We start from the raw sequence: 576716 nt of genomic DNA, 5'->3' as shown, positions 1-576716 counted from the left end.
ATCTGTCAGAAAATATCTCATGTATGTTCCCACCTTCACCTATGCCTTATTATATTGTAGTTAAACTTTAGATGTAAAGATTTTTCACTTAATAGCTAAAGTTTGTTTTACAGTCAGAACTTTTAAAGGGGCATGAACCTATTCATTTCCATAATAAAGGCAATCAGGAGAATTTTGTGCATTTGCATTGACCCATAAACATTTCACTAATAGTAAAGTAAATCCTATGCTCATAGTTTACCACGTATAACCAAGAATAGTAAAGCATTAATAAGTTCTGACAGCTGTGCATTTTTCTCTAATTTTCACATCTAGAAAGAACTTTTACAATCCATCAAATTGTAACCACTTTACCAAAGGGTTTACCCTCATTCATTACTATTGCCACCCAGTGAACACGTTTCCAGCTCTTGGATTTTTTTTTTTAGATTTTGCATCACTGACATAGCTGAGCTACGGCTTTTTTTTTTTTTTTTTTTTTGCAGGACCAGTTGTATTTTTTAATGCCACCATTTTATTTTAGGGTATCTATATTGTACTGACTCTTTTACCTTGGGGATGAAAAAATAGCAATTCTGCAAAGCTTTTGGTGTTTTGTGTGTATTTGTGTGTTTTGTGTAGTTTAAAATGTACATTGTTCATTGTGGGGCATAAATAACATGCTACCTTTAGCCTCTGGATCAGTGCAATTGAGTCAATACCAAATTGTATTGTTTTTTATGCTTATTACTTTTGCACAATAAACATACTTAAAAAAAATTATTTTTGTGTCGTCATATTCTGAGAGGCATAACTTTAGTATTTTCTAGTCAGCGGAGCTGAGTTAGGGCTTGATTTTTGGCAGAAGTTTTAGTTTTTATTTGTATCAATTGTGGGTGAATACTATTTTTGATCACTTTTTATTCCATTTTTGGGAGGTGGTATGAACAAAAAACAGCTATTTTGGCATTACTTTAATTTTTTTTATCTATGCAATTGTTTGATTTAAATAATGTGATAATTGTATAGTTTGAGTTGTTACAGATGCAGTGATACTATTTATACAGTAGAATGAAACCTTTTTTTATTTTATTTTTTTATTTTTGACTTTTTCAATTTAAAATATATATTTTTAAATATATTTATTAGTCCTACTAGGGGATATATACCAATCATTTGATCGCTTACCTAGTAGACTGCATTACTTAGTGCAGTCTGCTCTGCCTTCTTCATTAAGCCCTTTAGACCCTGTCTTTGGCAGGGCCTAATAGGCTTCCACAGTAGGCAGAAGCAATTACAAGACCTTTATGTGCCATAGCAACCATCAGTAACCAATAAACACATTGCGGGGGAGCTGATGCGTGACAGAGGGAGCACCCTCATTTTGTCTTTTCATCTAGATGCCATGTTCCAAACTGACCACAGCATCTAGAGATTTAATGAAGAACAAGTCACTCAGCACAACTCTATAAGGCTTTATGCACAGTAGATCTGAGTAGATCTCCCACTTATGACTGTCTAGAAAATTAATATGCTGCTTTATCATATCACAATTCCATACCAAACAGCTTTGGAAAAGACTAAGGAAATACAAGGTCAGCGTTGTGAATATTGGGCCATGGACATTTTTTGCACACTAAGCTGCACCTCTAATACCACCCAATTCCTGTCTACACTCTCCCAATCCGATCCAATTTCCTTTGTGCCCCATCACAGTATAATTCCCCTAGTACCCCCACACAGTAGTAATGCTCCCTTAGTACCCACACACACAGTAGTTATGCTCCCTTAGTGCCTCCACACAGTATGAATGCCCAGTAAGTTCCCCCACACAGTAGTTATGCCCCCTTAGTACACACACAGGAGTTATGTCCTTTAAGTGCCTTCATTACAATAGAATGCCCCCACACAGGAGTTTTGCTCTCTTAGTGTCCTTTTACGGTAAGACATGTATTAAACTGGCAGATGAGCCTTAAGATTGTTGGGAAGGAAGTTTTCCTTCCAGACATTTGCCTGCTCGTCAGTGAAGGAGACTGCTGCAATTGCATGCAGCGATCTAGTCCACAGTATGGAGATGAGCAATTGCTAATGGCTCTCATCCCCATACAGAATGATTGTTCGCCGGTACCAGAGCGTAATTAGACAGCACAATCTGATGCCGGCAAATTATAATTTTGGTGTCTGCGTAAAATATGTGATTGCCTGATGAATGAGCGTTTGCTCGTTCATTGGGTAATCAGCGTCACTTTTACACAATCAGATCATCACTAATAAGCATTCCTATGATCTCTTGCTAGCCATGATCTAGCCGCCCCCACACAGTAGTTATGCCTGCTTAGTGCCCCATTACAATACTGTTTCTCCCTTAGTGCTCCCCTCATAACTGTGATGCCCCCTTAGTGCCCCCTTACAATAGTGATGCCCCCTTAGTGCTCTCCCACAATAGTGAATCCCCTGTAGTTTTAATAAAATATTATAATAATATAAGTATATATATATAGATATATATATATATATATATATATGTTATAAATAATAAAATATAATAAAAAATGTATAAAATAAAAAAGTACTCACCTGGCCTCTTCCCCTAGCTTGTGCGCTCTCCTGCTCAGCAGACATGCTGAGATTACTGCATCGCACCTGCGTGCTGTGGAAAGCACAGGCCAGTAAATGGTGTAGCAGGATACTGACAGCTCCCTGCTTCACCATTGCATTCATCGGTTGAAATAAGGACATACCGCAGCCCTTCCAAGACGATGTGACAGACGCCAAAATCCTGGACTATCTTGCCGGATCCAGGATGATTGGGAGGTATGAAATTCAAACTAAATGCGCTCTTTTTAGACAGGATTGGAATATGACTGAAGTCGTACATTGGGTTTCATCAGAACAAAGTAGGGAAACTTTTATTAAACTAAATCTTGGAGAAAGGTTTCTCTGCCCAGTCCTGATTGGTATCCAATCCTGTACTGGGAACAAAAGGTATGTTGCACCATCAGTAGAGTTGAGCAGACACCTGGATGTTCGGGTTCGACGGGTTCAGCCGAACTTCACAAAAAAGTTTGAGTTCGGGACCCGAACTTGACCTTGAACCCGAACCCTATTGAAGTCAATGGGGACCTGAACTTTTGAGCACTAAAATGGCTCTAAAAATGTAATGGAAAGGGCTAGAGGGCTGCATGTGGTTAAGAGCATGGCAAGTGCTCTGCAAACAAATGGGGATAGGGAAATGACTTTAAATAACATAAAATATGTAAAAATAATAATCTTGATCTAGGAGGACGATGTCCATGTAGAGTAGAAGGTTGAGGAGGCAGTGGATGTGGCGGTGTAGGTGGAAGCCGCGGTGGAGGAGAAGGTCGTGCTAAACAAACGTTCAGTCAATACACTGGCTGCAGGGCAGGCCAGCACCTCCAAGGCGAAAAGGGCAAGCTCAGGCCATGTGCCCAATTTAGAGACCCAGAAGTTGAAGGGGGCAGACCCATCAGTCAGTACGTGTATGCATGTTCACACATACTGCCCCACCATGTTGCACGTCCCCGTGATGTTCACAATCCAATTGGATATCCTCTCTATTAACTTTCGATGTTCTTTTCTGCGCCTACCATGTTGATCACAGTTAGCGGTGAATCAGGGTTCCAGGCCGGAGAGGGAGCATGAGAAAGGGATACCACATCCAAGGGAGGTCAATGGATGAAATTAAATGTGATCAAGCAGAAATGTGGGAGAAGTTATTAAAACGGAAGAATCGATGGAAAGGACGGGGCGCACGGCAATTACCCACTCCCAACTCGGGAGGTAGTGACGATAAATAACAAACCAGGACTCTTAAGATGCCCTGTTATTGGAATTATTAATAAAAAACTATAGGGAATGTCACTGGGGTATTTTGGATTTGGAAACGTTAGACAGGAGAGGCCCTGCTGCCTCTTTGTTGAATCTAGATAAGTTCTGCCTGATCGCACATCCACGATCGATTTGGATATCTTCTCTATCAACTTTCAATGTTCTTTTCTGAGACTACCATGTTGATCACGGTTATCGGCGAATCAGGGTTCCACACCAGAGAGGAAGCGTGAGAAAGAGATACCACATCCAAGGGAGGTCAATGGATGAAATTAATATTGATCGAGCTGAAAAGTACGACAAATTATTGAAGCTGAAGCTTACAAGTAAAGGAGGTTGCGCGCGTCAATTAAAGAAGAATTTTTTTAAATTGAATTCCCTATCACCTATGCAGAGCAGGGGTTTATATACGGCAAAATTGGTAAAATGTCACCTGACAATGTAACAGACAATTTTTTAAAATTTATGTCCCTGTCCCCTATGCAGAGCAGGGGTTTAATCACAGCAAAAATGCTCAATGTAGCAGACAAATTTGTGAAATGTTTTTACCTGTCTACTAGGTATAGCAGGGGTATATCACAGCCAAAAATTTGTGACTTTTACCTGAGAATGTAACAGACAAATTAGTGAAATGTTTTTACCTGTCTACTAGGTATAGCAGGGGTATATCACAGCCAAAATTTGGTGAATTTCACCCGAGAATGTAACAGACAAATGAATAAAATGTTTTTACCTGTCTATTAGGTATAGCAGTGGTATATCACAGCCCAAAATTTGTGAATTTCACCCGAGAATGTAACAGACAAATTAGTGAAATGTTTTTACCTGTCTATTAGGTATAGCAGGAGCATATCACAGCCAAAAATTGGTGAATTTCACCCGAGAATGTAATAGACAAATTAGTAAAATGTTTTTACCTGTCTACTAGGTATAGCAGGGGAATATCACAGCCAAAAATTGTTGACTTTCACCCGAGAATGTAACAGACAAATTAGTGAAATTTGTTTACCTGTCTAACAGGTATAGCAGGGGTATATCACAGCCAAAATTTGGTGAATTTCACCCGAGAATGTAACAGACAAATTAATAAAATGTTTTTACCTGTCTATTAGGTAGAGCACAAGTATAACACAGCAAAAAATTGGTGAATTTCACCCGAGAATGTAATAGACAAATTAGTAAAATGTTTTTACCTGTCTACTAGGTATAGCAGGGGAATATCACAGCCAAAAATCGTTGAATTTCACCCGAGAATATAACAGACAAATTAGTGAAATTTGTTTACCTGTCTACTAGGTATAGCAGGGGTATATCACAGCCAAAAATTGGTGAATTTCACCTGAAAATGTAACAGACACATTAGTGCCATTTTTTTACCTGTCTACTAGGTATAGCAGTGGTATATTACAGCCAAAAATTGCTGAATTTCACCCAAGACGCACAACAGACTAATTTGTGAAATGTTTTTATTTGTCTACTACGTAGAGCAGGGGTATATCACACCCAAAAATTGGTGCATTTCACCCGAATATGTACTAGACAAATTAGTTTTTTTTTTACCTGTCTACTAGGTAGAGCAGGGGTATATCACACCAAAAAGTTGGTTAATTTCACTTGAATATGTAACAAACAAATTAGTGAAATTACATAAAATAAAATACATACAAATTAAAAAAAATAATCTTGATTTATGAGGTGGAGGTCCATATGGAGTAGGAGTTTGAGGAGATGGTGGTAGAAGCGGCGGTGGAGGAGGACGAGGTAGCCAACACAGTTTTTTTGTTTTAATTTTAATTTTTTTAATTTAATTAGGGTACTCTCCAAAAGAGTGGGAAATATCCAAAATACAACAATGAGCAATGGCGAAGTAGTATAATAATGGCTGGGTAAGGCCGGTATATATGTCTATTCTGCACAAGGTATGGACAAGTCCTGTGGGATCCATGACTAGTTAATTTTAATGAACGTGAGCTTGTCCACATTGGCTGTGGACAGGCGGCTGCACTTGTCTGTGATAACGCCCTTTGCCGTGCTAAACACACGTTCAGACAATACACTGGCTGCAGGGCAGGCCAGCACCTCCAAGGCGTAAAGGGCAAGCTCAGGCCATGTGCCCAATTTGGAGATCCAGAAGTTGAAGGGGGCAGACCCGTCATTCAGTATGTGTCAGAAGTTGAAGGGGGCAGACCCGTCATTCAGTATGTGTAGGCATGTGCACACATACTGCTCCACCATTTGCTGAAATGCTGCCTCCTGCTAAGACGTTCCATATCAGCTGGTGGTGCTGGTTGTTGTGGCGTGCTGACAAAGCTTTTCCACATTTCGGCCATGTTTACACTGCCTTCTGAGGTGCTGGTGGTGCCCTAGCTGCGTTGGCGACCTCTTCCTCCACCTCTGCCTTCTTATTGTGCTTCCACTGTGCCCCCGCTGTCAGGTGGGAATGCAACCAGCAGCACATCTACCAGCGTACGCTTGTACTCGCGCATCTTACGATCACGCTCCAGTGAGGGAATTAAGGACGGTACGTTGTCCTTGTAACAGGGATCCAGCACTGTGGCCACCCAGTAATCAGCACAAGTTAGAATGTGGGCAACTCGGCGGTCGCTGCAAAGACACTGCAGCATGGAATCGCTCATGTGTGCCAGCTGCCCAGAGGCAGCGACAAGCTGTCCTTTGTGGGAGGAGTAACGTCTGTGTCCTCTGTATCCCCCCAGCCATGCACCAGTGATGACCATGAGCTGGTTTGGGTGCCACCCTGCTGTGAACACGGTTCCTCCTCCTCCATCCACTCCTCCTCATCCTCCACCTCGTCATCCTCCAGAACTGTGCCCTGGCTGGACAATTGTGTACCTGGCATTTGTGGGTGCAGGAGCCCACCCTCGGAGCCACTTGTGAATGACTGGCTGGAAACCCTACTAAATGATCCCTCTTCATCCTCCTCCTCCTGTGCCACATCCTCTTCCATCATCGCCAGCAGCGTTTTTTCAAGGAGGCATAAAAGTGGGATAGTAACGCTGAGAATGGCGTTATCGGCACTGGCCATGTTGGTGGAGTACTCGAAACAGCGCAACAAGGAACACAGGTCTTGCATGGAGGCCCATTCATTGGTGGTGAAGTGGTGCTGTTCCGCAGAGCGACTCACCCGTGCATGCTGCACCTGAAACTCCACTATCGCATGCTGCTGCTCACACAATCTGGCCAGGATGTGCGAGTTGGAGTTCCACCTTGTGGGTATGTCGCATATGAAGCGGTGAGCGGGAAAGCCAAAGTTACGATGCAGTGCTGACAGGCGAGCAGCAGCAGGGTGAGAATGCTGAAAGTGCACACAGACAGCCTGCACTTTATGCAGCAGCTCTTACATATCGGGGCAATTTTTAAGGAACCTCTTCACCACCAAATTCAGCACATGCGCCAGGCAAGGGATGTGCGTCAAACTGGCTAGTCCAGAGGTGGATGAAGAGGCCGAGACTACAGCACAAAAGGAAGCAGGAGGAACCAGAGACCTTTCTTGGTTTTTGAGGTGTCTACTCCACTGCAGCTCATGATTTGCACTTAAGATGCCTGGTCATGCAGGTTGTGCTCAGGTTGAGAACGTTTATGCCTCGCTTCAGGCTCTGATTGCACAGCGTGCAAACCACTCGTCAGCACATTGAAGAACTGCCACGCCAGGGATCTCCTTGGAGCTGACTTTGGTATGCTCGGTCCCTTGCTGTGGTGGGCAGTAGCAGGCATACTTTCTAGGGGACGGCCGCTCCGCTTTTGCACCCTGCTCCCTCTTCTGCTGTGCAGGTGGCTCTGTGCGACCACTGCCTCTTCCTCCGAACTACACAGGTCACTCGCATGACCTTGATTCCAAGTGGGGTCGAGGACCTCATCCTCCTCCACATCATCCTCCACCCAGTCTTCACCCCTGCCCTCTTTGTCGGTATGCACACTTTCAAAAGCCACAGCAGTTGGCACCTGTGTTTCGTCATCATCTGAGACGTTCTGCGGTGGTCCTCCTATATACTCATCTTGAAACATAAGTGGTTGGGCATCAGTGAACTCAATCTCTTCCACTTCTGGGGCAGGACTAGGTGTATGGCCCTGGGAAACCCTGCTAGCAGAGTCATCAATAAGCAGAAGAGACTGCTGCATGACTTGGAGCTCAGACTGCTTGCCTGATTTGCAAGGGGGGGAGGTGAAAGACTGATGGACATCGGCTGCAGGTGCCAACTCTGATCTTTCAGCAGGAGACTGGGTAGGAGGCAATGTAAAGGAACTGGAGGCACTGTCAGCAACCCAATCTACTATCGCCAGTACTTGTTCTGGCCTCCCCATTCATAGAGCCGCATTAAGCCCGACCAAATAACACTGAAGGTTCTGTCGCCTACTCGCACCTGAGGAAGGTGTTTCACTTGTGCGTGTAGCTGGCACAAATCGACCACGTCCTCTCCCTGCAACAGGAGCTCCACCAGCAGCACCACGACTGGGGCCACGTCCCTTATATGATGCTCTCCTCATATTTCTCAAATTTAGGATCTTTCCCAAAATGGGTGTTTTTTTATAACAGAATATAACAGCAGTATCTACTGCGTGTATCTCACACTGACAGATGCAGCAAAGGCTGCAAAATTAATTTTTTTGCCCAAAATGTGTTTTTTTTTAAATAACAAAATAGAACAGCAGTATCTAATGCGTGTATCTCACACTGACTGATGCAGCAAAGGCTGCAAATATAATTTTTTGCCCAAAATGGGTGTTTTTTAAATAACAGAATAGAACACCAGTATCTAAAGCCTGCATCTCACACTGACAGATGCAGCAAAGGCTGCAAATTTTGTTTTTTGCCCAAAATGGGTGGTTTTTTTTTTATAACAGAACACTAGTTCAGTGCTCTCATTAAAAGAAACAAAATAAAAAAAGTCTTAATAACAGAATATAACACCAGTATCTAACGCGTGTCTCTCCCACTGACAGATGCTGCAAAGGCACCAGATGTAGGATATTGCCAAAAATTTGTGTTTTTTTAAAACCCAGAATATTATTGCAGTATTTCAAGCTTGTATCTCACATTGACAGATGCAGCAAATGCTGCAAATTAAGTATTTTGTCCAAAATGGGTGTTTTTTTATAACAGAATATAACACTAGTTTCTAATGCGTGTATCTCATACTGACAGATGCAGCAAAGGATGCAAATTATTATTTTTTGCCCAAAATGGGTGTTTTTGTAAACCCAGAATAATATTGCAGTATTTCTAGCTTGTATGTCCCACTAACAAATGCAGCAGAGGCCCCAGATGCAGGGTATTGCCAAAAATATGTGTTTTTTTAAACTCTGAATAATATTGCAATATTTCAAGCTTGTATCTCACACTGTCAGATGCAGCAAAGGCTGCAAAATTAGGTATTTTGCCCAAAATGGGTGTTTTTCTAATAACAGAATAGAACAGCAGTATCTAATGCGTGTATCTTACACTGACAGATGCAGCAAAGGCTGCAAAATTAAGTATTTTGCCCAAAATTTGTGTTTTTCTAATAACAGAATAGAACAGCAGTATCTAACGCGTGTATCTCACAATGCTAGATGCAGCAAAGGCTGCAAATTTATTTTTTTGCCCAAAATGGGTGTTTTTTTAAACCTAGAATATTATTGCAGTATTTCTAGCTTGTATGTCACACTAACAAATGCAGCATAGGCATGTAGGGTATTGCCAAAAATGTGTGTTTTTTTAAATCCAGAAAATTATTGAAGTATTGCAAGCTTGTATTTCACACTGACAAATGCTGCAAAGGCACCAGATGTAGGATATTGCAAAAAATTTGTGTTTTTTTAAACCAGATTATTATTGCAGTATTTCAAGCTTGGATTTGAATGTCACAAATGCACATATGCTGTGCTGGTGCACTGAGCTTGCATAAAATGGCCGCCGCCGCCCACCTAACTAACATACGGATAAAAGTTATTTTTCAGTGTCACTGGGCTCAGGGCAGGGTAAAAAGATTGTGCACTGCACCCACAAAACTAAATCTATGTAGATCGCTGAGTTAACAAGCAATTCAGATTAAAGATTCTTTCCTATTCTCTCCTTCACAGCAGCAGCATCTTATCCCTACACTAATCAGAGCAGAGTGACATGCAGCGCTACGTGACTCCAGCTTATATAGAGGCTGGGTCACATGCTGCACTGGCCAATCACAGCCATGCCTTTAGTAGGCATGGCTGTGATGACTTCTAAGGGCACAAGAGTAAAACACTTTTTGATTGGCTGCTCTGCAGCCTTTCAAAAAGCTCCAATAAATCACCGAACACCGAACTCGAACCCAAACTTTTACTAAAAAGTTTGGGTTCGGGTCCGGGGTCCAAAAATCCTAAAGTTCGGTACGAACCAAACTTTACAGTTCAGGTTTGCTCAACCCTAACCATCAGTTTAGATAATTTCCACAGGAATGCAAAAAATGTACCATCCCTAAAATGGTTCACTAATTTTGCCAAGCATGAGCTATGTTTAACTTGATCTCTCGATGTGAGTCAAATTACATTTTAGGAAATATTTTGTTGCCCAAATTGTTTTTGCATCTACTATTCCAATGTAATGCTTGGAGAGACATGAGAATTTGTGTTCAGTTTCTTCGTAGCCCTAAACTGGAAATAGTAATCCAGCACACAAAGGGTAAGAAATGTGCTTTGTAATTGGAGATCTTGCTCAATTTGTATTTCCTACTGAGTAACAAAGATGAAACCTGATAACACATAAAATAAGCTATTGCCAGAATATAATTGACAGTTTTATGCTCTTTAAGAGGGCTGTTTCTTCTATCCGAAGGAATATGACAAGTACCTGTCTGTATGTCTTGTGAAAGCAATGTAACAAGCTCGTTTTGTGTTATTCACACAAGTACTTGGATAGTGAATGGTGCTCTTTTGAATGCACAAGGAACACATTAATCATTTTTCTATGTTTCCTATTGCCTGAGCTCCCTATTATACACGATATAGAATGGCATTTTCTGTGGTTTGAAACGCTATGTTATTAAAGTCTTTTAATAACACAGACACTGTATATAGCTAGCATTGCAATGTAAGATAAAAATAAAAAAAAATATATAATGTTCAATGTACCATGTAGTTCTGCAATTTTTAGAGTGGAAAAGGTGAGAAAATGTCACCCATAAAAGCCAAGGGCCAAGTGTGAAATTAAATCCCAGTATGAACTCTCCCCCCCCCCCCCCCCCCCCCCCAGCCAGCGGGACCTGTGAAGAGAAAAATACTTACCTGCTCCCCTGCTACCCATTTGCTTTTAGGCTCCCTTGCTGCCAGTCCATCTACACTGCCCTTCTGATCCCCATCAGTCAACCTGTGCATCAACAGGGTCATATACACCTCTGCAGCTAATAACTTGCCTCAGCAGTGATGTGTCCTCAAGTAGAATGTGACACAATACTAATGTAATGCTTGAGGACATGTCACCACTGAGGCCAGTAATTGGCTGCAGCAGTGCATGTGACCCTGTGAGCCCAGGAGCTATGGAGCCAGAACAGAGTGGTGGAGAGCAGGTATCTTTCTCTTCACAGGTCTTTCTGGCTAAGGGGATTTTTTTTTTAATCCTAGACAATCCCTTTTAATATTCACTATTCTAGCACAATTAAAAATTGAAAAATATATCATAATAATATTAGGGGAGAATTATAATTTATATAAATACTCTCATTCATCATTTGCATAACCTTGATCTCTGTCCCTCTTTCTTGGTTGTCATTGGTTCACCTTCACCCTCCAGTAAAGTGTAATTTAAAGAGAAGAACATGATTAAAGAAAACTTCTGAATAGCAACTTCTACAGTAATAATCTACACATTTGTATTGAGTAACCTTGTCAATACCTTGGTTTATTAATTTTGTATTGATTATTCTTAAAGGGGTTGTCCGAGCTACAGATATTGTTGACCAATCCTCAGCATAGATCATCAATATCAAAGAAGCATTGGTCCAACTCCTGACACCCCGGCCAATCAGGCACCTGTCCGAGCACTGTATCTTCTTGAGTTTTTACTTGAGCACTAACAACTTTGTAGTGACCGTGCTGTGTAATTACAGTTTCCTCTCCCATTCACTTGAATTGGACAAACATCTGTAATTAAACTGCACCATGACTACAAAGTGCAGCGTGCAAGTAAACACTGAAGAGAATGCAACAGTGGTCTGACTATAGGGTAGCCAAGAAAAACACCTCTTACAGATCAATAATCCATTTAATTTCATACTCTTGATACACAATTGCTGACAAAATGATTACCATATTATGTATTATAACATAGCACAAAACTAATTACAGTACAGATTACTGTTCAGGGAGCTCGCTGTGCCAATTCTGAACTGATAAGTGGGATCAAGAATCTGTGGTTTTGTAAAAACTCTTGTTTAATGATGTCAAATGTTGATGACATAATTGCAGGAACCTCACGTGCCTATAACTACATAACTTGATTTCCCACTCTGGACTCTGTAAAAATTCAGGGTCAGGCCCTGTGGTATTTATACTTATGGGCTGACTGGTGTCACCTACTTTGACCATTATATACGCAACTTAAAGGAGAGTTCCATATATACACCTACTTGGTCAATTTTAGGTGCATGCTGCGTGCAACCACTACTAGTAGCCAAAACAGGTTGGAGCCCTAAGGCAGTGATGGCTAACCTCTGGAACTCCAGCTGTGGTGAAACTACTAATCCCGGCATGCTCCTTTCATTTCTATGGAGTTCTGAGAAAAGCCAAGCAAGTGTGCATCTTGGGAGCTGTAGTTTTACCACAGCTGGAGTGCCGGAGGTTAGCCATCACAGCCTTAACCTCTTAAGGACATAGGGCGTACAGGTACGCCCTTGTGCCCTGGTACTTAAGGACACAGGGCGTACATGTACGCCCTGTGTATTTCTGATCACTGCAGTGCGGCTGGCAGTGATCGGAACCCGGTGCCTGCTCAAATCATTGAGCAGGCACCTAGGCTAAATGCGCCGGGGGGTCCCGTGACCCCCCCATGTCGGCGATCGCGGCAAACCGCAGGTCAATTCAGACCTGCGGTTTGCTGCGATTTCTGCAGTTTCTGATCCCCGCGGTCCCTGACCGCGGGGATCAGAAACTTTAGCATTCCTAAAATGCATCTGTATCCCCCCCTCCTGCACCCCTTAGTGATTTTTGCCGGGTGGGAGGTGCAGGGGGAGGGTTGCGGGCGGTGCGGGCGGTGCGGGAGGCGGGCGGTGCGGTAGGCGGGATCGCGATCCCCCGCCCGCCTCCCATTGCGTAATTGTTGGTGTCTAGTGGGTATACCAGGGTGCCAGCACATTGCTGGCACCCTGGTATAAACGGCTGACATCGGTGATGCGATGTCAGCCGTTTAACCCTTTCCATACAGCGGTCCGTACGGACCGCTGTATGGAAAAGGTTAACAGCGCAGGGAGCTCCCTCCCTCTCCCATCGGGGGGCTGCTGTGCCTTTGCAGCCCCTCCGAATGGAGAGGGAGAGAGCTCCCAGGCAGCCCCCCAAGCCCCGTCCTTACCCTTCCCCGTCTGCGCAGTTCTGACCATAACTGAGCAGACGGGGAAGGTTCCCATGGCAACAGGACGCCTTCTCAGGCGTCCTGCTGTCCATGGTGCTGAACAGATCTGTGCTGAAAGGCATAGATCTGTTCAGACAAAGTGTAAAATACAGTACAGTACTATATATTGTACTGTACTGTATTATACAGACATCAGACCCACTGGATCTTCAAGAACCAAGTGGGTCTGGGTCAAAAAGAAAGTGAAAAAAAGTGAAAATAAAGTAAAAATCAAAAAACACATTTATCACTGATTAAAAAAAAAAAAAAAAAATTCCCTACACATGTTTGGTATCGCCGCGTCCGTAACGACCTGATCTATAAAACGGTCATGTTACTTTACCCAAACGGTGAACGCCATAAAAATTAAAAATTAAAAACTATGATGAAATTGAAATTTTGCCCACCTTACTTCCCCAAAAAGTTAATAAAAGTGATCAAAAAAGTTGTATGTACTCCAAAATTGTAACAATCAAACCGTCATCTCATCCCGCAAAAATCATACCCTACCCAAGATAATCGCCCCAAAACTGAAAAAACTATGGCTCTTAGACTATGGAAACACTAAAACATGATTTTTTTTGTTTCAAAAATGAAATCATTGTGTAAAACTTACATAAATAAAAAAAAGTATACATATTGGGTATCGCCGCGTCCGTATCGACCGGCTCTATAAAAATATCACATGACCTAACCCCTCAGGTGACCACCGTAAAAAAAAAAAAAAAAGAAACGGTGTAAAAAAATCAATTTTTTGTCATCTTACTTCACAAAAAGTGTAACAGCAAGCGATCAAAAAGTCATATGCACCCCAAAATAGTGCCAATAAAACCGTAATCTCATCCCGCAAAAAATGAGACCCTACTTGAGATAATCGCCCAAAAACTAAAAAAAACTATGGCTCTTAGACTATGGAGACACTAAAACTTTTTTTGTTTTAAAAATTAATTCATTGTGTAAAACTTACATAAATAAAAAAAATTGTATACATATTAGGTATCGCCGCGTCCGTGACAACCTGCTCTATAAAATTACCACATGATCTAACCTGTCAGATGAATGTTGTAAATAACAAAAAAAAAATGGTGCCAAAAAAACTATGTCTTGTTACCTTGCCGCACAAAAAGTGTAATATAGAGCAACCAAAAATCATATGTACCCTAAACTAGTACCAACAAAACTGCCACCTTATCCCGTAGTTTCTAAAATGGGGTCACTTTTTTGGAGTTTCTACTCTAGGGGTGCATCAGGGGGGCTTCAAATGGGACATGGTGTCAATAAAACCAGTCCAGCAAAATCTGCCTTCCAAAAACCGTATGGCATTCCTTTCCTTCTGCGCCCTGTCGTGTGCCCGTACAGCAGTTTACGACCACATATGGGGTGTTTCTGTAAACTACAGAATCAGGGCCATAAATAATGAGTTTTGTTTGGCTGTTAACCCTTGCTTTGTAACTGGAAAAAAAATATTAAAATGGAAAATCTGCCAAAAAAGTGAAATTTTGAAATTGTATCTGTATTTTCCATTAAATCTTGTGCAACACCTAAAGGGTTAACAAACTTTGTAAAATCAGTTTTGAATACCTTGAGGGGTGTAGTTTCTTAGATGGGGTCACTTTTATGGAGTTTCTACTCTAGGGGTGCATCAGGGGGGCTTCAAATGGGACATGGTGTCAATAAAACCAGTCCAGCAAAATCTGCCTTCCAAAAACCGTATGGCATTCCTTTCCTTCTGCGCCCTGTCGTGTGCCCGTACAGCAGTTTACGACCACATATGGGGTGTTTCTGTAAACTACAGAATCAGGGCCATAAATAATGAGTTTTGTTTGGCTGTTAACCCTTGCTTTGTAACTGGAAAAAAAATATTAAAATGGAAAATCTGCCAAAAAAGTGAAATTTTGAAATTGTATCTCTATTTTCCATTAAATCTTGTGCAACACCTAAAGGGTTAACAAACTTTGTAAAATCAGTTTTGAATACCTTGAGGGGTGTAGTTTCTTAGATGGGGTCACTTTTATGGAGTTTCTACTCTAGGGGTGCATCAGGGGGGCTTCAAATGGGACATGGTGTCAATAAAACCAGTCCAGCAAAATCTGCCTTCCAAAAACCGTATGGCATTCCTTTCCTTCTGCGCCCTGTCGTGTGCCCGTACAGCAGTTTACGACCACATATGGGGTGTTTCTGTAAACTACAGAATCAGGGCCATAAATAATGAGTTTTGTTTGGCTGTTAACCCTTGCTTTGTAACTGGAAAAAAAATATTAAAATGGAAAATCTGCCAAAAAAGTGAAATTTTGAAATTGTATCTGTATTTTCCATTAAATCTTGTGCAACACCTAAAGGGTTAACAAACTTTGTAAAATCAGTTTTGAATACCTTGAGGGGTGTAGTTTCTTAGATGGGGTCACTTTTATGGAGTTTCTACTCTAGGGGTGCATCAGGGGGGCTTCAAATGGGACATGGTGTCAAAAAAACTGTCCAGCAAAACCTGCCTTCCAAAAACCATACGGCGCACCTTTCACTCTACGCCCCGCTGTGTGGCCGTACAGTAGTTTACGGCCACATATGGGGTGTTTCTGTAAACGGCAGAGTCAGGGCAATAAAGATACAGTCTTGTTTGGCTGTTAACCCTTGCTTTGTTAGTGGAAAAAATGGGTTAAAATGGAAAATTAGGCAAAAAAATGAAATTCTCAAATTTCATCCCCATTTGCCAATAACTCTTGTGCAACACCTAAAGGGTTAATGAAGTTAGTAAAATCAGTTTTGAATACCTTGAGGGGTGTAGTTTCTTAGATGGGGTCACTTTTATGGAGTTTCTACTCTAGGGGTGCATCAGGGGGCTTCAAATGGGACATGGAGTCAAAAAAACAGTCCAGCAAAACCTGCCTTCCAAAAACCATATGGCGCACCTTTCACTCTACGCCCCGCTGTGTGGCCGTACAGTAGTTTACGGCCACATATGGGGTGTTTCTGTAAACGGCAGAGTCAGGGCAATAAAGATACAGTCTTGTTTGGCTGTTAACCCTTGCTTTGTTAGTGGAAAAAATGGGTTAAAATGGAAAATTAGCCAAAAAAATGAAATTCTCAAATTTCATCCCCATTTGCCAATAACTCTTGTGCAACACCTAAAGGGTTAACTAAGTTTGTAAAATCAGTTTTGAATACCTTGAGGGGTGTAGTTTATAGAATGGGGTCATTTTTGGGTGGTTTCTATTATGTAAGCCTCGCAAAGTGACTTCAGAGCTGTAGTGGTCCCTAAAAATTGGGTTTTTGTAAATTTCTGAAAAATTTCAAGATTTGCTTCTAAACTTCTAAGCCTTGTAACATCCCCAAAAAATAAAATATCATTCCCAAAATAATTCAAACATGAAGTAGACATATGGGGAATGTAAAGGCATCACAATTTTTAGGGGTATTACTATGTATTACAGAAGTAGAGAAACTGAAACTTTGAAATTTGCAAATTTTTCCAAATTTTTGTTAATAGGTATTTTTTGGTGCAAAAAAAAAAATTTTTTTAACTTCATTTTACCAGTGTCATGAAGTACAATATGTGACGAAAAAACAATCTCAGAACGGCCTGGATAAGTCAAAGCGTTTTAAAGTTATCAGCACTTATAGTGACACTGGTCAGATTTGCAAAAAATGGCCTGGTCCTAAGGTGTAAAAAGGCTGTGTCCTTAAGGGGTTAAGGTCTATTGCAGGCACATTTTCACTTTGACTCTGCTCCAAAAAAGCTGTCTTGTGGCCACATGGAATCAGCCTCTCATCACTTTCAGTGGGAGGCAACACTGCCATTCATGCAGCCAAAGTTTATTGCTATGGCCATGGCAACAATGGACATGCCTGTTCTTGGCACGATGTCCACAGAGACGTCAATGGAAACCGCTGCTGGTGTTGAATACAAAATATGTTCATTTTTTAAAGAATATTATCCTACAGAATTTTAAATGTATTTTATTGAGATTTTATATGATATAGACAAACACAAAGTAGCAAGTCTGTGTGAGGAGAAAAGAAAATTATACATGGTTTTCAAACATTTTTATAAATACAAATCAAAACAAAGTGTGCATTTGTATTCAGAACCTGTACTCTGATACCCCTAAATAAAATTCAGTGTTACCATTAGCCTTCAGAAGTCACACAGTTACTAAATAGAGTCCACCTGTATGTAATTTATTCTCAGTATAACTAAAGTTGTTCTATGAAGGCAGCATCATGAAAACTAAGGAAGACACCAGGCAGGTCAAGGATAAAGTTATGGTGAAATGTAAAGCAGGGTTAGGTTATAAAAAATATCCCAAGCTATGAACATCTCAAGGACCACTGTTCAATCCATCATCTGAAAATGGAAGTAGTATGGCACAACTGCAAACATCCCAAGACATGGCCACCCGCCTAAACTGACAGCCCAGGCAAGAAGATCACTAATGAGAGAAGCAGCCAAGAGATCCATGTTCATTCTGGAGGAGCTGCAAAGATCCACAGCTCCGGTGGGAGAATCTGTCCACAGAACAACTGTTAGTTGTGTACTCCACGAATCTGGTCTTTATGGAGAAGTGGCAAGAAGAAAGCCATTTTTGAAAGCAAGCCATAAGTCCCATTTGCAGTTTGCCTCAAACCATGTAGGGGACACAGCAAACATGGAAGAAGGTGATCTGGTCAGAAGAGACCAAAGTTTAACTTTTTGTCCTAAATGCAAAACACTATCACCAAGATTTATCATTATCTCAAGTCAGAATAATGGAGTGAAAAAGTCGCAAAAAAATGCTCAAACGCTAAAACTGCGCACAAATTTGCAACTTTTTTCTGCTCTGCACTATGCTCGCCAGTTTACTGAAAGTGGGCGTGTTTTCTTATGCAAATTAATCTCTAGATAGATTTACTATTGGGACTATTTAAAAAGTCGCAAAAAAATGCACAATTTCACTCCAGTGAGGACCATGCTTATCTTATGAGACTTTTTAATAGAACATGCGACTTTTTCGTAAAAACGTGCAACTTTTTCGTAAAGATGTGCGACTTTTGTAAAGCTGCTTACTGACGGATAAACTGCTACCGTCAAACCACATTTATTACAGTCTTAAAGGGCCGATCATAAATCTGACTTGGCTAAAACTGACTTTAGCCATATGTGAAAGTGGAGTGAGTAATGATAAATCTGTCTACCTAATACAAATGTACCCACACTTTCCAGATTTATATTTATAAAAAAAATGTGAAAACCTTGTATAATTTTCTTTTCACTTCACACATACTTTCTATTTTGTGTTGGTCTATCAAATGCAATTCCAATAAAATACATTTAAATTTGTCCGTGTAACGTGAAAAAATGCTTTTTTAAGGCAATATATACACTCACCTAAAGAATTATTAGGAACACTTGTTCTATTTCTCATTAATGCGATTATCTAGTCAACCAATCACATGGCAGTTGCTTCAATGCATGTAGGGTTGTGGTCCTGGTCAAGACAATCTCCTGAACTCCAAACTGAATGTCAGAATGGGAAAGAAAGGTGATTTAAGCAATTTTGAGCGTGGCATGGTTGTTGATGCCAGACGGGCCGGTCTGAGTATTTCACAATCTGCTCAGTTACTGGGATTTTCACGCACAACCATTTCTAGGGTTTACAAAGAATGGTGTGAAAAGGGAAAAACATCCAGTATGCGGCAGTCCTGTGGGCAAAATGCCTTGTTGATGCTAGAGGTCAGAGGAGAATGGGCCGACTGATTCGAGCTGATAGAAGAGCAACGTTGACTGAAATAACCACTCGTTACAACCGAGGTATGCAGCAAAGCATTTGTGAAGCCACAACACGCACAACCTTGAGGTATATGGGCTACAACAGCAGAAGACCCCACCGGGTACCACTCATCTCCACTACAAATAGGAAAAAGAGGCTACAATTTGCACGAGCTCACCAAAATTGGACAGTTGAAGACTGGAAAAATGTTGCCTGGTCTGATAAGTCTCGATTTCTGTTGAGACATTCAAATGGTAGAGTCCGAATTTGGCGTAAACAGAATAAGAACATGTATCCATCATGCCTTGTTACCACTGTGCAGGCTGGTGGTGGTGTAATGGTGTGGGGGATGTTTTCTGGGCACACTTTAGGCCCCTTAGTGCCAATTGGCCATCGTTTAAATGCCACGGGTTACCTGATCATTGTTTCTGACCATGTCCATCCCTTCATGACCACCATGTACCCATCCTCTGATGGCTACTTCCAGCAGGATAATGCACCATGTCACAAAGCTTGAATCATTTCAAATTGGTTTCTTGAACATGACAATGAGTTCACTGTACTAAAATGGCCCCCACAGTCACCAGATCTCAACCCAATAGAGCATTTTTGGGATGTGGTGGAACGGGAGCTTCGTGCCCTGGATGTGCATCCCTCAAATCGCCATCAACTGCAAGATGCTATCCTATCAATATGGGCCAACAATTCTAAAGAATGCTATCAGCACCTTGTTGAATCAATGCCACGTAGAATTAAGGCTGTTCTGAAGGCAAAAGGGGGTCCAACACCGTATTAGTATGGTGTTCCTAATAATTCGTTAGGTGAGTGTATATACTAGCAGAAGGACCCGGCTTCACTCGGGTATATTTAATCTATTTAATTTAATGTCTGTGTGTGTCGGTAAAAGATATCGACAGTATCCACTATAACAGTGACATCTACAGCACCCCCAAAACAGCGACCTCCACAGCCCCCACCCCTTAACACTGAAACCCGTCACAGTGCCCCGTCACTTAAATTGGACCTCCACAGCAGCCCACCCCCTTAACTTTGACCTTTACAGCAGCCTTCCCCTTTAACAGTGACTTTCACAGCATACCACCCCCTCGATAGTGACCTCCACAGGGGCCCGGGATTGTCCGGGATCAAACTTTTTTTTTTTTTCTTAAACTTCTCTTTATTGAAAAGTACAAGTAAATACAGTATTCGAGTAGACTAGACATACCTCTCGATGTACATTATGATAACAGGTATAGTTTTTGCATTACAGAGTTCCTTCTTCTGGTGGTACAATTTATACATGATAAAGACACCTCTTTTTCACCGAACCCTCCTCTTACATGTCACTTTCTTTATTTCATATTTTGTTTTTATTTTTATTATTTTTATTTCAAAACATCCATAACAAAACAAAATCCCCCCTCCCCCCTCCCGTCCACCCCTCCACCCCTCATCTCAGATACTCACTTATTGCCAAGGTTCCCTTAGTCGCGTACTCGTTATCATGCACATGACGGATTACATTACAAATGACTCAGTTAAATCTAACTTCCTACACTTGGCAGTAGCGAGAAATGCTTCGTATGTATTTGGCACCACTTATCTGATGTTCCTAACTTCAAGTACCACTCTGTATATATGAACGGAACAATATGAGTGACTATGTCCTGTTCTGGTAGTAATGCTTCCATATATTGTCTCCATTTTTTGAAAAAGGGTTCTGTGAGCTTCGTTTTTGTTTGTTCCGCCTCTATCCTTTCAAGTGTCAGACAATTGTTAGTCTGCTGTATCACCTCTCCTATACTCGGCACTTTTGGAACCAGCCAGTGGTTTAACAGACACCTCTTAGCGGCCAAAAGTAGAACATGAAAAGCTGGTGGGATCTTTGGAAGCAGCTCATCCCTCCCCACATGGAACAGTAAGATTTCTGGATCCATAGTAATTTTCAGGTCACATTTTGAGCTCAACACATCTAAGAGAGCCTTCCAGAAAATTTGCACCATAGGGCACTCCCACAGCCCATGCGTGACATCGGTGTTTGATGTGTTACATTTTGAACAGTGCGTCAATTTTCCTGTCGACATTTGAGTGATTGATTTCGGTAAATGAAAGCCATATATTGCCCTGTGTATAAGTTTGAAATATGTTTCCCTCCATATCTCACTACCTATCACCTTTCTAATAAGATTCCAGCCTTCTAGGAGCTGGTCTGGTAGTATCAAATTAGGGAAGAATTTGAGCCAGGATTTAAAAAGTGAGTCATCTCCCAACTTAGAGTCAAAATCTCTCAGAAGACCATAGATGGTTGATAGATCTTTTTTTGGCACTGCAGAAAGCAAGAGTGAATCAAACGCATTGGCTGAAAACTCACTGGACAAATCTCTGGCTCTGGATGACAAAAATGATATTAATTGTCGATATGCCAAGAATTGAGATGCCTCCAACTGGAATTTCAGCCTCAGGTCCTGAAAAGTATAATATGTACCACTTTCTCAATTCCAAACATGATCCACAATGGATATCCCCTTATCTTTCCATTTAGCAAATTGAGCATTAATGCTGAGAGCTTTAAATTCCGGATGATCCCAGAGGGGCATAAGCTTAGATATTTGAAAAGGGAGATTGAACATCTTTCTTACCGCTTTCCACGCTGCTATTGTGTCCCTAAATAAGACGTTTAATGCTGGAAGGCAATTGCACATATTTGGTATGCAGGAGAGCAGTTAGACTCCAGGGGCGCGCCATTTCCTTTTCAACCCATATAACCGAGTAGTGCGATGTATTATGTATCCAATCTAATCCATGTCTCAGTAGGCTAGCCATATTGTACTTCCGAATATCCGGAAATCCTAACCCACCTCTATCTTTTTTTTTAAATAGAGGGGATAGTTAAGCGAATATAGAGTGTCAGGTGTCTTACCAATCTTTATACCCAGATATCTAATACACAAATTTGTTACCATAACTGGTACATCTTTCAACATTGCAGATGTTATGCCATGAGAGGGGGATAAATTCAGCAATTCACTCTTGGATTTATTGACTTTAAACCCCGACAGTTGGCCGAAGTCATCAAGCAGTTTAAATAAAATAGGAAGTTCGGACTGCGGTTGCGATAAAAATACTAAGATAAGATAAGAGATCATCAAACTTATTTTTTTTAAAACATCTTACTCACCTTTAGTAGCCGAGTCTATGTTCCCAAGGTGGTTTTAGGTAGCTTTTACAGATTGTTTACATTTATGTTTATCTGTTCGTTCACTTCCTGCAGCACTGCACTGTGGTTTTCAGTGCAGAGCGGCATCTCCGGGTTTCTCCCCTGTAAAATTGCGTCCTTGCACCAGCCCCCCTCATACATATTAATGCATTCTGTGGCTTGGAGTAATCTGCCTCCATTCATTATAATGCTCAATGCCCGGTAACGTCACCTGACTGAAGGGGAGGGGCTTAGCGCAATGTCGGCCAGCCAAGTTACAGACCCTCCATCCTCTCTGCATAATTACCTAGGCTGCCAGTGATGTTACCGGGCTCCCTGAGCAGCCGAAGAGGAGGCTTTGCTCACCTGCCAGGGACCCGATATGTCACTGAAGACAAGAAAATATTCACTTCAGGCCAAGAATTGACAGGAGGAAAACGGGGCTTGAGAAATATGTTCTAAATGTATGAAGTTTGTATGTTCACCCTGTGTTTGCGTGGGTTTCCTCCGGATACACCGGTTTCCTCCCACACTCCAAAGACATACTGATAGCGACCTAAGATTGTGAGCCCCATTGGGGACAGTTGGATGCTAATGTCTGTAAAGCGTTGCGGAATATAGTAGTGCTATATAAGTGCATAAACTAAACTAATAAAAATAATAATAAAGGTACTACATGCATGCTTGTAATGTGTATGTTAGTAGATTACTATTAGACAAATGTCACCAATCCCAGACAACCCCTTTAACAGTGGCCTTTATTGGATCGGGGGCATGTCCTTTTGAACAGCTCACTCTAAGACAGCAGCACTATGCTGTCTGAGTGTGAGCTGCAGGGAGAAAGTCACCCTCCCTCCAACCCCTGCAGCTGACAGAAGTTGATTTTTACCTTCATTTTTACAATCCCTATCGGCTCAGGAGTGGAGGGGGCGTGGGTTAACCAGATCTGGGCGTGGCTTAGCGTGACCTAGAAGTGGATTTTTAACTTAATTTTTTTAAATCTCTGTTGGCTGAGGAGTGGGAGGGGGCATGGCCTAACCGGATCGTGGGCATGTACTTTTGAACAGCTCACTCTAAGACAGCAACAATGTGCTGTCTGAGTGTAAGCTGCAGGGAGAAAGTCACCCTCCCTCCCACTTCTGCAGCTGACAAAAGTTGATTTTTACCTTCATTTTTTCAATCCCCGTCAGCTCAGGAGTGGGAGGGGGCATGGCCTCACCAGATCAGGGGCATGGCTTAGTGGGACCTGGGGGCGGGGTTTTAAGTCTTTTGAGGGTGGACACATTGTGGCAGGGGGCGTGTCTGGGCTCTTTCCTGCAAGAGTGACGCCCCTCTGGGCACCTTACTGGCTCATTTGCATACCAAATAAACTGGATTTTCAGAGGATAAAAACATCTATTGCTGGAACAAAGGCACATCTTAAAATAAGGTACTAAGTGCTATTAGGCCATGACTTTACTTCAATAGCATTTATCCTAGTGACAGATTTTCTTTAAAGCTGACCTACAGCAGTGAAAATAAATGGCTCGGTTGTTATGGAAACCTGGAATAAAACTGAGTATGAGGAGGCTAACGGCCTGCAAGCTTCTATTGGCTGATAAGGGTCATGTGACCAAGCTTCTATTGGCTAATGCATTTTGGGGGAATATCTCAGGAATGGTATGTCCTAGAGAGCTGAGGCCTGGTCTAAAACCTTCCCGGACACCTAATGTACCGTGTGTCAAATTTCGTTATTGTAAATGCAACGGTGTAGATTCCTATAGTGGACATACACATACACTCAGCTTTATATATTATATATATATATATATAAAGAGAAATAAGCACACCGCAGCACATCCGATAGTGAACAATTGGTGGGATCCTTTATTCACCCAAGCAGCGACGTTTCGGTCCGCTTGCTGGGACCATTTTCAAGCAATGCATCAAATACAACTGTGGGTATTTATATGGTCGTGTCAATTAACATACATAAGTGATACTTAATAAAAATAGTGAAAAATAAGATACAGAACATTTCATGTGAATATATCCGGACATCATATCGGAGGGAAAATGCAATCAAATACATAGATACATATGACTCAAACATACGAGGCCATCGGTACATAATATATATGCTTATTACAGACAAGTGATAACTAACAGTGAATAATTGTCACCTGTGTATGTGACATTGTAGGAGGGCCAAGCGTGGAATCAGGCAAGCTCAAGTTGCAGGTGGATGCAGGATTTCGTGCTGTGTCTCGTGGATACGGCGTCCTGGAACTGGAATTGCGCATGTCCGTGACGTCACTGAAGGAGCGGTCACGTGTTGATACATCACATGACCCTCACCTCATAGACAACTTGAAGATTATATTGCATTTACTTTTGTATTCACATTGATGCGCTTCTGTATGCGTTTTATTCATTTAACATGGCTAACTTTGGTTCTCTGCCCGGTAAGGGTTAATGTCGGGAGTGTTAGGGCAACAGCTACTGCTGGTCCCCTCCTCCCCCACTTGCACACTTCGGATGATAGTGCATCGTATGATAGCACATCACCCGACAGTGGACCCTGGGTAGACCATCCTGAATTATGTTTGGCCTTACACATTATTCTGTACTCGTATTCAAACGCTTTCTTCAAGTTGTCTATGACGTGAGGGTCATGTGATGTATCAACACGTGACCGCTCCTTCAGTGACGTCACAGACATGCGCAATTCCAGTTCCGGGACGCCATATCCACGAGACACAGCACGAAATCCTGCATCCACCTGCAACTTGAGCTTGCCTGATTCCACGCTTGGCCCTCCTACAATGTTACATACACAGGTGACAATTATTCACTGTTAGTTATCAATTGTCTGTAATAAGCATATATTTTATGTACCGATGGCCTCGTATGTTTGAGTCATATGTATCTATGTATTCTCCGATATGATGTCCGGATATATTCACATGAAATGTTCTGTATCTTATTTTTCACTATTTTTATTAAGTATCACTTATGTATGTTAATTGACACGACCATATAAAAACCCACAGTTGTATTTGATGCATTGCTTGAAAATGGTCCCAGCAAGCGGACCGAAACGTCGCTGCTTGGGTGAATAAAGGATCCCACCAATTGTTCACTATCGGATGTGCTGCGGTGTGCTTATTTCTCTTGTTATTTGACACTTTGGTCGAGTGTCGACATCGCTGGCACCCACCACTTGCTACAAGGTGTGCTGCCCTGAACTCCTGTCATATCAGTCGACCACAGGAGCTGGCACCCATTGACTACTACAGTGTTTCTTTTTTTTCCACGCTATCAAGCAAGATGGATCCGCTGTTAAACCAGTCTTCACCCTCCACCTTTTTGTATACTGAGGCTGACAAGGACAGGATTGTGGAATCATGTGGGGGCAATGTGGACTTTCTCTCGGTTCCCTCAATATTGGACATAAAAAAGAGGTATGAACGAGATGCAAAAAAATGCTTAACTTTAGAATCACATTCCACAACTCTGGTAGAATACGTCAAAACCAATCGCATACCCAGAGGGATGCGTACACAGCCAAGGTCATCCATGCATTCACATGACTTGGAGTTTCGCTATAAATATGAGCAAATATTCGTTGGATCTAATGTTACTTAACATAGAATTTATGCGCAAAGACTTGCTGTCCACAATAATTAACAAGACGGAGGAGGAGGCCACATTGAAAGCCATTTTGTCCACACAGGATTTCGATGAATACATCAAAAATTTCCAACCTCACCTGAATAAATTAAAAAATGAGATCCAGGATACTAAAAGAGCAAAATGGCAACGCGATGCAATGGACTATTCCACGGGACATGTATATAACTGGACTGACGGCAATCGATTTAATCAGAACCAAGGTTCCAAAAGACCAAAGAAAAAGGACGATTCTAACATTAGTACTGCTGCCACTTTTTTAGGACCCCCAACGACTACTGCAAAAAAGCCACAAGAAGGGGCGGTCGGAACAGACACCGTAAAAACAAGGAGTCAGAAATCTCTGCGAAAGATCAATGCCTGACCGAACAGACTGTGGTAAATATATCTTCACACATTTTGACACCTGTACAATTACAACTGTTGGAGAAGGGCTTAAGTTTTTGTCCTGCTAGTGCCATCAACTGGTTCGAGTTGGAGGCGGACTTATTATACTTTTTAGGTTGATAAAACTTAAAATTCATTTTCAGGATGCACATAGCTCTGTTGTTACACCTATGCATGAGTTACGTTTATCCGATTGGGGGCTAAGACTAAAAAAGGATTTTTCCCCCCAAATATCTTCTAAAGCTTTTGATGTATTTTCGGATGCAGTATTGCGGGACATACAGGAGCTTAAACAATCTGGGCTCTGTGACCGCATCCAGCATCCGAATATGACTAGACAAGAAATGCAGGCACTAAATCAGTTGATCCATGACCACTCCCTCACCATCAAATCAGCTGATAAGGGTGGTGCGGTAGTGGTCATGGATACTTCTATGTACATGGCTGAAGCAGCTCGTCAGTTGTCCGATTCTGCAGTATGTGTCAAACTCCAAAGGGACCCCAAATTTGACATTCAACGGGAATTAAAGTTACTGATAAACACATATACACAAATGGGCCTGATAGATGAACAACTGAGTGAGTTCTTGTTGATAGATTTTCCAGTTACCCCTTTATTTTATTTGCTACCAAAGATTCATAAAAATTTACAGTGTCCACCCGGCAGACCTATCGTTTCTGGCCGTGGTTCTCTTTTAAGTAACGCATCCATCTTTTTGGATAAAATTCTTCAAGAATACGTAGTCAAATCTAAATCGTACATAAAGGATACTACTGATTTTCTGGGAAGGTTAGCAGACGTGACGATGCCGGAGGACGCCATTTTGGCCTCCTTCGACATCGTCAGTCTGTATACCTCAATACAGCACAACATTGGCTTAACAGTTGTAGAATCGGCTTTGGCGAATTCAAATTATTCTATGGAGGCCCAAACCTTTTTTCTAGCATTACTACGATTAATTTTGTATAATAATTATTTCCTTTTTGGTGATGACTATTATATGCAAATTAGGGGGACGGCCATGGGGACGAATGTGGCCCCCACGTACGCCAACATGGTCGTCTCTCATTTGGAGGAACAACATGTCTATGTATCCCACCACTTCAGCCATGTGCTGAGGTGGTGGAGATACATAGACGATATCTTTGTGATCTGGACAGGTACAATTGCCGAGCTGCGTATGTTTCATATATTCTTAAATGGCTTAATTCCAGATATACAATTCACCTTGGAATTTTCCACTAGTGAGTTGCATTTTCTGGATGTCAGCGTCCAACGTATCGGTACATTGTTAAAAACTGAGGTGTATACGAAGCCCACTGACCGCAACACCGTCCTGAGGTATGACAGTGCTCATCCCCGGACGATGGTGCGGTCTCTGCCGTATAGCCAATTTACTCGAGCAAAGAGGATAGTGAGTGATACATCCACACTTGATATTACTTTGGAAAGAATGATACAATCCTTTAAACGGAGACGTTACCCAGCATCCATCTTACAATAACAATTGAGCCGTATCAACCAGAGAGAGAGAAGGGATTTATTCCATGGCACCAAGAGGAATCAATCTAAAAAAATACCCTTCGTATCCACCTTTTGTGAAGCCAGTGCTCAAGTAGGTAGAATTATCAATAAACATTGGCCAATTTTAGGCCCAGAACACAAGAATATTCCTGAACTTTGTAGTAGACCTATAATGTCATACAAGAGAGCTAATAATCTTAAGGATAAACTAGTCAAAAATGACATTGGCTCACAAAAGGGTGCACATCAGTCGTTTCTGGCCCCTAAGAAGTGTGGCAGCTATCCGTGCCTTCACTGTGTGAATTGTAAACACATGGTGAAGGGATGTGATTTTACTCATCCAAAAACTGGGGTCGTATACCCTCTCAAATTTTATTTAACTTGCGATTCCTGCTATGTTATATATGTTTTATGGTGTCCTTGCAAGCTCTTGTATGTGGGTGAAACTACATGTGATTTCAAATCCCGTTTTAATCAACACCGTTTTTCAATACGGAAAAAATGTAAGGATTTGCCGGTTTCACACCACTTTGCGAACATGGGCCATGGGGAAGGTGATCTTAAGTTTATGAACATAGACCATGTCCCATTGACGCGCACAGGAGGCAATCGCATAAAAATGCTCAAAAAACGCGAATCCGAGTGGATCTTTAAATTACAAACCATCAAACCAAGTGGTTTAAATGTGGAGTACAAACCATGGCTATTCATATGATTTCGTATATTTTGTGTCGGCTGTGACGAAAAATTTGATATGTTTTTATCCTAAATATATTTGGATAATATATTTTTTTAATTCACAATTTTATTTCACATATAGGACCTGCGGATGGAAAGGCTTAGCTCAGCAGGAGGTTAGATGCTTTGGACACGTGCGGCCTATCCCTGATTATATTGCATTTACTTTTGTATTCACATTGATGCGCTTCTGTATGCGTTTTTTTCATTTAACATGGCTAACTTTGGTTCTCTGCCCGGTAAGGGTTAATGTCGGGAGTGTTAGGGCAACAGCTACTGCTGGTCCCCTCCGCCCCCATTTGCACACTTCGGATGATAGTGCATCGTATGATAGCACATCACCCGACAGTGGACCCTGGGTAGACCATCCTGAATTATGTTTGGCCTTACACATTATTCTGTACTCGTATTCAAACGCTTTCTTCAAGTTGTCTATGATGTGAGGGTCATGTGATGTATCAACACGTGACCGCTCCTTCAGTGACGTCACAGACATGCGCAATTCCAGTTCCGGGACGCCGTATCCACGAGACACAGCACGAAATCCTGCATCCACCTGCAACTTGAGCTTGCCTGATTCCACGCTTGGCCCTCCTACAATGTCACATACACAGGTGACAATTATTCACTGTTAGTTATCACTTGTCTGTAATAAGCATATATTTTATGTACCGATGGCCTCGTATGTTTGAGTCATATGTATCTATGTATTTGATTGCATTTTCTCTCCGATATGATGTCCGGATATATTCACATGAAATGTTCTGTATCTTATTTTTCACTATTTTTATTAAGTATCACTTATGTATGTTAATTGACACGACCATATAAAAACCCACAGTTGTATTTGATGCATTGCTTGAAAATGGTCCCAGCAAGCGGACCGAAACGTCGCTGCTTGGGTGAATAAAGGATCCCACCAATTGTTCACTATCGGATGTGCTGCGGTGTGCTTATATCTCTTGTTAATTGACACTTTGGTCGAGTGTCGACATCGCTGGCACCCACCACTTGCTACAAGGTGTGCTGCCCTGAACTCCCGTCATATATATATATATATATATATATATATATACACAGACCATATTTTTCGCCCTATAAGACGCACTGGCCCATAAGACGCACCTAGGTTTTAGAGGACAATTATAAAAAAAATATTTTTCATTAGACCTTAGGTCAGACCAGCAATCAGATCCCTAATGTTAATCAGACCTCAGATCACAGCTCCAATCAGATCCCCAATGTTAATAAGACCCCAATAAGACCTCAGTTCAGACCCCCAATCAGACCTCAGCTCACACCCAAAAGTGAATGACCCCCAATCAGACCTCAGATATGAGCCCCAATATAAATAAGACCCCATTCAAACCTCATATCAGACCCCCAGTCTCAAATCAGCCCACTGCCTTATTCAAATCAGTCCCCAGCCTCATATCAGCCCCCATACCTCTTTTGATCAGCCCCCAGTCTCATATTAGCCCATATGCCTCATTTGATCAGTCCCCAGCCTCATATCAGCCCCATGCCTCTTTTGACTAGCCCCAGTCTCATATTAGCCCCCTTGCCTCTATTTATCAGACCCTTGCCTCTTTTGATCAGCCCCTATTGCCTTAGATGCCCAATGCTTCAGATGACATAATATAAAAAATCACTTAAAGGGTTTCTACCACTTGAATATCACATATTTGGTGTTCAGACACTAGCGATTCGCTAGTGTCTGTTCTTGCCTACAAGCTAATTATCACATTAATCCGGGCTGCCGATACCTCAAAAAAAGCACTTATATCTTTATGCAAATGAGCCTCTAGGTGCTATGCAGGCGTTTTTCTAAGCACCTAGAGGCTCCGTCTACCTTGCATTTTGCCGCCCTGCGCCTCGCTCCAGCACGCCCATCTCTCACTGTAATCGATCCTCCCCCTGCTTCAGCCTTCCGAAATCCCGCGCCTGCGCCGTCCGTCGCGGCATTCGGAGGCATTCGGCGCAGGCGCAGTCAATGTCTGACCGCTCCCTGCTCAGACATTTCAACTGCGCCTGCGCCGATGACGTCACAGAGCTCCGTGGGACAGACGAAGCCCAGCAGCAAGCGGTCAGACATTGACTGCGCCTGCTCCGAATGCCGCGACGGACGGCGCAGGCGCGGGATTTCGGAAGGCTGAAGCAGGGGGAGGATCGATTACAGTGAGAGATGGGCGTGCTGGAGCGAGGCGCAGGGCGGCAAAATGCAAGGTAGACGGAGCCTCTAGGTGCTTAGAAAAACGCCTGCATAGCACCTAGAGGCTCATTTGCATAAAGATATAAGTGCTTTTTTTGAGGTATCGGCAGCCCGGATTAATGTGATAATTAGCTTGTAGGCAAGAACAGACACTAGCGAATCGCTAGTGTCTGAACACCAAATATGTGATATTCAAGTGGTAGAAACCCTTTAACTCACCTGCTCCGGGCGCCTGCACTCCACACCGCCAGCGCTCTTCTTCCTTCTCCTCCGTCGGCTGTGCTGTGAACCGGCGCGCACAGGGTGAGGTCCCTCACGCTGTGTGCAGCCACAGCACAGCTGACAGTGGAAGACCCAGAAGCGGTCCTTAGTATTCAACCCATAAGACGCAGGGACATTTTTTCCCCACTTTGGGGGAAAAGTGACGTCTTATGGGAGGAAAAATATGGTATATATATAACAGTATATATATATATATATATATATATATCATCTTTTTTGCAAAGTCATATTAGCAAAATTACTAGTCAGATCTTTCCTACATAGGGTTATTGCCCTTTGAAAGTGACTATATTTGATAATGTTAAACGGTTTGTTTCAGCTCTGAACCCGGACATATCCCCATTTTTACCCAGGCAGCCCCCCCTGACTTGAGCATCAGAGCAGTTCATGCTCCGATGCTCTCCATTGCTCCGCGCTAAATTGTGCAGGGCAAAGGCATTGTCTGGAGTTCCTGTGACGAAAGGGGCTCTCCATAGGGCTGCCAGGCGGAGGCTTCTGCTCAGCAGTGAGCCCGGTGACATCACCGGCACTGATGGGCGGGCTTTAGCGCTGCCCTTGCCTGTAAAATGGCTAGGGCAGTGCTAAAGCCCGCCCATCAAAGCTGGTGACGTCACCGAACACACTGCTGGGCGGAAGCCTCCGCCCGGCATGGTGTTATTGTAAATAGAAGATCACTTGCCCTAAGCCATCCAGCGCAGGGCAAAGTAGAGCATCGGAGCATGAAATGCTCAAATGCTAGCATCAGGGGGGCTGCCTGGGTGAAATTATGGGTATGAAACCTGGACAACCTCTTTAATGCATGTCTGGTTTTGTATATAATACAAATTGTGATCCAAGCACTGTCAAATTTTTAATTGCTTTCTTTATCTTATTCATATTAATGAACAGCTCCATTGTTCTATAATACATTTGCTATTTTGGAGTTTTATTTTTAAACCCTGCTCCATAAAATATTTCAGAACTTTTTAGAGCAGGACTGGAGTTTCTCCAGCACAGTTTCCATATATAAATATGAGATGTTTGCCAGGCCTAATGAAGAACTGAGTATTTTCAGCATTATGCTTTTTTTGGTCTAAAAATAAGTTTTATTATAATTAAAGGATTGGAAATGAACCATAAATTCCATTCCTGAGATTCGGAAACAGCATAGCTCGCTGTGCTACACTGTTTCTGTAGCTTCCCTGAATTTCTATGGGGGTTACAGTGTAGCTCAGGCCACTCAGCTCTTCATAACATTCCCAGCCACCCTGGTCACCAAAGAAGTTGTGCAGCTTTATTGCACTTTTACATTTTGAATCCCAGCCTGTTGTACCTGTTAAAAAAAAACATACTGACCTGCAGGGACGGCTGGTGACTTAAATTGTCCCAGGAAAAAAATAAAATAAAATTGGCCCCATGTTGTAGGGGTGTCCAAATTGACAGACGGCGTGGTAACACAAATGGCAGGGCCAGCAATACTATAGTGCAAAATACTGTCCCAGCAGAAACATATACCACAGAGCAGCACAATATACTGCCCTAAACGCTGTCCTTCTGTTGTGGCCATCATTAGATGCCATTTTCTGTCCTCCTCCAGTTTTCTCTGATTAAGATATGGAGTAGGGGGCTTAAGAGGTGAGATATGGTTGAATTCAGAATGCATGTGTGGTTGCTGGTGGGGTACATGTGTTTCTGATTCTCACAGGGTTAATGACCGCTGAGAGCTCATTATGTACCTGACCAGCGGCAGAGAGGAGTGCTTGGGTGGCCCCATGGGCATCAGCCCACCGGGAAATTGCCCTGTAACGTCTATGGCCAATTCGCCCCTGGTCTGAATACTTATGTTACTGCAAGATTTTAGTTTTTCCTTTTCAATAAAGTAATGAAGATTTGAAACATTCTGCTTTCACGTTCTCATTATTGGGTACTGAGTGCCGAACGATGGGGAAAAACCTAATTTTTTATATTCTTATTTTAACACAAGGCCGCAGCATAACAAAATGTGAAAAAAGTGAAAGGGTCTGGAGACTTTCCAAATGCATTGTATATCGCACCAAACACACTAAAAACATATAAACCAGAATAAGGTTTACAGTTTGTTCTCCTGTCCATACCCGATCTTCAGTCTAGACATGGGTGGTATGTATGTACGAACTCCTCAGATTTTACATTTTTCTGCAGAGTATATTTTATTTGCAAATTTTTCATGTAACCACTGTTTGCTGCAAAGTTGCATGAAAGTGGTTTTGTGTATTAATTTTTAGGTTCTAATTAGAGATGAGCAAATTGATAGGTTCATCAGCAGAGTTCTTGAGCGGGATGGGCCTGTCCCTGCTGCTCAAGAGGTTCCCCTTGCCGCTTGATTGACAGGGTTGGGTGTTCGCCCTCCGCTATTTTCATAAGCCCCATATCAGAGAACAGAGAGGATGATGCAATGCCAATGCATGGTCTTCATTCATGTTGGGGCCCTGTTCTTCAGATTGGACTGGGTCCCAGAGGTAAGATCTATAGGTCTTGGCCATTGCAGCGGGAGCCTAGCGCTATGTTAAAGCTGGCTCCCACAGCTGATGGCATGGCCACAACTGCCTGCTGAGCAAATGCTACTTCAACAGGAGATGCCATCTTTTATGCAGCACATAAAATCATTGTTGGCAGGCAGCACATCACTCTGTGCGGCCAGCATACAGGGTATCCTTATGGCAATGACTGGCATCTATCACCTCCACCCATTATCAGACAATTATTGGAATTGGTTGGTTTGTTCCTGATAATTGCCTAGACATTGGTCCATGTAAAAGGGCTTTTATAGTATTAAACACTGTAAAAGAGGCAATCACAATGCGAACAGTCAATACTGGAGATGGGTCTGTGGATATAATATGTGCTTCCTTATCTTCTGCCTTCTTAAGGCTACTTTCACACTTGCGCTTGATCGGATCCGTTCTGAACGGATCCGATCATATTAATGCAGACGGAGGCTCCGTTCAGTACGGATCCGTCTGCATTAATAACTTAGAAAAATTTCTAAGTTCGCAAGTAGCCTGAGCGGATCCGTTCAGACTTTCAATGTAAAGTCAATGGGGGACGGATCCGCTTGAAGATTGAGCCATATGGGCTCATCTTCAAGCGGATCAGTTCCCATTGACTTACATTGTAAGTCTGAATGGATCCGCTCGCCTCCGCACGGCCAGGCGGACAGCTGAACGCTGCAAGCAGCGTTCAGCTGTCCGCCTGTCCGTGCGGAGGCGAGCGGAGCGGAGGCTGAACGCCGCCAGACTGATGCAGTCTGAGCGGATCCGCTCCATTCAGACTGCATCAGGGCTGGACGGAGGCGTTCGGGTCCGCTCGTGAGCTCCTTCAAACGGAGCTCACGAGCGGACCGATGAGCGCAAGTGTGAAAGGAGCCTAAAGTATCCTGGCATTGATGGTTGGCTGGATCACAGTTCTTTCTTCTTGCAAACCACCTTATGAGCATAAGCATAATGTTTTCTTAAAGGGGTTGTATAATTTCATATATTGGGGTATATCACTAAGACATGCCTTAAATGTCTAAAAGGTGCATGTCCCACCTCTGGGACCCGCACCTATCTTTAGAACTGAGCCTGCAAAGTGAAGGAGGCAGCACCAAGGATGTGTGGTCGCTCTCGTATTCATTTCTATGGGACTGACGAAAATAGCCGAGTGCTAGCGATATGCCCCCAATGTATGAGATGCCACAACCCATTTAAGTACAGTAGAAACTATTTTATAACATATGTCTAAAAATAAATCAAAAGGATATTAAGGATAAACAAGGTGGTGGAATTAATGTATTTATTTTCTTTTTCATTTGATTTTCAGACATATGTCTATTTCCCATTTATTTGCTAATTAACTATCTCGCCTACCTAACCAGAAATGGCCCCTCAGACAGCCCCTAATTAATGAAGTGTACAGATAAGCTGCAGAGATCATGGGATGTTAGACATTCGTTCATGGCTGCCTCCTAGTAGCCATTTAATCTAAACGGTCATGAATTATTATTTGCTTATTCACCAATACATACACAAATGTACACATGCATACACATACATGCACACACATACACGCATACACACAACACAAACACACACACACAAACAAACACACACATGAGCGCACAGACAAATACACACACAAGCAAACATGCAAACACACGGACACAAAAACAAACACACACACTTACAGAGACAGAAGCACATGCACACACACAAACACACACTATCTAACTAATAGGATGATGACAGCTGTCCAGAGGTGCATCCGAACACAAGGACCTCCCCGCTGAAACCACGCCATGAGCAATGGTTGTTATAGGAGTGACGCTCAAACTGCTGGGGTGCATCTATGGGACCCTATTTCCAGAGACGATGTCCTCCACCCAACTCTCAAAAAGCTGAAGGGTCTTCAGGAGAGGCGGGCAGTCGAGCTGGGCTATCAGACGGTCAATCTCTGTAGCTGCCATGTCATCCTTCCTACGACCTATCCGCGGCTTTACTGCAACGAGACATAACATATTAGTAATTTACAAGTAATAAGAGCATTAAAATCAGTCCACTCACAACCACCAGGTTTTAGGAAGCTGGAAAGCATATTGTTAAACCAAACACCAATAATCCCCATCCAGGAAAAGGGGTTCAATAATAATCTTCAATCTAGGTGCGAAATTGCTCATCAATAACAGCACAAGCTTCACCGTCTATGGCCAGCAAATAACCAAAAGCTAGTTACAAAGGCTTTACAAAGGTTTTTTTGGTGTAAAAAGTTAAAAAATTTGAGCAAGTGGTATTTTGCAACTTTTAACGTTTTACCCCGCTCTTGCCAATTAAAAAAAAGTGGGCGAAACTTAGAGGAATAGGATGGGGCCACAACTACATTTAATGGAATTTATGCAAAAAAATGTGACATAAATTACAGCTGAAACCTATGCCAGTTAGTAGGTAGATTAGTTCCAGGTTATAGTGCACAGGCCTCACAGATGGGAGAAATTTATTATGAACCCTTCCCCTCTTAATACAGTAAGGAACAGAAGTATTTGAACACCCTGCGATTTTACAAGTTCTCCCACTTAGAAATCATGGAGGGGTCTGAAATTCACATTGTAGGTGCATTCCCACTCTGAGAGAGAGAATAAAAAAAAAATCTGGAAATTACATTGTATGGTTTTTTAAAGAATTTGTTTGTCTTGCACTGCTGAACATAAGTATTTGAACACCTGAGAAACAGCAAGAATTCTGGCTCTCAAAGACCTGTTACTGTGCCTTTAAAAAGTCCACCTCTACTCCACTCATTAATCTAACTTAGTAGCACCTGTCTGGGCTCTTTAAAGACACCTGTCCACCTCACAGTCAATCAGATGCCAACTACTACCATGGGCAAGACCAAAGAGCTGTCAAAAGACACCAGAGACGAAATTGTGGACCTCCACAAGGCTGGAAAGGGCTACAGGGCAATTGCCAAGCAGCTTGGTGAAAATAGATCAACTGTTGGAGCAATTGCTAGAAAATGGAAGAGGTTAAAGACGATTGTTAGTCTCCCTCGGACTGGGGCTCCATGCAAGATCTCACCTCGTGGGGTAATCACTGATGATAAGAAAGGTAGAAAGGTGAGGAATCAGCCCAGAACTACAGGGGAGGAGTTGGTTTAATGACATGAAGAGAGCTGGAACCACAGTTTCAAAGGTCACTGTCGGTAGAACACTACGCCATCTTGGTTTTGAATCATGGATTGCATGGAAGGTTCCCCTGCTCAAGTCATCATATGTCCAGGCCCGTCTGAAGTTTGCCAATGACCATCTGGATGATCCAGAGGAGGCATAGGAGATAGTCATGTGGTCACATGAGACCAAAGTAGAACTTTTTGGTCTAAACTTCACTGTTTGGAGGAAAAGGAAGGATGAGTTGCATCCCAAGAACACCATCCCTACTGTGAAGCATGGGGCTGGTAACATCATGCTTTGGGGGTTATTTTGTGCGAAGGGGACAGGACGACTGCACTGTATTAAGGAGAGGATGAATGGGGCCATTTATTGTGAGATTTTGAGCAACAACCTCCTTCCCTCGGTCAGAGCATTGATGATGGGTCGTGGCTGGGTCTTCCAACAGGACAACAACCCGAAGCACACAGCCAGGATAACCAAGGAGTGGCTCCGTAAGAAGCATATCAAGGTTCTGGAATGGCCAGACCTAAATCCAGTAGAACGTCTTTGGAGGGAGCTGAAACTCCGTGTTGCTTAGCGACAGCCCCGAAACCTAACAGATCTAGAGGAGATCTGTGTGGAGGAGTGGGCCAAAGTCCATGTTGCAGTGTGTGTGCAAACCTGGTCAAGAATTATAGGAAACGTTTGACCTCTGTAATTGCAAACAAAGGCTTCTGTACCAAATATTAATAATGAATTTTCACAAGTGTTCAAATACTTATGTTCAGCAGTGCAAAACCTATTTGTTAATTCAGTTCCACAACCTGTCCAGGAGAAGGACCCCATCCAGGCTTTATCCGTCTTTCGGAATAACTTTGATTTATATCTAGTCTCCCCAGGGTGCCTCTCAGAAACATCAACACCTGAGATGTTTAAGCACTGTCTGACATCTGGCACAACTCTTCCTATGGTACAGTCACCCCATGCCCCCATAAGTGACCAGGAATAGGTCCTATTTTCACAAATGTAATGCAGCCTTTGTTTTAGGAGCCTAGCAATTAACTTACCGCCTGCTGTGTTGTGAATATGAAGCGATGTGGTAGTGGGTTGTCACTAGTCACTGGTTACTGGCCGAAGGTTCCGTTCCTTTCAAGATAGAACGTTTGGAATGTTACATCATAGAGAAAGTTTGTGATGTCATTGCTCACTAGACATAACTACTGTAATTGCTGAGGAGTGTGTTCTCATCTTATTGACCTACAAAAGTAGAAATGTAGTTTTTGGATGTATTTGCTGCCAATCCTGATAATTATATATTGTACATCACTGAAGAGAACTGCCTTGAATTTCACCAGTATTTCTTAACCCCTTAAGGACCGAGGACGTACCGGTACGCCCTATTTCCCGAGTCCTTAAGGACCGAGGACGTACCGGTACGTCCTGACTTAAAATCTGAATTCCGGCGCCGCGGGGGTTAATCGAAACGGGATTTCGGCTGAAATCATTCAGCCGGCATCCCGTAACAACGCAGGGGGGGGTCATTGGACCCCCCCGTATCGGCGATCGCAGAAAACCGCAGGTCAATTCAGACCTGCGGTTTTCTGCGTTTCCGGTCCATTCGGGTGTCCTGTGACCCGATGAACCGGAAAAAGACTGCGATCGGTGGCGTAATTTTACACCACCAATCGCAGTCCGAGGATTTGCAGAGGCGGAGCTGGCCCTGGTGCTGAACGCCGCTGTCCAGGGTGCTGATTGGTGCAGGGGAGAGAGGCGCGAGATTCAAACTTCCTGCGCTCCTCTCTCCCCTCCTCTTCCTGTCCAGCACCCTGACCGTGCAGCATCGTCCAGCACCAGCTCCTGTGTCCCCCTAAATCGGCATCCATCACCCTCCTGCACCCATCGCCACCCAGGTAGGTTAGGGTCAGTGAGGGAGAGGCACCTTTAGGCAGGGATAGAAGGGAAAAGTTAGAAAAAAAAAAAAAAAAAAAAAAAAAAAAAAAGCACATTTATTCCAAACTTTTTTTTTTCAACTTTCAGACCCCAGACCCCCCCTGCCACTTGCCCCCCCCGCATCCCCCCCACCACCAGCCCCCCCCCCCCACCAACCCCCTCCCCCCACCACCAGACCCTTCCCCCACCACCACTTTTTTTTTTTTTCTGCGTGCGCTGACTGGCCGGCACTTTTTAGCGTCCGTCCACTGTTAGCGCATCGCCCGCCCCACCACCCCACCGACCGCTGATCAGCGTTGAACCGCAGATCAGCAAGTTTGAACTTTTTTTTTTTTTTTTTTTCCTAACACTTTTTTTTGCCTGGACTTTTTAGTACGTGAACACCCGTGCCCCCACACACACGCACATAGAATAAAGGTTTACACGCACGCACATACACACGCACACACACACACCCATGGCCCGCCGGGTGTTCTCGGCCGAGGAGGCATATGCCCAGATTGCCTCCGACTCTGAGAGCCCCAGTGAGGATGAGGATGACCCCACGTTCCTTTTGTCATCCGCATCCTCCTCATCATCATCGGATGACGATGAGCCACCAAGGCAGCGGAGACGCCGCCAGGCGGAGCCAGGGGCCACACATGCTAGGGATCCTGTGGCCCACCCTAGTACGAGCCGCCCTGGGGTTCGTACTGGTTTCCCGGCCCACCAAATAAGTTCACCGGAGCCCCCTGCCGATGAACTTAGCTGGTGTCCCCCAGTGGACTTTGAGCCTGAGATTCCGGATTTCGCTGGCAATCCTGGAATCCAGATTCCCACAGTGGGGTTTACTGAAATAGACTTTTTTAGTTTTTTTTTCAGTAACCCACTGGTGAATTTGATGGTGGAGCAGACGAATCTGTACGCCCAACAGTTCGTCGCTCAAAACCCAGGCTCAGTTTTGGCTAGACCCGGTGGCTGGACGCCGGTCAGTGCAGCCGAAATGAGGACATTTTGGGGCCTCGTGCTGCATATGGGTCTAGTCCAAAAACCCAGTGTCAGGCAATACTGGAGTGGGGACGTCCTGTACCAGACCCCACTGTACAGTATGGTCATGATACGTCACCGGTTTGAGGCCATCCGGAAATGTCTGCATTATTCCGATAATGCAGCATGTCCACCCCGAGGTGATCCTGCCTATGACCGGCTGTACAAGATACGGCCGGTCATCGATCACTTTGGGGCCACATTTCAGCAGGCCTACGTACCTGGAAGGGAGGTCGCGGTTGATGAGTCTCTCGTTGCGTTCAAGGGGAGACTCAGTTTCCGCCAATACATTCCCACAAAGCGGGCGAGGTATGGCGTGAAGCTATACAAAATTTGTGAGAGTACCTCAGGGTACACTTACAAATTTCGTGTGTACGAGGGGCGAGATTCCCGGATTCAACCACCAGAATGTCCCCCCACTCTGGGTGTTACCGGGAAACTCGTGTGGGACCTTATGTACCCACTGCTGGATAAGGGTTACCACTTGTACGTGGACAACTTTTATACCAGCATTCCCTTGTTCAGGTCCCTTGCCGCCAGATCCACGTTCGCTTGTGGGACCGTGCGGAAAAATCAACGCGGCCTCCCTGCCTACCCCCTCCAGGTACCTATCCCCAGGGGTGAGACCCGTGCACTTACCAGTGGAAACCTGTTGCTGGTCAGGTATAAGGACAAGAGGGATGTCCTTATGCTGTCCACAATCCACGGTAACAGCACCACCCCAGTCCCTGTGCGAGGTACCGCGGCAACGGTCCTCAAGCCCGATTGTATCGTCGACTACAATCGGTATATGGGAGGAGTTGATCTCTCTGATCAAGTCCTCACGCCATATAACGCCATGCGCAAAACCCGGGCATGGTACAAAAAAGTTGCGGTCTACATGGTGCAGGTTGCCATGTACAACTCTTTTGTACTATCCCGAAGCGCTGGCAGCACAGGGACATTCCTCCAATTCTATGAGGCAGTCCTCAAAGACCTGATCTTTTCGGACCGGGAAAGAGCAGGCCGGAGTACCTCGGGAACTGGAGGCGCCCGGATCGTCCCTGGCCAACACTTTCCAGGTGTGGTCCCCCATACTGGAAAGAAGGGACGAACCCAAAAAAAGTGCAGAGTGTGTCACAAGAGGGGGATACGGAAGGACACCACAACTCAATGTGACACGTGCCCCGATCATCCGGGCCTCTGCATTATCGATTGCTTCAGGGAGTATCACACTTCCATGGAGTACTAAATTTTTATAATCCCCAACAGTTCACTAGAGAACATAAAACACTATGGCTCTCAGACTTTGGAGACACGAAAACAATTTTTCTTTCCCCAAAAAATATTAGTTTTAGTGCAGGCATCCTCAAACTGCGGCCCTCCAGATGTTGTAAAACTATAACTCCCAGCATGCCCAGACAACCTACAGCCATCATCAGGGCATGGTGGGAATTGTAGTTTTACAACATCTGGAGGGCCGCAGTTTTAGGATGCCTGCTTAGTGTCTCCAAAGTCTGAGAGCCATACATATTGGGCATCGTCGCGTGCGTAAAAGTCGTCGCTATAAAAATAACTTTTTACCAAACGCCTCGGATGAACGGTGTTAAAAATATAAAATAAAAACGGTGCCAAAACACCTATTTTTGGGCAAAATTTAAATTTAAATCCATTTTGCCGGTAATAAAGCAAGGGTTAACAGCCAAACAAAACTAAACATTTATTGCCCCAATTATGTAGTTAGCAGAAACACCCCATATGTGGTCGTAAATGGCTATATAGCCGCACGGCAGGGCATAGAACGAAGGGAACTCCATACGGTTTCTGGAAGGCAGATTTTGATGGACAGTTTTTTTTTTTACACCATGTCCCATTAGAAGCCCCCCCTGATGTAGCCTAGACTAGAAACTCCAAAAAAGTGACCCCATCTAAGAAACTACACCCCTCAAGGTATTCAAAAATTACTTTACAAACTATGTTAACCCTTTAGGTGTTCCACAAAACTAAATAGCGAATGTAGAAACAATTTTAGAATTACATTTTTTTGTTACATTGCCTCAAAAAAGAGTAATATAGAGCAACCAAAAATCTAATTTACCCCAAAAATTGTCCCAAAACAACAACCACCTTATCCCGTAGTTTCCTAGATGGGGTCACTTTTATGGAGTTTCTACTCTAGGGGTGCATCAGGGGGCTTGAAAGGGTACATGGTGTAAATAAACCAGTCCAGCAAAATCTGCCTTCCAAAAACCGTATGGCGTTCCCCTTCTTCTATGTCCTGCCGTTTAGCCAAACAGTAGTTTACGACCACATTTGGGGTGTTTTTGCAAACTACAGAATCAGGGAAACCCATTTTGAGTTTTGTTTGGCAGTTAACCCTTGTTTTACTCCTGGAAAAAACTGATTATATTGGAAAATTTTCCAAAAAATAGAAATTTCTAAATTGTTTCTCCATCTGCCATTAACTCTTGTGGAACACCTAAAGGGTTAACAAAGTTTGTAAACCCAGTTTTGAATACCTTGAGGGGTGTACTTTCTTAGATGGAGTCACTTTTTTGAAATTTCTATTCTAGGGGTGCAACAGGGGGCTTCAAATGGGACATGGTATAAACAAAACCAGTCCTGCAAAATCTGCCTTCCAAAACCCATATGGTGTTCCCCTCCTTCTATGTGCTACCGTTCGGCCAAACAGTAGTTTACGACCACATATGGGGTGTTTTTGCAAACTACAGAATCAGGGCAACCCATTTTGAGTGTTGTTTGGCAGTTAACCCTTGTTTTACTCCTGGAAAAAATTGATTATATTGGAAAATTTTCCAAAAAATAGAAATTTCAAAATTGTTTCTCCATCTGCCATTAACTCTTGTGGAACACCTAAAGGGTTAACAAAGTTTGTAAACCCAGTTTTGAATACCTTGAGGGGTGTACTTTCTTAGATGGAGTCACTTTTTTGAAATTTCTATTCTAGGGGTGCAACAGGGGGCTTCAAATGGGACATGGTATAAACAAAACCAGTCCTGCAAAATCTGCCTTCCAAAACCCATATGGTGTTCCCCTCCTTCTATGTGCTACCGTTCGGCCAAACAGTAGTTTACGACCACATATGGGGTGTTTTTGCAAACTACAGAATCAGGGCAACCCATTTTGAGTGTTGTTTGGCAGTTAACCCTTGTTTTACTCCTGGAAAAAATTGATTATATTGGAAAATTTTCCAAAAAATAGAAATTTCAAAATTGTTTCTCCATCTGCCATTAACTCTTGTGGAACACCTAAAGGGTTAACAAAGTTTGTAAACCCAGTTTTGAATACCTTGAGGGGTGTACTTTCTTAGATGGAGTCACTTTTTTGAAATTTCTATTCTAGGGGTGCAACAGGGGGCTTCAAATGGGACATGGTATAAACAAAACCAGTCCTGCAAAATCTGCCTTCCAAAACCCATATGGTGTTCCCCTCCTTCTATGTGCTACCGTTCGGCCAAACAGTAGTTTACGACCACATATGGGGTGTTTTTGCAAACTACAGAATCAGGGCAACCCATTTTGAGTGTTGTTTGGCAGTTAACCCTTGTTTTACTCCTGGAAAAAATTGATTATATTGGAAAATTTTCCAAAAAATAGAAATTTCAAAATTGTTTCTCCATCTGCCATTAACTCTTGTGGAACACCTAAAGGGTTAACAAAGTTTGTAAACCCAGTTTTGAATACCTTGAGGGGTGTACTTTCTTAGATGGAGTCACTTTTTTGAAATTTCTATTCTAGGGGTGCAACAGGGGGCTTCAAATGGGACATGGTATAAACAAAACCAGTCCTGCAAAATCTGCCTTCCAAAACCCATATGGTGTTCCCCTCCTTCTATGTGCTACCGTTCGGCCAAACAGTAGTTTACGACCACATATGGGGTGTTTTTGCAAACTACAGAATCAGGGCAACCCATTTTGAGTGTTGTTTGGCAGTTAACCCTTGTTTTACTCCTGGAAAAAATTGATTATATTGGAAAATTTTCCAAAAAATAGAAATTTCAAAATTGTTTCTCCATCTGCCATTAACTCTTGTGGAACACCTAAAGGGTTAACAAAGTTTGTAAACCCAGTTTTGAATACCTTGAGGGGTGTACTTTCTTAGATGGAGTCACTTTTTTGAAATTTCTATTCTAGGGGTGCAACAGGGGGCTTCAAATGGGACATGGTATAAACAAAACCAGTCCAGCAAAATCTGCCTTCCAAAACCCATATGGTGTTCCCCTCCTTCTATGTGCTCCCGTTCGGCCAAATAGTAGTTTACGACCACATATGGGGTGTTTCTGTAAACTACAGAATCAGGGCAACCCATTTTGAGTGTTGTTTGGCAGTTAACCCTTGTTTTACTCCTGGAAAAAATTGATTATATTGGAAAATTTTCCAAAAAATAGAAATTTCAAAATTGTTTCTCCATCTGCCATTAACTCTTGTGGAACACCTAAAGGGTTAACAAAGTTTGTAAACCCAGTTTTGAATACCTTGAGGGGTGTACTTTCTTAGATGGAGTCACTTTTTTGAAATTTCTATTCTAGGGGTGCAACAGGGGGCTTCAAATGGGACATGGTATAAACAAAACCAGTCCTGCAAAATCTGCCTTCCAAAACCCATATGGTGTTCCCCTCCTTCTATGTGCTACCGTTCGGCCAAACAGTAGTTTACAACCACATATGGGGTGTTTCTGCAAACTACAGAATCAGGGCAACCCATTTTGAGTGTTGTTTGGCAGTTAACCCTTGTTTTACTCCTGGAAAAAATTGATTATATTGGAAAATTTTCCAAAAAATAGAAATTTCAAAATTGTTTCTCCATCTGCCATCAACTCTTGTGGAAGACCTAAAGGGTTAATGAAGTTTGAAAAAACAGTTTTGAATACCTTGAGGGGTGTAGTTTCTAGAATGGGGTCATTTTTGGGAGGTTTCTATTATCTAAGCCTCACAATATGACTGCAAACCTGAACTGGTCCATAAAAAGTGGGATTTTGAAGATTTCTCAAAAATTTCAAAATTTGCTTCTAAACTTCTAAGCCTTGTAACATCCCCAAAAAATAAAATATCATTCCCAAAATGCTACAAACATGAAGTAGACATATGGGGAATGTAAAGTCATCACAATTTTTGGGGGTATTACTATGTATTACAGAAGTAGAGAAACTGAAACTTTGAAATTTGCTAATTTTTCAAAATTTTTGGTAAAAAATGTATTTTTTTATGCAAAAAAATTAACTTTTTTGACCCAATTTTAGCAGTGTCATGAAGTACAATATGTGACGAAAAAACAATCTCAGAACGGCCTGGGTAAGTCGAAGCGTTTTAAAGTTATGAGCACTTAAAGTGACACTGGTCAGATTTGCAAAAAATGGCCTGGTCCTTAAGGTGAAAATGAGCCTGGTCCTTAAGGGGTTAATGAAAATTATTTCCTATAAATATTAATACCCCCTAGAACAGGGGTCTGCAACCTTTAAGACATAAAGAGCCACTTGGACCCGTTTCCGAAGGAAAAAAAAACTGGGAGCCGCAAAACCATTGTGACATTTAAAACAAATATAACACTGCATATATTGTTTCTTACCTTAATGCTATATACAGGATCGTGCAGTCAGCTGTCAATCTGAAGAAAAAAAGGACTTTTTCACTTAACAATGTAAAATATATTTTTGCTAATTAATAGCTAATTAAAATATTTAATTTACCTGGTTAATGGGATTCTTGCTCCTGAACCTCCTCATCAGCCAGTAATACCAGACCCCCCCCCAATCATGTGCCAGTAATACCAGACCCACCTCCAATCATGTGCCAGTAATACCAGACCCCCCTCCAATCATGTGCCAGTAATACCAGACCCCCCTCCAATCATGTGCCAGTAATACCAGACCCCCCTCCAATCATGTGCCAGTAATACCAGACCCCCCTCCAATCATGTGCCAGTAATACCAGACCCCCCTCCAATCATGTGCCAGTAATACCAGACCCCCCCTCCAATAATGTGCCAGTAATACCAGACCCCCCTCCAATCATGTGCCAGTAATACCAGAACCCCCTCCAATCATGTGCCAGTAATTCCAGGGCCCCCCCAAATTCCCCAATCATGTGCCAGTATAATACCAGGGCCCCCCCATTATGTGCCAGACTGCCAGTTAAAAAATAATAATAATTAACACTTATACTTACCTCTTTGGAGCGATGCGATGCAGGCCTCTTCCGGCCTGTGTCCCGACTCCAGCGCTGTACGGCTCAGGCGGCGCGATTACGTCATTGCGCCGCCTACGCCGGCCTCTGAACAGGAAAGGGACACACCTCCCTGCCCTGCTCCTCCGCACAGCCTTCTGTTTGTATCGCTGTCCTGAGAAAGGCTATTGCAAACAAATTTTTAAATACATGTATATTAGAAAATCGTATAACTGCCTATTTTCTAAACAAATAAATGTAACCATTAAAACCTGAACATCTCTTTAAAAGATATAGTTAAAGGCGTTGTGCAGGATTTTTTTATTGATTGCCTGTCCACAAGATGGATTATCAATATCTGATCATTGAGGGTCTTCTGTTAGAAGAGACCACGGTACTCACAGAGCATGACAGCCTTTCTTAGGCCAGTGACATCACCATGCATCATTCAAATCGCCAATGTGCAATTCAAGTGAATGGGCTTGAGCCATAATACCAAGCACAGCTGCTATACAATGTACAGTACTGTGCTTTGTAAGCTGGGAGGAGGCCAAAGCTCTCACTGGAGCCCTGCAGTCTCTTTAAACAGCTGATTGGCAGGGATGCCGGGTGTAGGGCCCCCACCCAGCAGATAATAATGAACTATCTTGAGAATAGGCCATCAATAGAGAAATCTCGGACAACCCCTTTAACCTCTTAAGGACACAGGGCGTACAGCTACGCCCTGATGTCCTGGTACTTAAGGACACAGGACGTAGCTGTACGCCCTGTGTATTTCCGATCACCGCCACGCGGTGGGCGGTGATCAGAACAAGGTGCCTGCTCAAATCATTTAGCAGGCACCCTGGGACAATGCACGGGTGGGTCCCTGATCGGTGGGTTGGCGGTTTGCGGCGTTTATGGGTCGTTGCGTCGGGCGGTCGGCGGTGCTATCAGATCACCATGCTGCTGCAATGGAGACCCAATGGCATGGATAGCAGCGAGATGCCTTCCTTAGGCATCGACACTGCCTTCCTGTGAAGAGCCTGTGAGATCCAGCTTTTTTAAAGACCATTTCAGTTATGAAGTCATTTTGTTGGGCTTACACAGTAAAAACCACCCATAAATGAACACATTTTAGAAATTACACCCGTCAAGTTATCCAAAACTGATTTAACAAACTTTATTAACCCTTTAGGTGTTCCACAAGAATTGAAGCAAGGAAGGGGAAATTTTTGGGGGCAGATTATCCATTTAAATCCAATTTTCCTGTATAACAGCAAGGGTTAACAGCAAAAGAAACCTCAATATTTATTACCCTGATTCTGCAATTTACAGTAACCCCCCATATATGGTCATAAACTGCTTTATGGGCACACGGCAGGGTGCAGAGGGAAAGGAGCGCTATATTGTTAACGCAGGGCAGATTTTGCTGGAATGGTTTTCAGGTGTCAGGTCACATTTGAAGAGCCCCTGAGGTACCCCTAGAAAAAACCCTCCAAAAAGTGACCCCATTTTGGAAACTACCCTCTCAAAGAATAAATCTAGTGATGACGTGATTGCTTTGACCCAACAAGCGTTTCCTAGAATTCAGAAACACATGCCTGTGTAAATGAGAAAATTAACTTTTATTTCCAAAATAAAGTTGTTTTAGCCCCAAATTCTTCATTTTCACAATGGGTAACAGGAGAAAATGCACCCCAAAATGTGTTATGCATTTTTCCCTGAATACAGCAACATCTCATACATGGTCATAAACTACTGTTTGGGGGTACGGCAACATTCAGAAGGGTAAAAGCGGCATTGGGATTTTCTAACATGAAATTTGCCGAAAATTAGTTTAGGGCCCATAACATTTGTATTTTTTCACCAATGTTGCTGTGTGGAGACTTGTTTTTTTGCAGGAAAGGTTGTAGTTTTATTGGTATCATTTTGGGATACATATGTCTTTTTGATCACTTTTTAAACCATTTTGTGAAGGTGAAGTGAGCAAAAATGGCAATTCTGTCAGTGTTTTTTATTTACATTTTTTATGGGGTTCCTCTTGTGGTAAATGTTATATGATTATTTTATTCTATGTGTTGATATGGTTACGGCGATACCAAATGTATGTCTTTTTTTAAGTTTTACTACTTTTTCAGCATAAAATCACTTTTGTGCTAAAAATAAACTATAATTTGCATCGCCATATACTAAATTCCATAACATTTATATTTTTGCACTAATGTAGCTGTATGAGAGCTTGTTTTTTGCGTGATGGGTTGTAGTTTTTATTGGTATACTTTTGGGGCACATATGTCTTTTTGATCACTTTTTATATCATTTTTTTGTGAAGGTGAAGTGGCCAAAAATTGCAATTCTGTCAAAGCTTTTTATTTTTTCTGGGATTCCTCTAGTAGTAAATATTATATGTTTATTTTATTAAGTGGGTGGATACGGTTATGGTGATACCAAATTTATGTAGTTTTTTATGTTGTACTACTTGTAACGGACCGTTTCAGCAGACAAGGGGTTAAAATCCGTTTAGGCGATATGCCCCTTTCCGAGAGACAGGCACAGCTACTGCAGAACACCAACCTCCCGAACTGGATACAAAATAGCACTCCAAACTGGAACCTCGCAAATAGCTGTCAGTCAGACGAACAGGAAAAGTGTACAGTCAGCTTACACTCCTGGCAATCAGTCTCCAACAGCATACAGGGAATCCCCCCAATAACGAGACAAGGCTCCGTCTTGAGGGTCAAGCAGTGCTCTGAAGTGCTGGCACACCCAGCCTGGTTTTTATTACAGTTTGTTGCAGATACAACACATCCCCACAATGCATCATGGTTTCCTCCCCTCTGTCCCGGAGACTAACCGAAGACAATCCAATTATCTCTCAGGACAAAAGGGAGATCGCCAATACACATGTGGAGACAACAAGACAGACATCCCCATTTAAACACACAATGGGACAATAGAAACACACCCACACAAAATCCTCCCCTCTGCCGATGATGACCATTGAACACAAGGGCGAATATAATTATCAAAGGCAGAGAAATACCGTTTTATAAAACATATCACAGGAACCCCAAAACATGCAATAACCCCATAACCAATATATCCTCGGAACCGGGGGATCTGGGTGAACCACATGTCCAAAATTCACCCACATCCGTTCAGTAGTTTGGAAGATACAGTTACACTGAAAATACACAAGTTATACCGAAAATAGTCACTAATAAATGTGTCCCCTGTTTGGTAGTTTCAAACTACTGAATGATGTCTCTGTGCACCAAATACAGGCAAGATAGCACCGTGCTGAAAAGTCAGAACAGTGTCTGTGAGTTAAAATGGCCGCTATCTATTGTTCTCACCATGTGCTTCATCCAAGCAAGTAAGGCAAATGATGCAATCCAGGGACAGAGGGCTCCGTCCCAAGTGCCTTAAGACCCAATAACTTAAGGGACCATAATCCCAGGGCAGGAGGCTGGTAAACAGCCCCCTCCAAAACACCGTGGCGAGGTTGGTTTCACCACACATCTCCCCCCAGGGAAGACTAACCAGATACCTGACCTCACGCCGGTCGGTACCTGAGTTAGTCTGGCAGGCCACCCACAACAAAATACTGGACCTGCTGAATTTCGTAGCCTGTCTCTGTCCAGTGAATCCACCAAGATTATATTTGTAGCTGGTACTCCCGGTCTCTGAGTTGCTCCCTGGCTTGGAGTGGAGGTTGCTTTGTGGGCAGGGATCAGCGGTACTCTGCCCTGGTGCCAGCGCTTACCACGGAAGAAGCCTGGTTGGAGTCTGGTTGTTGGAGGGGGAAACTGACTGTCTCCCCTTTGGCTAAACAGCCCTGTTGCTGGGGGACAGGACCGACTGTCTCTACCCCCTGTGCTGTAAGTGCAGAGACCACGGTCCCATCTGCAGAGTTGTGGGGCTTACTGTCTCCCCCTGGTGCGTTAAGCTGCCGCTGGGGAGAGGGGGTAACAAGCTCCTCTCCCATACATACTTCCAGCCGCTGGGGAGGGTGACCGACCGCCTCCGCTCCCAATACAGTGTCCTGCTGCTGGGGAAAGGAGACTGGGCTCTCTATTCCCTGTAGGACACTCTGCCGCTGGGGGACAGGACCGACTGTCTCTGCCCCCTGTAACTCCGTCTGCCTCTGGGGAATGGAGACTCGGCTCCCAGTTCCCAAAAAATCATGCTGCTGCTGGGGGGCAGGAACAACTACCTCTGCCCCCTGTAACTCAGCCTGCCGCTGGGGAGGGAGGCCGCTGCTCTCCCCTCCCTGCACTTCACACTGCCGCTGGGGAATGGAGACTAGGCTCCCAATTCCCAAAAAATCATGCTGCTGCTGGGGGGCAGGAACAACTACCTCTGCCCCCTGTAACTCAGCCTGCCGCTGGGGAATGGAGACTAGGGACTAGAGGGCTCCGTCCCAAGTGCCTTAAGACCCAATAACTTAAGGGACCATAATCCCAGGGCAGGAGGCTGGTAAACAGCCCCCTCCAAAACACTGTGGCGAGGTTGGTTTCGCCACACTACTTTTCCAGCAATGAAATCACTTTTGTGTTAAAAATAAATGAAATTTTATTATTGGTATCATTTTGGGGTACATATGTCTTTTGATCACTTGTGGTGACAAAAACAGCAATTCCGTCATTTTTTTCTACATTATTTTTTACGGCGTTCACCACGCAGGATTAGTAATATGATATTTTCATTGATCAGGTCGTTACAGACGCGGAGATACCAATTATGAGTGGGTTTTTTTATTTTCGTTTTTTTAATGACACAAATATGACACAAATGAATGGATATGAGAAGATGGAGTGTCAGCTGTAAGTTACAGCAGACACTCTCTGCTGATGGCAGACGGAAGAGAGAACATGGCAGCAGGGGGCATCTGGGGGGCAATTGCCGCATGTGGGCGGCACTTACATTTATCAGGGGCACTGGGGCACAGTGGCAGTCATGCCTGATTTCAGGCTGTGATCTTGAGCGTTGAGATCACAGCCTGAAACCTGCGTTTTTCTCAATGAAGCGCTCCAATTGGGTACCAATCGGAACGCTTTCTGGCAAGGGACCACTCTGATTTGTCCCTTGCCGGTTTCACTGTTTCTGCGGAGACTCCAGGGCTGTGACACTTTATAGTGTCGCAGCCCCGGTGAGAAAATTGGACGTGACTGTACATCCAAATGCAGAAAGTCCCTTTCAATTTGAACATACAGTTACGTCCAAATGTGCTAAAGGGTTAAACATTCGGAGATGTGGTTATACCAATAGTGTTAATTTTTTGCTAAAATAAAAATGAATTGTTTTGACTCCATTTTACTAGTGTCATGAAGTACAATATGTGACAAAAAACAATCTCAGAATGGCCTGGATAAGTAAAAGCGTTTTAAAGTTATTCACACATAAAGTGACACTGGTCAGATTTGATAAAAAATGGCCTGGTCCTTAAGGTGAAATATGGCCGTGTCCTTAAGGGGTTAAGAAATTGGGAAATAGGTCTAAGAGCTGCTATAAGGGATTTGATAGATGCTGATGTTGTCACGTGCCGGGTATCCCGCAAAGGACCTCCGAGACGTCAGGCAAGCAGGAAGACCGGAACAGAAAATGGAAACAACTGAACTGTATTAAAGGATAACTGTCACACTTAGACCCTAATTTGAATTTTCCTATATGTAGTTACTAATAACATGATATTCCAGAATCAGTTACTATTAGACTGACTTACCCCATATTTAATAAGATTTAGCCCTTAGCAACCAGTCTGCATAAAACTGCAATCTCACTATTCAGTTAAGATGGCCGCCACTGCCCTCACCCTGAGGCTAATCCCTCCTGCCCTCACTAGCCAGTAACAATAGCCCCCCAAAAGTGTCAGTAACCAGAGCCCTCCCCCCTAAAGGGTTGATCTCCTGCAGCACAAAGGAGTCCTCTGACCACATGTTGCTTTCATTTATACACTGAGCAGACGACAGATCTCCCTTCCCTGCTCTGCGCTGCTTCAACTCTACTTCTCCAGCTCTGCTGAGTGAGGGAGCGTCTGCCAAGTGCAAGGGACAGGGAGAAGTGTACACAGCCCAGGCACTGTTATCAGATGCTGGGGAGGACCTGGCTTTAATCATTTACTTACAGTCCCTGGCTGTTAGTAATGTGACCTTGCACGCAGCCTGCTTCTGCGTCCTCCGTCCTTCAACAGAGAGACGGACCATGCCTATCAACCCTATTTTAAGCACAGGTAAAAGTAGGCAGTACAGGGAACAAAACTGTGGAATTAAGGGGTAATTGAATACACAGTAAAAAGTTAAAATAGGGCCACCAAGGAGATATTAATCACCACAATCCAATACTCCCCCCCAAAAAAAATACGACAGTTATACTTTAAAGAGAACAAGCGTACACAAAACAAGAGTACACACAAGGAACAATGGGTGAGAACCCACTGCGCCACTGCGCCACTGACTGGCAATACTCTGACTAAGCAACACCTGGTATTCACTAGAGCCTCAGATGGTGAGGATAGGCTTGGGCCAAGGTTGTTGCCAGGGGCTACTCTGAAGCGTAAACCGAGTCAGTGGCAGCTGGTCCAGACAGACCAGGAGATATCTACGAAGGTACCAATAGTACTAGAGTCCACAGACAGACAGGCAGAGACATACCAGCAACAGGTAGAGCAGAGACGGAAGCAGTTACCTGCGCCACAAGCAAAGGGAGCAAGTGGCTCCAGGCAGAGTTGTACACGGAAGACGAAAGGGCATCCACAAACATGGAAATTCACCCTTCGGGGAAACAAGAAACCCTCTTCCGGAGGAACTGCCAGACTGACATAGACATAACATCAGAAGCAGAAACAACTGCCAGACAGGACACGGAATTGAACAGAATCAGATGCAGTTAAAGGGAACCTGTCACCAGTTTTATGGTGTCCTAACTAAATAAGTGACTGATTCTCTTACAAAATGCTGGGTCACTTTCTTTAATTGGCCCAGTCAATCTGCCAACATCTTGTATTAAAAAGCTCCAGCTGATAATGATGAGTCATGAATATTTATGAGTACATTAGTTTCTGATTCTCACAAGGATATTTACCACTGAGAGCTCATTATGTATCTGGCCAGCGGCAGAGAGGAGGGCTTGGCTGGTCGGATGGGAAATTTTCCTGTGTAGTCTATGGCCAATCCTGCTTACCTGCCTGGATCTTCTCAGCAGTCTTCCAGTCCCTGTTCTGTAAACTTTAGGACAGACAAGGTTATACATGTCACTACAACTAAAGACTAGCCTCTGCAGTGATGTGTCCCCAAGTGTCCCAGCAGTCAAGTGGCACGTGAAAAAAATAGATGTGCCAGTGATTTTTTTTCAGGCTGGTGGTATTTGACTAGATTATTTTGTTGGTAATTATCATCATTTTACAGCTCACAGTAAATGCTGGTAATGCATTCTCATCAGTATATTGAGCTATAGACAAGCATTACATATAATCTTTATCATTCATTATGTTTTTCCAATTTTGGCTGTCTGTGATTTTGGGATAACTTGTCCAGAAAAAAGAAAATTCTGGTTGGCAACTGTGCTTGGGAACACCACTGAGACCAGTTATAAGTTGCAGCAGCGCATGTGACTCCATTTGTCCAAAAGTTTACAAGTTAAAGGACCACAGAAGAGAGACAGAACCTAGGGAGCTAGAGCAAAGGGGCAGGGAGCAGGTAATTATGTTTTTTTCAACAGGTATTGAAGATAAAAGAAATGTAATTACACAAAAACTAACAAATTGAATGTGCAATAATAAAAGTAATGGCCTTTAAGATTGGTTGATTATTGTAGAAAAATTATGTTGAGTAAACTTTCCCAATCATTCTTCAGTGTGAATATGTTCAGGGATTGCATGATTAGCATTAATTCACTCGTTTGTCAGAGTTATATTCCCTTGTTTAAAGGGACACTACTATCAGAAGGGGTATTTTTTAATGCAATATTCATAGAAAATGCATTTTATTAGAATTATTGGTAGCTCTCTTTGCCATTTTGCAGTATTATGCCATTGAATATGAAATACAAAATGCTTTCCTTTTGTAGCAGTCAACAAAAATTATAAGACTTCCTACATAGATAAGGACCCTACTAAAAGTTTACTGCTGCTGTTAATGGGGATATGTTATCAGAAGGGTAATCATGAGAATAATAGTAGGTGCAGAATTGCTCTATTATCTTAATAGGACAAAGCGAAGCTCTAATTGGGTGACTACAGGGGTCTCTCTCTGGTCAAAGTGAATCGTCTGGCTAGAAAAGTTAAGCGATACAAGGGACAAACAAAGGAGGAAGTTAAATATAGAAGACAGGAGTGACATCAAAAAATGTATCTAGAAAACCATCCACCCATTTTTATCTAAAAAAATTACACAGAACATTCATATATAGGCTGTTAATATGCTGTAAAGGATCTCCTAGCACCCCGACCGGGTACCACCGTCGATGTATGCTCCTAGCGCTTCCCGAGGACTCCAAGCACTTCACTTGACACCGATACCAACCAGAAACAGGAACAGCTCTTACAAGAGCTAGAAGTAATAGCCAGGGGAGTATACAGCGTATAGCAATCCCCACACACGAGACAAGGCTCTATGTTGAATGTTAAAAAGGAACTCTTTATTGAACACACAGCATTGACTTATATACACATGACATATTGAGGACATGACATAGCAGCCAATCCTGTACAGTTTAAACACAAAACAAACCCTATTCAACAAACACAATGGCATTGTCTGTGACGCAATTAACAAACACACTGGCATTGCCTTTGACGCAATCAACAAAATACAATTACCAAAACACATTGGACTCTGCCTGTGATACAATTACCAAACACAATGGGCTAACTTAATTACTCACAGACAGAAACCACACATTTTTCCCAAAACACAGAAAACACCTCAAAACCCCACATATCCCCATAATGTATACATCCATGGATAGCTCTGATCTGGGTGAACAACATATCCAAAAATCACCCAGATCCGAGCAGGAGTTCCCGAATTCCATGGAAGTCACATTTGGCCGGCCGCAAGCATGGCTTTCCTGCCCAAAACAGTTCCACAGATTTAAGCTGTGCGGCCGGTCTGTCTTCTCCTTCAAAGTAAGTATGGGCTATAATCCTGAGATAAGAGGCTGGCAAACAGACCCCTCCAAAACCCAGTGGCGAGGTTGGTTTCGCCACACATCTCCCCCTCCCAGGGAAGACTAACCAGATACCTGACCTCATGCCGGTTGGTACCTGAGTTAGTCTGGCAGTCCACCCACAACCAAATACTGGACCTGTTGAATTTGGTATCCTGTCTCTGTCCAGTGAGTCCATCAAGGTTATGTTGGTAATTGGTACTCCCGGTCTCTGTGTTGCTCCCTAGCTTGGAGTGGAGGTTGCTTTTTTGTGGGCAGGGATCAGCGGTACTCTGCCCTGGTGCCAGCGCTACCACAGAAGAAGCCTGGTTGGAGCCTGGTTGTTGGAGGGGGAGACCGACTGTCTCCCCTTTGGCTAAACAACCCTGTTGCTGGGGGACAGGACCGACTGTCCCTACCCCCTGTGCTGTAAGTGCAGAGACCACGGTCCCATCTGCAGAGTTGTGGGGCTTACTGTCTCCCCCTGGTGCGTTAAGCTGCCGCTGGGGAGAGGGGGTAACGAGCTCCTCTCCCATGCATACTTCTAGCCGCTGGGGAGGGCGACCGACCGTCTCTGCTCCCAATACAGTGTCCTGCTGCTGGGTAAAGGAGACTGGGCTCTCTATTCCCTGCTGGACACTCTGCCGCTGGGGGACAGGACCAACTGTCTCTGCCCCCTGTAACTCAGCCTGCCGCTGAGGAATGGAGACTGGGCTCCCAATTCCCAATAAATCACATTGCCGCTGGGGAGGGCGATCGACCGTCTCCGTTCCCAATACAGTGTCCTGCTGCTGGGGAAAGGAGACTGGGCTCTCTATTCCTGCTGGACACTCTGCCGCTGGGGGACAGGACCAACTGTCTCTACCCCCTGTAACTTAGCCTGCCGCTGGGGAATGGAGATTGGGCTCCCAATTCCCAATAAATCACATTGCCGCTGGGGAGGGCGATCGACCGTCTCCACTCCCAATACAGTGTCCTGCTGCTGGGGAAAGGAGACTGAGCTCTCTATTCCCTGCTGTACACTCTGCCGCTGGGGGACAGGACCGACTGTCTCTGCCCCCTGTAATTCAGCCTGCCGCTGGGGAATGGAGACTGGGCTCCCAATTCCCAATAACTCCCATTGCCTCTGGGGGACAGGACCGACTGTCGCTGCCCCATGTAACTCAGCTTGCCGCTGGGGAATGGAGACTGGGCTCCCAATTCCCTGCAGGTCCCATCTCCACCTACCTCGGTGCCATCTCCACCAGCCACCTGGGGTTCTTCCCAGTAAACATCCATATGCGATAAAGGTTTGATGGAAGAGCTCCTTTAAACAGACATATGCTAGTCATTAGACAGGAGGACTAACCTCAAAAGAGATTAAAAAAAATGCATACCTTCAGACCATTAACAGCTTCCAATCTGTGCTAATTTTTACAAATTTTATATAGCAGCCGGACCTCGAAGTCCTATCCCAGAGTGGCACCCACCCCATATCACAAGAATCCAAAAAGTTCCAACTCAGCGTTAAGACCAGCGGGGATCATAGTGTCAAATTCTAAAGTCCTTCTTGGCTCTGCTCTAGACATATTCGCTATGTGATTACCACCTCTCCATTGTCTTGTCTTTTAATCTTTTCAAAATCTATAAAGGTAAGCTGTGAGGGATTTTTATTATGAAACAGAATGTTGTTCATATCCTTTTTTAATATTAGTGATGTGTTCCGCTATCCTTTTTTTAAATAATCGTTTAGTTCTACCTATTTATTGTTTGCGGCATGGACATTGTAACATATATATATATTACGTCTGTAGAATCACATGTAAGATGGTCTTTAACCACTTCACATCCGGGCCATTTGCCCCTTCCTGACCAGGCCTAATTTTGTAAATCTAACATACAGGGAATATAAAAAAAAACTCTAAGCACCCCTGTTAAAATGTCAGGTTTCTGTGCTGTAAAAAAATGAGACAAAGATAAATCATTGCAGAACTTTTTCCACCTTTAATGTGACCTATAAACTGTACCACTGAATTGAAAAACAAACTGAAATCCTTTAGGTGGAGGGAAGAAAACAAAAAAAAACTTAAATAATGTGGTTATAACTGGGGATGTAGCTGTGTTCAAAATTAGGAAATCACATTCAAAATCATGTTAAATAGGAGTCAGCATACACCTGTCATCATTTAAATTGCCTCTGAATAACCCCAAATAAAGTTCAGCTGCTCTAGTTGGTCTTTCCTGAAATTTTCTTAGTCGCATCCCACAGCAAAAGCCATGGTCCACAGAGAGCTTCCAAAGAATCAGAGAGATCTCATTGTTAAAAGGTATTAGTCAGGAGAAGGGTACAAAAAAACTTCCAAGGCATTAGATATACCATGGAACACATTGAAGACAGTCATCATCAAGTGGAGAAAATATGGCACAACAGTGACATTACCAAGAACTGGACGTCCCTCAAAAATTGATAAAAAGACGAGAAGAAAACTGGTCTGGGAGGCTACCAAGAGGCCTACAGCAACATTAAAGGAGCTGCAGGAATATCTGGCAAGTACTGTCTGTTATTATGATTTGGAAGGGAGACCAAAAAAGTCTAAATATGTTCATAGCCGAATTAAATAAGAATAACCTAAATTTGGTTTTCATTCAAAGTACCAATAGTGTAGAGATTGAATTTCTGGATTTGTCAATTACAAAAAATGGGTGAAAAATATATATGTAAGACTTACCAGAAACCCTCTGCGAGGAATGCGTTTATTTTACATTCAAGCTGCCACTTGCCAAATTGGTTATTGAATGTACCCTTCGGACAATTCCGTAGGCTAAAACGGAATTGCACCGAGGAGACGCAATTCGAAGTGGAAGCTATGCGCCTGAGAGATAAATTCCTGGCAAAACATACCCTAGTAATATACTAGAGGGATCATTAGAAAGGGTAATGAGGTTACCGAGGAATTCACTCTTGGCAGTAAAAACAGGACAGAAGAATGAAATAGACTCCCAATTTAGGATAATTCTTCCCTATACAACACAAAGGAGGAAAGTAGAAGAAATAGTCAAGCGCCATTGGCATCATCTATTGCAGGACAAAGTCATAGGTAGATTAATGCCAAAACCACAAATAATATATACGAAGGCACCCAATTTGGGTATTAAAGTGGCCCCTTCTATTAAGATTAATCAAACGCAAGCATCAGGCCTTGGTGGATGGATGAACCTAAAGGGTTTTTTCAAATGTGGACAGTGCACTTGCTGTAAAATAACGAAAACTCCAAAAAACACAAGGAAGGTTCACTCTACCCAAAATTCTTTTACATGGGAGATAGAACACTTCCTTACGTGTAACTTAGTCAGTGTGATCTATCTCATCCAGTGTCCATGTTCAAGACAATACATTGGACGAACAAAGAGAGCTTTAAGAGTGAGAATATCCGAACATATTTCCAACATCAAAAAAGGATATTTGAAACACTCACTCTCAAAGCACTTTAAAGAGGCCCGCGGTCAAGATCCCACGGGGCTGACCTTTGTGGCCCTTGAGAAGATTGACAGACACTGGAGAGGGGGAAATCACATTGAGCGGATGTCAAGAGCAGAATGCAAACAAATTTATGATTTTGGAAGCATGATGCCAGCTGGCCTAAATGCAGAACTAGAGATATTTGGTTTTCTATGAGTTTGGGCGGTGTGCCTTTCATCCTATGGGGGATCACATGTCTGGCCGTTTATCGGCGCTGTGACCCCCCCTTGGTGATGGGCCCACTTCCCCATTTCTACCCCCATATCTACTTTCATAATATTGAAGTAACTTGAAAAGATAAAGCTTTAAAGGGAGATCGTGTGACCATAATGATGATTATGTTACTTTTTTATTCTATGAATCAGCCATTTGTATAGTTAGAAATATCAGAAATGAAGATTACTTCCCCCTTATAGAGTATTTGGTGATTTTACATAATTTTCATACAATTTTTATATATTTTTTAGATATTTTATATTTTCTATATTTATCTATGAAAAGCAGTCCGGTAGTAACTTTTCCTTCATTGTCTGTATTCATCACAATATTATGATGAAAATATAGAAAAAACGCATATGTTGCGTAAAAAACGCATTAAAAACGCAACAATATCGCAATGTGTATAATACATACTCCAGTCCGGTATTTATAGGGGATCTGTGGGGATATAAAAGGATGTGATGTCACAACAGGGATTCAGCCACTGAGGAAGGGGAGTGAAGTCCCTGAAACGCGTCTGGCGTTGGATCCCTGTTCCGATTTTTAATCCGGATATGATCGAGATTATTTAAATCACTTGGAGCGCTCCATTCTTTCTTTTCTTGTTGCGAGTACAATCGCATTCGAATACCGGAAAAGAGCCAGCAAGTCCCGCGATATCTCTGGGAGAACGCGTGACACATACCAGAGAGCGGAGACGCCGGTAGCGACTACAGCAGCGTGGTGTGGGAAGCTGGTGAACGAGAGTGACAGACACTTGGATATACCGGTATGCGACATCTCTCTACAGCATTGGCCACCAGATATAATTGAGCTACTGTGGGAGAGGTATTTGAAGCCCCACATTGTGTGGACATTGGGATTCGAATTTATATACACCACTACCCGGATGCACACCACCTCGATTTAAAGGGACACTGCTATAAGACTATCCAAGCGGAACATTGGGACTTTATTCAGCATCAAAGGACAGTCCTCATTATATGCAGCAGATCCCTTTATCCATAGGGCTTATACACCAGTGGATGGTTTATTTGAATTGCAGGCGCAGTGGAGATGTCTGAGCAGGGAAGCGGTTGAACATTCACTGCGCATGCGCCGAATACAGACGCGCACGGCGCATGCGTGAGAAGTCGTCCGCTTGATCGCATTCCGGAGGAGATGGGCGGGCTGGAGGGACGCGCTGGGCGGCGGCATTTTGTGAAGGTAGACCGATCCTCTAGGTGCTAATGACGCCCCCATAGCACCTAGAGGGTCATTAGCATATCAATATAAGTTCTTTTTTTAGCGAAACGGCTGCCCCAAAAGCTATTATATTAGGATTGTTTAGCAGAGCAGACACTAGCGGATCGCTAGTGTCTGAAAGCTAATTATGTGAAAACAAAGTGGTAGAAACCCTTTAAGGGGATATTTTATGCATCATTTTTGCACAAATTGCGATGTTTTAACTTGATGTGATTATTTTTGTGATTTTCATGTTAATAAATGCTGTCGTTGTGACCCATATAGTGAGTGCCAGTCGCCTACTTACAATCTTTTACTGTCTGTGTAGTACATGTGACAACAATCTCCCGTATTCTTCACATGTCTGGGCTATGGGGTAGAGTGGCAAGACGAAAGCCTTTTCTTACGAAGAAAAACATCCAAGCCAGGCTATATTTTGCAAAAACACATCTGAAGTCTCCCAAAAGCATGTGGGAAAAGGTGTTATGGTCTGATGAAACTTGAACTTTTTAACCATAATTCCAAAAGATATGTTTGACGGAAAAACAACACTTCACATCACCAAAAGAACACCATACCCACAGTGAAGCATGGTGGTGGCAGCATCATGCTTTGGGGCTGTTTTTCTTCAGCTGGAACTGGGGCCTTAGTTAATCTAGAGGGAATTATGTACAGTTCCAAATACCAGTCAATATAGGCACAAAACATTCAGGCTTCTGCTAGAAAGCTAAACATGAAGAGGAACTTGATCTTTCAGCATGACAACGACCCAAAGCATATATCCAAATCAACAAAGGAATGGCTTTACCAGAAGATGATTAAAGTTTTGGAATGGCCCAGCCAGAGCCCAGACCTAAATCCGACTGTGGCGTGATCTGAAAAGGGCTGTGCACAGGAGATGCCCTCGCAATCTGACAGATTTGGAGTGTTTTTACAAAGAAGAGTGGGCAAATCTTGCCAAGTCAAAAATGTGCCATGCTGATAGACTCATACCCAAAAAGACTGAGTGCTGTAATAAAATCAAAAGGTGCTTCAACAAAGTATTAGTTTAAGGGTGTGCACACTTATGCAACCATATTATTTTTATATTTTTTTCTTCCCTCTACCTAAAAGATTTCAGTTTGTTTTTCAATTGAGTTGTACAGTTTATAGGTCACATAAAAGGTGGAAAAAGTTCTGAAATGATTTATCTTTGTCAAATTTTTTTACATCACAGAAACCTGACATTTTAACAGGGGTGTGTAGACTTTTTATATCCACTACATGTCACTTTATGTGGTAATAGCTTTGGAATGCTTTTACTTATCCAAACCATTTTGAGATTGTTTTCTCGAGACACATTGTACTTTATGATAATCATAAATTTAAGTCAATATACTTCACCTTTATTTATGAAAAAATCCCAAATTTACCCAAAATTTTGAAAAATTTGCAATTTTAAAAATTTTAATTCCTCTGCTTTTAAAACATAAAGTGATACCTCATAAAAATATTTATTACTTAACATTACCCATATGCCTACTTTGCATTGGCAAATTTTGTAAATGTCATTTTTTTTTTTAGGACATTAGAAGGCTTACAATTTTTAAAGCAATTCTTAACATTTTTAAGAAAATTGCCAAAACCCATTTTTTAAAGGACCAGTTCAGGTCCGAAGTCACTTTGTGGGGCTTAAAAAGTTGATACCTCCATAAATGACCCCTCAAGTTACTTAAAACTTTTTTAACCCTTTAGGTGTTCCACAAGAATTAAAGAAAAATGGAGATCAAATTTTTAAATTTGACTTTTTGGGCAGATTTTCCATTTTAATCCATTATTTTCTTTAACACATCGAGGGTTAACAGCCAAACAAAACTTAATATTTATTACCCATGTGGTCGTAAACTGATGTAAGGACACACGGTAGGGCGCAAAAGAAAAGGAGCGCCATATGGTTTTTGGAAGGCAGATTTTGCTTAACTGGTTTTTAGATGCCATGTCCCATTTGAAGCCCCCCTGATGCACCCTTACAGTAGAAACTCCCAAAAAGTTACCCCATTTTGGAAACTAAGGGATAAGGTGCCAGTTTTATTGGTACTATTTTGGGGTACATATGGTTTTTAAAGTTTTTTGTGAGGCAAGGTAACCAAAAATTGGCACTGTTTTTATTTTATTTATTTTATTTATTTATTTATTATGGTGTTTATCGGACTGGGTGGATCATATGATATATTTATAGCAATAGCAAATATGTCTATTTTATTTTAAAAATTCTATTTTTAACAATTTTTTAATTTTTTTTGGAATTTTTTTTACAAGTGAAACCTTTTTTTTTTTTTTTTTTTTTTTTTTTTTTACACTTTGCGTCCCCCATAAGGTCATACAAGACCTCTGGGGGACATTTAACTTAACTTTTTTTTTTTTCCACTATTGATTTCTCCTGTAACTGGGGCTGACATAGTAGCCTCAGTTACAGGAGAAATACACCCCCCAGAGAGGCTGTACAGCAGCATACAGTGCTGTACAGCCTCAGTGCAGGGCTGATCGAGGTCTGTGGAAGACCCGACAGCTCCTGCACTCTCCCGACCCCAGCGATCACATGACCGCTGGGCCGGAACAGGAAGCGCATAGCGCGTCCTGATCTGTAAACACAGCACTCAGTGAGCGCTGTGTATACAGCGATCTAGAAGGCAGGGACACCTAGAAGGCAGGGACACTACTTTTTTGCGTTGCAGAGGCACAGCCAGAAGCACCACGGAAGCACTCTGTAGCATTCATATCCCGGATCCTGTACCCATTGAAGTGAATTGGTCCATGATGCGGGCTGCACACGGCCGTGTGCAGCCCACATCATAGACCCATTCACTTCAGCATGCGCTTCCTTCTTATATATTTTAGGTTTGGCTCTCAAAAGAAATTGAAATTGTGGTTTTGGTGATATTTGGCTCAGTTCACAAAAAAGTTTGCCCACCACTGGTATAGGGGGTACACTATGAATATATATATATAAAAAAACATGCTTTTTTCTTTTTTTTTAATGGACTTATATGAGGCTTATATGTATTGAACCCTCTCAAAAGAGTTATCCAGTCATTGTTTTTTTGGGGCCAAATTTCAAATGTGAATATCACCGCCCTCTTATTAGGAGATTACCCTTTAAAGGACCCAAGCAATATCTATAATCCACCACTGAAGAAGGAGCTTGATGCTCCGAAACGCATTTGGTGAAATCGCTATATACAATGTGCAAAGGAGCAACTAGAGATTGACTGCAGTCATTTAATTTGGAGATTGGACGTACACTTCTACAGAATATAACAATCCAGTGAACAGGAATCCATCTATACTAATCAGATATTTGCCAGTTTCCTACGGGAAGGTGATCTGTTATAACAGATACGCACAGGCTTCTCTGCGGTAGATTAAAGTAAAGGTTCCCGAACACGTGGGACACCACGTGGGACACTGCTATTGCAAGCCGATAATGCCGGGCGGCCATTTAAACTTTGTTTCATTTGCATATAGAGCTGATTCGCTCCAACAAGGATTGTTAATGTAACTGTGAACTTGTTACAAATACTTTGTGAATAGCTGTGAATAATATACGACGAATAGCGAGCTGCTTAAAGGGCTTCTGTCTCTTCGCCGATGACATCACCGAAAGAGAAGACGTCATCGGCGCAGGCACACTGAGGGAGTGCTGAGGAGGCGAGCCTCCTTCTCTCAGAGTGCCTGCGCCAAATCAACACAGGCGCGCGATTTTTGAAATGCAGACAGGGCCAGCCGGGAGGAGGAGATCGCTGCTGGCCCTGTCAATCAACAGGAGGAGGGGGCGGTTTTTTGCAGCTACTACCAGCAAGTAGACGCCCTACTTGCTGGTAGACAGATAATTAGCATATTATAAAAGTACGTTTTTTTGACATATCTACAGAACTAAAATGATTAATAACATAATGTATAGCTATATCGCAGGGTAGGGATTATAAGTACCTAAAAAAAAAAAATTATGCGTTTAGTGGGGTGACAGAAGTCCTTTAAGAAGAAACTTTTGTTTCACCTATTTGCTTCACATTATTTGCTTCAGCATTTCCAGTGTTTCTATACAAGGAGATATACATCTACATAATGGACATTAAGTTACATGTGCATTACAAAATCTATTAACATATGCAACAAGGGAGCCTCTTATATAAGGAAATATTAGAACTATATTTGATACCAAGTTGCAAGTTTGTTACTGCTATATGAGTGACGTATGCTCCTTGATGAATAGCTAATATGGATATATGACAAATAATATAGAGATCCACCTCCCGGAAGTTTATAGTCAACGGGCGGACTGGTTAGTCCGAAGCGATTCAAGCTCCATCCCTCTCCAATATACTAGTATAAGGAGGACAGTCCGAATCGAACCTACTCAACCAGGCACAGCTTTAGATCTAGCTCCATATTCAGACCCTGCAGTTGTATAGTATCCATTTCATATATCCATTTGACCTCACACCAATCTATTTTTGCAACCTTATCACCTCCTCAACAATTTTCCTTCACTAGTTCCATTCCAGCAAATATTAATCCCTTCGGATTTTTCTGATGGACATTTTGGAAGTGCATGGAGATACCATGTGTTTTCAGGCCTTTTTTAATATTTCTTATGTGTTCTTGTATGCAAATTTTTAACTTTCTCGTTGTACGACCTACACATTAGAGGCCACATGGGCACTCCAGCATGTAGAAAACCCCTGAGCTTTCGCACGTAATTTGTCCCTTAACGTTTAAATCTTTGTTTCTTTTATTTGAATGTATCATAGAGGTTCTTTGTTTTTTATTCTCCTTACTTGTATTCCTACAGGATGGACAAAATCCACACCATGTGAATCGATCCTGTCCTTTTTCACTCTTATCTGATGGAATTGCTCTATGTACTAAATAATTCCGAAGGTTAGGGGCTCTTTTAAAAATAATGTTAGGACAATCTTTCCCTAGCAGGGGATTCTTTTTTTAAAACTGCCCAGTTCTTCTTGACAGCATTCTTTATGAGGTCAGCATGCATTGTATATTGTGTAAGAAAGGCGAAACGGAAATCTATATTCTTTTTGGCTCTTACCCTATCCACTATTTTCTCAGTATCCTCCACACCTTGACTACATGCAGATAATTCTTCCTCTGAGTATCCTTGTATTGTTTTACTTTGTTCTTCAAATACTGCAACATCAGAGCAGTTGCAGTGAATTCTCCTGATCTTCCCCTTAGGGATATTTTTATCAACGGGCCCTAATGGCAGCTGCTTACATCAATAAATCCATTGACATCTATTGTTTTAAAGAATGTTTTGGTTTTAAAGCTGCCCTCAAGATATATAGTTAGAAGAAAATTCACTGCACTATCACTGACATCGCTAGTAAATTTCAGGTTCCAATAGTTTTTATTAAGCCCCTCAATAAATTCCTCTAGACCCTGTTTTTCTCCTTCCTACAACAAGAGGCAGTCATCGATATACCTCCGCCATATATTAAACTTACCAGCTGTGTTTCTTTACCCAGCATGGGATTAATATTTTCGTACTCCCAGGATGACATAAAAATATTCTCAAAGCTGGGGGCGAATTTTGCCCCCATCGCTGTCCCGACCCTCTGCAGGTAGAATTTATAATCGAACCAAAAATAATTATGCTCCAAGCAAATTCAACACAATCAATAAAAAAAAACAACTTGTTTTTGAGACATTGAAATGTCGCTATTTAATTCCTCCCTAATTGCTTTCAAACCCAAATCCTTCGGAATTACTGTATATAAAGAGTTACGTCAACATTCGCCAGCCACATATTTTTTCCAGAAGGACCTAGGTTTTTAATTAGTTCAATAACACTTCCAGTATCTTTTAAATATGATGGTGCTTTTATCACATATCTCTGTAAAAAAAAATCAATATACTCGGTTGTTCTGCTTGTAAGGGAATTAGTTCCGGAGACAATGGGTCTCCCCAGAGGGTCTGTTAAACTTTTATGGATTTTTGGCAATTGGTAAGGTGTCACTGGAGCTTTAATTGTTAGATATTCATATTCTTTTTTATTGATAATCTCTTCTTTATATCCTCTTAACAACAGTCTATCTAATTATTGCTTAAACTCTATTTGTGTTTGTTTGTTTTTCAGGACAAGGTACGTATCTCTATTTGCCAGTTGTCTATGTAGTTCCGCCTCATTTTTTTGAGTGTCCATTATCCCCAGCCCCCCTCCTTTATCGGCTGGTTTTATTACAATATTCTTATTATTTTTCAAATCCATTAATGCTGTCTTTTCTTCTCTTGTCATGTTGTGTACCCTTGGTTTTGTATTCATTCTTTCTATCTCTCTCAATATTCCTCTTTTAAATGCTTCTATACAATCATTATTTTTATTTTTGGGATAACATTTTGACTTTTCCCGTAGTTGTGTATGAATTATATTGTTTTCCTGTCGAGCATTTTTTATTGGGGGGGCCTGGTTATTTATGAGATACTTGGCTACATTTAGTTTTCTTACATATCTATGTACGTCCAGGAACGTTTCAAATTTATTTAATCCGTTAGTAGGTGCAAATTTCAGTTCCTTCTCCAATACCCTAACTTCTTGGTTTGACAGAACATGACTACTCAGGTTCAAGATCCCTGTTCCTCCCCCTTGCTTTTTTGGGGGTTTGGGCCTGTGCTTCGTTCCTTCTCTCTTCCCTCTATCAAGCTTCTTTTTTGGGGGTCATCCTCTGTTTTTGTACTATACTCCCTTCCCCCATATTCTCTCTCTGTATCCCTTTTATAGCTTGATGGGAAAAATTTTGTTTATTCACAATTGTGTCCTTCTGAATACACGTCCCCGTATTGTCTTCCCTTTTATTATGATCTTCTCTCTGGTGTCTTTGTTGGTAATTTGTTGAAAATCTATGTTGATAATTATTTATACCTCTATATTGTTCCTCATGATAGTGGCCTATTTTTCTCATAATCCTCACATATCTTCACAGATTTAAATACCAAATTTCAAACCAATTTGTTGAAAATAGAGAGAGAGATAAAAACCAAAAAACAGAAGAAATATGTGAAGATACTGTATGTGAGTATTATGAGAAAAATAGGAGTTATAAGTGGAAAAGAAAAAATGAAGACAAACAGACCTATATTAAGGGAGAATTAAACAATGAAAACATAGGTTTACCAGACCAAGGAGAGTACATCAGGAATCACTGAGTGAAAAATCGGATACAACACAACATTATGAAGTAGAGGGTTATAGACCACGTCGAAACTACGAATGGTCGGATCCCAGACAGAACAATAATTTTAGAGAAGACGGCTATAATCGACAGAATAGAAACTACCATCCACAAAATATAATAAGGCAACCATTTCAGCAGTATAGTTACCAGCATAGAAATGGGAACAATTACCAGCAGGGCCACTATCATGAGGAACAATACAGGGAGTGCAGAATTATTAGGCAAGTTGTATTTTTGAGGATTAATTTTATTATTGAACAACAACCATGTTCTCAATGAGCCCAAAAAACTCATTAATATCAAAGCTGAATATTTTTGGAAGTAGTTTTTAGTTTGTTTTTAGTTTTAGCTATTTTAGGGGGATATCTGTGTGTGCAGGTGACTATTACTGTGCATAATTATTAGGCAACTTAACAAAAAACAAATATATACCCATTTCAATTATTTATTTTTACCAGTGAAACCAATATAACATCTCAACATTCACAAATATACATTTCTGACATTCAAAAAGAAAACAAAAACAAATCAGTGACCAATATAGCCACCTTTCTTTGCAAGGACACTCAAAAGCCTGCCATCCATGGATTCTGTCAGTGTTTTGATCTGTTCACCATCAACATTGCGTGCAGCAGCAACCACAGCCTCCCAGACACTGTTCAGAGAGGTGTACTGTTTTCCCTCCTTGTAAATCTCACATTTGATGATGGACCACAGGTTCTCAATGGGGTTCAGATCAGGTGAACAAGGAGGCCATGTCATTAGATTTTCTTCTTTTATACCCTTTCTTGCCAGCCACGCTGTGGAGTACTTGGATGCGTGTGATGGAGCATTGTCCTGCATGAAAATCATGTTTTTCTTGAAGGATGCAGACTTCTTCCTGTACCACTGCTTGAAGAAGGTGTCTTCCAGAAACTGGCAGTAGGACTGGGAGTTGAGCTTGACTCCATCCTCAACCCGAAAAGGCCCCACAAGCTCATCTTTGATGATACCAGCCCAAACCAGTACTCCACCTCCACCTTGCTGGCGTCTGAGTCGGACTAGAGCTCTCTGCCCTTTACCAATCCAGCCACGGGCCCATCCATCTGGCCCATCAAGACTCACTCTCATTTCATCAGTCCATAAAACCTTAGAAAAATCAGTCTTGAGATATTTCTTGGCCCAGTCTTGACGTTTCAGCTTGTGTGTCTTGTTCAGTGGTGGTCGTCTTTCAGCCTTTCTTACCTTGGCCATGTCTCTAAGTATTGCACACCTTGTGCTTTTGGGCACTCCAGTGATGTTGCAGCTCTGAAATATGGCCAAACTGGTGGCAAGTGGCATCTTGGCAGCTGCACGCTTGACTTTTCTCAGTTCATGGGCAGTTATTTTGCGCCTTGGTTTTTCCACACGCTTCTTGCGACCCTGTTGACTATTTTGAATGAAACGCTTGATTGTTCGATGATCACGCTTCAGAAGCTTTGCAATTTTAAGAGTGCTGCATCCCTCTGCAAGATATCTCACTATTTTTGACTTTTCTGAGCCTGTCAAGTCCTTCTTTTGACCCATTTTGCCAAAGGAAAGGAAGTTGCCTAATAATTATGCACACCTGATATAGGGTGTTGATGTCATTAGACCACACCCCTTCTCATTACAGAGATGCACATCACCTAATATGCTTAATTGGTAGTAGGCTTTCAAGCCTATACAGCTTGGAGTAAGACAACATGCATAAAGAGGATGATGTGGTCAAAATACTCATTTGCCTAATAATTCTGCACTCCCTGTATAGAGGTATAAATAATTATCAACAAAGATTTTCAACAAATTATCAACAAAGATACCAGAGAGAAGATCATAATAAAAGGGAAGACAATATGGGGACGTGTATTCAGAAGGACGCAACTGTGAATAAACAAAAAGGGATACAGAGAGAGAATATGGGGGAAGGGAGTATGGTACAAAAACAGAGGATGACCCCCAAAAAAGAAGCTTGATAGAGGGAAGAGAGAAGGAACGAAGCACAGGCCCAAACCCCCGAAAAAGCAAGCGGGAGGAACAGGGATCTTCAGTCTGAGTAGTCATGTTCTGTCTAACCAAGAAGTTAGGGTATTGGAGAAGGAACTGAAATTTGTACCTACTAAAGGATTAAATAAATATGAAACGTTCCTGGACGTACATAGATATGTAAGGAAACTAAATGTAGCCAAGTATCTCATAAATAACCCACCCCCCCCCCCCCCCCCCCTCCAATAAAAAATGCTGGACAGGAAAACGAAATAATTCATACACAACTACGGGAAAAATCCAAATTTTATCCCAAAAATAAAAAATAATGAATGTATAGAAGCATTTAAAAGAGGAATATTGAGAGAGATAGAAAGGATGAATACAAAACCAAGGGTACACAACATGACAAGAGAAGAAAAGACAGCATTGAGGGATTTGGAAAATAATCAGAATATCGTAAAAAAAAATAGCTGATAAAGGAGGGGAGCTGGTGATAATGGACACTCAAAAATATGTGGCGGAACTACATAGACAACTGGCAGATAGAGATACGTTCATTGTCCTGAAAAAAAAAAACACAAATAGAGTTTAAGCAATAATTAGATAGACTGTTGTTAAGAGGATATAAAGATGAGATTATCAATAAAAAAGAATATGAATATCTAACAATTAAAGCTCCAGTGACACCTTACCAATTCACCTTGCCAAAAATCCATAAAAGTTTAACAGACCCTCCGGGGAGACCCATTGTCTCCGGAATTAATTCCCTTACAAGCAGAACAACCGAGTATATTGATTATTTTTTACAGAGATATGTGATAAAAGCACCATCATATTTAAAAGATACAGAAAGTGTTATCGAACTAATTAAAAACCTAGGTCCTTGTGGAAAAAATATGTGGCTGGCGACTGTTGACGTGACTCTTTATATACAGTAATTCCAAAGGATTTGGGTTTGAAAGCAATTTGGGAGGAATTGAATAGCGACATTTCAATGTCTCGAAAACAAGGTGATTTTATTATTGATTGTGTTGAATTTGCTTGGAGCATAATTATTTTTGGTTCGATAATAAATTCTACCTGCAGAGGGTCGGGACGGCGATGGGGGCGAAATTCGCCCCCAGCTTTGCGAATATTTTTATGTCGCCCTGGGAGAATGAAAATATTTATCCCATGCTGGGTAAAGAAACACAGTTGTTAAGTTGAATATATGGCGGAGGTATATCGATGACTGCCTCTTGGTGTGGGAAGGAGAAAAACAGGGTCTAGAGGAATTTATTAAGGAGCTTAATAAAAACAATTGGAACCTGAAGTTTACTAGCAGCATCATTGATAGTGCAGTGAATTTTCTTGATCTAACTATATATCTTGAGGGCAGCTTTAAAACCAAAACATTATTTAAAACAATAGATGTCAATGGATTTATTGATGTAAGCAGCTGCCATTAGGGCCCGTTGATAAAAATATCCCTAAGGGGAAGATCAGGAGAATTCACCACAACTGCTCTGATGTTGCAATATTTGAAGAGCAAAGTAAAACAATACAAGGATACTCAGAGGAAGAATTATCTGCATGTAGTCAAGGTGTGGAGGATACTGAGAAAATAGTGGATAGGGTAAGAGCCAAAAAGAATATAGATTTCTGTTTCGCCTTTCTTACACAATATACAATGCATGCTGACCTCATAAAGAATGCTGTCAAGAAGAACTGGGCAGTTTTAAAAAATTATCCCGTGCTAGGGAAAGAGATCCCTGATTGTCCTAACATTATTTTTAAAAGAGCCCCTAACCTTCGGAATTATTTAGTACATAGAGCAATTCCATCAGATTAGAGTGAAAAAGGACAGGATCGATTCACATGGTGCGGATTTTGTCCCCCCTGTAGGAATACAAGTAAGGAGAATAAAAAACTAAGAACCTATGAAATTGATACTATACGACCGCAGCGTCTGAATGTGGAGCTAGATCTAAAGCCGTGCCTGGTTGAGTAGGTACGATTCGGACCGTCCCCCTTACACTAGTATATTGGAGAGGGATAGGGCTTGAATCGCTTCGGACTAACCAGGCAGGCGGCTTTGACACCATGCGTTAATTTTGAGCATTTATGAATGAAAACCTGCATGTATGAATGGAGAAGAATATAAAGGTCGGTTGAAAGAACTGAAGAAATGAAAATTAATATTGGATGAAAAGAGTATATATTTTTGTTGATTCTCTGTGGGCTAGGTAGTGGGTATTCTGTGAAGGTTTTAAAGTATTCGTTGTGTGGGATATGAAGGGTTAACAGGCTAGATGGGGGAGGGTGGTGTAAGGGTATTTAAAGATTGAGGATAGGAGTTCAGGTGTACGCCCCTGACGAAGCTTGGAGGAGAAACTCGGGTTGGACAGTATTGTGGGACAGTTGTTGTAATCTATATGCCATTTTTTACGGACGTTTGTGAGTATAATAAAATTAATTTTATGTTAACCTTGTAAATTGTACTTCACTATGGGAGTGGATTGCATTATTCCATAAGTAGTCCATAGAAGAGAGAGAAAGAAAAAGAAAATAGAAAGAGTACAAGGAGTTTGTACCTATCTGATGTGCCTGCATGTTCATCTGTGGCTGTGAGTATATTCACATGAGCGCATAGGAACAGCAAATATAATACTTCACTATCAGTCCAATTTCTGATATTTCACAGGGTGTCTGGAGGAAGAGGACACTTGTGAACCTGATGCCTCACCTATATATCGTAGTAGATGGTTTAAACTTAAAGAGTTCTTCTCCCAATCAACGCGCGGTCTTGTAATACATATCCAGGACACATCAGCAGAACTGTCCTTTTGCATATCTTCCTAAATTTTTACCATCCTTCTAAAAGCGCATCTGGTGAGAGATCTACCTTTGTTTAAGGGATATTGTGTTATGCAGAGCTGTTCAACTAGTTGTAATTGTTACTCAGGGAGTTGTTACTACTGGTAGCTAGACATGTTATCTTATGTACAGGCAGCCAGTTTACCATAGGCTTCAGAGTTAATGCAAATATTATAGTACATGCTATCCATACTTTATACTTATACTTGCTATTTGTATTTTTGTAGTTTTACCAACAATCCGGTTTTACCAATAAACAAGTTAGACTACAAAGAACAGTCCTCTTATTTAGAAGACAGGAATGGTTTATGCTGAATGTCAGAATGCACACTGCACACTGCGTGAACATACTGAAACACTCGTAGTGACACTGATTGTAATGTACTGATACACTCATAGTGACACTTATTGTAATGTAATGATACACTTGGAGTGACACTAATGGTAATGTACTGATACCCTCATAGTGACACTGATTATAATGTACTGATACACTCCTAGTGACACTGATTGTAATGTACTAATACACTCCTAGTGACACGAATTGTAATGTAACATAGTAACATAGTAACATAGTACATAAGGCCAAAAAAAGACATTTGTCCATCCAGTTTGACCTGTTATCCTGCAAGTTGATCCAGAGGCAAAAAAAAACTGTGAGGTAGAAGCCAATTTTCCCCACTTTAGGGGAATAAAAAATTCCTTCCCGGCTCCAACAGGCAATCAGACTAACTCCCTGGATCAACGACCCCTCTCTAGTAGCTATATCCTGTAATATTATTACACTCCAGAAATACATCCAGGCCCCTCTTGAATTCCTTTATTGTACTCACCATCACCACCTCCTCAGGCAGAGAGTTCCATAGTCTCACTGCTCTTACTGTAAAGAATCCTTTTCTATGTAATGTACTGATACACTTGCAGTGACACTGATTGTAATGTACTGATACACTCATAGTGACACTGATTGTAATGTACTGATACACGGAGTGACACTGATTGTAATGTACTGCTACACTCATAGTGACACTGATTGTAATGTACTGATACACGGAGTGACACTGATTGTAATGTACTGATACACGGAGTGACACTGATTGTAATGTACTGATACACGGAGTGACACTGATTGTAATGTACTGATACACGCAGTGACACTGATTGTAATGTACTGATACACTCATAGTGTCACTGATTGTAATGTACTGATACACTCATAGTGTCACTGATTGTAATGTACTGATGCACTCATAGTGACACTGATTGTAATGTACTGTGTAAGGGGTAGCTATCTTGCACTGGGGTCGCAACCACACACTTCACGGACACCAGGATTTAAGGGCCAAACTGTGCTTTATTGTGGCACACGGCATAACGAAAAACATACAAAGCCAAAATAAAACACCTTGCCCGTCTGGGCTCTACCTAAACACATAGGTTTCTCTGACTCACCTCTAAGTACTGCTTAGGGTCAGGGTCTCATGCTCCAAGCCTTAGCAGATTCCGCTCATCAAGCTCCAGTACACACAGGGGCGAGATCAGGCTTTGCATAGCCTTGTGGCCCCTCAGCCCTCCTGACTGAGACCACATACAGATCCTCTGCTCCAGGTTCACAGACACTCCCCCTTCTCAGACTGACACACTGGGAGGCGCTTTATGCTGGCCTGATTACAGCAGGCCTTACCTGCGATCACCTTCCTGCTAGGGAAAAACCTGCCACCGACTGGGGGGTGGATTGGGAGGTGCCACTGTCAAAACCTACCATCCCAAACCAAGTAAAATCCAGCCCTGAATAAAAAAAGAAAATAGCTCCACCAACCATATTTAGTGAAGCCAGCGTCATTCATGGATTTTACCCACCTCAGCCAGTTGAGTAACCTGGGAGAGATATACCCCCTTCCGGGACTTTCCCATGCATTTTACAGTTCACATTGCCACAACTGATACACTCATAGTGACACTGATCGTAATGTACTGATACACTCGTAGTGACACTGATTGTAATGTACTGATACAGTGCCTTGCAAAACTATTCACCCCCCTTGACTTTTTTCGTATTTTGGTGCCTCACAACCTGGAATTAACATGGATTATTTGAGGATTTGCATAATTTAATTTACAGAACATGCACACAGCTTTGAAGATGTTTTTTTTATTGTGAAGCAAACAGCAAATAGGACAAAATAACAGAAAAGGTCAATGTGCATAACTATTCACCCCCCTAAAGTCAATAAAGTCAGTAGAGCCACCTTTTGCAACAATCACAGTTCCAAGTCGCTTTGGATAAGTCTCTATGATCTTGCCACATCTTACCACTGGGATTTTTTCCCATTCATCCTTGCAAAACTGCTCCATCTCCTTCAAGTTGCATGGTTTGCGCTTGTGAACAGCAATCTTTAAGTCTGACCACAGATTTTCTATTGGATTGAGATCTCGGCTTTGACTAGGCCATTCCAACACATTTACATGTTTCCTCTTAAACCACTCAAGTGTTGCTTTAGCAGTGTGTTTGGGGTAATTGTCCTGCTGGAAGGTGAACCTCCGCCCTAGCCTCAAATCACACACAGAGTGGTACAGGTTTTGCTCAAGAATATCCCTGTATTTAGCACCATCCTTCTTTCCCTCAACTCTGACCAGTTTCCCAGTCCTGGCTGCTGAAAAACATTCCCACAGTATGATGCTGCCACCACCATGTTTCACTGTGGGGGTGGTGTTCTTTGGGTGATGTGATGTGTTGGGTTTGCGCCAGACATTGCGTTTTCTTTGATAGGCGAAAAGTAAAATTTTAGTCTCATCAGAACAGAGCACCTTAATCCATACATTTTGGGATTCTCCCACATGCCTTTTTGCAAACTCACAACCTGCCTTTTTGTTTTTAGCTGAAAGTAATGGCTTTCTTCTGGCCACTCTGCCATAAAGCTCAACTCTATGGAGCTTACGGCTTATTGTCTGTCGTCGTTTCTACAGATACTCCAGTCTCTGCTGTGGAACTCTGCAGCTCCTCCAGGGTTACCTTAGGTCTCTGTGCAGTGTCCCAGGGGGTCAGTAGTGTAGCTTTAGGTATGCTGGGCTTTGTAGTGCAGGGTAACCCACTAACCTGGGACTCACTGTCGTCTTCAATCTGGGCAGCGACTGGAACAGGCAGTTCATAAATGTTCGTGACGCCAGTGTCAATTGAACGGTGACACGCCGTGTAATGTTATGTGGAATAATGGAGTAACCACGTGATAGCCAACCAAAACTGGAACTTTACTGGTTTTCAGTAGTAATCATGCATGGACATAGGTGGAAACGCAGTTCCATTGAAGACAGTTGATTTGCATATGAAGACAGTGGGTTTGCATAAGTTACAGACAGGCTGGAAATAGCAAGGTGATTTTCAGAGGGTTAAACACAGGACTTGTAGTACAGGAGGCTTGCACTCTATTCCTGACTGATCCTGAAACATGTGACTTATTCTCCAAGGTCTGATGCCCTAGCTCTGGCGTATCCTTGAATCTGTCTTTATCAAGTACCTCCTCTGTTACCTTGAGTACCTCTTGCTGATTAGACTCGCCTTCTGTTTTATTCTGGGTCTTCAGGCTGTTTAACTATGCCCTTCTTGCTTCTACGAATACGGACTCAGGAGGGGAACCTTCTCCTCGGATCTGGAATCCGGTTACAGGGCTTACTCTACCCTCTCAGCACTGAGTCTAGAAACTTCTGCCTTCCTGAGCTAGGCCCTAGCCTATTTATACTGAACTGGGGGCTCCCTCTGCTGGCTGAGACAAGGATTGCCGGTAACCGGCCTGACTGGCTTAAAGGGAAATACACATTCCAATCTAGCAGTGTCGGGTAGCCTACCCGTATGCTGCACACCCCCAGACTTTAACGTGAGTAAGGCCTCGTACTCACACACATGCCTGAACCAACATAAGCTGATGCATAATTTAAACATTACATTATAAATATGATAAACAACTATTTCACACAAAAATATAACATTTGCGACTTGATGAACAAATGACGCAAGAAAAAGGGCGTCTTCTTTCTTCTTAGGCACGGCCGCTGACCTGGCACAGCGGACTTAAGGTGAACCAGGTTAGTCTATTTTTCTTGACTGAAGTATAATAAGGAACTACACAGGGTTTCCCCGTGGGTGTAGAACAGGCAAGGGCTCACGTGGAGGAGTCCATTCTTGCGCACAAACGTCAAGCAGGCTATTTCTAGTAACAACTGTTCGGGAGGAGACACCACCAGCATAGTCAAAGTCTCCTAAATGGACTGGCGGACGTCCCCTGGTCATCCGGGTGGACCTTCTCAACACAGGGGTTTCCTCTTCCCTTAGCACCGAGGTAGAAGAGAGAGGAGCAACAGGAGGATCTCCATCCGTGAGACCTTGGTCAGGAACAACAGGAACAACAGGAACAACAGGATCCACTAGAGGGGAAACTGGATCCGGGGCATCTTGAACCGGCTCTTCTGGAAGTAAAGGTACTGTAGGTACCGGAGCGGGCACCAACAAGTTCAACCATGGTGTCAGAAGCCAATGCATGGGATCAGCGTCATACCTTAGATTACGGACAGCCTGCATAGGATCCTCGGGCTGTATTGATGACTCTGACACAGGGGGTTCAGATATAGAACTCTCGGCACTGGGTTCTGGTGTCAGGCAGAGCTTTAACCGGTTTCGGTGTACAATTTGGGATCCCCTGCCTTCCCGGGTGATCTCATAAGTGTGAGTTCCCACATTTGGGATTGCAGTGACAACATAGGGACTTTGCTCCCATCTACTGTCCAGTTTACTGGTACGGCGGTTATTTTTTAACCATACCACAGCCCCTATTGTCAAGGGTTCTGCATGGGCTGCTTGGTCATAGTCTCTCTGCTGCCGGTCTCTAGCATAGTCCATACGTTCCTGAACAATAGCTTGGGCCGTATTCAATCGCCTTTGGTGTTCAGCAACCCAGTCGGTATTAGGTAATGGGTTGATGCAATCAGGTACGAGTACGTCCAAGGAGTGATCAGCAGGCAATAACCCTTGGCGCCCAAACATCAAATAAAAGGGGGTATACCCGGTGGAACAGTGTATGGTATGATTGTACGTGAACATGAGCTGTGGCAACAGATTAGGCCAATCTCCCCTGGTTTCAGGAGGCACGGTCCTCAGCATCTCTATCAAGGTCTGATTCATTTTTTCACATAATCCATTACCTTGCGGATGGTAGGCCGTCGTCCGGATCTTCTTACAGTTGTGCAGGCGGCACAGTTCATGGAACAGATGGGACTCAAAAGCAGGACCTTGATCGGTGAGGATCTTTTCTGGACAACCGTAGGGCAGGAGGAAGTGTTTCCAGAACAGTTCGGCTGTAGTCTTGGCCGTCTGGTCTCTCACAGGCACCGCTACAACAAACTTAGTGAAATGGTCAATAATAGTCATAGCGTACACATACCCTGAGCGACTAGGCTCCAGTTTCACATGGTCGATGGCGACAAGTTCAAGAGGACGAGTACTTACAATGGGTCTCAGTGGTGCCCTCTGATCATGGTGTTCACCTCGTTTCAAGGCACAGGCTACACACTCCCGACACCACTTCTCCATGTCTTCTCTCATGCCCACCCAGTAAAACCGCTGGCGGATATTTGCCTCAGTCTTTTGGATCCCAAAGTGACCGGATTGATTGTGGTACATCTCCAACACCATACCTGCATCTCGTCGGGGTATGAGAATCTGATGCACTCTTTCGTTGGACACTGGGTCTAGGCTTCTCCGTAGCAACAGGCCCTTTTGTATGAAGAGCTGATGACGCTGTCTCCACAGTTTGATGAGCTCAGGATCTGTACTCTTACGCCGAATCCTCTCAGGGGCTCTGCCACTGGTAATGAAGTCTAACAATTCACCCAGCACTCTACTTTCAGACTGTAGTTTCACCCACCTTTCTTCTTTGAGTTCAGGCCTACTGGAGGGTGAAGGAACTGCAGCTCTGTCACTGGTAGCCCGAGCCTGATCCTGTTGAGCAAATTTATGGTAGAAGGCCGGCATTTCTACATCTTCCCAAGCATCTCGCACATCATCAGGAGCTGTCTCTGTGGGAAGCCTGGATAAAGCATCAGCATTGTCATTAGTACGTCCAGCACGATATTTTACAGAGAAATCATAGTTGGCGAGGCGAGAGGCCCATCTTTGCTCCAAAGCCCCCAATTTAGCTGTATTTAGATGTGCCAGAGGGTTATTATCAGTGAATGCAATGAATGGGGTAGCGGCTAGATAATCTTTGAATTTCTCCGTCACTGCCCACACTAATGCCAGGAACTCTAGTTTGAAGGAACTATAATTCTGGTCATTTTTCTCAGCTCCTTTCAGGGAGCGGCTTGCATAAGCTATCACTCTTTCTTTTCCCTCTTGAATCTGGGCTAACACAGCCCCCAGGCCTCGCTTGCTAGCATCAGTATACAGATGGAAGGGCTTGCTGTAGTCTGGATAACCTAACACGGGAGGCTCGGTCAGTTTCTTTTTTAACAACTGGAACGCTATCTCTCTTTCTTCATTCCACTCAATGGGCACTGGAGTTCTAGGACTTTTCTTGGGCTGCCCCCTCAAGAGTTCCTGGATAGGATCGGCTATTTGAGCAAAATGGGGGATAAAACGTCTATAGTAGCCGGCAAAACCAAGGAAACCCCTCACCTCTTTGACGGTAGTGGGGACCGGCCAGTTACGGACAGCCGCTAACTTATCAGGGTCAGGTTGTACGCCCTCTCCGCTTACCACATGCCCCAGGTATTTTACCGCAGGTTTGAGCAAGTGGCACTTGGATGGCTTTACCTTCAGGCCATATTTGATAAGGATTTCAAAGACCTCTGCTAAGTGTTTCAGATGGTCTTCATATGTTTTTGAGTATACAATGACGTCATCTAGATACAGCAGCACTGTTTCGAAGTTTTTGTGACCCAAACACCGCTCCATTAGTCTCTGGAAAGTTCCTGGGGCATTACATAACCCGAACGGCATACAATTGAATTCGAACAGGCCCATGGGAGTGGTGAAAGCAGTCTTTTCCCTATCTGCCGGGGCCATGGGTACTTGCCAGTAGCCACTGGTCAAGTCCAATGTGGAGAAATAGGCAGCGGAGCCCAGAGCAGTTAGTGACTCCTCAATGCGGGGCAGTGGGTACGCGTCTTTGTGGGTTATTTGATTAATTTTTCTATAGTCCACGCAGAAACGGATACCACCATCCTTCTTCTTTACAAGGACCAGGGGTGCTGCCCACGGGCTACGACTGTCCCGGATTACATTAGAGTCTTTCATCTCTTGGATCATTTCTTTTACAGTCTGATATGAAGTAGGCGGTAAGGGTCTGTATCTCTCCTTGATAGGAGGATGAGAGCCAGTAGGTATGGTGTGTTGTATGGCACTAACCTCTCCATAATCAGTAGCATGTTTACTGAAGGCCTGGTGGTGCTCTTTGACAAGCTGTAGTATCCCTTCTTGTTGACGTTGGGGGGTAGTCTCGTCCCCGACATGGAGCTCTTCCCACCAGGGCACTTGTGACTGGGGCACCGGCGGACATCCGCTGACTGCAGCTGGTGGCTTTTCTGCCACTGGAAGACGGATGATGTCTTGAAAGAACACCTGAGAAAGCTGGGCAACAGGGTAATGCTTAGTAAGCGCAACAGGATGATCACTCAGGTTAATCAGACGGACAGGTACTTTACCTTGGGAGACGTTCACCAGGCACTTGGCAGCTCTCACATAAGGGTAGTTCTCCATCTGGATTGGTTCCACCAGGGCTGGATAATCTTGGCCTTGGACTCCCAGGACAGCACGACACCATAAGAGAGTTTGGGAATTAGGAGGCAAAGTCACAGGCTTATTATCACGGATCCTGGCAGTACAAATTTCTCCTTTCCCGTTAGCAAACCTCTGCTGGGCACTTAACACAGTGATAGTCTTTTGAATCACCCTCTTGGATGCAGAGGAAGCAGTGGGCAGGGTCTGGTGTAATACGGCAAGTATTTCTGAATAACAGTTTTTGAAGACATTGGTGCCTAGAATGACAGGATGTCCTCCTCTGTCGCCGGCCTGTACTACTATCACCCCCTGTTGAGGCAAGGTTACTTCTCCCACCTGCAGGGTGGGTTCCCAGTATCCATGAATCTTTACTGGTTTGCCATTGCTGGCGATAATCTCTACCCAGGATTCAGGCGGCTGGGTCAATTGGTTGGTGTCCCAGAATCTTTCAAAGGCGGGCAGCTGAATAGTAGTGACCTGAGACCCAGTATCTAATAGGGCTTCAAAGGAGACCCCGTTGATCTCTATATTGATTTTAGGATGGGATCCTACATACCGTGGCATCCAATTTGGATCCTTTGGACCTAGTGTTCTACCTCCCGAGGGGTGGTCCTCAGCCTCAGGGGTTGCCCGTTTAACTGCCAGCACGTGGATTCTGTGTGTCCCACCTTTTTGCAGTATGTACACACGGGCCGCTTGCGATCCCTATTACGCCTCCCAGGATCCCTGGGGTGAGTCTCTTGGTATGGAGGTGGGAACGGCTTAGGAGGTGACAGGAACTCTTCTTCTGACATTATGGGTTTTTCCCATTCCTCTATTTTTCTGCACACTCTCTCTAGACTTTTAGTGAGGTGATTTACTTGCTCTGTCAGCATGGCGATAGTATCGGTAGCTGCAGCTTGAACAGCTTGGCCGGCCCCAGCCTGGTTAGGGATAAGCGGTTTTGGCCTGCAGACTGGCAACTCAGGTGGGGTGCTCACCTCCGTAGATACTGTTGACCCCAGAATTTTTATAGCTAGCTCTTTAAAATCCAGAAAGGTACTGCTGGGGTGTTGGGCTGACAGCATTTTTAATTGAGTCCTTATTTGCTCACTAGACACCCCTGTGATAAATTGTTCCCTCAGGGTCTGGTCCTGACTATCAGCCTCCCTGGGATCTATCTGGATTACAGCCCCCAAAGCCTCCTGAAGTGATAGGGCATAGTCACGGAGGGACTCACCAGACTTCTGTTTCTTGCCAAAGAAGTGCATCTTTACCTCTGAGGCAGTCCTCGTTTCAAAAGTGGCCCAGAGGCGGGTGAATATCTGCTCTAGAGTACTCCGTTCCGCAGCAGGCCAGGATAATACCTCTCTGCGGGCAGCTCCCTCCAGTTGTGCTAGCAGGATTTCCATTTGCTGATCGGCATTTATGGGGACAGTTTGAATAATGCCAGCAACTTTTCTTTAAAGTCTCTTAAGGTATGGGCCTCCCCTTTATAGCGGGGAAACCATGGGGCCCCAAAATAGTAAGGCATAGTAAAGGGCATCATGCTGGGGGCCATAGGAGGATTAGAAGCCGCAAGTTCTCCTGGTGCCGGCTGCGCGGCGACTCCCGGATCCGACATGTTAACTTATTACAATGTGGCCGCTGGTGACTAAAGGGCCGGAACAATCCCCTTCCCTCCGGATACAAGTTCTTACCGGTATCGCTGGGTGTGAAGCAGGCCAAATCTCGAGAGACTCCGGACTTCCTGCGACCGCGGTGACGTAGAGGAAACAGGGCCGCGGCGGTGCGATGATGAAGAGGGGCGGGCTTTTCGGTGTCTTTGAAGGGATCCGCCCACGAAGGTCCTTAGCAGCGCGGGAAACTTTACTCCAGGCGGCCGGTGGCCATCTTGATCACCATTCCCTGACAGCAAGCAGGGTTGTTGAGGAGTTAATGAATTATAATCCACAACCACGATTTTCTTTTCCTGGGGGTAGCGCAACACAGCACAGCGCCTCCGATTTCTCCCAGGCACAATTGTAATCCACCGACTTGGAAATAAAGGGTACAGTCCTTGCAATACGGTGGTGGAATAGTTAAAGCACACAGTTCACACTTCTCTGCACTTCAGAAGTATGCGGATCCTGTTCGTGACGCCAAAAAGAGCGATGCAGTGTCCCAGGGGGTCAGTAGTGTAGCTTTAGGTATGCTGGGCTTTGTAGTGCAGGGTAACCCACTAACCTGGGATTCACTGTCGTCTTCAATCTGGGCAGCGACTGGAACAGGCAGTTCATAAATGTTCGTGACGCCAGTGTCAATTGAACGGTGACACGCCGTGTAATGTTATGTGGAATAATGGAGTAACCACGTGATAGCCAACCAAAACTGGAACTTTACTGGTTTTCAGTAGTAATCATGCATGGACATAGGTGGAAACGCAGTTCCATTGAAGACAGTTGATTTGCATATGAAGACAGTGGGTTTGCATAAGTTACAGACAGGCCGGAAATAGCAAGGTGATTTTCAGAGGGTTAAACACAGGACTTGTAGTACAGGAGGCTTGCACTCTATTCCTGACTGATCCTGAAACATGTGACTTATTCTCCAAGGTCTGATGCCCTAGCTCTGGCGTATCCTTGAATCTGTCTTTATCAAGTACCTCCTCTGTTACCTTGAGTACCTCTTGCTGATTAGACTCGCCTTCTGTTTTATTCTGGGTCTTCAGGCTGTTTAACTATGCCCTTCTTGCTTCTACGAATACGGACTCAGGAGGGGAACCTTCTCCTCGGATCTGGAATCCGGTTACAGGGCTTACTCTACCCTCTCAGCACTGAGTCTAGAAACTTCTGCCTTCCTGAGCTAGGCCCTAGCCTATTTATACTGAACTGGGGGCTCCCTCTGCTGGCTGAGACAAGGATTGCCGGTAACCGGCCTGACTGGCTTAAAGGGAAATACACATTCCAATCTAGCAGTGTCGGGTAGCCTACCCGTATGCTGCATCTGTGCTGCCTCTCTGATTAATGCCCTCCGTATCCGGTCCATGAGTTTTGGTGGCGGACATCTCTTGGCAGGTTTGCTCTTGTGCCAAGATCTTTCCATTTGATTATGGTAGATTTGATGGTTCTTCTGGGCATCATCAAAGATTTGGATATTTTTTTTATAACCTAACCCTGACTTTTACTTCTTCACGACATTGTCCCTTACTTGTTTAGTGAGTTCCTTGGTCTTCATGGCAGATTTTGGTTAGTGATGCCTCTTGCTTAGGTGTTTCAGCCTCTGAGGCCTTTCAAAAAAGGTGTGTATATGTAATGACAGATCATGTGATACTTAGATTGCACACAGGTGGACATCATTTCACTAATTATGTGACTTCTGAAGGTAATTGGTTGCACCAGAGCTTTTTATGGGCTTCCAAACAAAGTGGATGAATACATACGCACATGCCAAATTTCTGTTTTCTATTTCCAAACAATAGTTTTATTTTTTATATATATATATATATATATATATATATATATAATAATTTTCTAATTTCACTTCACCAACTTAGACTATTGTGTTGTGAACCATCACATAATATTCATGTTAACAAAACACTGAACTTAAGGCTGTAATGTAACTAAATACAAAAAAAAAGTCAAGGGGTGAATACTTTTGCAAGGCACTGTACACTCGTAGTGACACTGATTGTAATGTAATGATACACTCATAGTGACACTGATTGTAATGTACTGATACACTTGGAGTGTGTGATTGTGTTCCCTCTTGCACAGTTTGCTGCAAATGCTCTGCTTTCTCTCTACATTTGTTTGCAGCCTAGGTGATTCTCCTCCTGAAAATTGGTTATGTGTACTTTCCTATCTACAGCCAGTGTGCACTGACCTCCTGACCTGATATGTGCAACCTCCTCCCTAGAGAGAGTCATTAGAAACAGGACCAGTGTTATGACAGACTTATGTCATATTCCACAGAACATTTATCTAGGTAAAGACTTGGGAGGACATTTATAAAGACCAGTGTTTTCATAAAGACCAGTGCCCAAAACAGCTGCCTATAGATGGATATATGGCCTGGCTATATTCCCTTGTCAAATCCCAAAGCTTGTTGGAAAGTTGGATATTAACTCATAAGGAGCCACATCCAATTGGTGACACTAGTGAGATGGTTCTCTTCCTTGGGACTTACCTCTTTGCATCTTGAAATATTTTAAAATCCCACCATTAATGTGTCCTAAATCACACCCTATTTTGAATCCATCAAATTAAATGTCTTTCCTTCACTTCTTCTTTTGTTCCACTGAACATATTTACTGCTCTAGTAGAACTTTTAAGAGATATAATTGCCAATATCACTTAAAAGTACATACAAAGACCATAGACAAAAATTGGGTGTCACTTCCAGAAGAATAATTACACGGTTTGCAGTTCTCATCTATACTAAATGAGTTTTATAGACTACACCCAAATAGTGCTGTTTATCTGTTTTTTATTTTCTCTTATATGTTTGGTAGTCATAAAAGTTAATAGTTTCAGAATGCTTACAGGTAAACACTCCCTGGGTCTTTCCATGATGTCTTTCTCATTTTTGTTCAAGTTTTTATAGCAAAGAAATTATTGCTGAAAATAAACATTTTACTGCGGTACATTTGTCTCTTCTCCCTCCATATACAATGATGACCATTTCAGCAACTTCTTGTTGTGACAAGTGCCAAAGTGTAAAACCTCATATTTATTAGTTTTGATGTTAAGAGAACATGCTTTTTTATGATGGGCTATAATAAAGGATAAAAAAAAGTCAAGAGTCAAAGGAGTTTTCGGTAATAATTATTTTATAATTCAGTAATAATTTCATTTTATAAGTGCCTGCAGCATGCTCCATGATACAGAAGAATTATACTAACACACACACACTGCCCCCACTGTCTCTATGGCCCTCATGGACTCTATTTTCCACTACAATGCTGCCGGATCCAGCTGTGGGCCAGTCTCAATATAGACACCCTCCATTTCAGTCTGCCTGGTGACAAAACTACCTCTTCTTCCAAGAGAGATCCTCTCTATACCATCTATGCACAAAGCTAATGGCAGCTTGCATGAAAAACCTGAAAATACTGGGATATCCTACTCCTTTTACTGTACTATTTTTGTCATGTGAGGCACTGTCCCACTCACTAAACAAGCTGAACAAGGGAACCATGAGCACAGCAGTGCATAAACGAATTGGAGAGATGAGAATACCCCTTTAACAGCTCAACTATATCTCAATTTAGGAGACATTGAAAGTGTTAAAGGGAACCTGTCATGTGGATATTTGATTATAATCTAACTAATTATATACAATCATTAACTACTAAAAAGTACCTTAGATGTATTCACTTACTGGTGTGACAGATGGTTACCTCATAATATACACACAAAGATGCCACATGTCGCATGCTAATGAGCTGATTTGAGTCCAGCATGATGTCATTGAGTCCAGCGTATATTTAATTCAGAGCTATGGCCACTCCCCTGCCCACCTGCTGCTGATTCATATAGAAAATAACTGTCAATCAGCAGCCGGTGGGCGGGGAGAGTCAGGAGCTCATGAATATTCAGGACTCATCATTATGAGCTGGAGCTTTTCAATACAAGATGTTGGCAGATTGACTGGGTCAATTAAAGAAAGTGACCCAGCATTTTGCTAAGAGAATCAGTCACTTATTTATGTTGCCCTTAGTTAGGACACCATAAAACTGGTGACAGGTTCCCTTTAAACACTGTTTTACTTTTTACATATACAGGGCCTAAGTTACCATAACTATACACCAGTTTTGGCATGAAAAAGCCACAAACTACATGTTTGCAACTTTTTAAATACAATTTTTGTGAAAATGGTGTTTTTCCGCCACCATCACCACCACCAGTTTCCTTGCAGCGAAGCCCAGATCCCTGTATAAGGGTTAAAGGGTGAATAACAGGGATTGCCAAGATAAAGTGTTTTGGATTAGCCCAAAGCCAAAAATGTTGGTTGAGACAGTGGTTCCATACCCTCTGACTTTTCTATTGTCATTGCCCACTGCAATCTCCAACCCATTCCCACTGTACCTACTGTAGTTGCACCTAAGCTAGACATTATTCAGAGTATCAAACATTAGACCAGTTTTGTGCACTTTAGTCCTGGCCCAGCTAAGTACCTTAATGTGGGTGCTAATAATGAAAATAGCAGTTGTGAGGTGGTATATGTAGTATAAGGCTTAGAGGAGTGGAGAATTAGTGATGTAATGCGTTTTAAGGAGATTGATTTACAGTCTTGCCAGATTATGTATGTGCAATTGTACCATAGGAGCTCAGAGGTGTTTCAGCAACTTCCTCACCATTCAAAGGGGTTTTCACCTCCAAAATCAGTTTCACATTAAGCAAACTGCCATGTAGGGTAAGTGCCGCAAAACATAACCATACCTTTCTTGTGAATATCTGGCCCTCTAATCCCGAGAAATGCTTCTTTTTAGTTCTATGTAAATAAGGTTTTCGGTGACTTATAGGTGGGCCCACTCCATTCAATCCACCAGGCTTATGCTGCTCCATCACTACTGGCTCTGAAATCTGGGGCTGTCAATCAAATAAGGAGGAAGGCACAAGGCGGTTTTACTGGCGGAGCAGGATTAGAAGACAGGATTTTCACAAGAAACACAAAATAGAATAAGATCATAGTTGGTCAGCTTACCTCATATTGATTCTGTCCATTTTCTTCATACCAGACGGTGCACAGGAGGAAGACTTCGTGTCAGTCCTGGGTAAATAATCTAGAGCATAAAAGAAGTTGTTTCCAGGACTCATCAAGAAATAAAAACTTCAATTGTATTGCTTCATATTAAAACACAGTACATACATGGTTACATGTGATTCAGGGAGATTCTTACGTGCTTCAAACAAAATTTATTATTCTTACTCATAGCAAATAATGTAGCAGCAAACAGTCAGGGAGCAACCGGTCATTACAGGGGCAGACAATATATATATATATATATAAATACACTATACAAGCCCCTTTTTACTCGGGCGTCGCGGGTGACAGGCCCATTGCTACCCAACAGGCAAAACAAGCAATTGCTTGGGGTCCCGAGCTGGTTGGCCCGGGGCCAAGCAGAGCTGAGTAACTCAGAAGATCCGATGGTATATTCTAACCCCCAGGCGTTCCCATGGTGACGGGGACGCTTGCCTGCAGGTTAGAATATACCATCAGATCTGAGTTTTACAAGCTCAGTGAGATCGTAAAAACTCAAATCCGATGGTATATTCTAACCCCCAGGCGTTCCCATGGTGACGGGGACGCTTGCCTGGGGGTTAGAATATACAGGGCCACACCGCTCACAGCAGTATATTTATAAACTAATCAGTAACTACTTTAACTTTAATCATTGCTGAGCTCTTTACTTGGATTATTTGGATATCTTACTTTGTCTTAGCTCCAGTAATAGCAGGCAGTGCGGGGGGCGGCGCTCACTCACTGACCGACGTCACACGCCTGCTCCTCCCACTAGGCGGCGCAGGCGCGTGACGTTAGTGAGTGAGCGCCGCCTGCACTGCCTGCTGTTACCGGAGCTAAGACAAAGTAAGATATCCAAATAATCCCAGTAAAGAGCTCAGCAATGAGCAATGATTAAAGTTAAAGTAGTTACTGATTAGTTTATAAATATACTGCTGTGAGCGTCGGGGAGGGGGATCTGTGGATGGCAGTGCCATCCACAGATCCCCCTACAGTGCCATCCACAGATCCCCCCTCCCCTAAACAGTGCCATCCACAGATCCCCCTACAGTGCCATCCACAGATCCCCCCTCCCCTAAACAGTGCCATCCACAGATCTCCCCCCTAAACAGTGCCATCCACAGATCCCCCCTAAACAATGCCATCCACAGATCCCACTGTTTAGGGGAGGGGGGGATCTGTGGATGGCACTGTTTAGGGGGATCTGTGGATGGCACTGTTTAGGGGGATCTGTGGATGGCATTGTTTAGGGGGGATCTGTGGATGGCATTGTTTAGGGGGGGATCTGTGGATGGCACTGTTTAGGGGAGGGGGGATCTGTGGATGGCACTGTTTAGGGGGGATCTGTGGATGGCACTGTTTAGGGGGATCTGTGGATGGCACTGTTTAGGGGGGATCTGTGGATGGCATTGTTTAGGGGGGGATCTGTGGATGGCACTGTTTAGGGAGGGGGATCTGTGGATGGCACTGTTTAGGGGAGGGGGATCTGTGGATGGCACTGTTTAGGGGAGGGGGATCTGTGGATGGCACTGTTTAGGGGGGAGATCTGTGGATGGCACTGTTTAGGGGAGGTGGGATCTGTGGATGGCACTGTTTAGGGGGGGATCTGTGGATGGCACTGTTTAGGGGAGGGGGGATCTGTGGATGGCACTGTTTAGGGGAGGGGGTTCTGTGGATGGCACTATTTAGGGGGAATCTGTGGATGGCACTGTTTAGGGGGGAGATCTGTGGATGGCACTGTTTAGGGGGGAGATCTGTGGATGGCACTGTTTAGGGGGAGATCTGTGGATGGCACTGTTTAGGGGGGGATCTGTGGATGGCACTGTTTAGGGGAGGGGATCTGTGGATGGCACTGTTCAAATTTCATGCACATTAAATGCAACAGCAGTATTTGCACTGTAAACCTCCTTTTTTATTTATATAAAGTGTGGGTGAACTTAAACTGTATGGCTACACTGTGGTTCCTGTAGGCTTTGCGTGCGTAAGGTGTGGAGGAGGGGGGGCCACCATGTCTATTTTGCTTGGGGCCCCCAAATTCCTTCAAACGGCCCTGGCGGGTGAGAGCCGAATGCGTTCAGGGTGCATTGTGGGAAACAGCGCAAGTGTGCACGCAATTTTAGTCAGTTTTGTCTGCGATTGCGTTCCGTTGTTCAGTTTTTTCCACATGAGTGCAATTCGTTTTGCACGCGCGTGAGAAAAAAAATTAATGTGCTACCCAGACCGGACTTCTTCACTGAAGTTCGGGTTTGGGTTTGGTGTTCTGTAGATTTTATTATTTTCCATTATAACATGGTTATAATGGAAAATAATAGCATTCTTTAATAGAGGATGCAAAGAATGCTATTATTTTCCATTATAACCATGTTATAATGGAAAATAATAAAGTAAATGGGGTCCCGGGTAGCTCATCGCTTGTCTCCTTAGCAACCATGCGTGAAAATCACACCGCATCCGCACTTGCTTGCGGATGCGATACAATTTTCACACAGCCCCAATCATTTCTATGGGGCCTGCATTGTGTAAAAAAAGGCAGAATATAGAACATGCTGCGATTTTCACACAACACACAAGTGATGCGTGAAAAACATCGCTCATGTACACAGCCCTATTGAAATGAATGGGTCAGGATTCAGTGCGGGTGCAATGTGTTCATGTCACGCATTGCACCCGCGCGGAATACTGGCCCGTGTTTAGTGTTTTACGTATTGTAGATTCACTAACAGGGATGTTAGCATATGCCAGAGACTTTTGTAAGTCTTTAGCTGAGACTCTAGGATTCTTCTTCACCTCATTGAGCAGTCTGTGCTATGCTCTTGCAGTCATCTTTACAGGACGGCCCCTCCTAGGGAGAGTAGCAGCAGTGATGAACTTTCTCTATTTATAGACAATTTGTCTTACCGAGGACTGATGAACAGCAAGGCTTTTGGATATACTTTTATTATCATTCCAAAGGGTTCACATACTTTTTCTTGCAACTGTATATATATATATACACACACATACATATAGAATTACATTTTAGTTAGGTAGTGTTAGTGTAGATTTTTTGCACGCATCCAACATCTTTGTTTTCATCTATATTTCAAATTTATTACAAGCCCCTTCACGTGTGAAAACACAACATGCACACTTCTCACACTAAATAAAGGTTTACACATTTCACACGTCACACCCCAATAAAATAAAAATGGCCCGTCCGTCCCAACGAGTATACTCAGCTGAAGAGGCATATGCCATGCTTGCCTCCGATACTAATTCTGCCAGTTAGGAAGAAGAGGATGCCACTTCCCCTACTCCTCTACCCCCTCATCATCATCAGCATCCGCTGATGAGGGACCCTCTAGAAGGCGCCCCAGAACAACAGCTGAGGCAGCCCCCCAGAATGAGCCCATATGGCCCCCACCTGTTGACGAATATCAACCCCAAATTCCATATTTTGATGGCAGCTCTGGAATACAGATAGACTGTGTGGGCTTCACTGAAGTAGATTTTTTTCGAAATCTTCTTCTCTGAAGATTTAGTAAATTTCATGGTGGCCCAAACCAATTTATACCACCAACAATTCATTGATCTGAACCCTACATCGGTGTAACGGATCACCTGGCACCCCGACTGAGTACCTCCGTTGCTGGATGCTCCTAGCGTTTCCTGAGATCTCCAAGCACTCTGGCAGACACCACAATCACCGAACTGAAGAAGCAGATAAATCCTCTTCAAGCCTGAATGCTGTAGACAGTTGAATAGGAAACCATACGAATAGGTTTACACTCCTAGCAGTCAAACTGGGACAGCATGCAATAAATCCTCCCCCAAGAATGAGACGACACTTCACCTTGAGGGTAAAGACAGGAACTGACTTTATTTAGACATAGCACACCTACTTTAAACCCCCTCAACAGCCTCATTTGCATACAATAGGGCACATGGAGGTCTATGGTACAAGGAAGGGTGGGGCCCGGGAGATCGAGGAGGGACAGGAAAAGGGGGAGGAGAAGAGGCACAGAACAGCAATGCCTTTAACATCACAGCAAGAGCAAGATACACACAGCTCACAATACATCGCAATACAATCCAACCGAACCCATAACAACATACACAATATTCAAGACAGCCCGATTGCAATCTGCTACACAGTCTCAAAGGCCATTGTTCCCAAAAGTCACATGTCCATGGATGGTCCTTAAAGGGCCAGTAGCAGCAATATAAAATACCATATGCCCAAATTGCATTCAAACGTACAAATTTACCAGGGGCCATAGTCAGCAGGTAGGAGGCGGGTAGCCAGTCCTCTCCAATGCCCAGTGGCGAGGCGGGTTCCGCCACATTTCTCCCCTTTCCCATTGAGACTATCCAGACTCCAGACCTCCCATCGGTCTGGGGCTCTGATAGTCAGCCGGCTTTTCTCAAAGGGTGTAGTTGTCCCTATGGCCCCCTGCCACTTGTGCCCAGTTGTAGATCCATGGCTTGGGGGGAAGGTAACCAGGGTGCCCTCTCCCCTGGTGGAACAAAGCTGTTGCTGGGGGGAAGGGGTAACAGGCTCCTCTCTCTGCGACACCCTCCCTTGTTGCAGGGGAAGACAGACTGCCTCTCCTTCCAATACATTGTCCTGTTGTTGACCAGGACAGACTGTCCATATCTCCAGTGGTGCAGGTACAGAGACTACGGTCCCATCTGCACTGTTGTGGGGCTTACTGTCTCCCCTTGGTGTGCTAGGCTGCCGCTGGGGAGAGGGGGTAACAGGCTCCTCTCCCTGAACTGTAGACTGCCAGTGGGGAGAGGAGGTAACAGGCTCCTCTCCCTGCGACACCCTCTCTTGTTGTAGAGGAAAAGCGACTGTCTCCCCTTCCAATACATTGTCTTGCTGTTGGGGACCAGGACAGACTGTCCCTATCCCCAGTGGTGTAGGTGCAGAGACTACGGTCCCATCTGCACTGTTGTGGGGCTTACTGTCTCCCCTTGGTGGGCTTAGGCTGCCGCTGGGGAGGGGGAGACTCTCCCCTCCCGGTGGAATATTCTTCCAACTGCCCAGCATCCCTGTAGGGCCGGTAGAGAGACCGCAGTACCATCTCCACCTGCCATCTGTTGGTCTTCCCAGGACCAGTCGATAAGGTCCCTCATTTCCGGAGCTGGTTGGGGAGTAGGAGGTACCGAATGCAAGTCTCTTGATGGCGGGCTTAGTTGTTGGGGAGGGGGAACGAAACTCCCTGATCCCAATGGTGTACAGTCCATAAGCCCCATCAGGTTAGAGACAGGCGGTGTCACTTGATTATATAAGTCCGCATAATACTGTTCCATCTCCCACTGCTCTGGTGGTACTTGCAGGGTATAGGGTGACTGACTGGAGCTGAACAGGTGCTGGTAATCCTGCTCCAGTTCCCATTCCTGGACAGCTAGTTCAATCAGGTCTGGCCTTAGGTCCTCGGCCATAGGGCTATCCAGCACGGCCTCTCTGTAGTCAAATATGTCCCAAAGCCGTGACTCTGCTGCACTCCCAAATTCCGGTTCTGCAAAGGTCCCCCATATTAAGCCAGGGCCATTATAATCCTTGCCCTCGGGTATGTCAAATTTGGCCATTCCGGGAACCCGCTGAACCGCGTACCAACGTAGCGCTTGGTATGCATCATTGAGACCCAGTTCCCTCCATGCCAGTGAATTAAGTTGCATCACCAATTCCTCCTGGGCCTGTTCTCCCAGCATAGGTATCCGTAGGGCCACTCTGGCCTATAACCGCTGCTCCTTGCTGGGAAGACACTCACCTCGCCAACGCTGGACACCTTCTAGGGTTTCTTCCCACATCTCTTGTCGGGCGCTCTCTCTGCAGTCCAACCTGGTTGCCTCTCCTATTGGCTTGACCAGTGGTGCCAAGAGGTTCTGTAACCTCCGGTTAAATTCATTTCCTACCTCGAGCGTTGTCCAGGGTCTCGCTGGTTCTATGCCACTCCATAATAATTCCTGTGTCTCCAGGGTGTTGTTCCTCTCACACCAGGACACCATCCCACTGCTGCCACCGATGTAACGGATCACCTGGCACCCCGACTGAGTACCTCCGTTGCTGGATGCTCCTAGCGTTTCCTGAGATCTCCAAGCACTCTGGCAGACACCACAATCATCGAACCGAAGAAGCAGATAAATCCTCTTCAAGCCTGAATGCTGTAGACAGTTGAATAGGAAACCATATGAATAGGTTTACACTCCTAGCAGTCAAACTGGGACAGCATGCAATAAATCCTCCCCCAAGAATGAGACGACACTTCACCTTGAGGGTAAAAACAGGAACTGACTTTATTTAGACATAGCACACCTACTTTAAACCCCCCCAACAGCCTCATTTGCATACAATAGGGCACATGGAGGTCTATGGTACAAGGAAGGGTGGGGCCCGACAATAGCAAGGGCTGATGGGAGATGGAGGAGGGACAGGAAAAGGGGGAGGAGAAGAGGCACAGAACAGCAATGCCTTTAACATCACAGCAAGAGCAAGATACACACAGCTCACAATACATCGCAATACAATCCAACCCAACCCATAACAACATACACAATATTCAAGACAGCCCGATTGCAATCTGCTACACAGTCTCAAAGGCCATTGTTCCCAAAAGTCACATGTCCACGGATGGTCCTTAAAGGGCCAGTAGCAGCAATATAAAATACCATATGCCCAAATTGCATTCAAACGTACAAATTTACCAGGGGCCATAGTCAGCAGGTAGGAGGCGGGTAGCCAGTCCTCTCCAATGCCCAGTGGCGAGGCGGGTTCCGCCACAATCGGCATAAGCTAGACATGGGTAAGCTAGGTTGGACTCCAGTAAGTGCAGCAGAGATGATGAAGTTTTGGGGACTCGTGCTGCATATGGGTGTTGTAAAGAGGCAAAACATTAGACAATGTTGTAGTTCGGACATTTTCTACCAGATTCCAATTTACAGTAAGACCATGACCCAGAAGCGATTTGAGTCATTCGAAAATTCCTACACTATGACAACAATGCACAGTGCCCACCCCAAAATGACCCAACATTTGAACCTCTGTTTAAGGTTAGGTCTGTCATTGACCACTTTAACACCAAGTTTGCTGAGGTGTACAACCCAGATAAAAATGTCAGTGTAGATGAGTCCCTATTACTTTTCAAAGGGAGGATTAGATTCCGCCAGTACCTGCCTAGCATACAGGCAAGGTATGACATAAAGATTTACAAACTTTGTGAGAGTAGCTCCGGGTACACCCATAAGTTCCGTATTTCAGAAGGGAAAGATTCCCGGATAGAACCCCCAGAATACTGCCCTATCCTAGGAGTTAGTGGGAAGATTGTGTGGGATTTATTGCACCCACTGCTGGATAAGGGTTACCACCTCTATGTGGATAACTATTATACCAGCATACCCCTATTCATGTCCCTAACTGCCAGAGGTACTGTGGCTTGCGACACAGTGCTCAAAAATCAGAGAGGCCTTTTTAGATCCCTGGTAGGGCAACCACTGAGAATCCTTGTACTGACCACCATTCACACTAACACCAGCTCCCCTGCTCCTGTATGAGGTACCACAATGACTACCTCCAAACCAGTTTGTATCCTGGACACCAACAGACACATGGAAGAGTTGAATCTATTAGATCAACTTCTGAAGCCCTAGTGCCACACTAAAAACGAAAGTGTGGTGCAAAAAGCTGGCTGTACACATTGTACAGATGGCAATGTGCAATGCGTACGTGCTATTTCAGTCAGCAGGCCACACAGGAACTTTCCATCAGTTCCAAGAGGTGGTTATTAAGGCCATAATTTTTCAAAGCCAGGCCGGGGACGGTCCCAGTACTTCAGGAAGTCATGGTGCCCGTGTTGTACCAGGGCAACATTGTCCAGGTCAAGTCCCCCAGACAGCAAGTAAGAGAAGGAGCCAAAAAAGATTCAGGGTGTGTTCCAAAAGGGGGATGAGGAAAGACACCATTTACCAATGCGAAACCTGCCCTGAAAAACCTGGCCTGTACATGCAGGAGTGTTTAAAAATCTACCACTCATCTATGGAGTATTAATTTAAAACGACATAACAAAAACAAAGACAGGTGCACTATGTGGTCTTACTAACCCTCATACTGGTGTAAAATTGAGAATTAGCCAACATATCCTACTTGGAGGACATGTCTGAGCCCGAGCACCACGCCAAGGTTTCTCAAGTAGCTCGGGAACCTAACGCTAAACCTACCTGAGCCATATGGGCAATACCAGGAGCCAGTGGGCGAATTACAGGTGCGCAAGGTCCGACTCAAAGCAATCTCCCAGTAACCTCCAGCATGTGACCATGCATACAATGGGAGGAGGCAGAGAGCTCTGAGCCCCACCCAAGACTGGCTGATATAGCCCAGGCCTCACATGTGCACCAGAATGCTGCCTGTGGATGGAAATAAAGGCACATTCAAACTAGGAGTTTCTACACCTCCAAAATACAAATACAATTTAGCGTGGTATTAAAAGCAGGAGTGCTCAACCCCATATGCAGTGGTGCATCTATACTGGGGGGGCAGATCCTGCACTTGTGGCCCGTTGCTAATGGCGATCCCCAGCAAAAATGCATACAATGGAGGATGCCTGCAGCGGACCACAAGTACCACAATGGACATCCTACACAGGATAGCACTCAAAACGACATAACAAAAACAAAGACAGGTGCACTATGTGGTCTTACTAACCCTCATACTGGTGTAAAATTGAGAATTTAGCGTTAGGTTCCCGAGCTACTTGAGAAACCTTGGCGTGGTGCTCGGGCTCAGACATGTCCTCCAAGTAGGATATGTTGGCTAATTCTCAATTTTACATTTTCACTGCCAAGTGTTTCCTAATTCTAGGAAACACCTTTGAGGTCAAAATGCTCACTACACGCCTTGAAAGATTCCTTGAGGGGTTTAGTTTCCAAAATAGGGTAACCTTTTGGGGGTTTCCACTGTAAGGCCACCTTAGGGTGTCTTCATATGCGACATAGCTCCCAAATACAATTCCAGCTAAATCTGCTCTCCAAAAGCCTTATGGTGCTCTTTCCACTCTGAAGCCTGCTGTGCGCCCATACATCAGTTTTTTAGCACATATGGGGTGTTTCTGTAAACGCCAGTATCAGGGTAATAGATTTTGCGTTTTGTTTTGCTGTTAACCCTTGATGTGTTGTAGAAGAAATGGATTAAAATTTTAAATCTGCAAAAAAAAGTGAAATTTTAATATTTCATTCATATTTCCTTTAATTCTCATGGGACACCTAAAGGATTAACAAAGTTTGTAAAAATCAGTTTTGAATAGCTTGAGGGGTGTAGTTAATGGGTGGTTTCTAATATGTAAGCCCCAGAAAGTGACTACATAACTGAACTGGTCCTTAACCCCTTAAGGACATAGGACGTACCGGTACGCCCTATTTCCCGAGTCCTTAAGGACCAAGGACGTACCGGTACGTCCTGACTTTAAAATCGGCATTCCGGCGCCGCAGGGGTTAATTTGAACAGGATGCCGGCTGAAATCATTCAGCCGGCATCCTGTTAAAACGCCAGGGGGGGTCATGTGACCCCCCCCTGTCGGCGATCGCAGCAAACCGCAGGTCAATTCAGACCTGCGGTTTGCTGCGCTTTTTGCAGTTTCTGATCCCCGCGGTCCCTGACCGCGGGGATCAGAAACTTTAGAGTGTCTAAAATCAATATAGTACACCCCCCCCTGCACCCCTGCATGATTTGATGGCAGCGGGTGGTGCAGGGGGGGTGTCGCAGGCGGTGGGGGCGTTGCGGGAGGCGGACGGTGCGGCAGGCGGGATCGCGATCCCCCGCCCGCCTCCCATTGAATAATCGTTGGTGTACAGTGGGTATACCAGGGTGCCAGCACATTGCTGGCACCCTGGTATAAACGGCTGACATCGTTGATGCGATGTCAGCCGTTTAACCCTTTCCATACAGCGGTCCGTACGGCCACACAGCGGAAATTTGACCCTACTCAAGATAATCGCCCAAAAACTGAAAAAACTATGGCTCTTAGACTATGGAAACACTAAAACATCATTTTTTTTTGTTTCAAAAATAAAATCATTGTGTAAAACCTACATAAATAAAAATAAAGTATACATATTAGGTATTGCCGCGTCCGTATCGACCGGCTCTATATAAATATCATATGACCTAACCCCTCAGGTGACCACCATAAAAATAAAAATAATAAATTGTGCAAAAAAAGCAATTTTTTGCCATCTTACGTCACAAAAAGTGTAATAGCAAGCGATCAAAAAGTCATATGCACCCCAAAATAGTGCCAATCAAACTGTCATCTCATCCCGCAAAAAATTAGACCCTACTCAAGATAATCGCCCAAAAACTGAAAAAACTATGGCTCTCAGACTATGGAGACACTAAACAATTTTTTGGTTTTAAAAATGAAGTTATTGTATAAAACTTACATAAATAAAAAAAATTGTATACATATTAGGTATCGCTGCGTCCGTGACAACCTGCTCTATAAAATTACCATGTGATCTAACCTGTCAGATGAATGTTGTAAATAACAAAAAAAAAAGTGCCAAAAAAGCTATTTCTTGTTACCTTGCCGCACAAAAAGTGTAATATAGAGCAACCAAAAATCATATCTACCCTGAACTAGTACCAACAATACTGCCACCCTATTCCGTACTTTCTAAAATGGGGTCACTTTTTTGGAGTTTCTACTCTAGGGGTGCATCAGGGGGGCTTCAAATAGGACATGGTGTCAAAAAAACCAGTCCAGCAAAATCTGCCTTCCAAAAACCGTATGGCATTCCTTTCCTTCTGCTCCCTGCCGTGTGCCCGTACAGCGGTCTACAACCACATATGAGGTGTTTCTGTAAACTACAGAATCAGGGCCATAAATAATGAGTTTTGTTTGGCTGTTAACCCTTGCTTTGTAACTGGAAAAAAAATATTAAAATGGAAAATCTGCCAAAAAAGTGAAATTTTGAAATTGTATCTCTATTTTCCATTAAATCTTGTGCAACACCTAAAGGGTTAACAAAGTTTGTAAAATCAGTTTGAATACCTTGAGGGGTGTAGTTTCTTAGATGGGGTCACTTTTATGGAGTTTCTACTCTAGGGGTGCATCAGGGGGCTTCAAATGGGACATGGTGTCAAAAAACCAGTCCAGCAAAATCTGCCTTCCAAAAACCGTATGGCATTCCTTTCCTTCTGCGCCCTGCCGTGTGCCCGTACAGCGGTCTACAGCCACATATGAGGTGTTTCTGTAAACTACAGAATCAGGGCCATAAATAATGAGTTTTGTTTGGCTGTTAACCCTTGCTTTGTAACTGGAAAAAAAATATTAAAATGGAAAATCTGCCAAAAAAGTGAAATTTTGAAATTGTATCTCTATTTTCCATTAAATCTTGTGCAACACCTAAAGGGTTAACAAAGTTTGTAAAATCAGTTTTGAATACCTTGAGGGGTGTAGTTTCTTAGATGGGGTCACTTTTATGGAGTTTCTACTCTAGGGGTGCATCAGGGGGCTTCAAATGGGACATGGTGTCAAAAAAACTGTCCAGCAAAATCTGGCTTCCAAAAACCATACAGCGTACCTTTCACTCTACGCCCCGCTGTGTGGCCGTACAGTAGTTTACGGCCACATATGGGGTGTTTCTGTAAACGGCAGAGTCAGGGCAATAAAGATACAGTCTTGTTTGGCTGTTAACCCTTGCTTTGTTAGTGGAAAAAATGGGTTAAAATTGAAAATTAGGCAAAAAAATGAAATTCTCAAATTTCATCCCCATTTGCCAATAACTCTTGTGCAACACCTAAAGGGTTAACGAAGTTTGTAAAATCCATTTTGAATACCTTGAGGGGTGTAGTTTCTTAGATGGGGTCACTTTTATGGAGTTTCTACTCTAGGGGTGCATCAGGGGGCTTCAAATGGGACATGGTGTCAAAAAAACTGTCCAGCAAAATCTGGCTTCCAAAAACCATCCGGCGCACCTTTCACTCTACGCCCCGCTGTGTGGCCGTACAGTAGTTTACGGCCACATATGGGGTGTTTCTGTAAACGGCAGAGTCAGGGCAATAAAGATACAGTCTTTTTTGGCTGTTAACCCTTGCTTTGTTAGTGGAAAAAATGGGTTAAAATTGAAAATTAGGCAAAAAAATGAAATTCTCAAATTTCATCCCCATTTGCCAATAACTCTTGTGCAACACCTAAAGGGTTAACAGAGTTTGTAAAATCAGTTTTGAATACCTTGAGGGGTGTAGTTTATAGAATGGGGTCATTTTTGGGCGGTTTCTATTATGTAAGCCTTGCAAAGTGACTTCAGAGCTGTAGTGGTCCCTAAAAATTGGGTTTTTGTAAATTTCTGAAAAATTTCAAGATTTGCTTCTAAACTTCTAAGCCTTGTAACATCCCCAAAAAATAAAATATCATTCCCAAAATAATTCAAACATGAAGTAGACATATGGGGTATGTTAAGTCATCACAATTTTTGGGGGTATTACTATGTATTACAGAAGTAGAGAAACTGAAACTTTGAAATTTGCTAATTTTTCCAAATTTTTGGTAAATTAGATATTTTATTATGCAAAAAAATTAATTTTTTTGACTTTATTTTACCAGTGTCATGAAGTACAATATGTGACGAAAAAACAATCTCAGAATGGCCTGTATAAGTAAAAGCGTTTTAAAGTTATCAGCACTTAAAGTGACACTGGTCAGATTTGCAAAAAATGGCCTGGTCCTTAAGGTGAAAATGAGCCTGGTCCTTAAGGGGTTAAAAAAATTGGGTTTTGGAAATTTTCTTAAAAAATATTAAGATTTGCTTTTAAACTTTTAAGTCTTCTAATGTTCCCAAAAAAATAAAATGTCATTTTCAAAATGATCCAAACATGAAGTAGACATATGGGGAATGTAAAATAATAACTATTTTTGGAGTTATTACTACCCATTTTAAAAGTAGAGAAATTAAAATTTGCTAATTTGCTAATTTTTCCAAATTTTTGGTAAGTTTTATATTTTTTTTATAAATAAAAATGAAATATTTTGACTCCAATGTACCACTGTCATGAAGTACAATATGTGACGAGAAAACAATCTCAAAATGGCTTGGATAAAGTCTGATTAGTTAAAAATGACCTGGTCCTTAAGGTGGAAAAATGGCAGGCTCCTGAAGGGGTTAATATAAAATGGTGGGCTGGAGAAGAACTTGTTCCAGTGCTGACCTCGGTATTTTATGTAGCATGGTGAAAAAATGCATTTCAACATAAACTAACTAGTACAGAAGGGTGAGTCATTTACCATTTCCTATACAGTCTAATATATAGGATTTGTACATTTATTCCTTTTTTGTAAGCTACTGTACTGGAAGCTTTAATAAAAATTAAAAGTACTGTAGACCTCATCAGATATTTTGCCCCTAGTACTATCACACTGGAAAGCAGGAAATCAAGGAGACCATATACAGTTATTACAAAGTGGATCTCTATTGCGGTTTGGCCCTGGGTAAGCTCTGATGATATCACAAGAGTGTTTCAGTCAGATAACCTGCTGTGACACATCGGTTTCAGTTAGGTAAGCTGCTGTGACATTACAACTTTTTTAGTCAAGTTAACTATTCTGACATCACAAGAGGGTTTACGTCATTTAAGGTGTTGTGACATCATAAGTGGTTTTTAGTAGGGTGAGCTGCTGGCAGACACTGTGACATCACAAGTGTGTTGGTGTAATGTGGGATTCAGAAAATTAAAATATTGGGAGATCACAACTAGTTGATCAGGTACTCTTCTGACATCACAGATATGTTTATTTCAAGTTAAGTAATGTGATTGTTTCAAGCAGGCAAGTTCAGGGGTTGTCAAACCATATGTACCATCAATCAGCAGTTGGAAATCTAGGAGTCCATACTCAATCAGTCCAAATCTAGGAGTCCATACTCAATCAGTCCAAATAACTCACTTTTCACACTATTTGTATTACATGCTAGCTTTAGTACTTGGCCCTCAACTGCCACTTGTGCCCTATATATTTTTGGCCTATTTGTTGATTTGCCAGAAAGCAGCCCTTGGGGAAACACCAGACCTGGACTTGCTTGAGAGATGGCACCACAGCCGCCGCGTATTTACAAATATGGTGGAAATGTCCCATACTAACCAAATTATGGAGAGGTGCAAAGTCAGAGAAATATTTTTAAGATGCTCCACAATTGTTTACACTGCTTACCTTGTTCATCCTGTGCTGGGAGACAAACTGCCTGATGAAAACCACAAGCTTATTGCATTCATCATTATGTTATATCTAACCCCATGGGGAATTTTACCTGTACTTGGTGTTTCTGCCTTGTTTCCGATACATTCCTCCAATAAAGCTCTGTTGAAATTTAACACCTTCAAGACTGGGATAATTTTCAATTTTGCGTTTTTGTTTTTTTAATCCTTGCCTTCCAAGATCCATAACTTTTTTCCTTTTCTATTCACATAGATGCATAAGGGCTTTTTTTTTTTTTTCAGGACAAGTTGTATTTTGTAATGAGAATATTTAATTTACCATATATTGTATTGAAAGAAGGGGATTATTTGTGGGTGAAATAAGAAAATAATGCAATTATGCCATTTTTGGGAGGCTTTTGCATTTGCAGGGATTTCTGGTTTTCATCACATTATGTAATGTCTTTCTTTTACCTTTATTGCTTCTAACTCCCGTTGTGGGCTGTGGTGACATGACCCTGTGTTATTATGGCCACCAATTCTCCATTGGTTCAGATGGATTATTTGATCAGCTCCACAACTGGGTAACAAGAAAAGTGCCATTTGTGCTGGTCACGTGATCCCTTAACCAATTGAGACGCACAAGTTGTTTAAAGAGGCTGTCCAATATATAAAGTGTTTATCTTTAAGACTGCTGACACCAGACCATACACATTCTCTATTGGGAGCTCAGTGTGCCACCTAGTGGCAATACTTTGGCATTACTATAAAAATGTACCCAATTTAAAGAGGTTTGTAAGAGAACTGATTTTTTTAATGTTATTATTAACTTCTGCATGACCTTGTAATTTTCTGTTTTTGCATTTTCTTTTTTTTACTCTCTAGCCTTCCTGAAGCCATCATTTATATCAGGGCTCATCTTTTGCAGGACAAGTTGTACTTTCTAATGGCACCATTTTTGTAATAGGAAGCTGGAATAAAATTCTAAATGGGGTGACATTTTTTTTATTTTTTATTTTTTTTTAGGGTGTTCTCTATGCCATAAAACTGACCTGTTACCTTCATTGTAATTGTCAGTATGATTACAGCAATAGCACATTTATATTTTTCTTTTATTTATTTAATTTTAATACTTTGCTTCTCCCATAGACTGAAATGAATTACCAATGCATTCATAGGAACATCTCAGGTCAGACATCTAGCAGGCTCAAGGCCACCACAGCGAACAAATGGCTTCCTCGATCTCAGTGCCTGGGGAGCCATTTGTCATTGACTATGGCAACTGAGGGGTAAATGTCTGTGATCGTCGTTATCGCCGATCAAAGACATTAGCTCTGGGTGTCTGCTTTGTAAAACAGCAGGAATCTGGCGACTACGGTGCCCGCTCAGCTTTTGAGCAGACACCATGTTTAAATATTGGACTTTTGCCATATATGTACAGCAGAGATCTAGAAGGGGTTAATGCAATAAAAGAGCCTACACGTGAACAATTGTTTTTACTAATTTCTTTGCTTTCTTCTACCAGCACACACCTGAAGTCTCTACTGACCACGGCAAACAACCCACACTGTCATGATTGGTGAACTTCAGCTCTGCTTTTTTTGGAGACTTGTGAAAAGAAAGGATTAAAGGGCATCTGTCAGCAGATTTGTACCTATGACACTGGCTGACCTGTTACATGTGCACTTGGCAGCTGAAGGCATCTGTGATGGTCCCATGTTCATATGTGCCTGCAATGCTGTTTTAATAAATACAATTGAACCTCTAGGAGCAAAGGGGTTGTTGCCATCACCAATCAGATTAGTGCTGGTTGGTTGCTGTGGGCAACTGAACAGTGCTTCCTTACATATACAAACAGTGTGGTCACCGTACAAGAAGTCATTGGCTGCTCGGATAAAGTAGGCAATATAACAAACAGATAGAGGATCTGAGTGGTAAATTAGCAGTTTACACATATCTACCATATTTCTAGTGCTATTAGATGCACCTGACTATAGGACGCACTCAGGTTTTAGACATCCAAAAATTATTTCAGCATAAATGACATGATACTTTTAATTTGTGGGTTATTACAATTATGGTGATACAAATATTAATAGGTTTTTATGTTCTACTACTTCTGTACAATAAAAACATTTAAAAAAATCTTTATTTTTGCATTGCCTCATTGTATAATGTAAAGGAAGGTAAGTGAAAGGCTGATCAGGCATTTCCTGTTTTTCAAGATGGGAGATGGAAGTACACCGAGGATGCGGCAGTGTCGGATTGTCAGCAGGAGGGGATTGGCGGAGGCGATTATAACTTTTTATGTTTCTAAGCCACTCTGATCCCACTACTACAAAATTTGTTGCAGAGGTCCCCAACCACTGAGCAGTGGACCAGTACATGGCTGTAGATCATCTGGTACTGGTTTGCGTGGAGCACTGGAGTTTAAAGCCAGGGACAGGAACTATTGGCCAGGCCTGAGGCAGTGCTAAGGGGCAGGATGGTCGCGATAACATGCAGCAGGTCACAGGTGGCTTGACAAAATCTTTACTCCACCAGAGACCTGGTGGAGGAAGTTGCAATGATGTTCACGACTGCCTGTACCGTAACCACAGGCAGCCGGAGCAGCAGGCTGGAAGAGGCCTGTATCACAGACAGCCCGAGGGAGGTGAATAATTTGTGATTTTTTTTATTTTGGTTTGTGAACTAAATGGAGGAGAGGTTAGAGCATTATTTACTGGGGGGCACTATATGTAAAGAAGCACTGCTGGGGGTTCATATTTAAAGAGACCACTACTGGGGGCACTATGTTTAATAAGGCCACTTCTGGGGGGCTCTAGATTTAAGGGGCACTTTATTTAAAGAGACTACAACTGTGAGGCATAATATGTGAAGAGGGCACTACTAGGGACAAAATATATGAAGAGGACACTACTGGGGGCATTATATCTAAAGAGGGCACTACTGGGGGCATTATATGTATTATATGTAAAGAGGGCACTACTCAGGGGAATTATATGTGAAACAGGCACCACTGGGGGGGGGCATTATATCTACTGGGGCCTAAATGGGGACGATTACTAGAGGCATAAAAAGATGCATTATTACTAAATAGGTGCCTTCTGTGTGTTCAGTTATGCAGAAAGTTACCCAACCACCACCGGTGCGCAGCAACATTTTCTTGCATGAAACCAGTCCCTAGTAGAAAAAATGTTGGGGACCAATGCTCTTTAAGAATAATGCATAGATTGTAATCACTTTGATATGGATTAATACATGTCCAGTAAATGAGAAGTACAAAGTTTCTTAATTTTATCCTAGTTTGAAATGAAAATTCTCAATAATAAAATATCAATGATTTGTTTACAGCAGATGTTTTTCTTACAAATGAAGCAAATTTTGTGATTTCATGTTCTCCAAACATGGCAATTAAGAGCTACATGATGATATCTTCTGCCTTTCACAAATAAAGTATTTGAATGTTCATCCATTTCTAATTCAAAGAGAAACCACTTGCAAGGGCATTCTGTGCACAAGAAACTAATTAAATAAATAATTAGCAACGCACTGCCTGAAAGCGGACTCTGTATGTAGAGACTTTCTGCAAAAGAGCCTGTGAGATAAAAACTAATAGGAGACAATATGCTTGTAGTTGGATTTATATTTATGCAGAATTTTTATAGCACATTACAGTATGGAAGCTTTCTAAAGAAACAATAGCTAACAAAATCAAGCTTTCAAGCTAACGAATTGACTATTTGGCTATTTTTGTAGACATTTTAGAAGTTTGAATTGATCTAACCAAATAAACCCGCACATTTTTAATTTCAGTGGCTAATTGGGCAGCAACTTTAATTGGTGGAAGGGTTGACATGAAATGACACTCATTGCTCTGAAGGCACCTCTAGTTACACTATTTCCATTGTTCTGCTCCATTTTTTTTTTTACCGGATACAAAAAGTCCTGAATGCAGAAATGTTTTATCTGGTCTTTTAGATAGGAATCTTCAATGGAGCCTCCAATGCAGATATGAACAAGCCCTTACCCTAACACAACCAACATTGTTCTTCTAAACCAGTGGTCTCTAACTCCAGTCCTCAGGGCCCACATGCCGGTCATAATTTAAGAATGTCCCACGTAATGAATACCTGTGGTAAGTCCTGATGCATGGATACTAATTATATCACCTGCTCAATACTAAGGAAATCATTAGAACATGGCCCTGAGGACTGGAGTTGAGGAATACTGTTCTAGACTAGTGGTCTCCAACCTGTGATCCGCTAGCTTTTGCAGAACTACAACTCTCTGCACTCCCTCATACCCTATGGATGAAACTTTGGCTATTGCTCCAACTTCAAATTCTGGGTGTAAATGAAAGTTATTTCCAATAGGAACACAGAATTGTTCATTCTTTCCACTCAGAGCACCCTCTAACAACATAGATATAAACAACGAAAAGTCCCATGTCCTGAGGACAGGGAACAAGTGTTAGTAGTGGTATAAGTCTTTTAACCTAGTTTTCATTGCTCCAGTGCTGAGGTCTTCCTGCCCACTCTCTGTCCATGGATGAAAAGTGCTGAAATAGCATCAATAAGAACCACTAAAACCTACAGTCTATGGGAACTCTGCATTGAATAATTACAATGGGATGCCTAAATGGTATTTCCAGTGTTTTCAGGGTCGCATATCAATATCAGATCGGCATGTGTCCAACACCCTACAACCCCTGCCAATCAGCTGTTCAGGAGTATCTCTGGCTTCATATTGTAGTGGACAAAGCTGCACAAGTTACTGCAGTGCTGCCCCCATTAGGTGCTGTACTAGTTCAATGTAGTTCTGAAGATAGGCCATCAATATAAAGATAATGGAAAACGCATATAATGGTACAGTCGCTTTCTTCACTAGAATTGCACTAGTGGATGTTAGTAACTACCTTGACTTCAGATGTTCTCACAAATGCCACCATGACTTAAGATTACAGCTTCCCCCCATTAGCAATATAGGAGAAAGGGGCCTCTAATAGACATCAAAACAGTTGAAGTGAATCAAGCAGATGGGCACTGCTGCTGACATCACATTCTGCTCCTGCTAGCCACCTCCATTTTGAAGCAGAAGGCTAGTACATTTCTTTAGCCTAATTATATGTATAGCCACCCTATAGGTGTGAAACTTCCATTTAAGAGTAAATCAGGAATCCTATGTTACTTGCAAACTGACAAAGGCAGGCACATTTATCTTATTAAGGCTGTTGAACTTTGACCTATACAGGGTGGGCCATTTATATGGATACACCTTAATAAAATGGGAATGGTTGGTGATATTAACTTCCTGTTTGTGGCACATTAGTATATGTGAGGGGGGAAACTTTTCAAGATGGGTGGTGACCATGGCGGCCATTTTGAAGTCGGCCATTTTGAATCCAACTTTTGTTTTTTCAATAGGAAGAGGGTCATGTGACACATCAAACTTATTGGGAATTTCACAAGAAAAACAATAGTGTGCTTGGTTTTAACGTAACTTTATTCTTTCATGAGTTATTTACAAGTTTCTCTTTGTTTACAGCCATTGACATGTCGCCAAGGTTAACACGTGCGGAGCGGATAGAAATTGTGTTGATGTCTGGTGAACGCAGTAACTGAGTCATTGCAGCAGATTTCAATGCAAGACAGCCTACGAGACCACCCATCTCCCATGCTACAGTTAGCAAACTGCTTGCTAAGTTTCGTGAAACTGGTTCAGTGTTGGATTTGCCAAAATGTGGACGAATGAAATCTGTCACTAATGAAGAAACATCAGTGGCTGTCCTAGCTTCATTCAGCAAGAGCCCACAGCGTAGCACTCACCGCATGTCACCGGAGAGTGGCATTAGTCGAACATCCCTTCGGCGGATATTAGCTACCCACAAATGGCACCCTTACAAACTCCAGCTACTGCAGCATCTCAACGAGGATGACCCAGATCAGCGCACTGAATTTGCAGAATGGACAAAACAAAAATTGGAACAGGACCCTCAGTTTACGCAGAAGATTTTGTTCAGTGATGAGGCAAACTTTTATGTGAATGGTGAAGTTAACAAACAAAACCAACGCTATTGGTCTGACACTAACCCACATTGGATAGATCCCTCCAAGACTGTTGGAACCAAAAAATTGATGGTATGGTGTGGTATATGGGGTACAAAGATAGTGGGGCCATTCTTCATCAATGGAAACCTCAAGGCCACTGGATATGCGAAATTGCTACATGATGATGTGTTTCCCTCTTTATGCACTCAAGCTGGCATGTTCCCTGAGTTTTTCCAGCAAGATGGTGCACCACCACATTATGGGTGTCAGTTCAGAGCATTCCTAGATGAACAGTTTCGTGGAAAGTGGATTGGTCGTCGTGGGCCAGTTGAATGGCCCCCAAGGTCTCCCGATCTGACCCCCTTAGACTTTTATCTTTGGGGTCATCTGAAGGCAATTGTCTATGCTGTGAAGATACGAGATGTGCAGCACCTGAAACTACGGAAACTGGAAGCCTGTGCTAGCATTTCTACTGCGGTGTTGCTATCAGTGTGTGAAGAGTTGGAGAAGAGGGTCGCATTGACAATCCAACACAATGGGCAGCACATTGAACACATTTTATAAGTGGTCAGAAACTTGTAAATAACTCATGAAAGAATAAAGTTACGTTAAAACCAAGCACACCATTGTTTTTCTTGTGAAATTCCCAATAAGTTTGATGTGTCACATGACCCTCTTCCTATTGAAAAAACAAAAGTTGGATTCAAAATGGCCGACTTCAAAATGGCCGCCATGGTCACCACCCATCTTGAAAAGTTTCCCCCCTCACATATACTAATGTGCCACAAACAGGAAGTTAATATCACCAACTATTCCCATTTTATTAAGGTGTATCCATATAAATGGCCCACCCTGTAGTTATGTTGGATGTTAACCGAAGTGTATAATTCATACATGGTTACTAAGAAATATTCCACAATTCAAACTATACAGGAGGTGAACTGTAGCTGGCTTATTTAGATCCAGCATCCAGGATTATACATTATACAGTCCTGATCAAAAGTTTAAGACCACTTGAAAAATGGCAAAAAATCATATTTAGCATGGCTGGATCTTAACAAGGTTCCAAGTAGAGCTTCAACATGCAACAAGAAGAAATGGGAGGGAGACAAAACATTTTTTAAGCATTCAATTTAATGAAAACAACGAATAAACTGAAACAGGCTGCTTTTCAGCTAATCAAAAGTTTAGGACCACACCTCCCAAAAAAAATAAAAAACTGAAATCCAACTTCCAAACATGAACTCAGTAATGATTAGCTCCGCCGTTATTGTTTATCACTTGCAAAAGTCGTTTCCATGAGCTGAGTGGGAACATTTCTCCAAGTGGTGAAGACGGTCGCACGAAGGCCATCTACTGTCTGGAACTGTTGTCCATTTTTGTAAACTTCCCTTGCCATCCATCCCCAAAGGTTCTCAATTGGATTTAGATCAGGGGAACACGCAGGATGGGCCAAAAGAGTGATGTTATTCTCCTGGAAGAAGTCCCTTGTCCTGCGGGCATTGTGTACTGTAGCGTTGTCCTGTTGAAAAACCCAGTCGTTACCACACAGACGAGGGCCCTCAGTCATGAGGAATGCTCTCTGCAACATCTGGACATAGCCAGCGGCCGTTTGACGCCCCTGCACTTCCTGAAGCTCCATTGTTCCACTGAAGGAGAAAGCACCCCAGACCATTATGGCGTCCCCTCCACTGTGGCGCGTAGAAAACATCTCAGGTGGGATCTGCTTGTCATGCCAGTAACGTTGGAAACCATCAGGACCATCAAGGTTACATTTTTTCTCATCAGAGAATAAAACTTTCTTCCACCTTTAAATGTCCCATGTTTAGTGCTCTCTTGCAAAGTCCAAACGAGCAGTTCTGTGGTGTTCAAGGAGATGAGGTCTTTGAAGACGTTTTTTGTTTTTGAAGCCCTTCAGTCTCAGATGCCGTCTGATGGTTATGGGGCTGCAGTCAGCACCAGTAAGGGCCTTCATTTAGGTCGAGGATCGTCCAGTGTCTTGACGGACAGACAATTGGATCCTCCGGCTCAGTGCTGATGACATTTTCTTGGGTCTTCCACTTGACTTTTTTGTTCCATAACCCTCAGGATCATTTAAGAAATTCCAAATGACTGTCTTACTGCGTCCCACCTCAGCAGCGATGGGGAGCTGTGAGAGACCCTGCTTATGCAGTTCAACAACCCGACCATGTTCAAAAAGGGATTTTTTTTGCCTGTGCCATCACAACGTGTGAGTACCTGACAGAAAATGACAATGAATCCACATCTTTGCACAGATTTAGCATTTTATGTTTCAATGGTGTTTATTACGTTTTTCACAAAAATGAGATACACATTACAATGTGCATAAAATAAGAGGCAAAGAGCCCAATCAATTGGACCCTCCAAACAAATAAAATAACGAACAGAAAGACTTACAGAGAATTAGGCATAAATAAAAAGACAAAAAATAAATAAATAAATAAATAAATAAAAAAAAACATCAAAAGATCAGGGGTAATAGACATACCGCTTCAGGGGGCATGATTTAGCTAACAGGAGGCGACCCGAAAGTCGAGGGTTAGACCTCACATCCATCTCTCAGGGTACAACAAATCCAGGATGCCACCATCAGAGTTCATGATAGAGGGAAAGATCAGTCGAGTGGGGAGAGGACGCCCAGGGCTCCCAGACTCCTTCGAAGAAAGCAAATGTGTCTGAGCGGATTGCCGACAGCCTTTCAGATTGATAGATCTTATTGATTCTATCAATCACAGCTTGATAGCTCAATGACAAGGATCGCCACTGAGAAGCAATGTGGATCCTAGCTGCCATCAGGATAAACTGGGCCAGTTTAAATTTAGCATTTGCTAATTTAGACGGTTTGTCTCCAAGTAAAAAGACCGAGGGTGTTGGGAGGAGGGCGCGCCCCAGTAAGGCTGATAGTAAGTCACAGATGCGACCCCACAACCTAGAAGCTACGGGACATGTCCACCAAATATGGAGCATCGTGCCCTCCTCATCACACCCCCGAAAGCAGGCAGAGGGGACCTCCGGGTAGAAGTGATGCAATTTGGCCGGTACAAGGTATGTCCGGTGGAGTATTTTAATGGAAGTCTCCGCCAGAGTAGTCTGCCATGACCCTCTAGTCAAAGTCTGGGAGCGCTGGTGCCATCTGGATACACTCGATTCCTCCGACAGATCCGCCTCCCACTCCAACATATAGTGGAGTTTGGTGCCCTCTGGGGGTGCAGTGAGGATAGAATATATCCTGGACAGTAGGCCTTGTTTATATAGGGAGAAGGCCATTAGCCTTTCAAAAGGAGCATAGTCAATTTCGAGAGAACCAGTCTTCAGGGAGTGGAGGAAGGAGAATACTCTCCGGACATTGAATTGTTCACAGGCCGGGGGGGTGAATTTCTCAAGAAAAGCTGGCATGGTTACTAGTTTGCCCCGCACAAGGAAATCCCGGAGGGAGCACAATTTTTTTCAACCCACCATGAAAAGGCCCTAGAATGAAGCCCTGGGGGGAAGGCAGGATTGCCCCAAAGACATTCCAAGGGGGACGGTTTGGATTGGAGAGAGCGTTTGAACCTGATAGATCTCCACAGGATCAAGGCATAGTAGGAGAGCTGGGATCTGGAGCGGAGGGAAGAGGGCAGAGAGGATGCGGTCCAAATAAGGGCTCTCCAGGAGAACGGACCAAACAGCGACTGCTCAAGGGTAACCCATATAGGTTGAGCCTGCAGATTTAGCATTTTAAAGGCATGTGGTCCTAAAATGTGGATCAGCTAAAAAAACTGCCTGTCTCAGTTTAATTGTTTTTAATCTCATTTCTTCTTCTTGTTGCATGTTAAAGCTCTACTTGGAACCTTGTTAAGATTCAACAATGTAAAATAAGATTTTTTGCCATTTTTTTTAAACTTTTGATCAGGACTTTCAGAAAGTCTTCAGACCCTTTCACTTTTTTCATATTTTGCTATGTTACAGCCTTGTGCTAACATAAAAAAATCAAGGCTTCCCCATCAGTCTGCACTTAATACTCCATAATGAGAAGGTGAAAACAGAATTTTAGAAATATTTGCCAATTATAAGCAAAGAGTAAAATTTTGCATGGACATAAGTCCCTTATTTCTCTTGATAATTTTTCTTTTAGATGTTTCTATGCTTTGATTGGAGTCACCTGTCAGCTGATTGGACATGATTTGGAAAGACACATATACGTACTGTCTCATGGCTGAAAATGCATATCAGAGCAAAAACTAAGCCATGAGGAAAGAATTGCTTGAAGAGCTCAAAGGCAAGATTGTGTGGAGGCACAAATTAGAAAATTTCTGTTCCACTAAAAGTTCCCAAGAGCATAGTGGCCCCCATAATTATTAAATGGAAGATATTTTGAACAACCAGGACTCTACCTAGAGCTGGGATTTATGGTAGAGTGGGCAGAAAGAAGCCTTTCCTTAGTAAAAGACACATGAAATCCATTTGCATATAAGAACCTAAAGAACTCTCAGACTGTGAGAAACAAGATTCTCTGGTCTGATGAAACCAATATTGACCTTTTTGGCCTCAATTCTAAGCGTCATGTTTGGAGGAAACCAGACACTGCACAATACCATTCCTATGTTGAAACATGGTGGTGGCAGCATCATTATGTGGGGAAGTTTTCAGCAGCTCGGACACGGAGACTGGTCAGGGTTGAGGGAAAGCATAATGGAGCAAAGTACAGAGGTATTTTTATTGAAAACTTGATCCAGTGTGCTCTGGACCTCAGACTGGCCTGAAGGTTTGCCTTCCAACAAGATAATGACTCTAAGCACACAGCCAAGACAACACAGGAGTGTCTTAAGGACAACTGTGTGAATGTCCTTGAATGGCCCAGGCAGAGACCTGACTTGAACCCCAAGGAATTTCTCTGGAGAGACCTGAAAAATCGCTTTCCACCGAGAGTCTATATCGAACTGGACAGAGCTTGACAGGATCTGCAGAGAACAATGGCAGAAAATCCCCACATGCAGTTGTGCAAACCTTGTAGCATCATACCCAATAAGACTGGAGGTGGTAATGCTGCCAAAGGTGCTTCAACCAAGTACTGAGTAAAGGGTCTGAATACTTATAGCAATGCAAGTTTTTCCTTTTCAATATATTAGCAAACATTTTGAACATTCTGTTTTCACTTTCTCGATATGGGGTATTGAGTGCAGAATTATTGGGAAAATTCTGAACTTTTTTTTATTTTAGCACAAGGCCGTAAGATAACAAAATGTGAAAAAATTGAAAGGGTCTGAAGGCTTTCCAAATGCACTGTACATATGGGTAGATTTCAAATCACATTCATAGAGACCCTTGATTGGCTGCTAAATTTCTTCCCCCTGTCACGTACAGTATATTTTATATGGGTTAGAATTGAGAGCGATCTTGGTCTAATGAAATTAAATGACATTAGTGCAAAAATTTGAACAAACAGATAAATTAGCATTAAAAGCAAATAAGCTGAAGACTGTATCACATCATTTGAAGTCTCTTCTTTTTTCCAAAAACCTCAAAAAAAAAAATGTAATCAGATTTTAAGACTTTGCTGCCACCTGGTGGTGTATTTGATTACAAACAGCAATGATATTGAGCAACAATGAATAAGCATAAAAATCAACTTCCTTATCCAAAGTGTACAGTAAATGAATAATCATGAGACTGTATTTAATTACATTTTATTTTCAATCATATTTTTTCACTATAAACTATGCCAAACTAAGGCCAGATCTTCACAGCGAAAAATCTATCACACCTACAGTAGGTAGCATTAGAATTAAGGGGATTATTGTGACACAACCTCAGTGTTTGGGCTCATGCACACGACCATATGTACTTTGCAATCCACAAAAAATACATATGACGTCCGTGTGCATTCTGTATTTTGCAGAACAGCTGGCACCTAATAGAACAGCCCTATCCTTGTCCGTAATGCGGACAATAATAGGACATGTTCTTTTTTTTGTGGAACAGAAATATGGACATACGGAATGCACACAAAGTAACTTCTTTTTTTTTGCGGACCCATTGAAATAAATGGGTCCGCATATGGTCCGCGAAAAAACGGAACAGACACAGAAAGTAAATACATTCGTGTGCATGAGCCCTTTTACTCAACTGCTAAGGATAGGTCCGCAAAAAAACGGATCAGCAAAAAATATGGATGACGTCCGAGTACATTCCATATTTTGCGAAACGGAACAGCTGGCACCTAATAGAACAGTCCTATCCTTGTCCGTAATGCGGACAATAATAGGACATGTTAAAAAAAATTGCTGAACACAAATAAGGACATACGGAAACAGAATGCACACGGAGTAACTTCCTTTTTTTTGTGGACCCATTGAAATGAATGGTTCCGTATACAGTCCACATAAAAAAAACTAAACTGACACGGTAAGAAAATACGTTCATGTTCATGAGACCTAAAGGAGTTATCCCACACAAAAGTATTACTATGCAATGAACAGGGCATTTAAAATGAAGTATTATTGCAATATACCTGTAATATAAATATCAGGGGTCATTTATTAGATATACAGCACTTTTTGGCATATAACTAGGACTTTTGACCCTTTTAAGCCGCTCACACCAGTGCCAAAAAAGGGGGCGTGGTGTGGGCGTGTAAGAGGGCGGACTGGCAGGCCAGTCTCATTTATCATTTATCATGCCAGATTTTGGCATAGAAAATGACTTAAACGGGTTGTCAGCAAGTAACATTTATCATGTTGAGAAAAAAATAATACAAGCTATTTACTAGTAAATAGCATGTAGACCTGCATTCTTGTACCTGGATTTTATTGAATATTGAATAAAGCCTTTGGATTACCACGAATACAAGCTGGACCAACCAATCCCCTTTTTTTCTTCGTATTTATATTTCTCCTATTTCGGGTGAAGGAGCCGGTCCGCGCTACATCAGTGGAATCCTTGGCAGGTGAGAGCTGCTCAAACCCCTGATTTTCACAAGCTATTTACTAGTGTATTGTTATTGTCCATATTGCTTCCTTTGCTGGCTACATTTATTTTTCCATCACATTATAAGCTGCTCGTTTCCATGGTTATGACCACCCTGCAATCCATCAGTGGTGGTCATGCTTGTACACTATAGGAAACTTTTTTACTTTTTACTATAGTGTGCAAGCACAGCCACCGCTGATGGATTGCAGGGTGGACGTAACCATGGAAACAAGACGTGTGTAATATGATGGAAAAATGACAGACAAGCAAAGGAGGCAATATGGACAATAACAATACATTAGTAAGTGGCTTGTAGTAACTTTCTCTATATAGTAAATACTATTTGCTGAAGTGACACAAACCCTTTAAATCGATGCCAGCTCCCTTGCTGGCATAGATTTAAGTTTGGTGTAGACTGGCGGATCATGTGCCGAAGTTATGTAGAGGCCTGAGCCTCTACATAACTTTGGCGCATCCACCGCCAGTGCAAGGGGTATTAACACCCCCATAATAAATGACCCCAATTGTTTTTATGTACATTACATTTTCCATAGCATCTCCTGCTGTTTTCCCTGTGATCGAAAATTCTGGTCCACTTTCTCCTACTTTGCTCCATAGATTCCCTGTTCCCCTCCCATCAGTGCTAGTGTAGTGATCTTATGGAGAAGTAGGTAAAACGGCCCGGACACTATTCATTCATCCCTACTTGTAAATTTATAGAAGTATATAGCTCTATCTCTCTCTGGACAGCAGAGGAGGAAACTGTGTTGGGTGGGACATTACAAAGCAAATGTATCGCTGGAGTTATATGTGGGGGACTATTTTCTATGCAGGGGAGGAAGCGGTTAACAAGAGCTGATTGCAATGCACTGCTGGGACATGTAGATGCTTGATGCTCACATATGACGAGCTGCTGCCCACTGTAAGAATGTACAAGGAATCATCGTGGATGATAGGTATGTGTCACCAAGGTTCTTGGCCACGGTGAAATAAGAGCCAGTTTTCATGTGTCAGCAGCAGTTGATGTGTGACACCTTGCTATATAGTATGGCTGTAAATAGCTGATCCAGGACGGCTCTTACTGGGAGTAGTCAAAGTGCTGGGTGGGTGACTACTCCCCACAGTCCAGGTCGGGTTTTGACAGGCCTGTAAAAACACAGCCAGCAATGTCAGGTGGGTGGATTACTCCTCTTTGACACTGGAGCTGTGTGAAACTCTGCTGAGATCTGAGGCCTGTGTGTGGGCTGAAAGCTGAAGACAGTGTTTTGGGCGAGCAGGCCGCCTAAAGCCGGCAGGTGGACTTTCTGAGGCTGAGCAATGAGCTGGGTGTGGATTAAACACCCAGGATCAAAGGTGAATGTTTTTCTGTATGAACTGTTTTGGGTGTGAACTAACACCAATACTGAAAATGGACTGTCATACTGTGAACCTGCAACTAAAGTGAATAAACACTGCGGTTTTTGAGTTACAAACGTGTCTTTGCCTCTATACTGGACCCACTTGTCCTGTCTACCAGAGCGAATCCTCACACTAACCACAGAAAGGAAAGAAAGTCCTCCCAATAAGTGAGTAGAAAGAGAAAAAAGGTGAAAATTACTGTGCACTAGACAGCAGTGTTTTGTAGTTTTTTTTTGCATTAATATAGTTAAAATAATAGTGTGCAATACTCCAGATATTTTTTATTTCTTATTAAATATATTTAAATATTAAAATTGAAATATTTCTTATTAAATTTGGGGGATAACCCCACAAGTCCAGGAAAACACCCTTCAACCCCTTTGACTCTGCTCAGAGATATTTGTTACTGCACACAATATTTGAAGCTAAAGTTTTCTTAAAATGTAGCTTCCAAAATAAACTGTAACAGAAAACTAGAAAAGATACAATTTCTGGGGAAATTGTGTGAAGTGATCTTGCCTCCACCAGTAGTCTACAACTGGAGTGGGCGGAGTAACTGGGTGGAGTGGCTTCAGGGGCGGATTAAGTGCATGATAGGCCCGGGGCTGTCTACCCAACTTGGGCCCCCCCCCCCCCTCCATTTTAGTTTATTTTATTTATTTTTTGTATGAAGAGGCTGCGGTGCTTCATGGGTGCCACAGTCTCTTCTTAGGCCATATGACATCTTCAGACTAAAAAAAAATACCCCAAATTGGGTCCTAAACTGAAGAATTTGGTTGTCAAATTTAAAATACATATAATTGTAATAAAAAAGACATGGAGGAGAATACAGCACCACATACCTGTTACATCCAGTGCCATCTCCTGTCATGTAGATCTTCTCTTTCCTCTTCTCCTCCATTTGACCCAGACCACCATGGCAAATTATTTTAGCCGCATCTCGTCTCTACAGTTTGTAACACAGACACGTTAGATTTCTCAATTTTTCCATCAACCTCCTCATCCTGGTGTTCCCACAGTGTCATCCTGCCACCCGCAATACTGTGCCCGTTGTGCTCCCCAATGCCCCAGGAACTATACTGCTGAAAAAATAGTGACCCTGATAGATATAATTGGGGTAATTTATCAAACTGGTGTAAAGTAGAACTAAATTTCCAAAAGAGCTGTCAAATATGAAAGGTGGAATCTGATTGGCTGCTATGGGCAACTAAGCCAGTTCTGCATTACACCAGTTTGATAAATTACCCCAAATGTTCCTATAGTGTCTACAGCAGTTATAATGTCCCCTAGAGTGCCCCCAGTAATAATACCACCCTCTATTGTGCTCCAGGCAATAATCCCTGTATAGTGTCCCCAGAAATAATAGAATTGCCCCTACAGTGCCTCCCCAATAGCAACACCCCCATATAGTAATTTCCACCACACTGCCCCCACATAGTAATCCCCCCATAGTAATTTGCCCCCACACAGTAATTTCCCCCAAACTGCCCCCATATAGTAGTTTGCCCCCACACAGTAATTTGCCCCACACTGCCCCCACATAGTAATTTCCACCACACTGCCCCCACATAGTAATTTGCCCCCACATAGCAATTTCCCACACTGTTCCCACATAGCAATTTCCCCACACTGCCCCCACACAATAGTTTTCCCCACACTGCCCCCACATAGTAATTTGCCCCCACATAGCAATTTTCCCATAGCAATTTCCCCACACTGTCCCCACATAGAAATTACCCCACACTGTCCCCACATGGCAATTTCCCCCACACAATAGTTTTCCCCACACTGCCCCCATATAGAAATGTGCCCCCTCATAGTAGTCCCTCTCATAATAATTTTCCCCCACATAGTAATTTGCCCCCACACAGTAATTTCCCCCAAACTGCCCCCATATAGTAGTTTGCCCCACACTGCCCCCACATAGTAATTTCCACCACACTGCCCCCACATAGTAATTTGCCCCCACATAACAATTTCCCACACTGTTCCCACATAGCAATTTCCCCACACAATAGTTTTCCCCACACTGCCCCCACATAGTAATTTTCCCCCACATAGCAATTTTCCCATAGCAATTACCCCACACTGTCCCCACATAGAAATTACCCCACACTGTCCCCACATGGCAATTTCCCCCACTCAATAGTTTCCCCCACACTGCCCCATATAGAAATTTGCCCCCACATAGTAGTCCCTCTCATAATAATTTGCCCCCACATAGTAATTTGCCCCCACATAGTATTCCCTCATAATAATTTGCCCCCACACTGCCCCCACATAGCAATTTGCCCCCACACTGCCCCATCTAGTAATTTGCACCCACATAGTATTCCCTCATAATAATTTGCCCCCACACTGCCCCCACATAGCAATTTGCCCCCACACTGCCCCATCTGGTAATTTGCCCCCACACTGCCCCATCTAGTAATTTGCCCCCACATAGTATTCCCTCATAATAATTTCCCCCCACACTGCCCCATCTAGTAATTTGCCCCCACATAGTATTCCCTCATAATAATTTGCCCCCACACTGCCCCCACATAGCAATTTGCCCCCACACTGCCCCATCTAGTAATTTGCCCCCACACTGCCCCATCTAGTAATTTGCCCCCACATAGTATTCCCTCCCATAATAATTTGGCCCCATACAGCCCCCACATTCCCCCCTATGTAATCGATTTATCTTCCTTAAGTAAACATTACACTAACCAATTGATTGATCGGATTTAAAAAGTGCACATGGAAAATATGATAGAGTGAGAGATGCATTTCAACTTTTATTTATTTATATAGCACATTTAATTGCAATGTTGTTCCCCAAAGTGCTTCACAGTTACATTAAAACATACATTTATAAAAACATTAGCAGCCAATTTGTGTAGGTAGGCTTGAAAATGAGGGAGTGGTGGCAGTTTAGAAATCATGTCTTGATTTTTCAGCTCACACTCTAGCTTTTGTCACTCTGCTGGCTGCTCACACACCTAGGTTCCTATGGCAACTCACTCTACAGCAAGGGTAGAGAAGAGCGGTTAAAAACAAACTGCTCCAACTTGCTCACTTCACTAACGCTGATATTTCGTGAATCATTCTGCGAAACATTCCACAAAGTAATAGCACACCAATCAGGAACAATCCGCATGTTTCGGTATATTACTGTCTATGTAGTGTAAAAACTGTGGGAGGAGTTAGGGTGGTAAATTTGGCTATAATAATAAGAATATATATGTGAGATAACAGAAAGTAAACCGGTCATCACTTTCTAAGCCTATTTATCCACTCACTTTTCTGAAAATACTTTTCAATACATTAATAATTATATTAAAATCAATTCTGAATGAACTATCAGTTCAGAGAAAAACCTAAAAGAAATGTTCCCGCCATATATGTAAATGAACCTTAGATGAGTCCTATCTCCTCCATGCTTCAGAGATGAGTCCAGCGTTCTCTGACTCTTGGAGTGCAGCCACTCCCACTGTGAAGGAGCCACTGTGAAGAAGCTAGAGCGCCGTAATCTCGCGATGCGCGAACTAGGGCATGCGCTGTTCGTTCCCTGAGGCTGATGCCAGCACAGGGAAGGAACACTTTGCCGACACTGCACATGCGCTAGCTAGCTGTGACGTCGGGGAGCAAGGAGGAGATTTGGAGGATGCAGGGCAGTGCTGGGCTCCTTCACAGTGGACGTGGCTGGGCTCCGGAAACGTTAGTAACAGTTCCTTGGGCTTCTTACTTGCCTCATTTACATATTTAAAATTGTGGGTTTTTTTTACACAATAAAAGCACACAGAGCTATGGGGACTGGGTATTGCGGATGTGCTAGTGACCATCTAGCAGCCCATGTCCTCAGCTCTATACCCAAAATCCAGGTGACAGGTTCCCTTTAACTATCAGCAGAGCTACAGAGGTCTAAGCTTCGTAGGGCCCTTTTAATATGAAAAATTGTGTAATTATAACATTCTTTTAAACATCAATTTAAGCTTTAGCTCTGGGGATATATAAATTCCCTGGACGGCATAAGTCATACAAGAAAGTCTTGAACATCAGTTAAGCTGAGGATGCCACAGGCCTAGTAGATGAAGGGTCCTCTGGGTTTTATTAATGTAGATTTATTTAACTGAGTACTTAAACGAAATGTGTCACCAGAAATTGTATCCGCCATTTAAAACCAGATAACAACACATCTCTTTTTTTTCTAATCAGTTTTTATTTTCCGATTACAGATTTATTTATTCTGTTTCCTGAACATGATTATGGAGGGCAGCCATCTTGCCTGAACTGTTCTTAACAGCATTTAGAAAACATTAAGAAAATTGCTTTACGGCAGCCCCATGGGCCATAGACAATGGAGGGGGCTTCTAGGCATGTTCTGTGACCTGCACAGAGGTCATTGTACAAGAAAGAATAGATAATTGCCTATTGTGAATGGTGGATCCTGTCTTATCTATACACAGAGATTATACCATTATAGGCAGGATTAGAATGACAGATAAGCAGAAAACTGCAGTAAAGTGATCTGTATAGATCAAGAAGTGGCACCTATTATTAAGTTTAGTGGTCAGTGTGATGGATTGCAGGGTGGACGTAACCATGGAAACAAGACGTGTGTAATATGATGGAAAAATTACTTAGACCAGCAAAGGAGGCAATATGGACAATAACAATACATTAGTAAGTGGCTTGTAGTAACTTTCTCTATATAGTAAATGCTATTTGCTGAAGTGACACAAACCCTTTAAATCGATGCCAGCTCCCTTGCTGGCATAGATTTAAGTTTGGTGTAGACTGGCGGATCATGTGCTGAAGTTATGTAGAGGCCTGAGCCTCTACATAACTTTGGCGCATCCACCGCCAGTGCAGGGGTATTAACACCCCCATAATAAATGACCCCAATTGTTTTTATGTACATTACATTTTCCATAGCATCTCCTGCTGTTTTCCCTGTGATCGAAAATTCTGGTCCACTTTCTCCTACTTTGCTCCATAGATTCCCTGTTCCCCTCCCATCAGTGCTAGTGTAGTGATCTTATGGAGAAGTAGGTGAAACGGCCCGGACACTATTCATTCATCCCTACTTGTAAATTTATAGAAGTATATAGCTCTATCTCTCTCTGGACAGCAGAGGAGGAAACTGTGTTGTGTGGGACATTACAAAGCAAATGTATCGCTGGAGTTATATGTGAGGGACTATTTTCTACGCAGGGGAGGAAGCGGTTAACAAGAGCTGATTGCAATGCACTGCTGGGACATGTAGATGCTTGATGCTCACATATGACGAGCTGCTGCCCACTGTAAGAATGTACAAGGAATCATCGTGGATAAGCAGAAAACTGCAGTAAAGTGATCTGTATAGATCAAGAAGTGGCACCTATTATTAAGTTTAGTGGTCAGTGTGAAAACTGCAGGATTTTATGGGTTTTTTAAATATAGATACTGACATGGAAAATTAAAAATAACATCATCAAAAAGTCTTCAAAAATATGTTTAACATAAAAATGTGTTTTTTTTTTGTCTGGGATGAGGTCTGCATTTGGGAGACAGTCGGGTGGGGGTTATAGGGGGCACAGAGGTCTGAATGAATTTGGGGTCGGATCTGGGGTCTGTATAAAGTTGGTAGCTTATCTGCGTTTTGTATAAATTTGGAGGGCTGATCTGGGGATGGTATGAATTTGGGGGCTGCATTAGGGACTGATCTGTGGTCTGTGTGAATTTGGGTGCTGTTCTGGGGTCTATACAAATTTGAGGTCTGATCAGGGGTCTTATGATTTTGGGGTCAGTATAATTTTAGGACCTTATTTGTGGTGTGTATGAATTTGGGGTCTGATTTGGGAACTTGTCTGGAACCTGTATGAATTTGAGGGCTCATCTATGGATTGTATGAATTGGGGGCCGCTTTAGAGGTTAATCTGAGGTCTACATGAATTTGGGGGCTGATCTGGGGTATATACAAACTTGAGGGTTAGTCTGCAGTCTATATGAATTTGGGGTCTGATCTAGGGTCTGAATGAATTGTGGTCTGATTTGGGATGTAATCTGGGATCTGTATGAATCTGTTGGCTGATCTGCTGAGTGTTTTAATTTCGGGGGTTCGATCTGGAGGTCTTTATTCATTTTGGGGTCTGTGTTAATTTTTGAGTCTGGTCTGGGAGTTAGTTTTGGTGTTTGGGGATATGTTAATTTTGAGGTCTGCATTAATTTTGGAGTCTAGACTGTATTCATTTTGTGGCTAGTCTGGAGGTCTGTCTTAATTTTGGGTCTTATCTGGGGGTCTGTATTAAGCAGGGATTGTCCAGCCATGTAAAATTTTATTTTTGAAGATAGATACTTTTCTGATCCTCCGCCGCTCTCCTTCCACTTCTTCCTGAGTCCTTGCTGGTCTCTGTACTTCCAAGTCCCTCTTAACTCATAAATATGACCACTGTGGCTGGGAAGCAGGGGCATAACAGGCGCGCGGGAAGGGGTCCTGCTGTGCTCACATGTAACAGGGCCCAGCATTGTCACTGTACTGTATGCCGGGCCCTGTAGAGCACTCAACTCACTTGCATCATATGCGCTTCCCTACTAGAATTAGTGTACTGTAATGTTGGAGGCTAAATGAAATAGACTCCACACATGAGTTAATGTAGTCAAGGAACAGTGGTATGGCCGCCATATCACCGGACCACACTAACAGCAGGTCATTGATGTAGCGACCATATCACTGCACCAGACCACCAAACGGATGGGTCGATGAGGAGAAAACGCCATAAATATATTGGCTATGGAGGGAGATAATTCTGCCCCCATCGACACCCCCGAATTCTGTAAATAAAAAACAGAATCAAACATGAAAAAATTGTGCAGGAGGAGGAACTCCACCACTATAACCATATATTCTTGAAGTTCATCTGAATAGTCACTGTATCTAGGAAGGAACCAGCGAAAGGGTATCAAAGCTAGATCATGTGGAATACTGGTATTTAAAGTCCGAAAATGCCTGCAACGCAGACCCAGTGTCCCTAAGGAAACCTGGTATATGCAAAATTAGAGGTTGTAGCAGAGAATCGATCCACTCCAAAAATGTATCGGAGAAAGAACCGATTCCTGCCACTATAGGTCGTAAGGGGGAGGAAAAATCCCCTTATGCATTTTTGGGAGCGCATGGAAAATCGACACAACTGGATGTTGTACATAAATATAATCATACTCCTTTTTAGTGAGAAAGCCTTTCTCCAACCCCAAGGCAAGGATGTTAACCATTTTAGACTAAATAGGGAGGAGAGGGTTGCCATGTAAAAGTTTATAGGTACCGGGATCATTTAACATAGTCAATACCTCACTTTGCAGTTTATACTACTTCCTGGATTGAAGTGTTCACTGCTGGAGGATTCTGCTGCTGCTTGTTCAGATAAGTCCTTTCATTCCAATTATAAGATTGCAGCTTTTCTATTAATGTTCTGTGGGGAATGATGTAGGGAAAGGGCATGTGCCTTTGTAATTATCATGCGGTTGTGATGGTGTAACCGAATGTTGGAAGTTATGGAAGATGGAGGGCATCATAATGATGGTTTGTGGGGGGAGGGTATGTGGGGGTTGGGGACTTATGTTTGTATTATTGAAATGCTAATAAAAATTACTTAATTTAAAAAAGATAAGTCCTTTCATGTATTGTGTTTCCTTGCTGGCTTGATTCTAGGTGACCCTGACTCCCTCCGTATGAAGTGCAGGGAGCCGGTGGTCGTGTCCCCTCACTATTATAGGGTTTTCAGGTGTCACACAGTCTTAGGTATGTGGGCATACAATCGTCTACCTTTGAGACCCTTGTATGTGCTTAGCAGTCAGGGTGAGCTCTTAGGGTTTTATAGGGCTCACCTATATGCTCCTTAGTTTGGGATCAAGCCAGTCGGACGTTTATTCATAACTTCCAGCTATCTGCAACATCATCCGTGACACCTATATCCAAAATAACAACCGCTCCTCCCTTGTCAGCCTCTTGGATAACAATGTTCTGCATATCATTTTAAACTGCGAAGAGCCCCCCGTTCACTGCGAGATAAATTGTCATGCTTACAATATTGCATACCATGTACCACATCTTTAGTGGAGTCATGCAGTGAACAAAGGTCCCTTTCTACTAATTCTTGATATCGGTCTAGGGCAAGGGTATATATTGGAGACCTTAAATAAAGATGTTTTGGTATCATTAAGGTAATCTTGCCTAGTCCAAGATTCCTGCAAAAAATTCACATGAACCAATTCCTGAAAACTCATACTACTGTAGATTGCAACATAGTAGGATCAGGGGAAATAGTGTTGGTACAGGAACCATAGCCATCAACTTCAGCAGTAAAATCAGACATAGAATCATGAAAATGTCTCTTAAGTGAGAGACTGCGGGCAAATCTGTTGACATCGAGAATAGTAGCATACAGATCAAAGTGGTGTGTGGGGGGAAAAGGACAACCCCTTACGTAGCACACCAACCTGATCCTCTGTAATAATCAATGCCGACAGATTTATGACCTGAATGTCCTGTACTCCTTTTTGCTGCGGGATGGATAACGACGGGATCCTCCTGTGCCGCCTGCCGGCCCTCCGTTTTTTGCCGCTTTCTTATGGGGACCTTCCACGTTCGCACTGGAACCCGCTATAGCATTTTCAAAGACCGGACACACATCCTTTTTTTCAGGTGCAGAGTCTGTAGAATCAAGATCAGTTGAGCTGAATGAAACTCTGGAATTAGCCCTCCTTCTGGAACGGGATTTTCTCAGTATCAGTTGTGCAGTTCCTGAGCGGACTTCTGCCCAGGAATATACCGTGCTGGAGCTGTAGTCCATTAAATCTCTATTATACTAGGTTTGTTTGAACTTTATTAGGTCATCTTCTAGTTTGTTCAGACTATCTTTGAGCTTATTATCTAAAACCTGGAGTATCCACATAGGGTAACAAAAGTTCCTGTGTAGATGTAATTTCTTCTCTTAGATTCGATAAAACAACTTGTTCTTGCTGAATGATTAATTCCATCAATTTCGATGAACATTCGGAGAGAATGTTTTGCCACTGAGTAATAAAAGAGTCGGAATAATTGTTGGTGGGTTTCTTTTTAATTCTTAACCCTCTGGGTATCATTTGTTTATCCAGATACTTCTGGAGAGAGGTAGCATCCCACCATGTACGCAACTCCTTTAAAAGCCAATTTTCCAAGGTGGACATATGTATTTTGACATTTAAATCGTCCTGTATCATCTGTTCCGGCATATTAAAAATGGCATTCATTTTCTGTACCCTATCCCCCATCTCCTCAATGGGGCGTATTGATACATGTGCCATCTTGCCAGGGAAAAATGTAAAAGTCGACAGAAAACCACAGGTGTGAATGAAACACCACAGGAGGGAGTGCACGCCAGCCAGGTAAGTAGAAGATCACATTAAAGCACACAGCAGCTCTCACCTTCTCCTCCACCAACCGAGCACGGATGACTCACCTGGATGCGTTGCAATGAATCAGGAAAAATGGAAGTATCCAGCTCAAAAATGATGAAAAAATCAGAGCTTTATTGCAGTATAAAATCTTTGACACACAGGACAAGTTCGGTTACCCGTTTCAGACCATAAACAGATAGCGGTCCTTCCTCATGACATATCGAACTACTGACAAGACTGCACCTTATGGGCTGTTCACACAGCTGACCATGCAATCAATCGATCACATGATCGTGGAAAACAGCAGGCATGGCGCAATCACACATGTCTAACAAGCATACAAGTAGACGGTGCCGTGCTAGTGTCACAAAATACCTATTTTGCAGTAGCAAGATGTCACCATGTCTAAATGCTACTACTACTGACAAAAAAAAGATTAAATGCACCCAGACAGAAATTTAGGATTGCTGCAAAATTGCATGCAGCTATGTCTCATGCAGATATGTAAAAGCTTACAGGTGTAAGGGCGTAAAATGCTTGTGTAACACCCCAGAGTTGTGTTACTACACGCCTATACCCCGCTACTATATTTTAAGAGCCTTTACCTTGTCACCTGATGTGATTTTGTTCATGTTTTCACAACTGTGCATTTAAAACTATGTTAAATGTAAATTTCCTTGTAATTTTCCATGTTCACCAGCAGGTGGCAGCAATGCGTTGGGGAAGGCTGTGTGATAGAGTTCAGGAGTCCCCCTGTATAGGGAAGAAAGTCAGCATCTTGTCTCAGCTGAGACATTGATCAAATACCCAGTCTGAGCCCTGCAGCCTCAGCTGGATGACCAGAAAGCAGACAATCTCCAGAGTACCAGGACAAAAGCATTCCCTGAGAGCCTATCTGTGAGTCAAGTCCAGAGACCTAGGAGAAGCCATATTCCTCCTCAGCTAGTCAGTCCCCACAAACCAGAAGATAAAAAGAAGCGCAGAAGATAAATTCTTGCCACAGTTACAGAGCTAGCAAGCAGACGTCTTTTCCTGAAAGCTCCTGATTTATAGTGCAGAAGATTTATACCTGCCAACCATTGCCAAAACCTGCTGGGACCAGAGACCAAAGCTGTATACTGCTTGGATACAAGTTATCTTCAGTAAAGAAACGTTTGAATTTCATCTAAAGGTCTGAACATCATTTCTGCTGCAAAATTCCTCTATTACTCCTACTTGGACTACACTCAAATTTATTGCAAGTGAGCCAGGAGCCAGGAATCCAGCACCTTGGAGGGTCCTGTGATAGTACCCTGCGCACGCTGCAATTAGCGTCACAAACAAACTATTATCCACCCATATCCTGACCCACTGCATAAGTGGTGTCAGCGTACCCCATTCCTGCTCAATGCACTTGTCCTATAAAAAGGCTCTCAGAGACTACTTTTGGGTAGTGTACCTAATAGCGAGAGATCATTGACTACTAGACATGCCTCTCTGACACACGCAAATACATTTTGCCCAGTTGACAGGCTTTGAGAGGTGGTGCTTCACTGGACTGAGAGAAGCAGGATGGTAATTTCGACAAATTGCCCACAATCTAGGCCATAGATGATAGGAGGTGTTGGGAGCAGTGGTTATGTGAGGACACTAACACACATAGAAAAGGCTCCAAACAGCCCAGACAGACCACCGGTAGAGAGGATTGCTTGATCTGCCAACAAGCACGGACAGCTCACAGTGGCAACTTCATTACACACCCTTGTCTGAACATTTCCAGGCGTCTAGAAGCTGACAATTTGGTGTCACAGCGCCCAAAACATGTCCTGCCATTGACAGCCAGCCACCATCACCATTGTTTGCAGCGGTGTCATGAACTAGAAACCTGGACTGCTATGGAATCTTATCGTCTTTAGTGAAGAATCTAGGTTCTGTTTGGGATCCTACAACAGTTAGGTTTAAGTATGGAGGCCTTGTGGTGAACACGTCAATCTTGCCCTCCCTGTGGAGCGACTCAGTTGCTGGTGTGATGATCTGGGGTGCCATTGTATATGACAGTAGGTCACCTCTAGTAATGATACAAGGGGCACTAACAGCTCAGCAATATGTGCAGGACATCCTGCGGCCACATGTGTTGCCTCTCATGGCTGGGTTTCCAATTGGCATTTTTCAGCAGGATCATGCTCACCCACACACAGCAAGGGTTTCCTGGGAATGCTTCTTCTAGATTGCAACATTTCCTAGGCCAGCTCGATCACCAGATTTATGCGCGACTGAGCACTTATGGGACCAGCTGGAACACCAGCTTCAGCAACTTACAAGTGTGCAAGGTCTACAGGTTCAGCTGCAACATCTGTGGGCAAATGTGATGCAGGACATCATTTGGAACCTGTGTGCTTCTATGTAAAACTGTGCCTCATCTTGTATACAGGCTAGAGGTGGCCCAACAGGGTACTAGAACCTCCTTTCAGTTGTACAGTTTTCCCCAATAAACCTATCCTTTCACTCTAACATTGTACTCACTTACATATATCATCATTACATTTACGCATACAAAGTTTCATTCGGTTCCAACAACTTCTTCTTGGTGTTTTAAGACTGTATTTCACGAGATGTCTCTTGCTGGATAATTCCCCATAGGCCAAAGACATCAGGCCTTCAGCTGCTCATAGTGAACATACTTCAATCTGAATTTTTTGACACACACGTTCAGTACTGTGTAACTGCCTAGACTGCACAGCAAAAAAAATGCAGGTTACATTATGGAAAAAATCTTATGTCACTCCAGTAAGTTTTATTCAATGCCAACCATAAAGTTGAGCTGAGAGGAGACAAAGTGGCACATCAATTTCCTAGTGTCCTTGTCACTTCATTTTAGCAACCTTCGGGATCATGGTGGTCTTTACCCTACAAAAAAGACACTGATGTTATATGTCATCAATAGGGATGAGCAAATCAACTTTGAATAAAAATTCAAAGTCAATTTGCATAAAACTTAGTTTCAATACTGTAGTAATAACTTCGGCTCATCGGAGCCAATACATTCTATTACTGTACAGAGCGCTTGCTTCGTACAGTATTGAAACAACGTTTTATGCTTTGTACTGAGACAACCATGGGCGTCGCTACAGGGGTGCAAGGGGGCCCAATTGCCCCCCCTAGGTTATTCCTTGCTCCCCACGTACCCCACCAGCTGATTTTCCTTTAAAACGCAGGCCGCCACCGCTAGTACAGCAGCGATCTGTCAGTTTTGCCAAACTGAAAGTGCTGCCCATGCTGCCCACCCGCTTCACTACAGGCTCCTCGGCAGTCGGCAGCCAAGTGAATCTTCCCCCGCCCACCTCAGCTGCTATTGGCTGGGAGGGAAAGGGCAGCACTGCCATTGGCTGCCTGTGTATTTCACCCCTGCGTTACATACACCCCTGACCAATGCTCCCTGCATTACATGCACCCCTGACTAGCGTACCTTGCGTTACAAGCACCCCTAACCAGCGCACCCTGAGTTACATGCACCCCTGACTGCCGCACTCTGCGTTACATGCACCCCTGACTGCTGCATTTTGCATTACAAGCAGAATAAGTAGAATTAGTTGCACACACCAACAACACCCACAGGGTTATTTCACAAAAGGGTGAAGAGTTTGGAGAAGTCAGGAGGAGTGAGCAATATAGGACAACATAGCTGATTTGAAAAAAAATTCTCCAATTGAGCTCACTTTCCTATTCAGTTATGTTGTCCTAGATTGTTCCCTTCTCCAAACTCTTCACCCTTTTGTGAATAAGCCTGTGAGTAGTGATGAACGAACATCGGCCGGGACAATTCTTGAACACGCGTTCGCGATCAAATGTTCGCGAACCGCACGTTCGCGGTGGGCCCCATTCACTTTAATGGCAGGCGAACCTCAAAAAACTTCAGGTCATATTTGCAGTCAGCAAACACTTACTAGAAGTAAACAAATAGTCCCACAACATGGACAGTGATATACCAGAGGGGGATCATTGGCAAAAGTTCCCACAAAAAATATGTATTTTAATCAGGGGCCATTTTTATGCGTCTTAAAGGGAAACTCTCAAAAATGTGCCCTGCTGGTGCCTAGAAATTTTTTATTTCCTATCAGTTTGATGTATACAAATGTGCAGCACTCCATGTTTTTGTATCCTGCAGAGTCCATTAAAAAAATGCATACGTTAACGTACATTTTTTTCTACCATGTAACTGTATGGTGAAAGGGCGCCACTGTACGGCATCAGTCTGAGACTTCTGTTAACGCATACATTTTTGGTATGTATTAAATGGATGGCAAAAATAGGATGCGAACCCAGCCCTAGTGTCAGAGTAAGCACCAGTACACAGCGGAGCAGCGTGGCGGAGAGGGGAGGCCGCCATATACTGACAGAGCGCTACCTGGTCCTGGTGGTCAGGGATGAGGATTGTGTTTCCCAAGAATCATTTTCTACTGGGAAATACAGGGCACAGTATAATACACTAGAATCTATATAATATAAAGATATTAGCCCTACCCCCGAATAATAATGCAATTAGGGGGTCATTTATTATATAGAAATACGTCTGTTAGTCGTATTTCTGACACAGATTGTGGCGCAAAGGTCCTTAGCACTGCAATCTGCATATTTTTCCCGCTCATGCCAGGTCTGGTGTGGGCAGGTAAAGGGATACAGTTATGGCCATCCAGTTATTGGATACCACTGCCATACATTGCCCGTATAACACCGCCATACCATGACCGGATAAAAGGGTATAACAGGGCACAGTACAGGGAATGACTACGGGCGCTGCACAGTGTGTGGCAAGAGGGCACAATGCAGGATATAAGGGGGGACAGTAAGGGGTGAGGGTCACAGTATGGGGTGGGGGGCACAGTCACATGACCCTGTGACATTAGAAGGTCCTTATGGTGAATGCGGTTCATAAGCCACCATAATGAGAGGCAGAGGAGTGAGACAGGGGTGTGATTACGTGGCTAGAGATAAAAAAATGTAACTGTTGGCCAGTACAGGCCCCAAAAATTTGGCAATAGGCATTCACCTGTCAGCAAAGAACTTTGGATTCTGTGGCTGGAGGGGTACATTAAGCGGTCACAGGATAAAAATATTAATGTAGGCCAGTACAAATACATGTCAAATGCATATGTTTAAAATAACTAAAAATATTAAATTGGATTAAAAACATGGCAAATTGTGCCAGCTCTGGCCCCAGGTCAAGCCTGCACAGCCAGTAGTGAAGGGGTTCCTCGCTTCTTAGAGCGTCCACATTGGCCGTTAACCCAATGTAGTCAGACCTGTCGGTCTAGGCGTTCCCTGAGGCTGGATCCGGAGGGCGGCTGTCGATGGGTTGGCTGCAAGAATGAGCTCATATCCGAAGTGACTAACACATCTTCAAACCGCACTCTTTTTGCAGGTGTGGTAGGATTGGTACCCGCACCTGTTTTGCTGTGGGTGGAAATTCCTCTGCCAGTGCCCGCAACAGCAGAATGCAGCATCTCTCGCAGCAAGACCTGAAAATGCTGCATTCTGAGAGCCCTCTGTGATGCTGATAACATGTCCGCCATTTTGTGTTTGTACCAGGGGTCTAAGTACGTTGCCATCCAGTACTGGTCCTTGACCTTTATGCTTTTTATAGGGGGGTCCCTCTTCAAACACTGGAGCATGAAGGCCCCCATTTGCACTAAATTGGATGCGTTGGAGCGCCCTGGCTACTGCTCATCGCCCAGGAGAATGTCGTCCTCCTCCCCACAGAGATGGACAACAACAGGGATCCCCGAAAGCTCTTCTTGCTCCTCCTCCTCCCCACCCCAGCCACCATTCTCCTCTGACTCCTCTTCAGACTCCTGCTGACTTGTCTCAGATGGAGTAGCTTTCCCGGGAATTTATTTAGCATTGCGACTTCCTCATCTTACAGCTCCTGCTCCTCAACGGCTTGATTAATGACACAACGCAATTCACGCTCCAGAAAGAAGGCGTAAGGTACGATGTCACAGATGGCGCCCTGGCTGTGACTGACCAGTTTGGTGATCTCATGAAATGGCTGCAGAAGTCTGCATGCGTCGTGCATGAGTAGCCACTGGCGCTGTGAAAAAAAAACAAGCTCACCAGAACCTGTCCTGCCGCAGAGTTCATACAGGTAGTTGTTAACGGCACGTTTTTGCTGGAGTAGCCTATCAAGCATATTCAAGGTGGAGTTCCAGCACATCGGGCAGTCACAAATCAGACGTCTGACAGGCAAGTGGTGTTGCCGCTGAACATCAGCAAGGCGAGCCATGGCCGTGTAAGATGTTCTAAAATGGGCAGAGATTTTCCTGGCCTGTCGCAAGATGTCCTGGACCCCGGGGTATTTTGCAATGAATCGCTGCACGACTAAGTTCAGGACGTGTGCCATGCACGGAACGTGTGTCATTTTGCCCTGTTTCAGTGCGCTCAGCAGATTGGCACCGTTGTCGCACACCACTTTACCAACTGTTAAATTGAGCAGGGTTAGCCACTGGGCAAGAGGATTATCCGGCGTCGTCATTTTTTTACGCTCAAACATTTGGGCCACGGAAGCCTGCCTTGTGCTAGATGAACGCGACGACGGCATGGTGGAAGGTGGAGCAGAGGAGAGAGGAGAAGGAGAGGAGGCAGGATGTGGAGCGCCGGGAGTGTGGCTTTGTGGGTTCTGACGGCATTGCACCCACTGGGCTCGGTGATGTGAGGCCAGGTGCCTTCTTAAGGCTGTCGTCCCTAGGTGAGTGTTGGGCTTACTGCGACTTATGCGTGGGAGGAGAGAGGAGAAGGAGAAGAGGCAGGACGTGTATCACCATGAGGAGTGGGGTAAAAGGATAAAGAGATAGCTGCTAGGGAAAGGGAAGCAGGTCACCTCCTATAGTGTCCCTAATCCTCTCCCTAACTCCTCACCATATGAGCGGACCCCAATGGTAGGACGGCTCATACCCTGGAAACCTGGGACCCTGAGTCGCCCTGATAATCCCTCAGATAGGAGCAGGGGGGAGACATCATGTTCATCCAAGACACAGAAGAACAAGAGTTTTTAAAGACCTAATAGCAGGGAGAAGGAGATACCATACACAGCAAGAAGATCGCAGGTAAGAACACAAGACAACACACTTACCTGCCGAGGTCTCCACGACTGGAACCCGTGCATACGTACAGGATCCCTAACACCAAACAGGACGCCGTACCAGCAACTCACACAGGTATCCAGCACACCAGACTCCGCCAGGACCCTCATGCCGCAAGGTGCATGGCAGCCCCAGGCAGCGCCTCACACAGGCTACTGGTTCACCCCTCCGGGAAACCAACCCCCTTCCGGAGGACACAACACACAGGGAAAACATCTTACATACATGCAGGGAGAAACACCAACAGCCCAGACATGTAACAACAATCAAGAGGTACAACACACCCTGAACATAAATCTACACCTAACATGCAACAAGTGAGGTAGGGTATAAGGAAGATACAAAAGGAAGACAATTTATGTCAAACAAGGTGGCCCACAAGGACTGGGCAAGTTCACCCAGGAAAGAAGCAGAGCTTCAACACCAAACAAGGCTGGAGTACCACTGTCCCCAGCCAGGAAGCTACAGATAAAGTCAAGTTAGTTGCCACACTCAGGACGCACCTAAATCCTCACTAGCTAGAGGATAAACCCCTTGCTCACAAAACTGCAGAGAGACACACCTTAAAGGGGAAATGCACATGAAACCGATAACACGTTGCCACCGGCAACCAGTCTGCAGGGAAACCGCGTCACGGTCAAACAACAATATGACCGTGACAATGTGGAGTGCCGGTAGTGTGGCTTTGTGGGTTCTGACAGCGTTGCTCCCACTGGGCTCAGTGATGGGAGGCCAGGTGCCTTCTTAAGGCGGTCGTCCCTAGGTGAGTGTTGGGCTTCCCGCGACTTATTCGTTGACAGCACAGGCTGCAGAGGGCAACACTATTGTCAGCAGCTGACACGTTAAACAAAGCCCACACTGTGGAGCCATGTGCCGGCGTACTGGGAGCGCAAGATGTGACCGTGCATGGTGGATGGCTTGCTCCAAATTACATCTGCTTTTTGCCTACTGTGCACTGCAAGTTCTGCCTGCTTCTCCTCCTTCTCCTCCCTATCTGCTGCTTCGACACGTCATCATCGTCACCTTCACCACGACTGACATTAAAGATCTCGGAGTAGGCAGCAACAGCGGGGACCACCCTCCTTGGGCTGATCTGGGTACTGTCGTCAGACCGCTGGGTGGCGGCCATTGCTACCTCCTCTTCCTCATTTGATGCCAAGAATGGCTGCACATCGGTAAGGTCTGGGAATGAATGGGAAAATTATTCCTCTGACTCTAGTGGCGGGGCTATGGTGGTGGTGGTGGTGGTGTCTTTGGGGGTGCACACAGAAGAGAGTGAGGAGGGTGCAGATACAGAGGATGAGAAGGGTGCAGAAGCGGAAGGCTGAGTGAGCCACTTAACCAACTCTGGAGCATCCTTTGACATAATCGCACGTGCCTTCTCCAACTTCCCACTTAGGCTCCGGCCTGGTGCACCTGCCCGACCTCTACCATCCCTGCGGAATGTTCTGCCTCTTCCTCTGCCTGTCATTTTCAAAATGACCCTGTGCCAAAGTCCGTAGAGAAGAGCAGTATTTGTGGAAGAAGGTATATCCCAGCCCTCAATCAGTATTTGGTGGAAAAAGGCATATAGCAATAGCACCCCTTAATCACTATTTTGTGGAAGAAGGTATATGGCACCCCTCAATCAGTATTTTGCGGAAACAGGTATATAGCACCCCTCAATCAGTATTTGGCAGAAACAGGTATATGGCACCCCTCAATCAGTATTTTGTGGAAGCAGGTGTATCGCAGTCCTCAATCAGTATTTGGTGGAAGAAGGTATATAGCAATAGCATCCCTAAATCAGTATTTTGTGGAACAAGGTATATGGCACCCCTCAATCAGTATTTGGCGGAAACAGGTATATAGCACCCCTCAATCAATATTTGGTGGAAACAGGTATATGGCACCCCTCAATCAGTATTTTGTGGAAGAAGGTATATCGCAGCCCTCAAGCAGTTTTTTTGGGGGGCAACAGGTATATCACACCCATTGCAATTAGTTACTCCAATAGCGTTTGTCCTTCTATCTAGCTACGGTATCGAAACAGAACCGCACAAAACTACTGCACAATACAAATACACTATAATATAATTTCTATGTTAGAAAGTATATTATACGTATATCACACCCCTCTATATCACATCTATCAATTGCACACCTATACCAGTCCTTAAAAGGACATTTGTGGCCCTATTAGCTAGCGTTTGGTGTCCCTAACTGTCCCTGCTCCAAAATGCAACCTCTCCCTACACTGGCAAAACACATAATGTAAAATGGCTGCCATGTGCTGAAATGTCTCAATTGGCTGTCCTGTCCCACCTGATGGATGTGTCATGGGTCAAAGTTCGGCACTATGCAAAAAAATATGGCTCATGCGAATATCGCCATATGTTCGTATATTTGGCGAATCGCGAACAAGCAAAGTTTGCTGCGAAACGACCGCCAGGCGAACCGCAATACCATCTCTACCTGTGAGCATCTGTTCATTGGTCTTCTTTAGTGACATCTTTAACATATGGGATTATTTACACAGCCCCGGCGTTTGCTGAAACTGCTTTAAACTATAATGAAACGTTTTCGAGAGTGTTTCTCTCTTTCTCAGGTCTAAAGCAATACCGAGGAAGAAAGGAAAACTCTTCAAAGCTTGTCTTTTGAGTATTAGGTTAGTACAATAAAAAGGTATCCCTGCATACCGCAATACTTTCACATTTTGTAATCTTAATTATATATCCTTTTTTCGCTTTTTTTCAGTAGTATGATTAAGTGGTGAAAATTATTAGTGCCCCCCCATTTTGACTGTGGTATCTTATGTGCCCCCCCCCCCATATATTGTTCCTAGAGTCGCCACTGGAGACAACCCCTTTAAAGGGGTTGTCTTATTAAGACAACTTATATAAGACTGATAAGACTAGGTGATAAGGGTCTGATCGGCAGGTGACTGATCGATGGGGCCCTGGCGATCACGATCCCCATTTGAATGGAGAGACAGACAAGTATTTGTGTCCAGCACTCCATTCGATTCCATGGGACTGCCAGAGACAGCAGTACAAGTGCCTGGCTATCTCCGGCAGCCCCACAGAGCTGAATGGAGCAGCACCACACATGCGTGTCAGCTGCTCCATTTAGATGGCAGAGCATAGGCCCCCACTCTTGTGATTGGTGGTGGTCCCAGCACTCTGACCCCTGTCGATCAGACACTTATCCCCTATCCTGTGTATTGGGAACAAGTTGGCTTAATGGGACAACCCCTTCAAAAGTGTATTCCCATCTCAGACATTAATGTCAGACAGGTGTGGGTCCTACCTCTGGGACCTGTTTCTTTCTCCAGAACGGGGCCCCCAAAGTGAAGGATGGCACATAGGGCATATGTGGTGTTCTCTCAATTCACTGCTATGGGAGTTCTGAAAATAGACAAGCGACTGCGCTCAGCTATAGCGGGGAAAGGAGAGCACACTGCTCATGCACGACCACAACTCCATTCACCGATGTGGAACTGCCGGAAATAGAATTTCCATAGTGGTTAACCGGGGGGGGGGGGGGGGGGGGCTGCGCATGTACATCTGCTCTTCCCTCACTTCAGGGAGCCTGTTCTGGAGATAGGAGCAGGTCCCCGAGGTGGATTGGTCCCAGACTTAGCAATATGTCATCAACGTCTGAGATGGGAATACCCCTTTAAGCTTCCAGTGGAGGTCTTTGAGTAACATGTACAGTACAGACCAAAAGTTTGGACACACCTTCTCATTCAGAGTTTTCTTTATTTTCATGACTATGAAAATTGTAGATTCACACTGAAGGCATCAAAACTATGAATTAACACATGTGGAATTATATACATAACAAAAAAAAGTGTGAAACAACTGCAAATATGTCATATTCTAGGTTCTTCAAAGTAGCCACCTTTTGCTTTTATTACTGCTTTGCACACTCTTGGCATTCTCTTGATGAGCTTCAAGAGGTAGTCACCTGAAATGGTTTTCACTTCACAGGTGTGCCCTGTCAGGTTTAATAAGTGGGATTTCTTGCCTTATAAATGGGGTTGGGACCATCAGTTGTGTTGTGGAGAAGTCAGGTGGATACACAGCTGATAGTCCTACTGAATAGACTGTTAGAATTTGTATTATGGCAAGAAAAAAGCAGCTAAGTAAAGAAAAACAAGTGGCCATAATTACTTTAAGAAATGAAGGTCAGTCATTCCAAAAAATTGGGAAAACTTTGAAAGTGTCCTCAAGTGCAGTCACAAAAACCATCAAGCGCTACAAAGAAACTGGCTCACATGCAGACCGCCCCAGGAAAGGAAGACCAAGAGTCACCTCTGCCACGGAGGATAAGTTCATCCGAATCACCAGCCTCAGAAATCGCTGATTAACAGCAGCTCAGATTAGAGACCAGGTCAATGCCACACAGAATTCTAGCAGCAGACACATCTCTAGAACAACTGTTAGGCCTCATGCACACGACAGTTTTTTTTCACGGTCCGAAAAAACGGGGTCCGTGGGTCCGTGATCCGTGACCGTTTTTTCGTCCGTGGGTCTTCCTTGATTTTTGGAGGATCCACGGACATGAAAAAAAAGTCGTTTTGGCGTCCGCCTGGCCGTGCGGAGCCAAACGGATCCGTCCTGAATTACAATGCAAGTCAATGGGGACGGATCCGTTTGAAAATTGAGCCACAGTGTGTCATCTTCAAACGGATCCGTCCCCATTGACTTACATTATAAGTCTGGACGGATCCGCTTGCCTCCGCACGGCCAGGCGGACACCCAAACATAACTTGAAGCGTCCCCATCACCATGGGAACGCCTCTACGTTAGAATATACTGTCGGATATGAGCTACTTTGTGAAACTCATTTCCGACAGTATATTCTAACACAGAGGCGTTCCCATGGTGATGGGGACGCTTCAGGTTAGAATACACTGCAAACTTGGAACGCAGGGAGAAGAGAAACACGGCGGCACTGCCTCCACTTGAGTAACTTTAAGGTATCCAAATCAGCGTGCTTGCGGTATAAAATATCCGATCGGTGGTGCTCTGCAGAAGTAGCCAACAAGTGGAAATGCACAAGAGAGAGAGAAGAAAGCAACAAAGTTGCGGCACTCACCAGGATACAAAAAATCTTCTTTATTGAAACTTCCTTGGAAGTAGATACATCAGGGGTCCAGGGGCGGACACAGTGTTTGCAGCGGCGACGGCCGTTTCGCGCGTAAGAATGCGCTTCCTCAGGCCGCTCAATACGTCACGACGCAAAGGCGTCCTTTTATGGGGGCGGGCAGAGGACGGCCGGCGCCGCTACCCACAGCTGCGCGCTCCTGAATTCAAGTGACATATTAAAAACATACGTGCAGCAAAGGTAAAGTGCAAATATAATCGACTAAAGATGCGAAAATTAAAACATACAATAGTTCATACTGTGCATGATCATAAGTAGGCAGCATAAACGTTGTTAGAGGGTAGTATATATAATATTCTATAAATGGCAATTTAATACAAAATATGGGACTACAACTGGTTCTTGAGTAAATGAGGGCACGTTCCGTTGGATCAAAAAACAATTAATCTGCCTGAATCGTGATGAGACATAGAAAGATAGATAAATAAGCCGCGACTCACGGACACGTGTCATCATACGTGCAGCGCTTCAAGTTGCACTCATCAATCACAGGAAGACAGACATGTCATTCCTGTCATTCATGCCAGCCGGGCCCATGGCGCCTGTCTGCATGATCCACCTTGCCTCCCTCTGCAGGAGTAGGCGGTGCCGGTCACCACCGCGAGCGATGGGACCGACATGCTCCACCCCGGCAAAGGAGAGGCACCGAGGATGTGCACCGTGGGCATTACAGACATGGTCCATGAGACGCGGACTACCTCTGCCTGAGCGTATGGAGCCTACATGCTCACGAATACGCTCAAACAGAGGACGTATTGTCTTACCTATATAAAAGCGCCCACAAGGGCAGAAGACCACATACACCACATATGATGTTCGGCAGTTAATAAACTCCCGTACTGTGTGTGTCACCCCCCCCAGGAGTAAATACTTGCTACAAGTATTGAGTGAACAAAAAGAGCAATGACCGCATCTAAAGTTGCCTTTGGGCTTCCCTAGCCAGGTCCCGCCCTTCGGTGTCGAATAGACACTCCTTACAAGTTTATTCTTAAGTGTGGGGCATCTCCTAAATGCGATCAGAGGTCTTTCGTCCGTAATACTGTTAAGAGAGGGATCTCCTTTCAGGAGGTCCCAATTTTGATTTATCACCTGTTTAACGGTGTCTGCGGCAGTGCTGTGAAGAAAAGAGAATGCAAACCGTGATTGCACGGTGTTTGTGTCTCTCTCCCTTAATAGGGAGGTGCGGTTAAGTTTGGCGGCTTTGCGGAGAGCCGCTGAAACACCTTTCGACGGATAACCCCTATCCAAAAGCCTATTACGAAGTTCTCCAGCTTGCCTGAAGAAACCTTCATCAGTGTCATTAATTCTGCGGAGCCGGACAAACTGTCCATACGGGACCGCACGCTTCACTGAGGGTGGATGAAAACTGGTCTGGTGGAGGAGGGAGTTAGTGGCAGTAGGTTTACGATAACCACTGGTGTGTATTCTGCCTTCTTTTACGTCGACCCGCACATCCAAGAAGTCCAGGGACCCACCACCAAAATTGATGGTGAACCTCATGTTCATCTGGTTGTGTGTATTAAGATGGTCGACGAATGCACGGCACAACTCCTCACTCCCCCGCCCTTGTGGGCGCTTTTATATAGGTAAGACAATACGTCCTCTGTTTGAGCGTATTCGTGAGCATGTAGGCTCCATACGCTCAGGCAGAGGTAGTCCGCGTCTCATGGACCATGTCTGTAATGCCCACGGTGCACATCCTCGGTGCCTCTCCTTTGCCGGGGTGGAGCATGTCGGTCCCATCGCTCGCGGTGGTGACCGGCACCGCCTACTCCTGCAGAGGGAGGCAAGGTGGATCATGCAGACAGGCGCCATGGGCCCGGCTGGCATGAATGACAGGAATGACATGTCTGTCTTCCTGTGATTGATGAGTGCAACTTGAAGCGCTGCACGTATGATGACACGTGTCCGTGAGTCGCGGCTTATTTATCTATCTTTCTATGTCTCATCACGATTCAGGCAGATTAATTGTTTTTTGATCCAACGGAACGTGCCCTCATTTACTCAAGAACCAGTTGTAGTCCCATATTTTGTATTAAATTGCCATTTATAGAATATTATATATACTACCCTCTAACAACGTTTATGCTGCCTACTTATGATCATGCACAGTATGAACTATTGTATGTTTTAATTTTCGCATCTTTAGTCGATTATATTTGCACTTTACCTTTGCTGCACGTATGTTTTTAATATGTCACTTGAATTCAGGAGCGCGCAGCTGTGGGTAGCGGCGCCGGCCGTCCTCTGCCCGCCCCCATAAAAGGACGCCTTTGCGTCGTGACGTATTGAGCGGCCTGAGGAAGCGCATTCTTACGCGCGAAACGGCCGTCGCCGCTGCAAACACTGTGTCCGCCCCTGGACCCCTGATGTATCTACTTCCAAGGAAGTTTCAATAAAGAAGATTTTTTGTATCCTGGTGAGTGCCGCAACTTTGTTGCTTTCTTCTCTCTCTCTTGTACACTGCAAACTTGGTACAAGACTGCCCCCTGCTGCCTGGCACCACCCGATCTCTTACAGGGGGATATGATAGCACAATTAACCTCTTCAGGTGCGGCACCTAAAGGGGTTAATTGTACTATCATATTCTCCTGTAAGAGATCAGGGCTGCCAGGCAGCAGGGGGCAGACCCCCCCCCCTCCCCAGTTTGAATATCGTTGGTGGCACAGTGTGTGCCCATCGCCCCCCCCCTTCCTCCCTCTATAGTTAAAAATCGTTGGTGGCACAGTGTGTGCCCATCGCCCCCCCCTTCCTCCCTCTATAGTTAAAAATCGTTGGTGGCACAGTGTGTGCCCATCGCCCCCCCCCTTCCTCCCTCTATATTTAAAAATCGTTGGTGGCACAGTGTGTGCCCATCGCCCCCCCCCTTCCTCCCTCTATAGTTAAAAATCGTTGGTGGCACAGTGTGTGCCCATCGCCCCCCCCCCTTCCTCCCTCTATAGTTAAAAATCGTTGGTGGCACAGTGTGTGCCCATCGCCCCCCTCCATCTTCCCCCCCCCCCACATCATTGGTGGCAGCGGAGATCCGATCGGAGTCCCAGTTTAATCGCTGGGGCTCCGATCGGTAACCATGGCAACCAGGAAGCTACTGCATCCCTGGTTGCCATGGTTACTTAGCAATAGTACAATTGTAGAAGATTCATACTTACCTGCCTCTGCTGCGATGTCTGTGACCGGCCGGGAGCTCCACCTACTGGTAAGTGAAAGGTCTGTGCGGTGCATTGCTAAAGAACTGTCACTTACCAGTAGGAGGAGCTCCCGGCCGGTCACAGACATCGCAGCAGCAAGCAGGTAAGTATGAATCTTCTACTGTTGTACTATTGCTAAGTAACCATGACAACCAGGGCTGCAGTAGCTTCCTGGTTGCCATGGTTACCGATCGGAGCCCCAGCGATTAAACTGGGACTCCGATCGGAACTCCGCTGCCACCAATGATGGGGGGGGGAAGATGGAGGGGGGCGATGGTGGGCGCACACTGTGCCACCAACGATTTTTAACTATAGAGGGAGGAAGGGGGGGGCGATGGGCACACACTGTGCCACCAACGATTTTTAACTATAGAGGGAGGAAGGGGGGGGCCATGGGCACACACTGTGCCACCAACGATTTTTAACTATAGAGGGAGGAAGGGGGGGGCGATGGGCTCACACTGTGCCACCAACGATATTCAAACTGGGGAGGGGGGGGGTCTGCCCCCTGCTGCCTGGCAGCCCTGATCTCTTACAGGAGAATATGATAGTACAATTAACCCCTTTAGGTGCCGCACCTGAAGAGGTTAATTGTGCTATCATATCCCCCTGTAAGAGATCGGGTGGTGCCAAGCAGCAGGGGGCAGTCTTGTACCAAGTTTGCAGTGTATTCTAACTAGAAGCGTCCCCATCACCATGGGAACGCTTCTGTGTTAGAATATACTGTCGGAAATGAGTTTTCACGAAGTGAAAACTTAGATCAGAAAAAGCTTTTATGCAGACGGATCTTCGGATCCGTCTGTATGAAAGCAACCTACGGCCACGGATCACGGACACGGATGCCAATCTTGTGTGCATCCGTGTTCTTTCACGGACCCATTGACTTGAATGGGTCCGTGAACCGTTGTCCGTCAAAAAAATAGGACAGGTCCTATTTTTTTGACGGACAGGATACACGGATCACGGCCTCGGCTGCAAAACGGTGCATTTTCCGATTTTTCCACGGACCCATTGAAAGTCAATGGGTCCGCGAAAAAAAACGGAAAACGGCACAACGGCCACGGATGCACACAACGGTCGTGTGCAAGAGGCCTTAAGAGGAGAGTGTGTGAATCAGGCCTTCATGGTAGAATATCTGCTAGGAAACTACTGCTAAGGACAGGCAACAAGCAGAAGAGACTTGTTTGGGTTAAAGAACACAAGGAATGGACATTAGACCAGTGGAAATCTGTGCTTTGGTCTGATGAGTCCAAATTAGAGATCTTTGGTTCCAACCACCGTGTCTTTGTGCGACGCAGAAAAGGTGAACGGATGGACTCTACATGCCTGGTTCCCATCGTGAAGCATGGAGGAGGAGGTGTGATGGTGTGGGGGTGCTTTGCTGGTGACACTGTTGGGGATTTATTAAAAATTGAAGGCATACTGAACCAGCATGGCTACCACAGCATCTTGCAGCGGCATGCTATTCCATCCGGTTTGCGTTTAGTTGGACCATGATTTATTTTTCAACAGGACAATGACCCCAAACACACCTCCAGGCTGTGTAAGGGCTATTTGACCATGAAGGAGAGTGATGGGGTGCTGCGCCTCCACAGTCACTGGACCTGAACCCAATCGAGATGGTTTGGGGTGAGCAGGACCGCAGAGTGAAGGCAAAAGGGCCAATAAGTGCTAAGCATCTCTGGGAACTCCTTCAAGACTGTTGGAAGACCATTTCAGATGACTAACTCTTGAAGCTCATCAAGAGAATGCCAAGAGTGTGCAAAGCAGTAATCAAAGCAAAAGGTGGCTACTTTGAAGAACCTATAATATAACATATTTTCAGTTGTTTCACACTTTTTTGTTATGTATATAATTCCACATGTGTTAATTCATAGTTTTGATGCCTTCAGTGTGAATCTACAATTTTTATAGTCATGAAAATAAAGAAAACTCTTTGAATGAGAAGGTGTGTCCAAACTTTTGGTCTGTACTGTACATGAATGGCAAATGGAATACCAGTCTGACAAACACTCTTTATTGCTAACTTATGACAAATATAGAAACACTAAATCAACCATATACTTCTCCCCCCCCCCCCCCCCTCCGTTCAGGTTCTTTTCCACAGATTTTTGCCTAAAATAAGCACTGATTGATGATACAGCATGTCAGTCAGCGATCATTTAGGCCTCATGCACACAGACATTGTTTGGGTCTGCATTCAAGTCACATTATTTGAAGCTCTGATGCGGACCCATTCACTTCAATGGGGTGTAAGAAGGTACAAGGAATCTTTGTGGATGATAGGTATGTGTCACCGAGGTTTCTGGCCTTGGTGAAGTAAGAGCCAGTTTTTATGTGTCAGCAGCAGTTGCTGTTTGACACTTTGCTATTTAGTATGGCTGTAACTAGCTGATCCAGGACGGCTGTTACTGGGAGTAGTCAAAGTGCCGGGTGGGTGACTGCTCCCCACGTTCTAGGCCGGGTTTTGTCAGGCCTATAAAAACCAGCCAGCAGTGTCAGGTGTGGGGAATGATCTCTCTCTGACATTGGAGCTCTGGCAATCTCTTTACCGTGATCTGAGCCTTGTGCCGTGATCTGAGCCTTGATCTGGAGGCCTGTATCCGGGAGGACTGCTCTGTTCTGACCTATGCCGGTAGGGTGTGGATTAACACCCAGGACAAAAGGTGACCGTTTTGTTTTTGAGCTACCTGGGTGTTAACTAACACCAATACTGCAAATGAACTGTCATACTGTGTACTTGCACCAAGTGTGAATAAACACTGAAGTTTTTAAGTTATAAACTGATCCGGGCAAGAGCAGTGAGGTTGGTGTGAATGCTGATATTTTTGGGTTCTGCATTTTTCCAGGCACGGTTGTATGTCGTACATTAAACCAGCTGTATTACAACCAGTGCCCCATGACAAAATGGAGGCTCTTGTGAAGGCCCTCATGGAGAAAAATCTGCAGCAGCGAGAGAAAAACCTGCACCAATGCGAGGCTAATAGGCAACAGCAGGAGACCAACCAGTTGCTGCTACAACACGTGATGGCTTTGCAGACAGCAGGAGTAACCCTGAGCGCCCATGATGCCCAGAAAGCAGTCCATGCCGCAATTCCTAAGATGACCCCCGCAGACGACATCGAAACCTACCTTGAGATGTACGAGAAAGTGGCCATCAGGGAGAAGCTACCCCGAGACCAGTGGGCTGAGGTCGTTGCTCCATTCCTGGCATCCGACTTGCCGGCCGACTACCAAAAAGTAAAGGGTTTGATTTTGGCAAGACTGGGGGTGAATGTCTTGGTCCGGGCCCAGCAGGTACATCAGTGGGTGTTTATGCCGGCTGAGCCTGCGAGACCCCAGTATTATGACTTACTCCACTTCTTGCAAAAGTGGCTACAGCCTGATGTGCTGAGTCCCACAGCTATGTTGGATAGACTATTGGCTGATATGTTCTGGAGGTCTCTGCCACCCCCTCTCCAGCACTGGATCGGCCAGGTGTATTCTGGCAATGCCCTGGAAATGGTGGACCTGGTGGAGCGCTAGGAGGCTACTAAGAATGTTACAGGGGGTTCTTTTGGGAGGGGGGCAGTCAAACCCCGTAAATCTCTATCCCAGACCCGGCGACTTGTACCAACCAAGCCAACCCGGGATGTACCCCCTACGGACCTGGCTCTGATAGTCTGCTATCGGTGTCAGGAGCCTGGCCATGTAAGAGATGACTGTCCACATCAGGTGGAACCCATGGATACTAACTATGGCTACCATCAGTCGTTATATGCCAGGAAGCTGCGTGCAGCAGGCACCCCAGAAACTCTAAACTATTTGTGCCGGGTGGAAGTGGGAGAGTGGGAGACACTCCAGCAGAGGCTCTGCTGGACTCAGGGAGTCTGGTGTCCCTAGTAAGGACTCCTCTGGTATGGTCTGCAGAGTATACTGGCCTGAAAGTCGGGGTCATGTGCATCCATGGAAACTTAAAAGACTATCCCACCGCCCTGGTGTCTCTAACCACAGGGGCCGGCAGGTGGACTCATGAAGTGGCAGTTGCCACAAATTTACACTACGAACTTATAATAGGTAGAGACTTCCCAGGCTTCCTGGCACTGTGGCCTGCTACGAGAGTGACTGATATCCATGAGACAGGGGTAACCCCAGCAGAGTGACCTTGCTCCAAGGGGAGGCCAGAACCCGAGGCCGATGGGCCAGGGATAGGGGTGACCGCTACTTCGGTGGAAGAAGGGGGACAACCCCACTGAATGTAATGGTGGAAGATGTAGAGGACTTGCCAGAGGCGTACATAGGAATCACTGGGCCCCATAGCAAAAATCTGAATTGGGCCCCTTAACCCCGCCCACTACCCACCATGGCCCCTCCCACTTCCTGACTTTGCTCCTCCCATGCCACACCCCCATTAAATAAATTTATACATGACCTACAGAAACTGTTAGGGGTTTCCTGGGGGTGACCTGTCACATGGGATATCTGCTGCAGCCTGCAGATCTCCTTATTTGGGGTGCCATGTTAGGCTACTTTCACACTTGCGTTCGGGTCTCCGCTTGTGAGTTCCGTTTGAAGGTTCTCACAAGCGGCACCGAACGGATCCGTCCAGCCCTAATGCATTCTGAGTGGATGCGGATCCGCTCAGAATGCATCAGTATGGCTCCATCTGTCCTCCGCTCCACTCAGCAGGCGGACACCTGAACGCTGCTTGCAGCATTCGGGTGTCTGCCTGGCCGTGCGGAGGCAAACGGATCCGTCCAGAGTTACAATGTAAGTCAATGGGGACGGATCCGTTTGAAGTTGACACAGTATGGCTCAATTTTCAAACGGATCCGTCCCCCATTGACTTTCAATGTAAAGTCAAAACGGATCCGTTTGCACTATCATGAACAAAAAAAAAATATGTTTTTTTGTTTTGTTCATGTTAATGCAAACGGATCCGTTCTGAACGGATCTAAGCGTTTGCATTATAGGTGCGGATCCGTCTGTGCAGACACCAGACGGATCCGCTCTGAACGCAAGTGTGAAAGTAGCCTTAAAGGGAATCTGTCACTAGCAATTTACACCCAATTTTTTTTTCGTGAATCCATGTTTAACAGAGTACCTGTTTTCCATCTGTCTTGTTCTTTTGATTGCGAGTCTTGTAATTTCTTCAAATAATCGATTCTTATGATATGTAAATGACGCTGTAAGGAGCCCAGAGGGGCGTTATTCTTTCTCCACGGTGCCCAGGAACGCCCCTCTGAAGTGCCGTGCCCGGCTAAGTTTGAAAACTAATAACGCCTCCAAGTTCATCTAAATCGCCTCCCAGAGGCACGGCTAAGTGCCGCTCTGCGGCAAACACCCCGATCCTCCTCTCGCCGGCATCCCAAATCCCGCGCAGGCGTAGTGCCGTCAGTCATCTTATCATAGCGCAGGCAATCGCCGGCACTGCGCCTGCGCGGGATTTGGGATGCCAGCGAGAGGAGGATCGGATTTGGGAGGCGATTTAGATGAACTTGGAGGCGTTATTAGTTTTCAAATTTAGCCGGGCACGGCACTTCAGAGGGGCGTTCCTGGGCACCGTGGAGAAAGAATAACGCCCCTCTGGGCTCCTTACAGCGTCATTTACATATCATAAGAATCGATTTTTTGAAGAAATGACAAGACACAGAATAAAAAGAACAAGACAGATGGAAAAAAGGTACTCATGGATCCATGTTTAATAAAGTACCTTTTTTCCATCTGTGTTCTTCTTTTCCATGTCAGTCTTGTCCTTTCTTCTAAAAATCGATTCTTAGGATAAGCAAATGACGCTGTAAGGACTGGAGCCCAGAGGGGCGGTTTTCTTTCTCCACGGTGCCCCTCTGAAGTGCCGTGCCCGCCTAAATATGAAAACTCTAACGCCTCCATGTTTAGCTGAATCGCCTCCCAGAGGCGCGGCTAAGTCCTCAACACCGCGGTCTGCAAACACCCGATCCTCCTCTCGTCGGCGTCCCAAATCCCACGCAGGCGCAGTGCCGGCGATTGCCTGCGCCTGCGCTCTGATAATACGGCTGAGGGCAACAGCTTCAACATCGGCACTGGCTCGGCGCATGCCCAGTGACGATGTTGAAGCTGTTGCCCTCAGCCGTATTATCAGAGCGCAGGCGCAGGCAATCGCCGGCACTGCGCCTGCGCGGGATTTGGGACGCCGACGAGAGGAGGATCGGGTGTTTGCAGACCGCGGCGCTGAGGAGGGGGGCGGGTGTCTAGGGCCTTAGCCGCGCCTCTGGGAGGCGATTCAGCTAAACATGGGGGGGGCCCTGGGGAGAAAAGCAGCCGCATAGCCGGCTACAGGTCATGAGTGGGCGGGGCCTTATCTGCGCTACGGGCCCCCCAGTGCCGCGGGCCCCATAGCAGTGGCGTGGTCTGCCTCTATGGGCGGTACGCCACTGGGACTTGCCGCTGGGGCCTGAGCTCAATGTCTCCGGGGATAATTTTATTAGTACTGCACAACACCGAGACCCAATCCTATCCCGAGCTTGAGGAAATGTATTAATAGTAGATGATGAACCACAACAACCGGGGGCAGAGTCGGTGTTTCCCCATTTTGTGGTTCATCAGGATATGTTGTATCGGGTAAACCAACTGCGGGGTAAACATATTGAACAGTTGGTCGTGCCCAAGGCTTATCGCAAACTCGTGTTAGAGTTAGCCCACCAACATGTTTTTGGGGGGCATCTGGGAATGCAGAAAACACAGGACCGGATACTACAACGATTTAACTGGCCAGTGTGTTTAAAGAGGTGGACTAATTCTGTAAGTCTTGCCCGACCTGCCAGGCAACTACCCCCCAGCACCTTTTCCGCAGTCCCTTGGTAACTCTCCCGATCATCGAGGTGCCGTTTGAGCAAATTGCGATGGACCTTGTAGACCTAGTACCGAAGTCCACTAGAGGACACCAACACATCCTGGTCATCCTAGATTATGGCACTCGGTACCCGGAGGCGGTGCCAGTACGACATACATTGGCTAAACTGATAGCTAAGGAGCTAATGGAGATGTTCTCCCGAGTGGGGCTGCATAAAGAAGTTCTGACTGACCAGGGGACCCCTTTTATGTCCAAGGTCATGAGGGAGCTCTGTAAGTTGCTGAATATCAAACATTTATGGACGTCCGTTTACCATCCGCAAACTGACATTCTAGTTGAATGGTTTAATAAAACATTAAAAATTATGTTAAAAAGGGTGATGTCTAAAGATGGGAAGGACTGGGACCTTCTTCTGCCCTATCTCATGTTCGCTGTGCAAGAGATGCCTCAGGCCTCTACTGGGTTCTCGCCCTTCGAATTGGCAGACATCCTCGCGGTTTGTTGGACGTAGCCAAAGAGGTGTGGGAACAGCAACCCACTCCGCATAAAAGTGTCCTTGAGTACATTACCAAGATGCAACAGCGGATAGAGACCGTTTTGCCTCTTGACAGAGAGCATATGGAGGCAGCTCAGTGAGCCCAGAGTCAGACCCCGGCAGGCTCGGGTCCGGATCTTTAACCTGGGTGATCAGGGTTTGGTCCTAGAGAGGTAAACTAAAATTAGAGAGGTAAACTACAAGGTACACCAGCCAGGGGGGCGAAAGCCAGAGCAGGTGTACCATGTGAATTTACTCAAACCGTGGAAAGATAGGGAAACCTGTACTGAAGACAGCCCGTGGCCAATTTTTGTAGGGGAAGAGGTTTTGGCCCCTCTGTCTGAAGCAGGGGAAGCGGCTGCCACAGTAAGAATGGCTGACAGCCTCTCCTCTAAACAGGCTCAGGAGGCCAGGGAGTTTATTAGCCGGAACACGTGTTCTCAGACCTCCCTGGATGCACTTCGACAATTTGGCATGACATTGTCACTGAGCCTCAGGCGAAAGTCCGGCTTAAACCATACAGGGTACCCGAGGCTCGACGACAAGCCATCTCGGAGGAAGTGCAGATGATGCTGAGGCTAGATGTCATTGAGGAGTGTAAAAGTGAGTGGGCTAGTCCTATAGTGCTAATACCCAAGCCGGATGGGACATTTCGGATTTCCAAAAATTAAACGAGATCTCTAAGTTCGATGCATATTCTATGCCCCGAGTTGATGAGCTAATTGAAAGGTTAGGACAAGCTCAGTATTTCTCAGTTGGACCTCACGAAAGGGTATTGGCAGGTGCCCTTAATAGAGGCTTCTAAAGAGAAAACTGCCTTCATCACACCGGAGGGGCTATATCAGTACAAGGTGTTACCCTTTCAAAGGTTAATGGACATTGTACTTCGTCCACATTGTCGGTACGCTTCGGCATACCTGGATGATATCGTCATCCACAGCACCGACTGGGAAAGTCACCTACCCAAAGTACAGGCTGTAGTGGACTCCCTTAGGAATGCTGGGTTAACCGCTAACCCAAAAAAATGCGCAATAGGGTTAGAGGAGACTCAGTACCTGGGGTATGTCATTGGGCGCAGAGTTATCAAACCTCAAGTGAACAAAATAGAGGCAATTCGGAATTGGCCCAACCTGTCACCACTAGGCAAGTAAAGTCATTCCTGGGAATGGTGGACTATTACATGAGGTTTGTTCCCCACTTTGCTACAGTGGCCGCGCCATTGACAGGGCTCTTGAAAGGATGCAGGTTCGTGATGGTTCCCTGGGATGATCAGGCGGAGGAGGTGTTCTCCGTTTTGAAGTCGGCTCCGTGTGGGTCCCCGGTTTTGGTGACGCCCGACTTTAAACGGGAATTCATAGTATAAACGGACGCCTCCGAAGTAGGCCTCGGTGTGGTACTGTCTCAGAAAGTCAACGGGGAGGAGAATCCCGTTGTCTTCCTAAGCCGCAAGCTTACCCCATCCGAAACCAGGTACATTATAGTGGAGAGAGAGTGCCTGGCTATTAAGTGGGTACTCGAGTCTCTCCGCTACTATTTGTTGGGGAAAAAGTTCCACCTGGTGACTGACCACTCCCCTCTCAAGTGGATGAGCCAGGCCAAAGAGAGAAATTCCCGAGTTACCAGGTGGTTCCTATCCTTACCAAACTTTAAGTTCTCCGTAGAACACAGGGCATGCCGGTTACAGGGAAACGCAGATTCCCTGTCCCGGGTATACTGTATGGCATGTTTTCACCCCCTCAGGTTTGAACAAAGGGGGGGAGGTATGTAAGAAGGTACAAGGAATCATCGTGGATGATAGGTATGTGTCACCAAGGTTCTTGGCCTCGGGGGAGTAAGAGCCCGTTTTCATGTGTCAGCAGCAGTTGCTGTTTGACACTTTGCTATTTAGTATGGCTGTAAATAGCTGATCCAGGAAAGCTCTTACTGGGAGTAGTCAAAGTGCTGGGTGGGTGACTACTCCCCACGTTCCAGGTTGGGTTTTGTCAGGCCTATAAAAAACAGCCAGCAGCCAGGGATCTGAGCCTTGTGCCAGGCTGTTGGCCTGAATCCGGGAGGACTGCTCTGTTCTGAGCTATGCCAGTCGGGTGTGGATTAACACCCAGGTCAAAAGGTGACTGTTTTGTGTTTTGAGCTACCTGGGTGTGAACTAACACCAATACTGCAAATGAACTGTCATACTGTGTACTTGCAACAAGTGTGAATAAACACTGAAGTTTTTGAGTTATAAACTGATCTTTGCCTCTATACTGCGTCCGCTTCTCCTGACTTCCAGAGCGAGTCCCCACAGGGGCCACAAAAGATGTGGACAGCACTTAGTGTGCTGTCTGCATCCATACCTCTGTTTTGCGGCCCTGAAAAAAAAAAATAACATGTCCTATTCTTGTCCGTATCACAGACAAGGATAGGACCGGTCTACTGAGGACCAGACCTTCCGTTCTTCAAAATGCGGAATGCACAAAGCCGGTATCCGTGTTTAGCAGATCCACGATTTGCGGACTGCAAAACACGGTACGGCTGTGTGCATGAGACCTTACCTCTATTTACATGGAGCAATCTTACCCACATACACTTTTATAATTGTCAGCAGCACCCCCCCGTACCCCCCCCCCCCCCCCACACAGGGCAATGTGCTGCAGACAACCAATGATTTTAAGGTTCACATGTAAGATGTGATCAAACAAGCAAGCGTATGCTCATCTGATTGGCAAACAGTTTGCATGGGTTAGTTGTCAGGAACTAACGTTGACTGTCATTCCGCGCAGGATCAATATTCCATCCTGCTATTAGCTATTGAGCTCGCTTCCCTCGTCTAGGAGACTGGAAAACAGAAGTGTTATTCACTCAAGTATATATTCCTTTAAATCTGCAGCCGTCATTGCATTTAATCAAATGTTTTCACATCAGCTTTCCCACTCAGTCTGTTTTGTATTGTTTGCCGTTACTAATCCAGACGAAATTTGCTAAAGTGCAGAGCAGACCACCTGCCTCGCTGTTCCTGCATGTTGCCAGTCATTGCTGTTCCATCAGCATCTAAAAATACTTCATCCAGAATTGTCACAATGTCACTCAGTGCGCCATCTGGAAGAGATGTTTACAACCACTCACACATCGACTCTCCCATGCTCTAGATCTCCAGATAGTTTTTAACCTCTTTTAAGTCCTTTTAATGAGCAATTTCTTGGGAACTTGGCGATGTAAATTAATTTAATATGTAATGCCAATGAGCATGCCTGGCTGTCTAACTGGCAGTGAGTAGAAATGCCACTTAGTCCTAAGTACTGTCATTTTAATCTTTAGACCTAAAAGGGGTTGTCTCAATTCAACAAATAGCATTTATTATGTAGAAGGCACTTTTAATGTATTGTTACTATCCATATTGTTTACTTTGCTGGCCGGATTCATTTTTCAATCACATTATACAAGGCTCGTTTCCATGGTTACGACCAACCTGTAATCCAGCAGCGGTGGTCGTGCTTGCACACTATAGAAAAAGGTGCTGGACTATGTGAGCTCCCACGGTCCCAGCCACCAGAGAGGCTGGCTCTTTTTCTTATAGTGAGCAAGCATTGCCACTGCTGCTGAATTACAGGGTGGTCTGTAACCATGGAAATGAGCAGTATATAATGTGATGGAAAAATGAATCAAGCCAGCAAAGGAGGCAATATGGACAATCACAATACATTAGTAAGTGCCTTGTATTAATTTTCTCTACATGATAAATGCCATTTGCTGAAGGGAGATAACCCCTTTAAACCATCCACAGTTTCCATCCTTGTATCTCCAAGTATATTAAAGAGACAATATATACAAAATGTATAAAAAAAAAAAGCTATCTTGTAAAGTTAATAAAACTTCCAGTATAACAAATGGAAGACAAAAGAAGTGAAATATGGCATAGCCGAGCAATGCTATTCTGGAGGGTAGAGTCTGTGATCTTTCATTTCTAATAAAACTATAAATCAAATGTGATAATGTAAACTGTAACAAGCCACTTTGTGAATAACATACTTCGGCTCACCGGAGCCCATACATTCTAATAGTGTACCGAGACTAATCTCCGTACAGTATTATTCAAAAGTTTTGAACAAAGCGACTTTGGATGAAGCATCCGAAGCTCGATTTGCTCAACACTAGTTACAACCACCCTGCAATCCAGCAGTGGTGGTCGTGTTTGCACACTATAAGAAAAGCACCAGCTTATGTGAGCTCCCACAGTCCCGACCACCAGGGAAACTGGTGCTTTTTCCTATAAGGCTACTTTCAGGCTGGGTTCACACCTGAGCGTTTTACAGCACGTTCCTACGCGCTGTAAAACGCTCAACAAGGAGAAACCAATGCTTCCCTATCGGCATGGTTTTCACCTGGGCGTTTTACAGCGCGTACGATCGCGCTGTAAAACGCCCGACACCCCAAGAAGTACATGAGCTTCTTTGGGGCGTCTTGTCGCGCGTTCCCGTACATAGACTTTCGGGAACGCGCGACAATGGGCGTTCGCTTGTCTCTGTGTGCGCGATTGCAAACGCCCGTACAATCGCGCATACAGAGCACTCCATCGCGAACGCTCAGGTGTGAACCCAGCGTAACACTTGCGGGAGAATGATCCGGCAAACAGTTCCGTCGCTGCACCCCATACAGAGTGTCCATGCTAACCCCTGTCCACCTTCAAAAGCACCTAGAAAGGGCAGGTGAGCTTCAGAACGGAACAACAGAAGAAGGTGACCTGTTCTGATGGGTCACATTTACATCAGGTACGTGCGTATGGCTTACCTTGGGAAAATATGGCACCAGGATGCACTTTAGGAAGTAGCAATGTGATGCCCTGGTTGTATGAAACCTTGATCCTGGCACCCATGTGGATGTTACCACCTAGCCAAACACACCACAGTACCCTAATAGCAGCAGGATAATGCGCCTGTCACACCACTGAGCTGTTCAGGAATGGTTTGAGGAACATGACAAATAGTTCAAGGTTTTGACTTGGCCTCCAAACCCCTATAACTTTTTTATACTGTATCTCCACCTACAGAGCTGTGTAAGGAATTTTTTAGGGGTGAGCTGTAGTTTTAATGTTCAATAGATTTTTATTACCGTATACTTTTTCAAACATATCAAAATAGAGCATCAACAAAGTGATCTTATTGCATCCACAAGTATTGAAATCCCCTGAGGTAGATACACACGGCTTACACCAACATGATGTAATATTACACATTCCATAACCATCAGTGGAAACAAATGGTTAGTAGCGTACACTGACCGATGGCGATAGAAGGTTTACATACTTGTGCCCTAGGATGAGTCATAAAGCAGCATTATCTGAAAAGATATCCAGCATTAAAACCGGAAAGGGAAAGAAAGCGTAGATATGAATAACACCAAATAAAATAGAATAGAATAACCAACAATGAATGGTAGAGAGAAACCGTCTCAAATCGTGGCTCTTTGTATCTAGCTGTGTTTGTCACTCACAGCGTTTAATATTAACTCACTTTGAGTCTCATCACCCCCATTTCTGTCTCATCACCGGGCTGATACCGTCGGATACAAGCTGGCCCAAGCCGCCCACTCCTCCTCATACTTTTCTAGTGTGAAATCTTTTTGGGCGATCGTTTGTATGACCTTGTTGTTTCTACAGCTCTTAACACATCCTGGTAAGTGGGGATGTTTCAGCTTTTCCAGTTTTTGGTAATTGTTAATTTGGTGGCTAGGAACATATGCATTGCGATTATCCTGTGGCTACGAGGAATCTGCGTAAGGTCAATTAGTAGTAGGGCTAGAGCCGCATCTGGGGCCAACCTGCGTCCGACCACACCCGCCAAAGCCCGGAAGACACTGGACCACAAGTCATTCAGTTTGGGGCAATTCCACAATATATGGAGGAGTGAACCCTTTCCTCCACACCCTCTCCAGCACACCTGTGCCGAACCTGGGAACGTTTTGCTAAGGGCTTGTTCACACAAACGTATGGTTTTGCGGTCCGTTTTTCACAGATCCGTTGCTCCGTTTTTGAATTCTGTTGTGGTTCCGTTTCCGTTTTTCCGCAAAAAAAACATCCCTATTGCTTCAGTATGTTTTCAGTTGTAGTTGTATTTTTTGCCGACATGAAACGGAACCATGAATGAGTTAAACTTTAGACTCAACCCATTTTTACACCCCCTATATATACTGGTCATGTGATACGCCACACTCATTTTCAGCAGCTTTTAGCAGCTTTGATAGTTTGGTTTGAAGCTGGTGTTTTGCATTGGTTTCTCACTCTTGCTATTGGTTGTAATATGGATGACGACTCAGAGGAAGAGGTTCTCTTGTGCTGGCTGCATACTCGGCGCCAACAACCGCAAACTACTATGCTGGTGGAGGAACTGAGGAGGAGGCATTGGATTCATCCAATTGTCTCGCAGCGGTGCAGGGAGGGCCACTTCCACACGTTGTACATGGATCTGCGGCAACATCATGATAAGTTTATTAAATAAAGTCCCTTTTAGGAACCCTCGGGATATTATTAGTAATGACACATCTATGGTCTATTCAGACCCTAAATTCCCTGTAGGGGTCCCTAACTGAAAATAAAAATATTTCTTTATTAGTTATTATTTTAAAATAAATGAACCAAACAACTATAGAAAACTATTAAAATTATCAGTGTCTGATGGAGGGTACAATTGGAGTGTATGAATGTATTTGCCTTTGTCACATGTAGCCACTGTGGAGTGCAGTGCCTCCCATTCATTTGTATGGGGTATAGCTGCACTTGCAAGCCTCTGCTAATACTTTATTTGTGCATTCATACAATGTGATGGCAGATTGGGCGCTCCTATTAAGATCCTTTTATCGTTCGGCCTTTATATTCAGGCTGGACAACAGTGAAACAATGTTGCTAGGTTTGTGTGTACTTTTGAAGCTGCCACTAGTCTGCTCAATTCACTTGTCTCTAGGCTACACTCTACACTTTTGTGCTACTGACTGCTCTATTTCATCCATAGAAGTCACTGTTCACGCTAAACCGCTCATGTGGCATACTCAATTCCACTCCTCAATGTCTGGTGCTGTCTCTGCAGCGTACTCTTTTATTACTAGTCCCTAACATTTCAGGCACTGTTTAAAATACAGGACGTCATACCACCCCTCCCTTAAGGGGTGGTATGACGTCCTGTATTTTAAACAGTGCCTGAAATGTTAGGGACTAGTAATAAAAGAGTACGCTGCAGAGACAGCACCAGACATTGAGGAGTGGAATTGAGTATGCCACATGAGCGGTTTAGCGTGAACAGTGACTTCTATGGATGAAATAGAGCAGTCAGTAGCACAAAAGTGTAGAGTGTAGCCTAGAGACAAGTGAATTGAGCAGACTAGTGGCAGCTTCAAAAGTACACACAAACCTAGCAACATTGTTTCACTGTTGTCCAGCCTGAATATAAAGGCCGAACGATAAAAGGATCTTAATAGGAGCGCCCAATCTGCCATCACATTGTATGAATGCACAAATAAAGTATTAGCAGAGGCTTGCAAGTGCAGCTATACCCCATACAAATGAATGGGAGGCACTGCACTCCACAGTGGCTACATGTGACAAAGGCAAATACATTCATACACTCCAATTGTACCCTCCATCAGACACTGATAATTTTAATAGTTTTCTATAGTTGTTTGGTTCATTTATTTTAAAATAATAACTAATAAAGAAATATTTTTATTTTCAGTTAGGGACCCCTACAGGGAATTTAGGGTCTGAATAGACCATAGATGTGTCATAACATCATGATAAATTTCATTTGTATTGTCGTATGTCTGTGAGCAGCTTTGACATTTTGCTAGCGGCTCTGCATCCTGGCCTTACACGTCAGGACACAAATATAAGGCGCTGCATTTCACCCGAGGAACGGCTCATTGTGATGTTGAGGTAAGTTGAATGTAGCCTCGTTTGTTAATGTGTTTGATATTAAAAAATAAGTGTTATTGTTAATGTATTATATATACATGTCTATGTAAAAACACAAAAGGGACCCTGACCCTTTAATAACGTGTATAAAAGTTTCTTCCTTTGAGTTAACATGCATGTAATCAATCCAATTACTGTGAATGTTTGCTATTGTGAAAAGGGTCCCATTGAATGATTACAAATGTAGCATGTGTGACACAAATGAATCAAAATTGGGTTAAATTTTGAAAGGTCCGTGGTGTATTTTCGGTATAAACTGTTGCTTGACGTTTGGGTACATAGGAAACCCAAATAGGAAAGTTCACAATATGTGACCGGCACACAGCGAAAATGCAAAATGGATGGTGGCAGCGGCTGATGGAGCGATCCTCTCCTCTAAGACAAACAATTCAAAATATCCACGGCACTTCCTTACGTAAAAAAGTTTCAGAGACAATTGGGAGATGTTTTAGTGTACAGGCGTCTCAATCATGACCCCAAATTTGATGTGATTAAAACCATCACCAGGGTACTTGATAGAGCTAAGGTGGGAGGTCTGATTGATGGATCCCTGTACACTTTTTTTTATTAGTGACACACCCTAAGACACCATTGATATACGTGTTACCTAAAATTCATAAGTGTCTTAATAACCCCCGGGGGAGGCCCATTGTTTCTGGGAGGGAGTCTGTGTTTTCTAACTTAACCATCTTCTTGGATAGGATCCTCCGACGGTTTGCTGTTACAGCCAAATCGTACATACGTGACACAAGTGATTTTTTGGACAAAATTGCACAGGTGGAAGTGACTTCGAGTACTATACTAGCATCTTTTGATGTGGTTAGCCTCTACACCTCTATCAATCATGATAGGGGTGTGGAGGCAGTCAGAAGGTGTCTGGTGAACACGCAATACACTGATGAATGCAAAGAGTTCATCATTGACCTGCTCGGTGTATTGCTGAGATACAACTTTTTTGCATTCCAGGATGGCTACTACCTTCAATTGTGAGGAACCGCAATGGGTTCGAATATGGCAACTTACGCCAACATTTTCATGTCGGGCCTGGAGGCAGAGCACGTCTATGTGTCCCACCACTTCAGCCATGTGCTGGGGTGATGGAGATACATAGATGATGTGTTTGTCATCTGGGACGGCACTGAGAGTGAATTGGCTGATTTTCATGGGTTTTTGAACAAGATGGATCCTGAGATCCAGTTTACTCTCACGCACTCCACCGAGCAGGTTCAATTTATGGACACCATGGTTAAGAAGCAAGGGATCGGATTAGTGACGGATTTGTTTATTAAGCCGACAGATTGCAACAAATTACTAAAATTTGAAAGTTGCCACCCGCGGACAATGGTGAAATCACTGCCACGGAGTCAGTTTCTCCGTGTTCAGCGGATTGTGAAGAATCCTCAACTACGGGAGAAGAGACTGGCAGAAATGGCTGACAAATCTGGCAGAAAAAATTGGTCCAGATGCACTTAGACAATTTGGTGCCCAAGGGCCTTAAGGTAGCTAGTAAGCAGGTTACAAACAGGGTGCCATTCATCTCTACATACACTAAGTGTAGCTATCTGATAGTGGGTGTTATATAAAAACACTGGTCTATACTGAATAGCAATCTTGGTAGTGTTGAGGAATTTGCTGTGTCGTCCCCCCCCCTCATGTCATATAGGAGATCGAGTAGTCTACGTGACAAATTGGTTAGAGCGGAGGTAGCTGGAGACAGGGCAGCCACTCAAACTTATATAGGTCACAAGAAATATGGTTGCTACCCATGCTTGAGCTGCGTGAATTGCAGCTATATGTTGAAAGGGGAGAAATTCATGCACCCGATATTGAATACCCAGTTTGAAATACGACACTTCCTTACATGTAATAGTTCATTTGTCGTTTACCTCTTGTCTTGCCCCTGCAATCTTTTATATGTGGGGAGACTATCTGTGATGTCAAGACGAGAATGAACTATCATAGATATTCTATTCGTCAAAAACAGAGGGACCTCCCTGTGCCCAAGCACTTTGCAGAGAGAAGGACCTCAAATTCTGGGTGATTGATCACATCCCTCCCCTTAAAAGGGGAGGCAATAGGGAGCAAATACTTAAGCAGCGTGAGATAATGTGGATTCATCGGTTACATACACTGAAGCCTGATGGCCTTAATGCAGAATGTAGGTGGGATCTGTGTGGATAGGATGTGCAGTTAGTTTGTTAAACATGGGGGATCTAATCTGTCTTGTCTGGTGTGGGGGATGTACAACAGTGCTATGTTTGAACCAACTGATTTGTATCTCCATTTAGATTTTTTCAGCAATTCTGGACAAGCTTAATGGCCCTTTGTCTACTTTAGTGAGGAATGCCGCCAATGGATCCGTGGAGTCCGCGAGTGTGGCTGTGCCTACCATATGAAGATCGGGTGGACCCCGGTGGGTGCCTCCTGGGACACGTCACATAGTGCATTATGTTAGTTTGGATGTAACCTATAAGATTTACTGTTACAAAGGTGGTGATGGATTGCTGTGATACCGGTCATAAACCAAATTATGCCAGTCAGCATGAATAGTACACACCATGGTTTGGAGTATGTAGATGGGAAGGGTTTATTCCATTGGAGCTGCACCAGTGAGTTCGGTGGGTGGGGGATGGCCGAGGGTGGCGCTGCAGGTCTTCGGTTTGACCTTTGTACAACCGTACAATCTGGTCTAGGGCAGAGGTTGCCACTGCTAACACAGTGCTAGCCGTTGCCACCCCTCGGCCCCCCCGTACTCACTGAGATATAGATGATGAGTCTGAGATGTAGATTGTATGCAGTTATGTGACGGTCCGGATGCCCCCATTGACGTCCTTACCGGGATACATTTCCCAGGTTACCATAGCCACTGGCACGCCCCCTCGATGCGGTGCAACTGTAGCCGTGTCACGTGACCTTGCTCTCCTCCCTCCGCTGCTGCGCGCACGGTGCGCTCCACTGAATGACGCTACGTTCCAGTGAGCATGGGTGCGTAGCGGGAGCCGGGAGGAGGGGGAGGAACGTCTGGCCCGGCGCATGCGCAGAGCAGAGATGGGGTCGCCAACACTCGCAGCCACGTTAGAGCCATTGACGGTATGCGATACTATTTTAATTTCTATAGGATGCAGATGTATCCTTCTTAATAGGTTTCTAACCCTTGATACACTGAGCGCTATTGTATTCCACATGGGATAGAGCCTTGACTCCTTACTGTTTGAAGTTGAGGGTTATAGATATATGTATATGAAGCACATCTTGTACTGTATAACACTGATTGTATAACCATTGAAAATATGGGTTTTATATTTGGCATGTATATGGATACATCACTAGTATGTATTTGGCATAGAGTGTCATGTGATGTTACTGCTGGAAATCATGTGACTTTATTGCTAACATGTGAATTCACTAATTGCACTGTGTTTGAATTGATTTGTGGGTATATATACCCAGTATTATGCACTGTTGTATAGCTTGACAAAGGCCTCATTGAGTACGTTGCTGAGGAATAAAGTTTTGGGGTCTTCACCCTGTCACCGAAATCTGGAAGTGCTACCTCGTTCTTTGGAAAGTACATATCGTGGAGGAGAAGCTGACCTCTGTGAGGAATTGCACCCAGTGCATACGGTCTGACCGTGCTGCTGTGGTATTTGCTATTATATAAATATATATATATATATATATATATATTGTAGAAAAGGTCCAGCGGGAGCACCAACCAAAAAGCGGGTGCAATGTCCACAGGGCAGCGGCAATACCCCAATAGTACAAAAATAGAAAAAATAGGACTGCGCTCCTAAATAAAAGTGAAATATGTAAACTTTTATTCACCTATGTGAAGTCCTATTTTTTCTTTTTTTTTTTAACATATATATATATATATATATATATATATATATATAAGCAGAAGGGCCTGGCTTGGCACGGGTATATTTCATCTATTTCATTTCATGTTTCTATGTGTTGTGCAAAGATATCGACAGTATCCCCTATAACAGTGACCTCTACAGCTCCACTGTCTGCTGAGCTGTGTATCTAATCCTATCCTGTATGATACTGTCTGCTCTGTACATACATACAAACACACACATACACATCAGCTTTATATCTTAGATATATGTAATTGTTTATAGCTAAAACATTGATGAAATGTATCAGTCCAAGTCTTGTTAAAAGTAATATATTTTTTGTGTTTTTGTTTTAGATTTCTGGCAACCGGTAATTCATTTGTAACACTGCATTTTGAGTTCCTGCTGGGCGTCTCCACGATTTCTGGAATTGTTCGTCAAACGTGTCAAGTGATTTGGCAGCGACTCCGGGAAGCGGCGATGCCAGAACCCAAGGCTGAGGATTGGATCCAAACTGCTTAGGGCTTTCATCTTGATGAGCAGTTTCCAAACTGCTTAGGGGCAATGGATGGCAAACACATACGAAGCAAAAATGGATGGCAAACACATAAGAAGCCGCCTCACTCTGGGTCCTGGTACTACAATTATAAGCAATACTTTTCTGTAGTGCTGTTGGCTTTGGCAGACACTACATATAAGTTTATAATTGTGGATATTGGGGCCTATGGGAGCACTGCAGATGCGCGCATTTTCAGTTTTTCTAGATGGAGTGAGAGACTTTGTGCCAACCAACTTGCCCTCCCAGAGGCCAGAAGGCTGCCCGCTTCTGCAGTACCACCGTCACCGTTTGTAATTGTGGCCGATGAAGGGTTTGCTTTGGCCCCACATGTCATGCGACCCTTCCTCAGACGCAACATGGATGACAAACAACGTATATTCAACTATCAGCTGACAAGAGCCCGTCGGTATATTGAGTGTGCGTTTGGAATACTTTCTAACAAGTGGACAGTATTCCTGTCATCCTTACAGATGGTCCCGGAAAATGCCACTTTAGTTATTCAAGCATGTGTGATCCCGCATAACTTCGTCAGGATTCATGATGCTCCCTCAGATGATAGTTTGGAGGAAACAGGTACATATTCTTCATCATCTGAAGGATTGGACCTCACTCGTCATGGCCGGCCTGGAACTGCAGGACTTGCAGTTCGAGACCTCTATGCTGAGTACTTCGCTAGCCCTGAGGGTGCATTACCATGGCAGATGGACGCAGTTCAGGGCAGACTGTAATAACATGTGGTCCCTGTGTATTTATTTTTTAGACAGGTTTCATTTGATTTGCGATAGATAGTATAGGGACTCGCAAGACAAAGAGGACCCTTGACATGGGCTTGTGGGCTAGGATTGATTGTAGGACAAAATATGTTTGCAAAATTTTTTCGCCTTTGCTAGAGTACTGGAAAATGTTTCCAAGTAAATATATATAATTTTTATACGCAGACATATTTTGCCCTACTTTAATCCTCTAATACCTCTTTAATGTTTGTATTACCACATGACGCCAAATATATTAGAATCAATTTCTCACATCATCAAGGCATGTGTAAATGGCACCCCTTTAGCTGTTTACAAAGTACAAAGGCCATCATGGCCTGACACCGTACAGCTCTTATTCACCAGCTGTGCTTGTTTATAGAGTATTCATTTTTTAGGGAGATGTGTTGCAGCCGGTTGCCCATCCAGGAAACACTAGCTGTGAACTGGCTGTGAAGCCATTGTCCAAGGTACCATAACTGTATGGGTCTGATCTTACAATGACTGAATGTAATAACCAGATATCGTATTTAAATTTGCCATTCTATACTTAGACTAACTTTTAAATTAAAGGTGTGTATCAAATTTGCAATAAAGTTTTTAAGCTATGTGTGTGTGTTTTAATAAATAACTTGTAATAAAAAATATGTGTTTTTGATATATGTGAAAATTACTCCAAGACATGTTAAACATGTTGAGAGAAAATAAATATTAATTTTTTTTACTAATAAAAAATGGCTTAAATTTCAGCAGTTATAAAAATGTCAACAAACATCACCTATTAAATTTCTAATAAATCCCTGGTGAAAGGGCCACCAACTGGGCTAGTTTTGTGTGTAAATAGGGCTGTGGCCACATTTAATCAAGGTCCTGGGAATACAGGGGCTGTGAACTAGGCCCAGGTTGGGGATGTCGGTGCCCATAACTAGGCCCGGGCTGGGGATGTAGGTGCCCATAAGTAGGTGCTGGATAGTGATGTCTGGGGCCATAAGTAGGTGCTGGGTGGGGATGTGGGGGCATAACTAGGCCCTGTCTGGGGATCATTGCGAGAAGAGGAGCTTGTGGTTGCTGATCCATTTCCAGGTCCAGTAGATGTTGCTTCATGGTGTCCAGGAAGCCATGTAATTCTCATAAATCCAGAGGAGAATCCATGTTCGCAGCAACAATGAATATGGCACTCACAAACATCCTTAATTTTAGGGGTGTCCACTGATGGATCAGGGGAGCTAGGCCAAGCAACAGCTTCTCCTCAACGCTTTCACTCCGCCTCTGGCTCAGATATTGCAAGATTTCCCCATTTAGTCTTGCTCTAGGATCTGAGCCACAGACAGGAGTTACTCTTGCCCCCCTTCTCCGACGTGGCTGTGTGGTTTGTGGTTCTGGGCTACTTATTGTGTGCCCGGCTGCCTCCATGGCTGAATCATCTCCTGGCAATGGTTGGTTTTCATCTTGCTCCTGAGTAGTTTCAAGCGCAGCAGCTTCTTCAGAAGATGATTGTGCCTGGTCTGCTGCATCTTCAAGGCTGTCTATGGTTCTAGGAGACAGATTTTTATAATTACACACATGTATTTAATCATACATTATATATTTGGCTAGTAGTGAAGCTATTTCCTTAGTCAAAAAACAATAATCTGACATTTAACAAAGGGAAATAACACGACTATATCAAACAGGCATGCTCAACCTGCGGCCCTCCAGGGTTTGCAAAACTCCCATCATTCCGCCACAGTCTAAAGCCATCAGCCTACAGCATGGCATTGTGGGAGCTGTAGTTTTACAACTACAACAGCTGGAGGGCCGCTGGTTGAGCATCACTGCCCAACAGGATGAAATTTTGTGGATCACCAATACATTGCACGTTTAGGGGACTAGTTACCTTTAATACTTGAACCCATCCTTGTAAACCAATAAACATGTACTACCATTATATACACAGAAAATAAAATATGTTCTTACAGCCTTAGATCCAGAATAGGCTTAAGAAATTGGAGCTGTCGGGTGTAAAGGTATGACCTCTTCTTCAACCCACCGTCCCCACTGTGGCCATGTGTGGATGACAGCTCACGCCGAAACTGGTCCCTGCAAGACTGCCATCGCGTTTTTACTTTACGGACTGTGAACAAAACAAACACATATACAGTCAGGTCCATAAATATTGGGACACAATTCTAACATTTTTGGCTCTATACACCACCACAATGGATTTGAAATTAAACGAACAAGATGTGCTTTAATTGCAGACTGTCAGCTTTAATTCGAGGGTATTTATATCCAAATCAGGTGAACGGTGTAGGAATTACAACAGTTTGCATATGTGCCTCCCACTTGTTAAGGGGCCAAAAGTAATGGGACAGAATATTAATTATAAATCAAATTTTCACTTTTTAATACTTGGTTGCAAATCCTTTGCAGTCAATTACAGCCTGAAGTCTGGAACGCATAGACATCTCCAGACGCTGGGTTTCATCCCTGGTGATGCTCTGCCAGGACTCTACAGCAACTGTCTTCAGATCCTGCATGTTCTTGGGGCATTTTTCCTTCAGTTTTGTCTTTAGCAAGTGAAATGCATGCTCAAACGGATTCAGGTCAGGTGATTGACTTGGCCATTGCATAACATTTCACTTTCCCTTAAAAAACTCTTTGGTTGCTTTTGCAGTATGCTTTGGGTAATTGTCCATCTGCCCTGTGAAGCGCCGTCTAATGAGTTCTGAAGCATTTCGCTGAATATAAGCAGATAATATTGCCTGAAACACTTCAGAATTCATCCTGCTGCTTTTGTCAGCAGTCACATCATCAATAAATACAAGAGAACCCGTTCTATTGGCAGCCATACATGCCCATGCCATGACACTACCACCACCATGCTTCACTGATGAGGTGGTATGCTCAGGATCATGAGCAGTTCCTTTCCTTCTCCATACTCTTCTCTTCCCATCACTCTGGTACAAGTTGATCTTGGTCTCATCTGTCCATAGGATGTTGTTCTAGAACTGTGAAGGCTTTTTTAGATGTCGTTTGGCAAACTCTAATCTGACCTTCCTGTTTTTGAGGCTCACCAATGGTTTACATCTTGTGGTGAACCATCTGTATTCACTCTGGTGAAGTCTTCTCTTGATTGTTGACTTTTACACACATACACCTACCTCCTGGAGAGTGTTCTTGATCTGGCCAACTGTTGTGAAGGTGTTATGGACTATTGATACAAAATGGATACTTGCTTGTTGAGGACTATGTTTAGCTAAGATGGCGGCCAGGCATTCAGCCAACACCTATAAACTAGAATCTTACTTTGTGTTTTATCATGTGTTTCTTTGTGGTTTCCGTTCAGCTCAAGCAAGCAGTTACAAAGAAAGAAGAAGTAACGGTTTCACCCACGAGCAAGGGGGGAGGGAGGAGGAATTTCCTCTTGTCGTCAATGTTACAGAAAAGTATAGAGTTCATAGCCAATAGAAAAGATATACTTTATCTTACACCCCCCTCGCACTCCTTCCTGTCGTAAAACCTATATACTGAATGCTGTTCCTCAAATAAACCAGAGATCTTGTTTTAACTCCAAGTAGTGAGTTGTCTCAGTTTGATCTCTCCGTGCACGTACATGAATTAATTTGGAGCAGTACATCAACCGAACTGGCAGCTTGGCCAGAACCAGAACAATTTTGGCGCCCAATCGTGGGGCTCGAGGATTGGACCCTCTGTTCCCGTACCCCCAGAGACCAGACGAGGAGAGGCGCACTAACGGACACCAGGATCGCAACCCGTGATATGAGGTAAGAAAATTTAGTCATCTTGCCTATAAAGTGTCCCCTGGTGTAGCCTCTTGGTGTTCGTCTGAGGGAGGGGTACGGAAGCAGTCTGGGACGTCCTCGAGGGCATGAAAGTAAGAACCCCATATGCTTTTTTAAAGTCTTGATGTACTGTGTTGTGCCTATAAGTTGTGAAGACCCTGTTGACAAGTATCATTGACTGAGACACAGAGTTCTCCTGTGTGCCTGTATCGGAGTTCAGCCCGGTGTCTGACTCGAATCTCCATAAAGGGGACGATCACAGATGGGTGGAGAGCGGTTCGCGGTAGCCCAGAGTGTGCTGACCGGGACTCAAAGGTCTTCACGTCCAGTGATTACTCTATACAGAGGTCTTTAGGCGGCTTCAGTAGGTAGAAGAGATAATGGGAAATGAGGAAAGTGTCCCGAAGGGCTACTGTTCACCTGAACAGTACGTGGCGGACAGGAGAGGCAAACGTTTCATAAAAGGATTAACTAAGTTGGAGAAGAGTTATAGTGTCTGTAAAGGAGGCATCCTATGTAGTGCCACCTGGCAAGTGTTGTTAAATGAGAAGAGGGGGAAGTTAGAGGATGATAAATTGACAGACATGGTCCATGTATGGTTGGACTGTAGTAAAGAATTTGAACAGACCGGGGGGGAACTAAATTTTGATGAGAAAAGACAGAGATATTTCTGTAAGCCTGGTGTTGCATTGATACATGACTTGCCACCACCCTATAATGGCGCCGGGAAGAAAGCAGGTGGGTGGACCTGCAAAACATGTGGTCAACAGAATCCCTCCTGCCGTGATACGTGCCTTCCCTGTGGGGTTCCCCACCCACAAAACCACACCTTGGTAACTACTCCCCGGCACGTCCCATCACTTCCCGTGTTAGCTACAGCGCCATCTTGTCCCCAGGCAACGCCCATGAACGGACCTTTAATATCATTCGGTCCGGACCCCCCCGTCACTCCTATGTCACCCTTGCCCCTTCCTACTACCTTGTACCCCATGGTTAACCCGGACGGTACATTCATGCTACCCCACTCACCTGCCACCCTTACTCCTATAATGGTAGAGGGGCAACCTGATGAAGCAGAACAGGGGGATGCAGATGGTGCTGCAGAATCCACAATGGGCATACAAAATGCACCGGGTAATATGGAGACTCCTTCGCGGGGTACCCAGACAGACTACGGTAATCCGCCAACTTTATCCCTGGCACCACAGTGGACTGTACCCATGACCGTGCGCCCATCACGACGTTCACAAGATCAAATACTGCAGGGTCAGATTACAGAGTTACAAAAGAACTTACAGAAAATTGAGCAGGGAAACCTTGAGACACTGAAAGAAGCCCTAGCACTTAACCGGGCATAGGGACCACCAAAATATGTGTCTTTCACCCCACAACAGTTATTCACCATAGTGAATTTACTGCCTGACCCTGAGACCCATCCCATGCCCTTTTTCAGGAAACTGTCCCAAGTGCATCAAACCTATGGGTGCACATGGTCGGACCTGCAAAGTATAGTGGAAAACAAGACAGGTGAATACTCCACACAGATAATGGATCAAATCCACATCCCTGAACTTATAGGTGCTAACTTTGACCCCCGGGATCATGAGTCTGGAGAATTCTTTATAGAACAACTACAGAAATGGGCAAAAGCAAGATTAGCAGACCAATCCACCACATTACAGGATATGACACAGGAAAAAGTTGAAACTGTCGAGAAATTTGCTCAGAGGATTAAACAAAATTACAAAGACATGGGTTTTAGTCAGAATGAGCCTGTTCATCTCAGACTCTTGGCCCGCTCGTTTGTCGATGGTCTACGACCAGAGATAAACAAAGCCCTTGTGACCTGTCGCCCCGAGTGGAAATCCTTGACACTAGATATGTTGGAGCAGATTGCAAAGGGTCTAGAGAGTAACACAAAGAAAACCCGTGCTGCTGTGATAGCCGTAATGTCAGGAGAAGATGGTGGAGAACACCCACCCCCTTATGTCTGTTATGGGTGCGGCAAGCCCGGACACATGAAACGGCACTGCTGTAGCAAACATCTATGGCCAACCAATCAATGGCGACAGGGGGGCACTCAGCCCCCTTCATCGCAATAGGACGCTGGCAAACCAGTGCAGGGAGGGGACATTCCATATATGACAGTCTCTACCCCTCCTACCGGTCCCACCCCTCGAGTGACTCTCGAGGTTGCAGGGAAGGAACTTTCATTTCTTGTGGACACTGGTGCAGCCCGCAGTGTATTATGTGAGACTGCCGTACCTCATTCTTGGCTCACTGACATTCAATTACCTTGTTCTGGACTAGAGGGGGTTGTGCAACATAACCCCGTGACCAAGCCACTCACAGTCACTTCCCCTAGATTCTCCCGGACTAAAACCCCCCAACTCCACCTCCCTGCAGGAGTCATGTCGCAGTTTGTTGTCAGCCAAACATGCCCCTTCAATCTGTTAGGCTCTGATTTTCTTCAGAAAATCCAGGCTAACATACAGTTCAAAGAGGATGGAACAGTCACCCTCGGTACAGCCCTACACCCGGAGGATACTTGCCTCCTTATGGCATTAACCACACTTCAGGATGCTGACTCATATGAACAAGGGGATTCGCTGCAAACCATTTTGCACCTCATCCCCGATACTCTCTGGACCAAAGGACCCCAGGATATCGGACGCCTCAATGTCCCACCGGTCACTGTGACCCTGAAGGATCCCAAGGTTCTGCCATACAAAGCGCAATATCCGCTTTCTATCTCACAACAGGATGCTATTACCCTCCAGGTGCAGGCCCTCCTGCAGAATGGGGCAATCAAGATCACTACTTCTCCCTGTAACTCACCCCTTTACCCAGTACGGAAGAAAAGGGAGAAAGGACAGCCTCCAACGTACCGCATGGTGCAGGACCTCCGAGCTGTCAATGAGGCTACTGTTCTTGAGACACCTATTGTCCCCAATCCGCACACACTCATTGCTGGCATTCCACCCACTGCCACTACTTTCACTGTCATTGATCTGGCCAATGCATTCTTTTCTGTTCCCTTACATGAGAAATGTCAGTTTCTTTTTGCTTTCACACATGCAGGCAAACAGTACACCTGGACTGTTATGCCTCAAGGGGCTCAAAACAGCCCTTCCTGCTTCAGCAAGGCTATGTCCTCTGTTCTGCAACCCTGGCAAGCAGATCACCCGGATGTGGAACTCCTCCAGTATGTGGATGACTTTCTCCTCTGTGCGGTCTCTCCCCAAATCTGCATGACAAAATCTGTCTCACTTCTCCAGTTTTTAGCCTCTGCTGGATATCGAGTCTCACAAGCCAAACTACAACTGTGTCTCCCCAAAGTTGTCTTCCTAGGTCATTGCATCTCTCAAGGTCACAAGCACCTAACTGAGGCGAGGAAGAAGGCTATCTCTGACATCCAACTCCCGGACACTCCTCATCAGCTGCAAACCTTTCTGGGACTCATCTCCTACTGCAGGCCTTGGATATCTTATGCTTCTGTCCTCATGCAGCCCTTATATGACTGTATACCTCGTAATGCTGCTACTCCTTTCCAGATGACAATGGAGGCCGGAGAGGCTTTTCAGTCATTAAAGGCCGCCATTGCATCTGCCCCTGCGCTTGGCATCCCCAACTACAACCTTCCTTTCCGGCTGTATGTCATGGAACGCCAAGGTCACGCTACTGGAGTCCTCACTCAAACTCATGGTGGCCGCAATCGACCCTTGGGTTACTATTCTAAGCGTCTTGACCCGGTAGCCAGAGCCGCCCCTTCCTGTGTCAGAGCTATCCATGCTGCCAGCTCTCTTCTAAACGTCACATCTGACGTTGTGCTGGGTCATCCCCTCACTATTCTGGCTCCCCATGACATTTCTGCCATCCTCCAGCAGACTCAACCTAAACACCTCACTGCACAGCGCCACCTCCGGCTTCAGTGTAGTTTGCTTCTGCCAGATAATGTCACCATTCAGAGGTGCCACATCCTCAATCCTGCTGCACTCCTTCCTCTTCCAAGGGGGGAGTATAATGGAGATTCTGAAGATTTTATTGATCTACATGCTGAAGAGGATCTTCAGGAAGAAGAACTATGGGCCTCAACCGACTCTCTTTACAAGGAACAAGAACATGATTGCATCACAATGATGGAAGCTGAAGTAGGGACACCACCATCAGTCCAAGACACTCCTCTGACAAACCCTCATTGGATTCTCTTTGTGGACGGCTCAAGGTACGCCGATGACAAGGGGAATTTCCATACAGGCATGGCAGTCACAAGTGAGCATGAAGTGCTGTGTGCAAGACAATTGCGCCCAGACCAGTCAGCACAAGAAGCTGAACTCATTGCCCTCACTGAAGCCTGCCTCATAGCAAAAGACTCTACCGCCAATATCTACACAGATTCTAGATATGCCTTTGGAGTGATTCATGACTTTGGACTAATATAGAAGGCCCGGGATTACATTACAGCTGCAGGAACCCCGATTAAGAATGCTGCAGCAGTAGCAGCCCTAATGGCAGCAGTACTCCTGCCCAACCAAGTGGCAGTGATCAAAGTAAAGGCCCATACTCGAGCTGACACCCCTGAGGCCAGAGGAAACGCCCTAGCTGACCAAGCGGCCAAGGAAGCAGCAGTGAAAGAGGAAAGAGTCCAGTCAGACCAGATTATGATAACACAGGAAGACCTGGAACAAGAAGAAATCACATGGGACCTCCTGAAACAAATGCAGAAAAAGGCCACTCTCAGGGAAAAGGAAATCTGGCTGAAAGAATCAGCCCTCGAAGAAGAATCTGGACTCTGGACACAAGGAAAGAGAGTCTGCCTACCCAGAGCTCTTTATCCCCTAATAGCCTCAGTGGCCCATGGGCCCACCCACCAATCCAAAACCATCATGAAAGAACTAATTGACAAAATATGGGTGGCCCCAGGGATAACCCCTGTCCTGGTGAGATATACTCAAGCGTGTCTCATCTGTGCAGAGTGTAACCCCGGCAGAACCGAGCCCACTCCCAGAAAATGTCTCCCGAAAGCCTTATATCCCTTTCAGAGGATACAAATCGATCATATCCAGATGCCAATGTGCCAAGGGTTTCAATATGTGCTAGTAGTGATAGACTTGTTCTCTGGGTGGCCAGAAGCCTACCCCGTCCGAAACCAGACAGCAACCACTACTGCAAAAAAACGGATGCAGGAGCTTGTCTGTAGGTTCGGAGTACCTGAGGTCATTGAGAGTGATCAGGGCCCAGCATTCACTGCTAGTCTAACCCAAGAGGTCTGGAGGATGGTAGGGTCACACCTAGCCTATCACACACCCTACAGACCCAAAAGCAGCGACAAAGTCAAACAACTGAACGGGGTACTGAAGTCCAAGATGCTGAAAATGACTAGGGAGACAAGGCTCAGTTGGGTACAATGCCTGCCAATAGCACTATTTTCAGTTAGACACACCCCTAGGCCTCCACACCAAATCTTGTTTAGGACACGGCCTAGGATGGGACAGTACTTCCCACAGCAATTGCAAATGCATTATGAATCTGTTGCTAAATATGTGATTGCCCTGAGTAAACAATTGTCTAACATACGTGCACAAGTTTTCTCTTCCATTCCAGATCCTGACTCCCTAGAGGGAATACACACTCTCAAACCTGGAGAGTGGGTGGTGGTCAAGAAACACATCAGAAACACCCTCGAACCATGATACAAGGGGCCTTACCAGGTGTTGCTGACCACCCCAACCTCTGTGAAACTCGAAGGGAGACCCACCTTGATCCACGCTTCACATTGTAAAAGAGTGAAGGCTGTCCCATCGTCCCAGGAACCATAAGCCATGAGGATTCACATACTGATCATGACTTTGACAGTGGGCATATCTGCAGTATTCACGCCACTGGGTGATGAATGGGACAATTCACTGATACGGCACCATCAAATTTTAGTCCAGGGGTTGAAGGAGACTGAAACTCTGAGAGATTGTTGGATCTGTACCCACAGTCCCTTGAGTTCAACCAGTATGCCGTATTTTGCAATACCCCTGGACCTTTCTGAACTGATTGACCTGTCTAATTCTACCATCTTTCTCACTAGTATACACCAAGTTAAATCCAGTAAAAACAAGGACAGGGAAGTAGCCTTACCTGTTGCAGGGTGGGCAGATGCCCCATGGCTCATGATAAACAGATCAGGACCCTCGGTAAATTATAGCTGTACTCCTTGGCAAGAGGGACAATGGGCTAATGTCACATGTTTTCCTAGCTGGACACACTGTTATTGTCTCCAAGTGCAAACCAAAGGTATGACATTTAGTCCACACATACACTCAGGTTGCAATGATTCAAAAACAGACAGCCACGTGCAGTGTATTGGTGTAGATGCTGAGAACGGAAAGGATCTGCCCTGTAACAACCGTACTGTACAGGACCTTATCACAGGTATATTAGCTAACAACACCGAAGGTCAGTTAAAAGGATATGAGCTGGCGAAAGGGATACAATTAGCCAAACTAATTACCCGATTATTCAATGGCACAGCAGTAGCAGTTCCAGACGACATATACTTAGTTTGTGGACACAAAGCATACAAATGGTTATCCGAGAATGTCACATGACTGCGCACCATCGCCAGGCTTACTCCTGCTACCTTTATAGTACCACACTCTGAAATTGACATAAATGCAGTACCTAAACACACCTTGTATCGTAGGGCCAAAGATAACACACCCAGACCAAATGGCAAGCCACATGTAGTAGAGATGAGCATTTCCAACAAAATTGTTAGTTCCATCTTCATATATCCCATGATAGTGCAGATGTGGGATCATCTGGTAGTAGCAACAGACTACCTGGATGACCAAATATGGGAAGTGATGAGACTTATGAATACCTCAAACATTGTGCAAAACCAGTTAATCATTGTCACCAACCAACACACATTAGTTCTAGATTATGTTACAGCTAAAGATGGAGGTATGTGCCAGATTGTGGGACCCTCTTGTTGCCATTACATAGACCCGCAGGGTAATTTGCAAGTTAAGGTGGATATAGAGAAGATGGCGGATTTAAGAGATAAATAGCTGGATGCACATAAAGCTGATAAAGATACATGGTGGTTTGATACCTTCTCTTCCCTTAACCCCAATAACTGGTTCAAAGGTATTGGGGGTTGGCTCATGGGAATTGTCCAAGTAATATTGCAGGTAGCCCTAATAATATTGGTGATATATGTAGTGATTAAGCTCGTTCTTATTTGTGTGACCCGCTTTTCAAAAGAATGAAGAAAACTGATGAACGACCTATTATGCTCCTCTACGATGAGGAAGAACAGAAGGAAACATCGTTCAACACAGCTCCCCCTCCTCACAATGATGCCTGGCTGAGATAGGGTGAGATGAATCCCAGGGTATTACCACAAGTCCGAGCAACCGGGAGCCTACCTATAAGGGGTAGGTTGTCGCCACTGCGGGTGAAGAGGATACGAATGGTATGCCCAGGGGATTCGCTAGGCGAAGGGAAAGTCTACAATCAAGTTTCCAAGGGGGGACTGTTATGGACTATTGATACAAAATGGATACTTGCTTGTTGAGGACTATGTTTAGCTAAGATGGCGGCCAGGCATTCAGCCAACACCTATAAACTAGAATCTTACTTTGTGTTTTATCATGTGTTTCTTTGTGGTTTCCGTTCAGCTCAAGCAAGCAGTTACAAAGAAAGAAGAAGTAACGGTTTCACCCACGAGCAAGGGGGGAGGAATTTCCTCTTGTCGTCAATGTTACAGAAAAGTATAGAGTTCATAGCCAATAGAAAAGATATACTTTATCTTACACCCCCCTCCCACTCCTTCCTGTCGTAAAACCTATATACTGAATGCTGTTCCTCAAATAAACCAGAGATCTTGTTTTAACTCCAAGTAGTGAGTTGTCTCAGTTTGATCTCTCCGTGCACGTACATGAATTAATTTGGAGCAGTACATCAACCGAACTGGCAGCTTGGCCAGAACCAGAACAAAGGGTGTTTTCTTCACCAGGGAAAGAATTCTTCGGTCATCCACCAAAGTTGTTTTCCGTGGTCTTCCGGGTCTTTTGGTGTTGCTGAGCTCACCGGTGTGTTCCTTCTTTTTAAGAATGTTCCAAACAGTTGTTTTGGGCACGCCTAATGTTTTTGCTATCTCTCTTATGGGTTTGTTCAGTTTTTTCAGCCTAATGATGGCTTGCTTCACTGATAGTGACAGCTCTTTGGATCTCATCTTGAGAGTTGACAGCAACAGATTCCAAATTCAAATAGCACACTTGAAATAAACTCTAGACCTTTTATCTGCTCATTGTAATTGGAATAATGAGGGAATAACACACACACCTGGTCATGGAACAGCTGAGAAGCCAATTCTCCCATTACTTTTGGTCCCTTAACAAGTGGGAGGCACACATGCAAACTGCTGTAATTCCTACACCGTTCACCTGATTTGGATGTAAATACCCTCAAATTAAAGCTGACAGTCTGCAATTAAATCATATCTTGTTTGTTTCATTTCAAATCCATTGTGGTGGTGTATAGAGCCAAAAATGTTAGAATTGTGTCGATGTCCCAATATTTATGGACTTGACTGTATAAGCATACACAATTCCATAAATATAGTATATTTTAAATATGAGAAATTAACTAATGCAATTTAACAGGACAAAGTGCATGTACGCATTCAAAGCCAAAATCTCATCATTTTAATATTTGAAAAATGTAAAAATAGCCAATTACATCAATGCCTACACAATGTGTGTGTCCTTTTTATATAATATAATTCTGGTGTCTCCAGCACCTGTGTTACTACTAATCCAGCGAAGAAGAGCTTTGTATGTCACTGTTGTTGGGAAAACTACATCCACAGAGGAGGATGGACACACACTAAAACTACACTTCTGCGACAAGCATTCTTGCTTCGTGTGAGACATGACCCATGATAAAAGGCATCCTTTGAGCCATGTGGTGTAATAATGTCTGGGCAACCAGATTTTTTTTCGAGCATGAACAGGGACATACAATGCTTTACTACGCTGGATTATTATAAGTGACATGGGTGCTGGTGACGCCAGAAGTATCTTAAATAAAAGGGACACGCACATTGTAGGGGCAGTGACTCAAATGGCTAATCTATATCAACAGGTGTAGGCGATTATTCAAATATAGTTCTGCTAATGCACTAGGTGCTAAACTACATTAAAAACCAAACATATGTGCAAATAATTTCTACGGGTCTACTCCAGAACCGGACTACTTGCCCATAGCAAACAATCCTTTTTAAAACCATAGTAGTTCAAAATCAGCAGAACAATACGTTTTCATTGGGAAAGTTAGCTAGGGGCAACTTAGGCTACTTTCACACTTGCGGCACGGACCTCCGGCAGGCTGTTCCGTCGCGTGAACAGCCTGCCGGATCCGTCCTCCGCTAGTGACCATGTGCCCCCGGACTGCCGCTCCGTATCCATTAACTATATCAGGGGCGGGGACGGAGTTCTAGAGAGGCACGACGAGAGGCTGCTGGAATAAAAAAAAAACATGTCCGACATTTATTTCAGCAGCCTCTCGTCGTGCGCTGTGTGCCTCGCCAGGAACTCCGCCCTCGCCCCCATTATACTCAATGGGGACAGAGCGGCAGACCGGGGGCATGCGGTCACTAGCGGCAGGACGGATCCGGCAGGCTGTTCACCCGTGCTGCTAGTGTGAAAGTAGCCTTAGCGAGTTCGTATGATACACAAGTTAACATAATTTACACAAGAACATATTGGCCAGGTAAGCTCTTACCTAATTCTGCCCACTTCTTGGTATTTGCCTTCCCCCATTGTAGCGGGAACATTGTCTCTGCCACTTTAACCCAGGCCTGCTCCTTTGCTACCTCGTCATGATAAATATCACTTCGGGTGTCCCATAACTCTGGGTGTTATTGGATGACTGTAATGAGCCGTTCAACATCCATCCTCTGTCTCTATCCAAACTCTGACAGCTCAGGAAATTCAGGGCTTTTTAGGCCTCAACATGTGACCAGCCAATGTATTAAAACACACAGCACATGGCAAAAGTGGGTTTGGCCTATAATTACAAAATTACGGATCTGCAAAAGCGGATGACATACGGAGGCGTTCTGTTTTTCTTGCGGACCCATTGACTTTAATGGAGCCATGGAACGTGATTTGCGGACAATAATAGGACAAGACTCAAAATGTAACGGAACGGAAATGTGGACATACGGAAACGGAATGCTCACAGAGTACATTCCGTTTTTTTTGCGGACTCATAGAAATGAATGGTTCCGTATACAGACCGCAAAAAACGGCCCGTATACGGATCGCAAAATACGTTCGTGTGAACGAGCCCTAAGTCTCATAGGAGTGAAATACCATCTGAGCGTCGTCTTCATATAGGATTCAAAGTGTGAGGTGCATTTTAAGTGTGTTGCTGCAAATCTATTAGCCGTGGAGCATTGGGCAGGAGAGATAGTGGTTTTTAGTTCCGTTTCCCTTGACAAGAGGGAAGCCGATTTTGCAAAGGAGTCTTTATTACCTAGGTATGAGTATATTGGCCGTAAACCCGTCCATTTAGAATTCGCCAGGGACCACTGTTTCAGAAGCACTAGGTTCACTTTACTTAACAAGTGTGGGGTTGTCATTCAGCAAGTGTCTAATTCTGAGGTACTTGTAAAAATCCTTCTGCGGTATATTGTATAGTTGTAAATCCGCTTAGGACCTTAAGGAAGAATGAGATAGTAGATCCTCCACACTCTCAATTCCCTTTTCTTTCCACGTTCTAAAGGCTAGGTCTGGAATGAGGCATTGCAATGCTTCAAGTGGGGTTAGCCTGGCTAGTGAGGTAGTAATCCCCTTACCTCGTTCATGATATGATTTCCAGAAACTTATAGAAGTGGAGAGGAGATAGGGGGATATGGTAGTTGACAGATTCCCATGCAGGGAGCCCATAAGTAATGCCTTCAAATTTTGTGCTGGGGATTGTGTCTGCTCTATGTGAACCCAATGCTTAGAAACGTCTGATAGCCACCAGTCCCGTAGCTGGCTGATTATCGAGGCTAAATAATAATCAGAGATGTTTGGAAGCCTCCATATTTTTTATGCCGGCACATAATATTCTTAGCGATTCGGGGGTTTGCTTCTTTGCCAGATAAATCTATTTATCATTTTGTTTATGCTGGTCAAGAAGGATGTCGGGATCACAACGGTGAGAATCCTAAACATATAAAGCAATTTGGGAAAAGTGTGCTGTTGAAATGCCGTGATATGGCCAAGCCAAGAGAATTCCGTTTTAGCCATGTTATCTAACTTCCTCTGTAGGGTCAAGAGAAAAGGCGGGAAATTCACCGAGTACAGTCTCTAAGGGGTTGAGATGACTTTGACCCCTAGATATTGCACCTCTGAGGCCTGCCAATCCAGCAGGAACTGTTGCTTTAATAGTTCTAGGGTTTTGCATGGGATAAAGAAGGGGAGGGCTTGTGACTTTCCTTCGTTGATTTTGTGATAGGATAGTAAACCGTATGTATGAATGATTCTCGTTACAGACGCTAAGGATAAGACTGGGTTTGTTAGAGTAAGAATTATGTCATCGGTGTATAATGAGAGGCGATGTTGCCTATCTCCAATCTGCACTCCTTCTATATCCCCAGCCTGACAGATTGCTTGTGCCAAGGGTGCAAGTGATAAGATAAATATTAGGGGAGATAGGGGGAACCCCTGTCTCGTGCCGTTTGATAGTGTGAATAGATCGGACAGGACCCCATTGACCAGTATACGAGCCGTCGGGCTTGAGTACAGAGCTTTGATCGCTGCAATCATTTGTGCCGGAAAGCCCAATTTATGGAGTACCGAGAAGACAAACATCCAATTCACCTGGTCGAATGCCTTCTCGGCGTCCAGTGTGATGAACACTGCAGGCGTCGCTACTCTGTTGATATGATCAATTAGGTTTATCACCCTTCTTGAATTGTCTGTGATCTGCCTCCCCTGTGCAAAACCATCTTGATCCGGGGCCACTAATGATGGAATGATTTTAGCTAACCTAATAGCCAAGAGTTTGGCATAAATCTTCAGATCCGTATTTAGAAGGGAGATCGGACGGAAATTTTGGGGGACCCACGGATCCTTCCCTAGTTTTTGTAAGGTTACAATAACCGCCTCCAACATTTCTTTGGGCATTGAGCCTTCAGCTATTACTCGGGACAGGGACTCATAAAGATGAGAGATGAGGATCTTGGAATATGTTTTGTAGTAGGAATTGGAGTGGCCATCAGGGCCCGGACTTTTATGATGAGGTAGGTGCTTAATTATGTCAAAGATCTCTTCTGGGGTCATGGGAGTACTAAGTGATTCCTGTTGCTGGTCAGTCATGGAAGGTAGGGAGAGGGAGTGTAGAAAATCTCATGCTCGGGTGGTGGAGTGACGTCCTGTCCCTCTGCCAAATTATAGAGTTGAGAGTAGTAGGACATGAATCTATTTGTAATTGATTTGGGTTCGTATATTTTATGGGTCTTAGAGGAATACCAGAGATACGCAATACGTGATTTTTGAGCTCTGGTTTTAATTATTTTTGCCAATAAGCTAGCCACCTTATTAGCTTGCGAATAATACAGGGCCCTAACTCATATTTTGTTTAGCTGGGTTATATTGCATGTCCTCATCAGTGGACGTTTAGTGGATTCTGTATGTCGGTGATACTTCATTTCCACACCGACACGTTGTTTATATTGTATACAATTTTTAAATGTGTTTGTTTGTTGGTGTGTTTAATAAACTTTATATATATTTTAATCTATGGCTATTGTTGGATGTGCATGTATAGGGTGGTTCTTTTGACTCTTCCTTGGGTCTGGGTTGTTTTGTGCTTTCCACCAGATGCCATTCACCTTCTGTCAGAAGACGCATGGAGCTCTTGGGAAGATACGAGTCATCAACAGCGATGTTTCAGGAAGCCAGTGCTGCTTTCCCCTCCTCCACTGATCTGATCACAACAAAGGAACCGTTCCTATGCACAAGAATCTTGACCGGGAACCCCCAGCGGTAAGTGATGGAATTTGCTCTCAGAGCTGATGTAACGAGAGCCAGATTCCTGCGTAGTTGCAAGGTTGCCACTGAGAGGTCAGCAAATAACTTGACTTCATGGTATGGGGCGGGAAGAGCTTCCAGTTTCCTTGCAGATGCTAGGATTCCCTCTTTTACGTGAAAAAAGTGGATCCTTGCCAGCACGTCCCTCGGGGTATCGTCAGACAGGTGTTTTAGTCTGGCAACCCTATGTGCCCTGTCTATAATAACATCTTGCTCAGTGCTGGAGGGTAGGAGCGTCTTAATTAACCCCTGGATGTAGTCCTGGAGTTCTGCTTGCGTTACGGCTTCTGGGACCCCTCACAAGCAGCATTTTGGTGTCCGTCTCTAAAGTGGAATGGACACAGAACTGATGCAAACTGATGCATTCTGAGCAGATCCTTTTCCATTCAGAATGCATTAGCATGCAAACTGATCCGTTTTGGACCGCTTGTGAGAGCCCTGAATGGATCTCACAAATGGAAAGCCAAAACGCGAGTGTGAAAGTAGACTTAGGGTCCATTCACAAGTCCGCAAATGGGTATATCGGGAATGGGGGCGGACCCATTAATTATCTATGGGGCCAGAAGAGATGCGGAGAGCACACTATGTGCTCTCCGCATCTGCAATTTCCGGAACCCGGCCCCGAACTTCCGGGCTTCAGCCCCGAACTTCCGGGCAGCGGTTCCGCAAAAAAGTATAACATGTCCTATTCTTGTGCGCAATTGTGGACAAGAATTGGCAGTTCTATGGGGAGTGCCGGCCAGGTGTACTGTTGATCCACAATTTGGGGATCCGCAATACACTACGGACGTGTGAATGGACCCAACTTTTTCAGAAAGCACATGTGACTCATTCCAGTTTCATCTGGAATGTCCTGCCATGATGTCTCATAAATACATGTACTGTTGAATAAAGAAATCGGATGTTTGACCATTCAGGCTTCAGTGCAGAGTGGTTGAATATCTCCCAGCTGGAAGAGAGAATATTCACTGCAATAGTGAAAATTCAAGGGTGGAGGTCTGGGATCTCAGTGTGTAACTATCTCAAAGCCACCTCGGATCTGAACAAGCTTTCAGGGTCCTTCTTCTTACCTCCTGACAATTGATGACATCGCCTGCAGATAAGACTTTTGCAAATTTTCACCGTTTAATTCTATTTATTTTTTTCCATTTTTATATTCACCCTTGTCTCTCCCTTTACTGTATGCTGCCTTTGGATGAGTCAGCTCTCCTCCCTGCAATCTGGATAACGGGATCTCTCTTCATAGGACAGACCTGTCTGGGGAGATGGGACTTTGGTCATTCCAGCATCCTCTCTTCGCTCATTTAATATGGGTTTGAAAATAATTTCTCTTAATGTAAATGGATTGAACTCCCCTTTCAAGAGATCATTGCTCTGGAATGAGGTCCAATCCTCACATTGTGATATCTTTATGGCACAGGAGACACACCTAATTGAGTCTGACTCCCGCAGATGCTCACATCGCATGTTTCCTCATATGTTCTTTTCCCCATCTATCAAGAAGGGGAAAGCGGGGATAGCTGTGGGGGTCAGATCAACTGTGGCTTTCCGGCTGCATGAATGTATTAGGCCCCTTTCACACGGGCGAGTTTTCAGCGCGGGTGCAATGCGTGAGGTGAGCGCATTGCACCTACACTGAATCCGGACCCATTCACTTCAATTGGGCTGTGCAAATAAGCATCACTTGTGCGTTGCGTGAAAATCTCATGTTCTATATTCTGCAACACAGAAATAAATGGGGCTGCGTGAAAATCGCAAGCATCCACAAGCAAGTGCGGATGCAGTGCGATTATCACGCATGGATATGATAGGGATGAGCAACCCTGGACCCCATTAAAGTCTATTAACTGGATTATTTTCCCTTATAACGTGGTTATAAGGGAAAATAATAACATTCTTGATACAGAATGCATAGTAAAATGTGCCTTGAGGGGTTAAAAGAATAAATAAAATTAACTCACCTCATCCACTTGATCACGCAGCCAGCATCGTCTTCTTTCTTCTTCTTTCAGGACCTGCAAAAGGACCTTCAATGACATAATCAAAGATCCTTCTATCTTCATTCAGCAGGACCTGCGCTGACCTCACCACGCTCACCACGTGGTGAGCGCGATTATGTCCTGAATGGATCTAACTCTAGCACAGGGATGCTCAACCCTCCAGCTGTTGCAAGACTACAATTCCCAGCATGCCCTAATAGTTGTAGGCTATCCAAGCATACTGGGAGTTGTAGTTTTATAACAGCTGGAGGGCATTCCTGCTCTAGCCGATACATCTACTGCCATACCCAGCAGATAGCGGACGCCTTTGCGTCTTATTATTCTACCTTATATAAGATAAAAGAAGATAGTCAAACTACCCAACCCACAGATGTCTCCATTGCGTCCTTCCTACAAGATATTTCCTTACCTTCTCTATCATCTTTGGAGGTGGAGGCCCTCAATAGTCCTATTTCCCCTGAAGAAATCCAAAAAGCTATATTGGCATCTAAGCCACATAAGGCCCCAGGCCCTGATGGGTTTATGGCTGATTATTAAAAAAGCCTTCCACCTGGAACTCAGGGCCGGCCTTTGGGGTGTGTGGGCTGTGCGGCCGCACAGGGCGCCATAGCAACAGGGGCGCCGGGCGGCCGACAGCTCGCAGTGTAATATGCGGCAGGCGAGGCGGTACTTGTGTTCTCCCTCGGGGCGGGCCCCCAGCCCCCTCCCCTGTTTGACCTGATTCCCCCTCCCCTGTGTCAGTGGCGGATCCAGGGGGGGGGGGCAGGCGGTGGCGGCTGGGCACAGGGAGATAGCGCTCATCTCCAGTCATCTGTATCGCCGTACTCAGGACAGCGATACAGATGCCTGCCTGTGCTGCGGTAGGGGAGGGAGAGGCGTGTCCCTTTCCCTTCCTCTGATAGGCTGCCGGCCTAGTGCCTGCAGCCTATCAGAGGCCGGCGCAGGCGGCGCGATGACGTCATCGCGCCGCCTGAGCCATACAGCGTGGGACACAGGCCAGAAGAGGCCTGCATCGCATCACTGACATGGAGGTAAGTATGTGGGTTTTTTTTGGTTTTTTTATTATGTACAATACTTTTACTGGGGGGGGGCTGTTATTACTGGCAAAAGGGGGCTGTTATTACTGGCAAAGGGGGGGGGGCTGTTATTACTGGCAAAGTGGGGGCTGTTATTACTGGCAAAGGGGGGGGGCTGTTATTACTGGCACAGAGGGGCTGTTATTACTGACACAGAGGGGCTCTTATTACTGGGGGCTGTTATTACTGGCACAGAGGGGCTCTTATTACTGGGGGCTGTTATTACTGGCACAGAGGGGCTCTTATTACTGGGGGCTGTTATTACTGGGGGCTGCTATTACTGGCATAGGGGGCTATTATTACTGGCACAGGGGGGGGCTGTTAATACTGGCACATGATTGGGGGCACTATAGGGGCATCTACTGAGGCCACAAAGAAGGGGTATTTTATATGGGCTCTCTGTACAGTACAATTTTATACTGGGGCACATGGTGGGTACTATGGGGAAGGGGGGAGAGGAGTACTATGGGGTCATCTACGGGGGGCACTAAGAAGGGGTATTTTATACTTTATAAATTATGGGGGACACTGAGGGCATCTACTGGAGCATTTTATACTGGTACATTATGGGGGGCACTAGGAGGAAGGAGGGTGTGGAGCACTATGGGGTCATTTACTAGGGGCACTATATAGGGGTATTTTATACTGGCACATTATGGGGGCACTATGAGGGCATTAGATCAAATGGGGGCATTACAAGGGGGTATTTTTTGCACTGTCACATTATAAGGAGAATTATTACTACTGGGGGGGGCATTATGGTGGGCTTTATTACTCCCCCATGGTATGACCCCCTAGTAGCAGCACCAGCCTCTCCCTGCTCTGCTATCCCTCTGCCCCTTCTCCAAATACTTATTATGAAATCTTTCTCATTAGGATAAAACACCTCATCAGCTCCACTGAGCCCCCTGCCAAAGTGTGGAAGTGGCGTCCGAGATCCCCAAGGGCCAAGCCAAGTAACTGTAAGTTTTCATGTGAAATATGTTTGTTATACACATATAGCATACACTGTGCCACACAATATTTTATTTTTTTTTTTTTGAGGGGGGGGGGGGGGCACAAGGTTAGCTCGCACAGGGCGCCTGAACACCTAAGGCCGGCCCTGCTGGAACTGCTCCCTTATTTGAACCGATTATTTAACCATTTTATGTGCTCTGGCCCTGTGCCTCCGGAGATGCTGGAAGCCACAGTGGTCACGCTGCCAAAGCCTGGAAAACCCGCCAACAACCCAGCTAACTTCCGTCCAATATCACTGCTAAATGTAGATTTGAAACTGTTTGCTAAAGTACTTGTTAAAAGTATCAACCGTGTCTTGCCATCATTAGTGGCAACAGACTAGGTGGGCTTTGTAGCCCGACGACAGTGTAGAGATGGAACTAGGAGAATGTTGAACCTGATCCAGGTAGCAGAAATATCCAGAACGCCTCTGATCTTTCTATCCCTTGACGTGGAGAAAGCTTTTGACCTGGTCCACTGGGGTTTTCTGGAGCAGATTCTCCGCAAGTTCGGTTTTCAGCAAAACATGCTTACTGCCATTATGGGTCTCTATTCTTTCCCCTCTGCACTGGTGTTGGCCTCTGGTTTCCTTTCTTCCCCATTCCAAATTACTAATGGGACTAGACAGGGGTGCCCATTATCTCCCCTGGTTTTCACACTGGTGATGGGAATCCTAGCCGAACTGCTGAAGTGCTCCCCCCAAGTTGCTGGTGTTAGAGTTGGTAATCAGTCGCATGTCATCAGCTTATATGCCGATGATGTAATTCTATCATTAACAGATCCAATCAACTCCTTGGGGGCGGCTGCCTCCATTCTTCAGCAGTTCTCTGATGTATCCTATTATAAGCTAAACGTCTCCAAATCCAGCATTCTCCCCTTATATCTTCAAGATGAAGCCAGAGGCCAGATCCAGCGGAGGTTTAAGTTCAAGTGGACTAATGACCATATTACCTACTGTAGGAGAGTACCTGGGGTGGTAATAGACGGCAGGTACGTGCCACCGGGGTCCTGGCACCGGTGGAGTAAGAGCCAGAAAAGTGCATATTGCAGCGGTTATGCTGTTAACACAGCGGATCCGGGCCGGCTCTTATTGGGAGCAGGCAGATATGCGGGCGGGTGCCTGTCTCCCCACGGTCCAGGCCAGGTTTTGCAGGGAAGGGTTAAAACCTGACCAGCAACAAGGGTGTGGTGTGCAATGTGAAGCTTCTGTGTTCTCTGGCTGTGAGAGTGAGAAGTGGAGGTGAGCTGGGCTGTGTGCTGAGGCCTGTGGAGGACTGTGCAGGATCCTGCAGCTGAAACCAGGAGGGATCCGTGTCCTGTGGCTAGAAGCAGGACCCATGGACTTACTTCACGAAAAAGGTGACATTACTCCTGGCTTTAAATAGACTTTGCTTTATGTGACTGAAACAGGCCTCAAGTAGCCTGCAGCAGGGACTTGCTGTGTTTGAACTATTATTTTGCTGTTGTGTGTGACCACCCTCCCTATGAACTGCACCGTCTTTCACTTGTATGCACCGTGTGAATAAACAAAGCATCGTGTTTTACACCAAGACCATTCTGTGTTGCCTCTATACTGCACTCGCTACCACTGCCTACCAGAGCGGATCCCCACAATTGGTGGCTTCAGCGGGCAAACGGCAGTGAGGCTGAAAATTGTGCTGTTTGGACTGTATGTCATATATTAAGCCAGCAAGTTTTGTGGCTCCAGACAAAGATGGAGGAGGCTATTAGACACTTGGTGCAAAGTAATGAGGAGGCTACTCGGAGACATGAGGAAGCCCTGAGAGACCAGCGGCAGTTGAATAGTCTACTGGCCCAGCAACTGGCGACTATGCAGGAGTCCATGCGGGTGTTACAACAACAAGCCGTCCCGGGGGGGACCGCAATCCTACCTGCTGCCCGGGATAAGGTGCGCTCAGCGTTAAGAAAGATGGGCCCCGAAGAGGATATCGAGGCGTTCCTGATGGTCTTCGAACGCACTGCGGAACAGGAAAGGTTACCGGCAGAACAGTGGGCCGAAGTAGTGGCGCCATTTTTAGTGGGAGACGCACAAAAGGCCTACTTTGACCTCAGTCAGGAGGAAGCCAAAAGCTATAAGAGGCTGAAGGGGGAGGTGTTGGCTCGTCTTGGGGTTAATACCTATGTGCGTGCACATCGAGTCTACCGGTGGGCCTTCTCCGAGTCCCGGCCTGCTCGGTCCCAGGCCTATGACCTGTTACACCTGGTAAGAAAATGGCTGCAGCCTGAGACATTGAGCCCCTCGCAGATGGTGGAACGGGTGGTGGTTGATCGTTTGGTGCGCACACTGCCAAGGGCCATACAGCGCTGGGTTGGTCAGGGAGACCCCGGCAACCTGGATCAGTTAGTAAGCCTTGTCGAGAGGTATGTGGCAACCCAGGACTTGGTGCGGGACTCAACGCAGGCGCAGGAATCCCGTCGGGCTCCCTCTCAGGCTAGGGATCCGGAAAAAGGGACCCAACCACAAAGGGGGGGGAAGGCTAGTCCTACTCCAGGGAAGAGAGACTGGGGAGGGACCACGGGGATTCAATGTTGGCACTGCCACGGCCTGGGACATAGGGCAGCGAACTGTCCTCAAACACCTGAACCCATGGACTGCGGGTTCGCTCGCCGGTCCTCTTTCTTTGCCCGGCCTGTATGTACCGCGGATGCCAGGCCGACCACCGATATGCCACCTCTGTGCCAAGTCTTGGTCGATGGGCATCTGATTAATGCTTTGCTGGACTCGGGGAGCCTGGTGACCCTAGTGCATGAGTCCTTAGTGTCTGAGACACTCCCAGAGAAGCAAACCTTGTCCATTGTCTGTATCCATGGGGACTGCCGGGAGTACCCCACTGCCAGGGTTACCATGTCCGTGTTGGGCAAAGAGGTGCAGCATGTCGTCGGAGTGGGACGCCAAATCCCTTATGCCGCCATACTGGGAAGGGATTTTCCTTTGTTCTGGACTCTGTGGAAGAGCAATATGCCTTCCCTTAGGGACAGACGACAATCGGGCCCAGTGCCCGAGGATCCCGATGCAGGGATACCAGCTGTAGGGGTCACCACATTACCCGTAGAGTGTCATCCCGATAGGTTTCCCCTAGAGGTGTTGGCAGGCGAATCCGTGGAAACCCCGTCCATCCCGGACCTGGAGGTATCCCGTGACACGTTCGGGACCGCCCAGCTCCAGGATCCGACATTATTACGGGCGAGGGAAGGGGTGACAGTGGTAAATGGGGTGGCTCAGCACCCAGGGGCCGACTCGGTGTTTCCCCATCTGGCTTTTAACCAGGACCTGCTGTATAGGGTGGACAAAGTGCAGCACGAGGTAGTGGAGCAGCTGGTGGTACCCCAGCCATACCGCCGTGTGGTACTGGACTTGGCCCACTCCCACGTGCTGGGAGGACATTTGGGCGTAAAAAAAAACCAAGAGCGGATTCTGCAAAGGTTCTATTGGCCCGGGGTTTATGAGGAGGTCAAAAGGTTTTGCCAATCCTGTCCAGTGTGTCAGATGACGAGCCCCCAGCCCCACTATCGCAGTCCCCTAGTACCCATGCCCCTCATCGAGGTCCCCTTCGAAAGAATAGGGATGGATCTGGTAGGCCCCATAAACAAGTCGGCCAGAGGGCACCAGCATATCTTGGTGGTCTTAGACTATGCCACCAGATATCCTGAAGCGATCCCACTACGTCATACTTCTGCTAAGCTCATAGCTAAAGAACTCATGGGTATGTTCGCAAGGGTGGGGATTCCAAAAGAGATCCTGATCGACCAGGGGACGCCCTTCATGTCTAAGGTGACGAGGGAGCTCTGCAAGCTTTTAGGGGTTAAACGGTTGCACACGTCCGTATACCATCCTCAGACCGACGGACTAGTGGAACGCTTTAACAAAACCCTAAAAACTATGCTTAAAAGAACCGTAGCCAAAGACGGAAAGGATTGGGACCTGTTGCTGCCGTACGTATTGTTCGCAGTGCGAGAAGTGCCCCAGGCATCTACGGGATTCTCGCCCTTCGAGCTATTATACGGTCGACGGCCAAGAGGGTTGCTGGACATCGCAAAAGAGGCGTGGGAGCAACAGCCCACCCCCCACAAGAGTATTATAGAGCATATAGAAAAGATGCAGGACCGTATAGAGACAGTCCTACCAATCGTCCGAGAACACATGGAAGCCGCCCAACTGGCACAGAGCCGGGTATACAACCGGAGTGCCCAGGTCCGGACATTTAACCCGGGTGACCGGGTACTGGTGCTAGTCCCCACCATTGACAGTAAGTTTTTGGCACGGTGGCAAGGTCCCTACGAGGTGAAAGAGAAGGTGGGGTCAGTGAATTACAAGATATCCCAGCCAGGCCGGCGGAAGCCAGAACAAGTATATCATGTAAATTTACTGAAATCGTGGAGAGATAGGGAGTGTCTCATTGGGGACAGCCCAAGCACTGTCTTGTCTGCGGGGAAGATCCCAGCTCCACCCGAGGTCCGGGAGGGCACCTCCGCGGTAAAGATAGCGGGTGGTCTGTCGACTAAACAAGCTCAGGAAGCCAAAGAGTTGGTGAGTCGAAATAGGGACGTATTCTCTGAGCTTCCTGGTCGAACTTCGGTAGTCCGACATGACATCGTCACCGAGCCCCACGTCAGGGTACGGTTAAAGCCGTATCGTGTACCGGAGGCCCGGCGACAGGCCATTTCAGAAGAAGTAAGGTCCATGTTGAGGTTAGGGGTGATTGAGGAGTCAAGGAGCGAGTGGGCCAGCCCCATAGTCCTCATCCCAAAACCTGACGGTACTCTGCGCTTCTGCAATGACTTTAGAAAGCTCAACGAAGTGTCGAAATTCGATGCCTACCCCATGCCCCGGGTAGACGAGCTCATAGAACGGCTAGGGAAAGCTCGCTATTTCTCGGTCCTCGACCTCACAAAAGGATATTGGCAGGTGCCTCTCACGGAGGCGGCAAAGGAGAAGACTGCCTTTGTCACCCCCGAGGGGTTATTTCAGTACCAAGTTTTGCCCTTTGGCCTACATGGCGCTCCAGCCACCTTCCAGCGATTGATGGACGTCATCCTACGGCCCCATCGTCCATATGCTTCGGCATATCTGGACGACATCATCGTGTTTAGCCAGGACTGGGAGAGTCACCTGCCCAAGGTACAGGCCGTAGTCGATTCACTTAGAAAAGCTGGACTGACGGCCAACCCAAAAAAGTGTTCGCTCGGGTTCGAGGAGGTCCGGTACCTGGGATACGTGATTGGGCGGGGAGTTGTCAAACCCCAGGTAGACAAGGTTGAGGCGATCAAGAGCTGGCCCAGACCTCTTACCACCAAGCAAGTACGTTCGTTCCTAGGGATGATAGGATATTACATGCGCTTTATCCCCAACTTTGCCACAGTAGCGGCCCCATTGACAAGACTTTTAAAGGGGAGGAAGACGGTGATGGTCCGCTGGGATGAGCAGGCGGAGGAGGCATTCTCCCGTTTGAAGTCGGCTCTGTGTGGGTCCCCGGTTTTGGTGACACCCGACTTCACACGGGAATTTGTCGTTCAAACGGACGCCTCTGGAGTGGGCCTAGGGGCAGTACTCTCTCAGGAAATCAGTGGGGAGGAACACCCTGTTGTCTTCCTGAGTCGCAAACTCACCCCAGCGGAAACCAGGTACAGTGTGGTAGAGAGAGAATGCCTGGCCATTAAGTGGGCCCTCGAGTCCCTTAGGTACTATCTGTTAGGGAGAAGGTTCCGTCTGGTGACCGACCATTCCCCTCTCCAGTGGATGAGCCGGGCCAAGGAGGGGAGTGCCCGGGTCACCAGATGGTTCTTGTCCCTCCAGAATTTTAAGTTCAGTGTCGAACACAGGGCAGGCCGCTTACAGGGGAATGCCGATGCCCTTTCCCGGGTACACTGTTGTACATGTGTCCAACCCCTCAGGATTGAACAGGGTGTGCAACCCTTCAGGGTTGAACAAAGGGGGGGGATATGTAGGAGAGTACCTGGGGTGGTAATAGACGGCAGGTTCCCGGGGTCCTGGCACCGGTGGAGTAAGAGCCAGAAAAGTGCATATTGCAGCGGTTATGCTGTTAACACAGCGGATCCGGGCCGGCTCTTATTGGGAGCAGGCAGATATGCGGGCGGGTGCCTGTCTCCCCACGGTCCAGGCCAGGTTTTGCAGGGAAGAGTTAAAACCTGACCAGCAACAAGGGTGTGGTGTGCAATGTGAAGCTTCTGTGTTCTCTGGCTGTGAGAGTGAGAAGTGGAGGTGAGCTGGGCTGTGTGCTGAGGCCTGTGGAGGACTGTGCAGGATCCTGCAGCTGAAACCAGGAGGGATCCGTGTCCTGTGGCTAGAAGCAGGACCCATGGACTTACTTCATGAAAAAGGTGACATTACTCCTGGCTTTAAATAGACTTTGCTTTATGTGACTGAAACAGGCCTCAAGTAGCCTGCAGCAGGGACTTGCTGTGTTTGAACTATTATTTTGCTGTTGTGTGTGACCACCCTCCCTATGAACTGCACCGTCTTTCACTTGTATGCACCGTGTGAATAAACAAAGCATCGTGTTTTACACCAAGACCATTCTGTGTTGCCTCTATACTGCACTCGCTACCACTGCCTACCAGAGCGGATCCCCACACTACCTGAGAATACTATTACCCCCTGCTATTAAAAGAGTGATCCCCCTCAACTTTAATGCTTCGGTGGACGAACTAAGAAAGGATTACCTTAAGTACTCCTCTATCTACTTGTCCTGGATCGAGAGGATAAATGCAGTAAAGATGTTAATCCTACCAAAGATTTTGTACCGCTTTTGGTGCATACCTCTAAAAATAGCCATACACTATATACAGAAATTACAGATCTCTGTTCTACAGTTCATGTGGGGGGAGAAACATCCTAGAGTCAATGCCTCTACCTCATATCCGCCTTTGAGGAAAGGTGGACTGGGGGTCCCTAACCTTTATAAGTATTACATTGCTAGTCTAGGAGATCAGGTCAGAGAATAGTGGCTACCTGCTAAGCGCGCAAAAATGGATCCAGATTGAGGAACATTTTGTGAAGAGGAAATCCCTGAAAACATTCCTGGCAGCTCACGTCATAGGTAATACAAATTCCCCCCCCCCCCCCCCCCTTTTGGACACAATGCATGCCTCCATCTTTGCATGGAAACACCTCTACTAGCAAACAAACTAGCAGACTATCAAATGTCTGGACTGGCGGGGAATAGACCTCCCAATCCCAGCATTGGAATATCTACTCCCTAATCTCTCTTTTTCCATTTGGGTAGAAAAGGGTATCTCAACCATATGCTGCTTATATAAAGATGGGAGACTCCTTGACTTTGAGTCTCTACTCTATATGTTTGACATCCCTAACAAGGTATTTTTCCAATACCTCTAGATTAAACACTATCTGTCTACCCCCTCTCTTGGGCATCAAAATCAAAGGTCTTGTAAACTGAACTCTTTCTTTGAGGATAGCGTCCATTCAACCTTTAGCTTATCCATAATCTACTCATCTATTCTACCGACTGAGATCGCGATTAAACCCACATACATGAATAGATGGGAACAAGAACTAGGTAGCGAATTCCCTCTGGAAAGATGGCTAACTGCTCTGCATAGAAATAGAAAGATACAAATGAGATGGTACCTGACCCCGGATCGAATAGCACACTTTTTTCCTACATACTCTCCCCTATGCTGGCGCCTATGTGGAAGCAGAGGTTCCCCTTCCCACATGTGGTGGTACTGCCCATCTGTAACGACTTTATGGAGCAGAGTCTCAGATCTGATTGAGGAGGTGACAGGCCTGATTATACCACTAACCCCAGAATTAGCTATATTAAGTATAGGACAGGACATCCTGTAACGAGGGGCCGGCAAAGTGTGCTTCCTTCACAGCACCGCCGGCGCCCTGTGCAAGGAAAGGCTCAAGAACGCAGCCTGCGTCCTTGTCTCCATGGCAGCAGGCGAACAGCAGAGGAGCTGAGCACCAATAATGATGATCAGTGCTCAGTTGTGTTGGGCTGTGCACTGTGAGTCACGTGACGCTGGCCACGTCATGTGACTCACCAGCCAGGGCTATTTAAACAGGCAGCCTGCTGGCCACAGGTTGCCTGTGATTGGTCTTGTTTCATTCAGCAGCATATCATCTGATAGTGTTTGTTGTGTTTTGACCTCGGCTCCGTATTTTGACCTCGCTCTTGCTACCTCCTGCATTTGACGTGACCTCTTGGCTTTAAACCCGGCGTGAGTTTGACTTGATCTTGCTTTTCCCTTTTGTATTGTTCCTCATGGCTCCTGACCTCGGCTCGTATTGACTTTGATATTTGATTAACCCCTCAGTGCCTGCCTGTCACTTTGTTTTTGTTTTTTTTCTCCTTTATTGTATTCTTACCTTTAAGGCCTTGCACGTACTCAGATTAGGGGCCGCCGTCAAGTTGTACACCGTCGCCTAGGGTGGACTGTGCATGTAGGCAGGGACAGAGGTGAGGGTGGAGCTCAGGGTGGCACACTCCTCCCGTACGTGACAGAATCAGAGGCCTTACCTTCATTATGGACCCGATGTGAGTGCTTACTGATCAGGTCCATAACCTTGCTCAAATGGTGCAGGAGTTGGCGGAAAGGTTACAGCAGCAGGAATCAGTTCATACCCCACCTGTAGCTACCTCCTCCCTGCAAAATATTGAGCCCCATGTTAAGCTGCCAGATCGTTTTTCAGGGGATCGTAGATCGTGAGTCAAAGCTGTAAATTGTACTTTCGCCCTCATTCTTTAGGGTCTGAACAACAAAGAGTAGGGATTATTATCTCTTTGTTGCAAGGCGACCCACAAAAATGGGCATACTCCCTCCCCACGGACTCCCCTTGTCTAGCTTCAGTGGAATCGTTCTTTCAGGCCTTAGGTGTACTTTATGATGAACCTGATAGGGCGACTGTGGCAGAATCTCAGTTGAAGTCTCTTACTCAGGGGAACAGACCAGTAGGGGAGTACTGTACCCAATTCCCTAAAAGGTGTGTTCCCTCTGGCTGGCTGGAATAAGCCAGCACTCAAGTGTCAGTTTAGATCAGGGCTCTCTGAAAGTCTCAAAGACATGTTGGTCAGCTATCCCTGTCCTGACACCTTAGAGCAGACTATGAACCTAGCTGTTAGACTGGACCGACGCATCAGAGAAAGGCAGCAGGAACATCTGTTCTTTCCACAGGCGGTGGGCAAACAAGACTCCTTACCTATGGGAGTCAAGGTGGAAAAATCATCTTGAAGAACCCATGCAACTCGGGATGACCAGGAGAGATCAACGACACCAAAGGGGTACATGCTTCTAATGTACCAGTGGTTATTTCTTTAGGTTCTTGTACGGGTCACGGTGAGGCCTTTATTGATTCAGGCTCCGCCTCTAATTTTCTTGATCATAATTTTGCTCTCTCTATTGGGATACCCATTTTGTCTCACCCTAACCCATTCTACATGGTTTTTTATTGATTCTACTCCTTTAGTGAGCGGGACGGTCAAATTTTGTACTCCTGGGGTGATCTTGACTGTGGGGGCTTGTTATAATGAAATTTGTTCTTTTTTGATATTACAGAATTTACCTGTGGAGGTGGTTTTGGGCATGCCTTCGCTCTAGATTCATAACCCTGTCATTAATTGATCCACGGGTGAAATAGAGAAATGGGGACCTAAATGTAATTCATATTGTCTACCGATTATTCAGGCTGGAATCACTAGTGAGTCAAAAACTCTTCCCCCATACATTTATGACTTTGCTGATGTTTTTTTCCACATCTGACGCTGAAAACCTTCCACCCCATAGATCATATGATTGTGCCATCAATCTCATTGCAGGATCCAAATACCCGAAGGGTCGTATTTATAACTTGTCCAGTCCTGAACGAGCCTCTATGAGGGAATATCTGAAGGAAAGTTTAATAAAAGTTCATATTAGACCCTCGGTATCACCTATGGTTCTTTTTTGTGGAAAAAAAAAGATGGGGGTCCGAGACCCTGTATTGATTATAGAGAATTGAACAAAATGACTATTAAAAATCAGTACTCTTTGCCGTTGATTTCAGACTTGTTCAATCAGGTGCTTGGGGCTCGTTGGTTCACGAAACACGATTTTAAGGGATGCTTATAATCTGATTCGAATTAGGGAGGGAGACGAGTGGAAAACTGCCTTTAACACTCCTGAGGGTTATTTTGAATATTTGGTCATGCCGTTTGGTCTGAGTAATGCTCCGGCAGTTTTTCAAAATGTTGTTAATTATATTTTCAGGCAGTTTATTGGAGAATTTATGATGATATATTTGAAAGATATCAAGATTTTTTTTCACCGAATCGGGATTCCCATGTCACTCACACAAGACAGGTTCTGGAGGTCCTTAGAAGAAAACTATTATGTGCCAAAGAGGAGAAAGATATATTTGGGGTACAAGAATATTTTTTGGGGGATATATCCTTACTACTCAATCTTTTAAGATGGATCCGGGGAAGGTGCAAGCCATTCAGGAATGGGTGAGACCCTCTTCCCTTAAAGCGTTGCAACGTTTTTTGGGGTTTTCCAATTATTATCGAAAATTTATTAAAAATATTTCGGTGGTCACTAAACCTCTTACCGACCTTACCAGGAAGGGGGCGATCTAGTGAATTGGCCATCTGAGGCCATAAAAGCCTCCGAAACTCTCAAGAAGTGTTTTGTTAACTCCCCAATCCTGGTTCAGCCGGATCAAGAAAAGCCTTTTGTAGTTCAGGTCGATAAATCTGAAGATGGAGTAGGAGCGGTTCTCTCTCAGGGGTCATCAAATCTCACGAATCTGAGACCTTGGGCGTTCTTCTCTCGCAAGTTCTCTCCCACTGAGAGAAATTAGGGCATTGGGAACCAAGAGTTACTCACTATTAAATGGGCCTTTGAGAAATGGCGTCATTTTTTGGAGGGGGCTCAACATTGTTACAGTTTTACAGTGTTACAGTTCTTACTGATCACAAAAATGTATTGTATTTGGAATTTGCTAAACATTTGAATCCCAGACAAGCAAGATGGGCATTGTTCTTTACACGTTTTAACTTTTGTATTACTTTCAGGCCAGGAAGTAAAAATGTTAAAGTCGATGCCTTTTTCCGAAGTTTTTGTGCTTTTTAACCTCCGGATACTCCTCCAGAACCAATATTGCCAGCAGGTATCATTGTGGCTTCGGTGTCCTCTGATCTAACTACTAAAATAGAGGCAGGACAACAACTAGCTCCTGTACAATCCTCTACAAATAAATTGTTTGTGCCAGGTCATTTACGCTTCCGACTGTTGGGTGAATGCCATAATTCAGTGTTTATTGGACTTCCGGGTATTATTGCCACCAAGGAGCTCATCTCCAGGTCCTACTGGTGGCCCACGTTATCTAGAGATGCCCACTCTTATGTGTCTTCATGTGAAGTGTGTACCAGAGCCAAAACTCCCAGATCCCGTCCTGTGGGTGAGTTACGACCACTGCCCATCCCTAGTAGACCGTGGTCTCATATGTCCATGGATTTTATCACCGACTTGCCGGTCTCTGAGGGTAAGTAGTTGGTATGGGTAGTGGTCTAGTAAGATGGTGCATTTTGTTCTACTGGCAAAGCTGCCCAATGCTAAGACTCTGGCTTCTCTGTTTATAAATTATGTGGTATGTCTACATGGGATTCCAGAAAATGTGGTCTCTGATAGAGGCGTTCTGTTCGGCTCTAGGTTTTGGAGGGCTTTTTGTCTTAAAGGGATTCCGTTACCTCTTTTTACCCTATAGAGATGCAGACATGAACGGCTAGATTGCCGCTAGCATGTCTGCAATATACCTGTTCAATAGCTCTGTGTGGTTTTATTGAGTGTAAAAAATTATTTTATATATATATGTAAATCAGCCTGGTAAGGAGCCCAGCCCAGCCACACCCCCCTGTGAAGAAGCCCAGCACCGCCTGTAACCAGGAATCTGCTCCTTGCTCACGAAGTCCTGGCTGGGTGGAATATGGTAACAACTGTAGCTGACCATTTGTGCTGATGTACTCTACCGGTGAGCGACATCACATATGATGTTCTTTTTGCTTTATTTTTATTTTGCTTGTTTCTATATTGTCCTTATTTGTTTGTTCATCTAAATTGCGGGCAAATAGAAATTTGGAAAGTTTGGAATTTTTCAATTTTTTTGTAAATTATTATTTTTTAAATAAAAATGAAAAATATTGACCGAAATTTACCACCATCATGAAGTACAATGTGTCACGAGAAAACAACCTCAGAATAGCTTGGATAAGTAAAAGCGTTCCATAGTTATTACCACATAAAGGGACATATCTAATTTCCAAAAACCGGCCTAATCCTTAAAAAAATAAAAAAGCAATTTCTAAATTACTGGTTTTAGTGCAATCCTCCCAAAAAATAAAATAAGTTAAAAGTGTTAAAAAAAAATCCAAAACATAAATACTCCAAAATGGTACCAAAGAAAAAAAAAAAATGCTCACACCGTTCCGTCAATGAAAAATAATAAAAATGTTATAGGTATAATCCGAGCAGCAATGCTCAAATTATTCTGTATTTTTATCTTGCAAAATATATAAATTTGGTGTTTCCATAAGAGTAACAGAGTTATCATGTCATTTATGCCTCATTCACAAGTCAGTGATTTCCATCAGTGATTGTGAGTCAAAATCAGGATTGGAGCCTCCACAGACATAATGTATAAGGCCGAATGCACACGGTCGTGTTCCGTGGTATGCCGGGCTGGATTCCTGTTCAGAGCAGGAGCGCACGGCATCGTTGGTTGCTAGGACACCGTGCGCTTCATGCCGCCGCTGCACTACAGTAATACACTCGTATACAGGTCCTTCTAAAAAAATTAGCATATTGTGATAAAGTTCATTATTTTCTGTAATGTACTGATAAACATTAGCCTTTCATATATTTTAGATTCATTACACACCAACTGAAGTAGTTCAAGCATTTTATTGTTTTAATATTGATGATTTTGGCATACAGCTCATGAAAACCCAAAATTCCTATCTCAAAAAATTTGCATATCATAAAAAGGTTCTCTAAACGAGCTATTAACCTAATCATCTGAATCAACTAATTAACTCTAAACACCTGCAAAAGATTCCTGAGGCTTTTAAAAACTCCCAGCCTGGTTCATTACTCAAAACCGCAATCATGGGTAAGACTGCCGACCTGACTGCTGTCCAGAAGGCCATCATTGACACCCTCAAGCAAGAGGGTAAGACACAGAAAGAAATTTCTGAACGAATAGGCTGTTCCCAGAGTGCTTTATCAAGGCACCTCAGTGGGAAGTCTGTGGGAAGGAAAAAGTGTGGCAGAAAACGCTGCACTAGAAGAGGTGACCGGACCCTGAGGAAGATTGTGGAGAAGGACCGATTCCAGACCTTGGGGGACCTGCGGAAGCAGTGGACTGAGTCTGGAGTAGAAACATCCAGAGCCACCGTGTACAGGCGTGTGCAGGAAATGGGCTACAGGTGCCGCATTCCCCAGGTCAAGCCACTTTTGAACCAGAAACAGCGGCAGAAGCGCCTGACCTGGGCTACAGAGAAGCAGCACTGGACTGTTGCATGTCATTCGGAAATCAAGATGCCAGAGTCTGGAGGAAGACTGGGGAGAGGGAAATGCCAAAATGCCTGAAGTCCAGTGTCAAGTACCCACAGTCAGTGATGGTCTGGGGTGCCATGTCAGCTGCTGGTGTTGGTCCACTGTGTTTTATCAAGGGAAGGGTCAATGCAGCTAGCTATCAGGAGATTTTGGAGCACTTCATGCTTCCATCTGCTGAAAAGCTTTATGGAGATGAAGATTTCATTTTTCAGCACGACCTGGCACCTGCTCACAGTGCCAAAACCACTGGTAAATGGTTTACTGACCATGGTATTACTGTGCTCAATTGGCCTGCCAACTCTCCTGACCTGAACCCCATAGAGAATCTGTGGGATATTGGGAAGAGAAAGTTGAGAGACGCAAGACCCAACACTCTGGATGAGCTTAAGGCCGCTATCGAAGCCTCCTGGGCCTCCATAACACCTCAGCAGTGCCACAGGCTGATGGCCTCCATGCCACGCCGCATTGAAGCAGTCATTTCTGCAAAAGGATTCCCGACCAAGTATTGAGTGCATAACTGAACATAATTATTTGAAGGTTGACTTTTTTTGTATTAAAAACACTTTTCTTTTATTGGTCGGATGAAATATGCAAATTTTTTTAGATAGGAAATTTGAGTTTTCATGAGCTGTATGCCAAAATCATCAATATTAAAACAATAAAAGGCTTGAACTACTTCAGTTGGTGTGTAATGAATCTAAAATATATGAAAGTCTAATGTTTATCAGTACATTACAGAAAATAATGAACTTTATCACAATATGCTAATTTTTTTTGAAGGACCTGTAGCAGGGCTCGACAAATCCCAGGCTCCAGGTCGCCATGGCGACCAGGAATTTAGTCCTGGCGCTTGGGTATTTGTCAGCCCGTTTTCAAAGGTGCCTGGGCGATGGGTGCAGAGTTGCCATTCTGTCCTGAGGCAGCACCGTGTGAAACAGCTCCTCAGTCTGAGACAGCTCAGTCACAGCACACAATAGCAGAGCCGCTGGCAGCAGGGAGGGGAGGGGCTCGGGAGGAGTGTAATCTGATCCTAGAGTGGAAGCTGCTGCTGCCAGCCCCTCCCCTCCCCGCCCACCAACCAATCAGAGCTCAGGCAATGCAAGCACTAGCAACTCTGAGTCTGAGTCACTGACACAAGTACAGGGAGTCTAAGAATCAAATGAGTCACAGGTTAAAAGAATCTAAAGATCCGACTTAGTTAGAGACTCACTCGATTCTTTGAGTTAAAAGAACGTGAGTCAGACTCTAGAACAGTTTACACTGAGGCTGATGCTTTTGCAGCAGTGATGAGATTAAAGGGACACTGACAGGCCCAATAACCATAATTAGCTGTATATATGTATGTACAGGTCTTCTAATGTGCATTAAAAACATATAAGTATCCCCCCTGTCCACATTATGTACACAGTAAACTCATGTTTTATAACCTGAAGTAATCGCTTTTCTTTCTGCCCAAGGGGCGGGGTTTCAGCTCCACTTGCGCCCAGCCAGCCTCCCCCCAACCGCCGTTCTGAAGTGCCGCCCACCTCATCAATATTTACTTTGCTGGACGGCTTCTGCAGTCCCCGACCTTCCGAGATCCGGCGCATGCCCAATAGAAAGCTATGGGCATCGGACTCGCTTTCGGATCTCAGAAGGTCGGGGACAGCAGAAGCCGTCCAGCGAAGTGAATATTGATGAGCTGGGCGGCACTTCAGAACGGCGGTTGGGGGGCGGCTGGCTGGGCGCAAGTGGAGCTGAAACCCCGCCCCTTGGGCAGAAAGAAAAGCGATTACTTCAGGTTATAAAACATGAGTTTACTGTGTACATAATGTGGACAGGGGTTAGACTTATGTTTTTAATGCACATTAGAAGACCTGTGCATACATATGTACAGCTAATTATGGTTATTGGGCCTGTCAGTGTTCCTTTAAGGGACAGGAGCAGAGAGATAAGAGAAGTGACAGGACAGAGTTTAGATTACAGTTTGAATTAACCCTTTAGGATCAAATTGGCTTCTCAAGGAGATATATATGTTAAAGGCATACCTTCTTCTGTCTCATTCAGTAGCTATATAACTAAGGCTACTTTCACACTTGCGGCAGGACGGATCCGGCAGGCTGTTCACCCTGTCGGATCCGTCCTTCCGCTGTTTCGCCGGACCACCGCTCTGTCCCCATTGACTATAATAGGGGCGGAGCTCCGGCGCAGCATGGCAGTGCATGGTGAAAGGCCACCGGACTAAAAGTACTGCATGTCCAACTTTTTAGTCCGGCGGCCTCTCACCGCGAACTGCCGTGCTGCACCGGAGCTCCACCCCCGTCCCTATTATAGTCAATAGGGTCCGGGGACGGAGCGGCGGTATATGTAACATGGTATACAGCATTATTGGGGGGCTCTATGGAAAAGTGTGTGGGGGGGGGGGGGAGCACTATGGGGGCACCTACTAGGGGCTTTATGATGCGGCTCCGCCTGGCTCCTAACTTTTTTAGCTGGCTCCTAGATTCCAAGGAAATTTGTCAAGCCCTGCGTATAGTGTATTACTGTAGTGCAGCGGCGACATGAAGCGCACGGCGTCATAGCAACCAATGACGCCGTGCGCTCCTGCTCCGAACAGGAATCCAGCCCGGCATACGGACCGCTCTTGGCCGCGGAACACGGCTGTGTGCATTCGGCCTAAGGTAAAGATCTGCACCTGTTCTGTGTATAGAGCAGCACTTAGTATTGGCTCAAAATCACTGATGGAAATCACTGACGTGTGAATGAGGCTTTATACTGACATCCATTAGGATCAATACATCTGGTTAGGTGATATGAACATGATAGAAGTGGTTCGCACACTCTGGGATCCCAACTGTGTGTGTAAACAGAGATCCCTCTGAGAGCATCATACCGGGCACATGCTGCATCCATGCATTGCAATTCATTATAATTCTGTTAAAGAATAATTTCACATTTCCCAGTTTTTTCCATGTATACTGAAGTATTCATTAAAGGGGTTTTTCGAGATTTCTTTTTACTGCTGACTAGACATGAGCGAATTTCCGCTTATGAAATTCGTTCACACTTCGTTTGGTGGTAAAAGCAGAATTGCTTTATGGATTCCGTTACCACGGACCACAACGCAATTCTATGACAGAATGCATAACGGAAAGCCTTTAGAGGCATTCCGTTATTCATTCCGTCATAATCGAAGTCTATGGGCTGTAAAACAGATCCGTCCCGTTTCAGTGATGCAGGAGAGGACTCTCCTGCATAACGGAAACGGGACAGATCCGTTTTGCAATATGTATTCCGTCATAGAATTGCGCTATGGTCAGTGGTAACGGAATCCATAACGCAATTCACCTTTTACCACCAAACGAAGTATCTGATCGGTGGTGGTCCAACACCTGGGACCCCCGCAGATCAGCTGTTTGCGAAGGCCTGCATTCACATGGCCTAGGAGCACCTCAGCCCCTTTGAAGTGAATGGGGATGAGCTCGATACCAAGCACAGCGCCGCTGCCTTCTCAAACAGCTGATCGGCCAGGGTCCCAGGTGTTGAACTCCCACCGGATACTGATGACCTATCCAGAGGATATACTTTTCGGAGTGTAAACTGTAGTGCAAAGTCTTAGACCAGTGTATACACTATGTATATGATTTACATCTACTTAAAGCATATTCAGCACTTTAGTAAATGAAAAGCAGGTATTCAAGGGGTCTAAGAAAAAGAAAAAAAAACACTGAAACAACACTACAGCTCATTTATTACACACCTCATGACGTACAGCCAGAATGTTTCATACTAATAAGTGCCTTCAACAAACAGAACCAAAAATATAAATTCTCCATATACAATACATATTTACATAGAAATATGTCAGGATCCAAGTTTCCAACTTCTAGTATAGAAATGCTAAAATTCCGAAGTGAGATTTTTTATTTTTTTTTAACTATTGCCCTGTAATCAGGATCAATCATGTTTCTTAATCTTTTCAAACATCTATTTTTTATTTAGTTATTTTTAACCGATCTGATGCCTAAACTGATCCATTGGCTTTCATCATGTTTAAATGGCATCTGTCAGCAGATTTGTACCTATGAAACTAGCTGACCCATTGCATGTGCTCTTGGCAGCTGAAGGCATCTATATTGGTCCCATGTTCATATGTGCCCGCATGGCTGAAAAAAAAGTAATGTTTAAATATATGCAAATGAGCCTCAAGAAGCAACGGGGGCGTTGCCCTTACACCTAGAGGCTCTGCTCTCTCTGCAACTGCCACCCCACACACTTTGATACATAGGTCCAGGTGTGATGACATTTTCACTCCTTGTTCCTGTCAAAGTGCAGAGGGTGCAGCAGTTTTAGAGAGAGCAGAGCCTCTAGGTCAGGGACAGTGATGGCCAGTTCGCATTGTTCGCCCGCGAACATATGCGGGCTGCCATCTTTTTTCACAAGTCCGGCGAGGCACCGGTAAGCCCTTACCTGTGCCTGTGCGCGAGCCGGTCTGAAAACAAGTGCGGTCACCGGGAGCAGGCAGTTCCGAGAACAGCCCGATAAAGGCCCCCGGTGGCTGTTCTCGGAACTGCCTGCTCCCGCTGACCGCACTTGTTTTCAGACCGGCTCACGCACAGGCACAGGTAAGGGCTTACCTGTGCCTCGCCGGACTTGTGAAAAAAGATGGCAGCCCGCATATGTTCGCGGGTGAACAATGCGAACTGGCCATCACTGGTCAGAGATCAGCAACCTTTTAAACGCCAGCTGCTGTGAAACTACAATTACCAGCATGCATGATTCATTTCGCAGAAAAGCAGAGTAAGCATGCTGGGAGTTGTAGTTTCACAACATCTGGAGGTTGCCTACCCCTACTCTAGGTGTAATGACAACACCCTCATAGCTCTTGCATATACATTCATTTTTCTCAGTAATGTGGGCACATATGGGCCCTTTAAAAGTGTCCTTCGCTCGACATCTTTCCATTGGGATCCATGTTTTCAAGAGGACAGACAAACAAACTGTCTCAATCTGTTGCAATCCATGGCAACATGATGCTTTAGGTTAATCATACTGTTACACCAGCTTGTCTGATGTCCATTTGTCTATGCTTCAAATGGATTAAACAATGTGGTGTGAACCCAGTATGTATGTATGTATGTGTATATATATATATATATACACACATACATATACACACACATACTTAGGCCTTGTTCACACGTCCGTTATTTGATCAGTGATTTCCATCAGTTATTGTGAGCCAAAACCAGATACGGGTCAAAAACACAGAACAGGAATAGATAGATCTTTCCATTATACCTTATGTCTGTGTCACCTCCACTCCTGGTTTTGGCTCACAAAAACCGATGGAAATAACTGATCAAATAACTGATGTGTGAACTGGACCTTACTGTACATGATCAAATAAACCATTCTTGTATGTAACAAACTGCCTTTTGACATTGTAATTTGAGTTCAAGGGGTTTTCTGGGAGTTCAATATTGAGGGGCCTATCCTGAGGATAGGTCATCAAAATGCGATCGGTGGGGGGTCCGACTCTCAGTACCCCCGCGATCAGCTGTTTGAACAGGCCACGTCTCTTCCGTGAGAGTAACAGGTTTACTCCGGTGTCTAGATATTGCTATGACAATTGTTATAGCGACCCCTAGTGTTTTGATTCCCTCTCTGAATGTCCACCTAATGTGTTCAGTGCTGGTGAGAAGAAGCCTATTGGCTGGCCTGTATAATAGCATGTATCACTCCGCCACCAGTCTACAAGCGGATCCAGCACTGGAAACATTGGGTGGTCATTTGCATAGGGATTCAAAAGAACACCGGGGGGCACCATAACAAATATGTAATGGCAATATTTAGACATCAAACAATTTTTTGTAATAATTCCAAATTAAAACTCGTTGGTTTTGCTAGCTCTAACAGAGTAAATCAACGCGTATTCATTGGAGAACCGTTGTATCTACAAAACTCTGTAAGAAAAGAGAACAACCAGCATCTATGCAAAATAAATTACAATTCTTACTTCTGCAAATACAAAAATATATTTTCACAGGTTACCAAAACAGAGCGAAGCATTGGTCCCTCCAAAGCCAAATGAGTTACTCAAAGCTACACGCCTCTTCCCAGTTTTCCACTCTTGAGCTTTAAGAGGGACATAGTTGAGATCAAACTCTGGCTCCGTTCTGTCAAGGTTCAGAGTAGGTGGTAATGTACCATAATGACACGCTAGAACTGTGAAAGCTGCCTCAATAGCGCCTGCCGCACCAAGCAGGTGACCTGTAGCCCCTTTAGTTGCAGATACCGCCAGCGAATGTGCATGTTCTCCAAACAGTCTTTTGATAGCTTTGTTTTCAGCAGCATCTCCAAGGGGGGTGGAGGTGGCATGGGCATTAATATAAGTCACATCTTCTATTTGTAGCTTTGAATCCATAATGGCTGCCCTCATGCACCTGAAAAAAAAAAAGGCATCATTAGTGATTACACTGGTTCTCAGTTCACCCTAACAGACTAGGGATTTGGCCTCACACCGCAGCCATACTATTACCGCACGGCCATTAACAATGAAGACAAAATAAACACGGCCACTCAGTGCTCGGTCACAAGGTGGCCACAACTGCAGGCACGACTGTACCGTATGGCCATATCCTAGTATTTCACCTCGTGTTACACAAAACAACATTTGTGGCCCCACTGCTTATATATTTCCATGGCTTTCATTCTATTTCCCTCTTAAAGGGGTTGTTCACCATTTGAGGATGTTTGGACACACCTCTACCCTAGCTAGACCTGCAAAGGGAAGTATACCTTACCTGCTCTCCAACTCCCATGCCACTGCCTCGATCAGGTCCATTGTTTTCAATGTCCACTTTGACGCCACTGCAGCCAATGACTAGCCGCAGCGGTGACCTGAACCCCTTGCATTATGTGACCAACTGAGGTGACACAAGGGGGGCAGGTCAGCACTGTGGCCAGTCATTGGCTGCAGCGGCTTCAATGTGGATGCCGACAGTGGAGAACCCGAGAAAGGCAATGACGGTGCAGGAGCAAAGGAACCTAGACACAGCAGCGGGAGCAGGTAAGAATACTTCCCTTTGGAGGTCTGGCCAGGAAGGGGGGGGGGGGTCTGCTAAAACACCCCTAAAAGGTAAACAACCCTTTTATGGTGCCCATACACCTTCAATAGCTGACAGCTATCTCTCCCAACAATGCCATACACATTTGCACAACTGAACTCAGAATTGGACTGACCGAATTCAGCACGACTGTGACATCATCTGTCAAGGGCCTGTTGTGAGTTCCCCTGCTTAAAAAACGACAGATTTGGCTGACAATATTCTAATGTGCATGAAGGCTTTTAGAACATATGAACAACAGATTTAAGGAAATAACAGGACCTTTAAAGTAGGGATTATCGGAATTCATGATTTTGTAGGTTATCTGTAACGGGGAGCCAGCGACGCGCTTCCTCCTTGCGGCGCAGCCGGCATCCTCCTAGCTGAAAGAGGTACTGGGCTGGACTTGGGTCACATGACGCTGGCCACGTCATGTGACCCACTTGTTCTGCTATTTAAACAGGCAGCCTGCTGGCCACAGGTTGCCTGTGAATGGTCTTGCTACCCTCACCAGCATTTTCGAATTGTGCCTTCTGTGTGTTTTGGACCTCGACCTTGTGACCTCACTGGAATTGACGTGACCTCGGATTGCTCCCTGTGTACCTGCTTGACCTCCTGGCTTTGGCTTGTCTGACTCTGTTACGGTACTTCTGTTATCTTCTTAGGCCCCTGCACTTATCTAAGCGAGGGACTGCCGTCAAGTTGTACACCGTCGGTTAGGGTGAAGTTTAGGGCTGCACTTTTCCCTACCCTGTCGTGACATTATCGGCATCTAACCTTGCCGATAATGCGTCCACCTGGAGTCTCTGAGTCCGCCATGTCTGTGAGCTGCCAGTGCCAACTATCGCGGCCACAAATCCAGTTTGGCTGCCCAGTAGTCCAGCGGATCTTCAAGGTGGGGTGGCAGGGTACTGTCCAAGTATGCCACCACCTGCTGGTTCAGGTCCTGCTCCAGGTATAGCTGCTGCTGGTGAGTAGTTTCTTCACTAGGCGGGTGAAGAAAGCTGCTCATCAGCGACTCTAGACTCAAGTTGCTGCTGATGGAGCTGGAACTGCTCCTAGCCCCCCCACCTGTCACGGTGCGGTGTGGGGGAACTCCACACCAATGGGAAAGTGGGAGTTGAAACTAGGCCTGGATGCTGGGATAAGGGAGCAGGTCACCTCCTAATGCAACCCTGATCCTAGCCCTGACTCCTATCTGTATGAGCAGACCCAGATGGTAGGAGGGCTCATACACACGAACCTCAGACCCTGACCTCCCACCCTACTGACTCCCGGCCACGCTAGCGACTTGCTAGCTCCACCGCTGCCTCACGGGCAAGCTGCCACCCTCTTCTCCCGATGATGATGAAGCCCCTAATTCACCCGGCTCCCAAGTGCGATCAGCTACATCATCATCATCGAGTACTGTCTGCACATCACTGATGTCCTCCTCAACCCTCTCTGGGTCAGGAGCCTCACCGCTCGCAACACCAGATCCCACGCCCCCTCTCCTCATCACTACTTGACTGCCTAGCGGAGGAAGCGGCGGATGTCTCCTCCACATCTTGGCTGACCAGTAGCTGCTGACTGTCCTCTATTAGCTCGTCCTTGCTGTATAGTGGGGCTGAGCCCACAGCATATAATACTTCTCTGTCTGAGGGAACAGAAAAGGACAGAGGCAGGTTGAGGACAGGTGAGGGCACAGGGCCTACTCCTGGGCAATGCTAACTATACGTCGTGTCAGAGGAACCCACCGACTCTTGGCTGGGGGTGTCTGATGACCGAGTCAACCATTCAAGAAACGCTAGGTTGCTGGTCAAGACACGACCGCTAGATGACACCGGGAGCTCAGGCCTCTCGCTGCGACTCCTGCTGCCACACCTCCTTACTCTGCTGCGACAAAAAAGTCTGTAATTTTCTCACTTCACCACAGAAAGGCTTATAAGCACTTTTTTTTCCCACTAATACACGCCAAAAAGGGCTGCAATTTTCTCACTTTACCACACAATGCCAAATACTTTTTTTGTGCCACTTATACACACAAAAAAGGGCTTTAAGGGCCTTCGAAAATATAACTGCACCGCTGAACTGCAAATATATTTTTCATTTTCCACTAATACACAACAAAAAGGGCTTTGGAACATATAACTACACCACTGAACGGCAAATAAAAACATTTTTGTGCCACTAATACACGCCAAAAAGGGCTCGGATGTTCGCACTTCACCACACAACGGCTAATAAGCCCTTTTTTCCCACTAATACAAGCCAAAAAATGCTTTAGAACATATAACTCCACTGCACAAAAGGGCAAATAAGTAGAAATATTTCCTTGTAATAAACCCTGTTAATGCCTGTATCAAACAGCACTTGCGCCCCAATAACAAAAACGGTTTGCTGGAATTACAGAGCTGTATAATGGCAATTTGGATCCCCACTCAGTGCAGCAAGGTGTAATAGGATTGTTTCTATTACCCAGGCTGTAACCTCCCATACTGAACCCTGTTCAACATAAATGATGTGGAATGATTCCTCCCAATCCTTACCCTACACCTTGAATAATCTTGCCCTGCACTTGTAAATCGTTTTATTAGCACAATGAAGTTTTTTCTAGCACTGTCCCTAGCGCCTGCTGACGTCTCTCCCTGCACTAAGTACACTGGTAAATGGCAGCATCCAAGATGACTGGGGCTATTTATAGGGCTGTGACATCACAGGGCTGGCTGGCTGCTGATTGGCTGCATGCATGGCATTATGGGCGATCCTGCCTTCCCAGAGTTTCTTGCTCCATATCCTCACACGTGCAGCAGCCATTTTGGTGCGAATCAAATTTTTCCTGAAATTCGGATCGAATTCCACTTCGTCAACTTTGATTCGCTCATCTTTAGTCATTACATTCTTTCCAGGATTTGATTTTCCTCTGAAAAGGCCCATGTATGTCTGTCACCAGCCGGCGAGCGATCTCACATTCACCAGACCAGAATTGGACTGTGACTAAAGAAAGCAGAACAATCAGTTTTTAAAGTTGCTGTTCCTTCAAAATGAGATCTGCTGGAGGCTTTCATTCCCCACAAGGCTTCAATGCTTAGAGTTATAGATGCATTCCTTGCTGGAGATTAGAATCTTTCCCAAGAAACTGGTGCTTTTTGATAACAGTATTTTGTATTCTGCTGCGGTTAGCAGAGAGGGCTCCATGAACCATGAAGAAGAACAGAGCCAATTAAAACTGGAAATCAAATATTCTCAAAAAAGGCGAATGAAAACCTAGTTTCCATGGAAACTGCAGAAATCCACAAGCAATGGTTGATATAGAAGACTAAGCAATGGAATATGGATTGTGTTAGGACCACAGGGCTGTTCGGCATGCAGTTAAAACTTCAAAATGAGATCAGTTTTTATGAAAAACTACTCGACTGTTCAAGTATAAAAGAAAACCATGGGGGAGATTTACCTACTCTCTTAATAAATGTTGAGCACCTTCTGGCGTTCAGTGCGGCAGAAATTAAAATCTACATCAACTAGTTTATATGCCAGTTTACAGTAAATCTGGAGGGATGCAGTAGGCTCTGTCCCCTCCCGCCAACACCCATACTGGTATAGTTAGATGATGATCCATGGGGCTTAGAGACACTGGTGTGAAGCACAGAAGGGTCAGACAGAGTACGTGCAAATCCGTGAAACTAGTCAGAGGTCAGGGCAGAGGGTCAATGCGGTAACCAGGAAATGGTCATGTCATGCAGCACAGGTTCAGAATCAGTAAAACAGGCAAAGGTTGGGACACAGAACAGCAAACTTTTGCAGTGTATAAGCAAGCTAGACAGCCTAAATGTCAGGTACCCTCCCATAGGGGAAGATAGGTGTCTTAAAGTGTAACTGTCTTTTTTTTTTTTTTTTTGTAATGTGTAGGGGCAGTGATACTGACTATTTTTGTAATATAGTTTACTTACTGAAATCGTACATTTCTATTCGAAAAAAAGCTCTAAAGTGGTCCATTTTGTGCCTTATCAATGCTCCCTGCCTTCTGTTTACTTAACCCCTTAGTGACCACGCACATTTTTTTTTAAATCGCATTCCAAGAGCTATAACTTTTTTAGTTTTTTCATCAATGTACTTGTATGAGGTCTTATTTTTTGCAGGACAAGTTCTAGTTTTTAATGCATCATTTTGGGTTGATTGATTACAGCCAGCTGTTTAGCTCAAACCCCCTATGTTTACGTCACTAAAAAGGCGTATTAGTGGTCACTAAGGGGTTAAGTGTGGAGACACACTCCACACTGACTTCTGCTGCCCTCACTGCCTCTCTCTGCATATATACACTGAACAAAAATAGGAACGCAACACTTTCGGTTTTGCTCCCATTTTGCATGAGCTGAACTCAAAGATCTGAAACATTTTCTACATACACAAAAGACCCATTACTCTCAAATACTATTCACAAATCTGTCTAAATCTGTGTTAGTGAGCACTTCTCCTTTGCTGAGATAATCCATCCCACCTCACAGGTGTGGCATATCAAGGTGCTGATTAGAGAATATTGCACAGGTGTGCTTTAGACTTCCCACAATAAAAGTCCACTCTGAAATGTGCACATTTTTGCCTTACTGAGGAGGGGGGGTCAAAAAATCAGTCAGTATCTGGTGTGGACACCATTTGCCTCACGCAGTGCAACACATCTCTGTCGCATAGAGTTGATCAGGTTGTTGATTGTGGCCTGTGGAATGTGGGTCTACTTCTCTTCAATAGGTGTGCGAAGTTGCAGAATATTAGCAGGAACTGGAACACGCTGTCGTATATGCCGATCCAGAGCATCCCAAACATGCTTAATGGGTTACATGTCTGGTGAGTATGCTGGTCATGCAAGAACTGGGAGGTTTTCAGCTTCCAGGAATTATGTACAGATCCTTGCAATATGGGGGCGTGCATTATCCTGCTGCAACATGAGGTGATGGTCATGGATAATGGCACAACAATGGGCCTCAGGATCTCGTCACGGTATCTCTGTGCATTCAAAATGCCATCAACAAAATGCACCTCTGTTCGTTGTCCATAGCATACGCCTGCCCATACCATAACCCCACCGCCACCATGGGCCACTCGATCCAAAACGTTGACCTCAGCAAACCGCTCACCCACACATGCTGTCTGCCATCTGCCCTGAACAGTGAAAACCGGGACTCATCCGTGAACAGAATGCCTCTCCAATGTGCCAGAAGCCATCGAATGTGAGCATTTGCTTACTCAAGTCGGTTGCGACAGCGAACTGCAGTCAGGTCCAGACCCCGATGAGGACGATGAGCATGCAGATGCTTCCCTAAGACGGTTTCTTACAGTTTGTGGAGAAATTCTTTGGTTATGCAAACCGATTGCTGCTGCAGCTGTACAGGTGGCTGTACTCAGACAATCATAGAGGTGAACATGCTGGATGTGGAGGTCCTGGGCTGGTGTGGTTACACGTGGTCTGCGGTTGTGAGGCCGGTTGGATGTACTACCAAATTCTCTGAAACGCCTTATGGTAGAGAAAGGAACAATCATTGCATGGGCAACAGCTCTGGTAGACATTCCTGCAGTCAACATGCCAATTGCACGCTCCCTCAAACGTTGTGACATCTGTAGCATTGTGCTGTGTGATCAAACTGCACATTTCAGAGTGGCTTTTATTGTGGGCAGTCTAAGGCACACCTGTGCAATATTCATGCTGTCTAATCAGCACCTTGATATGCCACACCTGTGAGGTGGGATGGATTATCTCTGCAAAGGAGAAGTGCTCACTAACACAGATTTAGGCTCCATTCACAAGTCCGCAACGTGTTTTCCGGATCTACGGAGCCGCAAAACGGCAATGTGCATTCCGCATTTTGCGGACCACACATTGCCGGCACTAATATGATATGCCTGTTCTTGTCCACAATTGCGGACAAGAATAGGACATGTTCTATTTTTTTGCGGAACGGAAGTGCGGACCCGCAATTCCGTGTCCGGGCAGCACATCGTGCTGACCCATAGGAATGAATGGGTCCGCAATTCCATTCCGCAAAATGCGGAAGAAATTGCGGACGTGTGAATGGAGCCTTAGACAGATTTGTGAACAATATTTGAGAGCAATGGGTCTTTTGTGTATGTAGAAAATGTTTTAGATCTTTGAGTTCGGCTCATGCAAAATGGGAGCAAAACCAAAAGTGTTGCGTTTCTATTTTTGTTCAGTATATATATATATATATATATATATATACACACACACACACATACATACATACATACATACACATACTTTAGAGCTATTTTACTAATAGAAATGTACAATTTCAGTAATGAATGTATATTACAAAAATGGTCAGTATCATAAAATAAAAAATAAAAGAAGGAATACCAGAAATACCACGGTGGGCACAACCCCTAGGGCCAGACCTGAGGGATCTGCCAAGGAAGCACAAGCCACAGCCTGCAGCAGGAGAAGACACATGAGATGTCGGGGTTGGGCCGTTGTGACAGGTCTGGACCACCGGCAAAGAAGAGAAGCCAGCTGGGTGAATAACACATAGCTCGTGCCCACTAGGAGAAGCAGGGCAGCAGCCAGTGCAACACTGTATGAGCACACACAACATGACTCAGCTGCTGCAAACAGCAACACAGAGGGCACAAACAGGACAGGCCATCAATATCAGATCAGTGGGGATCTGACTCCCCTGCCGATCAGCTGATCTGTCTCATTCCAGCGCTGTGGCCTCTTCACTGTTTACCTGCATGCTGTCTGAGGTGCAGGGTATTACAGCTCAGTCCTATTCACTTGAATGGGATGGAACTGCAATACCCTGCACTAGGGCTGGGCGAGCATGACAAAAGTGAAAAATCGTGATTAATTGAATATGTAACCTCTAATTCGATTATTTGGAGATGACTCGGGGTGTGGCTTAGCCCAGGGTGTTATATGATACCAATGGTTTGATCATATTTTGAGTTCTGTGCTTTAAAAAAATAAAATAAAACTACAGCAATTTTTTTCTTTCTTTGCATCGCCATTTTCTGATAGCCATAACTTTTTTTTTTTCGTTCAGCAAAGCTGTATGAGGGCTTGTGTTTTTTGTAGGACAAACTGAAGTTTTTATTGGTACCATGTTAAATGGCATTTTTTTTATATTTTATTTTCCCGTTATGGCATTCACCGCACAGGAACATTTTCTAAAATATTTTAATAGTTCAGACATTTTCGGACACAGCGATACCTAATATGTTAATTTTTTGTTTATATCTTTTAGATGTAAAATTTGGAAAGAGGGAGATTTAAACTTTTAATATTTTTGTCTTTCTTTAACTAAGGCCCTATTCACACGTCCGCAATTTGGGTCCGCATTTGCGGACCCATTCACTTTCAATGGGGCTGGAACGGATGCAGATCCGCATTTCCAGGATCTGCATCTGCATTTTCGGGATCTGCATCCGTTTTTTTCGGGATCCGCAATTCCGTTCCTGAAAAAAATAGCGGACCAGAAAAGGCATTTTCTATTATAGTGTCTGTGATGTGCGGTCCGCAAATAGTTTTTTGCGCAAAACACTTATGGACATGTGAATGGACCCTAAGGGGGCTAGAACCTGGAATCACTTTTCCCATTCACCCTAAGGTTTATTGCACACGCTCCGTGGCCGTATTGCGGACCGCATTTGATGATCCGCAATACACAGGCACCGTTCCGTGTGCATTCCGCATCACGGATGCGGACCCATTCACTTCAATGGGTCTGCAAATCCGGAGATTCTGTGGGGTTTCCTCCCCTACTTCCATTCCGCAAAAAGATAGAACATGTCCTATCTTTTTGCGGAACGGCCGGATTGCGGACCCACTGAAATGAATAGGTCCGCGATCCGCTGCGGCTGACCCACGGTGGGTTTTCGTGCATTGTGGCCCGCAATTTTCGGGCCGCAGCATGGCCATGGGGCGCCTAATAGAGATTTATTAGGGTGAATGGGATACTGACATGGTCCCTGCTGAGCTCTGCCTTGAAGTTACCAGATGTCGCAAATCGCTGTTGAATGCGGCATCTGAGGGGTTGAATGACAGGATTTGGCGTGATCGCCGTTTCCTCATAATTTTGGCTTGGGTGCCTGCTGTATTATACAGCAGGCAACTGACACGTATAATGCCATACATGTATGGCATTATGCGTTAAATGGTTAAAGGGAGGAACATGGTGTTATTAATTTTAAACCTCCATGTGCCTCATATTAACAGTTAGTGACACCATCTTTAACCCCATGTAGCCCATTATATGAGAACATGATGGGGTCACTTGTTATTAATGTGAGGCACATGGAGGTACTAATGTAATAAAACCATGTGCCTCACATTAATACAGGCAAACCGCATAAAGCACTTGCCTGTAAAACTGGAGGAAACCACCTGCAGCAAGATCTTCTTGGTTGCTGATATGTTAAAGGACCTTTGAGGTCATCACCATGTGACAACTAACAAATGGATATTAGTGATGACATCAAAGGTCCTTTAACATCAGCATCCAGTAAGATCTTGCTGCAAGTGAAAGGACCTTTGATTTAGAGCTGGGCGATATGGCCTAAAATCTATATTGCAATATAATTTGAAGCATGTGCGATATTATGATATATTACGAAATATTATTTTCTTCTGTATGTATTACAAAAAACTTGAATACATTTTTAAGATGTGTATTGTGTAACAGATCTTTTTCCAAACAATGTAAGATGAAGTGTTACTAAAACACAAAATTGTTTAAAATAAAGTGCAAATTTTGCCATTTGCCAATCATCCATGTCCCCCATCCAGCACCATCATCCCCATGCCATTGCCATTTGCCAATCATCCATGTCCCCCTGCCAGCGCCATCAGCCCAAAGACATTGCCACCATCATCCATGTCCTTCCATTCAGCGCCATCAGCCCCATGCCATTGCTATTTGCAATCATCCATTTCCCCTAGCCAGCACCAGCAGCCCCATGCTGCCATTGCTATTTGCAATCAATTATGTCCCCCAACCAGCGCCATAGAAACATAGAAAGTGTCGGCAGATAAGAACCATTTGGCCCATCTAGTCTGCCCAATATACTGAATACTATGGATAGCCCCTGGCCCTATCTTATATGAAGGATGGCCTTATGCCTATCCCATGCATGCTTAAACTCCTTCACTGTATTTGCAGCTACCACTTCTGCAGGAAGGCTATTCCATGCATCCACTACTCTCTCAGTAAAGTAATACTTCCTGGTATTACTTTTAAACCTTTGCCCCTCTAATTTAAAACTATGTCCTCTTGTAGCAGTTTTTCTTCTTTTAAATATTCTCTCCTCTTTTACCTTGTTGATTCCCTTTAAGTATTTAAAAGTTTCTATCATATCCCCTCTGTCTCGTCTTTCTTCCAAGCTATACATGTTAAGGTCCTTTAATCTCTTCTGGTAAGTTTTATCCTGCAATCCATGTACTAGTTTAGTAGCTCTTCTCTGAACTCTCTCCAAAGTATCAATATCCTTCTGGAGATATGGTCTCCAGTACTGAGCACAATACTCCAAATGAGCTCTCACCAGTGCTCTGTAGAGCGGCATGAGCGCCTCCCTCTTTCTACTGGTAATGCCTCTCCCTATACACCCAAGCATTCTGCTGGCATTTCCTGCTGCTCTATGACATTGTCTGCCTACCTTTAAGTCTTCTGAAATAATGACCCCTAAATCTCTTTCCTCAGATACTGAGGTTAGGACTGTATCACTGATTTTATATTCTGCTCTTAGGTTTTTACGCCCCAGGTGCATTATCTTGCACTAAACAATATGGGTCCCAGAACAGATCCCTGAGGTACCCCACTGGCAACAAGACCATGGTCTGAATATACTTCATTGACTACAACCCTCTGTTAATATAATAAAAAGACCAGCACTCCGTAACTTCTTTGCTGAGAAGGAACTTCTTTATTCGTCACCCATGTGTGACGAATAAAGAAGTTCCTTCTCAGCAAAGAAGTTTCGGAGTGCTGGTCTTTTTATTATATTTTCATGGGGATCCGACCCGCTGACCGCGCACCTGGATCTTAAAGTGAGCGCAGTGCCGTCCATTTATTTTGAATTAATACAACCCTCTGTTGTCTGTCCCTCAGCCACTGCCTAATCCATTCAACAATATGGGAGTCCAAGCCCAAGGACTGCAGTTTATTGATAAGCCTTCTATGTGGGACAGTATCACACTAGCGTTAAAGTTTTCTGGTACTGAGTTCTGTCATAGGGGCTCAATAGCGGAAAAAAACGCATACGTTTTGTCCTAATGCATTCTGAATGGAAAGCAATCCGTTCAGTATGCATCAGGATGTCTTCTGTCCCTTTTACGGTATTTGGCCAAAGTATTTGAGCGAACAGTAAAGCGAACAGTAGTGAGCGCTTCCATTATGGAAGCGCTCCCTAGTATGCATTAGGTTCCGGGAGCGGGGAAGAAGCGCAAGCGCTTCCGATACTCACCCTCCCTGGTCTTCTTGCTGGGGACGGCACTCCACTGTCCTGGCCGCATACAGCGTCAGGACATAGTGCGCGCACTATGACCTGACGCTGCAGGCTGTCAGGTGACAGTGCAGCGTGGGCCGGAGGAGACAGGGGAGCGCGACTTCTAAAGAGACCACCGGACCTGAAGTGGAGCCACGGCTCAGGAGAGGTAAGAGAAGTTTTTTGTTTTTTTTTGTCTGATGGGGGTCTGAAAGAACAGGGCTGGTCTGAGGTCTGATGGGGTTCTAAAAGAAAAGGGCCGATCTGAGGTCTGATGGGGTTCTAAAAGAAAAGGGCCGATCTGAGGTCTGATGGGGGTCTAAAAGAAAAGGGCTGATCTGAGGTCTGATGGGGTCTGACACGGAAGGCTGATATGATATCCTGATATTTGTGGGGGTCTGATCTGAGGTCTAATGAAAAATATATTTTTCTGATTTTCCTCCTCTAAAATCTGGGGTGCATCTTCTCATCGGGTGCGTCTTATAATGCGAAAAATACGGAAGATAACACAGGATTTGCCATTCACAAAAGGTGATATCACAGCTTATCTACTCCCTCCCGACCGCTGCATCTCCTGTGTCTATGCCCCATGTGACAGCTCTGAAAAGCACGTCTTGACATATTTTAGGTATGGTGGCCATTGTGAAAAGTGCAGAATTTTAGCTTTTTTTTTTTAAACTTGCTTTGAACAATAGGGCATTTTCTGATGGCACATTCCCTTTAAGTCATGAGATGCGTATTCTCCTCAGCTATATAAGGGCGATCAAGGCCACTTAATAGATTTAGCTACTAATTTCAAGCTTGAATAACCTGAAAATAAAATGTACCTGAATGCCCCATCACCTTCTGAACTTGGAGCTGTTATATGACAAGCGTCACCTGACAATCCATAGCCTAGAACCTCAGCATACATTTTGGCACCTCTTGCCACTGCATGTTCATATTCTTCTAACACAAGCACGGCTGCTCCCTCTCCCATCACAAATCCTTCACGCTCAGGATGGAAAGGCCGACATGCTTTCAATGGAGTCTTGTTATAGCTAGTACTCAGCGCTCGAGCTCTGGCAAAGCCAGCAAGTGACAAGGGGCTGATGCAAGCTTCTGTCCCACCGGCCAACATGACATTAGCATCTCCATGAGTGATAAATCTAAATGAGTCTCCAATGGCATGGGCTCCTGTAGTACAAGCTGTGGAAACTGCATGATTCGGTCCTTTGAGCTTGTACTTAATACTGATGTGTCCCGCGGCCATATTGACTAAGATCCTAGGGACGAAGAAGGGACTCACTTTATTGTACCCTTTGGTTTGAAATAACATGGCAGTGTCTGTGATGACATCAAGAGGAACCATTCCCATGCCTACCGCCACGCCGGTGGACCCTTGTTCTTCTTCAGTCTTTGGAAACCAGTTGGAATCAGTGATTGCCTGCTCAGCAGCTGCTAGAGCCATAACGGTGGCAGATGACATTGTCTTTACATCTGACTTGGAAACATATCGTTCCTCAAGGAACTCATCATCTCCATGCCCTCTTGGAACACGAGCAGCGACTTGGCAAGGGATACATTTATACTCTTCACCTTGTAAAGCAACTATTCCACTTTTGCCTTGGATCAGATGCTCCCACGCAAACTGAGTGCCAGTGCCAATCGGTGACACGATACCAACACCAGTTACGACAACTCTTCGCTGATATTTCTGAACTGCATTGACACTTATACCTCTTTTATGGAGTGAAAAGGTTCGGAGATGCTTCAGCAATATGGGGCAAACGTCACCCATTCTTAGGACTCTTCTTAGGTGAATGTTCATGAGTAGCTTCAGATGTTATCTATAAATCTGAATAAAAAGATCAAACACATTCTCATTAGTATGAAGACTTAACAATACAGCTCTGGCAAGTCAGTAACACAACACCGGGTTGGATGAACTTCTCTGGACAACTGTGCAATTCATAAGGAACGTGACATGATGGGCTAAGTTTGGAAATGCACCTCTGTTCTTCACCTAGAGCTGTGATGGCTAACCTCCGGCACTCCAGCTGTGGTACAACCACAACTCCCAAGATGTACACTTGTTTGGCTACTTTCAGAACTTCATAGAAATGAATGGCGCATGCTGGGAGTCGTAGCTTCACCACAGCTGGAGTGTCGGAGGTTAGCCATCACTGACCTAGAGCCATGATCAGAAAACAAGGTGATCTGTCCAGGATCTATGGTTTGACCAAACCTGCAGAAAGGGTACTCCGTCCTATGAGATCAAGAAAGGCCTTCCAAATTTCTCAAGACAGAGTCAAGGACAAGATTGGATGCTAAGTATACACGAGATAAAACGTTGGCCAAAATGGATGATTTTTGACCATTTAAAAAAAACTTGTGTAAATTGAAAGGAACTTTTGAAAATTTAGGAATGGTTGGCCAAAACTACACGTCTATGACATGATCAGCTGACCATTTGCCATTTTGATCCATGATCAGAAAGTCATTTTTTTTTTTTAAAGAGAAGAAAAAGACTCCCTGGTCACCCAGTTTAGCCGGGCATATTGTTGGTGGGGTCGTTCAGTATGATGGATGTAAATGGGGTTTTAAAACCCCCAAATGATTTGATTGAAGATAAAAAGGAAAGAAGGCAGCACTCGTCCAAACTGATGTCAAAGCCACAGCATGCTCTTTATCTCACAGAATCAGCTCACATTTTCACCATGGATTCCAACCTCTGCATTAAATACATGTATATTCCATCACCAAAATGTGCTGCTTTTTCCTGCCACATCTATATGTCCTCCTTCAGCGAATCAGGGTAGGTTCACACTTCCATCTAGCTGTTCTAGTGGTGAACATCCTCCTGAGTTCACCGCTGGACGCAACTGACTCTAACAGGATCTGTCTGGTTTCAGGTATGAGTAATAAGGTCCAGCGGTGTGCAGCAGTATCAGGCTAGGCCAAATCCGGCAGGCTGTTCTCTGCTGGAACACCCTGCCGGATCAGTTACACAGAAGTGTGCACCTACCTGTACAATTTCATCAATTGCTTAATCATAGTCACCGTATAATCCCAATGCAAACAATCACGATTATACAGCTATCTGTGGTCAACAAAGTGTTCCTCAACTCCAGTCCTCAGGTCCCACCTGTTGGTCATGATTTGAGAATATCCCACAGCATGAATACCTGTGGAAAGTCCTGATTCACTGACACTAATTATAGCACCTGCTCAATACTAAGGAAATCCTGAGAACATGACCGGCAGGTGGGCCCTGAGGAACACTGGCTCAGCTGTTAGCATTGAGGTCCTGAGCTTGAATCCAACCAAGGATCAGATCTGCAAGCAGTTTGTATAGGTTTCTACCCAGAACTATTCCGGTTAAAGGTGTTCTTCATCCTTCTTCTGTTCTTGGAAGAGATTGATCAGTAAGTACCCCACCGATTCCACAGTGGGCTCTCCTGCTCAGGTCCTGATAGGTGTTCCCGAGTCTTCCCGTTCAGCTGGTCAGAAGAGCCCACAGGCGTAGTGTTGAGTGAACTTCTGTTTTCAAGTTCGGCGTACAAGGTTTGGGTTATCTAAGAATTCCGTTATGGATTCCGCTACCACAGGCCATAACTTATTGTCTGTGGTAGCGGAATCCACAACAGAATTCTTAGATAATCGGAACTTGAAAACAGAAATTCACTCATAATCACTGAGGATTGATATTAAAGACAGTTACAATAACAAAAGTATATATGAGGGCAACTATAAAACTTAACTTTTAATCAATATCATATAAAACCGGCCCCCAAACGGACCTTAAAGGGGTATTCCTATCTTAATCATCACTGTTAAATCTGTTAATGGTTTGACAGTGATAAAATGTATTTAGAAAAATTATTACCCAATTCCCACCCTTTTTAAGAAAAAAGTCCCATCTTACCTGATGTTGTCTTTCGTCTCCCCTGGTTATGGCCACCTCTCCTGTCGAATCCCGCCAGGCCGTGCTTGCGCAGAAGACTTCAGATTCTCTCCTGGCCGCGCACCGTCCTGAACGTGCACGCTGCCGCGCATTCGCCATGATGACTTCTTCCTGGCCAGTATAGTACAGAGCCGCGAACACGAACGCCGTCTCTGTACTATACAGGCCAGGAATAAGTCACCATGGCGCATGCGCGGTGTGCATTCAGGACATTGCGCGGCCCAGCCGGGAGAAAAACTTCAGTCTTCTGCGCAAGCGCGGCCTGGCTGGGAGGAGACGTCATTCAAGCCCAGCCAAATCCAGGAAGTGGATGTCGCGCTGGACGAAGGTATTAAAACTGAAGATGGAAATACCCCTTTAATTACTGCAATTCCAGAACTATTTGTACAGGGAAGGTCGATTATCGAGATAGGGCGGGCGTACAGGAGGGACAGCACGTCAAAATGACCTATGCCTGCCCCTACAATTGCCCCTCAGTCAGACACCCCTTGATGGTAGGGGTACTCTGTCCACGTACCTCAGCTAGCCTACCCCGTACACAGGCGGAATTGGACGGACCAAACTCTCTTCCCACAATAGAGCAGATTTCGGAGAACCTGGAATTTACATAGCGAGCCCCATGGCGATTGGGAAGGACAGGAGATAATCTCTTCTAAATATGGTGTCGCTATATAAATTAATAAAATAAATAAAAATACACTTTGTCCCCCCCAATGATAAAACCTGTGCCCTCAGCAGAAGGGAAGAGTGCAGACATTTACCATAAACTTTATTAATAACAAAGGAGAACCCCTTTAAGAATCCTGGAAGTCACCTTGGGATCTGCCTGGACACAGGGGCCACTCACAAACAGTCCTGAGCAGTGACAAACTGCAACTCCCAGCATGTGCGGCGGCGGACACGATGGGAGTGGTAGCTCCTAGCTGACTGTACCTGCGGGTGCTGGTTCCGGGAGTGTCTTCACATCCGGCCCTGCGCCGTGTGCCGCCCTGCTTCCCTTCCTACAGCCCCGGGGCTCAGAGTCATGGCTTCCGCCGAGCCGTCCGCCGTCACCGAGCTGTGTCAGAACGGGCGCCAGGAGTTCATGGACGCCTCCCAGCTGCTGCTCACCTATGCCGACAATATACTCCGGTGAGTGGGCCGTGACGTCACGCGGAGGCGATATCTGACGTCATTCATTGCCAGAGCCGTAGTTAGACTGCTCCCATGTTGTGCCGTGCACACACCTATGGATAGTATTAATACTGAGGGGAGTATCATCCCACAGTACAGTGAACCGTATGGTTACAAGCCTTTTTGTCCCCCTCTTAAAGGGTACCTTTAGTTATGCCGCTCTCTGCATCGCCCCCCAGAAGTTTAAAGGCGATGGCAGGAGCCAAGGAACTTTAATGGAGGGTCTTCAGACAGCGTTCAGGCGTCACAGATTTCTAATTTTCCTGGAAAATAGTTTCTTAGGGCACTGTGTTCTGCTGTTTCTCTATTATTCCTCCTAGAAATGCCTGAATACACTGGGTGTTACCAGTTGGGGTGTGTCTGTACAGGGACACACCCCCTGGACCAGGTTGAATGGTAACGCCCAGTTGGCAGTTTGTTCTATTATTCAGGAAGAATAACGGAGGAATAACGGAGGAACAGCGCTGGGAGCGCTATAAGAAGAGATGCTCCGGAATGATGATGTCATGAGGAACACCGTTCTGTCCTACCAGACATGGGGAGAGGAGACAGGTCCTCTTCATTCAGCTCTTGTGTTCAGTCTACATGTGGGCTGTAGAGTTCACATCTACCAGAAGCGTCAAAAGACACAGATATATTTCCTGTCATCCAACAATTTAGGGAGGGGGCAACCAACCCCGACGGCAGATGTTGGGGGTGAGAAGAATCGGGCTGTTGGATTTTTAGCATGGTCTATCCTTTTGTTCTTGGAGATGTAATCCACCGCTAGAGGCGTCTGGCAGCGGTTTCCACTCCTCTCCACACTCAGATCAGGCGCATGCTCAGCAGAGTTGACTATGCATGTCTTGGGGGAGAATGTGCGGCCAGCTTTAGCCCATGTCATTTGAATGAGCTGGCCACAGTGTGGCAGGCGCAGCACTATGAAGTACTGTGGCATTAGAAGACTTGATATCTCTGACTTTTAGTCAGTCTAACCAGACTGTCTATTACTCTAGCGCTGTTCTATGGAAACAGTAGGTCTAAAGAGCACACCAAATGCTTGAAATAACTTCTTTATTAACTTCAACTTTTCTTCATATATAACACTGCCGCCTCCGCAGCAGATAGTCCATGTACAAAACACGTGTTGAAAAGATATAAAAAAAATGGCGGTATGCATTAGATGGTGGTTCAACTGTTCAATCTTGTCAATCAACATAAAATGGTGGATATATTTCTCTCTTGAGTATCTGTACTCGCACTTTAAGTTATTTAAGCACTTTATGATCTTTCTGGGAGGTATATCTGAGGTCTAACTAATAGTTCACTTGCAGTATGCAGTTAGCAGTGATTATTTGCAGATTGGTTGAGTATGATCTGGTATGATTGTGTGCAATTTGTATTGCAATATGGAATCTGAATGCTTGCAATTTGTAGCTTGCAATTGTATGGTTGCAATTGGTGGAACTGTAAGTAAACACATATATATCTAGTTCAGTATACGGTTCTAAACACAATACTAACAATATGAACATTATATAATTGTTTTAACTACCTATTTTGACCTCTTGTTCCCATAAAACACCGCTCTCAGTGGAGTGAATGTCTCTTCAGCTCCTGTCTCTGGTGAATAATGATTCTAGCAGTTCCTCCTAGGGGAATTCCCAGACAGGCTGTCTGTGAGGCTAGTTGTGATTGGTGAAAACTCTTAGGGCCGCTTCACACGAGCGGATGCCGTGCGTGGCATCCGCTCCGTGAAAGAGTGCCAAGACCCGCTGCAGAGGCACGGAGCAGTAACATGACTGTTAATGCTCCGTGCCTCTCTGTGATCTCTTTACTACGAAATCACAGTGACAACTTTATCTCAATGTGATTTCGTAGTAAAGAGGTCACAGAGAGGCACGGAGCATTATCAGTAATGTTACTGCTCCGTGCTTCTGCATGTCCGCATCGGGTCTTGGCTGTCAGTCACGCAGCGGATGTCATGCACGGCAGCCGCTCGTGTGAAACCGCCCTAACAGGTCTCAAATTTCAGCTATTTGCAACCATAAAAATAAACTGTGCATTGGTGTTAAACAATGTATCAAACAATGTTGCAGTGTCCATTAGTGCTTGAACATATTATAATAAACAAGTGACTGTTTGTGCGCAATTGATATTAATACCTTTACCTAATATAACATTGGTATTACAATAATCATATATAAATGTGAATACTATATTTCCTCCCAGTGATGATTGTCACTGATATTGTGTGACGGTGTAGAAAGTTACTTGCAAATCTGAGGTATAAAGCCAAATGTAAACAAGTACAATCGATCGCTTAGGAGGCCAGGTATCGATAGTAGGGCTGGCGTCTGGGGCGTCCCCCTCGCACAGCCTCTTACCTGTTCCCTCCGTTCACTGATCTCCGGGCTGTGTCTCTTTGATTCTATGTAACCTACAAGTGTCACGTACTCCTGCGATATTTCTGGTCTTTCGGTATGTCGATTGATTTTACCGTAATCTTAAAGGGCCCAATGTCCTATATAAAATCCCAATTGGATTATGGAATATAATAACTTTGTGATGGTCTTAGGTGGGTAGTTGTGAATCCAAGAACGGCCAGACGCATTTCGAGGTGACAACCTCTTCCTCAGGGAGGCCACTGAGGAAGAGGTTGTCACCTCGAAACGTGTCTGGCCGTTCTTGGATTCACAACTACCCACCTAAGGCCTCTTTCACACTTGCGTTGTCCGGATCCGGCGTGTACTCCACTTGCCGGAATTACACGCCGGATCCGGAAAAACGAAAGTGTACTGAAAGCATTTGAAGACAGATCCTTCTTCAAAATGCTTTCAGTGTTACTATGGCAGCCAGGACGCTATTAAAGTCCTGGTTGCCATAGTAGGAGCGGGGAGCGGGGGAGCGGCATACTTACAGTCCGTGCGGCTCCCGGGGCGCTCCAGAATGACGTCAGAGCGCCCCATGCGCATGGATGACGTGCCATGCGATCACGTGATCCATGCGCTTGGGGCGCCCTGAAGTCACTCTGGAGCGCCCCGGGAGCCGCACGGACGGTAAGTATGCTGCTCCCCCGCTCCCCACTACACTTTACCATGGCTGCCAGGACTTTAGCGTCCCGGCAGCCATGGTAACCATTCAGAAAAAGCTAAACGTCGGATTCGGTAATGCGCCGAAACGACGTTTAGCTTAAGGCCGGATCCGGATCAAGGCCTTTCAATGGGCATTAATTCTGGATCCGGCCTTGCGGCAAGTCTTCAGGATTTTGGGCCGGAGCAAAAAAAAACGTTCCAGTCCTGAACTGAAGACATCCTGATGCATCCTGAACGGATTTCACTCCATTCAGAATGCATTAGGATAAAACTGATCAGGATTCTTCCGGCATAGAGCCACGACGACGGAACTCTATGCCGGAAGACAAGAACGCAGGTGTGAAAGAGCCCTAAGACCATATATATATTTGGCTTTATACCTCAGATTTGCAAGTAACTTTCTACACCGTCACACAATATCAGTGACAATCATCACTGGGAGGAAATATAGTATTCACATTTATATATGATTATTGTAATACCAATGTTATATTAGGTAAAGGTATTAATATCAATTGTGCACAAACAGTCACTTGTTTATTATAATATGTTCAAGCACTAATGGACACTGCAACATGTTTTGATACGTTGTTTTAACACCAATGCACAGTTTATTTTTATGATTGCAAATAGCTGAAATTTGAGACCTGTTACCTGCTGCCCAAATAATCGCAGAATATTGTAGGGGTAATATTATATTTTATTCTTTATTTCATAAAAAAATGTTAAACTGTTAGATGGTGAGTGCCTGGTTTTACATTTTAAGATTAACACTGCTTTCTGTTGTTTCTGCTGTGTGACTGAGCTTACCTTACATTACAAAATGAATCTTAAAGGCATATTATCTTTTTCTGTGAAAACAAAATACAACAGTTTTATGACATCCAAAACATGATGTCACAGTAAATAACTCTGCTTTTGTCTTTAACACATAAACATAGGAACTATAGTAAGGTTATTAGCAGGTTTAGGCTACTTTCACACTGGCGTTTCTGGGTCCGCTTGTGAGATCCGTTTCAGGGATCTCACAAGCTGCCCAAAACGGATCAGTTAAGCCCCAATGCATTCAGAATGGATAAGGATCCGCTCAGAATGCATCACTTTGGCTGCTTTTGGTCTCTGTTACGTTTTTTAGACGGTCACTAAAACGCAGCTTGCAGCGTTTTGGTGACTGTCTATGTGGAGCCTAACGGATCCGTCCTGACTTACAATGTAAGTCAATGGGGACGGATCCGTTTTTCACTGACACAATATGGTGCAATTGAAAACAGATCCGTCCCCCATTAACTTTCAATGTAAGTCAGGACTGATCTATTTTGACTTAGACTTTTTTTTAAATGAATAATGCAAACGGATCCGTTATTAACAGATACAAGCATTTTTGTGCGGATCCGTCTGTGCAGATACAAGACGGAGCCTCAGAAAACGCGAGTGTGAAAGTAGCCTTAGCTGTATACACATATAAGCCATACTAGCAACCTAGGACAGGTCCTAGCTGGCCAGCTACACACAGGACCAGCTGCACATACAGAGGAGACATTGTGCCTGATCAAACATCCATGACCTTAAAGGGGTTTCCCGAAACCCCACAAGAGCACCAGTACCCCTTCAAACAGCTGATCAGTAGGGGTCCCGATTGTCGGACCCCCACCGATCAGATAGTGATGACAAATACTGAGGATAGATCATCAGTTAAAATATGTTGTAAAACCACTTTAAATAGGTTGTGCTTTGGAGAGATACTGAACGGTCATCTGTGTAACTGCTGACTCCCGGTACCCCCACCGATCAGCTGCTTGGAGGGTAGTGTTCTTCACAGTTTACCTGCGCCCCATCACCTGGGACGGAGCAGATGTAGTTACACTGCACCGCCGCTGCAAAGGAGGTAACGCGCAGGAAAACTTTGAAGAGGAAGCAGCACTCTCACCAATGAACAGCTGATCCCAGCACCCCTGCCGATCCAATATTGATGACCGGTCCTAAGGATAGTTGATCAATATTAATCCATTGCACAACCCCTTTAAAGCCCACATGCACCTTAGTGTTTTGTCTGCAGAGAATGGTGGGTTCAGCCAACAGTCTAATGTGTATAGTGTGACCCATGATGTCAAGCAGAGAAGGATCGGATGAAGTGAATATTTTGGCCCTGTCCTTTTGTTCTCTCAGGAGATAAGATGCCACCAGAGGTTTCTGATACTGGCTTTCTCCTCTCTGCCCCCAGAATACACAGACATGTGCGGCCGAACCGATAGCTGCCAGCTATTGAATGTGTATGTCCATACCATAGTGATGAATGGGGCAGCAGTGCGATTTATTTATATGGAGGCACACAGGACCCTCAGACTCCCCATGGTGGGGGCCCCAGCAGCTGGACTCTCATAGACCAGACACTTATCTACTATCCTGTCAATGCCAGAGACAGCTCTAGGCTTCTAGTCCCTCTTTAGTACAGCGCAGGGTTAGCTGGATGAGATGCCTCAGGGTAGGTTCACAAACCGGACATACCCAAAATTTGAGAAATCCGAGGCTGACCCTCCGATTTCTTGTGGATTTGTAGTTTGAATAGTCCCATACCATACAATGGGGTTAATCTGCATGCGGACATCTGCACCAAGAAAGGACACGCTCTTTCTTGATACGATTTTTAAATCCACGTCGAAAAAAAATCTACATATGGGTTCCCACTAAAGATCAACAGGACACGGAAAACGTGGAAACTTCACCGTATGAACATGCCCATAGAGTACCCCGTACCCTGCTCCGTACTGATGAGGGGCAAGAACCTCGAATCCGCTGTTTACAGATGGCGTCTCTGCTCCGGCAGGTACAAGCACCCTGCATTATGATTCCTCCTAATAATCCACTGAATGTCTGTACTTATTAATCCAACAGGAGTCCAAATGAAGAGAAGTACCGATCCATAAGAATTGGGAACACCGCTTTCTCTACCAGACTCTTGCCAGTTCCGGGGGCTGTTGAGTGTTTGTTTGAGATGGGATTTGAAGAGGTATGCTGCTCTATAGATGTATTTCTGAACTGTACTGGGCCAACAATTGGGCCTCGGTGCTCACACAAGCTCAGCATCCTCTTCAGTGTTTACCTGCTTACTTTCCTGTTCAAGTGAATGGGACAAACAGCTGGAATTACCCTGCACCACTGCTACTTTGTAGGGGCGTGCAGGTAAACACTGAAGAGGATGCAGCAGCGCTCAGCTCCCTGACCCCTTCAAAAAGCTGATCTTGGGGGGTGCCGGTAGTCTGACCCACTGATCTGGCATTGATGTCCTATCATGGCTATAAATTTCAGAAAATTGGACATCCTCTTTAAAGGATAACTGTCATATTTTCATTATTTATTTATTTATCAGTTTTAGGACATGTTACTGCTGCAGCAGCATTATGAATAAAGCAATCTTTAGTTTCTTCACTTACCACTGTTTTCCTTGAGTTTTCCCCTTAGTTACGGCTGTTTTGAATCCTACATTATGAGGATCTTCTCAAGATGGCTCCTCTGCCAGTTCTCTGAGGCCAAAACTGCATTCCCTCAGGTCACATACAAATTTGCTGTAGCCAGAAGCTCCCTGCCAGCCAATCAGATTGGATTACTGAGAGACACGCCTCCTCACTCTGAAGCCTAATGCAGGCATGCAGTGTGAAGGACCGCCCCTCTGTCTTCCTAGCCGGAGACAGATGAGCCATAGCAACGGTCTTTTAAGGGAGCTGTGGAAAGGGACAGGGAGCATTAATGAAAACTGTTATTATAAGGTAATTGCAGATCTTTTGGCAATCATTGACAGGCTAACTCAGGTATACATGCCTAGCTCTAATAAACTAGCAAATAAATAAAATAAAAATATGACAGTTATCCTTTAAGTAAGACTATGTTCTCTACTGCTGCCTGCAGGTATATTCTGTCTGCGCAATCCATACTGGGGACTAAACTGACCCTATAGTCAATTGGATCCATCAGGTGCTATTGGTGTCCAGTTATGCCAGATCTGACAGTTTCGCTTTTCTGTTTCCTGTACCAGAAGAGTAAGGCTGGTTTCACATGAGCGAGTCTAACGCGTAGAACTTGCAGCGTGTGTCTGTGGCAGCTCCCGTACTGACCTCCCTAGCACTGACAGGTTCACATAGAATCATATTGATTTATGTTGTCCATTTCTGTAGTGGATGGAGCTGGTGACTTCAAAGCTGCTCCCATTCTCGCCGATCCGATATTGACGGCCATTCCTGTGGATAAGCCATCAATATTAAAGCACTAGAAAACCTCTTTAATACTCCTAGAAGGAGATTTATTAAAACTAAGGCAAAGAAAAACTAGTGAAATCTGATTGGTTGCTATGGGCAACTAAACCGGTTTTAATCAGTCTCCCTCTATGCGTTCTTATCAAAGGTCCCAGTCTCTATAGACAAGCATGCTTCTAAAAGAAATTGGAGAAAACCCTTCCTGGCTCTCTTATGTGCCTCCCTTGCAGACTTTCCATTTTGCAGATGTCCATTTGTTAGCAATGAAGGTTTTGATCATTTTGACTGAATGTGTTGGCTTGAAGAAATGGTAAAACAGCGAAGATTCGTTCTTTTTATTCCATAGGGAGAAACCCATCTTTTGTTTCCTAAGAAGGCCTCAGTAGAGAAGCTGAAGAAGGTCCGAGACCACATCGCATCAGAGAGAGACAAACGCCTCAACGGATCAGACGTGACAGCTCCGGTGGCTACAGGGACCGCACAGCCAACACCAAGCCCCAGCCTGGTAACTACATCATGAGAGGACGGCGGGGCAGCAACCCGTCTTACTACATTGTCAGTCTGGCATCCACATGGTTGTGTATACTAAATCCTTTGTCGCTCAATTTTTGTATTGTTCTCACAATTACTTCTGTTTTTCTCCAAAAATATTCTCGCCTTTAAATGCAGCTGACCTCAGGGTCTTTACTTGAGCAGCACAAAGTTATGTCATTCTGGACATGTGGCGTTAGCAGTGGCCCCAACAGCAACGTCCACAGCCCTTACTGTGGATGTCCCCACTGCAGCCAATGATTTCCTGCCATGGTCGTATGTCCAGTACCATTGTGCTGCCCAAGCAAGGTGGTTCTGGAGGGGCCTGACACGGGCTGTGTGAGAATGAAGTCAAATTTAATAAGTGAACACGAGACAGTTTGATGTTTTTACACATAGTGAGATGGAGTCTGAAAACCCTTTTAACCCTTCAATCGTCATACCACTTCCAGGCATCCGAAATCAAATTCTTCAAGACCCTCCAATCAAACTCTCAGCATGTTCTAACGTACGAGCTGCCTGAGCTTCAGCAGAAAGCAAGAGAACACATACCTGTCTCCGAACTGAAGGCGAGAGCTCAGGAAAAGCTTCAGCAAGCCAGGAGTCTTGAGTCTGGTAATGGATCTGAAGTATCTTTACATCATATGTGAATACCACAGGTGTCCGTATGTGCAATACGTTTTTGACAATTAATAAGTTGTCCACTATCAAATTAGGTTATGTTGTTGTTGTTTTTTTTATTTTTTTTTTATTTTTATATCAATCTATCCCCACTGGACCTGTAAAGGGTCCACACCACTTGGTTCCATCCTGGGCTGTCTTCACTGCACCCTGTATGTAAACTTCCGGCATGGACAGGGTCACCTGCGCCACTGCTGCTAATAGTTGGCCTCAGCAGTCACGTGTCCCCAAGTGGAAATGTTGAAAATTTACATTCAGGGGCTGTAGTGCAGTGAGGACAGCCCGGGATGTCTCAAACTATCAAAGCAGGTAAATATGCTTGCCTTCACAGGTCTGGTGAGGAGGGAGCAGAGTTTAAAAATATATTCAACCCCTTTAAAAGGATTTTCAAGGACTTCAGTATTGGTGGCCTATCCTCAGGATAGATCATCAATATCTGATAGGTGGGGCTTTGACTCCTGGCACTGCCACCGATCAGCTGTTGGAAGAGCGCTGTGCATTGCATAGTGGTTGTGCTTGGTATTGCAGTCACTTGAATAGGACTGAGCTGCACATAAGCCATGTGACCGATGAACGTCACTGGGCTAGGAAGAGGCTGCGGTGCTCATCAGAGTACCGTAACCTCTTCTAACAGCCGATTGGCGGGGATGCCAGGAGTCGGACCCCCACACTAATCAGATATTGATGACCTATCCTGAGGATAGGCTATCACTATTAAATTCCTGGAAAACCCCTTAAAGTATTTCACAAGGTGGCTGAAATGGATGTGCACGTTTGTGTCGCCATTGGAAACAAAGCCTAACAGGGTTTGATAGGGCTGAGCCACTAATGGTTTAATTCATTACAAGCCATTTGGGCAACTTTTACAATGAGTCTTTATTTAAGGAAAACCATCCTCATATAGTGTAATATATATGTATTTACAACGGGATAACTAGAGGGCAGTATAGAGTCCTTTCTAAACTGACTCCTAAAGAATCACTAGCAAACTTAGTGGGAGATTTATCAAACTGGTGTAAAGTAGAACTGGATTAGTTGCCCATAGCAACCAATCGGAATCCACTTTTCATTTTTCACAGCTCCTTTGGAAAATGAAAGGTGGAATCTGATTGGCTGCTATGGACAACTAAGCTAGTTCTACTTTACACCAGTTTGATAAATCTCCCCCATTAGAATTGATCATGGTGGCTCAGAACAAGCCACAGGTCAGATTTTTTTTGCACCTAGTGACACAAACTCTATATACAAGCACCTAACTATGGGAGTTAGTTGTCTGGCACCATAACTAGTGTTTTCTTTACCTTTCCAGGGCCATCTTACTTCCTACAGCCATTACCAACCAACACTTCCCAATGTTGCCCACTCTGTTCCCGTTGTTTTATTTTACGCACTTATATAGCGCTGACATATTCCGCAGCACTTTACAGACATTAGCATCACACTGACCCCAATGGGACTCACAATATAAGTTTCCTATCAGTATGTCTTCGGAGTGTGGGAGGAAACCGGAGAACCCGGAGGAAACGCACACAAACACAGGGAGAACATACAAACTCCATGTAGACCCCAGTGCTAACCACTGAGCCACCGTCCTTCCCGTGTGTTGTATTCTGGTTCCATTTTTTGCTTCACTCTGGAAAAAAAATGTTTTCAATAAAAGTATAAAATATCTTTGAACCTTTGTGAAAGGTGTCCTTATGCCCTGTCATTACAGACACCACTATGAATGAAGAGGACTTCTTGACGTTGGAGCTGTTACGCTGGTTTAAGGAACAGTTCTTCAGTTGGGTGAACAGCCTTCCTTGCAGTAAATGTGGAGGGCAGACTGTAGCTAAAGGATCACTTACCCCTTCTGCTGATGATCTGCAGTGGGGGGCAAACCGGGTGGAGAATCATTACTGCAACAAGTGTCAGCACATCAACAGGTTCCCAAGGTGGGCATTACAGGCTGTCTTATATTGGTCAAGGAATCAGTTGTTCTGATCTTAGTTTTTTTCCCCCATTTTTTTATCTATACATGTTCCACGTATGTGTTCATATGTTTGTTCTGGTTTCTGTTTAGATTTTCTTTGCTTCCCCCTTCAAAGAGGACCGGTCATCACAAAATGCAGAGCAATCTGCAGGCAGCAGGTTATAGAGCAGGAAGAGCTGAGCAGACTAATATATAGTTTTGTAGAAAAAGATCTATTAAAACATGTACCGGTAATTTATACATTTATATCTCTGCTCTTTCTGACTTCAGTTGTACACAGGGGAGGTGTTATTCTCTGTGTAAGTGTGTATACAGAGATAGCTGTCAGTCACTGATAGCTGTACACATGGGTGGTCTTGTATAAATTATAAATCTTTTCACACAAAACTATATATCAATCTGCTCAGCTTCTCCTGCTCTATAACATGCTGCCTGCAGATTGCACTGCATTACATGGTTACAAGTTCTCCTTAAGGCCCATTTACCTATGCAGATTAAACAGGGATCTGTTGCTAACAAAGAATCTCTATGGAGATGAATGATCGCAATAGTGATCATTCACCCCCATACAGAAAGGATGCCTGCTGCATGTAAATGCATCTTAAACGCATGGGCAGTCATTGGAAACAAACAGATCATTGTCCTTAGGGAGTAACCCTGCATACTACGTGTATGACTTACTGGAGGATTAGTTGCTTTTATTGACATGTCTTTTGATATCCTAGTGTCAGGGCCTTTTACATATGGCGTCTGTGTTCACGAGAAATTTCATATAAAAGTGATTAGAGACAAGAAAAACTTACCTTAGCCCTGTGATGGCTAACCTCCGGCACTCCAGCTGCGGTAAAACTACGACTCCCAAGATACACACTTGCTTGGCTGTTCTCAGAACTCCTTAGAAATGAATGGAGCATGCTGGGAGTCATAGTTTCACCACAGCTGGAGTGCCAGAGGTTAGCCATCACTGCCTTAGCCACATTCTGCAAGTTTTCAATCACAGACCTATGCTTGATTCATATATAAAAAAAGAGTCTGAAATGCTGTAAATGGGTTGTGCCAAGTTTAGATGTTATCCCCTATCCACAGGATTGGGGATAACCAACTGATCACTGGGGGTCCAACCACTGGGGCTTCCACCAATCCCGAAAACGGGAGTCCCGTTCCCCAGATCTGATAGAGCGGCAGATCAGCATGCACCCTGATGCACCATTCACTCTCTGGCAGTGTTCCTCAACTCCAGTCCTCAGGGCCCGCCTGCCGGTCATGATTTGAGAATATCTCACAGACTGAATACCTGTGGTAAGGCTGAGTTCACATCAGCGTGCAGCCTCCGTTATAGGAGCAGGAGAACAGAAAGGACGGATTTGTCACATAACCTAGCCGAACGGAGTCTACGTGCCCCATAGACTATAATGGGGTCCATTTAGGTTTTTGTTTAGAAGAAGATTTTTGAAGCTGAGACAAAAGTCCTGCACGCACAACTTTTGTCTCCTCTTTAAAAATCTTCCTCTGAGCGGAAAACCTAACGGACCCCATTATAGTCTGTGCAGCCGGTAGGCTCAGTTCTATGCAGAATCTGTTCTCCTGCTGCTGTAACAGAGCAGGAGAACTGAAAGGTTGAACGCTGATGTGAACTCAGCCTAAGGCCCTTTGCAGACAAGCGTTCCCCCCGCAGCGAGTCCTCAGCGCAGCTCCCGGCCTGAACTCCCAGCGCTGCCGGGGATCACATAGCAATATATTGATTTATGATGCTATGTAACTCTTACAGTTCTGGAATGTATTGGATAACACTGACATAATGCTGTCAGTGTTATCCAATACATTCCAGAACTGTTAGGGTTACATAGCATCCTAAATCAATATAATGCTATGTGACCCAGTCAGGCCCGGAGCTGCGCTGTGGACTCTCAGCGTGACAAACGCTCGTCTGCAAGGGGCCCAAGTCCTGATGCACTGACACTAATTATATCACCTGCTCAATACCAAGGAAATCCAGAGAACATGACCGGCAGGTAGGACCTGAGGACCGGAGTTCGGGAACTCTACTCTATGGGACCGGATAACTTCTAAACTTGGCACCACCCCTTACAGATAATTATTGCCCCTATTGTCTTTTTTCTTTTTTTTGAGAAATATGGGACTTTTTTCAAGCTAATTTTGAATTTTGCTAATATTTAGCAGTGATGTGTTTAAAGGGAGTCTGTCACCTACTTTACCCATATTAAACTATTTCTCGATAATAAATTAGTAAAATGTCACAAACATTTAGCATTTTGGAGGCATGCCTGTTTGCTTTGTTCTAATGGAGTGGTAAAACCATATGTTTCAGATACAATGACCCAGGAAAGCTTCTGGAAGCCAGACGTGGGCGATGCGGGGAATGGGCAAACTGCTTTACCTTGTGCGGCAGGGCTTTAGGGCTGGAAGCAAGATACGTGTGGGACTCCACAGGTGAGCTGGAGGCTGGAAATACTTCCCAAGACTCATTCTTTTTCATTGCTGACTATGACACAACTTACTTGCCAATTGCTTACAGTTACAGTAATATGTCCCATTGTATTTACTTTGGGTATGCTATTTGTCTAAAGCTGGCCACCCACATTCAATAGCTGTCGGCCAAGCCGCTATCTCCCGTGACTTATGAGTTGTCAAAGGGGAGAGAGGAGAAAGCCACTGCCAGACACTTTCTCGTGGTATCTCCTGGGAGGACAAAAGGTTTGGTTGAAAATATTCACTTCACCCACTCCTTCTGTGGAGGAGAGTCGGGAGTGTCCCATACACATTAAAGACAAGAGTTGAACGGCACTCCTCGCAGTTTGGGTGGTGCTCAGTGGCAAATATGGTATCAATATTAACAGGAAAACCACTGCACTCAGAAAAGAAGGTTGCATAAATATCTTATTTATTTTCTTATTTTTTTTTTGTATGTATATATCCATCCGAAATTAATTCATAATTGTATACTGGCCAATTGTATACAAAAAAATAAGGCTACTTTCACACTAGCGTTCGTCGGTCCGCTCGTGAGCTCGGTTTGAAGGAGCTCACGAGCGGAGCAGAACGCTTCCGTCCAGCCCTGATGCAGTCTGAATGTATGCGGATCCGCTCAGACTGCATCAGTCTGGCGGCGTTCAGCCTCCGCTCCGCTCGCCTCCGCACGGCCAGGCGGACAGCTGAACGCTGCTTGCAGCGTTCAGCTGTCCGCCTGGCCGTGCGGAGGCGTGCGGATCCGTCCAGACTTACAATGTAAGTCAATGGGAACGGATCCGCTTGAAGATGACACCATATGGCTCAATCTTCAAGCGGATCCGTCCCCCATTGACTTTACATTGAAAGTCTGAACGGATCCGCTCAGGCTACTTTCACACTTTAATGCAGACGGATCCGTACTGAACGGAGCCTCCGTCTGCATTAATATGATCGGATCCGTTCAGAACGGATCCGATCAAACGCAAGTGTGAAAGTAGCCTAAGAAAATAAATAAGATATTTATGCAACATTCTTTTCTGAGTGCCGTGGTCTTCCTGTTAATATTATCCCATACACATTAGGCTGTTTGCTGAACCCACTGTTCTTCTCGGGTTACATGTATGTGGCCTTAAAGAGGACCTTTCATCTGTTTAACTCTAGTCTAATTAGGGTCTTACCTTATAGGGCGGCCCCTACTGATGTTTTTTTTAAAGAGCTCCTCCCTGGGTATGAGCGATGCGCTCACAGCCAGGGAGAAGAGAACCGCTCCAGTCTCCGCCTAGTATAACCAAGTTGGCTAATTAGAATATAAGGCGCCGGGATCGACGGGAGACAACAGCGGCCGAAAAAATTAATTAAAAAAAAAAGTGCGATGACATCAGTGGGGGCCGCCCTTATAAGGTAAGACCCTAATTAGACTAGGGCTAAACAGATGAAAGGTCCTCTTTAAAGGGAATCTTTAGTTCGTCTAATTACAAAGCTTTTGTTGATACCAGGCTCCGTTCTCGAGTTATGATACTTTTCCTTAATATGCAAATTAGGCCTTTGGTGCAATGAGGGCACCACCCTTGCTCTTTTGCTCTTGCTGTTCCCGACCTCCGCTCCTGTCTCTGGCCAGCCCCTCCCTGGCTGCTTTGGTTGACAGGGCCAGGCAGTTGCAGGGAGGCCACGGAAAAGAGTGTAGCTTGGTTACAGTAAGAGCAATGGCGATGCCCTCACTGCACCAAAAGCCTAATCTGCATATTAAGGCAAAGTATCATAACTCGGGAACGGAGCCTCGGATCAGCAACAGAAAACCAGTGTTGTAATCAGGTGAACCACAGCTATGTGTCTATGTAAAGAATTTGATGGGGAGATCACTGGTGGGAGACCCCCTTTATGTTGTTAATGGCCATATGCAGTTCAGCCATTCCACGGGTGCTATTTGGGACCCCACCCTAATATTTCTGTAACTATCAAAACCCAGTACAGGCGGCGAAAGATGTTTTTACAGATTGACTAACACGTGTAGAGCGGCATGTCACAAATAAGTGCATGTTTTCACACCCTGCAGATCATGTCTGGACTGAGGTGTTCTCTTCATCTCAAAACAGATGGCTTCATTGTGACCCATGTGAAAATGCCTGTGACAAGCCCCTCTTATATGAAGTCGGATGGGGGAAAAAGCTTTCCTATATCATTGCATTCTCCAAAGACGAGGTAAGATAGGTAACCTGCTTTACAACATTTTACTATTCATTATATCTGGCTGTATCAATAGTCTTTAACCCCTCAAAGAGCGCCTGTCAGCATGATACTGCCTGGTAGGGTTGATCTTGCTTATTTTAACGATACCTGTCTTGTGAAATTGGCTTCTGGCATTCCTTAGAAAAAAGACTTACATTTTTTATGCAAATGAGGGATTCATTGCACCAAGGGGTGGGGCCTTGCACCTTGGTGTTCCTCAGCTTTCCAGTGCTGGCCATGCCCCCCAGTGCATGAAAGCCCTCCTGTGTCGTGTATCATTGGGGACACAGGAGCCAATGGGGTATAGCTGCTGCTGCCACTAGGAGGCGACCGCAGGCAAAAAAAGTGTTAGCTCCTCCTCTCGGCTATATCCCTCCAGCATACACTGAGCTAATCAGTTTTAGCTTTGTAAAAATATAAAGTAAATTAAGAGCTCACCCGAATAGAGCCCGACCCGCTACCATCCAATAGCTGTCAAAATGAGTACAATACGTGTTAATGGTCGGCTCACAAGTAATCAATTACATTTATTAATAACACTTATTTATATATATATATATATATATATATATACAGTACAGACCAAAAGTTTGGACACACCTTCTCATTCTAAGAGTTTTCTTGACTATGAAAATTGTAGATTCACACTGAAGGCATCAAAACTATGAATTAACACATGTGGAATTATATACATAACAAAAAAGTGTGAAACAACTGAAAATGTCATATTCTAGGTTCTTCAAAGTAGCCACCTTTTGCTTTGATTTCTGCTTTGCACACTTTTGGCATTCTCTTGATGAGCTTCAAGAGGTAGTCACCTGAAATGGTCTTCTAACAGTCTTGAAGGAGTTCCCAGAGATGCTTAGCACTTGTTGGTCCTTTTACCTTCACTCTGCGGTCCAGCTCACCCCAAACCATCTCGATTGGGTTCAGGTCCGGTGACTGTGGAGGCCAGGTCATCTGGCGCAGCACCCCATCACTCTCCTTCATGGTCAAATAGCCCTTACACAGCCTGGCGGTGTGTTTGGGGTCATTGTCCTGTTGAAAAATCAAATGATGGTCCAACTAAACGCAAACTGGATGGAATAGCATGCCGCTGCAAGATGCTGTGGTAGCCATGCTGGTTCAGTATGCCTTCAATTTTGAATAAATCCCCAACAGTGTCACCAGCAAAGCACCCCCACACCTCCTCCTCCATGGTTCACGGTGGGAACCAGGCATGTAGAGTCCATCCGTTCACCTTTTCTGCGTCGCACAAAGACGCGGTGGTTGGAACCAAAGATCTCAAATTTGGACTTATCAGACCAAAGCACAGATTTCCACTGGTCTAATGTCCATTCGTTGTGTTCTTTAGCCCAAACAAGTCTCTTCTGCTTGTTGCCTGTCCTTAGCAGTGGTTTCCTAGCAGATATTCTGCCATGAAGGCCTGATTCACACAGTCTCCTCTTAACAGTTAGAGATGTGTCTGCTGCTAGAACTCTGTGTGGCATTGACCTGGTCTCTAATCTGAGCTGCTGTTAACCTGCGATTTCTGAGGCTGGTGACTCGGATGAATTTATCCTCCGCAGCAGAGGTGACTCTTAGTCTTCCTTTCCTGGGGCGGTCCGCATGTGAGCCAGTTTCTTTGTAGCGCTTGATGGTTTTTGTGACTGCACTTGGGGACACTTTCAAAGTTTTCCCAATTTTTCGGACTGACTGACCTTCATTTCTTAAAGTAATGATGGCCACTCGTTTTTCTTTACTTAGCTGCTTTTTTCTTGTCAAAATGCAAATTCTAACAGTCTATTCAGTAGGACTATCAGCTGTGTATCCACCTGACTTCTCCACAACGCAACTGATGGTCCCAACCCCATTTATAAGGCAAGAAATCCCACTTATTAAACCTGACAGGGCACACCTGTGAAGTGACCATTTCAGGTGACTACCTCTTGAAGCTCATCAAGAGAATCCCAAGAGTATGCAAAGCAGTAATCAAAGCAAAAGGTGGCTACTTTGAAGAACCTAGAATATGACATATTTTCAGTTGTTTCACACTTTTTTGTTATGTATATAATTACACATGTGTTAATTCATAGTGTTGATGCCTTCAGTGTGTATATATAAAGATACTCATTAAAACATAGCCATAAAAATTTATTATTTTTATGGCTATGTTTTAATGAGTGTATTTTATATATATATATAATTAGTGTTATTAATAAATTTCATTGATTATATGTGAGCCGACCATTAACACGTATTGTACTAGTTTTAGCTTGGTGTCTGTAGGAGGCAGACCTTCTTTTGTTATTTTTCCTTTTTTACCCTTTAGGTACGGGAAACAGAGACGCCCGGCCTCTCTGTTTACCCGGGGAGGAAGGCCGGTGTTCGTTCACCTCACCGCCCAACCTCCCCCAAGAAGGCAAAAGTGGACAAAGGGCGGCTCAGCTTCCCTGCATCCTGCCAGCCATGGGGTCACCTGCACTTCTGCAGTCCTCTCCTCCACTCCAGCCTCGATACCACCTCGGTGCTAGTGGTTGAAGAGGTGACCCTGCTGGTACCCTGAGGGTGGGGGGGATGAACAGAAGAGGATGAAGATGGGGTGAGTATTGTGAACATAGGGTGAGTACAACCCCCTCCATCCACCTCCCCTCTCCACCCCTCCATTCCTCGGCCAAGTGCTGTTTTCCTACTGCTTTCCCTCCCGGCCCGGGTTCTCTCCTTGTGTCCCCCCCCCCCCCCCCTCTCTCCACCCCCTTCCTCTGGGGCCTACCGGTACCATTTCCCAGCGGTCCCATACCCTCCTGGGGTGACTGATGTATTCAGCTACCGGGTGTCAAGTACCCCCGTCCCAGGTCTCTTCAGTCTGGGGTTGGGAATCCCATGGCCATTCTTCCCAGCCTTCTGTTCTATCCGGAAGTCCTTCCGGTCGTCCAGCGGCTACCCAAATCCCCGGCTTCTATCCTGTAGTTTGGTGGACGGGGACTATCCCCCAATCACGAAATCTTTGTGCCAAGACATCCCCCTTCTCCAGGAGCCTGCTGAACTCCGACCCCAGCCTCTGTCCAAAGAAAAAAAAAACTTACTTGCCTGCCACCTTATTGAGGCTGGCTTCCCCATTACATGGCTGTGTAGTTTAAAATTAACCCCTTCTTGCCTTCAGTTGGGGCTAGGGGTGTCAGTTTTCGAATAAATAAATAAAAAGTACCCTGTCACTATCAGGTGTCTGTTGCAGAATTAAGCCCCTCTAAGGTGGTGCATGTGCATGCAGTTACTGCTGCACTTCCCTGCAACAAGTCCACTGGATGTTTTTCATGCAACCCCCCTTTTGATGGACACGCACTGGCGCTGTACATCCAGTCGCGTTCCCCCTTCCTTAAGTGTACATCCATATTTCCCTCCTCCCATAGATGGAGTAATGGCACAACCAATGTATACCGTGCGTCCCGTCATATGACCTTCTATCCATAGACGGACTAATTGCACTACCCACGTAGACCGTACAGCCTGTCGTGTTACTCACTCCTCGGGTGGAGTAATTACCAATGGATGCCTCACACTCTGTAGCATTGCCCCTCTCTCTTAGGTGGCGTAATTACACGACCACTGCATACTGTACAGCCTTTCGCATTACCCCCATCCATAGGTGGTGTAACTGCACAACTACTGGATACGGCACAGTCGGTCGCATTACCCCCCTTCCATAGGCGGAGAAATTGCTCTATCACTGGATAGTAGGTGGTGGGCTTCAGACGAAGCAAAACCATAGGCAGTATGATCACACACAGCCAGTTCAAATGTAATGTGAATAAAAACTGGCTTGAACGCTGCATTCCTGAGGGCAACTTCAGGTGTGGACACTGCTCTATGTGTGAACAGATGCGGAGAGGGGCACACCTGAAAATTGGAATGATAAAACAGAGTGAGAGACTTCATTAATTGTAGGTCCACCTTTTTAAATTGGCAAATCCTTTAGACCTCTCTTTCTTCGTTTCAGAGAGCACGAGTATAGCCTTAAAACAGAAATTGGAGCTACCAGATTAATTCAGCATATGAAAGAAACGCATCAAAACCGTGAGGATCTTTTACAGGTTGCAAAAATACCGCCTCGCGGCGGAGACAGAAAAAAGCTTCTCCTACAGAGAGAAGCATTATGGATTATTAAGACAGAAGCGATGGGACCATTAGGTTTTAATGATAGGAATGATTTATTTGTTTTTGTTTGATACACTGTGATTTTTGGTCCTATAGAGTATTGAATGAGTTAATACCTTGTTCCTCTATGTGATGTGGTAGGGGGAGTGGCTTGACCTGACCTTTATAGGTCAGTCACTCACCTCCACAGCATGAAAGGCAAGATGAAGCGCATTTAGCGTGAAACGGCTGTACCTACACTGATCTATGTGCACAGACCTGCTTGTACCCGATTTTAACAAGTTTAATAAACTGGACGTTTTACTTTGGAATTGGTGAGTGCCGCTGTTTCTTCTCATCTCTCCTTTAAATTTATCACTGGATAGTATATCCTGCGTTACCTACTCCCACAAGTTCAGTATCTACATGAAGGTAAGTAATTGCATTTCCTATCATATTCTTCCTCCTCCATGGGGATGTATGCCAAGAGACGGTACCTACTATTACCCGGTCCTCCCCCACAAGCGGAATACGGGCGCAACCACTGGATACGGCACCTACTTCCACATTATCCCCTTCGTTTTTGGTTGTTGGTTTTGAATGTCGACATGGCAGTCCCTGTCCTACCAGGGTGTATCCCCACAACACTGCTTTAAGTCTCGGTGGAACTCCACACTACATGGTTGGTCATGATACTCGACTCCTACTTAGGTGGTGTATCTTCCCTAGAAGGGAATTCTGTGGTTACTACCAAGCAAATTGAATATTACACTACCTCTGAATACTTAACTTCTAGCTCTGCTCCTTCAGGTGGCGTATTTAGGCTAGCACTCCATTCTACTACTGTATGTCCTCTTCCCAAGGTGGAGTATTTACGCTAGCACTAGAGATCGTAGCTACTACTGTAGGGCCTCCTTTCCAGGTGGTGTATCTACCCTGACTTTGGCTTTTGTAGCTACTATGGTATAGCCTCCTTCTCAGGGGGAGTATTTACTAGCTCTACGTATCATGGCTACTACTGCATGGCTTCTCGGGTATTGCGCTAGCCCTCGGTGGTTACTATCTGTATGGGCTTCTTCTTGGGGGAAGGATTTGTGTTAGCACTCCATGCCATGGCTCCTACTGAACAGTCTCCCCCTTGGGTGGAGTATTTGCGTTAGTACTACATACCATAGCACCTTCTGTATGGTCTCCTCATCAGGTGGAGTATGGTTCTATCACCGTATAATATGGCTTCTACGGTATGACCCCCTCCTCAGGTGGAGTATTGCGCCAGCACTAGTTCCTGTGGCTACTCCTGGCTGGCCCCATTCTCAGGTGGAGAATTTGCCTTAGCCCTAAGTGCCTTGTCTACTACTGTGTGGTTCCCTTCTCAGGCTCGGGGCTTACGTTCCCCCTGCAAGCACCCGCGTTGCTTTCTTCCTATCTCATTGAATTTGCACTGGATATGGTTCTGTGGTTTCTACCACATTAGTTACATAGTAACAGTATATAAGGCCGAAAAAAGACATTTGTCCATCCAGTTCGGCCAGTTATCCTGCATTGCCTTCTGTTCCGTTCCATGTTCCGGCACTGGCTCTGTATGCTGTAGCTTCTACCGCTTCTCTCCTTCTATAGGTGGAACCCTCACACTGGTCTTAGATGTGGTGGTTGTGGCTACATCCCTTCTCAGGTGGATCTCCGGCTCATTGTACGCTACCAATGGATGCCGTTGCACCAATAGGTGGGGTCTATATGCTGGCGCTTGCAGTTTTAGCTGATTCGTCCACTCATTCCTGATGACATGGTCATCTGCAGTACTTCTATTCTCTGACCAGGTATTTGCATTGGAATGCATGCTATAGCAGCTATAGCAGCTACTGTAGCTGATGAGCTTCTGTTCACACTTTTGCCTGGTTCTCCCTGGTTTGCATAACCCCCTTGTTTCTATGACATTGGTCTACCACAAGGTTCTAATTTCAAATGGGACATTGGCGCTAACTGTTGATGCTGTGACACCATTACATTGCTTCTTTTAAGAGATGAGTAATAGATTTGAGATGTCCTTATTTAGGGGACACACCTATTCAGGGCACATACTGTGCATTAACTGCTTTTCCCCTCACCGGATGGGACTGTTGCATGTTGTCAATGCTAATAGATGTTTAGTTGCTGGAACGCAACACCCTTTCTATGTTATGCCCCTCCGCAAGACGACTGATTGTGTTCCCTCCAGATGATGTTTCTGTCTACCTGGCCTGTATCCATACTCCTGAGGTTGGATTCTTACTGTTCTGGAAGCTGACAATCTATGTGGTGCTAGCTGCAGTACTTTCTGAGATACATCTGTTAGAAACAGGTTCCAGGGAGAGCTGCATATACATGCAAGCTCTCGCCCGATTTCTAAAGGCTGTATCTCTGGTTGCATGGCAGCTAACACAGTGATCCTGGTTTTGCTTTTAGATTGTCCGCACATTTTTAGATTGACCACACATTTCAAGCTGCTACACAGCCTAAGATATTCCAGGTTAAGGAGGTTTTCATGAAAATCCTTTAAAATAATCATTTATGAAAGTAGCTGTAATTTTGTAGTGTATTTCTTTTACCTTTATTGCTCCTATCTTCTGTCCTGGGCTGTGGTTGCATGACCACGTCCATGCAGCTCTTTCTTATTTCCATGGGCGTGTCAAAGCATCAACATGGTCAGTGATAGGGGAGTGTCTATGTAACTAGCTGGGCGTTGTTAGCAGGGGTGCGACAGACAAAGAAGTGCATCATGGGTTTGGTTGGATACAGAAACAGAAAGTGCTACATACTGGATGTATACAAACTTGAGTGATTGGTTGGCATGGTGAAAATGAGTCAAGAAAGTCCAAATTTGAAAACAAACATGAAGATGTACATGAGGGAAGCAACTACATGAGCTTATCTGCTGAAAATAGTAAAGCAGCCCCCGACCCTTTCATCAGCCAGCTGTGATTTCAGGCCCGAGTGGAGGAGAGTGGGGGATGGGCTGATAGGGTGCAGGGGGAGACGAAGAAAGAATTATATCTTTGCCTTTCCCTTTGTCTAACTGTGCATGATCCCAGGGGGAGGCTAACGTGCATTTGTGCATCTTATCAATTCCCCCCGCCTCCATCAAGGAACATACATGCTGACTGTCACATATAGGGGGTCTATTTTTCCCAAATGAGAAGATGGGGACTTGCTCAACTAATCACCCCTCTACGTCTAATAAGGCTGTTTATGGACACCATGACCTAGACATTTACCAGCGTCCAGATCACAGCGCCAAATAAGTTGCACCAAACACAGCACAAACATCAATAAAGTTTACACTGTCTCTATCCTATCTATACCCGATCTATAGAGTAATGTATGCAGACCGCTTCTCTAGTGATACACTAATAGCAATAACAATTATCACAAAAGAGACAAATCTAGTATATTTCTGGCAGATGGAACAGATTTGCATCAGTCATAAGACATTTTCTTTCACAGACAGATGTAGTACGTGGGAGTTTTGGGCCCATATTATGGAGGCAACACCCGGACCTCCAGCAGTTCATCAGAGCCAGAGGTATTGTGCTCAAATTTTTTTAATGTACTACAGGAGGTTCAGGTATTGTGTCCATAATACAGCACCGTATAATAACTGTCTGGAAGAGGCTGTAGTACATTATATTAGGTTTAGGAATATAGTATTTTTAATTGGGATTACAGTTTGTATAGAGTAGGGGTGCACAACCTTTTCTGGTTGGGGGCCACGTTGTGAGCCTGAACCAATTCCAAGGGCCGAAAATAAAACTTAAAGGGGTATTACCAACTGAAATACTATTTTTATGTCCTATTGAACATACAGTATGTATCATAAATGTCTAGTTACACTTTCAGGACTCCCATCTAATGGGAAAATACATGAAAGATACATGTGAGCAGCCACAAGACATAGATGTCTGTTACCAGATGATTGGGGGCCGCACAGAATGGTATCGAGGACCGCATGTGGCCCCGGGGCCGCAGGTTGTGCAACCCTGGTATAGAGGGATGCAAAATTATATACAACATTACTAGAAAATATAAAAAAAAAGAACATCTTTAAAATGTAATGTGATTGAGCTGAGACTGACAAAGTATACATTTCTAGCGGTGCTTAGTCAATGATCCCACAACCAAGGTGGTGCCCCCTTTATATTGATTCTGCAGTGGGTATATGTTGAGGCAGGGTCACATTAATACTGGGCAGCATCTTCACTTGTTCCAACACAGGCATGTCATATAAATGCTGGATGTCCCCCTGTGTATATAATTTCAAGCTCTTTCAACTTGGACACGTCATTCAGCCAAGGCAGTTGTTGGCTGCACTAGGCTTGATGGTCGTCAGTGGCAATATGTGGTATATATGAGCTTTACACGCCTCAATACATATATCGGTTTTGGGGGTGCACATTATCTGGCCCAGCCGTTCATCGCCAGACCCCATTGACTATAATGGGATCTGGTGAGGATCCGGGCGTTTTGCGATATAAATGCCGGTTTTCAGCCAACGTTTTTTGTCCGGCTAAAAATCGGCCGGATCCCCACCAAATCCCATTATAGTCAATGGGGTCTTCCAGTGATCGGCAGTATCTGGCTGGATCCGGTGAACGCAAATGTCAACCTACCCTTACACAGTTGATGACTTTCTAAGGTTTAACTTTACTTAGTGTGTTTCGGTGGTCTTTACTCTTGATAGGTTGTGGATGTGACTTGGCGGTATTCTTGTAAACATGAAGAAGTCATCTCAAGGAGAAAAGATGTGCGAGAAAATTGGTTAAGAGAAACTATTGCCGGTCTGAACAAGACGGTAAGGAAATATATACCTGTGCGTGTCAGCATGTTTTGTGTCGGTTTAAAGTGTACCCGTCATTTCATGATGAGTACCCGTGATTTTGATGAGTCCATCAAGCTGCTGTGTTCATTCAGATGAAGACGGCCACTTTATCCCAGTGGAAGAAAAATCCCCAATCTGTCAGTCTGAATACATTTTTGGATCAAGTATCCAAATTATTTTGATGGCTCCATGATTTTTCCCTTTGGCTACACTACGACACTCAACATTGTGGCCCTTTTACTTGACTGCAAACAGCTGGAATTACTGAGATCACGTAGCGTCAGTTTAGCTATGTCACCTCTTCGTACATGTCTTAGGAACTACTTGCATCCTTCCTTGTAAATCAGCTATTCTTCTGACTCTATGTGCCTTTATTATTCCTGCTAGAAGTTCTGAATGCATTACTAGCAGTTTGCAATGAAGGCCCAGATGGGTGTTACCAGTTGGGGATGTGTCCCTGCTACCAGTCTGACACTATCCAATCAGGGCTATGCCAGGACATGCCTCCGTTGACAACACCCATCTGAAGATTAACTGCGGACTGCTAGCAAATCATTCATTCCTTCCAGCAGGAATAATAAAGGAATGGCTTCTACATTCTAATGACCGTGATTATTTCTATTTATTAATCTCAGCGGCAACAGGCTTTGCCAGAACAAAGAAAGAAGGAGCTGCTTGGGCGGCTGATAGTCGAGATAGTGGAGTTTATGTCTCCAAAGACACCTAATGCTGGTGAGCTTGGTGGGCGAGTATCAGGATCTCTAGCTTGGCGGGTGGCACGAGCAGAAGCTGGTTTGCAGGTAATTACCATTAAGCTTTCCTGTAGCTGTAGTGCCATGAATTTGGGGCAAATATATGAAAATGGTCTAAAGGAAAAACAGTCCTAGTAGTCCACAGCAACAACAGCACTATAAGAAATGAAAGCTGCCCTGTGATTGGCTGTGGGGGGATTTTAAATCTGCTGCTTGTGAATTTCTGCTGTGGACTTCCACCACAGAGTTCATCCTTTTGAAATGCATCGGGTGAAATCCAGAGCAAATTTCCAGCAAAATCTAAGATAAACCCACAGCGGAGATTCCATTTGATCCCAACATACCTTACTTCTTGATGATACAGGTGCAGGGGAGCAATATTTTGTTAACTGGTAGGAGTCCCAGCAATCAGACTGTGACCGATCAGATACTTATCCCCTTTATTTATAGCAGTTCATGTTGGTATTGACTTCAGTTTAAAGAGGACCTTTCATGGGTCCAGACATTATGAAATAAGTAGCACGTTATGTAGGGCGCCGCTCCATTCGCCCGCTGTGCCCCTTATGAATTCTCCCGCCTGGTATGCTAATGAATGGCATCGGAACAGGGAGGAGGAGACGCCAGGGTTTCTCAGTGGGTGTCTCCTTCGCCCCTGGCTGTAGAGCGGCCCAATCACAGCGGAGAGGGTTACAGCCTGGGAGAAGGTGAGCTGTTTTTTCTCCCTGGCTGTGACGCTCTCCTTTGTGATTGGACCGCGCTACAGCCAGGGCGAAGGAGACGCCCACTGAGAAATCCTGGCATCTCCTCCTCCCTGTTCCGATGCTATTCATTAGCATACCAGGCAGGAGAATTCAACAGGGGCACAGCGGGCGAACGGAGCAGCGCCTAGGAAAAATAGTAAGCACTGTTAGATACATGCTCTATGCCCTACATAACGTGCTACTTATTTCATAATATCTGGACCAATGAAAGATCCTCTTTAACATTTGAGAGTTGCAACTGTAACCACACCTTCAGCAGGCACAAAGCAAGTCTACTTCAGATCTACCAGTCTGGTTGCTAGGGACACCAAATATTTTCAACTAGGTTGTGAAGTATCACATTCCTAGGAACCATACTTGAGTCTCCAGCATTGCCCCTAGATTGAAGACAGAGGAGCGTGGAGTTTTGACAGTTCTTCTCAATGGCTGTCGACCAAATGACCATCTGGCTGACGGCCATCTCCCCTGACTCCCCCATACACATGCATGTTCAGGGAGAAAGCTGCCATCAGACACTTCTTGCGACTGCTTATCTCCTGGGAGAACAAAAGGATCGGGTGAAATTATGTTGAGGGAATCAGAAGCTCACCATACACATTAGACAGTAGGCCAAACATGGCATTCTCTGCTGTCCATACATTAATGTGTATAGGAGCCTTTACTGCTGCACATTGAACAGGACACATAGATGACACAACTAATGTACAGGTTGTAATTTTTGTAATTCTGTTTTACTTCAGACCAACACTAAGAGTTTCGTCTTCGTACCCACTGAAAAAGAGAAAGCGGACAAGCGTTTCCATCTTCAGTACAATGTGGTTGATGATTGCTACACAAGGGTCTCAAATAACAATGAGGTGATCAGTGGCTGGGAAAATGGAGTCTGGAGGACAGAGTCTATATGTAGGAAAGTGGAGAACGACTGGAAAATGGTAAATCAAGAATGTGAACATGTGATTTAGCTTAACCCTTAGGATACCTGAGGTTTTTTATTTTTTGCGTTTTCATTTTTCTTCCCCATCATCCTTGAGCCATAACTTTTTATATTTCCGTTCACATAGCTGTATGAGGGCTTATTTTTTGCAGGACAAGTTGTACTTTCTAATGCCATCATTAATTATGGCATACATTTTAGTGGGAAGCGGTAAAGAAATTCCAAATAGGGTGGAATTGGAAAAAAAACGCAATTCCTCCACAGTTTTATGAGTTTTGTTCGCACGGCGTTCCATTTGTGGCAAAACTGACCCATGCCCTTCATTCTCTGGGTCAGTTCAATTACAACGATACCCAATATGTATAGTTTTTTTTATGTCTAAATAGTATAAAAATACATTTAAACTTGTAAAAAATAAAATCACCATATTCTGACCCTCATAACTTTTTTTTATACTTATGTCTACTGAGCTAGGTGGGGACTCATTTTTTGCAGGACGATCTGTAATTTTTATTGATAGCATTTTGGAGTGTGTATGACTTTTTGATCACATTTTATTACTTTTTTGGGGTAAGAGAAGCAATGAAAAAAATTGCAATTTTTACCCCTTTTTTCTGTTATGCCATATTGGAAAAATATTTTTATATTTTAATAGTACGCCTGTTTTCGGTCACGGTGATACCCACAATGTTTATACTTTTTGTTATTTAAGTATTTTTTTATTATATGGAAAGGGGGTTAAACTTTTATGTGTATATATATTTTTTTGTAATGATTTTGAAGCTCATATATGAGCCTATAAAATGTTTTTAAATTTTTCATTTTGAACAATCATGTATTTTTTTAATGAGTTTATTACTGTCTATTGCTCATTTCTTATGTTGGCCTACCATCTGGTGGCCAATATAGGAATTGCAGCATGAATGCTCTGGGTCTCATCAGTGAGTATTCAAAGCAATTACCGACATCCACATTGGTCACAGGGGTTGTCGGTAGGAGGCCCGGAAGCGCAAACTTCTGGGTTTTTGATACTTTAGAGCAGTGTTTCCCAACCAGTGTGCCTCCAGCTGTTGCAAAACTACAACTCCCAGCATGCCCGCACAGCCAAAGGATGTCCAGGCATGCTGGGAGTTGTAGTTTTGCAACAGCTGGAGGCACACTGGTTGGGAAACACTGCTTTAGAGGATCTCACTTGATCACAGCATCTAAAGCCTTTAGAAAAAGCAGAGACCTGACGGCCGCGATGCCCGCCGCATCTGCGAGCGGGCACCGTGTTTGCTTATCGCTCCAGCGTCGTACATGTACGGCGCTGGTAGCGAAAGGGTTATTAAAGTGTAACTGTCATGTTGCGCTTTTTTTGGGCTAATGTTTAGGGACAGAAATAGGGAACATTTTTTCTAATATAGTTTATTTTATAAAAATGTACATATATAGTAAAAACGTTGTACTTACCGTAAAATATGATTCTCTTCCGTTCATTGGGGGACACAGGCTTGACCATGGGACACAGGTCAAGATGGCGGTTCTCTGATTGGCCGGGTATAGCTGAATGGAGGAGCTCACAGCTTTGTGCTAAGTGTCCGCCTCCTAGTGGCAATGGCTATACCCATGGTCAAGCCTGTGTCCCCCAATGATACGGATGAGAAAAACTCTAAATGAGTGTTACTAAGGCACATCCGTCTTCCTAATACAGTACAGTGCAGTACTGACTGGGAAGAAGGGCTGGGAGCTGCTGGGATATACATGACAGCGAGCAGTAAGCGCTCGCTATTGTCAATGCAGGGAGAAGCTGTCGTACAGTATATAGGGACCGAGCAGATATTGATGATTTATCCTCAGGATAGGTCATCAATATCCTGAGCCCAGAATACCCCTTTAAAGGGGTTGTCCAGGATTTTTTAAATGATGCCCTGTCCTCAGGATAGGCCATCTGACTCACCGCACCACCGCTTATCAGCTGGTATGTGTAGCTCCATTGATGGACATCAACGCCAAAGTTACACGGCATCGGCAACATTGTAGCGGGAGGAGCTCACTGCTATAGGTTTACTGCCATTTAATTCAATGGGAGAAGTGGTGTAGTAGGGAGCTCCCGCCACTACATTATCGACGGAGCTGTGTAGCTGTAGCGCTGACTTCCGTCAGAGCTACACTGAGACAGCTAATCGGCATGGGTCTCGCAATGTCGGACCCCTGATGATCAACAAATGATGGCCCGCTGAGGATAGGACATCATTTAAAAAACCCTGGACAACCTCTTTAAAGGTTATGTTAGTTCCCTTTCCATTGTACTTGTAACGCAATATGTATGTCTTCCAGGTATATTTGGCACGCACAGAAGGTACCTCCTCAGCTAATATTGGCTGGAAGTTTGAATGTGCATCAGTGGGATTGAGCATTGAAAGTATAAGTGTCCGGACAGGTAGCCAGACTTTCAACAATGGCGAAATAAACTGGAAGCTGCGTTCTCTAGAAACACAAGTAGACGTTAATTCTGGTAAGACTGACTTGATTCAGATTCATATTAAAAATGATAGCTTTTGAAGACAACTGGAATAAATTAAAGAAATCCTGTCCGAGTATCAGTGGGCTCAATGCTATGTGACGAGAACATCACCACTTATTTTGCATGAATTAGCATCTAATTAAATCCAAACCAACTGTATAGACGTTGGCCATATGACTACTGTACAGCTCCAAACCCACATTCCCATTTTTAGACGTTCTGCATGGCATGAACTGGTTTTACATGGGCGTCAGGTGCTCGGAATGAATACGTTCCAGTCAAGCGGAATAGACGTTATGCCGAACTAATAAAACTCACCCCTGGCCACCAATTTTTGCCTGCCTTTTTGTACCCTGGCCCCATCTACTTTTGCACCTTTACTAAAAAAAATTCTGTTCTTAAATGACTTTAATCCAATTACCGGGGCTACTCCTAAGGCCTCATTCACACATATGCGGATTTTCACGGACCGTGGTCCGTGAAAACCTGTCCTGCTGAGCGCACGAGCGCACAGCGTCATTGGCTGCTGTGACGCCGTGCACTTCGTGCCACCACCGCTGTACAGTAATACACTCATATAGATCATACGAGTGTATTACTGTACAGCGGCGGCAGCACAAAGCGCACGGCGTCACAGCAGCCAATGACGCCGTGTGCTCTGCAGGACGGGTTTTCACAGACCGTGGTCTGTGAAAATCCATGTATGTGTGAATGAGGCCTAAAGCTAAGGCAATACATGTAAAGCTAAAGTAGGGTTTTTCTTTTTGTTGCTATAACAATATCATACGTTACACAGTATACACATATTTTACATTACTTTACAACAAGGTCTGCAGCTTATGTGGTCCTGCGTGACCGGAATACTCCAAGATTTAATGCTGGTAGGTAAGATCAATGCTCTGTCTGTACCTGTAAAGTGACTATATGGACGAAGGTGCCGCTCCTCGACGCGCGTTTCGTCGTCAGTGACTTCCTCAGGAGGAGTGGACTTTTAATGGGGAAAGTGGTGGTGTATTTAAATTACATGTTGCCCTATCACGGGCTTGAACCTGGGTCATGTGTGTGGTCATGTGTTGGATATAATTACCTTATGCTATTCAGGTAATAAATGCGGCGCATGACCCGCCTCTTCCTCCTACGTATAGCGTCTTCCGCGTCGGAGAGGGCAATCAGTGACGTGGATTGAACTATCCGACACCCGATCTCTATGGATGACGGCGCAAGCGCACGCATAGTGAGACTTGTCATGCGCACCAACAGCATACTGGAAAACATATAAATATGTACTGAGATTATCCATTATTGGGAAATAAGGGAAGTATGAATTTGTTATATATCCATCTACGTGTTCATATTTATTGTGCATATTGAAACTGTTCATATTGCGGACCTTATGTGATCAGTGATTTAATTATAGTATATATGTGATTGATAAACTGTGCCAATGAACAATTAATACATGTGAATATTGAACAATTAATACAATACTAATAATGCAGCCCAATCAATAAATATAATGACTCATTATATTAAAAAAATCACTGACGACGAAACGCGCGTCCATATGGTCACTTTACAGGTACAGACAGAGCATTGATCTTACCTATGCACTAGGCACTTTACATTGCATGGGATAGATGTTGGGACACACTTGCCCTTTAGTTCAGCAGAGATTACCATACCCTGCAGTTCATAAAGCCATGCATATAGTGTTTTCCTTGCACAAATGAATTGCAACTCATGTATATGTATTAAATCTATCATTAGACGCTATAGACGTTGTATTAACAACTTTGGAAACTCATACTATATGTTATTCATGACAGTGTTTTGTACACTTTTTTTAATCATTTATAAAAATATATATTTCATATGTAAGGTATTATATATACTCTTCTTTTTGTTGTTACATATTTTACATTGTAGGATTTTTTCAATTCTCAGGACACCCCTTTATCCCTTTAAAGGGGTTCTCTAATACCGTGACCCCTTTCCCATATGGACAGGCATGGGTTAAAAAAAACACACCTGTAACCAGCGCTCGGGTTCCAGCACCGAACTCCCTTCTACTCCGCTTCTGGTCCCCATCTGCTGTCTACCAACACGTCACTGCTGCTGGCCAGTCAGCGGCCTCACCTGTGATGTGTGTAGGCATGGGATGGGACCACTGCTCGGAGCTAGAAGCAGGTCATCAATATGATGGCCTAAAAAAAACTTTTTAAGGTCTAGTTTTGTACTTAAAGGGGTTATCCAACACTAAAAAACGCTCCCCCATATGCGGGGCCCCTCACACTGAATCTATTTACCTGCCTCGCCGGTCCCTGTGCCGCTCCTGATCCCCACAGCTGCTTGCCATTGGCTGCTCCCCCAGACACCGGATGTTTTCAACCGCGCACGGGAAGAAGCAGCAGCAGTGCGGGGATCGGCACAGGGATCGGCGAGGCAGGTAAGTAGATTCCAGGTATTATTTACTTTTTCTGTAAGGGTATTCCAGAAAGTTCAAGTTCTCCCCTTTTCACAGATAGGGCATATCTATTAGATCACTGAGCGCCCTACCATTGGGGGCACCATGTCCCAAACAGAGCAGCAGGTCAAGCGTACATACCGCATTCATTTGTATGGGACATGCCGAAAATACCAGAGTGCAGAAATTAGTAGAACACCCATTTAATGACGCAGATATCTCCAAATTTCAAAAACCATATATTTTTTAGTCGACATAGCAATAGCTTGTTTTTTTGTGGCACCATTGTATACATTTTTTCTGGGTTTTATTATAGATTTTAAGTTGTTACAATTACAACAATATAAAATTAGCTTTTTCATGAAGTAGGTGAGTTTTCAAACTTAGGCTCCTTTCACACTAGCGTTCGCTGGTCCGCTCGTGAGCTCCGTTTGAAGGAGCTCACGAGCGGACCCGAACGCAGCCGTCCAGCCCTGATGCAGTCTGAATGGAGCGGATCCGCTCAGACTGCATCAGTCTGGCGGCGTTCAGCCTCCGCTCCGCTCGCCTCCGCACGGACAGGCGGACAGCTGAACGCTGCTTGCAGCGTTCGGGTGTCCGCCTGGCCGTGCGGAGGCGTGCGGATCCGTCCAGACTTACAATGTAAGTCAATGGGGACGGATCCGTTTGAAGATGCCACAATATGGCTCAATCTTCAGGCGGATCCGTCCCCCATTGACTTTACATTGAAAGTCTGGACGGATCCATCCGAGGCTATTTTCACACTTAGCTTTTTTTTTTGCCATTTTAATGCAGACGGATCCGTTCTGAACGGAGCCTCCGTCTGCATTATTATGAGCGGATCCGTTCAGAACGGATCCGCCCGAACGCTAGTGTGAAAGTAGCCTTAGAATGTTTGTTACTTTTTTAAACATTTTTACAGAAGCTTTGCAGTCATTAAAAATGTGTGACAGTTCCACTCAAGCAAGTGTCACGCTCTGGACTCGCATCGCAACTCCGGTCCTGAACGTCCAGCATTGCCAGGGTCGCATAACATTATATTGATTTATGATGCTATGTAACCCTTACAGTACTGGAATGTATTGCATAACACTGACAGCATTATGTCAATGTTATCCAGTACATTCTGGGACTCTAAGGGTTACCTAGCATCATAAATCAATATAATGCTATGTGACCCCGGCAGTGCTGGAAGTTCAGAACGGGAGTTGCGATGCGTGTCTGCAGCGTGACACTCGCTCGCCTGAAAGCGGCCTAAATGATTGCTCCTCAGCAGGTGAAGGAGCCCTCAGGTATGTCAGGTTCCTATTACATCACTTTTGGGAGATGTGTTAACCGAGGCTTTTTAAGCCTCATTCACACGTTAGTGTTCTCCACGGACAGCACACATCCCAATTCATTTTAATGTGTGTGTTCACACATCAGTGTTTTAGCACGGTCCGTTCATGCTCTATTTTGTCAGTGTTCACGGATCCATCACGCCCATTATAGTCTATTGGTCCGTAAAGCCACGGATGCCATCTGTGTTGCATCCCCGTTTCACGGATCATTAGGAAGAGTTGCTTTGAAAATAATTTTTCAGCTGTTCAGTGTCAGTGAAACATGGATGGCACACAGGCAGCAAAAAATGGACACACGGATCCTTCACTGACCACCTTTGAGCGTGTGAATGAAGCTTTACTGGGCAAACATCTGTCTGCCTATAACTGCCACTAGGGGGAGCTTACAACTCTCCTGCATACGGATTTATTATTGCGTATGCCCTACGCTACCCCACCCTTTCTATACTTCTCAGATCCAAGATCCTATTCAGAGATTCTCTTTCTGGGAGAGCTCAGAGAATACCGTAGACGTGAGGCATGCTCCCTGCTCACTTACCTCTAAATTGTTTGTTTTGCAGTTTTGCCAGGAAGTTGATTTTCTGTATTGTTCCTTGCTTCGTATCCTCCAGTAATCAATACAAACATGTTTTATTCTTGCAGATAAGAACCTCTGTTCGTATCCAGAGTTTGGAAATGCATCAGAAGTCCTATTGGAAGCTCATCTATGTGGCGGGGAAGGAAATACCGCCTGGCAGCATACACAGTTGTTTCGAGAGAGCCTTGGCGCCACTGAACACTCTTTGGAAATGATTATAACTCTTAAAGAACTTTAGGAATCCTCTTTTATCTTTTTTTTTACATTTCAAGTATGATTTGTTTCATAAGAAAAGATCTTTCTTTCGGGATCCTGACGTGATTGACATCTTTTACATCTTCCCTGGCTCTTGGTGGCGCTGGGCTACTTCTGGATCTGGGTTTCCTGTATATGAAAATGTCAAGGTTTTAAAGGGGTGTTCTGGTGATGTGAAGTTATTTCCTATGCACAGGCTAAGGGATATCTATTAGATTGGAGGAAGTCCTACCACTAGGACCCCCACTGATCACTGTACCCTGTGGAGCCCCTCACAATGAACAGACGGCCAGTTGGACATGCATGTGACTGCTCCATTTATTTCTATGGCAGTTCCGCTGTCTCTGAAACTCGGGGCATGGGGGTCCCTTTTAATGTGTTTTTAAAGTCCTATTAAACAGCATGATGTTTTTTTTTTTATCATTTTGAAACCTGTATCTTTAACTTTTTACCTGCATTTTTTTTTTTTTACTAGAGATTTTTTTTCCTCTTTTTTTTTTTGCAGTTCTGCTGCTGCACTTGTTGGGACATGCAGAATTTTTTTTATGGGGGGAGGGGGGGGGGCTGTCGAGGATTTGTCAGCTCTCTTGACAGTGGAATATTTTATTCCCCGTGAAATAACAACGCGTGAGCACCTTTTCATGTGACTCCACTTTGTTATTTCTACTGGAAACAGGAATAAATTGACAACTGATTGTTACCCTTTGTCAGTCCATTGTGACCTACACAGCCTGTCAGAGTATTTTATTCTATATTACCAGGAGGAATAACCGAGGGACAACATTATGTAAACTGGTAAGATACTTCAGAATTGTTATCGCAAACTCATCAGGAGAGGTCCTCTTTAAAGGGAACCTGTCACCATGAGAATGCAAAGTAATCATTCTGTTATAGAGCAGGAGGAGCTGAGCAGATTGATTATATAGTTTTATGGGAAAAGATTCAGAACAACTTGTAATTTATATATTTATATTCCTGTTATTCTGGGCTGTGAAGTCCAGGAGGCGGTCCTATCAGTGATTGACAGCTCTCTCTGTGTACACAGTCATAGAGGGAAGGTTGTCAATCACTGATAGGGCCGCCTCCTCGACGGCAAAGCCTAGAATGAGCAGGAATTTAAATGTATAAATTACAAGATTTACTGAATATTTTCCCATAAGACTATATATCAATCTGGGATTCACAGACTGAACATACAACCCTGTTCACGGGATTATAGTAGAATTAGGTCAAATTAACAAACGGGTGTCACAGAAGGAACCAATTAATTCTAAAGCTTCACTTTTAATATTAATATTTAAAATTAACGACCCATAATGTATAAGAAATATGTAAACAAAAAAAAAAAAGGGAAAATAAAGCAAACATAAATCTATCTCACTTGACTTCTTGGATGTAGGAGTTCAAGTGATTAATGAATATGGGGCAGTATCCCTAATGGATTCCCCTACAATTTAGGCCCTGCCTGTAAACGGAATGGCCGCCCCGATAGGGGCGATCCCGTATCTCGTACCTCCTGTAATGCCCTGAGGGACCCTGATACAGGTGACCGATGAAAAAGATCCTAAGGGGAGACCATTACTAGTCTACTGGTGTGCCAAAAATAAGAAATGCTTTATTTATACAAATAACACCCCAAACCCCCATATAGTAGAGGTAAAAAATGACAAAGACAAAGTGCGATAGTGTTATGTTAATATAGAGCGTCCCTACGCGTTTCGCCCTGTTGATATTGGGCTCCTCAGGGGACAAAAACCAGAATAGCACACGGGGTGTGTCACATAAAATTACAATTACAAAGACAGCAAAGCAGCCACCAAAAACAATACTAATTAAGTGACTGAATATAGTATGATAGACTAGTCACTTAATTATGAATAATTATTAGAGAATAAGACATATGCAGCTCCAGTAATGCAGTGAGGCAGGAGGTATGCCAGACAGCACAACTGGAGGGTGATGATATATTCCTGATTACAGAAAAATGAACCAACAATCACAGTGGTGACACATGTCCTATCATTTGTTAATAATATGGATGGACAATTGTGTAGGTATAACAAGTGATCGCGGTCTATTCCAACTATAGTTATAGCTGAGAAATTGAGTATAATAGTATTAATATTATTAGAAGGTCTGTTAGTTTACCACAATGGTCTAAACTGAGTATATATAGAACTATTGATATATGGGGATTTATGTATCCCCCTTAGCTATATCGACAGTCAGACCCCAATATTTGCATTATGGCGGCATGTTAAGACTAAAGCAGACCAATTGGCTATTCTATAGTGGCAATGCACATGGAAACTTGCGTGTCCGGGAGATGATAAGGATTATTCCATTGATGTCTGGCCCACCCCGGTGAGTAAGGATGTCCTGATGGTGGAAGGCTGCAAGGAATGGTGGCCGCGTCTTCATCTGGGCGAGCGGTCACGCCGAGACTTCGTGACACCATTCCTTGCAGCCTTCCACCATCAGGACATCCTTACTCACCGGGGTGGGCCAGACATCAATGGAATAATCCTTATCATCTCCCGGACACGCAAGTTTCCATGTGCATTGCCACTATAGAATAGCCAATTGGTCTGCTTTAGTCTTAACATGCCGCCATAATGCAAATATTGGGGTCTGACTGTCGATATAGCTAAGGGGGATACATAAATCCCCATATATCAATAGTTCTATATATACTCAGTTTAGACCATTGTGGTAAACTAACAGACCTTCTAATAATATTAATACTATTATACTCAATTTCTCAGCTATAACTATAGTTGGAATAGACCGCGATCACTTGTTATACCTACACAATTGTCCATCCATATTATTAACAAATGATAGGACATGTGTCACCACTGTGATTGTTGGTTCATTTTTCTGTAATCAGGAATATATCATCACCCTCCAGTTGTGCTGTCTGGCATACCTCCTGCCTCACTGCATTACTGGAGCTGCATATGTCTTATTCTCTAATAATTATTCATAATTAAGTGACTAGTCTATCATACTATATTCAGTCACTTAATTAGTATTGTTTTTGGTGGCTGCTTTGCTGTCTTTGTAATTGTAATTTTATGTGACACACCCCGTGTGCTATTCTGGTTTTTGTCCCCTGAGGAGCCCAATATCAACAGGGCGAAACGCGTAGGGACGCTCTATATTAACATAACACTATCGCACTTTGTCTTTGTCATTTTTTACCTCTACTATATGGGGGTTTGGGGTGTTATTTGTATAAATAAAGCATTTCTTATTTTTGGCACACCAGTAGACTAGTAATGGTCTCCCCTTAGGATCTTTTTCATCGGTCACCTGTATCAGGGTCCCTCAGGGCATTACAGGAGGTACGAGATACGGGATCGCCCCTATCGGGGCGGCCATTCCGTTTACAGGCAGGGCCTAAATTGTAGGGGAATCCATTAGGGATACTGCCCCATATTCATTAATCACTTGAACTCCTACATCCAAGAAGTCAAGTGAGATAGATTTATGTTTGCTTTATTTTCCCTTTTTTTTTTTTTTGTTTACATATTTCTTATACATTATGGGTCGTTAATTTTAAATATTAATATTAAAAGTGAAGCTTTAGAATTAATTGGTTCCTTCTGTGACACCCCTATATATCAATCTGCTCAGCTCCTCCTGCTTTATAACCTGCTGCCTGCAGATTATTTAGCATTTTCATGGTGACAGGTTCCCTTTAAGAACTCCACAATGTGACCTATTTGTCGTGGCACTTGCAGTTCTTACACGCGGGGCTGCATGTACGTCAGCACTGAGGTCGGGGGAAGGGAGAAGAAGCTACTGAGCATGTTAGTCCCCCAACGAATGCAGGAGAAGGTGGCGCCGAAGCATAAAAGTGAGGTGGAGGTAGCTCTAGGAATGTTTTTCTAGAACTTTTTCCTAAAAATAAAAAAACATTTCAGATGTGGTAACGGTGCTGCTTAGTGCCAGTATATGTGAACATACCCTAAGGCCGGGGACGGAAAATTCAGCTGTAAAATCCATTGCTGCGTTTACAAAACAAAATGCACATATTGCATACATGAGAAGGATGAAATGCACGCGCTCTGCTGTGTTTCCCCGCCCGCAAGGTTTGGATGAGAATTCTGAAATTCTCATCCACTTTACTGTACAACACTGCAGATTTGGTGCATGAAAATCTGCAGCTAATCAGTCACATAACACTCCGGCCTAAAGGGAACATTTGTACAGTGCAATAGGTACCTGTCAGAGCCCCATACTACCACATGAGGGCGTCACTTGCTGCTCTGGACAGTTACTTTCCAGCATGCCTTCTCTGGGTTTGCTGTAACTTGTAGTCCATTAGTGACAACCATCAGGTGCCAGAATTTTATTTGCACAAAACCAGATTTTATGTTTCTTTCTGTTAATTGTATTTATGTGAGGCGGCAATGATGAAAGCCTGTGCAGTACTGCAGCCTTTTCAATGTCACCGAGGGGTCCAGAAGTGTCACAAATGCCAACGGCAATATTACAATAACTGAATTCCTAAATTATCATGTCTCATCTATTTAAATAAATCACTTTTATTTCTATGGGTTTTGCCAAAAGTTTTTCATTGCGTCCGTTTATAGCAAAAATTGCGTAGTACCGCGTTAGCTAAAAAATTATATTTTTTTAAATGATGTGATGTGGAATACTTCTGTTAATAGACATCTTTATTGGCTAGCCAGAAAAAATCATATTGCAAGCTTTCAGAGGCTCCTCCTTCAGGCAAAATGACAAAAAAAAAAAAAATATTTACCGCTGGAAAGGTGGTTATACAAACAGCGGTCATTTACTCACAGTAACGGGCTGTGATCTTGCAGGATAGGGGAAAAGAGTGTGAGCGGCAGGAGTCCAATATGAAAACCTATGAGACCCAGGGGCTGGTGTAGATTTTCTGGCTTTGCTGCCGGAAGATGCGCCTGATTTATGACAGCACATGCGGCTTTTCAGAAATTAGGCACATAGTTGGTGGTCTTTGTGTCTGCCAGAAAATCTACACCAGCCCCTGGGTCTCATAGGTTTTCATATTGGACTCCTGCCGCTCACACTCTTTTCCCCTATCCTGCAAGGTCACAGCCCGTTACTGTCATCTCTGCCATTGTGCAGACTCCAGTGACCCCAGAGTGTGATACAGGAACTCTTCTTCTTGTCATCACCCCCTTTATCAATCACAGCGGATATGTAACCTCTGTTACCTTCAGGCTACCTGCACACATTGTGGATTACGCGGGAATTCTTAGGCCCCTTTTGAACGCATTGCACCCGCACTGAATCCGGACCCATTCAGTTCAATGGGGCTGTTCAGATGGGCAGTGATTTTCACGCATTACTTGTGCGTTGCGTGAAAATCGCAGCATGTTCTATATTCTGCGTTTTTCATGCAACGCAGGCCCCATAGAAATGAATGGGGCTGCGTGAAAATCGCAAGCAAGTGCGGATACGGTGCGATTTTTGCGCATGGTTGCTAGTAGATGATAGGAGTGAGCAACCCCGGACCCCATTAAAGTCTATTCACTGTATTATTTTCCCTTATAACATTGTTATAAGGGAAAATAATAGCATTTTTAATACAGAATGTTTAGTAAAATGTGCCTTGAGGGGTTAAAAAATTAACTCGCCTCATCCACTTGATCGCGCAGCCGGCATCGTCGTCTTTCAGGACCTGCAAAAGGACAGTTGATGACTTAATCGCGCTCACCACGTGGTGCAGGTCCTTCTGAATGAAGATAAAAGATCCTTCTATCTTCATTCAGCAGGACCTGCGCTGATGTTACCACGCTCACCAGGGGTGAGAGCGATTACATCATCAAAGGACTTAAAGAAGACTATGCCGGCTGCGCGATCAAGTGGATGAGGTGAGTTATGTTTTTATTATTTTTTAACCCTCAATTGACATTATACTGATTGACATTATACTGATCGACAGATTATCGATTTTACCGATATTATCGGCCGATATTGAGGATTTTGACTGTTATCGGTATCGGCATTTATTTTGCCGATATTCCGATAGCGTATGGGGAACACAGATCGCGCTGTCTGTGTTCCCTCTGCAGCACAGGGGAGAAGGAAGCAGTGTCTCCCTCCCCCTGTGCTGCCACCAATGGGAGGACAGGGGACAAGAGGAGGGGAGGAGCTAAGGCCACTGCGCCACCAATGAATATAAGTCTCTCATTAATTCATATACAGGAGGCGGGAACTGGCTGCAGAGTCACATAGCCGGCTCCCGACCTCTATGAACAATAGCTGCGATCTACGGTAGTTAACCCCTCAGGTGCCACGGATCGCAGCGAACGCTCATGGAGGTTGGGAGCCGGCTATGTGATTCTGCAGCCAGCTCCCGCCTCCTGTATATGAATGAATGAATGAGAGATTTATCTTCATTGGTGGCGCAGTGCGCGCCCCCCGGTATTGATCATTGGTGGCGCAGTGCGCCCGCGGCCCCCCACCCCAGTATTAACAACATGGGCCCCCCCCCCCCCCCGTATTAATTATTGGTGGCAGTGGCCACAGGATCCCCTCTCCCCTGCTCCTCCGATCGGAGCCCCAGCAGTGTAAGCCTCCGATCGGTTACCATGGCAGTGAAGCCCTGGCTGCCATAGTAAGCTCCATGCTGCTATGTGCATAAAGCAGTAGGGACAGTGTGAGGTCCTATTCACCCTGATAGAGCTCTATCAGGGTGAATAGGACAAGGGTTCTAGTCCCTAAGGGGGCTAAAAGTTAGTAAAAAAAAAAAAACACATATTAAGTATAAATGAAAAAGAAAGATTTACAAAAAATAAAAAATACACATTAACAATAAACATTCATTTTCAGCAGGAATTTTTTCAAAAATGAAAATTCACATAATATCTGTATAAATTATAGGCCTAAAAGTTCACAAATTATCGGTATCGGACCTAAAAAATCAATATCGGTCGATCCCTACTTAGCGTTCTGTATTAAAGAATGTTATTATTTTCCGTTACAACCATGTTATAAGAGAAAATAATAAAATCTACAGAACACCAAACCCGAACTTCAGTGAAGAAGTCCAGGTTCGGGTCTGGGTACCACATTCAGTTTTTTCTCACGCGCGTGCAAACCGCATTGCACTCGCGCGGGAAAAAAAAACCTGAACGATGGAACACAATCCCAGTCAAAACTGACTGAAATTGCGTGCCTACTCGCACGATTTTCCCTGAACGCACCTGCCCGTGAGAAGGGGGCCTTATACTGACAAACCGCAGTGTAATCCAGTACCCGCAAAAGTGTATGAGATTCGACAGATCTCATGTAGACCTATTTTTTTTTTGTTTCGTGTGGAAATTGACCTGTCGTGTACATTTTAAAATCCGCAGCATGTCAATTCCTTATGCGGCTTTCCTCCTTTTCAATGCACATGTGAGATCTGCGGCAAACCTGCATCACAAAACGCAAGGAACACAGGCGGATTTCTGAAGACAGCCCGCAACTGTGTGCCGGTAGCCTAGGGGCTCAAACACACGGCTGAAGTCATTTTTGCGGAATAGAACAGTCTTATCATTGTCCGTAAAACAGCCAAGTATAGGACGTTTAACTTTTTTTGTCGGTTCCACGAAACAGGACATACGTATGTGGACAGCGCCCAATGTGCTGTCCCTATCTTTTGTGGCCCAGTTAAAGTGAATGGGTCCGCATCCTACCCACAAAAAATTTGGATTATATGTGGGGGAAAAAAACACAGTAGTGTGCATGAGCCCTAAGGGTCCAATCACCCGTACGATACAGATTTGAGTGGAATCAGTTTTGTCTGCGATTCCGTTCAGCGTTTCAGGTTTTGATGCATTTTTCACGCGCTATAATAACAATCTACATCTCCTAACAACCATCAGTGATACGCGCAGTTCATCCGGATACCTTCTATTTTTCAAGCAAGTCTCATTCATTTCTATGGAACCAGAACTGTGTGAAAAACACACAATATAAAACATGCTGTGATTTTTTTTTTTTGCTGAATGCAGATGATCAGTGATAAACGCTCATCTACACAGACCCAAAGAAGTAAATGGGTCAGGATTCAGTCCGTTCACAACACGCATCACATGCAGGCCTTGGGAGGAGTGAAAAGAAGAGCGGTTCCACTTCCCGGAGTAGGCTCGACCATGGTTTAGCGTGCTGGGCTTTCCATCAGGGTAAATTTCGATAAACGAAAATAGTTCACAGACGTATATCACAATGGATCCAGTCACTGTAATATGGAACGCTGGATTCCATTTGACCTGCTTTCCTTCAGTTTACCGGACAGCATAGCGTTTCAGAAATGGGGATGGCTGGAGTACCAGACCATGGAGAAGCCAGGGGAAGTTTCTGGGAAGGATCCCATTTTTGTACAGCTACCCGAGCCCCATAGCCCTCAGCAGAAATGTTGTGAGCCGTCTGCACTGGGGTATAGGAAGAAGACGGGGGGCAGGCACTGGTGGACTCTCCCTCACCCAGCAAGGATTAGAGAGGGGGCAATGGTAGCATGACCTGTAAACCGTGACCGCAGCAAGGCCGAAAATTCTACTTAATCCGTTTTTTTGTTCCTCAAAACTGCACTTCTCAAACTGATTAATGGATGTGTGGTTATGCAGGAAAACGGCTGTGGTAAGAGGACGTCAGCGCGGTTTTCTGCCGGACTGCGGCTGCTAGGTGTGACCTCACTTTAAGGGCTCATGCCGACAAACGTAAGGGCTCCGTGCCTAAATGCACAGGCACCGGCCGCGCTGCGGCCACAGTGACTTGAATGTGTCCACTGATCCACCAGATAGGAGATGTCTTATCTTTTGCAGTGCAGAAGCGCTTACAAGTGTTTCCATGGACTTCCGATCGGTGCCTCCTATCCTCAGCCGTTTCTTGCGGATAGCAGTGCCATTCAAGTCAACAGGTCCGCGGCCAGTGCCAGTATATTACATGTGTGCGCATAGCCTAGTGAGGCCCATCTGAGGTCTGTCAATTTAGGCTACATTCACACAGCCGGATGTATGCTTCGCAGTCTGCAAACTGCGGATCCCCGTTGCGTTCATCAAGCACTTTCCACAGGCCCCATTGTCAAAATGCCGGACAAGAATAGGACACGTTCTGTAATTTGCGTTCTGGGTTTGGCTCACAGTCGCTAATGGAAATGACTGACTGCGTGAAAAGGGCTCATGCACTCAAACATATTTTCTTTTCGTGCCGTATGCCGAACCATTCATTTCACTGGGTGTGCAAAAAAAGTGAAATTACTCCGCGTGCATTCTGTTTCTGTATGCCGGTTCCGTAAAAGAATAGAACATGTCCTATTATGGTCCGCATTACGAACAAGGATAGGGGCCGGCTGTTCCGTTCTACAAAATACAGAATGCACACAGACCTCATCCGTATTTTTTGCAGACTGCAAAATACATATGGTCGTGTGCATGATCCCTAATGGCTCACCTCCATGTCCTTATAACAGAAACCACAACACTATGACGGGCCACTGACACCGGACACCCCATAATGCGCTCTGTCAGCGCATTTATTTATTTGGGGGGGAGCGCTGTGGGGGATTTTATCACAACTGGTGTAAAGTAGAACTGGCTTAGTTGCCCAGAGCAACCAATTGGATTCCACCTTTCATTTTTCAGAAAGGAGGAATCTGATTGGTTGCTCTGGACAACTAAGGCTATGTTAAAGGGATTCTGTCACCTCCCCTAAGCCAAAAAACGATTTTAAAGCAGCCATGCAGCACAGCTTACCTGGATTAGGCTGTGCTCTTTTATCTTGCAATCCGTCCAGCAGTTACTGCAAAAAACGACTTTTATTGATATGCAAATGTGTCCTGAAGGTGCCCAGAGGGGCGTTTTGTTCTTCTTAGAGAGCCCAGTAACGCCCCTCTTACAGTGCCCAGCCCGCCTTCCTTGCGACTGTCTAACCGCCCCCAGCCTGCCACAGCCTCTCCTCCCCCTCCCTCACGCCGAACGAACTTTCGCACAGGCGCAGTACCCACTGAGGGCTGCGCCTGTGCGATCATCAGGATACTGAGGGCAGGAGCGTCATCCTCGTCACTGGGCATGCGCCGAGCCCAGTGACGTCCGATGCTCGCTCTTCCCTCAGTCAGCAGGGAAGAGCGAGCATCGGACGTCACTGGGCTCGGCGCATGCCCAGTGACGAGGATGAAGCTCCTGCCCTCAGTCTCCTGCAGATCGCACTGGCGCAGCCCTCAGTGGGTACTGCGCCTGTGCGAAAGTTCGTTCGGCGTGAGGGAGGGGGAGGAGAGGCTGTGGCAGGCTGCTGGCGGCGGTTAGACAGTGCAAGGAAGGCGGGCTGGGCACTGTAAGAGGGGCGGTACTGGGCTCTCTAAGAGGAACAAAACGCCCCTCTGGGCACCTTCAGGACACTTTTGCATATGAATAAAAGTCGTTTTTTGCAGTAACTGCTGGACGGATTGCAAGATAAAAGAGCACAGCCTAATCCAGGTAAGCTGTGCTTCATGGCTGCTTTAAAATCGTTTTTTGGCTTAGGGGAGGTGACAGAATCACTTTAAGCGTTCGAGCTCTCCGTTCCTCTTCTCTGTCCAGAAGTAAAAATAAATAAATTGGAAAAATGTTTCCATTCAACCCCCCCCCCATAGACCTTAATTGACGTATGTATGCATATGTTTGTGTCCGTTAGTTGGCAATACGTTTTTTGGACGAAAAAAAAAAAAAAAAGTATGCAGGATTTTTTTCTATGTTCATAAAAGCGGATTCATGATTGAGCGTCCCTTCACGTTCATTGTAGTCAACGACAGACAGATTTAAAAATATTGCCTTTTCATGCATAACGTTAATATTGTAAGTTTTTTGGGGTTATGAACATGCACAGAACAAAACAGGAACTTCCAAACGAAGACAGGAAGAGGAAACAAAACAGGGAGTGTCATGTGACAGTCACGTGAGCGCTGCTCCTCGCCATTTTGGCATGCAGATGGTCAGGTTTGAGAAAGCCACAAGAAAAGGGTGCAAAAAACACTGCGTATCCTTCGGCACGATGCATGGGATGCACCCAGTATCGCCGTCTTCTTATGGATGGCCTTCGCGGGTTTCTGAGTTTCCAAATAATATAGTCCACAGAAAAAAGGACATGAGCGGGCAGCATGGTTCACACACAAACATATGAGCGGGCAGCATGGTTCACACACAAACATATGAGCGGGCAGCATGGTTCACACACAAACATATGAGCGGGCAGCATGGTTCACACACAAACATATGAGCGGGCGGCATGGTTCCTCTTCCAGCAGAGTGATGTCACAATAAAGCATGTCGATGTGGGAGGGACGAAAAACGGATCCGTTATTAGACTTATTTTTTTAACGTATCAGTTACTGGTATCCGTTTTTAAACGAACATAAAGGGTTACGTTATGAATGAATCGGTTTGGTTTCACAGAACGTAGAGCCGAACGCCAGTTTGCTCGGCCCAGCTGTGAGCGCTACCCCTGCACCAGTCTCACTACCAAGGGTCCCAACCCCAAAATCTAACAGCGCCTAAAGAACACTGCAGCTGCCTAAAATGGCTGCTTCCAGAGAACAATAGAGGCGCCGTCTCCAGCGGCTCCGTCCTCCAGGCCCGGCCGCACTTCACACGCTCTGCTGTCTAACCCTTTCATGCCTTGCCGCTGCCCCGCTGTGACGTCACGATGCTCCTACTCCTGCCCTCCTCACCGACGCTGGGGCCGGCCCCTTCCAGCATGACGTCATGCCTTTGGCGTGCCGCTATTGGTTGACCCATGTTCCCGGGCCCCCGTGTGTAACTGCGGAGAGCGGAAGCGGCGCTCTGTATTGTCTGCGGGAGGAAGAGGAGGGGGAACCGGGGTCAGCTCTGCAGACCGAAGCTGGGCTCTCCGTTCTGCACAGACGGTGCCTGCGTCATTCATGCCTCCGCTCCGCAGGACGCGTCCTCGGCAGCCGGGTTGCAGCGGTGGGCTGTAGCACGCAGGCACCGTATTCTACACGCCTGCCTGCCTCGTCCCCACACACACACTCCGGCAGAGGGTAGGCCGCGGCGCCCGTGTGAGAGCAGGCACCCGAAGAGAAAGGCCCGGGGTGCCGGGCGACAGCCGGGGTCTCTCCGCGGAGAGTGGGGGAGGAGCGCCGCCTCACAATAGCCGCTTCTCTCATTTATTAACACTCGTCTACTGCAGTCCTCTGGGAGGAGGAAGATGTCTAAATCCAGCGGAGGAGGAGCTGGAGCTGGAGGAGGAGGAGGAGGGACCGGGGGACTCACCTGGGTGGTAAGTCGTGGAGGGCCTTTATGTGTGGAGGAATGGGGTGCTTGTTACCGAGGGGCCGTGCCTGCGGCGCCACCTGCTGGCAGGAGGGGGCAGAACCAGTGCTCAGGGTCTGATTGGAACAATGGGGTAGCAGATCAGGCAGGGCCTGGGGAGATTTCTCTGGTGTTAGGTCTGTGATGTTCCCATCAGTGTCCTCACAGCAGAGCCCCCCAATCCCAGAAAGGGGGGGATGTGGCCAGTCAGGTCCCATTAAAGTCTATGGGAGAGAGAACAGTTGAGCTGTGCCCCGACGGCGTGCGCGTCCCCCCGGTGCCGATGGTGTGCGCGTCCCCCCAGTGCTGATGGCGTGCGCGCCCCCCCCCCCGGTGCTGATATTCTTCTCCTGTCACCAGAGGTTCCATACATGAGCACTGATTCATTACTTTGCAGAAGTTTTATGTATTCTGTACATAATTATCCTAGGTCATCAGTATCTGATTTGGGGGGTCAGACTCCAGGCACCCCCACGGTCAGCGGTTGGAAGGGGACAGGTGGGCCGTGCAGCCTCTTCCTCAGCCTGTGATGTCTCGCGTCCTTCGGTCACATGGGCTTTCTGCAGCACAGCTCCATCCCGGTGAATGGGCCGGAGAAGCCGCTATACAGTTCAGGGTACTTTCACACTAGCGTTATTCTTTTCCGGCACTGAGTTCCGTCCTAGGGGCTCTGTACCGGAAAATAACTGATAAGTTTTATCCCCATGCATTCTGAATGGAGAGTAATCCGTTCAGGATGCATCAGGATGTCTTCAGTTCAGTCTTTTTACCTTTTCAGGACGGAGATAATACCGCAGCATGCTGTGGTTTTATCTCCGTCCACAATTCCGGAACACATGCCGGATCTGGCATGTTTTCCCATTGACATGCATTAATGCCGGATCCGGCCCCGAGTTTTCCAGCATTGCGGCCTGCGCATGCTCAGACCGCAAAAAAATTGAAAAAGAATAAATGCTGGATCCGTTTTTTCGGATGACACGGGAGAGACGTATCCAGCATTACAATGCATTTGTCATACGGATCAGGATCCTGATCCGTCTGACAAATGCCATCAGTTCGTATACGTTTTGACGGATCCGGCAGGCAGTTCTGGTGATGGAACTGCCTGCCGGAATCCTCTGCCGCAAGTGTAAAAGTGCCCTTACTGTGCTGGGTATAGTATGGAGAGACTGCAGCCCCTTCAAACTGCCGATCGGCGGGGGTGCTGGGGGTCAGACACTTGAAATCCCAGGGATCAGCCACCTCCAGCACCCCAGCTGTGGTGAAGCTATGACTCCCAGCATGCACAATTGCTTGGCTGTTCTCAGAACACCCACATAAGTGAATGGAGCATGTTGGGTGATGTAGTTCCAGGGGTTGTTTGCCCCTGAACTATCTTACGGATTGGTCGTCAGCATTGAAGGCCTCTTGCACACGATCCGTATCCGTTTTTGCAGTCCCGCATATACCCTGCTCTGCACGTCCACTTGTTATATTGATGTCTTATCCTCAGGATAAGTCATGAATATCAGATTGGTGGGGGCCCGATTGCTGTAACCCCCCGCCGATCAGTCACCATTGCAGCGGCAGGCAGGTGTAATTGCAGCTCCGCCGCCCTATTCACTTCATTGGGACGGCTCTGCTGCCTTCTCTTCATACAGCTGATCGGCGATTGGGCCCTGCCGATCTGATATTGATGATCTATCCCGGGATAGGTGATCAATATAACTAGTGTAAAGGAAAGCGCGCTTTGGATCCTATATCTGAAGTCGCTTTGGTCGAAACCTCGTGTTAATGCTGTTCGGGGATCAGTCTCAGTACAGCATTAAAATGTACGGGCCCCGGCGAGGTCAAATACGTGATCTCCGAAGTCTCGCAAGAATAACTTCAGACTTCGATTTTTCGTCACGCATGACTTCGGATGGCTTTAGATGGCAAAAGCTTATTTGGCTGCCAGCTGTCCCCTCTGCCCCTCCCCCACCATAAATATGCATTTTCACTGGGGAGAGGGGCGGACAGCGGGCGGCATACTTCCCCTTAGGACACAGAATTCAAAAAGCAGACCCTTCTTTCCACATTTGGGGTCAGTTATCAAGACTGGCATTTGTAAGGCTACTTTTACATCTGCACTTTCTTTCTGTATTGAGATCCGTCATGGGATCTAAAAACCGAAGGAAAATGCTTCTGTTTTGCCCCCATTTATTGTCAGTTGGGACAAAACGGAACGGAGTGTGCCAGAATGCATTCTGTTTGGTTGCATTCCCATGCTGTTCAGAAAAATGCTGCAAGACGGATGTGGCATAAAACACAATGTAAGGCCTCATGCACACGGCCGTATGTATTTTGCGGTTCCGCAAAAAATACAGATGACATCCGTTCGCATTCCGTATTTTGCAGAACGGAACAGCTGGCCCCTAATAGAACAGTCCTATCCTTGTCCGTAATGCGGACAATAATAGGACATGTTCTATTTTTTTGCAGAACAGAAATACGGAAATTGAATGCACAAAGAGTAACCAAATTTTTTATTTTTTTTTGCTGACTTATTGAAATGAATGGTTCCGTATACAGTCAGCAAAAAAACGGAACGGGCATGGAAAGAAAATATGTTCATGAGGCCTCAGTCAATGGTGCCGGATCAGTTTTCTTGGACACAGTGGTTTTAGTGCTGGATCGGTCTTGACTATGTTAGAGATAATACAACCGGATCCGTTCAGAACGGATGCAGACGGTCGTATTGTCATGACGGAAGCGGTTTTGCTAATCCTTGACGCAGATGTGAAAGTTGCCTGAGTCGGTCTAGATATCCTCTGTGCTATTGGAGGATGCCCTAAGTGTGTGATGAGGAACACCCTAAGGCCTCGTGTACACCACTCAGTCTGCAAAACATGCACGTGTGTCTTGCATTTACCCACAACTAGGAAATGTTCTCGCTTTGTTGCGGACATACGAATGTAGACGGCACGCGGTGTGCTGTGCGCATCTTTTGTGGCCCCTTAGAAATGATTGGGTCTGCATCCAATCCGCAAATAATATGGAGCAGATGTGGACAAAAATAGTCGTGTGCTTGAGACCAAAGGCAGTCTGTTCAACTTGTTTGAAATCTACTCCAGTTAAAGGGGTTGTCTCATGAGAAATATTCTAGTTTTCAAACCAGCACCTGGAGCTGAATACTTCTGTAATTGCGTGTAATTAAAAAATTTAGCATGGCCACTGAGTTATTCAATAAAATGTATCTGTACAGCGCCACCTGCTGTTTGTTCTTTTTTTTTTATTTCTTTGACCTCCTCACTGAGAAGGCCGCACATGCTCAGTTTCATCCTTCAACTGCCTCTAGAGCTGTGATAGGAGGAGAGCTCCAGCAGAATGGACACGCCCCCTTAGCTGCAGCGGAAAAGACCCTCCCCTTGAGCTGCAGCTTGATAGCAGAACAATGAATGGGGAGATCTCTGGATCCATGTCAGGTACAGGACTGGTTCTAGCTTTGTTAGGAAGGTATTGTCATGTGCCGTATGATGTCTGATTTCCATTTTTTACATTAGTCATAGGACAACCCCTTTAATTGCTGGCGTAGATTTCAGTCATGAATTATTCCAGAAAACTTGGGTAAATGATAAGCCGGGGCCGACACCCTGCCCCCTTTTTGAAGTAGTGAGGGTGGTGTGGAAATGGCACTTGCACCTTAATGTAGGTGTATTGGCGGTAAAATTAAATAAATGATTAAAAGTTGCAAACCCTGGGTTTGCCACTTTTTCCCATAACTTTCTGGAGTAGGGGATCATAGTAAATGACGCCCATTGTCTCCTGAGACTATTCCATTGCGGCATGGGACCTTTTTCCATTTTAATTCAGGATTATATGAAGTTGGACGTGTCGCAGGGTCCCAGAGACACTATGGGCGCTGTTACGTAGCTGTCGCAGTCACCTGCCGCGGTATTGGCGTCCACGTGATGAGTTGAGAAGCTTTCCTCTGTAGGCTATAGTGGCTGCACTGTGTAGCCATGGACTAGAGTAGGCATGCCCTCCAGCTGTTGTAAAACTGCAACTCCCACAATGCCCTGCTGTAGGCTGTTTGGGCATGCTGGGTGTTGTAGTTCTGCACAGCTGGAGGGCTGCAGGTTGAGCATGCCTGGACTAGAGCATTGTAGCTTTATCTAGGCGGGAGCTGCCGCTGATCAGCCTCCTCCATGTGCCAGACTTCCGTGGGAAAGGGTCCTTATGTGTTAGAGGAAAGTCGACCCAACCTGGTGCTCCTTTGTTTGGGATTGCCCGGATCCCCCAGCATTCCCAATCCCTCAGGAGGTAAGCTGCTTACCCTCTCTTAAATGTGAATGTGTGTATGCTCGGCTTAACAGACGTGTGTGTGTGTGTGTGTATAGGGGAGGTGAGAAGAACCGCTGTCAGATGAGCGAGTGTCCTGCTGAGGCTTTATGAATACCTTCTATAAGCAGGATCAGCCCTATTAAGCCAGACCTAATGCCAGGTAGGGTTGATCCTGTTGAGCAAAATGACACCGTTCTTATGTCTCTCTGAGTCAAAAATTTTATGCATATGAGTTTTAGTGCACTGGGCGGACCGAGCACCCCGGAGTACCAGATCTTCAACGCCCTGCAATGTTCCCATTGTCTGACAGGACCAGGTGAAAGGCAATCAGACTGGGTGCATGCACAGAGCATCTCCATCAGCTGCCTGTGAGCAGTGGTGCGAGATTACAGGCCCAGACGAGATACTTTGCCCTGACTATCAGGAGGAACGGGGAAGGAGCAGGGTGTTGAAAATTGGTGCTCCGGTAAGATCATTAAGCTAAAATGAAAACTATTATTGCGCAGTAACAACACATCAGGGAGATGTAAGAAAAGTGTCATTTTAGTCAGCAGAATCAACCCTACCTGGCATTATGAATGCTCTACTAGGATTGATTCTGCTGACAGATGCTGTTTACGATACAACTGTGTGGTGTGTCCTTTGCGCTGTTTAGGGCGGATGTGGTCAGAGGTGCAGCACGTTAGTAACAAGTGATGCGGAAACACGGGAGGAAAAATCTGGCCAAATCATACGGCCGTTACCTGTGCGTGAGACTGTGCTTGTCCCACATTTATCGTATACATGACGAAAAATACAGTGGCATCCATCCCCATCTGGTTACATGGTGGGAAAAAAGTATCCGTTGTAATATACGAAGTTCTGGAGCATCTACACTTATTAGGCTACATGCACACGTTCAGGATTCATGTGCGGAGAATCCGCGCTGAAATCCGCAGGTGTTCGCAGGCAAATCTGTGCGGTCAATCCTGCATTAATTGATGCGGATTTGCGTGCAGATTTGGTGCGGATTCGGTGTGGATTTTCCGCATGCGGATTTCACTAAGTGAATGAAGAGAATCCAGTCAGGAAAAAATTTTTTTATTGAAATGTCGCGGATTTTAAAATCCGCGCGGAAAAAATCTGCATCGTGTGCATTGAGAATTTCAAATTCTCATAGAATACAATGTACATGACCTATGGTGCGGATTTTCCGCACGCAAATCCGCGTGGAAAATCCGCACGCAATCCTGATCGTGTGCAGGGGGCCTAACTCTACATTGTGTTGTTGTTCTGTTATTCCTCCTTGAAATAGAAGAATAAATGGACAGCTCTTGTCAAAGGGTTGTGTCTCTGTCCAGTCTGATACTGCCAGCACTGATTGGCCATGCCCCTGCCAGAAACACCCAGTCGCCAGTTTATTTGTAAATGTTTGGGAGGAATAATAGAGGGACAGCACAGTACAGAGTTATAAGAAAAGATGCCCCAGAATTATTTTGTGGGGAATACAAGAATGGTACTGAGTTGGGGTACCGCTATCATCTTCCAAATGGGTAATAGAATTTGAAGCATGTGGCTGCCGAGCTTACTTTAATTTGCCCTTTAAGTACCAAGCCTATTTTGCTGGCATAGGCCGAAGCTTTGACAGAGGTGTTCTGCTGAAAGGCGTAGCCTTTTCTGCTGTGTATTCTCATTCTGTCCGTGGGCTTTATTGCATTGTAGATAACGTGGAATATGCTTTTATGGGCTACTGTATGGCGCTGCTTCAGAGGCAGCATTGTGGGAGCCATACAGAGGGTTGTGCAGTGGTGTAAAGGGGTATTCTGCTTCTTCAAAGTGATCTATCCACACGGTAGAGGATAATTATTAGATCTGTGGGGGTCCTACTGCTGGAATCCCCACTGATCATGAGAACCGGTACCACGTAACCCTCAGAGCCCCCCATGGGAACTACCGCCTCATTCATCTCTATGGGAGTTCTGGAAATAGCTGAGTGCTGTACTCCACTGTCTCAAGAACTCCCATAGATATGCCACGCAGGTCACTGAGGCATAAGAGTTAGCATAAGGGGTAACGATGCTTGTGCGAGCACTGCCTTCTCCTTAAAAAAAAAAAAACCTGCATGTCGTCTCCTTTGTAGACAAATTTTATCATTTTTTTTCTTTGTGGCCTTCATTTTGGAGTACATGGGAATTATTGATTAACTTTTTAGAGGGAAAAAAGGCAAATTTAAAACGTATTTAAAGGGGTTGTCTAAGCTATTTTTCTTGATCCTCAGGATAGGTCATAAATATCAGATCGATGGGCGTCCGACACCCGGCAGGTGTAATTACAAGACTCTGTCCCCATTCACTTCTATGGGACGGCTCCTTCCTAATCAAGTGGATACTACAGAGCCTTCCCATAGAAGTGAATGGGGACAGCGTCTTGTAATTACACCTGCCGGGTGTCGGACGCCCACCGATCTGATATTGATGACCTATCCTGAGGATCAAGAAAAATAACTTGGACAACCAACAAGATTAGCAAATCTGACATGTCACTTTATGTGGTGATTAACTTTAAAACGTTTTTACTTATCCAGGCCATTCTGAGATTTTCTCGGCACATTTTGTACTTCATGACAGTGGTAAAACTGAGTAAAAAAATTTCACTTTTATTTATAAAAAACTAAATTAAAACTATCAAATTTCAATTTCTCAACTTTTATAATAGATAGTAATAACTCCAAAAATAGTTATTACTTACATTCCCCATATGTCTACTTCATGTTTGGATCATTTTGTGAATGCCATTTTATTTTTTAGGGGACATTAGAAGGTTTAGAAGCAAATCTTGAAATGTTTGCGAAAATTTCCAAAACCCACTTTTCAAGGACAAGTTCAGGTCTGAAGTCACTTTGTGAGGCTTACATAATAGAAACCACCCAAAATGACCCCATTTTAGAAACTACACCCCTCAATGTATTCTAAACTGGTTTTACAAACTTTGTTAACCCTTTAGGTGTTCCCCCAAGAATTAATGGAAAATGGAGAGGAAATTTCCAAATTTCACTTTTTTGGCAGATTTTCCATTTTAATCAATTTTCTTTCCACTAACAAAGCAAGGGTTAACAGCCAAACAAAACTCAATATTTATGGCCCTGATTCTGTAGTTTACAGAAACACCCCACATGTGGTCATAAACTGCTGTACGGGCACACAGCATTGCGCAGAAGGAAAGGAATGCCACGTGGGTTTTGGAAAGCAGATTTCACTGGTATAATTTTAAGCTGCCATGTCACATTTGAAGACCCCCTGATGCACCCCTAGAGTAGAAACTCCCCAAAAAATTTCCCCATTTTGGAAACTACGGGATAAGATGTCAGTTCTGTTGGTACTATTTTAAGGTACATATGTTTTTTGGTTGCTCTATATTACACTTTTTGTGAGGCAAGGTGTTTTGGCACAGTTTTAATTTTTTGTTATTAACAATGTTCATCTGACAGGTTAAATCATGTGGTATTTTTATAGTGCAGGTTGTTACGGACATGACCATACCAAATATTTTCAGTTTTACATAATAAAGCATTTTTGAAAAAAAAGTTTGTTTTTTTTGTCTCCATATTCTCAAAGCCATAGTTTTATTTTTATTTTTTGGGCGACTCTCTTATGTAGGGTCTAATTTTTTTCCGTCATGAGATGACGGTTTGATTGGTACTATTTTAGGGTGCATATGACTTTTTGATCGCTTGGTATTATACTTTTTGCAATGTAAGGTGACCAAAAATGGCTTTTTTGACACTTTAAAAAAAAAAATTACGGTGTTCATCTGAGGGGTTAGGTCATGTGATATTTTTATAGAGCAGGTTCTTAAGGACACGGCGATACCTAATATGTATACTTTTTTTTGTTTTTTTTTGTTTTACACAATAATAGCATCTTTGAATTAAAAAATATATATTTTTTAGTGTCTCCATATTTTGAGAGCCCTAGTTTTATCTTTGGGCGATTGTCTTAGGTAGGGTCTAATTTTTTGTGGGATGAGTTTGATTGGCACTATTTTGGGGTGCGTATGACTTTTTGATCGTTTGGTATTACACTTTTTGTGATGTAAGGTGACAAAAAATGGATTTAATTTTATTTTTTTACAGTGTTCATCTGAGGGGTTAGGTCATATCTACTTTTCTTTATTTTTTACACATTTTTTTAACTTTATTTTGGGAAAAGGAGGCTTTTTTTTATTTTTTACTTGAAACGTTTAAAGAGGACCTTTTACTAGAATAAAACTTCTAAACTAACTATACAGAAATGCAGAGCGGCGCCCAGGGATCCCCCTGCACTTACTTTTATACCTGGACGCCGCTCCGTTCTCCCGGTATAGCCTCCGGTATCTTCATAGTTAGGCTCCACCCAGGGGAACCTGCCGGCGTCTCACTCTCCCATGCTGTAGCGCTGGCCAATCGCAGCGCTCAGCTCATAGCCTGAGAGAAAAAAAGCCTCAGGCTATGAGCTGAGCGCTTATATATAAAAAAAGCCCAAAAACTTTTTTTTACTTTTTATATTTGTCCCACTGTGCGACTTCACCTTTTCAGGGTTTGATCCCTGTTTCAATTCAGTACAATACATTTTGTGAGGGGAGGAAGGGCCGCAGGACGAGAATGCTCGTCCTGGGTCGCAAAGTACCGGCCATTTAGGATGAGCATTCTCGTCCTGGGTCGTTAAGGAGTTAAATAAATGTTAACATTTTCAAAAAATTTAAGAAACCTGTTCCCTTAAAAAGTTGTTTTATTTGCTAAAAATGGTTTTAAAAAAAAACCTCACATGCATATGGTATCATCAAAATAGTCACAATCCACACAAAAATCGAAATTGCCTCTTTTCGACTTTCCTTTTAGGGCTCATTCACACTCCGTGTGCTGTCCGCATCCGTTGCTGCATTCCGTGGCTTCAAAAATTATGAGTCATGTCCTATTCTTGTCCGTTTTGCGGACAAGAATAGTCATTTCTATAAAGGGCCATCCGTTCCGCAAATTGCGGAAGGCACACGGGTGGCATCCGTGTTAAGCGGATCCGCCAATTGCGGACCACAAAATACGGCACGTTTGTGTGAACAAGCCCTTAGGCACTTTCACACTAGTGTTTTTGCTGTATCCGGCAGTGTTCAGCAAAAACACTTCCGTTACTGATAATACAACCATCTGCATCCGTTATGAACGGATTCGGTTGTATTATCTGTAACATACCTAAGACTGATCTGTCATGAACTCTATTGAAAGTCAATGGGGGACGGATCCGTTTTCTATTGTCAGATTGCGTCAGAGAAAACGGACCCGTCCCCATTGACTTGCATTGTGGGTCATGACTGATCCGTTTTGCTCTGCATCCCAGGACTGAAAGCAAACCACAGCATGCTGCAGTCTGCTCTCCGGTATGAGAACCAAACGGAATGCATTTTGGAGCATTCCGTTCTGTTCAGTTACGTTTTGACAATGACGGTTTTGTTTTGTCATTCACAATGAATAGGGACAAAACTGAATCGTTTTTTCCCCTCACCCATGACGGCACCCATGTGACTAGGACCTCCCATCCAGGACAGGAAACCTGAAAAGATTAAATGGTTCACACCCTCACCACGCCTCAGTTCAGGTTTCCTGTCCTGTTGTGATTTTGGTTCTCACCTCGGGAGGCTGGGGTGGTCTGGGTCTACTATACCGTAAAGGGTCTCCTTGGGGAGCCGCTGCCTGAGCCTGCTCTTCTCCCTTCCTCCTCCAAAGCCGCTGTAGTCGTGTTCAGACGGCTCCCGGTCCATTGCAGCAGGATGCCTGGTGTCCCGCTTCCAAGATGGTGGTGCGTGCTTCCCTTCGTTCTGTGCATGCGTTCCGGGACGACCCCTTCCGGCTCATCGATGTTATCTCTGGGCCGGAAGGGGTGTGGGCATCCTCCCTCATTGGATTAGGCATTTTTGGGCCTAGGGGTTAAAAGGGGCCGAGGCACGCTTTACAAATCGGCAGCAGGAGAAGACAGCCAGCCTTGTGGCACACAGTGCTGTGCTGGATCTGGGTTTGCACCAGCATGTCGGAACTAGGTGATGCAGGACGTGCTGACCCCCTGGAGCCCTCGAGGCCCATAAGCCCGGTATTGGTCCTGAGGAGCGGGGAAGCTATACTCTACTATGGGTGAGATTTATCCTCCTAATTTTGGGTGGTGTTTTTGCTTTATTGTTGTAGGTAGCAAAGACACCAAAGAAATCATCCGGAAAGACTAAACATAAAGAATGTGGAGGATTTAGAGTAGCTTTAGCAGCCTCTTATATTAAACCACTATGTCAAGCTTGTATAGATAAGCTGGTTATGGAAGAGTCTCACAGCTTATCTGAAAATATTAAGGCCTTGGTACAGTCAGAAGTTAAATCTTTTATTAAAGCACTCGGTCGAAGTCGCCCAAGGTCTCCTGAAAGATCCACCTATAATAAGGACTCTGATTCAGATTTTTCTGGGGAGGACGAGGAAAGAGAATCCGGCCAGGCCTTATCAGATGAGGATTCAGCGGGGAGGGCTCTTTTTCCACCGGAAGGTACCGAGCTTTTACTTAAAGCCATTAAAGCCACCATGCAATTAGAGGATGTAAAACAGCCTAAATCTATTGCTGACCAGGTTTTTGAAGGGCTCGGCCCTAAAAGCTGTAGAGTTTCCCCGTTCATAAAAATATGGAAGCCCTTTTCAGAAAAGAATGGGAAAATCCAGATAGAAAATGTTTCATTCCTAATTCTGTAAAAAGAAAATATCCTTTTGAGGATTCGGTAGCGGGCGTCTGGGACAGAGCCCCCACGGTAGATGCCCCGGTAGCTAAAATAGCCAAAAAATCATCTACCTTTCGATGATTTAGGCTGCTTAGAAGATTCTCTAGATAAAAAGGCAGACGTTTATCTTAGACGTGCTTGGGAGTCTGATTCAACAAGTCGTAGACCAGCCATTGCCACCTCTTGGGTTTCCAGGTCCTTAAGGCTTTGGTTAGAATAGCTCAACTCGAGGTTCATATTAAGGAGGAAGTAATTCTTCTCTAGGTACGATCTTCCCTCCCTACTTTTGCTAAAGCCGCAGATTTCCTTGCGGACGCTTCTACTGATGCGATCCGTTTTTCTGCCAGAGCAGCTGCCATGTCTAACGCTGCTAGACGGGCTATCTGGTTTAAATCGTGGAATCGTGGAGACTCTGCTCTCTTCCGTGTGAGAGTTCTAGGCTGTTTGGTTCCTCGCTTGATGACATCCGAGAGGGCCTCAGATAAGAAGAGGGGTTTCCCGATTCCTGCAGTGGCCGCAGAAGGTATTATAAGGGGTATAACTTACTAGATTGGGTCTCCCACTTTGTGGGTTGGTTTCTGTTTTTAACCTTCTTTTTCTTGGTGGTTGGCACGCCTCCAGAGCTCTATTTATTAGAATCGCTGAGGTGTGGTGGGGGTGTGAACCATTTTATCTCTTCAGGTTTCCTGTCCTGGATGGGAGGTCCTAGTCGCATGGGTGCCGCCATGGGTTTCAAGAAAAACAATTATCCGTAAGAGTAATTATTGTTTTTCCAGTATTGAGACCCTATGACTGATCTCAATACCGGAAAATATTAACGCTAATGTGAAAGTAGCCTTAAATTTTTTTTTACAAAAAATCCTATGGATAGGTCATCAACAAAAATAAAGCGGACAACTCCTTTAATTACTTATTTAGTCTCACTGAGGGGACTATTACTGATATACGGCTTTGGTATAGCCTGTCAGTGTAAGGCGTCTTGCACACGACTGGTCGTATTTCGGTCTGTGAACAACAAATCCGCAGAATACCTTCTATGTGCTTTCTGTTTATTTTTTCCTCCCTTCCATCAGTTGGAAGGGCTGTTGTCGTCCGCATAACAGACTAGAATAGGACATGTTCTGTAGTTTTCGGGAACGAAAAACGGATCCACAAAAAGCACTGACGTGTGCATGAACGCATGCAAATAAAATGCGGATAGCGTAAGGATGTAAATATACAGTCGCCGTTAGGCCTAAAATGGAAAGCCTGTCTACATGCACAGCTTAATAGACATAGAACTATTGCATCCCTGGGGGCCTTTGGTAGGGCCCAGGATTGCAGATTGAAGGGGACAGTGGGAACCCCTCTCCCCCTGTCTAATCGACTAGATGCTGCGGTTACTATCAGCTGTGGCATTTAGGAGTTGAAATGGCCAGGATTGAAGTTATCTCTAATCCCAGGCTTTACAGCAGGTGTCTAAATGTCAGATTCTGTGCCGCGGCGATCACAGTGACATAACTATATAATATGTCATGGAGGCTCAATACAAGCAAATCTGTGATGTACATTACATGATAATGGAAAAGAGCCTTTAATGACTGACTTATGTTTTGTTTTGTGCCTCTGAATTTTTTCTCTGATGTGACTGTATAAGACCCTGTTTTGGGAGACAAATTTGTATTTATTTTTTCTGTGCCCTTTTGTGGATGCCATATTTTTTTACAACTTGAATATACATAAAATGTGATTTCTCGTGCTTTTTTCCATTGGGGGACACAGACCATGGGTATAGCTTAGAGGTATTAGTAGGAGGGACACTATGCAAATGAAAGAGCTCCTCCTCCTCGGGCTATACCCCCAGACTCCACCAGGAGGAACTCAGTCTTTGCTTAGTGTCTGGTGAAGGAGGTTGACACTCTCTGATTCTACTCCTTTTTGTTATTTTTATTCTAGATGGGGACACAGGTCGGCATGGCGCCTTCCTGGTCCCCCATGGAGTGCCCGCCGCCGTCTTTGGGACGTTGCCTGGCTGCCTCCATTTCCCCCCAAGAAGATAAGTGGATCCGGGCTCGACCTGTTAGCTCCGGCATCCCACCAGCTGCTGGGACGCCTGCTGCCTACCCTCCTCCAGAGCACTGTTCTCCTGGATTGGAGTCAGAAGTCTGAAGAGGCGCATCCCTGCTGGTCTGGACATCGAGGGAGCATGCTGAGCAGATAAGTGTTGCAATCCCTCCCCCTCCCTCTGTGTCTATTTGTCTGTGGCTGCCTGGGTGAGCTTGAAGAAGGATCCTGATGGGACACTTTCTTCATTTTGGCACTGGAGTACTGGCATCTCTTCCCCTTAAACTGTGGGCTTCAGCGCTTCTCTCGTCGGGCCTTGGCTGCTGCGCTCCCTCAGCGCCCGCCGGCAGGCCGCTCCTCCACGTGGTGCGCTTATTTTCGCGCATATTTTCGCGCGCGCGCATATTTTCGCGCGCGCGCATATTTTCGCGCGCGCATATTTTCGCGCGCGCATATTTTCGCGCGCGTATATTTTCGCGCGCGCATATTTTCGCGCGCATATTTTCGCGCGCGCTTTTTTCGCGCCATAATGACGCGTTAGGGGAGGCGGAGCCTCGGCATGCCGCTCTGACTCTCCTTACACTGGAGACTCTGTTTGCTCATGGCCGTGCAGCTCCTCATCACTCTACTCCGTTTTGTGCCAGGCAAGCTGGTAGCTCAGTGGTACTGCTGCTGTTGCCCCATGTCCAGGCTTTCTGAGTTCAAAGCCCCTTTCAGCCTTCAAAAATTGTTTATATTATTCTAGATGGGGACACAGGTCGGCATGGCGCCTTCCTGGTCCCCCGTGGAATGCCCGCTGCCGTCCTTGGACGCTGCCTGGCTGCCTCCATTGCCCCCCAAAGAAGACAAGTGGATCCGGGCTCGACCTGCAGCTCCGGTATCCCACCAGCTACTGGGTCTCCTGCTGCCACCCTCCACCAGAACACTGCACTCCTGGACAAGGAGTCAGAAGCCTGATGAGGTGCATCCCTGCTGGTCCTGGAGTCGAGGGAGAAGTTCTGCAGGAGCAGATGAGTATTACCTGCATCCCTGCCTTACCCCCCTCCTCCACCCCTCCTCCACGTCCCTGGGGGCCTGCGGTCCCCGCTTGGGCATCTGCCATGTCCAGCGCGGCCGCTAAATTGGTCTTAGTCACCAAGGCAACCATGTCCTTTAATCCTGTGGCGCTAACGACTCCATCTCTCTCAGTGGTCCCCACAGTGGGTGACTGACTACGAAGAGGCAGCGTGAGCGGCAGCATCCCACCTCGGATGTCTCTGTCTCTCCACCCCCCTCACCTCGCCGGTGGCGCTTGCGGACTGCTCTTCCCCCTCCCTAGGGAGAGTACTCCGAAGGAGAATTATCCGGCTCGGACGAGCCACGTCCTTTTTGGACTATAGGGCATTTTCAAATCCTGTGACGCCAACCACCTCTCTAAGTGGTTTTCCACAGAAGACGCCCGAATACTAACAGGGAGCGTGAGCAGCAGCATCCCTCCTCGGATGGCTCTGGCTCTCCCCCCCCCCCCCCCCCCCTCGTCTAGAGGCGCGTTCGGGCGACTCTCCCCTCCCTTAGGGAGCGCAAGTCTGAAGGAGAATTTCCGGCTCTGATTAGGTCATGGAGCGGGACCCCTCGCCTAAGCTCTCCACCAGGGTGGCTGACTTAGTGGTGACTGTCCGAGACACCTTTATTCTCCAAGGGGATTCTCCTCCTTCCACTGGTCAGGAGTTCCCCCTTTTTCCGTCCAGGCAGTCGGAGACTACCATGTTCCCGGTCCATGAGGGATTTTTCCGCGGTCATGTCCAGGGCCTGGGGTGGTCTTAATAAGGTTCTCGACCACCCAGCGCATGAATATACTTTCCTTTCCCTGCTGACGGCGAGGAGAGGTGTCTCCTCCCCCTAAGGTGGATCCTCCGGTGGCCGGATTAGCCAATTATGTGGCCCTTCCTGTCTTAGTCAGTTCCTCTTTCCAGGATGCTGTAGACAGACGCATAGACTCTCTTCCAGGTCCTTTTTTCGCTGGCAGCGCGTCCCTGTGACCTACCTTTCACTCAGCAGGGGTAGCCAGTGCTCTCTCGGTGTGGTTACAACACCACCACCAGGAACTGGTGGTACGAGATGCGGCTACTAACACACTGGAGTTGGTTCTCCAGATGTCTCAGGCTTCTAACATTCTTTGCGAAGCTTCTAGGGACATTGTTTCCCTCTTTGCCCGCAGGTTGGCCATCTCTGTCACTCAGCGCGAAGAGATCTGATTGAAGGTGTGGGACGCTGACGCCTCCACCAAGCGTTCCCTTGCTAATCTCCCCTTTGGGGTTTCCAGGCCTTGTGGGGATCAGCTGGACGAGTTCGTCTCTGCATGCCTTTTGCCATTTCTCATCTGGTAGGCCGTCGCCTGCTTCCTCCGCCGGGGGTCTCAGGTCGCCCGCAAAGAGGCCTTCCTTTGCACCAGCCTTCCCGGCACTAGAGGGCCCAGTCAGCCCGCCCTGCTGCTCCTAGGCCTATCACATGTCCCGATTGCGGAATCCCACCATCGATTCCTGCGCTTCGCCATTATGGGTCGACACTGTCAGTTTGTCGCCCTTCCTTCGGGTTGGCGACCACCCCGCGGGTCCTTGCCACGGTCCTGGACCGCTCATGGCGCTTCTTCGTACCAGGGGCATTCCTTTGCTGCCCTGTCGGGACGATATCCGGATAGAGGCCCCCCTCTCTACCGCAGACCACGGACAGCGTCCGGATCACTGTTCAGACCCTGGAACGGTTCGGCTGCCTGGTAACTTTCCCAAACTCCTGCCTCTTCCCGTCCCAGAGGCTCTCCTTCCGGAGGGTGATTTTGGACACCTCGGCTGCCAAAGTATTCTACCAGCCTTCAAGTCCTCCCAGGTCCAGGGGGCAGTGTCGCATCTGCTGCGCTCCCCGTGCCTCTCCATTCGGGAATACTTGCAGGTCCTGGGTCTTATGGTAGCCTCTTTCGAGGCCTTTCCATATGCCCAGTTTCACACTCGCCTGGCGCAACAGGAGATCCTTTACCTTTCAGCGGGTTCGGGCAGTTCTCCCTTGGTGGCTGTTCCCAAAGAACCTGAGGTCGGGGAGTTCCTTTCTCGCATTCTCCTGGACGATCGCCGCCACCGATGCCAGCATCCTGGGTTGGGGGGGCGTTTTCCAGTCTCGCACGGTTCAAGGAATTTGGCCGGCGGCAGAGTCTCGCCTTCCAATCAACTTTCTGGAATTGAGGGCGATTTTTTCCGCTCTCTCTCTCCTATTGGACCTCTCTCCTTGCGGGCCTCCCAGTGCGGGTTCAAACGGGCAATGCCGCGGCCGTGGCCTATATCGACCATCAGGACGGGACCCGCAGCCGGATGGTGATGCAGGAGGTGAAGTGAATTCTGACGTGGGCGGAGACTCACGTTCCGGTGTTGTCAGCAGTTTGCATTCCAGGAATGGACAACTGGACAGCGGACTTTCTAAGCCACAACACGGTGGATCCAAGCGAGTGGTCTCTGCATCCAGAAGGGTTCGAAGAAATCTGCCACAGATGGGACCGTCCGGATGTGGACTTAATGGCGTCCGGGTTCAACAACAAGATCCCAGTGGTCCTGGCTCGCGCCCGAGATCCGGAGGCGTACGGATGGATGCGCAGGTGTCTCCGTGGCAGGACTTCAGCCTCCTCTGTTTTCCTCTCCTACCAAAGGGTCTACGCCAGTTCGAGGCGGAAGGGACTCCGACCGTTCTCATCACCCCAGAGTGGCCTCGCCGCGCGTGGTTTTTCGGACGTGGCTCGGTTGCTGGCGGACGCCCCATGGCCTCTTCCCGACGGACAGGACTTACTGTCTCAGGGCCCGTTCTTCCACCGGAATTTGCGGTCTCTTCGTTTACCGGCGTGACTGTTGAAACCGCCATCCTGATAAAGATGGGGTTCTCGGATTCAGTGGATAGGACCATGATCAGTCCGGGGAAGTCTTCTTCCTCCCGGATTTACTATCGTACCTGGATGGCCTTCCTATCCTTTTTTGAGGGTTCGGGGTTCCCTCCCCTTCGGTTTTCCATCTTGATGGTACTGTCTTTTCTTCAGTCTGGGCTTGTGCAGGGACTGTCGCTTAGTTCCCTGTAAGGTCAGGTTTCGGCGCGGGCCGTCAGAGGTCCCTTGCTCTTAAGGGTCCGGTGGTGACCTTTCTTCGGGGGTGGCGCATTCGGTTCCCCGTATGTTCCCCCTTTGTCTCCTTGGGATCTCAATTTGGTTCTGCGCGCTCTGCAGTCGGCTCCCTTCGAGCCTTTGAGGAGGGTCTCTCTGACTGTTCTCATCTGGACTTCCTTGTGACCATAGCTTCTGATACAGCTACATAGCGTAGTGATTAAAGTTCTGGGCTATTATGCAGTGGCTGTGAGTTCACGTCCCATCACGAGCTTTTAGGTCAGACTGGTGTCGAAGCTGGCCGCTCTTTCCTATCAGGAGCCTTAATGGTTTTCCTCCAGGATTAAGTTGTGCTCCGTCCAGTCCCCTTCTTTTTGCCCAGGGTGGTCTCTCCCTTCCGCCTTGATGAGGATCTTGTCCTGCCTTCCTTTTGTCCTTCTCCGGCTAACCCCAAGGAACGCACTCTGCATTCCCTGGATGTTGTACGGGTCCTGAAGGTGTGTCTCGCGGCTACTGCTTCCGTCCGCCGTTCTTGGCGCTCTGGATCTGCTTGGCTATTTCCGCGGCTTGTCACGCTTGTGGTGGAGTTCCCCCGGCTAGAATTGCCGCTCACTCCATTGGGGCGGAGGGGGCTTCCTGGGCAAGACGCAGTCGTGCCTCTGCGTCTCAGCTGTGTACGGCGGCCACCTGGTCGTCCTTGCATACCTTTGCAAATTTTTGTCAGTAGCATTCACTGGCTTCGGCTGATGCGGCTTTGGCCGCAGGGTTTTGCAGGCTGTGGTTCCTGTTTGACCGTTGGGGCGTTCCTCCTGGCGGTGCTGATATTTTTTCCCACCCCATGGACTGCTTTTGGACGTCCCATGGTCTGTGTCCCCCAATGGAAAAAAGCACGAGAAAAGGAGATTTTTGTGAAACTCACCTGTAAAATCTTTTTCTCGTCTTTTCCATTGGGGGACACAGCTCCCACCCATTATTCCTGTTGCAGGAGGGGTCTTTAGTTCGTTTTTTTCTGTTTCTGGTTGGACCTTATGGCTTGGTCCGATGGTTTCCATGATTTTTTCTTGCTCCTTCTCCTACTGCTTGTGCAACGCCTGAGTTCCTCCTGGTGGAGTCTGGGGGTATAGCCCGAGGAGGAGGAGCTCTTTCATTTGCATAGTGTCCCTCCTACTAATACCTCTAAGCTATACCCATGGTCTGTGTCCCCCAATGGAAAAGACGAGAAAAAGATTTTACAGGTGAGTTTCACAAAAATCTCCTTTTATGTAGGCTTTCTTTCTTTCTTTTAAGTGTTGACGTTTCACACTAACCTTTTGAATGAATTCCTTTATTATGGTTGTGTGGATACCTACTAAGTGTAGTTTAATTTTATTTAAAGAGAACCTGTCGCCATGAAAATGCAAAGTAATCTGCAGGCAGCATATGATACAGCAGGAGACGCTGAACAGATTGATGCAGTATATAGTTTTTTTTTCCTGCTCATTCTGGGCTTTGCAGTCCAGGAGGCGGTCCTATCAGTGATTGACAGCCTTCCCTCTATGACTGTGTACACAGAGATAGCTGTCAATCACTGATACTGGGCAGAAATATAAATGGGTAAATTCGAAGTTTTACTGAATCTTTTCCCATAAAACTATCCAACAATCTGCTCAGCTCCTCCTGCTCTATAATATGATGCATGTAGCTTATAAACCATGTTCAATGAGACAGGTTCCTTTAAATGTTTGTGCAAAAAAATTATCACTTTTTTCTGTTAAATTAATAATTACATTTCTCCTTATTTGTATCTTTTGTGAGCTCTCTGCGGCGCATCAGTGTGTTTATTTTTATTTTTTGTTTGTTTTTAAGATATTCCAAATTAGGGTCCATTCACACGTCCGTAAATGGGTCCGCATCCGTTCTGCAATATCGGGAATGGGTGCGGACCCATTCATTCTCTATGGGGCCGGAAGAGATGTGGAGAGCACACTATGTGGTCTCCGAATTGCGGACAAGAATAGGCAGTTCTATGGGGGGTGCCGGCCGGGTGTATTGCGGATCCGCAATACACTACGGACGTGTGAATGGACCCTTACAGTGGGAAACAGCCTTCCTTTTTGTCACATTAATGACTGGCAATGCTGATCTGCTAATATCCAGTATCTTTGCCATGCTGGGGGAGGGGGCAACTGCCAATCATGGGTGAAAAGAGTCGGCAGCATTGACACCTCCTCTGTTGACTCCATATCTCTTATTGAAGGAGTTCTCCGGGCTTTTAATAGGTCATCAACATCAGGTCGGCAGGGATTATTAAATGTTAAAAAGAATACTCTGATAGGAGTAATCGGACCCAGTGGGCTCCCTGTTGATGCTGCATCTACCAGAAATGCGTTTGTTTTGTAGCTTTTGATTAATCCGTGGTAAACCTAAGGCGGCGGACCAGATCATATTGTGTGCAGCAGGAATATGCATAGCCTGTTCCACTAGATGGAAGCCTCTGTGTGCACTAGTGCCAAAGAGTGTAGCTGAGAGCAGCTACGATCAGGAAAATAATTGCAATGAACTGTTCTGGAAATGACAGTAGAGGAGGAGGCTTCTTATGGGTAGACTATTAAACACTTGAGGTTGGAGGAAAATCTGTCAGGATTAGAAGAGTGGCTTGCGGGGCATATGAGGCGACCAGATTACGTGCGCTGTATGTATAGCTTCACGTTTTCCCATATTCTCACTCACAGACCTTGTTTGATAACCAGAAAAATGCAGCAGCTAAGGAAGAAAGTGAAAGCAATAGCAATAACAAGAATGACGCCAAGAAGATGTCCGTGGAGAGGGTCTACCAGAAGAAGACACAGCTTGAGCACATCCTCCTGCGTCCGGATACATACATCGGATCTGTGGAGCCAGTCACACAGGTGAATGAAATAAACTATAGAAACTATTCTGATAAGTTACCCTGTGGCCACATTCAATTTGGGCTGAAGAGCTGTGTGAATTAGGGCTCATTCACACGACCATATGGCCGCCGTGCCCATGCTGCGGACCACAAATGGCACTCTGCAAAACACGGATATTGGCCGTGTGAACTCGTGGGGATGCGAATTAAGGGACTTCTATACATTTGCATAAGCATTATTAATTTTAAGAATTCATCGAAGCTCTTTATAAAACTGCCCACTGTCCCTGCTGTGACCACGTCCTGAGTCACAGCTCTTACTGTAAAGAAGCTTTCTTCTCCAGGCAGAGGCATTGCCCCCTTGTCTTTCGAGGGGATTTTACAAGGTACAGCTTTTTTACCATATTTTTTGTACCGGAGAGAACTCCTTTTAAAATGCAGACACGGCAACAATCGGCTGATCTCTGTGCACTCTTAGCAGTATTCAAAAGACGTAACTGAAATGGAGCAGTGGTACAGAGGAACTTCAAGATGGATGTGTTTAGGAATACTTAGAGATATTGACAAAGCAGAAATGAAAGATACTACAAAGTGGAGCAGAGCAACCCTTAACTACAGATCCCCACCCAATCTTAAAGATATTATCTGAGAAATTTTAAAATTAGCCTATAAGCAAAAATATTATAAAATAATAAAAACCCATACTTACTTTATAAATCTCCTAGGCGCTTCAGTTCCTTTGGGTCTGTCGGAAAGTGAGGAGACCCCATTGTTCTCCAAGTGACCGGTGCAGCCAATCATCTGTCCTCTTTCTCCTCTGAGCCTCTTCTTCTTCTCCTCCCTCCTGCACTGGTTATTAGTGGGTGAGACAGAATATCAGCTCACTGAGGGATCAGGTTACATGCTGCCCATAGAGGCCTATAGAGGAGGACAGGCGAGAAAGAGTAGCAGCTGCTGGAGGAAGACATAGGCACAGACACACACAGACCGTTTTCTGTGTCACCTCGGTGCTGGATTCACGGCAACGTGGCTCTGTACTGCTGTATAATATTGTCCATGCTGCTGCTGGGTCTTAGGATGTGCTACAGAGACTTGGGGGTGTAGCATCTCCTCTACTCTGTGTGCACTTGTGGGGAGACAGTTCTATTAGGGTGAGTCAGTAAGCAATGATGGGGTCACCCATCCCAAGGGAAGTGATTCTGAGGATGTAAGGGAATTTCTGTACCTCCAATTCACCACTCTAGTAACTCATACACATGCTCTGTGATCCTGCAACGTTAGGAAGTTAGATTGACACTGCCTGATATCTAATTCCATCATAAGAATTCGAATGTAAGTCCTCAGTAATGCCTGTATTTTCTTCAGCATCGTTGGTAATGCATTAAAGAGCTGTTGTCGCTCAAAGGGATCTGAAGTGTTAAGTGACATGGTGATCATTAGTATTCTCTGCGGGGTGCTTCATTTTATGCAGTGTTTTTATTGTTAATGAGTGAAGTCGCTGCAGCCGTCCGTTGGTGAAGGTAATTGTCACAAGGGTCGTGCAGGAGAAGGATCATTATTGGCTCCATAAAAGTCTGGAGCATCTCTGGCTTGTCGTGTCAGTATATGTACTTCCTTCTCTGAGACTTGTAAGAAAATGTGTTAACAGCCCATTGAACACGCTGTGGGATAATAAAGGGTCACACCATGTAGGATTGTGCCATGATTAAAGCAATACTGTAATTATTTCATTTTAAATCTATCCCAATTCTGTGTCTAGGCAATGTGGGTTTTTGATGAAGACATCGGGATGAATTGCCGGGACATTACCTATGTACCAGGATTATATAAAATTTTTGATGAAATTCTGGGTGAGTTGTGTGGCGTTACATATGTTATGTCTGTTTTTAGAGATGGTAAAGGTGTAATTGCTGTTTCATTTAGGGCTCATGCACACAAACGTATTTTCTTTCCATGTCCTTTCCGTTTTTTTTTAGGACCGTATGCAGAACCATTCATTTCAATGGGTCAGTGAAAAAAAAAACGGAAGTTACTGTGTGCATTCCATTTCCGTATTTCTCTTCTACAAAAAAATAGAACATGTTCTATTATAGTACTGTTCTATTAGGGACCAGCTGTTCCATTCCGAAAAAACATGGAATACACACGGACGACGTCCGTATTTTTGGCGGATCCGTTTTTTGCAGACCGCAAAATACATGTGCTTGTGTGCATGAGCCCTTAAAGGGGTTGTTTAGTTTAGAAGACTCAGTTTCCTACGCCCTATTAGGTAACCCTGACTTAATACAGGGGTCTTCTGTTTAGGATTCTCTGGCCGGTATGTTACAAAGAGTGTCCTTTATGGACTCTAGCAGTATACCACGCAGCTTACTTGATATACCGTACGGCTAGGCGACCGTAGACCGTTCTATCACTATTACTGGAGTAACAAGTAGCGTATCGGGTTTTAATGAGCAATATTTACTGCCTGTTCATTTTCTTGGTTGGCTTGAAACTAATTTTCTTTTCATTTTACAGTCAATGCAGCCGACAATAAGCAGAGGGATAAAAACATGAGCTGCATTAAAATTTCGATTGATCCGTAAGTAAAAAACAAATATCTTTCTATTCTGTCCGTTAATTATTGCTAGTTCTCTCTAGTTTGTTTTATAGGGAATCTGACTGCGCCAAGGGAAGCCTTTACTATTTTAATAGGTTTCATGTTTTTTCCTTCAGTTTTCCTTTAGAGAGAATTTCTTCATAAATCACCAGTAAATCACTAGTCCTTGATTGTGTTATATTTAATTATGTAAAACCTGCGTCAATGCTTTATAATGGAATCTGTCGCCATGATCCAGGACTACAGGACTATTATCTGATGTAACACATGAGTCGTGCTGCACATAAGGAGTCCACATCACCATTTTTTATTTTCCTACTGCCCTCCCCCTTTCCCCAATCACCCACTGTCGGCACTCAGAGCTGTGCTGACATACACAGTCAGGACTGTTGTGCAGTGCCAACATATTGCAGAGGGTCCGCATCCGTGATGCTGAATGCACACGGCCTGTGCCCTGTGTATTGCGGAACCGCCATATGCGGCCCACAATACGGCCACAGGAGCACAACGGCTGTGTGCAAGAGGCCTAAGGCTGTTTTCACATCCAACATCCGGATCAGTTGGTTTTCATTTTTTCCAACAAACCGCATTACAAAATAAAAACATTAATAATGGCAAAACGAGCTGCATAGTATAGCTTATTAAAGGACCTCTTAAAGGTGGCATATCTAAGTTTCTGTGTCCAATCCATCTGTTTTGGGCGATTTTTGCCCTCACTCGTGGAGGTGATATTTCTGGTTTAAAATTGAATGTTTGTGACTGTAAATGGTTGAAATCCACCCTGCTTTTGTGGACCACTGTAGTCCTGCATTCTTCCCACGATCACAGGGTGCTCTGGGTGTGGTGGTTTTACACCTGCCGATTTTTCGGCAGATGACCCATAACAAGCACATTTCTAAAGCACTGCTGCTGACTCGCTTTCTTCATCAGCCCCATAGAAGTGAATGGAGGGGTGGACCAATATGAGCCTTCATTTTTGGGTTTTCAAACAAGTGATTATTCTCCCAAACCTTTAATATTTTTGCCTTGTTTCACAGGGACTCCAATATCATTAGTATTTGGAACAATGGCAAAGGAATTCCAGTGGTAGAACATAAAGTAGAGAAGGTCTATGTCCCTGCGCTGATATTTGGCCAGCTATTAACTTCCAGCAACTACGATGATGAGGAGAAAAAAGTTACAGGCAAGTTTACAGTTTTCTGTATAGGAAAAAATGTATTTCTGTTTATGAATGAGCCATATTATTTGGATTCTGCCGATTCAGTGCTGGCAGGGAAGGTGGGGACGCTGTCACAGGGTTTTATTGTGTAGTGTTCACACTTTCTTTGCAGGTTTCTCTTTTCATGTTTTTTTTTTTTTTTTTTGCAGGTGGCCGTAATGGTTATGGTGCTAAACTTTGCAATATTTTCAGTACAAAATTCACAGTGGAAACTGCCTGCAAAGAATACAAACACAGCTTTAAACAGGTTTGTATTTAGGTCTGGAGTCTGTGGCAAGTATTTTTCACACCCATAGAGTCTTTAATAAAGGGGTTGTTTGCTCGGGAGGTTCCATTTTTGTTGGTCACCTGATAAACTGATCACAGGAAGTTAGTCCCAATCAGCTATGATCTGTGGGAAAATCTGATGGCATTTATTCAAGGGGTTCTCCGAGGTATCCCATATTGATGACCTATCCTCAGGATAGGTCGTCAATATCAGATTGGCGGGGGTCCGACGCCAGGCACCCCCGCTGATCAGCTGTATGAGGAGACGACGCGCACATGCCATCTCTCTTCCTGTTCGTTGCTGCTTTGCCATAAACGGCAACGGTGAGAAGGGGGGCGGCGCGCGCTTTCTCCTCATACAGCAATCGGCGGGGGTGCCTGGTGTCAGACCCCCGCCAATCTGATATTGATGACTTATCAATATAAGAGCCCGTAGAACCCCTTTCAGTTCTCCTGGAGCACATCTTCTGTGTGTGTACTGCGCAGAAGTGATAGGTCCTCCAATGTGAGAGATCCACTTTGTAACACCGTCCCAGGGTTTGTCTCATAAAGACAACACCTTCTTCAGAAGCTGGCATGGCAGCCAGCTGATTGCAGTGCATCTGTATTTTCTCTCACTCTGCAATCAGATCTTATACTTGTAAGCCACAGGCAGCCACATGATTCAAATGAATGTTATGTGCGGATGCCCTGGGTCAGTCGGCATGAACCCACCAAAACGTATTGTTTTAGGATGGACAGTACCATACATAATCTCACTTCCCCAACAGAGCTACATTTCTTACTCATTTTATTACCCCTTATAACTGTCTCTTATTTCCTATAGAATTGAATGACTTTAAGATTAGCAGCACTCCTAATAAAATGCTGTCACCCTGTTTTAATGTTCAAAGCTTTGGTCTGATCAGAAATCCTTCACTTTTCACTGGTGTCATTGTGCTGTCAGCAGGGATCAGCACGCTTCACCACTGCAGCTGCTGTGAAACTACAACTCCCAGCATACACGCTATCTCAGCTGTTGTAAAGAGGTTTCTGTAGTTTCAGAACGGCTGGAGTGCCGGAGGCTGCCGATCCCTGATCTAGAGCGTGCAATCTGAGGAAATAGGAGGGACACAAAAGATTAAATAATGGTCCAGTCATCTTTCCTAAAAGAAGGTAGTACAGATAAAACGGCAGCCAGTATCTGTTTCTGTACCGATATGGAATGAGGGGAATTGGGTTCTGAGAAATAGTGAATAAAGGGGTTAAGGGAGGGACTGCATGTGCTGGGGTCTTCAGTCCTTTTTATGTCCATGAATAACATGAGATTACATGGTCAGCACACTAACGGGTCTGTTTTTTCCTTAAGACCTGGATGAACAATATGCAAAAGACCACAGAACCGAAGATCAAGCACTTTGATGGGGATGACTACACGTGTATCACATTCCAGCCAGATTTATCAAAATTCAAAATGGAGAAGCTAGACAAGGATACCGTGGCTTTCCTAACCAGAAGGGCTTATGACGTCGCTGGCTCCTGCAAAGGCGTTCGAGTCATGCTAAATGGAAAAAAACTTCCTGTAAGTTGGATAAAGGGAGTTTAGATGGTAAACCTGTTAGGTTAGCTACGGCTTCCCATTAATTGTCACTTGGTTTTACAGGTGAATGGTTTCCGCAGTTACGTAGATCTTTACGTAAAGGAGAAACTGGATGAGACGGGTGTAGCACTGAAAGTTATCCATGAAGTTGTGAACGACCGGTGGGATGTGTGTCTCACCCTGAGTGAAAAAGGCTTTCAGCAGATCAGTTTTGTAAATAGTATAGCTACCACAAAGGTAAGTGTGCATTGGTGCACCTGGATCTTTTAGCTATGAATATTGTTTTATTAAACTCATGGGGGGATTTATTAAGACTGACACTTCATAAGTGATCAAAATTTAAAGAGGACCTTTCACCTGGAAAAACATTGTGAACTAAGTATCCTGACATATACAACGGCGCCCAGGGATCTCACTGCACTTACTATTATCCCTGGTCGCCGCTCCGTTTTCCCGTTATGTCCTCCGGTATCTTCGCTCAGTAGGTTATAGTAGGAGGAGACTGCCCTTGTTCTGCTGGGCGTCTCCTCCTCCTAGGCTGTAGCGCTGGCCAATCGCAGCGCACAGCTCACAGCCTGGGAGGCTTTTTTCTCCCAGGGATAATAGTAAGTGCAGTGAGATCCCTGCGCGCCGCTGTATATGTCAGGATACTTAGTTCACAATGTTTTCCCAGGTGAAAGGTCCTCTTTAAGAGTCTGTGTGTAATAAAAGCAAATCTACACCAGCAATGGGTGAGTTTCTGGCATAAGTTATGATAAATCAGTTGTGCTGCAAAAGGCCACACCCCCTCCCCTAAAGCCCCTTCCTACTTTTTCAAAACTGACGAAAGCGGCATGAAATTTAAGTCGCCATTGTTTTAATTTTTTGTTTATTTTTTTACACATAATGCTGCTTGCGTAACAAATTGTCACTTTTGTATGCCAGGATGCAGCCTCTGATCAATTGTTTACATATCAATTTATGATATGTCTAACTGGCCGCACCTTTAAAGAGGACCTTTCACCATTCCTGACATGCCTGTTTTAATAGCTACATGCATTCCCCATGTAATAACAATCCCAGAACATATATTCTTATGGCTCTATGTTGTGCCATTCCTTTATTATTTCTACTAGAAGTTATGACTGAATTGCTAGCAGTCTGCAGTAAGGGTACAGAGGGGAGGTAACCAGTTGGGGGTGTGTACCTACACAGTCTGAAAATGGCAGCACTGATTGGATAGAGTGAGTCTGTGCAGGTACACCCCCCCCCCCCCCCCCAAACTCGTTACCTCCCCTCTGTACCCTTACTGCGGACAGCTAGCAATTCATTCATAACTTCTAGTAGAAATAATAATGGAATGGCAGAACATAGAGACATAAAAATAGAAGCCCCAGAATTATTGTTACATGGGGAATGTATGTCAGGAGAGGTGAAAGGTCTCTTTAAAGGGAACCTGTCACCTTGATTTTGGGTATAAAGCTGAGGACATGGGTTGCTAGATGGCCGCTAGCACATCTGCAATACCCAGTCTCCATAGCTCTGTGTGCTTTTATTGTGTAAAAAAAACTATTTGATACATACGCAAATTAACTTGAGATGGGTCCTGTATGTGAGATGAGTCAGGGACAGGACTCGACTCAGGTTAATTTGCATATGTATCAAATCGTTGTTTTTTGTTTTTTTTACACAATAAAAGCACACAGAGCTATGGGGACTGGGTATCACGGATGTGCTAGCGGCCATCTAGCAACCTATGACCTCAGCTCTATACACAAAATCCCGGTGATAGGTTCCATTTAAGTTGTGTTACAGCAGATTGCTTGTGGTTCTAGTTTTTTTGTTCTTGTTTTATTTTTAATACTTCATACACTTTCTGGCAATTCTGGAAATATGCCTTTGAGGATTAGTTATCTATTCTGTGTTCTAAGAGATGCTCCAGTCACTGCTCGGACAGCTTACCTATGTCTTATGATGCAGGGTGGTAGACACGTCGATTATGTAGTGGATCAGATCGTATCTAAACTTATTGAAGTTGTGAAGAAAAAGAACAAAGCTGGAGTTTCTGTGAAGCCATTCCAGGTACTAATATGTTTTATGGATTATATCAACTATTATTTATTTGTATTTTCATTGCTTTTTACTACTCCAGCTAATCATGTTGAAGATGCAACAATAAATGCCCTTCCTCCTCTCTGGACATTTCTGTTTTAGTAATTACAAGATTTTTCGGACTATAAGACACACTAAATATGTAGAAGGGATTTTATTTTTGCAATTTTTCAATGGAAAAAAAGCTATACTTTTTATTTTATTTTATTACTTGGAATTGTTTTTCTTTAATGAGACTTTTTAAAAACTTTTTACTTGTTTCACAAGGAGATTTGAACGGAATATTATACTGTCAGAGCTATACTGACTGTTACCAGCAGACTGCACCAGAGTGGCCCAGCCTGATGCATATACACTGCAGGCAGGCCTGGGGCCTTCATAGAACTCATTAATTTAGAGTTCTATCCCTCTAAACCACTTGGATGCCACGGTTGCTACTGACCATGGATTCTAAGATGTTAAATGTCCCGAGCTTCTGCAGGTCCACGCCATTGGAGCAGGAGCGCGACTCTCAGAGACCCATGCAGCACTTAGACTTGCCTGTAAAAAGGCATATGGATGGTCACATCAGATTAAATTGCACCTTTTCTGAGAAACTAACTTGATGCTATAGTATACTAACTTTACAGTCTCGCACGTGACTGATTTTTATGTATTGTCTGCCTCAATTGTTTGTTTTTTTCCCCCCAGGTGAAGAATCACGTATGGGTCTTTGTCAATTGTTTGATTGAGAACCCTACCTTTGACTCTCAGACAAAGGAGAACATGACCCTGCAAGCAAAAAGTTTTGGCTCAAAGTGCCCGCTTTCTGAGAAATTTGCAAAAGCAGTGAGTGTGTCTAAACTTCTATTGTCTTGTCGGCTGTGGTGGAAATCAGCTCTTCATATGCTGGTTTTCGGACTACCTCTGACCATGCAGCTAGGCTATTATTACTGATCACGTGGGGCTGATTTGCAGACACCATGAGGAAAATAGCCAGCAAGCATTAGCCATTGCAAGTGACTAATGCAGTCACTGGATGTACCCTTTTAATATTTAGTTTTTTTTTTGTCCCCAAAACTATTATTGACAACAAGTTAACAGTGTGTTAGGGGACTTTCACACTAGCGTTATTATTTTCCGGTATTGAGTTTCGTCCTAGGGGCTCAATACCGGAAAAAAATGATCAGTTTGATCCTAATGCATTCTGAATGGAGAGCATTCCATTCAGGATGCATCAGTTCAGTCTCTCTTACGGTATTTGGCCAGAGAAAATACCGCAGCATGCTGCAGTATTTTCTCCGTCCAAAATTCCAGAACACTTGCAGGAATGCCGGCATTAATTTCCATTGAAATGTATTGGTGCCGGATCCAGCATTAAAATTGCCGCATTGACCCGGTTTCCCAGTCTGCGCAGAACTTTTAAAAATGTGAAAATAATAAATACCGGGTCAGTTTTTCTGGATGACACTGGAGAGACTGATCCGATATTTCACTGCATTTGTCAGTCTACAAATGATATCAGTTTGCATATGGATTTCCGGATCCGACAGGCAGTTCCGGCGACAGAACTGCCTGCCGGATCCTCACAACGTAAGTGTGAAAGTAGCTTTACTGTTTTGTTTTTTTTTCCCTTCTAAGTTTTTGAGCTTTTTTGTTTGTTTAGGCTTCAAATTGTGGCATAGTGGAGAGCATTTTAAATTGGGTCAAATTTAAGGCTCAGACACAGCTAAATAAGAAGTGTTCTTCTGTGAAGCACAGCAAAATTAAAGGCATTCCCAAATTGGATGATGCAAACGATGCTGGTAAGTCTTGTATGTGCCCATACTGTAGCACTGCTGTAACTATACACTTGATCATTTACACAACTTTAATGGGATTGCACAAAACAGAACACATTTTCATCTGCAATCTGTTTGGAAGAAAATGCTTCTTACTGGTACATAATTGTGACTCTGTTTCCTGCTGTTCCTTCCATTCCCTATTGTAACCTCCACATATTAAGTCCGATACTGGTGAGATGTCAGTCATAATGCACTGATTTTTATTGTCCATACAATAGCAGGAATTACTCCACGGCATTGTGAAGCATTGGGGTGAATAAAGCAGTAACCTGATCCTCTAATGCAAGACAAATGTCTGATTCTGGATAGACACTGCTGCTAAGATGTTGTGTTTAAAGAGGACCTTTCACTAGTATACAAACTAAAAACTAACTCTATCTGTGGGCAGAGCGTTGCCCAGGGGTCCCCCTGCACTTACTAGTATGCCTGAGCGCTGCTCCGTTCGCCCGGTATAGGCTCCGGTGTCTCAGCTCCGTCTGTTGTACTGGACTGATTTTTTTGTAGGAGGCGTGTCCCTTGCTGCAGCACTGGCCAATCGCAGCGCACAGCCCATAGCCTGGCTATGGTGCACAGTTGCTAAACAGCCAGTGCTTAGAGTACTTTTGTCCCCCACCTGTCTTTACTGTGAAGGAGCAGAAGCACTTGGCTACTGTGAAGGGGCAGAAGCGCTTGTTTCTGGGTGTCTCTCTTCGGAAAGACGAACCTGTATTGTAAGGACTGTAGTGACTTGCCTTTATCTAGTGACTTGAGCTGGGCTTCTCATTTCTTCCCACTTTTCTTAGGTGGTAAACATTCCTTGGACTGCACTCTAATTCTGACTGAAGGAGACTCTGCCAAATCTCTGGCTGTGTCTGGACTGGGCGTTATTGGTCGTGACCGATATGGCGTGTTCCCTCTCCGTGGAAAAATCCTCAATGTTCGAGAAGCTTCTCACAAACAGGTGAGTGTATATTTTTCAGTAAGCATAAAATATATTTCTCGCCCAATTCCTTGGGGGACACAGGAACCTTGGGTATAGCTTATCTCCATAGGAGGCGTGACACTAAGTAAAAGACTGTTAAGCCCCTCCTCCAGCAGCTATACCCTCAGCCTGGAGAGAGAGACTTCCAGTTTTTTGCTTAGTGTCAAGGAGGCAAGACACTCTCTGCACTGCAGAGCTGTCTTTGCAAAGATTTTTTTATTTTAATTTTTTCTTTTTCATTTGTTTTTTTCCACAGGGACAACAGAGTCGCAGTAGACCTCTCTGTTTTCCCGGGGTTGAGCTGCGCCAGGGCCGGTTATCCGCCCTGCTGCCTCCCCCACAGAAGAAAAGGAGGACCAGGGCAGCCCATGCTCCCCTGCATCCCGCCAGCACAGGGTCGCCCACCTGCAAGTCCCTCTCCAGCTGCTGCCACTTCTGTGTCAGTGGCTGAAGGGGCGTCCCAGCTGGATGGACAAGAGGGTGAAGTCGCCGAATGGTGAGGTGGCTGTACAGCCGTTCCGCTCCCCCCCTCCTTTCTCTCCTCTCTCCTCCGCTCCCTCCTCCCCCCTCCGCTGTCCCCGTTAGCTGGCTCCTACCGTCTGCTGGCCTCCGTTGCTCCGATTCAGGGGCGGGCCTATCGACCTGTCGGCGCTCTCTGGTGCAGGCTGAGCGGCGTCTATGGGGGAGGGTTACTACAGGGGCGGCAACGCGGGTCCTCTCCTTCGGCTCCTGTCTTCAGACGGAGGGCTATAGCATCGGGGTTCGGCAGCAGGCGACATTTTTGTTCGCGCGCGCGAAAAGTATCGGCGGGGGGGGCGGAGTTTTCATGCCGCTTACCATGTGCTTCTGGGATTCAGTTAAGGGGCGGACGTCCCTTCTCCCGCTCCTCACTAGCCCCGCCTCTTCTCGTGCCTGCTTGCTGCTGTGTGCAGGACGGATCTTGCTTCAGGTTGCCGCTGCTGTTCGTCTGCTGTGCCGCGGTCGTCTGCTCCCACTGTGACCTGGTAGGACTGTTGACCCTCTCTAACACTGCAGCCCTCTGGCCTGGACATATTGCTTCCAACCAACATGTCTGACCCCTTAGTGCCTGTGGGACCTTGGTATCATACCTGCACCGCGTGTAAGGCGCCCCTTCCTCAAGGGCAGTCTGACCCGCATTGCTCGGCTTGCAAAGACCCATTGCAGGGTCCGCCATCTGTTGTGTCACCCCCTGGCCTCTTGGATCCCCCTGACTGGGCTAGATCCCTGTCCCAGGCTGTGGTTAGTCTCACTAGCATTGTGGGCCGACTTGCAGAGGCGTTGCCATTACCGCAGCTGGATGATTCCCCTGCTGGGCCCTCCGGGTCCGCTGTTTTAGCCGACCCGTCTGAGTCTCTCTCTGCAGGCGACTCCTCCAGAGCCCGTCAACCCCAGAAGCGGCCGAGGGTGGATCACCGGTCATCCTCAGATGCTTCTGTATCCCCCCCAAGGGTGCGTTCTCAGTCGGGTCCTTCCTCTTTACAGGATTTGCCCTCTGAAGGGGAGCTAGTCGATTCCGATTAGGATATGGACTCGGCACTGCCTTCAAAACTGGCCTCTGCCGTGGGCCATCTTATTAGCAATATCCGTGATACTTTTAAGATTCACGATGATCCCCCTGATCCGGAAAAGACCAGTGTTTCCTTTTTTCACCAAAAACAGGCGTCTGCAGTTTTTCCCCTCCATGCTGACTTTTCGTCAGTGGTTTCTAAGGCCTGGGCCCGTCCTGATGCACGGTTTACCCCGCCAAAAAAGTTGGATGTCTGTTATCCGTTCCCGGCGGATTGCATTTCTAACTGGGCGTCACCTCCTAAGGTCGATCCCCCTGTGGCCCGTCTGTCTAAGAGCACGGCTATTCCCGTTGCGGATGGTTCTTCCTTACAATCTACTGAGGATCGCCGTATAGAGGCCCTTACAAAGGGTATCTTTGCGGCCTCCGGTTCCGCTCTTAGGCCAATCTTTGCCTCCGCTTGGGCTGGAAAAGCGGTTTCAGAGTGGGCGTCTCAGCTGGATCTGGAGCTTGAATCCGACGTCCCTATTCAAGATCTCCGTGCTCTGGCTCAACTTATCGTTCAGGCCGGTAAATTTGTCTGTGAAGCGTCCCTGGATGCGGGGGCTCTCATTGCCCGTTCATCTGCCCTGGCCGTTTCGGCTAGAAGGGAGCTTTGGTTAAAGGTTTGGTCGGCGGACGCCGCGTCAAAGCGGTCTCTTACTAGCCTTCCCTTCACTGGTTCTCGTTTGTTCGGGACCCGCTTGGATGAAATCATCTCTGAAGCCACGGGGGGGAAGAGTACTCATCTTCCCCAATCTAAGGCTAGAAGCGCCACTCGTGGTCGTCCCACCTTCTCCCGCTTCAGGTCTTCTCGTAGGGCTTCCGCACCTCGCACCGCTTCAGGTCCATCCACTAACCCTGTCCAGGACAGGCGTAAAAAACCCTTTTTTCGGACCCAGCCCTCCTGGCGCAAGTCACAACCTGCTCGCGCTCCCGCGACCAAGCAGGCCCCCGCCTGAAGGTGCGCCCCCACCCACCCGGGTGGGGGGACGTCTCCTCCTGTTCAGGGACTTCTGGCAGGCGCACGTCTCCGACGCCTGGGCCCTCGAGGTTGTGTCTTCCGGGTACAAACTCGAGTTTGCGTCCCTTCCCCCAGTTCGGTTCTTTCGTTCCCGGGTTCCCCAGGATCCCCGAGGGGCGGCCGATTTCTTTGCTGCCGTTCACACCCTTCTGGACAAAGGAATCATCGCCCCGGTTCCTATGGGAGACAGGTTCAAGGGGTTCTATTCAAACCTTTTTGTGGTCCCCAAGAAGGAAGGTTCGGTGCGTCCCATTCTGGATCTAAAACGGCTGAACCGCTTCCTTCGTCTTCAGCGATTCCGGATGGAGTCTCTCAGGTCGGTGGTGGCCTCTCTGGAATAGGGGGAGTTCCTGGCCTCCATCGACATCCAGGACGCCTACCTTCATATTCCAATCGTGCGGTGTCATCAGTGCTTTCTGCGCTTTGCAGTGGGGTCCGACCACTACCAGTTCGTTGCCCTTCCCTTCGGGCTGGCGACGGCCCCTCGTGTTTTCACAAAGGTCCTTGCCCCTGTCCTCGCCTTACTTCGTTCCAGGGGAGTTTTTCTACTTCCGTATCTGGACGATCTCCTAATCAAGGCGCCTTCTCTGTCACTGACTTCCGCCAGTGTGGATCTCTCGCTGCAAACCTTGCGCCGGTTCGGTTGGATTATCAACCTACCCAAATCCTCTCTTGTTCCATCCAGGCAATTGGTCTTTCTGGGGATGCTGCTGGATACGGATTCAGCGGTGGTTCGGCTTCCGTTGGAAAAGCGCCAGCTCCTTCATCGGTCGGTTCGGAGCCTTCTGTCCCACCGCCGTCCTTCCTTCCGGTTCAGCATGCGGGTCCTGGGACAGATGGTGTCCTGCTTCGAAGCGATTCCTTACGCACAGTACCACTCCCGCACCTTTCAGACGGCCATTCTGTCCGCCTGGGACAAGTCCCAGGAGAGTCTGGATCGGCATTTTCCCCTTCCCCCCCAGGTTCGCTCCTCTCTCCTCTCTCCTCTGGTGGCTGCGGACCCCTCTCCTGGGGAAGTCTTTCCTGCCAATAACTTGGTTGGTGATTACCACCGATGCCAGTCTGCGGGGTTGGGGGGGAGTGTTTCCTCCTCGGTCCGTCCAGGGCACTTGGTCTCCATCGGAGTCCAGACTGCCGATCAACGTTCTGGAGCTGAGGGCCATCCTCCTCTCGCTCCGGCACTGGACTTCGTTGCTTCGGGGTCGCCCAGTTCGGGTCCAATCGGACAATGCCACGGCTGTGGCGTACATAAATCATCAGGGGGGCACTCGCAGCGCGGCGGCGATGAGGGAGGTGTCTCTAATCCTTCGCTGGGCGGAGGTTCATGGTCCTGCCCTTTCGGCCATTTTACATCCCGGGGGTGGACAATTGGGCGGCGGATTTCCTCAGCCGGACGACGATCGACCCGGGGGAGTGGTCTCTGCACCCCGACGTCTTCGAGTCTCTTTGTCTCCGTTGGGGTCGTCCGGACGTGGATCTCATGGCCTCCAGATTCAACCACAAGCTTCCCACCTACATGGCCAGGGCCAAGGATCCGGACGCTTACGGCGCGGACGCGCTCGTCCTCCCCTGGACAGAGTTTTCGCTCCTCTACGTGTTTCCGCCCCTGCCTCTTCTTCCACGGGTCCTTCGGAAGATCGCGGCGGAGGGCACGCCAGCAATCCTGATAGCCCCGGACTGGCCGCGTCGTCCTTGGTACGCCGACCTTATGTTGCTTCTGGCAGACGCTCCCTTGCCTCTGCCTCTCAGAGACGACCTCCTCTCTCAGGGGCCGATCTTCCACCAGCATTTAGGGTCGCTACGTTTAGCGGCGTGGCTATTGAAACCGCGGTCCTGACGCGGCGGGGGTTTTCTGCTGACGTGGTCCGTACCATGATTCGTGCGCGTAAACCGGCATCGTCCAGGATTTATTACCGTACCTGGCGGGCCTATTTAACCTTCTGCGAGACCTTGGGGATTCCTCCTCTGCGTTTTTCCCTTCCCACGGTTTTATCCTTTTTGCAGTCTGGTCTGGATCTGGGCTTGGGTCTCAGTACCCTAAAGGGTCAGATTTCGGCTCTTTCGGTCCTTTTTCAGCGCCCTCTGGCTCCGCTCGGTCCAGTTAAGACCTTTCTTCAGGGGGTTGCTCACTGTGCTCCCCCGTATCGCCCTTCCGTTCCTGCTTGGGATCTTAACATTGTACTGACGGCTCTCCAATCTTCCCCTTTCAAGCCTCTGCGCAAGGTTTCCCCTCGCTTGTTGTCTTGCAAAGTTTTCTTTCTCGTTGCCATCACGTCTCTTCGGCGTGTGTCTGAGTTGGCGGCTCTTTCTTGCGTGGAGCCCTTCTTGGTTTTTCACCAGGACAAAGTGGTTCTCCGCCCAGTTCCGGATTTTCTTCCAAAGGTGGTGTCCGCCTTTCACCTGAATGAAGATATTGTCCTTCCTTCTCTGTGTCCGTCCCCGTCGCATCCTCGGGAACGGGATCTTCACCGTCTGGATGTTGTTTGGGCTCTCAGGATCTACCTGGATGTGACCAGACCCTTTCGACGCTCGGATTCTCTGTTTGTGGTTCCGGAGGGTCCGCGCAGGGGGCTGGCGGCGTCTAAGGTGGTTGTTGCCCGCTTCCTCAAGATGGCTATCGTTGAGGCTTACCGTGCTAGGGGCAGGGAACCGCCCTTTGGTGTTACCGCTCATTCTACCAGAGCGGTCGGGGCTTCCTGGGCTCAGCGTAATCGTGCCTCGGCTGAACAGCTGTGCAAGGCTGCCACCTGGTCTTCTTGCACACGTTCACCAAGTTTTACAGGGTGAACACTTATGCCTCGGCGGATGCTGCTTTGGGCCGCCTGGTCTTGCAGGCGGCGGTGCCTTAATGTCTAGGGTGCTTTGTTCGCCTTGGATTGTGGTCCCTCCCTATTTGTGGACTGCTTTTGAACGTCCCAAGGTTCCTGTGTCCCCCAAGGAATTGGGCGAGTAAACGAGATTTTTGTATAACTTACCAGTAAAATCTCTTTCTCGCTCTTCCTTGGGGGACACAGCGCCCGCCCATTGTTTTTTGCTTGCCCTACGGGTGTTTTTTTGACTTGTTGGTGTTGGTTTGGTTACTCCTTGCCTTTGTCTTTCACTACTTGGGCACATAACTGGAAGTCTCTCTCTCCAGGCTGAGGGTATAGCTGCTGGAGGAGGGGCTTAACAGTCTTTTACTTAGTGTCACGCCTCCTATGGAGATAAGCTATACCCAAGGTTCCTGTGTCCCCCAAGGAAGAGCGAGAAAGAGATTTTACTGGTAAGTTATACAAAAATCTCGTTTTCTCGCCCATATTCCTTGGGGGACACAGGAGACCTTGGGTATAGCTCAACTCCCTAGGAGGCGTGACACTAAGTGAAAACTGTTAAGCCCCTCCTCCAGCAGCTATACCCTCAGCCTGGAGAGAGAGACTGCCAGTTTTTTGCTTAGTGTCCAAGGAGGCAAGACACTCCCTGCTCTGCAGGGTTGTTTTCTCCTTGTTTTAGTTTTTGATTTTAACTTTTTTTCTTTTTCTTTCAGAACCATCAGGGACAACAGAGACGCACTAGACCTCTCTGTTTCTCCTGGGGTTGATATATATCGCTCCTTACCGTAGCGTAGAAACTTCCAGGGTGTGGAATCAAATTATGGTATCTCTGCTCTGTCTGGTTTGCAGAAATTTTAAAGAGGTTAACCGTGAAACGACAATGATGACCTATCTTCATGATAGGTCATCATTATCAGATCAGCGAGGGTTTGATCATTTGTGTCAGGGAGCCCACGCCCTTCCTGAGCTTTTGGGGAGCGAATCTGGGTCCTAGCAGCTCTCCAAGCACAGGGCTGTATATGATATAGCGGCTGTGCTTGGCATTGCAGCTCAGCCCCATTCACTTCAGTAGGCTGAGCTGCAATGCCTCACAGAGCGCCTGACCTCTTCTAACAGCTCCCCCCGCCAATCCTGAGGATAGATAATCAATATGTATTATTGGATAACCCCTTTAAGATTATCTTTCAGTATTGTGCCAGATTTAGAGAATTCCTCAATTATCAGATGCAGTAATCGTTTTTTTTAATAAGCCATATGTATAGTTTGAACATTGAATGCTGTTGAGCAGCTTCTAACCTTTTGACACATGGCACGTGTGTCCATAAATTGAAACAACATCAATGTTGATAGGGGTCCAGTATTAGATACTACTGGACTTTTTTGCGTGAAAAATAGGGCTTATTAAGTCTATAAATTTATTGTTGAAACACAATCTACTAATATCAAAGGTTTCTAACTGGTTTTCTAGATTCTTGGTTGCAATATTAGGGCATTTATGTATCAGTGGATTTTAATAAAGTTCAATAATTCCCATTTTGATGAATTATTCAGTAAAATGTGTTTTACAATGGATCGTGACCTTTGAATGTGACTCTTTTGTATAATACTGGTGTAATATTCTAGGTTTGCTATGATTAACATCTTTAAATATGCAAAATGATCTTTGTTTATAGTCTTTCTCTTTCCATTTCTCATCAGATTATGGAGAATGCAGAAATCAACAATATTATTAAAATTGTTGGCCTCCAATATAAGAAAAGCTATGATGATCAGGAGTCCCTCAAGTCTTTGCGTTATGGAAAGATCATGATTATGACTGATCAGGTAAATATCAGTGAACCATCACTCACAAATGGATTACTGCTAAGGCTACTTTCACACTAGAGTTTTTTGCGGATCCGTCATGGATCTGCAAAAACGCTTCCATTACAATAATACAACCGCATGCATCCGTCATGAACTGATCCGGTTGTATTATGTCTTAAATAGCCATTCAATCATATCAGAGAAAACTGATCCGTCTTGCTCCGCACCACATCGCGGATAGAAAAACTTTGCTTGCAGTGTTTTTCTGTCTGCGATGGGGGTGCAACCAAATGGAACAGAATACATTTTGCTGCATTCCTTTTCGTTCAGTTCAGTTTTGTCCCTATTGACAATGAATGGGGACAAAACTAAAGCGTTTTCTTCCGCTATTGAGATCCTATGACTGATCTCAATAGCGGAATTGAAAACGCTGGTGTGAAAATAGCCTAACTTTTGCTGTTGATTGTACCTAATCCATTTAAACCCCTGTACATTCAGAGTAGTGATGATAGGCTTGGTTCCTTTTTGGGCTCTTGCCTTACACTGTAATCCCACAGTGCGCCATAGATTCTGTAATTGCTGCACGCACATCTCCTTTGTGTTATCGCACTGCCGAGATGATCTTGGCAGCAGGAAAACCTGAAGGGGTGTACTGCACATGCACAGAATTACAGAATTTGTAGCTCATGGGCAGGATTCCAGGGCCAGGAAAGAATGCACTGAATATGCATGGACATGGCAGTCAAGTGTCAAAGTGGGGAAAGCGGAGGAGTTGTGGTGCACCGAGCCCTAATTAGCAAAACTGCTAAAGTACTACAGATTTGGGCAATAAAGGTAAAGGTTTTAAATTTCTCAGATGTCATTTTAATCGGCCATATCAACCCTACCAGTCGCTATGCCTGCTTATGGTTGGGCCTGCTGACACGTCTTCACTTCCATTGTACTTTACATTGTTGTGAAATTTAAGTACAGATTCTGCAACTGAAATTTGGCAGCGATTTACATGAATCTAGTTTTATAGACTTCTGCATGGTTTTTAAAAGCGGTTACTCGTTCCAGTCCTATGTGATCTCTTCCATGAATCTTATTTCTTTAAACAGGATCAAGATGGCTCTCACATTAAAGGTTTATTAATTAATTTTTTCCATCACAACTGGCCGTCTCTGTTGAAACACAATTTTCTAGAGGAGTTTATTACCCCAATTGTTAAGGTACACAGTAAAACCCTTGTTTCCATCTTAGTAGTCATTCTTCTTGTTGGGGCACCTTTTAACTAGTGAATGTCTTTGTTTTGCAAGGCGTCAAAAAATAAGCAAGAGATGGCATTCTACAGTATTCCCGAGTTTGATGAATGGAAAAAACAAATTGAAAACCAGAAAATATGGAAGATAAAGTACTACAAAGGTGTGTATGGTCTGTGAGACTAGTATCAGGAAATGTCATCTAGATACATACTGTATATGTCCCTTATTTCTAAAAACATATTAACGCACCCAAAGTACGTTAAAAAATTTTTCACAATAAAGGTAGGTTCACGCAGAGGATTTGGTAAGCGACGTCAGAAACCGTTAGAATGGAGCTAAACCGCAAGCAGGCTTCCATGTGTCAAAAACCCTAGGCTTCATGAACTGCGCAGCATCCTTCCATTGAAAACAGTTGTAGGCGGTTTTCAGCAAAGATTCAGCCCGGTTTTCGCCATTGAATCCACTCTGAAACTAGGGTTGTTTTCGATACAAAAATTTTGATTCAGTTTCGATACCATAAAAAACTATTGCGATACTCGATACCACGCGAAAAAAAGAAAAAAAAAGAAAGCTGCGTGCATTCCGCATTTTATGGAACGTCCAGCCCATAATAGAACAGTCCGATCCCACTAATGATAATTAGCATTTAATACAGGAGGTGGGTGCGGCACCTGAGCGGTTAACTGCCGCTGATTGCAGCTCCCCGCCAGCACCCACCTCCTGGATTTGTATTCAACGTTTACCTTCATTGGTGGTGCAGTGCGCCTGCCCCTCTCTTCTTTGGTAGCAGCAGCACAGGGAGGAAGGAGTGCTTTCTTCTCCCCTGTGCTGCTGAGAACACTTAGCGAGCTGAGAGCAGCCTAGTATCGAAAAAAGGCAAATCCCGGTATCAAGGTCGATACCAGACAAAAGAAACAACCCTATCTGAAACCCACAACCAAAATCCTAGATCTAGGAATATAACGTAATTTAAACTTACCTGGTGGTGTACAGTGCCTTGAAAAAGTATTCATACCCTTTGAACTTTTCCATAATTTTTTTTTTTTTTGTCATAGACCAACACAAAGTAGCCAGTATGTGTGAAGTGAAAAGAAAATGATACAAGTCTTTTGGGGTATGTCTCTACCAGCTTTCCACATATAGAGGCTGACATTTTTGCCCATTCTTCTTTGCAAAATAGCTGAAGCTCAGTCAGATTGGATGGAGAGCGTCTGTAAACAGCAATTTTTAAGTGACAGATTCTCAATAGTATTTAGGTCTGGCCTTTGCCTGGGCCATTCTAAGACATGAATATGCTTTGTTCTAAACCATTCCATTGTAGCTCTGGCTGTATGTTTAGGCCTCTTTCACACGAGTTCCGCGCGGTTGCAATCTGTGAAGTGAATGCTTAGCATCCGCACTGAATCCTGGCTCAATGGGTCTGTGCACATCATTTCTGCGTTGTGTGAGAATCGCAGCATGTTCTATATTCTGCGTTTTTCACACAGCCTGGCACCATAGAAGTAAATGGGGCTTCGGTGAAAAATGCATTGCATCTGGATTTATTCTGGATGCAGTCCAGATGCAAAGCATTTTTCACTGATGGTTGCTAGATGTTTATAAACCTTCATTTTTTTTTTTTTTTTCATACGTGTGAAAAAATGCATCATAGCGGATTGCACTGAAACACTGAATGCATTTACTGACTGAACTTGCTTGCGAAATGATGAGTTTCACTGAACACTTCCTGAATGCATTCTGACATATCATTCGTGTGAAAGAGGTCTTAGGCCCCTTTCACACGGGCGAGTTTTCCGTGCGTGTGCGATGCGTGCGGTGAACGTATTGCACCCGCACTGAATCCTGACCCATTCATTTCTATGGGGCTGTGCACATGAGCGGTGATTTTCACGCATCACTTGTGCGTTGAGTGAAAATCGCAGCATGCGCTATATTGTCCGATTTTCACGCGACGCAGGCCCCATAGAAGTGAATGGGAAGCGTGAAAATCGCATAGCATCCGCAAGCAAGTACGGATGCGGTGCGATTTTCACGCACGGTTGCTAGGAGACGATCAGGATGGAGACCTGATCATTATTATTTTCCCTTATAACATGGTTATAATGAAAAATAATAGCATTCTAAATACAGAATGCATAGTAAAACAGCGCTAGAGCGGTTAAAAAATAAAATAAAAATAATTTAACTCACCTTAGTCCACTTGATCGCGAAGCCGGCATCTCCTTGTGTCTCCTCTGCTGATGAACAGGACCTGGGGTGAGCTGCTGCATTAAATAGAGGTTAAGGACCTTTGATGACGTCACTCCGGTCATCACATGGTCTTTTACCATGGTGAATCACCATGGTAAAAGATCATGTGACTTACCATGTGATGATGGGAGTGATGTCATCAAAGGTCTATTTAATGCAGCAGCTCACCCCAGGTCCTGTTCATCAGCAGAGGAGACACAAGGAGATGCCGGCTTCGCGATCAAGTGGACTAAGGTGAGTTAAATTTTAATTTTTATTTTTTTTAACCCCTCCAGCACTATTGTACTATGCATTCTGTATTCAGAATGTATTATTTTCCCTTATAACATGGTTATAAGGGAAAATAATAGCAATCTTCAGAACATCAATCCCAAGCCCGAACTTCTGTGAAGAAGTTCGGGTTTGGGTACCAAACATGCGCGATTTTTCTCACGCGAGTGCAACGCATGACAATGTTTTGCACTCGCGCGGAAAAATCGCGCATTTTCCCGCAACGCATAAGAGGCGGGTGCGTTGCGGGAAAATGCGCGATTTTTCCGCGCGAGTGCAAAACATTGTCATGCGTTTTGCACTCGCGTGAGAAAAATCACGCATGTTTGGTGCCCAGACCCGAACTTCTTCACAGAAGTTCGGGCTTGGGATTGATGTTCTGAAGATTGTATTATTTTCCCTTATAACATGGTTATAAGGGAAAATAATAGCATTCTGAATACAGAATGGTTAGTATAATAGTGCTGGAAGGGTTAAAAATAATAAAAAAGTTAACTCACCTTCTCCTCTTGTTAGCGTAGATCCCGGTCTGTTCTTTAGCTATGGACTGAATGACCTGAGGTGATGTCAGATCACATGCTCCAATCACATGGTCCATCACCATGGTGATGGAGCATGTGATCTGACGTCATCAAAGGTCCTTCAGCCACAGCTAAAGAACAGACCGGCCTCTACGCGAACAAGAGGAGAAGGTGAGTTAACTTTTTTTATTTTTAACCCTTCCAGCACTATTATACTATGCATTCTGTAGTCAGAATGCTATTATTTTCCCTTATAACCATGTTATAAGGGAAAATAATACAGTGAATAGACTGTCACCTAGAACCCATGCGTGAAAATCGCACCGCATCCGCACTTGCTTGCGGATGCATGCGATTTTCACGCAACCCCATTCATTTCTATAGGGCCTGCGTTACGTGAAAAACGCACAAAGAGGAGCATGCTGCGATTTTCACGCAACGCATAAGTGATGCGTGAAAATCACCGCTAGTGTGCACAGCCCCATAGAAATGAATGGGTCAGGATTCAGTGCGGGTGCAATGCGTTCACCGCACGCATCGCACCCGCACGGAAAACTCGCCCGTGTGAAAGGGGCCTTAGGGTCGTTGTCCTGCTGGAAGGTGAACCTCCGCCCCAGTCTCAAGTTTTTTGCAGCCTCTACCAGGTTTTCCTCCAGGATTGCCCTGTATTTAGCTCCATCCATCAACTCTGACCAGCTTCCCTGTCCCTGGTGAAGAAAAGCATCCCTACACCATGATGCTGCCACCACTATGTTTCACGTTGGGGATGGTGTTCAGGGTGACGTGCAGTGTTAGTTTTTCGCCTCACATGGTATTTTGCATTTAGGCCAAAAAGTTAAACTTTGGTCTCATCTGACCAGAGCACCTTCTTCCACGTTTCCCGTGTCCCCCTACTTGGCTTGTGGCAAACTGGGACTTATGGCTTTCTTTCAAAAATGGCTTTCTTCTTGCTACTCTTCCATAAAGGCCAGATTTGTGGAGTACACAACTAATAGTCCTGTGGACAGATTCTCCCACCTGAGCTGTGGATCTCTGCAGCTTCCCCAGAGTGACCATGAGCCGCTTGCCTGCTTCTCTAATTAGTGTTTTCCTTTCCTGGGCTGTCAGTTTAGAAGGACAGCCATGTCTTACTCCATTTTCAGATGATTTATTGCACAGAGATGTGTTTTTTGTTTTTGTTTTGTTTTTTATAACCTAACCCTGCTTTACAGTTCTCCACAACTTTATCCCTGACCTGTCTGGTGTGTTTCTTGGTTTTTATGATGCTGTTTGATCACTAATGTTCACTAAGAAACCTCTAACACTAAGTTCACACTTCACTTATTTAGTCAGTTATTTCCATCAGTTATTGTGAGCCAAAACCAGGTGCGGGTCAAAAGCCCAGAACAGGTGCAGATCTTTCCATTCTACCTTTTTTGGGTAGGCTTTACTACTGGTTTTGGCTCACAATAACTGACCAAATAACTGATGTGTGAACTCAGCCTGAGGCCTTCACAGAACAGCTATAGTTATACTGACAATAAATTACACACAGGTGGACTCTATTTACTAATCAGGTTACTTCTCAAGAAAATGAGTAACTGAATTTTATTTAGGGGTATCAGAGTGCGGGGGGGGGGCTGAATACAAATGGATGCCACACTTTTCAGATTTTGATTTATTAAAAATGTTAAACTATGTATCATTTTCTTTTCATTTTACACATACTTGCCGCTTTCTGTTAGTTTATCACATAAATCACAAACAAATACGTTTGAGTTTAGTTGTAATGTGAAAAAATGAAAAATTTCAAGGGGTATGAAGAATACTTTTTAAAGGCGTTGTGGGATTAATGGTTGTCCTTATGGAGAAAACTGAGCTGTTGTTTTAGGTCCATTTTATTTAGTAACTGCGATAAAATACTAGATTAAATAATGCTGTGTGGCTCAGTGGTTAGCATTGGCGCCTTGCCTCCCTGAGGTCCTAAGTTCAAATCAAACCAAGGACAACATCATCATGGCATTTGTATGTTCTCCCTGTGTTTGGTGGGTTTCCTTTGGGTACTCTGGTTTCACTCCAAAGACATACTGATGGGGACCTTAGATTGTGAGCTCCAATGGAGATAGGCAATGATAATGTCTGTGAAGCGCAGCGGAATATGTCAGCGCTACTTAAGTGAGTAAAATAAACAAGACACAGTTATAGTAATGTTTTACAAAAGAAATACTTATGAAGAATGTTCTCCGTTGTTCAGGTTTGGGTACGAGTACTTCAAAGGAGGCCAAGGAGTATTTTGCAGACATGGACAGACATAGAATTATTTTCCGATATGCTGGGCCAGAGGATGATGCTGCCATTACGCTGGTAAGAACCATATGGTCATAACTAATGCACGTTAGTTGTTGTGTCTGCATGCATGTGTATATTTACATCTGTTTATTGCAGCAATTGCATATTATATATGCTATATGATGCACAGTTGCTGCTCTTTGTCCTGTTTGGTGAAATGTCAGTGGTTTCTCGCCCATATTCATTGGGGGACACAGGAACCGTGGGTATAGCTATGTCCTTTAGGAGGCGTTGACACTAGTAAAAGCTGTTAGCTCCTCCCCTGGCAGCTATACCCCCTCCAGCCTGGAGAGAGCTTTCGTTTTTTCTAGTGTCAATAGGAGGCAAGACCTCCCTGCTGCAGGGTAGCTCCTGAAGATAAATTTTATTTATTTTTTTCCCCTCCCTTTCAGACTGGAATAGGCTGTCGCCTCGCCTCCCTGTTCTCCTGGGGGAGCAAGCCAGCGTTGGTCCGCCACGCTGCCTCCTCCCCCCACAAGAAGACAAGGGGACCAGGGCAGCCTCGCTCCCCTGCATCCCGCCAGCTGAAAGGTCACCCATCCAAGTCCCTCTTCCAGCTTTCTGCCACTATGGTGCCAGTAGCTGAAGAGGTGACCCTGCTGGATTAGAGGAAGGGTGAAGATGGCAGCTGGACAGATAAGTAGATGCCGTCGCCACTCACCCGCTCTGGCTGCACTATCTACCTCCCTCCCATGGAAGGGCATCTTAGCATCCACTCTGAAGGGAGTGGCAGAAGACCAGGCAAGGTGTCTTTATTATTCGGCGGCGGCAGCCTGTGCTTCCTCAGCAACGCTGGGACACAGACATGGGCCGCATCGGGTTGGGAGTGGACGGAGCCTAGCAGCTCAGACTGGAGAGCTTACAAGCGCAACTCCAAGACTAGGGCCGGCGGCTATTCTGCTCCCAGATACAATTGGGCGGCTGCCTGCTTTATTGCACTGCCCTGGCACAGGGGGACACGGCGAGGGTGCGATTCCAGCAATGCGAGGGTTAATGGACGCGCGCACATCGCAATGGCTCTCTGGAGTGGTGCAGGACCTGAGGCTGCGGGGTCTTCTCTTCCCGCCTCAGCGCTCAGCCAGTTCTCTCCAGACTTTCTCGGATGGTGTCTCCTGGTCCCGGTAAGAGCTGTTGCTCCTCTCCTCAGGTCACTGTATCCCTCCAGCCTTAGATATCTCCTGGTTACACCATGTCTGATCCCTCTGGGGTTCTTCCGTGTCTAATAGCTGTCAATTATGCCTGCGCTATATGTCAGGTAAAATTCCCTTGCGGGCAACAGGATTCTGTCTGCACTTCTTGTCAGACCCCCCCCCCCCCCCCTCTTCAGCCTATACCGCTGCTCCCCCTCTCAAATCTCCCAATCCACCCCATCTATAGTGGGTTGCTTTGTTGAGAATCTGCTGCCGGCGCGGCCTGCACCTCCCTCAGATGCACCCTCCAGAGCGCCCCATCCCCCCGGTGATTGCGTCAGCGCACGGCATTCACAAAAGCGTCCCCAGGTGGGGAAGTTTCTCTCCAAGGCCTCCCTGGATGCTGGTGCCCTCATCGTGCGCTCTTCGGCACTTGCAGTCACCTTACGCCACTAGCTTTGGCTGAAGGTGTGGGCAGCGGACGCGACTTCCAAGCGTTCTTTAGTCAGACTTCCCTTTGCCTGCAACCGTCTTTTTGGATCTTGGCTGGATGAAATTATTTCTGAGGCTACGGGGGACAAGAGCACCCATCTTTCACAGCCTAGAGTCAAGAGGGCTTCTCACATTAGGGGTTCCTCACATGGCAGACCCTTTCGTTGATTTGCTGGTTCCCGCCCTTGACGGGTTCTTCCACCGTGGGTTTACTCCCCAAGATTGATGTAAGAAACCGTCCTTTCGGTCACAGCCCTCTTGGTGTCCCAGACCTCAGGCCGCTCGACCTCCTGTGGTTAAGCAGTCCTCAGCCTAAAGGTGCACCCCCGCCCAACAGGGTGCTGGGCAGTCTCCTCTCCCAGGACGTCTGGCGGGCCCATGTCTCCGACGCTTGGGCACTCGAGATTTGTATCCTCGGGATAAGTCATCGAGTTTCTGTCAATTCCCCCAGACATTTTTTTTTCAATCCAGTCTTCCAGGGGCCCCCGAGCGGGCAGCCGCCTTCTCCCAGGCCATTCAGTCTCTTCTGGATCGGGGAGTTATCTCCCCTGTTTCCCCATCAGAAAGGTTCAAGGGGTTCTATTCCAATCTTTTTGTGGTCCCCAAAAAGGAGGGCTCTGTGCGCACAATCCTGGACCTCAAGCTCCTAAACCAGTTTGTCCGTCTCCAGCGGTTTCGGATAGAATCCCTTCGTTCCGTAATTGCTTCTCTGGAGCAGGGGGAATTCCTTTTGGCCATAGATATCCAGGACGCATACCTCCACGTTTCCATTTCGCGGAGTCACCAGCGCTTCCTGAGGTTTGCGATAGGAGACTATCATTATCAGTTTGTCGCCCTCCCGTTCGGTCTGGCAACCGCACCTCGGGTCTTCACAAAGATCCTGGCCCCTCTTCTTGCCCTGCTCCGTTCTAGAGGCATCTTCCTTATGCCTTATCTGGACGACATCCTCATCGAGGCCCCCTCCTTTGCTCAGGTATCGAACAGCGTACAGATCACGCTGGAAGCCCTGGCACGCTTCGGGTGGTTGGTCGGCCTTCAGAAGTCCTCTGACACCCTCCAGACAATTGGTCTTTCTGTGTATGCTTCTAGACACTGACGCGGCACGGATTCGCCTTCCTCCGGACAAGCGACTGGCTTTACACTGTTTTGTGAGGGTTCTTCTCGACTGCAGACTTCCGTCCATTCGACTCTGCATGAGGACGTTAGGGAAGATGGTTGCCTGTTTCGAGGCAATTTCCTTTGCCTAGTTCCACTCTCGCACGTTCCAGAGAGCGATCCTGTCCTCCTGGGACAAATCTTCTGAGAGCCTGGACTATCTCATCCACCTCTCTCCTCAGATGAGGTTGCCCTTTTGTTGTTGGCTGTCTGTTCCAGTTCTGGGAAGGTCCTTCCTTCCCATCTCCTGGACGGTTGTTACCACCGACGCCAGTCTACTGGGTTGGGGAGGTGTGTTCCCTCCCAGGACAGTCCAAGGCACATGGTCTCGGTCGGAGTCCAAGCTCCTCATCAATGTCCTGGAGTTCAGGGCGATTCTTCTGTCCCTCCGGCACTGGACCCACCTCCTGAGGGGTCGCCCCGTCTCAGAGTGGAGTCGGACAACGCCATGGCTGTGGCGTACGTCAACCACCAGGAGGGAACACACAGCCTCGCGGTGACGCGGGAATCTGCCGAGATCTTGCGGTGGGCGGAGGCCCATGTACCGGCAATTTCAGCAATCTACAATCCCGGGTGTGGAAAACTGGATAGCGGACTTCCAAACTAGACCACAATGGATCCGGGCGAGTGCTCCCTTCACCCGGAGGTTTTCGAGGCGATCTGTCTCCGTTGGGGTCATCCCGACGTGGACTTGATGGCCTCAAGGCTCAATCGGAAGCTTCCCTCCTTCCTCTCCCGCGCAAGGGATCCGGAAGCTTGCGGTGTGGACTCCCTGATCTCCTCTTAGCAATGAATATGGGCGAGAAAAGGAGATTTTTGTATAACTTACCAGTAAAATCTTTCTCGCTCTTCATTGGGGGACACAGCACCCACCCATTATTATTGTTCAACCACAGCTGTGGCTGTTGCTGGTTAGAACCCCGTTGGGTTTTCGGCATGGTTGATGTTCCATGTTTTTTCTTAGTTGGCTTGCTTCTCCTACTGCTTGTACACAAACTGAAGCTCTCTCCAGGCTGGAGGGGGTATAGCTGCCAGGGGAGGAGCTAACAGCTTTTACTAGTGTCAACACCTCCTAGAGGACATAGCTATACCCACGGTTCCTGTGTCCCCCAATGAAGAGCGAGAAAGAGATTTTACTGGTATGTTATAAAAATAAAAAAAATCTCCTTTTTCAGTACCCAAACAGGATCCATGTGTTCCTTCTGCCTTGCTTTACAGCTAAGTGTTAGGGGTACCAAGCACATGATTCTGAATACAAAGTAACAGTGTTCCCCTCCACCCACCATTTGCATAGAGGCTTAATTTTGGTGTAATGTTAATGTGGTGGCAAGACTGCTTGCTTTAAGTCACTATGTCCACTTACATAGGGTCATTTATGCAAGGGACAAATGCTCATCAAAAAGTACCCTTTAGAATTGCCATGCTCTTAATATTAACATGACAAAAAAGTCAGTTTCCTTTTTTAAGTTTGTTAGGGAAGTGTAGAGCCTACGTTCTCCTGTTAGGTTTTTTTTCCCCCCATATATGTCACGAGGAGTTTCTGATTCCATTCTATTACAAAAACCCTGCAGGCTTTCAGCAAAAAGAAAATTGATGACCGAAAAGAATGGCTGACAAATTTCATGGAGGACAGACGTCAGCGGCGATTGCATGGCCTGCCAGAGGTAACATATATGATGGAGAAGAATAGAGCGATTGACTGTTACTTTCCTTTTTCTTATTTGGATATTTTTGTCTTTTTGTAGCAATTTTTGTATGGTACTGCCACAAAGCACTTAAGTTTCAATGACTTCATTAACAAGGAACTGATATTGTTCTCCAACTCTGACAATGAACGATCCATTCCTTCTCTGGTTGATGGTAAGCTTTCTTTGTCTAGACTGAAATTTTGGGGGATAAATGACCAAATTAAATGTCATTTTTATTAGTATAATATCACGTGTTATGTTTTTGGGACAGTTATTTTCTATATGACTGAAAGGTCGTAAATAAAGGGAGTGGCTATGATTTGATGTGTGCTTTGTAGAGAACTTCTATTTCTGCTCAGATTGACGGAACCCATCAGACCCCCCGTTATAAGTCACTGGTGTCCGTTTCCACTATTTTCATCTTTTTTCCTTCTACCGGGTGCAACGTTCATATTGCTGGGATTATAAATTATGACAATCTGCATTCTGTGTCCCATTCACTGACTAAACCCTTGTTTCACTGACTAGGCCTGAAGCCTGGCCAAAGAAAAGTGTTGTTCACATGTTTTAAAAGAAATGATAAGCGTGAAGTGAAAGTAGCCCAGCTAGCCGGCTCTGTCGCTGAAATGTCTGCTTATCACCATGGGGAGGTAAGTGCCGTGTATAAGTCTGGGCTGACTCCTTCCAATTTCTAATATCCCTCGGTTATGATAAACCTTCCTTTTTACAGCAAGCCCTGATGATGACCATTGTTAATCTGGCACAGAACTTTGTGGGAAGTAACAATGTGAGCTTACTGCAGCCCATCGGTCAGTTTGGCACAAGGTTACACGGTGGCAAAGATGCTGCCAGCCCGCGTTACATTTTCACTATGTTAAGGTTAGTTGCAAATACTAATCTGCCCTCTAATGACACTGCTCTGTGTTTGTGGAAATGAAAATATGTAACCTGTGCGTCATTTATTCCTCAGTCCGTTGGCCCGATTACTTTTTCCAAATGTGGATGATAATTTACTTAAGTTCCTGTATGATGACAACCAGAAAGTGGAGCCAGAGTGGTACATGCCCATCATTCCTATGGTTTTGGTGAATGGCGCTGAAGGTATTGGCACTGGATGGGCTTGTAAACTGCCCAATTATGACACAAGAGAGATTGTCAACAATATCAAGAGAATGTTGGATGGCTTGGATCCACACCAAATGGTAAATCGTCGTACCTGTGTTAAAGTTGCTAGTCATTGTCAACAATTGTCGGAATCTAAACCACACCCGCGATATGTTCTAGATTTTCAGTCACTTATGCATATGATTAAGTAGCAGTGCTATTTTTATGTGCTACAAATTTATGCTAGCCCTTGCCTTTCTAGTGCCCTTTTATTCCTCTGTATTTCATGGGGCGGATTCACTCTGCGTTTTGCAGTGTCTGTTTGACACAAAGCCAGGAAGGCTCCCGGTGCTTCTGTTAAAGGGCATCTGTCCGCTCTGAAACACTCCCAAACTAGAAGTGATGCAGAGTCCGATTGTCATTTTTATCTTCATACTCTCTTGCAGTATGACACTGAGCTCCAACAAACCAGTAGTAAAATGCATTGAGAGGGTGCTCGTTCTCACACACACTCTCGGAGTCCTCTCAATGCATTTTACTTGAGATCTGAGATCTCTACATGCAAAACCGTAAATGTACCACCAAGCTATAGCATGATCACATAGAGATGCATGTTTTTTCTATGCTTGGAAGCTAACACATATTACTGTTGTCTTTATAATCCTATATTGTTCTTGTGAATAAAGCAGTAATATGTATTTTAGCTTTCTGAACAGATCTCAGTGTGGTGAAGCTAAAGTACATAGAGTATATGATATGTAGATGATAGATCACATCTCTGCCCTCAGCATGTCTAGCCCTGTCAATCAAGGGGAGGGGGGAGTGTGCAGAGCACAGGGGGTGTTACAGAGCAGCACTGAAAGGATTCAGCCCCGCCTCCTGGTTCTTGAACTTCTCATTTGCATATAAATAAAACGCAGATATCTCTGCAGCTATTTAACATACAGACAGAAGAAAGGTATTGTTTTAATCAGCGTGATGAGCTCTACTAGGCAGTATGGTTTAATAGGGCTGATCCTGGTGACAGCCACTTCCAACACCTGGGATCAGAGTTGTCTCCAGTCCCAGGCATTGCAGTGTGCTGTTGGAGCTGACATCTTCTCCTGATGGAGGGGAGTGTAAACTACCTTCTGCAGGGGCGGACTGGGAACATAAAGTGGCCCTAGAATAAAAAATCATAAACGTGGCCATACATTGTAGGTGTGTAAATTTACAGAAGACAGGGCCTGCATAAATAGGCTGGCCAGCAATACTGTATCCCCACAGGACCAAATACTTGAGACCAGCATAAAATGCTACCGCCCCAGCTGCAGCAGTACACGGATAAAAACATCCTGTTTTGGTAGGTGGGGGGCAGCCAATGGCAGGCGGGGACAGGGACAGGCCTCCCTAGCATCGCAGTTATTGATATTGGATAACTCCTTAATAAATACTGAGCGCATCAGATCGCCCTGTAGCCGGCCAGCGGTATTGAGAAGATCTTGGGCAGTCCCCTGTGTATTAGGCCGCCAGTAAATTTTCCTGCAGGGTCTATGTCCAGTCTGCCCCTGACCTTCTGGAAGGGGTGAAGTGCAGGGGCAACTTTTTAATGTCGGACAATGTCAGGTCAATAGTTAAGACATTTTCTTCCATTCTGTCACCAGCGGGAGCTAGAACAGTGATTGATGTTCCCCTGTTTTCTGGAAAGCAGTTGTATGTTTTGGTGTCTTATTTGTTAGGTTTTTGTCAATATTGCAGCTTCCTAGCTACAAGAACTTCAAGGGTGCAATTCAGGAACTGGGCCAAAACCAGTACGCTATGAGTGGAGAGATTTTTGTCCTTGACCGGAATACTATAGAAATTACAGAGCTCCCAGTCAGAACGTGGACACAGGTTAGTGGACGTGCATGTATAATAGTTTTGTCTTGTTTGCCTTTTTCATTAAATCGAATAGCTAATGATGTAATATATGGCCAGGCTAAGTCCACCACAGTGGTAACCACTCCAGAGCTGCTCCTCATTTTGGCTCATAGAAGTTGGGTTCCAAGCAGTATTTGAGTACTTTATTCTTGTTCTTGCATGTTTAATAATGCATGATATCTCAATAGGTTTACAAGGAGCAGGTTCTTGAGCCTATGCTTAATGGCACAGAGAAAACTCCAGCTCTGATATCAGACTACAAGGAGTACCACACTGATACAACTGTGAAATTTGTTGTGAAAATGACAGAAGAAAAACTGGCGCAAGCAGAAGCTGCTGGCTTGCACAAAGTCTTCAAGCTTCAGACCTCGCTTACCTGCAATTCTATGGTAGGTTTTCTTGTTTCCTTTTCTCATTACTCAGCTTTTTTTGCTCTTAACATTACGCTAGTATAGATAGTCGTCGGCCAAGCCTGCTTGTGTACTCAGTAGAGAGACACATCTAGCAGCAGCTTATCTCCCAGGACAACAAAGGATCAGAAATGTTGAAATCTAAGTGCCCGAAACATGCTGTCCACATTCACTTCTTTAACCCCTTAGGGACACAGCCTTTTTACACCTTAGGACCAGGCCATTTTTTGCAAATCTGACCAGTGTCACTTTAAGTGCTGATAACTTTAAAACGCTTTGACTTATCCAGGCCGTTCTGAGATTGTTTTTTCGTCACATATTGTACTTCATGACACTGGTAAAATGAAGTCAAAATTTTTTTTTGTTTTGCACAAAATAATACCTAATTTACCAAAAAAATTTCAAAAATTTGCAAATTTCAAAGTTTCAGTTTCTCTACTTCTGTAATACATAGTAATACCCCCAAAAATTGTGATGATTTTACATTCCCCATATGTCTACTTCATGTTTGTAGCATTTTGGGAATGATATTTTATTTTTTGGGGATGTTACAAGGCTTAGAAGTTTAGAAGCAAATTTTGAAAAATTTCAGAAATCTTCAAAATCCCACTTTTTATGGACCAGTTCAGGTTTGAAGTCATATTGTGAGGCTTAGATAATAGAAACCTCCCAAAAATGACCCCATCTAAGAAACTACACCCCTCAAGGTATTCAAAACTGATTTTACATACGTCGTTAACCCTTTAGGTGTTGCACAAGAGTTATTGGCAAATGGGGATGAAATTTGAAAATTTCATTTTTTTGCCTTATTTTCCATTTTAACCCATTTTTTCCACTAACAAAGCAAGGGTTAACAGCCAAACAAGACTGTATCTTTATTGCCCTGACTCTGCCGTTTACAGAAACACCCCATATGTGGCTGTAAACTACTGTACGGCCACACAGCGGGGCGTAGAGTGAAAGGTGCGCCGTTTGGTTTTTGGAAGCCAGATTTTGCTGGACTGGTTTTTTTGACACCATGTCCCATTTGAAGCCCTCCTGATGCACCCCTAGAGTAGAAACTCCATAAAAGTGACCCCATCTAAGAAACTACACCCCTCAAGGTATTCAAAACTGATTTTACATACATTTTTAACCCTTTAGGTGTTGCACAAGATTTAATGGAAAATAGAGATACAATTTCCAAATTTCACTTTTTTGGCAGATTTTCCATTTTAATATTTTTTTTTCCAGTTACAAAGAAAGGGTTAACAGCCAAACAAAACTCATTATTCATGGCCCTAATTCTGTAGTTTACAGAAACACCCCATATGTGGTCGTAAACTGCTGTACGGGCACACGGCAGGGCGCAGAAGGAAAGGAATGCCATACGGTTTTTGGAAGGCTGGATTTTGCTGGACTGTTTTTTTTTGACACCATGTCCCATTTGAAGCCCCCCTGATGCACCCCTAGAGTAGAAACTCCAAAAAAGTGACCCCATTTTAGAAACTACGGGATAGGGTGGCAGTTTTGTTGGTACTAGATTAGGGTACATATGATTTCTCGCCCATTTTCCTTGGGGGACACAGACCTTGGTATAGCTCAGCTCCCTAGGAGGCGTGACACTAAGTAAAACTGTTAAGCCCCTCCTCCATCAGCTATACCCTCAGCCTGGAGATAGAGGCTCCCAGTTTTAGCTTAGTGTCCAAGGAGGCAAGACACTCCCTGCTACTGCAGGGCTGTTTTCTCCTTGTTATTTTTACTTTTTCTTCTAATTTTGTTATTTTATTTTTTCCTAGGGATACCAGAGACGCATTAGACCTCTCTGCTCTCCCGGGGTTGAGCTGCGCCAGTGCCAACTTATCTGCACTGCTGCCTCCCCCACAGAAGCAATAGGAGGATCTGGGCAGCAATGGCTCCCCTACATCCCGCCAGCTAGGGGGTCGCCCGCACGCCAAGCCCCTCTTCCAGCTTGCTGCCACTGCGGTGCCAGTGGCTGAAGGGGCGACCCTGCTGGAAAGGACTGAGGGTGAAGACGTCGGACGGTGAGATGGCTATTCCAGCCCATACCCCGTCCCTATCTGCAGCATCTACCCCTCTGGGTAAGGGGGGCACCCGTGGTCGCTCATTCTGAGCGCTCATCTGCAGGACAATGCAGCACAGCAGCATCCTCAGCACCCCCACGCCGTTCCCCCCCACGCTGCTATCTTTCTCCCCCCCCCTCCCCCTCATTCGGGGCTGACTCCATTTTTCTCTTCTCTCTCTCCCCCTTCCCGCCGAGAACGGGGGGCGGGGCTTAGCGGTCCCGGCGGGGGGCGGGGCTTACGCGCGCGTCATTTTGGGGGCGGAGCTACGTTCTCCTTCACAGGAGACATTTCAAGCGCTGGAGGGGGCGGAGCTTGTTCCCCGTGCTTTCTGCTGAGGTTTCCCGCGCTTCCTCACTCCTGACAGGAAGCTGGGACACGGTGGGGGACTCTAACCTCCTGTGTACATCGCTCGGCTTCTGTGGGCGCTCTCTGCTGCTCTCTGCTGCTCACTGCTGTTCACTGCTTCTCTGCTGCTGCTGATCTGGGCCATCTCCTGACGTTCTTCTGAGGCACTGGTAGGACAGTTAACCCTCTCCTAACCCTCCTGGTCATAGCTGCTATAACCCTTTGTGGTCTCTATATTAGAGTACAACCACACTTCAGCATGTCAGATCCCACAGGTGCCCCCAAACCCTGGTACCATGCCTGTACCGCCTGTAAGGAACTTTTTCCGCGTGGGCAATCTGAGCCGTATTGCCTTGCATGTCAGGCCCCGGTGCAGGGCCCGCTTCCCGCTGCGCCCCCCGGTGCCTCTGAACCCCCTGACTGGGCTAGGTCTCTGTCTCAGGCGGTGGAAAGCCTTACACACGTAGTGGGCCGTCTCGTGGATAGACCGCCTCTCCCGCAGGCTGCCACAATCCCTGTCGCACCCGCTGGGACTACCGTTTCTGCCGCCCCCACTGGTTCCCTGCCTCCCAGCGAATCTTCCAGGGCCCGGCATACTCAGAAACGTTCAAGGGTTGAGCGCACATCTTCTCCAGATGCTTCGCTCTCTCCGCCATGCGTGCGAGCTCAGTCAAGTCTATCCTCTCAAAGGGATACGCTTTCTGAGGGAGAACTGGCGGATTCGGACGTGGACATGGACTCAGAGCTTCCGTCCAAATTGGCGTCCGCGGTGGGGCATCTTGTCACTAGCATCCGTGATACCTTTCAGCTACACGATGACCCCCCCAGCTCTGAACAGGCCGGCGTGTCCTTTCTCCGCCCCAAACAGGCCTCCAAGGTTTTTCCCATACACGCTGATTTTTCTTCTGTGGTATCCAAGGCTTGGACTCGGCCTAACGTCCGCTTTATTACACCCAAAAAGCTGGACATTTGTTATCCCTTTCCAGCGGATTCTGTGACCACGTGGACATCCCCGCCTAAGGTTGATCCTCCCGTGGCTCGCCTGTCCAAAAGCACTACTATTCCTGTACAGGACGCATCTTCCCTCCAGTCTGTTGAGGACCGTCGTACGGAATCCCTCTCCAAGGCCATATTTACTGCCTCTGGTTCGGCCCTTAGACCGGTCTTTGCCTCCGCCTGGGTTGGCAAAGCGGTCTCTGAATGGGGTTTGCAACTGGAACGGGAGTTAGGGTCGGACGTCCCTGTTCAGGACCTCCGTTCCTTAGCCCAACTAATTGTTCAGGCCGGAAAATTCGTCTGTGAGGCCTCCCTTGATGCGGGTGCCCTCATTGCCCGTTCCTCTGCCCTGGCAGTTTCTGTCAGGAGGGAACTCTGGCTGAAGGTTTGGGCGGCGGACGCCGCTTCCAAACGCTCTTTGGCCGGCCTACCATTCACGGGTTCCCGCCTGTTCGGAACCCGTCTGGACGAACTTATATCAGAGGCCACGGGTGGGAAGAGTACTCACCTCCCCCAGTCCAGGCCAATGGGCGCCCCCCGTGGTCGCGCTGGTTCGTCCCGTTTTCGGTCCTTTCGCAAGCCCACCGGGTCTAGACCCGCGGCCAGTTCTTCTTCCTCTGGCCCAGCCCAGGATAGACGCAAGAAGCCGTTTTTTCGGACGCAACCTACCTGGCGCAAGTCCCAGCCTGCACGGGCTCCCACAGGCCAGCAGCCCTCTGCCTGAAGGTGCGCCCCCACCCACCCGGGTGGGGGGCCGCCTTCTCCTATTCAGGAACGTATGGCGGGCCCACATCTCAGACGCATGGGCGCTCGAGATTGTATCTTGCGGATACAAAATCGAATTTGCGTCCATTCCGCCAGACCGTTTCTTCCGATCCCGTCCTCCGCGAGATCCCGTACGAGTGGCCGCCTTCTTCGCGGCCATTCACTCTCTAATGGACAAGGGTGTCGTCGCCCCCGTGCCTCCGACGGAAAGGTTCAGGGGGTTCTACTCGAACCTCTTTGTGGTTCCCAAGAAGGAAGGCTCAGTGCGTCCGATCTTGGACCTAAAACGCCTGAACCGTTTTCTCCGACTGCAGAGATTCCGGATGGAGTCTCTCAGGTCCGCAGTGGCCTCCCTGGAAAGAGGGGATTTCATGGCCTCAATCGACATTCAGGATGCATACCTCCACGTTCCGGTTGCTCCATGTCATCACCGCTTCCTGCGCTTCGCGGTGGGGGACGATCACTTCCAATTCGTCGCCCTTCCCTTTGGTCTGGCGACGGCTCCTCGAGTGTTCACCAAGGTCCTGGCCCCTGTCTTGGCCCTTCTACGTTCAAGAAGTGTTTTTCTTCTCCCATACTTGGACGACATCCTGGTCAAGGCACCCTCCTTCTCTCAGACATCCCGCAGTGTGGAACTCACTCTGGAGACCCTGACGTGGTTCGGTTGGATTATCAACCACCCCAAATCTTCCCTTACCCCCTCCAGACGGCTGATCTTCCTGGGGATGCTCCTGGATACAGAGTTGGCGGAGGTCCGCCTTCCGTCGGACAAGCGTCTGGCCCTTCGCGGGTCGGTTCGCAGTCTCCTCCGTCATCACCGCCCTTCCCTCAGATCCAGCATGCGGTTGTTGGGAAAGATGGTTGCCTGTTTCGAAGCGGTGCCGTTCGCACAATTCCGATCCCGCACCTTTCAGAGGGCAATTCTGTCGGCCTGGGACAAATCACAGAGGAGTCTGGACAGGACCTTTCTTCTGCCTCCCCTGGCTCGGGCTTCCCTCGGCTGGTGGTTGCATATCCCTCTAAGGGGGAAGTCCTTCCTTCCACTGAACTGGCTGGTGATTACCACAGATGCCAGCTTACGGGGGTGGGGGGGGGGGTTTTCCCTCCCCGGTCCGTCCAGGGCGTTTGGTCTCTATCGGAGTCCAGACTTCCAATCAATATTCTGGAACTGAGGGCGATTCTTCTGTCCCTCAGACACTGGACCCATCTGCTGAGGGGCCACCCTGTTCGGATCCAATCGGACAATGCCACGGCTGTGGCATACATAAACCATCAGGGAGGCACTCGCAGCGCTGCAGCGATGCAAGAGGTGACCCTCATTCTCCTCTGGGCGGAGACGCACGTGCCGGCCTTATCTGCGATTTACATCCCGGGGGTGGACAACTGGGCGGCGGATTTCCTCAGCCGGTCCACCATCGACCCGGGAGAATGGTCCCTGCACCCAGAGGTGTTCGAAGCCCTTGTCTTCGCTGGGGTCGCCCCGACGTGGACCTCATGGCCTCCAAATTCAACCACAAGGTCCCCCTATACCTGGCCAGGGCACGGGACCCGAAGGCATACGGCGCCGACGCGCTCGTCCTTCCGTGGCGCGAATTCTCCCTTCTGTACGTCTTTCCTCCTTTTCCCCTCCTGCCACGGGTTCTTCGGAGGATCGCGGCAGAGGGCGTCCCCGCGATTCTAATCGCCCCGGATTGGCCCCGCCGGTCTTGGTACGCCGACCTAATGTTGCTGTTGGCAGACGCACCGTGGCCACTGCCCTCCAGGGAAGACCTTCTCTCTCAGGGACCGATCTTCCACGAGCATTTAGGCTCGCTACGTTTGACGGCGTGGCTATTGAGACCGCCGTCTTAACGCGACGGGGTTTCTCCGCGGACGTAGTCCGCACCATGATCCGGGCTCGTAAGCCCGTATCCTCTAGGATCTACTATCGGGTTTGGAGGTCCTATCTGGGGTTCTGTGAGTCCCGGAGCATCCCACCTCTCCGGTTTTCTCTTCCCACAATCCTGTCCTTCCTCCAGTCGGGTCTGGACCTGGGGCTGTGCCTCAGTTCTCTGAAGGGTCAGATTTCGGCGCTGTCTATTCTTCTCCAGCGTCCCCTGGCCCCTCTAGGGCCAATTAAGACCTTTTTACAAGGGGTGGCTCACTCTGTTCCGCCGTACCGCCCTCCAGTTCCTTCCTGGGACCTGAATGTGGTGCTCTCGTCGCTTCAATCAGCCCCCTTCGAGCCTTTACGGGAGGTCTCCCTTCGCCTTCTGTCCTGCAAGGTCATCTTTCTTGTGGCCGTCACGTCTCTCCGACGGGTGTCGGAGTTAGCGGCTCTTTCTTGCTCCGAACCTTTCCTGATCTTCCACCAGGATAAGGTTGTGCTTCGGCCTGTCCCTGACTTTCCTGCCAAAGGTGGTCTCCGCCTTTCACATCAATGAGGACATCGTCCTTCCGTCGCTCTGTCCCTCTCCTTCCCACCCCAGAGAACGGGAACTGCACCGTCTGGATGTGGTCAGGGCGTTGAGGATTTACTTGGAGGTCACCGGGTCCTTTCGGCGCACGGACTCCCTGTTTGTGGTTCCGGAGGGTTCGCGCAAAGGGTTGGCGGTCTCCAAGGTGGCTATTGCCCGTTTCATTAAACTGGCGGTGTCTGAGGCTTATCGAGCCAAGGGCAGACCTCCGCCTTTCGGCATCACTGCTCATTCCACCAGAGCAGTCGGAGCTTCCTGGGCGCAGAGGCATCGGGCCTCGGCTGAGCAGTTGTGCAAAGCAGCCACTTGGTCCTCTCTGCACACTTTCACAAAGTTCTATAGGGTGCATACGCATGCATCAGCGGATGCTGCTTTGGGCCGCCTGGTTTTGCAGGCAGCGGTTTCCTGATGCTCTGGTGGTGTTCCGCCTTGGGTTTGTGGTCCCTCCCTTCTTGGACTGCTCTTGAACGTCCCAAGGTCTGTGTCCCCCAAGGAAAATGGGCGAGAAAAGGAGATTTTTGTATAACTTACCAGTTAAATCTCTTTCTCGCTCTTCCTTGGGGGACACAGCACCCACCCTTCTGTGTTTGGTTACAGGGTTATGGTCTGGCGCCCCGTTGGGTTGCTGGCTGGTTGTTTCCGTTATTGGTTGTTATCCTTTCACTACTTAGAGGCTACCAGTTGCGTGTCCATCTCCAGGCTGAGGGTATAGCTGATGGAGGAGGGGCTTAACAGTTTTACTTAGTGTCACGCCTCCTAGGGAGCTGAGCTATACCAAGGTCTGTGTCCCCCAAGGAAGAGCGAGAAAGAGATTTAACTGGTAAGTTATACAAAAATCTCCTTTTTTGGTTGCTCTATATTACACTTTTTGTGCGGCAAGGTAACAAATACCTTTTTGGCACATTTTTTTTTTTTTTGTTATTTACAACATTCATCTGACAGGTTAGATCATGTGGTAATTTTATAGAGCAGGTTGTCACGGACGCGGCGATACATAATATGTATACAATTTTTTTTATTTATGTAAGTTTTACACAATGATTTCATTTTTAAAACAAAAAAAGTTTTAGTGTCTCCATAGTCTAAGAGCCATAGTTGTTTCAGTTTTTGGGCGATTATCTTGAGTAGGGTCTCATTTTTTGCGGGATGAGATGACGGTTTGATTGGCACTATTTTGGGGTGCATATGATTTTTTGATCGCTTGCTATTGCACTTTTTGTGATGTAAGATGACAAAAAATTGCTTTTTTTACACCGTTTTTATTTTAATTTTTTTACGGTGGTCACCTGAGGGGTTAGGTCATGTGATATTTTTATAGAGCCGGTCCATACGGACGCGGCAATACCTAATATGTATACTTTTTTTAATTTATGTAAGTTTTACACAATGATTTCATTTTTGAAACAAAAAAAAATGATGTTTTAGTGTTTTCATAATCTAAGAGCCATAGTTTTTTCAGTTTTTGGGCGATTATCTTAAGTAGGGTCTCATTTTTTGCGGAATGAGATGACGGTTTGATTGTTACAATTTTGGCGTACATGCAACTTTTTTGATCACTTTTATTACCTTTTTTTGGGATGTAAGGTGGGCAAAATTTCTATTTCATCATAGTTTTTAATTTTTTATTTTTATGGCGTTCACCGTTCGGGTAAAGTAACATGACCGTTTTATAGATCAGGTCGTTACGGACGCGGCGATACCAAACATGTGTAGGGAATTTAATTTTTTTCATTTTTAATCAGTGATAAATGTGTTTTTTAATTTTTACTTTTTTTTTCACTTTTTTCACATTTTTTTTTACCCAGACCCACTTGGTTCTTGAAGATCCAGTGGGTCTGATGTCTGCATAATACAGTACTGTACTCTATATAGGGTACTGCACTGTATTTTACTTACACTGAACAGATCTATGCTTTCAGCACAGATCTGTTCAGCACCATGGACAGCAGGACGCCTGAGCAGGCGTCCTGTTGCCATGGGAACCTTCCCCTTCTGCCACAACTTCGCAGACGGGGAAGGGTGAGGACTGGGGTGTCGGAGGGCTGTCTGGGGGCTCTCTCCCTCTCCCATCGGGGGGCTGCAAAGGCACAGCAGCCCCCCGATCGGAGAGGGAGGGAGCTCCCTGCGCTGTTAACCTTTTCCATACAGCGGTCCGTACGGACCGCTGTATGGAAAGGGTTAAACGGCTGACATCGCATCAACGATGTCAGCCGTTTATACCAGGGTGCCAGCAATGTGCTGGCACCCTGGTATACCCACTGTACACCAACGATTACGCAATGGGAGGCGGGGGATCGCGATCCCGCCTGCCGCACCTCCCGCACCGCCCGCAACCCTCCCCCTGCACCACCCGCCCACTAAATATCATTCAGGGGTGCAGGGGGAGGAAGAACATATATATTCTGGGCATTGTAAAGTTTCTGATCCCCGCGGTCAGAAACGGCAAAAAGCGCATCAAACCGCAGGTCTGAATTGACCTGCGGTTTGTTGCGATCGCCGACATGGGGGGGTCACGGGACCCCCCCCGCGCATTTAGCCTAGGTGCCTGCTCAATGATTTGTGCAGGCACCTTGTTCCGATCACTGCCAGCCGGGCGGCAGTGATCGGAACAACACATGACGTACCGGTACGTCATGTGTCCTTAAGTACCAGGGCATCATGACGTACCGGTACGTCATGTGTCCTGAAGAGGTTAAGTGTATAGGAACGAGCCATCCCATAGAAGTGAATGGGACGGCTTGTAATTATACTGCTCACCGCTGTGATGTCGACGGCGAGCAGGTAAACAATGAAGGGAAGGCTACGCTGGCACGGCACACGGCCTTCTCTACAAACAGCTGATCCTGATGCTAGGTCATCAATAGTTAAAATCCCGGAAAACCCTGGGTCAGGATTCCCAGCACAATTCATTTCAATAGGTCTGTGTACATGAGCGTGGTTTTTCACGCATCAGTTCTGCGTTGCGTGAAAATCGCAGCATGCTCTATATTCTGCGTTTTTCACGCAGCCCTGTCCCCATAGAAGTGAATGGGGCTGCGTGAAAAACTCATTGCATCCGCGATGCGTTTTTCACTGATAGTTGCTAAGAGATATTGTTTGTAAACCTTCAGTTTTTTGTTATCACGCGCGTGAAAAGCGCATCAAAACACATTGCACTCGCGCAGAAAAAACTGAACAACTAAACTCAATTGCAGACAAAACTGATTGAACTTGCTTGCAAAATAGTGAGTTTCACTGAACGCATCCTGAGCCAATCAGTCACGCCCGTGTGAACCCAGCCTAAGGGTTACATAGCATCATAAATCAATACAATGCTATGCAACCCGTCAGTGCTGGGAGGTCAGGCCGGGAGCTGCGGACTCGCAGCGTAACACACGCTTGTCTGCAAGGGGCCTTATAGACCCCACTTCAGGATCTGCTAGTATCTGTTTAAAGATTAAAACGGTATAGCTGTTATCGCTCCCTGATGAACGTGAGCCTTGGTGCTAGTGTGAATAGCACCACTGGGATTTTTTTTTTTTTTTTTTTACACAACTAATTATATTTCTTTTCTTTTAGGTCTTGTTTGATCACATGGGCTGTCTTAAAAAATATGAAACTGTTCAGGATATTCTGAAGGAGTTTTTTGATTTAAGATTACATTACTATGGTCTACGGAAAGAGTGGTTAATGGGAATGTTGGGTGCTGAGGCTGCAAAACTTAACAATCAAGCCAGGTTTATCCTTGAGAAGATTCAAGGGAAGATGCCAATAGGTAATGATTCTTTGAAGAGCTCTGCGCAAATGTTTTGTTAACCAGTAACTGCATGTCATTTGTAAATTGCCTTTATCAAATCTATTAATTCCAGCTCACATAGTGATTATGTGTGTCCATAACTGCCACTAGAAAGTTGGTTAATGCATTTTTTTCATTTTTAGAAAACAAGACTAAAAGGGAGCTAATTCAGATGCTGGTGCAGAAGGGGTATGAATCTGACCCTGTCAAAGCTTGGAAGGAAGCACAGGAAAAGGTAGGCAGAATTCACATTTCAATCTAAATGTGTTCCCTTTTACAAGGAAGGGGAGGGTTTTGTCAGTGCCCCTTTGCTCATTAGCTTCTTAACATGATTGCTAATAATGTAGATGTCTGATGTGTGATGATCATCCAATGTCTTTACAGTCTGCAGAGGAAGATGATATCCCAGATCTTAACGATGATAAGTCCTCAGATTCGGGTACCACATCGGGGCCTGATTTTAACTACATTCTCAACATGTCTCTATGGAGTCTTTCCAAAGAGAAAGTAGAGGACCTGATTAAGCAGAGAGATATAAAGGTATTGTACACATTTTTGTACATGGACATCCAATTATACAATTACTACTTATGCTTCATTTGTATGAAGAATAGACCTTTTTGAGTTGGTTAAAGTGGTTGTTTGTCTCTAGCAAATGGCATTTATCATGTAGACAACGTTAATACAAGGCACTTACTATTGTATTGTGATTGTCCATATTGCCTCCTTTTGCAGATTTAATTCATTTTTCTATCACGTTACACACTGCTTGTTTCCCGGGATTATGACCACCCTGCAGTCCAGTGGCCATGCTTGCACTGAGCAGTGTATAATGTGAAGGAACAATGAATCAAGCCTGCAAAGGAGGCAATATGGATACTATCAATATATTAGTAAGGGCCTTGTATTAACTTTCTCTACATGATAAATGCTATTTGCTGAAATGAGATAAACCTTTTAAAAATGCTAAACTCTTTCCTTGGTAATAACGACATATAAGAAACTCAGGGGCACACTTTTATTAAGACCGCTATTTTAGACGCCAGTCTTAATAAGCCCTATACCTGGTGGTGCATCCGCCGGAGTTATGAAAATGCACCAGCCTCTTCATAACTTCGGCAGATCCACCACCGCTTCTAAATGTAAGATGGCTTACTAGCTGTCTTACATTTAGACCATTTTCTACACCTAAAACAGGTGTAGAAAATGATAAATGAGATGGGTCTACTGGACCTTTGCACCACAGTCTGCGCCAGAAATACACCTAATTTAAGTGTATTTATGTTTAATAAATGACCCCCTCAGTCTATACATATAGAAGTCAGCGGCAATATGAATTAGATCATTATAGACAGAGTAAAGCACCTCAGCCCTAAAATAGAACTTTTAATGTAAAAAAAAAAAAATCCATACAAAAATATCCTTACTAATACAAAGCAGGTGAGCCAAATCAAAATAAGCAGAAAGTACATGAGACTCAAAACGGTCACTGTGCCTGAAAACACATAGGTAATTAGATAAGACCACCGTGTCTATAACAGCTGTCAGACTAACTCTTGTGTGTCCCACCAATATCTCTGACTCCCCAATTAACATCGATGTCCTGATCTGTGCTTTTGGGCAGCTTTTATCTAAATACTCTACCTTACCAAATTACCAATGTAAAACTTCAATTAATTAGACAGTGCAGGTATGCATTTTAGAGTCAGTGTTGTCCTAATTTTGATTGGTCATGTAACCTTATGCTGAGCAACAGTGGATGTTATTGATAAATCTCTCCCGGAAACTAATCTTCAGATTTATTTAGAGACTAGAAAGCTCTTTGGGCCTCTTTCACATGTCCGTGATGACATCTGTGTGAGGATGGTTATCCATGAAGGAACAGTGTTTGGTCACTGTGTCTATTTTTTGCCCTCTGCGTGTCAACTGTATTCCACGTACACTACAAGGCTCACATTTAGCTTTCAGCACATGTCCTACCAAAGGTTCTTATAAATTACTGACAGAACATGAATGCCATCCGTGTTGTCAGTGGTTTACATGGTCAGTGGGAATAACTGATGTGTGAATAAACATATTGTGCTGTCTAGGGCTGAAACGATTACTCAAATTAATCGATTAACTCGACACAAAAAAAATCGTTGAATCGATGATTCGTTTGTGACCACAGAGTGCGAGTGAAGAGCTTGCTATTCATCACGCTCTGTGGTCACCCGCACAACTCGCTGCTTTGGATCCTGACGTACACACATCGTCATGAGATTTTATTTCACTGGCGCTGCGGCTGGGCACTGATGGCTAGGAGGGGGAGTGGGGGGAGCTGGTGGCATTTGGGGAGGAGCTGATGGCAGTAGGAGGGGGAGCAACTGAGGGGAGCTGGTGGCACTGGGGGTGGTGGGGAGCTGAAGGCACGGAGGGTGGTGGCGAGCTGAAGGCACTGGGGGTAACGAAGGGTGTTGGGGACTGATGGCAGGGAGTCTGAGTTTTTATAAAGGAAAACAGTCTATTAATTCATTTTTTCTTATTAGAGTACTCGATTAATCGTAAAAATAATAGTTTACTGCAGCCCTAGTGCTGTCTATGGAGAAGACAGGACCACACATGATTTATCGATGTGTGAAAGATGCTGCCGATTCATGCCAAAATACACAGTGGAAAATATCTGTTACATATGGACATAAGTGGTTATTAACCATTCATTTTATGTTCATGTCTTGATTCTATGCAATATTCTTGTTCATAACCCACTCAGTCATTAGGAGACTGGAGAGTCTCTCTGTTGGGACAAGCCATCTAAAATGTATTTGTTTTAGGGTAAGGAGCTAAACGAACTGAAGAAAAAATCTCCGTCCGACCTCTGGAAAGATGATTTGGCCGCTTTTATTGATGAGCTTGATGTAAGTACAGACAGGACCCTTCATGCAGAAAATATAGTTGGGGATCACACACATGCCAATTTTTGTCACTTATCCTAGGGTGTTCGGTCCCACTGATCAGACATTAGTGCCATAAAAGTGCAAATAAAATACACTTAGTTTAGGTAATTTCAGTGAAGTGTTTAGCAATAACCTGGCTAAACACAACCTGTTGTGTCTGAATGTGACTTGAAGTATAAAAAAGTTTGGGGACCTTGTGTACGTTTCATTGGAGACTTAAAAGTAACTTTGCTTTCTCTGTTTAGAAAGTGGAGGCTCAGGAAAAAGAAGATGCTTTAGCTGGCATTGCTAGCAAAGCAATAAAAGGTAAAATAGGCAAACCAAAAATGAAGAAGCTTCAGCTAGAGGAGACCTTGCCATCAATGTACGGCAGAAGAATAGAGCCCCAGATCAGTGCAATGAAAGCTGATGTCAGTAAGAAGTTGCTCAAGAAGAAGAAGGTGAGGATGGTCTGTCATCAAGTGTACAAATACCTTTTTGTTTTTACGTGCAATGACTATTTTGTTTTTTCTTTTGCAGGGTGAAATGGACTCCTTAGCACTAAAACTAGAGTTTGATGAGGAGTTTGGCACCACAGTAGCAGAGGGAGGTGAAGACTCTCAGACCACTACTCCAGTAAAGCCTGTAAAGCCCAAGCGGGAAAGGAAAGAGAAGGAGCCTGGTATGTGAGATTACACAGTATTTATGTGTTTGCCAGTTTTAGTATTCACTTTCTAATGGGTGTTGCCTGAAAAATAGCCTGGTCACCCAGAAGAATGCAGATCGGCAGCACCAACTAACTGAGACATCAGTCTGCACCCTGAAACGGAGAAGGTAGTTTACAGTGCTGAGAGGTTTACTATCCATTTATTGTAAATCTCATGTACTGCTCATGTACGGATCATGCCTAATACATTCTGAATGGAAAAAGATCCGCTCAGAATGCATCATTTTGCCTCTGATCAGTCACCATTCCGCTTTGGAGACGGACACCAAAACACTGCCTGCAGCGTTTTGCTGTCCGCCTAACGAAGCAGAGCCAAACGGATCCGTCCTGATACACAATGTTGGTCAATGGGGACGCATCCGTTTTCTCTGGCACAATAGAAAACGGGTCGGTCCTCCATTGAATTTCATTGGTGTTCAAGACTGATCCCTCATGGCTATAGAAGACATAATACGAACCATTGTTGTCATTTTGGCTAGTCTGTCTATGGGCTTGGTATTGCGGGTCTGCCGGCGTCTCCGTTGTCTCCACTATTGAATTCATTACTGTGATCTGTGTATTTGCACGTATTCTAATGTATCTGACTATTATGTTAGATTTGCTGCTCTTTTCCTATAATGTTGGGGTTATGGGGTATTTTGTTATTGTATTTATTGAATACATTTGTATTTACTTTTACTTCAATAAAAATTATCTGATAAAAAAAAAAGACACATAATACAACCGGTCAGGTTGCTTAAAACCGGTCAGGTAGGTTACAGACTCCCTTTAAGAATTTTACGTTAAAATAGTCACGTCATAATCGGCTTTTGCTACCATTTATATACACTATGGTTTATGCTGATTTTTGTTGCATTTATGTTTCTTAGGATCTCGCGCTAAAAGGATTTCTCTGACTCCAAAAACCTCCATCAAAAAAGGGAAGAAGAGGAACCCCTGGTCAGAAGATGAATCCAAGTCAGACAGTGATATTGAAGAGGCTGAAGTAGTAGAACCTGTAGTCATACCTCGAGATTCCTTACTGAGAAGAGCAGCTGGTAAGTTTCAAATGTAAGATTTTTAAAGTAGGATTTTGGTGTACCGTAAACATGTTCAACCTTGGCCAAGAGACCTTAAAGTCTCATAGCCTTTAAAGAGGTTGTGCAAGAATGAGGGGTGGGGGTTGCACAGCAGTGACTGGCTGTGGAGATGTCAGACTGGATGTTTTCAGAGGAGCAGCCCAGGTGTGGAAGAGAAGGAACAGGAAGCCAGCGCAGGTAAGTAAGCTTCCTTTCTCGCTTGTTATCATTGGGGGGACACAGGACCGTGGGTATAGCTGCTGCCACTAGGAGGCGACACTAGGCTAGAATTGTTAACTCCTCCCCTGCAGGCTATACCCCCTCCAGCCAGGAGAGAGCAACTCCGTTTTAGCTTAGTGTCTACAGGAGGCAGACCTCCCTGCCTTATGCAGGGCGGCTTACTTTTATTTTTAAAAAATTTTGGGCCTTTTTCCCTTTTAGGTTTGGGAAACTGAGTCGCCCAGCCTCTCTGTTATCCCGGGGAGCAAGACTGGTGTCGGAGTCCCTCACCGCTCGACCTCCCCACAGAAGCAAAATGAGGATCCAGGGCAGCCCAGCTCCCCTGCTTCCCGCCAGCCAAGGGATCACCTAGGTCCGCCAAAGAAAAAGACCCTCCCGCCATACCAGACTCCTGCCACTCCGGTGCCAGCTGCTGAGGTGACCCTGCTGGAAAAGGTGATCTTGCGGGTCCACTTAGGGAGGGTAAAGAGAAAATGACGAAGATGAGGTGAGTACATGGGACTAGGTAAGTATGTTAGCCCCCTCCCCCCTTTTTTGCGGCAGTTTTTTTTGTTTTTTTTTTTTTTTTTTTAAGGGGTCCATAAGGTTAACAGGCATCTGGCTCCATTTATCGTAGCCCAAGACATCTGAAGGCAGCCCCTCTCACTCCCCCTTTGTGCCGACGGTTACACGGACACATTGGGGGTTAATACACCATGCCTTCTGGCACTCAGCGGGCAGCCGAGCAGGCAAGAGAGGCAACTTCCCGCTCCCCGAAATCCAGCGCCATATTCCGCCCCTTTTGGGAGTGGACGTCAAGCGTGCCGCTCCGAAAGAGTTAATGCCGGCAATGGCCAATATCGTGGACGCCTCGCGCGCCGCGGAGCACTTATGGAACATGGGGGACTTCGACTGCAGGGGTGGCTACCTCTGCCCGACTCTGGGTTCCAGCGCGGTTTTCTTCCCGGCCCATGAGGTCGACACCCCCGACCGGTGGGTGCATTTCGGCCACCGCTCCAGGTCCCTCTACCCCCGGCTGACCGGCAGTGTTCCCGGTCGGCCATGTATTAAACTTTAGGCCCTGGCTTTGCGGCATACTAGGCAGCAACTCCATCCCCTGGTATGAGGGGGTGGCGGGCTGGCGCGAATTCTTCCTGCCTAGCTGTTCCCCTCCCCAGAAGCCAGCTGAGTACTGACCCTGGTCTTCAAGGCACTTTTAACCCTTCCTGGCCAGTCGCTTCTTTTAGGCCAGCACCGAGTTATCAAAGGTTTAGATAGGCAGTGCAATTTGTTTTAATTATGAAGAATGTAACCCTTCCTACCACTTATCCATTTGAAGCTAGGCATCCCAGTCATATATATAAAAAAAAGAGAGAGCATTAATACGGGCCCAGTCCACATCACCGCAGGATCACCCTCTGTGGCCTCTTGGTTGATAATTCTGCACCTGCGCAATACAGTGAAGGACCCCTGAAGTATTCCCAATCCGCGGCCATTTGGCTGACATTCCTCCACCTGCGAAATCAAATGGAGAACCTCTGACATTCCCTATCCACTCTCCTGGGTCGTTTGGTTGATAATTCTCCACCTGCGCAATCCAGTGGGGGGAACCTCTGGAACTTCCCAATTCACCCTCCAGGGTCGTTTGGTTGATAATGCACCGCCTGCGCAATATGGTGGAGGGACCTCTAGAAGTTCCCATTCCACCCCCTTGGTATTTTGGTTGATAAGTCCCCACCTAAGCAGTCCGCAACTGCCAGGGGCCAGATTCTGAGGGGTAGACTGACGCGCAAGCGGACCACCGCAGTACTTGTCGTATGCATTACCCCCTTCCATAGGCGGTGTAATTGCACTATTACGGAATACAATTCTTGCCTGATACATTGACCCCTGTTATAGGTGAACTAAGCGCAATAACACTGGTTTCAGTAACTGATGTATGCGTTCCCCATTCCGTAGGTGGTGGAATTGCATCTCCACTGGATTCAGTACTTGCCGTATGCATTTCCCCTTCCATAAGTGGCGCGATGATTTTATTACTGGTTACAGTGTGTGCTGTATGCGTTATCCCCTTACTTAGAAGGAGTAAGTGCACTACCGCTGGGTACAGAACTCGCAATATGCATTAGTTCCTGCCATATGCATTAACCCCCCCTTCCCTTCATAGATGGAGTAATCGCACTACCACTGACTGCAGTGCTTGCCTTATTTACCACCTCCCATAGGTGGAGTAATTGCACTACCACCGACGGCTGTGCTTGCCTTTGGCGGACCTAGGTGATCCCTTGGCTGGCGGGAAGCAGGGGAGCTGGGCTGCCCTGGATCCTCATTTTGCTTCTGTGGGGATGTCGAGCGGTGAGGGACTCCGACACCAGTCTTGCTCCCCGGGATAACCAATGAATACTGCAATTCGACTACGCCACAGCTCTAGAAGCCTTAGCTTCTTTCACAAGTGGGGCATGGCAAACAGTCAGTACCCGCGGGTGCCCTGTACTCATCTAGTGTATCTAGCTTATTTCCACATTGTATCCTTTTTTTTTTTTTTTCTGGTGTTGGTTTGGGGCACGATTATGACATCCTCTGTCTCTCAGGGGGTTACCTAGCAACACTTAGCTGTCCTACAGACCCCCTATCTCCATGGGCCTCCACTGTTCCAGTTGGTGATGTTATTTGTCCCCTTGAATAGGTAGTGCGTACGCTATTGTACATAATATTGTGAATACGTTCCAGCAAGTCGAGCATTTCACTCACTCTGTATTCTCCATTCACCACTCCTCCTTGTCTGGGGAAGTGGTTATGCTAGCACTCTGGTTTAGCAACTACAGCATGTTCTCATCCGCAGGTGCAGTGTTTACGCAGGTAGGGGTTCTGGTGCTATTTTGGGCGGTTGCTCCTGTTCAGCGCCCTTCCCAATTGGGGTGTTTAAGTTTAGCTCCACTTAACTGGGGCAGTATGGTACCAGGGCTTCTACTGGATGTCCTCAGGCCTCCCCCTCAGTTTTGCGCTAGCGGGGCAGGCGGTGGCTACCGCCGTGGGAGTGGTATTTGCATTGCCACTACATACTATGGTTCCTACTGCACAGCTTGGTCAAGTGGCGGATTCCTCTAGCACTGAATTCGGTGGCGTCTGCCCTGTGGCCCCCTTTTGAGCTGGGGGATGGTGCGGTGCTAGAAATTCAGTTGTGCCTCCCCTTGCATGGCTTCCTCCTCAGGCGGAGTATTGCACGACTACTAGATCCTGTGGCTACTTTGGTATTGCACCAGTCTCATATGGGAAATGGGCTTTAGACCTAGCCTCTTCTTTTTTTTTTCTCCTTCCTCTGGGGGCATCGGTACACCAAGTCACCGCTTCCTAAGGAGCGTTCCCCTTAGCAGAGGACGATCCTGCGGTCCTGGAATTTTTGATTCTGCTTCCAGAGCTAGGACCAGGTACTTGTTTTTTTGCCCAAACGACCTGTAGTTTGTCCGGAGGTTTTTCAGTGAGGAACATGACCTCTCTCTGTGACGTCTTCTCCCCCTCTTTTTTTCTTCTGGGAAGGTGGCGTCCCTGATGGCGGGCTCATCCGCCTGGCGAATTTTGGAGTTGGTAGCGCCTTTCTTGTACGTACATGTTTTCTTGTCAGCCACCCACGTAAGGCAGAGCTCCGCCCTATACCTTCCTTTTCGCTGAAGGTTGTCGCCGCCTTCCACGTCAAAAAAGACATTGATTTCCGTTCCCTCGCATTCTAAAGAGCGAGCTCTCCATCAGCCATGGGAATTCGGGCTTGGAAGTTGCTTGTCCATGGCTAGCTCTTTCCGCCATGTGGACTCTTGCCTACTTATTCTTGGAGGTCCTTATAAAGGCTCGAAGGGGGACGTTCCAGGTGGGATCGGTTTGGCAGTTGCTGAGGCATTCCGCTCCCGGGGCAAGGCACCGCCCAGCGGAGTTACGGTACACCCGACCAGCGGTCGGCGCTTCTTGGGTTCATCTCCACCATGCGTCAGCTTCACAGTTGTACAAGGCAGCGACTTTGTCCTCCTTGCACACGTTCACCAAGTTTTACTAGGTGCACTCCTTTGCATCGGCGCATGCTGCCTTGTCACAAGGTCTTGCAGGCGGCAGTGTCCTGAGCTTCCTTGAGGGCGTTTATTCCATAGGTGTGGGCTCTTCCCTACCTGTGGACTGCTTTGGGATGTCCCACGGTCCTGTGTCCCCCAATGATAACGAGCGAGAAAACCAAGATTTTTGTGAACTCACCTGTAAAATCTTTCTCGCTGAGTTTTCATTGGGGGACACAGCACCCACCCAGTATGTATATTCCTTTTGACGCTAAGGTTTAGCGATGGGTTAGCCAGGTGCGTCCTTAGTTTGGTTCGGACCACTGGCGTTTTTTACTCTTCTTATTTCGGTTTGTTTCTCTTGCTTCTACTGCTTGGGCACAAACTGAGCTGCTCTCTTCTGGCTGGAGGAGGTATAGCCTGCAGGGGAGGAGTTAACAGTTCTAGCCTAGTGTCGCCTCCTAGTGGCAGCAGCTATACCCATGGTCCTGTGTCCCCCAATGAAAACTCAGCGAGAAAGAGATTTTACAGGCGAGTTCACAAAAATCTCGTTTTCACAGGACCGCCCAAGTGCCCCCTCCCTTTTCATTCTTGCACATTCCCTTTAAGTTCTGACAAATTTACATTACATTGTTGAAGTTTTACATAAGACTGCCATGCTCTGCCCTCCCAACACCACCGCAAAAGAGCACACCTTGCGATATGGGCATAATCTCATGGGTCATGTTTTATGACTGGTGATGTATGTCCTGAGATCTATAATCTGATCCTTATATCTCCACAGCTGAACGACCCAAGTACACATTTGACTTTTCAGAAGAGGAAGATGCAGATGATGATGATGACGATGATCAATTTATTAGTAGTAATAATGATCTCAATGACTTCAAGCCAAAATCGTCTCCAGTTCCAAACAATCAAAATGATGACGATGCTCTTTCAGACAGTCCAGAGAAAGAGGATTATGATTTCTCATCTTTCAAATCAACAAAATCCACAGAGTACGTAGCAGCCAGAAGATTCAGTTGCAAAGTGACCGCATCTAGAAGTTTAATTGTTTCAAATCTTCAAGTGGTTCTTAAGGCTACTTTCACATTAGCGTTTTTCTTTTCCGGCATAGAGTTCCGTCACAGGGGCTCTATACCGGAAAAGAACTGATCAGGCATGTCCCCATGCATTCTGAATGGAGAGTAATCCGTTCAGGATGCATCAGGATGTCCTCAGTTCAGTCATTTTGACTGATCAGGCAAAAGAGAAAACCGTAGCATGCTACGGTTTTATCTCTGGCGACAAAAAACTGAAGACTTGCCTGAATGAATTTTTTTCCATAGGAATGTATTAGTGCCAGATCCGGCATTCAAAATACCGGAATGCCGGATCCGTCCTTCCGGTCTGCGCATGCGCAGACCTTTAAAAATGAGAAAAAAATAAATACCAGATCCGTTTTGCCTGATGACACCGGAAAAACGGATCCGGGATTGCAATGCATTTTTCTGACTGATCAGGCATTTTTCAGACTGATCAGGATCCTGATCAGTCTGAAAAATGCCTGGTCAGAAAAAATTAATGCGTTTGCATACAGTTCAGGCAACGGAACTGCCTGCCGGAATCAAACAACGCAAGTGTGAAAGTACCCTAACTTACCTTTTATTTCTATTCCCCCCCATGTAGAAAACCAACGGAAACACAGAAGAAAAAGGATATACCGGTAGATGATATATTTTCTTCCACTTCAATTTCTTCAAAGATAAATGACGGTAATATTTTATTATAATTTTATAGGAAAAGGAAAGTAGAGCTTTTGTCACTCAACATGTGATGGCCTCTAGTCACAATTCATACATAGACAGTTTCACACTTTTCTAAAATAATAATCCTAATTCCTATGCTCAAATATTTTCTGAAAGTTGTAAATTTCATGCAACTGTGCATTTTGTGAAAAATGCATATGAATTCATGATTGTAGCCAAAAGCCTAAGGCTGAGTTCACACGGGTGAGATTTCCGCACGGGTGCAATGCGGGAGGTGAACGCATTGCACCCGCACTAAGGCTAGGTCTACACGACGACATTTGTCGCGCAACATTTTGTTGCACTAATAATGGCAGTCTATGGTGTCGCACTGCAACATCCGACATACTGCCACGCGACAGTCGCAGAAAATCCATTCGAGATGGATTTTTCTGCGACTGTCGCAGTCGCAGCATGTTGCATGTTGCAGTGCGACACCATAGACTGCCATTATAAAAATTGTCACGCGACATTAGTGCAACAAAATGTTGCGCGACAAATGTTGCGCCCTATCTGACGCGTGACTTTTTGTCGCGCAACATATGTCGTGTAGACCTAGCCTGAATCCGGACCCATTCATTTCTATGGGGCTGTGCACATGAGCTGTGATTTTCACGCATCACTTATGCTGTTGCATGAAAATCGCAGCATGCTCTATATTGTGCGTTTATCACACAACGCAGGCCCCATAGAAGTGAATGGGGCTGAGTGAAAATCGCAAGCAAGTGCGGATGCGGTGCAATTTTCACGCACGGTTGCTAGGAGACTAACTGGATGGAGACCCGATCATTATTATTTTCCCTTATAACATGGTTATTATGGAAACTAATAGCATTCTTAATACATAGTACAATAGCGCTGGAGGGGTTAAAAAAAAATGTAACTCTCCTTAATCCACTTGCTCACGCAGCCGGCATCTCTTCTGTCTTCTTCTTTGCTGTGTACAGGAAAAGGACCTGTGGTGACTTCACTCCGGTCATCACATGGTCGATCACATGATCAATCACCATGGTAAAGGATCATGTGATGACTGGAGTGACGTCATCAAAGGTCCTATTCCTGTACACAGCAAAGAAGACGACTGAAGAGATGCCGGCTACGCAAGCAAGTGGATTAAAGTGAGTTAAATTATATAATGTGTTTTTTTTTGTAACCTCTCCCGCGCTATTGTACTATGCATTGTGTATTAAGAATGCTATTATTTTCCCTTTATAACCATGTTATAAGGGAAAATAATACAATCTACACAACCCCGATGTTCGGGTACCAAACATGCAGATTTTTCTCACGCGCGTGCAAAACGCATTACAATGTTTTGCACTTGCGCGGAAAAATCCCTCATGTTCCCGCAACGCGCCCGTGTGAACCCAGCCTAAGTGGTTTAAAAAAAGCTTCTGTCTGCACGAACTCCACTAAACCAGTCATACAGCCTGGTAGGGTTGATCCTGCTGATTAAAATTATACCTGTCTTGTGAAAACCAATTGTCATGCCTGAGAAAAAAGATGTTCATTGTTTATACTAGTGAGGGCTTCAGGGAACTACGGGGTGGGGCCTAGCTCTTCTGTGCACCTATGCACGCCCCTTGGTGCACCGAAGCCCTCCTTTGTATAAAGAATAAACAAATTTTATTTTTATTTTTTCCTCAGGCGTGACAATTGATTTTCACAAGACATGTATCATTTTTATCATCTGGAGCAACTCGACCAGGTAGTATGCTGCTGATGGATGCACTTTAACATATGTTGGGGGAAGGATGCAAATACATAGTATACTATGGTTTTCTATCCTGCACAGTACAGCAAGAAAAAAAAAAGGAAACATACCATATTATTATTATTATTATTATTATTATTATTATTATTTTTTTTTATGCAATAGAACCGTATGAGTACAGATGGCATCTGTCTGAGACATTCATTCAACATATGTGTCATGTGTACATTAAATGTGGGACAAAAATGTGGATGTGAACTGGGCTTCAAGATGTTCAGAGTTCATTCATGCCTGTATCTACATACAGATTGAGTAAAACTTGTTCTGGGCTTTGCAGTCCAGGAGTCGGTCCCATCAGTGATTGACAGCCTTCCCTCTATGACTGTGTACACAGAGAGAGCTGTCAATCACTGATAGGACCGCCTCCTGGACTTTACAGCCCAGAATAACCGGAATATAAATATATAAATTACAAGTTTTTCTGAATCTTTTCCCATAAAACTACATATCAAACTGCTCAGCTCCTCCTGCTCTATAACAGGCTGCCTGTAGATTACTTAGCATTTTCATAGTGACAGGTTCCCTTTGAGATGCGTCTCTTATTTTGAGCAGTCTGTGAGCTGGCCTATATTGACACTATAATTTACAGCAGTTACTGGCATAAATGTAATACCTTTGTTGGCTCGGGGGAATTTGCAACGTTTTTTTTTTTTTTTTTTTTTTTTTTTCGCCACAAAACTGGTGCAAGTGACTTAATAAATTCTCCTTCAATGTGTTTTCGAAGACCTGAAATCCTGATTTTTGTGTTTATTAGATGACCCCTCAAAATATAACAGCGATGATGGTGAATCGTCGCCCTTCTACTCCTCACCATTTAGCTACAAATCTTCAGAGAAAACCACCAGCAAAACATCTACTAAAAAAGAGAAAGGTGAGGTTTCTGAATGAAAGATGGAACGTGTGCTACAATTACTTTATATCATTTCACAATCTTCATTCAGTAAAGCTGCAGATTATGATGTCGCATTTCCTCCTCTCTTACCTGGGCGCAGTCGCGAGGGTTCACATGAATTTCTGTAAAGTGCAGAGAAACCTCTTATTCCAAGTAGTAAGACTTTTGATTCCAAGCACTGAGACTTTTAGTAACGCAACTGTAGTCCTCCAGCACCTACCACTGAGAACAGAGCTGGATAAGCAGCTCTTTAAAGTATAGTGACTGTCCTGGGTTACTGTAGCTCAGGGGCGCTGTGTATTGGACCCTCTCAGATCTAATACTAAATATTACTACCCCGGAGTACCTCTTTAACGGAGTTATGTCACCTCAGACATTGGTGGCATGGAATTTGTGGCTGCATTCAAAGATCATCGACTGAGCTGGTTTTTTTTTTTTTTTTTTTTTTGGGTAGGATGATGACGTTTCATTAACACCATTGTCTACATGCACACTTTTTGGTCACTTTTTATCCATTATGTACTTCTGGAAAATGAAAAAAGAATCTAATTTAATTGAGTAGAGCTTGATGAGGTATAAACTGCTAGTGGAGCTTGGTTAATAGTCACACAATCCAGGTTGTGCACCGTTGTATATTGGTTCTGCAATGGGTATATGTTGAGGCAGAGTCACATTAGTACTGGGTGGCATCTCCCCTTGCTGTGATACAATTTGCCACTCCGGCAGGGTAATAGTCATACAGATGGTAGATAAACCACAGGAGGTTATCATTCTAAGTTCTTCAACTTGGATCTGTAGTTCAGCAAAGATGGTTGTTGACTGCAGTGCATGGGAGAACCGACACCCCAGTCATTCTCCAGTGGAGGAGAGATCTGGCCAAGGGAACTTGTGGACACCCTGAAGAGCACGTTGTGTATTGCAGGCCGTGTGTGGGCGGGCATTATCTTGTTGGAATACCACATCTGAGTTACAAAAGGCAGTAGGAAGGGTTCTACAATGTCCTAGACATACTGAAGGCTGGTCAATGTCCCCTCCACATATACCAGATGGGAATGGTCTTGGTAACTAAAGGCTCCCCACACCATGACACTTGGTGATAGTCCTATGTGTCTTTGCAGTATTCATGAGGGCAGTAGGCACATTGACCAAGCAGCACTAGCAGTTTATACTTTGTCAGTCTCCTCTGAATCACATTAAAGGGATTGTCTCACTTAAGGAAATGGCACTTATCATGGCTGGCTTAATTCATTTTTCCATCACATTATACACTTCTCATATCCAGGGCTTATGACCACCCTGCAATCCATCAGTGGTGGGCGTGGTTGCAGACTATAGGAAAAAGTTCCAGGCTATGTGCACACCCATGGTCCCAGCCACCAGAGAGGCCAGTGCCTTTTCCTATTGTGTGCAAGCATACACATATGTATATTACTGTATTATTGCCTGCCAGTGCTTTACTGACTGGCAACCTATTCAGCTCTGCCTAAGTAGGCATACATGGCAAATGCAATGACATCTGCACTAATGGTGTTACAGGAGCCTCCTCCTTGTGTCTAATCACTTAGATGCCACAGATCGGAGCTATATCCAATCCTGCGATGAGAGCAAGCTGTTGGCTGTATAATACACCCATCACCCAGAAGTGATGGTGCTGGCAACTGCCCCTGTGCCATCACTGTCACATACTATTCACAATATTGTGACCCATTTGCCATGAAGTAATATTACTTCTCAGGGCAGGAAGGCGTTATGAATAGCTGGTTTATCCTTTGCACACTAGCCCATGTGTCTGTGTGTTGTATAGTGTATGTGCTGTTTAAGGTCAATGCAGAATGAATTTATTGATTTATTTATTTTTTGTTAGATATTTCCAAATTTAACAGTGATGATGATGAAGATGATAAGCCTTCCCCCCTCTACTCTTCAACGCTTAGCATCAAATCCACAGAAAAACCAGCAAGCAAACCATCTGCTAAAAAAGGTAAAGTTGATCTTCATTTTTTCCAGAGTTAAAGGGAACCTGTCAACTGGAAAATGGTAAAACAGGCACTTTAAATGTTGCTGCTCCATTGAATGGCCTGCTGTTATCTCAGGGCCCCCAGTTTTGTCATCCTATATGTAAAAAAGCCTGTAGATTGTCATTTGTCTTCAGAGCCAGAGTTAAGGTTGATCTAAACGTTAGAATTATTGGGCAGATTATCGGGAACTGACGTTATTGCAAACGCTCATTAATGACAATCTGCTCATGTAAAGGCGCTACTGATCACCTGATGAACGGGCGAAACACTCCAGTGTTCCTGTCGTTTGTGCAGGCCCCTAAATTATAGTTTCTGGGCAGCAGATCGTGTTGTCTAAACTTGGGTTGTTGTGGGTATCGAAATATCGATACCCAATCGATACTTTTGTCCCGGTATCAGTTCGGTTCTCAGCGCACGCCATGTTCCCCCAGTCACTCTCTCCGTCCCCCTGTGCCGCCGCTGCCAATGATGAGAGGGGGCGGAGGAGGGGTGGGCGCACTGCGCCACCAATGAAAATTAACGTCTAATACACATACAGGAGGTGGGTGCGGCGGTAGAATCACATAGCCTGCACTTGACCTCTGTGACAGGGAGCTGGGTGCCGCACCTGAGGGGTTAACTATCACAATACCCTGTTATAGAGGTCGGGTGCAGGCTATGTGATTCTGCTGCTGCACCCACCTCCTGTATGTGTATTAGACGTTACTTGCCATTGGTGGCTCAGTGCGCCCTCAACCCCCACCCCCTCCCCAGTATTAAAAACATTGGTGGCGCAGTGCGCCCACCCCCCAGTATTAAAATCATTGGTGGTGCTGTGCGCCCTCAACCCACCCAGTATTAAAATCATTGGTGGCAGTGGCCACAGGTTCCCCATCTCATTGGTGGTACAGTGGCAGTTGTGATCGGAGCCCCAGCAGTGTAATCCTGGGGCTCCGATCGGTTACCATGGCAGCCAGGACGCTACTGAAGCCCTGGCTGTCATGGTAATCTCCCTGCTGATGTGTGTACTATGCACAGGGCAGCAGGGAGAGTGTGAAGTCAGTCACCCTAATTGAGCTCTATTAGGGTGAATATGACAAGTGATTAAAAGATCCCAGGTTCTAGCCCCTAAGAGGGGAAATGGTTATTAAATAAAAAGTAAAAAAATAAAATTAAATAAACACATCCAAAATATTAAGTATAAATCACCCCCTTTCCCAATTTTACATATAAAATATATAAACAATAAATTAAATAAAGTCTCCTTGTCCCCCCAAAAAATAGGATAGGACTGTTCGATTATGGGCCGGATGTTCCATAAAATGCGGAATGCACACAGCTTTTTGGGGTATTATATTTTTTTCACGTGGTATCGAGTATTGCAATACTTTTTATGGTATCGAAAGCGAATCTAAATTTTGGTATCACAACAACCCTAGTCTAAACAGTGATCTGCAGCCCAGAAACAATGCGGCTCTATGAGAACGAGCGATCACAATAGCGATCCTGCGCTCTCATACTGTGGAGCAGTATGTCGGGAAGGAGCGCTTGTTTTCCGACAATTTGCTGCTCATTGCAAGGTGTAAAGGCACCTTTAGTGTGCAGAGAGCGTGGTCTTGTGGTATATCTTGTGAGACCACACTGTCGCATATTCCAGATGGGGTTCACTGGCATACAGATCAGCGGGACTTATTGGCGGGGAGCAGGGTGAAGCAGACGAGAGCTTCGTTCCCGACCCAAGGAGTCCAGCTGATCTGTGTGTCAATGAAGCACAGCCAGAGTATTCAGAGCGTGTGATCTTGCAAGATATGCCTTATCTCATGAGATTGCGCTCTTTGCACACTACAATCAGAAAGATACTGCTGCAGCGCTCTATGCTTATTGGACAGCATCACAGCAAATAAGTAAACGCAACTTCCGTGAACAGGATTTGCATAGTTTACCAACAGTTGTTTTGAAAAGAAGCCATGAACAACGTATCCCAGCAGCATGTCCATATTACAGGGGGTTCTTATCTAGTCCTGAATTAGAATACAATAATTATTCAGTGTATTACAATGTTAAAATGTTGCTTGGATCTCGGGGATGAGTTAAGAGCAGTAAAAATATAGACTACATGCTTGTTGGGGCAATGCATCTGGTTTCATACTTACACATGGCTGCGTTCTAGTGACACTCCATCAACTTTCAGTGAGTTGTTAACTCTGGACCATGTATAAGTTTGCAGGCATCCTCAACCTGCGGCCCTCCAGCTGTTGCAAAACTACAACTCCCAGCATGCCCGAACAGCCTACAGGTATCGGCCTACAGCAGGGCATTGTGGGAGTTGTAGTTTTACAACAGCTGGAGGGCCGCATATTGAGGATGCCTGGTTTAGAGGATCTATCCCACTATTACACGTCATATTGATTTTACAGATCATAAGAATTAAGATTGTTACTTTATGCTGTTTGAAAAATGATCCAGTGAAGTTATGACTAGGGATAAGCGGACCTGTGGATGTTCAGGTTCAGCCGAACTTCGGGTCCCGACCTCGAACCCGAACCCCATTGAAGTCAATGGGGACCTGAACTTTAGTGCACTAAAATGGCTGTAAAATAGTCGTAGTAAGGGCTAGAGGGCTGCAAATGGAAGCAAAATGGAGGTAAGAGCAGGCCAGTTGCCCTGCAAACAAATGTGGATAGGGAAATGACTTAAAATAACATAGAATAGAATAACGAGAAATGTCCTGCTATCCTCGGTGGCAGTAGGACATGTGCCAAACTGCTATCCGCCTCAGGCCCAGCCCCCACTGCATTTACCAAGTGTGCAGTTAGGGAGATATAACGTCCCTGCCCGTGCTTACTGGTCCATGTATCGGTAGTTATGTGGACCTTGCCACATATGGCGTTGCGCAGTGCACACCTGATTTTGTCCCCCACTTGGTTGTGCAGGGAAGCGATTGCTCGCCTGCAAAAGTAGTGGCGGCTGGGCACGATGTACTCTGGGACAGCCTCCGCCATAAGACTTTTAAAACTCTCCATCTCCACTAGACGGAATGACAGCATTTTAAAGGCCAGTAATTTTTAAATGCTGGCATTCAGGGCCAGGGATCGCGGGTGGGTAGGGGGGTACTTCCTCTTTCTCAGCCAGTGTTTGGGGGATGGACAGCGGAATGCTTCCGTGGGACAGTGTGGACATGCTGGGTGGAGGTGGTGGTGTTGCTGCCACATCCTCTTTTTGCGGGGTGGCAGGTGCCACTGTCACACCAGAGGTGGATGAAGAGGCATAGACTGCAGCAGAAGAGGAAGCAGGTGGTTTTTGAGGTGTCTACTGCACTGCAGCTCGTGCTTTGCACTTAGATGCCTGGTCATGCAGGTTGTGCTCAGGTTTAGAACATTTATGCCTCGCTTCAGGCTCTGATTGCACAGCGTGCAAACCATTCACGTTTTGTCGTCAGCACATTGTCTGAAGAACTGCCACGCCAGGGAACTCCTTGGAGCTGGCTTTGGTGTGCTCAGTCCCTGGGTGTGATGGGCAGTAAGAGGCGTACTGTCTAGAGAACAGCCGCTCCGCTTTTGCACCCTGCTCCCTCTTCTGCTGTGCGGCTGGCGTTGTGTGACCACCACCTCTACCTCCGAACTGCGCACGTCACTCGCATGACCTCAATTCCATGTGGGGTCAAGGACCTCATCATTCTCCACATCATCCTCCACCCACTCTTCATCCCTGCCCTACTTGCCAGTCTGCACGCGGCAGAAAGCCGCAGCAGTTGGGACCTCATCCGAGACGTGCTGTGAAGGTCCTCCCATGTCCACATCCTGAAAGATAAGTGGTTGGGCATCAGTGCACTCAATTGCTTTCTCTTCTGGGGCAGGGCTAGGTGGATGGCCCTGGGAAACCCTGCTAACAGAGTAATCAAAAAGCATTAGAGACTGCTGCATGACTTGGGGCTCAGACTGCTTGGCTGATTTGCAAGGGGGTGAGGTGAAAGACAGATGCCTATGGGCTGCAGGTGCCAACTCTGCGCTTTCAGCAGGTGACCGGGTGGGAGACAATGTGAAGGAACTGGAGGCACTGTCAGCAACCCAATCTACTACCGCCTCTACTTGTTCTGTCCTCACCAGTCGTACACCAGTATTGGGGCCTACAAAATAACGCTGTACGTCCTGTTGCATACGTGCACCTGAGGAAGGTGTTTCATTTGGGCGTGTAGCTGGCACTACTGAGAGCTACTGAGCATGGATGACCCAAAGCACTCAGATCAGCAGATTAATGTTTGTCACTATACACTTTGACCACCAGGTGGCGCCATACTACATAAGTAAACATCAAATTCACTGGCTCCATTTTCCTAAAGCATATAAATGCCAAACGTGCTTTATTTTCTGTTTTAATGAATATGACTTGTAATGGTCAGACAACCCCTTTAGGCTAGTTTCACACTTGTGGCAGGGAGTTTTCTAGATCTACCGTGGCCCACAGCTAAAGCATCGCAATACTGGTGTTATGCGATGGTAACATCACAGTGACATACTACTGCCGCAGCTGCAATGTAATGTGATACATTGCAAACTACAGAATATTGCCACCCGACTGCACACTTCAGACGGGTTGTTGATCACATGTGGCATTATGGTTTGAACCAACCAGTCAACTTTCTACGCTTGTATCAACATGTGCCTTATATTGCAGTTATTAACGATAGCATTGACAGTATGGTTTTACAGTCTTTAATGCTGCACGATTGTTTCTAGCTTGAAGATGTTCTCTAGGATTTTGTGGGCTATTGATGAAAGGGGGAATCCAATCCATTCATTAAAGGGCTTCTGTCACTCCACTAAACTCTTTTTTTTTTTTTTTTTTTTTTTTGGTCTCCCTACAATCCTTATGCTGCGATTTCTTAATATATATAGCTATTACACTGTTTGGTTCAGTAGTTCTATCAAAAAACTGACTTTTATATTATGCAAATTACCTCTCTAGCAGCAGGTAGGGCGGCTACCTGCTGCTAGCAGCCGCATCCTCCATTCATAATGACGCCCCCTCCTCATGTTGATTGACAGGGCCAGCGGACGCGCTCGTCCTCTGACTGGCCCTGTCTTCGTTTTAAATCTCGCGCCGGTCTTCAGTTGGCGCAGGCGCACTCAGAGGAGGACGCTCGCTCAGCCGCTCCATCCTCAGCGCGCCTGTGCCGATGACGTCACATGTACACCCGGCACAGGCGCACTGAGGATGGAGCGGCCGAGCGAGCGTCCTCCTCTGAGTGCGCCTGCGCCAACTGAAGACCGGCGCGAGATTTAAAACGAAGACAGGGCCAGTCAGAGGACGAGCGCGTCCGCTGGCCCTGTCAATCAACATGAGGAGGGGGCGTCATTATGAATGGAGGATGCGGCTGCTAGCAGCAGGTAGCCGCCCTACCTGCTGCTAGAGAGGTAATTTGCATAATATAAAAGTCAGTTTTTTGATAGAACTACTGAACCAAACAGTGTAATAGCTATATATATTAAGAAATCGCAGCATAAGGATTGTAGGGAGACCAAAAAAAAAAAAAATGAATTTAGTGGAGTGACAGAAGCCCTTTAAAGGGGTTGTCCAAGTTATATTTATTGATGACCTATCCTCAGGATAGGTCATCAATATCAGATCGGCCGGGGTCCGACACCCGGCACCCCCTCCGATCAGCTGTTTGAAGAGAAGGCGTGCGCGGTGTCAGCGCTGCCTCCTCTTGACTGTTTTTACCTTCTAGCCATTGCATTTGCAGTGGTGAGCAGGTGTAATTACACCCAAGCCTTCCTATTGAAATGAATGAGACGCTTCAGTTTTGTCCCCATTCATTGTCAATGAGGACAAAACTGAACAGAACGGAATGCTCCAAAATGCATTCCGTTACGTTTAGTTGCGTTCCCATGCTGGAGAGCAAACCGCAACATGTTGTAGTTTGCTTTCCGTCCTGGGATGCAGAGCAAGACCCCCAATGCAAGTCAACGGGGACGATCCGTTTTCTCTGCCACAATAGAAAACTGATCTGTCCCCCATTGACTTTCAAAGGAGTTCATGACGGATCCATTTTGGCAATGGCAAAGATAATACCACCGGATCCGTTCATAACGTATGCAGATGGTTGTATTATCAGTAACGGAAGCGTTTTTGCTGAACCCTGCCGGATCCAGCAATAACACTGGTGTGAAAGTAGCCTTAGATGTTTAACTTTTATTCTTACATTTGCAGCAAAAACCTCTTCAGATGGAACCCCAAAACAAAAACGACCGCCAAAGCCAAAGAAGTCTGATGTTTTTGTGAATTCAGACTCTGATTTGGAGTTTGGAGGCCCAAAGAAACCTACCACACCCAAAGGCAAGTATCTAGAGAGAGGCTTTATCATCACGATATATTTTTTATTTTTAATAATTTTTTCCTGCCTCCTATTATTTGCAGATTATTCTGTAACCGGTTAGGTTCCTTAATGTTAAATGTCCCTTTACCTGAGCCAATTCTGTAGGAACGCCCGTATAAATGCCTGTTCCCAATAATCTGCCTGTGCAAAGGTGTCGCCAATTGTTGATTTGCACACCTAAATCATAATTTCTGAGCAGCAGATTGTCCTCTATAAACCGGGATCTGCTGCCCAGAGACAATTCTCTATGGGGACGAGCAGTTGCAACAAATGTCCCCATACAAAGGGGATGACTGAAGCATGTAAAGGCAGCATTCACCTCCTCTGATAAGCGGGCAATTTTCAGGAAAAAATAATTGCCTACTTAGTCAGCCTGTGTAAATCGGTCTTTACACATACCTATGATTGGCCGAACAAACATTTATTCCCCATCACTGCCATGTAAATGAGCTCCACAATCACCTTGCTGATGAGCAAAATACTAGGCTGCTTGGGCATAAAAATTATTTTGTCAGCAACACCTCTCCGCATGTAAAAGGGATATTCTGCCAGCAAGCAATGTAATGCCTCATTCACACGTCAGTGATTTTGAGCCAAAACCAAGTGCGGCTCTAAACGCAGAACAGGAGCAGATCTTTACCTTATGTCTGTGGAGGCTCCAATCCTGGTTTTGGCTCACTGACTTGTGAATGAGGCTTAATTCCGAGGAGGGGTTTGAATGAACGATCATTAAGTCACTTCCCTCCCAATAATTGCCGATCGAATAATGAAAGTAAACAAGCCCTATTTTTAATGGTTTTATGTTTAAAAATATTTTTTAAGACTTTTGGGTGAAGTTAGTTTTAATTTTCCCTGTCACAATATATATGCTGGGGGAAAAAAATTATATAAATTTTTGTTTACCGGTATTCTCTTATATATTCCACATCGCTTTACAAACAATGAGGCTCACAGTCTAAGTTCCCTGTCAGTATGTCTTTGGAGTTTAGGAGGAAACTGGAGAACACGGGGAGAACATACAAACTCCATGCAGATGTTGTCCTTGGTTGGATTTAAACTTGGGACCCTACTAGTGCTAACCACTGAGCCACCTTGCTTATCTACTCCCTCCTGACATCTGCACAGGTCACAGAGCATGCCTGGAAAACTCTCCCATAGAAGTCAATGAGGCTGGGTTCACACCTGAGCGTTTTACAGCGCGTTCCTACGTGCTGTAAAACGCTCAGCAAGGAGAAACCAATGCTTCCCTATCGGCATGGTTCTCACCTGGGCGTTTTACAGCGCGACGATCGTGCTGTAAAACGCCCGACGCCCCAAGAAGTACATGAGCTTCTTTGGGGCGTCTTGTCGCGCGTTCCCGTACATAGACTTTCGGGAACGCGTGACAATGGGCGTTCGCTTGTCTCTGTATGCGCGATTGCAAACGCCGGTACAATCGCGCATACAGAGCGCTCCATCGCGAACGCTCAGGTGTGAACCCAGTGTCAGTCCTTTCCATTATGTCTAAGGCCCAAGTGGCTGCCATAAAGCAAATCTCTAAATGCTCAACTAGATGGCAGCCCTCATAAGAAAATAAAAACAGATTAGAAACAAAGGATATGTCTTCCTATTTGGTATGGCATCATATAGATAGTGTAATCTAAAGAGAGCTTGTCCTAAAGTTTATTCACACACCCATATTAGGGGGCCTCTTGTCCCTCTGTAGGCTTCTGCTGTCAGTGTTTTTTCCTGTTGGATTCTCTTTTAAAGGGGTATTACTATTGTCTGATAGGTGCGGGTCCCACCGCTGGGACCTGCACCTACAACGGGAACAAAGCGGGGAGAACTGTGTCTGCAGGACCCCGGATTTTGCAGGGTCCGTCCACCACCAAGAGCTGCTCCCATAGAAGTGAATGGGAGCTCACCGCGCATGTGCGGATCATGCTCCCGTTTATTTCTATGGGGCAGACGGCAATAGCCGAGCCAGCGCTCGGCTATTTTCGGCGGCCCTATAGACATGAATAGAAGGCGGCTGCGCATGCGCCCTCCATTTATTTCCCCGCTCCGTTCTCATTGTAGGTGCGGGTCCCAGCGATATGCCCCATTGTCTGAGATAGGAAAACCCCCTTTAATGCTTAAAACTTAACTATGGTATTCTCCCCTGGAAGCATTTTCTCTTGATATCCCTGAAATCTGGTTTTGTACAGCGACTCAGCTTCTGCGGTTTAGATTCAGCATGTACGACTGAATGTTTGTCATCTATGTAGATGATGGAAGGCATATAACTCTCAGGTTTCTCCATGCTGTCATTCCCATATAGATCCCCTACAATGAAGCTTTATATTATTGGAAATAAAAACTGTCCCCAGCCATATAGTCATTAACAGTGTCCTGTAAACCTAATGTGACTGCTTTTGTTCAATAGCAAAAGGAAGAGGAAAGAAAAGAAAAACGTCTGATTCTGAAAATGAAGGCGACTACAATCCTGGGAAGAAATCTTCCTCAAAGTCCACATCCAGCAAGGTAAGAGCACGCTGGTTTACAATCCCGTGGCACGGCTGCTATTTATATCTTGATAGGATCTGTCACATTGGATACATGCAGGGCTCTTATTCTCCAGCTCCATAGGTTGTCTACCAGGTGGATACATTATATCCACATTTTGATATATCCACATTTTGACCTACACCAGTGTCCTAGGAGACTTGCCTTTGTGTTCTCTGTAGAAATGCATTTCTAGCTTTTTCATTAACATAGATGCATGGACTGTGTAGAATTGGTGTCCTGTTGCTTCATTTTTAACATGTAGAAATACAGAAATAATTTGTCTTCCCTGTGCGCTTTTTTCTCTTTTTTATTTTTTGGGATCACTCTTGGCTTACCCCAAAACCTAAACAAGAAGTTGTTTAAAGAGCCACTGTCAGCTTGATCAAACCTATTACACAGACATATTGTTTGTAGGGTTAATCATGCTGATGAAAGCGATAGCTTAGTTGTCTTTGTACATAGCAGTGTTCTCGAGGAATCAGCATTTTTATTATGCTAACTAGCTGTTTTGAGCACCCCTAATATGATCCTTTTATATAAAAAACTTTGAGCCCCTAAAAAATATATATATATAAAAAAACCTTGGTGACAGAGTGGTCCTTTAATGTAATAGCCTTTGGTGGTCCAGCTTTGTGGAACTACTAATAATGCTGAATGAGTCATTGGTGTCAGGGCATGCTGTGGATCAGGACAAGGGAGAGAGGGCTGTATGTGCAGAAGAGAATGCGCTCCTCCACTCTGTTCTGATCTGCTGCCACCAATGAGCGCCGGGATCCACATGTAATCCACAGCACACACTGACACCAGGGAACGCTGCTACATACAAAGATAACTAAGGTATCGTTTTAATCAGCATGACTGACAGTGAATGGGATTTTTTTTTGTTTGTTTGTAAAAAAGAACGAACGAACACTGAGCATGAGTGGGCCGACAAGATCTACCCCATCAGTCAGGAAAGGGATGTGACTGCGTGCATGATTTTATGTGCACCTGCTGCAGTACCCCATGGCCCTGTCCTGCAAGTGGCCGAGCCGTAACACTTCCACAATAACCGCATTTGCAGTTGAAAGGCCCAAATCCAAAGTCTCAATAACTGACTTATTGCAATCACATTTGACATAACAATGCTTTTCTTCACCATACTACTACAACCAGCATTTTTCTATAGATACCGCATGGCTGTGTGCATGATTTTATGCACCTGTTTGCAGTGATATAGCTGAAACCCTTAAACTTAGACAGGGTGTTCACAAACTTTTGGTACCTTCACACTAAGGCCCCTTTCACACGGGCGAGTATTCCGCGCGGGTGCAATGCTTCACTATGCTCATCACATGATCCATCACCATGGTGATGGATCATGTGATGAACGCAGTGACGTCATCAAAGGTCCTATTGCTCACAGATGAAGACAGAAGAGATGCCGGCTGCGCGAACAAGTGGATTTAGGCAAGAAATTATTATTTTTTTTTAAACCCCTCCAGCCCTATTGTACTATGCTTTCTGTATTCAGAATGCTATTATTTTCCCTTATAACCATGTCATAAGGGGAAATAATACAATCTACACTACAACTAACCCAAACCTGAACTTCGGTGAAGAAGTTCGGGTCTGGGTACCACAGTCGGTTTTTTTTATCACGCGTGTGCAAAACACATTGCACCCACGTGATAAAAACTGATCGGAACGCAATCGCAGTCAGAACTGACTGCAATTGCGTTCCTACTCGCGCGGGTTTGCCGCAATGCACCGGGACGCATCCGGACACGCCCGTGTGAAAGAGGCCTAAGCGTTCTTATTACCAGGCTCTGCTAGTGGAGATCCCTTACTTTTGTTGGAGAACCTTGCTGTTTCAGTTCATGTTCACATGTTGCCTTCTTGCCGTCTAAACCTGTGAATTTCTGGTCATCTGACTCCACTTTCTAACTGCCTTTCCCTCAGAAATCTAAGAAAACCATTTTTGACAATGATTCCGATACGGACATCTTCCCAGTAGACACAAACTCTGAAAGTGCGACACGACAGAGGCCGGGCCGGGCCAGGAAAGAAGTGAAATATTTTGCCGAGTCTGATGACGAAGATGATGATTTTACTATGTATTAGTTATGTGCCTCAGGGGCACCCAAATGTTTTCCAGCAAAGTATCTTGTGTAGTCCTTTTGTCCCTCCTGTTGCAGACTTTTGTACATTGTCTTATTTTATGTGATAATGTATTTGATGTTTTTTATTATTGTGTAGGCATTTTAACATTTGTTGTTACACATACAGTTTTCTGCTCTTTTTTAATCATGAAATGTCATGTACTCGTTCCAATTTGCCTTGTAGAAATGTTTTAGACTGCCGTGCTCAAGCACACATTTTAATTGTCCTGATCAAATACGGAGGGGAAAAACACAGCAACCCTGCTTTTTAAAATGAAGACAAAAACATTAAAAAAAAATGGAAATCTGACTTGTGTTGTGCATTCTATTGAGTGTAAAGATTGTGAGGAAAGATTTAAAATAAATATATTTTATTCTTTGCCAGGAGACTCCATGGAAAAAAGGTAAACAGTATATGAACATAGAAAGCATCGTTAAACAATCTCAATGTACAAACCGAGCCAGTGAAGAATACATCACAGACTTGCTAAAATATCCCCCCAGATTTCTACTAGTGCTTTAAATGAGACCTATAAACACCTTTCAATGTGGTATCACCGTCACTGTGATCCAAACAGATTAAAACTATGAAATGGGTGGGCGTTCTAAGTGTTCTTGAAGTGTGGGGCTGAAGCAATTACTATATTGTGCCAGTTCAACGGGAGCACCATGGTCGTGTAAGTTACATCTCTCACTTGTGCATGTTATCACTATCCAACTTGTTATGTAGAGTGTTTATTAGATATTATTACATAGTTGTGTAGAGATGAGCAAATCAGCAGGACTTCACCCCTGTGGGAGGCTGTCCCTGCAGGTTGTCAACAGATTAGTACCTATGAAACTGACTAGCTGTTTGGGAGCTGAAGGCATCTATGTTGGTCCCATGTTCATATCATGTTGTTTAATATATGCAAATTAACCTCTAGGAGCAATGGGGGCGTTGCCATTACTCCTGGAGCCTCTGCTTTCTCTGCAACTGCCTCAATCAATCCACAGGGCCAGGCAGTGATAGCATCATCAAAGTGGAGAGGGTGCAGCAACTGCTGAAAGCGCTGAGCCTCTAGGTGCATCAGCAATACCCTGTTGCTCCTAGAGGCTAATTTGCATATATTAAAACTTCATTTTTCTCAGCAATGCGGACACATATGAACATGGGACCAACACAGATGCCTTCAGCTGCCAAGTGCACATGTAACAGGTCAGCCAGTGTCATGGGTACAAATCTGCTGACAGATGTCCTTTAAGAAGCACCCACCTGCTGCCACATTGACAGGGCCAGAGATTTAGGCCAGCCCTGACCCTGCTCTGGTTAACAGAGCAAGGACACAGGCTCAGCTTCAGTACCGCGTCTGCACAGTCGCCGGGAAATGGTCATGGCTAAATGTCCGGCCCTGTCAAGCTGCCGGCAGGTGGGCGCTTCTTCATTTGCGGGGACAGAAGCCCTGCTGATGAGAGGAATCGATTCGCTCATCTCTATTGTAGGACACACACAGCTGAGAAAACCTGCAGCTGCCGCTAGTGTTAAAGGATAGCAGCTCCTAGCACGCTCTGCCGTTCTCAAGTAGCCCAAATGGTGTTTTAGCCGGACTCTCATAACTTTAGAGTTGTAGTGAGATGAGGGGTTTGCACAAGAGATGTATTCTGGGTAAAATAAAAGGGCTTTTATGTAATACCCACTCATAAGTAGTGAACCACACACAAACATTTCTCTAATGGCTTGTGAACAGGTAAACATGAAAAAAGGAAAAGAGACAAAAAAAACATTGTAACACTGGAAAGTGCCTTTGAGGCTACAATTACTGCAGTAATCCACCTGTAAATATCGTCCACCAGAACAATCACATCTGTTTGATCCACCTTCTTAAAGTGACACTGACAACTCTACAATAAAATGTCTTCTAACGGAACAGGCAGTTACTCAGATACAAAACTGGCTTCAGATAATGTAGTGAATTTTCCTCCACGACTTCCTCCGACAGGCCGGAGGAGGGGAATAGACGCAATGCAGTTAAGGGCATGTTATGACCTATTTGACAGCCTATGCTCCTTACATGGACACATACAACAGTCCGTTTGCTTTGTTTTGTTTTTTGTTTTTTTACATATATTTTTTTAAATCTAGTCTTGATCATTTTTATGTATGCAAGACAGATGAAAAGCACCAAACATCCAGCAGAAAGAACGGTAAATAGGTTATGTACAAAGTCTTCAAAGATCATGCAATCTGATGATCGGAAGAGAAAATAGACGTAGCTTTTTTTTCTTGTTCTGTAAAATGGCTGTTTTTAGTGTGGTTTTCTTCTATTTGTAAGAGTCCAGCAAAAGTTAAGAATGTAAACAGCAAAAGTATATAGGTTTATATAAATGAAAACCAGCTTGGTCTTTTCTTGCTGAGGAATCTGAACGCGTTTTGGATCTGCAAATTCATCAACGGGGTTGGGAAAGCTGCTCCTTGCTCGTCATCCCTGTGTGCATATTGTGTTGGGAATGTCTTGTGGAGGGTCGGGCCCTATTGCACCTGTGCACATTTGCTGACCTTCTCCTCCTCTGGTTTAGTTGAGATGCTGTTACTGTGCTCTGGTGCATTCTCACTTGGACTGGATGCCTCGTGGCCTTCTGAGTTCTCCAGCATTTCCTGAATGAGGGGCGGCATTGATCCGGGTATCTCCAGCTTCAGTGTGATAACGCGTTCTGCACCTGTTCATAACAGGAAATAAAATATTAGCTACATGCAACGCAATAAAATGCGGCTTTGAAGTACAGCCATCATTTACAGTGATCATTTTAAACCAGCTTTTTGGCAGAAATATGTATTTAAAATACAACTTGGACACAGGCAACTGGATCTGTATACCGTTGTAATTCAGATATACAAATTGAGCTGTGATGCACTCTGTGCTCAGACACCTTTCTATAATACCCTGAGTAAATCGTATTACCCTCAGGCTCCACCTGCAATAAAGAGCTGGTAAGTACATAATTGACAGATCCTGCACTGCAGCATTGGTTCTCCTAGCTGGGCTGTATTTACCCAGTTGCAGCAGTGACCGCTGCAGCCAATCACTACCCTCAGCTGATGAGGCCAGAGGCTGGCTGCAGTGGTCACGTGTTTTTGACATGTCACTACTGAAACCAGGTAAACAGAGCCTGGCCAGGAGAATCAGAGCAGTGGCATGGAATCTGTCAGGTAAGTATTTACCAGTACTTCATTGCAGGAAGATCCCAAGGTTTGTCCAGTTTCCTCCTACAACCAGATAACCACTTTGGGCCAGATTTATCATTAGCTCAAGTCAGAATAAAATTTTTGCGACTTTTTTCTGCTCTGCACCATGCTCGCCAGTTTTCTGAAAGTGGGCGTGTTTTCTTATGTAAATTAATCTCTAGACAGATTTACTATTGAGACTATTTAAAAAGTCGCAAAAAATTGCGCAATTTCACTCCAGTGAGGACCATGCTTATCTTATGAGACTTTTTAATAGAACATGCGACTTTTTCGTAAAGACGTGCGACTTTTGTAAAGCTGCTTACTGACTGATAAACTGCTACCGTCAAACCACATTTATTACAGTCTTAAAGGGACGATCATAAATCTGACTTGGCTAAAATTGACTTTAGCCATATGTGAAAGTGGAGTGAGCTGTCAGAGTAATGATAAATCTGGCCCTTTAACTTTTTCAGCAATTTGTGCTGTAGAAACTCTTCTTTGGGATCAGCCAGACAGGTCAAAGGAGTTTTTTTTTTACTGATGGGTCATCAGTATCTGATCGGCTGCTTGAGAAGGCAGCGGATAGGTTATCAGTAAGAAAAAAAACTCTTGGAAAATCCCTTTAACCTTCAGTCCCAAATCACAGACAGCAGTGCTGGGTCTTTGTCTCACTCCTAGTACACTGGTTGCCCTTCCTTCAACCACTTTTGGTAGGTACAAACTGCATACTGGGAACACCCTACAAGACCTGCTGTTTTGGGAATACCCTGACCCAGTTTTGCCATCACAATTTGGCACTAGTCAAAATTACTCTGATCCTTGTGCTTGCCCATGTTTCCTGATTCCAACACATCAACTTAAAGAACTGTTTGTTCATTTGCTGCCTAAGGCCTCTTTCACACAACCAGGTTTTTTTTTTCCGTTTACGGGATGTTTTTTATGGTCCGTATACGGAACCATTCATTTCAATGGTTCCGCAAAAAAACTTAATGCACTCCGTATGCATTCAGTTTCCGTATTTCCGTTTTTCCATTCAAAGATATAACATGTCCTATTATTGTCCGCAAATCACGTTCCGTGGATCCATTTAAGTCAATGGGTCCCCAAAAAAAAAACTGAACACATACGGAAATGCATCCGTATGTCTTCCTTATCCGTTCCGTTTTTGCGGAACCATCTATTGAAAATGTTATGCCCAGCCCAATTTTTTCTATGCAATTACTGTATATGCCATACGGAAAAACGGAACAGAAACACAACGTAAACAAAAAAATGGAACACCGGATCCGTGAAAAAACGGACCGCAAAACACTGAAAAAGTCATACGGTCGTGTGAAAGAGGCCACGTCTAGTGGCAGATGCCTGAACAAATTTGAAGGTAATTCCTCCATTAACCCACAAATCCGTGCAGGCATTCACCATCGTGGATGGTTGGGCATCCGGCCAAATTGTATAGCTCACTCGTGAGTCAGATAGAAAATGTTCTTCACATGGTTTTAATACTATGGCTGATCAACGTATATTTACATACAATTTCAATTTATAATAGAAATTAAATGATATTAGAAAGATATCGAAGGCCTACGTGCTGTGTAGCTCCTAAGAAAAAGCATTTGCATCTGAAACTTGTTACCTTTTGCACTAATGCTGCGAAGATCTGTGATCTTCATTAAAATCTTTGGAAACATATGGGGCTTGTTGGGTCTTCTCTTTCTGATATACATTTTCAATGCTTCCAGTAATGGCTCCTGCAGCTTATCTACTTTAGCCGGCTCTTCAAGATCCTGACGGTCTAGATAAGCAAAGGGAGGAGAAAAAAATAAAATAATCACTTTTCATCCATTTCTTTCTGTTCGGGTCACATACAGGTAAACCACTAGATGGCAGCGTGCTATAAGCCTCCGCGTCTCGCCATCTGCTTGAATGAGTTGTGTGGCGTTAGGAGGAGAGGGCTATATTTGGCCTGCTGGCTTCTGAGTGCCTTTCTGGTCTAATTCTTAAAAAATAGCTTGGATGCCTGTTACTACAGATACTCCTTCACTGCGTCTTGCACTATTCTCCCTTGATAGAACTTATCTGTACTAAAGTAATTTCTATATATTACATATAGGATACTCAAGGTTGTTGTAAGAGCTGTAATACATTAGGTGCGGCCAAGCATTCCAAGCACAAGTGGCACAGGCAACGGGCGCTGATTGCCTCTCATACCTCAACACAGACCTTGGATGAATTGTTGCTGCTTTTATTATGTACCTGGCAGAGAATCTACAGGTAAGTCCTGTTCCTGAACTTAGGCCTTATTCACACCGTCAGTGAATGTGCGCAAAAACCAGGCACAGGTGTAAACAAAGAACAGGTGCAAATCTTTTAATTATATCTTATTTCTGTGTAGCCTCCACTCCTGGTTTTGTCTCACAGTCACTGATGTGTGAATAAGGTCTAACCGGTCAGGATATTTGGTCATCAAAGTGTCAGATCATTGTAAAATGTCTTCTTTTGGCTACCAAGGGGTTTAAAATTATTCAGATATGTTGTTGCCCTTGAAAGGCTGTGGAAGGTTTTTCCAGAAACAGATTCTTGTTAATGGGCCGTATCTGGTATTGCACTCGACCCTATTTATAACATGCATACAGGGACTATGACTAGGATATACCATAACATTGTCAATGTGGGGATCGGAATAGCCTGACCAGCTCCCACCACCTTCCATTGTTTATTTTAAAAAAAAGTCTGAATTACTTAAAAACCGAGAGTGATATCTTATAATCCCCTGCCGCTCCCATTATAACACATCTCAGGGCCTGACCGGTCTCTACTTCCCAGTCTTTCTCAACATGGAAATGCGACTGCTCTGGGTGGGTCACCCCTGAAACAAGTGATAGGCTGAGCAATCACATTTCCTCTGTCGAAAGGGGCCAGAAAATGGGAAACTTAAGAAGCAGCAGCAGGGGATTGCAGTGTCGGACTGGCGTTCCTTGGGCCCACCAAACATTTTCCTTGGGGCCCAACCCCTAAATCATCAATAGAGTCTAACAGGTTATAATCAAAGAAATAAACCCTAGTGGCAACCTGACTGACTTCAAAAGCAGCCAAATATTTTTATTTCTATCTTAGCATGGGCCTACCAGAAGATCGTCTGCTACTCTGTTGGGCCAGTCTGACCCTGGGAGATTAGTATTTTTTTTTTTTTTTTTACTTTTTTTAAACTCATTCTGCCCCCAATTTAGTGCTATGAAACTTAGGATTCTTTTGCCTCAGCAGATAAATTGGTCAATCAGTATAGCAAATAGCTTAGAATTGCAAAGATCACTTGCCTTTTGCCCTCTTGTGACCACCGTTTTAAAAAATATAAGCAGATACTTGTTTAGACGTGTGGGGACGTACCACCGTCAGTTGATGATTTTTGTGAAACCGAGTGGTACGTGACCCAGCAGTGACATTCCACTTGGGAACACATCACCACTGAGGCCAATCATTGGCTACGGCAGCGCACGTGACGCCGCCCATCTAGAAGTTCACAGGATGGGGACCAGAAGACCACTGAATGCAACCGGAATGGACCCCGAGGAGCAGTTGAGTTTAAGCACTATGCCACTGCCCACAGTTAAATAACCCTAAGCTGGGCAACTCTTAAGAAATCCTTCATAAGAACGGATTCCTAACAAGAAAACAAAGCTAATCTCAAGAATATGAATCAATGTGATACACACCTTCACAAATTAAGCAGATGGCACTGAGCAGGCCAGTTTCTGTGTCATCCATTTCCAGGGGCAGGAGCTGGTTGGCAAATGTGAACACAAGGTCGGTGAGTGGACCAAACCCAGCGTTGTGCATCTGAGTTCGGTTGAGTGTAAGGCCATCTGAAAAAGTCATTGTGTCCTGATCTGGCGTATATCTTGTGCAAATTCTAAGAATCTGTAAGTAGACAAGAAAAAATGGAAATATGGATACATCATGCTAGCACAGTGCAGGAAGAAAATATAAAGACTTTTCTCATTACATTCCTCACTGGATGATTTCACAACTATTGGTTGCTCCAAGTGGAACATAACCAATATTAACTGGAAAGAAAACATAAGGTGAATATAACAAAAACAGGCGCAAAATAAGTCTAGTCCACAGATATAGGGGAGTACACAGAAATCGTAGGGCCCATCTCAGGATGTGTTTCACTCTGTACTGGGGGCTTTCATCGTTTTAATAAAGTTGTGACCACAATCTTTATAAAGGTCAGAACTGCATTTCCCACACATCAGGGGGAATTTATTAAGATTGGCGTTCCATACAGCACTAGGGCTAAACAGCGACACAGCCAGTATCGCAGCGCAAGTTCACCGCTACACTCCCATATTTATTAAGAGGTGCAGGCCACAAAGTAACTTTGGCACATCTAGGGGCAGACTAGCCAATGCCCAGGGGGCCACCAAGCCCTCCTCAAGATAGCCAGCCAGGTAAGTAATTATCTGAAACTCCCCTCCTGACTCTTGAATTCAATTGAATTACCATCCTGGGGCATCTGCAGGACAGATGGTGGCAGGTGGACCTGGTCACCAGAGAGGAGCAATTACTGAGGAGGTATTTTGTGCTGATGGAGCATTATTTTGTGATGCACTGTGTTATTCCATTCTACTGGGGCAGTATATTGTGCTGCACTGTGGTATTTGGTTCTGCTGGGGTGGTATTATGTACCACAGTATGGTATTGCTGGCCGTACCTACTTGTGTTGGTCCCACCTTCTATTAATTTGGATCTGCTTACAACATGGGGCCTCTTTGTTTTTTTTTTCCAGGGCCACTCTCAGTTCCAAGTCCGCCCCTGGGCTCATCTTCTGGCAAATTTGTGTGCTGGAACCTGCAAATCTTCGCCAGGTGTGAGCATAGTATTTCTCTATGATGTACAGCCAATTACACCAGAAATAGGGAGTAAACCTGCTGGATTGTGGGATGCCCAGCCCTCTCCCATCAAGCCTGGCCCACTTTCTGGAAATGTGTCTAGCATGATGGAAAATCTCAAAAAAGTCAGACATTTTTGCAAACATTGCAACATTGGCTTGCGCAAAATTGTACAACTTTGGTATCCCAGAAAACAGACATAGGTAAATAAATTCCCCCGACAGAGCTCCAAATTCCCTGCTTCCTTCACACAGTCAGAGTTGGCTGCATGTTTTGGTGACAGAAGTCTCAAAGAATTAGATATTGTTTTAGAATTAAAGCGGTGATGAACACATTGTGCAGTATAAAGTCAGTAGAAGATAAGTAAAGCAAATACATACACACACACACAGTATCTCTCTCTATATATATAATATAAGGAGGGTTTTCTGTATAATTCCCTCTTCAGATCCCTCCACAACCCCAACGCATTACAAGGAGAATCTAATAATAACTTCATCCTTATTTCTTTATTTCACAGGTCATTGAATTGATAATAACCTCAACATAACAGTACATGCTGTGAAATGAATCTAGAATTTACAATTCAGATTGCAATACTCTAGACCAGTGATGGCGAACCTTTTAGAGACCGAGTGCCCAAACTGCAACCCAAAACCCACATATTTATCGTAAAGTGGCAACACAGCAATTTACCCTGAATCCTACAGTCCAGTATAGTGTATCTTCCATGTACTTTATCATTTAGCTATAATAGCCTGCCTGCATTCAGTGCGCTGCCTGTGCTGTTCATAGTGCGCCCTGCGCTGAGGAATGGCAGGAGACGTCTAAGGCATATTGGTACACCATAGACGTTTTCCAGTGGGTGCCCACAGAGGGGGCTCTGAGTGCCAACTCTGGCACCTGTGCCATAGGTTCGCCACCACTGCCCTAGACTGTGTGTGCAGCTTAAAAAAAATATCATGAAAATTGAAAAAGAAAGCAGGCCGGAGACAGAGATATTGGAGCCTGTGCTTAAAGGGCATCTGTCAGCAGATTTGTACCTATGACACTGGCTGACCTGTTACATGTGCACTTGGCAGCTGAAGGCTTCTGTGTTGGTCCCATGTTCATATGTGCCCGCATTGCTGAGAAAAATGATGTTTTATTATATGCAAGTAAGCTTCTAGGAGCAATGGGGGTGTTGCCGTTACACCTAGAGGCTCTGCTTTCTCTGCTACTGTTGCCCCCTCTCCAGTTTGATTGACAGGAGCAGGCAGTGAAAAAGTCATCATGCCTGGCCCTGTCAATCAAAGCTGCAGAGAGAGCTGAACCTCTAGGTGTAACAGAAACGCCCCCGTTGCTCCTAGAAGCTCATTTGCATATATTAAAACATCACTTTTCTCAGCAGTGCGGACATATATGAACATGGAACCCACACAGATGCCTTCAGCTGCCAAGTGCACATGGTACATAGGTACAAATCTGCTGACAGATGCCCTTTAAAAATGTTGGTGGTACTGTCTGGCAGTATATACTAAGCCTTAGTGACAGCTAACCTCCGGCACTCCAGCTGTGGTGAAACTACAACTCCCAGCATGCGCAATTCATTTCCATGGAGTTCTGAGAACAGCCAAGCAAGTGTACATCTTATGAGTCGTTGTTTTATCACAGCTGGAGTGCCAGATGTTAGCCATCACAGCACTAAGGCCTTGCTTATGTTTGTCAGTCATTTTTTTTTTACTATTCTATTGCTCAACTCTCATCTCACCTTCAAACTAGGCATCTCTCCCCTTCATAGACATCTACACGCATGTTTTATGGGAATCTAAGAGAGATGACAACTCTCCCATATACTTTAGATAACTTTTGGCCAAACGCTGGGTCGGTCAACATCTGTTCCTCCTGGCCCACCCATATCTTCCCTGACAGCAAAGGGTCACGCATGATCCTTCTTCTCCTGGACTTCTGCTGTCAGGGAAAAGACACTAATCTAATGAGAATGGCCAGTTTTAAAATCCTATTTTTAATACTTATCAGGCCTTGTCCATTTTTTTTTGTCAAGTTCTCCTTTTCATCTGATGGTTTATAGATTACGTATTCAGAAAGATAAAACTTCATGTGATCACAAAAAAACAACAAAAAAATAACTTTTCTGTGTGTCCGCTAATAATGTCCCTCAGAAAAGGTTGGGAAATATGTAAAGTCATATGGAAATCTTTCCTAAATATATGCAGAGAGCTCAGCGTTGCGTGCTTATTGACACCTTTCTACCTACAATAACCTGATTGTGTTACCGCACATAACAACTGAGATCACTGATGTCCTTCCCTGTCCTCATTCATCAGGACTGATGGGGCTCTGATAGAAACAATAACACTGTGCACAAAAGGGGCGAACAACAAGGTCACACTCCTAAATAATTCAAGGAGCATAGCTCGGCATCTTTAGCCACCAGCACAGCAAAAATGGGAAACGCCAAGAAAAGTCCATTTCATTTCACAGGATCCTAACAGCAATGTCACAGTCTATACGGAGGGAAACGGAACAACAATCTCTACTTTTTTCTCTTTTAGTAGTAAAGCCATGTGGGCACTCTATATAATGGCTCAGCCATTTCAACCAAAACCACAGATATAATGTGCATAAAATCCAGTATACGGTTATGCAATTTATATAGACAACCATCATATAGACACCACGTGGTGGCCATCAACAGGATGTTGATGCCAGAGCATCACAAAGCTGCCGGGGAGCAATGGAGGTGGAACCCAGTGGCGGGGACCAGGGTAAGTATGAACCCCACCACAGGTTGACTACTCTCTGATATCTTTTAAAGGGAACCTGTCACTGGGATTTTGGGTATAGAGCTGAGGACATGGGTTGCTAGATGGCCGCTAGCACATCCGCAATACCCAGTCCCCATAGCTCTGTGTGCTTTTATTGTGTAAAAAAAACGATTTGCAAACATATGCAAATTAACATAAAAGAGTCATATCTTACTTGTGACCAGAGAAGAGTCATATTTTCAAGATCTGACTCATCTCAAGTTAATTTGCATATCTATCAAATCGTTTTTTTTTTTACACAATAAAAGCACACAGAGCTATGGGGACTGGATATTGCGGATGTGCTAACGGCCATCTAGCAACCCATGTCCTCAGCTCTATACATCAAATCCCGGCGACAGGTTCCCTTTAAAGAGGACCTTTCACTTGTATAAACTATGTGAACTGAGTATGATGCCATATAGAGCGGCGCCCGGGGATCTCACTGCACTTACTATTATCCCCGGGCGCCGCTCCGTTCTCCCATTATAGGCTCCGGTACCTTTGCTCCTTAAGTTATAGTAGGCGGGTCTTCCCTTGTCCTGTGGGCGTCTCCTTCTCCTAGACTAAAGGTTCCCTTTAAATGCTCCAGATAATAACTGACATCTATCTAGGATATTTAATCTATCCCTAACGCTATTACAGGGTGATTAGGTTATATTTATTAATACCAGCAGAATATAATCGAGGACAAACATCCAATTCCAAGTCCCACAGGTTATCTGCCTCTGTGGGCTGGGAAAACACGTAACCGGAGATAATTGTCCCATTCACATTCACTGTATATCAGTAGCAGCTCTGAATACCCAGCGATATCAGCGACAGCATTCAGCAGCTTACCTTCCACATGCAAATCTGCTTAAATTAATTAGCGTGTCAATTAAAAAGACACTTAATCCAAAGTATAAGATGGCCTATATAAAGGAGGGCGTAGTGCTTACCAACATTCAGAATTATTTCCTATAAATACGGTATCTGCGGCACTGAATGTACTGAGAACTGTTCTCTACATTAATGGCAAATACCTAATTGTTCACGTTCAGGAGCCCCAAATTTCGAATGATCACGTGGTTAACACGCGGATGTACGGCCCATCACTGTGATAGTACAGGTATCATAGCTGTGTCTTGTAACGAGCCCTGTATCCAACACATGACCAGGAGAGATTCAACATGAGCAGAAGGAGCTCAGTAGATTCAGTAGAACATGTCAGTTAATTACGGTAGTTAAGCCCTGCTCTTTGTATGCTTAGGCGTCATATGGGAGGTCCTATTTACTGACTAAGGGCTCATTCATACAAACGTATTCAGTTTTTTTGAAAAAACAGAGTGTGCATTCTGTGTCCGTATGTCTGAATGTCCGTTCCGCAAATAAAGAAAACATGTCCTATTATTGTCTACATTAAGGACAAGGATAAGACTGTTCTATTACGGGCCAGCTGTTCCATTACGCAACATTTTTGTATGCTTTGTCATAGGTGCCAATCACTGATTAAGACCGCCCACATGACTCCTAAGGTCAGAACGAGCAGGGATTTAAATGAATAAATTACAGATTTTACTGACTGTTCCCATTAAACTGTATCTCCACCTGCTCAGCTCCTCCTGCTCTATAATATGCTGCCTGCATTTTCATGGTGACAGGTTCCCTTTCAAACAATGCAGGTTCTACTAAATGATGGCAAGCAATCTTCTAATATAACATACTGGAATACTGTATATTACATACTTTGTTAAAACCAGAACAACCCTTTCTGTATGGATAACTTCCATAAACCTGGATGAACAGGAAGGTCACATAACACATACAAGAACAAGATACATGGTCCAAATCAATTCACGTTGCGTTTGCAGTGTACATTAGTGGTATATGTCGGGGCATACTGTACAGAGGTACATAGATTGCAAGATCACTGCATATTAAATACGACACAAACATATATACATACTACAGACCAGTCTTCACATGTTCTGTGTGTGCAAAGAGATTTTACGGCTTCCACTGCAGTCAATGGTTACTCTACAAATTCCTACGTACTGAGCTCCCCCTACTGGTGGCTACAGGCAGACAGTTTTCTTATACAATTTTATTTTTCACTTAGGGGAGCCATAGACATAGAGCTGTGTGGAAATATTTATCAATGCCATATTTATCAAACCACATTCCACATTTTCGGAATTTTTTATTCAATTTCTTCCACTTAATAAAAACAAAATTTGTAAAATTGCCAGGAATCTGGAGGTTGCTCTGCCTGGAAGTATTTGATACATGAAGACTGGGAAACTTGGTGCAGCGTATCACATAATTTGTGATAAGCTTACATAGGCTCTATCAGTTTCATAATATACGTCCATGTGTTACAGGAGGGAAACAGCATCTTACCGACACATGTGTCTAAATACAAATGATCCATAGACTTAAAATAAAGTCTCGGGATGACTTTGCCCTAAAATACACAGCGATGAATTATCCTGAACTTACTGTGCGGTTATTAACTATTATCCTGGCACAATTGACTGTAGAACTCTCTTTCCGCAATAATGAATAGTGGAAAATCAATAGCATTTTACACATTCCAGCACTAATAAAATTAGAAAATGTTATGCTTTAAAGCAGCCACAATGGCTGTAAGGCAGCAATATCGGAAAGATGAACAGCTCCGGAGTGAATGAGAATTGACCTCATTATTACAGTCTCGCAGACTAGAAGTAGACATTTATGTTGTATGTCTTGTCATGTGCAAGTCAAGTGCTTCATATATCTATAAAAACCCTTTTGTTGACAGATAAAACATTAGCTTTTTCGTCAGAAGGAGCCATTTTCTCAAGCTAATTAAAAATAGCATATGGCATGTGAAAGACGACGAGCGATGCCCGGCCAGACGATCACAAGCACTCTACTGTACTGTATTGTGATACAGATAAAAAGGGGCATTTATGAAAACCTGCAGCGGCTGATGCCGAATGTTAAAAGAAGGTGACCTCTGCACTGCAATGGTTCCAGAACATTGGATAACAGAACTGTAACTGCGGCAGTAGCTGTGGGCAATTCTACATACGCTCCATGGCCCGTCTAGGCCAAACAGTGAATAGGGCATTCACCTCTCACGAGGCCGTCACCTATTTGCAACTAATTCAGTCCACATGGAATTTTAATGTATATACCTTTTTACATACATGGCTTAAATGAGTCATCCAACCATAACAATGGCTGGGGTTCAATAGATGGGACTCCCACCAGTCACCAGAACTGGAGTCCAGGGTCCTGTACGTGGAGCAGTGACACCGCGTGTGTACTACAACGCTATTCACTGTCCGTGGGGATGATGGAGATAGCTTTCTTGTTGTTTTAACACTTGAAATAATATATATTTTTTAAATGCATTTTTTTCTCTTTGCATCACCAAATTCTGAGAACTATAACCTTTTAATATTTATGTCTAATCAGCGCTGGATGTAAAAAGTCTGGGGACATGCAGGAGACAAGAGCAGCGGGAAGCAGGTAAGTATGGATCTTCTATTCAAGGAAGCAGACTGGGCTATAGATAAAAACCCATCATTCCCAGAGAACCCCCTTAAAGACCCTACTCTGATATCCATGCAGGGGAAGGGGTTAAACTGCATGCCCACCTTTGCTAGTCATTATGGAGGATTCCCAACCAAAATCCCATATGTGGGAAGTTAGAGCAGCAGCCAAAGATTGGTAATTACCGGTATGTGTCTTTTACTTTCAGAGATATTAGCGGTTTTGTTCTGTCAGCTATTTTTTTTTAAATGACAAGAAATGCAGCCTTATAAGGCTTCTTTCACACGAGCGTGACGGATTAGGTCCGGATGCGTTCAGTGAAACTCGCACCATTTTGCAAGCAAGTTCAGTCAGTTTTGCCTGCGATGGAGTTCAGTTGTTTAGTTTTTTCCGTGCGGGTGCAATGTGTTTTGATGTGTTTTTCACGCGCGTGATAAAAAACTGAAGGTTTACAAATAACCTCTCCTAGCAACCATCAGTGAAAAACGCATCGCATCCGCACTTGCTTCCGGATGCAATGCGTTTTTCACGCAGCCCCATTCACTTCTATGGAGCCAGGGCTGCATGAAAAACGCAGAATATAGAACATGCTGCGTTTTTCACGCAACGCAGAAGTGATGTGTGAAAAATAAAAATGCTCATGTGCACAGACCTATTGAAATGAATGGGTCAGGATTCAGTGTGGGTGCTATGGCCTCTTTCACACGAGCGTGTCCGGATAAGGTCCGGATGTGTGGCGGCAAACCCGCGCGAGTAGGTACCCAATTGCAGTCAGTTTTGACTGCGATTGCGTTCCGTTGTTCAGTTTTTATCGCGCGGGTGCAATGCGTTTTGCACGCGCGTGATAAAAAACTGACTGTGGTACCCAGACACGAACTTCTTCACAGAAGTTCAGGTTTGGGTTCAAGGTTGTGTAGATTGTATTATTTTCCCTTATAACATGGTTATAAGGAAAAATAATAGCATTCTTAATACAGAATGCATAGTACAATAGGGCTTAACTCACCTTAATCCACTTGTTCGCGCAGCCCGGCTTCTCTTCTGTCTTCTTTTTTGAGGAATAGGACCTTTGATGACATCACTGCGTTCATCACATGGTCCATCACCATGGTAATGGATCATGTGATGGACCATGTGATGAGCGTAGTAACGTCATCAAAGGTCCTTTTCCTCCCAGATGAAGACAGAAGAGATGTCGGCTGCGCAAACAAGTGGATTAAGGTGAGTTAATTATTATTATTTTTTTAATCCCTTGAGCCCTATTTTACTTAGCATTTTGTATTCAGAATGCTATTATTTTCCCTTATAACCATGTTATAACGGAAAATTATAATAATCGGGTCTCCATCCCGATCGTCTCCTAGCAACCGTGCATGAAAATTGCACTGCATCCGCACTTGCTTGCGGATGCTTGCGATTTTCACGCAGCCCCATTCACTTCTATCAACGTGAAAAACACACAAAATAGAGCTTGCTGCAATTTTCACGCAACGCACAAGTGATGCGTGAAAATCACCGCTCATGTGCACAGCCCCATAGAAATGAATGGGTCCGGATTCAGTGTGGGTGCAATGCGTTCAACTCACGCCTAATAGTCTACAGCTGATCATACAGAGTGGATTAAAGGGGTTGTCAAGCCAGTAATATTTTGTAAAGTGTCAGACTAGCATAAAAACTAAAGAAGTGATGCTTCCCCCACCGATCCCATGTGCTCCTGTCCAACACTTTTGAAGTCCCCTGCTGGTCTCTACTTCCTGGGCTCTCTAAACCAAAAGGAAAAGACCACTCAGCCAGCCCCTGCTGAGGCATCACTTTTCTTATTTACGCAGTACTGAGCCTTTTTGAAATACATTTAACTAGTTGGAGAACCCCCTTTAAAGTTGACTAAACCTGCTAATTTTGGAACAATTGACCAGTGTTCTAATATATATATATAGGGGTACATTTGGTGTGGTTGGGAAAAAAAAAGATTGGACGTGTTGGATTTGTTACTTGGGAACAAATTAAGTCTTAGTTAACTTTTATGGAGTTGTTGTTGCAGGTTCTGGGGGAAAAAATAGGACAAAATACTGCTGCTTGTCCAGCGCAATGACAGAAACCGGAATGGAAACAGAACAGACCCCATTATAGTCCATCTGCCAGATCTGGCCTACTATTTTTGGGGGCAATTTTTTTGTTTTTCTGTTCCTATCCTGGAACAGAAAAATGAGACACCACCACAGACAGTAGTTTGCTTCCTTTGGCGCATTATGGCTGTCCTGAAGAGGGGATACTACAGATGTCTCTAATAAAAAGTCACCACAGCGTGCTCTAGATATACCTATCCTTATTTGCATCTCTGGAAGCTGGGAGACAGATATTGGATGTTGGAGGAAATATATTCATGAATTCTGGACAGTTTTGCCAGTCATGAGAATTCAGAGTTACATCCAAGGTGATTATATGCAAATGAACAGACACTTCATTACTAGCTGCTAGTCTGTTTCCATAAGAATCCTTTTAAGCGTATGACTGCTGTAGGTCAGATCAGTTATGGTGATTGAATGCCTTGCTGAGATTGCTATGTACGAAAGATTATATAAAGCAGAGGTCAGTCTTATGAGAACAGAGCCAGCAACATACTCATAATCAAACTATGGATAAAATGTATTATGCAGATACTCCGCAGCACTGCTACATCTGTGGAGACGCTACATATGCAGTGGTTTTGTCTTTGATTAGTGCTTTATTAGGCACCATGCTTGAAAACCATACTTATGTCCCCCAGTCACATTCATACCAAGTCCAGCAGTGGCATCTTCCATTGGATGCTGTATTTTGGAGATGTTCTCCCCTAGGCATATTGCTTAAAGACTATGGACACCTTCGGGGCAATTTATTTTTATGACTACATTTTACTAATATTGGGTTCAAATAATTTTTTCAATTGGTCTTTATTAAAAATGTGCAGCCATTTTTGACAAACAGGGGTGCAGAGTATAATTTCTTAGTCCGTCAGCTCATGTGAAGACTTATCTCTGATCTCCTGACCTCATGAACACTCATTATAGCTAAACTCATATCAAACTGATATTGCTTAAAGGGATTCTGTCACCAGGATTAACGATATAGCGATATTTATATGTGCCCATTAGTCTTCATGCAGTGTTTAAAATGATCCTACTGTTTATGCTCTGTGTGTGTGTTAGATTCTTATAAAAACCGAACTTACTGATATGTAAATTACCTCTCTCAGGAGCCCAAGGGGTTGTCCCACGATATGTTGGAGCCCACCCGCGCCCATCGATCCGGAGCCCAGCACCGCCTACCACTTAATTTATTCACTCCACTATCCCTGACGTCAGTTCTTCTCGCGCAGGCGCCGGCTCCCTCATCGCCCCTGCGAACTACTGGCACCGGCTTTGACGAGTCAACTGCGCATGCGCCGGCTCCCTCGTCGAAGCACTGACGTAAGGGATAGTGTAGACGTGGCTTACCTCAGCAATAACAGCCTACAGAAGGCAGATCTCAGAAGATTCTACCGGTTAAGTAAACAATGTGAGAACATATAATGCTCAGAGAGCTGGATGTGGGAAACGTGGCTGTTGTCAGAACAGTAGGCACTGTTGTATTAAATACGCTTGTGGGATATCTTTGTGATCTATATACAGTACAGACCAAAAGTTTGGACACACCTTCTCATTCAAAGAGTTTTCTTTATTTTCATGACTATGAAAATTGTAGATTCACACTGAAGGCATCAAAACTATGAATTAACACATGTGGAATTATACAGACGTGGACAAAATTGTTGGTACCCTTTGGTCAATGAAAGAAAAAGTCACAATGGTCACAGAAATAACTTTAATCTGACAAAAGTAATAATAAATTAAAATTCTATAAATGTTAACCAATGAAAGTCAGACATTGTTTTTCAACCATGCTTCAACAGAATTATGTAAAAAAATAAACTCATGAAACAGGCATGGACAAAAATGATGGTACCCCTAGAAAACACAGAACATAATGTGACCAAAGGGACATGTTAATTCAAGGTGTGTCCACTAATTAGCATCACAGGTGTCTACAACCTTGTAATCAGCCATTGGGCCTATATATATGGCTCCAGGTAATCACTGTGTTGTTTGGTGATATGGTGTGTACCACACTCGACATGGACCAGAGGAAGCAAAGGAAAGAGCTGTCTCAAGAGATCAGAAAGAAAATTATAGACAAGCATGTTAAAGGTAAAGGCTATAAGACCATCTCCAAGCAACTAGATGTTCCTGTGAGTACAGTTGCACATATTATTCATAAGTTTAAGATCCATGGGACTGTAGCCAACCTCCCTGGACGTGGCCGCAGGAGGAAAATTGATGACAAATCTAAGAGACGGATAATCCGAATGGTAACAAAAGAGCCTAGAAAGACTTCTAAAGAGATTCAAGGTGAACTTCATGCTCAAGGAACATCAGTGTCAGATCGCACCATCCGTCGTTGTTTGAGCCAAAGTGGACTACATGGGAGACGACCAAGGAGGACACCATTGTTGAAAACGAATCATAAAAAAGCAAGACTGGAATATGCCAAACTACATGTTGACAAGCCACAAAGCTTCTGGGAGAATGTCCTGTGGACAGATGAGACAAAAATCGAAGTTTTTGCCAAGGCACATCAGCTGTATGTTCACAGACGAAAAAATGAAGCATATCAAGAAAAGAACACTGTCCCTACTGTGAAACATGGAGGAGGCTCTGTTATGTTCTGGGGCTGCTTTGCTGCGTCTGGCACAGGGTGTCTTGAATCTGTGCAGGGTACAATGAAATCTCAAGACTATCAAGGAATTCTAGAGAGAAATGTACTAGCCAGTGTCAGAAAGCTTGGTCTCAGTCGCAGGTCATGGGTCTTGCAACAGGACAATGACCCAAAACACACCGCTAAAAACACCCAAGAATGGCTAAGAGGAAAAAATTGGACTATTCTAAAGTGGCCTTCTATGAGCCCTGACCTCAATCCTATTGAGCATCTTTGGAAGGAGCTGAAACATGCAGTCTGGAAAAGGCACCCTTCAAACCGGACACAACTGGAGCAGTTTGCTCATGAGGAGTGGGCCAAAATACCTGCTGAGAGGTGCAGATGTCTCATTGACAGTTACAGGAAGCGTTTGATTGCAGTGATTGCCTCAAAAGGTTGCGCAACAAAATATTAAGTTAGGGGTACCATCATTTTTGTCCATGCCTGTTTCATGAGTTTATTTTTTTACATAATTCTGTTGAAGCATGGTTGAAAAACAATGTCTGACTTTCATTGGTTAACATTTATAGAATTTTAATTTATTATTACTTTTGTCAGATTAAAGTTATTTCTGTGACCATTGTGACTTTTTCTTTCATTGACCAAAGGGTACCAACAATTTTGTCCACGTCTGTATACATAACAAAAAAGTGTGAAACAACTGAAAATATGTCATATTCTAGGTTCTTCAAAGTAGCCACCTTTTGCTTTGGTTACTGCTTTGCACACTCTTGGCATTCTCTTGATGAGCTTCAAGAGGTAGTCACCTGAAATGGTTTTCACTTCACAGGTGTGCCCTGTCAGATTTAATAAGTGGGATTTCTTGCCTTATAAATGGGGTTGGGACCATCAGTTGCGTTGAGGAGAAGTCAGGTGGATACACAGCTGATAGTCCTACTGAATAGACTGTTAGAATTTGTATTATGGCAAGAAAAAAGCAGCTAAGTAAAGAAAAACGAGTGGCCATCATTACTTTAAGAAATGAAGGTCAGTCAGTCCGAAAAATTGGGAAAACTTTGAAAGTAAGGGTTATTTGACCATGAAGGAGAGTGATGGGGTGCTGCGCCAGATGACCTGGCCTCCACAGTCACCGGACCTGAACCCAATCGAGATGGTTTGGGGTGAGCTGGACCGCAGAGTGAAGGCAAAAGGGCCAACAAGTGCTAAGCATCTCTGGGAACTCCTTCAAGACTGTTGGAAGACCATTTCAGGTGACTACCTCTTGAAGCTCATCAAGAGAATGCCAAGAGTGTGCAAAGCAGTAATCAAAGCAAAAGGTGGCTACTTTGAAGAACCTAGAATATGACATATTTTCAGTTGTTTCACACTTTTTTGTTATGTATATAATTCCACATGTGTTAATTCATAGTTTTGATGCCTTCAGTGTGAATCTACAATTTTCATAGTCATGAAAATAAAGAAAACTCTTTGAATGAGAAGGTGTGTCCAAACTTTTGGTCTGTACTGTATATATATATATATATATATATATATATATACAGTATATATGCATTCTGTCCATATGGACGACGATGTATGGAACTAGCTGATATTCTGCCTTGTGATTTGCACCGATCGGAAACAGCATGTCAATCGTTGCTTGTTACCTGCACTAACATGCAGCAATCATTTCAATCTATGAGGATGAATGTCTGTATTTTGTAGGTGTACCTCTTTTTATATGTACAGCACTATGGAATGAACGGCGCTTTAATAATCAATAATAATGAATGATTGTTGCTGCGATCATTCATCCCCATACATCTTGTTTTTAATCGCTAGCACATGCCCTGTTTAAACGAGGAGATGTGATGCTGACAATCAATCGTACGGGCATGGCAGCATGGTTACATGGGGCAATGTTTGGGTATGAGCATTATACATTCCCCATCATTGACCCATGCAAAAAGGGCCCTAAAATTCAACCAGTAAAATGTAAGTATCGATCTCACTGCTTACTATAGGAAACAAATATATATACAAATACATATACAAGTTCAAGAAGGTGGGTTCATGAAGTGCATGCTGGGACTTGTAGTTATGCAGCAATAGGAGGGCCACTACTCAACACTGCCGGAGCGTAATGGAATTACACTAACTAGCAATTCTCCTTTATGAAGCAAATGGGAAACATTATTCAGAGAAATAAGTTAATTATATATGTTAACGTGGAGACGATTATATGTGATATACGGTAACAGACCAGAAATCCAGACACAGATAAAGTCCAGTAAAAAAACCTAAGTGACACAATAGTTCAGCATTACAATTGCTCCATTATTATGTAATTACTAACTAAAATAGGTCATAAATGTTTAATCTCAAATTAAAACTGAAGAGTTGCGTGTGATGGGAAGATTATTGAGCTATAAGCGAGGAACAGACGATAATGTAAGTGTGGCAGGAAAGCAATTACAGGTAAATTAGGCAATGAATGGCACTGTTCATAGGCTTTACATGGAAATGATCCTGAATTTGTTAGATACATTGGCAAAAGGGAGGATATAGTCAAGGGTTCGGTTAAAAAATATGAAAGCCGCAAAATTACAAGCGGCATTGAATAACACTGACTATGAGGGAATAACATATTAAAGAGGAATACATAGTAAAGCAGTCAATATATGTGTCATGGGTTGAAGGATAAGGCTATTTTATAGTCGGCTTCTGGAGAGATCACTTTATATGGTGACCTTGTCGTTGAATCTGCTGAGTCTGACACTTCATCTCCTGTTGTCTTTGTCTTATATTCTATAAAGTCAGTGTCACATTTATAAGATAAAGTGGCACAAATGCATAATAAACAAGCAGAGGTAATTACCGTATATATATATCAAAATGAATTAAAAAGCATTACTTTAAAGCAAATAGTAAATGTAAGTGCAAAAATTGCAATGTATCTCCTTAAAAATGGGTAGATGAGTATTTCCCATGAAATTTTGTGAATAAAAAAAACTGAGGTTGTCTGACATAATCCCAAATGGTCTAAAGTAAATAAGTTCTCATGCACATAAACGTATCTTTGGTCCGCATCCGATCCGCATTTTTTGTGGGTCCGATGCTGACCCATTCACTTCAATGAGGCTGCTGTCCACATCCGTATGTCCGTTCCGCGGCCCCACAAAAAAAAAAACCATGTCCTATTTTTGTCCATTTTACGGACAAGGAAAGGCCTGTTCTATTCGGGGCCAGCCATTCCATTCTGCAAAATGCGGAATGCACCACAAAAACGGCAACGGCCATGTGCATGAGCCCTAATGATGCTGTACTTGTCTTATTCTCCAGTGCTGTTCTCTGTGACATCGGTCCAGTACTCCTGCTGCTGCTTGTTCACAAACTGCCGAGGTACCATATTTGTAATTGGGATGTAAGATTTTTCTCTGCAGCCTGCATATTTTCTCATATGTTGCAGGCTGCTCAGTCCCATTCAGTTTGAAATCCAGCAGATGATATATCTGATGACTCAGTCTGAAGCCCTTCTCTCAGCTCTGATATAAACTTAAATTTAAAGCTAGTTCAGCTTGATGAGCTTTCAAGACAGCAGAGAGAGGGCTACATAGTGAGCCACTAGAGACTAGAGAGATCGTCTTGATGGATTTCACACTGAACGGGACTAGGCAGCCTGCACTGGACATTTACATAAAGGATTTTTTTTTACCAAATTTAGTTAAAATTGCTTTAATTCCAGATCTAGCATTAATTTAGCATTAGGGGTTTTTAATGGCAAAAATATGAAAATCTAACAAAAAAACCTGGGTGGTATAATCTACTTATGGTAAAGTACTGAACTGTTTCTAGTTTCGGTATTTAACATAATCATACAATATTGGTTATATCTTTGGTCAGTTAACACTGTGATCTAAACAAATCTACATGTATAGTCACATGAAGAAGGGCACTGCCAAGAAGACTGATTTAGGCTGGTTTCACACGGGCATTGCGGGAAAAGGTGCGGGTGCGTTGCGGGAATATGCACGATTTTTCCGCGCGAGTGCAAAACATTGTAATGCGTTTTGCACGTGAGTGAGAAAAATTGGCATGTTTGGTACCCAAACCTGAACTTCTTCACAGAAGTTCAGGTTTGAGATCGGGGTTCTGTAGATTGTATTATTTTCCCTTATAACATGGTTATAAGGGAAAATAATAGCATTCTGAATTCCATGTTATAAGGGAAAATAATAATGATCGGGTCCCCATCCCAATCGTCACCTAGCAACCGTGTGTGAAAACCACACCGCATCCGCACTTGCTTGCGGATGCTTGCGATTTTCACCCAGCCCCATTCACTTCTATGAGGCCTGCGTTGCGTGGATTATCGCACCGCAATGCACAATATAGAGCTTGCTGCGATTTTCATGCAACGCATAAGTGATGCGTGAAAATCACCGCTCGTGTGCACAGCTCCATAGAAATAAATGGGTCCAGATTCAGTGTGGGTGCAAAGCGTTCAGATCACGCATTGCACACGCGCGGAATACTCGCCCGTGTGAAAGGGGCCTTAGGGTTCACGCACACAACCGTGTTTTTTGTCCGCATCCAATCCGCATTTCTTGTGGATCAGATGTGGACCCATTAACTTTAAAAGAGGCCGCTAAAAATGCAAACAGCACACGGTGTGCTGTCCGCATCCATATATCCATTCCGCGGTACAGAAAAAAAAAAGTCCTATTCTTGTCTATTTTATGGACAAGGATAGGTCAGTTCTATAGAGGGCAGGATGTTCCATTCAACAAAATGTGGAACACACACGGCCAGTAAACATGTTTTGCGTATCCGGAATTTGCGTATCACAAAAACGCCAAAGGCCGTGTGCATTAGCCCTTACAGAGAATTCTTCTACTTAGTAGCATGCTTAAGGCCTCATGCACACGACCGTGGTGTGTTTTGTGGTCTGCAAAACACAGATGGCGTCCGTGCGAGTTCCGCAATTTGTGGAACGGCACGGACAGCCTTCAATATAAATGCCTATTCTTGTCCGCAAAGCGCGGACAAGAATAGGACATGTTATATTTTTTTTAACTGTCCGCATATTTTGCGGCCCCATTGAAGTGAATGGGTCCGCATCCGAGCCGCCAAAACGGCGGCTCGGATGCGGACCAAAACAACGGCCGTGTGCATGAGGCCTAAGGTTTATGTTCAGCAAGTATGAACAGTGCTCTGTGCGACTGTTTCCTTCCCCTCATTCTAGCGAGTGGGGTACCAGTACTCAGACTCCCACATATCAAAACTATCAACACTTCCTGTTGTGTATCACTTTTCAGCAGTCATCTCATTATCATCACAGCCAGTATTCTAGTATTACAGTGACTGGTAACTTCTCTATATAGATAACACAGAATCACTCCCCCTCCCTGCACAATAGGTCATACAGCATGCCTAGAAATGACTATTGTCCATATAGCTGCAGTAAAGCATACCTCTAAATGCTGGTAACAGCCGCTCAGGCAAGATGGCTGCCAGCATAATCATGTACTGTAAATAAAATGAAAAAAAAAATATATAAAAAAATCTAGGTATTATTTCAAAATCTATATATAAGAAAACAGGAAAAGGGAATATGTTTGCCTATATGGTTTAAATTAGGAAAAATATTGGTGATACATTCCCTTTAAGAAAGGGAGATGTCCTACGTCAGTGATGGCTAACCTCCGGCACTTCAGATGTGGTGAAACTACGACTCCCCAGCTGGAGGGCCGGAGGTTAGCCATCACAGTCCTAGGTGGAAAACACATTTAGTAAAGATTAGTACTAAAGGCCGATATTTTGGGAGAAAAAGGACAGAATAATTTGTGTCAAATGCAGAGACAGCCTCAGAAATGGACACCTGGGGGTATGACAAAGCCATCCGAAGGTTCTGAAAAACTGGTAAATATAGTAACCCCATGTAGCAGTAATGACTTCCAAGTGTGCTTGTGACAGAGCTGCAAATAATACAGATTTATAAGGGTGGCTGAGTATGAGCAGAAAGGTAAACATTGTGCAGGTGGTGAATTAAAGGGGTATTCCCATCTCAGACAATAGGGGTATATCGCTAGTATATGCCCCCTATTGCAGATACCACCTCTGGAACCCATACCTATCTCGAAAATGCAGCCCATAAAGTGAACGAGGGTGCACGGCTGCCCTCCATTCAATTCTAGGGGTCAGCCGAAAATAGCGGAGCACTGGCTCGGCTATTTCCATCAGCCGCATAGAAATGAATGGGAGCAGTGACCGCGCAAGAGCTGTGCTCTCCCATTCACTTCTATAGGGAGGTGTGGCTGGAGTACTCTGGGTTTCCCTGGGTCTGACCACCACCAAGCGCTCTCCCTATAGAAGTGAATGGGAGAGCGCTTGGTGGTGGTCAGACCCAGGGAAACCCAGAGTACTCCAGCCACCACCTTCCCCTCTCCATTCTCGATATAGGTGCAGGTCCCAGCGGCAGTACTGCTGAGAGTAAAATGGCCTGAAAAGGCGTCTGTTATGCTTGTACAGGCGTTACTGCGATCTCTTTTAAGAACTGCAGGGCTCAAAATGTGTAGACCAGACTTCCGTTGTTGTGGTACATGGTGTTACTTTATCTCTTCAATAAAGCCTGTGGATTTTATCAAGACGCTTGCGTGCTGGAACTTGAATGTTCACCTGCTCCGCTTCAGATTCTCTATTTACCTAGCTGTCTGGGTGAAGCAACAGAGGAGAGCTGAACTCTGTAAAACTGAGCCCCCTGTGCAAATATCAAATGAAATGAATCAGGACAGAATCTTAGATCTAAAAACAGAATGGTGGACACTGAGATAAAGGCGTAGTTCATTAGTCCTAAGTAGTCCTTAGTGGCAAGAAGGGTCTATTCTGAGTTTTGCGATGGGGCTTTATGACTCATGTGTAGGCTTCTAGGTGCAGGGACTTTGAAGCCATAAAATACTGATGTGAGACTCCTGTCATACTAAGGGCTCATTCAGATGACCGTATGAACGAGTCCGCACCCGTTCCGACCCATTCATTTCAATGCGGCCCTGCAAAAAAAGATAGAGCATGTCCTGTTCTTGTCCGCAATCGCAGACAAGAATAGGCATTTCTATCATAGGGCTGGCCACGTGCCTTCCGCAAAATGAGGAATGCACATGGCCTGTATCCGTGTTTTGCGAATCCCTAATTTGCGGACTGCAAAACACTACGGCTGTCTGAATGAGCACTGATGCTGTGCTGCTTTCGTGCGCCTTTAGATATGCTCCATTTTTAAACTGTTGGCGATAATGTCTGTAAAGGATATACAGTGAAACCTATGAATATTCGGGGACACAATTCCCTGCATGGCTGAGGGCATCTTTGTAATGGTACAGGAATAATACCTACTCAAGCTCCACCACATGAGGTGACAGAATACGCAGGCACAAAAAATAAAAAATGATTGCAGTGGTTGATACAAAGTAAGGAGTCTGGCATTTCTTCATTGGAGCCATGTGGCCACTGAGGGGTGGGCTGGTAAGCACCATTTGCTGTATTCCCATGGCAAGCACAAGAATGGCGACGCAGCAGAGAATCAGAAGATCAGTCACACATTCCAGCTGGCCTGACCATGCAAAGATCTCCCTTTCTGCCCTAACAAAACTCTTCATTTTTCATCAAGAGTGTGGCGCTCCGTTCACAAGAAAGGCCCAACAAAGAAGAGGCGCAGAGATCTGTGAGGGAATCAAACACTGGCTGTCAGACAGCGCAGACTGAAAGAAGATGACAGTGAGGTCAATAAATCATAGGGGGTCACTGAAAGGTGTGGGCCCACTTAGAAAAATGCATTTCAGTCACAATAATATGAAAGCATTCAGCCATGTAACAGCTTCAAATCTACGCCCCATGGCTTTTGAATTTTAGCCCTGGGAAACTAGAGCCGAGTGCCACCAATATACACGTACATATACATTAGAGAGCCAGGGGGAAACGCTGCGCTCATTCCCAGGGGCACTGGTCTCACTGCTCACCGACACAAAGCTAAACGCTATTACAATCACCTTTTTCTCGGCTAAAATTTCTATTAATTTGCACACGACTGGTAATTAAATTCACAGAAATCATTCCCTTCTTTAATCACGCACCGCTCATAGTCTCTTCGGCCTGAAAAGTGTTTAATATTATCTCACTGCTGGCCGTGGGAGTCGATATTATTGAGCATCATTTCCAGGGCGCTTTTATGCCGCTGTTCATTTAAATGCCCGGTGAATAGTTCTCGGCACAGAGGTATGATACATCTTTAATAGGGAATTAAACGATATATAGTGTAGATGTTCTGGGGAAAATCCCATCAAGGAGAGACTTACAACCACTGTCTCCTAACTGATGACGGCTCTGATCCTTTCTGATTATAACGTCACACTTTTCTTACAGCAACACGATACCCGAGTACTTTTAGCACATGAAGTATTTATTGACGGCCGTGAGATAGTATAATAAAAAAGTATTTAGCACTTAAAGGAGTTGTCTCACTTCAGCAAATGGCATTAAATCTAGGGAAAGTTACTACAAGGCACTAACTAATGTATTGTTTTGTCGATATTGCCTCCTTCCCTGGGTTGATTCATTTTTCTATCACATTATACACTGCTCCTTTCCATGGTTACGACCACCCCGCAATCTAGCAGCAGTGGGCGTGCTTGCACACTATAAGAAAAAGTGCTAGACTCTCTGGTGGCCGGGACCGCCGGAGTGTGCATAGGCCATCGCTTACTCCTATAGTGTGCAAGCACGACCACTGCTGCTGGATTGCAGGGTAATCGTAACCATGGAAACGAGAAGTGTATAATAGGATGGAAAAATGAATGAAGCCAGCAAAGGAAGCAATATGGGTAATAACAATACATTAGTAAGTGCCTTGTATTAAATTTCTCTACATGATAAATTGAATTTGCTGAAGTGAGACAACCCCTTTAATAAAAGTACTTTTCACCTAATTACTTGGGGTGGGTTTTGTAATATAAACTGGTGCAATACTTTGTCTTCACCTTTCCATGTGCAATTTTCCTAAGATATTCTTCAAATGTCACATACTCTGAAATCCATTTACTTTAGCTTAAAGGGGTTGATGACCTATCCAGACAATAGGTCATCAATATCTGATCAGCGGGAATCTGACAACAGTCACCCTTGCCGATCAGCTGTTTGAAGAGGAGGCGCAGCTCCATGCGAGTGTCGCTTCCTCTTCTTTACACTGCACTTCATCTCGGAAGCGCAGTGTAATTACAAGTACCCGCTCCATTCAAGTGAACGGAGCGAGTGCCTGTAGTTACACTGCGCCGACGCTCCAGAGGAGACTAATATCTCTCCAGAGGAGACTAATATCTCTCCAGAGGAGATCAATATCCTACTTAATAAAGCCTTTAAAGGGGTTGTCCTGCCGTTAATATTGATGACCTATTGTTAACATCTGATCCGGGGCTTCCTGGTCTTCACACTGTGCGTCGTCTCGTCTGGAGTGTCGCCGCAGTGTAATTACAAACACTAGCTCCGTTCACTTGAATGGAGCGGGTACTTGTATTACATACACTGCACTTCTGAGATGAAGTGCAGTGTAATGAAGAGGAAGCAGCGCTCACATAGAGCACCGCCTCCTCTTCAAACAGCTGTCGGACCCCCGCCAATCAGATATTAATGACCTATCCTGATGATAAGTCATCAATATTAATGGCTGGATAACCCCTTTGAAGGGTTTATTAAGTAGGATTTTTTATTTATTTTTTTAGAAATAGGGCAGAATGGGTGAAGAAAAATAAAAGAAGCATTACTCACATCACTGGTCTCCTGCTGCAGCCATTTTACAATTACTAGATGCCCATTGGTTTCCACTTCCTGGTTCAGTCTCAACACACAGAAAATGGCAAGAACTGTTTCCTCAACCAATGACTAGCAGAGGCGGGTCACCACCACGGACTATAATTGGCTGAGTGGACATTTTATGTCAATTCCTGGGTATCAAGACATGACCAGGAAGTGTAGACCAGTAGGAAACTTGTAGAAATGGAACATCAGTAGTGAGAGATTTTTTTTAACCCAGTCTGCTCTTTTTCCAAAAAGCTTTTTGACATCTGAGAACCTCTTTAATGCTGCAGCCATTTGCGCACTATGCATATGAAACAAAAATTGGAGACTGTTTCCCCTAATACCCTCACCGGCCCTACCTTAGCAGTAGTGGCTAAACTGCAATGCCTACCAGAAGAAGCCCCTTCATATTGCATTTCTCTCCTCTGAAAGTTTATCAGGCATGCTAGACTTCTTCTGGTGGACAATGCAGACAAATGGGGCTCCCTGAGGAAGGAAAATATGGAAGGGCTAGAAGGATAGGAAGAGGGTGGGAATGGTAAGATGATATCAGCCCTATCTGCTATAAGTCATAATGGAAAACAATCATTCCCAAGATCTAAACTGGCATTGCAGTCCAATTCTTGTTGCTGTTCAATTTTGACATGCAGCTAAAGATCTAAAGGGATGTACCTACATACAAACTATAATAAGGCACTGACCCATGCGATAACATACAATACATTTGTGAGACAATGAAGACCAGAAAAGACAGGTTAGACATAAAACAGTCAATTATAATACTGATACAGAGAAACAACTTTTACCCATCTGTCACAATTTTTGCACATATTTAAAGTTAGTTTAACAATTATTGTTAACAGTGGGTATCAGAGGCTCCTGTGCCCTACTCCAAAATCTGTAACACAGCCACCAACTACCATGTGCCATGTGTCTTGTTGTGTAGCAGAGGAGCATTCGGTCCTGGTACAAATGCCACCTCTAGCCTCTGGAGAGAATCCAAAGTTAGGGTCTGTATGCATCTAAGGAAGGAGTTTGTGGGATTCCTCACCATCACATGAACAAACAGATCCAACTTCACAGTGTTCCATAGCTTTTAAAGCTGCGTCCTAATTTTGCATAGCGCAGAGAAAAAAAAAACCCTACGATTCTGTCATCTACCATCCATATTATTAACATAACATTAGTAAAATAACCATGCATGGGTTCATCCATTGTTCCTGGAAAGTAATAATAATCTAATCTGAAGTAGTACAATCTACTTGTATAATCATAGAACGTTGGCCAGCTTCAAATACTATATAATTTTCCCATCTACAACAAGAAAATGACTCACTCTGTGCCAGTGTAATTAGTATAGCCACAGAAAATATGAAGCACATAAAATTTGGAAATACTATTTTGATAATGAAAATATGGCTGGTGTCCAAAATGTGACCTCTGAGATGCTATGTGGCACTCACAATATTAGACAGCTCATGGTCCTCGATGACTGCACATACACATACTGCTCCTTATGATAAAGAATGAGGTTAGTGATGTGGCAGTTTTAATGAATTGTTGTCCACCTGTATTAATGCCTTTGCGTCTATTTGTCATCCACATCTCCATGACATTTCATAAGCTTAATAATCTCATAATCAAGATGCAACTTTCCAGTACACTATGGGAGGGGAATTTATAATAGCTGTATGCATTTTCTGACAGATTTCATCAGAAGTTACAGATTTCATCAGAAGTGCCAGTTTATGACAAAATAGGTGACTTTTTATCCTTTTCCAACACCCTCACTAACTTTTCAAAAAGTGGGTTGGAGAAGGCTGGCCCCAGCCGTGTCCTCTGTGAGCCCACTCATTTAACAACATGTGTGCCCAAAAAACTGGTGCATATTACACCTGAAATCTACCCCAGCTTCTGGATGGTTGGAGTAGATTTTAGTTCTGGCACATCGGCAGCCAGACATGAGCCACAATTATTTAGAGGTGTTTGCCTATTAATAATTGTGGCACATCTTAACGCCAGCACAATGCAAATTATGACCAGCGTACAGAACTCCAATCTTAATAAATTTCCCCCCATTGTATGTAATTTCCTCACAATTTGGAGATCTCTACTTGGGAAAATTCTTGTTTACTTCCAAAATTACTACCCATTACAGACCTAACACTTTCCACATAAACCTTTTGTTTCTTCACTGCACGGCTTAGGCCACTTTAATACGGTCAGTCATTTCTGGTCATTATTTTGTAAGGTATTTTGAAAGGTATAATGGAAAGACTTGTGCCTCGCTAGTGTTTTGGTTCTCCTCCTGGCTGTAGCTTACAAATATTGAAGAAAAATACTGACCACGTACTGACTATAACTATATTGAATCTACGAATTGACAGAGGATGACCTCTGAAGCTGTCTCACAGACAGCCTTGGTCACGCAATGTTCCTGGGATACATGCTGCCCTCTTCATGATGCTGAATAAGTAGGTGTGTCTTCTAAACTGTTGTGTGACGGAGGCTCTCGGTGATAGAAAGGCTACACAGGTCATTTATCAATCTGCTGAGTGTATATAGGTTACTTGAATCAAGAATCAAGTTTATTTATGCCAGTTGCGATTTCTGACATTGTATAGATTTTTTGTCAAAGTTGTTGAGCTTTGAATATAGGCTGGGGCGCTTATGGAATGTTGAATTGATTGGTCAGATGTGGTGCTTACTTAAAGCAACATGTTGTGTTGTCTTCTTCTCATAAATTATCTATGCAATTGAGATTTTCATTAAAGATCAACATTTATCTCTGGGGTTCTCCCATTTCTATTGATGATCTTTGAGCAGCATCTACACCTTGACTGGAGTCCACCTGTGGTAAATTCAGTTGTTTGACCAGGATTTAGACACCCCCTGTCTATATAAGGTCTCACAGAGACAGGATTGTGTCGAGGCACAGATCTGGAGAAGAGTACAAAAAAAAAATCTGCTGCACTGATCCAAAGAGCACAGTGGCCTCAATAATTCTTAAATGGAAGAAGTTTAGAACAACCAGGACTTTTTGTAAAGCTGGTTGGCCCACCAAACAAAATTGGGTGAGAAGGGCGGTAAGAGATGTGACCAAGAACCCAATGGTCACTCTGGCTGAGCTCCAAAGAGCCTGTGTGCATCTGGGAGAAACTTCCAGAAGGTCATGGTAGAGAGGCCAGAAAGTAGCATCTACTCAGTATAATGCCTTATTCACACATCAATGTTTTGGTCAGTGATGATAAGTCAAAACCAAGACTGGAGCATAAAACACAGATCAGAAATATGGGAAAGATCTGCACCTGTTCTGTGTTTAGAGCCGCATCTGGTTTTGGCTCAAAATCACTGATGGAAATCATTGACCAAAACACTGACGTGTGAATGAGGCATAAGACACATGAATGTTTGTAAAAAAAAAAAAAAAAAAAAAAAAAAAAAGATTGAACATTTTGGTCTCAATTCTCCAGCAAAGTGCCCAGTCAGCAATATATGATACCAGCAATATGTAAGGTGACCAGACTGGTCTCCTTAAGTGTGTGGAAATCTAGCATGGTCATCTAAAGTTGCGGTTCCCTTTTCTATGAGGTATAGTAAACTCAGAACTTGCACAGATTGTTTCTTAGAGAGTATTATGGACTCATCAATGGATATATACAATGGAGAACATGCAGTTTTTACCATTGATTTACACAAAAGTATATAGCTGTAGCAAAACACTGGCATACCAATATATACCAAAGCCGGTATATAGGTTCTACGTTGGCGGCCTGGGACAAAAAAGTGCAACAAGAAAAGAAATAAATAAGTTGCACCACCTGATTTAGACAATTGAATGTCTTTCACACACTATTACAATGGAAATAGTTCATAATGAATGTATACTCATTATAAGCTGTGCACATGTACATAGCTGTGACAAAGGGCGGCAGACTAACACATTCCAACAAAAACAGTATAAAGGTTTGAGAATGGCCATTTAAATAGCTATACAATAGTGTATGAATCAACAATATAGCACACGTTGGTATGTAAATCCTTTAGTATATTCTGGTGCGTGCTAAATTTTTGCACACGTGTTGACCACTGCTACTATAAGGAGTTACTATGATTAAAGGGGAGAAGTAATAAATCACAGCGTGTGTACTGGATTAAGAGGGAGGCGGTGTTGACTTATCTTAATAGTGTAATAATGACAGGCATGCAATCGATGATATATGGTTATGTCTTGTGGAATGGGACCACACACACAAGCAACTGTGATAAGAGCATACAGTATGAATGAATTCACAGAGAGAGGAAACCTCAGGGCAGTCTGCAGAACAGAGGATAGTTTTACTCTGTTCCTCTGTTTGTGCCATACATCAATGTCATACATGAGAGCCTATTCACCACAGCTCCTGAATGGGGATGAAGAGGAGGTCAGCAGAGGCGACTTACTTTTAGAGCAGACTTGTTTGATTTAAAATTATTTTTTTTTGTATATGATTAACAAAAACGGCTATAATCCATCTGGCTTACAGGATAGCTCAGGGATCCTGAATCTTCAGTATTGGCAGATATGTCTTAAGTTTATCGTAGAAACATTGCAGGACCCGTTTGGGATTTAAATCATAATTTATATTATTATTATTATTTTCATAAATTTTTATAGCACTATTACTTGCAATAATGTACAATCGCACACACAAAGACAATGACATGCAAACAACAGAATAAGAACAGCATTGTAAAAGAATCACAGTTTGGATGTATCAGTGTATATGGTACAGCCAGTTTGGATGTATCAGTGTATAGGGTACATCCAATCAGTGCCACCGTGCCGTGGTTTACAACGAGGCTGTGTTGTGGTAGAGTACTGCTGCGGTCGTACGGCCCTTAGCTACCTCTAACAAAACGAATGAGACTGCACTGTTCAGTGGGTCTGTATTGTTAATGCCCGTGGTGCAGTCTCATTAGTTTAAGTAGAGGCCCGTGTGACCGCAGCGGTACTCTACCGCACCACGGCCACAACGTTTGGTCGTACTCTAAAGGGTAGACAATGGCTCTACCAGATGCTGTCTATTAATCTGCATTTAATTGCTGCATGTACCTTTTTCTTAAAGTTGATCACCAGCCAAAAATCACCAGCTACACCCTCTGGCCATTTCCGAGATTAAGTAGGGTGTTGGTGTGGTCCCTGAAAGGAAGGCAGAATTAAGCGGGGTTGTGAGGGCAGATTTGCATTCATAAGTGAGTTTATAGTTTTTGGCTGGAGATGGACTTTGAGAATTATGGAATGAAACTGAGAAATAATCCACTCTTCAAACATAACTGAATATAGGTAGTCAAGTAAAGGAGATCCTTCCATGACTAATACAAAGTCCAAAAGCGAATTAGAAAGAAAATACATTGATACGCACCAAAATATCCAGACAGGCGGCTTTTAGTAGAGTGATCTGATCTGCAATGGTCAGGCTTGTAAATCCAGGTAACCGCTTTGCAAATTCCACTATTTTAATAATGCACTTTGTTGCAAGTTCACTAAATTTATCCCATAAACCAAGGTCTAGCCGCACCCGGTGATCAGCACTCGAATTCTGATGAACACAAAGAAAAAAAGTGTGTTAGTTCTACTGCTCACCAACTGTTCTAGAAAAAAGCGCACCCTATTTGAATTTTACAGGTTTACCTATCAGGACATAATAATAATGTTAAAAAAATCCGGTCCTTTAAAAGGTCTTAAAATTAGGTAGCTACAACCTCAGATGAAAAACAGCACACAACAGATTCCACCGCGTAATTATTTATAAAAAAAAAGCCAAAATTTAAAAGTCATGTGTGAAAAACTAAGTCCACCCCATGAATGATAGCTTGTAGAATCACCTTTACCAGCAATCATTTAAAGTAATCACTTTCTGTATGACCTTATCAATCTCTCACATCATTCTAGAGGAATTTTGGCCTGCTCTTCTTTAAACCATTGCTTCAGTTCATTGAGGTTTATGCACAGCTCTTTTAAAGTTTGGCCCCAGCATTTTAATTTAGCAGCGGTCTGGGCTTTGGGCCATTGTAACTCCTTGATTCTTTTCTTTTTTAGCCATTCTGTCGTAGATTTGCAGGTGTACTTGGGATAACTGTACTGTTGCATGACTCAGTTTCAGTCGAGCTTTACCTGTTGGATAGATGGCCTCACATTTGACTCTAGAATACTATGTTATACAAAGGAATTCATGGTGGACTCAATGACTGCAAGGTGTCCAGGTCTTGTGGCTGCAAAACAAGCCCAAATTATCAGCCCTCCGCCACCATGCTTGAAAGTTGCTATGAGGTGTGGGTGTGTTGATAGGCTGTGTTTGGTTATGCCAAACGTGCCATTGTGCATTGTAGCCAAACATCTCCAGTTTGGTCTCATCTGTCCAAAGAATACTGTTCCAGAAATCTTGTGGTTTGTTCAGATGCAACTTTGCAAACTTAAGCCGTGCTGACATGTTTTAAGGCAACCATTCCAAACAAGCAATACGTGTACAGTATTTTTCTAATTGTACTGTCATTTAACATGCTAACTGAGGCCTGTAGAGTCTTAGATGTAGCTCTTGGGTTATTTGCAATTTTTCTCTGAGCACTGCATGGTCTGACCTTGTGTTGAATTTGCAGGGATGTCCACTCCAGGGAAAACTGTCAACTGCCTTGAATATTTTCATTAATCTCTCTCACTGCAGAATAATGGACTTCAAATTGCCTTATAACCCTTCCCAGATTCATGAGCAGCAACAATTGCTTATCTAAGATCATTACTGATATATTTCCTCTTTCTCATTGTGTTAAAGAGGACCTTTCCCCTGAAAATGAAAGTTGAACTAAAGACATAGCGTTACTTACATGCCCCCGGTATTGCTTATTCATTCATTCATTTTTCAATCTGTGCCCCTGTTTGTCCTTGCTGCCCCCCGGAATATTTGCCACCTTGTATGCTAATGAGCCATTCGGCTCAACTGGGCGGGCCTTTAAAAGTTCATCTGGGCGTGTCATTCTTCTCCCTGGCATGGAGCGCATCCAATCAGCGCGCTCTGCTCCAGTTCTCGCGAGATTCATCTGGCATACAAGGCAGCAAATATTCCGGGGGGGCAGCGAGGACAAACGGGGGCACAGATTGAAAAAGAAATGAATGAATAAGCAATACCGGGGGCATGTAAGTAACGCTATGTCTTTAGTTTAACTTTCATTTTCGGGGGAAAGGTCCTCTTTAACATACCTGAATGTCCCAGACTGGCAAACTGCCAAAACGTTTGCTTTTAGGCTAGTTACGCACCTCCAGTTAAGCTATCCAGCAGGCTATTCCTCATAGGCATAGCCAAATACTGCCGTTCACTGCTAGACCCCATTGAATATAATAGGGTCCATCGGAGAAATGTCTGGTTTCCAGTATGAGCATCAAGTTTTGACCAGGAAAAACTGGTCCCCGCTGGATACCTTATAGTCAGTGGCTCTGACAGTGCACTGCCCTATCCAGCTAGGCTGAACATGGTCAACTTCTTCTGCTTGAACAGCTGTCTGGATAGTTTTACCGCAAGTGTGGAACTAGCCTTATTGAGGTGGTCACACTTGTTGAAAATCAATAAATCAAGGGTATTTGATTACCACCACTTGGCTGCTATTTACCCTCTTAATTCATATGGAAACAGTAAGGGTACACTTCATTTTTCAAACACAGCTTGTGCAGTTTGGCCTCGTTTTTGTTAAATAAAAAAATGACACAGTAAATTGTCATGTGCTGTTGTTCATCTGAGGTTGTATTTACTTAATTTAAAGGTCTTCTAAGACTGCGTGTTTTTTTAAATTATTTTCTAATATGTAAACCCATAAAATTCTACAAGGGTGTTCTTTGTTTTTCTCATGACTCTATATTTTACGAGTCATGATTCCTGACGTGTGTAAAAAATGTAACCTTACATTTTCTCACCAGTGGTGTCATGAACATATAACTTATGCCTGTAGTATGGCATGTGACACAGCAATCACATGCTACTGTCATCGTCGGCAGCTTGTAAACAAAGACCAGTGTGTACTGCAGGAACCTTGTGCTAGACACAAGAGAACTTTTTTTGTTATTTTTTACAAGATTTGCTTTAAAGTCTACTGTTACTCTGTGCAGTGTATAATAAACTCCCTGAAGACTATCAACAAGCTGCTGCTGACAGTAATTCCATGTAAAACATTTAAAACTCAAGTTACGTCCCCAATTAACTTCCTAACTCCATGTACTATTTTTGCAACTGCCAGATTTACCCCTAAATCTCCAATCATCCCCTCCATTGATCCCAACAGGCACACATTTGGCTCCATGGTAATGGAAACCCTGTACCTGCCAATAGTGCAAATTTAGGATCTGAGAATATGTAGGCTGAAATTTGTTAAACTTTAAGAAAAAGCTAGATAGAAAGACAGAGAGGGAGAGAGAGAAATCGATAGACAAATAAGATACATGTAGATACATTGATAGCCACAGAGGGAGAGAGAGAAATTAATATATATAAATAGACAGACTATGCCCATTTCCTATAAACATACAGTGGTGCTTGAAAGTTTGTGAACCTTTCAGAGTTTTCTATGTCTGCATAAATTTGGCCTACAATGACATCAGCTGTTCACACAAGTCCTGAAAGTAGACAAAGATAATCAAATCAAATGAGTCAAAAATATTAGTCTTTATAATTTATTAATTGAGGAAAATTATCCAATATCACATATCTCTGAGTGGCAAAAGTATGTAAACCTTTGCTTTAAGTATCTGGTATGACCTCCTTGTGCTGCAATAACTGCAACTAAATGTTTCCAGTAATTGTTGATTAGTCCTTGGAGGAATTTTAGCCCATTGGGTCCGTACAAAACACCTTCAACTCTGTTATGTTGGTGGGTTTCCTTCCATGAACTGCTAACTTCAGGTCCTTCTACAACATTTCTATTGGATTAAGGTCAGGACTTTGGGCCATTCCAAAACTTTGTTATTCTTCTTTGGTAGAAGAACTTGTGTGCATTGGGATAACTGTCTTTCTGCATGACCCATGTTGTCTTGAGATTCAGCTCACAGACAGATGTCCTGACATTTTCCTTTGGAATTTGCTGATATAATTCAGAATTCATTATTTTATCATATCTTAATAATGACAAGCCATCCTGGCCCAGATACTGCAAAACAGCCCCAACCCACTACCGTATTTTACAGATGGGATGAAGTTTTATGAAGTGCTTTCCTTTCTCCAAACATAATGCTTCTCATTTAAACGTAAAAGTTCTATTTTGGTCTCATCCGCCCAGAACACATAAGCCCAGATTTATTATCCTTCACTACAGAATTCCGGTGTCAAAAAGTCGCAAGAATAGGGCAAAATTTAAGTGATTGTGAACATTTTTGTGACTTTTTGCACTCGCTTGCACAAAATTTACACCACTCCCTGCAGTTTTGTAATGTGGGTGGAAAAGTAGGTGTGGTTAGCTATGTTAATGAGTTTAACTCCAGATTTATTATTGAGAGGATGGTGGAGTAGAAAAACTGGTATAGCTTTTCTAGACAAAAGGGTTTATCAAACATCATGCAACATTTGATAAATGTGGCATAAATTGCTCCAACGCAGACTCAAGCAAAACAGACTTTAAATTTTCCCTCAGTATAAATTCCCTACGTAGTTCCAATAGCCTTTTAGCTTGCCCAAGTTATCTTTAGCAAACTGCATTTTGGATAGGACCACGCTATTACAAGATTACCAGACACCTTTCAATTACGGGATTTTTCATCAGTAGATACGGACATAGAAGACACTCAATCTCCACCAGTGTGCTTCCTTCCTCCACCAGGGCAAACATAGACTTGTGCAGCAGATGTATACATAGAGGATAATCGATTATGCACATTAATTTAAAGGTCTTCTAAGACTGCGTGTTTTTTTAAATTATTTTCTAATATGTAAACCCATAAAATTCTACAAGGGTGTTCTTTGTTTTTCTCATGACTCTATATTTTACGAGTCATGATTCCTGACGTGTGTAAAAAATGTAACCTTACATTTTCTCACCAGTGGTGTCATGAACATATAACTTATGCCTGTAGTATGGCATGTGACACAGCAATCACATGCTACTGTCATCGTCGGCAGCTTGTAAACAAAGACCAGTGTGTACTGCAGGAACCTTGTGCTAGACACAAGAGAACTTTTTTTGTTATTTTTTACAAGATTTGCTTTAAAGTCTACTGTTACTCTGTGCAGTGTATAATAAACTCCCTGAAGACTATCAACAAGCTGCTGCTGACAGTAATTCCATGTAAAACATTTAAAACTCAAGTTACGTCCCCAATTAACTTCCTAACTCCATGTACTATTTTTGCAACTGCCAGATTTACCCCTAAATCTCCAATCATCCCCTCCATTGATCCCAACAGGCACACATTTGGCTCCATGGTAATGGAAACCCTGTACCTGCCAATAGTGCAAATTTAGGATCTGAGAATATGTAGGCTGAAATTTGTTAAACTTTAAGAAAAAGCTAGATAGAAAGACAGAGAGGGAGAGAGAGAAATCGATAGACAAATAAGATACATGTAGATACATTGATAGCCACAGAGGGAGAGAGAGAAATTAATATATATAAATAGACAGACTATGCCCATTTCCTATAAACATACAGTGGTGCTTGAAAGTTTGTGAACCTTTCAGAGTTTTCTATGTCTGCATAAATTTGGCCTACAATGACATCAGCTGTTCACACAAGTCCTGAAAGTAGACAAAGATAATCAAATCAAATGAGTCAAAAATATTAGTCTTTATAATTTATTAATTGAGGAAAATTATCCAATATCACATATCTCTGAGTGGCAAAAGTATGTAAACCTTTGCTTTAAGTATCTGGTATGACCTCCTTGTGCTGCAATAACTGCAACTAAATGTTTCCAGTAATTGTTGATTAGTCCTTGGAGGAATTTTAGCCCATTGGGTCCGTACAAAACACCTTCAACTCTGTTATGTTGGTGGGTTTCCTTCCATGAACTGCTAACTTCAGGTCCTTCTACAACATTTCTATTGGATTAAGGTCAGGACTTTGGGCCATTCCAAAACTTTGTTATTCTTCTTTGGTAGAAGAACTTGTGTGCATTGGGATAACTGTCTTTCTGCATGACCCATGTTGTCTTGAGATTCAGCTCACAGACAGATGTCCTGACATTTTCCTTTGGAATTTGCTGATATAATTCAGAATTCATTATTTTATCATATCTTAATAATGACAAGCCATCCTGGCCCAGATACTGCAAAACAGCCCCAACCCACTACCGTATTTTACAGATGGGATGAAGTTTTATGAAGTGCTTTCCTTTCTCCAAACATAATGCTTCTCATTTAAACGTAAAAGTTCTATTTTGGTCTCATCCGCCCAGAACACATAAGCCCAGATTTATTATCCTTCACTACAGAATTCCGGTGTCAAAAAGTCGCAAGAATAGGGCAAAATTTAAGTGATTGTGAACATTTTTGTGACTTTTTGCACTCGCTTGCACAAAATTTACACCACTCCCTGCAGTTTTGTAATGTGGGTGGAAAAGTAGGTGTGGTTAGCTATGTTAATGAGTTTAACTCCAGATTTATTATTGAGAGGATGGTGGAGTAGAAAAACTGGTATAGCTTTTCTAGACAAAAGGGTTTATCAAACATCATGCAACATTTGATAAATGTGGCATAAATTGCTCCAACGCAGACTCAAGCAAAACAGACTTTAAATTTTCCCTCAGTATAAATTCCCTACGTAGTTCCAATAGCCTTTTAGCTTGCCCAAGTTATCTTTAGCAAACTGCATTTTGGATAGGACCACGCTATTACAAGATTACCAGACACCTTTCAATTACGGGATTTTTCATCAGTAGATACGGACATAGAAGACACTCAATCTCCACCAGTGTGCTTCCTTCCTCCACCAGGGCAAACATAGACTTGTGCAGCAGATGTATACATAGAGGATAATCGATTATCCTCTATGTATACATCTGCTGCACATGTGTGCGTTTGCCGTGGTGGAGGAAGGAAGCACACTGGTGGAGATTGAGTGTCTTCTATGTCCGTATCTACTGATGAAAAATCCCGTAATTGAAAGAAGGTGGCCGGTAATCTTGTAATAGCGCGGTCCTATCCAAAACACATCATTTTACTGTGTAAACTTGACCCACGTCACTTACTGGGACCTGCAGCTTTCTGAGTCCAGGCAACGTGTCAGAGGTTTTTATTTGATATTCTGACTTTAGCAAACTGCAGACAGGCAGCAATGTACTGTTTAGATAGCAGCTGCCTTCTCCTTGCAATCCTGCCATGCCCACCATTGCTGTTCGGTTTCCTCCTGATGGTCGACTCATAATCATCGACATCGTGAGAAAGGCTTTTAGTTGCTTAGAGGTTGCCTTGGGTTCCTTTGTGATCTTGCTCTTGGTGTGATCTTTGCAGGTCCACTCTTCAGGTGGGTAATATTTGTCCTGAATTTCCTCCATTTGTATACAATCTGTCTGCAGAATGGTAAAGTCCAAACTCTGTAGAGATGGTTTTGTAACCTTTTTCAGCCTGATGAGCATCAGCATCTATTCTTTTGAGGTACTTAGAATCTCCTTTGTTTGTGACATTATACATTTCCACAAACGTGTTATGAGGATCAGACTATGATATATAAGTTCTTTAAATAAAACAGGCCATCCACTCACACCTGATTGTCATCCCATTGCTTGAAAACACCTGTCTCTAATTTCACCTTCAAATTATCTGCTAATCCTAAAGATTCACATACTTTTGCCACTCACAGACATGTGATTTTGGATAATTTCCTTGATGAATAAATAAATGGCCAAGTCTAATATTTTTGACTAATTTGGTTACTTTTATCTACATTTAGGACTCAAAAAATTTCAAGCACTACTGTATATATAATGAGTGTCATATGTTGCATACAAGCAAAAACTAAATTTCATGGCTTTTGGTGCAGACCAGAGGTGTCCAACTGGTGAACCTCTGAGCCTTTTGTTTGGTTCCAGCCTTGAGAAAGCTCCACTGTCTTTTTCTAGTAAAGTCATTTTGGGCTAAATAGGATCCAGCTAGCAATCATGTACCGCATATATACAGCCCACCTCATAAAAAGTTTGAAAAGGAACAAAGACAGACAGGGTGAGGGTTGGGGCAGCTGAAGCTGGGTCAGTCACAGCAGTTATGAAGTCAGTCAGTTATGACAGCAAGAGTGATTGGTGTGCTCAATGGGTAAATGTGAAAGGCACAACCTTCCAGGGAAAAGAGATGCAAAGATAGAAAAGTAGTAAAAAATAAGAATACAAAAGTAATAAACCATTGTTCGTAGTTTAAGGACATGAGATTTATGATGTGATGTTTGAATGCCTCATTCACTAGAAGAAGAACAATTCCAACTGCAGATTCACATTTTAATATAAGAGCAATAAAATCCAAGGGCTCTTTCAATACCTTGCAGAATTAGGATGTTTGCATTGTACCTGCAAAAAACAGCTCGGTCGAATGGAGCAACTAAGTATTTTCAATGCAGTTTTTTTTTACAGATGAGCAATGGCAGAACCTTGTTAGGATGATGTACATATGTTAAAAATAGTCATTCCCTAATTTGGTAACTAAGATGACTTTCCAGACACTGAATTCAGTCCCACATGTGCAGAGTATTGTTTGTTGACCTGCCCTAAAGGGTCAATTGGCTAGTCCCCTTTGTATATAGAGCAGAGTTCCTCAACTCCACTCCACAGGGACCACCTGCCAGTCATGATTTGAGAATATCCCACAGAATGAATACCTGTGGTAAGTCCTCATGGATGGACACTTATTATATCACCTGCTCAATACTAAGGAAATCCTGAAAACATGACCAGCTGCTAATGTCCATGAGGACTGCAGTTGAGGAACACTGATCTAGAGTATATGTTCAGGGATCTCTATGCATATATTCTTCATATTCTGTCCATACAGTGGCCAATTTCCAATTTACTCTATTGGAAGCCTATGAGAGAGACGTGGTCGGCTAGAGACTGCACCAACAAACTGCTCGGTCTTGGTCTGGGTCTGAAATACATGGCTAGGGCAGAAAACTGAATCTTTGAAGGAAATCTATGTGTGACTGGCCTACAAAGCCAAACAATTTCTCCCTAATCTCCACAGTTTATGAGATCAGCGTTCAGGGACGGACTTTTAGTGTATTATTTGCACATTAGAGCGAAGCCCATCTCTAGCTATTTAAACCATATCTATAAAATTCCCTAGAAAATGAAATCAAATCACCTCTAACCAAATCCAGCTTGTAAAATTGCAAAATTCACTGTCGTCCACAAAAAGCAATTAGAAAATGTGCCCTGGAGCAAGATATACCAGTGACAACAAACGTCCTTGCTACAGTATGTGCATGCTATGCTGCGTCCTCTTGTTTTATGTTAATATGCCTTATTAAGTAAAGCAAAAATGGGAAATGCAATTTGAAATGCCAGTGAGCAGAGGCGGGATGGTTGACTTGGCCGGCATTGAAACCATCCATCTATGTGACTAAGTGCTTTAGATATCAGGTCTATTATGATTATGATGGCACTAGGTATAAACTTGCCTTTGCGTAGTTGTTAGAGGTCTTGGTGCGTCAAGATCAGTGCAAGACGGATGTATTGAAACAGCTTCAACAACAATTACTTTGCCTTTCTTGGTAGAATAAACCTGTCCTTTCCATCATATAGAACCCCGGCCATGGCAGCTGATAAAAATCAAAGCTTTGTGATGAGGGTGTGCAGGTTAAGGACTCCTCTGTCACAAGATTTATCAATGCAAAGCTCTGGATGCTGGAACGCCTTTTCTGGAGTCTGAGGGGAGCAGGTTAACAGCTGCCTCTGTGCCCTTTAAGACATTCCTCCAAGTGAAGAGAGCCCGGTACATTTTTCAGATTTATTTTATTTAATCCTGAAAGACCTGGGCAAAATGCAGCCCATCAAGAGGAAATGAGATCAGGGAAGGGAAAGAAAAATCAAGATGTGCAGTCATTCGGGCTGTAATTAAATTTAATAGCCAGTTTATCCAGTCCATAGAAATGGTGCATGGTAAAGAGATACACACGACGCAGAGCCTACAGCAGGAAATCATTTGGCAATAGTTTATCCATCTGGAAAAAAGACACTGCATGAAACCAGCAAGTGTGAACAAAATATTCATCAGTATTATATGAGATTACTTTATCATGCCATTGAATTTGACACATATTCTATTTCAGATAATGCACAGTATCCCACGCAAAATGCAAATGTAATAACCATACCTAGAAGATAGGCAGAAGAGGGGAACATTGAGATTCCAGATAATCTGCTCTTGTAATTTAACACATAATCTCAGCAGGCTAAGAAATACCGCAAAGATGTCTTTTCCCTCTAATTACAGGACATCACCCACAAGCTAGCTACTTAAAGGTAAAGTCCTTTGCATATATCACTAATGCCTATGTCAAGCTAAAAGCATTTCACCGGTAGAGATTTTTATTCAGCCAATGTAAATACATCTCATTTTCTCCAAGATGGTTATTATATTTTAAAGGAAAGGCTTAATATTCCTTAAAGTGTATGTGTGAGGTGATCTGGGATCAGGATATGATAGGGGGAGAGAAGCCGAGCTCTGTGATGTATAGGTTTATAGGATGTGGGACTGGATGATTAAAAAGTGGAGTAAATCCTGACAGGACTCCTAAGACAGACAGTAAGAGTCCTGATGAAGGATGATTAACAGCTCCTGTATCAGTGTGTAGACGCCTCTCAATCGTCCTCTGTGGGCAGAGTAATCAGGACTCCTAGGGTCCATTCACACGTCCGTTGTTTGTTTCCTGATCTGTTCCGTTTTTTGCTGGACCAGATCTGGACCCATTCATTTTCAATGGGTCCTGAAAAAAAATCTGACATTGTGCTGTCCGTTTTTTTTCAGGACCCATTGAAAATGAATGGGTCCAGATCTGGTCCAGCAAAAAACGGAACAGATCAGGAAACAAACAACGGACGTGTGAATGGACCCTTACTGTCTCTCCTAGGAGTCCTGTGAGGTTGTACTCTGCTTTTACTCAGAAATCCAGTTACCAAATCAAATAAACCTGTATATCATGGAGCTCAGCCTCTCTCCCTTTATAATATGTTGTGCTCAAATAAGGGAACAGAAATCACCTGACAGATTTGCTATAAAAGGGGTTTATGAGACTAAAAAGATAGGACTGTTTTTTCCTCAGAAACAGTGCCAAACGAGAATATGGGCTGGCACACATTTTTTTCTAAATTTCTGTAATGCAAACCCTTTATATATTAAAAATAACTCTCATATTGCCACATTATCACAAAAATCTGGATTGGGATATTCTGATGGTAGTTCTACAGGATGCTGATTGACCTATTGTACTAAGATATTACTGGTCTTTTTTTTGGCATATTTTTTATCTGATTGTGCTGCACAGTAATTATGGAGTAATTTACCAGGAAAACCACCCTGCGCACAGTTAGAGTGGGTGTCCCTTAAAGGGGGTTAATGTAAAAAAAAATATCAGACATCATATAATACATGACAATCTCCTTCTATAGGTACTTTCACACTTGTGTTAGAGGATTCCAGCAGGCAGTTCCGTTGCCGGGACTGCCTGCCGGATCCCGAAATCGGTATGCAAACGGATAGCATTTGTTTCCGGATCCGTCTGACAAATGCATTGAAATACCGTATCCGTCTCTCCGGTGTCATCTGGAAAAACGGATCCGGCATTTATTTTTTTAACATTTTTAAAGGTCTGCGCATGCACAGACTGGGAAACCGGATCCAACATTAATAAATTTCAAATGGAAATTAATGCCTGATTCGGCATTCCGGCAAGTGTTCCAGAAGTTTGGCCGGAGAAAATACTGCAGCATGCTGCGGTATTTTCTCCGGCCAAATACCGTAAGAGGGACTGAACTGAAAACATCTTGATGCATACTGAACGGAATGCTTTCCATTCAGAATGCATTAGGATAAAACTGAAGCGTTTTTTTTTCCGGTATTGAGCCAGTATGACGGAACTCAATACCGGAAAACTTTAAGGCTAGTGTGAAAGTACCCTAACAAAGCTAGAACCAGTCCTATACCTCACATGGATCCAGAGATATCCCCATTCATTTCTTCAATTGCTCTTCTATATCAAGCTGGCAGCTTAGAGGGTGTAACCTTTCTGCAGCAGCTCAAGGGGATGTGTTCTTTTTGCTGCAGCTCAAGGGGAGTGCCTTTTTGCTGCAGCTCAAGGGGAGTGCCTTTTTGCTGCAGCTCAAGGGGAGTGCCTTTTTGCTGCAGCTCAAGGGGAGTGCCTTTTTGCTGCAGCTCAAGGGGAGTGCCTTTTTGCTGCAGCTCAAGGGGAGTGCCTTTTTGCTGCAGCTCAAGGGGAGTGCCTTTTTGCTGCAGCTCAAGGGGAGTGCCTTTTTGCTGCAGCTCAAGGGGAGTGCCTTTTTGCTGCAGCTCAAGGGGAGTGCCTTTTTGCTGCAGCTCTCTCCCTATCACTCAGGAGGCAGTTGAAGGATGAAATGAAACATGTGCGGCCTTCTCAGTGAGCCGGCAGCATTTTATTGGATAACTCAGTGGCTGTACTAAGTTTTCAATCACATGCAATTACAAAAGTATTCAGATCCAGGTGCTGGTTTAAAAAATGCAGAATATTTTTCATGAGACAACTCCTTTAAGGCTGGATTGCTCTAGAATAGAAGAAGAGTAAACTACACCCTTAGAGAGTGGAAAAGTAGAGCATGTCAGACTGATGGAGAAAGTAATGAGGCCAACTGAGCGGTAATAGCATCTGAAAGGACAGGGACAAGAGACTTTGCAGCAACAGGCCAATGGCCATTATATGGAAGCTGAAGCCCAAAGAATGAGAGTAAGTGTAAGTCCTGCAATGGAAAGACACTGAAGGAAAGTTCATCCCTAGACAGAGGGCTGAAGGAATCACTACTACCCCAGTTGTTTGGTTCCTCAAATTTTGTGCCTCTGCATGTCAGAAAAGAAACTGCTATGCGCCTCTGCCTGTGTCAGATTTTCAAAGCTTTCATACCAGTAATGTGAGTCTGAATCTGCTCTGTTGTTTCCTTACTTTATTAATCTGGGATTGCACTACATATCACCAGTCTGGGAAACCGCACAACAGGGTGCACCAGGTTTCATTGTGGTACACTCTGGTAAATGGGAACCAGGTCATCTTAGGGGCAGTCCAGAGTGAAAACCATTGACTCCACCACAAACCCCAGACCGTGCAGTTCCCATGCACCACGCTTAGTGTAAAAGCACAAAACTACTCCTGATTACAATTGATTGTTCCTTTGGGGGAAATGTTTTATTATTGAATTGTACTCCTTTTGAACTAAAAAATACTTTTTTTCATTTGGTCTTTATTAAACATTTTTAGCCTCTTTCTCTGTACAGTCTTGAGATTCTGTAGCAGCAGGCTCTGTATTTTTACTGTTTCCCGTCAGACGGCTCAGCTGACGGCTTCTTACCACTAACTGCATTATTTCTCAATTCTAATCTTACGGATAAGAATGTGGCTTAAATAAGTGTTTAGTAATTTAGAGATAAGGTTTTATTAGGGTACTTTCACACTTATGTTTTTCTTTTCCAGCATAGAGTTCTGTCCTAGGGGCTCTATACCGGAAAAGAACTGATCAGTTTTATCCCCATGAATTCTGAGTGGAGAGCAATCCGTTCGGGATGCATCAGGATGTCTTCAGTTCATTATTTGTGACTGATCAGGACAAAGATAAAACCGCAGCATGCTATGGTTTTATCTCGGACCAAAAAATGGAAGACTTGCCTGAATTTTTTTTCCATAGGAATGTATTAGTTCAAAATACCGGAATGCCAGAACTATCCTTCCGGTTTGTGCATGCGCAGACCGAAAAAAAGGTGAAAAAATAAATGCCGGATGCGTTTTTTCTGGAAGACGCCGGAAAGACGGATCCGGCTTTTCAATGCATTTTTCTGACTAATCAGTCTTACAAATGGCATCAGTTGGCATACGTTTTGCCGGCGACGAAACTACTTTCCGGATCACTCTGCCGTAGCCTTAGATGATCGGCAGAAAGTGAAAGCACAATTTGCAAAGCTAGACAAACAGTTAACCCTTTGTGACAGAACAGTTGAATATTTTTAAGAGACCAATTGAAAAAATTATTTTAGCCCAAAATGAGTAAAATGCAATCATAAAACAATTGCCCCCGAAGCTGTACTTTGCCTTAAAGTGTTCAGAATTCTTGTCGTCATTGCACAACTTCTTCACAGGGTAACATTGCGGTTGCATGATGGTCTCAATAACCACTGACCATGGTGCTGCCAAAAGTAGTCATGAGACCCTTGTGCAGGTATTGTACATTGCAGATATGATCGAATTTGTATTTGAAAATGGCGGTGGTGTATCATAACTGATGGAAATGTCAACTCAATGCTCGCCGTCTTTAATAAATTGTAACGTATATGCAACCATAGAGAAAGTGGTTGTCTACTTTTGAATTAATATATGTATAACCATATTCTGTACCCTGTCAAACATTAAGCCAACTCTGCTGCGGAAAAACCTCATGTAACTTTTATACGTAATTTATCTAAGGATATGTAGCCAAGCATGAAATCTGCCAAGCATAAAATGTTAGAAAATATACACTCCTGGTATTTTTATTTTCATTTAAGCTACTTTACAAATGCACTGCACTAGTATACGGCCACCATGGAGATAACCAGCTGATCAAAAATTAACATTCAAAAATCCTAGCTAAATATAGGTCACAACAAGCAGAGCGAAAAATCCCTTTCACTAACAGCATCCATGGAGTGTGTTTCTCAGTATAATAACAGGTTCTGCATATAACTCCATTGACACATTTTGATGCCTTGTTTCATGTAAGATATATACTTTAAAGGGGTTGTCCGGGATGAAAGTATTTTTTTAAAACGTTAATAATCACCTTGACATTGCGCAGTAAAGTCATTCTGATGCGCTGTGTATTTTTCTTTCATCCCCATTGCTCCTATGAGTCCCTAATACTGCTGTCAGTATTGTTTACATAGCAGCTCCTGTGCTATGTCATTTCCGGCCACACTGCCTTATGGGTCCCACAGGGCTGCGTGACTCTGCAGCTGGATCTCACAAGCCTTTCCACTCCCCCTAATCAGTATTCCACCTCCTGCCACTCATACTCCTCATCAGTATTCCTCCCCTAAAACCACTTTTCTCTTAGCCTACAAACTGGATCCCTCTCTGCTTCCATGTATCTGCTCTCTGCTAGCATTGCATAAAGGACAATAGTGTCAGGGAGCGATCTGACTGGCATGTAGGGACATGGGAGGCGTGGTTAGCACCCATACTGTAGCATATCCCATTCATTGAAAATGACCATGGGGGGCGTGCACTATGCTAAATAGCATAGTTTGCTGCCTCCAATAGAACCTCCTTCTACTCCTAATAACACTCCTCTATGGCCGGTGACATCATCGGCAGAGGGGGGCATTCCTTAGTGAGGTGACGTCCCTCCTCCAAATACTGCCTCCTTCTTCCCAGACTAACGCCCTCTGTGCCGGTGATGTCACAGAGGGGCGTGGTTTAGCTGACATTTACCTCCTACTGACAGCCTCCTTGCTAGCTGCAGAACGATCCTGTGTGCTGGTGACGTCACCGGGCTCCTTGCTAAGCGGAAGAAGAGGCTTAGCACACCAGTAAGGAGTCGGTACGTCACTGAATCTTTGAAAATCTGAACTTCCGGCTGAGAATTTATGAAAGAAATACAGGGCATCAGAAAACTCTGGCAAAGGTAGGACAGGAATGTATGTAATATTTATGTGCTTGTTGTACCATTACAACAATGTCCCCAATCCCGGACAACCTCTTTAAAGATAAATTGAACAGAGGTAATATAATAGCTTGGGGATCACCTATAATTTACCAAAAGACTACACTAGAAGAGCGATTCAAAATCATTGTAAGTCGATAAAACGTAACTTTTAATACTGTTATAGCTAAAATAGATAGCCCTTAAGATAAATCGATAATTAAAAAATAAAACAAAAATATACAAAAACATAAATGGTAGGAGCAGAGGTACACGGTGGCACATCGGAATAAGACCATTTGTCCTACCAGATCCTGTGTGGGTTCCGTGATTCTTTCATAGTCCCAGGACTATAAATCAACGCTGTCCCTGTGGTAGATGAGGAAATTAAGCAGATGGCGGGGTGTGGGGTAAATTGTCCCTAAAATCTCCCTGCAGAACAGGTGCTATGCTGGCCCTGATAACCTAACCACAGAGCACCCGCTGACCAGGGCGACCTGGTCCGGAACCTTACCCTAAATCAATTGACCCTAGTTGGCTCTATCCTATCCTTTCTCTACATGCACGTTTCACTTTCAGATGAGAAAAAAAAGCTCATCAGGGGAAATACGTATATATATACATTGTAATGCACCAAGAGTGGTGGCTGTTCTTTCAGGGGACTAGACAGAAACCAACATATGTGATGTATACAATGGAGTGGTGAGCAAGGGCAAACTGGGAACTTAAAGTGGCCCTGGAAAAAAACCTAAAAGTATCCCTATGTTATAGGGGAGTCCAAACTGACAGAAGGCGGGGCAACACAAATGGTGGGGTTAACAATAATCACAAAATACTGTCCCAACACAGTATTTTTTACTGTTCTGCAGGGAGATTTTAGGGCCAATTTACCCCACACCCCGCCATCTGCTTAATTTCCTCATCTACCACAGGGACAAATGGTTTCCAGTATTTAGTCAAATCTGTTTTTATTGTTTTCAGGAAACATAGCTTACACATAGTATATGCATATCGCTTACATCATGCATAAACAACACAGAGCAGATGACAGATTACAAATAGCCACATAATCATATTCTAGACATTTGGCTTCCAGGGAATGAACCCGACAATACAGGTAAGTGGTCCATTGAAATCTCGCACGACAAATCAGCTGTTCCTTAGGTGCATAATTAAGTACTTAGAAAAACACACATAAACAACAACAAATGTGGGTCCTGTCTACCCCGACCACCCCCGAATCCCCTCTTTTTTCAACACCCTAAGGTGTGTTCAAGACAGCTAGTTCACTCAGGGTTTTTTAGGTACATCTAAGTTATCTCCATCCCTCTTCCTCACATATTTCAACCATGGATCCCAAACCCGTAGATATCTTCCCCTAGTATGATATGTCCAACCCACTAATTCTTCCATTCTACATATATCTGCCATTTTGTCATGCCACATCTCTAAGGACGGTGGCTCTTCATCTCTCCATTTTACAGGCACCAATAATTTGGCTGCCGTTATCATGCATGTCGGTAAACACGCCTTGCCCGGCCTGAAGTCCTCCGTGGGTAGCCATAGTAAGACCAGTTTCGGTGAGAGCCTCAGGTTGATACAACAAACCTGATTAATCACTTTTTCGATACCCTCCCAAAATTTCTTCAGCTTCGGGCAAAACCACCAAATATGTGATAGCGTTCCTCTGCCTTTCCCACACCTCCAACACAGATCATCTTGTCTCAATCCTACTTGAAATAACCACTCAGGTGTTCTGTACCATCTAGTGAGTATTTTGAGTGAATTCTCCTGGATTAAAATGCACTTAGAGAAACCATGTGAGTGTGCCAGGAGATATCTCTTCTCCGAGTCCTCTAGCACACAACCCAGTTCTTTCTCCCAAGCTTCCACATAAGAAGGAGAGCTATCACACTTTTCCCTCATCAGCTGTTTATAGATAAGTGAAATGCACTTCGGGGGAACTTTGGGAAGCAACGTGTACGTTTCTAGCCAGGTAGGTTCCTCCAGAGGCACAAACTTAGATTTTTTAAATTTGGCACAAGTGTTCTCAAAGTCCTGTCCCTGAAGGAAATCCCACTTTAAACTATTATTTTCACTAAGGGAGGCATAATATCCGTGCTGGGCAGTAGATTTCACTAAATCTCCTACTACTACTCCCGGCAACGATTTCCAAATGGGGCTGATCTCAACATGAGATGAGCTCAATATCTGAGGCAACATTCTAAGTGGTGTTAGAGGAGATAGCTTTCCCTTCCCCATATTAAGTGCTTTTGTCTTATTACAGGCTATAACAGTCCCCTGTGTGAGGACACTAAGTATTGCGTTTTTATCTGGCTTTTTAAAGGGGAACCACAGCATATAATCTGCTGAATAATCTAAGAGAGTGAGCTCCATGTCTATATGCATAGACAAGGGCCCAGGTCTCGCCAGTGCTACCCACCTCTCCAAGTGAATTGCCTGAATATACTGTTCTATCCCTGGGAGTGAGACACCACCTTGTTTCTTCCTTCTAGTTAGCAGTTCGAAGGGGAGTCTAGCCTTTTTGTTTGCCCAGATGTATCTTCCAATCGCCAATCTAAGCTTGGCGATATAATTGGCTGGTAAGTGCAGAGGCAGAGATCTAAGGGTATATAATAGTTGGGGAAGTACATATGCCGTAACTACATTCTTCCTACCTAACCAGGACAAATATGGCAAAGAGTTTTTGGATAAGAAGGCTTCAATCTTTTTCAGCAGAGGAGGGAAGTTTAATCTGAACAGTAGTCTCAGATCCTTAGATACATGGACACCTAAATATTTAATAGAAGTCGGAGGCCACTTAAAGGGAGTCATACTTTTAAGTCTGTCTTGTTGTGTGTTTGAGAGAGATACCCCTAGTGCTTCCGATTTATCTAGATTGATTTTAAAATTTGATAACGTCCCAAACTGTTGATAGATATTCAGATCTTCAGGCATAGCATTCAGGGGGTCAGTAAGTATGAGAAGTAAATCATCAGCAAAAGCTGCCATTCTATGAGTAAATGTTCCTAACTGCAATCCCCGGACAGCCGAGCTTTGCCTAAATTTAAGGAGTAAAGTCTCCAGGGTAAGAATAAAAAGTGTAGGGGATAATGGGCAACCCTGACGCGTGCCATTGCATATCGAGAAGACGTCCGACAGAGTTCCATTTACCATAATTCGCGCCGATGGGGACGAGTAGAGCGAAAATATGGCATTGATGAACTGTTCCGGCAAATGGAAAGCTTCCAATGCATTACGCATATATAGCCAACTGACTCTGTCGAACGCCTTCTCTGCATCGGTTCCCAGCAGTACCAGTGGGGTCCCATTCCTCTTAGCACAACAGACACTGTGAACCACCCTACTTACATTATGCCTCCCCTCCCTTCCCGGCACAAACCCTACCTGTTCCTCCCCCACAAGCCCAGGCAACAACTTAGATAACCTCGCATTCAGCAATTTAGCCCACCACTTTAAATCCGTGTTGAGCAGGGATATTGGTCTGTAGCTGCCACAAGCTTCTTGATCTTTACCCTCCTTATGGATCACTGTTATATGTGCTGCCTGAGCCTGAGGGGGAAGAGTCCCTCCCTGAAGTAGAGAGTTACATAGGCCAACAAAGTGAGGAACAAGTATATCTCTGTACTTTTTGTAGTACGCAATGGGAAACCCATCTGGGCCCGGGCTTTTCCCTGTTGGTATGGTATCCAAGACTCGCTCCACCTCCTCTGCTGAAAAGGGTCTAAGCAAATCCAAGCCATCCGCCTCTGATACAGTCGGGATCTTAATGGATTTAAGGAATTCTTTAATCTGTGAGGCTACCTCAAGACCTGCTCCTCCATCTCCTAAGTTGTACAGGGATTCATAGAACTTACGAAACTCCTCGGCAATGGCGTGCGTAGTTGTAAATCTACTCCCATTCGAGGATTTAATCGCTTGTATAAAAGACTTATCTCTCTGGTGTTTTAGAAGAGCAGACATCAATTTAGTGCTTTTATTACCATGTAGGTAATGTTTAAAACGGAGGACTTGTAGGTTTTTGGCTGATCTAACATTAAGAAGATCTTTCACTTTCTTACGTAGGGAGGTAAGGGAAGCATACACTTCACCTGACTGTGATTTTTTATGAAGGCTTTCAAGTGTTGATATTTGCAGCAACAAAGAATTCAACTCTTTTAATCTCTGCCTCTTTACTCTAGCACCCAGACTAATAAGCTCCCCCCTTATTACTTCTTTGTGGGCCTCCCACAAAATGGGTCTTGATACCTGGTCTGAGTCATTGTTTGAAAAATAATCTTTTAGTTTTTGCGATATTAACTGTGCATTCTGTACATCATCTATCAGTGTGGTGTTCAATCGCCAGGTCCAGGATCTACGAGGGAGGTCAGCAAACTTCACCTTCACGCTAACAGGGGCATGATCAGAGATTACCGCGTTACCTATTTTGGCATCTGTAACAATTGGAAGCGCATGATTGGATAAGAATATATAGTCCAATCTCTGGTACGAATCATGTACTCTGGAGTGGAATGTATAATCTTTATCCTCTGGGTGCAACAACCTCCAAACATCTGATACTCCCAAATCCGACAGTGCAAGGTGAAGTCTGCGGAGCTTTTTAACCGACGAGATCCTGGATCTAGATGTGGTATCTTTCAAAGTGTCAAAAATCATATTTAAATCCCCTCCTATGATCAGCAATCCCTCGGCAAAGGGCTTCAAGGTCTCAAGCGTCTTCAAAATCCACCTAATCTGATTGGCATTGGGAGCGTACAGATTCGCCATAGTGACGGTTAGATTAAGAATTTTACCCTTAACCAAGAGGTACCTGCCCTCTGGATCTGCAATTTTTGCCAACACTTTGAATGGGATATTTTTCCCAATGCCAATCGAAACTCCTCTGGAGGCAGAAGAATGTGACGCATGAAACCATAGGGGAAAATGTCTGCTAACCATATTAGGGATATGCATATGTCTAAAATGAGTTTCTTGTATAAAGGCTATATCAGCCTGTTCCTTCTTTAAAGTGTGATACAGCTGGCTCCTCTTTTGAGGAATGTTAGCACCATTGACATTGAGGGAATATACCTGAACATCAGCCATATTTAAGCATACAATCTCCTAAGCGACTTGCTATTCCGTAGGGGTCAGGTAAGACAGGGCACACATAAAAACAAAGGAAAATAACTATGAACAAAACAAGTGGGCTACAGGGCCCAATGGCGTCTCTAGACGCAAAATCGCACATTCTCCTGAAACAATCAAGGCCGGCGGGGGGAAGCATGTGTTAAGAGGCCATCTGGACTCGTCTCCCCACCCGGTCAAACATGTTATAAAGTAAAACCCTTAATTCCTGAATATGTGAAACTGCATATAAGAACAAGGGAAAAAATTATATGGGTTAGCACAAATCCCCAACGGGGGTTAAAGAAGCATATCCACACGCAGATAGTCTGATATGGAAAGCTAGGACAGTAAACTACTCTTATGGAATCAAAGTCTCACTCCTCAGGTGATCCTTTTCTTTGGCGATCGGCTTTTACCCGCTGCTTGCCAGTGCAGATTCTGTGGAAGCTGAGGAAGATCTGGCGGGAACGACGTCGGCAGCCATGACGGGATCTCTAGAGGCTCCAGACGCAGGGCTTCCCATATCTTAGGCAAATCTTCCGGCGTGCGAACTGTGAGTTGACGACCTTCAATAGTGGTTGTGAGACCAAAAGGAAAAAGCCATTTCATCGGGAGCTTCCTCTCCCGCAGTGCGCTTGTGAGCGGGCGAAAGGCTCTTCTTTTCGCGAGCGTACTAGCCGCTAAGTCCTGGAACAACAGGATTTTATTTTCATCTAATAAGAGATCCCCCGCTTCTCTTGCAGCCTTGAGCAGAGCCGCAGTATCCAGATAATTCAATAAAGCGCAGACCACATCCCTCGGCGGATCCGTGACCGGCGGCTTAGGCCTCAGGGCCCTATGCGCCCGTTCAATAACAATGGCGTCCGCCCTCTCTTTGCCTATGAGCATTTCAAACAGATGTCGCACCGTAGGCGTTAGCTCTTCAGCGGAGACTGACTCTGGTATGCCTCTGGTCTTCTAGATACAGGAATGCATTATTCACCTGCTTACAGACCGAGGCGAGTTGACTGTGTAAACCAGCACTGTGCTGCGACATGAGGGATTGAGAGTCTTCCAGGGCTTCAACCCTGTGGCCCATATGCAGGACCTCAGTTTTAATGTCTGACAGCTCTTTCAGTACTGGCGTTAGAGCTTTGTCCAAAGACTGCGCTAGTGACTGCTGAAGGAAGGCTCTGGTGATCGGTAGTGCGTCTCTCTCACCTTGGAGCTCAGAGCCGGCTTCCGAGGAGTCTCCATCGGAGTCATCTTCCCGCGCCTCCACTGATGGCGTGTTTCGCGCCGTCTTCCCTCGCTCCGGCTGAGAAGAGGTCCTCTTGCTGAGGTATTTATTCATGTCGCTTTGCGAACTCTTCAATTTCGGGGTGCTGTCTACCTCCCCTCTTCTGTCTCTGCCGATTTTCCCCATAATCTCGTCGGGTAGCTTAGATATAGGCTAAAAGACCGGGTCTATGGTGAGGAGCTCAGACGCACACGTCCTCCACCATGCTCAGTCGGCTCCGCCCCCCTCTGGTTTCCAGTATTTGAAGGAGAAGTTTAGCACACTGAAAACTGATGCTAAAATAAAGGCCGGAATTTTTATTGACCTCGAAACCAACAAACTAATGCATGATGAAACATTCAGAACAAAACTCGACCCTCTGGAACTTGCAGCTTGGGATGCATTTGTGCTAGTAATGCAGAACTTCCTTGGGAACAGACAAGCTGCAAACTATGCTGAATTAGTAGACAACATGCTTACAGCATATGAGCAACTTGGCTGCCGAATGTCATTGAAAGTGCATTTCTTACATTCCCAGTAAGTCACAAACATGGAGAGCGGTTCCATAAAGATATTTCTACAATGGAGAACAGGTATCAAGGCTGCTGGAATCCCAACATGATGGGGGACTACTGCTGTTTTTTGCAATGGGAAAATATGACCGTTCACAAAAGCAGATGCCTGAAGCACTTTTAACAGTACTGGGCCTTGCTCAAGTAAGACTTTTAAACTGAAAAACTAGACTTTTTGAAATTTTTATATTCCATTACATTTTCATACACTGTTTACTATGCAAAATTTGATGTAGATCAGGTAATTGTTGGAGTAAAACTTGTTCTGTTCAAAATTATTGAATGCTTTCCAAGTGCTTAATTAATTTAGGCATACTTATGCATAGCAAAAGTTTGTGACGTGTTACAACAATTCGGACTTCAGATTTGTAATCCGCACACTTGATTTAGTATAGAACAAATGGTTTTTGCCCAGTAGCAGATGAAAAGTTTGTTGTTGCGTGGTGTAATCAGGTGTGTATGCGGTTTATAGTAATGGTAATTTGCCTGAAATTTTGTTGCCAAGGTAAAATGTGGTTACTTATCACTCATTTTATATATTGTTATGTAGACATCTTTACCTGGGTTATGTGATTCACCTGGAAGCCATATTAGGCCATGGGGATCACAGGCCTCCACTACTACAGAAAGTAAGTATTGTTCCTGTGGATAGCCACTAATGTGATCAGCTTGACTATGAGGCAGGGCAGTAGCTATAAGGCAGTGGTAGCGAATATATGGCACAGGTGCCAGAGGCGGCACCCAGGGCCCTCTCTGTGGGCACCCTCACCCTGTAAAAAGTCTATGGTGTACCAATATGCCTTAGACTTCTCCTGCCATTCCTCAGCGCAGGGCTACTATGAACAGCAAAGGCAGCGCACTGAATGCAGGCAGGCTATTATAGCTAAATGATAAAGTACATGGAAGATACGCTGTACTGGACTGTAATATTCAGGGTAAATTGCCGTGTTGGCACTTTGCGATACATATGTGGGGTTTGTATTACACTTAGGGCACTTAGTTGGTAAGAGGTTTGCTATCACTGCTATAGGGAAAGCAGCTGCTTTGGGGCTCAGATTCAGAAGAGGTCCATCCAGGATGAAGACTAAAAATATTTATCGTCAGGGCCCCCTCAACAGTGTTATACAATGACATTATATACAGTGACAGCATATATAGTGACATCACATACAGTATATACGTGTAGCGATCTTGACTATCCACAGGAGTGGGGGTTGCACAGGAAAAAGGGGTTGCGAAGAAGCTTAGGAGTTTTGCCACAATGGATCATAATTTAACCTGCCCCTGACAGCAGGAACCCCACTGATTATTCAGGTCATTGCTGTCAACTGTTTGTTACTTTGGACTAGTTACAGCTCATTCTATAGCACTACTACAGCACATATACTCCAAGTGAGTTTCAATGCTGTACATCCACAACTCAGCATTACACAGGACTAGAACAGCTCTGCTAATCCAAGTGCTTCATTGCTGCACATCCACAGATATGCATTGTACAGCACTACTAAAGCTTTGCTACTCCAAGTTTATTTCAACCCTACTTCATCGCTGCATGTCCACTGTTCAACATTGTCCAGCACTAATACAACTTTGCTGCTCAATGGGTGCTTCAACTTTGCTTCATTACTGCACGTTCACGGCTCAGCACTGCCCAGCACAAGGACAGCTCTGCTACTTCAGATTTTTCAAATCTGCTTCGCTCCCACTTCTCAGCATTGTACAGCACTAGTACAGCTTTGCTACCCCAGATGTTTCAACTGTGCTTCTCTGCTGGATGTCCACTTCTCAGCATTGTACAGCACTACTAAAGCTCTGATACTCCAACTGTGTTTTAACACTGCTTCATTGCTACACAGCTACAGGCCCAGATCAACTACTTCTCTAAATCTGCTATGCCCTTGCCTCTGATGCATTTGTACTACAGCCCTGCTGCAATAATGCCACCAGTACGCACGACTCCAGACTTGCTCATCCAGACCTGTGTCTTAGCAGATCCACCTCACCAGGTGGCACATAACACTAACCAGTTTTGAAGAATGAAAACAATAGATGGTCAACATCTATCCAAATGTAGATAAGGTCCCCATTGCAGGACCTCATGTCCAAAGACTGAAAATTAATTTTCGGCATAGACATCACCTTTCTGTATTACGCCGTTCCCACCCATAGCTAACTAGTTTCAAGCCCTGAAAACAAGACCTTAAAAGGGTTGTGCAACTTATATAAAGGTATCCCAGCCAACAGATATCGATGTTATATTACTTTCCCCAAGTACCACTATTTATCAAAACTGCCTTTATCTAAAGTTATTATCCTACCATTGTACCGTGTACAGTTACTGTTGGTTCCGTCCTGTAATGGAGCCCTGTAATCCTTTCACTAACCACTCCGCTATCTGCAGTGTCAGTTACAGTCTCAGTTATGGATGGATCGCAGGATGGACAGACAGATAAACAGACAGACAGATACAAACATAAGAATACATTTGGCCATTAGCACAAGTTGTGTCTGTTCGTTACAGAGAGCATTTTTGAATATGTGAAGGTAGAAAATGAACTGGTTAGTATCACCCGTCCTGCTGATATTAGGACACATCTCACTCCCAAAGGCATGATGGGACAGCAGTCACATGACAAACCAAGAAAAAGGATTCAAGCAAGGGGGATAAGAGAAAACTGGAAAAGAGGTAAATGTGAAAAAAAAAAAACAGAAAAAAAAAAAAACACAAAACGGGATCTAGAGTTCTTGATGAAAATAAACTTGAGTGAAAAGTAGTTTATGGCATTACCCCTTCAAATTAAAAGATATATATAATTATCTGTAAAATTAAAGTTCATATTGCAAGTTAGGTTAATGCACATGGCTGTTCCTTCCAGTCCAGGTTTATCAGAATGAAATTCCAAGAAAAAACCACAAGAACATGCTTGGCCCCAGCATTAATTCCTGTTATTTAACAGCATGTCTGTCCTGATTGTTTTGACTAAAAGGAAGAATAAGCAGCGACAATTGGGACGGCACGTTGTGCAAATTTCTCTAGTCTCAGCAGTTTCTGTTATGGCCACATCTATGAATTTTCATGGCTTCCTAAGAATTAACAATCACAGGAATATGCACTTCCTTTGAAAATATAATAATCTGTGCTATCAATGATAAATGAAAGTCTAGAGGATCGGTCATTGTCCACATTACACAAGCTCATCGGTGTCTTCATTTAAAATCTGTAGACTGTCTGCACGTCTTCAAAGGACACTTTTTTTCCCCCTATTTAAATAAATTATTACCCTTGCAAAATAATGTTCCACATTGCAAAAAGTGGAACTCAAGCGCAGTGCTGGCATTTCACTAGCATTTGACTTGAATAATTTAGGCTTTTAAATTCTTGATTACACCTCATGCTTACGTATCGGAGCACAATCCAGAGAGTATTATAGCTTGCAAAATGAGAATGGCAAACTCTATCTTCTACATCTATTGCTCAGTGCTTGAGCCGGCATGGTGTTGTGTTTCCTGATGGAGGTCATCCTAGGTGCGCTTGTGTACTAGTGCCAGACACAATCACAGCTTTGACACATACATTCCTCTCGGCGCAAAGTGTCCATTCTCAGGAATGAGACAGATCTTCATTTACTGGGAAATCAGTTTTGTTGGTTTTCATCAAGATCCATGTGAGTGTTGATCTAGAATATTTTTAAGCCCCCCACAGACTAAAGGTTGTACTGGTGAAGGAAAATATTTAGAAAAGCCTCTGCCATGCTCTTGCCACCAGTGTCACTTGCAGCAGCAACCAGCCCCGCTGACAGCGAGGTTGTCTGTCCTATTAGGGAGCAGGGATGCCAAGTCAATCAGGCTTGGCGTTAGCATCATGTGCCTGTTAGGAAGCTACTTAAACAGGCAACATCTTCTTGGCTTCACCAGCATGCATTGTATTATTGTTTGGATTTCTGACTTTTAGATTGTCCCTGACTGCCGATTATTCCTCTGACATTATTTTCTGCGCTCCCCCCCCCCCCGTCTTTTATTTGACTCTGTGTTTGTATCTTGTGTTGGTTGTGACGTATCTCTCTGGTTTGGAATTAGTTGTGGGCTGCAATTTAGGGTGGGTCATGCAAGTAAATGGGGACAGTGGTGTGGATGCAATACAGGGCTGCACTGTTCCCTAACCAACGTGACAGCCTCAAAATGATGTAAAAAAGATCGAAAACTAAGACTCACTTTTCCAGTTCCCTAACACCCCTGCTTCAATGTTTTCCTGCTCCTCTACAGGAAATGACTGCTCACCCACTCACCGGCTACTGACCAGACTGGGGGGGGGGGGGGGGGAACCTGGGAAGTGGTGGGGGATCACAGAGGTGCATATGATTATTTACACAATTCAAATGTATGGTGATTAATAATTGTGTCCCAAGCACTGAAGTTGGTAAAACAAAAAGCTAAGCGCCATAAAAAGAATTTTTGAAAAAAAAATATTGTTGGCCTAATCCTATTCTGATTCTAAAGCTCAGCCCCTTTCACATGAACGCTGTGCCTTTATAGGTACTTAGGGACCCCACTGATTACACATACATTGATAGCCTATCCTATGCATATTCTTAAAAAAACAAAACACATATCATAGATTTGTTCCCTTTGTACCACATCCATCAGATAACTCACCATAACCAGTTATTTCTTGGGGAAACACTTGTAAGATGGTTACCAATGGGCCTAGAGTAAACACAACTTTTTTGCTAATAGAGAAAATACACCTGTAGGATCTTTTAGTAAAACGCTGGGTTCATCTTCAGAGAGCAAAATATGGTTTCCATAAAAGAGATGTTATAGGTAAATAAACCAGACAGGTAGATCTGCTCCTCATGCCAGCTGGAGTATAACACATATGAAATAAATATTGACACTCACTACTTTTCCAGAGGCTCTGGTTAAATTTTTTAATAATCCAGGTTTTCCCTTGGTAATGAGATGATCGTGTATCTTAGGTCTTGCTGGTCTGAATGGCTTTCAGGTGCGATACTATTTACAAGTAAACTTGATCTGTCCACTCTCTTCCTTCCCGGAGACATGTCTGAGGAGGCTTGGTTGCAATATGCACAGCGCTGTAATTTCTTCTTCCAGTGGCCCACTCTTTCAACTGGCAAAGGATCTCGCTAAATTTAAAACCTTGTCTTTATAATCCTTTCCTTACATGTGGCATCTCTGGGCTACTCCTGGGGGGATGGGACTTTACCCATTTGTGATCTCTTGGGAAAATGGACTCAATTGCCCAATTTTATGAGGAGACTTTGTCTAAGGCTTTAACTATGGCTTACAAGTCCTCCATAAGCTGGTGTCTTCCGGAACAAAAAACGTTAAAATATTCTCCTATTGGTACAGAACACAAGCAGTGCTGCATAGTTTCTTTTCAGATCAGACGTCTGCTGGAGATGCGGAGTGGAGAAAGGTACCATAACCCACATATGGTGGCAGTGTAATACAACTAACCAATTTGCCTTTATATTTTCTGTCCCTTTTCTCTGCTTGTCCTGGATTACACCTTTTATTGAATTGTATTTTACATATGTATTCGAAATTCAACATTCGACATGATTGTTATTGTCTGGATTTCTATATCAAATAACTTACTGAACCATCAAGTGATGCTTGTAAAACTAATACAGACATGTACTACATATACAGTCATTTGAAAAGTATTCATACCCCTTGAACTTTTCCACATTTTTTTGCCATTACACACACAAACTTAAATGTATTTTATTGGGATTTTATGTGACAGACCAACACAAAGTAGCAAGTACAGTGAGGAACAGAAGTATTTGAACACTCTGCGATTTTGCAAGTTCTCCCTCTTAGAGATCATGGAGGGCTCTGAGAGACAGAATAAAAAAAAAAAAAAAAAAAAATCACATTGTATGATTTTTAAAGAATTTATTTGTCTTGCACTGCTGAACATAAGTATTTGAACACCTGAGAAACAGCAAGAATTCTGTCTCTCAAAGACCTGTTACTGGGCCTTTAAAAAGTCAATCTCTACTCCACTCATTAATCTAACTTAGTAGCACCTGTCTGAGCTCTTTAAAGACACCTGTCCACCCCACAGTCAGTCAGATGCCAACTACTACCATGGGCAAGACCAAAGACACCAGAGACAAAATTGTGGACCTCCACAAGGCTGGAATTGGCTATGGGGCAATTGCAAGCAGCTTGGTGAAAATAGATCAACTGTTGGAGCAATTGTTAGAAAATTGAAGAGGTTAAAGATGACTGTCAGTCTCCATCAGACTGGGGCTCCATGCAAGATCTCACCTTGTGGGGTATCACTGATGATAAGAAAGGTGAGGAATCAGCCCAGAACTACAAGGAAGGAGCCGGTCAATGACATGAAGAGAGCTGGGACCACAGTTTTAAAGTTCACTGTCGGTAGAACACTACGACGTCATGGTTTCAAATCATGCATTGCACGGAAGCTTCCCCTGCTCAAGTCATCACATGTCCAGGCCCGTCTGAAGTTTGCCAATGACCATCTGGATGATCCAGAGGAGGCATGGGAGAAAGTCATGCGGTCAGATGAGACGAAAGTAGAACTTTTTGGTCTAAACGTCACTCGTCATGTTTGGAGGAAAAAGAAGGGTCATTTGCTTTCCAAGAACACCATCCCTACTGTAAAGCATGGGGGTGGTAACATCATACTTTGGGGGTGCTTTTCTGCGAAGGGGACAGGACGACTGCACTGTATTAAGGAGAGGATGAATGGGGCCATTTATTGTGAGATTTTGAGCAACAACCTCCTTCCCTCAGTCAGAGCATTGAAGATGGGTCGTGGCTGGGTCTTCCAACATGACAACGACCCGAAGAACACAGCCAGGATAACCAAGGAGTGGCTCCGTAAGAAGCATATCATGGTTCTGGAGTGGCCTAGCCAGTCTCCAGACCTACTTCAATAGAACATCTTTGGAGGGAGCTTAAACCCGTGTTTCAGCGACAGCCCCGAAACCTGACAGATCTAGAGGAAATCTGTGTGGAGGAGTGTGCCAAAATCCCTGTTGCAGTGTGTGCAAACCTGGTCAAGAACTACAGGAAACATTTGACCTCTGTAATTGCAAACAAAGGCTTCTGTACCAAATATTAAAAATGATTTTCTCAGGTGTTCAAATACTTATGTTCACCAGTGCAAGACAAATACATTCTTTAAAAATCATACAATGTGATTCCTGAATGTTATTTTTAAATTCTGTCTCTCAGAGTGGAAATGCACCTACAATATGAATTTCAGACCCCCCCCCCCCCCCATGATTTCTAAGTGGGAGAACGTACAAAATTGCAGGGTGTTCAAATACTTCTGTTCCTCACTGTATTTGTGAAATGAAAAGAAAATAATACATGGTTTTAAAAAATTTGGGCATGCATTTGTATTCATCCACCTATACCCTGATACCCCTAAATAAAATCCAATGTGACCAACTGCCTTCAGAGGTCACCTAATTAGAAAAAAAGAGTACGCATGTGTTTAAGTTGTTCTCAGTATAACTACAGCAGTTCTGTGAGAGCCTCAGAGGTTTGTTAGAGAAGATTAGTGATCAAACAGCATCATGAAAACGTAGGAACACACCAGACAGGTCAGGGATAAAGATGCAAAAAAGTGTAAAGCAGGGTTAGGTTATTAAAAAAAATATCCCAAGCTCTGAACATCTCAAGGGGCACTGTTCAATCCATTATCTGAAAATGGAAGAAGTATGGCACAACTGAAAACCTATCAAGACATGGCCGTTCGCCAAAACTGACAGCTCAGGCAAGGAGAGCACCAATTAGAGAAGAAGCCAAAAAGCCCATAGTCACTCTGGAGGAGCTGCAGAGATCTACAGCTCAGGTGGAGAATCTGTCCACAGGACAACTATTTGGGGGGGGGGGGGAAAGCACCAGATTTCACACAGAAGGAAATAGACCGGAGTCTAAGCCTCAAAGCTAAGGGAGAGGGATGGTGACCTCCTAGGAATCCCTAGACCTCTCCCTGACTCCTGCCAATATGAGTAGACCCTGAAGGTGGAAATACTCATACACCGGAACCTAAGCCCTGGTGACCCTGTAAAGCCCTAGGAGTGGTGGCAGGGAATGAGACTACTGGTTCCTTCCCAGATGAAGGAACCAACGTCTCCCTAAGGCCTAGGAAACAACACACACAAGTGAACAACAAAATGCACTTAGCTTAAAGAAGAATGGTGGAGCAGGAGATCCAAAGGAACAACACTCCAGCTCAATCAACTCCAGCAGGAAATATTAACTGCATGGTAAGCAGTGTGAGTCAGAACTAAATAGAGCCTCAGTAAATGATCACAAGCTGCACCTGACAAGAGGTTTGGTCATTATCAAACACCAACACTGCAAGGTGAAAACAGAGAAACTGTCAGATACCCTCAAGTGCCGCCAGTCTCTCAGATCTTCTCAACTCTGTCATGGGAGGGACCGTGACAGTAGGACTTTGTGTAGGACTTTTTTCCATCTACAATAACGGATCTCAGATGGAAATGGCTGAAACGGATGCAAAATGTGCATAACAGATGCTTAAAATACAGGATCCGTTTTTTGTTTATTTTTCTGTTCTTCTGATGGATCAGAAGAAAGGAAAACAAAATGGTGATGTGAACCCGACCTTCCTTTCCAGTATGTTTTTGGAGTGTGGGAGTAAACATAAGGAGAACATGCAAACTTCACTGATTACATCAAGTAGTTTTATTTTGTCAGTTATATACTTCTGTGTATTTTAAAGCATTTGAAATAACAGTAGATAAATAGTAAAATAATACAAGTGCTTCTGATGCTCAAAAAGAAAAAAATTCAAGAAAAGCAACATGTGATATGACATTTTACATATTACATAAATACAGTGTCTTATAAAAGTATTCATACCATTTGAACATTTCCACATTTTTTCACATTACACCAACAAACTTAAATGTATTTTATTAGATTTTTTTTTAGATAGACCAACATAAAGTAGCAAGTATGTGTGAAGAGAATACATGATTTTAAAAAAAAAATCATAAATAAAAATCGGGAAAGTGTGATGTGCATTTTTATTCAGCCCCCCTGAGTCAATACTTTGTAGGACCCCTTTTACTGCAATGACAGCTGCAAGTCTTTTGGGGTATGTCTCTGCCAGCTTTGCACATCTAACAGGCTGAAATTTTTGCCCATTCTTCTTTGCAAAATAACACAAGCTCAGTCAGATTGGATGGAGAGCGTCTGTGAAAAGCAATTTTCAAGTCTTGCCACAGATTCTCAATGGGATAAAGGTCTGGACTTTGCCTGGGCCATTCTAAGACATGAAGACATGAATATTCTTTGATCTAAACCATTCCATTGTAGCTCTGGATGTGTGTTTAGGGTCGTTGTTCTGCTGGAAGGTGGATCTCTATCCCAATGTCAAGTCTTTTGCAACTTTTAACAGGTTTACCTCTAAGATTGCTCTGTATTTAGCTCCATCCATCTTCCTATCAGCCATGACCAGCTTCCCTGTCCCTGCTGAAGAAGAGCATCCCCAAAGCATGATGCTGCTGCCACCACCATGTTTCACACTGGGAATGCTGTGTTCAGGGTAATGTGCAGTGTTAGTTTTCTGCCACAAATAAGGACACATTTATTAAGACTGGTGTTTTAGATATCGGTCATAATAACTAAAGTTGATCCACCGCCACTTCTAAATGTAAGACAGCTTCCTAGCTGTCTTACATTTAGACAATTTTCTACACCTAAACCAGGTATAGAAAATGATGAATGGGATGGGTCTGCTGGCTTGTCCCCTTCCCCGCCCAAGGCATGCCCACTTTTTTAGACCTGGCGCCAGATCTACACTAGATATATGCCACTTTTGTTTTGCATTTAGGCTTATTTGGTTAACTTTGGTCTCATCTGACCATATTACCTTTTTTCTTCTTTGTTGTGTCCCCTAAATGGCTTGTGGAAAACTGCAAACAGGACTTCTTATGGTTTGCTTTCAAAAATGTCTTTCTTTTTGCCACTCTTCCATAAAGGCCAGATTTGTCGAGTATACAACTAATAGTGTCACGGTCCCTCCCATGACAGAGGTGAGAAGATCTGAGAGACTGGCGACAGGTGAGGGTATCTGACAGTCTCTCTGTTTTCACGTTGCAGTGTCGGTGTTTGGCAATGACCACACCTCTCGTCAGGTGCAGATTGTTAGCATTTACTGAGGCTCTATTTAGTTCTGACTCACACTGCTTACAATGCGGTTGATATTTCATACATTGACCAGTGCAGAAACAGTATCCATCGCTGCACTGACAAAAACAAAATGACAGGGTTTTGGTGGTTGATAATGTCACAAGTAATGGTGAAGGGAAAGCACCAGATAACACACAGAAGGAAATAGGGAGAGGGATGGTGACCTCCTAGGAATCCCTAGACCTCTCCCTGACTCCTGCCAATATGAGAAGACCCTGAAGGTGGAAATACTCATAAACCGGAATCTAAGCCCTGGTGACCCTGGAAATCCCTAGGAGGGAATGAGACTACTGGTTCCTTCCCAGATGAAGGAACTAGCGTCTCCCTGAGGCCTAGAAAACAACACACACAAGTGAACATCAAAATGCAAGACAAAATGCACTTAGCTTAAAGAAGAATAGAGGAGCAGGAGATCCAAAGGAACAACACTCCAGCTCAACGAACTCCAGCAGGAAATATCAACTGCATGGTAAGCAGTGTGAGTCAGAACTAAATAGAGCCTCAATAAAAGATCACAAGCTGCACATGACAAGAGGTAAGGTCATTACCAAACACCAATCACCTCTGTCATGGGAGGGACCGTGACAGTAGGACTTTGTGTAGGACTTTTTTCCATCTACAACAGGGATGTCAAACTCCGGCCCTCCAGCTGTTGCAAAACTACAACTCCCAGCATGCCCGGACAGCCTACAGGTATCAGCCTACAGCAGGGCATTGTGGGAGTTGTAGTTTTGCAACAGCTGGAGGGCCGCAGTTTGACATCCCTGATCTACAATAACGGATCTCAGATGGAAATGGCTGAAACGGATGCAAAATGTGCATAACAGATGCTTAAAATACAGGATCCGTTTTTTGTTTATTTTTCTGTTCTTCTGATGGAGATGGGAAGGACTGTGACACCTACCCTGTCTAAAATAACAGATCCCATAAGGAAATGGCTAAATCAGATGAAAAATGTGCATAACTGAGCCTAACACATGCCTAAATTACAGGATCCATTTTCATGGTCTTCTGACGAATCAGAACAACGAAAAAACAAAACGGCGATGTGAACCTGTCCTTGACTGGTCCTTGTGTGTGTGTGTGAGATATCAAACTTAGATTGTGAGCAGAACTAGGGACCAGTACTGATGTGAGTGACGCCATCTCTAACCAGTACTATGGAATAAACTGGCCCTACGTAAGCATCATCACGTAAGCATCAGCAGAGAAATCCTAGCCTATATTCCGTCTCTCACCAACCAGCTTCTCTGTCAGCTCTCTCAGCACTGCTGGTCAGCAGGAAGCAGAGAGATAAGAAAGAATTCCCTCACACTCCATCATTCATTTGACCCGTTCCATAAACCATGCTCAAATTAGATGTCAATCAAATGTCTTTGTCTTAAATTGCACCTGTCTGATGATCTCTGCTTTTAATTCCTCATGAAATAAGCACCTTTTTTTGAACTTTGCATTTTGCCATTCCCAATATTAATCCTGGAAATGTATGAACAAATTGATCACTGAGTTATACCATTTCCCTAGTCGAAGGGGTGTGTCCCTTCATAGACTGACACTGTGAGCATTAATTGGACAATATCAGTGTGTAGTGACACACCCTTAAGTGGCAACACCAAGCTGTCAATTTATCTATTATTATATTATGGGGAATACAATTATTGATCATGCTCACAAAGGTATTTTTCTTCTGTTTCCGTTCCGTTTTCTTACAGGTCCGTATGCGGAACCATTCATTACAGACTCATTAGGACTCATTCCGTGTCTGTATGTCCACATGTCCGTTACACAATGTCCGTTCCATTGTTACAATGGATTCGCCCAAAAAACTGATGCAACATGGACGTCACACGGATGTCATCTGTTTTGTTTTGCGGATCCGTATTTTGCGGACAACAAAATACATACTGTCATGTGCATGAGCCCTAAAACAGACATGTCATAGGAGCCAACAGGTATACTTTATAGTGTAGAGCAGGCCTGTAATCACATGGCTTTACCTATTTTGTACTGTTCCTAAGTTACAGCACTGCATTATGCTTCAGTGCTGCATTCACAGTTCTACTGGTTGCTTTTTGAACCAGTCAACAAGCTCACCTCTTGCAACCTAGTTGAGATTCTGTGATGCAAATGTTCTATGTTCTATTGCATTTTCAAAGAGTTCATTTTTCCTGCTGCCCATCCTGTTACTTTACAGTGGAGTAAAGAGAAGACATCGCAGAATAAAAATCACCAGAGGAAGCTCGCATTGAGATTTCAGTTGTAAAATATGAATGTTGGGGTTGACAAGAATAAATTATAGGACGTAGCTCAAAAACTGCACAAGGTAAGAAAATTAAAGTGCTTACAAGATGACTAAACTTTTTAATTTAATTTTAGCTTGTAAAATAATGCTCATGTGAATTTCTTCTTTAACAGATTTGAAAATCAAATCACTAAGCAAAAAAAACTAAAACAAAAAACCAAAGCAAAACAAAAAAAGAACACAAATCTACACAATAACATCTGTGCAGCCTCCTGAACTCTTCTTCCCAGGCCACATATATGCCAATAAAGATTGGGGGGCCGCATGAAAAATAAGTATAATTTATTAACACAATTTACAAATGACAATCCATACATAAAATCAAGTGCAGGAGAAAGGTGACATCCACAACAGGAGACACAAATGGGGACTCAATCTCCATTATACATAGTACATATTACATAAAACTAAAGTGCAAGTGCATATAACCATCTCATACAACAAGCAGAGTCTATTTATCCATTATGAGTCTCCTCTGGGATGGCGCCAGCCCCGACGCGCGTTTCGGCGGACCTTCGTCTGGGGGTCCTTTGAAACGTGCGTTTGGGGCTGGCGCCATCCCAGAGGAGACACATAATGGGTAAATAGACTCTGTTTATTGTATAAGATGGTTATATGCACTTTAGTATTATGTAATATGTACTTGTGTCTCCTGTTGTGGATGTCGCCTTTCTCCTGCACTTGATTTTATGTGTGGATTGTCATTTGTAAATTGTGTTAATAAATTATGCGGCCTGGCAATCTTTATTGGCATATAGGTATACACTTTTGTTGCCATAGGCATGAGTGGATTGTGTCATGCATGGTATTGATGCGTATGGATGGTTGTTTCATTCATCCATTTATTGTTTATTTATGGTTTACAAAAAAAAATTGGGGTATATTCCCAGGCCACATGCCTAGTGTGCCTATAAATACCGCCCTGGATGTTGCCCCTACATTATGTAAGGTGCTTTGTCTCGTGGTTCGGTGTTAAAGATCAGTGATCCCTAATTTCGGCTCAGCAGATAACAATGCCCCTGTGTCTGAGTGTTAATAGTAGCAGAGGTGGAATGAACAAAATGGAGAAAATAATGAGCACACATGAGTGTAGATGATATGCAGAGTATAAGAGAGAGGACCGGTTTCTTCTTCATCTTCTTCCTGGAGAACATGTAACAGTAGTCTTACCATCACATTCATAAATCATGACTAGCAGTAGATGAAAAGAAAATGTAATCCTACATGTGAGATCGGTGTCTGGAGGACGGCGCTTCCAAATCATTAGCAGGTAAAACTTACCGTAGTGTATTTTCCCAGCTGACACAGGGAGGGGAAGGTTTCTTGATGCGCTTTTCTGATTTTCTCTGTCAGGTCATCGAGCTCGGCATTCATCTCATAGTTCTCTGTACACTCCTGTTTCGAGGGCTCTTTCTTCTTCTTGTTTCTGTCATTTCTCACTGCTGCAGGAGAGATGAAGACACTTCAGATAGTGGCTACTGGGCTTAAACACCCTCTCAAAGTGATTTCAAGTATGAGAAAACAGGGATCTAACTGATAAGTGTGTGATAATGAAGATATATCTGGATGCCACATGGTGAGCATTTATCTGTACAACTGCTAGAAATATTCCCACTGCAGTGTAAAATACCATTATATCGCTCTGCGATGACCTTTTGATATCTAAACCTGAATGTTATCTAGCCAGTTCAAGCTCAAAGGACTAGTCAAAAAAAGGCAGTCAGAACAAATAAAAATCAGAATTAGAGCTAAACTTGCGCCTGCGCCATTGCTTCGGGTAGTGGCACTCTGCTCTTGTGTCAGTCCACTGGCCACATATATACAGCATCCAACAAGATCTTATGACCCACCAAGAGGACAATAAATCCCGTTTATTTATGTCATTATTGCACTTGTGTATTAGAATGGGCGACACTATTCCATTCATTGGTCATATAAATAGACATAGATAGATGTACTATCTAAAAAGATACGAAGACCCACTAAGAAAATACAAAACCCGGTTTGTTCATATTATCATTTCAAACTGTGCACCATATTTGCTGACACCATCCTGTTCACTCCTAGAGTTCAACAAACTGTCATTTGTTTTTACATTATTTTCTATTATGTTTTGATCTTACGTTCTATATGTATACAAAGAATCTTTTTTCTATACAAATCTTTCATCAATCTTGATCTTGATGCATGTATCCCACGACTTATAAAAATACGTATTACTCTGTTTTAGATTAAGATCGCTGAAGAAGGCCCTGACAGGCCGAAACGTCCGGTCATCATTCTGATTTATATATGCCTGTGAATTGCACTGGAACCTGATCATGTGATGATTAAAATTTAAATAATTTTCTATCATTTGATTACGACTAAACAAGTCCTTGCTGGCACCAGTAAACCAGTGCGGAACTCTAAAATTTAACACACTACTTGTGGCAGCGGCACAGGCACAAGATTATCAGGGCCGGCCAAGATGACCACTCCTGTCAATCAAGTGGCAGGGGAAACATTTTCAGCTTCGGGGAAAGCCCCCTTGCAGATGTAGAACTGTGGTTGATGGGACAAATCGATTTGCTTATCTCTAGTCAGAATGTTTGAAAAAATAAATAAAAGCTACTGATCTCATTCCAATGTTTTCTGGATTCCTACCTATCTCTACTTTCTGGTCCCTCTTGAAAAAGGAAATGTGACGGCTCAACCTACCAGCTCAGATAATCACTGGCCACAGCAGTTTCTACTTTCTAGAGGGGAACCATTGGGAGAGGAGCAGTGGGAGATCTGTTATTTTTTAAAGCCATTCGGACGCTTTTTAAAAATATTGTTACCAGCTGGACAACCCTTTTAAAGAAGATATCTATAGAGCTCTTCAACGAAACCGACAAGACAATTCCAAAATATTGACTAATGATCACTAATTTATGAACCTCCAGAAAGATTTACATCCATATTTATGATTAATAATGGCAGATACTTGTTTTAGCTTGATTTGTACAAGGTTTGTGCTTTCAGTTTAGTTGCTCATTAACATCAGAAATAAACCAATATATTTGAGGCTCCAGTCAACATTATGTCTCCTAGACTAGACATCAACTTGTCCAGGGTGATAAAGTCTGCACATGACATAGAAGTAGGCTATGTGGCCCTTAGAAACGGGAAGGGGGGGGGGGGGGGGCCTGGTTGACCCCCATCTACTTTGCTATTGGATAGAAACAACCTGTGCAGAACTTCCCTCTATAAAAGAACTGCTTTGTTAGCAAACAAGAAGGTACAATGGCAAGCAAAAGTTTGTGCACCCCCTGGTCAAAATTACTGTTACTGTGAACCATAAAGCAAGTTTAAGATGAAATGATCTCCAAAAGGCATACAGTTAAAGTTGACACCTTCGCTTTGTATTTTAAGTATCTTAGGGTCTGAAGCAGAACTTTGTGGCTAGTACCCAGTAACACAACCTTTGGCAAGTATCAGCTTCAAACACTTTTTGTAGCCAGCCAAGAGTCTTTTAATTCTTGTTTGAGGGATTTTCATCCATTCATGCAACAGTCTTCAAGATTCCAGAGCCGTTTTGATGGACTGATCTTTTGAGATCTATCCACAAATTTTCAATGATGTTCAGATCAGGGGACTGTGAGGGCCATGACAAAACCTTCAGCCTGCACTTTTGAGGTAGTCTATTGTGGATTTTGAGGTGTGTTTAGTATCATTATCCATTTGTAGAAGCAATTCTCTTTTCAACTTCAGCTTTTGGGGTTATGTTTGCTTCCAGAACTTGCTGGAATTTCATTGAATCCATTATTCCCTCTACCAGCAAAATGTTCCCTATGACATTGGCTGCAACACAACACCAAAGCACGAGTGATCCACCTCCATGCTTAATGATTGGACTTTTTTTTACTTACACCAAAACAGATCAAAATACCCCCACTAATAAACCACCAACAGATATTAAATAATAATAGCTTTATTAATTTACATCAAAATAGTGAAAATGTAAAATCAATCACAACAGCGGCATACACATATAGAAAAAGGAGGATACAATGGTTCTATTATGTAATCTTATGTATCAACCAGACTTAATTCAACTTAATAAAGTGCTCATCATTACATTTCATGGGTACACAACAATAAATATAAAGTGCATGGTGCTGACTAGTACAAACTGCATATGTCCCAGGGCAGTGGAAGATGAGGGCAGCAAAAGAATAGGGGAATCATATTACAAACACAGAAAGAGCCCAACATAGTTGTAAAATACAGACCAGTATGCCTCCACCCCGCCGTATGTTTCACTACACAGCTTCCTCAGGGGATCATTTTTCTGTCCATTTTCTGAACGCCATATTTTTTGTATTTTTCTACCAATTGTCTTGTGGAAGGGCTCGTTTCTTGCAGGAAGAGTTGAGGTTTGTATTGGTACCAATTGATTTTTTTGATCATTCATTATTACACTTTATGGGGCAAGGTGACCCCCAAAAATTGGTTGTTTTAGCAGTTTTTATTTATTTATTTTTACAGCGTTCATCTGAGGGGTAAGGTCATGTGATATTTTTATAGAGCAGAGCGTTACAGACGTGGCAATACCTAATATGTATACTTTTTCTTATTTATTTAAGTTTTACACAATAATAGCATTTTTTATTTTTTTTTTTAAGTCTGAGAGCCATAGCTTTTTTATTTTTTGACCGATTGTCTTAGTTAGGGTCTCATTTTGCAGGATGAGGTGACGGTTTGATTGGTACTATTTTGGGGGGCATACACCTTTTTGATCGCTTGGTGTTGCACTTTATTTGATGTTAGGTGACAAAAAATTGCTTTTTTGGCACAGTTTTTTTTTTATGGTGTTCATCTGAGGGGTTAGGTCATGTGATATTTTTATAGAGCAGGTTGTTATACCTAATATGTCAACTTTTTTTATTTCACTTTAACACAATAATAGCATTTTTGAAAATTATGTTTTTAATGTCTCCATGTTCTGAGAGATATATATATATATTTTTTTAAATGAGTTTCTTATGTAGGGGCTCATTTTTGCGGGATTTTTTTACTTTTAATTTTTTTTTTTATGACTTAATTGGGGATTTTTTTTTTACACTTTGCATCCCCCATAAGGTCATACAAGACCTCTGGGAGACATTTAACATCACTTTAAAAAAAAAAAAAATTCACTATTGATTTCTCCTGGGGGAAATACACCCCCCAGAGAGGCTGTACAGCAGTATACAGTGCTGAACAGCCTCAGTGCAGGGCTGATCGAGGTCTGCGGAAGACTACCAGGGCAGAATAGCGCTTCCTGATCTGTATACACAGCGCTCAACGGCCCCTGCCTTCTCTCTGGGTTGCCCTGCTGTCACTGACAGCGGGCCCCCTGCTCGGCAGCTGCACGATTAGAGTGCAGCTGCCATCTCTGAATGGACGTTCCAGAACGTCCATTCAGAGATAAACGACCACCCATAAAAAACGTTTATAGTCAATGGGCGATCGTGATGTGGTTAATTACATTTCGAACTGAGGAAATGGCAACCTGAAAATGCTTTACTATCTTCCCATAGCCTTCTCCTCCTTGGTGGGCTTCAACCACTTATTTTCAGAGCTTTAGGCAGCTGCTTAGAAGAACCTAAGGCTTTTTTGGGACAAGGTTAGAGGAGTCTGGGTATTTATAAAGCTTTGCAATTTGCATCACCTTTCATTTCCTAAAAATCCCTAACCCTAACTGGCTATTTAAGGCTCGAGAACTCGGTCAAAGTTATCTGACTGCTCAAATCTACTTGGGTTTCCATACTTTTGCAATGTACCGTATTTTTCGCCGTATAAGACGCACTTTTTCCCCCCCAAAAGTGGGGGGGAAATAGCAGTGCGTCTTATACGGCGAATGTAGCCGATTTTGCTTAGTTTTCAATGATACACCCGCCGCGATGCCGTGCGGCGGGTATATCAGCTGTGAGGGAGGAGGGGCTGGGGGCGGCATCTGCATTTATAATGACAGCGGGGCCCGTGCAGTGACTGTATTCTACTACACGGGCCCCGCTTACTGTACAATCATATCCCTAATACCGTAGTTAATTGTTGTGTGCACTGCATGTAAAAGCATAATGAGCGATGATGAGCGCTATTACTTACAATTAGAAGCGCTTGCCGTTCGGAGCAGAGAGGAGGGAGGAGGCAGGCCGGGAGGACGGGCGCTGGCAGTGTGAGTCATACGTCACGCGCCTGCGCCGCCTGCTTCATGAATGAAGCAGGCGGCGTGGGCGCATGACGGATGACTCACACTGCCAGCGCCCGTCCTCCCGGCCTGCCTCCTGCCCTCCTCCCTGCTCCGAACGGCAAGCGCTTCTAATTGTAAGTAATAGCGCTCATCATCGCTCATTATGCTTTTACATGCAGTGCACACAACAATTAACTACGGTATTAGGGATATGATTGTACAGTAAGCGGGGCCCGTGTAGTAGAATACAGTCACTGCACGGGCCCCGCTGTCATTATAAATGCAGATGCGACCCCCACCCCCATTATAAAAGCAAATGCGACCCCCACACTTATGGAGGGGATCTGTGGATGACACATAGCATAAGATGCTATATATGTGTCATCCACAGATCCCCCCCATAACTGTCATACACAGATCCTCATAACAGCGCCATCCAGAGAGGATCCCCTATAAGTGTCACCCACAGATCCCCCATAACAGTGCGTCATCCACAGATCCCCATAACAGTGCATCACCCACAGACCACAATTAGTTCAAAATATTTTTTTTCTTATTTTCCTCCCCAAAAACCTAGGTGCGTCTTATACGCCGGTGCGTCTTATACGGCGAAAAATACGGTACCTCTTTTTTCACTCTAAAATTGTACAAAACCAAAATAATACACAGACATTGCTTAAAATGTTGAAAAGTGTCTTTCATCTTCAACTTTATGCCTTTTAGAGATCATTTCATCTTCAACTTGCTTAATTGTTAACAGTGACAGTCCTTTTGACCAGGGAACTTTTGCATGCCACTGTACGAAATTGCCCAAATGGTTATCATAAGGAGAAGGCAATAAATAACACCTGGGTAGAAACATCTGGCATGAAAATAGAGGGCACAGTTTAATCTCTGCTGTTGGGACCCTCTCTTCTATATATGCCACTGATGATGGTCCTTCTACTCTGATAACATCCATGAACTTTGAACAACCACCATCTTCTTATTAAATGTCACAATAACGAGGCTTTAAGTAAAATATCAAGAAAGAACGAGATTCCGGAATCAAAAATATCTACTTAAACCTATAGGATAGGTTTACATGCTCAGGTTTTTTTATGCAGGTTTGAAGCTAAAGACAAGGAGCAGACTCAATCTTTCTTTTTTACGTGTTCTCATTTTATGAACCTGAAGGTGGAAACCCAGACTAAATGTCTAGATACATGATCAGAGGATTGAACATTTCTAGACAAGCCTTCTCATTCAGAATTTCTATTTTGTAATCAAGCATTACATTGACTATGATTTGTTAAAGGACTGATACAAAATTAGCTGATAATGTATTATTATAGTATCGGTATCAGAGAAGGTGGAGAATGTGTATTTACCTGCTGTTCATTACACTTCTAAAGTCCAATGCCTCAACATTAAAACACTGCACCGCTATTAGCTTTTGGGAATATAACCCTATTAGCAGACTGACAGCTTCCCTGAAGCTACTTAGCTCCATGGCTGCTTGTGGAGCACAAACACATCATTTAGGGCAGTCATTTCTGCCAAGGATTCCCAGATACAAGGAAATGATTCACAAGGGAATCACTCTACAGTTCTTCGGCGGCAGGCTCACTGCTATCTGATTTTTCATATCCTAGAAGTCTTACAAGAAAACAGAAAATCCCCTCTTCCGTCCTAAAACATAGATACCCGGGAAGAAAAAATAAATAAAAAAAATTATACTGATCATCTACATATAGTATACATCTATTATATTCCTACTCACTACCTATAAATGCACATATATTACTATCTATTTACAGTGCTGCCCATAGTTATTCATACCCATTTTGACTTAAAGGATAACTGTCACACCTAGACCCTAATTTCAATTTTCATATATGTAGTTACTAATAACATGATATTCCAGAATCAGTTACTAATAGACTGACTTAGGGCTCTTTCCCACTTGCGTTGTCCGGATCCGGAGTGTACTCCATTTGCCGGAATTACACGCCGGATCCGGAAAAACGCAAGTGAACTGAAAGCATTTGAAGACGGATCCATCTTCAAAATGCGTTCAGTGTTACTATGGCAGCCAGGACGCTATTAAAGTCCTGGTTGCCATAGTAGTAGTGGGGAGCGGGGAGGGAGGGGGGGGGGGGGGGAGAAATTATCAGCTTTTATTTACATTTGAGAAAAAAAATACAAGATGTTCTGCACTGTGGAAAATCTCAGAGGACGTGGTTGGAAGCCAAAAGTGACACCTGTGCTTGCCAGGAGGATAGTAGTTAAAGAGGTGAAAAAGAATCCAAGGATCTGCTGGTGGCAATGTCTCAAGGGAGACAATCTAATGGACACTGCACAATGCAGACCAAGGAGGACGCCACTTCTCCAGATAAGGCTATATCTCGCTTGGCCTTTGCAAAAGCTCATCTGGACAAAAAAGAAGACTTCAGGTCTTCTGTATTATGGTCAGATGAAACAAAAATTGAATTGTTTGGTCACAATGATGTTTCCTTCATTTGGTGCAAAAAAGGAGAAGCCTTCAACCCAAGGACCACCATCCCCACTGTCAAACATGGTGGTGGGAACCTAATGCTTTGGGGGTGTTTTTAAGCCAATGGACCAGGGAACCTAATCACAGTAAACGGCACCATGAAAAAAGAGCAATACATGAGGATTCTCAACGACATCAGGCAGTCTGCAGAGAAACTTGGCCTTGGGCACCAGTGGACATTTCAGCATGACAATGACACACAATGACACACAATAACACACAGCAAAAGTGGTGAAGAAATGGTTAGCAGACAACAACATTAACGTTTTGGAGTGGCCCAGCCATAGTCCAGACTCGAATCCAATTGAGAATCTGTGGAGGGAGCTAAAGATCAGGGTGATGGCAAGAAGAACCTCCAAACTGAAAGATCTGGAGCTCATTGCTAAAGATGAATGGGCAAAAATACCTGTGGAGACATGCAAAAAGCTGGTCTGCAATTATAGGAAGCGTTTGATTGCTGTAATAGCCAATAAAGGCTTTTATATTGATTATTGAGAAGGGTATGAATAATTTTGGACTGGACACTTTTTACTCAAATGTAAATAAAAGCTGAGAAATGATTTTTTTCCCACAATAATGCCTCTTGTACATCATCTTATTATCTTTTGGGAGACACCTGTCATTTCCCGTCAAAAAATTACTTGCTTGTTGAATAAAAGTAACTAAGTCAAAATTTGCCAGGGGTATGAATAATTATGGGCAGCAATGTATCTATGTATTATCTATCTATCTACTGTGTATCATCTATATATTCTATCTATCTAATATGTATTATCTATCTATCTATATCTCTTTCTATCTATCTCTATTTATTCTATCTGTATCATCTATATATTTTATCTATCTACAGACGTGGACAAAATTGTTGGTACCCTTTGGTCAATGAAAGAAAAAGTCACAATGGTCACAGAAATAACTTTAATCTGACAAAAGTAATAATAAATTAAAATTCTATAAATGTTAACCAATGAAAGTCAGACATTGTTTTTCAACCATGCTTCAACAGAATTATGTAAAAAAATAAACTCATGAAACAGGCATGGACAAAAATGATGGTACCCCTAGAAAACACAGAACATAATGTGACCAAAGGGACATGTTAATTCAAGGTGTGTCCACTAATTAGCATCACAGGTGTCTACAACCTTGTAATCAGCCATTGGGCCTATATATATGGCTCCAGGTAATCACTGTGTTGTTTGGTGATATGGTGTGTACCACACTCGACATGGACCAGAGGAAGCAAAGGAAAGAGCTGTCTCAAGAGATCAGAAAGAAAATTATAGACAAGCATGTTAAAGGTAAAGGCTATAAGACCATCTCCAAGCAACTAGATGTTCCTGTGAGTACAGTTGCACATATTATTCATAAGTTTAAGATCCATGGGACTGTAGCCAACCTCCCTGGACGTGGCCGCAGGAGGAAAATTGATGACAAATCTAAGAGACGGATAATCCGAATGGTAACAAAAGAGCCTAGAAAGACTTCTAAAGAGATTCAAGGTGAACTTCATGCTCAAGGAACATCAGTGTCAGATCGCACCATCCGTCGTTGTTTGAGCCAAAGTGGACTACATGGGAGACGACCAAGGAGGACACCATTGTTGAAAACGAATCATAAAAAAGCAAGACTGGAATATGCCAAACTACATGTTGACAAGCCACAAAGCTTCTGGGAGAATGTCCTGTGGACAGATGAGACAAAAATCGAAGTTTTTGCCAAGGCACATCAGCTGTATGTTCACAGACGAAAAAATGAAGCATATCAAGAAAAGAACACTGTCCCTACTGTGAAACATGGAGGAGGCTCTGTTATGTTCTGGGGCTGCTTTGCTGCGTCTGGCACAGGGTGTCTTGAATCTGTGCAGGGTACAATGAAATCTCAAGACTATCAAGGAATTCTAGAGAGAAATGTACTAGCCAGTGTCAGAAAGCTTGGTCTCAGTCGCAGGTCATGGGTCTTGCAACAGGACAATGACCCAAAACACACCGCTAAAAACACCCAAGAATGGCTAAGAGGAAAAAATTGGACTATTCTAAAGTGGCCTTCTATGAGCCCTGACCTCAATCCTATTGAGCATCTTTGGAAGGAGCTGAAACATGCAGTCTGGAAAAGGCACCCTTCAAACCGGACACAACTGGAGCAGTTTGCTCATGAGGAGTGGGCCAAAATACCTGCTGAGAGGTGCAGATGTCTCATTGACAGTTACAGGAAGCGTTTGATTGCAGTGATTGCCTCAAAAGGTTGCGCAACAAAATATTAAGTTAGGGGTACCATCATTTTTGTCCATGCCTGTTTCATGAGTTTATTTTTTTACATAATTCTGTTGAAGCATGGTTGAAAAACAATGTCTGACTTTCATTGGTTAACATTTATAGAATTTTAATTTATTATTACTTTTGTCAGATTAAAGTTATTTCTGTGACCATTGTGACTTTTTCTTTCATTGACCAAAGGGTACCAACAATTTTGTCCACGTCTGTATATTATATCTATCTGTATCATCTATATATTTTAGCTATCATCTATATATTATATCTATCTATCTATGCAGAATGACACAGGCAATGCAGCTGAACAGCATATTTTGATTAAAAAGGACCTGCCAGCTATCCTTACTTGTCTGTTTTAGTAAATACCATGAAATAACAATTCTGGAGAATCTTAGAATGCTACATTACGCTAGTACTATCCTATTCCTCCTAGAAATAGGTGAGTAAATTAACAACTGGGTGTTACCATTTCCTTGGAAAAGGGGTGTGTCCCTGCACAGTCTGGCATGGTAAGCCCTGATTGGACAGTGTAACACTATGTAGGGACTCACACACAACCAGTTGTCATTCTATTCAGTCCTAGGAGGACTAACAGAGGAACAGCACAACACAGAGCTCTAAGAAAACTCCAAATCTTGTATCTGCAGCACAACACAAGATACAGATGAACGGTTTGGAGTGTGACTTTTCTGGGGCTTGCATCCATCTTTTCTGAAGTTTGGCTCTGGCTGCTCCACCGCTGCTACAGAGTTATTTCACAGGGAATATAATTATCTACTATAACAGAAAAGCCAGCAGAGGTGACAGGTGAGTACCAGATAGCATGAGGTGAGGGTAGGTAAGTATAGGGTGCACATACAGGTGGTACTGACCATCCAATCAGTATGGGAATAACCTTCATGGGCCCTCATAGCCGCTCTGTCACTACCTTTCATGGAAACCCTGCAAACACTAGTTGCAAGAGTGCCACATGCACCTCGACTACGCAATGTGTAACACTGGTGTACAGTGCCAAGCCAGAGGGTGGCAGGGATCTAGTCCTGAGAAGGGCTACCAACTGTTTACCGCAATAATCGTATGGCAATGGCTTTACTGTACAATACAGGATGAAGAATGCTTGCAGAACAGAAATAAAGAGAACCCGTTCCATTTAACATGCTGTGTAATCTGCAGGAAACATGTTATAGAGCAGACTAATACAGAGTTTTTTTGGGAAAAGATTCCGAAAAACTTGTAATTTCTACATTCAAATCCCTGCTCTCGATGTTTAGGAGTCCAGTGGGCGGTCCTATCAGTGACAGCTATCTATGAATGTACGTTTATAGAGGGAAGGCTGTCAATCACTGAGCAGGTCCACCCATGTGACTACTAAGGCTAGAATAGGCAGATAGATATATCTATCTATCCATCCATCCATCTATCTGATCTATTCATCTGTCTATCTATCTATGAAACAAAGCAGCACTGTGATGTTCAAAAATAAAGTGGTGTCAGCATTCACAAATAAAACCTGAAAGATATAATAAAAAAAATACCACAGCACTCTCATATCTATCCTTCTATCTATCTATACTTCTTTCTATCTATCTATCTGTCTATCCTTCTATGTATCTATCTGTCCGTCTAGCTTTCTATCTATCTATTTGTCTAGCCTTCTATCTATCTATGTATCTATCCGTCCATCTAGCCTTCTATCTATCTATCTATCCGTCCGTCTAGCCTTCTATCTATCTATCCGTCTGTCTAGCCTTCTATCTATCTATCCGTCTGTCTAGCCTTCCATCTATCTATCTATCCGTCCGTCTAGCCTTCTATCTATCTATCCGTCTAGCCTTTTATCCATCTATCTATCTATCTATCCGTCCGTCTAGCCTTCTATCTATCTATCCGTCCGTCTAGCCTTCTATCTATCTATCTATCTATCTATCTATCAGTCTAGCCTTTTATCTATCTAGCTATCCGTCTGTCTAGCCTTCTATCTATCTATCCGTCTGTCTAGCCTTCTATCTATCCGTCCGTCTAGCCTTCTATCTATCTATCTATCTATCTATCTATCTGTCTAGCCTTTTATCCATCTATCTAGCTATCTATCTATCCGTCCGTCTAGCCTTCTATCTATCTATCCGTCCGTCTAGCCTTCTATCTATCTATCTATCTATCTATGTATCTATCAGTCTAGCCTTTTATCTATCTAGCTATCCGTCCGTCTATCCTTCTATCCATCTCTCTATATTTGTATCTATCTCTATCATCTGTTGTGCCTCTGTACATAGAAGCCGGGAGAATAAAGGCATTGCTTTCTGTTGACTCCGCTGGGTATACTTGAGCAGTCACAACTTAATTATCTTGATTTAGTAGACTGGGTTAGACGTGACAAATGTATATTATTTTGCATAAACTGCCATATTTCTGCTCCCTTTTGCACACTTGCAAATAGTTTTAATAAAAGAGCGTGTGGGGTAAATCTGTTACATTCCTGCTGGCTTCATCAGATTATTGCTGAGATTTCTAAGTAAAAACCATCCATCTGGCCTCACTAGCCTTAGCTTCCACACACTCAATACTACGGAAAATTAGATTATTCTGATTAAAACAAAATGTGAAAAATTCACCAAACAGTTTCAAGCCTGATAATCCATCTCTGGTCCAACCCTGCCTATAATAAAAATAAATCAGAAGCCAGCAGGTTTGAACCTAATTTTTAAAGCTTGACATTTTCCTCAGCGTTTCTTTTTTAAATGTCACCCCATTCTACAAGACTGAGTGATTCTGTCCCCGGGGACCGTCAGTCATTGCAAAGTCTGCCGCTGCAGCTCACCAGCCATTGTACTTCTTAGCCGTCACTTTCATCAGAGATGCAAAAGATTATCAAAAACGCATCAGATCCAAGGAAACGCGATGACACAAGGGTGGGGCATCAAAGCAGTGTCATAGTTTAGACTGCGATGTAAAGTCCATGGATTCTACATCTTACAATATAACGTAAATGTGGGTGGAGAACAAAGCAAGTAGATGATGTTCTTGGAGCTCTATGGTCAACACCAGAACTTCATGAAGTAAATAGGAGACTGAAGAACCAAGGCCCAGGAGCAACTACCACCTCAGCAACCCACAAAGTTATGTCCCTTTATTTTTACATTTAAGCTACTCCTAAATTAAATCCATTGCTGGCTTGATTCATTTTTATTCCCATTACATACTGCTCGTATCCAGGGGTTACGACCACCCTGCAATCCAGCGGCAGTGGTCGTGCTTGCACACTATAGAAAAAAGTGCCAGCCTATGCGCACTACCGGCCACCAGAGAGGCCAGTGCATTTTCCTACAGTTTGCATGCGTGTCCACTGCTGCTGGATTGCGGGGTGGTCATAACCCCTGGTAGTGTATAATCCAGTGGAAAAATTTATCCAGCCAGCAAAAAAGGAATATGGACAATCACAATATATTAGTAGGTGCCTTGTATTACCTTTATCTACATGATAAATGCCATTTGCTGAAGTAACAAAACTCCTTTAAGACATTGTATGAGATGTGCTCTCTTACGGTGACTGCTTCTTTATTCAGTGGATGTGCCTTCAAAGTCCTACAATGCAACATCACTTTAAAAGCCTTTAGGACAAAGTTAGTAAAAACTGTCCTTATATTTATGATGTAAGTGGTTGGACATAATATTACATCCTAATGGAAATCATTGGCTAAAAGACTTACTATGAAATAAGCTTCATTATTTACATAAAGCATGGTCTATAGTTCGGATGCCTGAGGGAATCACTAATTTGGTTATTAAAACCCCATTTCGCTTGGTAACAATGTTACCTGCAGACCGTTTCAGTGTTAAAGAAGCTTTGGTATCACGCGGGTGTCTCTGATGTTTATGTACAGCCTATTCTAGAATAGTTTCCATTATCTCCGGGTTTCTTTATCATTTAACAAGCTCAGTGTCCACCTCTGTTACACAGTGTCCAACTCTATTACACAGTGTCCACCTCTGTTACACAGTGTCCACCTCTGTGACACAGTGTCCACCTCTGTGACACAGTGTCCACCTCTGTGACACAGTGTCCACCTCTGTGACACAGTGTCCACCTCTGTGACACAGTGTCCACCTCTGTGACACAGTGTCCACCTCTGTGACACAGTGTCCACCTCTGTGACACAGTGTCCACCTCTGTGACACAGTGTCCACCTCTGTGACACAGTGTCCACCTCTGTGACACAGTGTCCACCTCTGTGACACAGTGTCCACCTCTGTGACACAGTGTCCACCTCTGTGACACAGTGTCCACCTCTGTTACACAGTGTCCCCCTCTGTTACACAGTGTCCCCCTCTGTTACACAGTGTCCCCCTCTGTTACACAGTGTCCACCTCTGTTACACAGTGTCCACCTCTTTTACACAGTGTCCACCTCTGTTACACAGTGTCCACCTCTGTTACACAGTGTCCACCTCTTTTACACAGTGTCCACCTCTGTTACACAGTGTCCACCTCTGTTACACAGTGTCCACCTCTGTTACACAGTGTCCACCTCTGTTACACAGTGTCCACCTCTGTTACACAGTGTCCACCTCTGTTACACAGTGTCCACCTCTGTTACACAGTGTCCACCTCTGTTACACAGTGTCCACCTCTGTTACACAGTGTCCCCCTCTGTTACACAGTGTCCCCCTCTGTTACACAGTGTCCCCCTCTGTTACACAGTGTCCCCCTCTGTTACACAGTGTCCCCCTCTGTTACACAGTGTCCACCTCTTTTACACAGTGTCCACCTCTGTTACACAGTGTCCACCTCTGTTACACAGTGTCCACCTCTGTTACACAGTGTCCTCCTCTGTTACACAGTGTCCTCCTCTGTTACACAGTGTCCTCCTCTGTTACACAGTGTCCACCTCTGTTACACAGTGTCCACCTCTGTTACACAGTGTCCACCTCTGTTACACAGTGTCCCCCTCTGTTACACAGTGTCCCCCTCTGTTACACAGTGTCCACCTCTTTTACACAGTGTCCACCTCTGTTACACAGTGTCCACCTCTGTTACACAGTGTCCACCTCTGTTACACAGTGTCCACCTCTGTTACACAGAGTCCACCTCTGTTACACAGTGTCCACCCCTATTACACAGTGTCCACCTCTGTTACACAGTGTCCACCTCTGTTACACAGTGTCCACCTCTGTTACACAGTGTCCACCTCTGTTACACAGTGTCCACCTCTGTTACACAGTGTCCACCTCTGTTACACAGTGTCCACCTCTGTTACACAGTGTCCACCTCTGTTACACAGTGTCCACCTCTGTTACACAGTGTCCACCTCTGTTACACAGTGTCCACCTCTGTTACACAGTGTCCACCTCTGTTACACAGTGTCCACCTCTGTTACACAGTGACCACCTCTGTTACACAGTGACCACCTCTGTTACACAGTGTCCACCTCTGTTACACAGTGTCCACCTCTGTTACACAGTGTCCACCTCTGTTACACAGTGTCCACCTCTGTTACACAGTGTCCACCTCTGTTACACAGTGTCCACCTCTGTTACACAGTGTCCTCCTCTGTTACACAGTGTCCTCCTCTGTTACACAGTGTCCTCCTCTGTTACACAGTGTCCTCCTCTGTTACACAGTGTCCACCTCTGTTACACAGTGTCCCCCTCTGTTACACAGTGTCCTCCTCTGTTACACAGTGTCCTCCTCTGTTACACAGTGTCCACCTCTGTTACACAGTGTCCCCCTCTGTTACACAGTGTCCCCCTCTGTTACACAGTGTCCACCTCTTTTACACAGTGTCCACCTCTTTTACACAGTGTCCACCTCTGTTACACAGTGTCCCCCTCTGTTACACAGAGTCCACCTCTGTTACACAGTGTCCACCCCTATTACACAGTGTCCACCCCTATTACAGTGTCCACCTCTGTTACACAGTGTCCACCTCTGTTACACAGTGTCCACCTCTGTTACACAGTGTCCACCTCTAGGGCTGCAACGATTAATCGATGTAATCGATTATATTCGATAACTGGATTCGTTGTCGACGAATCCAGTTATCGAATAATCGCCGATTCGTTGCTATTCGGGCGGGCGGGCGGTCGCTGCATCTTTATTTTACCTTTTTACAATGACGCTCCCGCTCCTGTAACAGCCAGGCAGAGCGGACGGCGGCGTAACGTCACTCACTCACGTGACACGCCTGCTCCGCCTCCTTCATTCATGAAGTGGGCGGAGCAGGCGCGTCACGTGATTGAGTGACGTTACGCCGCCGTCCGCTCTGCCTGGCTGTTACAGGAGCGGGAGCGTCATTGTAAAAAGGTAAAATAAAGATGCAAGCATCGGGGCCGGGGCTGTTAGGGGGAAGGGGGAAGGGGGAGGGGGGATCTGTCTATGGCACTGCTATGGGAAGGGGGGGTCTGTGTATAGCACTGCTATGGGGAGGGGGGAGGATCTGTCTATGGCACTGCTATGGGGAGGGGGGTCTGTGCACTGTTATGAGGAAAGGGATCTGTGCACTGTTATGCCCATAACAGTGCACATATCCCCCTCTCCATAACTACACCGTCCACAGACCCCCCTCTCCATAACTACGCCGTCCACAGACCCCCCTCTCCATAACTACGCCGTACACACAGACCCCCCTCTCCATAACTACGCCGTCCACAGACCCCCCTCTCCATAACTACGCCGTCCACAGATCCCCCATAAGTGTCGTCCACAGATCCCCCATAAGTGTCGTCCACAGATCCCCCATAAGTGTCGTCCACAGATCCCCCATAAGTGTCGTCCACAGATCCCCCATAAGTGTCGTCCACAGATCCCCCATAAGTGTCGTCCACAGATCCCCCATAAGTGTCGTCCACAGATCCCCCATAAGTGTCGTCCACAGATCCCCCATAAGTGTCGTCCACAGATCCCCCATAAGTGTCGTCCACAGATCCCCCATAAGTGTCGTCCACAGATCCCCCATAAGTGTCGTCCACAGATCCCCCATAAGTGTCGTCCACAGATCCCCCATAAGTGTCGTCCACAGATCCCCCATAAGTGTCGTCCACAGATCCCCCATAAGTGTCGTCCACAGATCCCCCATAAGTGTCGTCCACAGATCCCCCATAAGTGTCGTCCACAGATCCCCCATAAGTGTCGTCCACAGATCCCCCATAATAGTGTCGTCCACAGATCCCCCATAATAGTGTCGTCCACAATTTGTTTTAATATGGCCTTTGAACATAATTTTTCAAGTAAGATCATATAAACCTCTTTTTTGTAATTTTGTCGTTTTTTCCGATTAATCGATTAATCGTAGTAATTAATCGGCAACTAATCGATTATTCAAATAATCGTTAGCTGCAGCCCTAACCTCTGTTACACAGTGTCCACCTCTGTTACACAGTGTCCACCTCTGTTACACAGTGTCCACCTCTGTTACACAGTGTCCACCTCTGTTACACAGTGTCCACCTCTGTTACACAGTGTCCACCTCTGTTACACAGTGTCCACCTCTGTTACACAGTGTCCACCTCTGTTACACAGTGTCCACCTCTGTTACACAGTGTCCACCTCTGTTACACAGTGTCCACCTCTGTTACACAGTGTCCACCGCTGTTACACAGTGTCCACCGCTGTTACAGTGTCCACCTCTGTTACACAGTGTCCACCTCTGTTACACAGTGTCCACCGCTGTTACACAGTGTCCACCTCTGTTACACAGTGTCCACCGCTGTTACACAGTGTCCACCGCTGTTACACAGTGTCCACCGCTGTTACACAGTGTCCACCTCTGTTACACAGTGTCCCTAAGGTCCACCGCTGTTACACAGTGTCCACCGCTGTTACACAGTGTCCACCGCTGTTACACAGTGTCCACCTCTGTTACACAGTGTCCACCTCTGTTACACAGTGTCCACCTCTGTTACACAGTGTCCACCGCTGTTACACAGTGTCCACCTCTGTTACACAGTGTCCACCGCTGTTACACAGTGTCCACCGCTGTTACACAGTGTCCACCTCTGTTACACAGTGTCCACCTCTGTTACACAGTGTCCACCTCTGTTACACAGTGTCCACCTCTATTACAATTTGTCATTTTGCACAGCAGCTGCCTTTGCACACTGACAGATAAGAGGTCTGTTATGCGACCCCATATTCAGTGCAGAGCAACAGAGATTGTGACTGAGACTATTCAGAAACCTGGAGAGACAGGTCTACCCGCTCCACCACATAGAAGTAGCCAACTCTTGATCAATCGGCTGTACATCTGATTGTTCATATTAACAATCCCCACAATACATGCAAGACTGAAAGCGGTATTCAGTTGTGTAAAGGGACCAGCTTATACAATTATAGAAAAAAACATTATGCAAAAAGTAATAAAGTAATGATAATCAGACATGTACCATACACACACCAACCGGAAAAATCCAACATGACGAACCACCTTATCAGCAGAAAACTGTCAGGTTTTGGCCAAACGTAGACAATTATCTACGTAATGATTTTCTTTTTGCCCATTCTACCAAATCGAAACAAAAAGCATAAATTAACCTGTGGTGCAGATTTAGAGGGTGCGGATGCACGTAGTATAAATGGGGAACTTTCACAGTGGAATTGCGTGCAGAAAATCTGCAGCATTATCATTTTCTGTGATAATATCTGGACATAAAGACATGCAGTTCGCATCTTAAATCAGAAGCATGCCAATTTATTGTGCTGATATCTGCTGCAGAGTTCACTCTTTGCAATGCAAATCCACAGTATTTCCACACTGTAACCTGCAAAATTTGTACAGATTTTGGCACAGAGGATTGTCGGCAGATCCGTTGTCAATTTTGTGGAAAATGTGCATTGTGCTTAATATATGTGGCTGTATCTTCAATCTGCAGAATATCAATTTACGCGGCTGATTTTCACCTCAGATTCAATCTGTGGCAAATGTGCAACAAATCCGCAGCAGAAACTTCACCCTGTTTGGCCTCTTGCACACGACTAAGTATTTTGCGGTCTGCAAAAAACGGATCCGCAAAAAATACGGATGACATCCGTGTGCATTCCATATTTTGCGGAACGGAACGGCTGGCCCTTCATAGAACAGTCCTATCCTTGTCCGTAATGCCTACAATAATAGGAGATGTTCCATTTTTTTGCGGAACGGAAATACGGAAACGGAATGCGCACGGAATACCTTCAGGTTTTTTTTTTGTGGACCCATAGAAATGAATAGTTACGTATACAGTCCGCAAAAAAAAAAAAACAGAACGGACCCAGAATGAAAATACGTTTGTGTGCAAGAGGCCTTTGGCTGTACCCTTAGGGTGTATTCGCACATTTTGTTTTTGTTGGCCACACTCTTAGATAATGCAATCCTTCCCTTCCCTTGCAGAACAGAGGAGGATCAGGCCCCTACTACACCTGTAAAATGGGGACTTGAACTCATTTATATTTCACAAATATCATGAGAAGATGAAACACTGCTGCAACCACCAGCAGTCATCTGTAAATGGTGCAGAAATCCAATACACATGTTGCCCATTGAAATCATGTAATGCTGGGATAGAAAGGGTTTTTCCAGGACGAAGATGAGCTTTGTAGTCACTTTAGCTAAATAATGGAGGTCCCAAATCAGGTAAACCCTTCTACTAACTCAAAAGGCCTTAATGAAGTATTTCAAAATGGGTTCTCTCAACTAGACACCTCCTTTAAAGGGGTTTTCCCATCTCAGACAATGGGGACACATCGCTAGGATATGCCCATTTTTTTTGATAGGTGCGGGTCCTACCACTGGGACCTGCACCTACACTGAGAATGGAACCCCAAAAGTTGTGGAAGGTGCACTGTGCATGTGCTGGCTCGGCTATTTACAGTAGCGGTGGTCGCTGTGCGCTCCTATTCAGTACTATGGGGAGAGCACTTGCTGGTGGCCAAACCCGAGCTCCTGCGGCCACCACCTTTCCCGCTCTGTTCTTAGTGTAGGTATGGGTCCCAGAGGTGGGACCCACACCTATCAGACAAAGGGGGCATATCCTAGCCATATGTCCTCCTTGTCTCAGATGGAAATACCCCTTTAAAGGGAACCTGTCATCAACTTTATGCTGACCTCACTGAGGGCAGCATAAAAAACTGACAGAAATGCTGATGTCAGCGGTGTGTCACTCATGAGCTAATAGTAAGTGGTTGCCGAGAACCGGCATCATAATCATTGCAGCCCAGGCCTCGAAAAGAGTCAAATCTACCTGAGAAGAGTCCTGGTTATTCATAATCTCCTGCTCTCTCATCCATCTGCTGATTGTTGGCAGTTCTCTCCTAGAGAGAAAGGGAGAAAACTAAGTAGAAGACTGTCAGTCATCAGCAGGTGGGCAGGGAGAGCAGGAATTCATGAGTAACCAGGACTCTTCTCAGGTGGCCGGGACTCTTTTCCAGGCCCAGTCTGCAATGATTGTGATGTTGGTTCTCGGCAACCGCTTACTTTTAACTTATAAATGACAGACCGCTGAAATCATCCTGCCTGTCTCTACTTTATACTGCCGTTAGTATGGGCAACATAAAGTTGATGACGGGTTCCCTTTAAGTCATTAAACAATCTATTCAACAAGTATATCTGGGTGGCAACCACCATTACCACTTGTCTCATAACAGCTATCACCAACATTCCCCGAACTCCCAAAAGGCCAAAGTGCCCGTGATACATCATCCACCACTCCACCGTGCAGAATTGATGATCAGGAGTTTGGGGGACCTTGTCAACAGTTACTGTGGGAGCTGTGAAGGCAGCCATATTGACTATTACCCATCTTTCCCAGAAACGCTTCTGACTAATAAATGGCTGAATTAATTTTTTCCCAATTTAAAAGAACGGGGCAACTAAACTATTTTGTTAAGATGCAAAAGTTTTTTTTTTTCATTTTATGCTGTATTCTTTTAAGAAAATTTGTTATACACGCACACATTAAAGAGAAGAAAATTCTGTTGAACACATTTTTAGCAAAACCTATATTGGCCGCTGAGTAGATTGATATTCTTAATATACCATAAGCTTCACACATAGCAATGTATACGGGTAAAGGGTAATAAGAAGTCAAAGGTGCCTCATCTATAAAGTGCCACCAGGTGTTGGTCTTTGTCTTGCCGGCAATCATATGACAGGCTGACTTTTCTTTTACTTGGCTCTCCTCTGATTTAGTAGAAACAAGATCACAGTATTAAATGGCGAGCCGCAGTAGTAATTAGAAGGCTGGCTTAAATGGTGCCTGTTTGTCAGCTGAGGTCAAGCTGTCTTAACTCCTTCTTTGACCCTGATCTAATATATATTATTTATATGACTTTTCAGCACTTTGCAGTTTCGCCAGCACCTTGAATTTCGCATCAAAAACCTTTAATAACAAGAGTCAACTATGATTTAGAGGCGTTGGACAGAAGGGAAATTACAGGTACACATATTTTTTTTAAAATATAAAGTTTCTGAGACAAATGAAGATTTTTTTCGTGTGACTGTAAATCAGGGTGAGCTCCGAGCCTCTGAAGCACTAGCCGAGGACATTCTTTCCATTAATTCATCACACAGAGTTAACTCACAAAAAAAAACAAAAAAAAAAAAAACACATTTTCTACTTGGATTAACTGACCCAGTTTTTTGGCTCAGAAATGGAAACAAAGGCAGCAACTTGGATGTCAGATGACGTCTGAAATGGAGTAAAGAGGTTGCTGTGTGTTTTGCCAGGCTTGCTAGATAAGAAGCAGTCCTTTTGATACCACTGGGATCCATTCAAAGACAGAAAATACGTGCCGAGATAAATGGCTGACTTATAGAGATGATGAAGGTTAAACGAATGAGAAAATAATACGATTAACCCCTTGACATGATCATTTATCTTATATACGTTAGTATTATCAGCCATTTATTTGGACTGTTCCCGCCAGTAATGATCACAGGACATTCATCTGCAGGGAATCAGCGGGAGTAGTCACCAGTAACTGTCCCGTTTCTAAACAGCACCACCCCAGGTGAAGTAATGCATTACACTCTTCTTGCTGAAATCAATGAGTGGTCTGTGTGGTGCATGACCGGGATGGGTCTTCCAGAGTAAGTGGCGTTCTTTGCAGCTTTTCTCTGCTCTGGCTCATGAATAGAGAGTACCCCTTTAACTCAGGATTCTCTAATAGGCTATATAGAGAAAAGAAAGTGCACTGCGCTAAAATGGGGATAGTAATTGGCTGCTGCGGTCATGTACTGTATACCTGCACATCACCGCTGCTATCTGTAAACAAAGAAAATGGCACCGGAGAAACAGGTGAGCATACAATATCTTATTTTAACGCACTCTGTGACATTGGCCACATTAGTAAATATCTTGGACAACCCCATTAAGATCAACATGCTCTCTCTGGCTTCACTAACGTTCCTAAGGATGGGATACTCCATCTCTAGCCAGCTACAGCGACATCCAACACGCTCAGTGTGACAATGAGGACGAGGCTAGCGCACTGTGCATACACTGGAAGCTGCCAGAACTGGCCTGAGATAACGCATGAGCTACAGTGGCCATGTTACGGGCATGTGCACCATGACTAACTATCTGAGCAACCTTACCTCTGTGACCACAATACGGTAAGTTAAATAACGGGGGGAGCAGGGATAAAATGTCATATTTTAGATAATGCAGTTATTGATAGGGACACATTTAAAAAGTTAAAGGGGTTAGCTATCCTCTAGATAGGTCATCAGTATCTGATCAGTGAGGGTCCAACACCCAGGACCCCCTCAGATCAGCTGTTTGAGAAGGCAGGAGTTCTCACAGTAGCGCCGCAGTCTTCTCGTAGTTTTCCCTAGGCCAAGTGATGACACGTGGCTTAGGCGGAGCTCAGCACCATTGTAGTAAATGGGGCTGAGCGCAATACCAAGCACAGCCGCTATAGAATGTATGGCGCTGTGCTTGGTGAGCATGGAGAAGGCCGTGGCGCTCACAGGAGCACTGGTTCCTTCTCAAACAGCTGATTGCCGGGGGTCCCGAATGTCAGACCCCCACTGATCAGATACTGATGACCTATCCAGGGGACAGATCATCAGTTATAAAGTCTTGGAAAACCCTTTTAAAACAAGAGTACAAGCCAGTGGTGGTGGTTTAGGGACATAAAAGATGTGGACAAGTTCCCGTGGTATAAAAGGACAATAAGCCAGAAAGATGCCGAAACATGAGAGGTGGCCATTCACTTTCTTTAGTCATTTACCCCAATCCTTGGGCTCTTTCAATGAAAAAACAAGAGCAAATTCCATGAAGTACTCGGCAGTTAGATGGCACACTTTCTTCCCTTCTAATCAGACATCTCGGCAGTACATCATAACGTGAACAGAACAAGGCGAGATAAAACACATAATTCTAAAGTAATTAGCGTTCTCTGCTTTGGCCTTTCAAGTTTCCTGGCACTTAACAAGCACCTCTTAAAAATCAAGACATAATGCACTGTTAATTAAATGTGGGTCTGTATTAACATTTATTTTCTTGCAGTGATAAACTACAAAAGAAAATGGGTCAGTCTGTTGGGTTTGCTTATTTTTCCAGCTCCATTATAGCTGTCACTCAGGGAGCTAGCCAGGCCTAAAATTCCCTGTAAAAGCATGTTGAATCACTTGAATGCAAAAAAGCGAACATCTCATTCCTTTGTAATCCAAAGATTTATGGATGTCTCCTGAACACACTAAAGTTATATTCCTGCCTCAAACACACAGTTATTGTATTATCAAGAAAAGGGGGGGGAAAAAACAGGCTTGTTATGTATTCAGGACACTGAGAGCGAAATCCTGCTCTTAATTAAATGCTTATCACCCCTAGGCATTGCCTCCAGGGCTCCTATGTGTACGTTTTCAATGTCAGCGGTAGAACCTGCTTTGGACATGAGTGGAAGATTAAAAAAGTCAAAATATGTTTCATCCACAATTCAAACCATCTCGAGAAGATGTTATGAAGATCCAACCAAAAAAGCTTCCTGTCTGTTGCATGGATTCAGTCACGGGCCGACTCGGAACTCAAAGTGGCCCTGGAAAAAATCTAAAAGTGGCCCCATGTTGTAGGGGGGTCCAAATTAACAGAAGGTGGGACAACACAAGTAGGCAGGGCAACACAAGCCACAAGTAGGTAGGGACATCACAGGTAGTCGGGGTCAGCAATACCGTAGTGCAGCACAAAATACCACCCCAGCAGAACCAAATACCACAGGGCAGCACAAAATACCGCCCCAGCAGAACCAAATAATACAGTGCACCATAAAATACTGCCCCAGCAGAACCAAATACCACAGTGCACCAGAAAATACTGCCCCAGCAGAACCAAATAATACAGTGCACCAGAAAATACTGCCCCATCAGAACCAAATACCATAGTGCACCAGAAAATACTGCCCTATCACCATACTGAGGACGGTGATACACTTGGAGTCAGGAGGGCACCTGCAGCTGCTGCCTAGGTACATTAGTATCTGATGCTCCTAGCATTAATTCTGAGACCATCAGATCATTATGTATCTGACCAGTTGCCATGAAGAGGGCTCCAGCAGCCCCCTCAGTCTAGCACTCATCTAACAACTTTATAAGAGGATAAGATCCTTGTAAACAGGCTACTAGTTACCTGCTTTGTGCACTATAAGTATCATGTACAACCAAGTGCCATACTTAGGTTTTTATTTTTTTGTTATGCCGCTGAATGTGCTCCACCTAATCCACATATCCGCTCCCAGCCACTCAGTTCCCATGCTGCTCAGTGATGCTTCCGGTCCACGGTCTGTAATCGTTCTGATGGGTTCATGTGCACTGCTGAAGTCAAGCACTGGTCTCAGTGCAGACGTGTTCCTAAGCAGCACATCACTGGTGGGTCATGTGACGTGTGGGGGGCACAACACTGCTGTGGCCAGTGACTAGCTTAAGTGGTGCACGTGAACCTTTTGGAAATCTACAAAATGGGGGAACCTGAAAAAGCTATGTAAAGCAGGACAACCCCATTAAGGCTGGGGCAACATGGCATCTTTGGCGATGACACACATCAGAAGGCCAAAGATCGCTGTGTAGTTCTATCTACATCCCAAGTGACTGCAACTAATATAAGCAAATGGGGTCACCCTGAGACCTGCAAGTTGTCTCGACTGCAACATGACGGCTTGGATTTTGTGCCAATATTGTGTCATGGTAGCTCGCGAGTATCAACACACCTTCGTTCACTTACATAAGTGTGCCACTCTCAAACAATGTAGCCCCAACCTAGGGAAGCACTCCAATTTTTTTTTGATTATATGCCCAGTTTGTTATGTTCTGTACATCAGATAAATAACTACAGGGTTAATTTTGTTACCGATTTATGACCTCTCTTCTGGTTTCCCGATGCACCATGTACTCTGACTATCCAAGTCCTTCACCAGCAGTGTGGACTGGAAGTCAGTGCCTCTATACATACCTACGGTACGCTTAAAGGGGTTGTCTCATCACAGACAATGGGGGCATATTGCTAGGGGCTCTGTTCTCGATATAGGTGCTGGTTCCAGGGGTGACCCGCACCTATCAGATAATGGGAGCATATCCTAGCAATATGCCCCTATTGTCTGAGATGAGACAACCCCTTTAATGTGAGTCTCATAGGGTTGCACAGAGAGATTGACTTCCGGCCAGCACACCAAACACTGTAGGCTTCAGAGAGTCAGGGTGCGGATCTTCTGGTACAATGAGAAATCAGAACGAGCTGATAAACATAGCCACCAGAAATGACATGAACTGCTTGCTTGATGTACCTTACGGGGTGAACTTTCTCGGCGCAATCATGGCTTTTAACCCCCTGCTCTGCAATCTCATGAACTGCCTTCCATTGAAATGAATGGGAGGCAGAAACCAACCAGCCGCTGGGGAAATTTCGGTGTGGGCGTCCGCTCCAAAATGCCACTGGCACAATACAGGCCCTAAGGTAAGTCAATATTTTGTGTGAAATATATTTCCCAAAATAGAGAAAATGGACACCAAATGAACGAGGTTAATGAATGTGCAAATTCGAAAGGAATTCTTGGAAGAAGAAGAAGATAAAAGGCGCTGGTGAGATGCTTCTCTGTGCGGAGATAACATCATATTAATAAAGAAAACAACAGTATTATTTTTTTTACCGGTTTATTAATTGCTTGGCGAAATACTTTTGTGAGGCACAACAAGCAGAAAATGAATTCATGGGCTATTAATCTGTCATACGTGGTAGTGGAAGAAACGCTCATTAGGTGACTTGATGCAATTACAGTTATTATATAACCATCTTTACAGAACATAGAGCAAATTATGAATAATATCATTCAATCTTGCTTTCCCCTGAAAGACTTTCAAAGCCAGCGAGGGAGAACCGTTTTGCATGAAAGAAGGTAAAACCGCACTATGTACCGTTAAGTAGCCGTGCGGAGGAAGCAAGAGTGGACCACATCTGCCATGATGCCGCTCCACTTACAATCACTGTCCATTGTCCATATTGAAGGTGCACTTCAATGGAATTTCCTATCTCCAGACACCTTTAGCACACTGCCCTGGGCATATCTTCTCCGTTTCCATAATTCTTTCTTTCTTGTCTGTTTTTAATTATGTAATGAAATCGGAAGGTATGGTTTAAGTCATTTGAAAATATGTAAAATGTAGCATAGCCTCATGTATATGCATATAAATGCGAAGAATCCACTCTCCGGTCTGCTTTAGAAAATACTTGTATTCCCATGAAATAACAATTCTGAAGCATCCTTTTTTTACATTAAAGGGGTTCTGCGCTTTGTTTTAACTGATCATCAGCATCTGATCGGCGGGGGTCTGACACCCGGGACCCTCACCGATCAGCTGTTTGAGAAGGCAGCGGCGCTCCAGCAGCCCTGCGGCCTTCTCACCGTTTACCACTGGCCCAGTGACGTCACGACTAGTATTACTGGCCTGGGCGTGGCTAAGCTCCGTTCACTTGAATGGAGCTTAGCCCCGCCCAGGCAAGTTGATACTAGTCGTGACGTCACCGGGCCAGCGGTAAACAGTAAAAAGGCCGCGGCGCTGCTGGGGCACCTCTGCCTTCTCAAACAGCTGATCGGCGGGTGTCCCAGGTGTCGGACCCCCGCTGATCAGATGCTGATGATCTATCCACAGGATATATCATCAATTAAAACAAACTGTAGAACCCCTTTAAGCCATTCCTCTGTTATTCCTCTTCGACATGTATAAATAAATTGATGAGGGATTGTTAACAATTGCCTTGTCAAAGGTGTGTTCTAATGCCGTCTGATACCGGTACCGATTTTGGACAATGTTGGGGTGCGTGGAAACACACCTCAGACTGGTAAACCACGGTTAACAGTTTATTTATAAATTTGTAGGAGGGAATAAGAGAGGAACAGCACAAGGCAGAGTTCTGAGAAAAGACGCTCTAGCATTGTTATTTCATGGGGAATGTAAGCACTTACTAAGACATGTTAGGAGGTCTACTTTAAACACTCAATGGAGTAAAACATTTCCAAATGTATGTGTTCTAATGAAGCCAGCGGATAATGGCTCCATCATCAAGAAAAAGGACAAAGGGTAATTCTTGCTCTTATAACCTTTTCTTATACTAAACCATGCACTCAAATCTGAATGAGTCTATGTGAATAATGGAGGGAGTTGTCAAAGGTCACTACCGGTGGGTAGAGTGGTTATAGACCCCACAGGGAAATTTTCCCGGATGGCCAAAGACTATAGGGCCACCCAAGCCCTCCTCACTGCCACTGGCCATACTCCTATGGGTCATTATTAAAGGGATTCCAGGCAGCATGCAGAAGTTAGGGCTGGCTAGGTGCTATCGCCCATATCTCACCTCCCATGCCCCCTGTTCCATATTCATATTAGAGATAATTGGAGGACAGAACATGGCAGCTATTGACGGCCACCACAGAGGGACAGCTTGTGGGGATGTATTTTGTGCTGCACTATGGTAATTGGTTCTGTGGGATGGTATTCTGTGCTGCACGATAGTATTACTGACCCTGCCAATATGTATTGGCCCCATCTACTTGTGTTGCCCCATCTTCTGTCAGGACCCACCTACATCATGGGGGCCACTTTTAGTTTCTTTTCCATGGCCACTTTAAGTCCACTCCTGGTGACTACAGCTGAGGACGCCTCTCCTTATATTGGATGACAATTTATAAAATTACAAAGAATCACCTTGCAACAATTTAAAAGATTAAGTTAAGGAGATGCGAAATCAGGGCAAGCCTTACTTTGGATGTTGCACCAGGGCAAGCCTTACTTTGGATGTTGCACTGTGCACTGTATTAGGTTGGCTTCTCACCCCCAAATGGTGTACCGTCATACAGTGTACAGACAACCATGCCAAACAATATAGGCTCCATAAAACATTGTGCCCAAATAGTATCATATGTTGGCCAATCAAAAATTTCATACAGCTGCCTAAATCACAGTGGCATACAGTGCCACCTCCACCTGCCAACATGTATACAGTACCTGTACCTATTGTGGGGTTTCACTCTGGTAGATAGGGTAAGCAGACGCAGTACAGAGGCAAAAGACAAGTTCTTAATGCAAAACTTCAGTGTTTTATTCACACTTGAGGCAAATGCACAAACAATGCGTTACTTTGAAGTCTTGGTGTTTATTTCACACACAATGGAAAGTACATCTTGGTGTTACTTCACACAAATTGGAAAGTTCATATAAGACAAGTCACCTTGATGTCAGTTCTGCCTCCAGCAGTCTACGGCAGGCTTTAGGGGGCCTGTTTCCTAGGCCCATGGGTCTCAGCCCTCCAATCTGGCACCAAGCCTCAGATCCAAACACAGAGATCCTACTGCTGAGCCTAGCTGCCTATTTAAGGACAACCAGGTGCTGTCAAAAACACGGACCGACAATTAAATTCCAGTCCTGTATTTGACCCCACCTGGCTGCAAATCAGCCCAGCAGCACACACTGGGAGGGAAATACCTGTTTTCCCAGACCATTCCCCTCACTGTGTCACACTATATAGAGGTGCAACACGATACCTAAGCAAACAGTCTATACAGCACTCAAATAATACCAGCATACTGTGACCAAACACCATCTCCATACATGAATGAGTCTACTACAGTGCTATACAATGTCCAAATAAAGCTGCCATTTTTTGGCATCTGTTGGGCCCAATGGTGTCATGTCTATGCCATGGTAAAAACTTCAGCTTGCTCCTTTTGAGATAGTCTATTGTGGATTTTGAGGTGTGTTTAGGATCAGCTTTATTACAGTTGGTGTTATATTTGCTTCCAGAACTTGCTGGAATTTCATTTAATCCATTCTTCCCTCTATCCGCCAAATGTTTCCTGTGACATTGGCTGCAACACAACCCTAAATCACGATTGATCCACCTCCATGCTTAATAGTTGGAGAGATGTTCTTTTCATGAAATTCTGTTTTACTCCAAACATACCTTGTGGCCAAACAGTTATGTTTTAACCTCATTTGTCCTCAGGAATTGTTTCCAAAATGCATCAGGCGTGTTTAGATGTTCTTTTGCAAACTTCTGGTGCTGAATTTTGTGGTGAGAATGCAGGAGAGGATTTCTTCTGATGATTCTTCCATGAAATCCATATCTGTGCGGGTGTAGCTGAACAGTAGAATAATGTACCACAACTCCAGAGTCTTCCTGAAGGTCTTTTCCAGTAAAGTGGTGGTTCTGATTTGCCTTTCTAGCAAATCTATGAGCAGCTGTCTCTGAAATCTTTCTTGGTCTTCCAGACCGTCTCTTGATCTCCACTGTTAGTGTCAATTCTTAATTACATTTCAAACTGAGGAAATGGCAACCTGAAAATGCTTTTCTATCTTCTTTTAACCTTCTGCTTTGTGGGCCTCAACCATTTTCATTTTCAGAGTGTTAGGCAGCTGCTTAGGAAAACCCATGGCTGCTGTTTTTTGGGACAAGGTTAGAGGAGTCTGGGTATTTATAAAGCTTTGGAATTTAAAACACCTGGCCTTTCCTAACAATGATAATGAACAAACCTTAACTCTAATGAGCTATATAAGGTCAGAGACATCAGTCAGTTATCTAAGCGCTCAAATCTCCTACTTTTGGAAGGTACTCAAATCTCCTACTTTTGCAAGGTACTGAAAAATTGTATAAAACAAAAATAATACACTGATTATGCTTAAAATACTGAAAAGTGTAGTTCATCTTTAAAGGGACTTTCTGAGATTTTCATACTGATGTCCTATTCTCAGGATAGGCCCTCAGCATCTGATTGGTTGGAGTCCCACACCTGAGACACTCGCCGATCTACTATTTGAAAAGGCAGCGGTGCTCGCAGTAGCCCCACGGCTTTCTCTTTGCCTTTCCCAGGCTAGTGACGACACATTCATGTATTAGATGGCCTAGGAGCAGCACAGCCCCATTCAAGTGAATGAGGCTGAGGGGGATAACAAGCACAGCCACTATATAATGTACGGCACTATTATGACCCCCAGAATGCCCAGGGCCCTCCTCTAGAGCATACTTACCTGCTCCCCGGCACCCGCATCCCTCAGGATCCCTAAACAGCCACCACTGCTTCTCCCTGTTGTGCAGATCAAAACATCCAGCGATGGGGAGAGCAGCCAATGGTGACCAGCCTCCCTAGTGTCACCTGCAGGGATCCAGAGGGACATGGGTGTCGGGGAACCGGTAAGTATGCTCTAGAGCATTTTGGGGTCATTATAGGGATTGAATAACCCCTTTAACTTCAACTTGCTTAACTGTTCACAGAAACAGTAATTTTGACCAGGGGTGCCCAAACTTTTGCATGCCACTGAAAATTGCCTGAAGCAAAGACCATACTCCCCAGAAGGCAAATCACCAGGGCTCCATGCAGATACTGAGCCAGTAAGGATGCTGGTAGATTTTAGTTCTGAAGCCTACGTAATTGTGAATGCAGCTCTGCATCAGTTTTATGCAAATTCATTTTGTACATGTAACTGTAAAGTGGAGCTGAAAATGGGCATATGTTTTAGAATAGCTCCAAAGAGGATTTAACATTTTATTTTCATGTAAAATATCAGAATTACAAATCATTTTCAGACATACTTTGGGATGCAGAGGGGGAGAAGGAACATTTTTCAATTTTAAAATCTAAATTACTTTTCATATCTATGATTTTACAACACACATTAAGCAGATGAGGAATGCAAGTATGCGCTCAATATAAAAAATAATAAAAAAGACAAGCAAAAATATAATGAAAAACATAAACTAAACTTCAAGCTGATATTAAGTAACTTGCATTTGGCTTCGTAGATGCTAAAAATCTGCAATATGTCAATGGAAAGTCCATAAATTCCTATTTACCAACAGAGCAGCAAGACAATGCTCTGTGTGAATCGGGCCTTAAAGTTTTGATGGACAACTAAACATTTGTTCAGCTGATCATCGACTCATCTAAACAACCCACCGATCAGCTGATAAACAGGCAAAAGCTTGCTTGTCAGCTGAACTGATCTTTGATGCATCTGCAGACATAATCCTTTGTCGACAGTACATTACCCCGTGTAATGAGGGGACGTACTGCTGACAATTTATTTTATTTTTATAAAATATGGCACATATTCTGTATCGCTTTACAGACATTATTAATGTGCAAACTATTTGGGGGCGCATGAACATACTTAGGATCGTTCTTTCATCACACTGTTTCCATCAGTCTATGTAAAGGCCCTATTAATGAGCACTGATTGACTAGTTATATCACTGATCGGCACTAGTTATCTCCCTACATCAGGCTGTGTAAAAAGACCCTTTGATACGACCACTTTACAAACAATTGTTTTTCGTACCACAGAATTTTCAGCAAATACAAGACCAAGCAGGTGTGACTTTTCTAGATTTCAACAAATTGCAGGAGGCTGCTCCACTTCCTGATGTAACCAAATATTGAAATTTTTATCTTGTTTTATTTTTTTTTTTTATACAAAGAAGCAGTTTTAGGAACCTAAAGGCAATGAAAGAAATGCAATAAAATGGCAGAAAACTGTTGAGTGTAAACTGCATTGTATGAACAAAATTTTAAAAACTTGATTCACGCTGAGGACAAATGTATCAAGAACTGTGTATCAAAATACCTTACATCCGGTCCCAAGACTAGAATGACCACTTCATCTGTTGTCGTTAACTCAAGATGTATGCCAATATAAAAAAATTGTACCGATGTACTGCTGTTTTTGTTCTTTAATATTTCCACAATAAAAAACTTTGAAAATAAAATAATACTTCACACCCCGATCTACATATTTCATTGAAGGGCTTTTCCCATCACATACAGTGATGACTTATTAATAGAATATAAAAACACAATCTAAGGGTCCATTCACACGTCCGTTTTTTCTTTCCTGATCTGTTCAGTTTTTTGCGGAACAGATCTGGACCAGATCTGGACCCATTAATTTTCAATGGGTCCTGTAACAAATCGGACAGCACAATGTGTGAAGTCCGTTTCCGTTCCGCATGTCCGAAAAAATATAAAACATGTCCTATTCTTTTCCGCAAAAATCGGATCCTGGTACGATACAAAGTCAATGGATCCGCAAAAAACGGAAGACATTCGGATGTCATTACGTATGTCATCCGTTTTATGCGGAATCCGTTCCTGGAAATTAAATATCCTGCCCACAGAAATCACTTATTCACTTTTTTTTTTTTTTTCAAAGAAATCCAAACAACTTTATTTGCTTTGTGAAATTTATACATGTTTCTGTTTTTTTGCGGATGACATACAGATGACATACGGAAACATTTTCAGGAACAACGGATCCGCAAAAAACGGACCGAAATTCGGGATATAGAAAAATACTGACGTGTGAATGTAGCCTAATTGGTGGTGGTCCAACCACTAATCAGACACTGCTGTCCGTTCCTATACATATGTAGAATATACTGAATCTCCTACATAAGCCGTTGCGTTGATGTGCAGCCTGTAAAATGCGAGGAGACTCTTTTACAGTTTCTGTTATCAGTAGCATGTGAATATTAGGGCTGATTCATACGAACAAGCTCCGTCCGAGAAACACAGGCCGTGTGCTGGCCACATCTCCTGGACTGACTGCGGTTCCCCTGAGCCGAAATGACTGCATCGTACTGATTTATGATACAGTCATTTCCTATCTGACGTCAGTCTATGGTACTGTGCTCACATAATCGTGTAGGTAAAGTACAAGGGACCCGCAATTAGACAAGAACTGACTATCATAAATTACTATGATGCAATCATTTTGCGTCAAGGAAGCCGCGGCCAGTCCAGGAGATACGGACATCATCATGTGAGTACTGTACAATAGACCCATGATCAGAGAGGAACTGTATTATAAATCTCTATGATGCAATCAGTTCTGGCCAGGAGAGCTGCGGTCAGTCCGGGAGATGCGGCCATCATCGCGAGTACAGCAAAATAGACCCACGATCAGATAAGAACTGACTGTATCATAAATGCCTATGATGCAGTCAGTTCGAGTCAGGGGAGCCATGGTCGGTCCGGGAAATGCGACCATGTTTCCTGGACCAAGCACGGTTGTATGAATCAGTCCTTAGACATAAATGGATTATATCAGTGAGCGGAGGAGCTAGTATAGCCAGACTAAAAAAATAATAATGATAAACCCCATAAATTTAGTTATTTCCTTTACTATCTTGTGTAGCATATATATGTTGAAGAGGTTTTCCGGAACTTTAATACTGATGACCTATCCTCAGGACATCGCAGCAGCGAGCAGGTGTAATTACAAGAAGCCATCCATTGAAGTGAATGTGACAACTTGTAATTACACTGTTCACCACTGAGATGTCAACAGCAAACAGGTAAACAAGGGGTGTCGGACCACCACTGATCTGATATTGATGACCTACCTTGAGGGTTAGGTCATCAATATTAGTCTCGGACACCCCTTTAAGAACTTAGAACAAATCTGACGATAGCATTTCTTATTATACCCATGTAGCCTCGGGAATCAAACCCATGGTTGAAGCACATCCATGCAAGAACCAGACAGGTGATACCATTAGGACTTGTGAATCAATGCACTGTCATCTGAGTGAATTATTAATAAATGATACTTCTCAGTTTATTAACCAAGCAGGGGCTTGTGTTGAAACTTTGGGGCCTCAAAGCAAAATTTGCATGTGCCATTCAGAGGTACCTTTGGGCCTCCTTAATGCACCAGGGGTGGATGTGATTGCTAACTCTATACCCTCTATAGCTACCCTCCCGTAACCAAACTATCTGCTGCAAAGAAGTTTAGGAGCACAAAGTACTGAAGTAGGTCATGTTGGAGGGTCTACATAGTACATTCAAACTTTAATTAACCCCCAAGAAAGCAATCAAAGTGTTACTTTTAAGACCAAAAGCGCAAACTTTTAATCACAGCTTTGTAGACTAAATTCACATCCACACAACCCATCCAACAAGTATTTTCCCACCTCCGTCTTTAGAGAGCTCCAAGTGACTGAGGGCTAAAACACATTAAAATGAATTAAGCACAGCAGTTGTTTAAGTAAAATGGTGCAACATGTTAATTGAATGAGTTACCAAGGGGATTTGGTATTCACTGTAATCCTTTGAACAGAAATAGCCCTTTTTTTCAGCTTCTAACTTGGTCCTTCTTTGACTGGCAAAATAATTAAAATTCTGTGATTGCCCGACTGGTGTACATATACATTATCGGAATTGAAAAATCCAAGCCTGTAAGGAATATTTAATCAGGAGTACTCCATCACAAAAAGTTCCTCTGCACAAATGATCCGCTGCGACACAGACATTGCAATTTTACATTTTAATCTCTTATAAGGAAAATGTAAATAAGTCTAGTCTAGCCGCGGAATGTGTCTCTCATTCATTACTCCTGGAAGGAAGCCACAGCTCCTTAGGTCTCTTAAAGGAACCTGAAAGCAGATTCTAGCTGCTCGAACCAGGGTGGAATGAATACAGTGCTGCCCATAATTATTCATACCCCAGGCAAATTTTGACATAAAGTTACTTTTATTCAACCAGCAAGTAATTTTTTGACGGGAGATGACATATGTGTCTCCCAAAAGATAATAATACTATGTACAAGAGGCATTATTGTGGAAAAAAAACATTTCTCAGCTTTTATTTACATTTAAGCAAAAAATACAAGATGTTCTGCACTGTGGAAAATCTCAGAGGACGTGGTCGGAAGCCAAAAGTGACAGGAGGATAGTTAGAGAGGTGAAAAAGAATCCAATGATCACTACCAAGGCCATCCTGGTAAATCTGGCCTCTGCTGGTGGCAATGTCTCAAGGCAGACAATCCAAAGGACGCTGCACACTGCTGGGTTCCACGGATGCAGACCAGGCACACAAAAGCTTGCTTGGCCTTTGCAAAAGCTCATCTGGACAAAGAAGAAGACTTCTGGTCTTCTGTGTTATGGTCAGATGAAACAAAAATTCAATTGTTTGGTCACAATGATGTTTCCTTCATTTGGCGTAAAAAAAGGAGAAGCCTCCAACCCAAAGAACACCATCCCCACTGTCAAACATGTTGGTGGGAACCTAATGCTTTGGGGGTGTTTTTCAGCCAATGGACCAGGGAACCTAATGACAGTAAACGGCACCATGAAAAAAGAGCAATACACGAGGATTCTCAACGACATCAGGCAGTCTGCAGAGAAACTTAGCCTTGGGCACCAGTGGACATTTCAGCATGACATTGACCCAAAACACACAGCAAAAGTGGTGAAGAAATGGTTAGCAGACAACAACATTAATGTTTTGGAGTGGCCCAGCCAGAGTCCAGACTTGAATCCAATTGGGAATCTGTGGAGGGAGCTAAAGATCAGGGTGATGGCAAGAAGACCCTCCAACCTGAAAGATTTGGAGCTCATTGCTAAAGATGAATGGGCAAAAATACCTGTGGAGAATATGTAAAAAGCTGGTCTGGAATTATAGGAAGCGCTTGATTGCTGTAATAACCAATAAAGGCTTTTCTATTGATTATTGAGAAGGGTATGAATAATTTTGGACTGGACACGTTTTTCTCAAAAATAAATAAAAGTTGAGAAATGTTTTTCCCCCCCCCCACAATAATGCCTCTTGTACATCGTCTTATTATGTTTTGGGAGACACATATGTCATTTCCCGTTAATAAATTACTTGCTTGTTGAATATAAGTAACTTTAAGTCAAAATTTGTCAGGGGTATGAATAATTATGGGCAGCACTGTAAGTTATAGGCTCCAAAATTACACAGAGGTATGGCCCAGATTTACTAACCCTACAGATGGTGAAAACGTAGAAAGGCTGTCTAGACCTTCACCAGATTTATCACAGGCTGGAGGATAAATCTGGTGTGGGATAGACACTTTTCTCTGTCTCTATATCAACTATTGGTTGGCTTACTTTGAGACTGATTGTACACCAGTTTCATGTCACAATTTAGTACAAAATTACGCTTCATAGGCTCTGCCCCCTTTCCCATGAAGCCCTATCACTTCCCAGTGAAGTCCCACCACTTGTGGAGCATGTCGGAAAAAAAGTGTAGAAGCCCTAGATGCGTCAATTTCAGCAAACATTGGGTTCATTTACTATCCAAAAATATACCTATATTAGGCATATTTCTGGCACAGATTGTGGTGCAAATGTTATTTGCACCGCAATCTCCAACTTTTTCCAACTCACGCCAGGTCTAAAAAAGTGGGCATGACGTGGGTGGGAAAGGAAGACGGGCCAGTAAGCCCGTCTCATTCATAATTTTCTACACCTGTTTTAGACGTAAAAAACTATCTAAATGTAAGCCAGCTAGGAAGCTGTCTTACATGCAGACTGGCGCTGGATACGCTGAATTTATGTAAAGGCTGGCGCATGCGTATAGCTTCGGCGGATCCAATGCCAGCACAGGGGCTTATTAAGACCACTGTCTAAAACCACAGTCTTAATAAATGACCCTGATTGTGTCTACTTGCGCTAATTTAGACAAATTTTTGGCACAGACACTTTTGTAAATCTGGGCCTGTATATTATTATCATTCTGAAATGAAAAAAAGAGATGGTCATGGAAAGAAATGTACAATGGGTCGCCAGCTTCCCCCGTCTTATAGGAAAAAATGTCCCAAAACTGTTATTGTATAGCTGCTAAAACAGACATGTAAAGAGAGGTGACGGGCCTTCTTTAATAAAGGTTAATGAACCATACAGTCCTAAAAGGCATGGTATGAAGATATTTACACGCAATGGGCTCTACGGTTTTGTGATGGAGGCTGAGTCAACATCTTCTCCACCACATTTAGAATCATAGAAGGTGAAAATGATTTAAATTGGTATTCCGGTAGGTAAAAGTTATCTATAACTATCAGATCTGTGGGGGTCCGTACCCCCTTCTGCTCCCTTGAAATAACTGGAGCGGCCGGTCGCACATGTGTGCAACCGCTCCATTCATTTCTATTGGAGCTCCGGAGATAGCGGAATGCTGTACTCGACTATCTCCGGAACTCCCATAGAAATTAATGGAGTGGACTTGTACATGTGCGACCGGCCACTCCGGTCATTTCAGTAGAGCAGCAGGGGGTCTGCAGGTGGTACGGGGCCTCTGTTCCCAGTATCGGTGGGGGTCCCATCTGATAATTATCCCCTATCCTTTGGATAGCAGATACAAAGTAGATTTTTAAAGGGGTATTCTGGTAGGTAAAAATTATCTGATAAAAAGGTTAAAGAGATTGTAAAGCATGTAAAGTATGCAAAGGACAGGTCATTTGATAGCTTTAAAGGGAATGTCTAGAAAAAGCACTGTCATGTACCCTGTTGGGGTAATAGGGTATCAGGAACCGCAACTACTGGTCAGAGTGGCGAGCAGTTATAAGAGTATTTCTTTCTCTGGACAACCTGTTCTAGAATGCTTAATTTCCCCTGTGGTGAAACTACAGAGATATGGAACACTTACTGCCAGATTTCCTCCCAAATTACAGCTGAACGCTTGAGGGACACTTTGTCATCTGTATTTTGCCAAAGGACCAATCTTACAAGGAGGAACTGTCAAAATATGCATCTCTTCACATACATCTATTTTCATAAGAACCATCCTTACTTCATTCTTTTGCTGGCATGAAATGCCGAGCAGCTTTTCGTCGTTGGCATAAAATGTGATTTCCTCATAGAGATGCATTATCTATAAACATTATATATAGACATAAAGACACTTATAAACATTACAGTATAATAGTATGACCTGTGAATGTTCTGTTTTCTGTAAATGTTGCTTTCTGGTTGGGTGCGGACCATCAGGCGACATACTTGGCACTTTTATAGGCTATGAACGCCTTCGGGGGCAATCTATTATGATCACATTTTGCCTATTTTAGGCTACTTTCACACTAGCGTTCCTTCGGGTGAACAGCCTGTCGGATCCGTCCTGCCACTAGTAATCGTGTGCCCCCAGACTGCCGCTCCGTCCCCATTGACTATAATGGGGGCGGTGCGGAGTTCTGGCGAGAGGCTGCCTGAAAAAATTACAGATATGTCGTAGTTTTTTTCCAGCCGCTTCTCGCCGTGTGCTGCCGTGCCTCAGTCACTGCCACCATTATAGTAAATGGGGACAGAGCAGCAGTCTGGGGGCACACGGTCACTAGCGGCAGGACAGATCAGACAGGCTGTTCACCCGACGGAACAGCCTGCCGGAGGTCCATGCCTCTAGTGTGAAAATAGCCTTAGGTCTGTGAAGGTTCTCATTTATCCAGGTCATTGTATATCTGTAAAGAATAAATCAAGGCAACTGGACTTACTGTAGATTTCTTGAAAACGTTTCACTCGTTCTTCCAACGAGCTTTTTCAATTCTGAGTGACTGTACAAGAATTCTCTGGGAATAAATATGTAACTGAATCAACATCTGGTAATTATACCCAGCATTGGGTCAGAGGTCATTATATCCACTCCAGCATGGGGTCAAAGGTGTTGATTCCATTATCCTAATTGGAGTCAGTAGGTGATAAAGACTTCCCAGAAAAAGGTGTCAAGACAGCATTGTATGTGACAGACAATAGGTTTCTAACCCCCCCCCCCCCCCCGCCTCTATTCAAGCTTGGCTTCTCCATTTTTACGTAGATGGCCTCCTTCACACCTCGTTTGTACCAATCGGCCTCCTTATCCAAAACACGTACTTGACTGTCTTCAAAGGTGTGACCTGTTTCTTTTAGATGAAGACAGTCAAGTACGTGTTTTGGATAAGGAAGTCGATTGGTACAAATCGACAGTAAGTCCAGTTGCCTTGAATTATTCTTTACAGATAAAATAGCCTTAGGCTAAAATTATTTTTCTTCAATTGTCTTTATTAAAAATTTTTAGTTTTTGTCCTACTTTCAGGTTTTTCAGTCCCTTCATGCTGCTGTTCTGATGGCTACATATGAAGCCCTTACAGCTCCTGACAGCTGACAGCTCAGAAACACTTATTATAGCTAAATTCTGATTAGTTTGATGCAACCTGACTGGACTTTGCAGACAGGCTGAATTTAACCTTATAGGACAAAAACTTTGAAATTAAAGACTAAGTGAAAAAATTTATTTTAAGCCCAAAATGCAATCATAAAAAAATTGTTCATAGCCTTTATCAAATTCCGGCAAAGTGATGATGAGAACTAGTCAGAACCACGACTATATAATACGTAGGTTGTATTTTAAGTGGAAATTATTTACTCAACTTACATTCTTTGGACATTCCCACTTCAAAGCACCTCTGTAGTCTGCAGTACTGGCAGCGATTCCGTGTCACTTTATTGATAACACAGTTCTTTTCCCTGTGACAAGTGTAAACCATGTTCTTCTGAATACTCCGCCTGAAGAAGCCCTGTAGTGAGAAAGGCAGAGGAGAATAAATGTGCATTGGTCACACCACAGATTGTCCTATTAAGGTAATTAAAAGCCATTAAATGGAAAATGTTGGATAATGTGACTCTTCAAAAGCGTATCAAAAATTAAAGGCTTTGTATCATTTTCCTTGCTGGTTGGAGTAGGACACTTCTTGTGTGTCAAAGTATATAGACCAGATTATGAAGTGGAGTTAAGAAACTGATACTGGAGGACTTGCTGTCTGTTAGAGACTATATGATAGCTCTTTACGGCCAGACGAACAAAGGTTCATCAAGAGTTTAACTAGTTATTTACTAGGAGTACATTTAGAAGCCTATATTATGTTATCCTATTACCTGTCAAGGGGTGATATGCAAAAAAAAAAAGGGCTATATACTTAATTAACCTTAAGAATACACCACGTCAAAAAGACAGCTAGAGAGAAGAGAATACATCTGATGAGTGGTAGCCTTGTGCTCCCATATAGGCAATGTAGTATGTTAAAGGGGCATAGGGAATTGAATGGAGTTCATTGATGGGAGGAAATGGAACCCAGTTCTAGAATGGTTTCTAGATTTACATGGGTCGTGGTGAATTGTTACCACAATCCTTACTTTGCTAAGGGGCCCTACAGGATGATTCCTTATTATTCCCCATGCATTCCCCTGTATAGACGTGTTCAGGGGCAGACTGGCCAAAGACCTTACAGGGAAATTTCCCGGTGGGCGGATGCCCCAGGCAGCCACCCAAATCCTCCTCTCTGCTGCTGGCCAGATACATAATGAGCTCTCAGTGGTAATTAACGCTGTGAGAATCAGGTACTTATGTACCACCTCCTGAATTCAACTGCTGTGGTCCGCATCTCACTTTCTAAGCCCCCTGATCCATAGACAACAGGAGGAGGACAGAAGATGGCAGCTATTATTGGCCACCACAGACAGACAGCTTTTGGGGCAGTATATTGTGTTACACTGTGCTATTTGGTTCTGCTGGGATGGTATCTGGCACTATGGCATTGTTGACCCCATTTACTTGTGTTGCCCCTCCTTCTGTTAATTTGGAGCTGCCCACAACATGGGGCCACTTTTATATATTTTTTTCTTTCAAGGCCACTTTAAGTTCCCAGTCCGCCCCTGGACGTGTTCATGCAACCCTGTGTGCAGGTAGGGGCTGTATTACACCAACAGATTATCTGACAGATTTTCTGACCAATCATTGGTCAGATGGCCAATTACACACAGATTGTTTGTTATACACACCAACTATTGGTCTGGTTGGACAGATATTGGACACATAATCTGTTATACAGTGTACTACAGCCTTAAGTGATTACGTGACCATAAAACAAGGATTGATAAGCTCAGAACTGCTTACTAATGTTACAAGTTGAAGCCCCAGTGTTACAGTAGGAAGAGCAGCTCTGGAACACAAACTGCAGCTCTAACAAGTGAAATACTGTGCGGAGAATAGGAACATTCATGAACACATGCATTACCAGTAATGGATCAAGCTTGGTGGAGGTAGCTGGGCAAAGGAACAGTATCATGTAATTTGTGACTAAGTTACAATGGCCAAACACTCGTCATACCATGTGTGGTCATATACTAGTCATACCATGTGTGTTTTTAACTTAAGATAGCTATACACTCCTCATACCATGTGTTTTTAAGTTAATATGGTCATACACTAGTCATACCATATGTGGCTAAGTTACGATGGCAATACACTCCTCATACCATGTGTGTTTAAGTTTAGATGGCCATATACTAGACCTGTGATGGCGAACCTCCGGCACTTCAGCTGTGATAAAACTACAACTCCCAAGATGCACCCTTACTTGGCTGTTCTCAGAACACCATAAAAATGAATGGAGCATGCTGGAAGTTGTAGTTTCATCACAGCTAGAGGGCCGGAGGTTAGCCATCATTGCATTAGTCATACCACGTGTGGCTAGTTTAAGATGGTCATGTAATATTCATACCATGTGTGGCCAAGTTACGATGGCCATACAGTCCTCATACCATGTGTGGCTAGGTTAAGATGGTCATACAATATTCATACCATGTGGGGCTAGGTTAAGATGGTCATACAATATTCATACCATGTGGGGCTAGGTTAAGATGGTCACACACTAGTCATACCATGTGTGGCTAGATTAAGAAGGCTATACACTAAAGATGGTCATGTAATATTCATACCATGTGTGGCCAAGTTATGATGGCCATACACTCCTCATACTATGCGTGTTTATGTTAAGATGGTCATACACTAGTCATACCATGTGTGGCTAGGTTAAGATGGTCATATACTATTGCTACCATGTGTGGCTAGGTTAAGATGGTCATACACTAGTATTACCATGTGTGGCTAAGTTAAGACGGTGATACACTAGTCATACCATATTTCGCTATGTTAAGATGGTCATGCACTAGTCATACCATGTGTGGCCATAAACTGGAGTACTGTTGACAGATACCTAAAAAATATGTATGAGGATGGCTAAAGTAGTACAGCTGTTTATTTCCTCTTCCTATGGCAACAACATGAATGTTTGGCTACAGGATTCATTCCAAGTATCATTGCAGACAAGTGGTTGTCACCACCAGACAGCTGAGAAGCTCTGACAGACGTTCTTCAGAACCTCCTGCTTGAGGTTCTTTTGTTTTGCTTTCGTTTTGTCATCTCGTTAGCCTCTCTCAGCTGTCATGTAGTTGCACTGATTGCATCCCTTTAAATCCCTTCCCATACTGCATCACTTTGCGGTTTATACAACTTCCTGGAGTGTGTACATGCTGGATGCTACAACTGATCCTTCTACAGATAAGTCTGTTCATTGATTTGTGTTTTCCTGTTTGCTTGATCCTAGGTGACCCTGACTCCCTCCGTATTAAGTGTAGGGAGCCGGTGGTCGTGTCCCCTCACTATTATAGGGTGTTCAGGTGTCATACAGTCGAGGCACGAGGGCATGCAATTTTCTATCATAGAGATCTTTGCATGGGCTGAGAAGACAGGGAGAGTTTCAGGGCTTAAATAGGGGTCACCCTTTTGTTCCTTAGTTTCGGATCAAGCCAGTCGGATCCTTATTTGTAACTTCTTGTTTTCTGTTACACCATCCGTGACAGTGGTGCATTAGAGCACTAAACTAGGGAAAGCTCTTCCTACTATTACTGTATGTCTTCCCAGTGGGATTGTCTGGTTTGAGATTGGTGGAACTAAGAGGTGGTTGCCTCTAGGTGGTTAAGGCCCCTTTTGCTATTCTTACAATCTGTTCCTGTACGCTGCTATAATACTACTACTACAATTCAACTTTAGTAATGTAAATTAGGCTCTGTTCACATTACTGTTTCTAACGGAACGATCAACAATCTGATGGATTCCAGCTTCTGGTGGTCTTCATGGACTTATTATAATAGGGTCTTTCTGAGTTCCATAATTTTAATGATGGGAAGAAAGAGCATGCAGCACTAATCTTTTTGTCACATTTTCCAAGAACGCCAACAGAAGCTTTACACAAGCCTGAATACGTGTGAACAAAGCCTTATAATTTTATGATAAAGCAAAGGTCATGTTAAAGGGCTTGTGTCACTTCAGCAAATGGCATTTATCCTGTAGAAAAAGTTAATAGAAGGTAGGTACTAATGTATTGTGATTGTCCATATCCTTTGCTGGCTTGATACATTTTTTAATCACATTATACACTGCTAGTTTCAATGGTTACGACCACCCTGTAATCCAGCAGCAGTGGTCGTGATTGTACTCTATAGTAAAGAAAAGCTGGCCTATGCACATTCCCTTGGTCCTGGCCACAGGAAGAGGGTGGTTCTTTTTTCTATAGTGGATTACAGGGTGGTCATAACCATGGAAACAGGAAGTATATAATGCAATGTTAAGATGAATCCAGCCAACATAAGGAAGGGACATGGACAATCACAGTACCTTAGTGTCTTGTATTAACTTTATCTACAGGATAAAAGCCATTTGCTGAAGTGAGACAACCCCTTTAACTCAGTAGTGTAATTTGTCTATCGAAAGCACAAGAATGCTGTGGATATGATGAAACTCAAAATGAAGATCAGCATACTTGTTAGGGGAGCACCCTTGGCAGTTATTAACCGGCTAGTGCTGAAGAGCAAAGGTTAGAGCCTGAGATGATTACATTGACCTACTATTTACTGTCCTCTAAACAATGAGGTGTATGGGGCCTTCTGCTGTACTTTGTTCACAATCCATATTCATCTTGCCGCCTATTATCGGATCACTAAGGTCATTCATTTGTTCTGAGCACAGGTAGAACATTGGCTGTCTTATCGGCTCATGTACTTAGCAACTTCACACAGCTTATCCTGGCCTCCTATTCACAGAGCTTAAAGCTGAAAAGGTCTTCTACTGACAAAATTATCACAGCGTCTCTGACTGCCATAAACCTGCCTTCCGCAGAGTCACATAGAGAAACAATTGTGCCCACCTCTGATTTCAGCCTGCTATAGACATTCACAATACAACACGAGAGCAAAGGCATATACAATCTTCTATCACTACATTTCTGTCCATCACTACTAGTGGTGTCCATGATACCAAAAAATAGATCCCCAAGCTAAACATCATATTAAGGGTCCCGATATCTCAAAACACCAGCAGAGGCATATTTATTTTAGGCTACTTTCACACTAGCGTTTTGGCTTTTGGCTCTCACAAGCTATAAAAAAATGGATCAGTTTTGCACTAATGCATTCTGAATGGAAAAGGATCCGCTCAGAATGCATCAGTTTGCCTCCGATCAGTCTCCATTCCGCTCTGGAGGCGGACACCAAAAAGCCGCCTGCAGCGTTTTGGTGTCCGTTTGACGAAACTGACACAATCTGGCACAATAGAAAACGGATCCGTCTCCCATTAACTTTCAATAGAGTTCATGACGGATCGGTCTTGGCTATGTTATAGATAATGCAAACGGATCCATTCATGACAGATGCATGCGGTTGTATTATTGTAATAGATCTGTTTTTGCAGATCCATGACGGAATGTGTGAATGTAGCCTTATCTTTTTGCCAAATATCCTTCACCGGTCAGTCAGTTATTACATAGTCTATAAGGCTGAAAGATCTGTCCATCCAGTTCAGCCTGTTATCCTGCAAGTTGATCCAGAGGAAGGCAAAAGAAAACGAGGTAGAAGCCAATTTTCCTCATTTTAGGAGGGAAACATTCTTTCCCGACTCCATTCAAGCAATCAGGTAATCCCTGGATCAACGGCCCTTCTCCAGAAATTAGTAACTATAACCTGTAATATTATTACACTCCAGAAATACATCCAGGCCCCTCTTGAACTCTTTTAGTGAACTCCCCATCACCACCTCCTCAGGCAGAGAGTTCCATAGTCTCACTGCTCTTACCGTAAAGAATCCTCTTCTATGTTTGTGTACAAACCTTCTTTCCTCCAGACAAAGAGGATGTCCCCTACAGTAACATAGACTATATACAGGTCCTTCTAAAAAAAATTGCATATTGTGATAAAGTTCATTATTTTCTGTAATGTACTGATAAACATTAGACTTTCATATATTTTAGATTCATTACACACAACTGAAGTAGTTCAAGCCTTTTATTGTTTTAATATTGATGATTTTGGCATACAGCTCATGAAAACCCAAAATTCCTAGCAAAAAAAAAATTGCATATTTCATCCGACCAATAAAAGAAAAGTGTTTTTAATACAAAAAAAGTCAACCTTCAAATAATTATGTTCAGTTATGCACTCAATACTTGTTCGGGAATCCTTTTGCAGAAATGACTGCTTCAATGCGGCGTGGCATGGAGGCCATCAGCCTGTGGCACTGCTGAGGTGTTATGGAGGCCCAGGAGGCCCAGGAGGCTTCAATGCGGCGTGGCATGGAGGCAATCAGCCTGTGGCACTGCTGAGGTGTTATGGAGGCCCAGGATGCTTCAATAGCGGCCTTAAGCTCATCCAGAGTGTTGGGTCTTGCGTCTATCAACTTTCTCTTCCCAATATCCCACAGATTCTCTATGGGGTTCAGGTCAGGAGAGTTGGCAGGCCAATTGAGCACAGTAATACCATGGTCAGTAAACCATTTACCAGTGGTTTTGGCACTGTGAGCAGGTGCCAGGTCGTGCTGAAAAATGAAATCTTCATCTCCATAAAGCTTTTCAGCAGATGGAAGCATGAAGTGCTCCAAAATCTCCTGATAGCTAGCTGCATTGACCCTGCCCTTGATAAAACACAGTGGACCAACACCAGCAGCTGACATGGCACCCCAGACCATCACTGACTGTGGGTACTTGACACTGGACTTCAGGTATTTTGGCATTTCCCTCTCCCCAGTCTTCCTCCAGACTCTGGCACCTTGATTTCCGAATGACATGCAAAATTTGCTTTCATCCGAAAAAAGTACTTTGGACCACTGAGCAACAGTCCAGTGCTGCTTCTCTGTAGCCCAAGTCAGGCGCTTCTGCCGCTGTTTCTGAACCTTTTCATGATATGCTAATTTTTTTAGATAGGAATTTGGGGTTTTCATGAGCTGTATGCCAAAATCATCAATATTAAAACAATAAAAGGCTTGAACTACTTCAGTTGTGTGTAATGAATCTAAAATATATGAAAGTCTAATGTTTATCAGTACATTACAGAAAATAATGAACTTCATCACAATATGCTAATTTTTTTTAGAAGGACCTGTATATAGTGGCTATTTGAAGACAATAAAAAAGACAAAAGGAACCTTTGAATGAGTTCCGGAATCAAGGCTGCTATGCCAGAGGACTGGGAGAGAAGATATACCGCCAAAGTGGTGAATTCTCACCCTAGGATCAGGTATTAAACAATGGTCAGTTTATGGCCAATTTTCTTCAAAAATATCACAATGCACACAGTGATATCACAGCAAAAGAAGAAGGCACACACTAGTAAAAATAAAAAAGTAATACCATGGTAGAGAGATTGTGCACACTGGTTGTCCGACTGCTGGGACCCCCACTTATCCTGAGAATGGGGATCCCATGATCCCATCTTTATGGATTGGCAGGCTGAGCTTCCAATCTATTCATTCCCTCTGTGGCTGCCAGAAATAGCCGAGTGTTGTGTAGGGGATAACGTTCATACTTGGTACAATTCCTTTATTTGCCCCTTACTCCTTGGTGGAAAAGGCCTCCCTTCAATGTATAAGCTTCTATGCTGGTAGTTAATCCCATGAGCTGATGGCTGGTGGTCTCCATTTTATGCTGTTATTTAAGCTATAGACATGCTACATAAATTATTAACTAAGCATGAATTTGACCCAAAAAATAATCTGTCACTGTGTCATGGTCACCTTGAAATCATATATCCAGCATCATTACAAAACACATGTAAATACAGGTCATACTGTTACTAGTCTTTTACAACACTATGGATCTGTTTATTAGTTATATATCATTTTGAAAAACTTGAGTAACAATCAATATGGCCAATATTGTCCAACTTTCCACCACCGATTGATTGACAGAATTTTGTGCCAAAATTTGGTAACACATTATCACATTTTAGGCCACAAACTTTTTGCTAAGCCATGCCCATGTCCAGCTAAGTCACTCCCTCACTGAACGAGGAGCAGGAGATCATTGTTTTTAGGCCCATTTGCTTCATAAATATGTCTAAAACCTGGCTAATATTTGGGTGAATTTTACGACATTCAAGGCTCAATCATATTAATAAAGACGAGGAAATATATTTTATATTACTTTGTTCGAACTTTACATTAGCCAATTATTACTATTTTTACGGTGCTTTCTAGTACTAGGCTCTACTTACAATTGGTAGACTATAATTGTGTTTGTCTTAATTACAAAAGACTACAACAGAAGGAGACACCTTTGCTGGATTTTATGTGTTTCCGTGTGCAGGCAATAATATTAATACATCATTAGCTAATGGCAAGTACAACCGCTATACGGAACTAGATATCTTAATTTTGCTATAAAACGGCTTCTTTGCAATGAAAAATAGCCACGAAAAGGTACTGATGTTTGTTTATTTGCTGGAGGAGTCCCCGATGGGCAGTAAGGGGAGCATAATTTAGAGTATTTCGCCAGGAAAGTACACATTTGTTGATAACTGTAAAACCACCTGCTAAATATAATAGTACTTAGCGCTGCTAAATATTTCAAAGTAAGTATCAATAAGCTCTACCGCAATAAGTACTATAAGTCATTATAAAATATAATCCAATGCATTTCATAACTCTTTCTAGTGTAGAAGCCAATTGGCCTGCTGCTTTCATTGTGTGCTCCCCAGGGTGGTCTGCGGTGCACTGAATGTCTACATCATTTACCAGCCCTATAGTCCACAGTGGGCTTCCTTTCCTACTTTACAGAATGTATTGCCATTCCATTTTTCCTGTTACCGCTACGCACCAACACAAGGAGCTTGGTTATTTTTTTTTACAGAAAACATATACCTTAAAACATATACCTTTTTTTTTCAAATCAGGGTTGCAAAATTTCTTGAAATGTTGGCATGTATGACCAGGATGATATTTATAAACTGGTCTAAATTTTATGTGTTATTTTCAACCCAATGGTTAAAGTAGTGGCTGTAGGTTCTAGTCTTTTCTCATGTAGCATATATTCAAATACTGCAGTCATGTCACAGTTTTAATCAAACTCCAATACAAGCTTAATGGTTGAAGAGACCCATAAAGGGCAAAATTACCCAAATATCTCAGGGCATCTGGCCAGATACTGTATGCCATTATATTTCCCTATTGCTGATAAAGAATCTCTATGGGACCTATTACAGTGAACAATTTTCAGGCCAATTATCGGGGAAAAGCTTTCATAGGGATCATTCCCAAAAATTGACCAGTATAATCCAACAGCTGATCACCTAATAAATGAGCAAACACTTGTATGTCTGCCAATGGAGATCCGTCATCAGGATGATAGTTGCCCGATTATGGATGTGCTGCCAATAATCAGCAGAATGACTGTGGTAGAAATAGTAATCAGGCCGATGCAAAGAAGCGCTGATGAATGTATTATCAACCATTGGCGCTTACATTGCCCAAATATCAGGCAGTGTAAGGCTGAGTTCACACTTCGGTTATTTTGATCAGGTGGGGGTCAAAAACACAGAATAGATGCATATTTTTACAGTACATGTGATCTCTGTGTAGGCTTTACTACTGGTTTTGTCTCACAATAACTGATGGAAATAACTGACCAAATAACTGAAGTGTGAACTTGGTCTAATACAGCTCTAAGCCTGAGCCCGAATGCACATGGCCGTGTTCTGCGGCCGAGAGAGGTCCGTGGTATGCCGGGCTGGATTCCTGTTCAGAGCAGGAGCGCACAGCGTCATTGGTTGCTATGACGCTGTGCGCTTCATGCCGCCGCTGCACTACAGTAATACACTATACGAGTGTATTACTGTAGTGCAGTGGCGGCAGGATGCGCACGGCGTCCTAGCAACCAATGACGCCGTGTGCTCCTGCTCTGAACAGGAATCCAGCCCGGCATACCACGGACCGCTCTCGGCCGCGGAACAAGGCCGTGTGCATTCGGCCTGAGTTATGGTTAGAGTCTGATCATCAGCTGATCATATCAATAGGCTCCAAAAATCTCTGATGATTCTTTCATATTGGATTTGTGAATATTCTTTACATTTTAAACCATTTATTGATGTAATAAAAAAAGCAGCTAGAAAAGGACTTAAAGGGAATCTGTCACCAGGAAGTTTTTTTTAAACCAGGCACAATGCCTTGTAGGACTAGTTCAGCTGAATGTAATGATCTTTCCCTTAGAGGTCTGTTGATTCATTCTGGAGTAAAAGTACTTAATCCATATGCAAATGGCAAGTTAATTGCACTGAGGGTGGACCCAAGCCACTGTGTGCCCCACTGCTCCTCTTGCTTCCTCTGCCAACACCTATTTATCCTTCTTGATTGGCAGGGCCAGGCAAGATCATTATGCAGGAACCTGACCCAGTCAAAGAATGAGAGGGAGAGGCTGGCAGAGGAAGCAGTGGTGCACAGAGTGGCTTGGGCCCGCCCTTGGTGCACTTAACTGCTCATTTGCAGAATGAAAGTGCTTTTTGTACAGCAACAGATCCCGAAGTGAAATCTATTAGAGGTCTGAGCTAGCCATTGTGCCTATTTGAACAGTGAGCTTCCTGGTGACCGACTTCCTTTAAAGACAGTGTGCTGGTAAACAGTATACTGTCATATGGCACTATGCAGCTGCAAAAGGTTTACTTGAATGGAGCTGAGCTGCACCTCGCCCATATGACCAATGACCGTGACATCACTTGGCCTAGGAAGAGGCTTAAATGTTCTCCAAGCGCTGTGGTTCCCGGAGTCTGACCCCCCGCTGACTCCATAATGATGACTTATCCTTAGGATAGGCCGTCAATATGTAAATCCCTCGAAAACCCCTTTAACTCTTGAATAAGAACTACAATTCTAGGCACTACACTGTAGAAGATGAGACCTAGTGCAGGTTTAGAATGCAATTAGAAAGGAAAAAAGGATGCAAGATCTGAAATACAACAAAATGATGGCAATTAAGAGATATTTGTCATATGACTGAGAGTTGTACTGTCTGAAGATTGTTAAAAATGTTTCCCCAGATCAGGAAAAACTGACCATCACCCTGGGGGAAGGGGTTGCATTTCTGTGGACCATGTAGCTAGGTAAGCAAGAGGATGAACCTGATAGATATTTGTCTCTTCTAACCTCTGTAACTATATACTGTAGCTTATAGCTATATACATTTCCCTGCTTTTAAAACAAATAAAGCAAGACATAATCACCAAGTAATTGCTTTTCCAACTTCTATTTTCTGTTTCCAGAACGTCAGTGTATTTCTATATTCAGTAATTACTCTTTTACACGTCTCCATGCATTAATTGGGATTACTTGGAAATGGCTAAAGACCTGGACACTGAGTAGATGCCTCCCCTATACACTCGTATTATGTTGCCCAAATTTGCCATTCTTTTGTTTGGGCTCATTTATTTGAGATTTTGTGGGGCTTTAACCTAAATGTCAAGTTTCCTTGATCGGTGGGGGTCTGATCAGGGGGCCCTCATCAATCCCGAGAATGGGAGTCCCTGTCAAGCGCTCATACACCTTTACTATTTCTCCTGACTCCCATATACACATACATGCGTGACCTGAGATACATGTATTCCATGTATTCCCAGTTGGAAGACACTGTCAGACACCTCTGGCCCTGGCTCACCCCAACTGTGAACAAAAAGGACCAGGCATTAAAATGTAACATTCTCAATCCTTCTTTCCCGACATCATCTGCTGGGGTATATAGGCAGCTGCCCCCATACACATAAGGCTCCATTCAGACGTCCGCACTTTGGGTCCGGATCCATTCTCCACATCCGCACTTCTGTTCCGCGGCCCCGAACTTCCGTTCCGCGGCTCCGAAAAAAAATAGAGCGTGTCCTATTCTTGTCCGCAGCTGCGGAAAAAAATGGGAATTCTCTATATAGTGCTGGCGATGTGCGGTGTCCGTGTTTTGCGGTCCGCAATTTGCTAAAACACAACGGACGTCTGAATGGACCCTAAGATAGAAGCCCTGGCACAAAGAATTCTGCAGTTTTAGCCAACTTCACTCTTATGTGCCTTGGCATCTTCAGGGCAGTGACTGAATGGAACGTCCTGCTCTATGATAGAAATGCCTGTTCTTGTCCGCAAAATGGACAAGAATAGGACATGTTCGATTTTTTTTGCGGTGCTGTGGAACGGAGCGTGCTGTCCGCATCTTTTGCAGCCCTATTAAAGTGAACTGGTCCTCATCTGAGCCTCAAAGAAGGCGGCTCGGATGTGGACCAAGACAACGATCGTGTGCATGAGGCCTTAAAAGGGGTATTTCTAGCTGTTTTTCAGGCATTTGTCGATGGAACTGAGGTAGACTTTACAAATACCTAGTGAATTTCTTGGAGCTCTCTGTTAGTTAGACTATACTAGTTCAAAATACCTAGCAGCCATATGTCTTCCGGTTTAGGTGTCTTCCTATCTGTTGTACAAGAGACTCCTTATCCATGTTACACTGACATGTTTTAGGAATCTCATACTTAAAGGGGTTGTCCGGGTTCAAAGTTGAACCCGGACGTAACCTTATTTTCACCCAGGTAGCCCCCCTGAGGCTAGCATCGGAGCATCTCATGCTCCAATGTACTCCCTTGCCCTGCGCTAAATCATGCAGGGCAATGGCATTTTTTGGAGAGCATGAAGTGCTCCAATGCTCCTGTCAGTGGGGCTGCCGGGGTGAAAATGGAGGTATGTCCGGGTTCAGCTCTGAACCTGGACCACTTCTTCTTTAAGATAAAAACATGAATGACTGCTTCTCTATTTAAATGGGGAATGGTGAGTTGGGATTCAATTTCTTGGAGCTCTATGTCTGTTTAGGTGCCTTCTTATCTGCTGTACACGAGACTGCTTCTCCATGTTAGGCCTCTTTCACACATCAGTAAATCAAGGACGCGTGCTGTCTGTGATCTCCATGGACAGCACACTACCCTGTCTTGTGATCAGTGGGGGCTTTAGAGGTCAAACTCCCCCTGGTCAGACACATATCCTATCCTGTGGATAGGGAACAAGGGGCACATTTATTAAGACCCTGCGCTGGTGGTGGTTCCACCAAAGTTATGAACTTCGGCGCCTCCAGTGCCAGTTCTAATTGTAAGACAGCTTCATAGCTGTCTAAAATTTAGACCATTTTCTATGCCTAAACCAGGCGTAGAAAATGATTAATGAGACGGGCCTGCCCCCTACCCCGCCCCCCAAATTTTAGACCTGGTGTGAGCGGGGAGAAGTCGCAGATAGCGGTGCAACTAACCATTGTACCACCATCTTCGTCTATAATAAATGACCCCCGTAAGTGTTTGTCGTGGGACAACCGCTTTAAAATACGGTCAATTGTCAATGCAGTTTTTGTCTATCGCGACAGTACTGGTCAATAATAAATGTGGCTGAAGTGGTTGAACAACCTAAGGCTCTGTTCATATAATTTTATACCTTAATGTTCAGAATGTATGCCGGGGAAATGACATATCTCACTGTATGCGATACAGTAGCATATGTTGCCCATGTGCCCCAGTGTTAAAGAATGCATACTGAATGGGATACTCTTTTTCTGAGGTCCACTGTGTTCCTACTGTATATATATATTTTTTGGTATACTGATACATACAAGCCTGACAGAGGCCAACAGGACACTACTGAGCCCACTCTCTGATGAACAAGGACTATAGATAGGTTTGACATATGCCAAAAATACAAAAAATGAACTGTGAATAGAGCCTAAGTAGAAAGGCTATTCACACACTTCTGTAATGTATTCAGGGGTGTAGCTAAAGACTCATGGGCCCTGGTGCAAGAGTTCAGCTTGGGCCCCCTTCCCTCAGAGCTTTGTGGCCAGGGGCAGGAAGCGCATAGCCTTCATGCTGCCTGAGGCAAAAATTTAAATGGCCAGAGGTGTAACTTGACCTGCATTCACTTTCTGGTGTCTTCTTATGTGGCCCAAGGGTCTTTGGGCCCCCTCAGGCTCATGGGCCCGGTATTGCCTGCTACCTCTGAACACCCTATAGCTACGCCCCTGCCTGTATTTCAATTTGCCATTTCATTTCTCAGAGCTACATTATCGACAAAGCTAAATTCCTCTCCTTATAATTATCCGTCGGGATTTCTACTGCATCTTCATGGTCATTTTTCTTTTGATGTAAATTCCAGCTTCATCAGTACAAAATAATGCGCTGCAGTGACATATTAGCTAATTAATGTCAGTTGTTCACAAGTTAATTAGACATATACTTTCATATCTGCTGCAAATACTTTAACGATAACTGCACTGACTTTTGTCAGACTCGCTACCTCAGATAAAACAAGACTAATGAACACGGCATACACTTGTGTTAATTAGAGCTTCATAGACAAGCCAGATAAGACTGGAAAGATCATTTTGGCTCCAGTTTTGGGTTATAGGTCTAAGAGCGGAGTACTGGAATACAGACTGAAAGTAATTTGTGTGGGAGCTTGGATTGTACTGGAGAAGTAATTCCGTGCACACGCTGAAATCATAGGCTGCATGCCAGTTTTCTGATGCACAAAGGTTACACAATTTTTTGCGTAAAACACGTGACTGTTTTCAATTTTGCATTGGGAGCAGGAGTGCCATGGCCTCGCACAGCCCAACAGATTTGATGTCATCAATATAAGATCAGTGGGGGTCTGACTGGCTGTTTTTACCAATTTCTGTGCCAGAACCAGACATCGTAACTGCACAGCTCAATGTACCATGTAGTGGCCGTGCTTGGTTACTGCAGCTATCTTTTCATTCACTCCAACTGGCGTAGCACTGCAGTATCCAGGCAAGGTCAGTACACAGTGTAAAGAACTATGCAGTTTCAGCCTCTATAAGATGCACCTAGGTTTTTAAGGAGGAAAATAAGAAAAAAATTTAACCAAAAGGTGTGCTTTTGGTGGGTTTTGAATTAATGGTGGTCTGTGCATGACATTATTATGGGGGATGTGTGGATGACGCACTGTCATGTGGGGGATCTGTGGATGGCACTGTTATGGGGGATCTGTGGATGGAACTGTTATGGGGGATCTGTGGATGCCACTGTTATGGGGGATCTGTGGATGGCACTGTTTATGGGGGATCTGTGGATGGCACTGTTTATGGGGGATCTGTGGGTGGCACTGTTTATGGGGGATCTATGGATGGCACTGTTATGGGGTGGGGGAATCTGTGGATGGCATGGTTATGGGGTGGGGGATCTGTGGATGGCATTGTTATGGGGTGGGGGATCTGTGGATGGCACTGTTATGGGGGGGATCTGTGGATGACACTGCTATATGTCATCCACAGACTGAGCTCTCCTCTGTTCCCCTGCATCCCATGTATGTGGGAGGAGCAGGCGCTCGACGTCAGTGACGTTAATGCTGCCGTCCGCTCTGCCTGCTATGGAAGCTTGTTCGTAAGTGCTGTACGGATACCGGGGATACAGGGGAACAGGGAAGAGTGCAGCGTTAGTTAAACTTAATAACAGGATAAGAATTAATGTTTATAAATCTGCGGTGAGCGACGGGGCCAGGTGTAAGAGTAAGAGCCCATGAGCCTGAGGGTCTCGCCCCTAGTTCCGGACTCCAGCCACCTCCTCTCTCCCGACTCATACATCGCAGACTGCGATGTAAAATGGAAGCATTCGCCCCCTAAGACGCAGGGGCATTCCCCCTCCCACTTTTGGGGGGGGGGGGGGGAGTGTGTCTTATGGGGCAAAAAATACGGTAATCTATAGTGCTTCATGAATGTATGAACACTAGACCATGTAGCGGCCCTGCAAATGTCTTCCAAAGATGCTGCTGCTTTCTCCGCCTGAGAAGAAGACATAGCCCTAGTGGAATGAGCTTTCAAATTTTGTGGACAGCAAAGGCCCTGAGTCTCATAGCAGAGGGAAATGGTGTCCCTAATCCACCTGGCTAAGGAAGATTTTGAACTTTTTTTGCCTTTGTTTCTGCCTGAAAATTGAATTAGAAGGCTATCTGACTTCCTGAAATCTTTGGTAGCCTCAATATAATTCAAGACTGTATGCCTGACATCAAGGGTCTGGAAAACTGATTCTTTGCTGTTAGAAGGATGATTACAAAAGGATGGCAAGATGATCTCCTGGTCACAATGAAAATTTCACACTACCTTTGGGAGGAACCCCAGGTCTAGCTTAAGAACTATTCTATCTTCCATGACTCGCAGGTAATGGAAATGGCCTGTATCTCACCAATCTCCTGGCTAAAGTGATTGCGATTAGAAACACGGTTTTGAAAAATATACATTTTTATAGAACAACCATCTAGTGGCTCAAAAGGGGAAAGTGTTAGACCAGTGAGAACAATATTAAGGTCCCAGGGGGGAATATGAGACTTTAGAGTTGGTTGAAGCCTGGAGGCTGCCCTCATAAATCTTTTTATCCATCTGTGGTTGGCAAGATCGGAATCGTAAAAAGAGCTGACACCTCTTACTTTGAGAGTGGATGGTCTAAGTCCCAGCTCGTCCCTGCTGTAAGAATTCAAAGATCTTCTGGATGTTTAGTCCTTCCAGGTTTGGAGACGGGTTTCCCGACCAGGAACAAATGCGGAAGTTACTTTTTTTCTTGCATGCTCTAAGTGTGGATATTACTCTGTCCGAAAGACTTTGATGCTTCAATATCTGGATCTCCGGATCCAGGCTGCTAGTTTCAGGAAATCTGGATTGGGGTGCAGAATCAGATCCTGATGAAGAAGATGGTTCCTGGGCGAAAGAGGCCAAAGATCCGAGATGGAGTGCTTCTTGAGGAAGGCAAACCGGCTTTTCTTCGGCTAAAATGGGTTTATTACGATTAACGTTGTATTGTCTTGGTACATCCTTGGAATCACTTGGGAATGAGCAGAAGCGGAGGAACGGCGTAGCTGAGACTCCAGTCCCATTGCAGGGTAAATGCATCCAATGCCTAGGGATTGTCCCGGGGGTTTAGGGAACAAAATTTTGCCACCTTCATATTTTCCTTTGTAGCAAGCAGGTCCACTTTTGGAATGCCTCATCTGTCCACTAACATTGGAAAAACTACTGCGTTCAGGGACCATTCTGTCGGGTCTAATTTCCTCCAACTGGGGTAATCCGCCTCTAGATTCAGTTACCCCTTGAGGTGGATTGCGGAAACAATCTTGTTACTCCTTGATGGGAGAGATAGGCAACGGTAGTCGTGTTGTCCGAAATAATTTTTAGGTGGAGACCCTGAAGATTCTCTTCTGCAGCTTTCAGGGATTCCCATACTGCCCTTAATTCTCTGAAATTTGAGGATTAAGAGCTGATCGGTTGGGGCCAGGAGCCCTGATAATAATGGTCCCCCACTTTCTCCCCCCATCCTGACTGACTTGCATCCGTCATTATTTGTACATAAGGAGCCTTATTTCACACGACTCCCCTTGAGAGATTTTTTGAGACTGCCCACCAATTCAGGGAAATCTTTACCATGTGAGGAACGGACACTCTGTAATCCAGGGTAATCTGTTGTCGGTTCCAAACTCTGAGAATCCAGGCTTGTAAAGGTCGAAAATGCAGTTGACTCCAAGGTACTGCAGGTATGCATGATGTGAGTAGGCCCAGGAGACTCATTGCTTTCCTTATGGAGCAGATTTTCTTCTTTTGAAAAATTAAGATTTTGTCTCGCAGATTTTTGACCTTGTCTTGGGGAAGACGAGTGGATTGGATCTGAGAGTCTAGAATATCCCCCAGGAAACGTTTTGTTGATGGTTGTAGGTTTGATTTTTCGGTGTTCACTATCCAGCCCAGTTTCTTCACTGTTGATAGGAAAGTGTCTAAGTCTGCCAAAAGGTGGTCTTCGGTGTCGTCGATTAGGAGAAAGTCATCTAAGTATGGGACTAAAATTAGTCCCTTTTGCCTCAAGAAAGCCACCATTTCGATCCTGGATGCAGAGAAAATTCCAAATGGAAGGGCTGTGAATTGATAATGAGGTATCAACCCTCTGTGGTCTCTAATGGCGAATCTCAGGAACTTCTGGGAGTTGGCATAAAAATTGGAACATGGTAGTTGGCGTCCCTCAGGTCCACCATGCACATTAGGGCATCTTTTAATATTAGGGGAATTATGGACGCTAAAGACTCCATCCTGAATTTTCGGTAAGATATGAATTTGTTCAGGGATCTTAGATTTATAATGGTACAAAAAGAGCCCCCTTTCTTTTCCACTAGGAATAGATTGGAGTAAAAACCTTGTCCTTGCTCTGAAATTGGAACCCTGATTACCACTTCCATCTTTAAAAGGTCTTGTACACCCTGCCAGATTCTTTCCTGATTGGTCAGAGACCTGAGGCTGGACACAATGAACCTGTTTGGGGGGGCTGAAGATAATTATTTTCGGTAACCGGACTTTATAATTTCCCGAGCCCAGGGGTTCGGGGAAATCAATTCCCAAGATGACAGGAAATTCTTCAGTCTCCCCCCTACACTGACATCACTGTCTATCACTGGGCTTGCTCTGGGAAGTAGGGAAAAAGCCCCTAACTCTGCCCCCCTTGAGGTAGCTCCAGCGTCCTGATTTTCCATTTCCTCTATATGATCTATCCTGGCCTGAGGAAGAACGAAAGGGATATTTCCTTCTGTATGGTCTGTCCTCAGGAAAACCTTTTTTGTTATCTGAGGCTTTTTCCAAGATTTTATCCAGTACGGGGCCGAAAACATACTCCCCTGAAAATGGAATAGAGCACAGCTTCATTTTAGAAGTCTTGTCCCCCGACCAACACTTCATCCAAAGAGCATTGGAGAGGCCCGCGTCTTTGGCTGAGAATCTTACAGACTCGGAGGAGGCATCCGCCAAGAAAGCAGATTTTAGCAAGGGAATAGAATTCAAGATCTCCTCTCTAGGGGTTTTATCCCTAATATGATTTTCAAGCTTGTTTAGCCAAAGGCACATGGATCTAGCGACAGATGTTGCAGCGATATTTGATTTAAGGTTAAACATCGCTGCCTCCTATGATTTGCGTAACAGACTGTCAGCTTTCCTGTCAATGGGATCCCATAACTGGGATGTGTCTTCAAAGGGTAAGGCTGTCTTCTTATTGACCTTTGCCACTTGCACGTCTATCTTAAGTATCTCATCTAATATCTTAGATTCTGTTGTATCAAAGAGAAGACGGTTTTTGAAAGCCTGGGACACACCCAGAGGTTTTTCGGGGTCCGACCATTCCTCCAAAAGCATGTCTCTTATGTTTTCATTAACGGGGAATACACGTGTCTTTTTAACCCTTAGTCCCCCAAACATTTTTTCCTGGATGGAATGTTTTTTTTGCACCTCTTCCACCCCCAATAGTGGAGCTCACTGCCTTTAATAATTCTGGCATTTCATCCACAGCGAAATAGAACCTTCTATCACCCTCATAGAATTCCATCTCTGAAGTAATGGCCTCCTCCTCCCAATGCCTGGAAGAGGAGGCATCCTCCCCCATGTCCTCAGAATCCGAGGATGAGGGTGAAATTAATTTTTGTAATTTGGGGGGGAGAGGACCCTTAGGAGTTATAGATAAGAGACACAAGGAGGATTTAACTTCTACCTGTATCATAACTCTCAAATCATCCATTAGTGAGGGTTGTTCCTCACAAATAATACTCGCAATACAGTCCTTGCATAATTTTTTAGGATGATTATCTGGAAGCCGCTTGAAACATGATATACACTTTGATGGCTTTTTAGGTTTCTTCTGCTCCTCCTTGGAAACCTAAGAGGCGAGAACAGACCAAATCAGGAGGGGCTACACATACTGTATATAGAAGTATATATATATATATATATATATATATATATATATATATACACACACATATATATATATATATATATAAATATTTAAGCCCCAAAAAACACACACAAGTGTATTGACAAGAGGAGAGGGGGATCAAATGACTCCCTGACCAGACATAGCGCACTCGACACAGAGTGGACATGAATCATTTCTCCCCACAGGGGAACTTACGTAGAGCGGCACTGGAATATCTCCTGGTGATCGTGGCTCTGGACCCGACATGCTGCCACTCGCTGTGATTGTGCACTACAAATCAATAACCCCATATCTTAGGGTACTTTCGCACCGTAAGAGGAACTGCCTGCCGGTTCCGGCAATCCGGACGCAAACGGAAGGCATTTGTCAGATGGATCCGGATCCGTCTGACAAATGCATTGAAATACCGGATCAGTCTCTCTGGTGTCATCCGAAAAAACGGATCCAGTATTTATCTTTTTCACAGATTTAAAGGTCTGCTCATGCGCGGACCGGAAGAACGGATCCGTCAATGCAACAATTTTAATGCCGGATCTAATACATTTCAATGCATTCCGGCAAGTGGGACTGAACTGATGAATCCTGATGCATACTGAACAGAATGCTCTCCATTCAGAATGCATTAGGATAAAACTTATCAGTTTTTTTCCGGTATTGAGACTAGGGCTGAAACGATTACTCGATTCGACACAAAATAATCCTCAATGCAAATTGCATCGAGGATTCGTTTGTGTCATGTGACCATGGAGCGGGAGTAAGGTGCTTGCTATCACTCACCGCTCCGTGGTTACCCGCCGGCCCGCAACGCGCTGTACTGGATCCTGACACATCGTCAGGTCATAGTGGACGTAAGCGTGCACTATGACCCGTCGCCGTGTGCCAAGTGGCTGGCTGCGGAGGAGGCGGGGCACGAGTGGCAGTACAGATCAGAACTGCTGGCTGCTGGTTATCGGCGGAAGGCTGGTAAGTGGCTGCATGTGTGGAGGGGCACTGTGTGATTAGTGCTCGCCATGTGTGTCCCAGCACGGAGAACCCCTATGATAACACGTTTACCACCCAGTGGTGGAGCATGGACTTCTAGTTAGAGCTGTGTCACCTGTGCCGGAATAGCCAGAGGATGATAGGGGTAGTAGTGCTCACTGGCCTTGTTTAGAGGGGCTGATGATTGGCAGCATAGGGTGTTAGAGCACCCCCTGTCGTTAGTGGCTGGTTCAGGGCGGTTTGGGTTTTGTTTCCTTTTAGTCTCTGATGTGGGTATATCCCTTCACCATGACATCACTGTGCGCACTATCCCTGCACTGTGACATCACTGTGCGCACTATCCCTGCACTGCGACATCACTGTGCGCACTATCCCTGCACTGTGACATCACTGTGTGCACTATCCCTGCACTGTGACATCACTGTGCGCACTATCCCTGCACTGTGACATCACTGTGCGCACTATCCCTGCACTGTGACATCACTGTGCGCACTATCCCTGCACTGTGACATCACTGTGCGCACTATCCCTGCACTGTGACATCACTGTGCACACTATCCCTGCACTGTGACATCACTGTGCGCACTATCCCTGCACTGTGACATCACTGTGTGCACTATCCCTGCACTGACATCACTGTGTGCACTATCCCTGCACTGTGACATTACCGAACACATTATCCCTGCACTGTGACATCACCGAGCACACTATCCCTGCACTGTGACATCACTGTGTGCATTATTCCTGTACTGTGATATCACCATGCACACTTTTCCTTTACTGTGACATCACTGTGTGCACTATCCCTGCTGAGCTGATGGCACAAGGGGAGAGAGCTGATGGCACTGGGGGAGAACGAAGGGTGTTGGGGACTGATGGCAGGGGGTCTGATGAGTTTTTATAAAGGAAAACAGTCTATTAATTCATTTTTTCTTATTAGAATACTTGATTAATCGTAAAAAATAATCACTAGAATACTCGATTTCTAAAATAATCCTTTACTGCAGACCTAATTGAGACCCTGTGATAGAACTCAATACCGGAAAAGAAAAACACTAGTGTGAAAGTACCTACAGTAATGCAGCACATAATAAAATTGCACTTGTTTGTTTACTGGTATCAGCTTTGCTTCACTTGCACTCAGAAATGCTCTGATATGAGTTTTGCTGACTGCTGTCATCTCCTGTGAGAATCTGTGGGTGTTACTGTGGATTTCACATGCACCAGCACAAGCTCTGCTGCCCCGCCCCCACATCCTGTTACACAGCACAGCTAGCAGCCACTTACATATAGGCTGCTGGAACTTGTAAGATTTCATTCCAATCCATAACATGGTGAGTCCCAGGCTACTTTCACACTAGCGTTTTTGCTGGATCTGGCAGGGTTCAGCAAAAATGCTTCCATTACTGATAATGCAACAGTCTGCACACGTTATGAATGGATCCGGTTGTATTATCTTTAATATACCAAAGACGGATCCGTCATGAACTCCATTGAAAGTCAATGGGGGACGGATCCATTTTCTATTGTGGCAGAGAATCCGTCCCCATTGACTTGCATTGGGGGTCATGCCGGATCCGTCTTGCTCCGCATCACAGTATGGAAAGCAAACTACAACATGTTGTGGTTTGCTTTACAGTATGGGAACGCAACTAAACGGAACGGAATGCATTTTGGAGCACCCTGGTCTGTTCAGTCCCCATTGACAATGAATGGGGACAAAACGGAAGCGTTTTTTTTTCCGGTATTGAGGCCCTATGATGGATCTCAATACCGCAAAACTAAAACGCTAGTGTGAAAGTAGCCTTACAGTATGCTACAGCCTGTAATCAGCAGATCTATTTCTCACTTTCCATTCTGTAGAAAGTCCATTATTTGTAGACACAATAGATATTTCTGCTGATAACGTTCGTGCAGTGATCTACAGTCAGAACCATGGCGTTATAAGCAGGATATAGATCTCATTACTGACGCTCTCACTGCATGCACTCTCTTCTGAATACAGTATTGTGTGCAGTCCGCACAGTGAGCGCTCACTTTTACCACACAGATTAGTACAGTGTGACGACACACAATGCTATGTACACATAGAAGTACATGGGGGGGTGGGGGGGGGGGGGGATTTAGTCATATCTTTTAAATTTTTTGGGCGATTGTCTTAAGTAGGGGCTCATGTTTTGCGGGACAAGATGATGGTTTGATTGGTACTATTTTGGGGTACATATAACTCTTTTTATAACTTTTTATACCATTTTGTGGGAAGTGTGGTGGGCAAAATTGCAATTCCATCATATTTTTTTGTATAGTGTACTACAGTGTATTGTCATTCACAGTAAGCCTGATCAGGCTCAGCTATACTATGGCACTTCGGGTTGCCATGGTAACCACCGGGACGCTACCACATGAGCGCCGTGTCCTGATGGGGGAGGGAGCTCCCTACCTCAATTTACCCTTCAAGCATCAGGCCGCTGCCACAGCAGAGCAGTGGCCCGATGGTTATCCCCTCGATGCAGTGGTCCCTAAGGACTGCGGCATGGAAGGGGTTAAACGGCCGACATCGGTGCCAGTGGTTTGAAGCAGAGTGTCAGCTGTATGTTACAGCCAACACTCTGCCCCGCTGCAAACCTTGATTTGGGAGTTTGTTGCGTCGCCGGCCATCCTGAAGGGAGGGATGGGGGGCTTGTTGCCTCGCTGGCCATCCTGAAGGAAGGGTGGAGGCGGGGCTTGTTGCAGTGCCGGCAATCCTGAAGGAGGGGGGGAGGGTTGCTTGTTGCCATCCTGAAGGGGAGGGGGGGTGACGGCTTGTATGGAGGTGACGACAGGCCGCTGCCATGGTTAGCCCCTTCCATACAGCAGTCCCTAAGGACCATGGTATGAAAGGGGTTTTGTCTGCAGTTTCGAGCAGACTGACAGCAGAGTTTGCACTATATTTTTTTCCAGAAGAGTAAAAATACTCCTCCTAACAATTTTGAGGAGTATTGTTAGCTGAGGAGGAGTACAAATTTTGTTGTAATTAATACAAAAATTACTGGCAGCACCACCTTAGAAGCAATTGCAGGTGGGTGCAAAGTCCAAGTACGGTAACTGGATCTTACCCACTTGAAAATAATGAAAAAAATTGGACTGCACTCCAGACGGTTCCTTTGGTAAAACAGGTGAAGTTTTATTCACACATGTGATAAAAAGCGACGCTTTTTTGCTGCTATCACATGTGTGAATAAAACTTCACCTGTTTTACCAAAGGAACCGTCTGGAGTGCAGTCCAATTTTTTTCATTATATATATATATATATATATATATATAATGCATAGGCCCACATAAAGTTATGAGGCTGATATTTCTGCATGGAAATCATTGCTAGTCTCCCATGCAGAAATAAATGTAGATAATTTTACATTTATCCAACATCATACACTAAACATAAGGCCACTGCTGCCAGACACAGCGCCCACCTGACACTGCCAGACACAGCGTCCACCTGACGCTGCCATACACAGCGCCCACCTGTCGCTGCCATACACAGGGCCCACCTGACACTGCCATACTGCCAGACACAGCGCCCACCTGACACTACTATATACATAGCTGTACCACATGCCTATTACACTGATAGTTTACTATATACACATTGCACACACAGCTCTGCTACATATCCATTACACAGATAGAACTAATGTGTGCACATTAAACACAGAAAACTGTACAATAGACTGGTTACACTGACATAACCCTGCTTTATACACACCTTCCATACATAAAGTACCTCTGCATTCTCCCCCAGCACAGTCCTACACAGCCTGTGTTCCCTTAACTCCTCCCACACACATGACTGTGGCATCACCACAGGTCCTCTAACCACAATGTAGTCTGGGGTGGGGCTTTTCGGGTGTTTGGAGGAGCTTCATGTGGGCCGGACCTGGCAGCTTCTGATACAGGGCTCTTGACTGGGGGTGGGGAGGAGACAGTGCGCGCTCCCGTTTGCACAGGAGGAGTTACATAAAATCAGTCAGATGAGAGCAGCCTGCTGTGCATAGGAAGCACAGCAGGCTGTAGAACAAAAACGAAAAAAAGATAGATAAATAGAACCAATTGGAGAAAGGTGTCCATATCCTTTAAAGGTTTTGTCCAGCTTTGGCAGTCCTTCTAGCTGTCGATCCCACCCCACCCTCAATCTTGCCAGACCTGTGGAGGCAAGCATACTTACCTGCTTCCGACCACTGGCTTACAGCCACTGCGGTCCACCACTCCGGTCCACGCTTGTCAACTTCCAGATTGGACAGGGGTCACATGTGACGCTGCAGCCAATGAACATCCACAGCAGTGTTGAGACCCCCCCAACAGCACATGACCCGATAACAAGCCTCTTGGCTTCAGCGGCGCGCAAGACCCCTTTCCATTCTGGTTGACAGCAGGTAACCAGAGCATGTGGAACTGAAGGTATCAGAACCCAGTGGCAGGGAACAGGTAAGTATGCTTCCCTCTGCAGGGCCAGGTCCAGAGTGGTGGGCAGGGGCAAGCAGAGAGGCTACCAAAGCTGGACAACACCTTTAAATTGAGCTGTAATTTCCATTTGTGCTGAACTGCTTTTGACACAATAATTGGGCTGCTATTGATTTGTGCTCCAGGGCAACTTCCTGGTCTCAGTCCAGCCCTGGAGTTGGGCGAGGTCATAAACAAGCATTAGGGTAACGCCACATGTAAGGGCTGTGATGCAGACAAAAATGACACCAACATGCTGTTGATTGCAATTATTAAAATGCTTGTTACAGATAGGGAGATCTTGGACGTGAAACTGCTACTTGCTGTAAAATCATGAAGTCAACAATGAAATGACCCTTATTGGGTGCACGGTTTTCCAGGTAAACAGCAGTTGCACCAGCAAAACCATAAGGCTACTAACAATCAATCTGAAAACGCACTGAACAGAGCAGCTACACAGTGTTCACTACGTCTTGTCCACCCGCAATGTGCGGTCATATCTTTAGAGGGGAGGGAGAGAAGACCACACAGACTGAAGCCCTTGAGGAAACCAGGCAAAAAGTTTCTGTGGCGAGAGATCAAAGCAAATTCAACTCATCTGAATTTCTGCTCAAAAAACCTGATGAAATAAACGTATCACTAAAGAGATCTGATGACAGGTCCACCTTGAATATAGTTATCATTTTTACATTCCAGCATTTTCGAGGTTTTCAAGCATTTTATTCTCCTCCGATTTTAGGCAGTGAAACGACTTTGCAGCCGTAGTTATCAGATCCCTCTTTGCTATAGGAACATGTACGTCACACTGACCATATGCTACTTCATATGTAAGGATCAGAGGAGGTATATGTATGATTTTATGGCATCAATATAATCCGAAACCTTACAGCAGATGTGTTTGGTAAGAAACATTTAATACAGCAAAAAAAACAAGAGCGGTAAATGTAACATTGTGACAGGAATTATGTTACTAAGTAGTGGAGGATCTAAAGTTACACTCGCTGTAAGACTGCGCCAGCCACCTGCAGACGTGCTAATGACAGAATAATGGTGGCATTGTCTTCAGGCAGAGGTTGGTTCTTACACAAACAATAAAAGGGTTTATCTAAGATACTGCACCAATCTACGACAACGTGCCACATAAAAGTCTAAACCTGGGCAGCCTCAACCTAAACATAAGCAATGCTTTATGTCCAACATAAAGACACGGACACTGAATGTCAGGGTCTTATATTTATGCTGTGCTTAGAAACTCATAATTATTATGTCCACTGCTCAGACTCTAGTCGATATTTGCAAACAGAACCATTAAAGAGGACCTTTCGCTGGTCCTGAGGTTCCAATATTAGTACCTGGCAGTGTAGAGCTTTTTTAGGAGATGTCAGGGCCCTTTTTAAAAAAAAAAAAAAAAAATTTTTATAAATGTGTTGCCCCGTTCCCCCGCTGTGCCCCCTGTTCACTTTTGCTGCCCCGTATGCTAATTAGTAGCATCGGTACAGGGAGGAGGAGACGGCCATGTTTCTCAAGGGTTGTCTCCTTCTCCCTGGCTGTGAGCTGCCCTATCGCAGCGGAGAGTGGCACAGGCAGGGAGAAGGGGAGCTTTTTTTCTCTCCCTTAAGAAACCTGGCAGTCTGCTCCTCCCTGTACTGATGCTACTAAATAACATATAGGGTGGCAAAAGTGAACAGAGGGCACAGCGGGGGAACAGAGCAACGCATCTGAAAAAAAATAAAATAAAATAAATCTACTAATAAAGCCCCACACTTCCAGGTACTAATATTGTAACATCAGAACCAGTGAAAGGTCCTCTTTAACTTGTTCTGTTTGCAAATTAATGGGCCTGTACCTGTTCCGCAAATTTGCGGAACGGATGCAGACCCATTGATAAGGCCATGTGAATGAGCCCTAAGGCTAAGGCCACACATGGCAGGATTTTTCTATGCCATTCCATAACTTATTGCACTTCTTAAATGCAAGGAGAAAGCTGCAGGGCACGGGAGGGAGCATGGCCAATATCTTTCTGGCAGGGGTGTAGCTATAGGGGGTGCAGAGGTAGCAGTCGCTACCGGGCTCAGGACCCTGAGGGGGCCCAAAGTCCCTTGTGCCATATAAGAGGACACTGTTATTATAGAAAGTACATGCTGGTCAAGTTACACCTCTGGCTGAAGGGAAGGGGTTAGGTCAAGAATTTGGATTGAGGAGGGATGCTGTTTCAATTTTTGCCTCAGGTGGCACAAAGGCAATGTGTTTCCCTGTCCCTTGCCACAAAGTAGGGGGCCCAAGCTGAACTCTTGCACCAGGGCCCATGAGCCTTTAGCTACGTCCCTGCTTTCTGGCATATTGATTTTTACACCACAAGATTTTGTTTGCTGATTGTGTTTGTCCCACAATCATATTCCATATTTTTCAAACCCAAAACCTGTATCTGAACACTTTTGTAATTGCATATAAACAAACATTTTGTATAGATATTGAGTTATTCAATGAAATCTATATGTATAGCGCCACCTGCTGTTTGCTCTTTTTCTAAATTTTCTGTCCTGCGCACTGAGGTGGACATACATGCTCAGTTCCATCCTTCGACAGGACACACCCTCTTACAAAGGACGTGCCCCCTGAACTGCCAGCTTGAAATAAATCTAGCACAGCAACTGCAGCAATGAACGTGGAGATCTCTGGATCCATGTGAGGTACAGGGTTGGTTCTAAGTTGTTGTGTACTATATGATTACATTAGTCACGGGATAACCCCTTTAAAGATCTGAATAGTGAATGGTATTTACGACTCTACCACCTTTAAACTAGAAAAAACTGTGCACTGTATGTGGCAAGCGATCTCATGATCTAATCCAGTGTCCGGATCCAATGTTTGGGTCTTTCTATCCTCCAAGTGATTGATTAGATGTTGTCCAGCTGGTCGGGATTACTAACTGTATACATGGTAGACAATTTGCACGATATCCAAAAAAGCTGGGATTGTAAGGAAAAAAGCCAAACCCTCCCATGAGTGATAAACAGTGCAGACAGGAATCTGGAGAGTTCTTCTTCATTATAAAGGCCTGCCACATTCACACCCGGCATGGCACAGTCATTACACTGTAGGCAAGACGTGAACAATGAGATGTGCATGTTAAACATGGATAATCATACGACTTCCAGCGTTCAACTCTCACAAAGTTACAGATCAGGACAATTTTGTCTCGCCCTCACAACAACATTCTGTACCAGCGCTAATGAAAACTTAACTGGTATTTTATTCTTCTGCCGCATCAACATGACATGCACTAGGCTCGCTGCCACGGACGATTTTGTTTCATAGACATCACTTATCTACAAGTTTATAAACTTGCCCATGCAAGCATGACATTCGGTTATGAGTACTGCTTTATTTTAGCGGGTGGGCTCGGTGACTGCGCTATTTTCAGCAGTGCACATTCAACGGTATAAATGTACTGGATTTACTAACGGTCCACACTTGTAAATAATTGGTGATGACTGGTGTATATACTTTTGAGATGTTATGTGAGAAAATTGGGTGAGGATTATTTTAGTATAAACCACTAGGAGCATGAATTAATGATTGCACAGAAAGGCATTTCAGTAATCAGACACCAAAAAAGTACTACTTACTACTCAGTCTCAGTAAGTAAGTATGGGGGTTATTAAGGGATTATCTGACCACTGAAATGCCTCGCCATATACCCGGGCCCCTCACACACAATGTACTTACCTCGCTCCCCGGCATCTGCATCGATTCTGAAGCCCACACGGCCGCCGCTGCATCTCCCCGTTGCACGGATGAAAACATCCGGTGTTGAGGGGCAGCCAATAGCATGTGGTGACGGGAACGGGCCTACGAGTGATACTAGGGCGGCTCGTCCCCATCACCGCCTGCTATTGGTTGACGACCCCCCCCCCCCTTGACACCAGATGTTTTCATCCGCGTGACAAGTAGATGCAGCGGGGGGCCGTGCGGGCTTCAGAAGAGACGCAGGTGCCGGAGAACGAGGTAGGTACATGGCATTTCAGGGGTCGGATAACCCCTTTAACTTTCCACCAGAAGGAAGAAAACTGACTCTCCACTGCCACCTATCCACCAGTATCCTGCTCGCACAGCTGTCTACAAATACTGTGAATGATGACAATCTCTGTGCGGAGTGTGAAAGCATGAATTAATCTAAGAAATAAATGAGTGTCTGTGGTTTGGAGTGCCTGTGGGTTGGACATTGGTTTATGGGGTAGCTGGCACTAGAGAGACGGTTTTCTTCCTTCTGAAGGAGAGCTAATTTGCATACTTTGCCTAGATCTCTGTAAGGAGAACCAGTATTCACCCCGGAGGTAGGCTTATCTAAGCAAACATTTTTGGAACATTACCCTGGTGGTTCTTGAGTTTGACTTCAATGCCTTTGATTTGTTCATTATTCTGACAGTACCCAAAGGTAGGATTAGGTGTTCTTAGGGTTGTCCTACTTCTATCCTCAATGAAAGCACTACTTACTGTTCATTACAGGTTGCCCACTGCAGCCAGTGATCATGCATGTAATGCCCAGACACAGAAGGCATGCCAAAATGAGACGCATTTCTGTAAACTTCATATGGCCTGACAAGTAATGTATAAAGGGCTTGTCCAAACTGGAAACTTTAAACGGAACTGAGAGATAATTCTGCTCAGATGACCAACAGAGAGGACGCATGTACGGTAACGACTCGAATTAAAGAAATAAAAAATAAAGGAGTAGTAAAATCTGTTCTAATGGTCAGAAAAGGATTCAGATTAGTGATGAGCGAACTTCTGTTTTAAGTTCGGCGTCTAAAGCTTCCGGTTAGCGGAGAATCCCGATATGGTTCCCGATATGGATTCCGACTTCCGTTGTGGTCCGTGGTAGCGGAATCAATAATCGGCCATTATTGATTCCGCTACCACGGACCACAACGGAAGTCGGAATCCATATCGGGATTCTCCGCTAACCGGAAGCCGAACTTTAGACGCCGAACTTAAAACAAAAGTTCGCTCATCACTAATTCAGATGGGCTAAGGCCTCATGCACACGACAGTGTTTTTTCACTGTCAGTGATTTGGCTTCAGTGGTCCGTGTCCGATTTTGCTTCAGTTGTGTTTCCTTGTGTCTTCCTTTTTTTTGTCTGACGGGAAAAAAAAGGAAGGTTAATGAAAAGTGTAATTTTATTGCACCAAGGTCTTGTAGAAAAAAACGGACACGGACACGGATGACATACCAGCTGTGCATCCGTTTTTTTTGACAGACCCATTGACTTGAATGGGTCCGTCCTCCGTTTTCCACTGACAAGAATAGGACAGGTTATATTTTTTTGACGGACTGGAATCACGGACGCGGAGAAAAAATGGAGGACTAGCAGTTTTTTTTCACAGCTCCATAAAAATGAATGGGACCTCCGCTAAACTGTGAAAAATGACGGAACGGACTCGGATGCACACAACAGTCGTGTGCATGAGGCCTTAAAGGGCTTTTGGAGACTATTCTGTGGCTCTGAGATGGTCAGAATAGCATACCATTCTTTCCTATACTATTCTTTAAAAAAGGGAGAGGGGACCTGATGGACCCATTAAAGTCACAAGCAGCTCTTACGATCCATTCCAATACAGATCATACGGCATGTGTCACATCGACAGACGCCATGACCCCGGTGTGAACAGAGAAAGCTGATGATATACATGGCACTTCTATGTCATAATGTAAGCCATTACAATATATTTTTAGAACATGAGAATGAGATGAGCCCTACTACCAGAAACCACAAATGTGAGCTTCAGCTTTAATATTTTATCTGTCATACGTCCCGGAGGGTAAAAAAACTCTTGAATCGAATCATTGCCCCTCATCTTGTTATCTTAATGGGTAACATATCAAGTGTCATTCCTTCTCTCCTGCATTCGATGTCCTCATTTACAGATTGCAAGTAGAAAAAAAAGTGAAAGTTGTGTCCATCAATTATTCATAATCTATTGTATTAGCGCGTGTTCTGTGAACATTCGCCACTGGCAAAGGAGGCCAGATTATTTTTCACTTTTAATTGTGTAGATATCTTATCCACTTTGTGGAAAATGAAGAGTGATACCTGAAACCATAGGTGCTGTGAGACGGATAAAGCCGCTTCTTGTGCCTTTTATTTAAAGCCAGAGCAACTATTTCGAAGATGTAACTTTAACGAAGGAAGGACGGGAAGATCTGCTTGCTATTTACCTAAGTAGCGCTTGTCTATTTGTGTGTAGAACACATGAGAGGTTAAGACGGGGCTCGAGTGGCTCTGACAAGACTTGAGGTGACACCGGGGACTGTAGAATTCCATCAGGTTACAATAGGAGTCATTGTGTGTACACAACAGGCTCTTTCTCAACTCTCAGCCTATTACAGAGCGATACAAAATCCTCTATGGTGGCTGTGCTAACACCAGTGAGATAACATGTTTAATGAGTCAAGATAATGTGTAATATTTCCCACTGGGTCGGACAGCTATGCAGACAATGTATGATATCTTACAGGCATTACTGATACGTTCTCTTGTTAGTACATCACATACATATTTACCATCACGTGCACTGTTATGAATGACAATGTGGTCCGGCTCACAAGACCCCAGCAAACGGCTGATTTTGCCAGAGAAAACTGTGGCCAGAGAACAATGAGGTGGAAATGTTGCATTACATAACGACTATTCAGAGTTCTCACTGTGGCTTGTAGAAGGGGAGTCCTGACAGTAGGACCTTCTCCACGACGCCGATATGCTCAAGAACACAATGGGGCAACTAAATTAAAATCCAGCCCCAATTGGATGGCAATGGCTTCCAGGTGTCTCTAGAGGCTCCTTAGTCTTTCCAAGTGTGGGCAATTTAACCCAGAGTTAGGCCTTAAGCCCACAGCACAGTCATGGAGGTCGTATAGAGACATATAGGTGGACTTCGATCTAAATTTCAGGGAAAATTTGAGTTGCCATGAAGCCAAATTTCCTCATGCTTTGAAGTAGTGAATCGATTTTTCATGAAATGGTGTAAAAAACAAACTGAAAATGTACTTACCTCATCCATTTGCTCATGACGGGCCGTCTGCCGCCATCTTGATTGAAGATCTCGTACAAAATCCTATACACAGTGATGTATGATGTCACCACACTGGCCGACGTGATGACATCAAGATGGCAGCGGCCGGCCCGTTGCGAACAAATAGATGAGGTAAGAATGATGCACTTTTTTTAAATGTACACAGTATTATTTTTTTCAGATGCCGAAATCATTTATGAACACGGTATCTGAAAGGGAACAATGATGAGGAGCGGCGCAATCGCAACTCCCTGTCATTACACCCACTGCTTAAAAGAAATGCGCTTCGTGACCAAGTATTTAATCACAAAGCAAATTTTTTTTTTTTCATTTGGCAAGGCAGCCGAATCTAATTTTTGAATACTGGGCTCATCTCTAGTCTTAATGTGCAAGGCACAATTAGCTCAGAGAATACCTCAAAAATATCTTATGTGTGCCTCCATATGAAATCAAGGGTATACGAAAGTATAGTCTGGCCCCACAGAAATCTATGTGTACCATAGTACATCTCTGTGGAACTTGAAAGTCATACTGCACCATAATATGGTAGTAAACATGAGGTGTGCAAAGGCCGATTGTCAGATAGGAAGCATTCATTCCCAACAGTTGGCTGCTCGTTAAGTAGAGGTGAAGGTCTGCATTTACATGCAGCGATCACCTCCGCAGTATGAGGATGGGCGATTGCTGCTGCTTTGTCTTGTCCCTATCCCTTGTTCCTGGGCAGCAGGGGACCTTTAATCATTTCACCCGATGAATGAGTGTTTCGCTTGTTCATGGGGTGTCCTGCGGCACCTTTAGATTATCAGTAATGACTGTTCGTAAGAACGTTTGTTCCCGATAATCGGCCCAAATATTGGGCCATGTAAATCCACCTTTAGAATTGATTTTGCTGGATAGCAGGAACACTACATTTCTGTATTAAAAAATGTGCACATTGTGGGCAATCTATCAATACTTTCCTATGCAGGTCTTGATATCCCCTGCAACGTCAGTAGATCTACATGATTTACATGCCTAGAATGTAGATTTTAGTCACCCCGGTGTAGATTTTTATCATTTTTGCAAAAAAATAACAAAAATGAAGTAAATGATGATATATGTACCGGTTCCAATAAACCCACCCATGCTGCTAGCTTTCATCAGAAGGTGATAAGGGCATTGTGGAAACTGCATTTGTACAAAAAATAAAATAAAAAAATTGCAAACCCAGCATTGTATGGCAGTTTTCTGGGGTATTGGGATCATAAATCTCCCCCTTTGCCCCTAAAATATTTTTTACATGCAAATTAGATGAATTAACATCTGCACATTGGTATTCCTCATTTTTCTCTTTAATCTTTTAATTAATTTCATGTAGTAGGAATCAAAGACATCACTAGAATCAAAATGAATTGTGCAAGGAGTTAACCTTTAAAAGCTTAACCTTTACAGTGCCCTATAGACGTACCTTGTAAGTCATAAGGACTAGCATAATACAAGGCTTATTTAATGGGTCCTTCATGATTCTCATTATAACTGTATTGACGCCTGAGAGGCGTGTACGATCAGGGGAGCACCACTGGAACTGAAAAATGAGGTTTTGCATCAGTTACCTTGGAGAGGAAGATCTATGTCTTAAGTAGAAGGAACAGAATGTACAATTAGTAAATGTTTGTTACAAGCTCTTTCCCTTTAAAATGTAACTAGATCCATTGCCTTACCTATAATAACAGCTCCAGGGAAATGTCATTAATGTTTCATGTTATGTGACTGTAAATTAGGAGCGGTGTATCGAGTGGTAAATCCTAGCCAGTATATTTATTGCAAAATTATGCCTCCTCCATTAGGATTGTGTTGAGGTAATATGCAGCTTTGTCCAATTCTTCCTGCATTTCTTAAAGAATCTAGACTCGAGTTGTTCCATTTTCTAATTAGATGTAGAAATTGTAAAATTAAAGGCGTTTCCTCAAGAAACAGCACACACTTGTTTATGGGCTGTTGAGGTACTGCAGCTGATCCTTACTCGAGCAGCTGAGGTTCCCCCATTCTGCTTTTCACTCTCAATAGTGGTGAAGCAATCCAGTCAAATTCATGTAAAATGTTAGTCATTCAAGTCATGACATAATTATAATTAATTGGCGTGTTCAAGAATTTTCAAAGCAAATGCAACAAGAGTGATTCATGGGAACATCCGGAAAATATAAAAATTAAACTCAGCATTACATAAATTATGTAAAAAAGGAAAATCTAATATCATGCAGTACTTGCCAGTCTCTTTCTAAGAAACTTAGAACCAGCCCGATACCTCACATGGATCTAGAGATATCACCATTCAATTGCTCTGCTAGATTTATTTCAAGCTGGCAGCTTAAGGGGTGGGAGTTGAAGGATGGAACTGAGCATGTGCGAGGACAGAGAAATCGGAAAAAGACCAAAGATCAGGTGGCGCTATAAAGACAGATTTAAGTGAATATATAGTGGCTATACTAAATTTTGATGAAAACTACGGTAGAGCATTCACTCTAGTAGGTCACAGGCTGCTTTAAGTCTATGGCCTACTAAATAGGGGTCGGAAGCACTCTGATGTCAGTGTCTCGTCGCAGGAGGAGCGATGCAGAGATGTCATTGTGTTGTCTGTGCCAAGACACTGACGTCAGCAGGCAGCAAGAAGTTCCAGCTGCTCGTCATGGGACAGGAAGTGAAGTGAGTTCCACTGGGAGCATAAAAAGAGGGGGGCATTAAGAAAACATAGAGGGCACAAAAGAGGGATATTATAACAATGTTGGAGCACAAAAGGGGGACATTATATTGCAAGGGCACAGAAATGGGACATTAAAATATTGTAGGGCATAAAAGAGGGACGTTATAACAACGTGGGGCACAAAAGAGGGACAATATAACAACGTGGGGCACAAAAGAGGGACATTATAACACTGTGGGGGCACAAAGGCAGACATTATTCTACCGTAGGGGCATAGAAAGTAAAATTACGATTTACCGTATTTTTCGCCCCCATAAGACGCACTTTTTCTTCCCCCAAAACGGGGGAGAAATGCCCCTGCGTCTTATGGGGCGAATGCTTGCCGTTTTACATCGCAAGCTGCGGTGTAGATACGAGCGGGGACTCTGGGAGGGACTGGGAGGAGGAGCTGGGGGCTGGCAATAGCGGCGGGGCGGTGCAGTCAGTGTAGTATCCCCGCCCCGCCGCTCCGGTATAGTAATATAAGATGTCATATTCATTTATTGGTTATTAAACATGCCCCCTCAGTCCTATTACTACCTTATATCCTAATCGCATCTGTAGAATTCATGCAGGCCGGGCGGGCGGCAGCAAGTCTTGTCATGTGCCTGCGCCGCCTACTTTATGAATGAAGCAGGCGGCGCAGGCAAGTGACGTCACTGAGGGACGCGCCGGCCGCCCGCCTGGCCTGCCTGAATTCTACAGAAGCGATTAGGATGTAAGGTAGTATTAGGACTGAGAGGGCATGTTTAATAACCAATAAATGAATATAACATGTTATATTTGTATACTGGCGGCGGCGCCGGGGGGGGGGGGGGGGCGTCTGCGATCTGTGGATGGCACAGTTATGGGCTGGGGGGGGGTCTGTGGATGTCACTGTTATGGGCTGGGGGGGGGGTCTGTGGATGGCACATATATAACAGTGCCACCCACAGATCCCCCGAGCCCATAACAGTGCCAGCCACAGATTCCCCCCCCCCCTGTAACAGTGCCAGCCACAGATCCCCCTGTAACAGTGTCCGTCATCCACAGATCCCCCCCCATAACAGTGTCCGTCATCCACAGATCCCCCCCCATAACAGTGTCCGTCATCCACAGATCCCCCCCATAATAGTGTCCGTCATCGACATATCCCCCCCATAACAGTGTCCGTCATCCACAGATCCCCCCCATAACAGTGTCCGTCATCCACAGATCCCCCCCATAACAGTGTCAGTCATCCACAGATCCCCAGTAATAGTGCCATCCACAGACCACCATTAGTTCCAAACCCACCAAACACACAGCACACCTTTTTGGTTAAAAATATTTTTTTTCTTATTTTCCTCCCCAAAAACCCAGGTGCGTCTTATGGGCCGGTGCGTCTTATAGGGCGAAAAATACGGTAGGAGGTACTCAGAAGACACCATTGATGTATTGGCAGTATGGACCTTATTGTGAGGCACAAAAGGGGTAATGTTTACTTTCTGGGGCACCAAACGGGAGCTTAATTACCATCAGGTTTGAAATTTGCCCTAGGGTTCAATTTTAGCTGCTTTCTCTGATATTTCGACCAGAAAGCAGAGAAACCTACCTGATAGTTTTTATGTCTTACTATAATTATGTGCAGAGAGGATGTCGACGAGGGCAGAGCAGAAAATATGTGTAGTGTAGTTTCAACCAATAGCTGCAGAGCACTGAGTGATGTCACCAAAAGGGTGTGGTTTTGACATCTCTCCTGTACAAAACCAATGTTTTCCTGATGCATGCAGTCATTACATTTCCTGCTTTGTACAGAGCTACTGGGAAATCTGCATTTTTGGACCAGAATGCAATAAATAACTGCCCTGGCAAGTTACATAACCTTAGCAGGTCAATTTCTTACTAAGGAACATGTTTGAGGTTCACTTTTAGTGCCAGAGAATGCCTTTAACTAACCTTCTTTTAAAAAGGTTCATTAGTAGTAACGCAATGCAATATATTCAGCTCAGCTACATACGGTATAACAGAGAAATACATTTTTCTTTGAAACACTGGACACAAAAATAATTTAACGTACAATCATTGAATAATAGATTCAAATTTGAATTGCTTATCTTAATGGTTATGAGATGTGGGAAAAAATAATAAGAACCTTCAGTTTCTTTTTTCGTTTTCATCAACAGGAAATAAGAAGCAAGCCGAGCCAGCACGCAAATTAAAGAAAAAAATATCTACTAAGCTAGTAACGTACTGGATATAGACATACAATAGGCAGCATCATATGTGAAATTTGTGGGTTTCATTTCCACCCTGTCAAGGGAAATTTGTACCAGATGAATCAAGTAAAAGCTAAAATAACTCCTATAGAGGCAACCTTATTTGTTTTCCTGCTCCAGCTTTAGCTGAACTATTGACCCTTTTAGTAATCAGCCCTGTACCTTGATAGGCAATCATCATTTTAACCTTCATAATGCCGGCTTGTCCAGCAACCAACAAGCCTTCTACCAGGGCTTTGGTATTATGTTCTACACATTATGGTTCTAAAATGAAATGAAATGATAATGTCATAGGTACAGCTGAACAACATGTTTGAAGTATACTAAATTTTAAAGAATATAATTACGGTACATAAAAATGGATATAGAAGCCTAGTTGAAAAAATACATTGGAATTCCTGTATTCATGCATAATATAGAACGGCTGATAATCTAATTCTTGTTTTCAGCACAGAACTGCAGAGTAGAGATCAAAATGAAAAAAATAAAAATAATAATAATAGATTATAGCATAGCGTGTATTAGGGTTAATATTATTTTCTATAACCACCCAATTATCCAGAAAATCTGGTTTGTAAATATCGTATTTTTCGCCCTATAAGACGCACTGGCTCAAAAGACGCCTTAGCGGAGGACAATAAGAAAAAAATATTTTTCATTAGACCTCAGATCAGCAATCAGACCTCAGCTCACAGCTCCAATCAGATCCCCAATATTAAAAAGACCTCAGATCAGAGCCCAATATAAAGAAGACCCCCAATAAGACCTCAGATGAGAACCCCATGCCTCATATCAGTGCTCCATGGCTCATTTATATCAGTCCCGGGCCATATGTGATCAGCCCTCAGCCATATGTAATTAGCCCCCAGCCATATGTAGTCAGCCCCCAGCCATATGTAATCAGCCTCCAGTCATTATTTAGCAGCCCCCAGCCATTATTTAGCAGCCCCCAGCCTCAGATCACAAAATAAATAAACCACTTACCTCTCCTGCTTCTGGAAGCCGCCACTCCTCTCCTCCAGTGCGATCCTCTTCCTTATGCTGTCGGCTGTGCTGTGAACTGGTGCGCACAGCGTGAGGTCACAGAGCGCCCTCACGCTGTGCGAAGCCACTGCACAGCCGCTAACCGAGGACCAGGAATTGGTGAATACAGAGCCTTCACCGCTTCCCTCTCCTCCGGTACTAATGAGCACTTCCATAATGGAAGCGCTCATTAGCATTTGCACCATAAGACACAGGGGCATTTTTCCTCCAGTTTGGGGGGGGAAAAGTGCGTCTTATGGGGCGAAAAAAACTGTAATAGATGGAGGGTGCTTTCACACATTCCTTTGGGGACTTAAAGGCTATGTACACCTTTGGGGGCAATTTATTTATGATTGCATTTTACTAATTTTATCAATCGGTCTTATTTAAAAAAAAAAATATTGAGCCGGGTTAAAGAGTTAACTGTTTGTCTAGCTGTGTGAATTGTACTTTTGCTTTCACTTTGCAACAGTCATCCAATGAACCTTATCTCTAAATTACTAAGAGGTCATACACACTTACTTAAAGGGAACCTGTCATCAACTTTATGCTGACCTCACTGAGGGCAGCATAAAATAGTGACAGAAATGCTGATCTCAGCAGTGTGTCATAACCGAGAACCGGCATCATAATCATTGCAGCACAGACCTTGAAAAGAGTCAAATCTACCTGAGAAGAGTCATGGTTATTCATAATCTCCTGCTCTCTCACTCATCTGCTGATGATTGGCAGTTCTCTCCTAGAGAGAAAGGGAGAAAACGAGGTAGAAGCCGTCAGCCATCAGCAGGTGGCAGGAGAGCAGGAATTCATGAATAACCAGGACTCTTCTCAGGGGGCCGGGACTCTTTTCCAGGCTCAGTCTGCAATGATTGTGATGTTGGTTCTCGGCAACCACTTACTTTTTACTTATAAATGACAGACCGCTGAAATCAACTCATCTGTCTCTACTTGATGCTGCTGTTAGTATGGGCAGCATAAAGTTGATGACAGGTTTCCTTTAAAGGGAACCTGTCACCTGGATTTTGGGTATAGAGCTGAGGACATGGGCTGCTAGATTGCCGCTAGCACATCTGCAATATCCAATCCCCATAGCTCTCTGTGCTTTTATTGTGTCAAAAAACGATTTTATAGATATGTAAATTAACCTTAGATGAGTCATGTCTCCTCTGTGCTTGAGAGAGGAGTCCAGCATCTCTGACTATGAGCCCAACCCCAGCCATACCCACTGTGAAGGAGCCCAGCACCGCCCCGCATCCTCCGAATCTCCTCCTTGCTACCCGATGTCACAAAGCTAGAGCGCCGTCATCTCACAATGAGCGAGCTAGTGCATGCACAGTTCGTTCCCTGAGGCTGATGCCAGCACAGGGAAGGAACACTATTTTTAACAGGGTTGATGTTCCTGGAGGGATACACCAAATGGAAAAGGATTTAGGAAAACTAGAGGAATGGTCAAAATGTTATGTTTATAAGTGCAAGATAATGCACCTGGGGTGTAAAAACCCAAGAGCAGAATATAAAATCAGTGATACAGTCCTAACCTCAGTATCTGAGGAAAGAGATTTAGGGGTCATTATTTCAGAAGACTTAAAGGTAGGCAGACAATGTCACAGAGCAGCAGGAAATGCTAGCAGAATGCTTGGGTGTATAGGGAGAGGCATTAACAGTAGAAAGAGGGAGGTGCTCATGCCGCTCTACAGAGCACTAGTGAGACCTCATTTGGAGTATTGTGCTCAGTACTGGAGACCATATCTCCAGAAGGATATTGATACTTTGGAGAGAGTTCAGAGAAGAGCTACTAAACTAGTACATGGATTGCAGGAAAAAACTTACCAGAAAAGATTAAAGGACCTTAACATGTATAGCTTGGAAGAAAGACGAGACAGAGGGGATATGATAAAAACTTTTAAATACATAAAGGGAATCAACAAGGTAAAAGAGGAGAGAATATTCAAAAGAAGAAAAACTGCTACAAGAGGACATAGTTTTAAATTAAAGGGGCAAAGGTTTAAAAGTAATATCAGGAAGTATTACTTTACTGAGAGAGTAGTGGATGCATGGAATAGCCTTCCTGAAGAAGTGGTAGCTGCAAATACAGTGAAGGAGTTTAAGCATGCATGGGATAGGCATAAGGCCATCCTTCATATAAGATAGGGCCAGGGGCTATCCATAGTATTCAGTATATTGGGCAGACTAGATGGGCCAAATGGTTCTTATCTGCCGACACATTCTATGTTTCTATGCCGACACTGCGCATGCGCTAGCTCGCACATCGTGAGATTATGGCACTCTAGCTTTGTGAGGTAGGGGAGCAAGGGGGAGATTCAGAGTATGCGGGGCGGTGCTTGGCTCCTTCACAGTAAGCGTGGCTGGGCTCTGGAAAACTTAGTAGCTTCATTTACATATAAATAAAATCTATTTTTTGACACAATAAAATCACAGAGAGCTATGGGGAATGGGTATTGCGGATGTGCTAGCGGTGATCTAACAGCCCATGTCCTCAGCTCAATACCTAAACTCCAGATGACAGGTTCCCTTTAAGCCTAATTCTTATCAGTAAGATACGAATTGGGCTATAATGAGTGTTTAGGAGGTCAGAGATCAGAGATAAGGAGCTGTTAACTGAGCTGACTGATTGAACACAGTAAAAACACAGAGCATCTACTAGAGAATCTGAAGGCTGTACAGAGAAAGGGGCACAACGTAGCAACAATAAATAAAAATAGCCTCCAATGGTGTACATAACATTTAAAAAGTATCCTGGATGTGATTACCACTATTAAAAGTAATGTGTCACCAGGTTTTGCCCCTCACGCCTCCTGAGGAAGCCATAATACGCGAAATGCGCCACCACCTCGATACCCATGGTTCATAATTAGGTATGTTTACCATATGTCAGTATTTAGGTTACATGTATATGTAGTTAGGCATGCTTTTTGTCACCCATAGGAACGATCCTAGGTGAGCCCATAGCATATAAAGGATTGCAGGATGTATCAAACATTTAGCCATTCTGTTTAGGGTCATTATTAATTTTATGAACTGCCTATCTCCCTCCTTTTTATTGATGCTCTGAGGGAGTATTAGAGTTTGTGTGTAGTTGTTTTCCCCTACTATTATATGATGATTATCACTTTTTAATATTATATTTTAAAAAAAGTTTATTTTAATTCGTCAAGGTGTTTTTGCACTCCATTTTTGTGGTGTTTATTAGGTTTTGCCCCTACAAACTATTGAGCCTGCGCCATAATGCAATAAATCGGTGTATGCTTTGTGTGAATACTCGGCTGTGGGTTTCCATCTAACTAGCTTTGGAAAAGCCTGTGTTTGAAGAAGGAGGCATCATCCACGTTAATCAAGCAAAGATTGGCTGTGTTTGCTCTGATTTAGCCGGACTCTTTGGCGCTCTAGATACGTCCAGTGAACACTTCAGGCATATGACACAGCCAATTTTATAACTGTGCTAATCGGGACAAAAAGTTAAGCCTGGAAGGGTGTTTAGATGTGCTACAGAGTGGTGACAAAAGTTTATAGGGTTAAAATGCAGCAGGACTGGCCCCAATAAACATTTGTTCCATGCTATGTTAAGTTGAATTCATCCTGCAAACCAGTATGAGAAATTAACTGCAAGGCCACTACACAGTGGACAGAGCTTTCGGATTCCGGCACCATCCACTGTGTTGTGTCCACCACTGGTGGCTGCCAAAAACAGCTAATTGGTGAGAGTGATGGGTTTCAGCCCCAACCAATCAGATACTGATGTCCTGTACTGAGAATAAGTCATCAATATAAAAAAGAAGAAAATATCTTTAACCGCTTCACAAAGGCCAATTGACTATAAACGACCTTGGTCTGGTCGTTTATCTCTGATTGGACATTTCTAAAAGTCCATTCAGAGATGGCAGCTGCGTGCTAATCGTGCAGCTGCCAAGCAGAGGGCCCGCTGTCAGTGACAGCAGCGCACCCCATAGAGAAGGCAGGGATAGTTCTCAGGTGTCCCTGCCTTCTAGATCGCTGTATACACGTGACCTAACTCCTCAGGTGAACACCGTAAAAAAAAAAAAAAAAAAAAAAAAAAAAACAGTGCCACAAAAAGCCTTTTTTTTTTGTCACCTTACATAACAAAAATTGTAACACCAAGCGATCAAAAAGGCGTATGCCCCCCAAAATAGTACCAATCAAAACGTAACCTCATCCTGCAGAAATCCTACATAAGACAATCGGTCAAAAAAAAATAAAAAAAATATGACTCTAAGACTATGAAGACACTAAAATATTAGGTATTGTCGCGTCCGTAACAACCTGCTCTATAAAAATATCACGTGACCTAACCCTTCAGATAAACACCGAAAAAAAATGCCAAAAAGCCATTTTTGGTCACCTAACATCACATAAAGTGCAACAGCAAGCAATCAAAAAGGCGTATGCCCCCCCCCCGCCCCCCCAAATAGTACCAATCAAACTGTCACCTCATCCTGCAAAAAATGAGACCCTGAGTCAATCGGTCAAAAAAAAAAAAAAAAAAAAAAAAAAGCTATGGCTCTCAGACTATGGAGACACTAAAACATAATTTTAATGTTTATTTTTTTATTTTTTTTGGTTTCAAAAATGCTATTATTGTGTAAAACGTAAATAAATAAGAAAAAGTATACATATCAGGTATTGCCACGTCTGTAACGATCTGCTCTATAAGTCACTTGACTTAACCCCTAAGTTGAACGCTGTAAAAATAAATAAATAAAAACTGCACTAAAACAACCAATTTTTTGGTCACCTTGCCCCATAAAGTGTAATAATGAATATACAGTCAGGTCCATAAAAATTGGGACATCGACACAATTTTAACATTTTTGGCTCTATACACCACCACAATGGATTTGAAATGAACGAACAAGATGTGCTTTAACTGTCAGCTTTAATTTGACGGTATTTACATCCAAATCAGGTGAACAGTGTAGGAATTACAACAGTTTGCATATGTGCCTCCCACTTGTTAAAGGACCAAAAGTAATGGGACAATTGGCTTCTCAGCTGTTCTATGGCCAGGTGTGTGTTATTCCCTCATTATCCCAATTACAATGAGTATATAAAAGGTCCATAGTTCATTTCAAGTGTGCTATTTGCATTTGGAATCTGTTGCTGTCAGCTCTCAAGATGAGATCCAAAGAGCTGTCACTCTCAGTGAATCAAGCCATTATTAGGCTGAAAAAACAAAACAAACCCATCAGAGATATAGCAAAAACATTCGGCGTGGCCAAAACAACTGTTTGGAACATTCTTAAAAAGAAGGAACGCATCGGTGAGCTCAGCAACACCAAATACCCGGAAGACCACGGAAAACAACTGTGGTGGATGACCGAAGAATTCTTTCCCTGGTGACGAAAACACCCTTTACAGCAGTTGGCCAGATCAAGAACACTCTCCAGGAGGTAATGTATGTCAAAGTCAACAATCAAGAGAAGACTTCACCAGAGTGAATACAGAGGGTTCACCACAAGATGTAAACCATTGGTGAGCCTCAAAAACAGGAAGGCCAGATTAGAGTTTGCCAAACGACATCTAAAAAAGCCTTCAGAGTTCTAGAACAACATCCTATGGACAGATGAGACCAAGATCAACTTGTACCAGAGTGATGGGAAGAGTATAGTATGAAGAAGGAAAGGAACTGCTCATGATCCTAAGCATACCACCTCATCAGTGAAGCATGGTGGTGGTAGTGTCATGGCGTGGGCGTGTATGGCTGCCATTGGAACTGGTTCTCTTGTATTTATTGATGATGTGACTGCTGACAAAAGCAGCAGGATGAATTCTGAAGTGTTTTGGGCAATATCTGATCATATTCAGACATATGCTTCAGAACTCATTGGACGGAGCTTCACAGTGCAGATGGACAATGACCCAAAGCATTCTGCAAAGGCAACCAAATAGTTTTTTAAGGAAAAGAAGTGGAATATTATGCAATGGCCAAGTCAGTCACCTTACCTGAATCCGATTGAGCATGCATTTCACTTGCTGAAGACAAAACTGAAGGGAAAATGCCCCAAGAACAAGCAGGAACTGAAGACAGTTGCAGTAGATGCCTGGCAGAGCATCACCATGGATGAAACCCAGCGTCTGGTGATGTCTATACGTTCCAGACTTCATGCTGCAATTGACTGCAAAGGATTTGCAACCAAGTATTAAAAAATGAAAGTTTGATTTAGGATTATTATTCTTTTTTTTTTTTTTAAACAATTTTTTATTGTTTTATGAAGGAATAGCATACAAACATGCCAAAAGATCACTTTACAATGGCACAAAGTATGACAAGGCATGAAGATGGTAGTCGTACAGTGCAAATTACATATAAAATATTAAAGTTAACAAGGAACTTCTGAGGGAAAGGAAGGGGGAGGGGGAAAGGGAAGGGGGAAGAGGGGAAGGGGAGAAGGTAGGGGTAGGAGAAAAAGAAAAGGGAGGGAAAAGGGAGAGGGAAGTCAGTCATGTTAAGCGAGAGACAGATAAGCCACAAAAATAGTATAATTTCAATGTGGATCAAGTGAAGTGTCTGTAATCTTTCCAGCGGGTCCAGATCGAGAGGAAGGAGGACCTAGAATTTAACTCCCAGTGGGAAAGTTCCTCCAGCCGGTAGATCTGATCAACTTTATTGAGCCAATGATCAATTTTTGGGGTCTCAGTGGAGCGCCATAGAGTTGGAATGAGTAGGCGAGCAGCTGATAATAGGGATGAAAATAAGGCCAACGTATGTTTGTCCCTGCCTCGGATGCCAAATGAGAGTAAAGCAATCTCAGGCGTACATGGGAAGTCGGATTTACAGATCTTGTTGCTGATTTGGAAGATGACTTTCCACCATTCAGAGATCTTGGAGCAATCCCACCAAATGTGAAGGAATGTGCCCTTATCATCTCCGCACCTCCAACAACGGTCAGAAACATTGGGGAAGAATTTAGAGATTTTATCTGGTGTTCTATACCATCGCGACAGGACTTTGTATCCATTTTCTTGGACTCGAACACAGCGTGAAAGCTTGTGAGGGATAGTGCACAGTTTGAGAGCTTCTTTATGTGTGAAGCTTTTCTTCAAATCACCTTCCCATAAACCAATGAAAGCAGGTTTGACATCCGCGGCCGGGAGATTTATCCGTTTGTAGATAATCGATATGAGCTTAGGAGGATATTTGGAGGTACAAATTAGGTTTTCAAACCAATCTGGGGTCTTTTGAGTATTGAGTACTTTAGCCCATGATAGGAGGTCTTTCTTTATGTAGTTAATGAGTAAGTTGTTAGAGGGGGTAAGGTTCAGTGCTTCAAGTAGAAGCGGGTCTGGCAGAATACAGCCATCTTTATCCAGCAACTCTGATAAAGGCTTGCTAGAGGATCTGAACTCAATAGAAAGGACTCTTTTAATTCTCTAGGAGCTAGCGACATCATGTCTTTTACTTGTAGTAAAGGAGAAGGAAGGGTAAGTGCCCGATGGTTGGCGGAGAACCACCTCCACACCTTAATAGTAGTGGAAATGATCGGGTTAGGAATTGGGGTTCGAGCAGGGAGTGATCTGTCTGCCAACAACAAGGCTCTAAGAGTGGATGGAAAGTACACATTCTCCAGAGCTAGCCATTGTTTCTGCTGAAGAGGCCTAAGCCAATCTATTAGTCTGCTACAGGTGTATTGCTTTCATGTATTTTTCAGGGTCAGGGAGGCCTATTCCTCCCAAATGTTTAGGTTTGGATAGAGTAGCAAAAGAAATCCTAGGTTTCCTTCCCTGCCAGATAAATTTCCTGATATAGTTATTCAAGGAGCGGAAGTATGCGCCAGGTATCGGTAATGGGAGGACTTGCATCAGGTAGGTAAGCCTGGGTATCACTAAAGACATGACTATGTTCTTTCTTCCAAACCAGGATAGGTAATGATGATCCAATGAGTCCAGCTGAGCAGCGATGGCAGACAAGAGGGGTTTATAATTGAGGTGAAACAGATCTGTGAGATGGGAAGTAATCTTAATACCTAAGTAATTTAGATGGGGCGAGTTCCAATCAAAAGGGGAGTTAGCTCTAAGGGTAGTAAGCGTTTTAAATGATAGACCACTGTGCAAGATTTGGGATTTATGGGGATTGACTTTAAAGTTAGATATGAAGCCAAATTTAGCTAGGAGAGAGGTTATTAACGGCATCGAGATTAAGGGGTTGGTGGTAATTATTAGAAGGTCGTCCACGAAAGCGGCTAACTTAAATTCTAATGATCCCATTTTTAGGCCAATAATTTCTTTCTCCTGTCTGAGTGCTTGCATCAAAGTCTCCATTACAAGGACAAAAATAAGAGGGGAGAGGGGGCATCCCTGGCGGGTACCGTTTTTAATGGAGAGTCGGGAGGAAATGAGGTTATTGACAGAAACTGCTGCAGAAGAGTTGGTATACATTGCAAAGATAGCGTGTATAAATGAGTCAGGGATTTGGAATTTCTGCAAGGTATGTTTGATGAAGGACCAATCTATATGGTCGAATGCCTTTTCGGCGTCTGTTCCTAAAAGAACAAGTGGTTTCTTTTTGTGAGAGGCAAAGTACAACACGTCCAAGATCTTGGTGGTGTTGTCCTTCCCCTCTCTTCCCCACACAAATCCCACCTGGTCCGAGTGTATTGAAGTGGGGAGGAGAGATTGCAATCTGGTAGCCATCATCTTTGCAAGCAGTTTCAAGTCAATATTCAGGAGGGATATGGGGCGGTAGTTCGCACAGGAAGAGGGATCTTTACCGTCTTTTGGGATTATTGATATTATAGCACTAGTCATATCAGAAGATAATGGGACATTCTGCAGGGCCAAATTACAAATCGGGAGGAAATGGGGAAGTAATGAGTCTTGGAATGTCAAGTAATAGGAAGTAGTAAATCCGTCAGGTCCTGGGCTTTTCCCTTTAGGAGAAGACTTTAAAGCTGCAGTCAATTCAGCAAGAGTGAAAGGGTTTGACAGAGAGCTTTTTTGGGAGGGAGATAATGATGGAAGGTTTAAGGAACTTAAGAAGAGGTTTGTTTCCGTTACTCTATCCAACAAAGAATGGACCTGTCTAGGGGGGTCAAGGTTATAAAGGGATTCGTAAAAATTTTTGAATTGCTCAGCAATTCCCGTAGAGGAGAATATCGAAGTTCCTTGCGGGGTTTTAATGGAGGTTACATGTCTAGTCTGTTGCCTGCGCTTGATACGACTCATCAAAAATTTGGACGCCTTATTGCCATGAGCAAAAAATTTGTGTTGCGAAGATAAATAGTATTTTGCTGATCTCTCATTTAGTAAATTTTTGAGGTCTGCTCTCAATACATTAAGTTCATCCAAATGTTTCTTAATGAAGGAGCATTTGCTAATAAAATGGCCTCTAATGAAGACCTTGTGGGCGTCCCAGAGAACGTGGGGAGATATGTCAGGTGTGTTGTTAATAGAAAAGTACTCCTCTAGGAGTGATTTAAAGTGTGTCTTATTCGCCTCACTGCTCAGAATGGACTCATTGAGCCTCCAAATGGGGGGACCTACCCGTGTCAGATGAAGAACGCAGGGTACAGAATACAGGAGCGTGATCAGAGACGGATATACTTCCGATCCTTGTATCGGTGCAGAATTGAACCTGGTCCTTGGGGATAAAAATGTAATCGATCCTGCTGTAGGACTGCGCTGGAATGGAATAAAAAGAATAGTCAGAGCAATTTGGGTTAAGACATCTCCAAATGTCGATTAAACCTAGACTGTGTAATTTAATGTTTAGCTTTCTCAGGGCTCTGGCAGAGAAGGAAGACCTTTTGGAAGAAGTATCAGTAAGGGGGTGCAGCGCAACGTTAAGATCCCCTGCTAAGATAAGTGTGCCCTCAAGGTGGTTTTCTATTAAAGAAAGAGTAGATAACAACCAAGATATTTGGTCTGAGTTAGGGGCATAAAGGTTTACAAGTGTATACATTTTCTGAGAGATATTGTCCTTCAGAATCATATATCTCCCTTCAGGATCCCGGATAAGGGAAGCATAAATAAAAGGGACATTCTTTTTAAAACCGATGCTCACTCCCCTCGAGGCAGCTCCATCAGCTCCGCAATGGTACCAGTTTGGGAATCTGGAGAAGGACAGATCTGGATATTTGTTATGTTTGTAATGGGTTTCTTGAAGAAAGATTATGGAGGATTTCTCCTTTCCCAGAAGGGAGAAGATCTGAGAGCGTTTTGAAGGTGATCTCAGACCCTTCACATTATAGGTAACGATTTTTAGATCCGCCATATTGTTTTGGTCAGGATTAGGGTGGAACAATTACACCGGCACCCTGCGGAGCGAGGGAGCAAGATATTGTACATAGTGGCCCCGGGAAAAGCAAGCATCAGCTCCACAGACCCAAAGTGGCTTACAAAGGATCTTGAAAGAGTGACATGACTGAGGAAAGAAAAACATAGGATAAAAAAAGGAGCATATCTATAAACATAACAATTAACCAAACTCTGATAGAACAGAAAGATGATGGAAAAGTCCATCAAAGTAGTGAGAAGGGGGTAGTGTGGGTACACCCAAGTATGAGGTCTTGCCATTATATGGGACATATCAAGCTAAAAGGCAATTACATCAGATAGCGTATAGTAGTACGTAAATATTATAGCATATTATGAGTTTTGGACAGTCAAGGAGGTAGGGAAAAATGTGAAAGTAGTGGGGAGAGGCAAGATAATAGGCAAGAAGCATAAAGAATGTTATTAAAGGTTATCTGTAGCACCCGAAGATTAGGTAATTCTCCTTGGGGTCAGCAGTCCACTCCTGCGTCGGAACCGTTGGAGTTTGGTAGCCAGAGACTTTTCCCATGGGGTGATTCTCGGAACATCTGGGAGAGAAGAGACGTCGGATACTGTATCCCAATTGGCAATGTCCAACGGATCAATGTCCATGGTGACAAAGGCTGCTTGTAGATCTTCGTGTGACGATATTCTGATGAACTTTCCCGCGTGTGAGAAAGTGATGCCAAAAGGAAAGGTCCATCTGTATGGAATTCGATTGCTGCGAAGATACTCCGTAAGGGGTTTAAGGATCCTTTTTTGCAGGGTTACAGGCGCCAGATCTTGGTATATAGAGATCGATGTGTCACCTAGAGAGATGGTATTAGTTGTTCTGGCCGCTGCAAGTATCTGTTCTTTGTCAAGGAAGTTCAAAAAGCGGCATATAACGTCCCTGGGTGGATCAGAGTCCTTTGGTTTTTGTCGCAGGGCCCTATGCGCTCTTTCTATGATCATATTTAGAGGTTCTTCTCTGTCCAGAAGAGACGAAGCAATATTCTTGACAGTATTCGCAAGTTCCTCTGCTGGCACCATTTCCGGTATGCCCCTGAATCTGAGATTATTTCGCCGACTGCGATTCTCTTGATCTTCCATTGCAGCATAGAGAGAGTTAATGTGGCGCTGGCATGAGAAGAGAGATCGCCCCACGGCTGTGCTATGCTCCAAGGTTGCCGCTTGTGTGGCCTCTAGCGATTCCACCCTATGGCCTACATGCTGGATTTCCTGCGTGAGGCTGGAGATTTCTTGTTTAAGGGGGGATAATGCTTCAGCTAGGGCTTGTTTAATGAAGCGTCTAGAAACTGGTAATTGACGTGAGTTTACCGACTCACCTCCATCGCTATCATCATCGGAGGGCCCTTACTCAGTCTCGGCGGGAGTGCGTTCGTCCGCCTGCGCCATCTTGGATTCTTTTGCCACAGCTGCGCTGGTCTGTTTTTTGAGGTATTTTGTCATCCCCACGCCTTGGTTGTGGGATTTGGGCATCGCACCTGTGTCAGTGGTCTTCTGCCCTCCAATCTTGACCATTTCAGCAGTTGGTTTCGGACGTAGGCAAGTCCCTTGGCAAGGTAATGCACGGAGCTCAGCAAAGCATGTCCTCTCGGCTCAGACCCAGGCTCCGCCCCCGATTTAGGATTATTATTCTGTCCCATTACTTTTGGTCCTGTATCAAGTGGGAGGCACATATGCAAACTGTTGTAATTCCTACACAGTTCACCTGATTTGGATGTAAATACCCTCAAATTAAAGCTGACAGTCTGCAGGTAAAGCACATCTTGTTCGTTTCATTTCAAATCCATTGTGGTGATGTATAGAGCCAAAAATGTTAGAATTGTGTCGATAACCCAATATTTATGGACCTGACTGTATATTTGATATCATTGCGTCCGTAACAACCTGCTCTATAAAAATAGCACATGACCTACCCTGTCAGATGAATGTTGTAAAAAAAAAAAAAAACAGTGCCAAAACAGCCGTTTTTTGGTTACCTTGCCTCACAAAAAACATAATATAGATTAATTAAAAATAATATGTACCCCGAAATAGTACCAATAAAACTGTCACCTTATCCCCTAGTTTCCAAAATAGGGAGTTTCTACTGTAAGGGTGCATTAGGGGGGCCTTCCAAAAACCATATGGCTCTCCTTTTCTTCTTCCTTTTACGACCAAATGTGGGGTGTTTATGTAAACCGCAGAATCAGGGTAATAAATATTAAGTTTTGTTTGGCTGTTAACCCTCGATGTGTTAAAGAAAAAAAATGGATTAAAATGGAAAATCTGCCAAAAAAGTGAAATTTAGAAATGTTATCTCCATTTTCCTTTAATTCTTGTGGAACACCTAAAGAGTTAAAGTTTGCAAAATCAGTTTTGAGTAATTTGAGGGATGTAGTTACTACAATGGGGTCATTTATGGGGGGTTTTCACTATGTAAGGCCCACAAAGTGACTTCAGAACTGAACTGGTCCTTTAAAAAGTTGTCTTAAAAAATTAAAAAAATTGCTTCAAAAATTCCAAACCTTCTCACGTCCTAAAAAAATTAAAATTACATTACCAAAATGATGCCCACATAAAGTAGATATATAGGGAATGTTAATTAATGAATATTTTATGAGGCATCACTATCTGTCTTAAAAGCAGAGAGATTCAAATTTAGAAAACAGTGAATTCTTTGAAATTTTCATTAACTATTGGATTTTTTTATAAATAAAGGTAAAACATATTGACTCAAATTTACCATTAACATGAAGTACAATGTGTCATGAAAAAACTAACTCTGAATGGCTTGGATAAGTATAAGCGTTCCAAAGTTATTAACACATAAAGTGACAAATGTCAGATTTGCAAAACTAGGCCCTGTCAGGAAGGGGGTAAATGGCCCGGTCTGGAAGTGGCTAATATAAATGACCAAATATCTAAGGCTCTGTTCACATTTATGGTTGCATCATTCTAGGGATCGACCGATATTGATTTTTTAGGGCCGATACCGATAATTTGTGAACTTTCAGGCCGATAGCCGATAATTTATACCGATATTCTGGGAATTTTCATTTTTGAAAAAAAAATAAAAAATTCCCACAAATCTGCTGAAAATTTATGTTTATTGTTAATGTGTATTTTTTTTGGTAAATCTTTCTTTTTCATTTATATTTAATATTTTGGTGTTTTTATTATTTTTTTTGCAACTTTTTTTTTTAACTAACTTTTAGCCCCCTTAGGGACTAGAACCCTTGTCCTATTCACCCTGATAGAGCTCTATCAGGGTGAATAGGAGCTCACACTGTCCCTGCTGCTGTGTGCTTTGTGCACACAGCAGCATGGAGCTTATCATGGCAGCCAGGGCTTCAATAACGTCCTGGCTGCCATGGTAACCGATCGGAGCCCCAGCATTACACTGCTGGGGCTCCGATTGGAGGAGCAAAGGAGAGGGAATCCTGTGGGGGGGCGCACTGCGACTGGGGTGGGGGGGCCCTATGCGCCACCACTGGGGGGGGGGGGGGGTCGCACTGCGCCACCAATGAAGCTTAATCCCACATTTATTCATATACAGGAGGCGGGAGCTGGCTGCAGGATCACATAGCCGGCTCCCGACCTCTATGAGCAGTAGCTGCGATCCGCGGCACCTGAGGAGTTAACTACCGCAGATCGCAGCTACAGCTCATAGAGGCCGGGAGCCGGCTATGTGATCCTGCAGCTCCCGCCTCCTGTATATGAATGAATGATAGATTAAGCTTCATTGGTGGAGCAGTGGCCATAGCTCCTCCCCTCCTCCTGTCCCCTGTCCTTTCATTGGCGGCAGCGGCAGCAGCAGCACAGGGGGAGGAGACACTGCTCCTTCTCCCCTGTGCTGCTGCTAAGGGGAACACGGAGAGCGCTGTCAGCAGCGCGATCTGTGTTCCCCATACACTATCGGAATATCGGCAAAATAGATGCCGATACCGATAGTGTTCAAAATCCTGAATATCGGCCGATAATATCGGTAAATCCGATAATCGGTCGATCCCTACATCATTCTTACAGTCAAAGATACCGGAGCTCAAAACTCCTGCACACTTCAGAATTCTTTTATTAAGGATTATGCTTGAAGGCAAGACACACTTGTGTAACCATTGAAGATTATCCTCCACAAATAATCTATAAATAAGAATTCAATAGTGTGCTGGAGTTCTGATCTACTCGGATTACTGGGTTGGAAACCTACAGCCAGAACCTTCACACAAGACCCACTGTGTCATGATTAGCTTGTTCCAAACTAGATCAACCTGTAAAACATTATTATAACATAAATGACCTATCAGGATTACTTGGAAAACAGGTTTGCCATAGCTTCTTTGGTTGTGTTATAAATTGAAGTTATGATGCAAATGTGAACAACACCTTAAAGGCTTTGTCTGGGAATAAATAACTATTGACTGAAGGCCCCTAGCCTACATCATCTACTGAAAGACTCATACTTGCCTGCTACCTGCCACTCCGGTCCTGTGTGCTGGCTTCCGTCCGCAGTCTTCCTAGCTTGTTTTCTTCCAGCCAAGTATGGACATGTTCATCTATGTCACTGCAGCCGATGATTGGTTCTAAGCGACTTGTCACGGCTGGAGCCAGATGACCAGGTTCATGACTGGCTGGGAAAAAACAAGCCAGGACTGAAAGATGATGGAATAGGAGCCAACGTGCAGGACCAGAACAGGAGGGGGCTGGTAAATATGAATCTTTCAGTGGACGATTTACGCTATATAGACCTTCAGTTAAAAGGGTTATGCCATTATTAATTTTAAAAATTAAAATCAGACATAACATATTAAGTGCTAATCTATTTCTAACGAAGTTAGAACCAGCCCTGTAGCTTCCCCTACTAATTGCTCCAAATTTTCTGCTAGATTTTCTCCAGTTTGGCAGCTCAGAGGGCGTGTTCTTTCTCAAAGGGCATGTAACTAAGGGCCAGTAACTGTCACAGCTTCTAACAGTAGATATGGCTTGTGGCAGTTGAAGGATGGAACTGAGCATGTGCGTCCACCTCAGTAGGTATAGCAAGGGGAAGGGGGCACCATCATAATGAAGTAAAGAGAATATTTCTCCCAACTAAAGTCTTTTTGTAAAAGAAAGTAAATTACAAAAGTAACTCGTTTTTCATTTGGAATTATATTAAAATAATGTTTAATGGTGCAACAACCACTTTAATGGTTAATTATTCCCAGAAAACCCCTTGAAAATTCCAAATAATGGCTACTTTATGTTTGAAAGTTGGCATTTTTGTGTAACTTTTCTCTTTTAAAAATAAATTAGTAATTTATGGAAGACAACGCAACATGCAGAGCTGAGCGCACAGCCAGCTAAGGAATGTCTCCTTTTCAATACCCAGAACAAGAGACAAGGCTCTAACAGACAGCAGCATTTGCCAAAGCACCAGTTTCTCTTCACCCGGAACAATGTCTCCTTTGTGTGGACAGCATTAGATGGCTCTTGGTCCCCATTCTGCAGACATAGCTATAAAGGATGCAAAGTGTCAGAAAGAAAGACTGCGGAGCCCTACAACAACTTCTCCGCATTAATGGACGCTGTTCATTTTGTGAACATGCCCTTCCAGTAGGAGGGAGATCTGTGTTTTAGTTGGAGCCTTCAGTAATGTGTGATGTCTATAAGCATAGACGGCTACAGCACATCATGGCCAAAGAATGTGGATTGGATTTGTATCATTTACAGTGGTATCGCATTGCATGAAATTATGTATAATTCATATTTGTGTTCTGCATTACACATCTTGCATATGATTACTTAGAGAAAAAATGGTATTTAGAGAAAAGATTTTATCCTTTAAAGGCCTGCAGGAACACTTTAAATATAATATATAGATATATACAGAGGCTGTCAGCAGTTTTATGCTGCCCTATCTAAACTGACCCTGATCACTTACTATTTTCCGGCCAGTGGTTTTCTTAAAATTAGCAATGAGAAGCTCAAGTTATAGAGCCCCAATATTCATGAGCTGTGCCCCCCCCCCCCCCCCCAAGGCATCATTGACAGCTTTATTCTTATACTTTATATGCAAAGAAGTATCTCCCAAGAAAGAGAGCCATTGGAAGTGGCTCCTTATGATCAAGATCTGACTTTCCAACAAGCCTTGCGATTTGACAAAGGCATATAGCCAGCCCAGATATCACTTTTAAGAGACCAGTCCTGTACTGAGACTAAATGGAAGTGCTCCATGGTATGGGGGCTTATTGGCAATGCTCCATGGGAAACCAATATGCAAAGAGGTATCTCCAAAGTGAACCATCTCACCAGCTTTCTAACAAACCTTGGGATTTGACAAGGGAGATATCTCTCTGTATATTTGTTTCCCATGGAGCATCGCCAATAAGTCTCCATACCATGGAGTACTTTCAAGTTCCTACAAATGTTTCTGATAATCTACCCATCTAAAGGTGTCACAGATCACCCGATTAATGAGCAAAACACTCATTAATCGGTTGAAATGATCAGAGGTGAAACCTCAATCACCGTGCTCAGGAACAATAAGTTTGTATGGGGATGAGCGATAGCAGCAGTCATCACTCCTGCCCCATACTGTGGAGGTGATCGCTGCATGTAAATGAGCATCACCTCAACTTAACTAGCAGCTTAAGTGGAGACAATCAGCTTTTAGTCTCCAAACAGGAGTGGTCTCTTTCAGGACCTTTCGCTAGTCCTAACATTACAATATTAGTACCTGGCAGTGTAGGGCTTTATTAGTAGTAGTCAGGGTGCTTTTTCTTTTTCAGCTTGGCTGCTCCGTTCCCCCGCTGTGCCCCCTGTTCACTTTTGCCGCCATGTATGCAAATTAGCAGCATCGGTACATGGAGGAGAAGACAGCCGGGTTTCTCAATGGTCATATTCTTCTCCCTGGCTATAAGCTGCCCAATCGCAGTGTGGAGCTTTTTTTTTCTCCCTGGCAAATCCGATTAATTAATCAGAGTAATCTACTTGTGGTAGAGGGACTGTCCCTCTACCGCCAGTATACTGCATTTTTCATATGTGATCAAATTAAAATGGCTGAGGGTCTCGTGTGTGAATATACTGGATTCATAATTCATTGTGCTGCATGCCACAGTCCTGGGTTCAGGTTCATTACTGAGAATATTCATCCACACGCTGCTACTTAGAGTAACAGCACATGCACAAGAATAAAAAAAAATTGCGAGACCCACAGCCATTTAAATGTGATCTTATAGAGAAAAATGCACTATACTGCTGGCAGAGAGACAGTGCCTCTACCACAGGTAAATTACTATAATCAACGAAGCGGTACAAACCGATTCGCCAATCGCTAGTTCAGTTACCTTTCTTCTTCCTGTAGGCTCCATTGCTGCCTTTGGTTACAAATTCATACAGAATTTTTTTTTACAGCAACAATACTTAATGCCACAAAGCAATTCAACCACCCAAAAAAGGGAAAGAATGATTCAAGTCTAGTATATAAACATTTTTCACATCTTGAATCTAAAGTTTAGTTTTTGGGACAATGTAGCACATAGGTGAAAACCATTTGAATCTTGGATACGGGAGGGGATTTTACAGTGGTTAATTTAAGCAATGCCCTAAGAGACAGTAATAACTAGATCAACAACTGAATGTAAAAAGCAATAGACATCAACATGACTAATGGTATTGAGATATTATTTAGAGTTTATTTGATCCAGGGAGCTCATCTGATTGCTCCTGTGGGATCAGAAAGGATTTATATTTCACTAATGAGGTAATACTGGCCACAATTGTCAAGGAGGTTTTGCTTTAACAAAATCACAGAACTACCAAGTCTTCCTCTGGGCCAGGGGCGTTGCTAGGTTAAAACATTTGGGGCCTGGGCCCCTGATGTTTTGTCCCTGTCCCCGAATTTCCTGCCTGCCAGATAGATACAACTGTATTGCTGTCCTCAGGGTGGCCATACATTTGAATCTAATGTACTGGAAGAGCTGAAGGACCTGTGATAACATCACAGGTCATGTGACCAGTAAAACAGGCAGTGGTTGAGAAGGACCTGCGATGATGTCACCATCATGTGACCTCTGCAGGAGAGGATGGCAGTGAAGAGGTGAAGTCCTGGGGGAAGAAGCTGCGGTGATGCCTGCTACATGAGGAGAGGTAAGTGAAGGGAGAGGCAGAGAAATGCTGGGAGTTGTGTTTATTTAACTGGGATGTATGTTAGGGCTGAAGGGAGGGATGTTATTTACAAGGAACCGTGTGCTGAAGGTAGAAGGGGAGGGTGTCATGTTATTTACATGGGACTGTATGTTGATGGTGGCTGTAGGAGGGAGTATTGTTATTTATATTGGACTGTATGTTGGAGGGGGCAGGGGGAGGGAGTGATGTTATTTACATGGGACTGTGTGTCGATGGCAGCTGTGGGAGGGAGTGTTGTTATTTAAATAGGACTGTATGTTGAAGGCCGCTGTGGGAGGGGATTATGTTATTTACATGGGACTGTATGTTGGAGGTGGCTGTTGGAGGGAGTAATGTTATTTATATGTGACTGTATGTCAGAGGGTGCTGGGGAGGCATTGATGTTATTTATATGGGACTATATGCTGATGACGGCTGTGGGAGGGAGGGAGGTTATTTATATGGGATTGAATGTTGAGGGGGCAATGTTATTTACATGGGACTGTATGTTGGAGGTGGCAGGTGGGGGGAATTATGTTTTTTACATGGGACTGAATGTTGAGGGGGTGATGTTTACATGGGATTGCATGTTGGAGGCAGCTGGGGAGGGGGTGATATTATTTACTTGGGACTGTATTTTGGTGGGGGCTGTAGATAGGGAGGTATGTTATTTACATGAGACTGTATATAGGAGGGCGCTGGAGAGATGGTGTGATGTTATTTACATGGGACTCTATGGCGGAGGGAGGGAAATAGTGTTATTTACATGGGTCTGTAAATAGCTTTATTACCACTGGGGGAACAATTGGGGGCCTTATTTCTACTGGGAGCTCTGTGAGGGTATTATTAATACTGGTGGGTTCTTCTACTAGTGGGGGCACTCTTGGGAAGCGTTATCACAGTTGGGGGCACTGTAGGGGGCAGTATTACCAATGAGGACATTCTTGTGGAGAATTATCACTGTTGGAGGCATTATATAGGGACAGTATAACTAAGGGCATTCTAGAAGGGAATTACTATTAGTGGGACTATGAGCAGTACTATTACTATGGGGGACACAAATTTTTCTTGAGGATAGTATTTGGGGTATTGGGGAGCACAGCGAGCAGCAGGATAACAGGATAACACTGTGAGGACTCAAGGTTGGGAGATGATAGAAATGTGAAGAAGCTAAGATGTCTGTGTGTCACACTCTGCAGAGACGAGGCGTGGCTGAAAGAAGTTGTACGGACCAAATGGAGAAGATGATGACAGAGTGGAAGACGTCTACATCGGAGGAGACGTCACCTGGAGGCACTGGATGTGACAGATGACCGGGGCAACTTAGAGAACTGGGTCATATTTATTGGGGCTTGGACCCCGGATCTTTTGAGACCCTAGCAACGCCCTTGCTCTGGGCCAAGTAGCTAGATCTGAGAAATGTTACATTCATCACTGTCGTTGTCAAACCTACAGTACATAACCCATACAGCACATCTGCTTCTTTTTTAAGATCCATGTCTATTACAGTCAAGTGCATTCTCAAAAACTTGCAGCGGCTCACCTTTTAAGGTCATAACTGGATAAAACCCTTGAGTAAGGCTTAGTTTCACACTATCGCTAGAGACGGAACAGCCTGCCGGATCTCTTTGCATTCCTGCATTGGCTGAAGCTTGTAACCATAATAGGGACTGGCGGAGATACAGCTGCATTCTGGAAAATATGCTGCATATCGTCTGGAAGAAAACTGCTGGGCTGATTCTCAGCATATTTGCTGGATCCCCGCCAGTCCCCATTATAGTTAATGGGACCGAAGACTTACAAGCTTTTGGCAATGCCGGAATGCAGAGCGATCCGGCAGGCTGTTTCCTGCCGGACCAACCTGCTGGATTGCTATCGCTATTGTGAAACTAGCCTTGTTGTGTTCATATCAGTTCACATAAAAAAAGTTATTTCCACTGTTGTGCCTAATTGGAAGTGGTGGAAGCACTGGATCCATTGCATGATGGCTGTAGACTGTGTCCGACTCTATTGACTATAAAGAGGGACATCAGGTTTCCGTCATGTGGCCTGTATCGCTATTTTGTCTGGCATTTTAAATAGAGCCTCCAACACAGTTGTGAACAAAGCCTAATGCGGTTGAACAGGACAGAGATACTGACAAAATAGTCGATCACCATGAATGAGAACCCTATAAGCTGAAGGTTGTATAATCTGTTTCTACATGTTGAGTTTAGCATTATTTTATCGGACATTCCTAGACATATATCACATGGACACTTACCTTGCACCCCTCACATGCACTGACTCCATAGTGATATCCTGATGACTTGTCCTGACACACAAAACAGGGTTTGTAAACTCGAGGAGGAGGGGGTGGGGATGGGGGACTCGGCACCAGCTCCTCGGAACTAGTACTCTGTGTTTCGATGGCTGTAAAACAAAAAAAGAATACAAACTCCTTAAGTGTGAGATATAAATGTAAAAGCTGAAGATAGCTTTGTGAAGGAGCAGACTGTGAACCTCCTGATTGCTCTATATGGTTTTCACCAAGCGGATGGGATGGCTTCTCTAACCTCTGCACTCAGATACTTCCACAGTAGATAAAGGCAGTGGGTGTTCTGCGTTATACTCTTCACTGTTGTTTCCAAACTTGACAACGCAAAAATTTACAACTACAGCAAGCAATCAGGGAAGCTACAATGAATAGGAAGTGGCTCGCCATGATGTTCATCCAGTCTGGACTGAAAGGAAGCAATGCTCTTTCTATATACAATGCTTATTTACTCTGCTGGACGCAGCAGGGAGTATATATTCATGGAATACACAAATTCTGCTGTGGAAAGTATATTCAATTCCTGGTAATGGCACCGATCAGGAACATCACTACAAGTTCTGTAACTAGTATCTAAAGAGGAACACTGCAGCTACACTGACGTATGAACAAGCCAAAAGGATACCAGCAGAAATTTGATTAACTAATCATGTAAATAGTGTATGCTTAGACGGTCTGGACCTGCCCCAGATTTATCACTCAGGCTGGATTATAAATATGGTACACAGAATAGGCAATTTTCTGTAACTCTATCCAACCTACTGGTTGGCTTACATTATGACAAAATTGTGGCGTAATTCTGTAAATAAATGGCGCACATTAGGACACACACCCTTCCCATAAAGCCACACCCTTTCCTTGTATCAGGCTAGGCACAGATAAGTTCTTTAAACCTAGAAGCTCCAAATTGCGCCACTGAGCCACTCAGGATTCACACGGTTTCAATGTAGCCCAGATTCTGGCACGTATTCTGCACTGAAATATGCAGCAAATGCCCGTCTCAATTTTATCAATGGGAATAAACGTTGGCAACATGCCCCTTCTTCGCAGTTTACAACCTATATATTCAGTACCAGTCAAATATTTTGACACAGCTTTACATTTTTTCATGCTTTTTTTTTTCTGCGTCTCACAAGGACATGGCCATTGGAACCAAAATTCTAAAATTTTGACTCATCAGGCCAAAGTACAGATTTCCACTGGTCTAAAGTCCATTCATTGTGTTTCTTGGCTCAAGCAATTCTCTTCTTCTTCCCCAGGAGTGGCTTCTTTTGCACCAATTTGACCATAAAGGCCTGATCCTCACAGTCGACTCTGAACAGCTTTTGCTAAAATGTGTCTGGTACTTGATCTCTGTAAAGCATTTATGTAGGCTCTAATATGAGGTGCTTTTAATTGAATTTGTTTTTGAGGCTGGTAACTCTAATGAACTTCTGCTCTGTAGCAGAGGTAACTCTGGGTCTTCCTTTCCAGGGAAGGTCCTCACGAGAGTAAGTTTCATCATAGCGTTTTATTGCTTTCAAGACTGCATGTGAGGATTACTTCAAATTTTTCAGACTGACTGTCTTTCATGTCTTAAAGTAATGATGGACTGTTCCTGTGTATTAACTTAGAGTGGCTCTTCCCAAAGAATTGCGCTAACCACTCGTGGAACTGTGTACCAATCCTACATCTGCACAGCATAACTGATAGCCTCAAACACATTATGAAGGCAAGAAATTCCACAAGTGAACTCTTGACAAGGCATACCAGATACTGACTGTATGAAAGCAGCCTTCATTGAAAAACATTCCAGGTATCTACCTCATGAAGCTGAAGTGGGAGAATGGCAAAAGTGTGTAAGGTTCCATTTAGACGAGGCCATTTTCACAACTGTTACAGTATATGGGGCCATACACATGGGCATGTTTTTAACTGACAGTACATAGCAGCCATCAGAAATAGGACATATCCTATTTTTGCCATTATGACGGCCAGATGGATCCCACTGAAATCAATGAACCTATATTTAATGGCTGTTTAGATATAATTGCCCCTGGCTAACGGCTATTAAAACTGGGTACATAAGCGGTGCGGAAGGAAAAGAGTTAAAAAAAATATATACTTATCCCTCATCTATAGCATGCATGAGAACCCTTTTTTATTTGCTGGCACTATCTCTACTGTGGGCACAACTAGGGACTGCTATTTCTACTGACACAAGTGGGGGCCATTATGTCAACTGTGGGCTAATATAGATACTGGGGATAAAACTGGGGGCCAGTATTTCTAGTGGGGCCATGACTGGGGGCCATTATTTCCACTGGGGGCTATTATATCTACTGGATGCACAACTGGAGGCTGATATATATACTGTGGGCTCAACTGGGGGGCTATGATAGATACTGTGGGCTCAACTGGGGGCTGTTATAGATACTGTGGGCTCAACTGGGGGCTGTTATAGATACTGTGGGCTCAACTGGGGGCTGTTATAGATACTGTGGGCTCAACTGGGGGCTGTTATAGATACTGTGGGCTCAACTGGGGGCTGTTATAGATACTGTGGGCTCAACTGGGGGCTGTTATAGATACTGTGGGCTCAACTGGGGGCTATTATGGATACTGGGGGTACAAATGGGGGCCATTATTTCCACTGGGGGCTATTATATCTACTGGATGCACAACTGGAGGCTGATATATATACTGTGGGTTCAACTGGGGGGCTATGATAGATACTGTGGGCTCAACTGGGGGCTGTTATAGATACTGTGGGCTCAACTGGGGGCTGTTATAGATACTGTGGGCTCAACTGGGGGCTGTTATAGATACTGTGGGCTCAACAGGGGGCTGTTATAGATACTGTGGGCTCAACTGGGGGCTGTTATAGATACTGTGGGCTCAACTGGGGGCTGTTATAGATACTGTGGGCTCAACTGGGGGCTATTATGGATACTGGGGGTACAAATGGGGGCCATTATTTCTACTGGGGGCTATGACAGATATTAGGGGCACCTTAAAACTACTGCAGACACTACAGAGGGCCATTTTTATTCTGTGGGAACTATGGGGGGCATTATTTATACTAAAGACTCTGTGGGGGTGGACTTTATTGGCATAAAAAATACTTTTTAAACACTCATGCACAAAATGTTGTAGCATGGTTCGTTTTTACGCTGCAGAGGCCAGGCCATCAGTCCCAGCAAATTCACTAACACTTACGTCTGTTTGCAGGAGTAAATGGCGAATAAAAACTACTCCAGTCAGGGGCTGGTGTCATTTTCAGTCTAGGCACACGGAATGGAGACTACATCTAATTTATGATGAGACGTGCGCCTCGTCATGAATTAGGCGCATCCTCCAGCAGTGGAGCAGCTATCAAAGACCAGACGTAAAACTCTGGGTCTTTGATAAATGACCCTTAAGGTTTACGGTTTGTTACTTTTTTCTTACTACTTAAAGGGAGACTTTCACCGAATATGACCATTACAGACCACTCAGATCAGGTTCTCCATTACTTTCCCCAGATTACTATGGTACCTTTCATATTGCAGTCCATCGCCGATTTGCCCCCAAAAAACTCTTTTATACCATATGGTAATTAGGTTCTGAAGGTGCCCAGGGGCGGCGTTCATGAGGCTGGTGCCCAGGCCCCTGGGCGCTTTGCTTACCAAACCCCTCCTCTTTTACCCCTATGGCCCGCCCTTGTTTAATCTGATTACCTCCTCCTCTCTGTCTGAAATCCCGCGTCCTCGCCGCTCCACACATTCCTGGCGCGTGCGCACTGCATTGCCCATTATGGGCAGAGGAACAGGGACTTTAAATGCGCATGTGCCAGCCTGCGCAACCCGATCCAGCTGGGGGAGGCACGGGATTTCAGACGGAGAGGAGGAGGTAATCAGATTAAACAAGGGCGGGCCAGATGGACTCCAATATGAAAGGTACCATAGTAATCTGGGGAAAGTAATGGAGAACCTGATCTGAGTGGTCTGTAATGGTCATATTCGGTAAAAGAGTCCCTTTAATTCCATATGTGTTCATGATTCATGATTTTTGTGACTTCAGTATACAATCTAGATGATAAGAAACCAAGTAAACCATGGATTGAAAAGGTGTGTCCAAACTTTTGGCTGGTAATATATATATTAGTGCTCCAGACTAAAAAAAATACCTAGTAGCCATTGGCTCCTGAACTGAAAGGAGCCAAATAAAATTTTTAGTTGCCAAATCGAAACCAAATCAAAATTTTGGTATCGTGACAAGGCTCCTCCGATCAGATCGGCGTAGGGTTGTTTCGATACCAAAATTTTTATTCGCTTTCGTCACCATAAAAAAGTATTGCAATACTCAATACCACGCCATAAAAAATAAATAAAGCCGCGTGCATTTTGCATTTTATGAAATGTTCGGCCCATAAAAGAACAGTCCTATCCTATTTTTTGGGGTGACAAAGTGACAAAAAAATGGCGAATTGCATAGGAGATATTTTTTTATAATTTAATAGTTTCGACTTTTCGGACGCAGCGCTATGTAGTACGTTTATTTATTTATTGTTTATATATTTTATATGTAAAATTGGGAAAGGGGGGATTTAAACTTAATATTTTAGGGTACTTTCACACTTGCGTTTTTCTTTTCCGGCATAGAGTTCCATCACAGGGGCTCTATACCGGAAAAGAACTGATCAGGCATATCCCCATGCATTCTGAATGGAGAGTAATCTGTTCAGGATGCATCAGGATGTCTTCAGTTCAGTCATTTTGACTGATCAGGCAAAAGATAAAACCACAGCATGCTGCGATTTTATCTCCGGCAAAAAAAAAACTGAAGACTTGCCTGAATGCCGGATCCGACATTTTTCCCCATAGGACTGTATTAGTGCCAGATCCGGCATTCAAAATACCGGAATGCCGGATCTGTCCTTCCGGTCTGCGCATGCGCAGACTGGTAAAAATGTGTAAAAAGATACAATATGGATCCGTCTGTCCGCATGACAAGCGGAGAGATGGATTCGTTCTTGCAATGCATTTGTGAGATGGATCCGCATCTGGATCCGTCTCACAAATGCTTTCAGTCACATCCAGATCGGCGGATCTGGCAGGCAGTTCCGACGACTGAACTGCTTGCCGGATCACACTGCCGCAAGTGTAACAGTAGCCTTAGTGTTTGTGTTTTTTACTTACTATTAGCCCCCTTAGGGGCTGGAACCCTTGTCCTATTCACCCTTAGGCCCCTTTCACATGGGCAAGATTTCTGCATGGGTGCAATGAGGTGAACGCATTGCACCCGCACTAAATCCAGACCCAGTCACTACTATGGGGCTGTGCACATGAGCGCTGATTTTCATGCATCACTTGTGCGTTGCGTCAAAATCGCAGCATGCTCTATGTTGTGCGTTTTTCACACAACGCAGGCCGCATAGAAGTTAATGGGGCTGCGTGGAAATCGCAAGCAAGTGCGGATGCGGTGCGATTTTCACGCATGGTTGCTAGGATGAAAGTCTATTCACTGTGTTATTTTCCCTTATAACATGGTTATAAGGGAAAATAATAGCATTCTTTAATACAGAATGCTTAGTAGAAGGTCAATTGAGGGTTAAAAAATAAAAAACTCACCTTCTCCAATTAATCGCGTAGCTGCCGGTCCCCTGTTCTTTCTTCAGGACCTGTCAAAGAACCTGTGGTGACATCACTGTGCTCATCACATGGTACATCACACGATCCATCACCATGGTAATGAACCATGTGATAAGCTCAGTGACGTCACCACAGGTCCTGAAGAAAGAACAGGAGACTGGCAGCTACGCGATCAATTGGAGGAGGTGAGTTAATGTATTCATTTTTTTGTTTTACCCTCATTGGCACTGCGTCACTAATGTTTATTATACTGGGGTGTTGGGGGGGGGGGGGGGGGCACTGCACCACCAATATTTATATGTTTATTATACTGGAGTGTTGGGTGGGGCACACTGCGCCACCAATGTTTATATGTTTATTATACTGGGGTGTTGGGGGGGGGCGCACTGTGCCACCAATGTTTATTATACTGGGGTGTTGGGGGGGGGCGCACTGTGCCACCAATTAAGATAACTGACCTGTTAATACAAATACAGGAGGCTGGTGCCGGAATCAAACACCCGACCTCTATGACAGGGAGCTGCGATCCGCTGCAGTTAACCCCTCAGGTACAGCACCTGAAGGGTTAACTGTTGCTGATCGCAGCTCCCTGTCATAGAGGTCGGGTGCAGGCTATTTGATTCCGGCACCCACCTCCTGTATTTGAATTAACAGGTCAGTTATCTTCATTGGTGGCGCAGTGGCCACAGCCCCTCCCCTCCTCCTCCTGTCTCTCTTCTTACTGGCAGTGGTGGCAGCAGCAGCAGCACAGGGGGGAGGAAGAGACTCATCCACTGCGCTCTGCGCTGCTGGGAAGAACATTGGCGGTGGGGCAGAGAACTATCATCGCCTGCGCCCCACTGCTGTATTCAACGGCAGAGCTGCGGCGGCGGGTCTAGTCGCAAATGGCGACAAGACTAAAAAGTCTTGTCGCCATTTGTAAATTCTAAGTCGCATTGGCGACCATTTTGGTCGCCATCTGGAGCCCTGTATATATATATATATATATATATATATATATATACACACACACACACACACACACACACACTGTGTATATACCAGTAAGCAGATAATATTTTCATCAGCATTAACATTATGGCATGGATTTATGGATTTTTGCTATTTTTTGTGCTGTTTTTTAATGTTTTGGAGAAAACTCTAAAAGAAACGCAGCTATAATGCCACATGTGAACAACATTCCTTACTTTTAGACAGGCAAAGTAATTTGTCAGAAGTTCTTGAGGGGACCAGAAAGAGACAGATTTAGATGGATTACTCTCAAAATAAGAAACTATTTTGGTTTAAAACCAGTATTTCTGTCAGCCGTGTAGACTGGTTCAACATATTCCATCTCACATTTAGTCCAAAGGAACAGCTTCCTAGTGCTACTCGGGAGAACACTGAACAGAAACAGCTCAGTTCTCTGCAGCTTAGACATGGCTCTACTTTGAAAACAAAATCTTATGAAATATAATTAAAATGCGTCCTCTTCTTTTCGGGTAGGAGCTGTCACCATTTTTAGAAGGCAATCAGAACATGGGTGACTATATGTAAAATAAGTAACTCCTCAGGGGTTATACAGATCTGATCTCATGCAAAAGACAATTAAGACCACAAAACAAAATCACCTCGAAATATTCTGTTTAATAATCAGGAGCACACATTAAGAAAAGAAGGTGTGATATCATTTATACTATTTGTAACAAGCCACTGAACCCTAGAATTGAAATTTCTGCACGTGTGAATTCAGCAATCTATCCAGCACTGGTATGCCTGGCCAGCGAATAAAGCGGCAGAGAGGGAACTGGTAAGCCGGAGGACCCATCAGCTCCTCAGACATAACAAAACAGGAGTAGCCTCCAATAACAATGCTGGACCTTTTTTTTTTTAGGACTTTGCATTATACTGTCCATCGATTAGACCTTGTGGAAATAGATGAATACATTAAAGAGGAGGAATAACAAAGGAAAGCCACAGAAAAGAGTTGTAGGAAAAGAACACAAATAGTCATAAAACAGATGTGTCAGAAGATGCATGATGTGTAACACAGAGATAAAGGTCTGTATGACGTCCAAACAGACTGCCGTGGATTTATGTAACCACGCCCTCGTGCTGTATTATGATATTTTAAAAAGTAGGTTACTAATTAGTGATGTAAACGAATCACTCCTGGTTGCAACCAGGATGCTAAAGAGCAATGTCACAATCAGCACAAGGACCCGGAGAACCTTGCATATCTTGTACACTTGGAATAACTTTTCCCTCGGTAACAGATAAGGATATCAGGGAGGAATTTTGTGACCACGTTAAAAAAAAAAAACAAGGCTGCAGGCCAAGAGTTTTCCTGCTGATCATAGACCCGTAAGATGATCTTTGTAATCCACAAGGGGTTTGTAGCTACAAGATTTCAATGAAGGCCTCCATTAATTCACTGGAGCCATCAGCAAGTTTCATCACTATTACAGAACCATATAACAAACTACTCGCAGAATTTCCATTCCTTTCAGTAAACAGAAGAGACCACCCAATTCTTCAAGTTCTCGAAGTCAGATTCACATAAAAGCCTTTATAATTTAAAGGGGTAGGCCACCTCAACAAAACTTTTCCAAACGGACTATAAACAGCACAACAAGTGACTTACTCATATAATGTTATAATAGAATCAGCGCCGATGTCTCCTTTTTAGAAGTTCCACCCCCTTCTTGACTGACTGATCAGGGCTCCCATCCAAAATATGATTACTTATGGAGGGGCATGTGACCAGACTTGTCCAATCAGTGGCCTCCACTGAATAACACTATGCATGGCACTGTGCGTTTGTAATACCATGCTCAGTTATTTAATGGAAAGGTCTAGTCACGTGCCTCTCCATAAGTTGCCATGCTCGGGATGAGGGCACAGTACAGTCAGTGAAGACACTGTTATGGAGAAGGACTTATGATATGAGGACATCAGTGCTGATTCTATTATAGCATCATATAAGTCACTTATAGTGCAGTTTACAACACTCTCTGGAACCATTTTGATAAGATGGCCAAGTCATTGGTCATAAAAATCTCTTAGTTATGAGTGCTGATCATCTGATTGCCAAAGGTCCACCATCAGATGCCCTCAACGATTACCTATCATCACCAGGGGAAGCTGCTGCTGGCTAAACATGGACCTGCATTGCTCAACCATGTAAATGTATGAGGCACTTTTTAAATGTGGCTTTGTTAGATGGTCGTCCCAAGAGTGACAGACCCTTCTTAGATGCCCATAAGACCTAATAAAGGATATGGAATGGGTTGTCTTCTTGAGACAACCAATATACTTTTACTCCCTTTCCTAACAACTTTGGCTTTAAATAAAACAATACATCTAAAACTGTATCATATGAGGCAAAGTAGGGATAAGAGTTAAAGCTGTGGGAGTCCAAAATCTGGGGCCCCCACCGTTAACGAGAACGCGGATCCTGTTTCCCCTGTTTAAATGCTTTGGCACTGCGGACATAGCGAGTGCTGTACTCAGCTCCAGTGGATACTGGATAACGTGTTGTTACTGGAATACCCCTTTAACCTTTGCATGAACTTAGGGAAACTTTCTGCAAATAAAAATCAGTTTATCTGAACTGAGATTTTAGTTTTTGTCGATCGGCACATTAATTTTTGCAGGGGACAGTTACAGAAATTTGTGCAACCAAATCTGCTCCATGTGGATACCCCCTCAAACAAAGCTCGTTTGCAGCCATTTCATGATTTCATTAAGGGATTGTATTAAAAGCAAGATCCTAAAATAATGGTATTATTGGTATAAAGCATCCGTCAGCAGGATTAACACCGTTCATCCAAGCATACTGCCTAGGGTTGATCCTGCTGACAATATCTTGTCTAGTGAAAATGAGTTGCAGCATTCCCTAAAAAAGAAGCCTTTTATTTCTAAAGCAAATGAGGGGTTCAGTGCCAACAGTGTAAAGATAGACAAGCTGAGGTGCAGCGAGTCCCTCATGAGATAAAGAATGGAAAAAGACAAGTGTCATTTTATATAACAGGATCAACCTCATGTTTGGTTTCAGAGGTTAATCCAGCTGAAAATGTTAGTGGAATGGAGACCTGTAGGCTTATTATAAAAGTGCCTTTACATGTAGCGGAAAAATCTGCCAGAAATTACGTCACATACAGACATCCCCCATGCTATCCTATGGTGTTGAAAAGTGACAATCACTGGAATAAGGGTACTTTCACACTAGCAGCAGGACGGATCCGACAGGCTGTTCACCGTCGGATCCGTCCTGCCGCTATTTCATCGTGCCGCCACTCCGTCCCCATTGACTATAAGCACGGCAGTGCGCTGTGAGAGGCTGCCGGACTAAAAAGTTGGACATGCAGTACTTTTAGTCCGGCGGCCTCTCGCCAAGCACTGCCGTGCTTATAGTCAATGGGGACGGAGCGGTGGTCCGGTGAAATAGCGGCAGGACGGATCCAACAGGGTGAACAGCCTGTCGGATCCGTCCTGCCGCTAGTGTGAAAGTAGCCTAACATTCTGCTGCTTAAATACTGATGCTGTACGCTCTGGATGCCATGCTCCATTGAATGAAGCTAAACCACCACCAGACACATGCTCTGCAATACAGCGACATGTGTCATGCACAGGGTTGCCAACCAAAATTTTTCTTTTTTCTGGACAACTTATCCCAAAATCACAGACGGACAAAAAAATTTACGGACAATTTGGAAAACCATAATGAATTATAAAGATGATAAGCTCAATGCACTGATAAGAACTCATTACCAGCATGTACTGTGAGCTATAAAATTATGATAATTACCACCAAAATAATCTACTCAACCACCATCAGCCTCAACAAAAATCGCAGACACCTATATTTTTTTTCTTACGGACAGAGGAAAAAAGTTTCTTTTTTTTATAGACTGTCCAGAAATCTCTGGACGGTTGGAAACCCTGGTCGTGTAACAATAAATCGCGTGACATATAGGGTACAACTACACTGCAAAATGTGTTGCGCAACATATTGCTAGCCTTTGGTGTCGCACTGCGACATGCTGCGACTACGACAGTCGCACAAAAATCCATTCATTTTTCACAGCTCCTTTGGAATGGTGGAATGGTGTTCTACTTTACAACTGTTTGATAGAACTCCCCAATACTCTTTAAAATAAGGGACAGCAATGCCTTAACAGTGGGGTTCAACAATGATTGGGGAGGCCTGGTCTACATTCAGGTGAAGTCACTTTTCATTCCGGTCTATGTGAGATATGGAAAGAGCCTGTGCCAGCGCACAGCTTGTCCTCCCCTTTTATCTGCACACATACCAAGACCTCTGGGTAGTTTCTGAAAGCGCACTGGACGTGCTGAAGGAAGCGCACTTCATGCGCACAATCTGCATTCCTTACTGTATGTGCAAGGAGTCGATTTTTCGTATCACCATCATGATGCTACGGACAGGCAGCAATCACACATGCAGTTTTCTTTTTCATTTTTAATGCAAAACACAGGAAGGATATAAAAGAGACATATATATATATATATATATATATATATATATATGGTACATACCCATGAGATGTAAACACCGCAGATTTTATGCTGCGGTTTTGCTGTACAGTAGCAGCGAAGGAGATGAGCTACAAAAAATCTCATCTACTCTTTGCAGAGAATGTCCTGCACCTGAATGCACACATGACAAGTGGTGCAGATCTGAAATCCGCAGCATGCCAGTTTATCTTGTAGATATCTGTTGCGGGTTTCACCCTTTGCACTGCAGAGGGTTACATTTGGGGCAAATCCAAAGGCATTTACATAACGAAATCCACAGCACGATCTGCCCAGTCTGGTGCGGATTTTAGCCAGATCTGCAGTGGATTAACAGATCCATATTAATTTATATAACAAAAATTCTAACTGAAAAAAGTTGCCAATGCCCTTTAATGGTCCAATTTACAAAAATGAAAACAGACACCGTATAGTACATGACAATCTCTTTCTAACAAAGCTAGAACCAGCCCTGTACCTGACATAGGTCCCGAGATCTCCCCATTCACTACTCTGCTAGATTTAGATCAAGCTCAAGGGGAGTGTTTTTTCTACTGCAGCTCAAGGGATGTGTCCTTTCTGCTGCAGCTTTATCCCTATCACAGCTCTGGAGGCAGTTAAAGGATGGAGCTGAGCATGTGCGACCATCTCACTAAGGGCTCTTTCACATCTGCGTTCTTTTCTTCTGGCATAGAGTTCCGTCATCGGGGCTCTATGCCGGAAGAATCCTGATCAGTTTTATCCTAATGCATTCTGAATGGAGAGAAATCCTTTCAGGATGCATCAGGATGTCTTCAGTTCCGGACCGGAACGTTTTTTGGCCGGAGAAAATACTGCAGCATGCTGCGCTTTTTGCTCCGGCCAAAAATCCTGAAGACTTGCCGCAAGGCCGGATCCGGAATTAATGCCCATTGAAAGGCATTGATCCGGATCCGGCCTTAAGCTAAACGTCGTTTCGGCGCATTGCCGGATCCGACGTTTAGCTTTTTCTGAATGGTTACCATGGCTGCCGGGACGCTAAAGTCCTGGCAGCCATGGTAAAGTGTAGTGGGGAGCGGGAGAGCAGCATACTTACCGTCCGTGCGGCTCCCCGGGCGCTCCAGAGTGACGTCAGGGCGCCCCAAGCGCATGGATCACGTGATCGCATGGACACGTCATCCATGCGCATGGGGCGCTCTGACGTCATTCTGGAGCGCCCCGGGAGCCGCACGGACTGTAAGTATACTGCTCCCCCGCTCCCCACTACTACTATGGCAACCAGGACTTTAATAGCGTCCTGGCTGCCATAGTAACACTGAACGCATTTTGAAGACGGATCCGTCTTCAAATGCTTTCAGTTCACTTGCGTTTTTCCGGATCCGGCGTGTAATTCCGGCAAGTGGATACTCCGGATCCAGACAACACAAGTGTGAAAGAGGCCTTAAGCTGGGCAAAGAAATAAAAATAAAAATCAACCAGCAGGTTGCGCTATACAGATACATTGTATTGAATAACTCAGTGGCTATTACTTGCAATAACAAAATAATTCAGATCCAGGCACTGGTTTGACAACTGTAGAATATTTTTCATGGGGCAACCCCTTTAAGATTTTCTTTTTCCAATAAATACTATTTTTAGCTCGTAGAAGTCAATATGCTGAAATTAAAAATGTTCCTTGATTGTATAGTTCACATGTGCATTTGTGCTTTATTTTTTACCCCCAAATATTTATCCTTTAAAGGGGTTATCCCCGAAATTTTGTTAACTACATATCCCTTTTTCTCTGGATCACAGAGGTTCCCAGCAGTTGGACCTCCCGCAATCTGTTATTTATCACTTATCTCTTTTAGGTGCTGCCACAAGTTTATTGCAGTGTTTTTTCACAAATGTGCTTATTGCTGTGGTTTTTTTTACGAACCGCTCTATATGTTAACGCGAAATATTGAAGCACAGGATAAGCATTTTTTTTTACATTTTCACATTGCCTTCTTTATAGGGAAAAAAACGCCATGAAGAAAACACAAGTGGTAAGATACACTGTGTGCGAAAAAAGGCCAGAAAAAAAGAACCAATAGCGAAAAAAGCGCCAAAACTACGGGTGGTAAAAAAAATTGAAAAAAAAAAACACAAAAAAAACTGGCACCAAAAAAACAAAAAAAAAAAAAAAAAAAACAGCGCCAAAGTCAAGGGTGAGGAGACCCCAATCACACCCTGCATGTTATGCACGGATTTTCATATGGAAAATCCAGAGAATAAGTACCAGGTAAATAGATACACAGTGTAGAACTTTTCCGCGCATAAATTGACTTATATTGCGGATTTTCTGTGTTAATTGTTTTGGTGCAGATTTCACACCCCTTACAAAGCAATCAGAGTCAAAATCCGTGACAAATCCACATGTAACACGTGTGTATTCGATGCAGAAACTCAGCGAAAACACATGAATATCTACAAAAAGTACAATGCTGTGTGCATGAAACAAAACAAAGAAAAAAGCAGCACAAATTGTAAAAAAAAAGAAAAAAGGAAATATTGTGCATCCATAGATCCGCATTTTCATGCACAATTGTGAATGAAGACTTAAAGGATAACTGTCATATTTGTTTTATTTGCTAGTTTATTAGCGCTAGGCATGTATACCTGAGTTAGCCTGTCAATGATTGCCAAAAGATCTGTAATTACCTTATAATAACAGCTTTCATTAATGTCTCCTGTCCCTTTCCACTGCTCCCTTAAAAGACTGCATTAGGCTTCAGAGTGAGGAGGCGTGTCTCTCAGTAATCCAATCTGATTGGCTGACAGGAAGCTGCTATCTACAGCAAGTGAAGTGTATGTGAAGTGAGGGAAAGAAGTTTTGGCCTCAGAGAACTGGCAGAAGAGCCCACTTGACAAGATTCTTATAATGCAGGATTCAAAACAACCGTAACTAAGGGGAAAACTCAAGGAAAACAGTGGTAATATAAATATCAACAATTTTTAATTTTTTTGTAGAACAAAAAAAAATAATACATATATATATATATATATATATATATATATATATATACACAGTACAGACCAAAAGTTTGGAAACACCTTCTCATTCAAAGAGTTTTCTTTATTTTCATGACTATGAAAATTGTAGATTCACACTGAAGGCATCAAAACTATGAATTAACACATGTGGAATTATATACATAACAAAAAAGTGTGAAACAACTGAAAATATGTCATATTCTAGGTTATTCAAAGTAGCCACCTTTAGCTTTGATTTCTGCTTTGCACACTCTTGGCATTCTCTTGATGAGCTTCAAGAGGTAGTCACCTGAAATGGTTTACACTTCACAGGTGTGCCCTGTCAGGTTTAATAAGTGGGATTTCTTGCCTTATAAATGGGGTTGGGACCATCAGTTGCGTTGTGGAGAAGTCAGGTGGATACACAGCTGATAGTCCTACTGAATAGACTGTTAGAATTTGTATTATGGCAAGAAAAAAGCAGCTAAGTAAAGAAAAACAAGTGGCCATCATTACTTTAAGAAATGAAGGTCAGTCAGTCTGAAAAATTGGGAAAACTTTGAAAGTGTCCCCAAGTGCAGTCACAAAAACCATCAAGCGCTACAAAGAAACTGGCTCACATGCGGACCGCCCCAGGAAAGGAAGACCAAAAGTCACCTCTGCTGCGGAGGATAAGTTCATCCGAGTCACCAGCCTCAGAAATCACAGGTTAACAGCAGCTCAGATTAGAGACCAGGTCAATGCCACACAGAGTTCTAGCAGCAGACACATCTCTAACTGTTAAGAGGAGACTGTGTGAATCAGGCCTTCATGGTAGAATATCTGCTAGGAAACCACTGCTAAGGACAGGCAACAAGCAGAAGAGACTTGTTTGGGCTAAAGAACACAAGGATTGGACATTAGACCAGTGGAAATCTGTGCTTTGGTCTGATAAGTCCAAATTTGAGATCTTTGGTTCCAAACACAGCGTCTTTGTGCGACGCAGAAAAGGTGAACGGATGGACTCTACATGCCTGGTTCCTACCGTGAAGCATGGAGGAGGAGGTGTGATGGTGTGAGGGTGCTTTGCTGGTGAAACTGTTGGGGATTTATTCAAAATTGAAGGCATACTGAACCAGCATGGCTACCACAGCATCTTGCAGCGGCATGCTATTCCATCCGGTTTGTGTTTAGTTGGACCATCATTTATTTTTCAACAGGACAATGACCCCAAACACACCTCCAGGCTGTGTAAGGGCTATTTGACCATGAAGGAGAGTGATGGGGTGCTGCGCCAGATGACCTGGCCTCCACAGTCACCGGACCTGAACCCAATCGAGATGGTTTGGGGTGAGCTGGACCGCAGAGTGAAGGCAAAAGGGCCAACAAGTGCTAAGCATCTCTGGGAACTCCTTCAAGACTGTTGGAAGACCATTTCAGGTGACTACCTCTTGAAGCTCATCAAGAGAATGCCAAGAGTGTGCAAAGCAGTAATCAAATCAAAAGGTGGCTACTTTTTTGAAGAACCTAGAATATTACATATTTTCAGTTGTTTCACACTTTTTTGTTATGTATATAATTCCACATGTGTTAATTCATAATTTTGATGCCTTCGGTGTGAATCTACAATTTTCATAGTCATGAAAATAAAGAAAACTCTTTGAATGAGAAGGTGTGTCCAAACTTTTGGTCTGTACTGTATATATAATTCATTCATAAAATCCCTTTATTTCCAATTCACAGACAAGACTGGAATATCAGAAAGCCACAGACCCTAAGATATCTTGGAACAATGGCCCTCTTGACAATTCCCAACATGTCTGGAATTTTTCGAGTGAGGTTAACTAGAGGATCTACTGGCGAGCATCATGCACGCTGCTTGGCGAGGGATAATAAGGTGCGGCGCACTTTTCAGCACACTACATCCGCGCTGGGACATGGAGGCATCCCTGTTTAGTTCCTGATTGGAAGCAGCATTACATTTTTCCTCGGCCATAGAAACATTTACTGTATTCTAATATGTAGTCTGGACAGCTGAGCCTTACAGCTAAAGGAGCTGTAAAGCAAAAGGCATTTCCTGCACTGCCCCAGGGGGATTACCAGCAATGAGCTCAGAGTCCCTGGTGGGAAGGAGCAATTTCAGCTAATTAGGGTGAATAGCTGAGTTGCCTTTGGTCAATACATTCTCTTAGCCCTCATTTGTGTTGGCACCACAAGAAGCCGGAGAGGACTTTCTATTCTCTTAGTGTGTGTGCATACACTTCTGGAGTGCATGGCCTGCAGCTCACAGGCATTAGGCACAAAGTCAAAGGAAACGCCAAAGTTCAACTAGAGTACAAGTAATTAGAACCAGATCCTCTGCTCCTTGAATGTGCCGCCATTGTTTGAGTTATTTATATGACGCCAGCTATAGTCCATATACATTTAAAGGCCATCACCGAATAGCTTTCTCTTCTGTCTAGCGTCTTTCGAGAGGAAAGTTAGGTACTTAAGAAAATCTGCTATTCTTAGGCTGTTCCTTTATATGTCATATTAGACGGGTTTATAAAGCTCTGGGGCACAATATAACCAAGCTTTTGGCTGCTGCAACGAGTCTGAAAATGTCCGGTACCTGGCTGTGCGGAGGAATGAAGTCATGTTTTGGTCAGTGAACACAGAGTTTGTTACAGGGAAAAGGTGTTACATGGAGTGGTGCCAGCCTTGACTTAGTGGTAACCCAGCCATGACCCCTGGAGGGGTACGTGCCCCGGTCACAGTGGATGCTGACGGGGAACAGTTGCTGGGTTATCGGTCCCTGCTGTTCCCACTAAACGCAGGCAACAGGTGCAGATCCTAGTACAATATTTGAGGTGAGCACTTTGATTTTTATGTTCTTCCAGTGAAGGAAAACTCATCAAGAAAGGCAAGGTGAGGTCAGCAGGCGCAAGACGGAATGTGGCGGCTCAGAGGAGGGTCACATTCATATCCCACTGAAAGCAAACATAAAAAACATCTATAGCAATAGGCAGAACAAGTCTAAAAAGAAACAGAAACAATAGAAATATAGATGGATGATAGATAGCTAGATAGATAGATGCAATGATAAAAAAAAGAGATACATAGGAAGATAGGTAGATAGATAGATAGATAAAGAGAAAATCCGGCAGCACTACAAAAAGAAAAAAAAGGAAAAAACGGGTGCAATTCCAAAGGGACCAGACTATTGCCCACTGTACATAAACAGTAAACAGGCAGCACTACAAAAATAAAAATAAAAATTATTTATTCACCCATGTGAATGTGTGACGTGTTGGCTCAGAGGTATAGAGCCTATCTCAAGATAGATAGATGATAGATAAATAATAGAAAGACATAGATAAGACACCCAGATAGATTACAGGGGGTCTGCACCTTCATTTAACTGATGATCTATCCTCTGGATAGATCATCAGCTTCTGATCGGCGGGGGTCCGACACCCAGGACCCCCGCCGATCAGCTGTTTGAGAAGGCAGCGGCGCTCCAGCAGTGCTGCGGTCTTCTCACTGTTTACCGCCGGGCCGTCCGCCCACTGACGTCACGACTAGTATCAATTAGCGTGGGCGGGGCTAAGCTCTGTTCACTTGAATGGAGCTTAGCCGCGCCCACTCTAGTTGATACAAGTCGTGACGTCAGTGGGCAGGCGGCCCGGCAGTAAACAGTGAGAAGGCCACAGCGCTGCTGGAGCGCCGCTGCCTTCTAAAACAGCTGATCGGCGGGGGTCCCGGGTGTCGGACCCCCGCCGATCAGAAGCTGATGATCTATCCAGAGGATAGATCATCAGTTAAATGACAGTGCAGAACCCCTTTAAATGATAAAAGTTGTTACTATAGATAGATTTATAGATAGACAGATATAGATGAAAGAATACAAATAGATAAAAAGAGATAGATAGGTAGATAGATAGACGATAGATAGATGATAGATACAAGTAAGGGCTCTTTCACACCTGCGTTCTTGTCTTCCGGCATAGAGTTCCGTCGTCGGGGCTCTATGCCGGAAGAATCCTGATCAGGATTATCCTAATGCATTCTGAATGGAGAGAAATCCGTTCAGGATGCATCAGGATGTCTTCAGTTCCGGAACGGAACGTTTTTTTGGCCGGAGAAAATACCGCAGCATGCTGCGCTTTTTGCTCCGGCCAAAAAAACTGAAGACTTGCCGCAAGGCCGGATCCGGAATGAATGCCCATTGAAAGGCATTGATCCGGATCCGGCCTTAAGCTAAACGTCGTTTCGGCGCATTGCCAGATCCGACGTTTAGCTTTTTTAGAGTGGTTACCATGGCTGCCGGGATGCTAAAGTCCTGGCAGCCATGGTAAAGTGTGGCGGGGAGCGGGGGAGCAGTATACTTACCGTCCGTGCGGCTCCCGGGGCGCTCCAGAGTGACGTCAGGGCGCCCCAGGCGCATGGATGACGTGATCGCATGGCACGTCATCCATGCGCATGGGGCGCTCTGACGTCATTCTGGAGCGCCCCGGGAGCCGCACGGATGGTAAGTATACTGCTCCCCCGCTCCTACTATGGCAAGCAGGACTTTAATAGCGTCCTGGGTGCCAGAGTAACACTGAAAGCATTTTGAAGACGGATCCGTCTTCAAATGCTTTCAGTACACTTGTGTTTTTCCAGATCCAGCGTGTAATTCCGGCAAGTGGAGTACGCGCCGGATCCGGACAACGCAAGTGTGAAAGAGGCCTAAGTAAGGCTACTTTCACATTAGCGTTTTTCTTTTCCCGCATAGAGTTCCGTCACAGGGGCTCAATACCGGAAAAGAACTGATCAGGTATATCCCCATGCATTCTGAATGGAGAGTAATCCGTTCAGGATGCATCAGGATGTCTTCAGTTCAGTCATTTTGACTGATAAGGCAAAAGAGAAAACCGTAGCATGCTACGGTTTTATCTCCAGCAAAAAAAACTTAAGACTTGCCTGAATGCCGGATCCGGCATTTTTCCCCATAGGAATGTATTAGTGCCAGATCCGGCATTCAAAATAGCGGAATGCCGGATCCGTCCTTCCGGTCTGCGCATGCGTAAAAAGATGCAATACGGATCCGGATCAGTCTTTAAAAATGAGAAAAAGAAAAAAAAAAGGGATCCGTTTTGCCTGATGACACCAGAAAAACTGATCCGGTATTGCAATGCATTTTTCTGACTGATCAGGCATTTTTTCAGACTGATCAGGATCCTGATCAGTCTGAAAAATGCCTGATCAGTCAGAAAAAATTACATCCGTTTGCATACAGTTTGCCTGATCAGTTCAGGCCACGGAACTGCCTGCCGGAATCAAACAACGCAAGTGTGAAAGTACCCTAAGATACAAGACCTGTAACTAAACGACAACTGGCAGATAAATGCTGCAATGAGATTTCTTACTTATATTATTCCCTCCAGATGTATACGCACTCCACTTATTAGGATGAGAAGTAACACACAACCCGTCCAGCACAAATAAACCAAATGCAATTTAAACAAATTATCCCACAAAATAAAAAATTAAGGCTGACCACACATGTGGAGACCAGGCTGAGTCGTAAACTTACAGAGATCTAAAGCTACAACTATTACATTGTGCAAAGTTATAATCCTCCTGACTGGCATAACTAACGCACTATATATCTACTAGTTCTACTTTCCATCCTCCGGACAGAGGAATGGCAAACATTCAGGAATCACTGCTAGCTTATCTAATACCAGCAATGGAGAAGAGTGTAGAATGGAGAGTTTATATTTGTGGGGTCAGAGGTGTTATAAAGCACCACAAAATGCCAACAAAGCTGGAGATTACAAGCCTGGGACCTTCAGGGCATGAGGAAAATGACTGAGGGCACGTGCCCCTGGTAGCCAGGTCTAACAATGCCACTGCAATGAAACAGGGCAGAGCAACTGGGTATGGTGTAACATATCCTAATTTTTGTCTATTCAGAATGTCTTCCGATACATTAACAAGTATGGAGCCAGAAGCCACGTTAAAGATCTTATCTTTGCAGCATTATTAGTGAGTTTACAGCTAGAGAGCACAGCTTGCCTATAGATGTCTACTGGCATAGATCTGCCTCACCAACTGCTTTGCCAGCTTTTGGTCACTCAAAGTATAAGCAGAAACATCTTTCTATACATATTCAAGGAGATGATGCGGACTTTATTGCCATTCAAGCTGGATGACAAGATGCACATTAGCACATCTAAGGAACACAGCGCAAAGAACAAAAGGAATATATCACCAAGATCATCCATCTCAAGGGCTTACACCGAACAACCAATTCACACTGGCATATAAAAGAAAGCTTTCCCTTACTATGCCGCACTTATTTTCTTACATAGATCAATTATTAGTATGAGATCACACATCAAATCCATCCTTAGTATCTTATTTTTACAAAACAAATGTATTTTGCCGAAACCAGAGGTGGAGACCTATGATCACATTCAGATTTCATTTTCTCCAGCACTTCATAGTGAATTCTCTTTGGACTTCAAAGGCTGGAGTGAACATTTAATTATTCTGCCTCATGCTGCATTTTTACATAACAGCGTTTCTATGTGCCGGTCATATCTACCTTTTTTTGCCATAGCTAATTATTATGAGCAGAAACAAAAAATCTGGACATTCTGAATTCTTAAATTATTAGAGTGGAGTCTCCCCTTTTAGGTTCTTTAGCTAGTAGCCAGAGGTGAAAGCAGCTCCAAAGAATGCCTCTTGCTTTGGAGGACCCAGCGGGTTTGTGCTTTACATGGACTCTCCATTGATTTGAATAGAAACTGTGTAATGCTCCATCTCCCCTGTGGTGGTGCTGCAGAGAAAATGAACACTTGCTGCTGGTTTTCCCCACTAAGTGTAATAGCTGGAGATCTAAGCAGTAGGACATCCTATGATTAGCTGTTTGTCTGCATACCTTTCTGAACGGAATCACAAAACTTAGATGATTTTCAACTGAAGAGAAATTACTCCCAACCGCTTTATATACTTGCACACTTGGCTTCACCAAGCTTGCACTTGCTTTTCATAAAGATAGAGGAGAAAGCCATGGTTAGACACATGTGGTGGCAACTTATTTACCTTGACAACCAAAGGATTGAATATGTTGAAAACCAATATGTCCACTGTTTTTGCCATAAGGAGAGTCAAGAGGTTCCTATACACATTAGCTGGTTGACCGGCATTTGTCTAATGTGTAAAGAGATTGTCCAAAGTCAATTACACCTTTACAGAACCTTAGCACAGCCAATGATGGCAAAATATATTCAAATATGATTTCTGGAATTAAAGGATAGGTCAATATAGGCATTCAGTATCTGATTGGTGGAAATCCAACTACAGCGATCATTTGTTTGAAGGGGCCGCTGCACTCATATGAGCGCTGTGGCCTCTTCACAGTTCACCAAACACAGCGCTGTATATCGTATAGGGACTGTGCTTGGTATTGCAGCTCATCTCCATTCACTTGAATGGGACTGAGCTGTACAAAGGCAATGTAACTGATGAACATGACATTATGTAGTGCCCTGAAGTAGGAGCAGGGGTACTTTGAAGTCTGGACATTTGCCCCGGTTTCCCATAGACAAAGACATCAACTCCTTACTTTATTTCACTTTAAAGGGTTAACTTGCATTGACTTACATACTGTTTAATACTGTGTAACTGCTTTTTATATGTTTGTTGTGATATATATCCTGTTGCTTTGCACTGTATTTGCGAGGCTCTGTGGAAAGGGTTAATAAATACTGAGAGACTTTTGGGACTTTCTTGCTAATAACGAGAAGCTGGTAATTTTCCACGGCTACCATAGGGATTAAAGAAGAGCATTTTTTGGGAGGGAGAAGCCAGACGTGTTTACAACCAAAACTAGACAGACTGACCTTATGAATGCCCGATGCTGCTATGTTATGTCAGAAAACCTGTTTTTATCTGGAAAAACTGCTGTGTCATTGCCATTGAGTATCATTGAAGCTGTGATGCAAGTCTTTGAGAGACAGAAACTGTAACATATTTGTTTGTGCTGAGTTTCTCCACTCCACCACTCCCATTAGAAGGTTCTAGTTCAGCTAGAAATGGTATATAAGGAAAGCAGTCAGAGTTCTGCAGTTAGGGAACAGTGCTTAGAAGAGGAGACTCTGGCAGATTACTTGAGTGACCTGAAGAAGACGCTAAGATGGGGATACTCTGCCACAGACCCTGAATCACCAGCCTTTGCCCAGGGTACCAACCTTCTGAGAAAGAAATAGACAGCTAGCTCAGGCCTTTCCTCAGCATCAAACCATTCTTCTGCCCGGGAGGACACTGGAAAAGCCAGCCCTATGCCTCACCTGCACTGTTTTGCACCTGAATTCCACCAGTAAAGAAGCACACTTGTTTACTGCAGACACTGATTCCATGGACTTATTTCCCATTGGGGTGCACCACACCTTACCATCCCTTTCGGAGAGCAGCAACACGTGGTGACACCGCAACAGTGTCTGGGGGATCCAGTGGCCACTCAATCACTGGCTTGGGAAGATGTCACATCCGAGTCTGATGGTCCCTTCCAACAAGCCGCCCTTAAAGGGAACCTTTTCTACAGAGCCTGCAGTGTGGCTGAACCCACAGTGGTTATCATACTTACCTGCTAACCAATGCTGAATTCTGGCCCCATCGCTGCAGTCACATGACCAGCGTCAGACCAAATGTTGATACAGGGAGACCCGAGACCTGCAGAGCTGGCGGGCCAATGATGGAGCTGTAACCCAGTGTTGGAGATTAGGAAAGTATGATCACCACCATGGGTCCGGACACGCTGAGTGGGGGTCTATAGAAAAGGTCCCAGGGGTTAACAACTCTTTTGATTAATCAGATATTGATTATTGATACCTATCCTGAGCAAAAATCCTTGTTATTTAAGCCTCAGACAACCCCTTTAAGAAGGGCAAACACTAAATGGTTAACGAAACAAATAAAAAGATTATACTTGTATATATCCACACATTCTTACATTTCTTTATGAAAACTCAATACTAAATTCTATTTGATCATTTATGTATTTTTTCCCTTTATCAAAGATAAAAAACCTTGTAAAAGTGGTTCTCAATATAAACGTTTATGTAATCGTTCTTTACCACGTTTAAATTACAAAGAAAAAAAAATGCAGCTTCTGAAATCAAAACCATGAGTGGATTCAAAAAATGTCTGTTCTTTTGGCTTAAAAAACTTGCACCTGTGTTGGTTGAGATCTTTCGGAAGCTTTGTTCTACGTTTCATAGGCTAGAGGATCTGGCAGTGCAATCATTAATCCTCAGGTCATTGCCTGTCTGGAAAGTGGCAGATAATTAGCATACTTCAATGATATGGTAATTAACGGAATATTGGCTCCAAGAACTGCTTATATTGGGACGAGTTAGCAACTTGAAAACATGGGGTCCAAAATACAACACTATTCTTGATATAGTAGAAACAGAAATAATTTATCCCAATGCCTATGTCTTCCTAGCAGCTCAATAAAAAATGTGCAAACTGCTCAGATTATCCTGATGTGTGATATTAGAAACTGTTTAGTTTATCAACCCTCTATCCCAGTTTCCTGGTTTACAAATGTTGAAATGTTGGCACAAGTGGCATTTTGTGCAAAAAAATTAAACTTTTTGCTGCTCTTTTTAAAAGAGGGTGGGACTTAGAGAAAGCAGTTAGGGCAACCCCATTTGATAACAATTACCTTTATATTTAACATTTTCCACTTTTAAGTAACCAGGACCACCTGACTATTCTAGATGGACAAGTAATAGATTCCATACTGGTTCTCAGTAGGCTATGTATGTATGTCTAGCTATGCAGACAAGTTTGATAGCTAGATTGGATAGACAGATGTAGAGATTAGATAGATAGAACAGAGAGGAATTGGGAATTCTGTACAGGGCAATTGAGTCTCACAATGAGTACAATGAAGTCAGGGTCAGACTGCCAGGTAGACAGTAAAGCAGCTAAATATTACACGTGCCAATTAATTTCATGCCAGCTGCACTGTATGATACTAATTGATCTATGAACTGCCTTGAAAATAATGTCCATTTACATGGGCAATTAGTGCAACTATTGCATGGTTCGATAACACTATAATAACCCTTTATACTCTGAGCCAAATTACTGTACACCTGAGTAAAATTAACTAAAAATTGGTCTTTTGATACCTATCCTTAATGATAAAATAACTGTAAATGATTCAATGAATAAATTGTGGTTTAAGACGCCCATGCTTCTCTTTTGTATGCAGTTGCATGAATACAATATTACACCCACCACCATGATCCTGAGCGAGAAGCCTTGTCAAGAACTAACCACCATTTGGTGAATCTTCTGAAGCCGTCATTAAATTTATTATTTTTTACCACTAGATTCCTTTTTTTTTTACTTAGCATTTGTATTATTACACCTGCATGTTTTCATAGCCTCTTACAAACATCACAATGTACCATTGTGTAGGCTATCCAACCCTAGATATCCTACTCAAAGCGGTTTTCCAATCTCAAGATTTGTGGTATATCATTATCATCTCTGGGACCCGCTTTTATCTCCAGAATGGGGCTCCTGAAGTGAAGGGAGAGCAGACCTGCAAGTGTGGCCACCCTCAATTCACTGAAAATAGCTGAGCGCCATTGCGCAGCTGTTTATGGGAGTTCGATAGCAGTGTATAGAGAGGACGCCACTAATGCAGAGTGCTCTCTCTCACTTCTGGGGGCATCTGTCTGGAGATAGGAGCAGGTACAAGCGATGAGACTGTCATCTGACATATGTTTAGGGGGAACATTTTCAATTACAGAGGTGTATGAGAAATGGGGTACATTCGTGGAAAGGTAAAGGGTATATCTCTCCGTTTCCCCTCAAGACCAGCGGAAACAAAGGTATCAAGCATCTGCTCACTGGGACAACCCCTTAAATGAAGCATTTGTAGCTGACAGTTTCTGGTCAAATAATTAATTATTACATCAAATGACTTAGGACCTATCCACGTGGGCTGATGATCGGCAACGATAAATGTATGTTCTTGATCACAGCCCCAAGCAAACATGCTGTCAATCACCTCAAAAATAAGCAAGTGGTCATCGACTGTTGGCAGCACATCACCTGTGTAAAAAGGAACCCGCTGCCAACAACGTGAAAATAGAATGGGGGAGAATGATCATAGTCAAGATCCTTCATCCCTTATATTATTGCATAGAGCTGTGTAAAAAAAAAAAAACGAGCAGCGATCTAATTGTATATCATCAATCACTACTTGTTCAGGGCTGAAACTGCCCCATGGAAACGAACTTCAAGGCTATCTACACATAAGAAACCCTGTTCACACAGTCAGTGAACTCCAGATTGCACACGTATTAGAACAAGGATCACTTCTGTCATCTAACAGATGTAAGAAATCTGAGCTGGATTAAAAAAAACTGAAAACTGTTAAAACTCAATGTTTTGTGCTAGTGAGGACTCTTATGTATATCCTATGCAATATACACATAGGCAGAATGCTACATTGACTTTGACTTCACTTTGATGGCAGCCTACAAAAGAGAACATGGCAAAACCCAAACAGAGAAGTGTTTGGAGTGGAGGCACAGGCATGCCTATTGTTTTCAAAGATAAGCGGGGCCCCAGCGAACAATTACACCTTTCAATAAATAATCTCTAAGCACATTCCTTTGATTTACTGTTATTTGATACAGCAGTTAGTTTCAATGGGGCAGTTAATATTGATCATGTTAAGCACTGCAGACAAACATGAAGCATTTCAAGAACTCGATGGATTATTGCTCTTTATTCTGTCCGTCTTTCAGGTTACTTGTAATGACTGGGAAATTTAAAGTCAATAAGACCAATTAGCATTATATGCCCTTCAAAACAAAAGCCAATGAAATAACCCAGCTTAAAAGCACTTCCATGTATAACTGTGTATGGTCCAACAATTTAAAAAAAAATGACGACAACTAGGGACCTGTCCCCCCCATTGGTGGATATAAGAAGCATCAATAGCCATCACTTTTATAATACTCCGTGCAAGATAAATGCAAAGTCTCAATACCAGATGTACGTCTACAATGAGGACAATAACATTTACCAATGTGTGTGGGTATACACAACATAATAATGGCCGGCCATTCCGAAACAGAACATTTCCCTGGTCGTGCAAACTACCTGGAGACAATAAAACTGTGCCGGATGTTAAAAGTCCGATCGTTACTAACATAATTTAACAGTTTAATGTTAAGTACTGTCAAAGCATGCCAATAAGGTTGTGGCGCAGCGCCAGTTACACACTGAGCTCAACCCAAGCCAACCCTTTTCATTTATGAAGACACTGAATGACTTGTATTTAAGACATTTACTGGTCATCTGCCATCCATTAGGCTGGAAAACATAGCATATGTATATTCATTTCATTTATGGCATAGACAGACAAATATAACTGGTCTTGACTTGTCTTGTTCAAGGATGCCCATCATTATCTAAGAAAGCAACATACCCCAGGCTTGCCACATGCACGTTCAGCCTAGGTTCCACCTAAACACATTATTAAAATACGCTCTGAAGAGAAAGGATTTGTAGAGAGATCGCTTAAAAAAATGTAGAAGATGACTTCTGACAACCTAATAAGCACAGAATAAGTGCCCATTATTTGGGATCAGAAGTAGAAATGTAGTTGTTTGGTCAAAGACTAGGTTTTGAACAATGTGACCATAAACCCTGTCCTTTCACTTCACTCAAACCTAATAGTTCAGCATATCTGACCCTAATTTGAGAAGACTGTTTTAAAGAAGAACTGTCACAACCTCACAGAATTAAATCTAGTAGCATATATTAAAAAAAAAAAAAAAAAAAAAAAAAAAAAGACAGCCACTTCTCTGGTTCAGTGGCTGTTTTTGTTCTAACCCCCCAGCATTCAACAGCAAGTGGTGGTGTTAGTTTTGGTGCCTGATACTAGTGACTGGTCAGGTGGTGGTCTCCACTACTCAGTGCTTATGCTACCTCACCTCAGCTTTTGACAATAAGCAGTGGATAAACCTTCTGGCAATTCAGTAGTATTGGGCATCAAAGCTAATCGCACATTACAGGACATACAATAATGTCAATCTAAGACATATTACAAAGGTTAGTGAAAATACCGGACAAATCAAAAAGTCTGCTTCCTTAGGCACTTTTGTGATCACTTATAACACGCTGAAAAACTCCTCCATGAGAAAACAGCCACTCTACAGTCAAATATCTTTCCTTACATAACCATAACCCAGATCCAATCACCATGCTGAGCCAAAAAATTTGGGTGACCTGCTTTAAACCTGGTTTTTTATTCTGAGATGTGTTGCTTATTAAATTTCACTCTGGATGCATTATCTGCATAGTCAGCGTAATGGAAACCTCCGACTAAAACGATAAGCTTTCAGGTTTCCTTATGCAGTTTTTGAAGCCAAAACCAGCAGTGAATTCAAGAGGAAAAGTCATATCTGTCGTTAATACTTTCTCTCATTTTATGATCCACTCCTGATTTTGGCTTTCAAAACTGCATCAAGGAACCTGAACGTGTGGCTGTGCCCTTGTAGTTTTCGTAGATTGAATATGTGTATAGACAGCCACTACTGCTACTGGCTTGGTCATCTATATGCACATGCCATGCAAATCTAAACTGGGAAAATATATATAGGCTATCCTGACCAACGTGGACAATAATTGAAACTGGAATTTTCCAAGTGTTACAAATATAGATCACTACCCATCCAACTATTTATTTCTGAAAAGCAATGAGAGCAGAAGACAATCTCTGTACTGCTAAGTGAACTACGTTCTGACAAACATAATAAAATAATTATATTTGCCTTTAAGAATTCTTCACTAACACATGGAAATATGAGTCTAGATTAAAACATCAGGAACAAAATTTTTACTTGCATTCATTTCAATTTCAGCTAATTATAGCCCCAAGCTTTATAGCAGTCCAGGCTCTAGTCTTTTGAAGCCCCAAAATGGCCTACAGAAAAGCGGCTTCTCACAACTGCAGACTTTGATGAAAAAGTAAAGGTGATTCGTCTTGCAGTTTTAATGATTGCATTTAACAAGTGAATGCAATAAAGGACTGCCTCAACGTACAACCAAAAATCGAGGGAGCTAAGACATTAAACGGGACAAGCAGGTTTCCGAAGTGCACCTTTCATGTAAAGGACATGAGACCAGAGGGTCAGATAGTGTTGGATTCTCTAGGAAAGAGCAAATATTTCTCGTTTTGACAAGTTCACAGCTCTTCTTAGGTAACAAGGGGAATTTTGTTGGCACCCTTACAAATTGCTTTTAATCCTTTATTAGAAAATTAAGCCCTCGTTTTGGCCCAGGCAGCCAAAGACTGTAATATCTCTTGTGGAAAAACTGTGCCCTAAAGATATTGGTAAACTATTCATGTGTATGGCATTAAAATATGTCTAATATCAGACAAAACTATTTCCGGAGAAAATGGAAAGCCCGTTGTAACAGTTATCATGTACTAAGCCAATTCCCTTTGATTAATATTCCTAACGTGCAATACTAATTGACACCACAGCTTCTATGTAGATCATGAATAAAAAAAATATTAAAAAAATAAAGTAAAAACTGGGTATATCCTAACTGGTGTCTTTTTAAAGACCCATCTATTAAGCGTGGCACGCCTTTTATACAGCTCTCCAGTGGTAATCATATCTGTTACGACTGCCAAATTGCTAGACCATAATAGCATAATGGGTACAAGGTATAAAAATTACTGAAAGGGTTTGTGTATAGGGCAAACTCATAAGCGCCTGATTTAATAAGGCTAATACAGCTTTTTAACTGAGCATAACAGCCACTGTCTTGGTGGTTTAGGGGGTTTCAAATCCACAATACAAACAATGGTATAATTATTACGCTGCAGTCTACATGCATATTGGTTAATTTACACATATAAAGTCAAAATGATATGGTTCTTAGGGTTTAAGCATCATTCACTTCACTACTGTATGTTGTATACAGTAAAACCACACACAGAGAAAAAAGGAGCAACCACTCCTCAATAACAGCAAATGCATTGTATGTGCCAAAAAGTGGAAGATCCATCAGTAGAAAAAGTACAGTATGGTAAAAATCTGAATATGAACTATCTATTGCATAGCATTTGACTAAAACACTTTTTAACACTTGCACTAAAATCCTTATTTAGAGTTTGTATTTATCTTTTTAGCCTTTCCGCATATGCCTCATAATGTTTATATCAAGTTCCATATGTTTGTCATCTCATACTATTGCCATCATTCACTCTATTATTTCCCAATATGAAGTCAAATTTGGAACGGGCACATAGTAATGTTCTGAATTCCTTTTATTCTATGAAATTTGCTTGATATTTTAAGGTTTGCATTTAAAGTTAGCAAAAAGTTTATAGACTATAAGACAATCACACGGTATAGTCCTGAGGCAAGCCATTTTGGTATATTATGTAGGTGGTGTATATGGGTCACACCTTTTAAAACACTGTACTGGAATAAAACCATAAATGCAAATAATATGGTATGAACATATATATATATATATATATATATATATATATTTATTTATTTAAAATGGATACACATAGTCACTGGCAAGACAAATTCCAGAAGGATTTTTCTCGTATCACCCTATCATCCTGAACTGGTGTGAAAATCAATGGAGTGGGCAGGGCAAGTGTTGGTCTGATGAGGGTTCGATGGATAGAGTATCATGCAAAGGAAAAAAAAAAAAGAGGCTAATTGTAACACTAATATAAAAGGCTCCACAGTATATTAAGCGGACATGATGTCTCCTCACCCACACTACAAATAAATCCTACCAGCGAGCACATTTTTAAAATCACTGATCTACCCATTGTGAGTAGAAAAAGAAGCAAAATGGCACCATAAAGAATGCTGTTTCCTTTCAAAATAATGGCGTGATCGATGATGGCCACAGCCTTAACATAACCGAGCACAAAACACCCAACCATTATTTTGATGCTACAAAAAATAACTACACATATAAATCTCTGCTTCACAGCATAGTAAAAAATGGAGACGATAACTGTAGTGAGTGTAATATACCTCTTAAAAGCAAAGCTTCAGTGCTTAAAGTTTACTTTAAATTCCACTGCCATGCTACAAAATGCTGTGTATTTCCATTCACTATTTCTTGTAAAGGCTTTATGTTGTAAAATAAATACTTCAATAATTCAGAGCAGTAACACAAAATATTAAAGTAACTGCACTTATCTATATAACATAGGCCCTAGACACAAAACTCCTGGAAAATAAGAATAAAATACATTTAAAAATAATCAACAAGGAATAAAAAAAATGGATAAAAATAAAGTAAAAAATATCAAATAAAAATACCTTTATGTACGTCTAATCTACTAATTATATATTAGAAAAAAAAAAGAAATAACATGCAAAAGCATAGCATAATATAACCTGAATATTTTACTTCAAAGAGCTTGTTTGTTTTACTTTTTTTTTTTACTACATTATTATGCCTTACTTTTGTCAATTTAAAGCTCAATTAATATCTGAAAATCCTACTTATCTAAAAAAAAATCTTTAGACATCATGATATATAATTATACATCTGCCAAGTCAATAATGTTTTTTCTTTTCTTTTTATATTACATGTTTTGAGCATGCAGGCCCTTTTTTTTTTTTTCTTTTGCTATTTAATACTTGGATGGTGTCCAAAGCAGATTGCACAAGCCAAAATTTAGCTGGGGAAAAAAAATCTGTTTATATACTCCTTCACGAAAGCACTAGAAAATAATTTATGTAGAGGCCAGATTTATAAAACATCGAGGGAGCGGTGTGGAGGAGGAGGCTATGAACACATTGAAATGCAATCATACATTAACTAGGTAGTTTGCGTATTTAGAGTGAATGAGCTTTCCAAGATAACACGTAAACTGGGGACATGTTTAACACCTTCACTGTTTACATACACACACGCGTCCGTGTTAACTCTGAGTGGAACCACAGATTACATAATCTCAGATTTACAAGACCTAGACAGTGGGAGCAGTGTATGTAAAACGTTCTAAAAGGCTTATTCAATCAAATAACTTGAATTACACACAATAAAATTTTAATTTGAACATTTTTATGGCCACTTGCTCTTGCACATTAGTAGGAATTTACACACTTTGAACACTGCCATAACACAGACAGTACAACTAAAGTCAAAAAGTAAGTCAAGTACAATTTTTACGTTGGCTTAGATTGTAAGCACTTGCGAGCAGGGCCCTCACTCCTAGCGATTCAGTTGTATATTAGCCAGTTACGTTGGGATGTCTTTTGTTTTGTACAATTGGAAAGCACTCCGGAATATGGTGGAGCTATATAAATATTATTATTTGCTAATCTCATTGTAAAAATTGCATTTTTGAGATACTGGAGCCATGATGTCCCAATTAATCGTAGATTAGGATATTATGGAAGATCTAAAGAGTCACAACTGGGTGGCATTTAGGAAGAAGATACACTTCCCCTAGGTCTACTGAGCAATGGGCGCAAAAAGTAAGAACACATTAAAGGGGCAATCTACAGCCGAGGTGTTAAAACCATTGTGATAAATAGCTTAGTAATTCATCTAAATCAGTGTCAGTGAAAAGCAGCATCCTGCAGGCTCTTAGGAGGAGTGAATGGCTTGTGAATTCTGGTGCCTTTGGTCATTTCTCAAAGTTGAAGCCAATGTGCTAAAGCAGCACTACTGTTTACAATATATGTGTTCTCCGCCACCATGTCAAGATCAGATAACAGGACTTGTGCAGACCACAAGCAAAGACTTCTCCTCCTTCACAAGCCTCCTACTGTAAACGTGTAACTTGGGGCAAGGCTATAATTGATGGCTAAACACTGAAGTGTCCAAGAGTCAGGCTTATTTAGCATGGCAGAATCCTTTCAAGTCAAGGCAAAGCAAATGTAAAGGTGCTAAGGTCAAACTTTAGAAGAATTATGGCTGTAGAGACAACCAAAGTTCTAGCAATGGCAATTGGGGGGGGGGTAAGAACACTTGTGACTATGCAAATCATATAAACAGGTAGTAGCAAAACTAAACTTAAAAAAACACCAAAAACACCGGTGACTTCTATTTATCGTATATTATTTTGAAGAATATGAAGATTATTATTATTACAATATTATGGATCTTATGTCTTATCTTATGTCCCAAATCATAATAAGTGTTGATCAAAAAGGTCATGTTAAAGTATACATAATAAAACGGTAGATATAAATCCATGCATAAAACATGTAAATACATAAAAGTGGGTATTAAAGCTAAGCGACGATATACCATGAAATATTCATCTTACGTGATATCTAAAGAGAGGAGTGCATTTTAATGGACGCCACGTTAAAGTTCAGTTATTTATGGCATGCAGTCAAAAGCAGTGAAGAGAAGAAAATAAAGCCAGCCGGGCTGGTACGTGGACCTACATTGAGCACTGTGCCGGTGCTGGTGCTGCCATTCTGTCTGTGCCAATCCGCTGAAGCATGCTTTAAGAGCTTTTTCCTGGAGCATGCAAGAAGACGGGCTTGCAGTGTAGAAATCCAGCATTTGCCCAGGGCTCACAGCTAGCACATCCATACAGTCAAACATGATGTCCCCCCTATACAGAACGCCTGGAAAAGTGCTTTTCCTTTAGGTGCAGAGTAAAATGGCATTGAAAAGTACACCCAACTCCATCAAACTCTGCCCCTTTTTTTTGGCACGTCGGCTGTTGGTCTATTTCCCAGACCAGAATCATGAATTATGACAGACAACACAGCTAAAAGCCTGTAATTGATCCAAATGATCATTTACTATTTTCCAAGCTTCCCAGCCATTCCAGCAGATCAGGCGAAAGAAGGGAGGGGGGGGGGGGGGGATCCAAGCTGTCAGCTGCAGGGCAAAATGTCTCTAAATTCCTGGAGCTGCTTGCAGCCTTCTGCAGCGGCGAAGACGCTGAACCTGCTCTCCAGCTGGAACCGAGCTGAAAGTGGGTAAAAATAACAAGCTTTATTTCATCCAGGACCCAGGTCCCCCCTTCTGAAGCGAATAGATCCTTCTGCTTTTGAGCAGCTCACTTCCTACTACTTGTGTCACACAAAATGAAAGATTGGATTGCCTAATATATGCGAGTGAACTCTCCATGAACCCTTCCCAGGCTGCTAACCTTCAAATGACCCAAACCAGTCTGACATCACCAACTCCCAGGATTCTCACACAGCTTAAAGACTAGCGGCAGCCCTGCAGAACGAGCAGAGAGATGCAGGCAGCCGCTCGCTCGCTTTCTCGCTCGCTCAGCTGCATTTTCCGGGACTAGGATTTCTACCTTCACTTTCTAAACCTAGATACGCTTCTAGAAAGAGGAAGGGGACAGGAAAACGTGCACCCGGGTGGCATGTGTCACCAGTCTCATTCCACCGACGACCGGCTCCTTCTCGCCGTCTTAATCCAGCTTTCCGCCATCCTCCTCTCTAAAGATTTAGCCGTTCCAATTTTGCACAGTAGATAATTTTACTCAATTAAAATTCAATGGAACTGTCACGGATAGTTCAGCGTCGGGAATGTATTGTCTCGTATGTTTTTTTTTTTCCTGCAATGTAGGAGCATTCGGGTGTTAACGTGTTTGCAGATAATCATTACTCCACGGCGACTTCTTGATAAAAGGGGGGAGGTTGGGGGGGTGAGAAGTCACATATGTCAAATTTAATCAGCGCTCTCTGCTTTTTTCTTTTATTCGAACAATAAGAAGGAAAACAATCAAGGGCACGGCAGCAGCCGCGGTGCTAGTATCACATCGCGCTTCGACTATGGGGCAAGTCTGCTTGTAGTCTGGTCTCCCTAATCGCCCCCCTCCTGCAGCTCCCCCATCAGCACAAGAGGCCACTGTTGAGGCATCGATAAAAGCTGTGCTTTCCTTATGCTGCCTCTACAAAAGAAGGGCGTACTCTAAAAAAGTGCTTCTTCCCACTTGAGAAAGCCATTTCACTCTCGTAACGTGCTGGTGCACAGTCCTTCACAATAGAAATACCTATCTGGCTCAGCATCTCCACTTGATACTGTGATCACTATGATTATTCAGATGTTGTCTGTGATACTGCTGAATGTAGTGATGACCTCTAGAGCAATGATATCACATAATCCATACATAAAAACTGCAAATAATAAAAAGTAGTGCTTGAAGGTTTCTGAAACCTCTAGAATTGTCTATAGTTCTGCAAAAATCTGACCAAAAACTATATCAGATTTTAACACAAGGAGATAAAAATAACCAAATAAATAATTCAAAAATATTAGAATCAGTCATAGGAACATGATCAAATATAACATGTCTGTGAGTGGCAAAAGCATGTGAACCTTTAGGATTAGCAGATAACTTGAAGGTAAAATTAGAGTCAGGTGTTTTCAATCGAGCAGGTATGAGTGGGTGACCTGTTTTATTTAAAAAAACAGGGATCTATCAAAGTCTAATCTTCACGTTTGTTGAAATGTATCATGACACAAACATAAGAGATTTCTGAGATCTTCAGAAAGAGTTGTTGATGCTCATCAGGCTGGAGAAGGTTACAAATCCATCTAAAAAGATCTACGGTCATCCAGATTGTGTACAAATGGAGGAAATTCAAGACCTTTATTAGCCTCCTGAGGAGTGGTCAACCAACAAAGATAATGTCAACAGCAAGACATGTAATAGTCCTCAAGGTCATAAAGGAACTAGGGATGAGAAAATAAGGTTCGTCCTGCTTTGGACAAACTCAATTCATTCATCTCTATCACTGAATTACATTAAAATCCCTATCTCCTTACATGTGGTAAAATGTATTGGCTCAGATGAGGCTCTATTACGTTGGTCGCTGTTATCGCAAGACTTTCTCAGTCTTGTGCATGCGCTGTTATTGTGATCTGTGGCAAATGCAGAAATATAGTTCATAATGAATCCAAGTTCAGAATTTCTTGATGATTGAGGTGAGTGCCATGAAACCGGGTTTGGATTAGTTACAAAATACATTTATGCATGTGCCACTACTCACAGTAACAGCGCATGCACAATACTGAGAAAGACTTGCGATAATGGCGGCCATCTTAATTGAGTCTCATCGGTGTCAATACATTTTGATGCATGTATGAAGATAGGGATTTTAATTAAATTCTGTGAAAAAAATAATAAAAAAGGGCAAACCTGATTTGCTCATCAATAAAAGGAACCAAAAGGAACCTGTAAGCAACTAAAGGCCCTTCTCACATAAGGCAATGTTAATGCTTATGAGTCCATCATCAAGAGGACACAATGGTGTCCATGGCAGGATTGCAAGGAGAAGGCCACTGCTCTCCAAAAATACCAATGCTGCCCGTCTGCAGTTTAGTAAAGATAACCTGGACCACTTAAAAGCCTACTGGAACAATGTTTGGTGAATAGATGACAGCAAGAGAGAACTTTTTGGTGTAAATGCCTTACATTTGGAGAAAAAACAACAACACTTCATTCCAGTATAAAAATCTCACCCCATCAGTGAAACACAGTAGTGGTAGGCTTATTTTGCTGCATCTGCTGCAACTGTTAGCCATCACTGATGGAATGATGAAAGCACACAAAATCTGCATGACTGCCTTGGTAAATAGAGGATCCATTCTTACCCACTCCCAACCTCTCCAGTCCTCCATGAATGCTCTTACATGTCCATGCTCTGGTCTCCGCACATCCGGTGCTGCATGGGCATGGTCACATACTCCGCTGCAGCCAATAACTGGCTCCAGCGGTGATGTGCGACTTGCCACGTAGGCTGTGGGCATTAGATAAAACTGCATTATTTCTGGAGAACCCCTTTAAAATGTGTCAGATGTAATAGAGATACAACCATATCTTTACAGTGACTACACTTGTATGGTCTGATTAAGGCTACTTTCACACTAGCATCTTTGCTAGATCCGGCAGGGATCTGCAGAAACGCTTCCGTTACTGATAATACAACCATCTGCATCCGTTATGAATGGATCTGGTTGCATTATCTGTAACATAGCCAAGACGGGTCAGTCATGAACTCCTTTGAAAGTCAATGGAGGACAGATCCGTTTTCTATTGTGTCAGAGAAAACGGATCCATCCCCATTGACTTGCATTTTGGGTCATGATGCAGGATGGAAAGCAAACCGCAGCATGCTGCGGCTTTCTCTCCGGTATAAGAAAGGAACGGAATGCATTTTGGAGCATGCCGTCCTGTTCAGTTACGTTTTGTCCCCATTGACAATGAATGGGGACAAAACTGAAGCGTTTTTTTCCGGTATGGAGACCCTATGACGGATCTCAGTACCGGAAAATATTAACGCTGTGAAAGTAGCCTTATAGTTTATTGTTGGCGCTCGCACACACTGTAGTATTAGCTTCCAAAAATGTTGTAATATAATAGTAGTAATCATGATGAGTAAAAGAGAAGACGCTGGTGGCGTTTAAACTTTTTGGGCTGGAAACTGGAATTTTAATGGGAGTGTTTGGATTTTTATCAGTGAGACTCTTACATCACTGAAAGACGAGGTAGCCACAGTGTATCCAAAAGCCAAAGCAGACTATACAATTCTTTTTGTATTATGCTTTGATTTTTAGAACGCGAGAACAATGTTTTATACTGTCAAGGTGCATTATGTTTGGCTTATATATCATTTATATACCGTATTTTCGCTTGATAAGACGCACTTGATGATAAGACGCACCCCAGGTTTTAGAGGAGGAAAATAAGAAAAACATATTGTTCATCAGATCAGAGCCCCAAATCAGAAACTCAGTTAAGATCCCCATATCAAGAACTCATATTAGACCATGTCAAATTCCCATCAGACCTCCATGTCAGACCCCCATTAAACCTGCATGTCAGACCCCCATCAGACCTCCATGTCAGGACCCTATGAGAACTCCATGTCAGACCCCCATCAGACCTCCATGCCAGGACCCTATGAGAACTCCATGTCAGACCCCCATCAGACCTCCATGCCAGGACCCTATGAGAACTCCATGTCAGACGCCCATCAGACTTCATATCAGACTTCCCTGCCAGACCCCCACCAGACCTCAGTTCAGAGATAAAATAAAGAATTTCACTTAGGCTACTTTCACACTTGCGGCAGAGGAATCTGGATCCGGCAAAACGTATGCCAACTGATTGCTCTTTAAGGGTACATTCACGCATCCATATGTGTATTGCTGATTCACGGATCCGCAAAACACGGACACCGGCAATGTGCATTCCGCATTTTGCGGACCGCACATCGCCAACACTATAATAGAAAATGCCTAATCTTGTCTGCAATTGCGGACAAGAATAGGACATGTTCTATTTTTTTTCGGGAAAGTAATTGTGGACCTGGAAGTGCGGATCCAGACAGCACATAGTGTGGCCCCATAGAAATGAATTGGTCCGCAATTTTGTTCCGCAAACAGAATTGCAGGTGTGTGAATGGACCCTAAGACTGATCAGGATCCTGATCTGTCTTCAAATGCATTGCCGTAGCATGCTGCGGTTTTATCTTTTGCCTGATCAGTCAAAAAGAGTGAACTGAAGACATCCTGATGCATCCTGAACAGATTGTCTCCATTCAGAATGCATGGGGATATGCCTGATCAGTTCTTTTCCGGTATAGAGCCCCTAGGATGGAACTTTATGCCAGAAAAGAAAAACACAAGTGTGAAAGTACCCTTAGCTCTCCAGCTCCGCCAGTCGCACTCCCTTGTCTTCTCCAGCCTGCACACACTACGTCCTGACACTGTACAGGGTCAGGACCTGTAGTGCAGCGCTGGCCGGAGAAGAAGACAAGGTAGGGTGAGTACCAGCAGCGCTCACATCGCTTTACCCGCTCCCTACCTAATACATACTAGTTAGTGCTTCCATGATAAAAGTGCTCACTAATATTCCCATTATAAAACACACGGTCATTTCATTAAAAAAATTAAAAAGAGGGTGTTTCATAAAGCGAAAAATACGGTACTTTTCTTGACATGATTTATACAATAAATTGCTTTAAAGGTAATGTAGCATCAGAGAATGAACTTTTGTTTAAAATTACATTTTTATGTTAAACATTCTTTTCAGAATTTTTTTGTTTTAACTTTCCATGTCACTATATAAAATACCTAAAATCGTGCAGTCTTCTCACTGGCCACAGGGTTGAGACTTCCGGTTCTGTACAGGTAACTTTTCATTAGTGATCATTGGCAGAATTACAATGACTGGAAACACAGGATCCACCATCACAGCTTATCTACTCCCTCCTGACCTCTGCACAGGTCACAGTGCATGTCTAGAAAAATCTCTCACAGGACACAATGAAGTCAGCTTAGGGTGGCCACTTGCATGGCAAAAAAAAAGGAGGACAGCATAGGCCACACCTTTCCCCATTAAGCCATGCCCACCAACTCCACTAAGCCAGGCCCCCTCTCGCAGTAAAGAAAAGGGGTGCTGCGCACGGGCACCTTCAGTCAGTTACTAGTCCGTGGATCCGCAAAACACGGACATCGGTGATGTGCGTTCCGCATTTTGCGGACCACACATCGCCGGCATTCTCATAGAAAATGCCTTTTCTTGTCCACAATTGCGGACAAGAATAGGACATGTTCTAATTTTTTCGGGATCGGAATTGCGGACCCAGCAGTGCGTATCCCATAGAAATGTATGGGTCCGCAATTCTGTTCTGCAAAATGCGGAACAAAATTGCGGACGTGTGAATGGACCCTAAAGGTGATGACAGGTTCCCTTTAAGTAGTGGCTAGCGCCTCTACATAACTGGGGCATATGAACCGCCAGCAGAGGAGAGACAAAGACTGGTGTCTAAATCGCGGGTCTTCATAAATGTACCAAACAAACACATTGAACATAAAAACTTGATTTAATCAATAGTTTATTTTCTGATGACGTATTAATGAAGGACCAATGGGTTCTGATTGGTGCTTGATTATCAAATATTAGTGTTAATCAGATTTTCGAACTATTCAGTTAAATGACGTCATCCTAAAGTTCATGATCGTATTGGGTACTGCGCTTTAAGTGTACAGCATAAGACATGGCCGACAAAGAGTTTTTCCGTAACACGCTTTAGATACCCCTGCCCATCTGCTGCCAAAACCTGAAGAAACACCTAACCAGCTCTCTATCTCTGATCGCAGTCTTCTGTCTCTGCTCTTGTGTGAAATTCCATATCATATTTTTCAATTTTAGTTTTTTAACTGATGACCTTTGGATAGGTCATCAGTTTTTGACTGTAGGGGTGCGACACCCAAGACCCCCACCAATCAGCTGTTTGAGAAGATGCACGCAGTAGCGCCCTGGCCTTTTCTTAGTTCACCAAACACAGCGCCATACATTGCACAGTGGCTGAGCTTGGTATCGCGGCTCGGCCCCATTCACGACATACGACCTAGGCAAGATCGAGGTGCTACTACGAGCGCTGGTGCCTTCTCAAACAGCTGATCGGCGGGGGTCGCGGGTGTCGGATTCCCACCCAGAGTATACGTCATCATTTTTAAAAATCTCAGAAAATCCCTTTAAAATACTGTTTATGTGTTGTTTCATTGCACTTCTTTAATTATTTGCATGCATGGATTTGTTTTGCTGGAGTATATACTGGACACTGACCTTGTAGATATCAGAGATTCGCAGGGTACAGCAAATATAGCATTCCCACCACTTTCAAAGACAAGGCCAATGGATGGAAGGTTCCTTCTAATAAACGGTTCTAGCGAATTACTAACCATACGCCGTTACATCCACCATGGACATTTACTGCTTGAATAGTTTACGTCTCTACCATGTGTCATAACAGATCAATAATAAGAATACAAATGTCCTGCTGTTTACATCCAGAAATAATGCAATTAAAGTAGGAGGAGCAAACTTTACCCAATTGCTCGGCTACCATTTCAATGGTGGTGGCAGGCAAACGTAAAGGGGTTATGCCATGCTCGATGTTAAAACTCAATCGTACGTAATACAGTATATGATAATCTCTAACCAAGCTAGAACCAGCCCTGTACCTCACATAGATCCAGAGCTCGCCCCATTCTTTGTTCCAACTGCTCTGCTAGATTCTCTTCAAGCTGGCAGCTCAACGGGCGTGTCCTTTCTGCAGCAGCTCTTTCTCTTTAAATGTCTCAGCTTCTAACAGTAGACAGGGCTGGCGGCAGTAGAAGGATGGAAAGGAGCATGTGTGGCCATCTCTGTAGACGGACGTGCACATTACTATACAGATTAAACACCAGGGGGCACCATTATAACGAAGTAAAGGGAATATTTCACAACTGAAGCATTTCTGATTCAGAAAATAAAAGACAAAAAGTAACTAGTTTTTCATGCTGAACTATATTAAAATAGCTTTAAAAAAATTTACATCTGCCCATTCGATCTCCATCTCTGTACTGCGCGTGCTCCAAACGCACTGCCGTGAGATTTCGGAGCCTGGTGCGATTACAACTACACTGACTGTCCCTGGCAATCAGAATAGTGGTGGCACGGTCGGCAGAGAAAAAGAGTGGAGCCTCTGGGTGCAACGAAGTCCAATGGTAACGCCCCCATTGCACCAAGGGACTCATTAGCATATTTCTCTGAATAGGGGCCATGGATACTACAAACACAGCACAAAGTGTACTGGAGTCAGCGGTGAGGTGGACGTCTATACATTTTGTTGGAAGGTATGTGGTGACACATTCACTTTTATGGTGGTAAAATAATGTTAGCACATTTCTTCGGCCCCCCTGAAGTGAATGGGTCTGCATCGGAACCGCAAAAAATGCAGCGCGGATGTGGACCCAATGTTGGTGTGCATGATCCATTTGTGAGGGATCTGTATTGTGCATGGATTTGGGCTGTTGGTCCACATATCTGTGACATTTTTACATTTGTGAGTAAGTTTTAATAGTATTAATTAAGTATTTAGTTTATAGGGCGATAGGTTTAAAAGGGGATTTTCCATCTGTTCAGGGATCTGCATGAGTGATCGGAGTTATATGAGACTTTCTTAAAGGTCTCATTTCATCAAATGGCATTAATTACGTAGAGGAAGTTAATACAAGGCACTTACTAATGTATTGTGATTGTCCATATTGCCTCCTTTGTTGGCTGGATTCATTTTTCCATCACATTATACACTGTTCGTTTCCATGGTTACGACCACCCTGCAATCCATCAGTGGTGGTCGTGCTTGCACACTATAGGAAGAAGCGCTGGCCTCTCTTTGGGCCGGGAATGCGGGAGAACACATAGACCTGCATATTTTTCTATGGTGTGCAAGCACGACCGCTGCTGCCGAATTGCAGGGTGGTCATAACCATTGGAATGAGCAGTGTATAATGTGATGGAAAAATGAATCCAGCCAGCAAAGGAGGCAATATGGACAATCACAATACATTAGTAAGTGCCTTGTAGTAACTTTCTCTAGATGATAAATGCCATTTGCTGAAGTGAGACAACCCCTTTAATTGGGTTTTACCATCTCAACATTTATGGCATATCGCAGGGATTAGCAACCTTCGGCACTCTAGGTGTGGTGAAACTACGACTCCCAGCATGTACACTTGCTTGGCTGTTCTCAGAACACCCATAAAAGTGAATGGAGCATGCTGGGAATTGTAGTTTCAAAACAGCTGGAGTGCCGGAGGTTGCTGACCCCTGGCATATCGCTATCATATGCCACAAATGTCAGATAGGTGCAGGTCCTACCTCTGTCTCCAGAATGGGGTCCATGATGTGAAGGGAGAACGGCCACACATGCATGGCTACCATCTATGCACCGCTATGGGAGCTCGCCTATTTACAGCAGTACCATAACGGTGAATAAAGAGATGGCTGCACCTCAGCGGCTTGCTCTCTATTCACTGCTATGACACTTTAAAATTACCCTCCATTAATATTATCATTAGTCTTTATTTACATAGAGCCGAGTTATGAAAGCTTTATAATGAAGGAATAATTGGTAGGCAGAGTTTAGGCAAAATCTGTTACAAACCGATATACGAGGAGAAAAAGAATAAAGCTCTTTTTCCACAAACAGCGCCACTTTTATTGATAGGCTGTGTCTGGTACTGCAGTTCAGCTGCATTAATTTAAATATGATAACTTTTTTTTAAAATATAAATATAACCCCTTTGAGCAAGAACATGAACATGAATTCTCATTCTGCAGAGTCCTATAATGCTGTCAATTGGATGACTCACTAACACCAGAAGTTACATCCCAGGATAAGGGATGGCCGTGAAGACAAAGCTTGGCAGTGAAATAGGAAATCTTTGATGTCCGCATATATTTTTTGATTCTTTCCAAATAAAGATCTAAAAAACAACAACAAATTTTTAACTCGATTCTAACACAGCCTCTCTGCTGATACAATACATTTTGTCAGTGGTTTTCCACTAGGATACGCCATTAGTTGGTGACTAGTGAGGATCCAACTGCAGGTAATGCGCCAACACGTTTCGATCTAGCAGATCTTAGTGTTTAATGACTGGACCGGGTCCTTGCACGAGAGGCTAGACGGGTAGTGTTGGCTTGATTCCCGATTTACACAACTGTTGTATTGTGATAGATTACTAGTCCTGACGCACAGAACATACAAAATGATCTAGAATGCTTATGAAGAATTCATGGGGCTATGCTCTAGGCTTAAAAGGCCTATGAAACTTAAAATAGAGCTGCTATTTTAAAATAAACTGAGCATAGGCTGTCAGCATCCTCCCTTTTATGGGAAACATTAAGATGAATAAACTGTCTGACCTGCCATCATCCTGTTACAGAGCAGGAGGAGCGGAGCAGATTGATATATAGCTTTGTCTGTGACAGAGCAGGAGGAGCGGAGCAGATTGATATGTAGCTTTGTCTGTGACAGAGCAGGAGGAGCGGAGCAGACAGATATCTAGCTTTGTCTGTGACAGAGCAGGAGGAGCGGAGCAGATTGATATGTAGCTTTGTCTGTGACAGAGCAGGAGGAGCGGAGCAGATTGATATGTAGCTTTGTCTGTGACAGAGCAGGAGGAGCAGAGCAGACAGATATCTAGCTTTGTCTGTGACAGAGCAGGAGGAGAGGAGCAGATTGATATCTAGCTTTGTCTGTGACAGAGCAGGAGGAGCGGAGCAGACAGATATCTAGCTTTGTCTGTGACAGAGCAGGAGGAGCGGAGCAGACAGATATCTAGCTTTGTCTGTGACAGAGCAGGAGGAGTTGAGCAGATTGATATGTAGCTTTGTCTGTGACAGAGCAGGAGGAGCGGAGCAGACAGATATCTAGTTTTGTCTGTGACAGAGCAGGAGGAGCGGAGCAGATTGATATATAGCTTTGTCTGTGACAGAGCAGGAGGAGCAGAGCAGATTGATATATAGCTTTGTCTGTGACAGAGCAGGAGGAGTGGAGCAGATTGATATATAGCTTTGTCTGTGACAGAGCAGGAGGAGCGGAGCAGATTGATATATAGCTTTGTCTGTGACAGAGCAGGAGGAGCTGAGCAGATTGATATATAGCTTTGTCTGTGACAGAGCAGGAGGAGAGGAGCAGATTGATATATAGCTTTGTCTGTGACAGAGCAGGAGGAGCTGAGCAGATTGATATATAGCTTTGTCTGTGATAGAGCAGGAGGAGCTGAGCAGATTGATATATAGCTTTGTCTGTTACAGAGCAGGAGGAGAGGAGCAGATTGATATATAGCTTTGTCTGTGATAGAGCAGGAGGAGCGGAGCAGATTGATATATAGCTTTTTCTGTGACAGAGCAGGAGGAGAGGAGCAGATTGATATATAGCTTTGTCTGTGATAGAGCAGGAGGAGCGGAGCAGATTGATATATAGCTTTGTCTGTGACAGAGCAGGAGGAGAGGAGCAGATTGATATATAGCTTTGTCTGTGACAGAGCAGGAGGAGCGGAGCAGATTGATATATTGCTTTGTCTGTTACAGAACAGGAGGAGTTGAGCAGATTGATATATAGCTTTGTCTGTGACAGAGCAGGAGGAGCTGAGCAGATTGATATATAGCTTTGTCTGTGACAGAGCAGGACAAGCGGAGCAGATTGATATATAACTTTGTCTGTTACAGAGCAGGAGGAGCGGAGCAGATTGATATATAGCTTTGTCTGTGACAGAGCAGGAGGAGCGGAGCAGATTGATATATAGCTTTGTCTGTTACAGAGCAGGATGAGCGGAGCAGATTGATATATAGCTTTGTCTGTGACAGAGCAGGAGGAGCGGAGCAGATTGATATATAGCTTTGTCTGTTACAGAGCAGGAGGAGCTGAGAAGATTGATATATAGCTTTGTCTGTGACAGAGCAGGAGGAGCGGAGCAGATTGATATATAGGTTTGTCTGTTACAGAGCAGGAGGAGCGGAGCAGACTGATATATTGCTTTGTATGTAACAGAGAAGGAGGAGCTGAGCAGATTGATATATAGCATGCTGCGGTTTGTTCTCTGGTATAAGAACAGAACAGAATACATTTTGGAGCATTCCGTCCTGTTCAGTTATGTTTTGTCCCCATTGACAATGAAGGGGACAAAACTAAATCGTTTTTTTCCAGTATTGAGACCCTATGACGGATTTCAATACGGGAAAACATTAACCCAAGTGTGAAAGTAGCCTAACTTGCAGCTTATTGATTGAAAACGCTGCTAATTCTGGGTCTAGGAGTCCAGTGGGCAGTCCTAATCAATGACTTACCGCTATCCCTGCCTGCACATAAAGTACCCTCAATTGAATGAGTTTTTTCAAAATGTAGCAGAGCCTTTAACAAATCAGAGTCTTTATAGGGCATCTATCAGTAGACTTGTACCTATGATTATGGCTGATCTGTTACAGTTGCGCTTGGCATCTGAAGGCATCTGTGTTGGTACCATGTTCATATGTGCCCGCATTGCTGAAAAAAATGATGTTTTAATATATGCAGATGAGCCTCTAGGAGCAACGGGGGCGTTGACATTACTCCTAGAGGCTCTGCTGTCTCTGGAACTTCTGTACCTTTTCCTGGGCCGGGCGTGCTAACATTTTCACTGTCTAACCCTGTAAATCAAATTGCAGAGGGTGCAGCAGTTGCAGAGAGAGCAGGGCCTCTAGGTGCAACAGCAACGCCCCTGTTGCTCCTAGATACTCATTTGAATATATTTAAAACTTTATTTTTCTCAGCAATGCGGGCACATATGAACATGGGACCAAAACAGTGTCAGAGGAGGACAATACATCATGTGATAGGACGTCCTGAGAGTGGGGGCTCCTAGAGAATCTGTCTGGGAGGGCAATTTTAGGCTCCAGATAGGCCTGGTCTTCATCACTACCACCAGGACCAACAGCCTATGATCTCTGCATCTGCGAGACGGTCGTGCGGAGAGTACGTCCTGAGAGTGGGGGGCCCTAGAGAATCTGTCTGGGAGGGCAACTTTAGTCTCCAGATAGGCCTGGTCTCCACCACTACCACCAGGACCAAAAGCCTATGATCTCTGCATCTCTGAAACAGTCGTGCGGAGGTCAGCTATCTCCAAAGACAGCCCTTGCAGCTGACCTGGCAGTGCAGCTATAAGATCCGTGGCTGCACACAAACAAACAAACAAAAATAACAGTTTTGGCAGTTTATTATGTCACACTTCGGTGTGGGAGGGAAACACCACACCGAGCATAGGAGGGAAGGGGGAAACAGAAAATCAGGCCTGAGAACTAGGGAAAGAAGATGGACACCTCCTAGTGAAAACCCTAACCAAAATCCTGACTGACTACCAGTATGAACAGACCCCAAAGGTAGGTGAGTTCATACGCAGGAATACCTAGAGTCCTATATAGCCCTATAGAACCCTGGTACTAATGGCAGGGGCGAGACTACCTGTTCCTCCAAAAGGAAGGACAAACAGGAGTCTACTTCAGACCTAATACAAACAATAGGGAAATGCAACACACAGAACCTAAACAAAATACAAAAAGGGAAAATAAAGACTTAACTTCAAAGAGGCTATGGAAGCACTAGGAACTCAGCCGAGATCCAACCACAAACAATCCACAGGCACAGAAGCTATAAATCGCACAGCATAGTGGGAGAAGCAACTAAAAATAAGGAAGGTTAAATGAACACATAAGCAACACCTGAAAGCAGGGGGTGTGGAAAATTACCAGAAACAACACAGACACCGATTGATCTACAAGGAAAACTTGTCAGATCAAACCAAATGTTGCCAGTCTCACAGACATGCGGCCCGCAATGAATATCTTTGCGGCCCGGCAGTCTAGTATCTCTGAACATGAGCGCGCTGCTATTGGCGCGCTCATGTTCTCTCAGCAGCACAGGGAGAAGGAAGCTGTCCTCCCTCGCCCTGTGCTGCTGCCGCTGCCACCAATGAGAAGAGAGGGGGGGGGGAGGAGGGGCGGGCGCACTGCGCCACCAATGAGGAGAGAGGGGCGGAGGAGGGGCGGGCGCACTGAGCCACCAATGATAGGACTATTCCCATTTCCCACACAGAGCTTCACTAGTGGGCGTTCCTTCTCCCTGCGCTGCGATTGGACAGCGCTACAGCCAGGAAGAAGGAACGCCCACTAGTGAAGCTGATGTCTCCTCCCATCGCTCCGATAGTAATCAGCAGCATGTGGAGCAGGAGAGGAGACAGTAATGGAGCACTGCAGGTGAACGGAGCGGCGCCCAGGACTAATGGTGAGTGCTGAGACATCGCTGGGCACCGCTCTGTGTGGCCTGATAGTGAAAGTCAGTCTTTAACACAATACAGGAGGCGGGTGCCGGCAGCAGAATCGCATTGCCGCCACCCTGCCGCTGACAGGGAGCTGCGATCAGAGGCAGTTAACCCCTTAGGTGCCGCACCCAGGGGTTAACTGCTGATCTGCCAGTACCAACCTCCTGTATAAAGGGGTAATTTATCATTGGTGGTGCAGTGTGCCCCCCCCCCCCCCTCAACCCCCCATCCCATTAAAATCATTGGTGGCACAGTGCGCCAGCCCCTCTCAACCCCCCCAGTATTAAAATCATTGGTGGCAGTGGCCACAGGGACCTCTCTCCCCCTCATTGGTGGTGCAGTGGCAGCTTCTGATCGGAGCCCCAGCTGTGTAAGCCTGGGGCTCCGATCAGTTACCATGGCAGCCAGGACGCTACAGAAGCCCTGGTTGCCATGGTAACATCCCTGATGCTGTGTGCACAAGGCACAGAGCAGCAGGGACAGTGTGAAGTCCTATTCACCCTGATAGAGCTGAATAGGACAAGGGATGAAAGATCCCAGGTTCTCGCCCCTAAGGCTACTTTCACACTTGAGGTCTGAGACGGATCCGCTCATATAATGCAGACAGAACGGATCCGTCTGCATTATATTGTAAAAAAATTATTATTATTTTTTTTTGATGCGGCCCACATAAACTTAAATTTAGTTTTTTTGGCCCATGTTAGCCTTTGAGTTTGACATGCTTGTTGTAGACCATCAGAAATCTTTACTTTCACGTCCTGGAGACCTGTTATATGTCATATTAATTTATGCTCCATTCACGGGACAGAAGAGGGAATAGGCTTTACTTACACTCTCACACATTGCTGTTATTAATACATATATATTTAAAGCCTGTAATTGAAGAAAGAATTCATTTACAATACTAGCAGTTGCTTAAGACGCTGCAGTTCATGTATTATTCATCACGGGAAGAGAATAAAGGTACTCTAGATGAAAACATTCATTAGTATGAATTACATGAATCCATCTTCTTTATTGCATCTCTGAAGTGTTTACTGATGTTTTCACTCTAAAGCTGAAGACCTTGATTACTGTAAATCAGCATTATAAAGGTATATGCTCAATACTGAACTGAATTTGTTACAAATGCTACATTTAGGACGTATGGAAAATTATATTTAGAAAATAATGCTAGGGACACGGTACTCTAGACCAATTCATATAACTCTTTGGGTTTCTATGTTGATTGTCTCAGGACAGGTGCCCTTTAGGCCAGGACTACATCACAACATCCTGCGACAGCAAGTCTAAAATAAGGCTAGTTTCACACAAGCACTTGTACATCGGGCAGCGCAGCGGTTTTCTTCACAGCGATTATTGGCATATTAACTATAATGGGGCCGGATGGCAATGCTGTAGCTTCCGTTAATGCTGGAATACAATAAGAGCCGGAGGCCAGTCCGGCGGGTATGTACAAGCGCTAGTGTGAAACTAGCCTTAGTCATGCAACCAAAAAGATTTCGCAACTGATCTCCAACTTGCTGTTGCAAGACTTTTTTTTAGAGCTTCGATTTGGTTGTAAAAAAATAAAATAATACAGACAGGTCACAGGCAAGTTGTAAGTGACTTGCCTTGAATTCTAGGACGGTAAAATCATTTGTGACCTGCAACAAAAAATCCAATAGGGTTGTATCTTCTGAGACACGATTGCATTGATATAATCATAAGATGCTATGTCATAATGGACATTGCGATCTTCGTGTCACAAAACACATGTAGCCTTAGCCAAAAAGTGGTAATACATAAAAAAAATACATATTAAAAGATGTTATAGTAAATTTATATTAAAATCATGCTTAAAAATTAAGTTTCAACCTTGGAGCCCTTTTAATAATTATATAGTTATGGAGAAATGCTCCTGCAGGGCTCTGAAGAAAATTGAAATCGCTGAGTCTGCCCGGCACATTACTCAGCAACCAGTGGCAAGCTTTAACCGGTCAGCGGAGTACAGATCTCTACGCGAGCCAGGAAGAACTTGGATTTCCCTGTTATTCTCTGTCTGCTAAAGCAGTGCAAATTACAGAGGAATACCTTAAAAGTCATTTTAAAGTGGAGTTTTTACTCTTAAAGATTGGCCCACATTTACTAATTCCGTCGAAAGCCTCATTCACACATCAGTGTTCGGTCAGCGATTTCCATCAGTGATTGTGAGCCAAAACCAGGATTGGAGCCTCCACAGACATAATGTATAAGGGAAGATCTGCTCCTGTTCTGTGTTTAGAGCCGCACCTGGTTTTGGCTCAAAAATCACTGATGGAAATCACTAACCAAAACATTGACGTGTGGATGAGGCATAAAGGTGCCAAATTTCTCACAGTGGATGATGCTGGATGGGAAATCAGGGGGATCTATAGACCGTCTAGTCTAGTTTATGCCAACTATTTATTGGCTGAGTTTACGACGCAAGTGTGTCCAGGTGCCCTAAAAAAAATTGTTCCAATGTGTGTAAGTTCTGTATCTGCCAAGAATCTGTCCACCAAAAACATTAGACCAACTCAAATTTAGGTTAATCCACCAATTTGGCGTGATGCAGTGACGCAATTGCTCTAGCTGAACTGGGCAGGATTTGCAGACCAAAGATTATTCCGCAGTTGGGGAATCGGCCTGTGTGCTTTCAGCTTAGAAGGTGCAATGACGTGACCATGTTGCACCTGCTGATGGGGAGAGCATGTTGTTCTCTTTTCACCACTGCTGAACTGGAAGGCTAGATGAGCACTGGAATGCTGAACTGGAAGACTGTAAGGCATTACTTTTTCAGAAGCTCCGTTCGATTTTTGGAGCAGGCTTTTTGATACGCTTTTTTAAAAATAGGTTCAGGGTACCCTTTGTCCCGAAATCTCTCCTGTAGGTCACCTGCTTGTTGTCTGAAGTAATTCAGGGTAGAACAATTCCTCCTCATCTGCAAGTACTGCCCACGGCACCACAGGTCCGCCCCTTTACGCCACCCGATTATTCTACCCACCAGTTTGTTGTGGGAGGCATTTTTGGGCAGTGTAGACACACCCTCGCACTAGTTGCTGCCGATCATGTGGTTGCAATGATCACATGGTTGCTCCGGATCACATGGCCTATTATTATGTGCGATGCATCTCTGAGGCGGCCAACATGTGATCATCTACGTCACAGTCCGCGTGGTGGAGCATGTGACTATGCTGCTCCAGCGACACGGAGATCATGTGAATAATCACATAGCAGCCCGCGTGATGGATCATGTGGGCGGACCTTAATTGAACCCGCGCTGGCTTTAAATAACGCCAGTCGGGGCTGGTACCGTTGCCATTGCCATACGCAGGCATGGACATCCATACATGGAGGGCTAAGTATCTGCGTCTAGCAGTTTAATGTTGCTATATTTTGTTTGGTTGTTTTTGCTGAACTGTTAAGCGACCTAACTGTGTGGCTATTGTGACCACTCATTGCATTGTTTTGCCGGTCCCCTGATGATCTGGCCATTGAAATGCGTCGGGACGAGTGCGCTTGGCCTCTTTTATGTGTGTACCGGGGGTGCTTGCAATTCCCTGACGAAGCTGGGCAGTCATCGCCGTAACTGTTGAAGGGACACCCAGGGACATACAGAGAGGGTTTAAATGAGAGTTAGAATATAGGGAGTTATAGGAAAAAAGACCCAGTACCTCTCTCCCTCTTGACTTATACCCCCATTCTTCTAACTCTACCTCTCAGCAATTGTTTATCCTACAACTGCCTATACTTTCACCATTCTGTGTGGCATGGACACTGATGCATGCTTTTTAATTATATCATTTGTTTATAGGCCTATTATATTAGGTATTATTATTAAAAGTTACGTTTTAAAGGTAACCGACATTCTCGTGATTTGCACAATTTTCGATTGGGTGCCTATTGATATGACACATTTTTGACTGGTATTCACCCCGGTTGTGTGATTACTCATACTTGTTGGATTTGAACCTAGGACCCCAGGGCTGCAAGGCACCAGTGCTAACCACTGAGCCTCTGTGCTGCCCACTAGAAAATGACTGAGAAGATGAGCAGTTGATTTCACAACTCAAACGTTTACCAGCAACCAGATTGCAATGTCAAATAAGTCACGCCATTCTGGGTAGGTTTATTAATCCTGTAGATGGCGTTAACTTAGCCTGTCTTGACCTGCACCAAATTTATCTAAGTGACTCAGTCTGGAAGAAATCTACTTTACGGCTACTCACTTCTGTCTAATTTTATACCAGCTACAGGTTGTCTTAGTTTGCAACAGAACTTTATGCAAGAATTGTGGGGCAATAAGGTGCATTATGGGCCGTGTCCCATTCCCTGCTAAGCCACTCCCCTTTTCCAGTAAGCCACGTCCCCTTTATGAGGTAGACATAGAGAATTTCTCTAAAACTAGATGTGCCAAAAAGGGTAAAAAATTGCACCAATTTGTTCACAATTTTGCCACATGACGCTTTCTGGTAAATAATGACTCAGTACAGTGTCGAGTAAAATCTGATGACCGTTAAACACTAGATTATCGGCAGAAAACAATGCCTAAGAAAAGGTACACCAGCAATAAGGTTCCGTTTACTCCTGAGTTGTGGCTTTTCTTTATAACTTAAAGGGATTATCCATCTCTGTGACCAATTGACACAACGCAACGGGGTTGCATAACTGCTGCAGCCAGTCAAAACGGACGTCGACACATAGGAGCTGGAGTGCTGCAGCAGCAAAAAGGGAGCAAAGGAGCTGGAACCCAATAACGAAGCACAGGTCTGGCCAGGTGGGGGAGGTCTGCCAGAAAGGCCTCTGAAGATGGAAAATCCCTCTAACACCCTGCAGAATCCATCGTACGATGGACAACAACAACGTCTGATGGACCAAATTGACTTATAAAACAGAACTGCATGCCTCTGACACCTATGTGCACATAGCATGACACATCAAACAAGTTGACAGGATCTCATTAAGCCCCCCAAATAAAATTTAAAAAAATTCTAAAATGTATCTTATTTATTCCTTTAAGTATAACGGGTATACAAATAGCTTTTTATTTTTGCATTAAAACAATGTTGGCGTTCTAGAGGGAGATGTAATAAAATACACATTATGGAAATACAGTATATTAATACATAAATAAAATGCAGGTGCTCCAGGCAAATGTAACTGAGGGGGCAATGTTAAGTGCTGTTGACTTGCATTAGAACAATGGGCAGATGGAGCGCTTTACCTCTGCTGACAGCACCCTAAATAGAAGGCCTTGTTACGCCTTGTGCCGAGCTACAGGGTAAGCTGACACCTAACAAATGTTTCTAATAAGTCTAATGGCAAGAGTAGAGCACCAAACCGCTTTCCTCCAGCTAAATCATGTCAATTTGTATTGAACTTCAGGAGAAGTACTCTGAAATAACAAATTTCATCATTTTCTCACACCCAGGCCTTTCTCCAAGCACACATGATAAGTGTTTTTAAAATGACTATATCTAATTTCTTCTGACTTCTGAAAATGTATGCACATAACATTTCAAACAACAATTCTGACCACCATCTGTGACTTAGAACTTATCTGGGGGCAAATTATAAAACATACATGGGCTCTCAATGCTTCTGATCTCAATATTTTGATTGCTGGAGCTGCAGTTTGTGCTCCAGAGCTGCTTTCCTCTTTGGATACAGGAAGTTCAATCCACAGGTGTCCTGCCTTATTCCCACAGTAACTCCCCATGGCTTGAGTGCGTCTTTGGATTATTAAACAAAGGGAAAGATTAAGATAGAATTTCCTACATGATTGACTGCAAGCACCATAGGTTAACAATACAAACTCCGCAACTTAAAGAGAACCTGTCACCATGAAATGCAGTCTGTAGGTGGCATTCTGTAGAACAGGAGGAGCTGAGCAGACTGATATGTAGTTTTACAGGAAAAGATTCAGCAAGACATGTAATCTATACATTTAAACCTCTGCTCCTCCTGAGCTCAGTTGTACACAAGGAGGTATTATCAGTGACTGATAGCATTCCATGTATTGGTGTGTATATCACTCACTCATAATAAGGCCCTCAGGGTGCAATTGAGCTCAGAAAGAGCAGAGATTAAATGTTTCTCTAAGTTTTACTGACTCTTTTCCAACAAAACTATATATTAATCTGATCAGCTCCTCCTGTTCTACAGCATGCCACCGACAGATTGCACTGCATTTTGTGGTGGCAGGTTCCGTTCAAAGGGGATATCCATTCCTTTACTATCCTTTCCTTTAGTATTTGATTGGCAGGGGTCTGACAACCCACCAATCAGCTGGTCAGTTGTAGCTCTGGCACCTATTCACTTCAATGGGAGGCACACTGCAGTAAACCCTGCTGATTAGATATTGATGGCCTATCCTAAGGTTAGGCCATCAATATAAGGTAGCGAACAACCCCTTTAAGGTGGGCATACACATTAAATGTGTGTTGGCTGCAGGACTGTCAAACCATCTAATGTGTATGGTAGTGCCCCAACTCCTGTTGTAGGGGAAGTGAGGAGTCAGGACACCTCCATACAAAGAAGGATCTGAGAATGGTGGATTTTAACCTTTTTGAATTACACTTCTTTACACTCACTTCAATAGAAAATGGGCAGAAAACAGAATTCTAAGAAAAAATGTATACAGCACCTGCACAAAATAAAGTTATTTTCAAAAGGAATCTGTCATTTAGATTAAACCACATTAACTGTACGAGTACTACTGCAGATAGGACATCTGGATCTCTAATTTTTTTTTTTCCCCTGCTGTGCACCATCAAGGTTCAGCTGGATTACACTGCCAGGACTGCTGAACTCCCGTACATAATAGAGAGGACTTCCTGAACACAAGCTCAGAAGTCCTGACAGGGCATTACAGAGGTGCTATTAGGGGATGAGTGTGTGTGTGTGTGTGGGGGGGGGGGGGGGGGTATGAGAATAAAAATGAGAGATTTCAACTCCCTATCAGGAGTACTACTCATATTGTAAAGCAGTTAATAGGGCTAAATCCAGGTGACATAATCCCTTTAAAAGGGTTGTGCCACTAAAATAAATGTATCTCGCTGTTATATTTATTACCAAATACCACCATTTATCAAAACTGCCTTTATCTAAAGTTATTAGCCTACCATTGCACCCTGTTTTGATGTTCAGTTGCTGTAGGTTGCGTCCTGCATAGGAGCCTTGTACTATAGAACGTAGGAAGTGTCATTGGTAAGAACAAGAGGCGTGGCTAGTGTCACATGATCTGCTGATGTCAGGACACATCACATTGCCCTAAGGCATGATGCCACAGCAGTCACATGACAAACCAGGAAGTAGGATTCAAGCAAGGGGGATAAGAGAAAACTGCAAATGAGGTAAATCTCAAGGAGTAATGGGAGCTAAAGTAATTGATGAAAATAAACTTTAGAGTAAAATATAGTTTATGGCACAACACGCACTTTGTACTGCTTTAGATTGCATTGCAAGGCTTTGCTCACACCTGCATTGGAGGCTCCATCAGACATTGCATTAAAAATGCTGGAGAAATTAGCACAGCATGCTTCACTATTTTGTACAGTAAGATGTCAATCTGACGTTATTTATAGTCACCGGAGTCATGTCTGTATTTTCAGACCTGAAATGCATTGTCCTGACATCATTTTATCTATTTTGTGGGGTTAATAAAGGCGATGTTTATGGCCGCAATTATTTTCATTGTTCCACTCCCACAACAGAGCTGAACAATAAAAAGTAACAATACAGATTTGAAAAAAGCCTATTAAAGCGTCTATGTCCTTTTGATTAGGTCCTCTATTTTATTTATATGACACTATATAGACATTCAAAGAGTAGTAGCCAAGAATAAGTAACGTAAGTTAATATATACTAAGACTGTCCATACAATCCATTAAGTGCTGGCAATAAACAACTAAGGAATAACAGACAGCTCTATGAATTAGAGGCAACACAGGCCGGCTATAAATACGATGCTTTTCTAAGGCCATATTGTGTGTACGTAAAATCAATTTTACAAGCAGCTCTAAATAGTTAGTGCACATTGCACAACAGTGATTATATTTTAATTAAATAGAATGCTGCTTTGGCCTTGTAATATATACTAAATAGTGTCACATTGATTATCAGTTAGTCGATTATTCCCCTTTACCTGTTTCATATAGAAATACAGGATGAAGTTATACTTCAGGGCAATGAAAAACTCAATACACACTAATGGATTTTGTCCAACTACAAGCAAGACAAAAAAAAAAAAGAAATAAAAAGGGCTTTTGGTGTTTCTTGTAATCCCATAAAATGAATTATTAATTATTTTACTTTTTCATATGATATTTATTAAAATGATAATGTGAAATGTTAGGGTAAACAAGGGTTA

At 44.1% G+C, this 576716-nt stretch overlaps 4 protein-coding genes across 9 annotated transcripts; 2 read left to right on the top strand and 2 right to left on the bottom strand.

The window, feature by feature from the left end:
* Positions 1-200228: 200228 nt before the first annotated feature.
* On the bottom strand, positions 200229-217516 carry OXSM (3-oxoacyl-ACP synthase, mitochondrial). 2 transcript variants are annotated; one of them, XM_044294494.1, is made up of 3 exons: positions 217403-217516; positions 213351-214360; positions 200229-201390 (listed from the first exon to the last, which is right to left on the bottom strand). In XM_044294494.1, exons 2-3 carry the CDS (start codon positions 214331-214333, stop codon positions 200988-200990), a joined length of 1386 nt encoding a protein of 461 aa, XP_044150429.1. In that variant the 5' UTR covers positions 214334-214360; positions 217403-217516; the 3' UTR covers positions 200229-200987. The 2 variants fall into 2 exon arrangements, with proteins under 2 accessions (XP_044150429.1, XP_044150428.1); XM_044294493.1 differs by having other exon boundaries at positions 217284-217420.
* NGLY1 (N-glycanase 1) lies at positions 217418-252324 on the top strand. Its single transcript, XM_044294492.1, has 12 exons — positions 217418-217600; positions 223609-223723; positions 225310-225468; positions 225947-226109; positions 227890-228109; positions 230477-230598; positions 232670-232815; positions 241670-241780; positions 242443-242607; positions 244061-244252; positions 246574-246751; positions 251207-252324. The coding sequence occupies exons 1-12, from the start codon at positions 217494-217496 to the stop codon at positions 251377-251379; spliced, it is 1851 nt and encodes a 616-aa protein (XP_044150427.1). The 5' UTR covers positions 217418-217493; the 3' UTR covers positions 251380-252324.
* Positions 252325-263158: 10834 nt separating this feature from the next.
* On the top strand, positions 263159-353169 carry TOP2B (DNA topoisomerase II beta). Of its 3 annotated transcripts, none has more exons than XM_044293178.1 (37): positions 263161-263651; positions 283628-283786; positions 285527-285617; positions 286285-286348; positions 287404-287549; positions 287735-287832; positions 289201-289413; positions 289495-289668; positions 291391-291492; positions 292213-292350; positions 293168-293306; positions 294128-294285; positions 301406-301531; positions 302614-302724; positions 302812-302917; positions 308032-308141; positions 312475-312567; positions 312649-312763; positions 313120-313241; positions 313322-313470; positions 313562-313793; positions 315433-315567; positions 315783-315983; positions 326191-326386; positions 326551-326642; positions 326792-326947; positions 329221-329304; positions 329589-329783; positions 329863-330004; positions 330919-331086; positions 336148-336364; positions 337035-337120; positions 339682-339798; positions 341684-341800; positions 348027-348152; positions 350597-350694; positions 352660-353169. In XM_044293178.1, the coding sequence occupies exons 1-37, from the start codon at positions 263580-263582 to the stop codon at positions 352819-352821; spliced, it is 5010 nt and encodes a 1669-aa protein (XP_044149113.1). In that variant the 5' UTR covers positions 263161-263579; the 3' UTR covers positions 352822-353169. The 3 variants fall into 3 exon arrangements, with proteins under 3 accessions (XP_044149114.1, XP_044149113.1, XP_044149112.1); XM_044293177.1 differs by having other exon boundaries at positions 283610-283786; XM_044293179.1 differs by lacking the exons at positions 350597-350694; positions 352660-353169 and having other exon boundaries at positions 263159-263651; positions 283610-283786; positions 341684-341799; positions 348025-348141.
* An 827-nt stretch (positions 353170-353996) lies between these two features.
* RARB (retinoic acid receptor beta) lies at positions 353997-554818 on the bottom strand. Of its 3 annotated transcripts, XM_044293065.1 has the most exons (8): positions 554119-554816; positions 521526-521674; positions 462854-462995; positions 423475-423635; positions 387250-387426; positions 359775-359979; positions 357698-357856; positions 353997-355556 (listed from the first exon to the last, which is right to left on the bottom strand). In XM_044293065.1, exons 1-8 carry the CDS (start codon positions 554279-554281, stop codon positions 355369-355371), a joined length of 1344 nt encoding a protein of 447 aa, XP_044149000.1. In that variant the 5' UTR covers positions 554282-554816; the 3' UTR covers positions 353997-355368. The 3 variants fall into 3 exon arrangements, with proteins under 3 accessions (XP_044149000.1, XP_044149001.1, XP_044149002.1); XM_044293066.1 differs by lacking the exon at positions 387250-387426 and having other exon boundaries at positions 554119-554818; XM_044293067.1 differs by lacking the exon at positions 521526-521674 and having other exon boundaries at positions 554119-554225.
* Positions 554819-576716: the final 21898 nt, after the last annotated feature.

This window comes from Bufo gargarizans, chromosome 5, assembly GCF_014858855.1.
Source record: "Bufo gargarizans isolate SCDJY-AF-19 chromosome 5, ASM1485885v1, whole genome shotgun sequence".
Taxonomy (NCBI): domain Eukaryota; kingdom Metazoa; phylum Chordata; class Amphibia; order Anura; family Bufonidae; genus Bufo; species Bufo gargarizans.
The sequence above is the reverse complement of the archived record's forward strand: the minus strand, read 5'-3'. Positions and strand labels throughout refer to the sequence as shown.

What these genes read in the sequence shown, in the direction of transcription:
- OXSM (XM_044294494.1), bottom strand. Translation starts at nt 214,333, where the DNA reads ATGAACATTCACCTAAGAAGAGTCCTAAGAATGGGTGACGTTTGCCCC. An exon ending in GAAGGTGATGGGGCATTCAG is followed by an intron (nt 201,391 to 213,350) that starts GTACATTTTATT and finishes TTTTTTTTTCAG; the next exon opens with GTGCATGAGGGCAGCCATTA.
- RARB (XM_044293065.1), bottom strand. Translation starts at nt 554,281, where the DNA reads ATGTTTGACTGTATGGATGTGCTAGCTGTGAGCCCTGGGCAAATGCTG. An exon ending in AGCTGGGAAAATACACTACG is followed by an intron (nt 387,427 to 423,474) that starts GTAAGTTTTACC and finishes TGTGTTCATCAG; the next exon opens with AATTCGAGTGCTGATCACCG. An exon ending in CCGCCTGTCTGGATATTTTG is followed by an intron (nt 359,980 to 387,249) that starts GTGCGTATCAAT and finishes GTCTACTTACAG; the next exon opens with ATTCTTAGAATTTGCACAAG.
- TOP2B (XM_044293177.1), top strand. Translation starts at nt 263,580, where the DNA reads ATGTCTAAATCCAGCGGAGGAGGAGCTGGAGCTGGAGGAGGAGGAGGA. An exon ending in CTGCTTATCACCATGGGGAG is followed by an intron (nt 313,242 to 313,321) that starts GTAAGTGCCGTG and finishes TCCTTTTTACAG; the next exon opens with CAAGCCCTGATGATGACCAT. An exon ending in CGCTTACCTGCAATTCTATG is followed by an intron (nt 315,984 to 326,190) that starts GTAGGTTTTCTT and finishes CTTTTCTTTTAG; the next exon opens with GTCTTGTTTGATCACATGGG.
- NGLY1 (XM_044294492.1), top strand. Translation starts at nt 217,494, where the DNA reads ATGGCTTCCGCCGAGCCGTCCGCCGTCACCGAGCTGTGTCAGAACGGG. An exon ending in CAACACCAAGCCCCAGCCTG is followed by an intron (nt 225,469 to 225,946) that starts GTAACTACATCA and finishes TACCACTTCCAG; the next exon opens with GCATCCGAAATCAAATTCTT. An exon ending in ACAAGTAGACGTTAATTCTG is followed by an intron (nt 246,752 to 251,206) that starts GTAAGACTGACT and finishes TTATTCTTGCAG; the next exon opens with ATAAGAACCTCTGTTCGTAT.